Here is a 449,361-nt window from a genome sequence, read left to right as displayed (position 1 = left end):
TATTAGCATTAGAAAATATGTAAATTACTAGATTCTGTTTAGGGAGCATAAGATCTCTATTTGCTCATTATCTGTCTGATTATCTCATGCTTGCCTCTATTACAAATTGCAAGGATCCTGGATAGAATTTTTTAGCGAAATTATTGACCAATATTTATTTTGCCTGTATAACAAAAAATCCATAAATTAATTTGCCTGATAGCAAGACTAACGGTAAATAGGCATCTTAAACTTGGCTTTTAGTTGTTTACTGTAGATAGCTCAACAAATTCAAATTACAGTTAGTATAGTGTTGACTTTAATACTCCAGATTTAACCTTTTCTATACTAAATATCTGGTACACTTTATTATACAGGCTTGTTTTTAAGGCTGCAGATCCATAATGAAAATTGCTTCTGGTTGAAACTTGATTAGATTTTTACCCATATAAATGGGGTTTTTGTTTATAAATTCTAAATATATATGTCTATTTCATTGAGCTGTATATGTAGTAATCACATCTTCCATCTGCCTACCTGACCACTCATAAGTTTGATGTGGCTATTACTTTTAAGTACATATATTGTCACCACTGGGAGAACCATAGACTTCTTACAGAGGATTTTGCCAGCTGTTAATCTGAGTACCTGACATCCAGCCCAGGTTCTATTTCATACATCTTAAATTAAAATAAAATCCAGAAAACATACTGAACTTTTAATTTTAAGCATATGAGTAGTCCCACTGAGTTAACTGAGACTACCTGTGTGCTTCGAGTTAAGCATGCACTTAAATGTTTTGCAGGAGCAGGGTCAATGTGCTCAGCACCTGGCAGAAGACAGGTTTTTATGAAAGAAGGGTTTCTTCTCTATTTTGGAAGGGACATTTGGAAGTAGAGCTTGGTGAGATGGATACAGGAATACTGTGTAGTTTTGGTGTCCACATTTTAAAAAGTATGTTGAAAAATTAGAGGGGTGCAGGAAAGAGCCACAAAAATTATTCAAGGGCTGGAGAAAATGCCTTATAGTGAAAAACTTACAGCTTACTCTGTTTATTTTATCAAAAAGAAATTAGAGGTGACTTGATTACAGTGCATGAATACCCTCATGGGGAGAAATTATTGGTTAGTAATGGGCTCTTTCATCTAGTGGAGAATGGTATAACAAGAATCAGTGGTTGGAAGCTGATGCCAGAAAAATTCAAATTGTAAATTTTTTTAACAGCAAGGGTGATCAACCTTTGGAACAAACTACCAAGTGGCGGATTCTTATTCTCCCTGATTTCCTCAAAACTGCATGCCATTCTGGAAGATATGCTTTAGCCAAACACAAGTTATTGGGTTTAATACAATGGTAACAGGGTAAAATTTAATAGCCTATGATATAGAGGATGTTAATCAAGAGGATTTAATAGTCCCTTCAAGAATCCATCAAAATGCCATGTAAACTCTCTTGAGGCAAGGGCAATGTCTTCATATGAGTTTGTGCAGGATTATAGAATATCAGGGTTGGAGGGGACTTTAGGAGATCATTAGTCCAACCCACTGCTCAAAGCAGGACAAATCCCCAGACATTTTTTTTTGTTTAAAACCCCAGTTCCCTGAATGGCCCCCTCAAGAATTGAGCTCACAACCCTGGGTTTAGCAGGCTAATGCTCAAACCACTGAGTTAGTGCGTTGGGTCAGCAGTCACACCACATTGTCAGTACCTGGCCAAAGCAGGGAAGCTAATAATCCACCCAGCAGCTCAAATTCAGTGATGAATCCTAATCACGTGCCACCTGAGGCACATTGTGCATATGCTAAGAAGAAGTGGGGCCCTGATCCTAATTAGGGCCTCTGGGGGCTACTGTATTACATTTTTTAATACAAAATAATTTCCACTGATACTTTGCCACACAAAAACCCAGAAAAATATTGGTGGAAATGTAACTTGAGTCTTGATTACCACCATCACCACATATTCTAGCAATTGCTAGAATTTCAATGTCTGCCCTCAGTAAGCAGGATTGACCGCCCTCATTTAATTATAGAGCAGATTTTGAAATAAGCTGTTCCTCATGATGTCTCCTCCCAAAAAGATAGAGTGGCCAAGAAAAATAGTTTTATGCATTTTACTTGAGCGGATGGCAAGCCCTGAATATTTTAATATACAACCCTAAAGAAAATGACCCAAATAAGTTATAATAGCAGACTTCATAAACTTTTATCTCCTTTGTGTTTTTATTAGCCAGAATGATGGCTGTCAATTAAAAGAAAACTGATTTGAGGAATACTGTACATGCTCTGCCTTTGTTGTTTTATGATTACAAGGATAAAAATTATCCAGTGAACGAGCAATTCCAACATTGTGCCCTGTTACAGAGAATCATTTAATATACTTTGGGCTGCAGAGGTCATCAAAAAAATTGCAAGGTCAACAAACAATGAAAAATTGACTGCTTCTTCTTATGTGTTTTAATAACTGTATTGTCAAAAGAAATGACAATCCAATTTTAACATTGGTGTCCTTGAAGTACCTTTGGGGGCTACTTACAAATGTAATACAAGATCAGCAGCGTTCAGGAAAGGGGAAATCACAAACACAGCCTTTGTTTAATGTTTTTATAAGATGCTGATTGATTGGTTTAATGGTATAATATTTAGATACCTATCAAAACATTATTGAAAAGGAAGCAGCAGCCAGCCTGAAAGAAATGTAGTTTCATATGACTGTTTTTAAAAGTTAGTACAGAACGCTTTTCTTGTCCTGTTTCTCATAGGTTATTTTGTGTGTTGTGGCATGATCTGTCTCAGGCATTCCAGGTCTGTTTCTGTAGCAGGCCCTGCTCCTATTTGAAGATCTAGATTAGTGGGCTCAACCTCTTTATAGCTAAAAAACCATTTAATCAACAAATGGAGTCAAACCAGTGTTAAAATAAAGAAAAGCAATGAGTTACTCTCTCATCCTACTGAGCGTCCTGATAGTTATCTGTACTAAATCATTCATGTAGTCCTATAACAAAGTACTTGCTCTATTAACATAATTTCCTTGAAATTACTAACAAGGAGCATTAGAAATTGTCTTCTCCGATCCCCAGACAGACTAAAATGTAGATCTGGAGCAAACCACATCCATGTGGGGAAGTGCCAAGAATTCCCTGCATTTTAGAAAACTTTAAAACCAGGCATTCCTGCCAAACACCCAAGCACATAATACTACACTGCCTGTGGCATGTGAGGCCTTGTTAGAATCCCAGGAAATGAAATGCACATGAAACGGCAACTCTCAGTGCTCCCCAAGTGTGGGCTGCATCTCCCCGCAGATGCACTGGAAAATTTTGTGCATGTAAAATTAAATGCCAAAATCAGCCTTGTAAAAACAGCAAAACCCAAAGCAAAAGACAAGTAGCACATTCCACTTCCGAGGGCCAGGAACCTCGTGAGGGCTAGTGATGTATTATTCAGATGATCTATGGATCATTGTTCACAAAGACATTAATCCCTGTACTTGCATAGAACAACATTTGTCTGCCTTGCCGGTAGTTTACCATCTCCTCTGACACTCATCTTTCTTTCCTTCTAGCTCCGCCTTTTTCTTCCCTCTGATTAACTTTTCTGCCCTCTTTTTATTGTTTCCTGTCTCTCTGACATCACAACCCCATTCTAGGGTTGCCAGCTTTTGAACTGCACAAAACCAAATACCTTTGCCCCAGCCTGCTCCCCCTTCCATGAGGCTCCACCCCTTTTCTGAGGTTCTGACCCGCCTCCCATCGCTGTCTCTCCCCCACCTTCACTCACTTTGACCAGGCTGAGTCAGGGGGCTGGAGTGTGGAAGGGGGTGAGGGCTCCAGCTGGGGGTGCAGGCTCTGATGTGGGGCCAGAAATGAGGGGTTCAGGGTGCAGGAGAGGGCTCTGGGCTGGGGCAAGGGGTTGGTAAGGGCTCTAGCTGGGAGTGTGGGCTCTGCAGTGGGGTCAGGGATGAGTGGCAGAGGGGGTGAGCAGTGTGGGCTCTGGGAGAGAGTTTGGGTGTGGGAGGGGGCTCAGGGCTGGGGGAGGGGATTGGGGTGCAGAAGGGGATGAGGGCTATGGGCTCCGGCTGGGCGGCACTTACCTCAGGTGGCTCCTGGAAGTGGCTGGCATGTCCCTACGACCCCTAAGTGGAGGGGTCAGGGGCTCTGTGCACTGCTTGTGCCCGCAGACGCTCGGGGTGGGGGCAGCGCACAGAGATCCCGTGGCCCCTTCCAGGAGCAGTATGAAGCCAAGGCAGACAGGGAGTCTGCCTTAGTCCCACTGCACTGCTAACCAGACTTTTAGCGGCCTGGTCAGCGGTGCTGACTGGAGCCACCAGGGTCCCTTTTCGGCCAGGCGTTCTGGTTGAAAACCGGACACCTGGCAACCCTACCCCATTCCCTTCCCCCTCTCTACTGCTCATCCTGTGATTTTTCTAACCCTTCCCATACTACATGTTTCCTGTAATTGCTACTCCTTTATGCATGGTCTCCTCACACCCCGCTTTCTGCAGAGAGGTGGTCAGACAGAAGCAGGGCGACCAGCTGGAGCAGAGACAGCGGAGTATAATTTGCTAGTGGCTGCAGAAAGAAGGCAGCATCCCTGCTCCCTCTGCTGGCAGGAGACAATCTGCGCAGGGTTTGAGGAACAACTATTTGCTAAGACCTGGTGTGAGGAGCTGGTGGCTGGGCCTACACTACCAACGGATATTGGTATAACTATGTCGCTTGGGTATGTGAAAAATCCACACCACTGAGTTACATAGTTATACTGACCTAACCTCTGAGAGGTAGATTAACTATACCAGTGGGAGAAGCTCTTCAGTGAATACCAGCGCAACATTTTAAGTGTAGACCTGCTCTATTGGAGCAAGCTAGGGGATGAGGCAACCCCTGCCACCCACATCCACGTAGTTATAGGCCAGAGTCCTTCTTCCCAGACCAATTTCATATAGGTCTGATCTTTGGCCCATTGAAATCAGGGATAAAAATCAACTGTGAATTCTTTCCTTAATCTAGCAGACCTCTATCAGTCATTTCAGTTTGTGTCCTTCTCTTGTGTGGGGCCAGAGTGTCACTATTTTTCTAGACAAATCAGAAGTGCCTCTGATGTTACAGGGGAAAACAGCTTGTCAAAAAAATTCTAATTTAGAAATTTCCCTGTGGGGAAAGAAAGGGACAATTTTTTTCACAATATCCCCCCTCCCCATCTGATTTTCCAACCAACTTTAAGGGAAAAAAGCTAGAAGATAATGCTTTTAGTAGAAAAATCTGTTCAGAAGGTAAAATGTAGATTCCAAGTTGCTGCATCAAAGGGGCATAGGAATTGATCTGGCCACATTACTGAACCGTTTAAAGAAAAGGCCACTAGTTGTTCACTTTTTGAAAGAACTGAAATATCTGTTATCTCCAAAGTGCTCTAAATTGGAATAAGGACTTAGGAAGTGGTCTCCTTAAAGACAAGCTATTCTTGCTTAGTATTTTCATCTTAAAGTGGCAAACACTGTGTACCACCTACTTCATTTTAGCTGCATAAGCTATGACGTCACGGTGGAAGCCCCTTCTGCAATCTACCAAATGAGATATAGGCAGATTTCCACTATTGGGTGATTAATCCCACAATCCATATGAGGGACTGAAATGCTGTTCCCGTATGGATACATTTGGCTTCATGCTATAAATCTACTAAACAATAACAACCAATTAGCTACCAATGCACCAGAATGCTTCTGAATACAATATTACAGCTTTGTTTTGTTTTTGCACTGAGCATGGAATTTGCACACAGGTAACTCACAACATCCTATACTCTCAGCACAGACCCACTACACCAGACAGTTTTCATTAATTTGGCCCTCAGCTGCTTCTTACAAATCCTCTGTCACAGGGCTCCTTCATACCCTTTCAGGGAGTGTGACACATCTGGAGCTTTACAGATGCTAGTGTAAAATAAAACAAGTAAAGTGGAAATGCCTGGAGGACATAATAAATGTTGTATGAAATGCAAATTCTTCTGACCGAGCAATTTTAGGGCATCTGGAATTGTTGTCTAGCTTTTGAAGGGCTTTGTACTGCATCAGACCAGCAAGTTTGATATCTTCTTGCCCCTGGCAGTGCCTAACTCCTGACAATCAGGAACTACCCTCTGGTAAGCGGGGAGGTTATTATGAATGTATTCCTTCCTGATCCCTTCAGGCAGCCACCTGGTGCCCTGAAGTATAATGTTGGATTATCCTTGTAACATTGTCCCAGCTTGTACAGCTAAAACTTTTATTAATAGTTATAAAACTCTCACTCTTAAAAATCCATCCAAATGATTTGTCTTCTACCTTTGGCTGCAATAAATCCCCCAAATTCTCTATCTGCCAGGCAAAGGAGAATTTCCATTGGTCTGGTGTAAATATACTGACCTTCAATTTCATCAGCTTCTTGTATTTGGTGACAATGCAATTTTTAAAAAGAGAGGGAGGATTTATGAGAGCCTACTTTACCCAAAGCTTATCCTGACCAGTAATGTAAAATAGCCTACAGCAGTGGTTCTGCTATTCATCTTTGTGGGCCACTTATGCTGCTCTCTGTGTGTTATGTGGGTCACCTCCACACAATACATATACGACTTGTATGGCCCTGAGGATGTCACATGGGCCGCAGCTGTGTGCTGATTGAGCAGCAAGTGGCTCAGGGACTGAGAACCACGGGCCTGCTTTGTAAGCGGCTCAGGCTTTCCTAGGAATCCCATCCTTTTTTCTAGGATTTACAGGGAAAAGAGCTTCACTGAAAACCTCTCTTACAGATTTGAGACCACTCCCCCAAAACTATCCTGATGGAAAGGGGTTCTCACACTCCTACTGCCAGGACTACCAGCACAAATGTGTGACATCTATATGTCACACAACAATTTCTTGATTCCAGTCACAATATCCTGGTTGAATTTACCCACTCCATCACCTGATAAGTGCACACCAACCGGACACAAGAATTTGGGGAGCTGTGACCACATGCCTTACTGTATGGTCTCCAGCCACACCAGCAAACAATCGCATTGCCTGGTTGACTTGCTTTCTAATCTGGGCAGCTGCCACAAAAGCACAGTCACCACTCTGTATAATTTAGATGAGTTGCGCTTTATGCTAAGCCTTAAAGTGAATCAATTCAGGGAGCTCCAAGGGAAGAAGTTTCCACATTGAAGATGCTCTGCTAAGAACACTCTACCTCCAGCATCAGACTTTCATGTATGTTAGAAAAAGCACTTCAGCTGACATCAAGAGCATATGGTGAGAATGGCTGTTTCTCAGGGCACATCTACACTGCAAAAAAACCCAAACAAACAAACAAAAACAAAAAAAAACCCAAACCCACAGCAGTGTGCCTCAGGGCCAAGGTCAACTGATTCAGGCTTGTGGGGCTTGAACTATGGGGCTAAAAATAGCACTGTAGATGTTCCTGCTCAGCCTGGAGCCTGGGCTCTGAGATTCCCAGCCTGAACTGTAGACATACCCCAAAGGACAGTCCCTGCCCTGAAAAGCTTACGATCTAGTGGACCATGCAATGAGATCTTGAGTGAGCACAATATTCCTAGAAATCTTATCATAACTGATTTCCTGTGAGATTACTGGTATTTCCCGGAGTTGGTCAGGCTGCAAATACAGCATCAGAATGCTCATCCTGCAGAGTGTAAGGCAGCCTCCAAAATAAACTCCTCTGGGCAGGTTCAACCATAATTCCTCATTTTAAACTTTCTTATACTTTCTTCTGATGCAGTTGATACTGGCCACTCTTGCAATGTTCTGAAGTTCTGGAGTAGACAGTAGGAATGATCAAGTGTGGCCATTCCTCTGAACCTAGTTCATGGCTCTCAATTCCAGATCGGATAGTGCCAACAAACTGTTAGCCATGCATTTAAATTACAGACATCCAATTGGTGGCAGACTTGGGTTTGATTTGAATCAGCTTGTAACGTAGTTTGACCAGCTATCCCATCCCTTGTTCAGTGCACCAGTCAGCCAGAATGTGACAAGCCAGACACATCCCACATTTTTCTTTCCAAAAGCATTTTGTGAGGCAGTTTAATGGAATTTATCTGAGAGATGACAGTGAAAAATGCTGTGTGTCATTTTTTCAGATAAATAAGAAATTCTCTGTTTCTTAGCCAACCCCCATGGAAAGCTCCCTAGCAGTAGAAGCAGTGCAGCTTTATTGCACAAAGGTGGGCAGAATTTGAGGCGACTGTATGGGGTGCACATCCCCACCTTAGAAAGGTCAGTACATGTGAGATGCACTATTACTACGTCTTACGATAAATATATTCCCCAAGGGTTGAGTTCATGTAACAAGTGTTAACAGCCAGCATTAAGACCCTGCTTTAGCAAAGCATTTAAGCATGTGCTTAACTCCATCCCTATTCAGCAAAGAACGTAAGCCTATGCTTAACTTTTAGCGTATTCCAGTGGAGTCAATGGGACTTGAGCATGTGCTAAAGTGATTTGCTGAATGCGGATGAACCACTAGATCAGGAATTTAATCTGGCAGCAACTCATTTAATTTGGTACAAGGGATTCAGTGGTCAGGGAACCATCTTTCCCTCTGCAGATTAACTTCTCCATAGAACTGATTGAAAAAGACAAATTCCACAACTTGCTTTCTTAAGTCTCTTGCTCTCAGTACTCTGTTTACTCTTTCGGGGCCACAGGGTTTCCCTCAGTATCCATGCACAGAGGGGGAGCTTAGCCTGAGGAAAAATGGATATTCTGCCCCAGTGGCATTTGTCCCCCTCTCCCCTTGACCTCCAGGAAGTCAGTATGCAGGATCTGGGCTTTACTGACCTCAAGGGGGTCCTGATCCTGATCCTGTATTAGCTGGTACTGCTTCTCCCTCTATAATGTACAGCCTGCCTTTAGGTTGGTTTTGGAAACAACAGCTGCAGTCAGGGAAGCACCTGGAAATGTGGATCTTGCAAGAGCCATGCTTTTCTAAAGGTTTCAGAGACCTAGCAGGTATGGGGCTGCAGAATAGAAGCAAGGGGTCTCCAGGTGGATGCTGCTTGGTTCTCTGACATCCACAGGTTTCTGGCAGCAAAATTTCTACTTATTTCTACCAAGTCATGGGAACAGAGTGTGGTCTTAGGTCCTGATTCTCAAAGATATTTACGCACCTAACTCCCATTGAGGAGGATCCAGGCCTTAGTCTTTCAAACCAAAAAAGAAAGAACTCATAGGAAATTCTGCAAGTTACAAGTTGCAATTTCCCTTTCCCTCTACAAATTATACCTGCATGGGGGAGAATTGGGTCCTTGGATACTGCTGCTCCCCTGTTACAGTCCAGTTAAGCTCTCAGACTCAGAGAACTATTCTATAGTATTCTTTTGTGTGTTCAATATCTTTTTTAGCGTGAACCGGAAAAATGGGACATAGGAAGTATAATGATACTTGGAGTAACAGCAAAAGGTTACAGCAAGGGCATTGGCTATGGCTATCTAGGCCTGAGATAGTTTTGGCAACACTTCTAAGATTGTGGGAGGGTTTCTGAATGGGAGAGAAATAAGTTGAATATCGTGTCTCTCCAGTTACTCAATACAGCAGCAAGTAAGGAATTTCCTTTTTGACATTAATGTAGGGACACTGTGAGCGACTGCATGAGCCTAAGATTCACTTTGATTGTGCCACCATCAACAAACAATTGGGAATGTAGCAAGAAGAAAGAGTCCTTTGAATTTTTAAAAATGAGAATATTTCATTGTGCAAATGTAAATGACATCTTACACAACGCCCACTGAACAACAAGAGCTGCACGTTTGCATTCAGATTTACTTTTCAGCTACAGGGAGAGTAGGGTGGGAGAGTTTATTTGGTTTAGGAGTTAGTTTAAAGAGGCTACTGTGGTTTTGTACAATTACTATAATAGATACCTCCAGGGTCCTCTCAACAGCATTGTAGTTATCAGTGGGTGAGACAATTATTGATTCAGGTCATATACTGGGACTTGAAGTCTTATCTAATCAAGACTGTAATAAACTCTTGTATTATGACCAATAAACAGAAAATCTTTCATAGTAAAATATATTTATGCACATTTGTATATTGCTAAAGGGTAGAGCAGGCAAACTATAGTGTTATGTGCATGTGTATCTGGCTATATTTGTTATCTCCTTTTAGTGTTATTATTACACTTCTTATTTCAGAAATGAGCCTTACCACTTGGCTCATATAATAGCCTTCCCCTGAGATACTGCAGTCAGACAGATGTTTAGAACTCACCCTTAAATGTCCACTCTAAAATGTTACTGGATCACACCACTTTTATCACCTTTCTCTCTCCACAAGTGTATCTTTTTTCACTATTTGTAAAGTGCTGAGTTTTGCTTTTCTGAGCAGGGGCGCCCAGGGATTATTTTTATTGCCTTCAGCTGGCTTCCCCAGAATGCCTGACTCTTAATGAAAAATCATCCTTTTCCAATGTTGTCCCCCAGTCCTATGCTTTCCACAGCTCAGGAAACCCTTTAAATCAAAGATTTTCAGAAGTGCTGAGTACCCACAACTCCGATTGGCTTCAGTTGGAGTTGTGACTACTCAGCATTTCTGAAACTCAGCTTCCAAGAATTTAACTGGTAACACATGCTCTTTGTTAGCACTGGCTCCAGCCCACCTGTACTGATTTGCTGCTTTAATAGCCAGGCACTCAGGCTGTCCTACACTAGTGCATCAGGAATAATTGTCTATTGAGGTTTGTGTTGTATAGGAAGGGGCCTGACTTGGGGAAGTGTAAAGGCAATGTTTAAACTGCTTTTAACAGCCCTTCCCTCTCCCCTGCAAGTCAGGGAGCTGAGGACAAAGGGAAGCTACCCTGTAGAAGAAGTAAGGTAACAAATAAACTAATAATAATAAAAAAGAGCCCTATTGACCTAAGTCTGGTGGGCTGCAGGCTACTAGTCTCTCTTCAGAGATATTTTCTTGCTCATATTTAACATTGTGTACCTTCTAGTGTGACTCTAACGTGTCCTCTGTCCAAAGATTAGTATCATGCAAGCCCCCTGCACTGCAAGAGTGGCCTCTCTGGCAATGTAGTTGAGAGAGGAGTCTGTAATAGGCTTAATCCTGTTGGAAGCCTCGTACCAGTTGAAATTTCATGGTGCAACTCTGGGAGCTCCACTTGTAAGCTGCTTCCCTGGTGACCAGCTTTGCTTGACAAACCATTCCTTGATCCATCTGAAAACTGAGCATTTACCTACTATGTAGCTATCAATATCTCGACTGGTGGCGAGTGTTAGCAGAGGTTTCCAGCTGACCGGCAGTAGCCATCAAGGCTTATGGAAGAACTTGGGCACCTCTCATCAATCTGCAAATTCAGGAGACTGACAAACAGTGTCAAGAAAAAACCCCACAAGGGGCTAAAAGAGGCCTCAGGAAGTCCAAGGATGATGACCGTGAGCTTGGGAAGGCACCATGTATAGTCCATTTTATAAGGAAAGGGGCCATATTACGAAAGACATCCCCAATGCAAGGTGGGAATACATAATGGCTATGGCCTTGGCCTCCACTGTTGCTGCGTCCAGGGAGGAGATGACCTCTGAGATCAGCAAGATCCAAGCCACTGCCTTGGACTATAGAACTTCACCCTCAGTCTCAGGACCTGTTTGGAGACATGCAGGCCTATCCTCTCCAGGAGACAGAGGTCAATGAGGATATTGCAGAGGACATGCCATCCCAACCTGGTAAATTGCTGTTTTTAGTTATGAAACTTTATTCCGCTTCTGAAACTGGGCAGGGGTAGATTAAGGCAGGATGCTTGGATATGGGATCATTGTGCAAGGAGGAGCTTGATACATTAGTAAGAAACCAGTTGTTCAATAGTGTCCTCCACACTCCCACTGAGAACATTAGGAGTGATTCACATAGTATGGAGAAGCTACCCTAAGGGTGTATGACATTCTGTAGATAAGATATTACTGAAATCAGAAGACCACAGCAAAATGAGACTTATCCAGCTGTTAAGAGTTCTAAAAAAGAGATGGTGCGGTGCATTATAGCAGTAATGAATGCTTGCTTTGTATATGCAAATATAATTCCTCCTTGCACCAACTTTTCACTGTGATGACTTCTTAACCTGTCTGCAAGCATGACTGAGCTAGACAGAGGGCACTAGTGTGCTCTGATCGAACATCAGCAAGGGTGTACTATGTGCATACAGGCTTTAAAAACTTTAATTACTCTCTTATCCTCTGTGCTTATTTGTTTTGATTGAGAGCAACATGTCTTCTAACTGAACCAAGACAATTTCAGACAGGATAAAAGCAGCACTGATTCAGCTGAATACATACAAGGTGGACTGAGGTTTCCAGGGTGTAGCAATGTCTTGGGAAGAAATGTTTTGTTCTTTCCCGAGTCATTTTTTTAATGTACATCAGAAGGGTTTTCTAATGTAGTATTAGCAGTAGTGAGTGTGGCCTGTGACTATCAGCTGATAGAAAAATCTATAGAACATTCAAGCCTCAATAAGCTGAAGTCAATAGAGCAGGCAGAGTGGTCTGGTTATTTCTTGGTTGTCTTGCTAGCATGACTCTTATTTGTGGTGGTAAGAATACAACTTGGCACTAGCTTAACATTTCACATCTTTGGACTGCTATAAAAGCAATTGTTTGACCCTTCTATGACCCCTTTAAGAAACATCTCTTTGCCTTCTGACTCCTACATTTCCACCCTTTCTTTGCCTTTATTTTTTCAGTTCTGCAAATTTGGAGATACAGCTTGTATAAAAGACACAGGCTGAGCTGCAATTCCTGAGAGATGTAGCACAGAAGGTGCAGCCTGGTCATAGGACAAAGGTGGCTTAAGTTAGTCTGTACCACTCACATTCTGGGCTGATGAAGGTATCAAAACTACCTTTGGTGTAAGTTAGAGCAGCCCCCATGCTTTTCTAACACAGGGCAGCCTCTGGGCTGTACCATGGTCCATTCCTGTAATGCTCATTAGAACCCCCTTTTGCCCCAGCCCTGTCTTCTCTCTTTATGCTAGTGTCTGTGAAGGAGGTCATGTAGACCAGCTTACATCTACCCTACCCTGCTCCTGTATTGGAAGAATGATCTTCCTGGCCCATTGTGGCACCGTTGTGGCTCCTAAGCCCTGCTATATACAGTAAAGTCATTGCTGTAGTCTAGCAGGTTCTAAGGTTACACATATATTTGTGAATTAGAAGTGTGAGGCACTCACAATATTTCTGAAGTAATGGAGCGCTAACAACATTACCTACAAGGTCTGGTTACTTTACAAAATATAGTGTTTGTAGGGCTGGATCAGATCCCTACTGTCCAGATTAGTTTTCTAGCTTCTGGTTTATAGTGAAGTTAAACAATGAAATATTAAAGGTGCTTCCTGTGATTGAACTGGAGATGAAATTCCAAGAATTTCCTGTGAGTGCAGGAGGAAATAAAAATGTGCAGAGAGAATCGGGGAGTGGAAAGAGAGGTTTGATTTGAGGACTTGACATGAGAAAGTGAAACCTGTGCCCAAAATCCCCAAAAGAAATCTGAGAGAAACTGGGAAATGATTCCCAGCACAAACACATAAGTATTCAAATGTTTACAACAGTTGCAGGATTTGGGAATCTTGTATAGTTATTACTGCAGAATGAGATAAATTAGTCCTGCCCAAAGCTCCCAGTTTGGCAAATCAGCTGCCGAACAACAAATTTTCACAAAACTGGTCACAGCTGCCTCCTCACAACCCAAAAGGGTTTTTGCAGTTTCTTTATTACTAACTACTTTACAATCATTGTCTCTAATGTTACTCCACTCCCAGACATGAGCGCTGTACTTTCCAGACTAGCATTTCATTCCCTAAAGCATTTTACTAGAGGAGGGACAGACAAGCTCTTGATTCTGTATCCTGGAGGGATACAGGGCTTGGTTGGAAAACCCACACCCCTGAGTGATGTAGTTATATGAACCTAACCCCCAGTGTAGATAATGCAATGTCAATGGGAGGCTTCTCCCATCAACATAACTACCGCCTTTCAAGGAGGGGGAGTATCTGTGCCAACAGGAGCTCTCCTGTTGGCATAAGTAGCCTTTTTGCTAAGTACTACAGCGGTGCAGCTCTGTAAGTGGAGACTAACCATTAGAATGAAGTAGCAGTAAGTGCTGTTCCACTTCTGGCCACAAATCAAACTCTGCTCCTTGGAGACACCAGAACACATCACCACTTTCAACACCGCAGTTCTCAAAATATTGTTTTGCTATGCTGGGTTTCTAAGGCTCAGATCCGGCTCAGTGGGCCTCAGATGTGTTTCAGTCCTCCAATAAGTTTTGTGCTCTCTTGAAAAGACTCATAGCATATCGTGCAGATCTTCAGGGCATCATTGCCCCCTCCTTTCTGTATATTTTGATCAGCAGTGAAATAGTTAACTGTGGATATTTTAAATTAGTATTTTTAGGCTTTCGTGCCAACATCCCCACTGAAGTTCACAAGGGAAGGTCCGATCTCTCAATGCTACTGTTTCAGGCTGCCCGCAGATTCGGACAGAGAGAACCCTGTTTACACTCAGTTCCCATTTTAAAGTTCATCTTCACAATCATAAGAGGGAGCGCCAGTGAAAACCCAGAGCACAAACTCCACTAACTTGTGATCGCTATAGTCAGGGCTTGTCTTCCCTGCAATACTTAGCTCGGGTTAGTATGTTCAAATTACTACACTCGAGCCAGCCCAGCTCAAGGGAGAGCAACCACACTTCAGAACAACACTGGAATTGCACAAAGTGATTAGATTAGTAGCACAGAGTGGTTGGATTAGCTGCTGCTGAGCTGTAACTTGAACTGTCACATCCCCACAGCACTACTGGCTCATGGAGCTTCAACCCCCACAGGCTATGTAGCTTGAGTTTAAGGCACCACTTAACTCAAGCTAGAGACTTGTGTGTGTGGACCTGGGATGAGCCAGGGCACCACTTTTTATAACTCAAGCTAACTGCTGTGAAGTCACACCCTCAGACAGTACTCTTGCCACTGTTGTAATAAAATTGATGGAGATCCTCAACCTAGTGAATGTGCTACATACTGTATTTTTTTTGCAATTTGTCAAGAACTGTTTTGCTTTCTGTATCCAATGGACAGGGCCGGCTTTTGGGAAAATGGCTCCCTGGGCGAACTGGCTCTGTAGGGGCAAGCCCTGATGCCTGCACCTCCCCACCAAGCTGGCAGCTCCAGGAAGCATTGTCCACCCCTGTTGCCATCAGCCCAGGCCTGCCAGCTTGCGGCACTCAGATAGCACCCCCCTGACCATGGCACCCTAGGCAGTCACCAATGTCGCCTACCTGTAAGGCTGTCCCTGCCAGTAGAAATATCTTTTCCTTTGCTGCAAATTACTGAACAATTGTGGGCCTTGAGATTGTTTGGGGATTAGCTAAGTGTTTATACAGTGCTTTGGAGATATCAAATGCTCTGCAAATGTCAAGATTCAAAGATAGACTGCAAAGGAAATTCAACTTATTGAATTTTTAGAGACAACACGTTAGATAATATTAAGTCTGTTGTTCAAAGGTAAAATGAAAGTCACACTCAACTTTCCCAAAATGTTAACAGTAAACTTAATGCAACCTGTAGAACTTAATATGCAGAAACTGTTGTTTCATAGACATTGCTCTGCTCTAAAAATCTGTAGAACTCAATACAGGATGAAGCACTTCCTTCGGAAGTTTTTAAACCTTGGGGTTTGTGATAGAAGCCACAGCCTGGGGCTTGTTTGGTCACTGTAAACCAGCCTAATTTGACTCCTGACTGAGATTGCTGTTTCTAACACCATTGATGCTACCTTAAGCATATTTAACCTATCATTTTTTATTATTGAACAGTGTGTAGTAGAGTATGATTTCTTTACATTGAAACACAGAAGACCAGACAGCACAGAGCAACATATCCTTATGGAAAAGTCTGATAGAGAATTATAACCTTTCAGTATAATTTGGTAGAATTCTATAGTGGGGTCATACAGTATGACTTAAAATTTCTACAGAAAGAATACCCTACTGTAGTGATCACATGTCACGGAGTCATCACAAAACATGGTACTTTAATTCTGAAATGTCTTTGGTGGGGGAGGTTAATACCCTAGCATTTATCATTTTATATATAGTGGTCATCACTTAAAAATACCTTTGCGGGTTTTTTTTCTTTGCCATTGATCTTGCTGTGTTTTCTGTTCAAGTATAGTGCATAATGAAAATATGATGGAAAGCTTCATGACCGCAAAGTTGTAAATGTGATTGGATATTTTGGTTTGTTTCTGAATATTTTCTACTGTAGATCTTGTCTGAAAATGATTAGTTCATCACCAGTAATATTTTAACAAAGACAAAAGGATTTTAATATGGGTCAAAATGGATATCAGCAGACACTGTTTCTGTTTCTCTGATATGTTGCATGTTATTAGACAGCATAAATGTGATATCTTATACCTGTTTGATTCTGTGGTTAACTATGAGGTTGGAAAAAATATTTTGGTTCTGTTACAGTGACATTTTTCTTGCTTCCCATAACAATATTTTACCACAATTAAACTGATTTAGCATAATCCCTGTAATAAATTCTGAGACTGGAATGTCAAAAAAGGATTGTAAAAGAAACCAGAAACTTGCTTACAAAGCCAACATTTTTGGAGATTGAAGATAAGGATTTTATACAAATTCTGGTAAAATATAGTGAAAATGCAGTAATTGTCACCAGCATGAAACCTAAAATGCTTGCTACTTATCAGACTTCTAATTGGTTTGTGGAGAAGCGGTCAATAATGGTCATGTATTTTCTATGTACAAGGATTGTTTAAACTCTGAAATAAAGTGAACTAGGGATGAAATCTTCACTGTTGGAAAGAGGCTTTCTGAAGGCTTAGCACAGGATTATATACCACTTAAACCTTATTTTCACTGCTAAGTCATAGTAGCATGTGCATCATGTTAGTTCCAACTAGGACATCGGTTAGATGGGATAGGTAACTAGTGGCTGGAATGGGGAAGATCTTGCATGGAAAATCTAGGAATGGCCAAACTTGAGGATAAAGCATAGGAGAGCTTTATGTTCTGTTAGGTTTACCAAAAAAGCCAGACTTCAAAAGGGGTAAGTTTAGACTGCATATTCTGTGCATATTCTGTTGAGACCGGGGTGGAAATTTCAATGGCTCACAATCCACAATGAGCTAACTTTTATTTAATGAAATATTAACATTTTTGGATGTTCAAAATGACACTGAGTATAAAGAGAAGCAATTGAGGTTCAGTGTCCTTATATTACCTTGTATCACTGTAATTGTTCAGTCTTTGAGGATGTCTTCTGAGGATAGATTTTTCTTAAGCTAAGTAATTTGGCATGCTTTGAATGTACCAAATGGATAAAACCACAATTCTGTTTATCCAGGTTTCTGTATGGAGTCCACTGTCATATCTGTAGGTATGTCAACATTGCAGCTGGGAATGTGCCTCTCAGTCCAGGCAGACAGATGCATGCTAATTCTGCTCTAGCTAGTGTGCTGAAAATAGCAGTATCGACATTGTGGGAAGGGCAGCAGATGGGCGGCAGTTGGGCTAGCCACCCAAGCTCAAACCCAGGGGCTTGGGCAGGCTTGGCCACAGTGTCCAGACTGCTATTTTTAGCACGTGCACTCAAGCAGAGCTATTGCAAGTCTATCTGCTCAGCCTGGGAGGCTTGCTCCCAGCTGCTGTGTAGACACACCCTGAGTACCTTCCAAAACATGTAACATGCCCAAATCCTCCATAGGGTACTTTCTGACAGGTGGGCTCTCCTTGTTGTGCCTATAGGAGCACAAAACCAAGGCTCCAGTTGCAAGACTTTGGGGGTGGCAGTTTCTGACCTAGAGTCACTGTTGCACATGGGTAGGGCGCTATCAAATTCATGGTCACAAAAAATGCGTCATGGACTATGAAATCTGGTCTCCCCTCCCCCGTGAATTTTGATCCTTTGTGTGCTTTTACCCTATATTATACTGATTTCACAGGGGAGACCAGTGTTTCTCAAATTGGGGGTCCTGACCCAAAAGGGAGTTGTGGCCGGGGAGGAGGGTTTGTGAAGTTATTTTAGGGGTTCACGGTATTGCCATCCTTCCTTCTGCGCTGCCTTCAGAGCTGGGTGGCTGGAAAGCAGCGACTGTTGGCCAGGCACCCAGCTCTGAAGGCAACACCCTGCCAGCAGCAGCGCAGAAGTAAGGGTGGCAATATCATACCATGAAACCCTTACTTCTGTGCTGCTGTCTTCAGAGCTGGGCAGCCAGAGAGTGGCGGCTGCTGACTGAGGGCCCAGCACTGCAGGCAGCAGTGTGGAAGTAAGGGTGGCAACCTTTGCCATCCTTACTTCTGTGCTGCTGCTGGTGGCGGCTCTGCCTTCAGAGCTGGGCTCCCAGCCAGCAGCCACCGATCTCTGGCTGCCCGACTCTGAAGGCCATCGCCAGCAGCAGCACAGAAATAATGGTAGCAGTACTGCAACCCCCCTACAATAACCTTGCAACACCCCCACAACTCCTTTTTGGGTCAGGATCCCTACAATTACAACACCGTGAAATTTCAGATTTAAATAGCTGAAATGATAACATTTATGATTTCATGATCGTGAAATTGACCAAAATGGAGTGTGAATTTGGTAGGGCCCTACATATGGGGTTGTCCTGACATGTGTCGTCCCCTGGCTCTCCAGAGAGAAGCAGGCAGGGCTCCCAAACAAACTCTTTGGTAAGTAGGTACCATACGACATTCACATGGTAATTCACAGAAGAAATATGAAGATAGCTATGTTCAACCACCGTAATTTGTGCACGAAGGCACAGTAGATATGACTACGATATGAATTTATATTTCTTCCATTCATTTACTTATTACAATGCAAGGCCATTATTCAACTGCTTCCCAGCACTGTCAGGGGATGTCCAATTCACAGCCACTGTACCATTAAATTACTAAACACGAGTTTTAGCTATCTGTGTTTACATTAATAAGTATTCAGTTAATATTGAATTACCTGGTTCAGAATACAGCCATATCAGATATTTAGATTGACTTGTACAAATATTTGTATTGTGGTACATGTCAGAAAAACAATCATTCGAAATTTGTATTATGAAGACTCATGAGAATTAAATGTATATGAAAAGAGGTGGTTTAATGGGGAGACTGAGGCAGGGAATTCACAATAAATCTTCCTCTCTTTCTAGCTGTCCATGGAAAAAGGAACTTATTCATAGTGACAACCAGGAGCCCAGTCTTGGTTAGTTCTGAAACTGAGAGACTTTAGTGCAATGAGGAACACAGCCAACAAGCCACTGACATATACCCATGTGAAATACACTGCAATCTACTTTCTTAAGAGTATTATACACTTATATACTTATACACAGTATTGCAAACTGCTTTACTGATAGACAGTCCTAAGCTAAGAAAGAAGGTGTTAAGGCACGAGTCAAGAAGAGGAACTGGGATCAGCTTGTCTGGGATACAAGGAAAATAACTGCACCACAGAGATTTATTTGAGGGTGCTGAGACAGCTGGGGCATAAAGTCTGAATGAGTGAGTAGATACGATGTCTGAGGGGCAGAGTAGAGCAACTCCAAAGAGCCTTGAAAAACCAAGAGAGCAATTTTAAGTGTGTTGAAAAGGCTATAACGGTGACAAAGGATTATATGAATTAGTTTCCTCGAGTGAGAAATTTAGTTTGGGTGCAGAAATCTACAAAGGAGAAAAACTGGGATATTTTAAAGGATGCAGCTCTGAGCAGGGCTTCCAACACACTCTCTGATTTTGGGGTGTGTGTGTGGGTTTTTTTTCTTCTTTAATCATAGTTAGGGCTAAGATTTTGTCATGGATATTTTTAGTAAAAGTCACAGACAGGTCATGAGCAATACAGAAAAATTCACAGAAGCCCATGACCTGTCCCTGACTTACTAAAAATATCCATGAAAAATGAATAGGCACTGGGCAGCTGTAGGGTGGCTGGGAGCTCTGGGGCCCCCACCACACATGGATGTTCAGAGCTCCAGGGTCCCCTCCGCTGGTGGGGGCAAGGGGAGCTGTGGGGGTTCCCCTGTCCCCACCAGCAGAGGGGAGCTGTGGAGTACCTCTGCTGCCCAGGGTGGCTGGGAGCTTGGGGGCCCACTGCCTCAGGCAGCAGGGATACCTCACAGCTCCCTGCCACTGCAGGAGGCAGCAGGACCCTGCAGCTCCCAGCTGCGGGGGCTGAAGTAACGGAGGTCTTTGGAAATCACAGGTTCTGTGACTTCCAGCAACCTTCATGATAAAATCATAGCCTTAATCATAGCCTGTCTCCCACCTTCTAATTATCAGCTCACAGGAACTAAAAGAGCCTAGCTACAACTCAGCATTATCTGCTTGCATCCTCCCCTTCATCTCGCTGCCCCCCACCCCTTGTTTGTAAAAAACAAGGCTTCTCACCTGGACCTACCCAGGCCCTTCCTCTTGCTGCAAACCTGGAGAACATGATATTTTCTTCTAGGCCTCGCTGGTGGGCCTGTAAAGTCTGCTCTTTTATTGGTCAGACCTGTTCTGGGAAGTGCAACATGCCGCCCATGTCCAACAAACAGTGAGCTTGTTTTGTTACCAACACAGACCCATTCTTTCTAGCGATGCCAACGTTTGCATGGGGGATGGGGGTAGAGTATCATCTTGAAAGCATTTGTCCAACTCCTAACTATCAAATTGTACTATCCTCAGCTTGATGATGTTTTCAGCTTACGGAGTAATAACTATCATGGGTTGAACAATCCCAAGTCTGATTTCTTAGCCCAGGACACCATTATTCCCTTATTAAAAGATAATACAAAGTACTCCCAAGTTGTAACACTGACTCGTCTTTCACTCAGCACTTTGTGGTGAGTTGGCATGTAGCACAGTAAGCTGAGGTGTGAACTTTTGCTAGCAGTGGATGAAATATTCACAATAGGAACTGAAAACTGCTGTACAGCTGAGTCAGAAACAGCACAGCATTTCTCTGCCCTTCCCTCCCCTTCTAGTGCATGCGCTATTTCAGTTCTGTCAGACTGAAAATGGGCCTGAGGGCAGGCTGGAAAGGAGGGTAGCAAGAGTATATGGCAAGGGTGACCAAACTTACTGGCCCTCCAAGCCGCATACAACAATCTTCAGAAGTTTGAGAGCCGGGGTACACCTCCTATCCAACTGGTCAGAAACTCCTACCCAGCTGGACAGAGGCTCCTACCCAATCACCCCACTACAAGGCAGAGGTCCCTAGCTCACATCCCCCTTCATATAGAGAATGGGGGGTTGGAGGGGGCTTGTGAGCTGCACTTGAATGGTAAAAGAGCCGCATGTGGCTCTCAAGCCACAGTTTGGCCACCCCTGGTATATGGAGAAGGAGTAGGTAAAGAAATTCTGCTGACTCTGAGGTCACCCTATCCTCTCACAGGAGTCACTGTTCAGTACAAGCAGTGAATTGCATTGGTGGAGGTGGGAGGGATGTTTAAGAACTACAGTGATCTGTTTACTTTTTTACCACGCTATTTATTCAATGTATGTTGGCTGTGAAGGGAGGTGCACCTGGGTGCAGTTCTGTTTGAGCACAGTCATGCACATGCACTCTTTCCTGTGTCTGGGCTGACTTTGTGCACACTTGGAAGGTCTGATAATAGTAACCTGATTCTCCAGGAGCACCTGAGTATGCTTACTCACCCTCTTGCATGCACATCCAGCCTCTTTGAATGCTCTGTGCACCTCCCCCCACCAAACCAGCGAGTGGCTTTGCCTTTGACTTCTCTAGGAGCAGGATTGCTCCTAACGGTTTCCAGTTGGAATGCACTCTGTGTGAGCCACCACCCATTCAGTTATGGCTCACATGGAATATGTTAATTTGTGGGTTCCAGTGTTGTTCTTATTCATTGATGCAAATGAGGCCTCTTGCTACTGTCTCAGGGGCTCCCATTGCTGGCTAGGCCCTGCTGTGAAGCCTTACTAAGGCAACACTTTACTGAGTGGCACAGTCTCAATAAAAGTAAGTTTCTATGAGAAACCTTCAAATGGCTGCTTCATTTTAAACTGCTTACAAAGAGAAGGCAAAACAATCCATTTAATCAGTACTTACTTAATTGGGACGTCACCTCGGGAAGCCAATGAACCCTAATAATACTGAATAACCCAGACAGATGTTTTAGTGGAATAGTAACTGGGATGCTTGCAGATGGTAAATGATTTTCAGCTTGGGATAGCCATCCTTGGTGGTGATTGGACACTGCTGATGCTTCACCTTCCATCAAAAGCCTTCTGTCAATACCGGCTCAGCAAAGCAAAATTCTTTAGGACTTGTATTTGTAACATGGTACCTCGGGCCACAGCTGAGTTTAGAATCCCATTGTCCTCTGTACAGTGCAGACACATCGTGAGACACAACCCCTGCTCTGCAGAACTTTCTTGTCAATTGGGACTGAAAGAGCGAATGGGGAAATGGAGGCATAGAGTGGTAAAGGGACTGTCCCCAGGTCACCTGCCAGATCAGTAGAGGAACTGGACATTGATGCTGCTAACAAACCTTTTCAAACACTATTTGATGTCCGTTCTCTTCAGGATAGGAGGATTGTAAGACTTCCCAGAAAGCTGATTGGCATCTGTATTTTTTGTTGGTTTTTTTTTTTTCTTTGAGCCATCACATAATTGTAGCCTTCTTGCCAGGCGGGGCTTGAAAGAAGCAGCTCACAGAGACAGCAACTAAAACTGAGGCTTCCTGACTAGCCTGTGCTTGAGGAATGCAAACAGCCTGTGGGGCCAGACCAGGAGCCTAACTTGTAAGCAGGGCAACCAACAACAGGCCCTAGATAGCCTGCGTGTGGCTGGGACTACCCTGATGGGTGAGCAGGAGTGGGACAGTGTATGGGAGAGAACCCAACTTCCTGCAGCCAGCTTCCAGCAGCAGGAGAAGGCACAACTCCTCCGTGCTCTCTGCTGCAGAGTCCAGTGTTCAAGCATTAAAGGGGAGTGAGCCAAGATAAAAACAACAAGGCGTCCTTGTGACACCTTAGAGACTAACAAATTTGTATGGGCATAAGCTTTCGTGGGCTAGAACCCACTTCATCAGATGCATGGAGTGAAAAATACAGAAGCAGGTATAAATACATGAAAAGATGTGAGTTGCCTTACCAATATAAGGCAACTCACATCTTTTCATGTATTTATACCTGCTTCTGTATTTTTCACTCCATGCATCTGATGAAGTGGGTTCTAGCCCACGAAAGCTTATGCCCATACAAATTTGTTAGTCTCTAAGGTGGCACAAGGACCCCTTGTTGTTTTTGCTGATACAGACTAACATGGCTGCCACTCTGAAATCTGAGCCAAGACAGTGCAACATTCAGGTTTTATTCTTTCCTCTGCCGATGCTGTTCTCATTCATCAAGCATTTCCTGGAAGCAGATTTCTCCAGGTACTAGATGCAGTCATGCTGTAGGGACCCCTATTGGGCAGGTATTTATTAACACAGAGGCTCTTTCTAGCAGACAGATGAGGCAGTGGTCATGATCTGTCATAGCTTCCACCATACTGTCTCCACATCCATACACCAGAATGTCATCAGCTCTGATACAGATCCCTGTGAATCCAGTTACTGTGTCTTGTTGGCAGTGTTCATATTCTTCCACATTTGGGACTGATATTGTCCCAAATGACATTCTCAATCTTCTCTATCTACCTGCTGGTGTCCAAAATGTGTTAAGGTAGCAGCAGCACTTGCTAAAATCTATCCCTGGCATTGAGTACTTGCTTTTGCCAAGTCAAGTAACAATATTTCTTCAATTGTAGGCATTTGGCAGGGAGCATTTAGTGCTTTGTCTAAGTTCCTTGGGTCTATGCAAATACACAGCTTGATGGGTTTCTCAATGGCTACTATGCTGCTTATCTAACTTGTGGGCATTGTGACTTTACCATTTATGATGCCTTTTCCCATTTATTTTCTTGCACCCATTACTTTTTCTCTTGATGTAATGGATAGCCTTTTAAGTAGGTGCTGTATTGGCTGAGTCGTCTTATCTATTTTCAGGGGCCATAGCCCTGGAAGACATCTGTCCATCAGAAACATCTTGGTAATCTTTAACATCTTTGCTGCAGGGTTCCACAGTATGGTGTCTACTCTGGATGTGTCTTTTGTTTTGCTTGTGTCTATCGTAGGATTTTTTTTTCTTAACCCCAGGCTTGGTTCACAAAATAACTTGTTTTAGTTGCTCTTGTGTCTGTACTTTTCCTTGGTATTTTACTTTCAATTTATATTCTCCCAGTGGTATTACAATCATGCCATTGTATAATTTGGCTTTCCGAGGTTGTGGGATTTTGGGTTGTTGAAGGAGGCAATATGTGGTGTTGCTGCGGGATGGGTCTCATTTATTTGATATCCTTGATTTCTGTGCCTGTTTCACTTCCTTTCTTCTAATTTACCCTTATCTTTTCCTCAAATACAACATTTCTTTACCTGCCTAGTAGGTGGAGGTACCATATGCAAAGAACATAGGGCTCACTGTCCTAAGTGGGTCTGTGAGCCTCCAGGGAGAGAGGAATAAGGAGCTCTGCTGCCCTTAGAAACAGCAGTGTCCCCTGGAGGATGTAGGTAGGGACAATGCAAATTTCAGAATCATTTTGGTTACAAAAAACATCTTTTCTTAACTGGGGTATTCGCTTCTTAGGACAATGGCGTGTCCACAAAGACCATCTAATTAAGAGGATTCAGCAACATAAACCAGGCTAATATAAAATTAACACTGCGCACATTAGATCAGTGGTTCTCAAAGCCGGTCTGCCGCTTGTTCAGGGAAAGCCCCATGGTGGGCCGGTTTGTTTACCTGCCACATCTGAGGGTTTGGTCGATCGCGGCTCCCACTGGCTGTGATTCTCCACTCCAGACCAATGGGGTTTGCGGGAAGCAGCACAGGCCGAGGGATGTGCTGGCCGCCCTTCCCACAACCCCCATTGGCCAGGAGCAGCAAACTGCGGCCAGTGGGAGCCTCGATCAGCCAAACCTGAAGACGCGGCAGGTAAACAAACCGGCCCACCAGGGGTTTTCCCTAAACAAGCGGCAGACTGGCTTTGAGAACCACTGGATTAGATGAAAGAAAAGCTGGCTCAGTGATAGATCTCAAAATGTAATTGTAAATGAGGATACATCATTGTGTTTCTAGCAGGGTCCTGCAGGGATCAGTTTTGGGCCCTATGCTATTTAATGTTTTTATTAATGAACAAAATTATCGCCGATTAAAATTTCCAGATGACACAAACTAGGAGAGTGGTAAATAATGAAGAGGACAGGTCACTGACACAGAGTCATCTGAATAGCTTGGTAAGATGGGCTCGGGCAAAAAATATGTGCTTTAATATGGTTGAATGTAAATCTAAGATCAAAGAATGTAGGCCATACTTACAAGATGGGGGACTCTATCCTGGGAAAGAGCGACTCTGAAAAAGATTTCGGGATCATGGTACATAATCAGCTGAATATGACCTTCCAGTGAAATGCTGTGGCCAAAAGAGCTAATGCTGTCCTTGGATGCATAAACAGGGGAATCTTCAGTGGAAGTAGAAAGCTTATTTTACCTCTATATTTGGCACTGGTGTGACCACTGCTAGAATCCTGGGTCCAGTTCTAGTGTCCACAATTCAGGAAGGTTGTTGATAAATTGGAGAGGGTTCAGAGAAGAGCCATGAGCATGATTAAAAGTTTAGACAATATGCCTTATAGTGATAGACTCAAGGAGCTCAATGTATTTTAACAAAAAATTATTAAGAGGTGACCTGATTAAGGTCTATATGTACTCTATGTGTGGAACAAATATATGAAAATAGAGTCTTCAAGAAAGCTGTAACATGATCCAATGGCTGGAAGTGGGAACTAGACATATTCAGACTGGAAATAAGGCATACATTTTTAACAGTGAGTAATTAGCCATTGGAACAATTTACCAAAGGTCATGGTGGATTCTCCATTGCTGACAATTTTAAAATCAAGACTGGGATGTTTTCTAAAAGATCTGCTCTAGAAATTATTTTGAGCAAGTTCTATGGCCTGTGTTAAACAGGAGGTCAGACTAGATGATCCCAGTGGTCATTTCTGGCCTTGGAAGCCATGAATAAAGGCTATTCCAGCCAGCATATCTACTTTGTAATTTTCATGTTCCATGCACAAAGTCCACTCTACTTCTACGGAAACTTAATCTTCATTTTCTGTCAAACTGTTCTATAGTGTTGCATTATTAAACGGTTGCTTCATTTTAAATCAAGGGGAACTGCATTTCAGGGATGGATGATGCAATTAGTAGCTTTTGTAGAAAACAGCTTTGGGAGTAAAGTTATTATATAGCTATTTTTATTATGCATTTACTCCTGCTGAACCTATTCACGGATATGATACGTCAGTGTCATGCATGCAACATGATCAAAAGAAATTCTTAAGAAAAAATTTAGTGGCATGACTAGTGATTGTTTGTTTCTTTAACTTAGATGTGTTGTTTTGGAATGTCTGATCTAAAAAGTTACCACTACAATGTAGGGCTGTCAAGTGATTAAAAAAATTAATTGCACTGTTAAACAATAATAGAATACCATTTATTTAAATATTTTGGGATGTTTTCTACATTTTTTAATATATTGATTTCAGTTACAACGCCGAATACAAAGTGTACAGTACTCACTTTATATTTATTTTTTATTACAAATATTTGCACCATAAAAAACCAAATAAATAGTATTTTTCAATTCACCTAATACAAGTACTGTAGTGCAATCTCTTTATCATGAAAGATGGACTTACAAATGTAGAATTATATACAAAAAAACTTGCATTCAAAAATAAAACAATGTAAAACTTTAGAGCCTGCAAGTCCACTCAGTCCTACTTCAGCCAATCAATCAGACAAACAAGTTTGGTTACAATTTGCAGGAGATGATTCTGCCTGCTTCTTGCTTACAATATCACTTGAAAGTGAGAACAGGCATTCACATAGCAATGTTGTAGCCGGCGTTGCAAGATATGCACTAAAGATTCATGTCTCTTCATGTTTCAACCACCATTCCAGAGAGCATGTATCCATGCTGATGACAGGTTCTGCTCGATAACAATCCAAGCAGTGTGGACCGCCGCATGTTCATTTTCATCATCTGAGTCAGATGCCACCAGCAGAAGGTTGATTTTCCTTTTAGATGGTTCAGGTTCTTTAGTTTCAGCATCAGAGTGTTGCTCTTTTAAGACTTCTGAAAGCATGCGCCACACCTCGTCCCTCTCAGATTTTGGATGGCACTTCAGATTCTTAAATCTTGGGTTGAGTGCTGTGCTGTCTTTAGAAATCTCACATTGATACCTTCTTTGCATTTTGTCAAAACTGCTGCTAAAATGTTCTTAAAACAACATGTGCTGGGTCATCATCCAAGACTGCTATAACATGAAATATATGTCAGAATGCAGGTAAAACGGAACAGGAGATGTACAATTCTCCCCCGAGGAGTTCAGTCACAAATGTAACGCATCTTTTTTTTAACGAGCATCATCAGCATGGAAGCACACCCTCTGGAATGATGGCCGAAGCATGAAGGGATATATGAATCTTTAGCACATCTGGCACATAAATACCTTGCAATGCCAGCTACAATAGTACCATACAGATGCCTGTTCTCACTTTCAGGTAATCTTGTAAATAAGAAGCGGGCAGCATTATTTCCCATAAATGTAAACAAATGTGTTTCTCTTAGCGATTGGCTGAACAAGAAGTAGGACTGAGTGGATGTGTGGGCTCTAAAGCTTTATACTGTTTTGTTTTTAAGTGCAGTTATGTAACAAAAAAAATCTCTATTTGCAAGTTACACTTTCACGATAAAGAGATTGCACTACAGTACTTGTATTAGGTGAATTGAAAAATACTATTTCTTTTGTTTATCATTTTTACAGTGCAAATATTTGTAATACAAATAATATAAAGTGAGCACTGTACACTTTGTATTCTGTGTTATAATCAAAATCAATATATTTGAAAATGTAGAAAAAAATCCAAAATATTTAATAAAATTTCAGTTGGTATTCTATTGTTTAACAGTATAATTAATTGCAATTCATTTTTTAATTGTGATATTAATTTTTTTAGTTAATTGCATGATTTAACTGCGATTAATTACAGCCTTACTACAATGTACAAATATAGAAATATAAATATAAAGCCCAATATAAAGCACAGAACTAGAAATGGAAGAGCCAACCTAGAAGTGAGTTCCAAAAGACCCAAGCTGACTGAATTGTTTCCAACAAAGTTAACCACTGAATTAACCTCTTTATTTCTGCTCCTAGATAATCTGTGAGCAGATCCCAATTTATTTAATTGTCACAATTCAAAATTATCTTACAATATTTTAGCAATGTTCTTGCCCTGCTATTTCTCCCCCTCCCCCAGGAGAACAGTCCTTGAGTATTCTGTATTCAAACTTGTGGTTAGGATTGGTGTGATAAATCATAAGGCAATGTTTGTTTCCTGGTTGGAAACAATTGGCACTTTGAACACAAATGATTACATGTATGAAGTCAGAATACTTCCCGGGAATAACTGCATGTGTACTTTTGAAACTCATTTTTGCAAACATTTGTACTGGTGAAACTCCATTGTTTACTTTCCAAAAATAATACATAAAATCATGCAGTAAATGAATCTACAATGTTGAGCAAGTATTTCCAGAAAGTTCTTGCGGTGAGCTGCTTGCTCTCTACCAATGGCTGAGGAATGCTTACAAAGAGTCACTGCTGCTCTGTGAAGTAAATAAAACTTTGCAGAGAGAAGAAAAAGTCAATGAAAAGAGAAGCTTTAGATTCTCACTCCTGTTATCTGGGCATGTCTCCTGGGTATGAACCCAGCAGTTTGCTCTCACTTCTTTTGGTCTCTCTTCTCTCAAAGATCTTTCTTTCAGGATTTTAATGTTCTCATCTCATAGTCTCATTCTCTTATAGCTTTTTTTTCTGTGTGCCTGTGGACTGCTACTGCCAGCATGTCTGCTTTTCAAACCACTTGCTCTGGGTGCCTTGAAGTCATTTTCTCCTCGGGACTCCTCTTTCTGGACCTCTTTCTGCCAAGGCTTTTGGTATCTCCAAGCATTTCATTCTCTTATTTTTATTTTATCAGCATGCCATCTTACATAAGTACATTAACATGAATATGTACCCTGCACTACCATAGCTTGCTTATGCAACTTCCAACATTACTTCTATACCTGAGCAATTCACCCTGACCCTGTAATTTACCACTTCCCTCTGCTTTGCGCTGGTTTAGAGAGAAAGGAACTGAGTGGTAATCCCACTTATTGTTTCAGAGCAATTCTAAAAGAGACATGTGCTACAGTATCCTACTCACAAAAGCTTGGTTCAAAGTGAAACTTCTCAATACAGTTAGTATATGAAATGTTCAAAGCTAAAGTCTCCTATCCCTGCATTAAGCTTGGCTTTTTTAACAGTATTTGTACTGTGCAGATAAAATGTTTCAAGCAATGCAAATGAAGGGCTGTCTCTGAAAATCAAACAGAAACAAAGCACACATGCTATAGAAATGTAAATGTAACTGAAATCTCTACTGGGTTTGAGAGTCCGCTTTGAAGATTTGCAGTTGTGCTTGCCTACTGAGGGCATATTCTCAGGGGGCCTCATTAAAAATACAAAATTTCACCTTAAGAAAGTGCTTGCCATTTCCATCTCTGTTTGCCAATGGGATTGGACACACATCTGTCAGGTCCTCAGCTACAGACTCAATCCTGATGCCGTTCTATTTAAGTGAGATGTCAATCAGTGGCCTTGTGCTGTTTACCTTTCCACCAGGAAGTCAGTGTCTCCTTGGAGAAACTGTTGACATTGCTCACACAATGTACTGTAAGATTTTAAAATAGTCAGAGGTAATAACACCATAAACAACCAAAATGTGTTAAAACTTGTAGTTACAACAAACTTTCCTGGACTGTCGTCACTTCCTCTCATTCAGTGATACACTAATCATTCTGCATTTTCTTTGAGACAGTAAGGCCTGGTCTATGCTGGTGGGGCGGGGGGCAACAATCTAAGTTACGCAACTTCATCTACGTGAATAACGTAGCTGAAGTTGATGTACTTAGATCAACTTACCATGGTGTCTTCACTGCGGTGAGTCGACTGCTGCCGCTCTCCTGTCGACTCTGCCTGCGCCTCTTGCCAAGCTAGAGTACAGGAGTTGACGGGAGAGTGCTCAAGGGTCAATTTATCGCATCTAGATTAGACGCGATAAATCGACCCCTGCTGGATCGATCGCTGCCTGCCGATCTGGCCGGTAGTGAAGACATACACCAAAAGTGACTCTGACAAGTCTGGTAGGGCTAAAACCCACATGGCTGTATTCTGGTTTGTTAATAATAATACCCAGCTCTCATCAGTATGTCTCAGTGCTTTGCAATCTTTAATGTATTGATCCTCACAAAACTTTCAAGAGGTAGGAAAGTGCTATTATCTCCATCTTACAGATGGGGAACTGAGGCATACAGGCTAAGTGACTTGCCAGAGGTCACACCAGAAGTCTGTGGTGAGGCAGGGAATTGAACCCTGGTCTTCAGTGTTCCAGGTGAATGCTGTAAACATTGGTTCATCCTTCCAGGTTTTGTTACTGATCTTGCTATATCTTTGCTTTGCTTTGTCATTGGCGACCAGACTACTAAAATTTGTAAGAACACAGCAGAGCGGCATGATGGAATGGGGTCTGGATGAGTGTATAGCCACAGAGATATTATGCCTTAGGCTTCTTGTTCTAGGTCTAAGTAGCTGAAACCTTCCCTGTACTGCAGCCTTCTTAGGTTTGGGGTATTATGGCTTTTTCTAGGACAAAAAGGAGGAAGTATGACTAAAACCCTGCTCTTACTTAAGCTAAATTTTAGACTTTTCACATTTAAAGGCCTGATTTTTCAATGGTAGGCCCTTGCAATTGTGTGCACTTAATTTATTTGTGCAAATACCATGACTGTATATAACTAACTGGTAATTTGCACATTCAGTGCCCATTTGACAACTAATTGCTTATGCTTACACAACCTTAAGGCTTGGAACATCACATGGTCAAAGAACAGTACAAATGTTCCCTAATCCTCATTACTCCCCTTAGCAGTAGATAGGAAAGTGTTACTGTTCTCAAAGATTAAGTGAATGGTCCAAGGCCACCGGAGTCTGTAGCAGAACTGTGGTTAAAACTTGATAGTCTTGACTCCTTATCCTGTGCTTAGTCTTTTTAAACGATGGCCTCACAATTGTTTATGCCATCTTTAAAAGTCAAGCCTCTAGTTTCCTATTTAAAGTGAATCCTTTAAGCATTGTTTATTTTTATTAAGATGGGGATTTCAAACGGTAAATTTAGCTTGGTCTCTTTTGGTTGCTGCTACTGGTCTTCTGTAAGTTCCTACAGTCATTCTTAATGTGTTTCATTTGAAAGGGGTTTCTTGGCTTTAGAACCATAAAAGCAGAGTCTCCAATATAAAGTTTGTCTTAACACACAGATACAGTGCTTGCTTTCTCTTCCCTTTTGTAACCAAAACATGCCTGTAATTCATTAGGAATCTCACCTGTCTTCCATCTTTATTTTTGTATATGATTTTGTTCAGAGGTAGAACATAGTTACAAAAAAAAGCATCTGCAGGGGATTATAACTCAAATACAGCCCTAGGTATAGACATACAAGTCCATCCGTTTTTATTTTGGGGTTAATAGTGTGATGGGTTGGATCACAGAAACCCCCTCGGGAACTACCAACTGATGTGGCAAGACTAGTACTACCCCTGCTTTCCCTGCCAGCCTGGGACCCCAGCACCCTGTCTTGTTGAGCCAGACATGCCAGTCTGCTCCAGCACAGACCCATGGTCTGAATTACTTGCCCCAAACATGTGCAGGCTTAACTGAAAGCAGCTTACAGAAGTGTTCTTGTCTTTAACACTCAGATGCCCAACTCCCAATGGGGTCTAAACCCAAATAAATCCATTTTACCTTGTAGAAAGGGCGCTTGCCCTTGTTGAACCTCATCAGATTTCTTTTGGCCCAATCCTCCAATTTGTCTAGGTCACTCTGGACCCTATCCCTACCCTCCAGCGTATCTACCTATCCCCCCAGCTTAGTGTCATCCGCGAACATGCCAAGGGTGCAATCCATCCCATCATCGAGACCATTAATGAAGATGTTGAACAAAACTGGCCCTAGGACCGATCCTTGAGGCACTCCACTTGATACCAGCTGCCAACTAGACATCGAACCATTGATCACCACATATTGAGCCTGACAATCTAGCCAGCTTTCTATCCACCTAATAGTCCATTCATCCAATCCATACTTTTTTAACTTGCTGGCAAGAACACTGTGAGAGACCATATCAAATGCTTTGCTAAAGTCAAGATCTATCACGTCCACCACTTGTCCCATATCCACAGAGCCCGTTATCTCATCATAGAAGGCAATCAATTTGGTCAGGCTTGACTTGCCCATGGTGAATCCATGTGGACTGAATAACAGATTGATTAATCTCTGTGTATTCTATAATAAATAGACAATATAAACAATGTAGACAAATAGACAAACACTACAAATACTGAGGTGTAAAAAAGTATTCAGAAGACAGTGTCAGTCATAAATTTAACATTTTGTTTTTGTTAATTAAAAGAATTGTGTGAAGCACCTTTTGTTAAAAATTGGTCAGTATAAGGTAGATGTTTCAGAAGATGTAAAGCAATCTTCTGCCTTCATGAGATGGGCTTTTCAGGTGTGGCATTGTTTGTGATTAGCAATTGTCACACTTGCAAGGCAGTGTTAATAACAAAGTATTGCTTCTTTCCACCTGTCTTGGTCCAATGAAGGCAAAGTCTATTAACCCTTAGGACACATTTAAAGGGGATTATCTATCCCAGGCCAAGTGGGAGGACTCAGAAAGGAGTAAAGGTATCAATGTTTACACTGAGTGCATGGGTTGGAATTCATTATTTTATTGCAAATGTTCTGTAAGCTGTGAAGAGAAGCAGCTTTAAGCATGCCTGTTCAGGGTTTTAAAATATGAAGTGAAGTATCTACATGCTGTTATCTTGGTTGAATTTCATTTCTTTTAATGGAGGTAAAGTTGAGTTCAATGTAAACAAATTTGTGTATAGTTGGCAGAGTCTGTGTCTATATTGCTCAGATAAGGAATCCAGCACAGTATATCGTTATACATTCAAAAGACTTGTACTCTATGACAGGGGTTGGCAACCTCTGGCATGCGGCTCGCTCAACTTCAGGCACCTTGCTGCCTAATGGAATCAACAGCTCTTAGTTTGGTGCCCAGGCCCCTTACACAGTGCAAGGGGAAGCTGGGCATCTGAGAATGGAATTCATAGAAACCAGCAAGCTGAGTGGGGAGCTGCCAAAGCTATCCCTCAGTAAATGCTGAGGAGAGGCGTGGGTCCAAAGGCCCACCCCTCAAAGAGAGTTGGATGCCAAAGTCCAGGTGTCTCCCTCCCACCTGATCTCCCCTCAGGATTCACAGCCATTAACCCTCTCCTGGAGTTAGGCACCTATGTTCTTTCTCCCAAAATTTGGATGAGGAGGTGATGCCTGTGCTGCATTTGTAACCTTTAGCTCAGTGGTTTGAGCAGTGGTTCTCAAACTGTGGGTCAGGATCCCAAAGTAGGTCACAACACCATTTTAATGGCATCACCAGGGCTGGTGTTAGACTGAGGGCTTCAGCCCTGGGTGGTGGGGCTCAGGTTACAGGCCCCCTGCCTGGGGCTGAAACCCTTGGGCTTCAGCTTTGGCCCCCTCACCCAGAGCAGCAGGGCTCAGGCAGACTCAGGCTTTGGTCTCCTGTTCTGGAGTAGCGTAGTAATTTTTTTTGTTAGAAGGGGGTCAAGCTGCAATGAACTTTGAGAACCCCTGGGTTAGAGCATTCATCCAGGATGTGGCAGACTCAAGTTCAAGTCCCCCTTTGCTTGTTTTGGACCTAGGTCTTCCACCTGCTGGATGAATGTCTCTCCCATTGAAGCCATTCTACTCTGTCTACGTAATTAAATCAACATTGGAACAGAGCCTTGAACTTGTGGTCTCCCACAGTCTCAGGCAAGTGCCCCAACTACCGACCTATAATGTCATTCCCATGTGCTTTCTGGCCAGTCAGGAGATAGATAGAGTTCTCATTAATAGGTGTGAAATACAAAATTAAATTTGGTCCTCTTTGTTAGGATTGAAAATAACTTGGTTGCAATAGCTTTTTTAGCTCCAGTTTATGTAGAGTGTATTATTTCCTGAGATAAAATCTAAACAAAGGATGAATAGGTATAGCTGTTTCTAAGGATGAAATAAGTGAAAAGTTATTAAAGAACAAGTTATTAAAAAACAAAGTAACGCTTGCATATTTCTAGCTACGGAGGTTGTACGAGGTACCTGTTTACTAACCAAATCATATAGGTAGCTGTGGTTTTTGAAATGGTAATGAGATAATTTGGCTTTTTAATCCCTTTAGGGATCTTACTACATTTCCTTCTAGAAAAGAGGCCACAGTAAGCTACACATTTGGTTTTCCTTAGTGTTTCTGCAGGACAAAACACCTGGTGGCATGCACAGCACTCTGAAGAGCTGCGTGGTCTGTTTTTAATAATAGAAAAGCTGTTGGGGAAGATGGACGATGTTTTCTTTGTCTGAGCAACATGCTTCTTTCTTACATTTTCAAATTACAATTGTCTTAATAAAGTATATTTACAAATAGCTGAGATGTGAAACAGGGTTTCTCATTATTCTACAACAGCCAAATCTGTAGCTAAATGTAAAGTGATTAACTGCACAATACCCAGTTTAATAGTAGAAATATGAAGTGGCTTACATAACAGCCCTTAACATATTTGAAGACTGTTATTAGGTCCTCCCTCAGTCTTCTTTTCTCAGTTATTTAAACCTTTTCTCATAGGTCAGTTTTCTAAATCTTTTATCATTTTTGTTCCTCTCCTTTTGATTTTTCTCCAATTTATCCAGATGTTTCTTAAAGTAGGTTGCCCAGACCTGGACGTAGTACTCCAGCTGAGGCTTCACCAGTGCCAAGTAGAGGTGACAATTACCTCCTGTGTCTTACATACAAAACTCTTGCCAATGGTTCCAAGATTGCGTCAGCTAGTTCCTTAAGCACCCTTGGATAAATTTACATCTAACTTATCTAAATATTCTTTAACTGTTCTTTATCTACTTTGTCTTATGTTCCTTCCCCCGGCTGTTAATATTAATTGTGTTAAGTATCTGATCATGATTAATCTTTTTAATGAAGACTGAAGCAAAACAGGCATGAAACACCCCTGCCTTCTTGATGTTATCAGTTATTAGTTCTCCTTCTCCACTAAGTAATGGACCGAACCTTAAGCCAATAACTGTCCTCACCCCCACCCTCCGCCAAAAAATAAGTGAATGAACAAACAAAATACCTGCAACAATAAAATAATGCAGGCAGAAGTCCAGCAGCACAGTGGGGGCTATCAATTTTATTGCCCTGAATGCAGCATGTGCGATTACCTGTCTTGAAGGCAGGTAGTGTATGTGTGCATTCAGTACAAACATCTCATGGTCTTCAGAGAGCAAGTCCCCTTGAGACCAGAGTGGCTGAACTGGAATAGCTAAGGGAGATGAAGAGGAACAAAGACAAAATTTTTCAGGGACACAACAGAGCAATCCCACCCACTTTCTGACAGCCTCTGTGCTATTGAGGAGGATGAAAGTGTCAGGAAAGAAGATCATCAAGCTGGAGTGGACATATCTATCCAAGGGACACCATCATAGGACCTAACCACATCAGCCTTTTCATCAGGGGCTCATTCACCTGCACATCTGCCAATGTGATATATGCCGTCGTGCCAACAATGCCCCTCTGCCATGTACATTGGCCATACCAGACAGTCTCTATGCAAACAAGTCTCTATGGACACAAATCAGATATCAAGAACTGTAACATTCAAAAACCAGTAGGAGATCACTTCAGTCTCCCTGGACACTCAATAATAGACTTAAAAGTGGCAATTCCTCAACAAAAAACTTCAGAAACAGACTTCAACGAGAAACTGCAGAACTGGAATTAATTTGCAAACTTGACACCATCAAATTAGGCCTAAATAAAGACTGAGAGTGGCTGGGTCACTACAAAAACTCATTTTCCCTCTGCTGATACTCACACCTTCTTGTCAACTGTTGGAAATGGGCCACATGCACCCTAACTGAATTGGCCTCATAAGCACTGATCCCTGCATTTGGTAAGGCAACTTCCATCTTTTCATGTGCTGTGTATTTATACTTGCCTACTGTATTTTCCACTCCATGCATCTGATGAAGTGGATTATAGCCCATGAAAGCTTATGCACAATAGATCTTTTAGTCTCTAACATGCCACAAGGACTCCTTGGGTTTTTTGTTTGTTTGTTTGTTTTTAGTAAAAAAATAGAATGATCAGATGCATAGATGAACATGATATGTTGGCAAGTATCAAAGGGGTAGCTGTGTTAGTCTGCATCTGGTTTACATGCATCTGACAAAGTGGGTATTCACCCATGAAAGCTTGTGCTTCAACACATCTGTTAGTCTTAAAAGTACCACACGACTCTTTGTTGCTTTTTACATGATATGTTGGGAAAGAGTCAACATGGCTTTTATAAAGGGAAATCATGCCTCCCCAATCTGTTAGAATTTTTATGGGGTGGGGGAGGGAGGGGTCAAGAAGTATGTGGACCAGGGGGATTCAGTGGATATAGTGTGCTTAGATTTTCAGAAAGCCTTTGACTAGGTCCCTCACCAAAGGCTCTTAAGCAAAGTAAGCTGTCATGGGATAACAGGAAAGGTCCTCTTATGGATTGGTAAGTGGTTAAAAGATAGGAAATGAAGGGTAGGAATAAATGATCTACTCTCAGAATGGTAAACAGTGGTGTCTTCTAGAGGTGTGTACTGGGCCTAGTCCTATTCAACATATTCATGAATGATCTGGAAAAAGGGGTAAACAGTGAGGTGGTAGAATTTGCAGATGATACAAAACTACTCAAGATAGTTAAGTCCTAGGCAGACTGTGAAGAACTACAAAAGACTCTCTCAAAACTGGGTGACTGGGCAACAAAATGGCAGATGAAATTCAATGTTGATAAATGCAAAGTAATGCACACTGGAAAACGTAATCTCAACTATACATATAAAATGATGGAGTCTAAATTAGCTGTTATCACTCAAGAAAGATCTTGGAGTTGTTGTGGATAGTTTTCTGAAAACATCCACTCAATGTGCAGTGGCAGTCAAACAGCTAACAGAATCATAGGAACCTTCAGGAAAAGGTTAGTTAATACAACAGAAAATATCATAATGCCACTAGATAAATCCATGGCACACCTACACCTGTAATACTAGGTGCAGTTCTGGTCACCCCATCTCAAAAAAAGATATATTTGAATTGGAAAAAGTACAGAGAAGTGTAACAAAAATGATTGGGGTATGGAACAACTTCCATACGAGGCAAGATTTAAAAATACTGGGTCTGTTCAACTTAGAAAAGAGATGACTAAGGGGGATATGATCCAAGTGTATAAAATCAGGAATGTTGTAGAGAAAGTGAATAGGGAAGTGTTAGCTACCCCTTCACATAAAAAAAATCTAGGAGTCAATTGGTGAAATTAATAGGCAGCAGATTTTAAAACAAACACAATGCATGGTCAATCTGTGGAACTCATTGCCAGGGGATGTAGTCAAGGCCAAAATTATAACTGGGTTCAAAAAAGAATTAGATAAGTTTATGGAGGATAGGTCCATCAATGGCTATTACCCAAGATGGTCTGGGACCAGGGGTGGCTCCAGGCACCAGCACAGCAAGCGCGTGAGGTCCACCAATCCTGCAATTTTGGGGGCAATTCAGCAGTGGGGATGTCAGTGGCGTGGCACCAGCAGACCTCCCACAGGCATGCCCACGAATCCGCATGACCAGTGGACCACCCACAGGCATGCTGCTGAAAGTCGCCTGCTTGCCGTGCTTGGGGCAGCAAAAAACGTAGAGCTGCCCCTGTCTGGGACGCAGTCCAATGCTATGGATGTTCCTAAACCTCTGACTGCCAGAAGCTGGGACTGGATGATGAGATGGATCACTTGATAATTGCCCTGTTGTGTTTATCCACTCTGATGGATCCGACACTGTGTCCCTTGGATATGGCGAATCAGGGCAACTGCTCTGGGCTCCGCACTTTGGGGGGTCCCGTGGGCTGCTGCTATTGGCTGGCACAGTCAGTCCCGGAAATGATGGGCCTGTCCCAAAAGTGATGGATTCATCACCTCCGTCCCGGGCCCCGCAGGAGGAGAGGAAGCATTACTGAACCCTGAGGTAAGGGTGAAGCTTGGAAAAGGGGAGCACAGGGAAGTGGCCCAAGGGAATAAAAACAGTGTCAGTGAAGTATTAAGCCAATAACAGCTGCTCCCATTAGGGTCCCAGAGATGGAACCCGGAGTAAAGGGTGGGCCCGGGTTCGCCCTCTTCCCCCCACGTGTGATCTACAGAGATCCCTTTGAAAGGGGAAACAGACTTTGGTCCAGGCAGGAGACCAAACAGTGCCTATGGAGCTCTAAGGAGTAACAAAGACTGTGGGTATTCCACCTTCCCACCTCCCATACTGGTCTGTGATCAGGAGCGGCTCCAGGCCCCAGCACGCCAAGCGCATGCTTGGGGCAGCATGCCGCGGGGGGCGCTCTGCTGGTTGCTGGGAGAGTGCCTTCAGCGGCATGCCTGCAGAGGATCCACTGGTCCCACGGCTTCGTTGGGACCGGCAAGCAGCAGAGTGACCCCGAGGCATGATGCCGTCCTTGGGGCGGCGAAATGTCTAGAGCCGCCCCTGCCTGTGATGAATATAGCTCAGTAAGTTATAACCTCTGCCACCATATCGGCAGAGGGAGGTCATCTTGAGGACCTTAGTGAGCTTCTGAGGCCACTGTATCTGCCAGGAAGATACAATACAGGCTCGGAGCTTTGTCACAGTACATTAGAAGAGCCTCTGATGGAATGTGCTCTAAAATGGATATTATTATTATTGTTTTTGGTGCTTTGTACCACATAGTATCTGTCCTCAGAAAAATCATGCTTTTTTTGACAAGTCAATAATCTTTACTTGTGGAGCTGTCTTGTTTGTGAGCATTGAACCAAACCAATTCCAGCCATGGTGTGGGCGAAGATATTCCCATATCTAATGCACAGTGACTGCAGCACCTTAGTGCCATTTTTATATCAAAGGTAAATTTTACAGGTCTCGTGTTGTGCAGGGTCTTCTTCTTTCCAGGATGCCAGGAATAATGAATGAAATGATGGAGGAGCTCTCCACACGGCTCTTGCTACTCTTCCTCTTGCCCAGACACACACAGGAGGGCCCTACCCACACCAGGGGATTCTGGAAGATGTGACTTTCTTCAGCTGAGCCTAACAAAAGAATTATTCTATACCAGAAGCCAGTGGAAGCTTGAAGGATGGAGAGGGAAATGGGCAATTAAATGTGAAAAGAATGAATGAAACACTTGTGTTGTCAAAGGATCAAAGCTTTACAGAGTTACAGCCAAAAGATGCTTGTATTATGGTCAGAAAAAGAGAAGTGGGGGAGGGGGGTAGCTAGTTAGGGTACAAAAAGGCTGGGGAGTTTGCAAGTGGGAGAAGCTGCAGGGCTCATATAGAACTGGAGCAGTCTGGCTAAGGGGTTTGAAAGTCAGTGCAGATTGGTGTGCTCCTGGGGAAGACATAGAAAGGCAGCTCCATGGTGAATGAGGGACTGTGAGCTGGAGAAGAGCAGGTGTTATAACAGCAAAGAGCAGAATGCGATCAGGAATTGGCCCAGGACCCTCCCACCATACCAATACTCTAAGCCAGGGATCGGCAACCTTTGGCATGTGGCCCGTCAGGGAAATCCGCTGGTGGGCCAGGATGGTTTGTTTACCTGCAGCGTCCGCAGGCTCGGCTGATCGCAGCTCCCACTGGCCGCAGTTCGCTGCTCCAGGCTAATGGGGGCTGCGGGAAGCGGTGGCCAGGTATCCCTCAGCTGGTCCCTGCTCTAAGCTATAAACCAGAGCCCTGTGAACCAAGGTGAAAGCTGAATAATGCAGCAGCCTGTTAGCTCTGTGCTATATGTAAATAGTTCAGGTTATCTGGCCTTTTCACTCTTCTTCTTTAAAAAAAAAAATTCCCAAAAGTGCTAGCTGGAAAAACGAACCTGTTTTATTGGGCTCAGAATCTCCATACACGTTCTTCCACTTTCTGTATTCACAGCTGCTGGAAGTTCTGCTTTCCACACCGAACAGGCACTTTGTTGATTTTAAAAGCAAAAGGGACATGTCAGAAGACTGTCATTGTCCTTTGACTGACTTTTTACTGTAGCTTTAGCAGGCTGAAATGCAGCATTGTGGGATTAGTGCTCTGACCACCTTTCTCTTGGACACTTGGTCCTTGAATTTCAACAATTAACTGTTACTGTCAGACCCTTCCAGTAATACATTTACACAGAACTTTCTACACTTGGTTATGTAGTTTCTGCTCTAGACAGCTTATTCTCTGTGCATACGTAACCGGTTTGGTGCTCTGTCCCATTTAGTGGCACCAAGACCACTTAGAGATTAATGAGTCTGCTCTACGGTCTTAATTAAGGGCTGTGTGGCATTTAGTTCATGCAGTAGAGGCTCATGCGTTTAGCTCTATAGGTCCCAGGTTTGATTCTGCCTGCCGATGACTGGGATCTGTCTGTGTTACACATGAGCAGGTGTTTTCCCAACCCGTTCTCAGACACATTCCACACACTGTGTAGAGTCCAAACTTGCTTCCTTGTTGGGGCTTGGGGTTTTATTATCAACACATCAACAAAGTTGAGTTTGAATCTTCTCCCAGGCTTGGCTGCTCCTAAGATTCATCCATCCAGATTGCTCAGTCCACACACTAGATCTTCTCTCCAGCTAGACATTCCCAGCTCACTTTCATCCAGGTGAAATAATGGGCTACCTGCCTGTGTCTGCACTTACTGGTCCCCAGCAGAATCAACTCCCAGAAGGGCTTATTACAGTGTTCGACAAATGTGAGATGAGATTGGACTAAAGCTCAGGTGATGGAAGACATGGGATTTACTGACTGACGAGGAAGCCAGTCAGAGGGATTTCTCAAATGGTGTGTTTAACGAGGAATTAGAATGGGAATGAGGCTGCTTGGGCGACAAGAACATGGAGACTGTTCCACCTGTAGAGGAATCCAGATGAAAGGTGCAAAACTGAGAGAGGGAGAAGTAAGGCAAAAATACTGGGAAGAATATGAATAGTGAGAGGAGTATTGGGGGCAGAAACAGCAAACGTGAAGGTGGGGACAATATTATGTAGAGCTTTGCATGTGAGAGAGGAGCCTGAATCTGATGTGGTAGAGGGTAGAAAAATAGCCTGTGTCCAGATGGAGGAAGATGACTTCAGTAACAGCTTTCATTTTATTTCTCTGCAGTCCAGGTAAGCTCAAACAAATGCCAGAGATGGTTCAAAGAGCTGTCATCAGACTTACCCAAATGAAAACCATTTCCTATTCCTTTCAGTAATATGAGTCTATAATACAAAGTGATACACATGGTACAATAGAAGGATTTCTCATGGGATATTTATGGTGGTTACTCCTCGTGAATGGCACATTTTTACAAATAGTCACAGTGTTTGAGAAAAAGGCAAATTTCAGTAATATGAAGAGGGTTGAGAATGCAAACAAACATTACATAACTACCTAAAGATTTTTACAGCCCTAATAACAGAGATACACTTTGGACTCTTCTGACATGACTGAGAGAAATATTTGCTGTTGATCCATTTAGAGGGACTAATCCGGATTCCCTGTAAATGAGCAGCTTGCTTTTCAAATGCCTCAGACATCTGCATGCTATAAAATTGCCATTTGGTATATATCATATGATAGAAAGCATCCAAGAGCTTAAAAAAAATACATGCTAGAGTCATGAGTCAAATTCAGTCATGTGACTAAGGGGAGGTGCTGAGCTGGCTTCTAGCCAGTGGCAGAAGCTGATGGGTGGAACAAACAGGGCATGAAAAGACTAATAGGACTAACGGATCTTAGAATTGTGGTACCCTTATTTGGATCTTCAGGAATGTAGGCTATAGCAGTTTTGCAGCTCTACCAGCCTTTTGCCTCACACTGGAACTGTTTCTGACAAAGCAGAATCCTGCTGCTTTGTGATAGGAAGGATAGAAAAAGAACATGGCCTGCATTTTGAAGGTAAATCTCTATCTGTTGCTTGAATGCATTGTTAAAAGGAGCCCCTTGCTGCTCTGAGGCACAAATTCAATGTGTTCCTATTGCATCTTAATCTTAGCTGTCTCTTTGAGTATTGGTTTTGTTTGGCAAATGAATATGGAGAGATTCTGAAACGCACAGCTGTGTTCTGCTTCTCTGTTCTGCCATTCTTTTCCTTGTTCCCTGCATTGTCAGAACTGCAGGCTATCAGCTAGTGGAAAAGGGACTGTGTGCAGAATAATAGGAAAGCAGGGAGGGGGTGCAGGGCTCTGTCTTGTCTTAGTTGACTTTGAGCTGAAATCCTTCAGGAGCTATTGCTTTAGGGAAGCAGACTTACAATACAAAAGACAAAATCGGGGAAGCTGTTTTCTTTCCCCAACGTGCAGCACTTACTGCTTTAAAGAAAAGCTTGCAGGCTTCCAAAAGCTGCACCAAGTTGCTCCTTAAGCACACTCCCCTTCTGAATTTACATAAGAGCCATATGCTGCTACGTTTTAGAGCCAAATTGCACTAATTAGGGTCACTATTTTAAGGATTTTCCCCTTTATGCCAACAAATATGAACAGAAACTTATCTTGCACTAACATCTTCATGTCGGACACCTTCTTCCCAGCTGCTTTCCTTACTAAGAGAAAAGTATTCACAACAATATATTTTGTAGATGGGAGCATCTCTATAGCACTATAGAAGAACTGAATCAGATGGAAGGAGGTGGAAGTGCAAGCTGATAAAACCAATGAATCTGTGTTTCATTACATTATTTTCACCAGCGGGGAATCACTATCAAAACACTTGTATTCTTTATTCCATGGTTTAAAGGTAAAGAAGGGTCTGATTGACCTGCAGACCTGCCACCTTTTTCCATAGCTATATTTTAAACACATGCCCGGCACGGTTCAACCAAGTAAATAAAGCATGGCATGCAGACCTAACTGCAAATGATCCCTTGTTTTCAGTTTGATTAGTTTTCAAACAAAGGACTGATATTCCAAGCTTTGGGACAGCCTGATACTGCAGCCTTCTCCAAAATATCTGCAAAGTTGTTGAACTGCAAATACTGAATTTACAGTATTCTTCAAATAATAACAATCCTTGTTTCTCCAAGAACGACATTTGTATGATGATTTTTGATTTTCATCTGAACTTTTTTCTTAAAAACAACCCCCTTATTGGCCTCCTTTTTCCTGCCCCAGTGCCTCTGTAAAGCTGTATGTGCATGTCTTCGTTTGCTTTCATGCACATGTCGCTTATTGCAGTTTTTATTAGTAAATATGTTGAAAGTTGCCTCAGGTGCAGAAATCCCTGCTTGAAGTGTCCCAGTAACTAACTCCCAGGAGCAGGCAATGTTGAAACAAGTGATATGATAAATTAAGACGTGGGACCTGAAATACAAGCTCTCGCAATTGGGCCTGGATTCACTAAAATAAAAAAAATATATTTTGCTCTTAAATGTCACTGGTAGTCATATCTGCCAGCCATCCAGAATAGGATATGGATGTACACCTCTACCCTGATATAACGCTGTCCTCGGGAGCCAAAAAATCTTACTGCATTATAGGTGAAACCGCGTTATATCGAACTTGCTTTGTGCCGGAGTGCACAGCCCTGCCCCCCCCCAGCACTGCTTTACGCGTTATATCCGAATTCGTGTTATATCAGGTCGCATTATATCAGGGTAGAGGTGTATATCTTAGACCACTAGCTTCACTACTACTTCTTACTAGTAGGAAAGTTCTTCTGCAGAAATTTTCTCTCTTGCCTGAAACGTGAATAGGCAGGCCCCTTTGCGGGAAGAATCTAAGGTCTTTTACCTTGGGTGGCAGCATTCTTTCCCCTTCTGCAGGGCCAATCTGCACACATCTGATCTCTGCAGGACCTTCCTTGTTATCATATAATCCTGCTTTTCCAGAACCCTAGAGTTCCACTGGGGGTCTGATCCTTTAAATTTAAATCAATGGCTACCACAGAACGGCTAGTACTCTCTAACAGACAACTGGTCTAATTCTTAATCTTGTTAAAAGAGGCAGGTGTGAGGCTAAAAAGTGAAAGAGATATGTGGAGATTAGAATTGCAGTAAAGCAGGCATGACTTTTCCAGCCAGACAAGCTACGTGAATAATCTAATTGCCTAGAGAGAGAAATAATTCATTATTCACTTCAACATACAGGTTTTTCATTCAACCTCCAAATCATAAACACTTGCTTTATCACATGGGTAGGACTTTTCAGACCTAGCATAAAAGGAAAGCAGGAGACACCATAAAGGGACTTCACAAATTGTTTTAACATGATGATGAAACTCAGAATATGTACCAAACTTGTGAGTTGCACTCAGCTACACCCCTTTCCTGAAACTACACCTGTCCTGCACCCATTTGTACTCTGCCTGTTTGGTTTTCATGTTATATAGCTCTTTTGGCTCCATTGTAGTCAGTACCCTGACATCTGGGGCGGTAGGTGGAGGCTTGCTTGTCCTCTGGGGGTGGATTTTCAAAGAGAGCTGTATACAGGCAGAGCAGCGGACTGGGAGTCAGGATGCCTGTGTTCTAATGTTAGCTATGCTGCAGATTGTGACTGCGCAAATAACTCACATAACTGTCTGCCTCAGTTTGTAGGAAGGCTGGAGTAACATCTGTCTCACAGGGGTGTGGAGGTTTGGTTAATGTCTGTAGAGTGCATTGGGATCCTTTGATCCAAATTACTTTATAAGCACGAAGGACAATGGTGACTATTAGAAATAGGCTAGTTTCATATACATTAAAAAGATACCGAGTCCCCCCTTCTTACTATCCATACTATAGGAAATACCTGGAATGCTACAAATGTTGAGGTTATCAAAGTGTAAATATTTCTGAGTGAGTTATGTGAGGAGAGTGGCCACCATTTTGTTATGTCTTTGTCTGTCCTGTCATATCAGTTAAGATCTGGTGGGTTGCCTCGGCTGAGGGTTTCTGAAACTTTATCTTCAGATCAGCAGTGGGGCATTCTATCTCAGTGGACACAGCTCCTCCTAATGATCTGCCAGAGTCCATAATTGCTGAGTTGTAGGGCACAGCACAAGGGATGTTTGTTTTTTGCAGGTCTCTAAATAAAATCCATGGCAGACTCACAGTTCACTCACCTGGTCTGTCTTGGACATAACCAGTTTATCTTGTGTTTAATTGTTACTGTGGATCCCACATGCCACAACAATAAACACTGGATAAGTTTAATAGTTGCCATTTAAAAAGTCCCCTTTGTCCCTAGGAGGTCCCTAGCTTCTGCTGTGTCAACTGTTAGTAAATACTGACTTTTTAATGGTCGGCCCTGTAAACAAATAAAGGAAATGACTTCAGACAAGCACCAATTTCTGCTCACTTTGAGAATGGTCATCATATGAGCCTGCCTTGTATCGGAAAGTGCTACAAGAATGACTGTACGTATGTTTACTGAAGTCTATTTACATCCTGTATTGACATCACCTGCGAAGGATGTTGAGTTGTAATATTTTAAAGCAAGTTAAGAAATAACTGAATGTGAACATTAGCCTTTTACATGCCTAAGAGTAGGCGGATTGGTTGAAGGGGGAGTGGGGGAATCACTGGGTATTTTTGATGGATTATGCTATTCCTCTCCCCAAACTCTCTCTTTTCATGGGAGTGTGTTTTTGTCTTCATGGTACAATTATTATTTTTAGTGCATAGGGCTGATACGGTAGAATTTGTCAAAAAGCTGTACCCAGGCAGTGTGTCTAGGACCTGCTCTGGTCCTGGACAACTATGCAGCAAAGAGCTAAGTACAGAATCCTCCCCACTTATATATGACGCACATTTACAATACAGTGAATAGAGGTTATTTCATGAATGTCTTTTGATTGCTGGAAGGCGATACTGCCCCAGAGATCGTATGTGAAATTGAGAGTGAAGCTTGTCCCAAGTAAAATCCTGTATTTATAAAAGGATTTGTATTTTCTGAGGCCATCACTTCTACATAGTGCAAAGGCAGATTTTAAGTGTACATATCCCCTCACTGTACATTCAGGCAGGCTAAGCAAGTGGCCAGCTGGGATTACTGATATCCGTAGCTTTTGTTTAAAACTTCATTTAAAAAGTCAGATTTTGCACATTTAGCCCTGGTCTATGCTATGGATTTATGTCAGTGTAACCGTGTTTCTCAGAGGTGTGGAAAATCCGCAACCCTGACCGACACAGTTAAACCGACTGAACTCCTGATATAAACAGCACTGTCGATGGGTGGGCTTCTCCTGTTCACATAGCTGTGAGTGGGGTACCTATGCCGGTGGGAGAAGCTCCTACATTGGTGTAAGTAGCGTCTTCACTAAGCCCCTTACAGTGCAGTGCAGTAAGTTCAGACAAGCTCTTAAGGATGTGCCTAGCATGTTCAAGTGCTTTGCTGGATTGGGCCATAGCTAGGCTCTGTAACCAACTTCTTCTATCACCACTGCCCCCTCAGTCTATTGGGTTAAACCCCCAGGCTGAATCTCCTCTTAACCTAGACTGTCAGCTCTTTGAGCCAGAACTGTCTTCTTACCATGTGTGTTCAGTGCCTAGCACAATGGGGTCTGGACCTGTTTGAGGCCTCTAGATCCTGTTGCAATATAAATAATGCTAATATCTGCAGGTAAATGCTAAATCTGTATCTGGGACTGAAAAAACAAAGCCAAACTCACTCTACTGAACTGCCCAACTTTGTAGAAGTTTGTTGGGCAAGAAAGCTGACGTTCATTCAAGGGAGTAAGTCCTGGTGTCTTTGCCATTTGGATGATAGAATACTGCCTCTCTAAGTAGGGGCCTGATTGTCTCTTCCATGAGAAAAACTCTGCAAGGGGAGGCTCACAGATATTTCCTCCCAAACTACTGCATTATCTGAGGTGTGGTGTTTGTTTTCCCCCTACACCATGCAGAACAGGCCATAGGTTTGGCCCATGCACTCTCCAGCTCCTGGGGATCTGCAGGAGGTTGAGCCATCCATGTAGAAGACCTGTGAATCCATGTTGATGCTGGGTTCCTGGCATCCCCCTGGGATTCGTGTTTGTAAAGGGAGGGGATGGGGACTTCCCATAATGGAGAGGGTTCTGTGGGAAAAAGCCTTACAGCCCATCCTGGCCCACCTACTGCCTGCTTCCTCCTCCATGTGGCACTTCAACCCATGGAGAGGACTGTGTAGTATCCAGAGGGAAGAGAACATAGCAGGGCTGGTGGCTCCCTTCCATTTGAGCAGTTTAATCCTGCACAGAGGATTCTCAGCAAGCTCTGTGGTCCCTGCAGTTTAATTTAGTGTGTAATTCTCCCTAGCTGTCTGTCCTAAAATCATGTGCAGTTTGGCAGTCTGCTGTACTTGAGTGGTGGATGAAGCTATTCCCATGTTACATCTTTAGGGACGAAATGTGCTACACAAATGTAAAGGATCAGTCTTCTGAGTTTTCTGTTGCTATAGCTGCCATTTTTCATACTTGATGGGGTCAGTAAGACTCCTTTTAATTTATATTTTTTTGTAATGGAATGCATAAGGGGTGGAAGAAATTATCATGTGAAGAAAATGTAGGAAGAATTTGTACTGTTCAGAAGAGTTATCAAAGAAATGTATTGCTGGAAGGGATCTAGAGAGTTCACCCAGAGGCTTTCAACTGATCCGCCTCTTACCTCTTTCTGGACATTAGAAGTGTATTCTTGATGTATAATACAACACTCCCTCCCCCCTCTGCCCCCACTTGTCCTTCCTGAATAAACTACATCCCTCTATACCAATATTTCAGTCATGAGATTTATCCCACCAAGTCTCTGTGATGCCAATTCAATAATAATTTAGCTTATGTATGAATCTCTTTCAGTTCTTCCTGTTTATTCCCCATACTCCTTACATTTGTTTATGGACATTTAGGTTGTTGAGCAGATTCCGCTGCTGATTTCACTCTTGTTGTTCCTATGACCCTGTTGTAATTTTTCCATGCCCTCGTCGTCCTCCTCCTCCTATTAAGCATAAAAAGGGTGAATTTATCTGTGGGCTTTTCTGACCTTCCCACTTTGAACCTAGTTTAAAGCCGTTCTCACTAGGTTGGCAAGTTGGTGTGTGAGGATGTTCTTTCCCTTTCTTTGTCAGGTGGATCCTATCTCTTCCTTGCAGACCTCTTTTTCTATGGTCAAGAAAGCCAAAGCCCTCTTGTCGACACCACCTGTGCAGGCATGCATTCATCTCCAGGATGCCCTTACTCTCAACCGAGAGGATGGACAAGAAGACAACTTGCACCCCCGACCCGTTCACCCTCTCTCCCAGAACTCTGTAGCCATTGCTGATCTGCTTAGAGTCATTAGTGCCCATGTGGATGAGCGGCATAGGGTAGTGGTCAGAGGGACAGATGAGCTTCTGCAACCTTTCTTAAATAAGTTATGCTGGTATAAGCTACTTTTACATCAGTAAACCTTTATCCACCCTAGGAGTTGTAATGATAGGACTGTTTTGATTAAATAATTACAGCCCTAACCAAAATAGTTACACCATCACAAAATTTATGTGGAGACCAGGTATAATTATATTTAAAATGTTGATAACTATTTTGCTAGAGATCACTTTAGCAAAAGTATTTGGCAAACGTGCTTATTCAGGGTAGTTGTAGAACCCTGAAAATGAAAATGATCTATTGCAGAGGTGGGCAAACTATGGCCCATGGGCCACATCTGGCCTGCGGGACCCTCCTGCCTGGTCCCTGAGCTCCTGGCCCTGGAGGCTAGCCCTGGCCCCTCCCCTGCAGCCTCAGCTTGCTCTGCCGCTGACGCAGTGCTCTGGGCAGCGGGGCTGTGAGCTCCTGGAGCAGTGCAGCTGCAGAGCCCGGCCTGACCTGGTGCTCTGTGCTGCGCAGTGGCGATGGTGTGGCTGGCTCCACCTGGGCGGTGTGGCTGTAGCGCTGCCATCCACCGGTGCTCCAGGCAGCGTGGTAAGGGGGAAAGATGCCCGGGGGGTTGGATAGAGAGCAGGGGAGTTTGGGGAGGTGGGCTGGGGCAGGTGTGTGAATAGGAGTCAGAGCTGTCAGGGCAGGGAATAGGGGGATTGAATGGGGGCAGGGGTTCCTGGGGGGCAGTCAGGAAGGAGGGCGGTTGGATAGGCTAGCATGGAAGAGTCAGGGGCAGGGGTTCCGGGTCGATCAGGGGACAGAGAGAAAGGGTGGTTGGATGGGGCAGGAGTCCCAGGGGAGCAGATAGGGAGTGGGGTCTGGGCCATGACCCCCTCCCCTAACCAGCCCGCCATACAATTTCCAAAGCCCAAAGTGGCCATCAGGCCAAAAAGTTTGCCCACCTCTGATCTGTTGAGTCATTTCATTCATCCCTAGGGCCCCGCTTTGAGGAGAAAGAGGGAAGTAGGGGCAGAGACAGGGAGAGACTCCAAGAACAAGCAAAGCTGAGGAGAAAGTTTTGGCTGAGTTGCAGAGCTTTTTATTTTGTTTTGTTACCATTAAAAGCAATCCCTTTTAAAAGGGGGGTAAGTTTTGCGTACTTAACTCAGTGCACGTGTTGTGCTGCTGAGTGTGACATGGGGACAACCATGAAGAGAATCTTAGGCCCAGTCTATGTTACAGATTTATATCAGTATAAGTGGGTCGCACAGGAGTGTGAAAAATCCAGATCCCTGAGAGACATAGTTATACCAACCTAAACCCCAGTGTAGACAACGCTATTTTAGCCAGAGAGCTTCTCCCATTGACATTGCTACCCTGCCTCTTGCAGAGGTGGGTTAACTACTTTGATGGCAGACACTCTCCCATCTGCGTAGGAGCTTCTTCACTTATGTGCTACAGCAGCACACCTGCATTGGTGCAGCTGTGCCGATGTAACGTTTTTAAGTGTAGCCGTGCCCTCACTAACAATAAAATGAAGCGGGTAACTCCTTATGACAGACACATTTTCATTGCATTAACAATGGGTGGCTGAACCCTAGAGCCTTCAACGAAAATCAGGGTGTAAACTCAGAGACTTGCCTCAAAAAGCAGTTGGAAGAAACTAGAAAAAGTTGTTTACTTCATAGGCACAGGGATCTGTGAAGAAGGGATGCAGAGTGAAATATTTATACTCCCCCTTTCTTCTTTTAATGACACATTCCTTGCATGTTGATATAGTATAGGAACAGGGGTCTTGGATCTCTTCCTCTTTAAAATTCTCTTTGATACCTTACACCTATGCTATGGAAAGCCTGGCAGGTTTATAGCAAAGGTATGTCCTGCTGAGTTGGGCTAAGATGAGAATTCATTCCCCGTGATTGGTGTTGAAGTCTTAATATGAAAAATGAGAAACCAAAGTTCATGTTAGTTTCTTGCCATTTCTCAACCTTTTCCTTACCAATGGTTTTATCTCCTTCCATCCCTATGGTATATTCAGATTTAAGAGCATTTCATTACCAAAATGATGGGATAATAGAGCATCAAGAAATGACAGGGCGTGTTTTATTGGCTCATTAATGCACGCTTTAGTAGCACTGTGAAGCCACTCAAGGCCTGTATTAATGGACCATTAAAACTCACACTGGGAGTATTTTAATAATAACTGTTACCTTTTTGTGATGTGTGTTATTATGAAAATAGGTGCCTTTGCTGCCTATGTACTGAACCTTTAAACTCCTAAGAACTTTGCCTCTCTGCAGGGCTTGTTCTCAGGGCTTGTCTACACTAGGAAGTTTTGCTGTTTCAACTACTCTGGTAAAGTTAATGTAAAAGCCCTTTTACTGTGGTCATAGTTATACTAGTATAAAAGTGCTTGGTGATCTAGTTCATTCTGGTTCAGGAAATGAAATAAACTATACTAGAAAAAGGCACCTTTAGGCCAGAGTAACTGCATCCAAACTAGAGCTTACCAGTATAATTATATTATTTAAAAATCATATGCCTACTCAATATAGCTATACTAGTATCACTTCTCTGGTCAAGATCAGTGGTTCTCAAAATCCACACCCGAGTGATGTGGTGACATAGCTATGGCCTCCTAGGGAGCTGGATTAACCATGCCAACAGGAGAGCTCTCTCCCATCAGCGTAGAGCATCATTAAAGCATTACAGCAGCGCAGCTGAATTGGTGCAGCTGTATGGATGCTACCCTTAGAGGTTGCACAGGGTCACTTCAGGCCGTGGAGAACCCGGATTTTTAACATGACAGAACCAAGTCCCATCCACTTAGCCACGCTACCTTTCTGACTGTGCAAAATCTGTGGACTCTGCTATCCTGCCTGTAAGTACTGCTCTAACCACTAGACTGTATTCTGTGCCCAGAGCCAGCAATAGAATCCACGTAAATAGTTACCCACTGGCAAAGTATGTCATGTCTCCCTCTCGAAGCTGGTCCATATAAGGGATAATAGCTCATTCTGCTGCCAGTTGCTCCTTAGCTGAAGTGATAGAGGTCAGTGCTGTAGATCTAAAGGTCCACTTTTCCAGCCTTACTGATCATCCATGTGGACAGTCAGTACAGTTTCTCATGACTGAATGTGTTGTGCTTCAGAATCTGGTCCGGGCTGTTGTCACCTGAACTATGAGAAGTGAGACTGGATGGATCTAGGCATGCTTGCTAGGTGCATGGGACTGCCCATGTCTCTCATTGTGTTTCAAGAAGTCCTCTACCTCTCTTGCATTCCTTTGGAGAGAATGTTCCTGTGAAGCTTCATGTTGGACCTTGCCCTGCGAAGGCCCCCCACTTCCTCGCCATCCCACCCTCCACTTGAGTTAGCTGCATGCTATCCAGCTAACCTGTCCAGGGCACATCCCCGCATGTTTGTGCTCCAAAAAGGTCCATTCCTCACCCTCCTGTCCTGCCCTGACAACATGTATATAAAATATTTGTACAGCTCATTTGCATGCTTTACTGTAGGCAAAGGAACATCTGAAAAATTTATGAAGCAACAATGCTACTGTTACCCAAGGTTTTTTCAACCCAAAGCTCTTGGTAACTTTTATTCTGTGCAAGGTGGTGTCAGGAAATAAATCAGGGGTGACACGGCCGTCCAACAAATAGATTGCTGGCACAAACAGGACAACACAAAAGTGCTTTCACTTAAAGCTAAACTTTACTTAGTCTCAAGCACTTATACACGTCCACAACAGGTTAGTAAAACACCCCGAACCTTTGATAATTACTGAAGCTGAGTGTGGTTTTCGAGTGGCACAGAGGCAGCGCGTCTGCTGGTGGGAACACAAGATGCATCCAGAGGGAGAGTCTCCTGCCTCAAACTTTTTCCTCTTATTTATACATTAGTAATACAATGACATGTCACTTAAATAAAACTTGTTAAGCAAGCAGTTTCAAAGGTCAAGCAAGAGGTTCCTTCTGGTCATCGATTAACCAGGTGTGTTTTTTTCAGTTTGCTTGCCTTGAGGTCCCTAAAATGCATGTATCAGAATTTCAACATAATTCTTATCAGGAAGGACATGGGGTCAAGCAGCCCTTTCTGTGACACCCAAAACCCCCTCCCCTCCTGCCTTGGTTAAGCTAAGACTGCAGCATGGCCACTTTACGGCCTGCTGACATGGCTGCTTTTAGCAATAAACAATAGTGGTTTTAGGCACTTTACTGGTTTGTCAAAATCTCCCCATACGCTACGTTACAATGATATCTAAAGAACCAGATTCTAATTGAACATTTTAAATTTAGTGTACAGTGCTACTGATGATATGTGCTGGATTTTTGGTCTTGGATGTTGGTCCATGTAGTTCTTCAAACTTTCTCTGTTCTGGAAACATCAGTGTATTTCTCTATATCTAAACTCTTTTTCTGGATCTTTGCCATCAAGAAACAGTCAGCTAATTGTTTCTTGCCTTGGTAATAGATCCCACACTCTCTCTTGTGAAACTTGAGCTTTGTGGTTGGATCTCTTTTCAATACATAAGAAATATTGATTACTAGATCTTGAAATGGTCATCTTAAATTCACACTACTTTAATTTATTAGATGATCTGGCCAAACAAGGCTTGAAGGAATTTTTGCTGCTAGATTCCTAACAAAAGAAGGAAAAATGGGATTATATAGTACAGAGAGACTGATATTGATGCCTGTCAAATGCAGAAAGAATTTTAAAACTGCTCTTACCTGTCATATCTTACTGACATCAGAAGATATTTAGTGCCTGGCTACTTCATTGAAAAATATTGAAGTAAATCTCTAGATCATTTCAAAGTTTGGCCCTGAGAGTGGGAGCTGGTGAGCTGATATGCCATTCCCTGCAGAAGGCTCTTACCTGAGACACTCTACGGGAAAGTGAGCTGCTTGTTTTGTTTTTTTTAAAGACTTTGCTTGTGTAGCTTATTATTTTGCTGCTTGGTGTATCTTGTGTCTGTGGTGTATGTGATGCTCATGAAAAACAGAACTCTGGAAGTTTAGCCTCGAGGGTCTGCTAGAACCAATGTTATATATGGTGATGCTTGTGAATTAACAGCAGATTTAATGTGCTTTTCTCCATGCAATCTGGTGGTGGGCCTTATTACTAAGAGCCATTCGCTACTTTCAGTGGGAGTGACTGGCTTCAGAGTAACCATTTTGAATGCAAATTGCAAGCGCTGGAAGAGTCACATACTCCTATTGTTTCACTTTTTACCACTAATCTTCAATTTTGAAAGTATGTTTAGTACCTATATATTAACTGACACCGAGGAAAAATCCTATGATGAAGAGTCACTCCCTCAAGCCTGTATGCCCAGCAGGTCACGGATGTGAGGAAATGGAATGCAGCTGCTATGCTGTCTTTGAAATCTTCAGGAAAATGTTTTCAGCAAAAATGAAAAGAAAAGGAGCCTGATAGAGGGGCCTCCCTTCTGGCTTCTCTGTCTCTTTTTGTCAAGGTTTACTCTCAAAAGCAAAGTCATGCCCTGTGTGAATAAGTTCTATAGTATACAACTACTGATGCATCCAAATGGAAGTTACCATGACTAGCCATCTCCTGCTAATGGCACCATTAACACTTATGGCCACTGTAGCTTCATTTATAAATTGCCTTGTGAAGCATTGCATGAAAGATGCTCTAAAGTAGTTTATTTTCATAAATGGATTAAACTTTCCCATAAATATCTCAGTAGTGAGGAAAATAGAAAACTCATCAGCAATTTAGCTGTAACCAGGGGAGGTCTTAAAAATAAAACAAATCTGAACATGGAGTTATCCAATTTCTGTAAAAATGATATATTGTGAGGAAACAGTTTGTTTTCTGATGCCAGAAGAAAATGAGTTTTGCAGTTTGTAACACTGAACAGCAATTTCTAAGAATCTTTGTGGTTCCAACAGCCTTGTAAATATGTACGCAGTATTATAGCTATGTGGGTCCCAGGATACTAGACAGACAAGTTGGGTGAAGTAATATCTTTTATTGGACCAACTTCTGTTGATGAGAGAGACCAGATTTTTGAGCTATGCAGAGCTCTTCTTCAGGGCTTGTCTACTCATCAAAATTAAGTTGACCTACGTAAAATCAACGTACAGCCACCTCAGTAATTAAAGCGGTGGTTCATGTAAACGCTATGCTCCTTCTGTCAGTGGCGGTGAGTGTTCTCGCCAGGAGCGCTTCCACTGATGGATGTGAGGCATTATGGGACACTGACAGCTGGAGACCTGCCGCCATGGGGCTGTCAGAGCTGGGGAAGGGGGGACCCAGCTGTGAGCCTGGTACCTGGCTGATAGCTCGGGTGATCAGCGCCAGGAGAGGGCGGGGGCTATAGCTGTCAGTTCCACTCAGGACTGACAGCCACCAACAAATGTAAGTAATACAGTATCTACATGGACACTGTGTCATCAGAACTACGCTGACATAAGCCCTATGCCTCTCATGGAGGAGGAGTTATGTCTGTGTAGCAGGCCATTTACTTCGGCAGAAGCAGCACTGTAGTGTAGACTCTGCCATAACTAGGTCGATGTAAGCTACCTTAGGTTGACCTAACTCTGTAGTGTAGACCACACCTCAAGTCTGGGAAAGGTACTTAATGTCCCAGCTAAATAAGATATAGATAGTTTAGCATAAGTTGTTAGCACACGGTCTAAGAGGCCATTCAGTTTGTGAATATTGCTAACTAATTTAATTAACTTAGCACATGTTCTAAATTAAGTAGTTAGCAATATTCACATATTGAATGGTCCCTTAGAACGTGTGCTAACTACTTATGCTAAACTATCTATGGATCTTTTATTTAGCTGGGACACTAAGTACCTTTCCCAGACCTGAAGAAGAGTTCTGTGTAGCTCAAAAACTTGTCCCGCTCACCAACAGAAGTTGGTCCAATAAAAGAGATTTCCTCACCCACCTTGTCTCCACAATGGTTATTAGCATTTTAATATGAGTGGGAATTAAGCTTTGTGCTTCAAGGGGAGACTGCAGTCCTCTTGATCCAAAAGGAGTGGGAAGAACTGTTCTGCTTAAGTAGCTCTGTCATTGCTCTTTCCTCATCTTCCTTCTTCCAGATTCTAGGCAATAGGAGTAGCTCAAGGATTGCAGGCTTCATTGATACTAAGGCATGGGTGCTGTAATCTCACTGTTAACTGGAAACAAACTAAACATAAAGCAGCACTGTATGTTTCCATAAGTAACGGATAGAGTAATATAACAACTGGCAACAGGCTCATTGTCCAGATGCTGTCTTTTAGCGCACTATTCTTGAATATAAAATAGAAGTTATCCTGGTGTTCAGTAGTTTTGTTTTCACACAGGAATTTAAAACATTATTTATAAACTGGGACCCAAAGGGCCAAGTTCTGCTCATCTTACTCATGGAAACAGTCCCATGAACATTAAAAGGATGGCTCATGTGTTTGTAGGGAGTGAGAGATGCCCCCAAATTATTATAAAACATATTCAGTTTTAGCATATATAAAGCGACAAAGAGTCCTGTGGCACCTTTATAGACTAACAGACGTATTGGAGCATAAACTTTCGTGGGTGAATACCCACTTCATCAGACGCCGTAGCAGGTATGTATATCTTATTTGTTTAGTAGTAGCTGTGTCTTTTATACCTTTACTATGTGTCTTTGCCATGCAACCCACAAGGGAAGGCAGTGAAATAAAATAGGAGCTGCTCTTTGTTCAAAGCCACAGGAGGACGTAATTAAGCTTAATGGAAGCTTTGTCTTTGAAGTATAATAGCAGATTCATAGTGCTGCAGCAGAACAAGTTTAAGTAACACATGTTTTGAGATGCTGGTTTAGAAACACATAATTAACACCATGTTTTTAAAAATGGCTTGTTGAAACTGTCTTCTGATTCCTGAGTTCCTGTGACAATAAATACCTCAATGCATCTGTTTGTTTTATGAATTTTTAACCTACTCAAATGCATTTCTGGTTTCCTGGGTCTCTAGGCTTATAGTGGGTTTCACTTGCATTTCCTGATTTATTACACATTGTAGCCAGAAATGAAAAAGAAGTGCAATTCCCTTCTTTGGTTTATCCCAAACATCTGTTTCAGAGGCAGGAATTAGATCAGACTGCTCAGGCAGACATTCTTCCAGCTCTTCTAGAAGAATCACATATCACATGGTAGCAAATTCATTATCTGCACTGATAAATCTTCACATGTAAATGATAGCAAAATCTGCAATAATTAGTATGAAGTCAGGAAATCAAATTGCTTTATATTTAGCAAATGCTACTTGACAGGTATAAAGAGGCTTTTTTGTGTGTGTACAAGAATATCAGAGAGTTGAGAGGTTCTGTCAGTTTTATATCAAGGACTATTAAATTAGTTCTGCTTCTGCAATAAACAGGATACTGTATGGATTTCTTTTGTGAAAGACTGAATATGAAATTCACATTAACTTTACATCATCTTATGAGTTTTCACAGCTCACTCATACCATATTTCTCTGCAAAACTGGTTCAAACAGGAATACTTTCAGTATAAATCTGAAAGCTGTTTACCTGCTTTAAGTGCCTCCCAATGCTGCAGAATGCCAATGACTAATTCATTTCTACCTGCACAGCAATGTTAAATATAAAAGTTGTCAAGTGTCTCAACGAAATGTTTCTGGCTATATTACCAAAGAACACTGCCTGGAAAGAGCTAGCAGTCTAGCATTTGACATATTCTTTTCTTGCAAAGCCTCGCTGAATGAGAGATGCGGGCTTAAGAATCTTTACGCAGAGGAAAGGGCACAGATCAAATGATTGCCTGTCTCTGATTTGGCCTGTGAGGAACCAGTGGTTGAGGAATAGGTGGGTGGTCTAGTATGAAAGCTGCCAATTTCCTACCTCCACTGCAGGGAAATGAGAAAAGCAGGTGACAGATTCTGGAGCCACTATCATGCCCGTCTGCTTATCCTCCACCCCACTCCTGCAGCCCTGGGAGTAAGAAGCTATTGCTAGTAGGGTGTGTGGATGGGAACAACATATGATAATAGCAGCCTGTCTTGTCTGCCACTGCAACGGATGGACAGAGGCACCAGAGGATGCATGGGCTCTCTTCTGTTCAGGATCTTTACAGCACTTACCTCTGCTGGGGAAGCACCTGATTAAGGGTTGCTATTTTGGATGAATGGGATGCGTGTCACTGCAAAATTGTGTTAGTGAGATCACACTCTGAATATGTCCTTGGGGCTCACTTAAATATTAAACTCTCTGGATCTCACCCTCCAGGCAAGAGTTTTTTGAAACAATATGTGTATAGCCCAGACTTGTTTATGTTGTTTGAATCAACGCTGGTTAATGCATCTTAAATAGTTTGATTGTGATTATAGAATAGAAAAACAAAATCATCCCCCATGCTGTCTAGGGTGGAACATTTGCTTTTCTGTTTATAAATGTTGGTTGACAGGACTGACTCATGCAATTTCACTCTTTGTTCAGTTGAAGAAAACATTGTTTCAATGGGAGGCTCAGTTGTGTGACCTGATTGCTCCAAACATTGCCTGAACACTAAGAGGAAGAGTACAGGACTGTGCACAGTGGGAGTCGATTTGCTATGGTCGCCAGCTCTGCGTGGGTATTACTGTCTCTCTAAATACCAGCAATGGGTTGCACCTGGGTTAAGCGTACAAGTGACTGGCCCTAAGGCAGCTTGTCATTTGGCTTAATTAAGGACAATCTTGAAAACAAGAGTTCTTTAGTTATGGTATTTTTTTTAAGCTTGGTCTCTTCCTGAATAATGCTCTGGGAAAGGGAAATTTGTGTAGGCATCAAGGTCTTGCCTTCTCCAGTGGGTTTGGGAGCCATCATTCTACCACCTCCTACTGCAGAAGGGTTGATTTGTAATCTCTCATAAACTGTGCAAGATCAGAAGATCCATTGGGAACAACTAAGGCTCAGACTCTTCCAAGAGTAGTGTCACTTTGTGTCTCGTGGGGTTTTTTGTGCTTTAAAAAAATGAAATGAAAGTTTAAAACCAAATCATAAGTGAGCTGGGGGTGGGGAGTCCTGGCGATGCTTCTTTTGTACAGTACAGAATTACTGAATGCCCGTCCCACTACAATACACATCCTAGTTCCAAGAAACACAAGGTGCTTAGTGAAGCGGTGGTGGTGTGATGATGATAACCACAGTGGTTACTGCAGTCTGACACAGACTGTGTATTTCCTGAGGTAGCAAACATCTGTGTTAAGGTAGAATCTCACATAGCAATATGCACGTGTGACCCAGTGTCAGGAATCAGAGCCCGCACAGAGTTAATCTCCAGGCAGCCTCATCAGTACAGCTGGCCTGCAGCAGACTGCCTGATTGGCTGGAGGGGCCAGCAGGAGAGCTCTTAAGCCAAGGGCCACAGCAGCTTGCTGGCTGCTCACTGGTCATGTCCACCACTGTGACTGCTCCTGTGTTACCTTGTTCCTGCTGCTCCTGCCTTGAACCCAGCCTTGCCTCTGTCCTGCCCCAAACCCTTCCTTGCCTGCTACCCTGCTCGCTCCGGTTCCTGCCCAGCTTGACCTGTGGCTTCAGCTCCTGACTACTGACTCTGGCCTTAGTCCTTGGTTCCCAGCACCTGCTCCAACTTCCCTGTTGCCTGACACCCTGGGATCCCTGGATGCAACTGGCAGAGGGCATAAGGAGTGCCTAGGGATTTAGAGGATCCCCTGGGTCTGGTGTCAACATAATAATGCACCAAAGGGTGGCGTGTGAGGTCTCTACCAACAGCCAGTGACATGCTGGTCACCATAGTGACTGTGAAATGTATGTAAGACTATTATTTAAGAAGTTAAGTATATCTACTGAAAGCTACGTTCTTAAGATACGTACGTTAAGGCAGGTCACCAGATGGTGATGAACAGGTGCTGGTTAGGCAGGGGGGAATAGACACCTATTTCCCTGGCTGACTGTTGTAAGACACAGTACAAAGTAAGTCTATTTGCACATGGAGCCACCCGCTAATCAAGATCACAAAAGTGACAGGAGATGCTAAAATCTACAAGAAGGAGCATACAGCAGGAGAGTGTCCTGTTTGACTAAGATTAGTTAACTAGTCTGGTTTATCAGGAGAATGCAAGGAGACAAACCATAATATCCTTCACCCTAGGGAATAAGCTGCCCATCTGCTTGTTTTAGGAATGAAGGGGCACAGCCAGCCTGACTGTTAAACACTGGGAGAAAGACTTGGGTAATCGAATGTGAGGAGAGTGCCTTGTTAGTTAAGTCCAGTCTACTTGAATCTTTGATCTTTATTAAATAAATCTATACACCTCTACCTCGATATAACGCTGTCCTCGGGAGCCAAAAAATCTTACCCGTGTTATCACTGAAACCGTGTTATATCGAACTTGCTTTGATCCACCGGAATGCGCAGCCCTGCCCCCCCAGAGCACTGCTTTACTGCGTTATATCCAAATTCGTGTTATATCGGGTGGCATTGTATCGAGGTAGCGGTGTATTTGGTTTCACTATAAACAAATGTAAGTGCTGCGAGTTAAGTAGCATAATGATCCTGAGGTGGAACTGGTAAACTGAGGTGTACTGTTTCTTTGGGAATGGTGAATCTGTAAATGCTGTGAGTGGCCAGTGGAACAGCGACTGGGCACTCCAGGGATAAGGTGCTTACAATCCAGAATACCCTGGGAAGTGTCACAGCAGATCAAACTTCTTGTGTCTTTTTCTAAACTTGCTGAAATGGAACACTGAATGTTATGCCCAGCAGGTGATGGCATTGGAGGATTATGAATGGGGGGTACCCTTTAACCATTGAAACTGGGTTGCCTGCTCCTGAAGAGTAACTTGATGGGGACTCCTGAAGTTAAGGAGACGAATAGCCTACTGTGTAGTTCAGCTCTTGACTCTGGAACAATTGATATTTTACCAAGGTTTCTACAATAAAATGTGAGGCAATACTGGCTAGCTGTTGAGAAGAGTTACAGCTTGTGATTCCTGGAAAAAGGCTCAGAAATGTGTTCCACTGGAAACTTTCAGCGGCAGCTGGTTTTTATCATTTAGCACCATCTTATTTTTACAGCACATGAAGCAGTTTAATAGTTGTCTTCCACTGTGAAGTGCAGCTCTTCACCTTCCATACATTTCCAAATGTGCACATTTATTTTCAGCCAGAAAACTCTGATAGCTTGTTTGCATATCTGAAATAATGTGATGTTATGTTGCAAACTAAGTATAAGGTCCAGGTATCTTTTCATAGTTTTCCTTTCTGGAGCATAATCCAGTGAACACAGAGAATACCTCTTTGAGTCAGCTCTCTGACTCATAGCACTGCCCTGACTTTCCCAAGGGCCCTATTTGAAGTCCATATTCAGGATGATTAACTTTCTCACCAAGAGAATAAGGTTCTATGAAATTATACAATAGGGACTTTGCTGCAGTGGGGTATGTAGCTCATTACTGTTGCATAAATTCCATGATGTTTATTAAATGTTAAGAGATGGATGAGGGAATGTCTGATGCATAAGGCCTTTATTAGAGCAGTGTGATGAACGGGGATGATTAGCTCCATCTGTCTGCCTCTGTTGGCATCCATACCTATTCTGTTCTTGAAAGGGCTACACTCCAGTACAGTCCTTTCTGTTACACACCTTAACCCCTGGAGGTCTGCACATAATGTGTGCTACAAGGTTATGATGCTTCCGTTTGACAACACTGATTTCATTGGAACGAGATCGCATACAACACGAACCGCAGACCTACAAGTAATACCTTGTTCAACATGCAACAAACCTTGCTTGAGTAGGGCTAAAGGCAAATGTTTGAATGCTTTGATTAGATACCAATGGCAACAAATATTAAATTGAATGCCTTTGGAAAAAATTACATCAGGATGGTGAGGTAAATGTTTGTCTTTGATTTCTAAAAATGTATTTCTAATTTATATTCATTAACAATAGCTTACAATAAATGGTTTCTCCTAAAATGCCTGCTTATAAGTCAGTCTAAAAGAGTCACAGAAGGTGAGGAGCACTAACACTGGCAAAGGGAATTCATTCTAACATTGAAATCACAGAATCTTGTCGAATTTTCAGTACTCCCTAGCTCTCCTTTTATACTGGTTGCTTTTCTCCAGTGATCATCCAAGAAGATTAATCTGACCTCCTTTCTCCTATCCACCCTGTGACTTTTTGCTTTCAATATCTGGAGATTTAAGGCAAAAAGCAGTCAAAACCTCAATTAATCCAGATTCTCAGCCAAACTGTGGAAACAATGGATTTTGTGTGCTTTTGGTCCAAAGTGAGATTATTGACCCTGTTCACCTGCCCACACAGCTCTGTGAATCCTCAAATGAAAATGGTCAGAATTACTTCTTTGTTACAAAGATTGAACCCAGCAAGTCTCATGCGGTGTCTGGGGTTTATTGTATTCATTCGCACAGCTTTAGGCTCCATTGTAGACTCCTCCTGGTGGTTGTGGTATTATTTATCCAGATGCACTATAATTTACAAGTGCACACTATTTTAACCAGGGTTTCGTCAGTATTATAAATGGCCTATCTAGTGTGTGTATATATCTATTGATTTTATATATACCTTGAATCCTCTTTTTTTCACATACACTTTCTTTCCTGCCTCTTTGTCGGTTCCTAATTTTCTGTCTAACATCATCTGCTACTTACGCAATACTTTTTAATATCTTTGGGGTGAGTCTGAGACAGACTGCAGGCAATAAACAGATTACTGTACATGACTAGAATACGATTTCATTTACTGCACTTTGGAGCTCCATATTCAAAAGCAACAAAATGTTCTGGCTTTCCAAATGAAAGGATCTGTGGCCCATCTGTCAAAAGCTGTAAACAAACAGCACTGCTTTTGCTTTACTGGTTTAGTTGCTATAACATGCAGGGAGAACCAGAATTTATTTTTTCCTCTTCTGGTTCACAGCATTCAAGGCACAAGTATTTGTCACCCTATCCTGCAATATTCAGAGATTTTGATGCCTTCTTTTTTCTCTCTGAAGAACATTTTTTAAATCCCTTTATCATAAAGGGCCAGATCTTCAGATAATGGTGCTACACTGATTTACACTAATTTTAATAAAGCTATGCCAGTTTGCGCTAACTGAGAACTGGCCCCAAACAGTCTAGCTTTCTTCCCTTCCTTTATCAACTTGTGCTCTGTTAAATGTTAACTGCTATAGAAACTGCCAACACCATAAGCAAAGAAATTGACACCAGCCAAGCTGATCTTAATCCCAGTTTATTTGTTAGTGTGTTTAGTTCATTGGTTTTTAGATGGAGCTAGAGTGGAATCATTTACTGAGCAGACTAAGGGTAAGCCTCCTCAGTGAGGTCATCAGTGGCAGATTCTCTGATGGCTCTATTTGAATAGTTCATTGGCTCCAAACCACCTAGATAAATGTAGTGTGTGCAAATAGTGCGATGTCTTATTTCGTAGTCTGGAAAATTCTCTTCAGGTATTTTCTTGCATTTTTTCTGACTGAATAAAATGATTTTTTTCTCCTAAATGGTTTTTAAAAACCCTCATCTCTCAATTCTTAGTCCTCTTATGTGTGTGGGTCTTCCAAGTTAACTGTGGCTGTGCTCATATGAAATTAATTAGCCTGTCTTCCGTGAGGCTCTGTCTGTCTTGCCCTTAAGGGAGAATTGCTTTTCTTGTAGAATAAGCACTTCTTTTTGTGAGAGTACATAACGGAGGGGATATTTTTTTTCTTTTACAAAAAAAAATATGAGGTATCCTGCATAGAGTAGAATGTCTTCACTCTGACTGGGAAGTCCAATACAAAATTGTCAAGTCATGGGGATTATCTTACCTCATGAGTTCACAATTGCTTTCCAAAGTAGGCATACAAAGGGGCTACTTTCCCTTCAGTAACCAGATCCCTGAGGACTCAGAGAAGTCACTTTGCTTTGAGCATTTTATTAGCTGTAAAAAGAGTCTGAACCTATTTTATGCCCTAATGCTGCTTTTTGAAAGTAAAACTTGTTCTCAGGAGAAGAGCGTGAAAAAGCTTTTTGGAATAGGAACAAAAGAGAGTGGTGCTGGGGATATGCACAAAATGTAGTTGAGTGTTTGGTATTCAAAGCAGTCAACCCAGCTCTGCTGAGGCTTTACAAATGGACTAGGAGATTTGTATAAACAGGAACACATTTCAACAGTATAAATAATGCAACAAACAGAGCTTTTAGAATCCAACCGATAACTAACTCTTTGCTTTCAATTCTTTCTTTTGTATCTGGAGTCTGAGGGTCAAACTCCTGACTGGACTGGTGCAACGCCTGTGTGGTTCCACCATGGTAAGTGAGAGCAGAATTGGGTCCTGCAGACCCTCTGTAGCAGGGATTGGTAATCTTTGGCACGTGGCCCTCCAGGGTAAGCCCCTGGCCAATGGGGGCGGCGAGTGGGACCGGCTCTAGGCACCAGCAAAGCAAGCACGTGCTTGGGGTGGCACAATTCCAGGGGCGGCATTCTTTTTTTGGGGGGGGGGAGGAGGGGAAGAGGGCAGTTGGGCCCTTGGAGCTTGGGACAGCAATTCTTTTGCTTGGGGCGACAAAAAACCTAGAGCTGGTCCTGGCGACGGGAAGCGGCGGCCAGCACATCCCTTGGCCTCCGTTGCTTCCTGCAGCCCCTATTGGCCTGGAGCAGTGAACTGCAGCCAGTGGGAGCTGCGATCAGCCGAACCTGCGGATGTGGCAGGTAAAAAAACGGGGCCAGACTACCGGGGGGCTTACCCTGGCGGGCTGCGTGTGAAGGTTGCTGATCCCAGCTCTGTAGGTGACTAAAGTAGCAAAATGATGTGCATAGGCCTGCACAAAATATTTGCAAAGAAATGCAAAATCTGTCCTGGTACCAGGTTTAATTACGCCCTCAAATCCAGACCATCTTTGTTGAAGGATTCAGTCAATTTCATGAACATGGGAAGACTTATGATTTTACACTATTATGTACAAATTTTGCTTTCACGCTATCAGTGCCAAACAAAGTGACACTGGTAGTTTTATCAGTTTTTTGATTTGTAGATTTTAACCATTACATAATTTTGATTTATGATAGTTTTCATCTGTAGAGCTTGAAACGATTTACAAAACAGGATGGTAAGTGCCATTACTTCCGTATTACAGATGGTGAAGCATGAACAAAGAGATGGAGTGACTTGCTCATGGTCATGCAGCAAGTCAGTGGAAGAGCAGGGATAGGGTGTAGTTCTCCTGATTCTTCGTCCTGTGTGCTATCTACTGGACTACACTGCATCCTTCACCCAGAACTCAGAGAAAACATGTGGGGCCTGAACCCACATCAGAACAGAAGGCAACATTTGTACCCCTGCAAAGTGAAACCAGTAAGTTTTAGGCAGTTTCAGATGTGTGCCCATAAACTTGTAAGGAGAACCAACACCCAGACAGCCAATCTAGAAGTGCCCTTCAGAGCCAAAAGCTTGAAGCTTGTAGAGCGGAGTCTCCATATTTACTAGTTGCTCCTGTTCTGGTTCTCTGGCCTAAATGTCCAGTTCTACTTTATCTCCGGGCGCGCACACTGCAGTGTTTTTTGTGTTAGTGATTCATGGGTTACACAGAGCTAATGTATTTACAAATAGCCTGCAAAATATTTACAACATAGAATGACATCTGCCACTTTGACAACCCTAAAAATGCATTTATTTTAAGGGCTGTGTATTCAGAATAAATGTTTCATTAAATATTGTATTATGAGTGATTTTATTTAACTAGTAGGGCATGTCAACAATCTTTAGAACTATATACACAGTGTTTTACCATAAAGATTGCATATTGCCATGGCAAATAGTTCAGTAAGTATGGTACTATAAATAGCATCTTCATCCAGTCTGTTATGAATGCTTTATTAAACAGTTGGTCAATAACTGCTTTAAAAATGAATTCACTGCATTTATTTTATCGTAAGGGTTGCACACTTTATTGTAAATGACTTATTCAACATGTGTATATAAACCATTTCAGTGAGAGGCGCTACCTTAGAAATGATTCATTTCAAGTGGTGATTGATATTATAAACACTTCGTAAATTATTTCAATAGTGTTTGTAAATTACTGTGCATCATCTAAAAGTACTTGTTTATGCACAGCTCTTTAGAACTAACTCGTTGTAGGTGATCTTTAAAATAATAAAGTAATACAGTCTTTCTCAAATGGCATAATAAGACCTGTTCTTGTGATTCACGCACATTAGTGAGAATGGCTCAAGGAGTTGTGGTGTAGGTGGATAATTGACTGACAGACTGACTGAGGGTGGGTTTAAAAAGTAGCTGTTCTCAGGCTTGTATTTAAAATGTTATAAACATTGCTAGAAGTGGCGTTGGGGGTGGGTCGTGGTGCAGGGAAAGTGAGCTATGACTGGATACGTAGTCAATAGGCGACCATGGGCCAAATCTGGACTGCCGGATGCTTTTGAATAAACCCTGAAATCTTTTTATTTTCTTCATCTTCATCATCTTTTTCATTATTATTTACTCTGGAGTCTTGACCTTGACTATACATTGACCAAGAAATAATTGACTACCTGGCGGAGTCAGTGAGCGAGCGCTGTAGTGCAAGACCAAGTCTATCAACTCAGACTCTGAGACTTGCTGCCACTCGCTGTGTAGACGGACCTTAAGAGGGACTGTTTTTGTTGTTTTTCTCTTTAAGGATCAGTTCTTTTTCCTATTTCGTGTGGTATAACTGAGTGTGAAAGACATTCTTCCATTTATTTTTTTCTTTCTCCTTTAACTGTAGCAGCGTTCTCCTCTTCCTTCCCAGAAAATTTAGAAAAAGGAGAAATGAGCCAAAGCAAATGCATGTTCTTGTGTAGAAGCTAATGGTGGCAGTCACTGGGCTTCTAATAATTAAGAGCCAGATTAGTCAAGCCTGGCTGGAGGCACAAGTGCAGAAGAAAAGCAAATGGGAACCTGGGACACAGAAACAGCATTTTTAATGAAAATTCAGGACCCTCAAGAAGAAGTGCCTCACTAGGTAAGCTCTGGTTCAGTGATCATTCTGGGCCAAGAGCCTTATATCTTTGTTCGTAGTAACTTTCCTTGTGGTTGGGTTTTTATTTTTTTCATGTCTCTCCTCCCAGTGGGGTGAGCTAACATTCTATTTTCACCTTCCCTGACTGTACCTGGAAAAGCATTTTCTTTAGAAGTGGCTACAGCTGGTTGGTCTCTGATAAATCCCCATTTTTCTGCCTGTACCTCACCATGGACACCCACTGAAGCCAATGGAATTCTGCACCTTGGGAGTAAGGACCTGTGTGTGGATCCATTTGTAGGATTGGGGTCTGAGAGAGGTATTTAAAATTGTACTTGGTGTTGAATTTTTGATGAAGAACGTGAGTTCAAGAAGAGCTTTGACTGAGGGGAGGGTAGAGGGGTGTAGGTGCATGTACTATGATCTTAATAGGCCTTATAAAATATAAGCTTTTTCAGGTCTGAGTGTGATGCTCATACAAATGGTAATGATATGTGGTATTGGACGAGAAACCTTACATTGAACAGTTTGGTGTGACTTCTGGTCCTTCAGTTTTTATAGCTAAAAAGATCTGATGAAAATCATAACTAAAAGTAAATTATGGTAAATGGACTTAAGGAAATATTTTGAGATTTATTTTCTTTTGGGCTGTGTACGGGAAAGGCATATGCATCTCAAAGAACAAGTAGCCTTTCTCAGGTTTGTCAATGTAAGATATCGCACAGAGTATGTAGCAGAAGAAAAAAGCAGTAAATATTAGAAATCTTTCATCTTCCTACAATGTCTCCTTGAGAGATAAGTCAGCAGGAGATGGTAGTTGCCAAAGCATCACTTACACAATACTTATCACTGAGAGAGAAGGAAAGAGCAGGAGGTTAGTCACTGTTCCACACGTGCACAGATAAGATGTCAGCAGAGGCACGGTGGGAAGTAAAACAAATTGCTAGTCACAATTTGACGATCAAAACAGTTTTACAAAGTAAATATTTAAGCTGAATAATCAGGTAATATTAAGGTATGTCTACACTAGAGACCTGACAGCAGCACAGCTGTACTGATGCAGCTGCGACACTGTAAGGTCTCCTGTGTAGCCACTCTATGCTGATGGGAGAGAGCTCTCCCGTCGGCATAATTAAACCACCCCCAACAAGCGGTAGTAGCTGTATTGGTTGGAGAGCTTCCCCACCAACAGTCAGTGTAACCTGTGTCAGTCAGGAGCGGGGGGGTTTCACACCCCCAAGCAACAAAAGATTTACCAACAAAAGTGCTAGTGTAGACATAGCCTTAGAGCTCTTGCCTCTGTTCTTGTCGCCCTAAATGGCGCACCATTTTATTAACTCCATCTTCATTAGTGCATGGCTAGAGGACCTTCCTCAGGAGCTTGCTCTTTCTTTCTTTTCCATTTTTTAATCTCTGCCAGTAGACAACTGCTGCAAAACACTAAAATATTTTCCTGTGTGTGGAAAAAATAATATGGTGCCAACTGTACATCAGCCATAATAAATATTGCCTGATCCAAAGCTCACCAAATTCTATGGAAAGATCCCCATTGACTGCAATAGGTCTTGGATCAAACCCCTAACTTGTAGAAAGAAAAATATCAATGGCATAAGAAGTCATACATATCTGCTGCTAAATGAAAGTATGTTTGTGCCTAATACATTAGCAGATGTGTCAGCTTGTGTTATCAGCTATGTCAATTCTGCTCACGGGTGTACCCATCCTTTCCATGCATTACCCTGATTTGGAATGCTTGCGTATTTGCATTTGTCTTGGTCCCTTGTTTTGTTCCATTGCATCCCATTTCAGAAGCCTCTGAACAATGAATTCTGCTCACTACCAACCCCCTCCCTCCTTTGAGGCCCTGTGCGGCTGCCACTAGTCTTCCAGCCATAAGGACTCGGCTCCCTTTACAACTGTTCCACCTCTCTTATTCTTACTTTCTACTTGATTTTCAGCTAAGTTTCTCTCCTCCCCTGTTCTGGACCCTGTGTAACTTGACCCATGCCAACAAACTTTCACCTTGAGATACTGAGGCCTCGTCTACGCTACAGAGTTAGGTCCACATAAGGCAGCTTATGTTGACCTAACTCTGTAAGTGTTTATACTAAAATGTAGCTACCACTGATGTAATTCGCCCATTATACCAATTTAACTCCACGTCTGCAAGAGGTATTGTGCTTAAGTCAAGGTAGTTAGGTCAACATGTTGTCATTGTAGACACTGCGTTGCTTACATGGGCTGTTTCTGCCTTTCAGAAACGGTTCCACAATGCCCCATGCTGGCAGTTAAATTCTAGTGCACACTAGAGTGCCGTGCACTAACTGGCCTGTGTGGACCATGCTGGCGTGCACTAAAAGGACACAAGAAGCATAGTGTAGTCATGTAAAACGATTCAGTTACTGCAGTGGCTGTATGTTGACGTAATTTAGGTCAACTTAATTTTGTAGTGTAGACTTGCCCTTGGAAGTGTATTTATCGAGAGTGGGGTTTAACCAGTTAAATTCAGAATTTCTCTTACACTGAAAGAATGCATTCAGAGACCATGGTGATGGTTCTGGTAGAAAAACTTGGGTAGCTCCAAAGGCTTTTTCACTGTTGTAATCAGAATGTACAACTGTAGAAAATGAGTCAATGACTTCAGTTCAGGCTCTCGTAGACAAGTATCAGTATCATTTAAACCACCGTCCTAATAGGAATGATGGGGCTGGAAGTGGGCTGGCATTAGTTCTGCTCTCACTGGGCTGTGTAGGATGTGACCTCTAACAGCGGTCTATCTTTCAGTTACCTGTTTTCAGCCACTTTCCTTAGAGAGAGACGGATTATTTAATGGGAAGGGGGGAGAACTTTTTTTTTTTCCTCTTTGCATCTTCATGGACCTGCTCCTGTTGAAGTCAATGGCAACACGTCCACTGCTATCAGTAGAATCTGGATCCAGGCCTTTTATCTCATAAATGAAGAGCATTGCTTGAGAAGCCTAATCTATTCCAGAGACCACTGAACAGACAGGCTTTGCAGTTTGTTTCTATCCATCCAGGCAGAGTGCTAGAGGCAGATGTCGTCCTGCTGTGGCTTTCCAACCCCAGCACAAGCTGTTGTTCAGGCAGCTGAAGAGGAGCCACAGTCCAGCTTGCCACCAGATGTTTCTCTCCATGCAGAGTTACAAGGTGTGAAGCAGGGCCACAGCCAGGATTTACAGGGTCAGCAACTATATAGAGGAGATGGCATCCTGTAGGCTTTAAGGTACAATGTTCAAAAGCATCTGTGGCCCAGATTTTTAAAGGTTTTTACGCATTGCTCCACTCAACATTGCAATGCCTACGTCTCATTTGCAAAAGTGAGTTAGGCATGTAGGTCCAGATTTTAAAATGTATTTAGGTGTCTAAAGATGCAAATAGGTGCCTGGTGGGATTTTAAAAATGCATAGGTGCCGAATGCCTGACTCCCACTGATTTCAATTAGTGTTGGGCACTTAAGCTTCTAGTGGGACTTTCAAAAGCACTGAAGTCACTTTTGAAAATGACTCAGGTGCTTTTGAAAATTTTACCTGTAGTAGAGACTGGTTATATTTGAAATGGACTCTTGAACATGTGATGAGGCAATTTTCAGCAGCTGGTCTAAAGATCATCCTGTTAAGGTTTGGGTGCACCCTCACAAAATCTTCACACGTGTGTGTTCTGTGTCTATCTGCCGTGGCTTGTCCTTGATCATATTGTGAAGCTCCTTAGGGCAGGGACTGTTTTATGTGTATACGGTACCCAGTACAGTGGGATCCCAATCGTAATTGTGCGTGTGTGGGGTCGTCTCTGGTGCTACTGTAATACAGATAAATCTACAATACTGAAGCTGCCCTCAGTTATTCTGGTGGTCCCTTCAGGTCTGGACTGAGTTGGGAAGTGTGGGGAAGCTTGCTCACAGTGTACATCTTATCTGGATAAATAAAGAGATGTCATTCTTGATGAATATGAATCCAGCAGCTAGATACATTTTTATTATATATAATGTATAATAGTGTGTAAATACAATTAGTTAAACTTTTCCTGATCATGAAAAACCAATACCAAATTTACTTAGTATCCTATGTGGATAACATCACAGTTTGATATTGATGAGGGACCATGTCTCTCTCAAGCTAGAAATTTGGCTGTTAGAGAGACTTGTCACTGTGGTATGTGAGCTAATGGGTCAAGTACCAGACTGCAATTTCTGCTTTCTAATCCTGGATCTGGCAATGACTCTTTAACCTTTAGCAAGTTGTCTCGGACTGCCTCAGTTTCCTCCATTTGTAATATGTGGACAGTATCTCTATACTACACAAAAGAGGATTAACTAGACAATGCTTATAAAATGAAAAAGATTATGTAAGAGCTAATCATTTTGCTTTCACTGGAACTATTTTTGTTTACTTTTGGATTTTTAACACACACACCTCTACCCCGATGCAATGCTGTCCTCGAAACAAAAAATCTTACCATGTTATAGGTGAAACCGCATTATATCGAACTTGCTTTGATCTGCCAGAATGTGCAGCCCCACCCCCCCGGAGCACTGCTTTGCTGCGTTATATCCAAATTTGTGTTATATCGGGTCGCATTATATGGGGGGTAGAGGTGTATTATGGGTCTTTGTGTGGTAGGCGACCTTCAGTAGATGCTCTGAGCACTGCAGAGGCAATGTATTAAGCTTAAATATCAGGGAATACTTTGCATTGCTCAACAGCTGTGTGCTCTTCAGTTGAAGCAGTGTTCACAAATTTCGGACATCAAGTTCTTCCATCAAGTTCTCTGTCTAGATACTCTCATAACTTTCATCCTTCCAATTTATCTAGATATCTCCTTACTGGGCATAAAAACTGCAGAGCTAAGCATCAATATCTAGTGTCCATGAATAGCAACTCATGGCCACCTGTACTTTGGGAGATATAAATGGATTTTCTTCACCTTTCAGTGTATCCTTTTGACCCCCTTTCTAAGTGTTCCAGTAACTGAGTTTTCCAGACAATAGGCGAGAAAATCAGAAAAAGGAAACAGTTCTGCTGTGAAATCAACTTGCTGTACTCTATCCATTATGCCTTGGCAGGGGTGGTTTGTTGTTGACGAACAGACACTATGAGGATGGATCTTATACATGTGTAATAGAAATAACGAGCAAGGACTTCAGTTAACCAGTATGTTTTCCTTGGCTCATTTTTTGAATTGTGCATTGAAGTACACAATTTATGCCCAGATAATTAAATATGTGCTCATATAAAACATCCTGGTTGGATATGGGCACATATTTAATTACAAAACCTTAGGAAGGACGGCCATCTTGCTAGAGGATACAATGAGAAGTGGGAGATGTGACTTCTATTCATGTTCCTACCACAGGTGATAGTACCATTTGTGGTCATGGCCAAGTGATATGTCCTTTCTGGGCCTCAATATTCCCAGTACACAGACCTGTTGTAAGGCTTATATCACAGTTTCAGGGCAACTACACTTATATTCCCCCCTCCATGGTCCACCTAAAGCACCTACTTTAGGCTTCTGGCTCCTATCTGTCACCTCTCTTGGGCAGAGACTCACATCTCACTCCCTCCTGACTGAGGATTTTAAGGCTGCACAGTTCTCTGCTTTACACTGTGATATCCCCAGCAAGCCAGACTGCCCAAAGAGGCCAGGGCTCATGTTTTGCTTTCTCTCCAAGGGCTATAACCAGTGTATTGCCCACAGTTATAAGTATTGCCCACAGTTATAAGTGCCAAACAAGCACACTTATTCTTAAGGTAAAAGCATCAGAGAAAAAAACATTAAAACAATAAAAGAACTTGAGTATATGCAAGAAAACTTATCAGAGGTCACTCCCAACTCCGGCATAGGGCTCTTGTAGGTTTCAGTCCTTCAAAACCCATGACTGGGTTTTCTCTGTGGTTACAAGTTCATCTTAGATCCAGAACTCGGAGATTGGGCTGATCAGCCATTTCTTCATACAGTTTGGGCCTTTGATCTTGCCACTCTTTACCAGGTAATCAGTGGACAATGACCCTCTCCTCAGGATTTGCCTCCAAAAGGCTGGGGTTTGCATTAACCTCTGACATTTCAGGGTGCAATCCTGACCAGTGGGGGGTTCTGTTGCCGCTGCCCTGCCACCTTGGGGTGCCTCACAATGCTTTGCTGATCTTGCTCCCAGTTGGTCTGCTCACAAACAACCTTCCAGCATGCTAGTCGCATCCTGAGTATCTGTGTATAGCTGTAGCCTTCCAGCCACACATCAGTCACATTCTGGCTTCCACCAGCCTTAGTTATCACTTGCAGGGTGACCCCAACACACTCCCAGGCCCAGATTTTCCCCCAAAATGTGTGTTCTGCACTGTCCAGCCCTCTTTTGGACAGTCCAGGTATTTTAGGTCTGATCAGTGTTACAACAGTTTGCTATCCACACAGTTCACAGCACTGGTTTAGTTTTGATTAAAGACTGAAACAAGATTATTTAATTACAAGGAGATAAATTTTAAGTGAGTACAAGTATAAGGCATTAAAGTTAGAAATGGTTACAAGAAAAATAAAGATAAAATGCTTTGTAGTGCTAAAATTTAAAAAACTAGACTTGGTCCAAAATAAAGTTCTCACCATATGCTTCCAACAACAGGGCTGATCAAGTTTCAGGTCAGGATCTGTTTCCTAAATTCATAGGCTGATTCTTTCATCTTTTTAAGTGAAAGAGAAGGACGCACCTTGGGGGTTTTCACCCCTCACTTTATAGTTCAGTCCCACTTTTGTAATGCATTTTTCTAAGGGTTACTCGTAGATAAAATTCATTCCTGCTGTGAGGCTGGAGTCCTGGAGTCTCATGGTGAAAGAGGTTTCATACTGTTGTTTGCAAAGATGCAGATCTGCTTTTGTTCCTGCTCCCCTTCCCTACCAAAGAATGGCCACTTGATAGGTGATTGGCCATAAATTTTGATGACACTTGGCTACAGGCATCAGCTTGTTCCTTGGCTTTGAGAAGTTGGTTTATCCAGACTTGTTTGGTAACACGTTTGAGACCTAATTTCAGCTTATGTTTATAACTTTACATATAATGTTGCTACACACGTTTCATCATTGTTATTGAGCAGTGAGTTGTTATTTTTCAAATGATATCTGGCAAGTCATATTTTTGTACAAAGATTATTGCAGCAGCGTGTTGGGTGGGAATACAGAGCCTTTGATTTTGCCCTTCTGCAACAGGTAATCAGCAGACAATGACCCTCTCCTCAGGATGTAGCTTTGAAAGGCTGGGTTTTTGCTTTACTGGAGTTGGGGAATTTGCATTAACCTCTCCGTAGGAATTCCCTAGGAAATCCACTAAATGCTTATTAACCCCAAAGTCTGGCATGATTTAAATATAGTCTTTTGAACATCCAGGTCTGATATCTGTCACATATTCCCCCCCCCCCCCCCCGAGAGGTTATATATAATCCCAGCCCACAATAATACATAAACTTAATACAGTGAGGTCTTCCAAGAATATTGCAGGAAATTGCCATCTCTATGTCAGCTTATATCGTTACTCGTAAAAATTTTGAATCTGTATTAGGAGGCACTAGATAATGCAAAGTAATATATACTTCCATTCATGCTGATGTATAATGTGCAGATTCTTTCCATCTGCATGCACAGAGAAACAATAAAAATGTCTGTATGTCTGGTTGTAGATTAGAAGTGGGGACAACAACAAATATATCTCAAACGTTTTCGATCATGTAGGCAGCTCTAATTTTTCTTGCGAGGAATGCCCTACAGTTCTCCTTCCTCACACTGAATGAGGTTGAAAATGAGGTTATGAAGTAAAGCCCCCATCCTCATCTCTTTTTAAAGATCTCCGTAGGTGCTGTGCTCTGCTGCATTAAAAGTGGTGAGCAGGATATTGCCTTACACTCTTAGAGTAGCGCAGGTAGCATAACAGGCTTCTATCATAACCTTAGTCCCAGATTTGGACCTTAGCGTCCAAAATATGGGGGTTAGCATGAAAACCTCCAAGCTTAGCTACCAGCTTGGACCTGGTACTTGCTGCCACCACCCAAAAAATTAGAGTGTTTTGGGGCACTCTGGTCCCCCTGAAAAACCTTCCCTGGGGACCCCAAGACCCAAATCCCTTGAGTCTCACAACAAAGGGAAATAATCCTTTTTCCCTTCCCCCCTCCAGGTGCTCCTGGAGAGATACACAGACACAAGCTCTGTGAAACTACCCTCTCCGTTCCCAATCCTGGAAACAAAAAGGACTTTCCTATTCCCCCAGAGGGAATGCAAAATTAGGCTAGCCAATTCAACACACACCGATCTCCCCTGATTTCTTCCTCCCACCAATTCCCTGGTGAGTACAGACTCAATTTCCCTGAAGTAAAGAAAAACTCCAACAGGTCTTAAAAGAAAGCTTTATATAAAAAAGAAAGAAAAAAAACAAATGGTCTCTCTGTATTAAGATGATACAATACAGGGTCAATTGCTTAAAAGAATATTGAATAAACAGCCTTATTCAAAAGAATACAAATCAAAGCACTCCAGCACTTATATTCATGCAAATACCAAAGAAAAGAAACCATATAACTTACTATCTGATCTCTTGGTCCTTACACTTAGAAACAGAAGATTAGAAAACAGAACTACTTCTCCAAAGCTCAGAGAAAGCAGGCAGCCAGAAAACAAAGACCCCAGACACACAATTCCCTCCACCCAAAGTTGAAAAAATCCGGTTTCCTGATTGGTCCTCTGGTCAGGTGCTCCAGGTGAAAGAGACATTAACCCTTAGCTATCTGTTTATGACACGCCCCCCAAATTGCAGACAGTGGGGAAGCTCACTGGCGGCGATTTCCTTCTAGAACTTGAAAATAAACAGATTAATACAACACATGCACCTTTACATATACTACTAAGTATATAACTAACAGACTTTTACTTTTTAAGAACACTTTTTAACTACTGAATTCTGGGAAACTCTCACGGGAGAGTGCATCAGCAACTTTGTTAGAAGCTCCGGTGATGTGTTGAACTTCAAAATCAAAATCTTGGAGAGCTAAACTCCAACGAAGAAGTTTCTTGTTGTTCCCCTTGGCAGTATGAAGCCACTTTAGTGCAGCATGGTCAGTTTGTAGTTGGAACCGCCATCCCCAAACATATGGGCGTAGCTTTTCCAGGGTGTACACAATGGCATAGCATTCCTTTTCACTGACTGACCAGTGACTTTCCCTCTCAGACAGTTTCTTGCTGAGAAACACGACAGGATGGAAGTTGTGATCTGTTGCTTCCTGCATGAGCACTGCTCCTATACCACGCTCAGATGCATCCGTGGTTACTAGGAATGGCTTGTCAAAGTCCGGGGCCCTGAGCACAGGGTCAGACATGAGCATCGCCTTAAGCTGGGTAAAGGCCTTTTGACACTCATCAGTCCACTTAACTGCATTTGGCTGGGTCTTTTTGGTCAGGTCGGTCAATGGGGCAGCGATTTGGCTGTAGTGTGGTACAAATCGCCTGTAGTATCCGGCCAAGCCTAAGAAGGATTGGACCTGTTTCTTTGACCTTGGGACAGACCACTTTTGGATAGCATCCACCTTGGCCTGTAGGGGGTTTATGGTTCCTCGACCCACCTGGTGCCCCAGGTAAGTCACTCTGTTTTGGCTATTTGACACTTTTTGGCCTTAACAGTTAGTCCTGCCTGCCTGATGCGCTCAAAGACCTTTTCCAGGTGTAGTAGGTGTTCGGGCCAGGAGTCTGAAAAAATGGCCACATCATCGAGGTAGGCAACTGCAAATTCTCCCAGTCCAGCTAGTAGACCATCTACCAGCCTCTGGAAGGTGGCGGGTGCATTTCGAAGGCCGAAAGGAAGGACATTGAATTCATACACCCCCGCATGGGTGACGAATGCTGACCTCTCCTTGGCAGGTTCATCTAGCGGTACTTGCCAGTACCCCTTGGTTAAGTCTATTGTAGAGATGAACTGGGCAGTCCCAACTTCTCCAATAGCTCATCAGTACGTGGCATTGGATAGTTGTCCGGACGAGTTACAGCATTTAGTTTACGGTAGTCCACGCAAAAGCGTATTTCCCCATCTGGTTTGGGTACCAGAACCACTGGAGATGCCCATGCACTGGTAGATGAGCGGATTATACCCATCTGTAGCATGTTCTGGATCTCCCGTTCTATAGCAGCTTGGGCATGAGGAGACACCCGGTAGGGTGGGGTTCTGATTGGGTGAGCATTACCTGTATCAATGGAGTGGTATGCCCGTTCAGTCCGTCCTGGGGTGGCTGAGAACAATGGGGCGAAGCTAGTGCACAGCTCCTTGATTTGTTGCCGCTGCAGACGTTCCAGGGTGGTCGAGAGGTTCACCTCTTCCACGCCACCGTCTTTTTTCCCGTCGTAGTAGACACCGTCAGGCCACTCAGCATCATCTCCCTGGACTGTAAACTGACAAACCTGTAAATCTCTGGAATAGAAAGGCTTGAGAGAATTAACATGGTACACTTTAGGCTTTAGTGAGGAATTGGGAAATGCTATGAGGTAGTTTACAGTTCCCAGGCGCTCTTGGACCGTGAATGGCCCTTCCCATGATGCTTCCATCTTATGGGCCTGTTGCGCCTTCAAGACCATAACCTGGTCTCCTACCCTGAAAGAACGTTCTCTGGCATGTCTGTCATACCAGGCCTTTTGCTCTTCCTGAGCATCCTTTAGGTTCTCTCTAGCAAGGGCTAAAGAGTGTTGGAGGGTGCTTTGTAGGTTGCTTACAAAGTCCAGAATGTTAGTTCCTGGAGAAGGCGTAAACCCCTCCCATTGCTACTTCACCAACTGTAATGGCCCCTTAACCTCGTGACCATACACAAGTTCAAATGGTGAAAACCCTAAACTGGGATGTGGTACAGCCCTGTAGGCAAACAGCAACTGCTGCAACACTAGGTCCCAATTATTGGAGAATTCGTTGATGAATTTTCGTATCATGGCCCCCAAAGTTCCATTGAACCTTTCCACCAGGCCATTGGTTTGATGATGGTACGGGGTGGCAACCAAGTGATTCACCCCATGAGTTTCCCACAGTTTTTCCATGGTCCCTGCCAGGAAATTAGACCCTGAATCTGTAAGGATGTCAGAGGGCCAACCTACCCTGGCAAAGATGTCTGTTAGGGCCAGGCACACAGTGTTAGCCCTGGTGTTGCCTAGAGCTACTGCTTCTGGCCATCGGGTAGCAAAGTCCACTAAAGTCAGTACGTACTGCTTTCCTCTGGGCGTCTTTTTTGGGAAAGGGCCCAGAATATCCACAGCTACTCGCTGAAATGGGACCTCAATTATGGGGAGTGGCTGGAGAGGGGCCTTGACCTGGTCTTGAGGCTTACCCACTCTTTGGCATACCTCACAAGACCGGACATACTTGGCAACATCCTTGCCCATCCCCTCCCAGTGGAAGGACTTCACCAACCGGTCCTTGGTTCTGTTCACCCCAGCATGGCCACTGGGATGATCATGGGCTAAGCTTAAGAGCTTCCCCCGGTACTTTGTTGGAACCACCAACTGTTTTTGCGGCTGCTATTCTTCCCGGTGTCCACCAGAAAGAATTTCCTTGTATAAAAGTCCTTGGTCTATAACAAACCGGGATCGATTAGAAGAGCTGAGAGGCGGTGGGGTGCTCCGTGCCGCCGCCCAAGCTTTCTGAAGGCTGTCATCTGCTTCTTGCTCAGTCTGGAACTGTTCCCTTGAGGCTGGGGTCACCAGTTCTTCCTCAGACTGTGGACTTGGGCTTGGTCCCTCTGGAAGCGATGTAGGTGATGGGGTTGTTTCCGTTGCTGGTGAACCGCTCTCCGCTGGTGCACCTGAGGGTATTTCAGGCTCTGGCTGAGCCTTTTGGGTATGGCTGTCTTTTGCTTCGGCCAGTTCTGGCTCGCTGGCGCCCTCTGGCGTTGCGGTTGAAGATGTGGTTGCACTTGCTGGTGCTGGTTGCTGTTCCAGTTCCGGGCCTGGGACTGGAGATGCGGTGGCTGTTTCAGTGGTAGGCATGGAATCCGGGTCCACTACCTCTGTCTGGGTCTCTGGTAACACAGACGGGGCCTCTGTGGACGGCTCAGGAACAGGAATGGGTCTGGAAGCTTGCCTGGTTTGGCTACGTGTAACCATTCCCACTCTCTTGGCCCGCCTCACCTGGTTGGCCAAGTCTTCCCCCAGTAGCATGGGGATAGGATAATTGTCATAGACTGCAAAAGTCCACATTCCTGACCAGCCTTTGTACTGGACAGGCAGTTGAGCTGTAGGCAAGTCTACAGCTTGTGACATGAAGGGGTAAATTGTAACTTTGGCCTTTGGGTTGATGAATTTGGGGTCAACGAAGGATTGGTGGATAGCTGACACTTGTGCCCCCGTGTCTCTCCACGCAGTAACCTTTTTTCCGCCCACTCTCAAACTTTCCCTTCGCTCCAAGGGTATTTGAGAGGCATCCGGGCCTGGGGATCTTTGGTGTGATGGTGGTGTAATGAATTGCACTCGCATGGTGTTCTTGGGACAGTTGGCCTTGATATGTCCCAGTTCATTACACTTAAAGCATCTTCCATCTGATGGGTCACTGGGCCGAGGTGAGTTACTGGAGACTGGTGAGGTTGAAGGGTGGGGTATCTGTGGCTTTACTTGGGTGGTATGTGGGGTCTTTGGCTGTCCTCGGTTGTAGGGTTTATGGTCTGTGTGCCCCTGTGGTAATCGTTCCCCTTGACAGTAGCTTTCTTGCTTTCTGCCAGTTCCATCCATTTGGCTCCAATCTCCCCTGCCTCAGCGATATCTTTGGGATTTCCATCTTGTAGGTACTGTGTGATGTCTTCAGGAACACCATCCAAGAACTGCTCCATTTATATGAGGAGGTTCAGTTCTTCCAAGGTTTGAATGTTGTTTCCTGTTATCCAGGCCTCATAGTTTTTTGCAATGTAGTAGGCGTGTTTGGGAAATGACACCTCTGGTTTCCACTTTTGGGTTCTGAAACGCCGACGGGCATGATCTGGGGTTATCCCCATTCTGTATCTGGCCTTGGTTTGAAAAAGTTTATAGTCATTCATTTGCTGCTTAGGCATTTCAGCTGCCACCTCTGCTAAAGGTCCACTGAGTTGTGGCCTTAATTCTACCATGTACTGGTCTTCGGGGATGCTGTACCCAAGACAGGCTCTTTCAAAATTTTCCAAGAAGGCCTCGGTGTCATCACCTGCCTTGTAGGTGGGAAATTTCCTGTGCTGTGGAGCAATAATGGGCGATGGGTTGTTAGGATTGGCTGGAGTCTGTTGCTTAGCCTTTTCTAATTCCATGGCCTGTTGGTGGGCTTCCCTCTGGAGTTCTATCTGTCTTCTGTGGGCTGCCTCTTCTTCTTCTAGTTTTCTTTTGTGTGCTGCCTCTTTGATTTGTTCTTCTCTTTCTTTCATCTCCATTTGTTGCCTGTGTTCAGCTTCTTTGAATTGCTCTTCGGCCTTATTTTTTGCCTTAGAAGTCATGATTCCTGTTTTCTTGTGTTGGGGTGCCCTCCGGTGTTTATCCTCTGAACTGCAGGTTCTCTGTTGCCTCCTGAAGTCTGCCTAGCAACAGTGCCTTTAGCTAATCTTCAATGTCAAGTAAACCTGAAAAACCACTTTATTTGCATTTATATAGTGCTGGTATGACTCTCAATGGGAGTGCTATTGTGTGACAAAAGACCCTTAACAGTCTGGTAAATGGCTTCTTGCTTAACATGCAAGCCACAAACTGCCAGAGAGAGCAGAAAAAAAAAATTCTCTCTGGTTCCCTTTTAAAACCAACTGTTCCTCTCTGCTAAAAAGCCCTTAGCAGATAAAACAAAAATATAATATTCCTACTGGCTTCTGGATTCTGTCTATATCCCACCCGCTGCTACACCATATCATAACCTTAGTCCCAGATTTGGACCTTAGCGTCCAAAATATGGGGGTTAGCATGAAAACCTCCAAGCTTAGCTACCAGCTTGGACCTGGTACTTGCTGCCACCACCCAAAAAATTAGAGTGTTTTGGGGCACTCTGGTCCCCCTGAAAAACCTTCCCTGGGGACCCCAAGACCCAAATCCCTTGAGTCTCACAACAAAGGGAAATAATCCTTTTTCCCTTCCCCCCCTCCAGGTGCTCCTGGAGAGATACACAGACACAAGCTCTGTGAAACTACCCTCTCCGTTCCCAATCCTGGAAACAAAAAGGACTTTCCTATTCCCCCAGAGGGAATGCAAAATCAGGCTAGCCAATTCAACACACACCGATCTCCCCTGATTTCTTCCTCCCACCAATTCCCTGGTGAGTACAGACTCAATTTCCCTGAAGTAAAGAAAAACTCCAACAGGTCTTAAAAGAAAGCTTTATATAAAAAAGAAAGAAAAAATACAAATGGTCTCTCTGTATTAAGATGATACAATACAGGGTCAATTGCTTAAAAGAATATTGAATAAACAGCCTTATTCAAAAGAATACAAATCAAAGCACTCCAGCACTTATATTCATGCAAATACCAAAGAAAAGAAACCATATAACTTACTATCTGATCTCTTGGTCCTTACACTTAGAAACAGAAGATTAGAAAACAGAACTACTTCTCCAAAGCTCAGAGAAAGCAGGCAGCCAGAAAACAAAGACCCCAGACACACAATTCCCTCCACCCAAAGTTGAAAAAATCCGGTTTCCTGATTGGTCCTCTGGTCAGGTGCTCCAGGTGAAAGAGACATTAACCCTTAGCTATCTGTTTATGACAGCTTCCCTGTTTGTTTATAGGTGTCATGAAGGATAAAGATCTTGGTAATATAGACCGTGTTCACAATCCAAGAGTCTTTGTATATCTTCACTCTTGTCCAGACCTTTTTCATGAATTGTTGCGCTCTCTTTATGGCCAGTGAAAGTTTAGATCAGTTCATAAGTTATTGTATATTAAATATGAAAGCAGCATGAATGTTCTTTGATTTTTTTTTAAAGTTCTGGTAGAAAAAATGAGAAACTGGAAGGAAGCTAGTAATATAATTGGGTGTCTCAAAAGTACATTGCTAGGCAACTCACACTAAGATTGGCTTTTCTTCTTTCATTCTGTTTATATGCAGCACGATGAAACTGCTGAAACATTATAGGTTCCAATTAGCATGTTTTTTCTGGAAATGCCTTAACTTTGACATTTAGTTTAGTTACCTCATTCCATCCTGACTTTCCAGGGCAGGGAATCCCTGCATAGACTCTAGTAACATTCACCAAATCTTCTGTAGTTGGGGTTCTGCCAGCATTCCTGTTAGAAGCTCAATTTTCCAAAGTTTTATCAGTTGGTTGTTAAAATATGCACTATCTGGGTGGAATGTTGGCTTAGGTTGAAGCCTGAAAAAGAATGCTTAAGAGTCGTACAGTATCTGCCTTTTACATACAGGAGCTCCGTGCTGTTTTGCATCCCTGTAACTCCAAAGGGAAAATAGTGTTGCAGACCATAACCACCTATGTAATGTGGATTAGACCATACATGTTCTGTATAACATTTTGGCCATTATTAAAGATAGATGGGAAGGCAAACTGTCTATGATAAGAACTGATTTCCTATCTTGCTAATACGTATTTCATAGTATTTTTAATATACTGTACCTAACTCCATTAACATTAAAAGTTAATGAAGGCTCTGCAATCCAATATGGTCAACCTCAAATTTCCAAAAATTATGAGTCAGGCTCACCAAAAATCATGAGATTGGCTTTAAAATCATGAGTTTACGTAAAAATAATAGATTCAGTGTTCTTTTTATTTGCTTTCTGCTCTTTGAGCCTTTAGGGGGCTCTGGCGTCACATTTTGAAGCTTTTTCCACAGCCATGAGAGCTAGAAACTGACCTTTTCTTTAAGAATGAACCTCAAATCATCACATATTCACTTGACTCCAGGAGCAGAGGCTTTAAGAAAAAATAATTATCATGAGACTTATGACAAAATCATGAGAGTTGGCAACATTTGGATCTCTGTAGTACATTATACAGCTGTCTGAAATGTCTTGCTTTTGTTGTTTTAAGGCAGTGTTTCCCAAACTTGGGATGCTGCTTGTGTAGGGAAAGCCCCTGGTGGGCCAGGCTGGTTTGTTTACCTGCCCCTTCCGCAGGTCTGGCCGATTGCGGCTCCCACTCGCCGTGGTTCGCTGCTCCAGGCCAATGGGAGCTGCTGGAAGCTGCGCGAGCCGGGGAAAGTACTGGCCGCTGCTTCCAGCATTTCCCGTTGGCCAGGAGCGGTGAACCACGGATAGTGGGAGCCGCAATCGGCTGGACCTGCGGACACAGCAGGTAAACAAACTGGCCCAGCCCGCCAGGGGCTTTCTCTACACAAGCAGCGTCCCAAGTTTGGGAAACGCTGTTTTAGGATAAACACAGAATGTGGGGTTTGGGGGGTTTTGTGGTTTTTTTCAGCTGTTTATGCTGCGTGGTTCCATTTGGTAGTTTGGTGACCTTTGTTTCTGACCCTGATCTTAAGCTCTTCCTTAATCCTTAACAACTGAGTGTTTCATTCTCTGGATTCCATTTGGTTTCACTGACCTAGATTTTGCCAGCTGGGACTGATTGCTGGGATAATCGAAGTCTATTAAAGCCTTAAATTCTCTCCTTTCATAAAGGGGAGATTATTTCTTTTTTAACTCTTTGTTTACAGTGTTGTCAGAAAAGACAGATTCAGGTGACTTCATTATTAATCTTACTTCCCTGGGAGGTGACCCAACTTTGATCTCAGCTAAAAAATAAATAAAAGTGTAAATTGAATTTTTTTTCACAGCCGATGAGCTGTGACAACATTGTGCATTGTGCTCCAAGAGACCTGAGGCGCTGGGGAAAGATTTTCAGGCTGCTGGTGGTAATGTGTGGCAGTGGTGATGCTGGACATGAGAAATGTTTGCAGAGAAAGTGACGGGTGCTATTTGGTGTATACTCTGTCAATCCCCGCTCCGTGGAGCGGTAGTCGTGTGACTCTTGGAGATGCTCTGTGGGTGGGCTTGGTTTGAGAATGATTCCCACTGTAACTCCATTTTTGGTGTTATAGGGAAAGAGTCTCCACCACTGAGGGAACTAGGAAAAAGTCACTGGCTACCATTTATAGAAAAAATTACATTTCTTTTTTTTTCCTTGTCTCAAAGTTTAAACACACACAAGATACTAACTTAGGTGCCTAAATTTCTCTGCAAATAATGTGGGCAATTTCTGCTGGATGCAAATTAACAATTTGCAGAAGAGTGGAATTTCTTTCTTACTAAGGGTGAAATTTCACTTGGGATCAAATACTTTAATATCTTAACTATATTTCTCGTTATATCAGAATATTCATCCAGGGGACCGTTACTATTTATATAACCGTGGCCATCTACGAGAGAGAGAGTAATAAGGATTTTAGGGAATATGATGATGGGGTGATGACAATCAGTATGAAGTATGGATAGGGGAAGGGCATAGAGAAATACTAAGGGCTGGTCTACACTACAGAGTTAGGTCGCTGAAAGGCAGCTTATGTTAACCTAACGCTGTGTCTCGACTAAAATGTCGCTCCCACTGATGTAAGTTGCTCACTACAGCGACTTAACTCCACCTCCATAAGAGGTGTAGCGCATAGGTGGATGTATGTAGGGTGATGCGGTGTCTGCGAAGACGCTGTGTTATTTACATTGCCTGTGGGGCTGACAGCTGGAGCTCTCCTGCCCTGGAGCTGACAGCCCGAGCTGCAGGGCAGAGAGGGCTCCAGCCATGAGTTCCAGAGCAGCAGGACAGACAGCTTGGGCCCCACACAGTTAAATGGGTGGAAGTGCGTTTGGTGGGGACATGCACCCTCACAGAAGGAGCATAGCGTGGATATGAAACACCGTTTAAACTTACTGTGGTGGCTGTACGTTGACTTGACTTAACTTAATTTTGTAATGTAGACGTGGCCTTAGACCTCAAGTTGTCTCTAGTTGGCCAAGAGCGGTGAGAATGAAGCAAGATTTAGAGATGAGGGTGGTGGTGGTCTGTCTGTGATAACTCCATTATAATTTGTTCCTTTCAGCATTAAAAGAAAAATGGTATCTTGATATCCTAGCCCTTGCCAGAATTTATGAAAGGACTTTATAGACAGTATTGAACACTAGTTCTTGTGTTCTGCTTGCAAATTTCCGTCAGTAAGAGAGAATCCCATCATATAGCTTGAGAGGCAGAATGTCTCTGGCATGCAAAAACACTTCTAAAATAGATTAAACTGTTACTGTTATGCCCACATCTTTCATTACAAATAGCAATGTAACCAGAAGATTAGAAATATTGTGTGTACATTCTGTACATGGAAACCACTTTGGTGATATATAACATACATGTTAGTCTCACATCATGTTCTTGGGAAATCACATATACTTTATAAAACCTAGTGGGGGGAGTTTTTTTGTTTTTGTTTTTTTGCTTCAGCATCCAATCTTGCCATTATTCCACACATTTGTTCTTATGAGGAAGGTCCTTTATGTTCAGTTTCAGTTGTTTTCCCTCTTGTTTTCATGTCTGCCCTCTTGTCTGAGTCAGTGTCTGTGTTAGCTCAATAATTTTGTTCCTTGGTTTGACTTAATTCTCTTTTTACAAATATTGTTATAGTAGAATGAGCACAGATTTGCAATTTATTCTAATATTAGTTAACTTTCCAGTGCCTAACATGCCATCTTCCTCTGTAAAGATGTTTGGTTTAGGTTAATATATAATTCTGCACTTTTTCATTTCACTCCTGAAGGTGCTTGGAACCCTAGGTAGAAATACAGCCAAATGGCATGATTTGACACTGCTTGATATACTAAATGAAAGCTAACTTGCTTTAGCTAGAAGACAAGATATGTTGGATATTTTCCTCTTCCTTGCTTTTCTGGGGAAATAACTATATTTAAAACCTAGGTTCTAGATCATTATGGCAGGTCCTTTGCTTTGGGTGACAAGACTGGATAGTGTTGGAGACTTTTTCTTATGATCCACTCTGTTCAGGGATCCTACATTTCAGCTTGAAGTGTTTCCACCAGCCCACTTTTTTTTGGTCTCTATTTTAAAAGATTCTTTCAGAAATTAAATCTTCACTTACATATATTTTTGGGTGGGCTCTGACAAAATTTATATTTATTTAAGCTTAAAAAAGCAGAGTGAAAGGTGTAGAATAATTGAACCATTATAGGAAAATCTCTCATATGGCATTTATTACTCAGGGCTCTGTAATTTTGAGGATTGTAATGTTTAACTGGGTTTCTAGTTCTATTGTCTTTTCAATGTACAGTCCTTTCTCCCTTCACATTTGGGAGTCAGGCTGTTAACAGTTGCTAATTACTACCCCTGTTGTTTAAGAAATGGAAGGGAAAGCATGTCTGTGGCCAGGCAGCTTTTAAAGATGTACACAGTGAGATAACACTCATAAAATTCACAACCTATCCTGTGCAGCATAATGATGAGAAGGAGGCTAAGCCCTCTCTGTCCACCTTTTAGCTAAAAAATGTAAAACATTGTGAGGCTGTATTTATAACCAACAACTTGCTATCATTTTAACGGCTAGAGATGAATGTCACCATTTCCATAAATCTTGGATTTAGAAAATTAAAATACTACGGGGACTGCAAAGGACTGAAGCCAATGACTAGTTTCAGTGTGTGCGCCGCTGCAGAAGACAAACTGTCAAGGGCATTCAACTTAATTGCTAGAGGAAGGAAAGCTCCAGGCAGGCACACAATTAAAACAATAAATAACACTCTGTTTATTGGTGTGGGTTTAATGTCCTGTCTGGATTCAACCAGCAAATCCCTCCTTTTTTTTCATCTTCCAACCTCAGATAATGTTCTTGCTGTCTTAGTCTTTTTTTATTATTATTTTTCCTCCCCTGGTAGCTGACTCTGCTTTACTTATTCTGATAATTATGGCAGTCTTAACAAGCAACACGTGCATTTCCTTCCATAAATTTGGCTTCGCTCTAACTGGTAACATTTGTGGCTTTTAATGAGCACCTGCAGATTTGAAATTTGTGGCACTACTCAATTCATTACCTTGGGGTGAGCATCTCTGATGTCTTTCACTTTTCATTTTTCTCTCTGCCAAATGATGCTCTCCTGACATTCCAGAATAAATAGGCCATTATTATCTGGAAATTTCCCACTACAAACTGATTTGGAGGTGGACAGCATAGAGTCAGGACACTTCAGTTTAGTTATGGGCTTCAAAATATTTTCTAGTAGCTTAAAAATGTTGGTTGGCTTCTTTTTTTTTATTTTATTAGAGTTGGGCATATGTCAGTACTCCAGTCTGCAAGGAGGATGATTCCCCACAGAGATCTACAGGGATAGTGAACATTGTTTCTTATTTTTCTTATGACAATACAATTCTTCATCAGAGTAGTTTCTCTATGTTAACTTGCCTTGGGCTTTCCCAGTGTTTATTCACACATCTCTGTGCTGATAAAAATCCAGTGAAATAGAACAGGAGAGAAAAAATAAAATGTCAGAAGCAGACAAAGTTGTGGCATCAGAGATCATATGGAAGAATGTAGCTATGTTGTTATAAACTTTATACAGTGAAACACAGCACCTTTGCATGCTTCATTATTACATACAATATTATATGGAGCATTTTTCACACAAGAGGGCGCTCTTGGAATTTTAAAAGAAATATTAAGAAGAAATTAGCTGGGCCTCTTTTTTTTATTTAATAGAATAAGTGTGCAGAGTCTCTAGCACATCTTCAAGGCTGTGATGGAGAACCTAGTGTTCCCATTCAGACTGTATTTGTTTCAGATTGTGTAATACAAGTACATTTTAAAATTGCAACTTTTAACCGCTCTACCTTTTTAATAAGAATTGTTGATTTCTAACAGTTTTGATCTAGAAGGCTGAACTAGTTGGATAAGAACCGTGTAAATGACGGTAGATCATCTGCATGTACAAGTGTAAAATTTGAATATTGATCATAAGTGTGGGTTAATTGTATGTCACTGGAATATGGCTGAGCTACCCAAACTATACTATGTTTAAACATGTTCTCTTTTAATTCCATTATGTATGAAGCCTGATCTTTATAAGATGTAAATAGAAACATATAGTAGGATTTGACAAGTGGAACATCTAGTCCAGCCAGCATCTTGTCTGAGATAGTGGCCAGTACTAAATACTTAAGAGGAGACTATGACAAAGAATCTCTTTTATAAATAATGGAATAACCTGCCCACCATAAGGCAAATGTCTTTCTAGCCCTGTCAGTGAGTGGTTTCTGATGTCCTTAGAATCACCTCACATACAGTGTTGACAAGCCCAAAGTTCAAATTCTTAAATCAGACCTCAAAGATAATGAGATTGTAAGAATATTTCCTGTTCTTTGGTCTGTTGTGATTTTTTTTTGAGGCCCTCCCCTGCCCAATCCCTGATCTGTGTGTGACTTAGTGTTGCTAATTCCTCAAATCTATAGCAAGGCTATTTTGGCTTCACTGCAGAGTTCTCACCATACAAACACATAGTAAGAGACAGTCCGTGCACTGAATAGCTTACAGTCTGCATAGTGGTGAGTTTGTGACATGGTGGAACTAAGACTCTCCAAACCCATCTCCTATACAGGCTACCATTTCAATTAGATCAATTTTTAATCTGTGCTGATCTGTGTTGGATTCAAATTGATAACCTACAGGGGATAGGCTCTACAGCTCATTAATGTCACCCTGAGGTATCTAGTCCCCCGTAAGTGCTTAACGGTACCCTTTTGAGAATGAAGCTTGCTTTCGGGAAAGATGCACTTATTAAATCAAGTTCTGACCTTTTGGAGCTCACACAAGCAGTTTCTTCTACTCCCTGGAAACAGTCAAAATCTCCCACAGGTTGCTATTGGTCTCAAATGTGCTCAGCCTGCCATATTCTGTGCTTAAAGAGACAGCTCCCGTTAACCAAAATACAAACCCTAAAAACGCAACAATAAAACAAATATTAATACAAATTCACTTCTAAAGACAATGTTTTGCAATATAGTATCCAACAATTACTTGGGGGAGAGGGCGGCTTTGTATTAAAGTAGAGCTAGGACTAGAACTCATGGTTTCTGGATGTGTAGTTTACTGTCTCTTCCCCTAGTCTATGGAACATGCTGGAGAGAATCCCTCTTGATCTTTCTGTCTCCACCACCTGCCCCCATTTCACCCCACCCTGACTCTGCTGGGATTTTCATGTTGTGAAACTGCCTGCAGCAGGGGCCAAAATCGCCTTGTGATAATGTTGCAAGAAGCCCAATTGAATAATCAGTTATTTAAATTTAGCTTCTGGTCTCTGATATCCTGTGGCAATGAGTTCCACTGACTGACTGTGCTGTGTAAAAGGGTGTTTTCTTATTAGTTTTAAATTTTTTGCCTTTCAATTTTATTGTTCTTTAATTACCCTTGCTTTAATATAATGAGAAGGTAAGTAGAAGTGTCCAACTTAGCTTCTTCATACCATTCATTGTGTTGTATACCTCTGTCAATCATGACTCCTGTTGTGTCTCCTCTATAAATCAGCTTGTCTAATCTTTTCAATCTCTCTTCATATGGAAGTCTTTCCATGACTCCAGTCACTTTTGTTACCCATTTCTGGGCCCCTTCTATTACTTCTCTAGCTATTTTGAAAGGGGCTGTCCGGAGTGGAATGCAATAGTCAAAGTAAGTGTGTGCCATTGATGTCTATAATGGCGGTACAATACTCTCAGTATTATTTCTCTCAGCCCATTCTTTATCCTCCCCAACATTTTTTTTTATCACTGCTCCATTTTGCCACTCTGATACTCAATTCTTTTGGCTTGTTAACAGTTAATTTGGAGCCCAGCAATGTGTTTGAGGGTGCAGATTATTCCTTCCTTAAACACCTTCCACACCTCAGCATTCAGGGTATGTCAACACTTTGAGTCAGGGATGTAATTCCCAGCTCGAGGAGACATGTTCATGCTAGGTGTGATCCAGCTAGTATGCTAAAAATAGGGTGTCTTTGCAATCGCAGGAAGGGCTAGCCACCCTGAGTACATACATAGCATCTTGGATGGGTACATACTCAGGGCAGCTTGCACCCACAGCTACAAAATGCAGACATATCCTCATGTTGTGCATTCATTTAGTTTGGATAGATATCTCTGAAGTTTCTCACTATCTTCTCACCATCTGGTCTTGACTCACCTAAATAATTTTGTGTTGTACCCAGATGTTGTGTCTTCCCTCATTATTGGTTAAATGTGTGTTCCTTGGCAAAAACTGTAAATAACCCAGTGCAGTGAATCCCTTTCTTGAAGCTCATATAGAATATCCCATCTTTCTTAAATACCTGCCGCGTCCAATGTGATCTTATTTTAAAAGTATTTTGCCTTTTTCATCCATGCCCAAGTTGCACCAGTTTTCACCATCAATGGCACCAATTCCTGGGGTTTCTGGTCTCTACCCACTATTATATTTTCTTATCTGTGGCCCTGACTGCCACAGTACATGAGAATAAATCAAAATGTTACATCACATTAAAGTAAATCCTACCCCGTGCTCCCTCTTCCTAGAGGATGACCTTCATTTCTGTTCTCACTTGGGAGGAATCTTCCCTAGATAACTATGGGCCTTACTGTGCCACCAGTTTGAAAAAGAACTCCCCACTTATTTAATCACAGGAGGTCTGCTTAAAATGTGACAGCACAGCATGACCCAGTGTTTTCCCATAAATCAAACAAAAGGGTGCAGTTCACACACTTGAGTCCATTGTCTAAGTTCCAGTGGTCACTAGAGGGAATGAGAGTGCCCACTCTGTTTCCATTTCAAAAGAAAATTTTTTTCCTCATTGGTTTCAGATTCCTCTCCAAGAAATACCTGCTAATATATATTACAGGGGTCAGCAACCTTTCAGAAGCGGTGTGCCTAGTCTTCATTTATTCACTCTAATTAAAGGTTTTGTGTGCCAGTAATACATTTTAACGTTTTTAGGAGGTCTCTTTCTATAAGTCTATAAAATATAACTAAACTATTGTTATATGTAAAGTAAATAAGGTTTTTTTTTAATGTTTAAGAAGCTTCATTTAAAATTAAATTAAAATGCAGATCTCCCTGGACTGGTGGCCAGGACCCAGGCAGTGTGAGTGCCACTGAAAATCAACTCATGTGCCGCCTTCAGCACACGTGCCATAGGTTGCCTACCCCTGATATATTAGCTCATCTTTTATATGATGAGAGAATTAAATCTGTGTAGGAGTGCTCCTAATTTTATAGCCATACTATGTCTTTTTCAGCCATTCCATTGAAATTATTTGGTTCTGTGAAAATAAGTGTAGACATTGATTTCAGGAATCAAAAAAATGGTTTTTCCCTTTCACAGAGAGGTTTAGAGCTACTGGCAAAACATTGGATGAGTGGTGCAAACTATCTGGGCCTTCATTTATAATTCTGTCAGTGTATGTATGCCAGCCACTAATGACTACAGAAGAGAATGCATCTTATGTTGCTGAAAAATCTGAATTATATTCCAGACAGGTTGACACTGATGCTCCAAAGTGCAGGTTTGGAAGATAATTCCTAATCTCAATAGAAAAGAGGTGTCAAATTCAATTTTACTGAGGGGCTGATTGTAATTTTCCTTTTAACTCTAGGACACCACAGAAAAAATCCACCTGACTTGCTGCTGAAGCATTATCACTTGTTCTGTCTTTACACAAATATATTTAGTATAATGCTGCATGTTCTTTCGTAGTCCTTTGGGTCACTGCCCATCCTGACTCTAAGCATGATTTAATTTTAGTACAATAAATTCTTTTTATTACTTGTATTGTGATAGTGCCCAGAGGCCTTTGCATTAGGCACCACAAATAATAACACTACATAAAAATGAGACATAGTCCCTGTCTCAAGGACTTTACAATACAAGGGTGTAATGGGCTGACTCGTGACATACCCTAGGTGACCTCTCCTAGCTCCCCAAGGCCTTGCATTTTCTAGGGTCATTGAGGTTTTAGATCCCCTTTGAACCCAGGCTTTAGTCTTAGGAAGAGTAAACCATTCTAGCCTGGATAGGGACAAACAAATAGTTTCTTCACCATTGATAGTCCAGCCATTGTTTCTCAAGGAACCTTATCTTTGCCATTGTCTTTGTTTCCCATGGCTTCCCCCTTTAAAGTCTCCTTTGAGTTAACTCCTGGCAGTCAGGCAAGTTAACATCAAACAGATAATATCAGATGCATATGACGTTTATAAAAAATAACATATTCCCCACCCCAGGGATAAGCCAACAAAGCCAAGTCTTTTGTGTTAACTGGTTTAGAGTCTTAGGAAAATGTGACCCTACATAGTGCACCGTCCATTGACATCTATGTAAATTCTGATATTTCGGCATATCTGAGTCCAAAGAATAAACGTCCTGAGGGCATAAAATCTCTAAAACATGAAATCAAATGCTTGTTCTTCATGTTCCTTTTTGGGGCAAGATGTGCTAGGTGCAGGAGTATTATGAAAAACAAACAAACAAAAAACCCTAATCTTAATAGCAGATTTCCTTTTCCAGATAACCCATAAGTTTAGCCATGCATATCCTATTTAGAACAGAGTATTGATAAATTAGCCTGCTATTACAGTCTTTAAGAGATAAATAATGACATTAAAAACATTTCCTTAAAGATGAATTTGGTGATGGAAAATGGTTTTATAAACTTACCAGTACACACAGTATTTATCTGGGGTGGACCAAACCCGCTAGAGAAAGTGAGTCTGGGCCAGAATAATTAGATATAGTGGTCTGGATTGGATTACAACAAGGTTAACTTTAAAAATAGGTACTGATTAAAAAAAAATCTAGACGTCTTTGTCCTCAGACAGTTCGCCCAGCTCTTGTATTTAACCAGTATATATTTGGATCACTTCTGACTATTAACATGAATGAACCAAATTGTTACCCTATGCAAACATTTACTACGGCAGCGTGAGATGTGTTCTATAGTCTGATGGAACTTAAAGTGCCAATTAAAAATGATGAGTTGTTTAATGCCAATAGGGCAGACCCTGCAGTGCTCACTCATGCAAAATTCTAATTGACTCCAATGGGAGGTCTGCTGGCATAAGAACAGTGGGGAACAAGGACAGAGGCACAGCCTCAGAAAACTACTTCAGGAATCATAGGGGGAAGCATTTTGTGTTCACTGGAACTGTCAGCAAGCTTGAGGAGACTGAGAGTTGAAAGCGAGTTGGGGACACTCTACTCTGCCCTCTCTCAAACCTGTGTCTCCCTTAAGATCTGTTCTGTCACAAACATCCTGCTCCCCTTATTCCCAGTAAGAAGTTTTTAACTGGAGCTGAGCAAATAATTTTGTAATAAAATATTTTTATTGGATGAATTTTAGTCTTTCTTTCTCTCTCCTGTTAATGGAATAACCATGAGCAGCTTATGATTTTTTCAAATTCACTCATTATTAATGTGTGTTGTGAACTCTGATGGTGAAGAGTTCCTGGTCAGTATTTGATTTCATTTTGAGGTGTGGGTTGTATAAGTCGGTGTTTTGGTTTGTTTTTGTGATTAGATGAACTCATAAGCAATTCTGGCAGTACTAAAAACAAAAGATCACAGGGCAAACTGACGACTATTGGCTTTTAGTTGATTTCTCTTTACCGATATTAAAAATGACTTTGTATTCAATGGACTCTTACAAATACTGGCATTGTGAGCTTTACTGGAAAAAATTATTTTAACTTAATAAAGGGTATAGAAGTAGCATTTGTGTTGGACTACAAATATGACTAGAAATTTGCAAAAGGACTGAATGCAGCAGAACAGTATGTAATGAAGTTTTGAAAGACAAGACAAAAGGTTTTTGATAGGATTTACTCTTTGTTGTCAGACCTATATAATTATTATGAATGTTAGAAATTTAGATATGATGTATATCTAGAGAGGAAGGATGGCCTAGTGTTTGTGGCATTAGCTTGGAATTTAGGAGACCCAGATTTAATTGCCTGCTCTGCCACTGACTCCCAGTGTCACTTAGCCTCTCCATGCCTCAGTTTCCCATCTGTAAAATAGGGGCAATAGCACTGCCCTACCTCACCAGAGTGTAGAGGATAAATACAGATATTACAGTAATGGGGGCCATGTAAGCAGGGCTGCAACCAGGGCGAGGCAAGTGGGGCCACCACCCATGGTGCAAAGCCACCGGGGCAGAAAAATGGGGTGGAAAAGTGAAGGGGAAAAAACAGCAGAGGGCACACACATGGTTGCTCACTCCAAGTGCTAAAATGCCCTACTTATGGCTCTGCATATAAGTATCTAAGATAATGTATTTCTGTTTGTAATAGCATTTGGGAGTCTTTATATACAAGTTTTGGTTCCTAGATAACTTCTGTTCCCCCTTGCCGCTTATTTTGCATAAGATGCAAATATTTTAGAAGGGATGAGGAACCGACATAAGGCTACATCACCATGTTAAACTACAAAGAACTCTGAAGAAATCATCCTGGTTATCAAACAGCAATACTGACTCAGCACTAATTTACCACATAGGCTTCTGCAAGTCACTTCTTTATCCTTAATTTCTGTGTGTTTGTGTATTAAAAAAATAAATGCTTAATGTACTTCACATTGCAGTTGAGGATTAATTGAATTTCATACAGCACTTTGAACATCTAAAGTGCCACGTAAGTGCTATTATAGCAGTTGAAATGCCAGTCATTGTTACACTGGAGGTGGAATTTAATCACTCTTGGTTACTGACATAGCAACCAGGAGGATTTTTAGAGGTGCATCATCATTTAAAAGCTTTGTTCCACCCTATCCAGTCTTGGGAGGTGTTAGAAGTTGTGACTCTGTGTTGGAAGGATTAGCATAAATGGAGGAGGGAAAACACTTAAACGGCAACAAATAGGATGGCAACAAATAGGAAGATACTTTGGATTATTTCATGACCTTTACAACTCAATAGTATCTTCATAGCATGAACATTAGAGTTAGGCTATTTGATTGTAAAAAGATGCCATATGATGGTGATAAATCTTGACACCGAAATAGATAGACAATCTGAGTGTTCCGCTAATTTTTAGGATTCTCTTTACTCACTGCAGTCTATTAAGGGCTTTATATTGGACATTTAAAAAATCTACAATACTGTATGTTTTAAGAGTTTTATTCTGCTACATACTGTGTCCAGGAGCACCCTTTACAACGAGAAATATGTGCTGTTGTAAATTGTAGTCTCTTACTATGGTGGTGATGCAACTCCAGTATACTTAAGGTGATTGCTGGGTCACCATATATCGCACACAATAAATAAGCTAGACATCGACTCATGTTTTCCTTAATACATTTTGATAAAATATAGCTCTTGTACTGATTTACCATTCCATTTGTTGGTATTTGAAGAGAACTATTGTATGTGATAACTCATTCTTAAGAAAATCTTTAAGTTTGCAATTTCTTTTGTATGCGTCACATCTAGCTTTTATTAATTTTTAATTTGTTTGCACTCGCAATATTTTAAAATTTTGAATTTTAAGTGAAGTATCTTACTATAAGTCAAATAAAATAATTCCTTTCAAATTATCTTGTCATCCCTAACTTCACTTGTTTTATATTGCAAACGGATTGTGAAATTCATACATCTGTTTGATTTGAAATTTAACAAATTTCTCCAGTAAAAAAAAATTTTAGTTTGTTCATTAACTGACCATTATGAGTATTTCCAAGTGATGTGGTGGTATTTCTTTTCCCAGATTGAAAAACTTATGTAAATAATTAATATACTATGAGTTGTGTATTTTGCATTCTAATACATAATTCAGTTTTTTGCTACTACTAGCATTAGTATAGCTCTAGCTTGCTAATGTTCGTGGAAGGCAAACACCAAAAGAGTTGTGAATACAGTGAAATGGAAATTCACTTTTGGATGTGAATAATTATTCACTAACAATTTTTTTGCAATATTTACTCCGCTCAACTCATTTTACTGAGTAGGAGAGTGTCATAAGAAAAGTCAGTGGAATGGTAGGTCATTCAGATAGCAATTTATGAAATGGATCAACTTCACACCAGTGTTTCATTTTACTGATGAGTTGTACACCTTTAACATATATTTGTTTAGAAGCATTGTGAGGGATTTAGGTGTTTACTAAATGGAAAATATATTTATTTAACAGATCTATTTTGGTAGATCAGTTTTCTATTAGAGTTTTATTTCTTGCATCTGGAAATATGTTTGTTTATCGGGGTTGATTTAAAGAGGGACTTTTCATATTGGGGAAACTTTCAAATATCTTTGACTTAAAACCCCAAAAAGGTTTACCTTTCTCTTTGGTTTTTTTCGAATAATATAAAATTTAACTGCATATATATACATTATAAAATTTACAGTTTTAAATAATCTCTGGCTTTTTATCTCGTCTTCCCTTCCTATTGGATTGTGCAATTCTGCGTTGGAATATAATCCTGAAAATCACATGGGAGTCTTACCATGGACTCCAGTGAAAGCAGGACAGGGTCTTTATGCCATAGTTTAGACTGACCTCCATTTGGGTCATGTGTGGTGAATTCTGCAGTGTTTGAGAAGATGGAATCTTTACTACCACAGGTAATCCCATTGAATTCAGTTAGACTCCTCACAGTCATAAAGTAAGCATGTGCGTAAGTGTTTGCAGTATCAGGGCCCTAGTCTGGTGGTGGCTGTGGAGCTATGATACAGCCCATCCCAAGTACTTTTTCTGCATGGAAGTTAGAATATCAACAGCTGCCCTCCTGCATCCCCTTTGCAGCATTTTGGTCCATTGGATCTGCAGTGGATCAGAAAGTTCTGCCCCTACGTTTGCTTCAGAATCCAAGTCTCTTGTTAAAAGGGAATTTCTCTCTCCTCCCCCCTCCCCCCGCCCCGTGAATGCACCATGTGTTCTTTATGAAAGGAATATTTGTAAAGGGGAATTCATTTAAATGTTTCACAGTACCAAAAAGGTATAAAATATTTGAAAGCTGAAGAAAATGGGGCCTACTCCCAGAACACATGGTAAGTGAAACTTGCTTTTTCATGATAAAAAATATATGGAGACCCAAACTCTGCCGAAGGTTGACCTGTGCTTGACTCGCGTTTGTCGGAAGAAATAGTGTACACATAACTCATTACTGTAGCATTAGTTCATGTAATCCCATAATGACACCCCTCTGGTGCTCCAGTCTGCATTAATGGGCTCTCTGCCTCCATCTCCAGTCTAGAGCAGCCTTTACAATTCTCAAAAGAATTTTCTAGAGCTCACCGGCTTTTAGGTTCTAAATAACCTTCATCCAGTTTCAAGTAGAAAAACTGTATTTGCTCCATATAAAGAATAATTCTTAATACTTATTACATTTTGCAGTAGTCCATGTAGACTCATTTCCAATAGTGGCATTCTCTCCTTACCCTGTAAACTGCACATAGAAATCCTAAAAGTGAAATTATATTGCTTTAACCTTACCCTGTTATTGCCATTTTATCCCTGTCCTCTGATTTCTAACAAATTATAGCTTTTTAAATGTTTTGTGTGTCATTGTGAAGTTTACTATGCATGCTAAATGATTTGAGTTATTTAAATGGTATTGGAACAAATTACTGCCTTCATTATGACAGACAACAGATGAGTACATTATACTACTTAATCTCAGCTTCTTTAACTAAAATACCATGATTGCTTTCCATCCAGTAGTTCTGTAATTGTTCTCTTTGTATTCCACTGTATGGCTCTGGAATAAAGCTAACGCTGACTTTTTTGCTCTTGTTTTTTAAAAAGCACAATAACATACTTAGCTGTTGTCAGGCAGATGATCAATTGTATAGTTAATTCTTTTATACATAGATCTGAATAGGACTGGCATAGAGCTGTGTGAAACTTGGCAGTTATGGTTTGCTAACTTTATTTTTGTTTGTGGTTTTATTTATTTTTGCACTTTTTTTTTTAAAGGTTTCATTCATTCAGTTTTAAGGTTCTCATTAGTAAATTGCATGAAGTTCAATTTATCTGCCTAGGACACCAATCCTAATGAGATTTGAACCCAGAATTGCAGGAAGTCTAAGTATTTCAAACCTGGTGTTTACTTCACTAACCTACCTCTCCATCATTACATTAGCCAGGTGACTCAAGAATTTGGGACCTCTGTTTATTGATCCTTTCTATTCAGGCTTTTCCTGTAAAGCTCACTTTGTAATTTTCCCAAAGGGTAATTTTCCAGTGAGAGTTCCATTAACAGTAAACTTGGTTGTGCACCATAAAGGCTCAAATCAAACAGTGCTACTTGGCTGTTCAGCATTAATGAGTTTCACAAAAAAAAATGGAAATACTGTCATACTCTGCACCTTGCACAGGCTTGTCTGTGCTAGAAATCATGGTGTGTTTTGCTCAACTTTATTTCCGCTTCAAACATTCGTTAACCACTTTTTACTGCATATGGCTGGCTGAATGGTTATGATCAAATCTGAAATCTATCTGAGGGACTTTGCTTTCTGTTTTGTATTGTCCAGTTTCACATTGATTTGTCAAATCAATTGCAAATGAATGAGGTGAGTGAGTTTGTTTACATAGTTTGTTTTATTCTCTGAGAGATGGGTTGAGATTTGAAATATCTCCATATTTCACTAGAACAAACAGTTCATTGATATAGTTCAAGCATATTGATAGAAATAGTCAGAAGAACCTTGTGGCCCAGCACTGAGATAAAACTTGCTGATATGCAGAGATGGGGTGGGATGAGATTTGTAAGTGGCATTTTCCAAGGATCTCTCTTGGATTTTTACCAGGATTTGGGAATAACTAAAGAGAATATCCGGGAAACCAGTGCATGCTGGGACAAGAGTTTGGCGACATAGTAATTGCTGTGTGACTATGTATGCAGAGCAGATATGACAACTGAATATCATAACTATATTAGAGCTATTGTCTCAGTGCTTCGATTTTTAAGGCGCTCCAGTAACTTGGTATAATGCACTGTAGCCACATATGGATGCAGGCACTATGGTATTGGTCTGCAATTGAACCTAGGACCTGCATTCCCAAAGCACAAGCCCTGCCACTTGAAATAAAGCAGTAGGTAAAAATCTTTCTTGCTGGAGCCATGGATACATAATTACACACCCTGACAGTGTAGCACGCAGCAATCAGCACATCCTATCCAAGGTAGAGGCATTACGGCAGAAGAATGGTTGAGAGCAGAAACTTGGGTACACAGGTAGGTCCAATTCAGAGCTCGCTGTAAACTTTATGTATAGACCACAAGGTAAGGCTGTAAGACTCTGAGCCCTGGTCTACACTACGAGTTTAAGTTGAATTTAGCAGTGTTACATCATTTTAACCCTGCACCCATCCACATGACAAAGCCTTTTTTTGACTTAAAGGGCTCTTAAAATCGTTTTCTGTACTCCTCCCCCGACAAGGGGATTAGCGCTGAAATAGACCTTGCCAGGTCGCTTTTGGGGTAGTGTGTTCGCAATTCGATGGTATTGGCCTCCAGGAGCTATCCCAGAGTGCTCCATTGTGACTGCTCTGGAAAGCGCTCTCAACTCAGATGCACTGGTCAGGTAAACAGTAAAAGGTCCATGAACTTTTGAATCTCATTTCCTGTTTGGCCAGCATGGCAATCTGCAGGTGAGTGCAGATCTCACCAGCAGAGGTGACCGTGGAGTCCCAGAGTCAAAAGAGCTCCAGCATGGACCGAACGGGAGGTACAGAATCTGATCGCTGTATGGGGAAATGGATCCGTGCTATCAGAACTCCGTTCCAAAAGATGAAATGCCCAAACATTTGAAAAAATCTCCAAGGGCGTGAAAGACAGAGGCTATAACAGGGACCCGCATCAGTGCTGAGGGAGGGTCAACTGACGACATGGCTTACAGGGAATTAAAATCAACAAAGGGGGTGGGTTTGCATCAAAGAGAAATACACAACTGTCACACAGAATGGCCCCCTTTAAGACTGAACTCAAAACCCTGGGTTTAGCAGGCCAGTGCTCAAACCACTGAACTATCCCTCCCCCCACTCTGCCAGGCAGGACCAAATGAATATCCATTAAACTTTTCAAGGTGACCCTGACAGACCTCACTGAAATGATTACGCTGCTCTACAGCCAAAATGCTTCTGAAATAAATGTAGTCCAACTTTACTAATTCTGGGTCACTGAGAACGAAAATGATGCTTAAAATTGTTGATTGGCTCTAGTTTTCAAGATATGCTATTGGGTCAGTATATACGACCCTTGACTTGGGAACGGCGGAGGATAAGTGAGTTATAAAGGGAAGGGATCTCAATTTAAACCAGAAATGACTAAAATACATCTTTGACTGGATCTATGAATAAGTCTATGACTGAGTTTGGACAGTACTTGCTTTTGAGGCAAAACAATGAATGATGCAATCTGAAGCTGGTATTGCGTCATACATGATATGAATTGCATCATGTTATTCCTGGAAGTCATGGATGATGCAATCATAACAAAGCTTACATCACTCTGCTGAACAAATTGCCCTATATCAGCTCTAGAAATCATACAGTGATGTGCCCTCTTATTTTTCAGTGTTTGATTTTGCAAAGGGACACATTTCTGTTTAGCCAAAGTGAGCAGAGATGCCTCGTACTTGTGTGAAGAGTGCAGATAACTTCTGCTATGTTTGTGGTGAAGTGACTTTTGCATCACAAAAGCGCAGTATAACCACTATGGTTAAGAAAGCCTATCCCCTTTCTTTTGGCTGCAAAATTGGAGATCAGGACAAGAGGTGGGCCCCACACATATGCTGCAACACTTGTGCAACAAATCTTCGCCAGTGGTTGAACAGGAAAAGGAAATCTATGCCTTTTGCAGTGCCAATGATTTGGAGAGAGCCAACAGATCATACCAGCAATTGTTACTTCTACATGGTGCCTCCAGTTGGGAAAGGTGTGTCAAAGAAGAAAAAGTGGACTGTGCATTATCCAAACATTCCATCAGCTATACGCCCAGTACCTCACGGAGAAGGACTGCCGGTTCCTGATGCACCAGAATCATTCTCACTTGAGTCAGACGAGGAAGAGGAAGAGGATGAAACTTCTGGTCCTGAACCATCAATGTCACAGGACCCACATTTTCTCCCATCCTCCTCTTCTGAACCACACCTCATAACACAAGGTGAACTGAATGACTTTGTCAGGGATTTGGTACTACCCAAGAGTAGGGCAGAGCTGTTGGGCTCCAGACTACAGCAGTGGAATCTCCTGGCAGGCTATCAGGGCAAATGGAGCCCATCAATGCTTGCAGACTATTGCTGGACAGTGACAAGAGATGCTCTATTTAATGAATACAAGAGACAAGCCAAGAAGCGCAGAGTAGACACTGAATAGGACTAAACTGTGTACATAATAGTGTTTTGCCTTTTGTTTCATAATTTAATTTTATTTATATAACCCTTTTGCTGATTTTTAAAGTTTTACCTAAACAGGACAGGTGAAATATTATCATGTAAAGCAACCATAAACACATGAAAAGACCTAGGTTTACAATTTATGATTAAAACTCTACTATCTACGCAATATACCTATACATAAAATGTAAAAACTTAAATATCTTAGAAACAGTAGCCAATCAGTTGTTTTAATTGTCATATTTGAATTCAGCACATCAAAATACATAATAAATATCACATTTTATCTCTGAAGCAGACGACTTCTCAAAAATTGTAGACCAGTGTTATCGGCCGTTGATTTCACGGAGGGAGGGAGGGGGGAGCAAATGAATACAAATGAGTGCAAAACAAATCTGGTCTCTTTCTTGTTTTGATCCACTCCATCTCTCTTATACATCTTAGGCTGGCAGCAGATGGTGCAGTTCGACTGCTAGCTGCCATCATCTCCTGGCTGCTTGCCAGAAGATGGTGCAGTATGACTGCAGGCAGGACTCCAGGAGACGAAACTCAAAAAGAGAATGACCTGGCGTCACTCCCATTTATGTCCAGATGCCCCTGACAGACCTCACCAAGGTCTGCCAGGAGCACCCATGTCTGCCCAGGCGCCCCTGACAGACCTCACCAAGGTCTGCCAGGAGCACCCATGTCTGCCCAGGCGCCCCGATTGACCTCACCGAGGGTCGACTAAAAGAGCACCCAGGAGACGACAACGATGACTATCAATTGTAATGCACTGTCTGCTGCTAAAAGGCAATGAAGTGCTGCTGTGTAGCAATGCATTACCACATCTGCCAGCACTGAGGAGATGTACGGTGACAGTGAGCTGAGCGGGCTCCATGCTTGCCGTAGTATGGCATCTGCATGGGTAACCCAGGAAAAAAGGCAAGAAATGATTGTTTGCCATTGCTTTCATGGGGGGAGGGGCTGACGACATGTACCCAGAACCATCCACGACAGTGTTTTTGACCCATCAGGCATTGGGATCTCAACCCAGATTTCCAATGGACGGTGGAGACTGTGGGATAGCTACCACAGTGCAACGCTCCGGAAGTCGACACTAGCCTCGGTACTGTGGACGCACTCTGCCGAGTTAATGGTCTTAAGTGGGGACACACAGAATCGACTGTAAAATCGATTTCTAAAAAATCGACATCTATAAATTTGACCTAATTTCGTAGTGTAGACATACCCTTAGTCAGTCTTGGGCTCTAGACTTCAGGAGGCTGATTACATAGGAATTCTCCCTTCGCCAGTGCCTGGCACTTCCTCTGAAGAAATTACTTAAAGGGCCTGTGCTTAGGGAAGCAGAGGACAAGGAAGGTAAAATATGCTACAGAGAAAGATAATTGATTCTTTTGGTTTATTAGTTTGTGTCTCTGTTGTGGAAGTTTTGTCAATAACAATAACACTGCAAGTGTCTGTCTGCAGTCAGGATATAGTTAGATTGTGCACTTCAAGGAGTACTAGCTACTTGACTTCTCCTTGAAGTTTTGTAACTAACTCCTGGGACAGCTTTAAAATGCTGCATTGTTACTTATCTTTCCAAGTCCAGACTTAAGATAGACTGGTTATATACAACACTAATTTGAATTTGTGCAAGTCTATTAGATGTATATACAGCTAATCTTAGAATATTTTCAGAGCAGAGTTAAAGAATAGCTTTTTTTTTTCTTTAACTTGATTAGAAAAATGCAGGGCATTCAAAATTAGCCTGTTTTACACCCTTTCAATAAAGCATTTGCCATGCTCATAACTTTAATAAGGATTTCTGCCCTAATGAAATTATTTTACAATGATATTTCATTTAAATTGCATTCATTTTTAAGTTCAGCACCCACTGCCCAGCAGTTTTAGTACCTAACACTCCTTCATATTAATACAGCACTTTGTACACTGTCCATTGTTATACTAAAAGGGGAAAGCACGTCTCGACGTGATACTGAAGTTCTGTACTAACACCCAATTAGCAAGCTGTCCTGTTCAAGATTGCTATTAATAATTGGATGAACACTGGACAGTTAAATTATTGCCATGCTAACATTCTAAATATTTCAGCGACAGTAGAAGAATAATTCACTGCTGCAACATGACATGAATCTTCCAGTGTTAGTAATGTTGTGCAAAGAAGTATCTGATGGTTTTCTTTGGCAAGTAACCTTCATATAATGAGTTAAACCCCGAGTTGTGAGTTAAGTATATGACTGTGTGACTTTCATGTCAAGGAGTTTATTTTGGCCTTTCATCAGACAGGCCACTTAAATGAACACCTAGCCTTGGTGCTCTCTTCTTACTTGAACAGAACTGTTTTATAAATAAATCACCCTTGGTTTGATTAACATGAACACTCTGCCAGAGATGATATTCAGATGGCCTTATAGGCCTTTTGGTATAATGGATAGAGTATTAGGAACTCAGAAGATCTGGGTTCTATTTGGAGCTCTGCTACTAGCCTACTGGATGACCTTGGACAAATCACTTCATCAGTCTGCGCCTCAGTTTCCCTATCTGTAAAATGGGATTAATGGTCCTATCTTTGTAAAAGATCTACTGATGAAAAGCACTACACAGTAGCTGACAATAATAATAATAATCTATTCAATTTCAGAATTGACTACACTGCTAGGACATTTTTATTCAAAAGAAAAGATTTGGTAGCTGAGCTTAATGTCTTGGTAGGCCTAGCAATCAACCATCACTTGGGAGCAGTTGGGTCAAAAACAGTCTGGACAAATCTGTTTAGATGAAGGAGGAATCCAAGTTTGACACTTGCTCTTTTCCTGAAAATAGAAGCTGGAGAAGAATTTGGGGTTTCTCAGAACATAGGGCATTAAGGATATGATGAAATCATACAAGTTTATACGGACTATAAAAGATAAAACTATAAAAACTAAAATATGTATCAATTCATCAAATATATTAGAAGTAAGTGGTAGCTAACGCAGTAGAACACATAAGGAAATTGCCCAGTAAGATGGGAACCCAGAGTATGTGGATGGAAATGGAGATTATTCCAGTTCTGTAGCTACTTGGTCACGTGGTCAGTGATGTGCTGCCAATAGTTCAACAAGGGACTCCTACAAAAAATATCCTGCTTTACCCTGTGATTTAAACCCCATGTGCTGCAGTGGGGAGGAGAGAGAAACTGGAGAATCTATTCATTTGTATTCCCATTTAAACAGAATGCTTTCTTAGAATCAGGAGGGAAGCAACACGACTTGGCAAACAAGTATATTTAAATGCACTTTGCTAGCAATGTTTCTGCTTTTGTTTCTGAAATCTATTTTTAGTTCATTGTTATATATAATTTGTTTCCTATAATATGAGAGAATGGGGTTCTGGGAAGATCCTTCCCTGCAAAAATGTCTTCAAAATAGCTGGCACTTGATGGATTTCAAATGGTTTTTCTCTGCAGAAGAACTAGGGTTAAAAATCCTCTCTGGCAGGGACACTTTACAGTACGAGAGAGAGATTTAACCCACTAGAGTCAGAGACTTCCCTGATCCTGCTTTCAGTTTGGGGACAGGATCCTACCAAGCAGCTCCTGCTGGTTACCTCTGGCACATCCCCACACAATTGCAAAGATGCAAAAATAAAATCCTGATCACTCTGTAGCTATTGTTTGTTGGAAACGGAGCTTGTGGGAGCTTATTTACTGATGACTGTCAGAGCAGCTGTGTTACTGTGCCACCCTTCATGGAGGATTTAATAGCTCTATAACAGAAAGTAAAGCAGGGAGTGGGACGACAGCGTCCCAGTGCAAGAGGGCAAGGGGCTCATTGGTATCTGGTAGTGAGTTTCAGTGCCTCACCTGACCAGTTGAATGTACCCCAAATGCACTAATGTCGTAACCTGAACTTAGCGGTGTTAAGTAAAATATCAGTAGAAAGCTAGTAACATGCTGATCCTTAATATGATTGTGTGGTGTATGTATGGAGGGCAAATTTCAAAATTCCAAACATATTGGAAATTGTTATCAAAGTATGTCTGCCAGGCAGGAATAAAGTTAGGCCTCCCTAGACAAAGGAATGTGGCTACCTGGAAGGTATTTCCAAGGTAGGTTGAGAGACAATTGGAGTGCAAATACATAGAAGGTACTCAGAACCATGAAGGAAGCTGAGGGAGGAGATTGCAGGAAACAGATCAACTTGCATATTAGCAAACACCAGCAGGGGAAGAAGCCTGAATGAAACTTCCTTCACCAGGAGGCTCTGTGTGGCCTTCCTCACAGCTTGAACGAACTTTACTTCAGGGGATAAGTGTCAGAAGAATCCATTTCAAAGGTTTACTGAACTATAAAGAGAGGGGCAAAGAATCCCAAGATCTTTCACCAAGGAGACAAAGGAACGTTGGACTTTGTGGAAGTTCCTGACCAGAGGAATGGTTTGCTTGTAACCATTTCTAACTGTATCTTTTATCACAGAATCATAGAATATCAGGGCTGGAAGGGACCTCAGGAGGTCATCTAATCCAACCCCCTGCTCAAGGCAGGACCAACCCCAACTAAATTATCCCTGAATTTACTTTAGAATCCTAACTTCTTTTGTTAATAAACTTGTTTTACTTTTAATGTAAACCAGCCAGTGCTTCATTTGTAACGATAGAGGTGCCAGGGCTCAAGCAATTAGGTGCTGGGGCTCAAGTAATTTTTTTATTTTCATAACTGATGGGGCAAGCCCAGCAGTGCTGGGGCTCAACCCTGGCACAAATTAAGCACTGACTCTAACACACTGCTGTGTTTATTTAAAGTGAATGTTAACTCCAGTTAACGTGGCAAGCTGCTGCATATTTTTCCTTTAAAGGAACCTTGATATCTCTCTGAATGGTCCAGGAGAAGGCTGGATGTTGCAAATCACATGGTTTTGGGAAAATTTGGGACTGGGAGTGTGTTGGGGTCACCCCTGCATAAATTAACTGAATGATAGACTAGGGAGGGCTGTTAGGTTGTAGGCAGAATGCTGGGGTCAGAGTGGTGAACTAAGGTTGCACAGAACAGACACTCTGGATCTGCATGCTTGTTTGTGGGCTGGAAGCATCCAGACAGAGAACCACAGCAGCAGAGCACTTTGGGGCACTCAGTGTTATAGGGCAGGAGGCGAGACAACCCCTCACTGTTTTGGATTGCACTCCAGAATGCGACGGGTAAGTATCTGTTTTCATTATTCTATCAATAAGGCCTTACTTGAATCATGGGATGATTGTCAAATAATTGCACCCGAGTTGCAGACAAGACATGGAAAATCACGAAAAAGTAATAATGGACCTTTATTAATAGTGGTAATTTGGAAAAGTCAGAGCAGACCTATTTGTTTAAGGAAAATTTGCTGCAATGATATAAACTCTCAAGGATTATGTTATGCCTGCAAATTTCTTTGATTACCAGAGATGTTTGCCTCAACTATTTTACATTCATTAAAAAAAAAAGTGACTGGTACAATATAAAATTCAGAGGACTAAAAGTCTTAATACAACTGCTGTAGAAATCTAGTCCAATCACTTTAGCCTTTTACATTTACAGTCGCTGAATGTTAGTGCATTTCCAATTGTATACTCACAATGTATGCACAATTATGGACTATGCAAAATAAGCTAATTAAAATAAAAATAGTGGTGGAAGCCTAATATTGTGGGATCTGCAATTTCCACAATATCGCGAATGAAGTAGGGCCTTTTCTCTCTTATACATTGATAGATGTCATTTCAATTAACAGGTGCCCATCCTGTGTTCTCTGAGTGCCCTGGCAATAACAGACTCCTACCTTATCCACCATAATGAACAATAAGAATATTAATTCCAGCAAAGGCAACTAAGTAACTTTTCCCCCAGTGCTCCCAATGATAAATATAAATTTCACTCCCATCCCCCAAGCCTGAAGAGATAGGTAGTGTGCCTGGGAGACTAAGAAATCTAGGCTCTGGTGGGGAGCAAGTTTCAGAGTTAAAATGCACTCACAGAAAATACTGTGCCAGTAGCTCTTTGCCATTTCTAGCAAGGAACTTCCAGCTGGTTCTGAAAGGTAGCACTTACTCTACTTCTATGAGAGGTTTGGATCCAAACAGCCCCAAACTATAAAGTTTAAATCCAGAGCAGATATATTTTTCATGGGCAAGGTACTTTCTCTGTGGCACACAGATAATATACTGTGTGTAACATTTCAGTCAATGGGGCTAAGTTGCTTCTTTATAAACTAAAACAGGAAAGAATTCTCTGTGAAAAAAAGAGCTCATAAAAAGTATGTTTCCATAACTATATTGTCCAGTTGTGGTGATTGTTATGTTTGAAAGAGTAGAGAATTAATACTTGGGCGTAAATACAAAATGTATGTGTGGTAACTGACCGATTAAACACTAAGGATTCCAGAGGAGATTAGACCACATTCTAAAACTTCAGATGTCAGTTTATATACTTGGGCTGCATGAGGTTGCCTTATGTTTTCTGTAAAAGCAGGGACCATTATATGATCCATTCATACTTTTCTGTCCACATTCTCTTTCATTTTAGCTCATTCACATTGGCACCCATATAATCCATAGTACTACCCTTTCCTGTGGAGGTTAGACAATGACTATGATTAAGGCTACGATTTAGTCACAGGTATTTTTAGTACAAGTCATGGACAGGTCGTGGGTATTAAACAAAAATTCATGGCCCATAACTTGTCCATGACATACTAAAAATACCTGTGATTAAATCTTGTAGGGGAGCCGTCGGAGGCCACTGCCAAGGGAGGTGTCTGCAGGAAGTGGGACCAGCCGCCTGGGGCTGCACACTGCTCAGGGCTGGTGTGGCTGTCCTGGGGGCCACCAGAGCAGCTGGCCCCGGAGCCAGCTGCTTGAGTGGCTGTGAGGTCAGCCACTGAGGTCATGGGAAGTCACGGAATCCCTGGCTTCTGTGACAGATATGGAGCTTGAACTCTGATGCATGACAACCGCCAGGGCAGACTCATGGATATAAACCCATCAGAGAAATGAACTAGGTGGCCCATTAGTTGGGCCTAATTTAAGATTGAGTGATTGTTCTGAGGCAGGCAGAGGCAGAGTGGGGATCTGCGGGAATGACTGGGGGTAGAGGCTGGAGTTGCAAGCAGAAGCAGTGGCGGAGTGGAGGCAGGGAAGAAAGACAAGAAATCAGGAGATAGGGAGCAAAAAAAAAGGGAAGACTTGGGATGCAAGTGGTGTGAGCAGTTTCTTTTAGGTGACCTGCAAAATATGACTCCATGCAGTTTGCCATGATTGTTCCCACATGTATAAGGACTTTTCTAGCCCATTGGATTATGACTATGCAGTGAACGCTCCCTAGCCTCTGTTTCAGAGGGTGGAGATGGATGGCAGGAGCGAGATCACTTGATCATTACCTGTTAGGTTCACTCCCTCTGGGGCACCTGGCATTGGCCACTGTCAGTAGACAGGATACTGGGCTGGATGGATCTTTGGTCTGACCCAGTATGGCCATTCTTGTGTTCGTAACTTACTAGTACTAGGTTAATAATTTTATTTATATAGCAGTTATCTACTATACTTTAGTATTCCAGAACTTTACAATAAAACTGCTGTATATTAAATTATGCAAAATTAAAAACAAGTAATTAAAACCTCTAAATAAAATCAGTGTGCAGTGCCACAGGTCTTCTGAGATAAAAATGGGTATAAAAATTCTTTGTTATCCCCCATTAAATAAAAGAAAAAAGCTGAAACTATGGTCAGAATATGGCTACACTGGCAGAGTTACAGTGCCGCTCAGAGAGCACTGAAGGGAAACTGCTGTTGGTTGTTCACACTGTCAGCTGTCTGTGCAATAGCATGTTCACACTTGTGGCATTTGCAGCAGTATTCAGAGCAGTGCACTCTGGGCAGCTATCCTACAGAGCATCTCTTCCTCTACTTCCGCTCAGAGTTGTGGGTAGGCGGAGGGGGTCACGGGGCATCCTGGGTCCTGCCCCAATGCCCTGTGATGCATTGCTTTGCATCCCAGCAATCCCTGTGCTTCCATCCGCATTTGGCGCCATCTTTCAATGGTTTGTGTACTGCATGCTCTGCCTCTTTGGTCTGCAGGAATGGATCCTACACTGTTGACCAGTATGTTGCTTGCTCTGACTAACATGTCATGAGTGGCAGTTGAGTTATTCCTTAAACTACAAAGGCAAGAGGAGTTCTACATTGATCTCTCCGTGCGTAGTAGTTACGGCATGAGATTGCTTGTGACCACAGTGGAATGCCACTTTTGGGCTCGGGAAACAAGCACTGAGTGGTGGGATCCCATCATCATGCACATCTGGGATAATGAACAGTGGCTGCAGAACTTTTGGGTGAGGAAATCCACATTCATGGGACTGTGTGATGAGCTCGCCCCTACCCTGCGGCACAAAGATGTGAGAATGAGAGCTGCCTTGCCATTGGAGACGCGCATGGTTGATTGCACTGTGGAAGCTGGCTACTCCAGACTGCTACCGATCGGTTGCTAACCAGTTCAGAGTTGGAAAGTCGACTGTTGGGCTCATGTTGACGAAAGTGTGCAGGTGTCATAAACAGATAGCTAAGGGTTAATATCTCTTTCACCTGAAGCACCTGACCAGAGGACCAATCAGGAAACCGGATTTTTTTCAACTCTGGGTGGAGGGAAGTTTGTGTCTGAGTCTTTTGTCTGTCTGCCTGCTTTCTCTGAGCTTTGGAGAAGTAGTTTCTGCTTTCTAATCTTCTGTTTCTAAGTGTAAGGACAAAGAGATCAGATAGTAAGTTATATGGTTTCTTTTCTTTGGTATTTGCATGAATATAAGTGCTGGAGTGCTTTGATTTGTATTCTTTTTGAATAAGGCTGTTTATTCATATTTCTTTTAAGCAATTAACCCTGTATTTGTCACCTTAATACAGAGAGACCATTTGTATGTATTTTTCTTTCTTTTTTATATAAAGCTTTCTTTTTGAGACCTGTTGGAGTTTTCTTTTCTGGGAAATTTCAGGGAAATTGAGTCTGTACTCACCAGGGAATTGGTGGGAGGAAGAGCTGCTCAGTTTGCAGTGCTAGTAGTGCCTGGAGCATGTCTGCTTGGTGCTCCATAACATTTTAAGAGCTGCTCCGTGGCTTCATTTTGGTGCACCGTGATCTCCTTTCGGTCCATCTTCTTGGTGTTCCGCCACTCCTTCAGTTCTTGTTTTCCGACTGCAGAGTCATCATGACTTCACACAGAAGCCCCTCTTTAGTTTTTCATGGCTGCATTCTAATTCTGCGCAGCTGTTCAGCCAGCGATAACGAAGAGGGAGGCTGGGCACCCAAGATCATATCTGTGAAGCTAAAATGCAACATTTTACAGAAGCAGTATTGTTTGTAACACACAGACCACTGATTCAGTGATTTAAAACACAGCCACTATTCACATACCTGTCACTAACTGGCTGACCCCAGGCAAGCACACATGAGCCACAAGACCCCCAAAATGGTGAGTAACCACAGGGGCAGGGGAAATCAGTGTTCCAGGACTGTACTGTACACTGGGAATGTGGCTCTTGGGAAGAGTCAGCACTGCAGGTGGGGTGGGGGCTGATAATCATTCCTGTCCCCATGTTTACCACAGGCTGTGTTCATTACGGAAGATATCTCGCTGCTGAGGATGAGCAGGGAATCAAGGGAGGGTCTTCTCCAAGCCTGTGGCTTTCGCCCTGGCCTTTATGCAGCTCGCCTGTGTGCAGCAATGGTCCCTCCCCCCACCATGCCCCCAGTGACGGCACAGTGGAGCGGGAAAGTTACCCTTAATGGGCAAGAAAGAACCTGCAGCAGTGGATTGCCCAGTATCTCCATGAGAGTTTCCTGGAGATCTGAGGCAGATTCCCATGAAGTGAGGGAGTCAATCAACACCCTTTTCCGCTGCTTAGACTAGGCATGTGGTGGTCTGTGCATTATACAGACACAAGCCTGCTTTCTGCAACTCTCCTGTCCCCAACAACCCACTTCAAATCAAAGTCACTTACCAGGGGCCTTCTCTCCTGTTTGTGCTTCACCAAGATCCGACAGCTGTGACTGACTAGCCTCCTACAGGGTAGCGAAGAACTCCTGGCTGCATACATCTCTGACCTCCGATTCATCATCTGCCTCTGGGTCCCCCTCCTCATCCAGGATTTCCTCCCCTGGCTCTGTTCACTCTCAACTGGCACGCGACCCACTGCAGTATCCACAGTGGCCTTTGCAGTGGAGGTGGGGTTGCCACAGAGTATCACGTCCAGCTCTTTGTAGAACTGGTAGCTCATGGGCACAGCGCCGGTGCGTCAGTTTGTCTCCTGCACCTTGTAATAGGTGTTCCACAGCTCCTTCACTTTGACCCTGCACTGCAGTGTGTCCTGGTCACGGCCCCTTTCTGCCATGCATCGCAAAATCTGTCTGTAGGTATCATAATTCCTATGGCTAGAGTGCAGCTGAGACTGGACAGCTTCCTCTCTCCAAATGCTGATGAGGTCCAGCAGCTCAGCATTGCTCCAAGTGGGGGATTGCCCGGGGCTTGGAGCAGGCATGGCCACCTGGAAAGATGCACTGAGACCAGTGCACGTGTCACCAAGCAAACAGGAAGGAGACTTTCAAAATCCCCAAGGCATGTAAGGGATGGGGCTCATGGTTGGTCACCTGAGGGCAGGGCGGTAGAGTTCAAACTGATAAGAGAGGCGAGAACAGGCATTGTGGGACATCTCCCAGAGGCCAATCATAGCACTATAATTGCTGTGTAGATCCCCTGGCACCACAGCACTGTACTCCCTGGCGCAGAAAGCTGTACACCTCTCGTCAGGGTCTTTCTTTTACAGTGCACTAAGTGGCTTGGCAGTGTGTACACCTTGGGAGTTACAACGTAGAAGCTACTTTACTGCGTAGAAATTTGCCAGTGTAGACTAGGTCTAGTTTGAGAGGGTATATGCCTCCATAGCCCTGGGCCATGTGAGGAGAGATTCTGTGCTGGGCAGCACTGAACTTGCAGCTGAAGCGATGTGGGGAGTGTGCTGCTAAGATGGCTTTCTACTATCTTTTGTGCACTCCTGATCCTTGACTGCTCTGGGGACTGGAGACGCTCTGGCATAACTTATCTCTGGGGGCAAGTCTTGGTTAGAGCAGTCCCAGGCTACCGGGCAGATTACATCACTTTCCAGAATTTCTGCAGCACAAACCATGCTATGCCCCTCTTGTACCCAGCATATCCTCTGTGCCAGGTATTGTGAAGGGCTCCTCAGATCTTCCACAGTGCCTGCACCAAGGGAATCCTCCGGTTGCTGGATATGGGTCTTTTAGGACTCCATTAGGCCAGGCTGGACCTTTTACTCGGTGTAAAGGGGCTGGAGTGATGGGCAACTGTCTCACCTACACACAATATTATTCCTGCTTTTATGAACCCTAAGTTCCACCAGCAAAACTTGCATTAATTTCAGTGGAGCCAGGATTTCACTTCATGTGTCCTGGGGCTTCACAAGGTGGGATGGCAGGGCATATAGGAGACCAGGAGCTGAATAAAGCATATGGGATTCAGTCCGTTAAGAACTGTAAAAGTTAAAACCAAATTTTAAAACTTTGCTTGTTTCCATGCGCTCAGTTGAATGGGGAATGCTGCAGCTGGTAGGTAGCACACCCTCTGCTCAGCACTCCAGCTGTTGCTCTGGCTGGAAGCAATAGATTAGGTAACCCACAGTAGAGTTATTGGAGTAGTCTAACCTCAGGATCACAAAGGCATGCATCAGAGTATTCCGATCCACATGGGAGGGAACCAGCTACAATCTTGCAACATTCTTACAATAGTATTAAAAGAAACCCCTCTGCCAATGGGCACTGTGAGATCGCCTAACATCAGCTCAGATCAAGAGCTGTTTCTAGCTCCCCAGTCCTTCTCTGTGATCGAGCAAGAGACTGGCACTCTGCATTGCTTTCTGATCCAATCAATACAACTTCAGTTTTGCTGGGGTTCAAACTCAGCCAGTTGCAAGCCCCCAGTTCTGTATTTCAAGGATGTACCTGTCAATAATCCCCTCAGATTCTGGGACACCCCAGGGCAGGAGTGGCCAACCTGTGACTCTGGAGCCACATGTGACTCTTCGGAAGTTAATATGCGGCTCCTTGTATAGGCACCGACTCCTGGGCTGGAGCCAACTTTCCAGTGTGCTGGGGGGTGCTCACTGCTCAACCCCTGGCTCTGCCACAGGTCCTGTCGCCACTCCACCCCTTCCAGCCCCCTCCCCTGAGCCTGCCATGCCCTTGCTCCTCCCCCTTGCACTCCCCCCCGAGTTTCCTGCACGCCACGAAACAGCTGATCGGGAGATGCAGGGAGGTGCTGATTGGTGGGACTGCTGGTGGGTGGGAGACACTGGGAGCAGATGGTGGGAGCTGCTGGGGGCTGCTGATGTATTACTGTGGCTCTTTGGTAAATTCTGGCTCCTTCTCAGGCAGGTTGGCCCCCCCTGCACCAGGGTGTCATTCACATAAGATAGCATAGCTCAAAGTTATCCTAGAAGAGGGTGGTAGGCAGCACAAAAGCAGAAGAATGTCTGAGCCAGCACTAATGCCTGGGAAGCCCTGCACATATCCAGCAAGGTCTGAGCAGAATGAACTAATTTACACCAGCTGAGATCACTCCAAGGCATGGCCACAGCCTATTCAAAATATAGCCAGGCATACATAACTGATCACTAAGCAGTGCAGCGGGATCTGTTGAACAGTATCAAATGTTGCTAAAAAATCTAGTGCTATCAAGGCCAGGCCTGTCTTTTGTGCCAAGCGGATCATTAGTGATTCTTGTAACACTATCCGCTCCAGTCAGTGCTGTGCGGCAAGGATGTAACTCTGACTTTTTGTAACCCTGGCTGTTGGCGTTTTGAGACAAGGAAATAAATATCTGTTTCTCCCCAGTCTTCCTGTGTGTTGCACCCATATTACAACTCTGATAAATGCAGACTCGGTACTTGGTCTGACCCTGAAACCAGATTGGAAAGTGCCATATAAATCAGTGTTGCCTAAGTGTTCCTGCAGTTGCTTCATTTCTCCAAGGCCTTAGTCAAAAATGTAAAGATAGAAACTGGTTAATAATAAGCCTAGCACAGATGGGCATTTATTAACTTTTTCAGATTGGGGACCTTGTCCCTCTCCTAATGAGGCTTCAGCTTTGCTTGAAAAGACAAACTCTTCCTGGCATTCCAGTAGGAACTTTGATTGGCAAAGAGCCAAAGCTCCCAAAGAAGGCTGAAGTCCCTGTAATATCCTGAGTAATTCTAAATGAGAGGTAACCATGACACAGAGGGCAGGTCTTCACTACCTGCCGGATTGGTGGGTAGTGATTGATCTATTGGGGATTGATTTATCACGTCTAGTGTAGACGTGATAAATCGATCCCCGATTGCTCTGCCGTCGACTCCAGAACTCCACCACAGCTGAGAGGCGGAAGCAGAGTCGATGGGGGAGCAGCAGCAGTCGACCCCACGCCGTGAGGACGCTAGGCAAGTCGATCTAAGATATGTTGACTTCAGCTGCGCTGTTCTTGTAGCTGAAATTGCATATCTTAGATCGATTCCACTCCCCCCCCCCCAGTGTAGACCAAGGCTTAGTTTTCATCACACTCAGGATGTGATATTCAGTGCTTCAGTGCTCTGTTGCAGGTATGAAGCCCACAGAAGCCAGAGGCAAAGCATTCTTGGTAGCAGACACACGGTAATGGAATTGGCTCCTATCAGAAATACACTTATGCCTCTTCTAGTCTGCATTTGGGAAGCACAGCAAGAGGCATCTCTCTGTTCTGGCCTTTCATTGACTTTGCCCACTGAAATCCCTGGCAATGGACATTAAACTTGTATTTTAAAATAAGATTGGAAACATGCAACGGATTATTACTCTTGTGAGACGATGTATGGATTAATTTAGTGCTCAGAAAATGAATTTAAATTGGATACATTTTAATGTTATAAGCACACATGCAGACAGCCGAACTTCTCATTTTTTCCATGCCAGGTGCAAATACGTAGAGAAGATGCTTATATGCTAGTACTGTTTTTGTCCAAGGCTATCCAGTTTCTTATCCTTCCTAATATGCTGTAATAGCTAATGTAGGAGACTGGGACAGGAGAACCCCGCAGGAGACAGTGTAATGAACCATGGCTGCATAAATACAGTCACCATGTGTGTCAGCAGGAAACAAAGTTGAGACCATCAGCACCAAAGGCACAATGTAATTTGACTAACTATAAGGGATAAGCAGAAAGCTGTTTACTCTGGGTCCAAACCACCAGCAGGAGACAGATTCACATGACAAAGTCTGTGCATTATGTATGCACCAGAAAGAGGTGTGCTAGCATAAGAGATTGAAAACCTACTAGGCAGTGAGTGTAAACATAACATAATATCCCCTTTGCCACATTTGAGAGATCAAAATTAAATATGAATACCAAAACATATTTAACGTGCTCTAACACTCCTTTAAAATCTATCTTCAGATATATAACTTAATCACAACTTTTTTGTTTCTGTTTTTTGTTGGGTTTGGTTTTTTTAACTAACTCTTAACATACTTGGGAACTATGATGTTTCCCTCTAGATTTGAGAAGGGTTTTTTTTTTCCCATGCCTTAATATTGTCCAAAGTCTTAAGTATAACTTGCAAGTGGTTTGATGTGGGAGTGAGCACAAGTCTTTCTTGTGATAAAAGGAAGCTGCCTGGCACTTGGTTCATCTGGTGGTGTAGTGTGTTGAGAATCTGTTCTAACATCTCCTGGTTGCTTGTCAGCTTGTGTACTTTCCAGGTCTTGCTGATCAAGTCTCACTGAAGTGTGTATCTCTGTCATAACCAGATAGCTAAGGGTTAATGTCTCTTTCACCTGTAAAGGGTTAACAAACAGTGACCAGCAACACCTGACCAAAGGACCAATCAGGAGACAAGATACTTTCAAATCTTGGTGGAGGGAAGCCTTTGTTTGTGGTTTTTGGTTTTGGCTTTGTTCTCTCTGGGTCCTGGAAGGGACTAGACATGCAACCAGTTTTCTTGCCAATCTCCCTGCTACAGTCTCTTATATATTCAGAAGAGTGAGTACTTTTAGTAAGAAAGGCGGTTATAGTCTTTTGATTGTTTCTGTATTTGCAAATGTGTAGTTTGCTGGAAGTATTTTAAATTGTGTTTTGCTGCGGGGGGGGGGGAAGCTTCTTTCTAGTTTCTATAAGCTAACAGACCCTGTAACTTTTTACCATCTAAATTGCAGAGATAAACCTTTTATTTTTTCTTTCTTTTTATTAAAATTTTTGCTTTTAAGACCTGTCTGATTTTTTCCCCTGTTGAGGCTCAAGGGAATTGAGTCTGTACTTAACAGGGAAGGAGAAGGGTGGAATCCCTTTGTTTTAGATTCACGGAGCTTGAATCTGTATTGCCTCTGGGTGAGGGGAAAAGAGGAGGGGGGGAAGGTAACATTCCTCTGTGTGTGGTGATTCAAGGAGTTTGAATCATGGTGATCTCCTAGTGTACCCAGGACGGGAAAGAGCTGGAAGGAAGAAAGGAGGGGGAAGGGAAATGGTTTATTCCCCTTTGTTGTGAGACTCAAGGAATTTGGGTCTTGGGGTCCCCAGGAAAGATTTTTGGGGAGACCAGAGTGCCCCAAAACACTATATATTTTTGGGTGGTGGCAGCTTAACAGATCTAAGCTGGTAATTAAGCTTAGAGAAATTCATGCTGGTACCCCATATTTTTGGACTCTAAGGTTCAGATTTAGGAATTATACCATGACAATCTCACCATCCTCCACACCTATGTTATTTATCTTATGTTCGTAGTGCATGAATGGGTTGTTTCTGTGAAGTAAATCTCCATCCACTACTACGTTACATGAACAAGGATTTATCTGTTCAATACACATAGCTTGCTTCCAAGTGTATGATCTGTCCTGAGGAAATTGTTGGTCCTCGCAGGCTTTTTGAGCATAGTAGGTTGTGATTTTTGCATTTCTCTTGCTGTTTTTGTCTGTTGTAGTAAGACTGGGGTTATAGACACTAAGGTACACGTGAGTCTTTGATATCAAACATTGTTCCAAGCTTCTATTAAGACCTTCTGTGTGACTGCTGTGATGGTGCTATCATCATTTTAATTAGACTTTACTTGGTTGCAATTTCACTTTCTTCTCTTGCATAATGCTGAGGAAATCTTTGTAGCCAAGCACATGCACTAATTTCCCTCTGTCTATTTGGCCATTTTGTGTGTGTTTGTGAGCTTCTGCCTTGCCTTTGCATCTGGTGCTAGTCTGAGCTTTACAAACCATTTTTTCCTTTCTGTTTTGCACTGCATGCATGTCATAAGTGGAAATCTCATCCTCTGACTCTCTTCTTGGTATGCTGGATATTTTTTCACTGGTTTTCTTGTCTGCCAGCGTTGGCATAATAATTTCTCTTGCTACAATTATTGCATACAGCTCCCATGTGTAAGGCATTACCACTATCAAGTTTTTCTCCGCAGTACTTGCAGGTTTTCCTTTGCATTTCGTTTATGTCCTCTGCTTTGTATCTGAGCATTTCCTTTTGTGTAGTATTTTTTCCTTGTATTTTCATACCTTCCCTGTGTTACTTGAATTATCTCGGTGTCTATTCCACTTAAGCTCTGGTTGTGAGCTTGTTTAGCCATGTGTAAAGCTAATATAGCTCTCCGTAGTGTTTATGTGGGCTCGCTGAGTGTTCTCATTCAAGCTCCTGCAACTTCTGTCCCTGTCACTACTCTAGTATGAATTAGTTCATCTTTTAAGATTTGATAATTGCATGAGCCAGCCATTTTGCACAGTTTGACAATATACTGATCTATTGCTTCTCCAAATACTTGATATGAATTGTTGAAAAGATGCTGTCATAGGTTTCACCCCCACTCTGAACTTTAGGGTACAGATGTGGGGACCTGCATGAGAACCCCTAAGCTTAATTACCAGCTTAGATCACTATGCTGCCACCACCCAAATTGTTTAAAACAGCTGTTTGAGTCATTTGGGAAACTCTGTCTTCCCCCCTAAAATCTCTTCATCCCAAGTACTGTAAGCCTTCCCTGGGTAACCTTGAGAGACTTCACCAATTTCCCGGTGAACACTGATCCAAACCCCTTGGATTTTAAAACAAGTTAAAAATCAGGTTTTTAAAAAGAAGGCTTTTAATTAAATAAAAGGGGTAAAAGAAATACCTCTGTGAGATTAGGGTGCAAGCTACTCTCACAAACAACAGATTCAAAACACAGAGGATGTTCCCCTGGGAAAAAAGCCTTAGTTACACAAAAGAAAACCCAATTTGATTATCCCTCTAATGCAAAAAGGCAAGTCACAAAAGAAAATAAACATAAGCTAATTTATTCCTTCTCTAATACTCACTACCCTGATAGGAGGCTGATTTCTGGGTCTTTTCTCTCTGGCATACAGCTTAATGAACTGACTGAACAAAGGACTCTTCTCTCCTTCCTGGGTGAAACATGTTGTCCCCCCATTGGTTCCTTTGGTCAGGTGTCAGCTAGGCTATGTGACCATCTTAACCCTTTACAGGTAGAACAGGCATTAACCCTTAACTGTTTGGTTATGACAGATGCCTTTCTTATTTGACAGTTTTTGTAGGCTCAAAATGCTTTTTTGCAGCGCTTCTAGGATTCTACATTTTCCTCCCAGTCTGCTGCTGACATAGCCAGGTGCTGTTGGAACATGTGGCAGCCTTTGCCCATTGCAGCTAATAGTGTGGCTGCTCTTACTTCATTTTCCATTTTATTTAGCCCCGTTGGAATTTGTACCTCTCCCCTGTGATCTAAAGAATATCCAGTTGTTTAATATTTCCCCTTTCAGGTCCATCTGCTTGGGGAGAGGAATCTGTTATGCCGCCATGATTGTTTTGTGTGTGTGTGTTGCAATATTTATAGTTTCTTATTTCACACGCACCAGCTCACTTCTGACCGTGTTCAGGCTTAAAAAGAGAGAGAGCCAAGACAGAGTAACGTTCAGGCTTTATTCTTTCTTCCATATAATATTATCCTCTCTCCAACAGAAACTTTTCAAACACAGAAAGTGTCTAAGTTCTTAGTAATTGCCTTTCAGATAGGCATGTTACCATACTCTAACACTCCCTAATGGGAAGCTGTCTATCATAACACAGTGGCCTTCTGAAAAGTGTTCAAATATTTTTCCTCTTAATTAGCCCATCTGTAAAAGGAATTTATTTGGGCTTCACTTAACTAATGTCTGTAAATTCTTGGAGAACCTTGAATTACTAGTATTATTATTATTTTATATTAAAAACATACTTATTGTAGTATGCAGCTGAACTTTGAGCTGATTTCTGCCCCCGCTCTATCCCCCAGCAAAATATGGGATCTTTCTTATGGTCAGTGTGCAGCAGCATCACCACCTATCCATTTCACCAGTTCTTTGCTATAAGATAATACTGCTTGAAACTTATCAGTATTGAACTGCATTTACTATTAGTCCAGGCACCTGTACTTAAATGCTGTGATTCCTTCTGTATTCAACTCCACTGGATATCCTCACTTACTATTTATGACCATCAGTATTTTAAAAGTCAAATCTTTCTGTTTGTATTTGTTAATGGATATCAGTGTTAAGAGTAGTTATCTGACAAGGCTGATCCAAGCCCCTCAGAAATGTTGGGTCATGTTGTATGTGGATTAATTTCCTGTAGGCAAGTAGGGACTCCAAATTTCAGTTCATAGTTTCCTTGTAATTCTTCTGAAAGAGGTGCAGTTGCATGGAAAAGCAAGGGTTCCATCCCACTGGATCTGCAGATCCTTAGGGATCCCTGCAGGTGAGGGGTTTCTGCAGAGAGGTTCCTTCTCTGCACTCATTGGTTCCTGAACAGTCTTCTCTTGCAGTGTTCAATGTCTTCTCCGACCATAGCTGGAAGGCCCTTGGAGGGAAGGCTCCACGCTGGGGTAGAGAGAAACATTACAAGTTATTGCAGATTCTTTCAATGCCCTGTATTTCTGCTGTTGTGCCCGGCTGGTTTGGGGTAGATGAATCAGTGAAAAGTCACCAGTTTCCCATCCTGCAAAAGTCCACATTCCTGACCAGCCTTTGTACTGGACAGGCAGTTCAGCCATAGGCAAGTCTACAGTTTGTGACATGAAGGGGTAAATTGTCACTTGGGCCTTTGGGTTGATGAATTTATGGTTGACAAAGGATTGGTGGATAGCTGACACTTGTGCCCCCGTGTCTCTCCACGCGGTAACCTTCTTTCCGCCCACTCTCAAAATTTCCCTTCGCTCCAAGGGTATTTCAGAGGCATCTGGGCCTGGGGATCTGTGGTGTGATGGTGGTGTAATGAACTTCATTCGGTTGGGGTTCTTTGGGTTCATTACACTTAAAGCATCTTCCAGCTGACGGGTCACTGGGTCGAGATGGGTTTACTGGAAACTGGTGAGGTGGAAGAATAGGGTGTCCTGTTGGCTTTCCTTGGGTTGTAGGTGGGGTCTTTGGCTGCCCTCGGTTTTAGGGTTTATTGTCAGTGTGCCCTTGGGGGTATTCGTTCCCCTTGACAGTAGCTTTTTTCTTTTCTGCCACTTCCATCCATTTGGCTCCAATCTCTCCCGCCTCGATTACCGTTTTGGGTTTCTCATCTAGGATGTACCTCTCTGTTTCCTCAGGAACACCATCTAAGAACTGCTCCACTTGTATCAGGAGATGCAGCTCGTCCATATTGTTAACCTTTGTTCTTGATATCCAGGCTTCATAATTCTTTGCAATGTGGTAGGCGTGTCGGGGGAATGACACATCTGGTTTCCATTTTAGGGCTCTGAACTGCCGATGGGCATGTTCAGGTGTTATCCCCATTCTGTATCTGGGCTTGGTTTGAAAAAGTTTATAATCGTTCATTTTCTCCTTAAGCATTTCAGCCGCCACCTCTGCTAAGAGTCCACTGAGCAGTGGCCTCAATTCTACCATGTACTGGTCTTCAGAGATGCTGTACCCAAGGCAGGCTCTTTCAAAATTTTCTAAGAAGGCCTCAGTGTCATCACCTGCCTTGTAGGTGGGAAATTTCTTGTGCTGTGGAACAATTATTGGTGAAGGGTTGTTAGGATTGGCTGTGTTCTGTTGCCTAGCCTGTTCTAATTCCAGGGCCTGTCGGTGGGCCTCCCTCTGGAATTCCATCTGTCTTCTGTGGGCTGCATCTTCTTCTTCTTGTTTCCTTCTGTGGGCTGCCTCTTCCTTGGCTAGTTCTGCATTAATTAGTTCCATCCGTCTCCTATGTTCATTTTCTTTGTCTATAGCTTGTTGCCATGCTCGTTCCAGTCTCAGGCTTTCCTTGGAACTCATGGTTCCTGCTTTCTTGTGCTGAGGCGCCCTCTGGTGTTTACTGCCTGAAATGCTGGTTCTCTGTTGGCTTCCTGGGGTTGCTTAGCAACAGAGTCCTTTTTAACTTACTAGCCTCTCCCGAAAGAGTTAAAAAGCAAAAGAAAACTCTTTCATTTACAAATGTGTCCTGGCTGAAGTGCGTTGCTGACCACTTAAGGCTGCTTTGTTTAACAAATGACCGTTGTTAAACCTTAATAGCCCTCCCTATGCACAGCTAGAACGGAGCAAGGAAAAAAAATTCCTCTGGCTGCAGTTTAAAAAAAAACACCCCTTCCCTCTGCTTATAACCAGCTAGCAGAGAAGCAAATTAATAATCTTACTGGCTTTTGGATTCTTATCTATCCCACTCAGCTGCCAACCATGTCATAGCATTCCCTCTCAGATCTGAACCTTAGAGTTCAGAAAATGAGATACTGGCATCTGAATCCTCTAAGCTTAATTACCAGCTCAGATCTGATAGCACTGCCACCACTTAAAATATAGTGTTTTGGGGCACTCTGACCTCCCCAACCTTCCCTGGGGACCCCAAGAACCCAGATCCCTTGAGTTCTTAAAACAAGGAGAAATAAACCATTCCCCCACCTTTTCCCCTCCCAGAATTTCCCTCCCTGGGCTATCCTGAGAGATACTGATCCAGCCTCTTAAATCACCATACAGAGAAGCATCTCCCTTCCCTTCCACAAAGAGGTAAACCGATTCAAGGAAAACAGAGAGAGATTCTATCTCTCCCCCCTCCCATCTCCCCCACCCGTCCTGGTGAGTTATCCCAATCCCCTGGAATAAAACAAGGGAAACAAGAAAAAAAAATCTTTTAATAAAAGAAAGGAAAAAATAAAGAATTATCTCTGTAACTTCAAGATGTAAATATTACAGGGTCCTATAGCTTACAGACACCAGGAAGAGGCTTTCCCCCCAGTACCAATACAAATCAAAATATTCCCAGCAACTACACATATAAAAGTTAACCAGCCAGATCCACAATTGCAAATAGAGTAAAACAATCAAAAAGCCTAAACCGCCTGATTTTACTTAACTATTTGAAAAGAAACTTAGAGAGCCTGTAGTAATGTCTGGTCTCTCTCAGACCCTCCGAGAGAAGAACACACAACGGACAAAGAACACACACAAAAGCTTCCCTCCACCCAAATTTAAAAGTATCTTGTCTTCTGATTGGTCTTCTGGTCAGGTGTCCTGTTCCCTGCTTGTAACCCTTTACAGGTAGAAGAGACATTAACCCTTAACAATCTGTTTATGACAGCCCCTACCAGGCTTTCTTTTACAGAGCCCCGGGGGAGGAAGGGGTTTTTGAAGGGACAGAAAGAGCATGTCAGAGTAGCAGCACTCCCTCCTTTGGACCTTCCAGTAGGACGCTGTTTGCACAGGCTCCCTGCTATAGATGTGTGCTGAAAGGAGCATAGGGGACACCTTTTTACTTAGCAATTAACCTTTATTTCTTGCCTTCTGGTCTGTTTTCATATTCTTATGTCAATCATTTGCCTAAACATAATTCCTCATCTTTCTAATTAACCTCCCACTTCAAACTTAGTGAGGTGCTTCCTGACTCTTGCTCTCTCAATCTCTCTCTGAAAATGAACGTGGTAGTATTATGTTTGCAGTATCCTCAAAGAATCTCCTTTGATCGGCACCAGGGTTTTCCCTTTTGGAACTAGATCATGTTTATTTTAATCGAGTAAGTTCAGGTTCACTGTTCCTATCTCTGGTCTTGTGAGAGAGTATTTTTCCTTATTGCAAGTTGGTCTAAGTTGTCTGATTTCCTGATGCATATGTCTAAGTCCTTGTTTGTGTAAGGCTTTTCACTAATTCCAAGGGCCTCTCTTTACCTGAGCCAATATATAAACATCTCTTCAGTAGCTTCTCTTAGGGTTGGTCTACGCTACAGACTTATGTTGGTATAACTGTATCACTGAGGGGTGTGGATTTTCCACAACACAGTTATGCCAACTGAACTCTGGGTGTAGACAGCACTATATTTACATGAGAGCTTCTCCTGTCAACATAGCTACCACCTCTCAGGGCACTGGATTAACTACACCAGCAGGAGAAGTTCTCCCATTGGTGTGGGTAACATCTTCACTACTGCACTGGTGCAGCTGCAGTGCTACATGTGTAGACAAGCGCTTGTCTTAGTGTCATCTTGTGGTTGGCTGTAAAGATGTATTGCCCTCCTCAATTTGCAGCCTCTAAATTGTTTATGGTGCTTGCAGTGTTAGGTAGTAAATTAGGTGGCACCCTCTTTACTGGGGAAAAAATTGGATGAAATCACTCATTTATTTTATTACATTCCTAGTGGTATTTCTTGGAGGCATATTGTTTGAGAAGGTTTCTAAATTGTGCTCACAAAATTAGCACCAAGAAAGCAGTTGATTGCACACACATACGAAATTTGGTTAACAATTTGCTTGGCTTGCTGCCATTCACATTGGCACAAGTATAATCTGAGGCTCTTTTGCAAATCTGGCTTTTCTATTATGGAATGAGGTTATAGTGTTGTGCACAACTTTGAAACCTGCTTCTCATTAAAATTGGTATCAGTAAAACTACATCTCTCAAATACAGGCAGAAAGCAAATGCACAAAAGAAGCATGTGCATGGCCAAAGTGAATTCATTACGGTTGTGATTATTACTAAATGTTTTTATTATGGTAGTGCCCGAAAGCTCCAACTGGGGATGGGGCTCCATTGTACTGGGAATTGAACAAACATAGATAAGTGACAATCACTGTCTTGGAGTTTTACAATCCAAGACACACAACAGACAGAGAAAGGGAATGGTTTGGGGATATAAAATACAAACAACTGAAATGGTGAAGATATGGCCAACTTAGTTCTAGGTAGTGCTGGTAATGGTGATACATTTTGGTTTTTTTTTTTAACTGGGGGTAGAGGTAGGGAGAGGAATACAAAGAGTGGGGATATTACTAGAGGAAAGAAGGGAAAAACAGTAACGGTTCCTCACCAGCCTATTTCATTGTCAGCAGGCAGGGCTTTCAGGCATCAGAGAGGCGAGTCTTGAGGAGGATCTGAAGGAGGACAAGATAATGGCTGTGTGGATTATATCCGTGACTTTTCCCTCACACATGAGGAACTGTGCAAGAGAAACATAGAAGTGGTAATGGGAGAAGCTGACAGGTGGGTAGTAAAGGCTGGAAAAGTTTCTGGAAGGAAAGCAGGAGCCAACATTGTGATAAACTACTAGATCAGCTAGGAAAGGTCAACTTTTGATTTGATTTGGTCATGAAAGAGAATCCAGTGGAGGGAATCACAGAGAGGCTGAAGTAGATAGTGCAGTAAGCGAGGAAGATGACCTTAGCAGCAGTATTTTGAATGGACTTGAGTTGAGTAAGATTGTGATAGCCCAGGCCAGATAGGAGGAGGTTGCAAGAGTTAAGATCAAAATGATGAGGACATGAATGAGTTTCACCTGTGTGGACAAAGGAAAGGATGCATTTAGACATGGCCTGAATGTGTGGGTCTATAGAGAAGGCAGAGTCAAAGATGACACACAGGTTACGTCTGAATATAAAAATTCAAGAGACTGTTCTCAGAAATATTTCACAATATTAGCCCAGCTTTATCAATCATCTCTCACATGTACTGTAGATTCACAGAGAGGCAGGCAAAGCCTTGTTTTTCTTCTCCAATTCAGCTGAAATGTCAGGAGACAAATACTGGTTACCTTCATACCAGTTAGCTTCTGTAGCAGTAATGCTGGTACACATTCTTGGGGAGGTAAGACCAGTAATTTTTAGGTTTCAATGTAAGGGAAGACATTCATAATTTTTTTAAGTTGATTGTTTTGTATTTGTGGTTTCATATTTCTGCAGAAGTGTTTTCTTCAATTATCCATATTAGAAAAAGACCTTTCAGCAAAGCATTAAATACTCATTGTTTTGAATATTTGTTTAGAAACAAATTATTCCAGCCGCATAAAACATTATCCTACTATTTGCTCATATAAATATGTACATACAAAAAAGAGATTATATTAAAAGATCAAGGACATGTAACAGAAAAATCCAGGGTGTGAAAGCTAAAGGTATTGCAAAATGTATTGCAGATTACCGTAAGATTTATTTGTCATGAGACATTTTGTGTACAGTATAGGTCATCAACGCACTGGAAAGCAATGTTTATTTTTTCTTTAAAGTACCAAAAATCAGTGCTTTTTAATCAATTAGCAGCAGGAGGACAAATCATAAATATATTAAACTGTTCCTGCTACATAAACCACAAATCTTGTTGGAGAAAAAAATAACACCATCACTGGTAATTTAAAAAGACTGCCTTCAGCTCTGAATAAGGATTGGCTGTAGACATATGTTAATAGTCTTGCTGAAGTAACAGTAATTTTCTTTTAAGGAAATGAAGCATTTCTGGAACTAGTAGGATTAATTGTATGCAGCAGCATGAAGTGGTAGTGTGATTGATAGCCAGAACTGAGGAAACAAAGGCTCATATGCCATAGAAGTGGCTTGTTAATTTTTCGTTGATGCGTGGATCAGCTTTTGCTGACATATATTTCAGACTGGAAAAGCTCCTGTGTAATCAAAATGAATGTCACCTTTTGACTGTGGCTGTATCATAGATTGTACCTGCAGGGCACCCCTGTGTGGTGGGGGTGCACAGCTTTGTCATTACAGGTGACCTTCTCTGGCTGTAGGCAGAGCTGTAGAGTTTAGAGTGGATTGTGGTTCTCTGGTTGTAAGTCTAGAAAGGGGTTACCACCTCTCTAAGGCATAAAGCAGTGCCAAAATGGTAAGGGCAAACCAAATAACACCTCAGCCTACAAAACCGTACAGGCTCACTCAGCAGTTCATCACAAGGTAAGAGGTCAGATGCCTGTGTAAAGAGGGTCTGGACTCCTAAATTGTGTCTGAAGGACCCAGGCTGAGCACCCTGGGTTATAAACAAAGAGATGAAACAAAGTAAAGAAGGTCCCTCTGCTTAAGAGGTTCATAGAATCATAGAATGTCAGGTTGGAAGGGACCTCAGGAAGCCATCCAGTCCAAACCCCTGTTCAAAGCAGGACCAATCCCCAACTAAATCATCCCAGCCAGGGCTTTGTCAGGCCTGACCTTAAAAACCTCTAAAGAAGGAGATTCCACCACCTTCCTAGGCAGGGCCGGTGCAAGGATGTTTCGTGCCCTAGGCGAAAGTTCCACCTTGCGCCCTCCTCCGTCTCCGAGCCCCCGCCCTGAGGCATTCCCCCCCCATGGCAGCTCCCCTCTTCCGCCCTGAGGCGCCCCCCTGTGGCAGCTCCCCACCCTCTGCCGTGGTTGCTGCCGAAGAAAATGCCGCCCCCGAAGTCCTAGTGCCCTAGGCATCCGCCTTGGTTGCCTAAATGGTTGCACTGGCCCTGTCCCTAGGTAACCCATTCAGTGCTTCACCACCCTTCTAGTGAAAATTTTTTTCCTAATATCCAACCTAAACCTCCCCCACTTGCAACTTGAGACCATTACTCCTTGTTCTGTCATCTGGTACCACTGAGAACAGTCTAGATCCATCCTCTTTGGAACCCTCTTTCAGGTAGTTGAAAGCAGCTATGAAATTGCCCCTTATTCTTCTCTTCTGCAGACTAAATAATCCCAGTTCCCTCAGCCTCTCCTCATAAGTCATGTGCTCCAGCCCCCTAATCATTTTTAAAAGCCACAAGGAGTTCTGTGGCACCTTATAGACTAACAAACGTATTGGAGCATGAGCTTTCATGGGTGAATACTCACTTAGTCAGATGCCTGTAGTGGAAATTTCCAGAGGCAGGTATAAATATGCAAGCAAGAATCAGGCTAGAGATAATGAGGTTAGTTCAATCAGGGAGGATGAGGCCCTCTTCTAGCAGTTGAGGTATGAACACCAAGGGAGGAGAAACTGCTTTTGTAGTTGGCTAGCCATTCACAGTCTTTGTTTAATCCTGAGCTGATGGTGTAAAATTTGCAGATGAACTGAAGCTCAGCAGTTTCTCTTTGAAGTCTGGTCCTGAAGTTTTTTTGCTGCAGGATGGCTACCTTTAAATCTGCTATTGTGTGGCCAGGGAGTGAAGTGTTCTCCTACAGGTTTTTGTATATTGCCATTCCTAATATCTGATTTGTGTCCATTTATCCTTTTACATAGGGACTGTCCAGTTTGGCCGATGTATATAGCAGATGGGCATTGTTCGTTATCTCTAGCCTGATTCTTGCTTGCTTATTTATACCTGCCTCTGGAAATTTCCAGTACATGCATCCAACAAAGTGGGTATTCACCCACAAAAGCTCATGCTCCAATACGTTTGTTAGTCTATAAGGTGCCACAGAACTCTTTGCCACTTTTACAGATCCAGACTAACATGGCTACTCCTCTGATACTGATCATTTTTGTTGCACTCTGCTGGACTCTTTCCAATTTTTCCACATCCTTCTTGGAGTGTGGGGCCCAAAACTGGACACAGCACTCCAGATGAGATCTCACCAATGTTGAATAGAGGGGAATGATCACGTCCCTCGATCTGCTGGCAATGCCCCTACTTATACACCCCAGGTTCTCAACCTTTTTCTTTCTGAGCCCCTTGCCCCCCGCTATAAAAATTCTGCACTTCATGGTGCCACAACTGTTTCACACATAGAAAACCCAGGGCCAGCATTAGGGGGTAGCAAGCAAGGCACTTGCTGGGGGCCCCACACCACAGGAGGCCTGTGAAGCTAAGTTGCTCAGGCTTCGGCTTCAGCCCTGAGTGGCAGGGCTTGTAACCCCAGGCTTCAGCCTCATGCAGTCGGACTTCGGCTTTCCGCCCTAGGCCACAGCAAGTGTAATGCTGGCCCTGCTTGGAGGACTCCCTGAAACCTTTACAGGCCCCCTCCCCTCCCAGTGGGCCCTGGACCTCTGGTTGAGAACCACTACTCTACTTCATAGTATCCAGATGCGAGAGACTCTTCAGCTGTTCTCTTGGTAAGCTTGCCCCTGTGTTGTGGGGTAAAGAGCCACCCTGTACTGGGCTGGAATCTGCCCTTTTTAAGGAGTTATCTCGATCCTGGTTTGACAGGCCTCAGAGGTGTACTGCGTTGGAGCTGACTGTGTTCAAAGGAGCTCTTTAACTCCTTCCTACCTGGGGAAGGGACCTGTCCCACCATAGGCTAGTAGAAAAGAAAAGGAAAGGAAAAGATCAGATGGTTTTCAGTAGGACTCCTTCACATTTAGTTCCATGCCCTTTCACATAGCAGCCAGTGTCAGGCTTCCTGATATGAAGGGGTGGGGCATAAACAGTTGGTTTATAACATATTAATCAATTTCTTTTAATGAATCCTAAGGTCGATGTGGATGATAATTTTAAAATGGAGTCTACACAAATACTGAAATGAGAATTGCAATATATTCTGTTCTGTTGTTTTGGGGAGTTGTGTGCAACTTCAACAGTATTAACGGAAGTTATAGGCATAACTTCAATGTCATAAAATGAGACTGGGTTAAACCCTTAGGATCTCCCCTTTTCTTCATTCTTAGAGCAGATTGCACTATACCCTGCAGCCTGTCTTCCCACTCTGTCCTTTTCCCTGATGGGCTTGTGCCTAGTTCTTCTCTTCTCCTCTGATTTATTGAGAGTTGTTTAGATTTATTTCATAATGGCTCAGCTAATGTCTCTGATAGGTTTGGTCTGAGATAAGGATGTGGGCTATGCAAATAGTTTGTTGTTTTGTAATAATGTAGGTAGTTACTACTTGAAGGCTCTTCCTAATCTGTTGCATTTAGGGTTTGATCAGAGACTGATATAAACAGACATTATGGCTGGACACATCTGTTTGTTTAAACTTAGAGCTTAAAGGACTGAGTTAGAACAAAAGAACATAATGACTGAGCACAATGCAACCAAATAAAACAAATACTTTTCAGCAGCCTCTTTAATTTTTTAGATACTTTACATTTGGTTAGCAGATGTTTGTACTATGCTCTTTTAAAATTTATCTTTGCATATTTAATGCATCTGAAAACCGTGATGTCTAGGTGCCAGATACAAATCTCAGATTCACTTTGATTTCTATCTGAAATGGAATCTATATTTTTTCACCCTTCCTCCTCCATTTGTTTTGTTATCCAGGAGGACTTTGCTGGTTCCTTTAGTTTGCTTCATTAGAGAGGTGGGGAGAAGACAAACCTGCGTATAGAGATTAATCCTCTAGAGAGCCTAGGTATAATAAGACATGGGCTCATTCTTCTCTTTGGTGGTAAAGAAGTTCATTCCATGGTTCTTCCTACTAACATCCCCTCTGTTTGTTCTGGATTTAGCTCGAGCCAGCTAAGAAAGAAACCTCTTGCCAACATTTTAATCCAGGCCGGTCATTCCATTTTGTTTAAATGGCCATACTCTAGCCCCACTATTTTCGGATCAACATTTTTCAGAAAGAATTTCCATATTGGAAATATTCTCTCTCTCACTCTGCTCCCCCCCAATCTACCTCTCTTCTGAACACATCAATTATAATGTCTAAATCAACTTTGTGTGGTCTTCCGTGAAATAAGAGAAATTTCCTGATGCTACATGTCAAGAATGATGGATAGCATTCCGAAAACAGACACTGGACCTCAATGTGCTCCTGCTGAAGTTGATAGCAAAACTTCATTGACTTAAAAGGGAACAGGATTGGCCCTGTATAAAGTTTGAGGTATTTGGTAAAACAGTTTCAGAAGTATATTCTACCGACTGCAGTAGATTGAGAATAAAACCAAACCATAGCTCCCATGTGTCTTCATGTTAGACATCTTTTGCGTTGTTCTGCATAGTCCTGATATCTTAACTTTTTTTTATTGTAAACTGTCAACAAATGGACAAAAAAAGATTCATAAAACACAAATTATAGGCACTATGTGCAAAAGATACAAATTTTGTATAGCTTCTTTCACAATATTATATTTCTTTTCTCTGTGTTTTAATTGCTGCCCTATATTTCACCCATGTTTGGGCTGTGGCTGATGGTGAGTGGACAGAACTACTAGGTCTTGATCCCGAAAAATATTCACGTGAATAGCCCCACTGAACTCAATGTGACTATATCAAGCACTAGAAAAGGCCTGTGTAGCACTCTAAATTCTCAGGCCAGGCTTCCGTGGGATTATTCATGTATGGAAACTTACTCACCAAGCATAAGTGCCAGCAGGACTGGGGCCCTGATAGGTACCATTTCCCATGTCATCATTTTGTTTTCAGAAGTGGCCAAATCCCACAATTTTCATCCCTTCCAAATTTCCTGTTCTAGTACATGTGGTTTCTGCTAAAACTTCTAATGGTGCAGAATGTACTTGAAAGTCCCTTGCTAAAGTCATGCTCTTTCTGGTGTAACTGACCAACTGGTATTCTCTACTGCATTGTAACTTGATGTAGTAGGCTTCTCATATGTACAAACACTAGTCACGTATTGGTGATGTGACTCTCCCCAAGAGAGGTTTATACACTGAACATAAGGCAATACATTTAGCAAAGAGCTTGGCAGTACCATAGCAGTATCAGAACTAGACTTGTACAATATTCAAATGGAGCCCTTGGCTGCCAGTGTGTAGTTCCCACTGACGTCAGCCAGGAGCTGTGGATACATCAGAACAGCTTCTGGTCCTTTGAATTTAAGTAAATGTGTACAAATTTTGCCATTTTCCAGTGCTCCTAATACAATATTATCTCTAACATTTTTATACTGAAAAAGGATAAAATTGCATATTTTGCTGATTATGTCTAATAAAGAGAATCCTTGGTGGACACCACTCTTTTGTTATCCTGTTTCATTTGCTTTTGGGGAAGTTTTCTTTTAATTGTATTATTTAAAAAAAGCTTGATGGGAGACTTTTTTAGTAATTCCAAAAATGTAATCAAATAAATAGCAAAAGGACAAAAGTGAATCAAAACCCAAAGACAGCATACAAACTGAAGAGAATCAAAGGAGGTTGGGAAAAACAGGCAAATTGAAAAGAAGTGTTTATTTTCTAGCTTCTTGGGTTTTTTTGTGGTAATATGCCTCCAAAATATCCCTCCTTCAGTCTGTGAAAATGGTTATAAATAGATTTAAAATGCTTTATCACCAAAGAGCTGTACAAATATGCATTTTTATGACATTACTCATTGTGAATTAATATTACTGTTTACTTCTATTGATCAGGAAACAGAGGTAGGTTAACTGATATTGCCAAGGTCAGAAAGGGAGAAAATGAAAAATGTCAGGATTGGAACTCAAACGTAAGTTTAACTCCTAGCCTAGTGCTTAGATCATTCTTCTCTCCATGATAACTCTAGAAGAGAAGCCACCCAATTAATCTTCAGTTTTGAAAATCCATGTTTAATCCTTGTGAAAGTTAATAATGTTCCTTTTCTGTTTGCTGGTGTAGAAACATAGCAGATGACTTTATTGGTGCTAATATGTTACAGTTGCTTTGACCATGTATGTTTTCTGCTCAGATAGAATCATAGGACTGAAAGGAACCGTGAGAGGTCATCTAGTCTAGTCCAGTCCCCTGCACTCATGGCAGGACTAAGTATAGAAGCAGAAGAATGGTTTCCTTGAAAGTAAATCAAATACACCAAGACTATTGGTTCAAAGCACCACTGTAGGGTTTTCCACCCAATCTAGCAAAACAGAGTTTGAAATATTTTGAAATTTGACAACGTATTTTTCTTTTAAAAAAATATAGTTTAGGACAGAAAAAAAAGTATGCTCAGGGCAAATGGCAAGCTTGGCATTTACTGTAAACAGAACAAATTGTAATGCCTATCCTTCACTAGGCCTGCTAGCACGTTCTGTCCCAGTCATTTTCTTTCCCTTGTTTTCTAACTGCCCCAAGTTTTCTTCAACCAACTTACTCTATCTAACTCAGAATACTGTGCACCGTACTACTAGTACAAACTTTATTATACTTCAGATTTAATGCAAATGACTACGGATAGGTATAATGTACTCTGACTGGCAGGAAAGTATTCATCAATCATTAATATATATTAATTTTTCTAAGCAATATGTTATTTTTAATCTTCCTTTGAGATCATTAGAGTATAAAATAGGAAGACAAATCAGGCATATAAATGTTATGTGCTAAGTGTTACAAAATGAATTCTCAGAAATCCTTACTTGATTATTAATGCCACGTTGAAGAAGGTATGAAAAAATTTACTGACATGAATATGATGATGTTAATAGGAAAGGCATTTAAAGAGTTTTTTTCTGCAAAATCTATACAAGTACTTCTGATGATGGATTTTTTTTCCACGTTATCTAGATGTGAATAGCGAAACATTTATTTGGTTTCACTAACCCCCTGTAGATTCCCAAATGATTCTTTTATCTTTCCCAACTGTGAAACAACATAAAAATACTAATCTAGTTATCTAATATTATAAAATAGTAGCAGCAAATCTGTAAATCTAAGTTGCAGTAAATGTATAAGATACACAGCTCTTCAGAATAAATCTGTAATCTATATGGTCTCTGGGTAATTCTGTAGAACTACCCTGGAATTAAATTACGTACGCTAAATTTCACATATGGGACTCTTTGTCCTCTACCCTGGAACAATTTGGTTAATGTATAATAGGTACTAGTATGGACCTCATGATGCGTTCTCTGCTTCAGGGAAAACTCCTGTTGAAGTGACTGGGAGATTTGCCTGAATAAAGATGATAGAAATGGTCTCCCTATGAGAAGCAGGTGACAAATAGCCGACAACTACCTAGCAATAGGTGGACAGGCTCGTGAGATAAGAGAGGGAGAAAAATAGCCTGTTTTTCCAGGAGGGGAAAAATCTTCTTGGTTATTTCAAAGAAAACACCTTCCCATGAGAAGTATAGAAAGGTTTGAAACTCACTTCCCTAAGGGTTTCCCCCGTCGAGATGTAAATATTTGGGTGAAAGCTTGGCTCCATTGAAGTCAATGGCAAAACTCTCAGTGATGTCAATGGAGCCAGTATTTTACCCTAGATAAGAAAAAGGCTTATTGATATTAGGTCATCTATTCCAATGCTGTGCTATCACATGGGTGCTACTAACAGTATATTTTCTACCACATATTCCAATTTACTTTTAAAGATCTCTTCAAGGGAAGAGGCTTTCAGATGAGGCCATTAAAATATTGTCTGTCCTTACTGCATAGACCTAAGACTCCTATGTCACCTTTCCATAAGCATAAAAGTTTGTTCTGGTATCCTCTGTCATAATTCCCATCCACCTTCTCCAAATATATTGTTCTGTGTCTTCGCTCATTATGGCTGCAGCCTCCATTATAGAGATGACTATATTTCAGTTTTGCTCTACAGATACGGTCTGTGAAGCACTTTGCACTGAAAAATATGTTCATGTGAAGCACTTTGGGTTGAAAAATAATAGGAGCTTGTATAATATTTATTTTATTTTTCTCTTGGAAGACTATTCCACAGTCTAAAATTTTATCAGTAGCAGTATTTAGGATTATGAAAGTATCTGAATATCTCTTTCACATTTAAGTACAGGTTTTTCCATAGCTATTTTTCACAGTAGCTAAATGTTATCAGTCAGAAAAGTGACATGAAAGATCTACTATTCAGTTAATGCTCTTTGCAAATTTCAAGTGTCTTTCTCAGACTGACTTGATCAAAACACATGGAGCAGACTTTAAAATAGAATCTTATGTTAGATCCTGAAAAAAGACTTGGACCTCACTTTCCACCAAATCAGCCTCTGTATTCAAAAGGGCTGGCAGTGTAGATTTCTTCTGCATGCTGTTCCCATGAGTCTGATCCGTTCAGTAACACTGAAGTAGCTTCTGAAGGAAACTGGCTCAAAAGCCATGAGCTGCCTTTTGTTGTTCATAGCCTTTATTTCAAAGGCTTTGCAGTAAGAAAATTAAAAAGTTATGCCATCGGTTTGGGTAATGTTTTGCTTCTCTCAACAGCACTCTCGTTGACCTGTGGGGAAGGGGCGGGAAGGGGGGAGAGCTGCCCAGGCAGTTGCAATACAAAATGTACAAAGGTCAGAGTAGTAAAGCACATTACTAAATGTCAATGAATACATTTAGGCATTAGTATTCAGAAAATGTCTCTCGTTTTCATGACAAAGATTGGAAAAGAACAGAACGCGGCACATGAATCTGTTGGTGAGACAAAGATCAATGGGGAAAACTTTTTTTTAAATGTGTAAGTCTAAAAACCTTTTAAACCTTCTGTCGGAGGAGAGGGAGAGTTAATAATTAGTTTTGCACTGAACGTTTGAAAAAACACACACAGCTGACAGGTTTTGGTTCCCACTCCTTCCCTATTATAAAGATACAGGAATGAGAACAGGGGCAAATATAGGACCCTATCCGGCAACAGATAATGTGTGGACAGACAGCTCTGCCCATGCAGATCCCTGTTGGCTTCAGTGGCAGCTCTGTGTGGGTGCAGCCCTCTGCCTATAGCTGTCAGCTACAGAATTAGGTCTTTAGTTCATTCTTACTGAAGCCTTCAACCGGGTTATATACTACTTTCTAGTCACTGAGGAAAGCATCCACTGACATCAAAGGTAGTTCTGTGTATGGAGTAATAACAGAAAATAGCCTATCTCACAGTTTAAAAGTAGCCATCCTTCAACAAAAAAACTTGAAAAACAGACTTCCAAGAGAAACTGTAGCGTTACAATTCATTTGCAAACTTAACACCATTAATTTGGGCTTGAATAGGGACTGGGAGTGGTTGGCTCACTACAAAAGCAATTTTCCCTCTCTTGGTATTGACGCCTCCTCATCAGTTATTGGGAGTGGACCACATCCACCCTGACTGAATTGGCCTTGTCAATGCTGGTTCTCCACTTGTAAGGTAACTCCAGTCTCTTCATGTGCCAGTATATCTATGTCTGTATCTGTAGTTTTCACTCCATGCATCTGAAGAAGTGGGGTTTTTTACCCACAAAAACTTATGCCGAAATAAATGTTAGTCTTTAAGGTGCCACTGGACTCCTCATTGTTTTTGTGGATATAGACTAACATGGCCACCCCACTGACACCTATCTCACAGCTGTTTCTGGATGTCATATAGGCTAGTAAGTTTATTTTGGGGAGTGGAGCTGAGTCTCAAAGTTAAATCTAGATCCAAACTTTTCCAAAGTTTTGATGGAGTAGAGATCCAAAGTTCTAGTTTTGGGATTATCTCTAGTAGTGATCAGTCCTTCAATATGCAGTCTTAATATACGTTGTGGTTCTGCTAATCTTTTAACAGTTTCTAGTTTTGATCTTTGTTCACGATAAGGCTAACTACTGATACTGTCATTAGCAGGAGTTAGTTTAAATAAACATCTTGCCAAAAACAAAAGTTAGGGCCAAATTTTTCACTGTTAACTGTTAGGTACATAACCTCTGTTTAGGGTCTTAAGTAAGCTGCCTAATTTTCAAAGTGCTGCCTCAAAAGGAGCAATGGGTGCTCAGTATTTTTTGAAAATCAACCCGCTGATTTGCAGCCCTAGATATAGGTTGCCTAGTTTAAATATTGTGGGGATAAGTTCTTTATTATTTATTGTACATGTGATAATGTACTTATGGAATATATTATGAAGCATACTCATCAGGGGTCTGAATTAAAGTTTCACAGGCAACCTTACTGTTGACATTTCCTAATTTTTGAGTGCTTGACTTTGCAACTTAATGTTCTTTTAACACAGGCATTTTTTTTATGCCCCCAGAAGCCCTAACCCAGAATGGGGCAACATTGTCTAGGGAGTGTCCAAATGCATAAAAAGATGCAGTCCCTGGCCTAACGCACTAAGGCTTCTAGCTTTACATCTGTAGCTATTACAGTGGTGTGAAGAATACCATATATTTTAATTATGTAGGTTACACAATGAGAATTAAATTTGGAATTTGAACAGTGCTTTTTGTCAACTTGTCCCTAGACCATTTCTCTTCTACCATCACTATCTTAACTCAATGCAATACAGTAGCAGTAGTGTTTGTGATAAATGGCTGAATTAAGAGGCACTATTAGTGTTTGGGCAACTCACAAGAGTGCACGCACATATTCTTCTAGCTTTTTGGAATGTATTAGATGAGCTTTCAAAACCATATGGCAATGTACCTTAACTGTTCTCTCCAAAATAGTCTATTTTTTGAAGCCTTCTGTTCTAATTAGTTACAACTTATGGGCTGTACCAGTTCATTAGGAGAATTGCACTCTTACTATTGCTTATGTTTTACACACATTGCTGCTGCTCTTGTGGGTGCATTGTTGGGATTTAATTCTGTGCATGTGAAATGCAGATAACTTCTCAATTACTTGCTTTACTTTTAATATCTCCCTGGATAATGCACAACTCACTTTTGAAATAGTTTCCCCTATTTATTATAGTCAAAAATATTCTCATGGAATTGTCAGGATTCATATTACTGTACCTAGCCTCACAAATCTGTTTAATCTGAAATCAGCTGGAGCCTTCAAGGCATAGCCACAATAATAAATTATCTGTATTTTATAAACAAACTTGTTTCAGTTGGGAGTGGCCTGTATCTTCATTCTGGGTCCTTCTCAGTTCAGGAGTACATTCTTCTTAAAAGATGCATGTAAATACCATTATTTAACAATGTGTCTGACGAAGTGGGTATTCACCCACAAAAACTTCTGCTCCAATACATCTGTTAGTCTTTAAGGTGCCACAGGACTCCTTGATATTTTCATTGTCGTTTATACATTTGGAAACAAATATTTTGAAGGCAATTGAATGACATGTGCAACATGAATAAGCAATTGTGTAGTTGTGTATGTTTTATACCCTTTTGCCCATCTCCTTTGGTAGTAGCAAGCACAGTATCCCTAGACTACTCTGAGGCTGCTGTTGTGCTGCTCCATAAACTCAAGTAGAGAATACTCTAAGCATGGCGTGGTTTGCACTTTTCTTTCTACTGAAGAACCCAAGTGGATCTGTCTCCATCATGCATGAATATACACTTGTCCAGTTAACTGGAATCTCAAAATTGTTGCATTATTTACTGAGTCAGCCAAAACATCTGTGGTTTCATGAGGGCAGTGTACGAAAATTCAAGCAAATTTCAGCTTCAGGTCTCTCTTTCAAGGAAATATACACGTGTACATAATCATTTCTTATTTCTTTTAAAGGATTGAAGTGTGTGTGTGTGTGAGAGAGAAGTACCTACCACAGGACCTTTTCATCAATAAAGATCTCCATTCTCTTGGTCTCAAAGGCCCCATGCAAGTAGAATAATATAATCCATAATATCTAATCAATCACATTTACAGTTCTAAAGTGTCTTTCATAAGAGCACCCCAGAGAGCTGTATCCAGCTATAAAAACACAAATACAATACTATATTTAACAAGCTAAATCAAACAATTTTTTTTTCAAGCTTAACCTTAAAAATGGACAGTGAGTCACAAAGTTAAAAATACAGAAAATTGCATCCTGTAGCTAAGGAGCAAGAAGTACAAATGCACAATCCATGCAGTTTATGATATGCCTTCATAGCTTTGAAGAGAGAGAGAGAGAGAGAGAGAGAAGACACTCTGAGACTAAATGGGTGACTTCACCTGAACAAGATAGCACAAAATGGTCATAAAAGCAGTATGTACCACAGCCTGGTAGTGGAGTGTCAGAATACTGTCATTAACTGTCAATGCTGGAAGCAAACAAATCTCAAACTAGCTATGGGAATAAAGGGAAACAGGACTTTTTATCAATACATTAGAAGCAAGAGGAAGATCCAGGACAGGGTAGGCCCACTGCTCAGTGAGGAGGGAGAAACAGTAACAGGAAACTTGGAAATGGCAGAGATGCTTAATGACTTCTTTGTTTCGGTCTTCACTGAGAAGTCTGAAGGAATGTCTAACATAGTGAATGCTTATGGGAAGGGGGTAGGTTTAGAAGATAAAATAAAAAAAGAGCAAGTTAAAAATCACTTAGAAAAGTTAGATGCCTGCAAGTCACCAGGGCCCGATGAAATGCATCCTAGAATACTCAAGGAGTTAATAGAGGAGGTATCTGAGCCTCTAGCTATTATCTTTGGAAAGTCATGGGAGATGGGAGAGATTCCAGAAGACTGGAAAAGGGCAAATATAGTGCCCATCTATAAAAAGGGAAATAAAAACAACCCAGGAAACTACAGACCAATTAATATAACTTCTGTGCCAGGGAAGATAATGGAGCAAGTAATTAAAGAAATCATCTGCAAACACTTGGAAGGTGGTAAGGTGATAGGGAATAGCCAGCATGGATTTGTAAAGAACAAATGTTGTCAAACCAATCTGATAGCTTTCTTTGATAGGATAACGAGTCTTGTGGATAAGGGAGAAGCGGTGGATGTAGTATACTTAGACTTTAGTAAGGCATTTGATATGGTCTCGCATGATATCCTTATCGATAAACTAGGCAAATACAATTTAGATGGGGCTACGATAAGGTGGGTGCATAACTGGCTGGATAACCGTACTGAGCGAGTAGTTATTAATGGCTCTCAATCGTGCTGGAAAGGTATAACAAGTGGGGTTCTGCAGAGGTCTGTTTTGGGACCAGCTCTGTTCAGTATTTTCATCAACGACTTAGATGTTGGCATAGAAAGTATGCTTATTAAGTTTGCAGACGATACGAAACTGGGAGGGATTGCAACTGCTTTGGAGGACAGGGTCAAAATTCAAAATGATCTGGACAAATTGGAGAAATGGTCTGAGGTAAACCGGATGAAGTTCAATAAAGACAAATGCAAAGTCCTCCACTTAGGAAGGAACAATCAGTTTCACAATCACCTCTGAGTATGGTCAGAGTAGTTATCAATGGTTTACTATCAACTGGGAGAGGGGGCATATTAGTGGGTTCCTACTGGGGTCTGTCCTGGGTCGAGTACTATTAAATATTTTCATTAATGACTTGGATAATGGAGTGGAAAACATACTTGTAAAATTTCTATATGATCCGAAGATGAGGGAGGTTGCAAGCACTTTGGAGGACAGGATTATAATTCAAAATGATCTTGATAAATTTGAGAATTGGTGTGAAATCAACAAGATTAAATTCAATAAAGACAAGTGCAAAGTATTATACTTAGGGGGAAAAATCAAATGCTCAACTACAAAATGGGGAGTAACTGGCTAAGTGGTAATACTGATGAAAAGGATCTGTGGGTTATGGTTAGTCACAAATGGAATGTGAGTCAACAATGTGATGCAGCTGCAAAAAACGCTAATATTCTGGGGTGTGTTAATAGGAATGTCAAATGTAAGTTATGGGACATAATTGTCCTACTGTGTGGCACTGGTGAGGCCTCAGTTGGAGCACAGTGTCCATTTCTGGGTGCCACACTTTAGGAAAGATGTGGACAAACTGGAGAGAATCCAGAGGAAAGCAACAAAAATGATGAAGGGTTAGTAAACTTTTAAGACCTATAAGAAAATGTTCTCTTTTTTTAAACTGGGCATGTTTAGTCTTGAAAAAAGATGGACCTGATCATAGTCCACAAATATGTTAAGGGCTGTTATAAAGAGGACAATGAACAATTGTTTTCCCTGCCCACTGAATGCAGGGCAAGTAAGTAATGGGCTTAATCTGCAACAAGGGAGATTTAGAAAAAACTTTCTAACGATGAGGTAAGTTAAGCACTGGAACAGGCTTGCAAAGGAGGTTGCAGAGTCCCTCTCATTGAAGGTTTTAAAGAATTGGTTAGACAAACATCTTTCAGGGTTGGTCCAGGCATACTTAGCCCTTCCTCAGCGCTAGGAGTTGGATTAGATGACCTCTCTAGATCCCTTCTAGCCCTACATTTCTATTCTGTGTAATAACTTTGATCGTGAAGATAGTTGATATCTATTTGGATGTTTGGAAGCTGGGACCCAGGAACATTTATTCAGTAGCTCAAGAGAAAGAGCCAAGACAACTGTCTCTAATTTTCAAAAGCACATTTCAAGATGTTTCCTAGGAAGGATGCTGCTGCTAGAATAATTCTAATTTACACTCTTTGTAAGTACTTTGTTTGCTTATCTCTGTGTTGTGAGTCTTGCTGGAATAAATAACCAGTGCAAGGACCTGAATGGCCTTTATGAAAGAACTTTCCTTTGAGTTGACTTTCTACAAATAATCAAACTCCTCTTCTTAGATTGCTTTTCTTCAATACCAAATAGACTTTCCTTTCCTTGTACGAAGAACTTGGGACTAGCCCCCCTTCCTATATAACTCTCATTGTTTCTTCTTAAGTTCTTCAAGGTCTATTTAGTTGTTCCAGGGCTATTTTATTTAAACCACTGTTTTATGAAAATTACAGTAGTTTTGCTTTTTGAAACAATTCTGTTAAACATTGTTATGGGTTGGATTAAACCTTGTTGAAGCTCAGGGGTGTAAGAGCTGCCCTTAGGATAAATGTTAGAAACGTCTAAGCTCCTTTACAGAAGCAAATAACTGAACCAATAACAGCCTCCACCCAAAACAAAGGCAAATATTTAGTGGAAGTTTGTGCTTCTGTGGGTATATCTACACAACAAAGAAAAGCCCATGACTGGCCCATGCCAGCAGATTCAGGGTCACAGAGCTCAGCTGTGGGGCTGTTTCAGTGTTCCATAGACTTGTGAGCTGGAGCTGAGGCCTGAGCTCTGGAACCCTTCCATCTGGCAGCGTCCTAGAGCCTAGGCTCCAGCCAGAACCTGGAAGCCCATGCAGCAATGAAACCGCCTCACAGCCTGAGCCTCGTGAGCCCAAATTAGCTAGCATTGGCCAGCCGTTGGTTTTTCTTTGCTACATAGATATACCCTGTGAGGAAGAGGCAGAAAACCCCAAGAAGCTGAGAGAGCACCAGACACAGCCACGGAAGCCTTTGTAGTGTGACCCAGAGGGAAAGCTAAGAAAGAAAACTTTTGGGCCGAGGGCTGGCTAGAAAAGTGCTTGGAGCTGTGAGTAATGAAACTGTCTCCTGCTATGTTCAGGGAAACAGGACTCTGCATATTCTTTGTAAATAAACAGGATTGCATCAAAGAAATACCTGGTTCCATCATAAATGTCTCCTTCTAATCAAAACAACCTAACATAATATAACTTAGCATAAACCTCCCAACCCATCATAAATTTTCCTTCTAACCACATAAATCTGAATTTTGGCTAACCACTTAGATTAAAAGGTGGTTTGCTTTCATTTCTCAAGACCACTTCTACCAATATCTTAACATTTCCCCATGGAAACATTTGATTTCCTGGTGAGTTGTGTAATGTGTTTGCACTATTTCCTCATAGTACGAAGAAGCCCAAAAATAGTTGATGCCTTATATTCTCTTACGGTCCGTAGTGTGACCTGATGGACAGAGGTACAGTATTGCACACACAATCAAACAAGGAAATCTCTTTTGGAGGTGCATGTTGATTAGCAATTGTATGGCTGACAGATGTTTGTGCACCTTGCTGTTGACCTTAATCAACCATTACTAACGCACATTAACTTGTCATTCTGCTTGTTAGACTACTAACTTCGTAAAGAAATCTGTTTCCTGGAAACAAACAGGAGACACACACAGGGCATTTAAAATGAATAAAAGTTTCACACACACAAGAGGAAAGAGACAAGGGATATGGTGGGAAACGAAGCATCTCTTGAGAGGCTGCCATCTACTGAACCTGCAGACCTCATGTCATGGTGTGGATTGAACCTTTGGTTCTGACATCTGGTCTTCTTTACTTTATGGCAAGTAAGAAACAACTTCTCTACTAAAACAAACTAATGGCAGACCCTATAGCTTAGCTCTTTGTTGACACAGCAGGGATGGATAGGACTTAGTGGAATTCCCTTGAAGTCTGACAAACGGGTGATCTGGTAAGATAATAACCTATTAGCCAAATGATCATGTAATGACTGTTACTGTCTGTAGTTCTTCACAGTGCTGTTCCTAACTCTCCTCTTGGTGTGCCAGCATGGGTGGCAGGTGACCCAGCCATTGGGGGAGGCTAGCCCCCAGCCCTCACCTTGTGCCCAAGGCCCCACCGTTTCCCTTCTGCCCTCCTCCCCTGCAGGAGCCCAAAGCAACCCCACCGCGGCCCCAGCCCTGGTGTGCCGGATGGCATGGCCGCAGCACCAGGTGCCCTGACTCCCTGCGGGAGGCAGGCCAGCCAGCCAGGGCAGAGCGCTGGGAACCACAGGAGGGGGCCAGGTCTGGGGGTGGAGCCAGCACTCGGCCCAAAAGTTTTCTTTTTTAGCTTCCCCTCAGGGCCACACTAGGCTGTTGGGTGAGGCACAGCCTACCCCTGCCTAGGATACTCACCGCCTGTGTGTGCCCATCTTTGTGTTTGTTTACTGGGGAGGCCAGGGTTACTACTTTAGTTTCTTTAATCTTCACAATATTTTTCAGCCTGCTTTGCTCTTTACCTTTTTGTTTGCATGCATGTTAAAATGCCTGAATTAATGTTATCAACGGACTTGTGTCTCCCCTGCAGTTGACAGTCTATTTCATTTGTATAATCACATAGCCCCTGGGAATCCTCCCTATGGATAGGTGTCATTACTGTCAGCTCAGGCAAAGATCATCAGAAGTATAGGGCTTTTCGCCTTTAGGGGCTGTTTGTGTCGGATGATATTCTAAGGAGTGAAGTAGAAGAGACATAGTTCCTGTATCATGGTTAGGCTTTGTGGCAGCTTGAAATGTTGAGGCCCATTAAGTTTTTGCAGCAATTGAAAGTTTTGCTGGAACTAGTCTTAAGGGTATTTTAAATAAGATATATGTGGTTTGTAAATACAGCAGAGTTCTGAAGTCTTATTCCAGTTAGAAATGTCTTTTCTCACTTGAATTATAGTGATACTATACTAAAAAATCTTGATCTAATTTTGGTAAATAGTTCAGAGGCAGAGTTCAGTTTTAGATGAGATTTGCAGAATGCAGTGGCTCATAAAGCAGTCTTATGGGGGGAAAAAGATTGCCAATATAGTCTACCTTATGGTAGTTCGTGAAAATTTCAATCATTGTTTTGAAATGGTGATCAGAAATTATTTACCATAACGGACCATGAGTTTCCAGATGAAAAGAGTAAGAATATAAAAATTAGATTAAATAGAATTTCCCCCCATACTATCTGTTTTACTTTACAACAATGAATAGAGGCTCTTCTGCTTTCTTTAGAGTTTCTGTATATAATAGACTTTTAAAGCCAGGGAAATTGCAGTGTTGGAATAGCACTAATATTTTCGCCTGGGAGTTTATTTAGGATGAACAAACTATTTCAGACAAAATAAAAATTCTTCTGAACCTTTACCCTAACCCAAATTGATCTGAAACTGGGTGTTATCCACAGCTGTCAGTCTTGTCCACAGGGGCGGCTCCAAGCCCCAGCACGCCAAGCGCGTGCTTGGGTCGGCAAGCCACGGGGGGGTGCTCTGCTGGCGCCACGAGGGCGGCAGGCAGGCTGCCTTCGGCGGTTTGCCTGTGGAGGGTCTGGTGGTCCTGTGGCTTCGGCGGACCTCTTGCAGGCACTTCCCGCAGGCACGCCTGCCTGCCATGCTTGGGGCGGCAAAATGCCTAGAGCTGCCCCTGCTTGTCCATGTACTTGTATTGTAGCAGGTTGTGCACAGGTCCCTGCATACTGTTCCAAGACCAAGGTGATTGAGTTCAGGAAGCACATGACAAGGGCCATCTGACTGCACACTGCAGACAGCACCGCTATGAATAGAGACTGCCTATCCTCGGTAGGGGGAGACCAGAGTCAAGGAAGGATGGGGAAGGCTCTAAACCTTGGGTTCTCAGCCTTTTTCTTTCTGACTCCTCCTCTCTCCCCAACATGCTATAAAAATTCCACAGCCCACCTGTGCCACAACTGTTTTTCTGCATATAAAAGCTGGGGCTGGCATTAGGGAATGGTAAGCAGGGCAATTATCTGGGGCCCTGTGCTACAGTGGATCCCACAAAGCTAAATTGCTCAGGTTTCAGTCCTGCATGATGGGGCTTGGGCTCAGGCTTCAGCCCGCCACAGCAAAACTCCAGCTTTCTGCCCTGAGCCTCAGCAAGTCTAACACTGGCCCTGCTTGGCAGACCCCCTGAAACCTGCTCATGGCCTCCCAGGGGCTGTGGACCCCTGGTTGAGAACCGCTGTGCTAAACAGTAGCCAGGAAGATGTGTGCTTCTCCTTCCCAGCTGGAAAGGTCCTGGTCTCCAAGTCTGTTATCTTGAGCCCTTTGTATGTTCTGTTCAGAAAACTGACGCTCAGCAAAGGGATGGGGAATGTGACTCAAACTTATGACTGTTATTTGGACTGCCCTGGGGCTTACAAGGAGGAAGAGGCAAATTGATACAACTGACCTTGGAGGAGGGTTTGTTTGCATTGGAAGAGCTGTAGTGTCCATGAAGTGTCCAGAGAAACTTACAACAAAGAAACTAAGACCAGCAAAACAAAACTGGGGAACCTAGCGAATGACAGACAGTCTCTGCACATTGCCTCAATTTCCTGATTCCTGGTTATACAGGTGAGTTACTCCCGCTTAGCATAGGTGCCGACTCTGGGGAAAAATTAGTGGCTGCTCTGCACCCACCAGCAGCCAAGCTCCCCGCTTCACCTCACCACCTCCTCCGCCTTCTCCCCTGATCACGCTGCGTCCCTGCTCCTCTGTCTACCTCCCAGCGCTTGCTGCCACCAAACAGCTGTAGGAAGCTCCGGGAGGGAGAGGGGAGGAGTGGGAATGAGGTGCACTCAGGGGAGGAGGCAGGGAAGAGGCGGGGCTGGGGCAGGGATTTGGGAAAGGAGTCGGAATAGGGGCAGGGAGGGGGCAGAGTTGGGGCAGGGGTTGAAATGGGGGAGAGAGGGGACAGGATGAGGTGGGGGTGGGGTGGGGCCAAGGGCAGAGGGAGGTTGAGCACCCACTGGCACCAGTAGAAGTCAGCGCCTAAGCCACTCAGTACAGAAGTACCAGTAATTATTTGTTGGCAGTCAGGAGAGCAATTTAGTCATGAGACTTTTGTGTTGGGCCCTACTAACATTAGGATAACTCTCTCTTATTGGCACTAAGTTGATATGTATGACTGTGCAATCGTTGGCTTCTGAGTGAATAGTGTTTACTCTGTTACTAACTTCTGCAGCAACATATCCTTTCTGCTGATAAGATAAGGCTCTTCTGAGCTATAAGATCTATAACATTCTCTGATGTGAAATATCTTGGGAAAGTGGAAAGTTTACTACTGTATGCAACCCTGATGTTTTTATATCTTAGTCTTGTATTTGCAGTACTGAAATATGTGGGATATATGGGTTGCTACACAAGACGCAGTTTAAGCCCAATATGTTCTCCTCCTTGTCTGGGTTTTTCTGTAGATGTGCCTGAAGCTGAAACCTAAATCTAAACACTTCCAAACTTCGGAAAAGTTCCGTTTTTTTGAAAAAAATCTAAGGCCAAATTTTGGAGTTTTGCCCTACCTCTTTTCTGCGTTCGCACTTACCTCCCATGCCATATTATAGCTTTCTTTGAAAGTGAGTTGCATTCAACTGAATATTGGCACTTGAGCAGATGTGCAACTACATGAGAACATTTGAAGGGTAGGGGTGAACTTAAAGTGAAAATGCAAGAGTCTTAACTACATTGGTAGGACAGTACAAAGTTTAGGGTTGGGAGCATTTCCCCGCTGGTCTCTCAGTGGCGCTGTGTCTATGTATATGAGGTCGGATACACCCGCTGAAGTAGGGTGACCAGATGTCCCGATTTTATAAGGACAGTCCTGATTTTTGGGTCTTTTTCTTATATAGGTTCCTGTTACCACTCCCACCCCCCCACTCCTTGTGCCGATTTTTCACATTTGCTGTCTGGTCACCCTATACTGAAGAGACATGCATTTCACAACTTGTAGTGTTTTACCTGGGAATGTTTTTTTCTGACTTGCTTATGTCATAAGTACTTCAAAACCCTTGGTTTCTCCCTATTCACTAGATGTAGATATCTTCAATATTTGAGAGGAATATTACCATTCCTTTTTATTCTGTTTATTCACAAGTCAATCGTATTACTATAAAGCCAGCAGTTCTTGGCCTGGAAAAATGTAAACTCTAACAAATTTCAGAGGGTAGCCGTGTTAGTCTGGATCTGTAAAAGCAGCAAAGAATCTTGTGGCACCTTATAGACTAACAGACGTTTTGGAGCATGAGCTTTCGTGGGTGAATACATGCATCTGAGGAAGTGGGTATTCACCCACGAAAGCTCATGCTCCAAAACGTCTGTTAGTCTATAAGGTGCCACAGGATTCTTTGCTGCTCTAACAAATTTGTTTTCCTGCTAAAAAACACCTGGGGGATAATTCCTAGCAAGATGCAGCTATTTGAATAAAATTACTACAGACTCAGGGGCAAATTCAGTCCTGGTAGCCAGGGTTTGATTCTATCCATTATTGTAAAACAGACCCAGATTCTGTAACAACCTGCCTGGATCTTAGCGGGAAGAGCACAGGTTGCAGGAGGGAAGAGTTTAGAGAAGATTCCAGGAAGTCAGTCTTTGTGCACTGGGCCTCTCACAAAAACAAACCCTGAATCTCTTCTGGTTTCTGGCTTGATGTGAAACACTGAGGTTTCAGTTTGTCAGTTTACCTAGTGTGAGAGTTTGCATGGCTCTAGTTACTGGTTGGAACTGAGGTCCATTTGCATAGCTTGGGTGTAATAGTTTACCTAGAATCTTTCCATCTATCTATGGTTCTGTAACATCCACCTCACCATTGTGGTTAAGGACTTGGGGCCAAAAACATATAGGTGCCTAAAGATGCTATTTGGCACTTAGTGGGATTTTTGAAAAGCACCTGAGCAGGTTAGGGGCTAACTGCCATTGAAGTCACTTTGCCTGACTGCTTTGTGCTAGGTCTCATTTTCAGGGTCAGACTGTGAAACCCTTCACTGATATTGGTGAGCGGGGCTATTTTATAAGTAAAGCGTTCACAGTCTGGCCCCAAATGTACTTAAATTAGATAACAAAACTGAGTGGTGTGGAAAGAGGGCACCTTAAAGTCACAGAGCAGAGCAAGAAAGCGCTTGTATCTACAGATGGAGCAGTCACTCTGGTAGGACATGAAATGGTCACATGGTTACTGCTCAGCAGCACTTTGAGGATTTGGTTCAGTCAGTCACTTCATTTTGCCACACCATAAAAGCGATTCAAAGGTATGTTTCCTTGTGACCTTCTCTCTCTCCATCCTCCCTGTGGCAGTGTTTAGTGTTGGACCTGTACTGTACAGTGTAAGGAATTTGCAAATAGCAAGGAAAATCTGGCATCTGGCACACTGGGCTGCAGTTCACAATCTCCACATATGTCCTTGATTTAAATCTTGCAGATAGTGTCACAAGGCATGCAGCCATGCACCATTTGATGTTGTATCACACCATATATATCATTACATCCTGCCACCTCTTTGATTGCCAGAGTTTGTAAACTAAGAGGATGGAATGGTGTGCCAGTGCATAATAGGCATACCGTGCCCTGACATACTATTTCATATGTACTGGCAATGTTCACATGCAGAATCCCAGGCAATGCGTAATATTTTTAATCAAAATCTAAAGTCTGTGAAAGGAAACTTTTGAGGGCTAGATGTAATCAATGCAAAAATGTACTGGTATTCACCTCTGGTGCAATGTAAAAGTGTGTGTATGCACAGATGTGCTTATTACACACACACAGTACTGCTACTGTTTTTTTTAAATCCAGTGGGATCAGAAGCTCAGAGAAGATTTCCATACTTTAGCAATGAGAAAACTTAAGGAGGCTATCTACTCAATGAATAGAGAGAATGCAGTCTGACTAAGACATTGAATGGAAATATATTCCTCAGGCCTGGGCAGTAATGGCCTTCTGAGGAGTGCTGGGGCATTCTGCTGAAATAACTCTCTTCACGCTATGGAAATGCTGTTGCACTTCATCTTTATTTTAATTTCCACATTTTTATTTTAGCTCAGATACTCTCCTGTTTCTTGTAACCTACCCTATGCTGTCTGCCACAAGGTAAAGCTGTTTATGCAGGAGGCAGAGCTTTCTCTGGAATTGTCCCACAGGAACTAAGATCCATCACAATCCTCCCCATCTTTCACTCCATATGCAAGGAGCACTTTGACTGTGCCTTCTCTGTTACAAGCACAGAGCAGACATCGTAAAACAAAAAACCCTACCAGAACTTAACACTACTGTGACTCTTCTGTCAGGAGCTTAATGGAAGTAAAAAGGCCTGGTTCAATACATCTAGGGTCCTTCTTGACAAATAACTATACCATCTCAAGCTGTCACCCAGAAACCTGGGGGAACTAAATGCCTGAACAAGCTGAACTTCCCCCTCACAAGCATTCTGAGACAGTGTACAAACAAGGAAATATTTATTAAGGGAAAGGGAACATCATAATAAATTAGGAAACCCAGCAACAGAATATATATGCACATAAAGATTAAAATACCTCTCCCCTCAATAGCTTTGGCAGTAGTCCTCTAGCTTCCTCCATACCCACTGGTGGTAATGGCCCATGGTTGATGATAGTCCTTTGGCAGCACCACTTCATTTACCCACCAAATCCCACTCATGTTTGGGATCAGCACGTGCCGTATGCAAAGCTCTGTTATTGGGTCAGTCTCATGGGATCTGCTTCCCTGGAGGTGCCACTACTTAACCAGTTTTGTGATTCACCTTTATAAAAGTGTTGGGTGGGTGAGACCTCACCAGAATTCTTTCAGGTGCATGCTGTCCTCTGTGCCAACCTTTGCAGCAAGCCTGACTTGTCTTTCACAGCACTCTCTATGGGAGAGGAACCAAAGGCCTGTAGGACCTCTGAGCAGAGCCCTGGCTGCTTGAAAATGAGCTCTTTGCCCCAAAGTAAGAACTCTTTCCCCGGTAGAGGAACTGTGGGTAGGTAGAATATGCAAATTAAGTTTTGTGGCAGTACTTTTTCCTTTACACCAATCAGGGTAGTAGAGAGTTCTTCCTCACTAGATCATCTTGCCATAGGGCTTACAGGGCACAGTACACATGGTTATACCCCTGGGGAGAAGGCGAGTGAGAGAGAAAACGACCCACACATAATAAACATTAGCCATGTCAGTGAATGCACTCCTGGAAGGTGGTAGAATACTAAGGTTCATAAATAATTTCTGAGGCCAGAAGGGACCATTGTGATTTTTTACTCTGACCTCTTGTAGAGCACAGGCCATAGAACTTCCCCTCAATAACTCCTGACCTAGAGTATATCTTTTAGAGATTAAAGAATTGTCAATGATGGAGAATCCACCATGACCCTGGGTAAATTATTTAATGTTACTGTTAAAAAAAAATATGAGGTGATGAGGCTGGTATAAGAACCTGTATAGAATAGAACTAAGCCAAGGCAGGGCCTGTGCCTTCTCTCGCTTTTTTTTTTTTTTAATGTGGAAATCACCTGGGAGGAGATTATGGACACTATCACCAGAGTAAATAACAAAAATCCACACAATGGCATCAATCTCAGTCCACTGAACGTAGATTGGGACCAGAAATTGAACCCTGGTGTCCTGCATGAGATAGTTGGGATTAAATTAATAGTTGTAATCAAGTCAGCCCTTGCTCACTACCATTGATCTAAAGATGCAACACTGAGACCATCGCATCAATGTTTGCTGGGCTCTTAGATCAGAAAGCTGTAGCAAGTGGGAATCAAACCCAGGGTCTCCTGCATGGTAGTTATCTAACCACAAACTCACTGAGTGACATACTAAAATCTGGTAATCTGCAACAACCTTGTCCCCATGGGTCCCATGCTTCTAGGCAGTATATGCTAGCCTCAGTGGCTCACTGCAACCCTCCACATAGCCCTTCTCTCTCTAGGGCCAGAGTTACAGTCTACTGAGCCCTTTTCAACATGAGCCCGCAAGGAGGTTGATGAGAGAACTCCCATAGTCTCTGTTGTCCCTGGGGGCTTGTTTCAGAACAGTTTAGCCTCCTGTCCTGACAAGGGCCTGACTTCCCCTCCCCGGAGGTGTTCCTGTAGTGGTGGGTTGGGGGGAACCCAGGCCCACCCTCTACTCCGGGTTCCAGCCCAGGGACCCTAATGGTAGCAGCTGTTGGCAGCCGACCTTTTACTACCAGAGTTGCTACATTTCCCTGGGCTACTTCCCCACAGCTCTTCTGCTTCTCCCTTCTTCACCCTTACCTTCGGGCTCCCTTACTGATGGCTTGAGGGTGTCTTCATTAACCAGTCCTTCAGCTGCACTTCCTCTCCTTTGGCTCCCCAACTCTTTTCTGTCTGACTAGAGTGAGTCCTTTTATAGTATCAGAGGGACCTTAATTAGAGTCAGGTGGCCACATTAGCTTAATGGCCTCACCTGACTCTTTTCAGGTTAATTGGAATCAGGTGTTCTCATTAGCCTGGAACAGCCCCTGCTCTGGTCAGTCAGGAACAGAAAACTATTAATCCAGTGGCCAGTATATCAGCCTTCTGCTACTCTGCTGTACCCAGCTGGCCTGGGTCAATCATACCACATATCTTCAGAGGAGAGGCAGGATGAAAAAGACATACTGAGTGGTAGAAAAAATAAGACACAAGAGAATAAGACCAGAAAACATGAAACAAAAGCAGAACCAAATCTACTAACAACTTAAAAGAGAATTGTCAGACAAAAAAAAGAAAGAACAAACATGAGAGTGCAAGAGTGAAAGTAATATGATGGGGAAATAAAAGTTCCAAATGAAATCTGGTAATAAAAGAACTGTCAGACATGAAACGAGCCAACGTGTCACAGAGTGAGCCAGGAAGAGACACAGCAAAGCAATCTTTGAAGGATTAAACTAACCAGATGCTGCCTCCAAAGGAAGTTGATTCTTCCCCTGATTTCTAATGACATATCACATTCTAAGAAAGATCTTTATAAAACAAGAAAGTATTTTTTAAAAATGTAAAAATAAAAAAGCTTGCAAAAGAAATTGGTGGAACTCATATTACCTGCAGTAAAAGATAGCTAAAAACAATAGGGTGAATGCAAGCAATGAGACTGAGTCTGATGAACAGAGGAGGAATGTGGTCTAAAGGTTTGAGCACCAGACTGGAAATATCAATGCTCTGACACTGAGTCCTCCAAGTCTTGGGAAGATTACTTAACCTCCCTCTGCTTTAGAGTTTCCATTTGCAAAAAAGGGATTATAATTCCTACCTCACTGAGCAGGTTTGAGGAAGAATTAGAAAACTGTAGTAAAGCCTTTGCCTGTGGAAAGTATATCCTAAGTAGCAAGTGTACTGAATAGTGTAGCTTGCACTGAATAGTGTAACTGGCACTGAAAATTATAGAGGAAATCTCTGAGCTTATCTTCAAAGATCAAGATGAAAAGCTTATCGGTGAGAAATTGGGCCATGTGCTGCTCACTTTGCTCACAAGGAGTTCCCTTAGCTCCAAATTATTTGGGATTTGAAAGAAAGAGACCACAAGGTATTTCAGTGGATTAGCTGAAGAAATCCAGAAGAGGCCCTACTGCTCAGATTTCTATAACTTAAAACAAAACAAAACCAAAAAACCCAATAATTCTTTGTAATGTTGCAATTCTCAAAAATCTGTGCTCTTTAAAGGCCCATGCAAGAAAAAATGTACATGCAGATACTTCCAACATTAGTGGGTATATACTGCACGCTTCACTACCAAACATGCTCTAGTTTAATGTAAAAAGAAATCATCATGATGGTCAGTTCTAAACTGAAGAGAATATTATTATTGGTGCTGTTTATACATCAAAACAAAAACTATTCTAACTTAAGGCCTGATTAAAACCCGTTGATGTCTACTGGTATCTTTCTATTATATGACAAAGTTCCTCCTCTACCTTAGTGAGTCCTGCGCTTATTGGCAGATTTGCTCACCTCAGTGATCTTCCCCACAGTCTGGATCAACTCCTTCTGTGTCTGATCAGGAGTTGGGAGTTTGGAGGGAATCCGGACCCATCCTCTACTCCGGGTTCCAGCCCAGGGCCCTGTGGATTGCAACTGTCTATAGTGCCTCCTGTAACAGCTGCATGACAGCTACAACTCCCTGGGCTATTTCCCCATGGCCTCCTCCAAACACCTTCTTTATCCTCATCACAGGACCTTCCTCCTGGTGTCTGATAACGCTTGTACTCCTTAATCCTCCAGCAGCACACCCTCTCAGTGTCAGCTCCTTGTGCCTCTTCTCCCAGCTCCTCACATACACTTCCTCTCCTCTGGCTCCTCCTCATCTGACTGGGGTGAGCTCCTTTTTAAACCCCAGGTGCCCTGATTAGCCTGCTTTGATTGGCTGCAGGTGATCTAATCAGTCTGTCTGTCTTAATTGATTCTAGCACGTTCTTGATTACTCTAGTGCAGCCTCTGCTCTGGTCACTCAGGGAACAGAAAACTACTCATCCAGTGACCAGTATATTTGCCCTCTACCAGACTCCTGTACCCCACTGGTCTGGATCTGTCACAATTACTTCATTGAGTTTTGCATCAGACATAAAACAGCAGTTCCCTTGATCAAACTCAGGAATTAGCAATATTTTAAAGCCCTATATTTTCTTTAATCTAGTTTAATAATTTTAATGTCTTCAAGTCATGTATTGTCAATCAATGTGGTTTGAGCATTGGCCTGCAAAACCCAGGGTGGTGGGTTCAATCCTCAAGGGGGCCATTCTGTGTGACAGTTGTATATTTCTATGAATGTTTTATGTGTTGCAAAATAATTCAGTTGAATTTTGCATTTTTGTTTTGTTTGGAGACTCATTCATTAAGTTATTCTAATTTTTGCTAATGTGTTCATAGGTATTTTCCAAATAGTTTGGACAAAGATGTCAGGCTTTGGTGAGGTACAAAATATTTGCCTGGCATATTGATTAGTTGTGGTGTGCGATTGATTGATAGTTTTCCTCCCATTGGAGAAGTTTCAGCTGTCCAATCAGGGAGGACAAACACCAACCATGAGTTGAACATACCTGTTTGCATGTGAAAATCATGGCTCCTGTGGTGTTTGTACAAAGGACATGCATGTGAATGAAATTCCGTTTATTTCTGAACATTCCCACAAACTACAAGAGGCACAGACTCAGGCTAACTAAGCAGCTAGTCAGACTCTGAATACCTGTTCATGAGCATTTTTTCTGGGGTATGAATTCTATGTGAGTCTTTCTGTTGACTTCAGTGGGCTTTGAATCAGGCTCCATCAATCTCTACTCCTCCCCCACATGTTCCAAGTGTATGTAAATTAAAATACAGTTCTAAAATTCCCTCACCTCAAATTTGTCTTTTAAAAAAGACTGGTTTTACACCTGGCTGCTGATTCATTCTGCTTCTCTTCTTGTTAGCTCCCCAACCCCATGCAGAAGGGGTGTGTCCTCCTGCTGACAGCCATCAGGAGAAGCAGTGGTGTTCACTGCACAGCCCCTTGAGCAAGAGAATCCTGATGAGCACCAGTATCTACTTCCCAGTGCCATTAGCACCAGAGGCCTCTAGCTGAACAGGAGCAGTAATATCTACCTCTTCCCGGCTTCCTTGGTATTTTTTGGATAGGCTGGAAACGAGTCTGATGCCAAAAGAGGCAGATTGTGTTTAGTCTCCCGCTACGCAAGAAGTTGCCTAAAGCCCCCTGCCAGCAGTACCAAGTCCTTCTGCAGGAGCTCTTGATTTCTGCAAACTCTTCCTCTTTTACTCTGAGCATACTTCTACTCAGCCAAAACACCTTCCTAGCTGCAAGCCATCCCTGATGGAGGTCACATGGCAGCTGACTGCAACACCACTATGAAGCTGTTGCTGTGATCTCACAACTGTTCCTGTGCCTCCCCTTCTTGATCATTGATGCTCCCATTTGCTGGGTCCCCACTGCTCTTTGGCAACAGCAGTGGGGCTGTCAGCAGCCTTTTGAAGTTGTGTCAGATGTGGATGCCAGACCATATATAGAGCCTTGTGCCACAAGCAGAGGTGGTTCCAAAGGATGGTCGTTTCTGGATGCTGATGCCCTCTACCTTTAATATGTGGCCACGCCACAGACTTCTTGCTCCAAGCTCCAGGTCTGAAACATGGCCAGTGTCTTTCTTCTTCTGGAGCATCCCTTGTGTCCTATCTCTTTCTCAGTGTTGCTCATATTGATTGCTCAGTTGAATTCATTTTGTTTTAATCCCTTGCATCCATACCCCACTGCAACCTCACCCTTTCTCTTAACACCATCACTCCCCTACACACACAGCCAGAGGATGGCCAGGTAAGCGTGTCTGATCCAAATGCTCCCTTTTGTGCAGGATTATTTATAGTCTGACTCTTGTGAAAAAACCTGTTGCATAAGTGTCCACATGTGTGGATCAAATCACATTATGGATTTGGCAAATGTGCTGGCAAATAATCTTTCCCTCAATACTCTGAGCTCTGTGGTGAACTATATCTATCAAAGGATCAATCATCTATTTGTTAAAGAGTAACTAATGCCTTTTCTCTTTCTTGAAGCTTAAATGGGAATATGAACAGTAACCACATGTCCCTGGCTATGTGAAAATTACTGGGAAGGTGATATTTGGAGAGAGCTTCGGAGAACACTCAGAGTCACAGTGAGGAATGAATAATAGAAGTGAGACTTTCCTCTGAGGGATTTATCATAACTCTAGTCATCATGTATGATTCACTTAAAGTAAGTAAATTTTCTCAAGGCACCTTACAATTAGATACTTGTAAGGTAATCTATAAAAAGCTTTGAGTCTTTGAATGAATGAGTGATCAGCAGGAGAGAAGAGAATTCCGAAATGTAACCTTACATCAAGGTCCAGAAATATGTTTCCTTCAGATAAATATCTGCTTTCTGTAGTTTTGCTTCCAATTTACAAAATCACTCTCTACCTATTGTGTGTTCTTCAAATAAAAGATCCCTTAGCAACATGCATAAAAAGAAGCTGAAATAAGAAAATTATTGAGGAGCACACAGATCTGGACCCAAGGCAGCACCCTGATGAAATGCACATCATATCTGGAGATGACAAAGTTAAAAATGTATGTGACTGTATTGGAATTAAACCACCTAGGGTGCTGTGTGCTTACAAAGAGTTGAAGGAAACCGCTGGCAGAAAGATGCCTTAAGGATTAAACTTTTGATGGTGGCAATAGGTAATGTACATAATTCAAATACTGAGTGCAAGAGAGACTTCAGTCAGCAAAGCCTTGCTGACACTCCTTTTCACATTGTTCTTTCCATTCACATTCTTTCCACTGTTATTCGTAAAACTAGTGGGGCCTCCTCTAGAGAATTTTATCGAAGAGCCATATGTATACCTTGGTGCAGTTTAAAAGCAAGCACTCCACTTGATGGCTAAGTAAAAACGCAAGAGATATGGAACTGGCAGGGTCAAGTCGCAAGGTGAGCACTAGAGCATTTCACTGAAGAATTTTCACCCTGAGTTATCATGTAAATGAAGTATCTAAAAATCCCCTTGGAGTTGAAATCAGTAAGGCAAGAGTGGCACTACATGTTTATGATGGTTAGGTTTGTTTTTTTAGTAGAAGGTAACTGTTATGCTGCAGCTTATTCTACAAATAATTCCACTGTTTAGATATATAGGCTATACAAAAATACTCTATTAAGATAATACTGCAAAGAGAGGCACTCAGAAGTCAAACAGTGACAAAATTAAGGTGGCCTGTGCAACCTTAACTCTGTCTCCTTGTGCGTTGGCTTTAAAATGCAGCCTATTATTCCGTAATGACAACTGATTTTTCTGCTGAACACTTTGTTCAGTGCGCAGGATGAATGATGTTTATTAAAGAAAGCAACTGTTCAATATCTACTTTCATCCTTATTGTTCAGTGTGTGGCCCCATGCCTTATTACTGTACACTAGCCAACCCCTGCACTTAAGAATTACTTTTTTCTTTCCTGATAGAACTCTTTTCACCATAGTATCTGACCACTTCACAAAGAACCAGTTCATCCTTGAAATACCCCTGTTAGGTCAGACATTATTATATCAGCCCCATTTTACAGACTGGGACTGTTCAGCTTGGAAAAGAGGCAACTAAGAGGGGATATGATAGAGGTCTTTAAAATCATGCATGGTATGGAGAATGTGAATAAGGAAGTGTTGTTTACCCCTTCACAGAATTCAAGAACCAAGGGGTCACTCGATGAAATTAATAGGCAACAGTTTTAAAACAAACAAATGGAAGTACTTCATACAACACTGACAGCCCCTGGAACTCGTTGCCAGGGGATGTTGTAAAGCTTAAAAGTGTAACTGGGTTCAAAAAAGAATTAAATAAGTTCATGGAGAATAGATTCATCAATAGCTGTTAGCCAGGATGGTCAGGAACATAACCCCATGTTCTGGATGTCCCTAAGCCTCTGACTGCCAGAAGCTGGAACTGGACAACAGGGGATGGATCACTCGATACTTGCCCTGTTCTGTTCATTCCCTCTGAGGTATATGGCAGTGGCCAATGTTGGAATAGAAGATACTGGTTTGATGGACTTTTGATCTGACCCACTATGGCTGTTAGGTTCTTAAGTATGTTTCTGAGGAGGACAGGAACACAGATCTCTCCAAGTCCAGTGACTTAAGCATGAGAGCAGTCTTGCTTTTCCAGTAGGCCCTTGTTTCATTGGCTTTACACCATACAATTTCTGCAGGTTGTTCAGGATCCCAGATCAACTGGCTACATCGGCCTGCCTTATTCTTTATCCAGTGTACAAAACTGACTGAGGCAGGGGTTCTAAGAATACAAAATGTAATTGTGCAATAGAAGACTACATTCTAATGCATCCACACACTGGGAAATGACAGAGTTAAAATAGTATATCTGAACTGCTGCCTCGCTGGAGGAGGAGTTTTTACAATATCCAAATGTGAATGAGGCATCTCACAACACAGATGAAAATACAGAGGGTCTGATTCTCATTTCCATTAGTGCTGCCTTACACTGACTGCTCTGGCAGTGTAGGTCAGCCTTACAGTGGGTGTAATTCACATTTGTGTTTACTCCCCACTTTTAGCCCCTTTACACTTCCAGAATGGTGTAAAGTGGATTTAGAATGAATGAGAATCAGGCCCATAGCCTGTGCTCCAGTTTAAACATGATGACTAGATGAAAGGGAGGAAGAAGAAGGATGACAGCAGTAAATCACCTGGTTACTAAGTAGGGCATCTGCACCTCATGATGGAGCAGTGCTTTTCATTGAGAGAGAATTGTTGGCCCACATCTTGTGGGTATTGTGGAGGAAGTGGGTCTGAAAGAGGTTTGGAATGAGGGCAGGTTAATGACTTGACTAGTCAGTTTAGAGCAGGCCTTCAATACCTATAGATCAACCTTTAAAACACGTCACTTGAAGCAACTGGGGGGGAAGCCGAAAAACTGAGCGTTGTCTCTGGCATTATTGATGGAGCAAAGGGCATTGTGGTAATGTAAGAGTAACATTTTCAAGAAGTACTATTGAATTTCTACGGGACATAGACACTCTTGAAATGTTCCCTTGCGTCTTGCATTTAGGCAGGGACAAAGCTGTGCAAGGGCAAGAATGTAAATGAGCTAGACAAGTAGGAGGCAATGGAGGCATTCAAAGAGAGGGTTGATTTGATTAGGTTGGTAGGCAAGGAAGGTGATTAAAGAAGATGGGGTTTTGGACTGGAAAGGATAGGTGTGTGTTAGGGAGGCCAGAGAGGAGGAAGATAAGAGCATGGATGAGAGTTTCAGCTATATGGCCAAAAAAGAGAGCATAAATAGCTCTTTTAAATATACAAAGAGGTTATGGAATATTTTTTGCTAGTTTACAGAATGCTACTCCTAAAACCCCTGGTGACTTATAAACATGTCAGACATTCAGGAACACTCCCACCTTAGTCCTTTGGTTTCACTGTAGCCAGTTAACAGGCCATCTCTTTGGTACACATCTGTTTTATGTTCAGTGTATTTGGCAGTCCCTTTACAACTTTAAGGGACAGCTGCACTGACTAGCTTGAATGATAGCAATGATGCTGTACTTTATTTTTCCAATTTATCTAATCATTCAGTACAGTCGAATACAGTAACTTTATTTGTAGAGTTGGGTGCTTCACTCCACAAATCCACTATAAAATGTAATTGAATTCAGCTATTCCAGTTAGACAGTGAATGGCAGAACATAATGATACTGCATTACCCAGGCTAGTACAGTATATTGTAAAGATATTACAGTATGATTACTAGAATGGATGCTCAATTCCATGGTCTTCGAGGCATTACAACTAAGTCACTTGTAATTCAGTATCATTTGTGACTATTTTTTCCCTGTTATTTTATGAGCATTATCAAAATCTGACACAAGCCTACATGTGTACTTAGAATCACCAGTGCAGAGAAGTCCAGTGTGATCACTGTAGAAATCCATTCCAGCATGCAGCAGAGAAGGAAGTGTGTGTGTGTGTGTGTGTGTGTGTGTGTGTGTGTGTGTGAGAGAGAGAGTGAGAGAGAGTGCATAATGCAAATGAATGAAATTCTTTCTCAGAAATCCCCATTAGTGAATTTGATTGAAAACTGTTGGCTCCTATGTGGGCCGAATGCCTGATCCAGTGTTCTGGGGTGAGAAAAATACAGCAGGTTATCTAGGCATCTGTGATACTCGTGTGGACTCTTCAGAGGAACGGCACAGTTGCTATCAGTCAAATTGCTTTATCAAACAGGCCTCCACGGTATCAGAGGAATGCTTTCATGGGAGGTACAGAGAAGAAAAAAAATTCTAAAATGCTTGGGTTCTAGCTTTGGCATACAGGTAGGCAGACATGCTGTATTCATGTGTGCAAAGCACTTGAGATGCACATACCGCACCCTCACAAAAACTTGCACTTGACAATGCCCTCCAGCAGTTGCAGAAATCAGAAATGTAAGTCTGTAGGTTGTAATCCTTTAAGACAGCTTTCCCAATCTTGTGGGCTAAGGTATAATCAGACAGCATTTCCAGAATTCACCAAACCTATTGGAGCTTGCATATCCCTGCACATTAAAGCCTGCTTGTTCAAGATGCTGTTGTTACATTCCTCTACTAAAACATGAATTCAATAATGTCAGGCATCTTTCATGTATATATTTTTTCCCTCTTTAGATTAGGTTTAACAATAGGAGCATTTTTAAGTAAATATCAAAGTGTGGGAATGGTTGTCTCCAGTGAATTTGCTCTGTTTTCTTGATTAATTAAATATTGAACATTGTAGCATCCTCATTTCTCACGTATTTGAATTGCATCAGTTTCTGTTCAAAAAACTTTTGAATTCACCGGTTTTAATCACATAGCTGCCTTGAGGATATATTAAGCGCATTCATGGTAATAGGAACATAAGTAGCCATTTCAACATGTGCTGTATATACTCAGATTTAGGACTTTTTTCTTCAAAGAGCTTTTTAAAAAATAACCCCCTGCAACAGACATGCCTAACCCGCAGAAAAAATGCAGAAATTGGGATTGTTTTTGGCTTAATTAGCTTGTGAGTTGCTTATTGGCTAGTTTTTGGCTTGTAGCTTGTTGCATCTTTTTTTTTGATTGGTTCCCGACAAGCAGGAGGGACAACAGGGGAAGAGAATCAGAGCTTTAAACTAGGTTCGACGGGGACAGGTGAGCAAAGCCCACAGGTAAGTGGGGAACATGAAGACTTTGGAGATGGGTCGGAAACAAGAGGGAGCGTGGGCTATAATGGCAGAGAGAAAGGAGGGTCAGGGCAAAACTGGGAGGCAAGATCAAACCAGTATCTTAGATGCCTATATACAAATGCGAGAAGTATGGGTAATAAGCAGGAAGAACTGGAAGTGCTAATAAATAAGTACAACTATGACATTGTTGGCATCACTGAAACTTGGTGGGATAATACACATGATTGGAATGTTGGTGTGGATGTGTATAGTTTGCTCAGGAAGGATAGACAGGGGAAAAAGGGAGGAGGTGTTGCCTTATATATTAAAAATGTACACACTTGGACTGAGGTGGAGATGGACATAGGAGACAGAAGTGTTGAGAGTCTCTGGGTTAGGATAAAAGGGGTAAAAAACAAGGGTGATGTCATGCTAGGAGTCTACTACAGGCCACCTAACCAGGTGGAAGAGGTGGATGAGGCTTTTTTTAAACAGCTAACAAAATCATCCAAAGCCCAAGATTTGGTGGTGATGGGGGACTTCAACTATCCAGATATATGTTGGGAAAATAACACCGCGGGGCACAGACTATCCAATAAGTTCCTGGACTGCATTGCAGACAACTTTTTATTTCAGAAGGTTGAGAGAGCTACTGGGGGGAAGCTGTTCTAGACTTGATTTTAACAAATAGGGAGGAACTCGTTGAGAATTTGAAAGTAGAAGGAAGCTTGAGTGAAAGTGATCATGAAATCATAGAGTTTGCAATTCTAAGGAAGCGTAGAAGGGAGTACAGCAAAATAGAGACAATGGATTTCAGGAAGGCGGATTTTGGTAAGCTCAGAGAGCTGATAGGTAAGTTCCCATGGGAATCAAGACTGAGGGGAAAAACAACTGAGGAGAGCTGGCAGTTTTTCAAAGGGACGCTATTAAGGGCCCAAAAGCAAGCTATTCCGATGGGTAGGAAAGATAGAAAATGTGGCAAAAGACCACCGTAGCTTAACCACGACATCTTGCATGACCTACAAAATAAAAAGGAGTCATATAAAAAATGGAAACTAGGTCAGATTACAAAGGATGAATATAGGCAAACAACACAGGAATGCAGGGGCAAGATTAGAAAGGGAAAGGCACAAAATGAGCTCAAACTAGCTATGGGAATAAAGGGAAACAAGAAGACTTTTTATCAATACATTAGAAGCAAGAGGAAGACCAAGGACAGGGTAGGCCCACTGCTCAGTGAGGAGGGAGAAACAGTAACAGGAAACTTGGAAATGGCAGAGATGCTTAATGACTTCTTTGTTTCGGTCTTCACTGAGAAGTCTGAAGGAATGTCTAACATAGTGAATGTTTATGGGAAGGGGGTAGGGTAGAAGATAAAGTAAAAAAGGAGCAAGTTAAAAATCACTTAGAAAAGTTAGATGTCTGCAAGTCACCAAGGCCTGATGAAATGCATCCTAGAATACTCAAGGAGTTAATAGAGGAGGTATCTGCGCCTCTAGCTATTATCTTTGGAAAGTCATGGGAGACAGGAGAGATTCCAGAAGACTGGAAAAGGGCAAATATAGTGCCCATCTATAAAAAGGGAAATAAAAACAACCCAGGAAACTACAGACCAGTTAATATAACTTCTGTGCCAGGGAAGATAATGGAGCAAGTAATTAAAGAAATCATCTGCAAACACTTGGAAGGTGGTAAGGTGATAGGGAATAGCCAGCATGGATTTGTAAAGAACAAATGTTGTCAAACCAATCTGATAGCTTTCTTTGATAGGATAACGAATCTTGTGGATAAGGGAGAAGCGGTGGATGTGGTATACCTAGACTTTAGTAAGGCATTTGATACGGTCTCACATGATATCCTTATCGATAAACTAGGCAAATACAATTTAGATGGGGCTACGATAAGGTGGGTGCATAACTGGCTGGATAACCAGTACTGAGAGAGTAGTTATTAATGGCGCCCAATCCTGCTGAAAAGGTATAACAAGTGGGGTTCCGCAGGGGTCTGTTTTGGGAGCGTCTCTGTTCAATATCTTCATCAACGATTTAGATGTTGGCATAGAAAGTATGCTTATTAAGTTTGCAGACGATACGAAACTGGGAGGGATTGCAACTGCTTTGGAGGAGAGGGTCAAAATTCAAAATGATCTGGACAAACTGGAGAAATGGTCTGAGGTAAACCGGATGAAGTTCAATAAAGACAAATGCAAAATGCTCCACTTAGGAAGGAACAATCAGCGTCACACATACAGAATGGGAACAGACTGTCTAGGAAGGAGTATGGCAGAAAGAGATCTAGGAGTCATAGTGGATCACAAGCTAAATATGAGTCAATAGTGTGATACTGTTGCAAAAAAAGCAAACGTGATTCTGGGATGCATTAACAGGTGTGTTGTAAACAAGACACGAGAAGTCATTCTTCCGCTTTACTCTGCGTTGGTTAGGCTTCAACTGGAGTATTGTGTCCAGTTCTGGGCATCGCATTTCAAGAAAGATGTGGAGAAATTGGAGAAGGTCCAGAGAAGAGCAACAAGAATGTAAAGGTCTTGAGAACATGACCTATGAAGGAAGGCTGAAAGAATTGGGTTTGTTTAGTTTGGAAAAGAGAAGACTGAGAAGGGACATGATAGCAGTTTTCAGGTATCTAAAAGGGTGTCATCAGGAGGAGGGAGAAAACTTGTTCACCTTACCCTCTAATCATAGAACAAGAAGCAATGGGCTTAAACTACAGCAAGGGAGATTTAGGTTGGAGATTAGGAAAAAGTTCCTAACTGTCAGGGTAGTTAAACACTGGAATAAATTGCCTGGGAAGGTTGTGGAATCTCCATCTCTGGAGATATTTAAGAGTAGGTTAGATAAATGTCTATCAGCGATGGTCTAGACAGTATTTGGTCCTGCCATGAGGGCAGGGGACTGGACTCGATGACCTCTCAAGGTCCCTTCCAGTCCTAGAGTCTATGAATCTATGCCCAGCAGGTCCACCACAGTCCCTGACTGCACACTGGGAGGTCTAGTCACTTAGAGTGTTGGGGTTCTTAGGGGTTGGGATTAGCTTGATTTTTGGCTTATTGTGAAAGTCGGGGTGCTTATTTACCACATGAAAGTTGGCAACTGTGCTCTGCAAGTGTCCCCTGCATTTCTGGTGCAACGCAACATGCCGGCTCCCTCTTGGTGCTTACATAATTTAATAATCCATATTTGTGCATAACTAATATCTATTATAGATCAGGTTGCAACCCTGACCATGGATCCAGAAGATGATACAGTCCAGTGGGATTCACGCTGTTGAGTGTCTCATAAATTGCAAGGACTTGATATGTTTTAACTTTTCACTGTTTGGCTTGGGAGGTTTTAAATATTAGGCATTTTTGAAAAATTTCCATCCCCTCCTCCCTTTGCCATCTTTTTGAGCTGACTTTTCCTCTTTCACACTGATGTAAATCAGGAGAGACTCCATGGAAATCAATGGTATTACCTTATGTAAAGCTATTATTTATGAAGGGGGGATAGGCTCTATCTTAAAATTTACTGTAGAATGAACTCTCATGCAATTTTTGTGCTATTTGCCAGCCAATGCCACAGAGTTTAATAAACATTTGCACTGTTTATGTACGTTACATTACAACTTTTTACTCTAAATTTGCAGTACACTTATCAAATGAATCACACATTTTGGGGTACTTGAGCTAAAGAAACATACTGAGACATTGTGAGAACTTGAGATCCAAATTTGTCTAGGATAAGTGATACTTAAGACAAAATACTTGACTTTAAGATCCTCTGTATGTATATTATAGTTATTTGTCACACGAACATCAACATATGATTTCAGCATTAAGCTTTTCTATTGAAAACATTGTTTCCTGTAGTTATTGTCTCCATATACAGTATCGTAATGAACTAGTAATGCTTGTGTACCATTGCCGGTTACTGGATGGAATTAAAATCTCCTTTGGGTCAGAAGTTCTATCCTTGTTGTGAAGTCATTTGTGCCTGTGCTGTGTGGTATAGTTAAAACTCTCAATTCCTCTGTGGCCCTGGATTTGTTACAGTGTTTAGCAAAGCCAACTCAAGGCCAGAATTAGAGCATAACAGCATATTTTACTCAATATGTCTCAAATACATTGTATCACCAAAGGCACTCACTAACTGCCACAAGAAAATGCATTTGGTTCCGTGGTTAACAAGTTGGACCGTATTATCTTATTGTTCCTATGGCTTTATAGAGAAATGAAGGCAGCCAAGGAATACTCATAAACAGTTGCTAAGAACATTGCAGCTTAATTTTACTTTCCTGACCCAAAGTTTACTGAAGACTAAATGAGGGAAATCTGTTCCTTAAAAAACTCTTCAGTCTGTCTTCACTAATAATTCAGATACAAATCATAGTGTACAAGGGCCCTAGATGGAATTACCTGTGGTGACCCGATCGATGTCCAGTTTTAATAGGAAATGAGATACAAATTGTGAGCAAAAGAAAACTCATCTCTGTTTGACCACAGAACTGGAAAAAACTCCAGGATGATGGCTACAACACTACTCCATGCCATGGTCTAAATCCATGAAGTGTGGGGCCAGGTCAGAATGCATGGCTATCACCTATATGAACTCTGACTCCTTAGGGACGCTTCTTATCTTATATAAATAATTGCAAAGGGGTAGGGGGAGTGTGTGTGTGTGAACGCGGGTGCATTCATGCGTTTTAGCTCTGGTACTTATTTCTCTAATTTGTGATCTACTTGGAAATCAAGGTGGCATTTTACTTCTATTATTATAATGCTATGTGTAGGCGATACAGAGCATGGTTATTTTTCCTGTGAGACTTCCCTATTTAAATACTATGCTTTGTAACTGTCTGAAGTGAAAGACACTTCGGTCTGTGTATGAATTTCTGTTCACTCTTAGTCGTATCTTCTTCAGCGGTTAAAGAATAAGGTACCCTGTTAATTATGCTTCTAGGAATTCACGTCTCATTTCATGGGACCATTACTGTATATGAAATTCCTGATTTTTCCTCCCGCATCCACACATACCCCTTTTCTATTCATTTTGTCAGAGTATAGGAGCCCATTTTTGAAGCTGGAAGATTAAAATATGTACTCAGTGTATATCTATCAAACTGCCTAAAAGACCAACCAGAAAAGCAGCACAATTTTTCCAGAAGGCCAAAAGATCAAAATAAGGACTGATTGCTTTGTTCTAGTAATGTGCAGATCTCATTAGAGACCTTTTAGTTTGGAGTTGGTATTTTTCCTCCTGCAACTTCGGAAGTGCAGGGGGCATGCCTTTTGTGGCAATAATTTATATTTATAAATGTGTCTGGGCAGGCCCAGGTGGTCAAAGCACAGAAGTGCATTGAAAAGAAGTAGTCAAGACCTGAGTTCAAAGAAATGAGGAATGGAGTGTGTGATTGCAAACCCCTAACTTTTGAGAATGGGTTATATTAATCAAGTACCACTGAGCTTGAGTGTAGTGTTTTCTATGACAGTGGGACCAACAGAAAGGCATGATTTATTTGAGACAGGCAGGTATCTGCTATTTTTCACACTTTACAGGAAATGCAATTTTATTCATTTAACAATATTAGGAGCTGACTTCCAGAGGTGCCTCTGTCAGTGCACACGCAACACTCTGCATGTGCTGCTTGAACACTAGAACTTGCACATGTGGCATATACACGTTCCATCTCCCACACACAGATGTTAATGCTCAAAAAGCACTTGAGCAACAAAGAAAGGGTATTTTAAAATGGTTTTGTCCCCTGTGTGGCCCGCTTCCCATTTGTCACTACAGTGCCTCACACTTAATAGCTTTGCTAATAAAGAAGAAAACCAATTTCACTTGGGTAGATTTCCCACAGAGATAGCAAAAGTATTATTTGCTAGAGTTGGTAATTGCAGCTTTTCCAAGAAAAAACTACAAACTTTTCAGAAAACTAACCCAAGCTACTGTGCTTTCCAAGTGCATGAAAAAAGGATATAAAAACAAGGGCACGTGAAGCAGTGAAGAAATAGCAAAGTTACTCCACAGTGTTCTTATTAATCTTTCTCAGTTGCATATACTTAAACCCAGAGATGGTTAGAAGTTAAATGACTTGCCCAAGGCCACATGCTTTGCTAGTGGTTTCTCAGAAATGGCAATAGCACCCAGGAAAGCTGACATTTAATTCCCTGCTCTAACCATTAGGAACACTTCCTTTGAAAACTGGTGCATTCTTTGAGTGACACAATACGTTCCTCCATATTTTAATTATCCTAACCTTTTAGTTCTGGAGTTCAATGAGTGCATGTCATTTGTTTATACATCCATTTTTTATTTGTTTAATTAAAACATCCATTTGATTTAGATATACCCATCACATCACAATTATTTAGTTTGCAGCTGCTTTGAAATGCTCATAGGTGTACTAGAAGACTGATGGATTCCTAATTCAGGTTGCACCTAGCAGCCGGAGGATCAAGGTTCGCATCTGATCAAAATAGTGTTCCTTGTCCGGTTTAAAAGATTATCTGTTAATGACTCTTTCACACAAGATCTGTTGGCATCTATATGGGGAGATGATTTATGCTGCCTAAAAATAATCTAATCACTAGGCAATTTTACTGTTGTACATTTAAAAAAAAAGATGATGGAAAGCTCAGTGACCATGTCTGTCCATAGTATCATTCTGGATAGAACTGTGTGATCAAATTAAATCTTGGATGAATATTAAAAACTTCTTTGGTGGAACAGTAATTTATTTTTTAATCTCATTCCGGTGGAGTTGGAAGGCTCATATTTAGGAGAAAAAGTTTTGAAATGTATTGCTCCCCTGCTGTTAATTATGAGGCAATGGCATAAGTTTGACTAATGCACCCTTATTTTTAAGAAATGGCTGAGAGTGGTGTTGGGACATTAGATGGGGGCGGGGGGTGAGGGCTCCAAGTTGCTATAGAGAATTCTCTTCCCAGGTGTCTGGCTGGTGCATCATGCCCATATGGTCAGAGTCTAACTCAGAGGTGGGCAAACTAATGTGGCCCACGGGGCCATCCTGCCTGGCCCCCAAGCTCCTGGCCTGGGAGGCTAGCTTCCAGCCCCTCTCCTGCAGCCTCAGCTCGCTCGCCCTGCTACTGGCACAATGCTCTGGGGGTGGGGCTGTGAGCTCCCGGGGCACGCAACTGCAGAGCCCAGCCTGACCCGGTGCTCTGAGCTGCATGGTGGCGGCAGCGGCAGCAGCGTGGCCCGGCTCCAGCACCGCCAGCCACCGGTGCTCCAGGCAACTCAGTAAGGGAGCAGGGGGGTTGGATAGAGGGCAGGGGAGTTCAGGGTGGTGGTCAGGGCAGGGATGTGAATAGGAGTTGGGGTGGTTGGGGGGGGAAACAAGGGGTTGAATGGGCGCAGGAGTCCTGGGGGGGCAGTCAGGAAGGAGGGGGGGTTGGATGGGGCGGCAGGGGGCAGTCAGGACAGAGGTACCAGGGTGGCTGTCAGGGGACAGGGAGAAGGGTGGTTGGATGGGGTGGCGGAGGTCCGGGGGCAGTCAGGGGACAGGAAGCAGGGGTGTGTGGATGAGGCAGTGGTCCCGGTGGGGGGCCATCAGGGAACTGGGGGATTGGATGGGGCAGGAGTCGTGGTGGGGGTGCAGGTAGGAGGTGGGGGCCAGGCTACGCCCTCCCTCCCCTAACCAGCCCTCCAAACAGTTTACGAAACCCGATGTGGCCCTCAGGCCAAAACGTTTGCCTGCCCCTGGTCTAACTGATCACCATATTTGGGACTGGGAAGGAATTTTCCCCATGTCAGATTGGCAGAGACCCTGTGGGGTTTTTCACCTTCCTCTGAAATACTGGGAACAGGTCAGTTGTAGGTTTAAACTAGGGTAAATGGTGGATTCTCTGAAACTTAAAGTCTTTAAATTATGATTTGAGGACTTCTGTAATAGACCTGTAACCTCTGGTTGAGTTACTGGAGCGGGTGGGTGAGGTTCTGTGGCCTGTAACGTGCAAGAGGTCAGACTGGATTATCATAGGGTTAGGGTCAGCCCTTCTGACCTTAAAGTCTATGAGTCTAAGTGTGGCCCATAAATCAAAGTGCAACATTTGTGTAGAGTTCCATTCTTTGATAAATGGCATGCTGTAGCTCTAGCAGTAGGAAGTGATATGCGATCCTCTCATTGCTTGAGTTTCGTTAAATGTGAAGAACTGTGGAAAGGCTGGATTAATTTGTATTTTGACCAAAATGATTTGCTTTTTGTAGGGTAGGTGGCTATGTACGGAAAGGTGCTGGCTACGTTTGTGTGTGTGTGTGTACATTTTGAATACTCAGGAGATTCCTTGCCTATGTAAAGTGAGCTTCCATTTGGTCTTTCAATCAGATGCGAAATATTAGTGAATCCATGGAGTGCTGTTTCTCTCTCCACTACAGCTGACGCAGAGGAATTGTTGTACTGTTGCTGGTATTGGTCTCGATCCAAATTCCACTAATCAGTGGAGGACTTCATTGATTTCTGTGGCATTGAATCTGGCTCACAATATGGAAATTTTGGTTCATGAAAGAAATTAGTTCCCTTGTGTTTCTGCTGGCACCTGAGAACCAGAACCAGAGACAAAATGGGAAGAAAGGCAGCAAATTTTCCCATTCATGATTGTCAATATTTACATTGATTTTTATTTCTTTTTATGATGTCACAAATTCTTTCTTTCTTTTACTTTAAAGCAATGCATCAGATACTATCTTTTTGTCTTTATCTTGCTTTTGGGAGATGACTGCTGTTGTGTTCACTAAAAGTTGGGGAAGGAATGGGGAAAAAAGTGTATAATGCTAATAGTGTATATTCCCCAGCAATGCTTTGTACAGTTTTACCTGGGATAATCCCTGGCACAGTCTGATACATAATGTACAGGATAAATTGTTTAGCACAAATATTCCTCTTTTAACAGTATATTTTTGAAGTGGGTTATGTGATGTGACATAACTATAGACCTGGACTTCTTACTGCTCTGCCTTCAGAGGCTTTCTTTCTCCACAGCTCCTCTGGGGTTGACTCTTGTTCCAGGACTGGGATCCTAGGGCTTATTCACTCCCCTAGGTTTCCTCCTCCCTTCCTCTCTGCTCCCAGAGAGTGACTGCAGACTCTGTCCCTGTGGCCCTCTTCTTCTTCAAGTGCTTGCTCATGTTGATTCCATTTTAGGTGTGTGCGCACCCATGTGCAGTTTTTTTGCCTTAGCGGTATGCATAGGGTCGGCTGTTGTGCCCCCTTGAGTGCTGCACTCATGCACTGTTATATTAGGCACTGCCAGCCCTGTGTCCTCTCAGTCTCTTCTTACTGCCCGTGATGGTTGGTCAGAGCACCCTGTCTTGCTTTGCAAGAGCGTTAGCGATTCTTTGCAATCCATACTTCTATCTTCTTTGTATATAGTTTGTAGGTAATTAGTTAGACCGTTAACTTAAGTGTTAGGTTAGTTTAGTAGTTAGAGTCCCAGTTGGGACTTTGCTCTGGAGCAGGGCATGCCCCATTCCCCAGGCTTCAAGCCATGCCTGTCATGCAGCAGGCTGACTCCTACTAATGACCCCCATAACAGCTGTTTGAAGTGCGGGGGTGTCCCATATAAAGGACAAGTGCAGGCTCTACAAAAACTTTCACCCTAGAACCCAGAAGGAGCAGGATATCTACTTGAGGGCCCTCCTCATAGGGTGACCAGACAGCAAGTGTGAAAAATCAGGACAGGGGGTAGGGGGTAATAGAAGCCTATATAAGAAAAAGACCCAAAAATCGGGACTGTCCCTATAAAATTGGGACATCTGGTCAGCCTACCTCCTCATGAAGGCTGTGCTTCGTCCTGCATCGGATCCCTCCTGATCGAACTCCATGCCTAGCATCTCGGCATTGGTGCGGAGCTTGGTGCCGGCACCAGGCCCGGCCCAGCACTGTTCCCCGCCTCACTGGTGCCGAAGAAGAGGCAAAGGAAGAAGGGCTTCCTGGCGCCAGAGGGGAAGGGGGCTTTAGGCAAAGGACCTATGTCAGTACACATGCCCGCCTCGGAGCTTCAAGGGAGTACCACTGTGGTCGGACCCCCTAACCCAGCCAGGGATCCCCCTCTGGCTTTTAGGAGTGGTAGGGGACCCCAGCCAGGGATCCACCTCTGGCTTTTAGGAGTGGTAGAGGACTCCAGCCTCTCCTAGGGCCTTCGCTGCCCAAAGTGACCCCAGCAATTAAAGTGCAAGTAGGCTGGCCGGTATTGCAGAGGCCGTGCCAGGTGCTGGACTCAGCTAAGGCCCCAACATCCAAGGGCAAGCTGGTCATGGGACCACCCCACAAGGCGGTGGAACATCCTTGGTCCCCAGATCGCTGGCATTCCCCATTGCCACAGCCTGGGACCCTGGCAATGCAACCTCTGTCTCCGGTCAGAATATCCTGATCCCTGATACCATGCTCTCCCACTATGAGTAATGGGACACTGGAGTCAAGGCACTGGTCCCTGTACTCTCAGTTCCAGTGAGCCTCCTGCTGAAGATCGCCACAGTGCAGGTCATGTTGCCTATATGGTCTCCCAGGTGTCTATCCCACTAGTGCAGGATCGCTCCTGGTCATGGCACCGGTCTCCATCTCCTCAATACCACTCGTCGGGCAGGCACTGATCCTTGCCCTCTTCCTACTGGTTGCCAACAAGGGTCAGTCAGCAGACTCAGACCTCCACGGCTCCATCCTGGTCATCGGAGGGGCAGTTGTCCAAGTCGGAGCAGGAGTTCAGCCCCTTGCCAAGGAAGGGTGACTCACCACTGACCCGTGAGACTGGCACAGTGTCTGCGATGGCAGAGTGGCATCAGGGACAGTGGCCCTCTCAATGGCCATACTGGGATCCGTGGGGCATACCCATCATGCTGGTCCCGTATTCCCACCATTTCTCCCTGGCTGCCTCGAACAAGCCGCCCCCGGCACCGCCAGAATCAGAATCAGCACAGTGCCAAATCCAATGTGGGGGCTGCACAGCAGGCTCTGACACCTAAGGAGCCATCCCCAGGGTGGGAAGGGGAAGCTGCCCCTCACCCTGAGGTACAGTTGTCATCTCCGGACAAAGCGATGGCAAGCCTCTCCCAAACGGGCAGTCTCCCAATGAGGGCACCAGGCCCTCCTTAGAAGGGTGGCTACCAATTTGAACCTGGAGATTGAGAAATTGGCGAGGAGTCCAATGACTGCTTTAATGTTATTTCCTCCACCACCCTAGCCTGGATTGCACTGCCCATCCACCCAGGGGTCCTTAAAATTGCAAAATTGCTATGATAGACCCCTTCTTCCATTCCGACAACTTCTAAGAAGGCCGAAAAGAAGTACTACATCCCTGCAAAGGGATCTGATTATCTGTACACGCACCCTCCAGCGGAGTCTTTGGTCATGTCTGCTGTCAGTGAGAGTGACAGGTGGGGTCAGGTGAGTGGCACACCGAAAAACAAAGACATCAAGAGACTGGACTTGTTTGGCAGGAAAATTTATTCAATGGCCAGCCTGCAATTTTGGGTGTCTAACCACCAGGCCCTGTTAGGCAGGTACAATTTTAACCTGTGGAACTCCATTAACAAGTTCAGGGAGGCCCTCCCACATGACTGAGCCCAGGAGTTCGTGGCTTTAGTGGAGGAAGGCAGAGCAGTAGTGAAAAGTACCCTCCAGATTCGGCTGCCAGGGTGGTCACCTGTGCAGTGGTGATGAGGCGCAGCTCCTGGTTACAGTGCTCTGGGTTGTCCCAGGAGATGCAAACCACTATTCAGGACCTCCCCATTTGAGGGGGAAGAGCTCTTCTCCAAGCTCACTGACTCAAGGCTCCACAGCCTTAAAGACTCTTGTGCCACCCACTGCTGTTTGGGCCTTCACACTCCTTAGCAGGCTAGGAAGCCGTTCCATCCTCCGCCTGCCCAGTCTAGGTCCCGAGGGACTTCCCAGCCAAGAACCTACAGGAAAAAGGACAGAGACAAGGGGTTTAAGCGGCAACACCCTTCGTCTTCCCATTCCTCTGCCCAGCCTGGCCCTTCCAGAGACCTAGGAAGCCATCAGCAGATATTCTGAGGGTGCACCTGAGTCACTTCCCAGGGTCCACCCTCCTGCTCTTTCCTCAACCCCCTGTGTCCCTTCCAGTCAGCTTGGTTGTGGCTGACCTCAGATTGTTGGATGCGCAACATAATCTCTTTGGGCTACATCCTGCAGTTGCTGGCAAGAAGGAACTGAGAGGACATAGGGCTGGCGGTGCCTAATATACCAGCGCATGAGCATGTCACTCAAGGGGGCGCCATAGCCGACACTATGAATACCACTAAGGCAAAAAATCTCTGACCACTATGTGCGTGGGAACACACACACCTATAATGGAATGGACAGGAGCAACACATCTCGAAGAACAACGGTTATGAAAAGGTAGGTAACTGGTTTTTACTGTTGCAAACTTCCTGGCTTTATACCTTATCTAGCTTTTCCCTCACTTGGACATCAGTGATTTATAAATCTAGCCTGATTCTCCCCCAGGTGTGTCCTTTATGGTTAGTTGGCCTTATCTAAGCCACTGTAACCCTTCCAGGGTTGTTATGGGGTGAACATACCACAGCACTTAAATAAAATGGCCAGATTTTCAAAAGTGCTTAGGCCCATCAGCTAGAACAATGGGAGCTGCTGGGTGTGGGGGCATGTTTTCATGAGTAGCAAGTTAGTTGTTATTAGTATCAGATCTATTCAGTTGCTGAAGGCTTCACTGGTGTTTTGGGACATTAAAAACAACAACAACATAACTTTCTGAAGCAAATTACTGTTCTTAATTAGAGTGAGGAGCTTCAGAGATTCAAAATAAATTAATGATCAACATATACTTCCTGCTGTCTATAGAGGACACTTCATCACATTACAACAATGCATTACATTTTCTTTATATAGCATCTTTAATCCAAACAACTGGGTTTGAGTAACAAAAGGTTAAATATATTAATAGGGCTGCACTGTACAGGCACTAAGAGTACAAGAACTAACAGAACACAGAAATAACACACAGCTAAAAGTCAACAACTAGAACAAATAAGTGAACCAGTGGTCCTGAGTTGGAAAGAGTGATTGGGTTTACAAGACGAGATTAAATAATTCAAAGAAATAGGATTAAATTGAAGGGAAGGAAATCCTTTTGAGAGAGGACTTAAAACAGAGTGGGTAAAATAATCAGAGAGAGAAGAGGAAATGAAGTTTAGAAATAGTACTAATGGAAGAATGAATTGTAGTGAGTAGATGAAGGGACCAAACAGGAGGGTAGGGAGTAACTGCAAAAGAAAGAGAGACAGAAGCAGTGTGGATTAAACGAAATTGTGAATGTTTTAAAGCAATAGTACAGATAAGTAAGTAGCCATCTGGGAGACATGTCACTACCATGGCAAAGCAAAATTGAGAAGTGCCACATCGTTTTGGAATGATTGGGGGAGCTGTAGAGTGGTGGGGAAGAAAAAAAATCTGTGAGCCAACACAGAGGGAGCAAAATCAGCTGTAACACAAGAGGTAACATTGTTGGCAAAAAAGAGCTACAGTACTTGAAGAAACAAGATAATGCAAAATGGAAAGAAATGGAATTGTCTTTTTGAACATACAAGTCTGAAATTGCAACTTTTAGCCAAAAAAGCTTGGCAGCAACCTAACAAAGCTAGAGCTGCAGCTGTTTTCTGGCTTGGGGGGAGAAGGGGTTGTTACGCATGTAAAACCAACGAAATTTCTGACAGGTATTCTGATTGCTAGCATATTCCATTTCTTATTTAATGAAACAAGGTAAAAAAAAAAGAGAGATCTAATGAAAAAGGAAGGGCATCATTAATTTTGGAGTCTCAAAGCAAATGAAAAATGATCAGCTGATTAGTGATATGCAATTTGTTCCTTTAAATCCTCCAATAATGTGTGAATGTCACATTACATAATGTTTGCAATGATTAAACCTGGAGATGAAATGAGATAGGATAGATCTTGTGTTCCTCCTTTGACTAGCAGACACCTTGTCTCATTAATCTCTCTGAGTATAGCAGACTTAAATTAAACAAACAGCATTATTTGTTGAGATTTATGGCTAAAAGACTTACAGGCTCATGAAGGAAATCTTGCACTACTATTTTCAGAGTGCTGGGGGATAATTTTTATGATTTGTGGTACTAGGAGCTGACCATAAAATACTCTTGTAACTTGTAAGGCATGTACAAACTAGTTCAAAAATTTTATATTCTGACAGCAAAATTGAAAATGGTAAATGGTTGATGGCCACCTTCACGGTATCTTAAAGAGCACTCTGCCCTTTTTAGATTAATTATCAGGAGCTGCTGTTGTAGCAACACTGTGACTAAACCACAGATACACATACAAATGAAGATGTTTGAAAAAAAGTAATAATAAAAAAGCTCTGCTTTGAAAGTGGCCAGAAATGGCATTTCCTTGTCTGATGTACTTGCTCCATGAGTATCTTCCATTCAGATGTACTAGTGTTCTGTTCATAAGTACTGTTGCACTGCTACAACTGCAAAGTGAGATGGCTTTGAAGGAAGATGTTCTTGGGATTAGAGCACTGGATTCGGTCTCGGGATGTGGGTTCAAATTCTGGCTGTTTCAGACTTCCTGTGGAACCGTGGCCAAATATTTCATCTGCTTGTGCCTCACTCCCCCTCTGTGAAACAAGAATAAAACTCCCTTACCGGAAGGGGCATTCTGAAGGTAAATTCATTGTCACTTGTACTACTACTTTAGGCAAGAGTGGTGTAAAGGGGCTTGAATGTAAATGAGATTTGGGGTCCATTACTATTTGTGAAGCATTTTAATACTGCAGTGACAGAGACCATGTAAGTAGATAGAATCTGCCTCTTGAATCTTCAACAAAGTGTAGAATTAACTGATTAAGCTTTATTACCAGTGACAGTGTAAGGGACAGGAAAGACACAGCTTGCTTCTCATATCCTAGAATGAATTTGCACAGCTGGCAGTTAGAAAAAGCCTCTTGTAGCTCAATCCTACAAGGTATTGAGTTCCTTTTACTCCTATTGAACTCAACAGAGATTGAGGGTGGTCAGAACCTGGTAGGATTAGGCCCATTAATTTCAATGAGAATGGAAGGACGCCTGATTTTTAAACTGAGGTTAAAGTCTGTGGGAGTGAATAAATGTGGAATCCCCACTAGGATGTTTTTCCAGTGCCCTTTTCTGAATTTAAGTGCATTTTGAGCCCCATTCTACTTTCATCAAAGTCAATAGCACAAATGCCTTTAAGTTCAGTGGGAGCAGAACTGGGCTGTCTGTTTCAGCTAATTTCACAGTAGCTGGACTTGTTGGCATGGTATTGTATTCAAAGAGTATCTTATGTCTTTGACTAAAAACTGGTGAAAAATATTTGTTAGAGCTTGTTGTTGGTTGAAATGCCAGTTATGAGTCTCACCACCCTGCTTCTATTGTAGTAAATGGTAAAAACCCCTATACACTGAGAACAGCATTGGCCCCTATTGTAGAAATCTAGCTGTAATGGGGTTCTGAGGGTTCAATCTGGACTGGGGGATTGCTGACCCTTCCAAAACCACCAGCCTACAGTATCCCTCTCACAGTGATGCTAATGTCAAGCTACAAGCTTCTGATAGGCATTGCTCTTACAAGACATCCTCAGGCAGGGACACACCCAACTGAGTTACGTGAATTGTCTCTCAGCCGCTTGTGAATCAACAATAGAGATGCTCCAGCCAATTCTCACTCAGCTCCAGCCCTACACCCCAGCTCCAGCCCTACACCCCAGAACTGTAACATTTTGCACTGGACGGAAGCTTGGCCAATGTAAGTTCATTACTTCGTTTGCCACTTTTTCATAGGAAAGTGGGCATGCACCAGCCTTTGTAACCTGAGCAGATTTCCACAGCATGTTAGACAAACTCACTGGTAAGGATAAAACATCAAAATAAGTTTATTAACTACAGAAAGATAGATTTGAAGTGATTATAAGTGGTTGGCATAAAGGTCAGAGATAGTTTTAATAAATAAAAATAGAAACAAACATTCTAAATCCTAAACTTTTAGTCTAAGCAAGTGTTGAAGCAAATCTTTTTCTCACCCTGACAGATGTTACAAGCAGGTTACAGTTACTCAATACACAGGCTAGGACAACCGTCCATCCTGGGACTAAACTTACTCACTTCAAAGTCTTTGTCCCCCAGAGATTCTTCCAGGTGTTGAAATGGAGGGGGGGGGGAAGAGGCCAAGTTGTGAAGTCTCTGTCTCTCTTCTAGCTTGCTGGAAAGACCTTTACCTTTGCTGTGACATGGGGATCAGGCAGTCCCCGCTGGTCATTGTCTGCCTGTTAATGGCTACTCCTTTGTTGTAACTGAAAGACTGGTTGTGTGTGTTCACACCCTCACAACATATTTCATTAACACATATAGCAATAGTTCAGAACATCACATATAATGATAGCACAAAGAATCCAACATATTATTAATGTTCAACAGATCAAGATTTTTAAAATTATACCTTACAAGGTATACTTTGTACAAAATATATCATAATAATATGACAGTGGCGAATATGGAGGTTCTAGGGTACAGAATGACACACTGTTCAAGTGTGATTTCCTTCAAAGTTTGAGTAGTCCATAAATGAGATGCATTTTCTTGTAAATCTAGCACTTTTTAGGTTCTAAAATGGATAACAGTCCAAACAGATTTTGTATCAAAACTTTACTAGACAGATTAGTTATCCAGTATATGGATTTTCCACAGGATTTCACTTCTGCATTAGTATATGCAAAGATGCACTTACAAAAGAAATATAGATACCCTTTCTAAACTGAAAATACATATAACGAAAATCCAAATCACTTAAATTGTTTTCACATTAAAATAAAATTCCAGCACAAGTGTGTCACACCGAACCTTCTCTTCCAATATGGAGACCAGCTTTCACTTTGTATAGACAAAGTCACTTCTGTCCTGTGGAAGAAAGACAAACATGGCACAACCTGTGCAGGTTACAACAGCTGAATGCTCACCTTCCATATTTTCTTCCTTCTAAGAGCTTCCTCAGCTGTTTTAGCAACTCACAGAAGCCCACTAGATGAAAGCCTCAGTGGGCTCTCCCCAGGCAAACTCCCTCGGTTAGCCTCCACTGTTCGCCGCTCAGCTGGTTCGCTGCTGACTGCCTTTTTATCAGGGGCGACTCCAGGCGCCAGCACGCCAAGTGCGTGCTTGGGGCAGCAATGCTCTGCCGGTCGCTGCGAGGGCGGCAGGCAGAGTGCCTTCGGCGGTTTGCCTGCGGAGGGTCCGCTGGTCCCGTGGCTTCGGCGGACCTTCCACAGGCATGCCTGCGGAGGGTCTGCTGGTCCTGTGGCTTTGGGCCTCCCACAGGCACGCCTGCGGGAGGTCCGCTGAAGCCGCAGGACCAGCGGACCCTTCACAGGCAAACCACGGAAGGCAGCCTGCCTGCCGTGCTTGGGGCGGCAAAATCCCTAGAGCCGCCCCTGCTTTTTATAACAGTCAGGCCCAGTCAAGGCCCACCTGGAACAAAGCACTCCCAATTCACACTTTTCAAACAATCAAACACACGGTCAAACTGACAAACTGTCCTCTGCAACAGACATTCAGATACTCACCAACTCAGCCCCCCTAATGCAGCACTTAGCGTACCTCCTCTCAGACATATCCCAGGCAAACTCCCTCTGCTAGCCTCCGCTGTTTGCTGCCCTTGTTGCCAAGAAGGCTGACGGCATTTTGGGCTGTATAAGTAAGGGCACTGCCAGCAGATCGAGGGATGTGATCATTCCCCTCTATTCAACATTGGTGATGTCTCATCTGGAGTACTGTGTCCAGTTTGGGGCCCCACATTACAAGAAGAATGTGGAAAAATTGGAAAGCATCCAGTGGAGGGCAACAAAAATTATTAGGGGGCTGGAACACATGACTTATGAGGAGAAGCTGAGGGAACTGGGATTGTTTAGTCTGCAGAAGAGAAGGATGAAGGGGGATTTGATAGCTGCTTTCAACTACCTGAAAGGGGATTCCAAAGAGGATGGATCTAGACTGTTCTCATGGTACCTGGTGACAGAACAAGGAGTAATGGTCTCAAGTTGCAGTGGGGGAGATTTAGGTTGGATATTAGGAAAAACTTTTTCACTCGGAGGGTGGTGAAGCACTGGAATGGGTTACCTAGGGAGGCAGTGGAATCTCCTTCCTTAGAGGTTTTTAAGGTCAGGCTTGACAAAGCCCTGGCTGGGATGATTTAGTTGGGAATTGGTCCTGCTTTGAGCAGGGGGTTGGACTAGATGACCTCCTGAGGTCCCTTCCAACTCTGATATTCTATGATTCTATGACATCCAAAAAACTCCCTGCATGCTATGGTCTGCTTAAAAAATGAAAATCTTAGGTTTGATTAAATTAGCTCTGGAGTAACCTGCACCGAATAAATCTGTCTTCCTTTCATGTGATTTGTCAGTGTTTATAGCAGGTTTGTACACACAGCTTTCACCATTATTTTCAAGGCAATAAAAGCAGCCATGCAGAATAGCCACCCATAAATGTCAGAAACCAGAGATGTTTTGTTGCATTCCAAGGGCTTTGAAGGTCGAGTTCAATTCAGTTAGCTTACCCAGAGTCAGAGTAGTGAGATAGACTGTGTGTTTAGGTAGGATATACATATTACTATCCCTGTACCATTCTAGCAGGATAACAGATCAGTGAGGGTGTGGAATATACTTTACCTCCTGGAGAAATTTTCTTTGGAAAATTCTGTTAATTTTTATGATTTTCTTTTCTCCGATTGAGGTGATCTTCTGAAATGATGTATCAGAAATAACAAAATCAGGTTTATACAGCACTTAGCACAATGCAGCTCTGACCCTGACCATGGCTTTTCTGTGCTGCAGTGTTACAAGTAATAATAATAAGGAAAATATGCCCAAAATTATCTATATTAAAAAATATCTGAATGTGTGTTCTGCTGTACAATTGCAACTTTGTTTCGCTTCAGGCTGATGTAAACCAGTTCACCACCACTGAATTTTTATACTACTTACTGGGAAATGCTCCAGCATGTTATTCTGGGCAGTAACTGGCAGTGTATAAATAAGACCACTTATAAACAAACCGGTAATTTAGACTATTTCAGGAAGGTTTCACTGATGCATTTTCTCTGAAAGAGGCCCAAAGCTTGAGTGTCATGGGATTGGTGGCTCAGCCTTTTGCAGTGTTTTACTTAACTACATCCTGTCTCCATGTTCTCTTGTGGAGATATTTTTCATTTTCCTTTTTGTCTCAGTCATTCCAACCTTAAATTGACCTTTGAATAGATAAATAAGGTAATCCATACACATTCTGGAGTGGAAGGATATAGTTTCCCTATGAATCAGCTTTGATTGGGTCAGAGTAATGGCCTAAGAACATCTGCTCTAGATTTGGGACAAGGATTTGGAACCGACTGCTTCAGAGCATCCATATCAGTTCATCCTGAGTCTAATGCATGCTAAGGTAGGACTTTGGGGGCATTGTAAGTGCTATGTGAATGCTTACAAAGTGCAGACTTGATCAGTAAAGCTCATAATTAAGGCCCAACTTGAATCATGGGATAATTGTCCAAAAATTGCACTGAGTTGTGGACGAGTCATGGAAAATTTCAGAAAAGTAATAATGGACCTTATTATTGGCAGTAATAAGTCCCATTATTACTTTTCCATGATTTTCCACTGTTGGCTGTATGGGGAGCCCAGCTATCAAAATTGCTGTGGAAGTCTAATATTCTTCTTAGACTTCTGTGGAAGTCTAATATTGTGAGAGTCTCATTGCCTTGATTAATGCTTTCATTTAGTCTCAGGACCTTGATTTAAGGAGCTCCCTAGTAAACTGGAATATAAGCCATCAACTTCCCAAATAATATCTGAACAGTTACTATGTTCTGTAACTACAATACTGTATATTCTTAGCTATCTAGAGTCTCCCTTGTGGTGACTTGTGATAACCTTTAGCTCATACCCTTTGAGAAAAATGAACAAGTAAAAGGAACAAAATTGTGCTCAACAGGCAAGACATTTTGCTTATACTCCTGCCTCTATGCTGCCACCTCTTGCAGTCATATCAGCAAGGACAAGTTAAGCAGGGTGACGCGATGTCTGTACTCAAAAGTGGAACATCTAAGGCACATGGAAGTGCGCTAGGAAATGGTGAATCTCCCTTATTTGTCAGTAGTGAACAAAGTGCTGGGGGTACAGTGTGCTTGTGGGTGGGCTCTCTTTCAGCTGACATTTAAACTTAGGTCCTGACTACTTAATTTTATATTATTTACTTAGATTGTAAGCTCTATAGGGGCAGAGACGCTGCATGTGCACATGTATGTAGTACCTAGCACAATGGATCTCCAGTCCTTGATTGCAGCCTCCAGGCTCTACGGAAGCAGAAATAATATTAATTTGTTGATTGTTTCTCTTGTGCACATCAACAAAGTGTTAATCCTGAGATCTAGATTTCTGTGTCCAAAAGTAAAAATACAATCAAATCAAATGTCAGGCTAGAAGGAAGGGTAGCCTCTAAATGGAAAAATAAACTACCAAAATAAAATCAAGCCCCAACAATATCCCCATTCCTATAAACATCAGCCCTTCTTCTGCTCCATTTTCCCACAAGCTTGGCATAATTATAAATCCTATCTTCGTCTTTTGTGTGCATCACTTGTCAATATCTAAATTGTTCAGTCACCTCATTGAGGGTAGCATAGTGTTGAAATCCACCTTCCAATCTTGTCATTGTGGGCTTCTCCACCACGTTTGACCATCTGCATTGCTGCCCCGCAGTCACACTGAAGATAGGGCTAAGCCAAATATCTGCATTGTGGCAGCCACTCTGGCTCTTCCAGTGGGCAGTCCGTTAAGTCTAGTCTGGGATTTACATCACAGGTTGCAAAGAGGTGGGTGTAAATTAAGGCTTCTTAAGTTCGTCTTTCTATCCCTGAGTTGCTGTCACCCTGTAAAGACATAGCTGTTGGCCCTGATATGCCATTTGTCATCTGAGATTGGCACTGGGACCAGCAGCACTGGATATAAATGCGTGAATGACCAGCACAAAAAGATGTTATGGAGTCAGTTGTGGCAAGTCAACAAGAATTGCGATGTGTGTGGTTTTGTTTTAGAGGCAGCAGATCATGTTGTCAGAAGTGGGCGTTGCTTATTAGCACCTACTGGAACTATTGTCAGTCTTGTGTGCCATAGGTTGTTTTCATCCATCATAGCTCTGCTTGCAGTTTTAAGGATGATGGCGTCTAATCAAAGTTTTGGCGGCACGACATGAGCCAATATGTATAAATTAGATGTTAATGTGGCTAAGGCAACTGCTAATGATACTGGTTGTTGTATTCATCTCCGAATCAATGCATATGTCAAGTTTAAAATCCCACGACATTGAAGTAATGTGATTTGTGCATCTAAATCCCTAGCTTTGGAAATCTTGACCATGGTTCTTAGCTCTGCTGCCTTTATCAAATTTAAGTTCTGGTGGTTATGATCTTGCTACCTTGATTTCCCCTGCAATTTGAAATTCTACACTTCTTACGTTTAAACTACTGTGCATTGCTTTTGTGCAATAGTTAGAGCTGTCACACCTTTCTCAAAAGTGATGGATGAAGTGATCTTGATGTCTAGTTTTTTTTTATCAGCTTAAGTTTTGTTTAAAACAGCAAGCAGAAACTTCAGGCTCCTTCAAGATGAAAGAACTAAAATTTTAGAATGATATATATGAGACAGTGTTCTCTTCAATAATATAAATGGCAGGATATACATCATATGGCACAAAAATTGTAACTTCAAACTAAGCAGGTACCAGTCTCAGCTTCAATTTCACTATAATTAGGTCTCACAGTTTTATAGGCTGTAAATTATTACTTTTGCCCATTGATATTTCAGGCAGATATGCTAGAAGTGGAACATGCTTTTTGTCAATGAGTGACAAAACATCCACCAGATTTTTTTGCCTGGTATAATATTGGTGTAGATTTTTTTAAAGTAGTACCCCCATGTTTCTAATGAAATATGCCAGCAGGAACTGTTTAAGCGTGAGTTAGGCTAGAACAGTTCTTATCCAAAGATGACTTGTCCAAGGACAACTAAATTTGATTGTCTGATGAGGAAAAAATGGCTCTGTCAATTCTTTTTGAAGCTGTAATAATTTTTGTTGTCTTTCTTTTTTTTTTCCAAATGAGATCTGTGACTAAAATCAGATTGTGTCTCTCCCACTAGAACAGAGGTTCTCAAACTGTGGGTCGTGACCCCATTTTAAGGGGATCAACAGCATAAGAGCTGACTCTGTTGATGCTCTGGGGCTGGAGCACCCACGGGGAAAAATTGATGGTGCTCTGCACCCACTGGCAGCTCCCCGCCCCAGCTCACGTCACCTCCGCTTTGCCTCCTCCCCTGAGTGTGCCGGGTCCCCGCTTCTCTCCCTTGCTCCCAGCACTTGCCACAGCAAAACAGCTGCCCGGAGGTAGGGCCGGGGCTGGGATTTGGGGAAGGAGTCCAATAGGGGAAGGGAGGGGGCGGAGTTGGGGCAGAGACTTTGGGGATGGGTTTGGAATGGGGGCAAGGCAGAGGTGAAGTCAGGGCTGGGGCTGGGGTGGTCAAGCACCCACCAGCACCAGGAAAAGTTGGTGCCTGTGGTCTCCAGGGCTGGCTTAGACTTGCTGGGGCTTGAGGCTCAAGCCCAAGCCCCACAGCCTTGGGCGGCAGAGCTCACATTACATCACATTACATCACATAGCCCCCTGGCTGGGACTGAAGTCCTTGGGCTTGGGTTTTGACCCCTCTCCTGGCTGGGGGGGGGGATAAGGCTCAGGCTTTGGCCCCCGCACCTGGAGCAGTGGGACTCGGGCGGACTCAGGCTTTGGTCCCCCCTCCTGCGGTTGTGTTGTAATTTTTGTTGTCAAAAGGGGGTTGTGGTGCAATGAAGTCTGAGGAAACCCTGCTCTAGAGTAAGCTACTAATCTGATGTGCACTTGAAATTCCTGGGGACACTGACTGATGGACGTGGCCTTCTTGAGGCCAAACATGAAAACTGACCACTTGTTTTCTTTTTCAGTGCTACCAAACACCCGCCATGCTGTATTGCGACGGAGAGTGTGTCCAGAATTAGCTTTCAAAAGTGCTGACTTCCCAAAGTGCAGTGTGGTTTGAAAAGCCAGAACAGGATTCTTGCCAAATAACCGGCAGGGCAAATCCTCCCATTTCTTCCACTGCTGAGTGGCTTTTAAAAAGAAACCGAGGCAGGAGACCAATTTTCATTGTTAGCTTTAAATTCAACATGGCGGTCAGACAATAAACAAATTGTAGACTATTTCAGTGCAGACAGTGAAAGCTTTCCAGCTGGCAGTATGCAGCAGATTTCACTTCTCCAGATTTCTCGCTTTACTGTTTCCTTTTATTTTTGCTATAAACTTTCCCCAACAGGTAGAAGTAAGCTGCTGTCAAATTAGGCTTCCCAGCAAAAGGCATTTTCTCACAGATCTACAGCCTATCAACATGGGGCTATGGGGACATTTTGTCCCCCCTCTTTTTGTCTGTCTATGGGTCGATTTGTCCCATATGTACTTTATTCTTCTGAGTTGGTGTGTGTAGAAGCTAGTATAGCTGGGGGCTGTGTCTCGGTGCAGTGTTTGGCATAGCTTCAGATAAGTGGTCAGCATCCATGACCTCATAAGACTTCATTGCTGTGGCTGTACACACGGAAGCCAGCTAGGACTTCAGTCACAAATGGAGATAGACCTCTCATTCTCTTGTTCCTAAAGCACTGACCTCCTACCAGGTGAGCCAAAGGTGCTCCTTGAGTTGTAGCAGTACCGGGGTTCATATAAATACACAACGGAGTATATCTGATATTCTGTCCAGCACAGCATAGTGTGCAGAAGCACATTAAGCTTCTACTAACTGCATGAGCTCTCTCTTTTTTGCTGCATACAGCTCTTAGCTTTCTGTCTGATCTATTTTGTCTGTGTAATGCAATTTTCTTGTCAGACTCCTAAAATGCAGACCCTACCAATACAGTCACGCAAAGGAAATCTTCCTAGACAATGTACCTGCTAAAGTTAGTGGGTATGTGTAGAAGTGAAAAGCATTGTGTTTCCCTGGTTTACATACTGTCAGGCCCATTTCTGGTAGCAGATTTCAACTTTTTGAAAGGAAACCTTAATGGAAGTTTCAGCCGAAACAAAATTGCGAGTCAAGCATCTGACAGAGCATATAGAACAGATGTCAATTACTGTAGTTAGTTTGCCCTTAACACACTGTCTGCCACAAACACTTACACGTTTCTATACAGGAATCCTGTGGCTCACAGAATAAGGTATTTCTGGAAAGCTAAGTGTTAAAACTAAGAGGGAGGCATTTTTCCTATAAACTGTTTCTCAGCAGGTGAAAAATAGCTACAATCAGGTGGGTCTTCAGTAAATAGTAGCAACTATTTGCCAGGTTGAAGGATCCACAAATTCTTGTACCAGCACTTCTATTTACAGGGAAGTGTTCTTCAACTTGTATGTGTGTCTGAAAGCTTGTCAGACTGTTGATAAGTGGGCACTAATCCAGAGAAAAGGCAGCTGTGCTGCAGATGCTATTTTTTTTAATAGTACCACAACATCTTGCTTACTGCAGCATCACGTAGAATTCATGTTAATATCTGTGCAAAGTACATTTATAACTACTGATCAAGTTTCAGCCCAGTTCTGCAGGAGCACATCAATTAATCAACAATGGCAAATTCAGAGAAATCACCCCTAATGAAGGGAATGATCTGATATTAACCTTATTTTATGGGAAAACAGATCTTGTGCATGTATTTCCAGAGCCCAACTTTGAAAATGTGTCTCTCTTTGCCATTTTAATAGGTTAGATTCTAAGTGGTAAACTAATATATTTTGAATTACCAGACAGATTCCAGTTACAGATAATCTAAAATGCAATACTAGACTGATAGAAAGACTGTCTTGCTCAAAAGTTCAGGTTGCCCTTCTGGCAATAAAGGTTTTTTTGTGGGGGGAGGGGAGGATTTGTCATGCAGATTCAGTTGTGAAGACTACATATTCATACTATGTTTGGGAGGAGACTGGTTGTGTTGTGTTTTCATGGGTCAGCCGTATTGATGGACTGCTCAAAAGACTGCAAGTGCCTATCAGCTGAAGCCAAGGCTCTATGTATGGAAATAACCAGTGACCCTAGAATATGGCAGTGAGCAAAAACGAAGATGGTTGTTGGAGAGCTGGAATGGTTTTTAAGTCTTTGAAGGAGCTATTTATAATAAGAAAGGAGTGTGTTGATAAAAAAAAGTTTTTTGAATCATAGTAAAACAGTGGGTTAATAAGGAAAAAATAGTAATGCAGATTAATTCTTAAGAAGCCATTGCAGAATTGAGTCTGCTCAGAACCTTCATATGAACTTTCAAATACAGTAAGTCTTCCATTTTATACTTAAGTTGTATTTTCCAGATCTCTCTCTCCTATCTATAGTTCTGCTTTAAAATTTCCCAGTTTTCCATTACTTTATAAAATTACTTAAACATGTATGGTGTTTCCTATAGGAATACTGCACATAACACAATAATCTAGTTATCCAAATGTTGTCTAGTTATTTGGGGCTAAATTTAAATAACAGCAATTATCCAAAACATAACAGTCAAGGCTTTTAAGATTGATCATTGTACATCTTCAGTGCCTTGGACAATGACAAGTATGGCAGTTCTCACTTCTGGTTCCCTCAGTTGTGCACAGTTGAGGCAGATGAGATCAAGGATCAGATCTTTAGAATTGTGTAGAAGCTCAGCAGCGATAGTTTTACTGATTTTCCAATGCTCTCTGCAGAGGTCAATGCTCTTTATTTTGTTTTTCAGCCATGCCAGCAGTCATATTTCTCTGATTCCTACTTCTTTGCTTTGCGTGGGTCTGATTTTTGGATTTAAACACAAGCTTTTTTCCCCTTAGCCTCTGCTGGCCGGGTCACCTGCTGCAAGATGGCTTGGTCATGCTGGTCTCATGGATAATGCAAAGGTGCGAGGTGCACTAGCTTCAGCAAGAAAATTTCTTGCTTTGTAAAGGAGACAAATGCAGTTTCTGTCCCAGCTACTTGATACTTCAGAGGACTTCATTTAGTTCAGAGTTAGAAGAGTATCCTGAGGTCGTTGGCCACTGACAAAGTGAGAGAGGCAGAACCTTGTTTCATGAATGCAGCTGAACTGACAAAAGATAAAACAGAGGGCAAGACAGAAGGCAAAGCTTGCTGGGCAAGGCTTTCTTCTTTGACTGTCAAGGGGTTACTGACTCTAGTAGCTCCAAAGGGGTCCTTGCTGCCATGGAATGTACAAAACTGGTCACAGTGCACCCTCACTAACGTACAAGTAGTCAGTCTTCAGGCAAGCATCTGACCTAACAGCTCAAAACCCCCAAGCAAATATCCTAGGCCAGTAAGGGCTAGAGAGCTCCCTCCTTCCTTTCCAGATAGTCATCCACAATCACGAGGCAAGGTCTGACTCCAAGCCATCTTTGCTGCAAGATCTCACGCCTAAGGAAATGCAAGAGTAAAGAAGCACTTAGTGTCCTGGCAATCTTTTTTTAGCAAGTGAGTTCAGTATTCTGTCACTTTGTCAGTCCATATAGCATTCATGATAGCGATATCCTATGTATACAGAACGTTTGCAAATGGGGAACTTGTCAGCTGAGCAGCAGTTTTGCACATTCATAATGACAAAAATTGGCCCTGAAGGTAGCACGTCATTCCACTGTTCCCAAGAGATTATTTTGCCATCTTGTTGCCCAAATCCCCCTCATCTGAAGGAAATGCTGTTTGTTACAACTGATGTAAGGAGAGTCATAGGATCAAAACGATAAGCAAAAAAAAACCTCATGCTGCTCTTGTCTTCAGTTATCTATGGTCCGATATTAGAAAGATGGATAAAATATATCAGAAGAATATATATGAGGGTTTCTCATTCCTTAAGGGCCTCAAGATATTTCTCCCGGAAGCTTTTAGTAATGTCATATATAGAAAGAGCAGGAAATGAGACGTGCAAGGTAGCCACCTGGTCTTCCATCCATGCTTACTGTGGTGAGTAACCGTTGAAGTTACCTCTGAGCCTGTGCCTGCTTAAGCCTGATGAGTCATCCCTGAGCCAGAGTGTGTGATGAGTCATAGAATATCAGGGTTGGAAGAGACCTCAGGAGGTCATCTAGTCCAATCCCCTGCTCAAAGCAGTCATCACAGGCAGTTCTCTGCAGGTCTTTTGATAGGCTCCATGCCATTCAACCAGGATTCAGCCAGTCCGCAAGAGAGGACCCACACAGGTGATCCCAAGGGAAGCAGTCTCTCCAGTCTGCTCAACATCACTACCTGGCTGGGAGCACTCACACTGACAAGTACTTCTGACCGACTGCCTGTGCTCCAGCTCCAGCCAGCTTTTGTTTCTGCTCCTGCTCTTTTCCAGGCCTGTTTTCATGCTAGCCAGCCCCTGCTCCAGCCTGCATCTTCTTCTGCCTCAGGTGGCCACCTGGTGGCGCTGACAGTTCTTCTTCGAGTGATTGCTCATATCCATTCCAGTTAGGTGTGCGCGCCGTGCGTGCACATTCGTCGGAAAACTTTTACCCTAGCAACTCAGTGGGCCGGCAGGTCGCCCCCTAGAGTGGCGCCATCATGGCACTTGATATACCCCTGCCGGCCCACCCGCTCCTCAGTTCCTTCTTACCGCCCGTGTCGGTCGTTGGAACAGTGGAGCGCGGCTTAGCTGACCTCCACTTCCCTAGCTACTCGTAGTTCTCGTATATAGTTATGCAGTTATAATCCTTTTATATATATATATTTGTATAGTTATATGTTTTTCTTTGCTAACATAGTTAGTTTAGTAATTGTCAGCGGGGTTCAGGAAGTAGCCCCTTCCATGAACCTGGTGCCGGAGCCCATGCACAGCTCACCGGGTTTTAAAATGGGCTCGGCCTGCCAGAAGCCGATGCCGAAGGGAGATCCACACGACTCCTGTTTGAAGTGCCTCAGGGAATCACACTTGACAGCTAAGTGCCCCATTTGCAAGGCTTTTAAGCCGAGAACAAAAAGGAGCGGGACTTTCACTTACCCCTCCACCTTGGGCGCCGAGCGATGATCAAGCGGCTGGCAGAAGCGCCTCCTCGGCACCGGACCCCGCCGGTACTGCCACGGCCTTTCGGCACCGGCCGTCGCCGGCACCGAAGTCGACTCGGCACTGCTCCCTTCCTCCGAGGTTGAGAAAGCCTACGACTCTTCATGTGACCATCCTCTGTCAGCACAGCAGAGCGGCACCGTTCATGATCACAGTCCCGCAGACACTCCAGGTCCTGTCGGCACGCCCGACACCACTTACAGTCCCGGTGCTGTTTTCCTCATCGGTACTGGTCGCACTCGCTGCACCGGTCGGTATCCCGTTCGCCGACCCGCTATCGGCACCGTTCCGACTCCCGGCACCGCAACAGGTACCTTGACTCCTGTAGCCTCTCCCCGAGCCTTGAGATCTCGGTCGACCTCCCGGCACCGTTCTGGTTGCGGGTCTGGATCTCGTTCCAGGTACCGGTACGCCTCCCGGTGCCGGTCCCCGGTGCCGAGTTGGGCAAGGTCCGATAGAGTCAGAGACTCTGCCTATGCCTTCTTTTAGTACCTCCATGGTCATCCGGACATGCATCCGTGTCATCCCACATGCGCAGATCTTATGCTCAGGACCACGATTCTGATATGATGGCCAGCGGGCGCCAGCCCCGAAACCGAAAGAGGCTTGGCGAATGAATCTGCTTGGCCGCCAGGTGTACTCTGCAGAGGCCCTGCAGCTCTGGGTAGCAAAGCAACAAGCCTTGCTTAGCTGCGATAATTGTAGCACCTGGGTGAAGGTAGTTTAGTTTATGGAGTTTCTCCCTCAAAACTCCCGCCAAGAGTTCGCTGCCGTCTTGGAGGACGGGGGAAAAAAGATACCCAGAGCGTCCCTCCAGGCCTCGTTGGACGCAGCAGACTCTGCAGCCAGGACTCTGGCCTTTGGTGTCGCCATGAGGTGCATCTCATGGCTTCAGGTTTCAAACCTCCGGCCAGAGCTGCAGTATGCCATTCAGGATTTACCCTTTGTTGGTACAGGCCTCTTCGTGGCAAAGACAGCCCCAGGCTGTGAAGCCTGATGGACAATAAGGTCCTAATGCGCTCTCTCAGCATGCATATGCCAGCGACCAAACGCAGGCCTTTTCTGTCCCCAGCCGCCATACTCTGCCTAGCCAGAGACAGGACTTTAGCAAACGGCGAGGCCAAGGTGGTCGCAGACGAACGTCAGGACCCCTAAAGAGCCAAGGTCAAGGTCCCTCGCAATTACCACTGGGACCAAAGACGAACCTTCCAAGGTGCGCCTGAGGGCGGTGTACCAGTCACAGGCCAGGATCCCAATCCCGCTTTCTCCTGGCGTGGCCCCAGTTAGTTTCAGATCGCTGGGTCCTGCGCACGGTGGAGCATAGGTACCACCTCTAATTTGTTCCAGCCCTGTCCCCCTTCAGCGGACGAAAGGGGCAAGGGGTTTTACTCCTGTTATGCCCTAGTCCCCCACTCGAACGCAGGTCTCAGACCTTCCTAGTCCTGAACGGACTCAACCGGTTTAGGATAAGGTTGAAGTTCCGCACGGTATCCCTGGGAACAATTATTCCATCCTTGCCTCCTGGGGGCTACTATGCCGCCCTGGATATGAAGGACGCGTACTTTCGCAACGCCATCTTCCCTCCGCACAGGAGATACCTCCACTTTCTAGCCAACTGTCAGTACTTCTGGTTTACGGCCATAGTCGCCGCCTACCTTCGCTGATGACGGATATGCGTTTTTCCTTATCTGGACGATTCGCTTATCCAAGGAGACTCTGAGACACAAACCACTCAGCGCGTGGGCATCGTCACGGTCTTATTCACGGGTCAAGGCCTGATGATTACTATAGAGCAATCCACTCTGGTTCCCACGCAGAGGTTGGACTTCCTAGGGGCTATCCTGGTCTCCTACCTGGCCGGAGCCTGCTTATCACAACTGCGGTTTTAGGCGATGGCAACAATCATCTGAGGTCTGCAGGCTTTCCCAACGACCTCGGCTCGTACTTGTCTCAGTCTCCTGGGTCCATGGTTGCCCGCAAGTTTGTAACCAAACACGCCAAGCTCCGCCTCCGTCCTCTCCAAGTCCGGCTCACCTCGGCGTACCACCCGGACAGGAAGCCGATGGTCATGGTAGTCACCATTCCCTCGAGCACCTTAGGCTCCCTAGAGTGGTGGCTAACTCCCTCCCTGGTGTGGGCAGGGATGCGGTTTCATCCGCCCCAGCCCTCACTGCCCTTGACGACGGACGCGTCATCTCTCTGCTCGAGTGCTCATGGTCACCTCCGAGCTTAAGGCCTTTGGTCTTCTCGGGAGCTGGCATTCCACATCAATGCCCCAAAAATGAGAGTAGTCCGCCTGGCATGCAGGGGTTCCAGCGGCAGCTGCGAGGCCGTTATATCTCGGTGTTTACAGCCAACACAACGGCCATGTGCTTCATGAATATCCAGGGAGGGACATGGTCCTCCCCCCTTTTGTCAGGAGGCCATCCATTTCCAGGACTTTTGCATGGCCCACTCGATGGAGCTGGTGACGTCCTTTCTCCCAGGCGTTCGGAACGTCTTGGCGCTTTGACTCAGCAGGTCTTTCCTGTCTTACGAGTGATCACTCTGCCCCATGTGAGGCGTTCTGCTTTCCAGAAGTGGAGATGTTTCCTCACATAGACCTGTTCGCTCACCGCGAGAGCAGAAAATGCCAGATGTTCTGCTCCTTCCAAGGTCTCTCCTCGGGATCGATCTTGGACACATTCCTGGTGCCGGGGAAAGGCCAACTCCATTATGCCTTCCCACTGTTCCCACTGGTTCATTAGGTCCTGCTCAAACTCCGCAGGGGCAGGGCGCGCATCATCATGATCACTCCAGAGTGGTCCAGGCAGCACTGATATACCACGTTGCTCGGCCTGTCAATAACAGACCCAATTACCCTGCCACCCCACCCAGACCTCATCACTCAGGGCAACGACAGGCTTCGTCACTCAGACCTGCAGCCTCTTCGCCTCACGGTGTGGCTGCTGCGTAACTGAGCCGGGGTGACAGGAAGCCTTCCACCTGGTCGACGTACTGGGCCAGGTGGAAGCGTTTCTTCTACAGCTGCAATACGCTCGATCTTGCTCCTGCTGAGGTCTCGATCCCCTCTATTTGGCCTGCCTCTGGCCTTCAGCAGCAGGACCTGGCGGTATCATCGCTGAGGATACACTCAGCAGCCATCTCTACCTTCCAGCCAGGCTAAGGTGGACGTTCCGTGTTCTCACGCTCTATGGGTTCGAGGTCCCTCAAGGGCTTGGAGCGCTTGCACCCTCGGGTGCGCCGCCCAGCCCCAACCTGGGACCTCAACCTAGTTTTAACCAGACTTATGTCTCCCCCAGTCGAGCCGTTCACGACTGGCCCTCTGCTATACCTGTCTTGGACGACATCTTTCCTCGTAGCTGTTACATCGGCTAGACGGTTCTCCGAGCTCAGAGCTCTTACGGTGGTTCCGCCGTACACTAGGTTTCACAAAGACAAGGTGCAGTTATGACCGCACCCGGCTTTCCTCCCTAAGGTGGTTTCAGCCTTTCATGTTACCCACAGCTCAACGCAATGGGCACAACCATTGCACTCCTTGAACATCTGTGGAGTGCTCGCATTTATATTGCGCTGACAGAACCATTTCGTAAGGTGCCCCAGCTCTGTCACGGTAGCGGGCCAAAGGGAGGGCTTGCTTGTTTTCCTCTCAGAGGATCTCATCTTGGGTGATGGCGGACGTCCGCACTTGTTATGATTTGGCTCATATTTCCCCAAGCCACATCACCGTGCATTCTACCAGGGCTCAGGCTTCATCTGCCGCCTTGCTGGCTCGTGTTCCTTCCCACGAGATCTGTCGCGTAGCTCCATTGGTCCTCGGTCCATACCTTTGCTTCGCAGTATGCCCTGGTTCAACGGTCAAGAGATGCTGTAGCCTCTGGCTCAGCAGTTTTCATTCTGCCACATTTCACTCCGACCCCACCGCCTACATAAGGCTTGGGATTCACCTAACTGGAATGGATATGAGCAATCACTCGAAGAAGAAAAGACGGTTACTCACCTTTGTAACTGTTGTTCTTCGAGATGTGTTGCTCATATCCATTCCACACCCGCCCTCCTTCCCCACTGTCGGAGTAGCCGGCAAGAAGGAACTGAGGAGCGGGTAGGCCGGCAGGGGTATATATCAAGTGCCATGATGGCGCCACTCTAGGGGGTGACCTGCCGGCCCACTGAGTTGCTAGGGTAAAAGTTTTCCGACGAATGTGCACGCGCGGCGCACACACCTAACTGGAATGGATATGAGCAACACATCTCGAAGAATAACAGTTACAAAGGTGAGTAACCGTCTTTTTCTCAAAGTATTATCAGCTTTACCCAGGGTCAATAGCTGATGAGGCCACTTTTGGTAGAAAGGTTCTCCAGGCCAACACAAAGATCTGGCCCATATTTTTTTTATCACAGAGTTTCTATTTCTACAGAAGTATTATTAGGTATTTCTCATCCTTACTCCAGTGCTTTCTTGCTGGTCATGTTTCAGGAATGAAGCACAGCAGATATATCCTAGTCCAAAAATACCCTTTTATCTTTCAGAAACAGAGCAGTCTGCCAATCTCACCCCATTCCTTTTTTCTTCTTCCCAAGGAGTGGAATCAAAAATCTACTAGCTGTCTCATGTTGCTCTTTGAGTGTTTTCAGATAAACTTTCACATCTAGGTGCAATGCAAATATATCTCCAGCTATAGATTTGTTGCTAGTGGTTTTTGACATGCAAGTATATTTTTAAAAAAATCTCTTTACTAGGTAAGCACTTTTTGCGGTTATGGCATTTGCCACTTTCCAATGTTACTCCTGTTATACTTTTTAGTAGTTACAGTTGAGATTATATCTCTGGAGAGTTCAAGAAGAGCAGTCCCTGAATGACCATTAGCAGTTCTAGGCAGCTGTTCGCATGATGCCAAGGAGAGATGGATGCTGGAAAGCAGATCTGTGGTGAAATATTTTTCTGAAGGAATTTCACTCTGTGGTCTTTTGTGACAGAAAGTGACACTTGAACAAGGTGCTCAAGACTATAAAAGACAAAATAAAATAAATCTGATTTTACATACAGTAGTTCACAAAAATGAAACAAATTTGGTAAATGTAGCAGTTATTGTTTTCAATTGAAGGTATACTTGAGTAAAAATCAAATGAAGCTTGAAAACCTGCAGCACTACAATAAAAGTAGTATAATGTGCAGGAGTATTTAAAAAAAAATCGAGCCCTTTGTTATAAAAGTAAGCATTGTGAAACCAGTACAATATTACACCGTATCATGTCATTTAAGAGACTCCAAACATATTTGTTAATCTTTACCTCTCACTTTTCCTTCCAGGCTCACTGTTACCACGTACTCATGAATATAGCAGCTAGAAAAAGGTCTATACAAATCAATTTCTCCCCCAAATGTATTATTTTAAACTGCTCTTTGGGGCGTGGAATTGTCTTTATTAGTGTCTTGTACTGCACCAAGCTCACTGTTGGCATTTTACAGATGATAAAATAATAGTAATAGCTGTCTTGTCAGAAAGCACTAGCCTAGTGCTTCGATTAGGGGACTGGGAGTAAATTTTGTTGCTGATTTACTGTGTGGCCTTGGGCAAGTCACTTAAGCCTTGGTTTATGTATCTGTAAAATGGATGGAATAGCATTTAGCGTTGTACCTCACGGGAATATTATAGGACTTATTAAATTACTTGTAAAATGTTTTGAGGGACTTTGCCGTATATTGTTCTGCAAGTGACAGATTTTACTGGTTTACTGGTTGGTTCTGGATCTAGGAGTTAGTGTGGGGAACACAAGAAAGCAGATACTACAGACCTTTGTAGAATTTACTGCAAGTTGTGACACTGCTTTGTCATCCTGAAGATGTTTTCTTTTTTGTTAAACCTTTAAATTATTACTAGCCCTGTTAGACAACTGTGTACAGCACAAAATATTACAGATCCATTTAAATGTGTTACCAATCCATCAAAAATAAAGAAACTGTAAAATGTTGTTGTCACATCGATATTCCTTATCAGATCATAAAAGAAAAACAATTCTCCCTCACTCAGAAAACTGTGAAATTCTTGCTAAAATAAAACTAATGAGTCACACCGGTAACTGGTAAATCCCCAAAATGTGGATAATGCACATTAGAAACCATACTGTCAAATATAGATGCACACACTAATTTCATCATTCATGTTTTATTTCCACAGAGCTTTCCTCGGAATCCTAACCAGCAACATAGTATGACAGTCCTGTGATTATATAACAACATATATAAATTCAAGCCAAGAAGGAATGATTCATCATGCCTACTGCATGATGCTTATTGATTTTGATATACATACTAGACAGAATGATTCTGATTGCCAAGAAATAACAAACAAAAATTGGGATTATATTATGGATATTGAATGAAAAAAGAAAACGAGAAGGAAAAATGGCTAGTGCCCCAGCAACTTCCCTGTCTGAGGTAACCACAAGTATTGCATTGCATATATTCAAATCCCTTCAGTTCATCCAATTTTATCAGAGTAGCCATACACAAAAATTTTTTTACCCTCAGTGAGCATCTACTTTGGTTACTGAGTGAAGTTAAAAAACAAAAGCCTGTTGGCCACTGTAAACGAATATGGTAATTTTCTTCTAGCAACTCCCTGCTAGATTAAAGTCTAGCACTGTTGTAAAAGGAATAAAAGCATCTCAAAATTAATATAGCTTGAAAGTCATTCAGCTATGAATCTGTTAAAAATGTATTATCTGCTATACCTTGCTACAGAACATGTTTAACACTAGATATCTTTTAATTAAAATGCCAAGTGCATCAAAATGCCTATATTAACTTAGTGAGAAAAGTTTATAGATTGACTGGGATTTTCATATAGGGAGTGTTCCTGTCAGAGGAAATAGACTCTAAATGTTTCTATTGTTAAAGGGCTGTTTGCAACTACCTGAAATGAAAAGTAAAGCAGGAACAAGATTTCTCCCTGTTGTAATTTGCTAATTTAATTCTATATTGGTGCGGCAACATTTCAGATGATTGGTTTTGCAGCTGTTTAAAATTTTGATGTGCATAAATTTTGGGATTAGCAATTGTGCAATAAGCTATAAATATGGCTCCATTCATATTTTAATGACCCAATGTGAGTTAAAAAGCCCTGAAATCCAGTTCAAAATAGTAAATTTCAGGAAAGGAGAGGTGACAATGTCTATTTTTTACCGGGGGGGGTTACAAGGGACACTGCAGGAGGGATACCTATGAACAAATTTTCCTGAGTGGCTGGGAAAAAACCTCTTTAGAGGTGTATACCTTTGTTTAAAGTGACAAGCATAGCATTTTTAAGGCATTGATCATATGCCTTTTTTTGCTTCTTAAGAAAGCTTGAAAGTTAGGTCGGCAGGGTCGTTTTCTGCTTTTTTTTAACCAGAGCCATTTTGAGGGCTGTTAGTTCCGGTCTTCCTTGGTTTCGCTGGCAGTCTTGTTGTAGGAGAGTATGTCTCGGAGAATGGGTGCTTGTGGTTCTCACACCCTAATGAAATAAATGAATATGCTGAATCTTTAGCAAAAAGCTTCCATTCTTCAAAAAGCAAAATAAACTTAAATGTGTATTACCAAAAATGAAATAAATATCCAAATTTAATAGTTCGATTAAAAATCCCTTCAGTTCTCTTGTGAGGTCGTCATGGCAGACATTGTAGAATCTTCTGTGTAGAGACATGCTCTGCATTTCTAATGCAGAAAAATTCCTCCCTCTGACTTTTTTTCAAGAAACCTTTTAGTATTTGTAGGAAAGCCAGCTGGGGGTGATTGCAAATGGTGATAACTTGATTCTCATGACCTGACTGAACCTTCCACACCCACTCCAAGGAGTTATTAAAGATACAGTCGCTGACTTTTATTTTTGCTGGTGGGTGCGCCTCTCTGCCCCCACCTGTGTGAGCGGTGGGCAGGGCCTTGGGGAAGAGGCCAAGCGGGGGTGGGGCCTCAGGATGGAGAGCAGGCAGGCTTAAGGGGAAAGAGGCCAAGCAGAGGCAGGTCCTCGGGGTGGAGCATGGGCAGGGTCTCAGGATAAAGAGGCCAAGCAGGGGCAGGGCCTTGGGGCAGAGTGTGGGTGGAGTCTCAGGGAAAGAGGCCAAGAGTGGGTGGGACCTTGGGTGGAGCAGGGGTGGGGTCTTGGGCAGAAAGGGCGGAGCCCAGGTGGGGCCTCAAGATGGAGCATTGGGTGGGGCTTTGGGGGAAGAGGCTGAGTGGGGGTGGGACCTTGGGTAGAGCGCAGGCGGAAGGGGGGGCGGGGCCACAATCTGGCACTAGGGCCAACAAAAGATTAATCCGGACCTGCGGGTGTTGAGCAGCCCTGGTTTTTTCGGTTGGTGCTTGAGTCCCAGAGCACCCGTGGAGTCAGCATCTATGATTAAAGGTCTTCAGTAAAGCTGGAAGGTAGACAACTATCTATTGGTGACATTTGTTGGTGGTGGAATAGAATACAATGCCATGTCTTGTAGCGGTGTTTTTTTTCAAAGGAGGCTTACAGATGTAGTGGAAACATGCAGTCAAATAAATTCTGGCAATCCTCTTTAAATTGTCACATTATTTAGTGGGGGGAAAAGTCCTAAATGGAGTAAATAATCCAACAAATCTATACCCCTCTCATTACTTCCCGGATATCACTGTGCTGCATAGCCTGGACACTCAGAGCTGTTAAAAGCTTTCATATGTAACCAAACAGATCCTATTCCATCTGGAACAGTGGAATGGCACATGTGCCCATGTTGCCAGCTTGTTGCAATATAATGTACATCTTTTGTAATGCAGTTGCTGAGAAGTTCACAGGCTCTTAGGGTTTCTGGAAGTTAGATCTGCTATTCTATTATATTCCTGTTCTGCCCATCAGACTGCTTGCGTTAACTTTTTTTTTTTGTAACAGTTTATGAATAACTTGCCTCTTATTTTATTCACTAAAACTCATCACTGGAGGGAGCACCCTTCCTAGTTTCCATTCTCCCCTCAGTAACTCCATTCTCCCTGATTTCCCATCTCAACCTGTCTTGCCTCCCATTACTCATAAAACTATTGTTTTCCAAGATGTCAAAACAGACAAATCATCTAATTAACCTACCATAACTATACTGCCAACTGCAGTGTATATGGGAATAGGATAGTAGCTCTTTATATCATCTATGAACCCTCTAATGGTGCTAATTGTGTTCTGTGTTCAGAGGCCACCAGAACCCTACCAGAGTGGTAGTATATATATTAAGCTAGTCTTTGAATGTTGTATATATTCAATAAACATGGTTATTTAGACTCTGCCAAGATCATGTGGTTCTTTTATGTAATGTTTTCTGTGTAAGTAGAAAAACACACACCACCAATATTACCCAGAACTGAATTTTAATTTCTCCAGTCTGTTGGCTCAGTATGTAGTCAAATGAAACTCCAGGTGAGGAAAAGATTATATCTTTACATACCTGAGTCTTTTGTCCTCTCATTCTTCCCTCCAGCTACCCCTGTACAGCAGCTAGCATCCACATGTAATAGCCATTGCAGATATGCTACTTGTGCTAGTTGCAGCTATTCTGGATTGCAATTAAATACAGACATAAGCAGACAAATTTTGACATCCATCATTAAGGCATAATATGTACTTTAAAGACTGTACCTTCTCAAAGGGCTTGATTTATTTCTTCTTACTGAAGCTCCATTAATACGGCTGTTTACAAAGATGGAATTACTTTCAATAGAGTGATTAAATAGAAGCAAATGAGGTAAAGCAGTAATCCAATGGGAGTAATATATAAATACCTCAAGCCTATAAATGGCATGTTCCTCCAACAAAACCTTTAAAAAAATGTTTTCTGTAAACTGTATAGTTCTGTTGTATCTAAAGTCCTTAGCCACTTGCACTAGGTGGACATGCTTTGTTCCTAAGTAGTTTGGAAGCAATTTCTCTGCTCTTGTTAAAAGTGCAGGACTCATCAAGTTATATGTTAAGTCATTATGTTGAAATGTGTCACCATTCTGCAGCTGTAATTAATATCCTCTCCTGGCTAGAAGACTAGGTGGGTTCAGGTTTAGGTGGATTAGAGGTGAGAATGAGGGTTTAAGTGAACACTCAAGAGACCTTTTAAATTATTAACAATTGAGGTCAACTTGTCCTTGGTAATAAGGGCTCGCTTTGTAAATCTGCGAGCCTGGAAAGAAGCAGTAAGTCTGGCCTGCTTATTCTAAGGAATGAAGGGGTCAGATTCTGATTTCAGTTACAGTATGTAAATCCAGTGTAACTCCACTGACCTTATTGGAATGATTTAGAATTAACATGTAATAAATGAGATCATAATCTAAGAGAAAGGGACAACCATCTATCACTTTAGCCTATACAGATATCATTGTGTATTTTGTTTCGGTGCATCAGCTTTGTGAAGAAGTGGGAGTACCAGTCATGTATGCCATGCAGGGGAACTACAGATTGAAACTGTCTGAATTTTGATTTTGTAGTGACATTCCAAGATGGATTTTTCATGTAAAATGCATTCAATTTTTCAGTCAGCTATCTAGCTGGTTAATATTTTTGTCATTTTAATTAAAAATGGGATGAATTTTTTCACAACAAATTTTTTTTTCAACCAGCCCCAGGCAAAGCTCTTAAAACAACTGAAATTCAAGTTTTAAGATGCAAAATTATTCAGTTGCCTATCTTACTGGGATCTAGCCGCATTAGCAGTTACATTTCCCTGCAGTAGGCACAAATAGATAAAGCTTTGAAAAAAGGAAAGAGTACTTACTGTGAATATTGCATATATAGATTTGTTGTTTGAAACTGATCCTTATATTTTTAGTAAAACGCTTTCTTTTTTCCAATTTTAGAGAAAGGCCATTATTGCAATAAGTTTCATAGCAGCATTCCTCTTCGTCATCGTTCGCCTTACAAATGAAGTAAACTTCCCGTTGATTCTAAACTGCTTTGGACAAACTGGTGTGAAATGGATGCCGTTTTCCAACAAACAAAGGCGGCCTCTCAGAACTCACTATGGATATATAAATGTGAAAACACAAGAGGTAAGAACTTCTACTAGAGCGATGACTAGAAAGTATCAGTAAATTTGGTAACTAAATGAAGCATTTGAAAAACAACAAAGCAAACAATGTGCTCAACAAACCCCCATCACGCTGGCCTCAGATAAGTGTCCTGACAGAAAATGTCCCACTGAAAAATCTAAGCAAGTAACACCAAAGGATCCTTTTAAAAATTTGGGTAGTTTAAACTCTGTAATCTCCATAACCAGAGCTTTAAAAGAACGGTGAACTGGACTCAAAATTCTGGGTAGTTCTTTTCGGGAGATGGCAGGAAGGAAGGGCACATTCAGCAAAAGTGTATGAATAAGAAAACAAGCATCAGAGTAGTGTTTTGTGGGGTTAATTTTAAATATTGCATTAATATTTAGTTTACAGCATGTCGGTGTATTTTGAAGATTGTTGGTTTTTCATTTCCACTTGTGTATCATATGATGTTTTAACTAGTGATATTTTATCATTTGCAAAATGTTTGGTTTGGGTCTTGTTGATAAGCCATCTTGCCAAAATGCCAGATTACATCAACTCCAGTACTTGAAGGACTCTGATGCTATTGGCACTCTTGGAGGTATTCATGTATTAATTATTATTATTGGTTATATTTATTATTTGTTATATTTATTTTACTGAAATCTTCTCCACTCTGCCTTCAGAATTTCTTTGCTATTTGTGCATAAGTGCAAATCATTCAAATAAATTCAATAACATTAAAACATGAATTTGTTTTACAAGCTGTTCCTGATAGTTATTCCTTTTTTACACTGGCAAGCAATAAAATGCTTTTACAGTCCCATTTTCTTATTTTCTTTGTTTGGTTTATTTTGCTTAAGGAAATATTATTAGATTCATGTACGGAGTACATTGAATATATCTTCTTTGAGAATGAAGCTATTTTTCCCACTTTGTAAGTGCAACTGTATTTCATTTAGTTTTCTAACTGCACTGGATAGGTTAATTGTTTCACCATTACAGTGTCAAAGGTGAAACCCAGAGCAAGAAATTGTAGTTTTGTAGGGAGTTATTTTTTAAACGCTTTTAACATTTGTAATGAGTGTAGTGTTCTTGAAGGATGCAGAATTGAGAGCCCTGGAGTACATTTGTCTACAGGACAAGCAGAAGGAAAGAAGTCTTCCTGAGTCAGTAAGTGAAATCCTGGCCTCATTGAAGTCAATGGGAGCAATGCCATTGACTTAACTAGTGCTGGGATTTCACCCAGTGTGCCTTAAACCTAAAACTGATTGAGGAACCCATTGAGGGAGAAAGGGCAGTTAATTCTCCATGCCAGCTAATAAGGTGGGCCTGTCTCCCAATATTGCAGACTGCCAACTGTGGTGGTGGGTTTGAGATGAGGACACTGTGTGAACTGGATGGAGGCCCCCAACTTGTGTAAATTAAGCCACCAAAATCATTTGGTCTCTGCCGATCTGAGCTGGATTCAGACCGGCAGCTTTGGAGGAGAAGGGCTTAATATCTTATTGCTGTTGCCCTGAACCAGCTCGTTCTCCTAGAGGTTAGATGTGGATATAGAAACACGGGTAGCTCCACACTTATTGATAGTTTAATGTATTTCAAAGGTACATTTACACTGCCGCTGTGAGGTGTCCTTCCCAGTGAAGGTAGAGAAACATGAACTACCTCTGCTTGAGCTAGTGTGCTAAATATAGCAGTGTGACTCTGTGGCAGCCACCCAAATATGTACCCAAGCGGGTAGGGCAGGATTGTGCTTGGGCAGCTAGCCTGAGCTGCTACTATGGCTGCACTGCTAGTTTTAGCTTGCTAGCTTGAGTGTCTGGGCTGGGAATCACATGTAGATGAGCCCATACATCGGAGATGGAACTGAATGGTCTGATAGTCAGTGACTGATTTAATCGATTAGCAAGACATTATTTGCAATGTAGCTGAGGCCATGGAGGATTTTTTTTAATTAGTAACTTTAATTGTTTTCCCCCTCAAACATGCAGATTACATTAATATTTGCTAATTAACAATGATGAGGAGGATACTGAACATGCCTTGCTAACTGTGAATACTCTGCTCTTGAATTAATTATTCCCGGTGTGAGGGAGATTTTTTGTGTCACTGTGTGAAAAGCTTTCATGCAGCTCGTCTTTGTAACGCACTCACGGCCTTCTTAGACTAGCAGTTTTTTTATTTTAGAGTGAATGCATTAGAATTATAAATGAATATGTATGTATATGCTGTACCCTATATATTAAAATGATTAGATACCCTTCTGTCTTATTGATGGAATCCTAAAACAGACTTTGTCTCATCCAACAAGGTGTTGAGTTCAATTCCCTCTAACTTCAGAGTTCAGATGTTCTTGTGGTGTTGTGTGCTGCTAATGTACAACTTCAAGCAGTCTATCTTTCTCTGCCCCTCCCCCCCATACTTGGTCCATGCACCCCTGTATACTTTCCTATCTCCTTGTACCCCATCAGATCCCCAGTCTTGTCTGCTGCCATTCTATATTCTCTTCTGTGTTCTGCCTTTCTGATAGCTTCTTGCACTTCTTTCATCCCCCTGGTCTATTCCCCTTCCCTTCCCTTCCCTCCCAGCCTCCCATTCTGAGGCAAGGGAGCATGCTACATACTACTTTGCATACATCCTCTAGTACCCTGCCTCCCCAGAGTTACTGAAAGGCACTCTTCTTCAGTAAAGCAACAAAACAGAACACATTAATGCCATGCCATTTCAGTTATCTGTCAAGACAAAAAGGTGAGAAAAATGTTTAAAGATGAACTACATGTACACTTTAAGATATTTTTTCCTGATGTTTCCCATATATCCCCCCCAAAAAAAACCTCTACCGTGGGATGAGCTATGGCATGTGAAATTTCAAGCAGTTGGTTTCCTTTGGGGTATAACTGAATGTGATGGGACTTGGGAAATTGGGCATGTTATGGGAAAGTAATCACTCCGTAATGAAGGTTAAAGCTATCACTGATGTATAATAGTAAAGTTTATGCAATCAGTAAGTGGTGACATAAACATATCTATTTTTCACAAAGTAGACAAATTTTAAAGGGTGATGCATGTATATCACTTGGAAATGTGAACATCTAGCACAATGTGGCAGCAAAAGGGAATTCATTGTGTGTTGGAATTAGTAACATCATGACATGAAATATTTTTTGCAAAAAATAACTAAAACATTTTAAGATGAAATATAATTAGATTACATGGGAGTACTTAATAGATTGCAGTGACAGATGTGATTTAACTATCCTTAATTAAGGCTGTACATAATACAATATTGTTGCTATGGTTTCCTTGAATTATAGCTATAGCAGCAGCTATAAAAATTGGTTTTGTGTTCAGTAAACATACTATATTTAATGTAAATCAGATATTAAGTGTTATTGTCCTGACCTGTTATGCTAAGACACACTTTAGTTTTTCTGACTAATGCAATATTTCTAAAATATAAGGTCCCAGGTTTGCATTCAGGGGCTCATGGATTCCAGAGAATTTGCTGCAGCAGCATCCAATTCTTGCCCACTTTAATTAAAAATGGAATGGAATGCTACCCTAAGAAATAATCAGAGAAGATCCCCTTATGAACCCGCACCCAGGGATATGTCCCCACCCTGGGCAGGACCACCTGTGGGAGGCTAGGGCTAGCTGCTTCCACACTGGCTCTGGACCTGGCCCCCAGTTCCTGATAACGACCCCAAATGTGGCTGTCGCAGGTTACCTGCGTGAGAATTGGCAGAAATGTTAATATGATCGTGTTATCTTTTTTGACTAACTTCTGCTAAGCCAAAGGAACAATTTGCATCCATCCATTCCAGCCAGTATTTTCCTGTTCACCCCACCGACACCCAAGTCCCTGAAGAGAGGCCTCTGGGGGATGCAAGGAGTGGAGGGAGACTGTGCTTTGGAGCTGCTAGGCCTGCTTTCTTTGGAGGCCGAAACACTTTGTGTTTATCCTTTCCCCATAGAGCTTTTACAGAAAACACACATTTAATTTAAAATGGAATTTACTACTGGAAAAAAGCCCTATGATTAGCCCAGAGAGGAAAATGCACTCTCCACAGAACCAGTGCTGCACAGGCAGCAGCACTGCCAATTTCTCCAAACTGATCTGTCACTATGCCTAAAACCTGACCTGGAGCGGTTACTTATGTAGATCAAAGATAAATTCAGTCTCATGCTCATTTTGAGCCCCATCTTCCTGCCAAGAGAATTGGTATCCGTTATAATGATGGTTTCAGTGGTGTGATCATCTGTCGACTGTGACCTTTCTGAAGACCACCTACTGTTTACAACGGCCAACAAGCAGCTCTCAGCTGGTAACCATGATCAGTCATTACTGGACTCAGACCAGAGATGATGGTAACTGTATTCATTCCGAGCCATCTAGCTCCATTACAATTGACTGGGTATTTTAAAACTAGACTGGACAAAGCATATGAGTATTCTATAGGGAATGGTCTTCCAGTGACAAGGAGATGGATGAGTTGGATGACCTTATAGGACTTTCTATCTCTAATTTATTTGATTCTATATCTATATTTTTTGTGACACTTCTTTTGGAATCAACTTTTTGAGAACCATCTTCTGCCTGTTTGTGAAAGTAACCTTTTCTCTTGGCATTTTTATTTTAAGATATAGTGCTGCAACACTTACTTAATTGAGGACTGTTGTCATTCTGATAGCTTCCCTCTCCCCCAAAAAGCTCATGTGATCTTACTTGCAGGGTTTCATAAACAGATATAAGAGAAACAGCTATCAAAAATTGCACCTCCACAAAGATCCAGTCAAATTAGTGAACATCATGTATTTAAATATCAGAGGGGTAGCCGTGTTAGTCTGGATCTGTAAAAGCAGCAAAGAATCCTGTGGCACCTTACAGACTAACAGATATTTTGGAGCATGAGCTTTCGTGGGTGAATATCCACTTCATTGGATGCTATTTAAGTAGCAGCTTTGATATTAATTTTAAACACATTAGCAGTGTGAAGCCTTATACTAAGCAAGTCTAAAAGTATGCAAAGTCATATGATTGTAAACCCTGAAAAGTGAATTTTGAATAGTTTTTTTATTCTGTCATCAGTATTCATGGAATTTACCATTTTCTTATTGATAGCAAATCCAGAATATAGCCACAACAACACTTTAAACTCATTATAATAAATATATCCAAATACTGTACACAGCCTCCACAGTGGAGTTGGAAAAGGTACATTCTCAGATGGTCTACAAACTCCTACTATAAACAAAGACTGTGAGAGATTAATGTTGTTGTCCATACAAATACAGTCATAACTCAGAAAGGAAGAGAGTGACACCTTGGCTTTCAAAGTGCTTTCATGAATTGGACATTGAAAGTGCTCAGATACTCTGGTGATCAATCCTGTATAAAAACCTATTTGGAATAGAATAGACTGTAATAGTCATGCTCTTCTTTAAAAAAATCCTTTTTTACAATGCAGTGATGTCTGCAAATCTGGAATGATGTGCAGTTCCCTAGTGCCCTTTGTCCAAGGATCTCAGAGAAATTCAGGAACATTAAGCCATTTTACACTCAGGCAAATGGAAACCCAGTGACGTTGTAGTTTGCCCAGTGCTTCATTTGTAATGAAAGAGGTGCTTGAGCCAGTTTTTTACATTTATAACTGGTGCATCAAGCCACAAGGTGCTGACGCTCTGAACTGCCAAGCCTCGAGGTGCTGAGGCTCAGCCCTGGCACAAGTTAAGCACTGAGTTTGCCCAAAGCTATACAATGGGGAAGTGTTAGAACCAGGAATGTAGTTCAGGAATCCCAACTCCCAGTGAGTTGGAAACATTCTTAGATTCCAAAAGAAATTCTTGTTATGCACCTAGAGCATCAGTTCTGATCAAATATTTTTAATCACTGGTTTTAACTGGTTCTGGACACCTCTGTCCAACACAGGAACTGACCCTGTTTAACTTGTGTGTGTGTGTGTGTGTGTGTGTCTCTTTCTCTCACACGCACGCACGCACGCAGGCTTGCTTGTTTGCTTGCTTTCTTTTTTTCCATCCTGTCCGACTCAGTACAGCTGACTAGGAGTTTTTCAACAGAACTTTTTTAGTTGGAAAATGCAAATTAGTGAAAACTGATTTTTTTTTTGTGTGGGGAAAAGTCTTAGTTTTGACAGTCCAAGATGGAACTGAGAAAGAGACACACACATGCCCCGACATGCTCATCCCACCCCCAGAATGGCCAGTAGCCCTCCTTGGATATAAAAGACACATTTCTGGTGAGTGCCCTAATCGTAGTGCTATTGGCAGTTCGGAGTGGGGTGGGGGAATAATGAAATGGAACTCTTGTTTTCCAACCCGTCCTACTGTTCAGCAGTGTCATTGTGTGTTATAGGAAGATAAGACCTTTTGGAACATGAGAATCTTAAGACTGTCAGCATCTGATATCTTCCCAAAGTTAAAGAATTGATACAAAGTAGGAAAAGGGTGTCTCTCCCCCAACCCATTTCAGTTCACTGGAAAATGAGTCAAGAAAATGCTATAGAAGAGCAGGAAGAAAAGCATAGATTGTAAGCCTTTTGGGGCAAGGACTGCCTTTTTGTACAGCACTGAGCCCAGTGGCATGCTTGTCCATGGCTAGGGCTCCTACGTGTTAGCACAATACAAATAATAATTAAAAAAAAAACTTCAGGCTGCACATTCAGAGAAGTTCACAGAGCCTCTTTCTCTATGGTGTAGGAGTCAATGGGTTTCCTGTTTTACTTTTTTTTCAGTGTTTCTTCTTTATCTTATTCTACCACTTTGTCTCCAGTTTCGAGGGCTGGACCCATGCAGAACTGTTTTCTGGCATGTAACTGTCCTAGCTGAATGAGTAATATATAATGCTGGAATGATTGATAAATAATAATCTGGAGTTTCACTTTCTGAGTAAAGATGAATGCAGGAGGCAGTGTGTGGAGTGGTTAGATGAGCTTACGTTACATGTGGCATAAGTATTATGCAGAAGTCAAGAGAATAAATTCAACTTTCACATTACTGTGTCATTCTGGTTCTCTTGGGAAAGTATTTGGGTAGTTCATTCCTAAAGCAACTGGCTCAGAAGAGGCGATATGTTTCTGTTTATCAATTAGCTTTTTTTCCTTTCTGTAAAGAAGTAACACTATCTTTTTATAAAAAAGGTCACTTAAGGGAATGAGATTATATTAAAATAAGAACATTAGCAGTCAGTGGGTGGTGGTATTCTCTAGAGACTGGGGGTGCTGCAAAAGAATTGCAAAACATCTGATAATACACTTATCTGACTCTGAAAATAAAAGGGGCTTATTCTTAGCTGGTATAAATTGCTGCAGATCTGCCCTAAGAAGAAGAACATTCTCATACCCGATTTTCCAAGTAAATGGGGAAAGAATTATGTGAACACAAACCAAATTTAGACTTTTTTTTTAATAATAGACTTCTGACTACATTCATCCGCGGTGGCACAACAAGGGTGCATTTGGCCCAATATTTGCTATCCAGATGAATATCCCAATAATAAATGACACTAGGAGGCAGGGTTGGATTTCCCTCTAGGCACGGTAGGCATGTGCCTAGAAGCACCAGCATTCTAGGGGCACCTAATAATTCAAATTTTGCTACTCCCGGTCCTTCAGATGGCAGGGCTGAAGTCAGGGCTGGCTGAGGGAGAGTTGGCCCCATGCAGTCCTTTGGAGTACTCGTCGCTCAGCCCAGCACACAAAGTCACCTCCCAGTGGGGCCAGTGAGTGTGACCATGGGACAGGGCTTGGAAGAGAGGGTATTTGGGGGTGGTCTGGGGGGTGCTGGGCAGTGGGGAGTCTGGGGGGCACTGGAAAGCTGTTGTGGGGCTGCACAGGGGATGCTGGGCAGTGGGGATGTGGGGCGGGACGATGACTCCCTGGCATGGCACCTCCTGCTGGTTGTCCAGGGAATTAGCCCTTTCCAGCCCAGAGCGCCCTCTACCAGCTGATATCTCTGCTGCTGGCCCCCATGTCCTTCCCGGACCCAGGTGCCTCTTTATCTTGGGGTTCTGCCCTCCACAGTACCCCACAGTCTGGGTCTCTGCTCCCAATGGAACCCCCACCCTCTATCCCCACCTTGCCTCAGTGGCTACAGCCAGTCATCGTCTAACCCCCCGCTCCCTGGGGCAGACTTCAGTCTGTAATAGCCACTCACCATTGGCAAGGAGGTTGGACCAACTGCCTCTGCCTATATCTGGGCTGCCCCTCAGCAGCCCTAGTACCCTTTTGTGGGCCCTTAACTTGGCCGGCAGTCTGGGGCTTTGCTAGGCTGGAGCTCCGCAGCTCCCTCAGCCCTTTCCCAGCACTGCTCCACCCTAGATACCCTTCTCAGCTTCCCAGGCAGCCAGGTTCTTCTCTCTCTAGGAAGCTAGGGAGAGTGTCTGACCTTCCTTCTGGCCCACCACCCTCTTATAAGGGCCAGCTGGACCCTGATTGCACTGGCTGCAGCTGTGGCTGCTTTCTAAATCAGCCCAGCTTTTCCCCAGCCACAGTCCTCTCCCAGGGCTGTTTAAAGCCCTTCAAGGCATGGCAGGGTGACTACCCCGTCATAAACAGATAGTTAAGGGTTAATGTCTCTTTTACCTGTAAAGGGTTAACAAATGGGGAACCAAACACCTGACCAGAGGACCAATCAGGAGACAAGATACTTTCAAATCTCGGTGGAGGGAAGCCTTTGTTTGTGTTTTTTTGGGTTTGGTTTTGTTCTCTCTGGGTCCTGGAGGGGACTAGACGTGCAACCAGGTTTCTTGCCAATCTCCCTGCTACACTCTCTTATATATTCAGAAGAGTGAGTATTTAGTAAGAAAGGCAGTTATAGTCTTTTTATTGTTTTCTGTATTTGCAAATGTGTAGTTTGCTGGAAGTATTTTAAATTGTATTTTTGCTGGGGGGAGGCTTCTTTCTAGTGTCTATAAGCTGACAGACCCTGTAACTTTTACCATCTAAATTGCAGAGACAACTTTTACTTTTTTCTTTCTTTTTATTAAAAGTTTTGCTTTTAAGACCTGTCTGATTTTTCCCCTTGTTGAGGCTCAAGGGAATTGAGTCTGTACTTAACAGGGAAGGGGAAGGAGGGGAGAAGGGTGGAATCCCTTTGGTTTAGATTCACGGAGCGTGAATCTGTCTATCTCTCCAGGAGCCCGGGGAGGAACACCTGGAGGGGAAGAGAAGGGAGGGGAAGTCTGGGAGAGGCAACGGTGAGGAAAGGGTTTTACTTTCCTTGTGTTAAGATCCAGGGGGTCTGGGTCTTGGGGGGTCCCCAGGGAAGGTTTTGGGGGGACCAAAGTGTATCAGGCACTGGAATTCCTGATTGGTGGCAGCTTATCAGATCTAAGCAGGTAATTAAGCTTAGAGGAATTCATGCTGGTACCCCAACTTTTGGACTCTAAGGTTCAGATTGGGGAAAGATACTATGACAACCCCACCACGGGAGTCTGTTGTATTGCATTTTAAAACCACAACTATCCAAAGCAATAGAAAAATTGACATAGGTTGGAACACAGCATATATTGTGTATTTGCCTACCACATATGGAGAGTCTATCCTTTCAGTGCTAGATAGTGCATAGCTATCAAACATATTTCTAAATAATAGGGATGGTAATAGGAAATAAGGAGGTAATTGTTCCAGTCACAATAGGCTGCATTCCTATAAAACTTCCATAACTAAACTAAGAAATGCACAAAGAAAGTAAGAGAGCTTAAAAGTTAGTTTCTTTCTAGCGTGATAAACTCAAGACAGACAGCAGCAAGGGAGGGGTAGGAATCAGTCCCAGAGGGTTAAAAGGCCCTCCTCCTTATCAACAGAGAGGCAACCACAGGTCAATCAGGTTCAGCTGTGAAAGGGTTACCAAGGTAGCAAATTAGAATCAGCTGAGGAGGAGCTACCTGAGGTTAATTAGGAGCAGCTGATTCCAACTTGGGGCTGCCTGAGACCTTTTTAAACCCTTCCCTGGGAAGAAGGAATAGTGGGGGAGAGCGGAGAGAGAAGGAGCCCTGATCCCAGAGCAGCAAAACAGCGAGACTCACCAGGAGGGGAGGCAGTACTCTCTCCCACAAGGGAGTAAGAATACGCTAAACAGGACTGGTGGAGATACAGGGAGCAGACTTCCCCTGTGTCCCAAAGGGGACTGCACTGCCCAAGCCTGTCTCACCAGGGCTAAAAGCAGCAGAGGCTGGGGAGACTGAGAAGGTGCCTTGCCCCACTAGATACAAATATCACCGCGAATTACAAAAAGGGCTTAAGATATACTATGAAATACTGAAGGAACAGTGGAAACACTGAGCAGCCTTGAAGGAAGATAAAGCACACATCAAGCAGCTAGTACACAATGCAGAAGGCAGTAGCTGTTTCAGGGCCGGCTTTAGGAAGTGCGGGGCCCAATTCGAACATTTTCGGCGGGGCCCTGGCAGGGATGACTAAAAAAAAAAAAGTGGAAAAAAAAGCCTTTCGTGTCTTTCATGTATTATTTACTTTCCATAACTATATAAATAAAATTATATATTATGTACATTGCATCATATATGCTGTTGATTGGTTATTAATGACTGCCGTTTCACATGTGTGGGTCCCAGCTGCTCCCTGCCCCCCTCATTGAAGCAGGTGTGCAGGGTTACTGCCCTGGGAACTGCAGGGCACAGGTGGACATGGGCCTGGCTGGAGGCAGGGCAGGGGCTGACTGGAGGTAGGGTCTGGCTGCAGGCAGGGCAAGGGGTGCGGGACTGGTTGGAGATAGGGGGTGTGTGGGGCAGGCTGGCTTCAGGCAGGGCCTCGGGGGGATGCAGCAAGGGTTGGCAGGGCTGGAGACAGAGGAGTGTGAGACTGGCTGGCTTCAGGCAGGGGGGTGCAGCAGGGGTTGGCTGGAGACAGGGCAGGGTGTGCAGGGCTGGTGCGGGCAGCAGTGTATGGGGCTGGCTGGCTTTGGGCAGGGCCACAGCGGTGTGTGGCAGGGGTTGACTGGAGACACGGCAGGGGGTTTGACAGGGACTGGCTGTGGGCACAGGGTGCAGAGCTGGCTGCAGGCAGGGTGAGCAGAGCTGGTGGGGCAGGGCAGGGGGTGCAGCAGAGGCAGCTGGAGCCCCAACCCTTTAAATAGCCCCCATGCATCTGACGAAGTGGGTATTCACCCACGAAAGCTCATGCTCCAAAACGTCTGTTAGTCTATAAGGTGCCACAGGACTCTTTGCTGCTTTTACCAAGCTCCCTGCTATCCCAGGCCTTTGGGGGCTATTTAAAGGGCCCCGGGCTCCCCAGCTTCTACCCCCCCGAACCTTCTAAATAGCCGCGGGAGCCCTGGGGAATGCATGGAGGTGGTGGGGCTCTGGTGGCTATTTAAAGGACCAGGGTGGCAGAAGCAGCTGGAGCCCTGGCCCTTTAAATAGCCCCCAGAGCCCCTCACTACCCCAGGGCTCTAGAGGCTATTTAAAGGCCCGGAGCTCCAGCCAGGAAAGCAGGACCTCGGGGCTTGCAGCGCTCTGGCCGGGGCTCCAGCCAGGAGAGCGGGGCCTCGGGGCTTGCAGCGCTCCGGCCGGGGCTACAGCCAGGAGAGCGGGGCCACAAGGCTTGCCGCGCTCCAGCCGGGACTCCAGCCAGGAGAGCGGGGCCTCGGGGTTTGCAGCACTCTGGCCGAGGCTCCAGCCAGGAGAGCGGGGCTGCAGGGCTTGCCGCGCTCCGGCCGGAGCTCCAGCCGGGAGAGCGGGGCTTGCCGCGCTCCAGCCGGGACTCCAGCCAGGAGAGCGGGACCACGGGGCTTGCTGCGCTCCAGCTGGGACTCCAGCCAGGAGAGCGGGGCCACGGGGCTTGCAGCGCTCCGGCTAGGGCTCCAGCCAGGAGAGCGGGGCTGCAGGGCTTGCTGTGCTCCGGCCGGGGCTCCAGCCAGGAGAGCGGGGCCTGCCGCGCTCCAGCCAGGACTCCAGCCAGGAGAGCGGGGCCTCGGGGCTTGCAGTGCTCTGGCCGGGGCTCCAGCCGGGAGAGCGGGGCCTCAGGGCTTGCCGCGCTCCGGCCGGGGCCATGGGGCTTGCCGCGCTCCCGCCTGCGCTTTGCTCAAGGGAGCGGGACCATGGAAGACCCCTGAGCTGATCGCAGCCAGGGACCTGGGGTAAGTTTTACAAAAATAAAAAATGTCTAAGGCACGGGGCCCGATTCCTGGGAATCAGGCGAATCAGCCTAAAGCCACCCCTGAGCTGTTGAGAGAGCCTTGGAGAATAGCATCAAACTTGGTTTAAATGAAAACACGAGTTTTATACCAGTGTAGCTCACATGACTTCAGTGGAGTTGTTTCCCATGTGTGCTGGTGTAAGTGAGAAGAATTGGGTCTTGCATCATAAAACCCCACATCAACACAACTTACTATCATAGAAAATTGCTTGACTGTTAATATTTCACACATTAATGGCACCCATTCAGTCTTTTCTTTCAGGGTCTTGTCTATTGTAATGCCTTAAGAATTCAAGTGATTTTTTTTAAGAGAAGTCAAGTCAGTTCCATTTTCTTTCATAATTTATTGTATACCCCTTCCTCATTCCCCCCAACTACTCTTCTGTTTTGATTATTCTTGTCTCACATCTCTTCAGGCTCAGTAATTTCCTTATTACAGTAACAGAGACAAACTATATATTGTACAATGTTCTTCTGAATGTCTTACAAAGTTTCAAAAATAATTTCTGTTGAAGATCTATAGATGGAGTCAATGTACAATCCACGGTATAGACTGTTTTAATGAAGCCCATGCCTGGAGACATTTCCTTTCAGGGGTGGATTAAGTTTATTTGTACTAACTACATGAGAGTACCAACCCAAGCCCTGGGAGTCCTTGGTACACTCCTAAAAATAAAATTCATATTTAGGACTCAATCAATCACCTCTGAGAGCACAACTGCAGTAACATTATTCATATAACACACATTCATAGAATCGTAGATTCCAAGGCCAGAAGGGCCCACTGTGATCATCTCATCTGACTTCCTGTATAGCACAGGTCATAGAATGTCCCCAAAATAATCCCTACAGATCACTTTTAGAAAAGCTTCCAATCTTGATTTAAAAATTGTCAGTGATGGACAGTGAATCGACCTCTAATTACTTTCACCACCAAAAATGTACACATTATTTCCAGTTTGAATTTGTCTAGCATCAGCTTCCAGCCATTTGATAATGTTATACCTTTGTCTGTTAGATTAAAGAGACCAATATGAAATATTTTTCCCTATGTACATACTTATAGACCAGGGGTAGGCAATCTATGGCACGTGTGCCGAAGGCGGCATGAGAGCTGATTTTCAGTGGCACTCACGCTGCCCGGGTCCTGGCCACTGGTCCGGGGGGCTCTGCATTTTAATTTAATTTTAAATGAAGCTTCTTAAACATTTTAAAAACCTTATTTACTTTACATACAACAATAGTTTAGTTATATATTATAGACTTATAGAACGAGACCTTCTAAAAACTTTAAAATGTATTACTGGCACGCAAAACCTTAAATTAGAGTGAATAAATGAAGATTCAGCAGAGCACTTCTGAAAGGATGCCGACCTCTGTTACAGACTGTAATAAAGTCACCCCCTTAACCATCTCTCTTTAACACTAAATAGATTGAGCTTTTTGAGCCTATCACCGTAGGGCATATTTTCTCATCCTTTACTCATTCTGAACACTCTCCAGTTTATCAATATCCTTCTTGACATATGGGCACCAGAACTGGACACGGTTTTCTAGCAGCAGTCGCACCTGTGCCAAATACAGAGGTAAAATAACCTCTCTACTCCTACTCAAGATTCACCTGCTCATGCATCCCAGGATCACTTCAGCTTTTTGGGCAACAGCATCACACTGAGAGCTCATGTGCTGCTGATTATCCACCCAAGCTCCAAATCTTTTTCAGCGTCACTGAAGATTGCCTCCTGCGCCGTGTTCTAGCTATGGGATTTGTGAGAAAATGGCTGGCACTCAGCCTACCTGAAGGAATCAATATCATCCTTCTCCCAACATTCCCTCCTGGCAAGGGCAAAAAGATAATCTTGAGAGCATGCTGCAAGGACCACCAAAAACACAGGCTGTTATGAACCAGTGTAAGGAACTGAGTTCCAAAGATGTGTCCTCAACAGAAGCCATCCTGCCAGTCGGCCTTTTTTCATTTATAGTGATGGAACCTGGGCTGACCACAACTATGACAGAGTTTCATGAGGAGAAAGATAGGGTACAGGCCAAATGTCAAATCAACAAATTAAAAAGAGGTACATTCGCTTTACATCGTCTGAATTTTGTGTGTCAGGTGGTGGACAGTCCGTTTTTAGAGTAGAGACTACCCCCAGGCAGAGCTATATTAGATGTTAATTCATCTTTCCTGTAAAGAATCTGAGGGGATTGGAATAAGACCTACCTCCTTAATACCCACAGACTGATGCAGGGCCGGTGCAACCATTTAGACAGACTAGGCGGTTGCCTAGGGCGCCGAGATTTGAGGGCGTCAAAAAGCGCCCTCAAATTTTTTTTTAAATGGTTGAGCAGCCGCTGTTGCTGGGACAGAGAGGGAGTCTGAGCTGCTGCAGTCGTGCCTGCGGACTGTCGGCTGCTCACGTGGCTCCAGTGGACTGCCTGCAGGCACCACTTATCACTGTTTGGAATGTTCAGTGTCCCCCTTAGAAACGCTAACAAGCTTATTTAGCGAAGTTTTGATGTACTTGATGCATGCTATTAGATCGTCAGTTAGGCATCAACGAGATAATTTAAGAGTAAATGTCTTTTTGTTTGAAGTACCACTGAACACTACTAATCTGTCCATTGCCCCCTCCCTCCTGCTTGAAGCAGAATCCTGGGTAACAGTAATGGGGATGCTGGTAAAACCTTTTAAAATATTTCCCCTTTATAATGCCACATTTTTAATACAATTTTAAAATTAGATCCCATAATTTCAAGGCATCGATTTCCCCGTTTGGACAATTAAATTGCAATTGTCGGCATGAACATCATTTTAAAGCTGGGTTTTGAAAATCTAATTTAACTTCAAAAATTAATGACCAAAAGACGGGCACGTGAAGTAAGGTAAAAGTAATTAACCGAGGGTCTAGCATTCACTCCCAACACCGCAAAAGAGCTGAGGGATTTCCAAAGAACTCGGACACCACTACAGTGTATCATTCAAACGTGAGAGCATAGTTACTACAGATAATAAATAATAAGTTACCTGGGTTGGAAATAGATCTTTGTGGAAGGGAAAGCAGGAAACTTGTCTTTTTGATTACAGAATTATTTTGCTTCTGGATCCATTAAAATCATAACTGCTTTTTTGGGGGAGGGGATGTGGGGAAGAAACTCTTTTCTCTACTAGGTTTGTTTATAGTCAGCTGAAAAGAAAAGTTAACCGGCTTTGCACAGAACTGAAACCTAAAGGTCTCTCTTCCCTCCTTCTCTACTCTGACCCCTCTGGGCTATTCCAAGTTAATTGTCATCTAATTGCCCAGCAAAGAAAGAGATAGTGGCAGCAATTAGGCATAGCCCCCACCAGTTCAGGAGTCATTAACACAGTACAAAGATATGCTGCATGCTTTCCGTGCACCCAGGCCTAATGAGGGACTGGGGGCAAGAGGAGCAGGGCTGAGCCCCTAGGGAGTGAGGGCTTGTCTACATCACAAAGTTGCAGTGCTGGTGAGGGGGTTACAGCGCTGCAACTTAGGAGGTGTACACATCTGCAGGGCATCACCAGCGCTGCAACTCCCTGTTTGCAGTGCTGGCCGTACTCCCGTTTTGTCTCGGGTGTAGAGGATCCAGCGCTGGTGATCCAGCGCTGGTAATCAAGTGTAGACACTTACCAGCGCTTTTCTTGACCTCCGTGGAATAAGCAGGTATCCCAGCATACCTGAGGAAGCCTCTGGTAATCAAGCTGGTCTCCTTCCCCGGTTTGCTCTCGCGTTCCCCGAACCCCGAGCAAGCAGGTCTCCTTCCCTGCGGTTTGCAGGGTGGTTCGGGGAACGCGAGAGCAAACCGCGGCGAAGCTGGTCTCCTTCCCCGGTTTGCTCTCGCGTTCCCCGAACCACCCTGCAAACCGCAGGGAAGGAGACCTGCTTGCACAGGGGTTCGGGGAACGCGAGAGCAAACCGGGGAAGGAGACCAGCTTTGCCGCGGTTTGCTCTCGCGTTCCCCGAACCACCCTGCAAACCGCAGGGAAGGAGACCTGCTTGTTCGGGGAACGCGAGAGCAAACCGGGAAAGGAGACCAGCTTCGCCGCGGTTTGCTCTCGCGTTCCCCGAACCACCCTTGAAGCCGCCCAACAGCGCTGCAGTGTGGCCACATCTAACACCACTTGCAGCGCTGGTTGCTGTAAGTGTGGCCACTCTGCAGCGCTGGCCCTATACAGCTGTACTAATACAGCTGTAACAACCAGCGCTGCAAAATTTTAGATGTAGACATACCCTGAGCAACAGAGAGCCAGTGCCCAGGAGGCTGAGAGGGCAAGGGGCTGCAGGAGCGTCCCCACCGCTATTTAAAATGCAGATCCCGCAGTGGTCCTCTCCATAGGTCAGAGCCGGTTCTTCACAGAAGCTTCTGTCCAACAGCTCTTCCTTCTGCAGCTGCTCTTTGTGCTCCAGCTCCATCCATGGCAGCTGAACCCCCTGTCCTGACTGCAGCCAACCCCTGATCCCCTGCCCTGCCTCCAGTCAGCCCCACTCCCCTTCCCCTGCCTCCAGCCAGCCCTTCACCCCCTGCCCTACCCGCAGCCACCCTTGCTGCACCCCCTGCCCTGCCCACAGCCAGCCTCACACCCCCTGCCCTGTCTCTAGCCAGCCCCACACCCCTGTATCCAGCCAACCCCTCATTCCCTGCCCGCAGCCAGCCCCGCACCCCCTTCCCTGCCTCAACCACGCACACCCTGCCCTGCCCGCAGCCAGCCCCTGCTGCACCCTCTGCCCTGCCCACAGCCAGCCCCTCACTCCCTGCCCTGCATGCAGCCAGCCCCTGCTGCACTCCTTGCCCTGTCCATAGCCATCTCCCCCCACACCACCTGTCTCCATCCAGCCCCTGCTGCAGCCCCAGCCCTGCACACAGCCAGTCCCACACCCCCTGTCTCCAGCCAACCCCACACCCCATCTCCAACCAGCTTCGCATCCCCTGCCCTGCCCAGAGCCAGCCAGCCCCACACCCTGTCAGGTTATTCAATTATTTTCATTAAATATGTAGGCTAAATAATTAAATTAATAAATTTTCAAGCCGTATATGTATTAATTCTAATGAACAATGCCACATTATGCAGTATTCATTTTTGAAAGTTTATAATAAGCAATGCTCTGGGGGTAGGGGTGGGGCAGAGGGCGCAAGGTGGAAGTTTCGCCTAGAGCGCAAAATATCCTTGCACCGGCCCTGGACTGATGGACTAGATAAGTGTTTTGACTGAGCCTTTGCAGTTGATGCCCAATTACGTTGGAGTACGTTTTTGCTGTTATGACTAGATTGCATATATTGAGAGTTTCCACAGAGTTTTTTCACCTTTTTGAGATGTTATACAGTTAATCAATGAAAGATTCATGTATATCAGAGCTTGACCCCTAAAAGTAGCATGGCTTGTTGTGTTCTCCATATGAGACGTATGTTGGACATATCTCCAAATGAGAGAGAATGTGAGAATTGGCTTGGGAGCATTTGGAAATGTCTAGAAAAACAAAAGGCCTGAGGCAACTGGTCAGCTCAGAAGAGAGAGCTGAAGGCGAAGGGCTTGAGTTACAACCATCAGCAGAGAGTATGTTTCTAGCAAAATGGCTGATGTTGTGTAAGGTCCAGAGGAAGTGAAGTGAGTTAACTATAGCCTGGTAAAAGAGAAGCAAATGGATTTGGCATAATAACTTCATGAATGAGGACAAAAAATGGAAAATCAAGATGGGTCTGCTATACCAGTTAGTGGAAGAGGATGAGGCCTAGGTAGACTGGTCAGATGTGTGGAAGGCAGGAGACGCTGCCTCTAAACTCAAAATGCTTTCACTCTGCATCAGAACAGAATTTTTCTTATTACAAAGTTCATACACCTGTTATAGACACAACCTGGAAATTTAAGGAGGATCTGGCTGGCCCTAGTGGCAAATAAACAGCCTTCTTGGAGTTCCGTCCATTTGTTGCTCAGTGGAACTGACAGTCGGCTGAAACAGCAATGTCCCATCATTGCGAGCTGGACTCCTGCCCATCTTGGTTGGTTTAAAAAAACAGTAGGGTGTGATATTGGATTTTGTATTGACTAAAGCTATTAATGCTTCCTTTCAGGTAGGCAGAGTGCCAGCCACTTTCTCACACATGCAGTGGTTAGAAAACTGCTCAAGTGGCAATCTCTTGATACTGAAAATCTTGCCAATTATTGTTCAGTTTCAAAGCTGCTGCTTTCTTACTTGAAGGCCTTTCTCGTTGGAATTTGCTGCTTGTGGCCATCTGTCACAGCCGAAGCTTGGCAGCTTCAGATTCTGCTGCCAGACTCTCTTCTTTAGTCATGTTTGGTTTAACATTTTGTTTTGGTTTTACCTATTGTTCTCTCCATTTTTAGCAGTTGAATGTTTTAACCCAGGCAAGGTTTTTATGGTTTTATTTGTCTTTTTGATTGTTTGAAAGATGACCCTTTAGAGTTCTATGTGCTTATAACTGCTGAACTGCACCTAGGTACTCTTAGGCCAGGTCTCCACGAGGAAAAGTGTGCTGGTCTATCTATACCAGCAAAGCCTCTTTGGGCAGACACAGTTCATACTAGCAATAAAGTGCTTTCTCGGGAGGGTTTATACCGGTTCCTCTAGCAAAATAAACTATACCAGAGAAAGCACTTACATGTCAGTACAATAAGCATCATCTTCATGCAACAAATTTCACCTTGCTTCTGATAAACCTTTGTATAAGGTCTCTAATTTCTGTCCCATTTCCCTTCACTTCCAAACCAATTTCATGCACTGTTTACAACTATTGCCCTGTTCCTTTCATCAGTTTCCATCTTGGCTCCCCTGTGATCTGGCTTCTCCTCTAAGTTCACTGAAACTGCTCTCACTAAGGCTTATTATGACTTCCCCCTGAAAATACCACATAGAATTACACAAGCATTAGGACAGATTCTGAAGCACTGCACAGATATTCTGGTGGTAAGAAGTTGCGCTTAACAAGTGAGTTTGTGCGCCAACTTTAGTTTCTGAGTGATTCAAAGTATAGTCCCAAGTAGAATTCATTACAGTAATCCGGTCTGCCAGTGACAAAGGCATGAACAATTGCAGCATGAGTGGAATAGGAAAGAAAATTTTGCAGCCAGATGTAAGTGATGATAAGCTATCTTGGCTTTTGCTGAAAGATGATCGTCCAGCAGTAGTTAGGAATTTAACCTGACTCCTAGATTGCCAATCTCAGTGACCCATGGCAGAAATGTACTCTTAGTTGGTGGGACACATTTTTTTGCAATGTCTTTTGGTTGTTTTCTACAAACACCACCTCTATCTTAACTGGTTTGAGACTCAACCAGTGTATCCTCAGCTATGCTCAGTTTCCACCAGACACTGGGAAAGGCACTCAACAATCTGGGTCCAAAGAGAGAGAAACAAAAATCATCTTGAAGACTTCACAGACTATGCTTCCTTACTAATCCTCCTAATGGCATCATATATACATTGCCCAAGAGTGGGGACAAGATGGAGCCTTGCGTAATCCCACATGAGAGCACCTTTGAGGTAGAAGGGCAGTTTCATGGGATCTCCTTCAGAGATAAGAGCAAAAGCATGTAAGAACAGTGCTGCCACTTCCTGCTCGGGTTCACAAGCACATTTCCAATACCTCATAACCAGCAGCAGCAAAGGCATTGGATGGATGTAATACTCATGTGAATAGTTAATCTTCATCAATCACTAGGAGAAGAACATCCATACATGCAACAAAAAAAATTCTCTGCAACATACCCAGGCCTGTATTCTGATTGACTATGTACAGAGATTAACCAGACTCTAGAAGGGTTGCCATATATCATGATCATCATCATCGTCATTTAATACATGACAACTCTCATGGTACCTGGATGCCTCAGATTTTCTTGATCTGTGTCAGTCTTCCTTTAATAAGCACATATAACTTCCATTAAATTATACTCGTGCTATGTATGTGAACTGAGGAGAAAACAGACCTCCATAGCTATGGAGGTTGGTGATAACTGAAAATGAGTAGGAAAAGTATATTAGACAATCAAAAGTATAGTAGAAGTCATTTCCAGCTGTGGGTAAAAGTGATATTGTACTATGCTCAAAATGAGGAGTCTCCACTTACTGACAGAATGTAAGGTAAATTTTGTGCCAGCTAAAGCTAAAACATTTGCAGTGTTTTGTTTGTTGATTATCACCTAGGAACTAACATCATGGTTCTCCTTCCGCTTATCATTAAATAGCTCACACTCATTCCAGCAGCTGTTAGCCAATCTGCTTTTCATTTCATGGGGAAGGAAAGGCCTTGTATGAGGTCATTATCAGAATGGTACAAATATCATTTTCTGAAAAAATAACCATGATAATAACAGAATCCTAAAAAATGATTTGCATGTTTCCTGGATTAGTATATATCTTAAGACCTCTGTTTTTCCTGATGTTAGTCCCAACTTCTTCTCTGAAATTACATTGTGTGTCCAATATAAATAACATGAGGAATGTATCTATTTTTGACAGTTCATGGTAAATAGTTTAATACATACATATATAAAGAATCTAGAGATAGAGAAGACTGACTAGATCTTCTAGGTCATCTCTCTGCTAATGCATGATTGAGCCATTTTGCACATTTGAGTATTTTATGCAGTCTAATTTTAAATAACAAGCAATGGAGATTCTACCACATCTCTTGGAAGATTATTCCACATGCTAGTAAATCACTTCTTCAGCTTTTCTTCACATTCTAAAATTTCCCTGTCTTAATTTTGTCCTATTGCTTCTAGCTGCACCCTCTTAAAATATATTAAATATTTTTACTCCCTCCCATTGTCTACACCAATGTTTATCGACTTGTATGCGTGCAGTTGTATCCTGGCTTCTTGAAAATCAATCCCTTGTATGAAAATTCCAAATTACTACATTCTAAATATTACATCTATTGTTTTCCCTTCATCCGCTAATTTTGTCATTCTACTAAAAATCAAATTTGTCTTGCAAGGTCTTTATAATCATGTATATATATTTGTAATTTCAATAATGCATATTATTGACAAGTGTTTGTACATGTGGGTGCTAGTAATTAGCTCATTTTCTGTGATGCATTTTGGTATTCATTTAAATTAGGAAATTGCTAAAGGATTTAAGAACACAGCATTTTTGTTTCCTTCTAGTATCTCATTCCATTGCCATTATTTTCCTCTAAATACTATGAAGTATTTGCATCCCTGGATGAGGTCCTCAGGTTCCTGAATTTTGTGCTTATGCAAGGTCTGATAATCCTTGAACATCTTTGTCTGAAATAATAGTTGTCATCTCTATGTACATAGATGATATATAGTCAGCAGCCGTAGTGTACATGAGTTTCTAGACTCCTTAATTTCATCTGCATCCAATAATTTCTGCAAATGACACCCAGCTTCTTCCTAGTTTATGGGGGAAAGTATTCTGGATATGTCTTGGAAAGGTTCTGTTTCTTTTAAATAGATTTGATGCTTTATCAATTGTAAACTTGAAATCCCATTGATATTGATATAACGCTTGATCACAGTCCTTTGAGTTTCTGTCTCTAGCCTAGAAACGAAGCTGACTCAAACAAGGTGAAGGAAAATTCATTTACATTTAGTCCTGTGCTTGGTGGTATTTTAAATCTCATATTTGTTTGCCAATAGCTAAACTATTCAAGATTATCAGTAATGTTCATGTCTATAGTTAAGCTCTTCCAGTGATATGATGGCCAGTTTCACTTTGTATCAGAAAATGAATCTCACATGAGCTTTGGTCCCTATGTAATATCTTCCTGACAGCTTAGTATGTTACTTTCAGCCAAATGTTTACCTAGGAAATCAGTGCATTTACAGCTATCCACAAATGCATCCTGTTTTGCTAAGATGCAGGTGAGCCAAACAAATCTGGATGCTATTTAATAGTTTCACTCTTAAATCTTCCCTTATGGAAATATTCTGTAGTTGTTAACAGTGATAAAATCAATGTGAGCCTACAGAAATGAAATTTTTATAGTGATTTCTATGGAAGTAGTCCCATGCTTAAACATATCCATAAATCTTTATAGAATGTAGCCCTTTATTTGTATACCTAATTTTATGCCACTGTCTCCTATGTATATGCACTGTCCCATTTTCAGTCCTATGTATAGATTAGTCAAAGATAACAGTATACTTCATATTTGATTTTGGATTCTTCCATTCCTGTTTTATCCGTCACATCTGTAAATAAAATAAAGTAGCTCCTCAATACCTGAAATAATGCAAATCCTCATGGAAATCATAAGAGAGTTTCTCCTGAAAGAATTTCAGCTTTGTGTTTTTCATTGGATTCCTCCTTACCTGGAAATCTCTTCTGATTTTCTGCATGAAGGTTTCTTTAGAGGCCAGTAATTTCTGTCCTCCCCACATTCTTTGGTTCAAAAATTGAAAAAAAAAATTACTGGTTTAATTGAGGTGATGGTGGAAGAAGGTCAGTGTCATTCCTCCTCAATATGAAGCACTTCCTGGAAACCCCCCTAACTGCACTTACCTGTTCCGTGTGCTGCATCATTCTTTTATGTCAACCCATGATATAATCCTTCCATTGTTCATTAAAAAATCATATTTTGAAACATTTAAAAAAACCCGGCACGGCAACTGTGTATACTTGTTCCCTTCTCTCTCTCCATTTGAAATCTTGCCATTTATAGGTTTAGATTATAGAGACTGAACATGGCTGTTAATTGGATTTCCTATTTCTAATTCGAATGCTAAGATATAAACAGAGTAGATGGTGGTCCTCTTATTCTTTGTATCACTACAAAGCTGTAAACTCCATCACTGAGGTCAGGGTCTTTCACCACAATGCCTATAAAAAACTTGACAATGGTTAGGCTTCTAGTGAGCTGAGACTACTGCTTACAATGTTGACCAATAGTGGCTTCTTGTTTCCTTGTACTCTCCTGTCCGCCTGTTGGTATCCATCTGTTGTCTCTTGTCACATACATAAATTATGAGCTCTTTAGGGGCAGGGACTCTCTTTTTGTTCTGTGTTTGTGCAGTCCGAATAACAGTGAGATCCAAGATATACTCCTAGGTGATAAGAGTAATACAAGTAAATAATAATAAAGTTGTAACATTTTTCTTCTCTCCACCCCAACTTTTTAGTTTTTGCACTGTGCCTCTCCCCTAGGCAACAAAGTGAAGTGTATTTGGATAAGATAAAGAGGCTAAGTTAATGTTCTTGGATAGGGTTTGTTTTTGTTTTTTTTTGAAATTCCACTTCAGAGTAATAGAACTCTGCAAATGCAATGTGTTTCTGAACATGCTCAATATACTCTACACAGGCATTACGTATTAATGGTTTCCCTTTTGTGCACATCCCTGTAACTCTAATTATGCCTAGAATTACTATACACTTTTTGTAAAAGCAACAAAGAGTCCTGTGGCACCTTATAGACTAACAGACGTTTTGGAGCATGAGCTTTCGTGGGTGAATACCCACTTCGTCAGATGAACAACAGCTCATGCTCCAAAACGTCTGTTAGTCTATAAGGTGCCACAGGACTCTTTGCTGCTTTTACAGATCCAGACTAACACGGCTACCCCTCTGATACTATACACTTTTTGCTAAGAGAGAGTGCTTTGCAAAGTAAGGAGATCTATATCAGTGACATAATTTGGAAAGTCTCTATGGATATCTATTATGTGCTCAGCAATAGCTCCCACTGAGCCTGAGCTATTTGTTAGGATCAAATGTGGTAAGGACATCACAGTTATGTCCTACTCTTTTGAAAATTGCTATAGGATCATTACCTTTCGTGTGGGTGGTTCCCACTGATGGACACAAATGACCTTGATTTAATGTCTTCTGCGAAGGCAGGCAACTGTAACAGTGCAACAACATCCCCCAGGCACTCCACTGCAAGGTCAGCATTGGAGACGAGCCCATATCTTGGCATAAGATGTGCACCTCTGGGCTTCCAGCGCAGGGGCGATGGTGCTGCCAGCTGTGCTATTTTGATAATCATGGGAGTTGGGTTTGGAATATAGGAGCACAGAAATGGATCTAAACACAGCAGCTTCTACTTTTGAAAACAAATAAACAAAACTCAATCCTAGTCCTTTAGTAATCAAATCATCTTGTTTTACAGTTTCATAGGAATAATTTATTTTATTAATTCAATTTTACAGTATGCTATAAACCAAATTTTATCCCAGAGCCAGTTCTTTTGGCTGGGTAATAAGACCTTTAAAATACAGTTTACATCCTAGAAACGCTGCCACAACATTAACTATAGCGATGCTGGTAAGGAATTCTGCAATGTCACGGGGTCAGTGCTTGTGAGCTGCATTTTCAAAGCAGCATATGTAGATTTGCATGTGCACAAGTCAGATTAGCACTAAAATGATAGGTGCGTGTAACTGTCTGCAGTACTTTGGGAACATAGTGGAGATATTTATTGCTCTGAAGCTCATGTTGGGAAATATGAACAGCTGTGCTGCAAACAGAGAACACACATCCAAAGTAAGACAAGTATACAGAAAATTATGTTCTGGCAGTTAACATTTTTATTTGTACACACTACTATGCAAAGCTGAAAGGAAATATCACTCTTCTAGGATTAATATGTTTTGCAGAGCTAATGGGAAATATAACCTTTCAACAGAGGAGGTTTTTTGCTCATTATAATTTTTTTCTTACTGCTGTTCCTGTAACGTTGATCTATAACAAATAAAATCAATATAGGAAAACTTGCCATTTTGCTAATTATATTTTACTAGCAGTACAGGCAACCACTTTATACTTTTTCATAACCAAATTAATCTATTAGTCTAGAACATTTGTACAGAGAGTGAGTGATAGAAATATTTCGTGTTTTACTTTAATGCACAGTAAGCACCAAGATTAGGAGCCCCCTGAAAATGTATTAGAGATGTATCTTTCAGTCTGTCTAGGTTCTTTTCTTTTACCTTGCTCATAAATGGTCAGAGTCATAACTCCACTAATTTCCATTTATAGGGAGCAACTGGGATTTTTACAGTGACATCAAAAGGGGACTTCATAATATTAATACTTGGCCATTATATGTAGCTTTACATCTTCAAAATCTTTACAAACAATAACTGAGTTCTCCCAGTGCTCTCTGGAGGGTAAGTAGCATCCTCTCCATTTTCCAGATGGAGGAAAATGAGACAGAGGTTGTGACTTATCCAGAACCACACAACAAATCAGTAGCCGTCTGGGTTAGAGTGCAGAGAATTCATGGCTTCTACTAGCTCTTTGGGGGATCAAAATTCAGAACATTAGCAGCAAAAGAGTTTGGCTCACCAGTTAGATTCTTAAATAAGGCTCAGGCACGAGATTACATTGAGCATGTGCAGAGAGAGAGGCCGAGATTTGTAGGTGTAAAGCTTTCCCTGCATTGGAAGGCGTCAGTGAGTAAGAAATAAGCCACTGATCCTGAACCCATCCAGCCGGTGACAGTTTAAGTTCCACCTCAGGCAGAAATCTGGAAAAGGTCAAAAATATATTGCTAAAATTTGATTTGGGGAAGGGGGTTATTTTGGGGGAATGTATTTGAAATATATATATTTTTTAAATAGACATGCAAATGCTTCCTGGCAGGGGAGGAGTATTTTAGGAGGTGGTGGAGTGGGGGAATAGAGGAATTTGGGGTTGCATCATGGGGAAGAGGGAGTCAGATAAATGGCGGGGGGATGGATGGTAGGGGAGGTGATAGAGGTTGGGGGGCTCAGGTGATGGGGAGTGACACTGGGAAGGGGACATGGGGGTGAGTGGCAGGGTGCCTGTCAGTTCCATTTTCTCCCCTTCTCTGTTTGTGCTGGAATATGGGGACTCTCCCATTCCAGGGACAGGGTGTGTGCCCCCCTAACCCCACACATGTGAGTTGGATTATAGGAGGACTTGCTTTTCTGGGGGTGTCTGAGCCTTGCTCCCTGCCCCTCTGTGTGTGTGCCAGGATCTGGGGTGGGGGCTGCTCATTTATGGGGGTCTGAAATATTTTGGGTTTTGATTTTTCATTGTAATAGACAGGCACCACCTGCCCTATGCTCAGACATGGAGCCTACTCCCTCAGCAGCATCCCACACTTCTACAAGAGTGTGACGCAGTGGGGTAAGCTGCTGGGGAGTAGGCTCCATGTTTGAGCATAGGACGGGTAGCACCTGTCTATTATAGTGAAAAATCAAAACCCAAAATATTGTGCTTCTGAAATATTGCCACTCTATGGGAGTTGTAGTTTGGATGCCTCATGTTTCCATTCTCCTTTAAAGGCCAGGCTTGCTGGTCAGAGCACATTTTCTCCTCTTGGAGAGGGAAGGTGGTGCATCGTGTTAGCCATGTGGCTGTAGTGTATTCTAGGAGATGATGTCTGGCTGGGGAGCTTGGCCCACAAAGGAAAATGGGAGCATGAGGCACCATGGTGGCATTTTTTAATAGAAATGTTTCCATGTTCAGTTTTTCCATGAAAAATTCATTATATAGAAAACCCAATTTTCTGTTAGAAAACAGTTTCAATGGAAAATTTCCAATAAGCCCAACCCATTAGCCTTTCATCTACAGAGACTTGCCTTCAAATCTGATCATTTCATCAGTGAAAATTAGTTTGGTCTAATCTTAGTCTCCAGGGGTCAGTAAAACAGGCAAAGAGGACAGGATCACAAATGGCATAGAAATTAGGACTGAGGGCTTGTCTACATCAGAAAGTTGCAGCGCTGGTGAGGGAGTTACAGCGCTGCAACTTAGGAGGTGTACACATCTGCAGGGCACCACCAGCGCTGCAACTCCCTGTTTGCAGCGCTGGCCGTACTCCCGTTTTGTCTCGGGTGTAGAGGATCCAGCGCTGGTGATCCAGCGCTGGTAATCAAGTATAGACACTTACCAGCGCTTTTCTTGACCTCCATGGAATAAGCAGGTATCCCAGCATACCTGAGGAAGCCTCTGGTAATCAAACTGGTCTCCTTCCCCAGCTTGCTCTCGCATTCCCCGAACTCCGAGCAAGCAGGTCTCCTTCCCTGAGGTTTGCTGGGTGGTTCCGGGAACGCGAGAGCAAACCGCGGCGAAGCTGGTCTCCTTCCCTGGTTTGCTCTCGCGTTCCCCGAACAAGCAGGTCTCCTTCCCTACGGTTTGCAGGGTGGTTCGGGGAACGCGAGAGCAAACCGCGGCGAAGCTGGTCTCCTTTCCCGGTTTGCTCTCGCGTTCCCCGAACCCCCGAGCAAGCAGGTCTCCTTCCCTGCGGTTTGCAGGGTGGTTCGGGGAACGCGAGAGCAAACCGCGGCGAAGCTGGTCTCCTTTCCCGGTTTGCTCTCGCGTTCCCTGAACCCCCCTTGAAGCCGCCCAACAGCGCTGCAGTGTGGCCACATCTAACACCACTTGCAGCGCTGGTTGCTGTAAGTGTGGCCACTCTGCAGCGCTGGCCCTATACAGCTGTACTAATACAGTTGTAACAACCAGCGCTGCAAAATTTTAGATGTAGACATGGCCTGAGATGTCTTTGCAGAACATTTGGGAAACTTGTATTGTCTTTGCCTAGAGCATGTCTGAATTTGTCCACTGCATCACCTTAATTTCATGAGACTTATAGTCACCCAAATCATAGGTGAGCCTGGAAGACCCATCTTTTATTAAGGATGTCTGACACTTCCCATTATAAGACCCTGTTTCTTGGGATAGTTTCAGCCAAAATGGTCCAGCCATTTCTGAGAATGGAGTTTGGTAAAAATACATATTTCACAATGTTTAAATAATTCTGGTGAGCTTACCTTTGAAAGAATCTAGTGCCCCCGTTCTTTGGAGCAGGGACTTGAAATTTGACAGCAGAATGACCTTTGTGTCAGGGATGTTCCTTTTGCTGTGAAAATCTGGTCTAAATTTGGCCAAGTTTGGAAAAAAAAATCTGTTTGCACATGCTCAGTAAAGTCATTTTTAGAGGCTAGCAGCTAAAATTTCCCAAGATTCCATTCTCACTTAGCGTATGCCATCTCTTCACAGCTCTTATATGTGACCAGATGGTGCGTGCACTCTCCCCACTGAGCATGCTCCGGCCCAGGGCGATGGGGGAGAATCCAGACTTCCCTGTAATAGTTCTCCTAGCTGCTCCTGGCCAGAGTGGGACCAGACACAAGTACTGAGAGCAGGGAGCCTGTCTTTCATGTGATCTAGATCAGCGGTTCTCAACCTTTTTTCATTTGCAGACCCCTAGAAAATTTTGAATAGAGGTACGAACCCCTCTGGAAATCTGATGTGTGTGTATATATAGTTGAATTCTGGTCAGTCAGTTTTCAGTCTGTCTTTTGTGGACCCCTGAGACATAAGTTGATAGCCACTTGTCTAAATAACCCCCCTACTGGTGCCTAAGCAGAATGAAGGAGGAAGCAGTTGATTCAAATGTAGAGGAGACAAGAGCCAGGGCAAAGGGGAAGGTAAGGAGCAGATTAGGACAAGAAGTCTGGTGAGATACTGACTTCAGGTTCCATGGGAAAGAGAAATGATACTGGGTTTGGGGTGCTGGAGACTGAGATTTGGCTGAGCAAGGACACTGGGTCTGAGTGTCATGCCAGGAGGGATGGAAAACTGGGTGAGCATCAGACTGGACTGGGAGTCTGTGAGGGAAAACAGAGAGGATGGCTGGGGGCCAGGTGTGAGGGGGAACTGAGATAGGATGAGAAACTGGGAGTGGGCAGAGAGTAGGACTGACTGGAAAAGTAAACTGGCATTGGAATACAAAAGCTGAGGCGTGACAACAGGGACTGGAGAGGCAAGGAGAATGTGACTGGGCTGAGAAGTCAGGTTTGGGGAAAACACAGGACTCTCACAGGGATGAGTTGGAGGGATCGAGCAGAAGGGGTAAAGCCTGGGGAAAACAGGCAGAACAGTCTCACTATTCTTCTGCTGTCAGCAAATATCTGTGAAACCCAATGGCAGTGTGTATTTCATCCCCCTCTAGTGCTGGTCCATACTGAGGATGGCAAGCTGCTACTGCATTAGGTACTCTGTTCATTCAAGTGGCAGAGGTATGTACAGTGGCTCTAACAATTCCAACCCTGCTGATGCCCCATGTGGGTGTCAATATGTTGAGGAGGTTGCTTTTAAAAAAAAATCTAGGAAAGGATGCACAAAAAACTTAATTAAAAGAACACTATTATGGTTGCAAAGTCAAGCACTCAGAATTTAGGAAATGGCACATATGCAACCTAATTCAGATCCCTTGTACCTATGCATTATTATAGTCTTTAATACCTGATTGCACACTATCTTATCCATGATATTCTTGCCTCATTCAGTGCACAGGATGGACCTACTTTGGGGATGATTCAGAGCTGTGTAGTGAAGAATGCTATTGTCTACAAGACCCCTGCCTCATTTGTTGCAGAAATTGCAAGTTGTGTAGTGAATGAGGCAGGGAGTTGCAGGTAAAGAAAAGACAGTTGAACATCACACTAGAGAACTGGATTCTATCCCTGCCTCTACCACAGTTAGTCAAGTAACTTATAGCAAACTTTTCACAGGTGATCACTGATGGTCTTTTTCTTGTTTTCTTGATGCTCAATTTGAGACACTGTGGTCTGATTTGCAGAAGTGCTGAGCACTCACAACTACACATGAAGTCAATGGGAGCTGTGCTTTGAACATATTAAGTGCTATATAATTCTAAGTACTATAAAAATCAGGTCCTAGGTGTCTCAGATTTGGCACTGACAAGTAGTGGGAACTTGTGACCTTAATCTCTAAGAACAAAAGAACAGCCATACTGGGTCAGACCAAAGGTCCATCTAGCCCAGTATCCTGTCATCCAACAGCGGCCAATGCCATGTGCCCCAGAGGGAATGAACAGAACAGGTAATCATCAAGTGATCCATTCCAAGTTGCTCATTCCCAGATTCTGGCAAACAGGGTAGGGACACCATCCTGCCCATCCTGGCAAATAGCCATTGATGGACCTATCCTCCATGAATTTATCTAGTTCTTTTTTGAACCGTGTTATAGCCTTGGCCTTCGTAACATCCTCTGGCAAGGAGTTCCACAGATTGACTGTGCATTATGTGAAGAAATACTGCATTTTGTTCAGGGGTGCTGGAACAAATTGTATAGTGGGGGTGCTGAGAGCCATTGAACCAAACTGTAAACCCTGGATATAATGGAAACCACTTCAAGTCAGGGAATGCTACAGCACCCTCGCACCTTTAGTTCCAGCACCTGTTCTTTTGCTTGTTTTAAACCTGCTGCCTGTTAGCTCTCTGTTCCTTGGCTCCTTCTCTGTAAACTGGGGATAATTACCACAAACACACACTCACATGCATACCTCAAGGGGCACTGTGAATATAAATAAATTAATGTTTGTGAATCACTCTGAAACGACAGTGATGAGCATCATAGAAAAGCCCAGGAGGAAATAAATATTTCTGTCTTCAGAGCTGGGTTTGACTAGCGTGCAGTAAATGAGGTTTGGGGCCATGCATAGAACAATGAGGATAAAACAAAATATTGAATAGTTACTCATTAGTTGTGCACTGTCTGTCCTGTGCACTGAGTGAAACCTAGCATGTAATTAAAGACTGTATCATAATGTATTTGCACAAGGGGCCAAACAAAGATTGCACAAGCAACCTTAATTCTGACATTTCCTTGTTTTTCAGTGCTTGACTTTACAAACAATGTTTTTAACATAGTTCTTACACATTGTGTGTAATATATATTGCAAAACAATTCTCCACCTCCCTTCAATGCCATGCTGCCAATTAGATGGAAATGTTGAGCAGTGTGGTTAGCTGGATAAACAGAGGTATCACAATGGCCCTCAGGTAGCTAAATAGAGATTAGCGAACCTGAGGTTCTCACAATATTGAAGGCCGTGCATCTTTGGGGAGTAATACATTTTCTTTGCTTATTATTTCTAAGAGGTTAGTAATTTTTGTTGTGTAATCTTTTCAGTCATTGTTCTTGATCATCCTATTCCAGCATTTCTAATATTGTTTCTGCATTCATTCCTTGTAACTTATTGCTAGCAGGGTGAATAAAATCTCTCTCTCGCTACAGTTGAGAGCTATGTTCATGAGATTTGTATGACTTCAGCTCAGGCAGGATCTGGCACTGACCCTTGTTTTATATGATTATTAAATTTAGTTTACAGCAAAACATTGTTTGGAATCATAAGATTTTTGTTGTCAGAAAGCAGCCTTGGAAGAAAGGCATTGCCTTCTTGTGTGATCTTTAAAAATGATTTAGAGTATTAGCAAAGAGCAATAAAGGTGAAATAGGAAGAAAAAGGGGAAATTGGGAAAGAGGAAAGCTGCGGAAGTGAAGCACGAGGTTAATTTAGGCTGACTGTACTGAACCCATGAACAAAATCACTTCAGAGCTTTCAAATATAGGCCCCAATCTGACTTCAGTGGAAGTACTCACATGAACAAAGCTACACACTGGCTGTAGAACTAGTTTGTGACTTGGACTACATGCCCATATGAAGGAGTAAGAGCTTCCCTTTTGCCTCTGTGAGGAGTATTTAGACTTTGGAGCCGAGCATATAGAAATAAGTGGCTATGCCTCACCATCCTCAATGAGTGTAGGTGGCAATAGGCAGAGATTTGGGTCCCCACCACTCGCTGCTCAGGATAACTGAACCAGAATGGATGGGTGTCTTCAGTGTTGCTGGTATAGGCTAGGTTCCATTCCCCAGCTTCTAAGAGCACTGAGGCAGCAGGTATTGTGATTCAGAGGTCTCTCTCTGACAGGTACCTCCTTGGGTGACTTCTCTGTTCTGCAGCTTAAACACCACCCCTTGTTCAGGAATATACCTAATGTCACAATCTACCCCTAAAAGTTTGCAGGGTCAAGGCCATAGTCTTCAAAAGCTTGATTTTGACACTCTTATCCTGATTAAGTTGTACCGTTAAATTCATGGGGCTACTCATGAAGTAAGGTGATACTCAGCATTAGTGAGAGAGTCAGAATCTGGGACTAAATGACACAGTCAGTGTTGCAAAGTCCTTAATTCAACCTTCTCCATCTTTCCCCGCCACCCGTAAGCCAATCCAGTTTTCTTGCACAACTCAACTTCCAGCTGAAGTCAAAGACTGCAAGAATGAGCACAAGGAATAGTGGGGTAAGGGATCCTATATCTTGCTTCAATGTATCAATACTTCCTGCTGTTACAATCAACTTCTGTCTTCTTAAACACTTAGTACACGGCAAGCTGGAGTGTAAATCTACCGTAAACTAGCCCTGCCATGCATAAGTGTCTGTGTGGCTCCTGCTGCTCTGCACTGAAAGTTCCCAAGTGTCCTTCAATTTACTCCCACTCAAAAGAAGTTAGATCAAAGTGACTATGGAACTTTTAGTGTGTGGCAGGTTAGTGCAGGGTAGATTTACACCCACACTTGCTGCAAACTAAGTGTTGGTGTAGATAAGACCTAGCAAAGCGCTATTGCGCAAAATGAAGGAAAACTATTTTTTTCTAACTTTAAAATTACAAGCAATAACCTGCAAATGTCCTTTTAATGTGATTAATTTACAAATCATTTTAATTTTGGTTTGGATCTGCTCTATTGTGCTCAGTGTTAATTGCTTTAACATACTAAAATCGTGCATTTAAAAATCTCCAAGTTGCATTAAGAACTCTTTACAAAATATCCAAAGAGGTATTTTCACTGTTTATATCTGTTCTCTCAGACTTTTTAAAAAGATAAGCTTTCTACTTTAGAAAAGAGATGACAATGGAATAAAATCATTTGACAATGAATTACATTATGGCATAGCCTACAATTACTGTTTTATCTCACATGAAGTGAGAAATATTAGTGCCTTAAGACTTTTTTTAAAGACTTGCATTGTTAAAGGATCTGACAGTCTTGGAGTAATGTGTATGCTACTGAAGCATTATTATTTTGATACACGGAAGTACTAGTTTGAGTTTATATCTCAATTTTCTGACACCTTTTTCACTTTTATAGTTATTAAGGATTTGTGGAATCACATACTCCTGTAACACACCATTCCCATGAATTGGAATTAGAAATGTGTTTGAACTTCACACAAAGGTTCAGATGGTAACATGCTGGATAGCAAGTCAAGCTAAAGGACACCGAGGGCTTTGTAGTCTATCCAGCCCTGCTTTTAAAACTTCTGTTTGCCCTGGTTGTTTCTGTTTAGAATGTTAATATCTCAAATTCCTAAGTGGCATCAATCCTTTTTATGTTTTTAAGGATCTTATCTACAATAATTTAGCTCTGTGGGATCTTACTTGATCTCTTAGATACCTATTGAGCAAAGCACTAAAGCAGCTGCTTAAGTGTATTCAGCAAGGGCCTGATCTGGTAGGCCATGGAAAAATCCCCTTTTACCTCAGTGGCCTTTGGCTCAGACTACACACATGCTGAAGTGCTTTGGAATATTAAGCATGTACTTAAAAATTAAGGGTGCTTAAGCCTCACTAAACTGACACCTCCATTCCTGAGATGGAAAAGTTTAGGAGCAGATAGCTTCATTTACACCAACTGAGGATCTCTCCCTACCCCCCATCTTGTGACATCTTCTTTCACAACTTAGTTCCGCCCTAAAGCCCACTTTGTTTGGTTGATTTCCTGCGGTGTTTTTTCATCCTCAGTAATCTCCTATAATAAGGAAGCAAAAACTATGCACTACAGTTTCCTTAATGTGCTCCTGCTATTGCCTTACAATGTCAGAAATAAGATCTATGGAAACTATCTGGAACAGATGGTGTACAGATGATTTAAATATATAATACATGCTCATCCTGGAGTCCTTCCCCTGCTCAGGACACTGTATTGTCCAACGTTCAGACTTTCCTTTCATGTTTTAGTCTATAACATTATGATTGCCCTGCATCTTATAGTTTACTCTTCTCCCTACTGTTCTCCATGAGCCTTGTAAAGCTATGAGTTTAATCTACCAAAGCAATTGTGAATGTTCTGGGTTTTTATATTTATATGTATGGGAGAGTGCCCAGAGCATGGGATAAGTACCAGTATGTATACATTCAAAGACAGAAAGCAATAGAGGTCAAACTATGTACGCTCATGTCCTGATTCTCCATTGTCTGGGTATACAGTTACACCTGTCCTAAGTAAGTTCAGAGTAGGTGTAAACTACCACCATTATACAATCATTGGAGAAGTCCTAAGTGGTAGTATTAGTCAATCACACTAGTTTTGTTTCATTCCATCCACAGTCATTGATTTACATGTTGTGTTGTGATTGTAAGCCTCTCTTGGCCGGGACCTTTTCTGTAACTCTCTGTAAAGTGCCTAGGATTCTAGGCAAATAATAAACAGCTATGATAATACATTTAGCAGAAACTATACATGTTAATAAAAAGACATTTCTTAGACATGCAAAAAGTTTTCAGATATGAAATATATGGAAGATGATTCACTTAACTGCCTGTTAGAGATCTCAGGAAGCTATGCCACATCCTAGGGCTCTAGGCAATGCTCAGTTGTCAGGTTGAAGATAATTTTTCACTTATGAAAATGTCACAGACACTTTGTATCCCTTATTATTTTCATACTTATGTGAGGTGCAGTGTTTTTTTGGTTTTGGTAATGGTTACATAGTATGTAAATTAAGCCAATGTGATTCTAATAGTGTGTGTTTGGTACTACAGGTTTTCCACACTTAGACTTTGAACTGTTTCTTTTACAGAAACGCTTGTAAAATTATCTATAATCCATTCTGGTTGTTTTCTTCCTGAATGCCATGCTTGCTTTCCTTAGAAATCAATCCGTTGGATGTAACAGAATCCGATCACCTTCTGAAATCCAGATGCATTGTCTACTTTTTCAGTTTTTTCTACTAGATCAGTGATTGCAAGCCGCTTTGTCGCATGACCCTCTCCTTATATAGACAGATTTTATAATGTTTTGTCATTCTAGGCGTTGGCAGGAGCAATTGCTGCTTGCTTGAAAACTGTGTGAGAGGAAAACTCTGTGAGGTTGCACTTATGAAGCTCCCCCTAGAACCCATGGATCCCTCAAGACACACAGAAGCCACATGGTCTTCCCTCTGGAGACCTTCTGCTCCTACAGGAGCTCTGGAAGCCCTGCCCTCTCTCTGACTCCCAGGCAGCATGGCTACAATCAAGCAGTGCTGCCAGGTTCTCCCTTCCTGCAGCTATCCTTGGAAACTCCCCATAAAGGAGGATGAATGTTACACTGTGTTTGGGGGGGGCGGGGGGGAGATGAGAGGTGAGCCACATAAACGTTAGTGCAGTTTTGAGCTGCAGGATTCTAATATCCTTATTCCAGTCAAATTGTAGCTTACTCCAGGAATAGTCCCATAGATTCCAGTGGGTCTGTTCCCAGAGTAAGGTACTATTAACATGCACAAGGATATGAGACTCTGGCCTTCCGAGACCAACAGACAACAAGCTATACTTCATGTTTGCTAGGTGTTTGCTGCTGGAATAGACTCAAGTTGCCAATTTTGGTTGGATATATTCCTGGAGGTTTCTTCACATGACATGATCTTTAATTAAAGATTAATTCCTGGAGACTCCAGGCCAATCCTGGAGGGTTGGCAATCTTAGAATAGACATATTTACTTTTTTTAAAAAAAACAACAATTGAAATAAAAGACGTTGCAGTGTTCAACTCCTCTGAAAACCACATAATCTACCTAAATGCCTAAAAATTGAATTAGGTGCCTACGTTTAGACTCCCAAATTTGAAATATAGGCCTATATAATTTTTTTCCTTCTTGCTGTGTGGGCATAACCTGTAGGCTGCAATGGTACTTAAGATTTTGAATTATATGATTTTGTCAGAGAGGGATCCAGGCAAAAAGAACTGATTTTACCAGTGATATTTCAGCATCTTCAAAACATTATACCTCCACCAGCAAACAGCATTTCTGCAAGGTCTAACTGCCTATGCATTCATTTACACACAACTTATAAAAGCTGTGTGTAATAGTGCCATGTGGTGGTTGCCAATATTATTACAGGGAAGTGGAAGATTCCTCTCCAACAGGCTGAGGAGTTGCTCCACAGAGGTTGCTTCAGCCCATTAGTGCTACAAGTCCCCTTTGTGGCTCTCCCAAATCCTTACTCCCCTTATGTAGCAGAACCATAGCGGTTCTATTTCCATGAGGTTTTTGTTGCTGCAGAGGGGTTAAAAATATTTGCCCCATGATGTGTGGAATTGGAGTAACCAGAGTCTGACTTCTCCATTGGATTGCTTCATTCTTATACTGAACTGAGGTCACAATCTGGTTTCTGGTGTTCAGGTTCCAATGTGGCAAGTCATATAAGAAGCTGAATAGAATAGAATTCACAGAAGTGGCACTTCCAGAGATGATGATTGGCATGGCAAAGTAAATGGCGTTTTTGTTTGACTCTGATTCACCATGTTAGGTAGAAAAATACTTACCTGATCTGTGGGCACTTACTGCACGTGAATGTACTGTATTTGAATCTTAGCATGGGTCATTGTAGCCATTGTCGCCCCATGACATCTTTTTTCCATGTTGGTTAGCATATTTACTTGCAAGAGCCTAGAACCAAACAGTGTGTGAAATGTGTATGTAATCTACATTTTGTAGGTCAGTGGTTCAGTTATTTGACACTGTTAGAGAACTCATAGCTACATTGTTCTTGAATAATTTATCCAGTGTATTAGCCACAAACAAGCATTTCTTCACTACCAGACATGGATGCTGTGTTTTCAGTAAACAAACCCATGGTCACGATTTCTAGAGCATCACAATAAGTAGAATTAGAGCACAGGCTCAAGTTCTACATTCAGAAACTTTGTGCAAAGGGTCCTTCAAGGCTCCATTGCACTTGAGAAATAGGTAGAGTCTGATCCATTTTCACTGGTAGTTTTATATGAAGAGGATGCTGAGGATATGGCCCAGATTTTGGAAGCAAAACAGAGAAGAGTCTAACAGAAATGTGCAAACACATATACCCATATTTTGGGGTTGAAAAACCCATTTGTGTGAACAAACAGGAGTCCTTATATCTTGAAATCTGCATTCAGCACTAGCTAAACACCACTGCAAGGCTGCAACACAGTCAAATCTACTGGGTACCCTTCTTTTAAAAATAAATAACATGGCTGAGTTAAGCACACCTGAAAGCATGAGTCTAATTGCTTTTAATTGGCCAGAGCCTAACAGAGGGCCAGAATCTGATATCCTTATTCATCAATGGCACCTTATTCCACAAGTAGTCCTGCTAACTTCAGTGGGATTACTGGTGGAGTTGATACTGTTCAGTGTAAGGGTGATAGAATCTCACCTATTGTAAACTGACAGGCAATGTAAGTGCACCTCAGTCACTGAAAGACTGGTATACATAATCTGCTCTAGTTATTAGGCTTCTTCGGTACTGCTGTGTCAAGCTATGTGGTAACTGTGTGTGATGGACTACCCAGGAGGAGCCCCTCAAGGAACCCTCCATTTATTTATTTTCTAGATACACTTCAGATCAAAGTTTCAGGGGCTTTTGGACCTGATATTTTGGCCAGGCTCTTATCTCATCTTTGTCTAAACAAGATTTGAGCAGAGGTCTTCAGAGATGACAGGCTAACAAATTAACACGCTTTTTGTGCATCAGTCCACTTCTGATTCTGGGTAAAACCTGAAAGTGAGAGGCATATGAAAACATTTAAAAATAAACCAAAAATTACCAAAACATCCTTGAATTCTTAAAAAGTTCGAGGCTTGTTTAAGTTTGGTTTGGTTTTGTCTGGATGGAAGGTTGGGTTGGTTGTTTTCACTGGATTCTGATTTTCCATCTCTAGTCATGCTCAACATGTACCTTGGCTGTTGAGTAACACACTGCACTGCTCAAAATTAAATCTGCAATGAAATATTAGCCTGGACAGTGAGCATAGATGCTATTGGGTACTCTCATATTCTAATACAGGTGAAGACTGCCATTGTCCAGGCAGGTATTCTCTTTAGGAAGTTGACTGCATATATAAATGTCACTAAATGTTCATATTTATGTTGCATGGCCATCAGGATACATAAACTTTTGCAGCCATAGCAATCATTTGTAGAAGCCAAAAGTCTTGTCGAGAACAAGATTACAGCATAATGATCTTATTTTGGGAATGTTATTTCCCCTCCCCTGCCTTTGGGGGCTGAGCATAGAGAGTAGTGGATTGAACTGAAAGCCAAAGTAATGTTTGCTACAGAGAGAGTGCTAGAGGAAGAAAGTAGGGGAGGCACACTTGGCTGGAATACCAGCAAAGTGAAAATGGCAATTATTTTTATTTAAAAATGTCTCTGAGACAGAAAGGGAAGAGAAAAGTGGAAATGCAGATAGAGACAGGACAAGAGTTCTCAATACACTCCCTCCACCCCCTCCCAAAATACTGTTGTAGTAATAGATGGCTGGCAGGGGATTTTATGCACCAGCCAGCACTTGTGAGTGCTTTTGCTTTTGCAAATAACATGTCAGAGACTTAGAAAGGAAGCGTAGGAGACAAGCAAGGTGCCCCAGCAGATTACTTCTAAGTGTTTTTTGTCTCAGAAGTATTCGAAAGACCAAGAGAGAGCTTTCCCACCTCTCCCTTGAGTATTTATTTTCTTATGTGGTTTGACAGAAACTAAACTGGGACATGGAGGGATGCTCTGGAGAATGTCCTGATTTCTCAAGGTCAGGAGAACAAGTCATGTTTCTTTCCCCTCCTTTGGTTTTGATCTGATTTGACAGAGCTACAGCACGCTCATTTTTGGGGAAAGTAAAATAGAACTTTTAAGTGGTATATCCTCATGTTTTAGAATATATTTATATCGGGAAGAGAAAACGGGGGGAAAGACTTTCATTTTCAATGTAGACCAAATCTGCATTCAGAAAAAACAATGATCTCCTATCCCTATGAACTATTCCTCTCTTCCAGTGAAAAACTTTGAAAAGACTTTGTGCTGCTGTAGAGTCAATAAAAACGTTGTACATATTGAATACTAGCCAAAGGCAGAATATTAGAAAATCTGATATTAGCTTTTAGTGGAGGGGAAAGGGGACGGTGGTATCTCTAGTCTGAGCAGTGACTCATGCTCTGGAGGAGCATTATTAGTCCAAAATTGAATTCTCATCAGTCATACAGCTACATGTTCTCTCTCTCTCTCTCTCTCCATCAACAGGAAATGCTGTGTGCCAAATGGCTTTACTTAGGGCAGGAAGTCAGAATCAAAAGTTTTCAAGGCAATTATTAAACTATTTTCTTCTCCATGTCTTCTCTCCTCCTCCTCCTCCTCCATGAGATAGTTATCTAGATTACAGATTTGGATACTGTGTCAGCTATGGCACTCAAGTAGTGTCCAGCAAATAAAAAATGAGTTATGATCATGAGATGAAAACTTTCACACTTGGTCAACGTTGTCAGGTGCAACTGAATGACTGAACAATTTGGCAAAAATGAGAACTTTGAATCTGAACACTCTTGAACCTGGGGAAGTTTCACATTCAGATACAAACCTCACAGCTTAGGCCCATCTCAAAAATTCTGCAATGTTTGCATAAGAGTGGGATGCTACACAGCTGGGCACCATTAGAAAGACTCAGCAAGTGAAGAAAAGCATTTTGAACAGTACAGCAGTAATATCAAACAATTGACCAAAGAGATTCTTTTGCTAGAAGGTGGTTGGGTCCCATGCTGCTTCACTGCAGTTTTCAGACCTTGCTTTTGATATTCTATGCCTACCATTAGTGATGACTAGCACACCTGTGGTTTCACCTAGACTGCTGATTGATCAAGTTAGAGAAATGGCGTAAAATTCTTTGAGTTTGCCCTCATGAAGGGCATTGTCCCTAAATATAGGACATTTCAGACATCAAACTTAACTGTGCTTTTATTATTTCTTAATTCTCTTGGGGTGGAGAGGTTCTCCCTCACTGTGAAGTATTGTCAACGTTAATGAAGCTTTCCTAGGATCCTGAGAGCTTGGAAAATTTTTTGTGGTTTGTTTGTTCTCAAGCAAACTTTCTCTCCCAGACAGGTTTTTCTGAAGCTCTCCCAGCGGCTGAGAGCATTCACCATGGCACTGCCGGCTGCTTGAAATTGAATTTGTTTTGGCAATGAAATAAAGCATTAAACTGTTGTGTTTCAACAATGAAACTGGTGCTAAATGAATAATTGTAAAAATAAAGAAATGATCAGACATGCAGGCATCAGGAATTAATTTGTGAGGTATGTTGGCTATCTCGGCAGTTTAATTACATTTTGTGTTAAAATACATGAGTGGGAGTAAACCATCATGTGTTTTAATAGTTTGTCACTATATCTAGGTAGCCCAAGCTGCATTTAATCCACTTCATGTCAAATGGTTGCCAGTAAAAGGTGTCATGGGAATATCAAGTCTTGGCAAGATAACTACCATGCTATTTACTTTTTACATATAAATCCATATGTAAGAAGGAGAAATGGTCAGCTATCCATGAGCAGCAGCCAGATGCTTTGCCCTTTTCAAATGTACTCTGAGTGAGAATGAAACCATACTTCTTGTTTTGCCCATTAGATAGCATTATCTCCATGGAATGCCAATTCATATTTCCGTGTGCTACGTGTAGTTCTCACATATGGGATTTTAATAACCTTCATGCTGTGCTATGAATTCATAAGCAGGGTTGATAGAGGAAAAAGCACCACAGGACTTTGTTTTTCAAAACAGCAATAATGAAAAAATAGGGTCTGCAGCATTTCTGTAAGGATCGTGTGACAGAATTAGCAATGTGTCTGCTGCTAAAGTGCAGTTGTTACTAGTGCAGGGGATAAGTACAGTATTTAGCTGCTAGATATCTTTTCAGAATCAATTTTTCTCATCCCACATTTAGCAGCTTCCATAACATTCTACTGTGTTATAGTTGCAGATTTGCTGATCTGATTGCATAGGATGTCCCTGTATTTTTCCAGAATTTAATGCATGTTATAGTCTGATTTCTTATTACACATCCCTGGGGATATGACTTTACATTCTCCCAGCTAATGAGCTACAGTTTATGCTAAATGACTCCTGCTTGTTGCAGTGCCTTTGGGTTTTAAGTTAGAAAAGAATTCATCATGCTAGACTAGTTCTTTTCAAACTGCTCTTTATCTCATCTATCATAAATTCAATGTCCATTGACTTGATGTGTGCAACCAGAAATACATCAGCCAACACTCATGCAGGCACAACAGTTACCAAAATGGCATGTAATAGCAGCACAGCCATGCCCTCCTTCCGCAGGCACTAAATGGTGGAGACCCCTAGATCAATCCCCGCTGTGTTGGCTGAGATGGTGGCCATCTTCTAAACCCTTCATTTTCACACTGCAGTCAGTATGAACCAGCCTCAGAAACAAAGAACACAAGAATGAGTGCCATCCAAAGTTCACCTATGGCCCTATGCTACACTAACTGCATGGAGCACACTTTGGGGCAGGTACTGAACCCCAGCTGTAGAAGCCAGTATTGTGACTGCATAGAACAGTGTTTTGGCTAACAATATGATTTATTTAATGTAGGCCCTTTGCAAGATTGGAAGTCTGATGTACAGTCTAAACAAGCAACTTTCAAAAGGTTTAGGACAGGCACGAACTAGTTGCCTGTCTGGCAAGGTTTCAGACATTTAAAGTAAAGATTCATTTGTTTCATGGAGTCCCCGGGAATATTTTTCATGTCCACCAGGGGCCTTCAATATTTTTCTTTGCTACCAAATTTTATCATCCATGAGTGTGCTTTTTGTTTAACAGACTTTCCTCTCTACTGCTCTCCTGTGTGTGTGATTGTGGCAGGCAGAGAAAGTAAAACAGAGCAACACAAGGAGAAAGAGACACTTTAGATTTCATTAACTATTCAACTCTCATTCATTTACAATTTTAAAATGGACTCTGAGTAAAAAAGGGAACATTTTAAAGGTATCAAAGCCAGTTAAATGACTTGGAAATATATGGAAGATGATAAAGGGGTGTTATATTTTAGCATTTCTAATCAGTAATGTATGAAATTAAACATTATATTAGGTTAGTGATTGTTGGAGCAGAGTTAAGGTTGTTTGAGTTATCGTGACTTCATATTTTCTAATATTTTGTTGGTTTTTAAATTTTTGTCATTACTTAACATTTCCAAACTTTTTTTGGTTTTGTTAACCCCTTTAGGAAATGCTTATCTTTGTGACTTTTACTTTGGTGTAATATTTTTTTAATTTTGGTCTGGGGTAATATGTTTGTGTATTTATTTTGATTTATATCTTTATGAAAATATGCCTCTCCCAGACTCAAGCAGTGTGTGTGTGTGTACACACTCACATTCACAGTGGCAGCTGGATCCCAGAAATGTTGCTGGTGGGGCTAAAGATAGAAAGATCCCTTTCTCCACACACACTCTTCCTATTTTCAAAGTGGAAAAACTAGGGCACTGTGTTCATGGATATTACAGGGAAGCATTTTACTGGGGGATAAGGAATACTTTGGGGAAGTGGAAATAAAAAGGTACACCCTTTCCCTCCCCCTTCAAATAAAAAACAGTGACACTTTGCAGTAAAAGACAGGGTGGAAGAAAACCATTTTCTCTCTGTAACCTCTTCACTGTACTTTCCTAGTTGCAACATCTCTGTCTCCAATCTTCTGTTGTCTCCTGTTTGCGGGCTTTCAACACATAGCTACGCACACACACACCGTTAATTGACTCAATCCTTGTGCACTGAACTCTGCCTAACCCATCCATTTCCTGGCTCAAAATCTTAACAGCTTCTGCTCCTCCAGCTCCACCTTCCATCTGCTCCTGATCACGCATGCGTACACACATTCCATTCCCAGTTCATAGATTCATCAGTTTTAAGGCCAGAAGGGATGATTAGAGCATCGAGTCTGACCTCCTGGATGTCACAGGCTATTCCGTGTGACCCGGTTATCTCTGTACTTGAGTAAAGCATATCTTCCAGAATGACATCCAGTCCTGATATGAAGACATCAAGAGATGAAGAATCCACAACTTCTCTTGGTAGTTTCTTCCAATGGTTAATCGCCCTCACTGTTTAAAAAAAAATTGTACCATATTTCTAATTTAAATGTGTCTGGCTTCGGCTTCCAGCCATTGGCTCTTGTTATGCTTTTCTCCTCTAGAGTAAAGAGCCATTTGGTAGTCAGTATTTCCTCCCCAGCTGAGCACCCCTACTCTTCCTTCCTAATCTCTCCATTTCTCAGAACCACAGTCTTCAGCTCTAAGCCTCTTCCACCTGAGACACCTCCCCTGACCCAGATCACCTTCTTCACACTCCCCCACACAACACGCAGTTGCAGCACACTTCCTTCTTCTACCTACCACCCATCATCAATTCCCTTCACCACCACCAGGATCAGAAACTTCCCTTTCCCCTGTGTCAGAACCCTCTGCCTGTCTCAGCCCACTCCCTCACCCCCAGCACACACTTAGAGTCAGAGTCAAAGGCCAGAAGGGTCCACTCGATCATCTCATCTGATGTATGATATTTATCAGGCCACGAACACCACGCGGCACCTGCACATTAAACCTAACAATCAAAATTAGAGCAAAGTATTACAGCCCACAGGAGACTAGACTATTTTGTGCCACTGGAAGATAATAGGCGGTACTGAGGTGCACCAGTGCCTGAGGCCCCTGCCATGGCAGGGAAATGATTATGTGAGATATACCCAGATACTCCTGCCAAGTGACCTGCACCCATGCACTGCAGAGGAAGGCGATAACCTCCCAAAGTCACTGCCAGCCTGACCTAGGGGTAAATGTCTTCTCAACCCCACATATGGTAATCAGTTAGACCCTGAGCATGCAGGTAAGAACCAGCCAGCCAAGTGCCTGAGAGAGTATTCTTGGAGCCACCTCAGAACCCTGACCCTCCGTTCAGTGTCCTGTCTCCAACCAGGGCCATACCTCAGATGAGGGAGACGACAACAACCATCAAAAAACAAAACAAAAGAACCCCCAAACCTCTAACACTATGCAGTCTTGTTGGGTCTGAAGAAGCATGAGGGAAAACAATAAGGAGTCTATGCAGAGAGCCCTATTCACTGAATTAGCCCCACTGAATTGTGATTGCTTGCCCTGTGCCTGTTTCTATGCTGCCTGCGGTTTGTGTACTCCCATCTCCAGACCCGCCAGTTGTCCCCTGAAGGCAGCAATTAGTACTTCACCCTACAGTACATCAACCACCTTAGGCTGTTGTGGGATTATTGGTGGGACTTAGTCCCGTTAGCCCATAATGACCCCCCCACACACACTTTTGAATGTAGGTGGTGTGTGTGTGTGTGTATATCACCCAAACACAGAGACACACCTAATATGCACAATTTGCTTTCTACCACGTCTTGACTTTGTGGGGGAATATGAATAATAGACCACAAACTCAGAAGCCTCCACATTTGATTTGAGCACTAATTACTGTAAATATTTTCTTACAAGGAAACTGTTATTTTAACATACATGTTGCATTTAAAAAACATTTAGGTGCTTTTAGAGATTTTACATATTTTTTTTAAATAATCAGCCAGGAAAGGAAAAGAAAAGAAAGGAAAGGAATGGAAAAGCTTGGGCACTGATAAAGCTACAGAAACAAAATATTCCAGGGCATCATTTTCATGGAAATTAGGGATCTGTTCGTCCAATTTCCATGCTATTCAAGCTCCTGTTGATTTCAGCTGGAATTTTGCCTGGCTACAGACTGAAATCTGTGTGGGTATTCTTTTGGTTCATTCTTTGATAACTAATCTGTGGCCATGCAGGACTTTGTGATTGGCGCTCAGCAACACATTATGTCACTCAGAACTTCACCAAGGCAGAAGGACGGGACTCACTTCTTCCTGCTCCAAAAGGACAGGTCTCCACCATTCAATGTTGTTAGAAGTACAGAACCTATAACACAAATGTGTACTATGTCCAGATTCTGTCCATTTAAAAGAGCGCTCGCTCTCTCTTGTCATGCTGTTATGAGAGAGAGCTTGAAAACCTGCCCCTGGAAGCATATACGAGCCCAGACTTCATTCAAGCAAATGGATGTTTAAAAACCAAGACACGCAAAGGAGGAGGCTGACACATGGAGCAATCTAGCCAAATCATCCTGGTGGCCACCCTCAGAGAAGTACGGTGTTAACAGTCTCCTAGGTTTCAAATACAGGAGTGGGACAAAATTATCTATGTACAGTCAGCAGAGAGAGGCTGTTTTGTGCAGTGAGTCTGTGTGGGGCACTGGAAAGAAACAAAGGAAAGAACCAAAGGAATATTTCTTGGTTCAGGGCAGAGGTTCCTGGCCCAAGGCTTCTGGAAGAAGAAGGATGCTAGTGTGCAGGGTAAGAGGACTGACAGACTGGTTACACTAAGAAAATACCCTGACTGTCACTGATTTTTCATCTACGTGGAAACCACTCAGCAAGACTTCTAATTTTAGCTAGTGTCCAGCCAAAGGGGCAACAATATTAATATTTGTAATGTCCAGGCACTGAACAGCTGTTCTGTAACACACATCAGTATGGACCCATGTATGAATACGTTACTTGTTGAGGTCTAGATTGTTTGAGACTAGCTTTGTGCAGGTTCTGGCTCCATGGTGGGAGGCTGATGGGTGCCCTCCTCCATCTCAGGGGCTGGGCATAATTACAGTGCTTTAGAATCCAGTGTTTGAGAGCAAGGACTGCGCAAAGCTGTTCTAGCAACCCCAAAGGGGTGAGGATGGTATCAAGAGTATGGGAGAAATCCTGCCTCCAGTGAAGTCAGTGGGAGTTTTGCCATTGACTTCAGAGGTGGCAAGGATTTCACCTGATATCCCTCTGCCCTCTCACAGACTGGCCAGCACATCTTGTTAGGAAACATTTCTTCTCAAAAGCTTTGAGTGTGGGGACATGCACTGATAGCAAGTGGGTGTCTCGCCCTCATACCACACTGGAAATTATTTTCTCTCTCAAAAAGATTATAAACTATAGCTTAACTGGCTATAAAGTTCTAGCTTTCTGATTTTGAACGGGGATTGTTTATACTATGGAAATCTTAATGATATCAGTCAAGTCAATTGGGACTTTATAGTGGAACCTGGAGAAAATTCTTTTTTTTTTTAAATAAAAACATTTTTTTAAAATAAAATTGTATTTTCCCCATTGTTCTATAAAATTTCTAACCTCCGAGGTCAGTGTCTCATACCTGTGTCCTATTCAACACTCCTGTAGTTATTTATTCTCCTATGATGTCCTCATAGGATCCTTACACCTGCATAGAGCCCCATTGACATCAGCGAGGCACCACACAGATGAAGGCACTCAACTGTGGCACTCATTGCAGGATCGGGGACTTCCTTTGGGAAAACTTTGGTTGGATCAAGGAGTAGTGAATAAGGCTCTCTGGGGTGCCATACTCAATTCAGAGATGGAGGGAGAGCACACAATGAAGTATATAGCACTGATTAAAATGTGGCTAATTGACATATGCACTGAATCAGCATTGTAATAGGAACCATAATCAAATAAACTACAGCAATGCCTGTGCACAGTAAATCATTCAGTTAAAACATCCCTTTAGTTTCAAGGCTTTTAAAAAGGCAGCCAATCTCCAGTAGTTCCCATTAATAACTTAAAAAGGCTTTAAAAGGCATCTTTCTAATTATCTGAGCAAAAAAACCCAAACCTGTCTTAAAGTTTTCCTCTAGTGCCCAAACCATAGTGTTTAAGTGCTTGTATCTCATATTGAAACTTAAAGCTGAGTTTCTTGCTTTCTGTAACTAAAAATAATTTTTAATGCTTCAAGTTCAAAACTTTAAAAAACAATGATTTTGGGACTTGAACCTTTTAAACCATGATGTTGCCTACATTTTAGAGCAGATTTGTAAAAGCAAGATTCTTACGGCTGACTCAACCACAACATAGGACAGCAAATATTCCTGGTATAGTATTGAGGGTAAGAGAAAAGTATATGGCCAGCAGCAAACATGTATTTTCTTATTAGACAAGGTGTCCAGCAATTAAAACTCTGGACTCAGAAAGCTTGTTAAGGTTTATTTTGTCAAATGAAAAATGTTATTGGTTTAACAACTGTTGTAATAAGCCTTATTGTTATTCTTAGCATAGATTTTTTTTAAATTTCAGAAAAATGGATAATTAACATTTTAGCTTATCACTGTCTCTCCATGCATACAAATAATTTGGATAGATGGACCACCAAGAGTGACTAAATTAAATAATGGATCTAGACAGCATGGTACTGAAATAAATTAGAGATGAGGCTTCTAGCCTGTTAGCTGGATTTCCACTTTTTGAAAATAATGGGAATACAATCTAGTTCTTTTGTGAGTTTTTGTTGCTCAGTCTAATATCATTGTCTCAGATCAGGGCACAAATATATTGACCTGAAATAAAGTGAAAACTTCATTTTAGAAGTCATATCATTTGCTGGTGGAAAATTTTCAGATTATTCAGATGGGAGACATAACAGCCGGTCACCCTCCTGCATCTGTAATTTGGCCAACTAAATTCCTAGATAATGGCCCATTATTAATGACAAGTGCTGCTAATAGGAAGTTATTAGTGGAAAGCGAAATCAGAACAGATCTTCTGCATATATTATATATTTTACTGCTATCTGTGGGCATTTACTATAAATACAAATTAAAACCAAAATAATCTCCCTCACTCTCTGCCAGTATTTTAAATATGGGTCAATGTCTTTCTGAGTCACCCTCCCCCCCCGATAATTGACTGCAGATATTTATTGCTAGCAGGCTGGTCTTCAGAGGAATCAAACAGGTGTTATGCAGAGTCATCTTGGCCTTGGTTGTCTTCAAAAACCTCATTCTGTAGTACACTCTCTACAGGAGGATTATGTGCTGTGTGTTACTTTAAATTATACTGAGCTACAATGTGAGATATCAGATGTGAGAAAATATTTTTGGTCCTCTGGTATTGTGATTCAATCACAATCCAGTCCATGCACTGACAGTATGTTCCTTCACACTGCGTATCCTTGAGCTGTAACTGACATTTTACCTCCTGGTGCTTTGTACTGTTTTTCTAGCATAAAGCATATCCCTGCATAAAGAGGAAAGAAATGTTCATATCTGCCTGATTAGTAAACCGTATTTAATTTTATCACTAGTATCTCATGAAAAAATCAAAGAGATACAATGCAAAAGATAACTTTATAAGACAACTTAAATTGTGGCATTAATTGAAAGGAGGCTCTAGCTTCAACCTGTTTCACCAGTACCATGTATTCTTTGGACAGTATTGTTGCAAATGTAAGGGGACTGTTATCCCCTTACTAACATTCAGTAGGAGTGTTTTGGTTGACTAGCTCCCAGTATCAAAAGGGGAAGGGTCAATAGGAAATCAGGACCCTGAGACTGACAGTCCCCAGCGGCAATGGGGAGAGGCCAATGCTCCAGGTCAGCCTGATTGACAGGACGGGCAGGCTAATCAACAAGTCAGGGGGGAGGGGGGTCCCATCCTCCTTTGTGTGAGCTGGAATTGCCTGGGTCAGACAGAGGGGGGCCAAGGTAAGGCGAGAGCAGGGGCTCAAGCTAAGCTGCTGGGAGCAGAGCTGCAGCTCCAAAGCCAGAGGCACAGCCCAGAGAGATATCAGACCTGCCCTGGGAGCAGAGCTGCAGTAACAGAGCCAGAGGGGCTAGACAAGCAGCCCAGGAAGCAGGTGAGAGCTGAGAGAAAGTCACAGAAGCAGCCTGCAGAGCAGACCTGCCCTGGGAGCAGAGCTGTAGCAACTAGCGCCAGAGGGACAAGAGAAGCAGCCCAGGGAGCTGGAGGCAGAGCAGCAGCAGCAACAGCAGTGCTGAGGCAGAGTGGAGCTGGAGCTGGGGCTGGAGCAGTCTGGAGCCGGGTATGGTGAGCAGCTGGGGAGAGCGAGGGGGACTCTGGGCAGTGGCCCCAGCACAGGGAGATGCCTCAGCCAAGAGGTTCTGCAGGCCAGACTTGGAGGGGATCGTAACCCTGGCAGGGTGGCAGCAATGCTGGGAAGAAGGGTCCTGCCACCTAGAGCCTGAGAGTGTGTGGCTACCGCCAGAGCAAGTGTCTGACCCACGGCATCCCTGCTGCACAGCCAGGGCCTGAGAAGGAGGCCTGGGACCTACAAGGAACAGACTTCGAACTGCCCTGACATTCCAGAGACATTGTTTGTGATGTTCCCTGCCACAGAGTGGGCTGATGTGTTTCCTTTAACCTTTCCCATTTTTCCTTATTCCTTTTTAAACTACTGTTAATTAAATAAACTGTATTACTTTAAATTGTATGTAATGATCAGTGGGTCAGGAAAGTATGTAGTGCAGAGACAGTACCCTGGAGTGGGGACATCTTAGCCCCTGACCTAGGTGACCACAGCAGGATTGGGGGTTGAACCCCCCAGGAATCCTGGGTCGAGCCTTGTCAGGGTTACGAGGACTTTGCCAGACAGGAGAGTGCAAGGGGAGTCCTCTAGGGCAGGGAAGTCTCTGGTGGGTAAAGGAAATGAGAACAAGGACTCAGATCCTTCTGCTAGCCTATTTCACCGGGGTAGTGCAGAAGCCAGGAAAGTTCCCCACAATATCGAGACCATTCCCCTGCTTACACAAACACTGTAAAAAGTTGCAAAAGAGGTTTAAGAACATTTTGGACAGAGGCCATTTCATGCTGAAAACTGATTATTTTATGTTTAGAGTTGTTAATGTTAAGAACTTCTTACATAAATTGTGTAGTATTGTTACCTTTACTCTGCACAAGACACAACCAGTCCTGCAATGCTAATGAGGGCAAGTAAGCAACATGGTGGGTATTAACATGAATGGGTTATTGGCTTCAGCATGCGGCAAGCAAGCATTTGGCTGGAACAATTCCTGGCTCTTGAACTATTACAACCCTATGATATTCCAAAGGCTGTATATTTGCAAATGAGTGATAGATGGAGTTGGACAGGCATTCTGGTTATTTACAGCCATTAGCTAGAACGTTTGAATGAAATTACGCATTGTAACAGGGTGCTGGCCTAAGAGGCACTGAACCAGCCCCTGTTAGCTCAGAACCTGCTAGCGTAGCTCCCATAAGGGGAACTGATTGGAGCTGGCAGGGTGTGGCTCATTAAAGGCGCCTAAGAGCAATCACTTGTGAGCCTGCTGCGAGGAGAGCCTATAAAGCTGACAGGAAGGAAGTGAAGGGGGAGAGCTCCAGCTCCAGCTGCTCCAGCTCCAGCTCGCAACAGGCACTAGCTGTCCCCTAGCTGGCTACCTAACTGCAGTTGACTTGTACATAAAGTTGTATATAGATGGTGATAGGAATGAACACAGGGAAATAAAAGGACACTGGGTTGCAAAATAAGAGGTCTCCAGCTAGTTTGTGCAGCGAGCAAGGAGGTGCTTGTCTATACGCATGTTCTAGAAAAGTAATTTGTTGGGTTTTGCTGGATGAAAAGTTCAACTTTCTATGCAATAGTTATTTTAATGTTGTAATTTACTACGTCGCTCTGATTTTTGTTGGGCCTTTTACCTTTTCCTGGCTTCACGCCACTTTTTCTAACTTTCCTATAGATCATTTATTTCTTTGCCTGTTTCATTTTCAGTGTCTGCTCCCTCTGTTTCGCCCTTTCCCTTATATTCCATCTCTTCATATCCCTTTGTCTTTCTAGCCCTACATTGTATTGTATATTCTACATTCTTGTTTATATATTGTCTCCCAGTTCTCATCTAAATATCAGTCTCTCTCTCTCTCATACCCTGTTTCCATCGCTCATCCACCAACACACTTATCTATAGTCATGCCAACACTGCCTTGCCCTCAGATATAGGGCTAGAAAGGTTTATCAGCTACCTAACAACAAGGGGACCAAGCTAAGAAGATGATCCCACTAACTAGGGAAAAACCCAGTTACTAGTTCCAGTGCCTACCCTAGCTGCTGCTCAGAGCTTTCTCAAGCTCTAACAGAGTAAAATTTACCTGATTCTTATTAGTTTCAAAGCCGCCCATGCTGTTCCCAACAGGAGTGGCAGACACTGATGACATTCCTGTCAGCTGCTGTTAAGAAAGCTGCAAGCAGCTGCAGAGGAACTGGAGTGGTCTGTCTGCAGACTCAGAAAGATGCTGCAGCATCTGTTTACACTGTGGTTTGCATTTGGAAGTTTTTCTTCACAATCACAAGGATAAAAATGATAACCTTTTAAACAAAAGGCTTATATTCTGAAGAAGATAAGGGCGTTCATGGGGAAAGTATCAAGTGTGTTCCAAGACCTCAGGCTGGCTGTCCTATTGCAATGGCAGCATAGCTGTCATAAAGGCATGCTGCCAGGTTTGCCCACCAAACACAGCAACAATCCATAAAATACCAGTGCCCTCTTCTAGCCAAAGTAAAGGGGACGATGTGGCACCTGCAGTTGGCCCTTGCCAGCTGACTCAGGCTTGGGCTCAGGGGCTTTCTAATTGTGCTGAGGACATTCAGGCTCGGGCTGGAGCCCCTGCTTTAGGACACTGCAAGGTGGGAGGGTCCCAGACCTCAGGCTGCTGCCTGAGCTGGAACATCTACACTGCAATTAAATAGCCCCTTAGCCCGAGCCCCACAAGCCCGAGTCAGCTGACACGGGCCAGATGCTGGTGTCTAATTGCAGTGTAGACATACCCTTAAAGAACTTTTATCCATGAATAATAGGCCTGTGACAGCTAGATCCACGTCTGGAACAAGAATCCTGTGATTCTTCTTTATTCAGCCCTTTGTTGAAAGACTTCCCATTACGAAACTATTGTACTCTGGCCTCCAACTCATACAGTTCAAATACAAACTTCCTCTTGCACATGGAATAACTATGCACATACAACTGACAGAGACATACTTGAATAAAATACCCTAGTCACTTGTGTCTCAGGAACAGCATTATAAAGAAGGGAGCATTATGTTCCATATCATTTAGACACTGAGACACATGTTGACATATGGCTTATTTTGAAATAATGACCAAATGTTAAAATGTTTATGAATTTTAGTATTACATTTTATAAAGACTCAGACATTTGCTGCATTGCAATGCCAAGCTAGGAGCCAAACCAACTGCTGGAATTAAAAAAAAAAAAAAAAAGGGGGCAGGAGGAAAAGGGGAACAACCACATTGTAATCAGATCTGGGGCTGCTTATTATTATTTGATGTTAGCTATAGATTATTATTTTTATATGGTGCTCCTGAGAGTTGTATCCAATTGAAAATTCTGGTTTGTGAACACGCAAGCAAATTGAGCATTGCCTCTCTTTCTTTCCTTCAAATGTGCTGAGTATTCTCTAGGAGAACCCTGGAAATTCTTTGCTCCCAGTTAGAAGTCTACAGAAAGTGACTTAGGGTAGATTAAAAACAGCTTGGTTAATCATTACTGAAATATGGAAAAAATTAAAATACATTTTTTGCTTGTAAAGCAAAGAAAAGCAATAAAAACAATGCCAGACGGTTAATGCCTCTTTTGTACCTTTCATTTGAAAGACCTCAAAAGAACATCAAGATGAATAAAGGCAAAATCTATTCCCTATTGGCATCATTATACATGTTGTATCCTCTAAAACTAAAGCTCTAAAGACATCTATGAACCGTAGAGGAATAAATCGCACTGAAATGAGGAATGTATCTCTGGAGCTTTGTTCAGCCGGCTTTGTTAGAATTCACTCAAATTGGATGATTACAGGAAAAGATCTCATTTGTTTCAGCATTAGGAGAGTAAATTAATATGTGGTGAATTGCTAATAATTGTCCCTTTATATTTTACATGTGTATTGTCTCCAAATTACAAAATTACTTTCTCATTATTAAAATAACAATGGAAAAAAAATAAATCTGCATTTCCTTACCATCATTAGTAATTGAATCGGGGGGGTTGACAGAGTAAGGCACAGAGGAGAGGTAGTGTGGTGCACTGTGGTACACTCAGAGTCAGGGATGTTTTTGCATCTCTTGGGCCAAATTCAGCTTCATGCCAGTGGGAACTACATCTGCTTACCTCCAGGGCTACATTTGATCCCACCCATGAGTAAATTTGGCTGCACCTGTTAAGATTACTCATGACCTTTTTTCTAATTCTCCTTGTTTCATTATTTAATGACGTGACCTTTGATTCTGTGGAGCCACTTCAGTACTAAGTACAAAGATTTAATAACTGGAACTGGCTGATAAGTGACCTTTATTACACAGACATTTCTCTTTGCTAGAAAAACAACACTGTTTTGCAAGTTTTAAGTATCTTTTCTATTGTCTGTAATCTTGCACAGAAAATTGAAAGGTCAAACATTTCATTTTCCTTACTTATTAAAATTTAAGTGCTTCACAACTGTTACAATGTATCATTCAAAAAAGATGGGACAATTTATCAGAATCATGCCCAGCTAACATTGCTGAGGAGTTTTATATAGTTCTGGGCAACAGCACAATGAATCATTTTTACAGAAGCAAAGCAAATTATTGAAGATAATAGCTCAGAGAGACAACAGAGTTTAGGGGCTATAGAAATATCTAAAGAGAAAGGGAGAGAAGAAAAGGTGAATGGTTGTCTGTGGTCATTTGTTTTCTTTAAGTAACATAATATCTAGATATTATGTAAATGTATTTAGGGTTTGTGAAAGTTGCCGGATTGTACCTTTGAGTTTTAAGTCCTATCATTATTAAACACTAGTTTGTCCGCAACCTTAGCATAGAAGCCAAGAACTGAACTGCATGGAGACCAAAATGCGCTCTTCACCTTTAGAGATGGTCATCCCATGTCAGGGCTGAGGCACATTGGCAGGACAGCGTGGGGAAGCCTGCACCGATACTGTATATATTATTTAGTTAAAGTATTTTTGGGACGTAGACGCCTATACCTTAGCACTGCTGAGTGCAGAAAGGTCATCAATGGGGTAGGTTTTTGTAATTGTCTCGTCTCCATTTCCCTCCACCCTCCTCACCCCATATTTATGCACCTGTTACTAGAAATCCTGTCCCTGTTTCTTTCTTCTCTTTGTGCATATGACACCCTGGAGTTGGCCATTGAGTATAATGGAAAGAGGATCAGTCTCATATAGCACTTGGAGGGTTAGTAATACACCGGAATGGTAATATAGAATATTGAACGGGAAAAAGAGTTATAGAGCAACTGTACTAGAATTGTTGAAACCATCATTCTAAAAGGTGGCAATTATAAATCAGGACAACAGGCTACTGGGATACCTCCACTGAGGGCTAAAATATACAGTAAGTGAAAACTGATGCATATTCTGTAGTTAGACAACAGAGGGTCTGGTTCAAAGCTGTTGAAGTTGATGGAAAGATGCCCATTGATTAACTTTGGATCAGGTCCACATGGAGTGCTGAGTTAAGTCTTCACTGGCTTTCTGTGGAGCTGATTGCTTTTAGAAAAGGTGCAAATTAGAACAGCTAAGGCAATTCCATCTTTTAAAAATATTCGTTCTGAGAAAGGCTAAAGAGACTAAGCCTCTTCCTGTTGAAAGAGAGCTGATTGCAGGGTAACCTAATATATAAGCATTCAGAATTATGAAAGGATTTGATAAAATGGAAGAAGATAAATGAATCACAACAAGAAGGTTAGAAAACTGAGGGACACCATTGCAAGTGTAAGTGTATGGCGTTTATTGAGGCAGAACAGTTTTACTCAGTGAATAGAAAACATGGAATAAATTTCCAAGTGAGACCATCAAATCAAACAATTTAAATGAGTTTGAGAGAGCTATACATTTTAATGAAGAAGGAAGGACACAGCGAGAAAGCAGTAGCATGAGGCTGAGACAGCTTTAAACATGGCTAGATTCTTGAGCCAAGTGATCTTTTCCTGTCCAGCAATTCCGCATTTGTCAGTTGTTAGTTGTTAGTTTGAACTTTCATCTAAAAATATAAATTAACCTACTGAGATTTCAACAGTCATTTCAGCTGGTATGTGGGTTATGCTTATAGATTTCTTTAGTTCATCCATCCATGTACTCTCAGTATTTTAGGGACGATTTCTGTAACTAAGTGATAAACAGAAAGGTGGTTGTGTTCAGCTGCATCTCCTGGGATTTCATTCATGCTGCCAGAGAGCTATTCAGGACAGCTCCCAAAGCCTACCAAACATACAGCATTCTCTAAAGAAAATATTGTTGATACTTTTGTGTGCGGTCAAGCATCCTTCACTCCTGGTGAAATGAGGAAAAAACATTTTAAAAAACAGCTAGAGCGCACCAGTCACTCCAGCACAAGCCTTTACATCTGTGCTTAACATTCCTTCAGGGGCCCGGTAGGTAGAAACTTTGTTCAGTTACGTATTTGTTACAAATAGGAGGCACTGTTGTTATCATTTGGCCCTCTCCTAACCTGTTTGTCAGCTTCTGACCTCACAGTTTTCACAGCTATGGCATTACAGTTTGTTGTCACAGAACAGTATTGTGATTTCTTAGTTCAGGGGTTCTCAAACTGGGGGTCGGGACCTTCAGGGAGTCGTAAGGTTATTACATGAGGAGGGTGAGCTGTCAGCCTCCACCCCAAACCCCGTTTTGCCTCCAGCATTTATAATGGTGTTAAATATATAAAAAAGTGTTTTTAATGTATAAGGGGGAGTCGCACTCAGAGGCTTGCTGTGTGAAAGGGGTCACCAGTACAAAAGCCTGAGAACCCCTGTCTTAGTTGGTTTCTTTCCAAGTCTGCAATTGTCAAATGTGGCTGGGACGTGGATTCACATCACTGCAGTGAAGGGTTCCCACTCTGCTGCTAGCCATCCTTCAGAGGGGCAGGTAGCACACCATAAGGCTGATGGCTCAACACTCACTGGTGTAAGAAGGAAGAGAGGAAAAGAAGAGATCAGGTCACTGATCAAAGGTAAAGATGGAGAGGATCCATTACCTGGGCTATGGGATGGATAAGGGACCAACATCAGCCCAGGTCCACTGAGCATATGTAGACCTGGCCAATTCTTCTAGGACTGGTCTGCTTTCAGGTGGATTTAGAATTCTAAATTCACATGTAGCACACTTGAATTACGTATAGTGCTTTTCGTCTTCTAGCTGTTTATAAATATTTAGGGCTCAATTCTACTCTTCTTGGGCATCGGGGGGTTGTCTTACATGAGTCAGGCAAACAGTATGTGAAACAGGCTAATTCCCTCAATACACCTGTGAGGTAGGAACCTACTGCTATTCCCATTTCATGCAGAGAAGCAGAGTCAGAGAATGTGCTCAGGTCCACAAAGAGAGTCTGTCAGGGCCAGATTAGAAGGACTCAGGTGTTCTTGGTTTGGGATCTGAACCTGCACTATTGAATTCAATGGAAATTTTGCCATTGACTTCAATAGGCATAGATCCAACCCTCTAGCTCGCAGGTCCCCAGTCCATTTGTATCTCATTGGCTTTTCCATGGGACGTAAGTATCCTCTGAAGAGAACCTGTATACATATAATAATGTGCTTCAGACATGCGGAGCTGTTTTATAATGGTACAGGCACGTTTTCCCATATGTGCATAGGCTCAAGCCACAGTAGAATGCCTGGTGGAGAACCACTTCAGAGCTGACTTTTATCCCAGATTAAATATCCATTCGTCCAGACCTATAGGTGAAATATGCAATCCATGAATAGCTACATTTCCTTCATTCTTTTTTCTGTTTTTAAATCTGCTACTGACAACAATCTCTTACAAGGGAACAAAACATCCATCTAACTATTATTTACATGTTTCTTATTTCAAATTCTTTTAATTGAAAGGAAAAATATATAGTGGAAGGAACATGATTACTTTCCAGTTGTTTTTGAAATGAGGAAAACAGAAGCAGAAGATTAGTGTGAGCTATTCGTTTAGTAGAAAAGGATCTCACTCAGGGCTTAGTAGCTCAGGGCTTTACCGCCCACTCCTCTACACAGGATTGATGTGCTTTGAGAGAATCTTGCTCCCAGTTTGTTGACTATTTGCTTCTTTTAACTAAATTTTCAATCTCAATGTGTAAGAACTGTCATCTTTTGTTTTCTCTCTTTCAGCCTCTCCAGCTAAACTGTGACATCTGTGCCATTGTTTCGAACTCGGGTCAGATGGCTGGTCAGAAAGTGGGAACTGAAATTGACCAGTCTTCCTGTATATGGAGAATGAACAATGCTCCTACCAAGGGTTATGAGGTGGATGTTGGGAAGAAGACGACCATACGAGTGGTCTCACACACCAGTGTCCCCCTATTGCTTAAGAATCCCGAGTACTTTTTCAAGGAAACCAATAGCACAATATATGTCATCTGGGGGCCTTTTCGAAACATGAGGAAAGATGGCAATGGCATTGTGTACAACATGCTGAAGAAAGCTGTTGACAGCTACCCTGATGCCAAAATCTATGTTACAACAGAAAAGCGCATGAATTACTGTGATGGGGTATTTAAGGAGGAGACCGGAAAAGATCGGTAAGTCCTGCCTGTGAAAAATTACTCTGATGTTAATGACAAAAGATAGGCAAGAAAAGGCCATCTTGCATGCCAGCTATTCAATGAGCCCCTAGATATGTTTTTAATGGATTTTTATATGTTTTTGACTGTTACGAGCGCTTGATGAGGCAGCAGACAGGCCCCATTTATCCCACCTATGCTACCTTCTGTTCTTTCAATTTTTGTTGGCCTGGATCCCAAAAAATATTGGATACCTTCCTAAAGCCTTTTCGGAGCTGTGTATTATTTTCAGCTCAATTTAATATTGATTAAATTGACATATTATTCAAAGAGGGGAGGCCTACACAACATCATTCCTACACGTACAACCTCAGGACAAAGGAGGGAAGGGGTCTTATATTTACCTCTCTCGTCAAGATTCTCTGTAGCTTTACCTCAAATCCAAATAATTCTGTTTCAGTTAAAATAGATGATCAGGCATATCACTAAATGGCTAGTGTTTCTAGTAAAACTATACCAAAGTGATATACCCCTGGCTTGTGGAGAACCAGGTGTGTGGTTATGCTGCTCCAATAGGGTGCTATATGCATGATGGAAGGTCAGGGTATTCCTCCTGTACAGTACAGAGTGAGCTCTACAGAGGCCATCTGTACAGCAGCATGTGGGACTGGGGCTAGAGAGGGCTGAGGTAAGATTGGGGCTGGAGGATCTAGCAGGATCTATCCCCATCCCATCCATGGAAGAGTGGGCTGGGAGAAAGGCTTCTTTACTCCTTCACTCTGCACTCTCCCCCACCCCCCAACCACACACACATTAGCAATCAAATAACATCCCTGTGTCACCGCAGCAATTGTTTCCTGTTATTACTTTTCCAAGTAAAACTATTAAATGTATCATTAGCTTCATTTAATGTGATTTGCCTGCGGGAACACAAGGAAAGCAAGCATCATGTCACCATCTGGGACTCCTTGTACCCCAAGACAGCACTCCACAAACCACTGGTGGTCTGTGGCCCGCATTTGGGAACTACTGACATGCATCATCAATTAAATCCTCAATACATGTGTTATTGTGCTGCTTCATTCAGGGGTCTGGGTATGATAATGAAGTCTGCTTGGGAACTATCCTGCTTATTGAAGCAGCGAAGAGCAACAGAGCTCCCTGGATGAGAAAAAATGGCTTCATGTATCATGCCAGACTATTATAATGTTGATACAGACTCTTTCTGGTACCTCAGCCAAATATTCCTTCAGTTCCTAGGAGAAACATCAGTGCTTGCTTCCGACATTAGTTTGAACAGTGCTCTGTTTTTACCATGTCCCAAACAAGAAAATTGGAGGGAAACCAAGTTCTGCTCAACTTCAAAAATATACAGTGAGTTGTAACTGGATTTATTTTGGGTTTAATCCTAAAATACTGCTCTTGCGTATGGTGTCCATCCCCAGTGCATAGTAAGATTACAACAGATTTCTAATTTGTCAAGCTTTTAATGAGCTTTCTGTTTCTACATGTTGATGTAAAGTCTCTTTAGGAAATTAATGAGACTTTAAATATTCTCATCATAATGGTGCTCATATTCTATTTTCAGAGCTATGAAAAGTAGCAAACAGACCTATGGTATATCCACCTATGGGCAAATAGACGCTGCTCCTGCAGCACAGAAGTCAATGGGGGCTTTGCCATTGATTTCAATAGGCATGGGATCAAGCCCATAATTTGTCAGTTTACAATTCAGTCATTATTGGTCAATGGAAGAAACAGGGCCAGACCCCATTATGGATTAATAGAAAACAACCTTCCTAATTTCAAAATGAAGTGATTTTTGTTCTACAGGGAGAGCATAATATCTTCGTAAAACAGGCTTCCTGGATCTGGGGATTGGTCTTGACACACACTATTGTGAATTGGGGCAGAGGCTTGGTCCTTCAGTGTGATGTGAGAGCTCATTCTCTTTGAATAATTGTCGTGCATAAATAATAGACATTGACAGACATTCACAGTTTTGCATTAATGCATTTTAGTGGCACTGCCCTCTGTAGTGCTGTAAATCCAACAGTTTCTCTCAATGCTTTACTGCACTTTCCTATATGATGTACATAGAGTCAGATGAAAGGAGAATTTGGAGCACATTTGAAGAAATGCCAGCTAATAACTAAATTTTATATCATTATATTTATTTGAATCCAGGTCGGTAGTTATAAAAACAGTTATAACTTTCCCTGTACTTTAGAAATGTAAGGGGGAACCTTATAAACTTCACTTAATTGGTAATAATAGAGAAAACTGTAGTCTCCATTAAAGCAATAGAGCCAATTCTGGTCTGATAAAGTGCACTGGGCAGCTTTAGATAGGTTTTAATTAGCTGCCACCAAAGCTGCACCACCCTCAGGGATGGGTACAATTAATGAAAACTAGCAGCAATAGATCAATGTTACCAGATGTTATTGCCCTAGGTGAAGGTGATGAAGAGGAAGGGAGTGTCTTTTAAGGATCATTTAGAAAACAGTCTGCATTAAAAGTCACTTTCAGAAAGCAATAATATAATGAATCCTGAGTTTGCTGACATCACCTAACCCAGTCTAATGTGAACTCCATTTCTATCTATACTGCAAACAGCTCAGATTAACAACTCAGTGTGGTGCATATTGTATAGTGCCTTCAGCAAGAAGAGTTCCGCAATCTGTTACTGGGGCCAGCAATGCTGCTATAGCGTTCCCGTTCAATTATACATAAAGCCATGGGACCATCAAATGGCGCTGCTGCACAATCAGTGATGCACACCAGTGGTGATACTGGTTACTACTGGTATGAAATTTTTTAAAAGAGAAACCTAAACTAAGCACAGCTTAACCTGGTGGTTTTATTCATGGCTTATATATGTAACAACATAAAAAGCTCCATGATCTCAGATAGAAAATGCATTCCAGTGGCCTGAAATTTCATTAAAAGACACAAAATTAGAGGACTCTAAAACCTGGCCTGTTTTGTATGTGATTGACTTCCCATACACACCATCTGAACTCTCTATTAGACCCATACCCAAACAATTCAGTTCAATGACACTTCATTAGCATGCTTAGCTATGCAAGTGTCCCTAAAAAAGATTCAGTGGTCCATGTTTTCAACCAGAGAGTACAAATAAAACAACTCCCACCCCGCAAAAAACACCCATCTGTTCCTTAGTTTGAAAGGTGGTTTTTTGTTTGCTTGGTTGATTGGGGTTTTTTTTTGGTTAGTTTTTTTTTTTTTAATATCTTGGACAACTCCTAAAGCAACTAAATGGCTTTTGTGCTTCACTTCCAGAAGTTCTCAGCCTCCTCTGTGTTTGTGCCAGATGGTGCTGCATATTAGGCTGTTTTATCATTTGAGGCAGAGAGATGGATCATTCTGCTCACTTACTTCTGAGTCAAGATTCAGAATTTGGGTGGGGTGTTCAACCTGCTATTTTGTGCAGTTGCTCGTTAATTATTTATTACCTTGGCAATATATGAGCCGTTTATTATAACGCTGTCATTTAGCTCTCACAAATGATATGCATTTACTGTTCAGATTAGGGTGACCAGATGAGAGATGTGAAATGTCGGGACATGGAGGGAAGCGGGTGGTTGCCGGCAGGGGAAAAAAAGAGCCCCAGTAGCATAGGAAAAATTGGTGGGGGCTGAGCACCCACCGGCAGCTCCCCACTGCATCAGCTCACCTCTGCCTTCCCTGAGTGGGCTGCTGTGTCCTGCTTCTCCCCCCTTCCTCCCAACGCTTGCGCCGCCATACAACTGAATCACGCAAGCCTGGGAGGGAGGGGGGAGGAGGAGGAATGCAGCATGCTTGGAGAAGAGGCGGGGCCAGGGTGGGGATTTGGGGAGGGATCCAATGGGGCAGGGAGGGGGCAGAGTCGGGCCGGGGCTGAGTTGGGGGCACGAGCCCCCTCCGCCTGTGCGCCACAGTACAAAATATTGGGACAATTCGTGTCACTGGTCGGGATGTGGGACAAACAAGTAAATATTGGGACAGTCCCAATAAAATCGGGACGTCTGATCACTCTAGTTCATATTGACACTGCAGTCATCACAGCTCACCTCAACTAATATGTGGTTCTGCATGTGTCTGATTAATCTATACGAAGCCTTAGACTAGTGAGGATATCACTGTAATTAAGCAATAAAAGTACATCATGTTGCTGCGACTTATATTGTTTATTTCATATGACAGTCTCACCAAAGTAATTAAGCTAGTAGTGGGCAAATAGTGCTTTAAAAAATTTCCATGGATGTTGGCTTGAAACTAACACTGAATTGCTTGGAGCATGTTTGTGCCCCTTTTGTACAGTAACTCTTCACTTAAAGTCATCCTGGTTAATGTTGTTTCAATAGATGAATTAGAGGACATGCTCATTTAAAGTTGTGCAATGCTTCCTTATAACATTGTTTGGCAGCTGCCTGCTTTGTCCACTGCTTGCAGGAAGAGCAGCCCGTTGCAGCTAGCTGGTGGGGGCTTGGAACCAGGCTTGGAACTGGCAGCCCCCCTGTTAGCTCCCCGCTCCCCTAAGTTCTCTGTGCGGCAGCTGCCCAGCAGGCTATCAAATTGCCAGCAGTTCAGCTGTTCCTCCCCCTACTGCCATGTGCTGCTCCTGCCCTCTGCCTTGGAACTGCTTCCAGGATCCTCCTACTTGTTGTGCGGGGTGGGGGCGGGAGAGGAGAGGCAGTCTAATTTCAGGGTGTCCCCCTCCCCTCTGCTCCTACATCTCACTTACCCCATATCCATGGGGGGTGGGATGACATGACAGTGCTCAGGACTGAGGGAACTTCCTGGGAGCAGCTGCTGTCTCAACTTGCTGATTAATTAACAAGGCAGTGTACTTAGAGTGGGCTCAGCCTACTTAAAAGGGGCTCTCTCTCACACACACGGTGTGTGTCTCTATCTGCCATGCTGTCTCCCCTCCCTCCATTTGTGCTGCCTTGTAGAGTGTGCGGCTACATTAACAACAATGAATTAACCCTTGAGGGCTCAGCCAAAAGCTAGTTCATCATTTAGCAATAAGACATTCCCTGGGAAATATCCCACCCTCTTCCACCCTCTGACTTCACCACCTCAAGCAAGCTCCACAATCATCATCACTGTGTGCAGTATTAAATTGTTTGTTTAAAACTTTTTGTGTGTATATATATATATAAGACTCTCTCTCTCTCTCTCTCTATATATATATATATAGTCTTTTATCTGGTGAAAAGAATTTCTCTGGAACCTAACCCCGCCTATTTATGTTAATTCTTATGGGGAAATTGGATTTGCTTACCATCGTTTCACTTAAAGTCATATTTTTCAGGAACATAACTACAACGTTAAGTGAAGAGTTACTGTATTTGCTTTCCACAGATATACTAATTTACTAGCAGGAATACTTGTGGAAATAACAAATGTTAGGCCAGAGTTACAGAATATTCAGAAAGCCATTCTTCTATGTGAAGTTGTGAATATTGGTACTGGAAGCCTGGTTCTAAGAGCTGGAATCTGTGACTCAGGGAGTACAAACAATAACTCATGACTTATGTGTATAAAGTAATATTCTAGATGGATTAAAAAAGTTATTTTTGTGTTCTGTGTGTATCTCTTCATAACAAAAACTGTAAGGAAGGTGAAAAACTATGCTACCTCCTTCTTCTGTTTTGAATATAAGGAGATTGTTTTAAGAGAGTGTTATTTTTTTACAGAACCAGGTAGACATATTATTCGATAATGGAAGATGCCTACAGTTCATAGCTAAATAGAAAATATATAAATGTTTGAGTAAACATTTTTTTGGGGGGGAGAGGGAGTTTTTGTGGCTTTTGTTCAAGTATATTCATATCCTCCAGACCTAGGCCCTGAGCCTGTATCATTATAGCCAATGGGAACTTTGCCATTGACTTCAGTGAACATAGAATCAAGCCTCTAACCATGTACCTTACTACAGTGCCAGTGTTCCAGGTACATGTCTCTGGGCCTGTCCTGAACCACTCATTGGCACCTCCATCCTTTTGTTTTGTAAAGGAATTTCTTCAAAAAAAGATTAATGTCTTTGTCCATCTTAATTCATACAGTGACTAACAGTTTCATTGTCAGTTAAGACTCATTTATTACCTGAAAAAAGCAAGGTTCTTCTTCGAGTGCTTGCTCATATCCATTCCAGTTAGGTGTGTGCGCGCCACATGCACGTTCATCGGAAGATTTTTACCCTAGCAACACTTGGTGGGTTGGCTGGGCGCCCCCTGGTGTGGCGCCGCTATGGTGCCGGATATATACCCCTGCTGACCCAGCCACCCTTCAGTTCCTTCTTACCACCCTTGTCGGTCGTTGGAACAGTGGAGCGCGGCTTAGCTGACCTCCACTTCCCTAGCTACTCGTAGTTCTCATTCGTTATCGTGTATATAGTTATAATCCTTTTATATTTATGTATATATTTATATAGTTATACGTTTTTTCTTTACTAGCATAGTTAGTTTAGTAATAGTTAGCGGGGTTCGGGGAGTAGCCCCTTCTCCGCACCCGGTGCCGGAGCCCATGCCCGGCTCACCGGGTTTCAAACCGGGCTCGGCCTGCCACAAGCCGATGCCGACAGGAGATCCGCACAACTCCTGTTTGAAGCGCCTCAGTGAATCGCACTTGACAGCTAAGTGCCCCATTTGCAAGGCTTTTAAGCCAAGAACAAAAAGGAGTGGGACTTTCACTTACCCCTCTGCCTTTGGCACCGAGCGCTGGTCACTCGGCAGGCAGAAGCGCCTCCTCGGCACCGGACCGCACCGGTACCGCCAAGGCCTCTCGGCACCGGCTGTCGCCGACACCGACTTCGACTCGGCACCGCTCCCTCTCTCCGAGGTCGAGAAAGCCTAAGACGACTCCTGCTTCCATGCCAACTGCACTGTAGCCAGAGAGCTCGTCTAAGTCGGATTGCCTGGCACCGACACCTGCTGAGGCACCGATGACATCAGCACCGTCGATTCCGGTCCCCCGGGGCCGTCGAATCCAGTGCCTGACAGCTCCCCGGCACGTGCCGTGGTTGAGCTCCCTGCTGCTTCCGTGTCAACTGCACTGTAGCCAGAGAGCTCATCTAAGTCAGATCGCCTGAGACCGACACCTGCAGAGGCACCGATGACGTTGGCACCATTGATTCCGGTCCCACGGGGCTGCCGAATCCAGTGCCTGACAGCTCCCCAGCACGCGCCGTGGTTGAGCTTACTGCTCCTGCTGCTTCCATGCCAACTGCACCGCAGCCTGAGAGCTCGTCTAAGTCGGATCACCCGGCACCATCGATCCCGGTCCCACGAGGGCCATCGAATCCAGTGCCTGACAGCTTCCCGGTAAGCGCTGTGGTTGAGCTTAATGTTCCCTCTACGCCGGAGACATTCCCAACGGCGAGGGATCTCATTGCCATGAGAGTCGATGCTGCCTGAACCCCCTGCACCGCCGGTGTGGGTAATACAGTCTCTCGGCAAGCCTCCCTTGATAAGACCATCCTCTGTCAGCACAGTGGAGCAGCACCGTTCATGATCACGGTCCCGCAGACGCTCCAGGTCTTGTCGACACTCTCGCTCCCGACGCCACTTGCAGTCCCGGTGCTGTTCTCCTCCTTGGTACCGGTCGGACTCGCCGCACCGGTCGGTATCCCGTTCGCCGACCCGCTACTCTCGGCACCGTTCCAGCTCCCGGCACCGCTACAGGCACCGTGACTCCCGTAGCCGCTCCTGACCTCAAGCCTTGGATCTCAGTCGACCTCCCAGCACTGCTCTGGCTGCAGGTCCAGATCTCATTCCAGGTACTGGTACGCCTCCCGTGCCGAATTGGGCAAGGTCCGATAGAGACAGAGACTCTGCCCATGGCTTTTCAGCACCTCCATGGCCATCCAGACACGCATCAGTGTCATCCCACACGGACAGCTCTTATGCTCAGGACCGCAATTCTGATGTGCCCACCAACAACCTGAGAGCCCATCAGGACCTCCTATGGAGGGTAGCACTCAATATGGACCTCCAGGTGGAGGAGGTCCCGGAGGTAGAGGACCTGGTAGTGGACATTCTATCGCCGGATGCCCCGCTAGAGGGGCCCTACCCCTTTATTCGGACCATCCAGGCGAATGCCAATACTATATGGCAGTCCCCAGCCTCTATCCCTGCTGCGGCCAGGGGAGTCGAGCGTAATTATATGGTGTCCTCTAAAGGGTACGACTACTTGTATCTCCGTCCTCCTCCCTGCTCACTAGTCGTTCAGTCCATTAAGGAGAGGGAACGGCATGGCCGGCAGGCGTCATCCCTGAAATCGAAGGAGGCTAGGCGAATGAACCTACTCAGCCGCAAGGTATGCTCTGCAGGGGCTTACAGCTCTGGGTGGCAAATCAACAAGCCTTGCTTAGCCGCTATAATTATAACACCTGGGTGGCCGTGGGTAAGTTTATGGAGCTTCTCCCTCAAGACTCCTGCCCAGAGTTAACTGCCCTCTTGGAGGAAGAGAAAAAGGTGGCCAGAACTTCCCTCCAGGCCTTGTTAGATGCAGCAGACTCAGCAGCCAGAACTCTGGCCTCGGGTGTTGCCATGAGGCGCATCTCATGGCTTCAGGTTTCAAACCTCCCTCCGGAGCTGCAGTATACCATTCAGGGCTTACCATTTGATGATAAAGGCCTCTTCACGGCAAAGACTGCCCCAGGCTGCAAAGCCTGGAGGACAACAGGGTCCTAATGCGCTCTCTTGGTATGCGTACACCGGTGACGAAACGCAGGCCTTTCCGTCCCCAGCCACACCGCCATACTCTGTGCCTAGCCAGAGACAGGACTTTGGCAGGTGGCGCGGCCAAGGTGGTTGCAGACGACCATCAGGACCCCAAGAGGGCCAAGATCAAGGTCCCTCACAACCACCACCGGGACCAAAGACGAACTTTCAAAGGTGCGCCCGAGGTTGGCGTATCAGTTACAGGCTGGGATCCCACTCCTACTTCCTCCTGACGGGGTTCCAGTTAACTTCAGATCACTGGGTCCTATGCACAGTGGAGTATGGGTACCACCTCCAGTTTGTTCCAACCCTGTCCCTCTTCAGGGACCCCTCTCACGAGCAATTCCTCTTACAAGAGGTGCAGACGCCAATGGATGAAAGGGGCAAGAGGTTTTACTCCCGTTGTTCCCTAATCCCCAAGTCCCCAAGAACGGAGGTGTCAGACCTATCCTAGACCTGCGAGGACCCAACTAGTTTATGATAAGGTTGAAGTTCCGGATGGTATCCCTGGGAACCATTATCCCATCCTTGGATCCTGGAGACTGGTATGCCACCCTCAATATGAAGGACCCGTACTTTCACATCGCCATCTTCCCTCCGCACAGGAGATATCTCCGCTTTCTAGCCAACCATCAGTACTTCCAGTTTACGGTCCTGCTGTTTGGCCTTTCTACAGCCCCACTGGTATTGACCAAGTGTATGGCGGTGGTTGCCGCCTACCTCCGCCGACGTCGGATATGCGTTTTTCCGTATCTGGACGATTGGCTTATCTGAGGGGACTCCGAGACACAAATCACTCAGCATGCGGACATTGTCAAGGACCTATTCACACGTCTAGGCCTGATGATCACTATAGAAAAATCCACTCTGGTTCCCACGCAGAGGTTAGACTTCATAGGAGCTATCCTGGACTCCGATCTAGCCGGAGCCTGCTTACCACTGCTGCGGTTTCAGGCGATGGCAACAATCATCCGAGGTCTGCAGACTTTCCCAATGACCTCGGCTCGCACTTGTCTCGGTCTCCTGGGTCCCATGGCTGCCTGCAAGTTTGTAACCAAACACGCCAGGCTCCGCCTCCGTCCTCTCCAAGTTTGGCTCAACCCGGTGTACCGCTCGGACAGAGACCCAATGGTCACGATAGTCACCATTCCTTCAAGCACCCTAGGTTCCCTAGAATGGTGGCTAACTCCCTCCCTGGTGTGGGCAGGGATGCCATTCCATCCGCCTCAGCCCCCAATGTCCCTGACGACGGACGCGTCATCTCTCAGCTGGGGTGCTCACCTCGGTCACCTTCGAGCTTAAGGCCTTTGATCTTCTCTGGAGCTGGCATTCCACATAAATGTCCAAAAATTAGAGCAGTCCGCCTGGTGTGTCAGGGGTTCCAGCAGCAGCTGCAAGGCCGTGGTGTCTCAGTGTTTACAGCCAACACAACGGCCATGTGCTACATAAACAACCAGGGAGGGACATGGTCCTCCCCCTTTTGTCAGGAGGCCATCCATCTCTGGGACTTTTGCGTAGCCCACTCGATAAATCTGGTAGTGTCCTTTCTCCCAGGCGTTCGGAACACCTTGGCGCATTGACGTAGCAAGTCTTTCCTGTCTCACGAGTGGTTGATCTGCCCCGATGTAATGCATTCTGTTTTCCAAAAGTAGGGATTTTTTCCCCACATAGACCTGTTCGCTTACAGCGAGAACAGGATATGCCAGATGTTCTGCTCCTTCCAAGGTTTCTTCCCGGGATCGATCTCGGACACTTTCCTGATGCCATGGAAGGGCCAACTCCTTTATGCCTAACCACCGTTCCCACTGATTCATAGGGTCCTGCTGAAACTCCGCAGGGGCAGAGCGCGCATCATTATGATCATCCAGGCAGCACGGATACACTACATTGCTCGACCTGTCGATAGCCAACCCAATTACCCTGCCACTCCACCCAGACCTCATAACTCAGGACCACGGCAGGCTTCGCCACCTGGACCTGCAGTCTCTTCACTTCACAGTGTGGCTGCTGCGTGGCTAAACCAGGGTAGCAGGAAGCCTTCCACCTGGTCAACGTACCTGGCCGAGTGGAAGCATTTCTCCTACAGGTGCGAAATGCTTGATCTTACTCCTATTGAGGTCTCCATCCCCTCTATTTTGGACTACCCCTGGCCTAAAACAGCAGGGCCTAGTGGTATCATCGCTGAGGGTACACTTGGCAGCCATCTCTACCTTCCACCCAGGCTAAGGTGGGCGTTTCGTGTTCTCATACTCTATGGTTTCGAGGATCCTCAAGGGCTTGGAGAGCTTATACCCTCAAGTACGCTGCCCAGTCCCAACCTGGGACCTCAACCTGGTTTTAAGCAGACTTACGTCTCCCCCATTCGAGCTGTTAGCGACCTGCTCGCTGCTATACCTGTCTTGGAAGACAGCTTTCCTCATAGCCATTACATCGGCCAGACGAGTCTCCGAGCTCAGGGCTCTTATGGTGGTTCCGCCATACACTATGTTCCACAAAGACAAGGTGCAGTTACGACCACACCCGGCTTTCCTCCCTAAGGTGGTTTCAGCCTTTCATGTTAACCACACTCAATGCAATGGGAGCAACAATTGCACTTCCTGGACGTCCACAGAGCGCTCGCATTTTATATTGAGCGGACAAAACCATTTCGTAAAACCTCCCAACTCTCTGTCGCGGTAGCAGACCGAAGGATAGGCCTACCCGTTTCCTCTGAGGATCTCATCTTGGGTGATGGCGTGCATCCACACTTGTTATGATTTGGCTCATATTTCCCCAAGCCACATCACCATGCATTCTGCCAGGGCTCAGGCTTCATCTGCCGCCTTGCTGGCTCGTGTACCTACCCACGAGATCTGTCACGCAGCTCCATGGTCCTCGGTCCATACCCTTTGCTTCGCATTATGCTCTGGTTCAACAGTCAAGAGATGCTGCAGCCTCTGGCTCAGCATTTTTACATTCTGCCACATTTCACTCCGACCCCACCGCCTACATAAGGCTTGGGAATCACCTAACTGGAATGGATATGAACAAGCACTCGAAGAAGAAAAGACAGTTACTCACCTTTGTAACTGTTGTTCTTCGAGATGTGTTGCTCATATCCATTCCAAACCCACCCTCCTTCCTCACTGTTGGAGTAGCCGGCAAGAAGGAACTGAAGGGTGGCTGGGTCGGCAGGAATATATATCCAACGCCATAGCGGCGCCACTCCAGGAGGCGCCCAGCCAACCCACCAATTGTTGCTAGGGTAAAAATCTTCCAACGAACGTGCACACGGTGCGCACACACCTAACTGGAATGGATATGAGCAACACATCTCGAAGAACAACAGTTACAAAGGCGAGTAACCGTCTTTTATAAAGCATGAAAGCTTAATGAAATAAATGGATTGTTTATTCTAAAACACTTAAATCTCAACCCGTATCACTGGTTGAGGTCAATCACGGGTGTGGTAACAACTGTTTAGGAGTTTTATGCTCTCTGTATTTATTCCACCATGAACAGATAAGGCGCCATTTGTTTCTGAATATGCTAGATTTATTCCCTGTAGCCCATTAATAGCTGCATTTATGTTTCTTTATGAAAATTTTCCTAATTAAGATGAACATTTTTCTCTATTAGGCAAATGGAACTCAATTGAAGGAGCTCATTTTTTCTTAACATGCCAGTAAATACTACATAAAGCAACAGCAATTGTATTAAGAAACACAGCAATCACTGCATATACCAATTATGTAGTAAAGCAAAATTTTATAACAAAAACTTGATCTATATTAGCTAATATTTTTGTGATAAAACTGTGGTAGGAAATGGATTTGTGTGTGTGTGTGAGGGAACTTAAACTGATTTTGTAATTATTGTTGACTCTAGCCAAAAATTATTTGTTATTACCTGATGATTTAAGCCAAGCATTATATCGTAAGTGGACACTTGATCTTCCTCTGTGCATTTTCCCCTTTCCTTTGAATTTATCTGTTGATTTCTGAAGAACAAAATACCACTTAATCTACTTTTCTGGTTGCTCTCTTGGTTTTGGCAAGCCAAGTGTTAAATCCTTATTGCGGTATGTCATTCTCTTATCTACATGTGCCTTCCTCCCATAGCACCTTAATTTTCTACCACTGATACCATAAATTCAGCTCTGCTGGGCATAGCAACATTGGGAGTCCTAGCATGGAGAAGGTGCTGCCTGCAGTTTTGCCTACTCTGAGAAAGGTTAGACAACATAGTGGTAAATATGCCAGCAGCCCTAGTAGCTGTGTGTGTACTCTAGCTCTCCCACCATCGCTACTACTGGTGGAGCTATCTGATAGTAGTAATTGTAGGAAATTTGGGAGGAAAAAGATTAGTATAGGCACACCTTATATGGAGTTTTTGATATAATTTGTTGAAACTTTGCTGGACCGACTCCTATAATACAGTATTACATGACTTTGCAGCTCGCCACGGCTGAAATGATTGTCCTTTTTAAGGTGCCTAAATGAGAGCCATAGGAGTTGTTTTTTTTTAAAAAAAAAAAAAAGGATAAATTCAGATCTTTCTGAAGACCATAACTTTGTTGCCGGGTGAAACGCAAGTGTCCTAAAACCGCAGTCATTGTTGAAAGTTTTCGCTTATCAGCAACTGTCCCACCATAATACAATAGCTGAGATACACTACTTAGACTAGACGTTAAATGCAGTATTGCAAGTGATAACTGTTGGTTATTGTGGGCTTCTTAATGGCAGTCACCTCAAGTGCTCTGAATCATATGTAGCATTTATGCTTCTATAGCAACCACTTCATTCATCTACAGGATTTGTTGAAAGAAAACTCACTGCAGTCAAACAAACTGCTGAGACTCACATAGGGAATTTTTGTTACAGAAATGCCATTCAGGCCTTGAAGGCGGCCCATCCTGAGAGCAGGATAAAGCTGACAGAAAAGTGTAGCTCTAGATGGAAAAAGTTGTGTGCACATCTGACCACTCAATCAATCAGGCTCATTTCCCCAACAACCAGTCAGGCTTGTGTGTACAGAAAACTCTCCAGATTGCTATAGGAAATGTACTTCCTCCTGGCAAAGAAACACCAAGCCCCTCTCTGCAAGCACCATCCCCGCAGCTCCCATTGGCCACAGCTCCCCATTCAGGACCAATGGGAGCTGCGGGAGCGGTGCTTGCAGAGAGGGGCAGTGCGTGGAGCCACGTGGCACCCGAGGTAACACTGGCCACTTCTGGGACCAGAATGGGGGCAGGGCAGGCAGGGACCCTGTCTTAGCAGCAACTCTACTGTGCAGCCAGAGATCACGATCAACTGGGAGATCCTCCAGGACTGACCATTCAATTGCGACTGACCATTGGTAACCACTGCTGTAGATGGTGGAAAGTAACTTTCAAGGATATACAACTACACTTTTCCCCTTGATGTTCTTTTGCGATATAATACAACTTGAAGTGAGAAAAATTTAATTGAATTACTGTATTGTTTCTTCTGGTTAGATAATCAAATTATCTAAGCTTGTAAAGGTGGGCATAATTGTGAATAGTGTGCACAAGATGTACCTGGTGTAGTGTTACTCAGGTATTAGTCCCTTCCAGCAGATTTTGAAAGAGTTTGAGAAATATGACTTCTTCTTCAGGGATGTGGTCTGCACTAGCAATTTCTGTTGGTACAACTACGTCGCTCAGGGGTGTGGAAAATCTACACCCCTGAGCGACACAGTTATACCAACCTAACTCTTTCCCATCAGCGTAGGTAGCATCTTCACTGATATGCTACAGCTGCATCAGTGCAGTTGCATCAGTATGAGCTGCACCGTTGGAGCCTTTTAAATGTAGACAAGCCACTAGTATGAGTCTTCGGAAATGTCCACAAACTGTTTGTGTGCTATCTCAGATATTGATCGGTATATAGGATGGTCTGGGTAACAGAGCATGTGAATGTGAACTCTGACAGACTCATCCCAAGCAATTCTTGTTCATAATACCATTCACACTCTGCACTATAGACAGAACACGCAACCCTAACCTTCCTGAACAACCCTATTCAGTGCATTAATATTGAGTAAAAATACAACTGCAATCAAGGAAAATGTTCCTAAATGCTCATCTTTTTATTTTATTTTTTGTAAGGTTACTCTGATTATCCTCCCTGATCCTTGTAGACTCCTTTTTCTTATGTTATGGAAGAGTCATCCAATAAACATCTCCTTTATGGAGATATCCCTATCTCTCAGAACTGGAAGGGACCCTGAAAGGTCATTGAGTCCAGCCCCCTGCCTTCAGTAGCAGGACCAAGTACTGATTTTTGCCCCAGATCAACCCTGGATTTAGCAGACCAATGCTCAAACCACTGAGCTATCCCCCCAGAATGCTATTGATACATAGGTTAAAGAGAGTGACAGACATGATTTACCTGTCCAATAACCTCTAAATGATTAATTTAAATAAAAAAGATGACCATGGTGCTTGACGCAAAACATTTGTAGATAGCTATAGAAATTACCATGATGCCACAACTAGAGGATTGTCACATCAGCATGAAAATAAGCAGCAAGAGCAGATGAATGCCTAAGAAACAAAGAGTCTATCTTGAATTACATAAATCTTCTTAGCTATAAAAAATAAGGAAAGATAAATTTCAAAAATATATGCTAAGTACTCAAGTGTTCCTTCATAAATTGTTTCACAGTTTTCATAAGAACATAAAAATGGCCACTTTGAGTCAGCCTAATGAGCAAGCAACTCAGAGAGGGGATTAGGAGAAAGCAGAGAGCTTACAGGGAGTGGAAGAAAGGCGGGATTAGCAAGGGAAGCTACCTTGGTGAGGTCAGAACATGTAGGCATAAAGTGAGGAAGGCTAAAAGCCGCATTGAACTGGACCTTGCAAAGGGAATCAAAACCAATAGTAAAAGGTTCTACAGCCACATAAATAAGAAGAAAACAAAGAAAGAAGTGGGGCCGCTATACACTGAGGATGGAATGGAGGTTAAGGACAACCTAGGCATGGCCCAATATCTAAATAAGTACTTTGCCTCAGTTTTTAATAAGACTAGTGAGGAGTTTAGCAATGATGGAGGGAATGGTAAGCGGGAATGTGGATATGGAGGTGGATATTACCGCAACTGAGGTAGAGGCCAAACTTGAACAGCTTGATGGGACAAAATCTGAGGGCCCGGACAATCTCCATCCGAGGATATTAAAGGAACTGGCGCGTGAAATTGCGAGCCCGTTAGCGAGAATTTTTAAGCAATCGATAAACTCGGGAGTTGTGCCGCACGACTGGAGGATTGCTAACTTAGTCCCTATTTTTAAGAAAGGGAATAAAAGTGATCCGGGTAATTATAGGCCTGTTAGCTTGACGTCTGTAGTATGTAAGGTCTTGGAAAAAATTTTAAGGGAGAAAGTAGTCAAGGACATAGAGGTCAATGGTAATTGGGACGAATTGCGACATGGATTTACTAAAGGTAGATCGTGCCAAACCAATCTGATCTCCTTCTTTGAGAAGGTGACGGATTACTTAGATAAAGGAAATGCGGTAGATCTAATTTACCTCGATTTCAGTAAGGCGTTTGACACGGTTCCGCATGGGGAACTGTTAGTTAAATTGGAAAAGATGGGGATGAATATGAAAGTTGTAAGGTGGATAAGGAACTGGTTAAAGGGGAGACTCCAGCGGGTTGTATTGAAGGGTGAACTGTCAGGCTGGAAGGAGGTTACTAGTGGAGTCCCTCAAGGATCGGTTTTGGGACCGATCTTATTTAACCTTTTTATTACTGACCTTGGCACAAAGAGCGGGAATGTGCTAATAAAGTTTGCGGATGACACAAAGTTGGGGGGTATTGCTAACACGGAGAAGGACAGGGATACTATTCAGGAAGATCTGGACCACCTTGTAAACTGGAGTAAGAGTAATAGGATGAAATACAATAGTGAAAAGTGCAAGGTCATGCACTTAGGGATTAATAATAAGAATTTTAGATATACGTTGGGGACACATCAGTTGGAAGCGACGGAGGAGGAGAAGGACCTTGGGGTATTGGTCGATAGCAGGATGACTATGAGCTGCCAATGTGATACGGCTGTTAAAAAAGCAAATGCGATTTTAGGATGCATCAGGCGAGGTATTTCCAGCAAGGATAAGGAGGTGTTAGTACCGTTATATAAGGCGCTGGTGAGACCCCATCTGGAATATTGTGTGCAGTTCTGGTGTCCCATGTTCAAGAAGGATGAATTCAAACTGGAACAGGTCCAGAGATGGGCTACTAGGATGATCCGAGGAATGGAAAACCTGCCTTATGAAAGGAGACTCAAAGAGCTTGGCTTGTTTAGCCTGGCCAAAAGAAGGCTGCGGGGGGATATGCTTGCTCTATATAAATATATCAGGGGGGTTAACATTAGGGAGGGAGAGGAATTATTTAAGTTTAGTTCTAATGTAGGCACGAGGACGAATGGGTACAAACTGGATATTAGGAAGTTTAGACTTGAAATTAGACGAAGGTTTCTAACCATTAGGGGAGTGAAGTTTTGGAACAGCCTTCCGAGGGAAGTAGTGGGGGCAAAAGACTTATCTGGCTTCAAGACTAAGCTTGATAAGTATATGGAGGGAATGTTATGATAGGATAGTTTAATTTGGGCAATTGATCTTGGATTATCATCAGATAAGTCTGCTCAATGGTCTGCGGGGAGATGTTGGATGAGATGGGAACTGAGTTACTGCAGAGAATTCCTTCTTGGGTGCTGGCTGGTGACTCTTGCCCACATGCTCAGGGTTTAGCTGATTGCCATATTTGGGGTCAGGAAGGAATTTTCCTCCAGGGCGGATTGGCAGGGGCCCTGGAGGTTTTTCGCCTTCCTCTGCAGCGTGGGGCATGGGTCGCTTGCTGGTGGATTCTCTGCAGTTTGAGGTCTTCAAACCAGTTTTGAGGATTTCAATAACTCAGTCCTGGATTAGGGGTTGTATAAAAGTGGATGGGTGGGGTTCTGTGGCCTGTCTTGTGCAGGAGGTCAGACTAGATGATCATATTGGTCCCTTCTGACCTATGAGTCTATGAGTCCATATAGCCCAATACCCTGTCTTCCAACAGTGGCTGGTACCAGACACATCAGAGAGAGTGAACAGAAGGGGGCAATTATTGAGTTATCCATCCCCTGTCATCAAGTCCCAGCTTCTGGCAGTCAGAGGCTTAGGAACACCACGAGCATGGGATTGTGTCCTTGACCATCTTGGCTAATAGCCATTGATAGACGTATCCTCCATAAACTTATCTAATTGGTTTTTTGGAACCCAGTTGGCCTTCACAACATCTCCTGGCAACAGGTTCCACAGGCAACAAGTTTCCATGAGGTATTGGCTGCAGTTTACATTCAGATATTCTGAAGCTCCTGTCTCTTAAAGGTATTCCACAAATCTTCCATCTGAGTATTTCCAAGCACTTTACAGACATTAGTTTTTTAAACCTCAATACATCCCTGTGTGTCAAGAAAGTGTTTATCCACTTTTTACAGAGAGAGAAACTGAGGATTAGAAAGATTAGTCAATTTCCCTGAGAAAAGAGACTCTAGGAAAACAGTGGCTACTGCTGCTTAGAAATTCTTGCAAAAAAGGTTTTTTGAATTTTGCATGTGTCACTATGACAACTTCTCAGTCTTCTGCTATTTCGTGAACAACTAAAATGTCAGGGCAACAAAATCACTTGAAAAGTACTGGCAAAACAGTTTTCAGGTTCAAAAAGAGATAGTCACCAAATTGTTGACTTCTAGTATTGTGTTCTATGTAGGTTTCTGAACTGCATCAATCACTGTAACTTTTGAGCACCTACTAGGAGTGCATTAAGCAGTGTAACTAAATCTGTCATATGTGATTTATTCCCTAATCCTCTCCGCAGGGGGGAGAATTTTGTGTTCTGGGTTTTTGAGACAGTTGTTTGGGTTTTGGGGGGTTGGGTTTTTTGTTTTTTGTCTACACACTCTATGAATATATTAGAGAAGGCAGAGATGAAACAGTGTACCTTGCACTTTGAGCAGAAGGTGGTGACATATGTGATGGTTCTTAGTTCCTGAGGGAGTTCATCCCCATAGTCTCAGATGAGCTACTAACAGAGCTTTGTCTCCTGCACACATGAGCTCCACCCTTTTGGTGGATCGTTCCACTGTGCCGGAGGAGCAGAGTTGTTGACCACTGTCTTCATCTCAGAACTTTAGGCTATATTTTAGGCCTGCTGGGTCCAGACCATTCAGCACCTTGAACATAAGGACTGAGACTCTGAACTTGATTTAATATTCGATGGGAAAACAGTGGAGAGACCAGAGGACAGGTTTGATGTGTGTGCAGTGTTCTGGGCTGATGAGGAGAGGCACTGCAGCTTTCTCTTTCTAAGGGCTAATGGCTTCATGCCCAGATATATTGCATTGCTGTAGTCCAGACAAGGGGTGACAAAGGCATGTATAACTGAGGAAACCTCATTGTTCAAAGGATGGGACAGAGTGTCCTAGTCAACCAGAGATGATAGAAATAATTGTTTGTGAATGCTGTTATTTGAGAGGTGAGGCATTGTAGTCAATATGTTAGGCGCACAGAGATCAGATGACTTGTTCAAAATCAGAGAGTTACTTAATGGCAGATTAAGAAATACATTCCCAGGAGTTCTCACTCCTAATCCCCCCTACTGTGGTCATTAGATAATATTCCTGTTAAAGGAATATTTTCAAGAATTAGGAACTTCCCACCCCGGTTCATACTCCTGATGAACAGAATGCAGAGTGTAGGACTGCTTGTTATTTTTACTAACTGTTAATGTATTGAGTGTAATGAGTGGACAGGACTGGGATTATACATCAAACTATTAGAATGTTAATTTCCCTTGATCCAGACATGCTCAAAGAGGAAGTTTGGATCCAATTCCAAAAGTTAAGACTTGAGTTCATCTTTATTCTCCATTTTTGAAATTTCATCAATAGGCTTGACACGTTAGACTAAATTCAGAGTGGTATTAGCAGCAGTAGATCAAAAGATTTCAGCTGAGTTGCTCCTTGCTTGCATGTATCAGGACTGAGTTTGGCCAACTGCATATGTATTTTCTTCACTGTTATTTTGCATTTCTCCCTGTGGCCGTAATATTGATTTTTGAAAGTGTGGCCATCATTCTAGTAAAATGGAGGCATTAATAATTTGATCTCTATGGGTGGATTATAATAAAAGGCTTTATAAATAATTGCCCACTAATGTGAAAAGTGGAAATATGTTCAGTATTATATTGCTCATAATGTAATCATTAAAATAACAATTATGTGATAATGAAAGGACTTATTATGCTTTAGTTTATCTTTACATAATGTTAATAGCTAATGAAAACTGAGAAGATATCTAATTAAATTTAGCAGCACTACTGCAATACTTGCAAAGAGATAATCTTTCACAAAAATGGTGGATTCGTGTATACTAGTGAATCTCAAGTCCATTTTTAGATATTCAGAAATGTGAGCACTTTATAATCAAAACTGTAACTGATTTTATTTCTATTAAATGAACTGGAAATGTGTAGCCTTCCTGAACCTTAATTTATTAAGGGTCCTTGAATTTACATTGATGTGAAGTTCTGAATAAAGGAGAACAAGAATCCTGTAGCATCTATTATACTGAACCAATCAGTGAACAAAACAAATTCAAGTAATTTTTCTTAGTCTAGAAGATTACCTCTGATGTGCAAGAGGAATAGAGAAAATAGCCTAGCAGTGTGTGAGTTTATGCGATATGTGGTCTCTTTCTGTTGGTGAGAGAAAATGGAATCGAATTAAAATTTAAGGGTTATATGCACCTATTTGCAGAACTATAGTGACTTTGTTTTGGTATTGGTACAACTAGTTATTGTTCAGTTTTTCTCTTGTAAGCCCCTAAATCTGTAAACAAGTTCTGCACTTGAAATTTAATTTTTACTTCCATATTCACAGATACATGTTCAATCCTTGAGGGGGCCACTTAGGGATCTGGGGCAAAATCAGTACTTGGTCCTGCTAGTGAAGGCAGGGGGCTGGACTCGATGACCCTTCAGAGTCCCTTCCAGTTCTAGGAGCTGGGTATATCTCCATTATTATTTATTGGGGGGAGGGATAGCTCAGTGGTTTGAGCATTAGCCTGCTAAAACCAGGGTTGTGAGTTCAATCTTGAGGCGGCCATTTAGGGAACTGGGGTAAAAATACATTTGGGGATTTGTCCCCCTTTGAGTAGGGGGTTAGACTAGATAACCTTCTGAGGTCCCTTCCAATTCTATGACTCATATTCCTAGACAAAACTGTGTTAGAATAGAGTACATATCAGTAATTTATGGTCAGATCATTACTGGAAATTCAGAGTTAAGGTTAAATTTAAAAGAAACTCAAGCATGTTAAAATATGGAAATCACAGTTAGGGCACCCAAACAGCTTTAACTCTGCCCTATAGTGCCCCATGCAATAATCACTGGTTATGAATAAGACATTTTGGGGTTTGTGATCCCAATCAGAAGAAAATGATTATTAGATGCATTAGATCTCCCCTTTCCTTTTCTCTTCCCCTTCCCTGTGTATCACTACAGGTGACATATTGTGTTTCATACATAACAAAGAGGTTAAAAGTGCAACTCAGCCTTAACTATCAACCAGCAACTGGCACCTACATAATAAATTAGAGATGAAAACGGCATATTAGGTCACCTAATCCACTCCCCTTCAAAAAATAATTTGTCCATATTATTGAAGCTAAATATTAGCCCTTTAGAGCTAGGAGTTTAGACATTTTATTTTGCAGATTTTTGTAGCTTTTTTCCCCACTGATACTAATGGAAAATGTCTTCAGTTTAACACTATGGAAATTCCATTAGCTATTATAGTCATCTTTGAGATGCAGATGGCCTGTTTCTTTCTTTAATTTTAGCCTCTTATTGATGATCTTTTGTCATTCTTTCTGACTCCTTCTCTTCCCAATGCACATACACACTCAAAAGATCCTTTAGAATTGGGGGAAACTACACACCAAGTAGCCTCTTTCTCTTCTGTGGTTATACAGCAACCTGGCGTCCCTCCAAAGGCCAGAGAAAGAGAGAGAGGAGCCTCTCCAACCCAGAAGAAGAATGAGGAGGGGAGCAGGAACCACCAGCTTCACTCCACATCACATCTCACCACATTCCAAAAGAATAAAAACAAAGATAAGACTGGCAGGAAGTCTTGAGGTTGATTGAGAAGGAAGTAGAAACTGAGGAGAGTGAAGAGGAGGGCAGCTTCTGCCTGGGACTGCTCCTGGGATGTTCCCCATGGAGTTCATAGACTTTAAGGTCAGAAGAGACCATTATGATCATCTAGTCTGACCTCGTGCACAATGCAGGCCACAGAATCTCATGGAGGTTTGGGTTCTTTGATTTCAAATTGCTGTGCTTACTTGCAGGGGTTGTTTTCCACTTTAAGTTCCTGTATGTGAGGTTCTGTGAGAACATAGAATCTTGGTCAGTGAGGTGCAGGACGGCTGACGTCTTCACACTGCTACCCAGCAGCCATGATAGGTCTATGTGCATTATCATATAAACCCTGAAGCAAGTTCTGGTCCAGCAAGGTCCAGCAAGTTCTGCTGAGACTAGGTCATCCAGGTGTATACTTAGTTGACTTCAACAGCCACTATCCTGACTGGGATCATCTAACAGTGGTCATGATCTCATCCATGATGCAAAGCAGGGATGCCCCTTCCACTCTGCAAGATGGTATCGTGAATACTCTCCTGGTTTGTGCTGAGTGTCACTCCTAACCTATATCATGTCTGGTCTTGGAAGACTTTCCACACAGCCAACACAAATCTTCTACAGTATTATCCACATCGGCTGACAACTCCCAATCATTAGAACCTTTAACAAACCGAGATGGAACTTCACGAGGAAGTTCACAGATGCTCTAGAAAAAAAATGTCATCTGCATACCACTACACATCATCCCAGTCAAGCTTTCCTTCAGTTCCGAAGAGGCATCTTCAAAGCCACCTGCATATCCATACCACACAACCACTGTCCAGTCTACACAGTGTGCCTTGATGCTGAATGTGCTAAACTGCTCAGTCAGTATGAATCTTCTGATGATCCAGATATTGCTGATCCTTTAACTGAGTCACTGGATGCTGCTAGACAGGCACAATTGGAAGAGACGACTTGGAATCTAGATGTCACTCACTCAAGTCAGAAATGCTGGAATTTAATTTGTTGTTTCAGCACAGCTCAGCAACCATCGGCCTAAGCCAACCACCTGTCATGCCAAACCAAGCTGCCAGCCATCTGTTGAATGTGTGAAAGGCCGCAAATGAGAAGCATGTCAGATGACAAGTCCATGATGAATGGTGTCAGCTCCATCGGAGAAATGACACTTGGCAACTCATGGAGTTGTTCACAGCCACAGTTAGACAAAATTCTGAGTGATATTAGGAGCAGTACTGCTGCTGGCTATGACAACATATCGTTTGTGTTCTCAACACATCTCAGGACTTGTGCTCATAAGCAGCTGGCACAGCTCTTCACAACGAAGAGCGACTTTTGAAGACATGGTGAATGTCAAAAGTCATTGCTGTCTTGAAGTCACAGAAAGACCCACATAGTGATGCAAGCTATCGACTGATATCTCTGTTGTCTGTGCCATTCAAAGTGCTGATGCATCTCATTCTTCTGTGCATCTCCCCAGAAATGGAGTCAATTGTCAGAGTCAAGCAAGCAGGCTTTCGGAGAGGATGGAGCACCTGTGATGAAGTGCTAGCTTTGACAACATTAATCAAAAATGGCTTTCTGAAAAACTCGAAGACAAGAGCAGTATTTCTGGACCTGACAGCAGCATATGACACAATCTGGCAAATAGTCTGGCTCTCATTCAAATTATCAAGAGCACTCCCATGGTGAGTAGTCAATGCCACTGACTTTCTCCCCCACAACAGATGTTTCCAAGTGCACATGGGAGACAAAGTTAGTGCCTGGAAAAGGCAAACAAATCAATCTACCCCAAGGTTCTGTGCTGGCACCAACACTTTTCAACTTGTACACAAATGACCTGCAAGTTCACATACACAAATCACATTTACTTAGGCATCCAAACACAGTCACTTCCAGAACTTGAAGATGCCCAAATCCTGTAGTCAGTGCCATTTACAACCAAATGTGACCAAATCAGATCTGAGTGTGTTCCATCTTTACAATGCCAGAGCAGACCAAGAACTGAATATCTTTCTCAGTGGACCTGGCTTGAAACACAAATCCTACCCAGTCTACCTCAGAGCAACCCTAGATAGATCTCGCATATCTTTACCCTCTGAGGAAAACTACAGCTAAGGCGCAGTCGCATAACAACCTGTTAAGCAAATTGGCCAGCACTTCATAGGGAGTAAACATGCAAACTCTCTGATCATCTGGTTTAACCATCTGTTACTCTTCAGCGGAATACTGTGCTTCAGTCTGGCTCTGTTCGTCTCACATCAAGTTGGTTGAGACACGACTGTATTCAGCCATGCATGCTGTAACTGGGATGATTTGACCCACACCAGTATTGTGGCTCCCTGTGTTAAACAACATCACTTCTCCACACATCTGTTATGAGGATGCTACAGCCAAAATGATTGAGAAGAACACAGCAAGCCCGAGTCTACCACTATACACAGACCTCTTTGACCCATCCAAGAGCACACTTGTGGTTGAAGCACCCATTGTGGGCCCATTTACCTTGCCCAGATTTCTTTGTGATGTTTGTGGCATGAAGAGAGGTCTGCAGTTGATGTCAGTAACCAGTCTCTTACAATTGACCTGCGATGTTCCCTCCAATTTTTTCCATCCATGTGCAGAATAAATTTTATTATATGCAACATGGTATGTGCCTATGTGCGCCACCAGTAGAAACAAAACACCTAGCTATAAAAGTTTTAAAAGTTACTATAGAGATAATTACTTCAGCCAGGACAGGTTAGGCATTTTAGAACTCACTACTCAAAGAATTAAATTTAAGTGTAAGAGAAATAAAAATTATAAAATGCATAGACTAGTCAAAACACTAACATAAGACACTTTTGAAAACATAAAATTACAGAGAACATATGTGCATTGCAGGAAGTACCAAGAAGTAACAACAATAATAATACAAGTATGTGTTGGGAGGTGTGTGTGAGACAAAGACTGTGTATGTGTGACAGAGAGAGACAAATAGACTCTGTTTGTGTGCTGGTTGCTGGGGAAAGCCGTGCACTGTCTCTTTAAAACACTTACTGAAAGCTCTCCTGCTCTGGCCTGGGCCCTGTTGTCTCCCCTCAGTGGCTCTGTGGAGATGGGGTACATGGGGAGGGGGAGAGAGAAAGAGAGATTGTGTGATCTGGCTGCTGGGGAAATCAGTGCATTCACTGTCTCTTTAAGAAAGACACTCAGCCACTCACCATTCAGACCTCAGACTGCAGCACCGAGTCCTCCTGAGCCAGACTGTCCCCTCTGCCCTGCTCTGCAGAGATGAGGTACAGGGGGAGGGCAACACCCTGACATTAGCATCCTCCCCCCCTTGCACAGCCAGCAGGAGGGTCCCAGCTCCCAGGAGCAGCTGCAGGACAGAGCAATGTAGGGGGAGGGGCACCCGAACACATGCTGCCGGCTATGTGCGCTCTGCTAACTAGTTGGGCGGCACTTAAATCTCTCCTGCGCAGCCGCCCAAGCACACAGCTTACAGGGAACACAGCTGACACGACCACGTATGTACCTGGCTTTGATTTGCTACACGGTTCATGGGCCCTTCTGAACAGATTTTGAATGGGCTGGGGTCAACGTACAGCCAGTCTTCACACCTGGGGCCAATGAGATGACCCCAAATGTGGCTGTGGCTAAAGACAGACAGTTTCTCACATCACTGGCAACTGCCCTCTGACCAGGTTTGATGATGGTCTGAGGGCTCTGCACTTTGCTGATGAGGCAGTCACAAATTGGCTTGACGAGCTCTGCATCGGGTAAGAAGACATAAGCCCAGTGGAGGCAAACACCACAGGAAGTAGCACTGTGGAAGGTAGCTTCCCTCAGAGGCTGCTTGGACCAATCAGGGGCTATTTAAGCCCAGGAGGAGTTTCAGGAAGTGTTGGATGCAACAAGGTGGACTCCCCTGCTAGTTATAGTGATGGACGTGCTGCTCGGCTTGCTCTTGGACTCCTGACCCCAGCTCTGACTCTTGGCTCTGACTCCTGGTTCTTGGCCCAGCTCTGACCTTCAGCACTAGTCCTGGCCTCTGACCATCACTGCTCTGAACAATAGGCGTGACCACCCACGCATGGTTGTGGCACTATGAGCCAAACGACAGCGGAGGGTTTGTGAGCCAAACCATGCAGGGTTGCGCATCCCTGATCAAAACATAATGACTTTGTCTCTGAGTATTTTGTTGTTGTTTGGAAGTCTGGAGAGCTCAGTAGCTAGCTCAGACGTGTTTGCCAGGAACTCTGAGGTCTGGCTTCCAGCAATCCCTGCAGCTTTTCCACTCTTGTGCCTCTCCCACTTTGTACCGTGTCTGTTCCTTTTGACTCTAGTCACAGTGAGTAATGTTGTCTGTGTCCTTTACCCGCTGATGGCCTCTTCCTTGTTTATATTTCTGTTTTCATGGACCCATTGTCCTGTTTGGTTTGCCATGTTTCTCAGGTTTCTTTTTTTAATCTTTATTTCCTTTTAGATAGAGGCTTTTGTTTTATTGATATTTTCTATATTTTTCTTTTTGATTTCCTTCCCCGTTGTTTGTTTTTAACCCTGCTTTATGTCTGTCTTAACGTCTGCTCACTCTCCTTTCTCTTTGATACATGTTGCCTCTGGTTCACTGACAGTTCTCAGCACACACTCTCTAAAGTGGCTCACAGAGTGGGAGCTGCATTGCAGCTGATGAGGAACATAACAGTGACTAAGTGATTGGGATGGAGCTGCCCTGCTCCGTGCTATCCAAGTTCTTTCACTTGAATCATATGGAATTGGATTCCTCTCAGTGGTTTACACACGTTGGTCAGAGAGAGCAGGCATGAGAGCCCTGATCTAGAACTGGACATCTGCAATTACTTGACGGGGGTGGGGGAGAACAAGCAAGAAAGAGAGAGAATTTTGTAGTGGGATGTGGAAGCTGTGATACTGTGAACCAACTTACATTATTTTAAATTGTTTAACATGGTTGTTAATAGGATGAATTAAGGGAGAAGGGAACTTGAATGTTGATCAGAAGGCAACTGTATGTCCATGCATATTTTTATAATAAAAAAGAAAATGAAAGTTGAGCAAAATTTAAGTTCATTTTGGTCATGCTGCAAAGCCTTAAGCTCTGCCATTTCAAGGCATTTCAAGTACTAAATGTGTGTACCTAATGTTGCCCTCTCCACACACTGTGTCATTGGTGTGTAGCACTGTAAATGCAGTCACTGAAATGACACTTGGGTATGTCTAAACTGCAAAACATAAACAAAAGCAAAAACCCACAGCAGCAAGTCTTTGAGCCTGGGTCAAATGACTCAGTCTCACAAGGCTTACACTATGGGGCTAAAAAGAGCAGTGTAGACATTCCTGCTTGGGCTGGAGTGAAGGCTCTGAGATCCATTATTCATTCCCCTGGCCCAGCAAGCTGTGTGTACCATTTACAGCCTAAACGCAAACATGCAGGTTCTAAGGTAGGTGTAGAAGGCAGGAAGGGAAATGCAGCCTAGATGGAGCTACTAGAAGGTGAGTGCATAACTGGTTGGAAAACTGTTCCCAGAGAGTAAGTATCAGCGGTTCACAGTCATGCTGGAAAGGCATAATGAGTGGAGTCCTCCAGGGATCAGTCTGGGTCTCGTTCTGTTGAATATCTTCATCATTTATTTAGATGATGGCATAGAGAGTACACTTATAAAGTTTGCAGATGATACCAAGCTGAGAGGGGTTGCAAGTGCTTTGGAGGATAGGATTATAATTCAAAATGATCTGAACCAACTATAGAAATGTTCTGAAGTAGATAGGAAGAAATTCAATAAGGACAAATGCAAAGTACTCCACTTAGGAAGGAACAATCAGTTGCACACATACAAAATGGGAAATGACTGCCTAGGAAGGTGTAGTGCGGAAAGGGATCTGAAGGTCATAGTGGACCACAGGCTAAATATGAGTCAACAGTGTAACACTGTTGCAAAAAAAAGGGAACATCATTCTGGGATGTATTAGCAGGAACGTTGTAAGCAAGACACAAGAAATAATTCTTCTGCTATACTGCACGCTGATTAGGCCTCAGCTGGAGTATTGTGTCCAGTTCTGGGCACCACGTTTCAGGAAGGATGTGGACAAATTGGAGAAAGTCCAGAGAAGAGCAACAAAAATTATTAAAGGTCTAGAAAACATGACCTATGAAGGAAGACTGAAAAAAAATCAGTTTGTTTAGTCTGGAAAAGAGAAGACTGAAAGGGGACATAACAGTTTTCAAGTACATAAAAGGTGTTACAAGGAGCAGGGAGAAAAAATGTTCTTCTTAACCTCAGGATGGATCAAGAAGCAATAGGCTTAAACTGCAGCAAGGGAAGTTTAGGTTGGACATTAGGAAAAACTTCCTAACTGTCAGGCTGGTTAAGCACTGGAATAAATTACCTAAGGAGGTTGTGGAATCTCCATCATTGTCTAACATGCTCTTAAAAATCTCCAAACAGCTGTCAGGGATGGTCCAGATAATACTTAGTCCTGCTATTAGTGCAGGGGACTGGACCAGATGACCTCTCAAGTTCTATGATTCCTAAATTTCAGATTGGGAAGAGCAGCACTCTAGACTGTCAAAAATTATAAGGCCTAATAGGAAAAGCTCCAAAACTAAGATTAAATACTCTCCTGGGTTAGTGTGTGTGTGTCATAACCTTAGTCCCAGATTTGGACCTTAGCGTCCAAAATATGGGGGTTAGCATGAAAACCTCCAAGCTTAGTTACCAGCTTGGACCTGGTACTTGCTGCCACCACCCAAAAAATTAGAGTGTTTTGGGGCACTCTGGTCCCCCTGAAAAACCTTCCCTGGGGACCCCAAGACCCAAATCCCTTGAGTCTCACAACAAAGGGAAATAATCCTTTTTCCCTTCCCCCCTCCAGGTGCTCCTGGAGAGATACACAGACACAAGCTCTGTGAATCCAAACAGAGTGACTCCCCCTCTCCGTTCCCAGTCCTGGAAACAAAAAGGACTTTCCTATTCCCCCAGAGGGAATGCAAAATCAGGCTAGCAAATTCAACACACACACAGATCTCCCCCCTGATTTCTTCCTCCCACCAATTCCCTGGTGAGTACAGACTCAATTTTCCTGAAATTTCCCAGTAAAGAAAACTTCAACAGGTCTTAAAAGAAAGCTTTATATAAAAAGAAAGAAAAATACCTACAAATGGTCTCTCTGTATTAAGGTGACACAATACAGGGTTAATTGCTTAAAAGAATATTGAATAAACAGCCTTATTCAAAAAGAATACAAATCAAAGCACTCCAGCACTTATATTCATGCAAATACCAAAGAAAAGAAACCATATAACTTACTATCTGATCTTTTTGGTCCTTACACTTAGAAACAGAAGATTAGAAAACAGAACTACTTCTCCAAAGCTCAGAGAAAGCAGGCACACAGCAAACAAAGACCCAGACACAAACTTCCCTCCACCCAAAGTTGAAAAAATCCGGTTTCCTGATTGGTCCTCTGGTCAGGTGCTTCAGGTGAAAGAGACATTAACCCTTAGCTATCTGTTTATGACAGTGTGACTATGGGTTAGTGTGTGTGACTATGAACATCTATTTAATCCAATGATTTTTGCCTCCCCCGGGATATTTTACTGCAAAGCATTTTGGATGCGTCAGACAATCCAAAGTACGTCACCCATATCCGAGTGAGGTGAGCTATCTTGGGTACATCACAAGTTTGCTCAGATATCTGGATTCCGGGTCACATTTTGGTTCCAGTCTTAAAAGCTGAATGGTCTGGGAACCTGTTGTTGGCGTTGAGCTGGAACACTTTTGCTGTCAGTTTCTAGTTCAGTAGAGGGCACTCTGTTGTGTTCCATAGAGCCTGATGTTGGCAGTGAATCTTCACTTTAGGGCATGAAGCAAGTCAAATTGGGTTTGTCTGGCTTTTTTTTTAATGCTTCTGAATTATGACAGTTTGAGGACAAACAGTTTGTGGCAGTGGATTTTAGGCTACCCTTCAAATATAATTTATTTGGTTTTAATTTTTGCAACACTGCCCAACTGCTAAGAGAATTAATGTTTGAGTAAAGTCTAAATAATTGATGATAGCTTTATTAATCAGGTGTCTTCGGCATAGCTGAAAGTGATCTGATGGCATAGCCTCTAGCAATGGGAGGGGGGAGGATTTCCTTGTGATTATTATCGTTATAATACACCATAACTGAAAGGTTACAAAATCGATACTTTTAAAAATTAATGTAGCATGAGTGAGTGGGCTCTATCGTATTCATATATTTCACTGGCAATTGGGGGGAAATGGTTTGTTTTACTTCCGGGCAGAAAACTGCTGATTTTCTAACAATCATATTAGAGAACACAGTCCCAGAACAGACCTTTACCCTTATGCTTTACCCTTTCCTGATGCATTCGGAGAGTTCAGAAACAAAAGAAAGTTGCATTCATTACTGAGAGAGTCTTGGGAAAATCTGTTTGGCCAAGCAATTTTGCATGAAGCCAATGGGAAAATATTTGACTGCAAAGAGCATAAACTCTTTCCATCAATATGCAATTTTCTGGATCAATTTATCCAAGTGATTATTAAGAAATTAGTAAATCTGTAGTGCTTTACATCTTCAAAGTGCTGCAAAAGCATTAACTAGTTAAACAAGTAAGTCTATTTTAAAGAGACCCAATGCAAGTTATAAGTCAGTTTAAAGTGCAATGTATTGAAAACAGCAGGAAACCTCAAGATAGCAGTCATACAGCTTCATCCACCCCACACAGGAAAGTGGAAACCACAAATTTAAAATTATGTAATTTCCTCTAAATTGTTCCCCGAAGACTGATTGGCCTGCACATCCTTGTGGAAAAGCTAGACGTTCCATACCCCTTGTCCCACTCACCCCACCAATCTCAGCACTCCAGTGTCTCCATTTAAAGTCATCCCTATAGTGGGAAATAGTTTGTGCAAAAATGTGTTGAAATGTTTTTGCCAAAATGTTGGAGTTCAGGAAACTCAAAAGCAAGTCAGTTTGACTGAGGGGCTCTTTTTATGACAATGATTTCACCCAGCTCCAGAAAAGACTCTACTATGTAAGTTGCTTAAAATTTTCTAGCCTTAATTTGGATGCATCTCCTCAGGTACTCAGAATGACCTCATTAATGCCCTTATTAACTTAAACCCACTGTGCCTCACTTTTTACTATTACCATGTAGTGCAAATAGCTGTTTTACCTTGTAAGCATTTAAAAATGTACCATACGGGCCACATAGAGGCAGTCAAGTTTTGCCCTGCGTTGGGGGGGTGTAGCAGAGCACTATACTACCCCAATGAGAGCACAAGCTGGTGTTGAATTTCCCTGAAGCACAATGCCTCCTGGAGCCACACGGTACATAGGGGAGCGTACCTGCTTCACCATGCTCCAAGAGTGCAGCATGTCCTCCATTGTGGGCAATGCTGGGTGTGTGGGCATGGACCCTCTTCCTCCCTGCCCCGCTGGGGTATAATTTCTACCACAGGAGATCTCGCAGCTCCTGTGATTTGCTGTCAAAGGCTGTGCTCAGCTTTGCAATCAGTAGGGTTGCAAGCAACCTAATTGCCCTGAAGAGCCTAGCTTGCCCTGGATTTTCCAGACCACATCCTTCCTCCCCAGTACAAGATTAAAAGCCTCCTCACCATGTCTTGAAAAAGCAATGGGCCTTGCAAATTGGACATTGGAGTTTCCAGCGGGGTTTTCTCCTCCTAAGAGGCCCAATATTATTTTTGTTATCAATTCCCATTTGTAAGTCAGGTGTTTATCTCTTATATTATCCAACAATGTCTTCAATCTCTAAGGGAGTTTGCCTTTAGATATAAATAATATAAAATATAGAGTAAATTTATAATCTGTATTCCCCTTGTCTTCCGGCTCCATTCTTATGTCAAAAAGGTGACAAATCTCTGCTGGCTGTTATGCAATGCTTGCCTCTACACCAGAGCTTCAGAAATAGATTGTCTTACTGTGTCTTCAGTTTTTTAACCTGGGCTAGAAGTCAGGAAAATAGGTTAATAGCTTTCCAGGTCCTGTCTTTCCTTTCATAGTATTCTTCCTCTAATTAGATTCTAACATTATTTAGGACTTTCATCAGGCTTTTCATCTATGGACTTTAAAGCACATGCAAAGGTGGATCAGTGTTATCATCCGCATCCTACAGATAGTAAAACTTAAGCACAGAGATATTAACCAAGTTGTCCAAGGTCAAACAGCAAGTCAATGGCAGAGTCAGCAATGCATCCCAAAACTAAGATTTGCAAATATAGGAACTTAAAGTTAGACATCTATATACATAAATAAATGGCCAGATTTTCAAAAACGCTGAACATTCAACAGCTCCTGCTAAATATACCAAATTGACTACATTTGTAAAATTTGAAATATATTCTATAGACTCCATAATATGTAATAAGCCCAATACTGCATTCCTTGCCCACCCAAACTCACATTGAACATAGTGGGAGTTTTGGGAGGGCAAGGGATGGACGATCAGGCCAATTAAAAAGTACGTTTTTATAAACAGTGAACAGGGAACTTGCTACCAGTTCGTTGGAGATCACACACATTCTAAATAACTGGTGACTCTAAACAGCTCTTGCTTCTCTATTTCAATGCCAAAATAGACTTTTTATAATCAGTTCCACCTTTTTGCCTACCTACTTGTTTCAGGCTCGTGGTTTTCAGGGAAGAAACCTACCCTAGGATTTGCAGAGAAAACTTACAAAGAAAAGTCAAAGTAGCATGGCTGTATCCCAGGTGCTGCATTTCTGCAGGTTTCCAGTAATCAGTGTTGCCTATCCAAGAAAATTGGATACATCAACTGCTACATCATTCCTCATTTGCATTAGAAATTGCTCTAAGCAGTAACAAGATTATCTCCAAAAAGTGGCAGCATTTTATCACACAGGTATGTGATTTAATATACAGCGATACCTATTTGAAACTGCGCTTACTTTTCTTTAGCTCATCATAAAAATCATTCTGAATGGAAGCATTTAAGGTGATGATGATTCAGATTAATTCCTTTAGAATAACATGACTGGAATCAGATACCATATTTCTCTTTTCATTAGGCATTTTTGATGGATGAGGTAAGAAAATACAAGCTGTTGTAAGTGATCTTATAGCAAGAGATGAGTGAAAGTAACTGAAAAAAGCCTGTTGAAGATGGTTCACAATTGTGTTGCTATTCTGTTGTTGCTCCAGATACAATGATAGCAAACTCAATGAAAACAGACATATAGCTATTCTGTTAAATCAGCGTTCTAACAGTAGCAAAATTGGGTTATTAGAACTGGTTCTCAACTACAACATTTTAATAGGCTCTAGATTTCAAATTACACACCCCACATCAAATGTATCAATTTATATAGAGTTGCTAGATTGGAAAAATGGATTTAGACCAGGTTCCTTCCCCCCTATATATTTTTGGTATTTAATTTTTTATGTGTGGTAGTGAATGTAGTCTCTAGGTTTTGCCAATTCTTTATTCTCCATTGTATTTATCAGCAGTACTGCTACCTATAGATGGTAGAAAAGGCACAAACATAAGAGGCAACATTTTCAGAAGCGCTTAAGTCTTTTCTGAAAATGAGACTTAAGCTTAAAGTCACTTAAGCACTTTTGAAATTTTTCCTCATGATATATATAGTTAGTAGTAATTTTAAGGCTAATCTCCAATGGCTTCTTTGCTTGGAAGTACAGAGAACTTCCACCAAAAGCCACTGGGTCTGCCTGAAACTATTGCTAATGTTTTTAATAAATGTGATTATGATATCTCTCTGTGGTGCAGGTAACACAGTTTTGTAAAACTCCAGTGGGTAAACATAAAACAGATATAGCAGGGACACAATGATAATGCAAGCCCTGTTAATGTGCCTTCCCTTGTCCACAGCTAGAAGTGTTGCATTCTGATACCATGGTGATGGGTGAACTAAAGTACCTCATGGTGGGACTCACAAGAGGGACTTTTGCCATGACTATCTCTTAGGCACCTTGCTGCCTAGAGGAATTCACGGCTTAAGTTAGGCACCTCCGTTCCCTATACAATGCATGGAGCAAGTTAGGTGCCTAAGAATGGGACCACAAAAGCCAGAGTGCTGAGCAAGGAGCTGCCTAACCTAACCAATAAGAAATGCTGAGCTGAAAGGTATGGCTTAAGCCCCACCCTTCAAGGAAAATTAGGTGCTTCAGCCCTGATCTACACTTAAAATTTATATCAATCTAACTACATCACTCAGGGGTGTGAAAAATTCATACCCCCAAGTACCATAGTTAAGATGACCTAATCCGTAGTGTTTGAAATTTTCTTCTGTCGACCTAGGTGCCATCACTCAGAGAGGTGGATTATCTACGGCAGTGGAAAAACCCCTTCTGTCAGTGTGGGAACCATCTATGTGACAGTACTGTGAAGGCACAGCTGCAGCTCTGCTGTTGTAGAGCCTGTAGTGAAGACATATCCTAAGTCTGGGACCAAGGGATCTACCTTTCCCCACTCGGAATTCACAGCTGTGAACACTCTCCTAGAGTGAGGCACATAAAGCAGGTCATTACTTTTGCAAGAAAAATGGTGGTGGTGGTGCCTCCTTCTCCCCTACCCTGCCCATCATTAGCCTCGTAATTAAAGCGCTCATTCAGAATGGGGAAGGCTTATGCGGGAGTTAGGCTTCAAGCCAATCTCAGGGTTTAGGCAGCTCTGCACATGTCTAAGCACTTTGGAGATTTTAACCGCGGGATTTGCGGTGGCAGCTGTGCAGGGGTTTTGTGAATATCAGTGGCACCTAATTTTTGGACTTGGGTGCCTAAAGTGGCAGTTAAGCACCTAAATCCCTTTGTGAATCCTGCCCTCAATCTCCTTGCCCTTTCTTTCCTTTGTTTCTCTGATCAGGCTACCAAAAAGGGTATTATCCGTGGGATGATAGTTTTGTGACATGGACACACTGTCTGCTAGAAACCACCCATTTATCTCACATGGACTATAGAACTGCCATCCAGTGGTGGTAACTTTCAGTGTACACTTGTATTAGATTTCTGATCAACTTTGAAGAGCTATGTCTTTCTCTCTCTTTAAACATCTTATTTTAAAGTAGCTTGATTCATTTTAGTAGTCATGAAAGTGATGGACTAATAGCACTGACTAAATCAGGTATATTCTGGGAAAGGAGTTGGGTGAGCTAACCTTTACAGTTCTATCAGTTTGCATCAGAACTGTTCTACCATAACCCTGCTGTTCTGGACTTTGACTTCTCTCCTGAGCAAAGACTGCTGAGCAGAATAAATTAAACAATACTTTTATTATGTGAATGAACCATCGCTAGGAATTGCTGAAACTGTCAAATTACAGCATTTCATTTAGTCTAGATTTGACTGACAGTCTCCCCAGGTAAAGGGCTAGTTTAAGTGCTTATATATTTAAACATTTCAGGTAAAATATACAGTAGCAATGTGTACAAATCACTAAATAATTTAAAAAGTGAAGACTGCAAAACATAACCCACAAAATGTGATATGCAAAAGCAATGAAGTGAAGAGAGCAGGGAGGGAAACCAATGAGCCAATCCTATTGGTTTCAAATTTAAGGTTTACATGAAAGTAGTATCTGAGGTGTTTAATATGCAATCATTGATTCTTCTAGTTTCTGGGGGAGCATTTGCTGTTTTCAGTACAATTTTACTTCAAATTGTCTTACAACTTCACAATTTAAAAAGTCATATCAGTCTAGCACTGAACAGGTCTAGAGGTTGCAGGCTTAGAGCAAATGTTTAGTCTTTTTTCAGTTAAATCTTTCTCACAGGTTACATGCAAATTTGCCTGGCCAGTAGACTTTCCTTAGGTATTCCATGCAATGAATAAAATGTTCCCATTTCCTTGGCTTGTTTCTGAAAACAGCAGAAGAGGGTAAATCATAATGGTACAGATTTGTTGTAGCAGTCTAAGTTTGTGCTCTCTAATGTGATTGATGGAAAATCAGCTGTTATCTGATGGGAAATAGAACAACTTATTTTTCATTGCAATTTAAGTAAACATTAAAAATCTCAGAATTCTACAGGGGCCATTAGCTTATACATCAGTGCAAGGCATTTTTATGATCCTTTGTATGAAGGATGATATATAAAAATTGCAACCAATCAAATATTTTTCTGGTTATGAATTATAAAAATACTGGCCTCAGAGAAACAATTTTTACCATTTTTAGTGGCCAGAACATTAAGCTTCAGCTTTATGTAAGACTTCTGCTATACTAAAGAACTGGTTGGATCTATAACAACTGCTGTGTTAAATTCACTGTTATAAACCATCTTTTACTCAAGAGAGACATTTGAGCAGGAGTATCTCGATGAACTGCCATTGCTATTACCATGACTGCATACTCACAGCCATCAATGTTTAAAACACTGACAAAGTGTATAAATGCAACATAGACCATAAGACATGGAGTTTTTAATGGTGAGCAACTCTGAATGAAACATTGTACAATCTGTAGCATTGGTGTGGTTGCTTTGATATTAGTGCTACACAACATAGGCATAAAAATATTAGCCCGTTGATGTCATAGGTTGTGGTTTCTTGACACAGAGCACTAATGCAAAATGCATTAGCACTTGAAAGCAAGAGCTCCAAACCCACTGAGTACCCAGGGCTTGAATTAAATGTGGTTAAGAGACTAGGGTAGCGTAGTATCTTATTTTAAATATAAAATATAGATACACTCAGAGAAAACTACATTAAAATAACATCAAGGTCAAGACATAAAACCACCGGTGCAAATCCATTCTAAATTTAGGCTGTCATAGCAACTTAAATTGGCCACTTATTATCTACTGGCTCGCCACTGCAAAATGTAGTTTCTGACCGGTTTGTGTGTCATTGTTTAGCATATTATTGTATATAACCCAAGTTTCTTTGCCAATTGTGTGTCGGAGAGGCATTATTTTTCATAGTACTAGAAGACTACGTTCTTCTATTATGCCATGTTAGCCCTTGTCTGGTCAGCCATTGACTCATGTGGATGAATAAGTTTTGGTGATTTGCAATGATATAAAACTGGATTTTCAACTGAATGGCACACTACACCAGTGGAGAAAATAATGTAAAGAAAGTGCTGTACAAAATAGGAATATCATCCCGTAGAAGTTTTCCCAAATGGCTAGATAATTTGTTCCCATTATGGTGATGATTACATGTGAACCTCCATGGAATTAATCACAGTGAATAATATCAAGAGGAGTTTTTTAAATGTTTATGCAAAATTCCCACAAATGTGATGTCTAAGGTTACTAAAGTTCAGTAATTGGTTACCTGGGTCTAGAAAAAGCTTTTGACATGGTATACTGAGATTATTGTTGTATATGAGGGCACATTGGGACAGATATGGTATAAGAAATTTTGTTGAGAAATGAATGAAACTGCATTTCACTATTTGTGTGGCAGATGAGGTCACCTGGCATTCTAGCTAACATATAGCCACTGCTGGCTGAGCATTCAACTCACAACTCTAGAATTGACTTCCCCCCACACTGGTCTGATATCACCTGACTTGGTCAGCTTTTTAGGACCAGATGCAAGGCCCAGCTCTTTCACTGAGCTCTCACTGGTGGCAGTTGTGGGGCTGCTCGGAGGTGTGGTGGGGCTGTGTGTTTGTTTCCAGGAATGTTGTTTTCTTTTCAGCTAGTTGTTTTGACTAATGTTCCTGTGCTCTCAGATGTGTGTGTTGCTCGCTTGAAAAATCAAACTAATGTTCACTCTTGTTATGCTATAAGATCAGCTGTTCAGCAACTGAGAGGAGCTAGACCGGGCTGAACCTTTCCCTGAGTGCTGTTGGTTCTGTTCTTGGAAATGCTGTCTGCTGAACCTACAGAACCCCAGCAGGTTAAGCTAGACTATTGGTACAGAAACATTTGGATGGGTGGGCAAAGCTGTGTCAGTATATAGAGCATTATATGTGATAACATTATATCCTTCAAAATTGGGGAGGGGGGGAGTGGAGCATATAGACCTATGGAAGTTGGGGGGTAAACTGAGGTCTGGGAGGTCAGCTGTCCCCTTATGCCATAGCAAACAATGCCAGTTTGCTGAGGTTAAGAGTCTGCAGTGACTCAGCTGGAGATGTGTTATGTGTTACATGTTAAATATTACATTCAGACTCTAGTTTGAATGCAGCTAACGCTGGAAAGGGTGAAATAACTGCTCACTACATTGCTCCCCATGTAGCAGCTGAGCACAGACCCTGCAGTCCCCCAAGTAGAGCATTATGTTAGCACCCTTGGGGCTACTAGTTACCTCAGTGGTGTAGCAGGTGCTTGAATCATGGTCCTGCTCTCCCCTCCATACCAGCCAACAGTGCAGCTTCACGGATACTTCCACATTTCCTGTGGAAGCTCACAGTGGCATTGTGCCACAACTGAACTCATAGGATCACACACTCTGATCCAATAAGGCAGTTTTGTGCTGCTACAGCTAGGCAATCCTGCTCTAAAGATCATTTACCTGGCACCTGGAGGATCATCCCAGCATAGGGATATTCATGGGTGTCACAGCCACTATGGTGTGGTGCCTGGAGACTGTGCAGGGTGCGAGTGCAAGAGAATGGGGACGTGGCTAGGTCACCCTGGCAATCTCAGGCTGCCAGAATGCTTCAAGTCCACAGGCAGCCAGAGCGACACTGAGCTCAGATCTACCCCAGACTAGAGGAGCACAAAGGTGCACCTCCCCACCTGAGCAGAACTGAGCATTCCTCAGCGGCAGCTCAGGATCTGGGTCAGAACGTTTTGCTAGTTCTTCTCTGAGTGGGGGAAACATTGCTTTAAATTAACTTTTATAATAATTAATTCGTTCCAGCTGGCTTTGAGGATGAGGAGTGGGGTCTCTCTCTTACTTCTCTGAAACATTATATCCTTCTTGCCAAACTGCTTTACGGTAGAATAAGTAGAGGCAGAGGCAGATTCTAAATGCAGAGATTTGGAATTGTGTGTTCATTGGTCTTTTCCACAGAGACTGCCATGGCCTCATAGATCTGGCTGCTGTCTAAAGAAATTAAGTCCAACTGTATTTTGTGTAAAGACGCAAACTATATGCATGGCCAGAAATGCTGATACAGGATACCCAGAAATTTGTGTTGATCTGTACTTTTTTTCTTTTGTCAGTAAAAATAGGATTCTTCCTGATTATATCGGGAATGCATTTTCACACAGCAGAGAGCAGGGAATATGTTTCCGCCTTGCTCTCATTGATTTGGGACACTAGATGTCTTTTGAACAGGCGCAGAATAACGTGTTGTCATCTCCAAATCACTTTTATGTCTGTATTTATTGTAGGTGTGTGATCAAAAGCACCTCTGTATTCACACTCGATGCACTATTGTTATAATCCCTGTGCAAAATATGCCTGACGAGATATCGTTTAAAAACGAATAACATACTGATTATTAATATTCTTGTGTAATGTATGGACAAAATGAATATTAAGCATTATGAACATAAGCTGAAATTATGACTAATACGTGTTTACCAGACAAGTCTGGGGAGGGAGTACACCGGTTTCCCAAAGACAAAGGACAAGCTGACACCTCTAGCCAGGTGTCATCAAAGATGATGCACAATCATTAAGGCTACGTTTATGTCACGGGTATTTTTAGTAAAAGTCATGGACCGGTCACGAGCAGTAAACGAAAATACACCTGTCCATGGCATGTGGCCTGGGACCCCCGCTGCTCCTGTGGGGAGGGACCCAGTGGCCTGAAACTGCTCCAGCGGCGGCCGCAGCTGGCCCAGGGACTTACTAAGCAGTCTTCAGGTCAGCTGCACCAGCCTGCTGCAGAAGTCACGGAATCCATGACCTCCATGACAGACTCGCAGCCTTAGCAATCACCTGTCAAGTGGCTGTTCTTTGGCAACAAAGTGGAGGCAGAAGCAGGTGGATCTGCATTTTAGCAAATAACAACATGGAACCTTTTACCATGAGACTCCATGTCTCCGTCCTCACCACTGGAGTTAACTTTATGTAGGGGTAATCTTCAGGAAAATGCATTTCAGAGGAAGACTGCTATGAAAGTGAAGGGCAAAAACACCCCAGGTTGTCTCTCTTTCTCTCTTGTTCACTTAAGATGACAAAGGAGCCAGCCTTTGACTTTGGAAGGGTTTCTGATCTTATAATTCGATCATCCCTGTTGCTGGGTTATTTGACCTTGAATCAAGGATTTGACCTTGAACCAAGACTAGCTTTTAAAGTTTTAGCTGCTAGGAAGCATTTTATCTTTCTTTATATTTCTGACTTTAGTACCTTAAACTTGTACTCACTTAAAACCTTGTACTCACTTAAAACCTATTTCTTGTAGTTAAATAAACTTTTTATTTTTAATCTAAATGAATCCAGCGTTGAGTTTAAACTGAACTGTGGTAACTCCAGTTAAAATAGAAGACTGTTGAATATTGACCCTTTACAGGGGCAACAGACCTTATAATATGTGAACTGAACAGGAGAGGGCTGGATAGTGCAAAACAGACATTTGGGGAAAATTCGGGACTGGGAGTATGTTGGGGTCACCCTGCAGGTAGTAACCAAGGCTGCTGGAAGGCAGAGTGTGACTGGAGTATTATTGACAGGCTGCTGGGGTAGAGTTGCTGGACCAGGGCTATAGCTATACACAGACACTCAGGGTTTGACTTGCAGGCTGTTAGGCTGTTTGCACATGGCTCTGGTTGGGAGCTAAAACAGCAAAGCATTTTGAGGCACTCAAGGTTGTGGGGCAGACAGTAACACAATCACTCTCTGGTCTGGACTGCACCCCGGAATGTGACATCATGACTAGTAACTCTTTACCCAGTGACATAATCCTAGTGGAACTAATACATATTTGCCCTCTTTCTATGAGAAAGATGAATCTAATTTTATGGAAGAGAAGGGTTGGGAAATCTGCTGGGAAATTAGATGGCATTACTTGATATCATTCACTACATTTGTTTATAACAAATCTTAATGAGTTGACTTAATCTTGATGGGCTTTTTTTTCTTTTAAATGAAATTTAGATGCAAGATTTAACATTACTATGAACCCACAATCAAATGCAGCCATCTCTGCAATGAAACAATGAAGGTGTTTAACAGCACACAAGTATTTAAGAATGAAAGTGAAGAAAAATCGTATTATTGAATCTGCAGGGAAAGCATAGAGCTGAAGGGTGTAGTTAAACAGCTGGTTGAAAAATGGGGATTTTTTTCATGAACTTTTTTTATGATAAGTTAGTCCCTGTTTTTTACTGAAAATTTTTCAGTTTTTTTTGAGGGGGCCATCTCTAGTAATTACTCAAACTTGAACTGGGTCAGCAAACTGGGACTAACATCTCTACTCTTGCAAGAAGCCCCTGACTTCTTTAATGGCCCCAAGATGGCAAAATCTAGATTTTACAGGAGATACCTCCAAAAGACAGCAGGCCTGATTCTTCTTTAACTTATACCAGTGCTATGCTGATGTAATCTGATTGACTTCATTGGAGTTACTGCTGACTTACACCGGGTTAATGAAGTGAGGGTAGATTCAGCCACAGAACCTCTAATCGCACAGGGTCCCAGTGCTGAGATTCTGACCCAGATGGTAGAGTGCCACCTACTGAATTATTATCAGCGCCATTTCTTGTAAGCTCTGGGAATGGAGAAGTAAGAAAGAGGCTGACTGGCTGTTGATGAATGCTCTGTCTGTGTGGAGATTATTTGAAAGCTCCAGTTAAGCCTTTTATATATCGAGAGCAAGAGAGGAGTATTGTAAAGATCACTTTGCCAAAATAAAAAATAGAAAGATCCAAGGGATAGCTGCTCTATTACAAATGTCAACCACACAATTAGTAGACAGTGTGTACAAAATAGGAAATGTTCTATCAAGCTCAACAAGTTGTTTATCAGTGATAGCAGTAGACACATTCATTATAATGCCCCCTGAGATATGTGCACACAAAACCCTCTCTGCTTAAGTTAGGGTACTAAACTTAAATATTATATGCCAATTCACATAAACTATTACTACAAAATTGATACACATTCAATCAGTACTAACATTTATACTGACTGAAAGATAAGGGGGAGACTGTCGGTTTTCAGAAATTGAAAAAGGCGGCAGTATCTTCATATCGTTGATTAAATGTGTGAAACTAACTAAGAAAATAATCTGTGAAGAAAGATGATGTGATACGGTCATGTTGTGTCATCAATTTGTATTAAATCCCGAGGGAGCAAGAGACTTTGAAGATTTGCTTTTCATTATTGTATGAATTAATGCTCAGCAACTGAACTGAAAGAGGTTTGCATAAAAGTTAGTATTCTTGATAACCATTTGGAATTTTATTCTATACAGAGTAATTAGATTTTGGAGTGATTCTATGAAAGACTTTCTTCTCTGAAGCAAGACTATAATGCTAGAGTTATCCCTTCTTACTGGGTCTTTAGATTAGGTGGGATTCTTACATATTGCTTACTTTATCTAAATTTATCATCTAAAATTATTTTCAAATGACAAATTGAATTAATCCTATATTAAATGCAAGAAACTGTTGATGCAATATTATAGTTGAGACTTCAATTGCCTATAAAGTTGTAGGTCATACAGCAAGTGTACGTATGCCAAAGATGGCTCACTTTCAAGTATTATTTATTTCAGTTTATAAAAGCACACCCACCCAGTTCACTAGGCATATACACGGTTAATTACTTACAAAAATACAAGCTGACCCCATGTCACCACAAGACCCTCTGAATCCAGAAACTTTCAACCTTCTCAACTCATGTCTGCCACATACTCTCCCCCACCCCGCCCCCACACACACAACTTATCCCACTCAACCCATCCCCTTGGAAAAAAATCATATATAAATAGATGGACTTTGCAGCGTGCTCTGAACATAGCACGCTCACCCCTTGTTACATTAAAGTGGGGGAGGTTGTACCCAGGGCCTTGTACTTTCTCCCACCATTTTCCAGATGAATTCACCTAGTCCCAAAGTGTAGTGATGTGGTTGGATGTGGGTTCTTTGAGATAATACGGTCAGCAAACATCAGATGCTACAGGAGAGTGTCTACTCAGAACTGGCAAATGCCCTCATCATCAAGTCTCCACTGATACATACCAGGGAGCGGCTACTCGGAATCCAACTTGCATTCAGGGCCTGATGATTGAGCTGTCAATGGAAGGTGTTGGTTTTGCCAACCTCAAGCATTCAAAAACCAAGAGTCACCCCCCCTCCCCCAAATTCATAAGATAGGAGTAAAGATGAAATTTTAAAATATTACATTTGAGGTGTTTTAATTTGCCTTCTGGTTTTTGAGCCTTTAGGGTTGATATTTTCCACTTTTTCTGTGAAAGCATGAGGGCTAGAAAATCTCTTTTGTTTTAGTGAAAGCTGAGTCCCTCAGATAGTCAGATGACTGCAGGAACCGGGGCTTTAAGAATAACACCAAACATTGCAAAACTCACGATAAAATCATGAGTGTTAACAACACTGGAGTTTTGCCATTAACGTCAAAGGACTTTGGATGAGGCCAGCAAGCAGTAAGTGAAGTCATGCTGCAGTAAAGATAGTGAGTGAGTGTGGAGGCAGAACTATCCTTTCATTTTGTGGTAGTATTATAGAGGGCTTTCCTATACTATACAGCATCGAAAAACCTGGAAAATGTACCTCAATTTTTTCACATCAAACTCCCTGTGTTGATTAACAATGTTTTGTCTGGCTCCCATGCTATTTTTGGGTTGAGAGTCAAAGGAGGCAGATGCGTTAGGATTTCTTTTGCCAGTTCTAGGAATTCCCAAGAGAGGAGAAGCTGAAATGGGTCAGAGGTTGGGTTCTTCAGGGATCAGTTCAGTGTTCAGCTCCCCACAACCTCCAGATGTGATTTTGCTAATAAACTTGATTCCTTCAAAATTCTTCACGCTCCAAAGCTGGCATTCCCCACATTTCAACTGTAGCCTCTTGGACTGTTTTCTTATGGCATGCAGCCAGCATCACTTATGTGTCTGACGAAGGGGTTTCAATGGCAATATAGAAAACCAAAGCACTTCAGTCTGAACAGTGCGAACGTCCTCCAAAAATGTTCTTTTAATAACTCTAGCAACACTATTCTCCCTCTCCTGCCCACACCAGTTACCAGGGACAATAGCAATTGATGAATTTATTAACAGAGCTCAGCCTACAGTACATTTCACCACTAGTAGCCTATTGCTTTTATCAGTTCTGCCATATTTAATGGCTTTGTCCTCAGACGATGATTTAAGTGCTGTTAGACTGTCTCTGTTGGATTATGATCCAGACAACTAACGACAGAGAAACAGGAATGTTAAACCTTAGAGTACCATATATACGCATTCAAAACTACACTGGACAGCACTGACACCCTGCCAGGGAAAATAACCATAAACAAACGTGAAACACACCTCATTATTTTTCACAGACTCTGCTGAGTGAAATGTGAAGGCCTATATATGAGGCTTTTAAAAAATCCTATTACTTCCTGACTGTCTTCAGTTGCTCCTTTTGTGATAGTCTTGCTGAGATACTCAGTTGGCAGTGTCACTTTGGCATTAGTAACGTAGCTTGGGGGAACTCTTGCTCACTGATGCCACTGTAAATTGGCATTTCAAAATCCTTATTGGTGACATTGGTGTCTAATCCTCAGCCTGCCTCCATCTTTAGATAATTTAAAAGCAGACTTCTGAGAGGCAGCAAACATACCTGCTCTTGCCATGTCTGCAATCAAACCTCCCAATCATGCCATCTACCTGTAATGCTATTAATACCTTTGTGTTTGTATCATTGTATATCAAGGCCAAGGTGTAAAAGTTAGGTTCCTAAATCCGTATGCAGGGTCTTAAATAAGTGGACTGATTTTTCCAAAGTGCTGGGCAACCAGCAGCTCCTTGTTGTTGTTAAACTTGGCCACTATTTTTTTTCTTTTTATGCCATTCAAAAATTAAACTATGATGAAGCAAATGATACAATAGAAAATATTGATCACCAGTTCCCCACTAGGCAGTTAATAGAAATGTGCTTTAAATATCAAGGCAATTAATTTTGAGAACTCATTTTGTTTGTGCAGAACCTTCCTGCAAACTGATTTGAATGCAAGATGTCCAGGACTAGATACATTGTTTTAAATGTAATAGTGTCCTGCGCTGGATATGCAGAGTATGTGATTTTTCAAACACTCACAGGTTTGCTATTTCTAAATCAAATGACTTCAGATATCTCAAAGGCGCTAGCCCTCAAGGAGTAACTCCATGGCAAGTCTGCAATTTTAAACCTAAAAATCTGAGATGCCTGGCTCTGGCATGGGTGGGTGAGGTAGAAAGGGTGGAAAGCACTAATAGCCTTCTCCCATCTCTGCAGGGGTCAATCACAGCTGCACTCTCTCTCTGTTACCATGCAGGGACTTCTTCCTGTCAATGCTCGCTGGGTGCACCTTCCATATACTTACTCTGCTCCTTGGCAAGATCACTCTTGCCCTAGGGTGATCCCCCTCAGTTAGCGTTTATGACTAAATTGGGCTGGGGCTTGTGGCACAAAGTGGCTGCCCTCAAAGATCTGGCCCCTTAACTTCCTTAAAATTTAATATGTTTGCTAGCTTTCAAGAGTCATGTTTCTTGTTGAACATGCACGAGCACAAGTCCCATCTCCTAAAATCAGACCTGCATTTTGAACACTTCCAAACTTGAGTGTGTTTAGATCTCTAGTTTAGGTTCAAAATTCTATTTTCCGCTACTCTGGTGTGAATCTGGTGATGAGATTGCTCTGGAATTTACACAGTTGCAACTGAAAGTGAATTGTGCTAAATTCAGGGTCAGATTTCACTCTTCTCTTCCCCAAAAATTTGTCTGGAGTGCTTGGATCTGGAGTCTTGTTCTGCCTTATTTTAATTGTTGCAATTAGCTGTTCTATTGTGTGCATGATAAAGAGCCTGTAATTTAGGAGGTACCCACCTTCTGTGCAGCCCCACTTGTTAGAAGCTAGCTCAATGGAGAATGAAGAGTGTAACAGCACTAATCTCTGCAGTGAAAATGTATTTGGGGAGGGCATTAGCACACAAATGGTGAGGGTTTTTTACCTATAGTCCTAGACGTCACTTCGCAGCTCAATTAATCAGTTAAGATTAGTGCACTCTGTAATCAGTTCCAAGAGTGATTGGTGCATGCCATATTAATTGCAACAGTCACATGAAGCATGTCATATACACAGTCATTGTACAGCTGGGTCTCACATTGGGTTGCTCATAAGGACTTAATGACAGAAATTTTAGAATTGCAATCAGGGAAATTGTGTCTCACAATATGCTTTATATCTTGCACATCTTGGTTAGACGATAACCCCTCCATTTCTGATCCGTCCTTCTGTTCCTCCCTTCTGGTTCAATAGTTGGCAAAGTAGCCCATTTCCAAAGGTTTTCTGTTGCTGTGGAACAAGAGGTATAATTAAATTGTGTCCCAGTAGTGAAGGTTTCTAAATGATGATGAGCCAAAACTAATTGTATTGATTTGTTTATTACTGGCTTAGGAAGCTCATCAAACAAATGGACTGAAACTATTTCCATATTCTTATCTGGTTGGTAAAGAGAAACAAATACCCTTCCATATGTCTGTTTCATAGTGTCACGGCATTAATGCTAATACTGATGACAGATTCAAGCAAAAGAAGAGAGATTATTTGCACTACATTTTTTTTCCAATCGGGCCTGTGCCACATTGCTTTCCACACTGTGACCCTAGGAGGAGCAAAATGAAATCAATATTGTTTGTTTCTTTTAAAAATATAGCTATTATTAAAAGTTGCTAAACTCAGCACTGGAAAGGTAACTCTTCTACGGACAAGGTACATCATATGCCGCAGTGGGGCAGGCTCCTCACAGTAACCTGACAATGGGCCTCAACACTAATTTAAGGGGACCATCTTTAGAGGACCATCTCCATGCACATTCATTCTTTGGCCTCCAGGTAGAACAGAGCTAGATGAAAACTGCAAAATAAATACTCCCGTTAATAATTTTTCATTTTAAAATGAATTTGCTTCAGAATTCCGTGTCCATTCTCTGCAAAGATTTGGGCAATCAAATCAGGTACAAGTATCTGCAGAAAGTGAATGTCAAAGTTGTTTACATGAATATTCTCAGGAACTGAATTTTAAATTTGAATCTGAATGTAGTCATGGCAGAAATGCTCATCCAGTTGTGGATCCATGTGATTAATCACAGCTAGCAGCACAGCTGAAATTTTGGTGATCAAGTATCCCTGATCAGACCATAGAACAGAAAAACTAGAAAAAATATTAATCAAATAAACTCAAATATGACCTTATCTAAAGACCATAGAAGTCAACAGCGTTCTTTCCATTAACTGTAGTGGGGTTTGGATCAGACCTATAATGAAGATATTTGAGGTAATCCACAAACAGACAAAAGGCTAAATGTATTGAATAAATCATTTACTGTGAATTTCTAGATGAATTGTAATATGTGTGACATGGTGGCCTTCCCATTTAAGAGTCTGGAGACCTGAGTTAGCCATCCCTGTTCAATCAGCCCTGCCTGAGCCATAAAAACCCACTTCACTGCCAAAGGGGGCTGGACTAATTGGAGTAGGTGGGTAACACCTAGACCTCATAAAAGGACTGAGAAAGCCCAGTTTGAGAGAGGAACCACAGAAAGCAAGCTTGGCTCCTGTGGTGGACCCTGAAGCAGAAAATGGAAGAACTCCAGGAAAGCAGCCAGAAGATATTCAAAGACTTGAGCTTTTTGTTTTATGCTCTCCTATTGTCTCTGAAAAGACACAGCAGTAGATCTTTTTAACTGCTTATATACAGTCTGTGCTTGCAAGGAGTTGAGTTCCTCCTCTTCAGGCTGATATGTCTACATGCAGATCGAAGTGTACTTTCCACCAAGGGTAGACAGACCTGCACTAGCTGTGCTTGAACTAGCAAGCTAAAAATAGCAGTGTGGCCGCAGCAGCATGGGCAGCTGCTCAGCCTCACTTGCCCAACCCCTTGGATACACAGTTGGGTGGCTAGCCCAAGCCACCTCCCATGGTGCTGTAGCCACACTGCTATTTTTAGCATGCTAGCTTGAGCGGAGTTAGCAGATGTCTATCTACCTGCACTGGGAAGCACACACCCAGCTGTTGTAGATGTCCCATGAGCGTCAATGCTCTATCCCAGAGCAGGGAAGACTGAAAGGTAAGTCAGAGAGGCTGCGACTGTGAAGTACTGCAGGAAAGGAACCTAGGAATCAGGGCTCCATCCCAGAAGGGACTGGGAACTGAGCCTGGGCTGCAGAGTAGCCCAAGCAGGGCAGAAGAACATTTTGTTTGTTTGGGGCTTTTGTTACACCAGAAGGGGATTGAACTCTTAGAGTGACCCAGCTAGAGAGCTGAGCCACATGAATCCCTGGGTGAGAGAGGAGGGGAAATTGAGATAGGGAGTTCCTGCAGTGTCATGCTTGGCCAGCAGGGGGTGCTGCAGGGCAGGCATGCCCTATGTCATGATTTATTTTGAGGTTGTGCATTCCTAGGCACAAGGGATTGAGAGCAGGCTCTACTTCCTTGAACAATCGAGGGGCTGTACCCAACCAAGAAATTAAGGGTCTGCTCCTGCTCCCATTGAATATGCTAGCAAAACTCCTACTGCCTTCAGGGAACACAAGGAAGGAACCAGGCCCTTTAATTTCACAAATATTGTAACATTAGTTAAGCCTGTTATTTATTTAGGTGGTGTGGAATTATCCCATTCATTTTCAGAAATATAGTTTCCTTTTGCCCCTAACGAGGCAGATGAAATTATAAGTGTTAACCCTACGTCAAATCTTGTACATAGTGTAGAGCACAATATATTGTGGCAGCTTTGGCTCAACTAGCAGGTTTTGCTCCAAAGAGAATTCAATACAACTTGGAGGCAGAATTACGTCCCTCGAGAAGCTGATCCTGTCAGCTTGGCAGAGCACTGCTCAAACTGCTGCAGTGCATATTATGTCTAGACTGTGGAAAAGTTAATAATGCTGGAAGTAGAGCTAAAGGTAGACAGAATTATGTGCTACAGTTATTAAACTTTCACCTTTATGATGCTTTAAAAATCATAAAACACATTTTAAACTAGATATGCTACATACAGGATAGTATTACTGTGTGGAAAGCAGCCTTTTAGTATAATGCATATCGCAGATGTCAGCACCTCTCTTCGTATTCTGTGTTGCAACAAACAGCAGCTGAGGAATGGTGGTTTACCATTCCCTTTATTTAACTTAACTGTGAGAATTTTGCCATTGACTTCATTGGAAGCAGGACTGGATCTTTTGTCTTTCATTGCACAGTTGCAGTGCTTTATAAACATTCATGACTTTGGCCTCACTATTCCCCTGTGAGGTATATTATCCCACTTTGTAAATGAAGGAACTTAACTTGTCCAAGGGTATGTCTACACTAAGGGATTATTCTGATTTTACAGAAACCGATTTTTGGAAACAGATTGTATAAAGTCGAAGGCACATGGCCACACTAAGCACATTAATTCGGCAGCGTCTGTCCATGTACCGAGGCTAGTGTCGACTTCCAGAGCCTTGCACTGTGGGTAGCTATCCCATAGCTATCCCATAGTTCCCACAGTCTCCCCCGCCCATTGGAATTCTGGGTTGAGATCCCAGTGCCTGATGGAGCCAAAAATTTGTCACGGGTGGTTGTGGGTAAATGTCATCAGTCAATCCTCCCTCCGTGAAAGCAACGGCAGACAATCACTTTGCGCCCTTTTCCCCGGATTGCCCGGGCAGATGCCATAGCACGGCAACCATGGAGCCCGTTCAGCCTTTTTTCACTGTCACCATATGTCTACTGGATGCTGCTAACAGACGCGGTACTGCAGCTCTACACAGCAGCATCCCGTTGCCTTTTGCAAGTTGACAAAGACAGTTACCAGTCATACTGTACCGTCTGCTGCTGTCATGGGTGCTCCTGGCCAGCCTCGGTGAGGTCGGTCAGGGGCGCCTGGACAAAAATGGGAATGACTCCCCAGGTCATCCTCTTCTTTAAGTTTTGTCTAATGGAGAGTCAGTCCTGCCTAGAATATCAGGCAAGCTTACTAAAGAATCAGAGACACAAACGGCCGCTACAGGTCAGAGCCCCAGACGTCCCGCAGAAATGATGAGCCACATGCCATTCTAAAAGATGCCCCTGCAACGATGCCACCCGTTGCTTCCCTCCTCCCCCACCACTCCTGAGCTACCATGGCAGTTATCCCCCCATTTGTGTGATTGAAGTAATAAAGAATGCACTAATAAGAAACAACACTGATTGTATTGCCTCTCAAAGGGGAGAGTGGCTGACTTACAGCAAAGTAGAGTGAACCACCATTCTGCACTTACTCAGCCTATAGCTGAAAATGGGAATCTGTGACAAGCACTGGGATAGAAGCACAGGCAGGATTGAATCTTCATTTGTGTGTGGGTCTTTGGTTGACACTGGTAAAATACAAAATGTCCCAGGATATGTATGTTGGAGGACAGTTCTAAATGGCAGCTTAATTTTTTTATTTGCAACAAAATGGAGAGGTCTAAGTATCTGATTGTGAGCCCTGGTAGCAAGGAGTAGGCGCGACCGCGCAGTGCTGCTGACTGGGGAGAGCAGCCTGAGGGAGAAGCCTCCAGCTGGCATGATATTCCAGGCAGGACTGAATCTCCATTAGACAAAACTTAAAGAAGAGAATGACTTGGAGTCATTTCCATTTTTGCCCAGACGCCCCCAGCTGACCTCACCGAGGCCAGCCAGGAGTACCCATGGGACAATGATGATGGATACCAGTCCTACTGTACCGACTGCTGTCTGCAAGGCAAGGGAAGGGATGCTGCTTTGTAGCGCTGCAGCACCGTGTCTGCCAGCAGCATCCAGTAGACATATGGTGACATTGAAAAAAGTCGAGAAACTATTTTTTTCCTTTTGCTTTCACGAGGGGGCTGATGACATATACCCTGAACCACCCGCGACAATGTTTTTGACCCTTCAGGCTTTGGGAGCTCAGCCAAGAATTCAAATGGTTTTCAGAGAGTGCAGGAACTGTGGGATAGCTACAGTCATCAGTCACCCCTCTCTCCGTGAGCGTCCATTTGATTCTTTGGCTTTCTGGTACATTTGTCTCAACTCCTTAAGTTTCACGCAGCACTGTGTTGAGTCCCTGTTGTGGCCTCTGTCCATCATGGCCTTGGAGATTTTTTCAAATGTTTTGGCATTTCATCTGTTTGAATGGAGTTCTGCTAAAACAGATTAATCTCCCCATACAGAGATCAGATTCAGTATCTCCCGTACAGTCCATGCTGGATCTCTTTTTTGATTCTGGGACTGCATGATGACCTTTGCTGATCAGCTTTCCACACTGGGCAAACAGGAAATGAAATTCAAAAGTTCGCGGGGCTATTCCTGTCTACTTGGACAGTGCATCTGAGTTCAGATTGCTGTCCAGAGCGGTCACAATGGTGCACTGTGGGATAGCTCCCGGAGGCCAATACCGTCGAATTGCAGCCACACTAACCCTAATTCGAAATGGCAATATCGATTTCAGCGCTACTCCCCTTGTCGGGGAGGAGTACAGATATCGATATTAAGAGCCCTGTATATCGAAGTAAAGGGCTTCGTTGTGTGGACGGGTGCAGGGTTCATTCAGTTTAACGCTGCTAAATTCGAGTTAAACTCGTAGTGTAGACCTGGCCCAAGTTCACACAGAGAGTTGATGACAGTGAAAAACAGCACTCGTGTCTCCTCACTGCATCTAGTGGTTTAACTGTAAGGCAACATTTCCTCCCTGTTAGCTGTACTGTCATAATACTGCCACAGGGATTGGAGAACAGGAGGATTAAAACCAGCTGTATAGCACAAGAAGCAAAACTCCAAACTGATTCCAGGTTTTAACAAAACACTTTAAAGTTTGAAGATTTTCAGAGCCCAGATTAACATTTGGTCCATTTTAAAGATAAGGGCTCTTAGAAAAATTTCAGTCTGTTTCTTGGTTCAAATTATTTATACCCCTAAAATAAATAAGCACATACTGACTTCTAGTAAGGTGAACATCAAAATGCACCACCATATCTATGACATTTTCATGTTCACAGAAAAATAATGACATTGTTTATTATTACAAATATTCAGAATGCTTTCATTAGAAATAGCTGACAATCTGTCCATTATAACCATGATTTTTTATCATATATCATCTTAAAACTTTTTAAAACCCTCACATTTAAAATGGTAGATAAAGTCAGAGGTCCAGAAGAAACTATTATTGACCTCCCATGAGCCAATCCAGAAGCAGGGATTTCCATATGTCTTGTGATTTGGCTGCAGGGTGAGTTCAGATAAAACTGAACTCTCAGCCATTTAGCATGCAGACATTTGCATATGCAATCTAATTTGGTTAGCAGTGCTGCATAACTCAACTCTGTGGCCACTGCAGAGGTTAGCAATACAGTCTCAATGTCTGTTCTCATCTCATCGTGAGTTCCATTTTTTTCCATCAGGGAATGATAGTTAAATAAATAAATATATGTATACATTGAGTTCAATCCTGCAACAAGCTGAGTGCCTCCTCTGAGCTGCCAAATGTGTTCATATCCAAAAACAACAGGTAGTGGGGGTGCACAGCACCCGGCAGGAGGAACTCAGCACCTTGCAAATCAGACAGTACATACACAGTTAAAAAGATCTATTGTCGTGTCTTTTCAGAGACAATAGGAGAGTATAAAACAAAGAGCACAAGTCTTTGAATAACAGCTTTTGGTTTTTATTTGCTTTTGCCTTGCTCTCATTTGTGTTCATATTGCAACAGGTGCAAATAGGTAGTGTGCAAGGCCATAGGGCTGGTCCACACTACCGGGGGGAATCGAACTTAGATACGCAACTTCAGCTACGTGAATAACGTAGCTGAAGTCGAATATCTAAGATCGGATTACTCACCCGTCCACACTGCGCAGGATCGATGTTCGCGGCTCACCTGTCGATTCCGGAACTCCGTTGGGGTTGATGGAGTTCCGGAATCGATATAAGCGCGCTCGGGGATCGATATATCGCGTCTAGATTAGACGCGATATATTGATCCCCGAGCAATCGATTTTAACCCGCCGATACGGCGGGTAGTCTGGACGTGGCCATAGAGAGCCAGATGCATTATCTGAAGTCTATGTGGGTATTCACTCTACCTATTGTACCTGAGAACAGAAGTTAAGTAGTGGTAACATTTTCTTCAAAGATCAAGGGGCAGGGAAGGTCGTGATTTGTTATCTTTCTGAATAACTCGGAAATGAAGGTCGTGCAGTAGAGATTAAATCTGTTCTCTGGTTCCACAGGCAGTAGCTATTTCTTCAGGGAGATTCCATTTCTGCACAGCAGACATCATCCCATGACTAAAATAAGGGCTTCTTGTGATGCTTTAACTTTCTGAAAACATTCTTGTGAAGAAAACTCAAGTGGGATTTTCAAAAGGCCTAGCTCTGCTCCCACAGAGGGAGTTTTACCATTGACTGTAATGGGAGCAGAGTACGCCAACACTGAACGCTTCTGAAAATCTCATCCTTTGTCAGCAGAATGTGTTTGACTATGCAAACAAAAAGGGAGGGGAATAGCAGTGAAGGGAATCAGCTAGTCTTGGTCATGACAAATATTCACAAATGTATTTTTCTGTATTTGCCCAGCTCTTTCAATGACATTAAGGGACAAGTTGACTCAGCTGTAGAGTTTCTAACAAACCAGGCAAAATTCTAATGTAGGGCCCAACAACAGAATTTGGCCCGTTAAATTTCACTTGGGTTGACAGAATGAGCAGGGGAAAAACTTGAGTATGGAGGACTATTTTAACTGAGAACAGTTGTGCTGGAAGATTAGATATGTATGAAAAGTAAAACACCTTAAATTCATGGAAAGTCTTTTAGATGAGAATCCAAAGACTAAAGACGCAATATTGTACAAGGGATTTTAAAATCTTAGTATTATCTAAAGGAGAGCATCACAAAAAATCTAATTTCCTACCTCATCCTTCCCAGGTTTGCCCTTATTGGTAACTCAAAAATAATAATATAGCATAAACTTCCTTCAGCCTGGCTATTCCTAGGGTTCTAGAAGCAATGCTGTCTCTGGGCCCAAAGAGACACTTCCTCACCCACTTTAGTCAAAGCTAATTGGACCTACCTGTGATCATGACCCAGCAGTAATAATCCTGAATTTTCTGCAGAGGTTGGACGATTCAACAAAAGAGCCATGTATTCCTATGTAGAGTCTTTGGGTATATCTTCACTACCGGCCGTATCGGCGGGTAGCAATCGATTTCTCGGGGATCGATATATCGTGTCTCATCTAGACGTGCTCCTGTCATCTCCGGAACTCCACCAACGCGATCGGCGGTAGCGGAGTCCACTGGGGAAGCCACGGACGTCGATCCCGTGTCGTGAGGACGGTAGGTAACTCGATCTAAGATACTTCGACTTCAGCTATGTTATTCACGTAGCTGAAGTTGCGTATCTTAGATCGATCCCCTCCCCTAGTGTAGACCAGCCCTTTGAGTAAGTCATCCTGTCACAGTAACGTACAGATTTAATGAATGACTCTGGAGCAAAAGGTCAATAGTCAATTAAGGAGAACCACAAAGATTAAGCCAATGCTCTAGAAGACAGAGGAATTTACAATACTTAGCTCCCTTTCTTAGGGTTATGGAGACACCTTTCATGAGAAGAAAGACATACTGCAAAATTTGTGAAGATTGAATAAAATAGTAAGTTCAGTGATATATAAACAGGTCTATAGACAAAAAATCTGTATGCAGAAACTGTCCACTGTCATGCTAAGTTTTCCTGTTAAGAGATGTGGGTCTTGGGAGGAGTGTAATTTCTATTGGAAGCTAACAGACATAAAATGAGACAGAATACACAATCAACTGAAGATGCTGAAAGACCAAATGGGGTGGAAAATAAGAAAGCTTTTTCTTGCCAAGTTAAAAAGTGCATACCATAGCAATTTCACTGTCTTCCAGTCAATGGAACGCAGGACTCTGAATGAAAAGAAATGTAATGGGTTTGTTTCTCCACTGCTTTGCACCTTGTATTGCCACAAACCTCTGTGCAAAGAGGATGTACAATGCTGCCATTCTGGTTTGTTGGTATATGCACCATAGCACAGATGGATGGTCTGGAAATGTGAGAAATACCTCAAAGACACATTAAAAATGGAGCAGCAACTTATCCTTTATGTAAGCAAACAATACACTATTTCTGACATTTGGGGAAGGGAGGTCTGGCAGAAGGAAAGGTTTTACATTGCTTTTGGAGGCTGTGTATTTCGACCAGTACAAATTAAGGGTATATACAGGTTTCATTTCAGACTATTTAGGCAAACCGCATGAGCCTGTATTGTCCCTGCTAGATCTTTCCATAAGGGGAAACGTTTCACACAAGCATATCCTCCTTCTCTGCAGCACTGTTTCCTTTCTTCCTCCAGATCCTATAGAGGAAACTCTATGGGTTTATAGCCTGGAGGGGCAGGAGGAGGGAAGAGGAGATTTGGCAAGTGGGGGTAAGGTGGGGAAGAGTGGACAATCTAGCTGAGGAGATGCATATCGCTCTCCTCCCTTCCTCTTCCCCTCCCGCTCCCCAAGTCATTGGGAACTTATTCAGAAATCTTTCTACAGCCTCAATATCCCCACCATGCAGGTTCCAGAGGCACCTGTGGCGGGGGACAGACCTTGTGAAGAGGCATCTGGGTCCAAAGTTGGTGCATAGATGCAGGTCTCTGTGAAGCTGACCCTGGCCACCTTCAAATTTTTGGAGTCACCAGCTTTGGGGGCAGACCCTACAGCCTGTTCACAGAGAGACAAAGCCTGCTTTTCTGTTGAATCAGTTGGCAACAAACTCCACAAGGGACTCCTTGCTGAGATTCCCTCCTCAGAACTTTCTCCCGTAGGCTTTACCATAGGAAGGGATGGAGTGAGCCTTGAAAAGGATCATTGCACATTTCTGTACACCAGGACCCCTAATACATATTGTTTGTTTACTATTGTAATAATATGCATTTTTTCCATCTGCCCTCACACTTTCTCTCTAGCCACACCTTCTGTTGGCAACTGCAAAAACAATTTCTTGTGACTCACTGGCAGGATATACGTTCACTTATGAAGCTCAATTCTGTAATAAATATTTGGGGATTTGAGTGCTCTCTTCACCTTTCCCTACAAGGGAAGTGTTTGGCCTTAGGCTATAGCCTTCAAGCATTTTTCTTCCTCTTTATGTTTCAGTCTTGCCTAGTCTCTTCTTTGTAGACCATCCACATTTCCTGTTGTACGATGAATAATTCAGGTGAATGAACAATGAACTGAAACATGTGGACAATGTTCCAACACTTGTCCACTTAAGTTATGCACGAATTGTCTTGAAATAGGACCTGGGCTCTGAATCTTAGGTGCTTACAATGTCAGGTAGTGTTGGAGCATGATAGTGAGCAGCTGTGTTCAGTTCCAAATACTCAGGCATGAAATACATTAATAACTTTTTCCTTGACATATAGTTGAAGATAAAGCCTCTAATTTGAAGTGGTATATTGGCCTAATGCTAATGAGTCGTGTCATTACTCTAGATTCTTTTAAGTTGAATTTTCTTACATTGGCTCAGCACAGTAGAAATTAGTAGCAGCTCCCATTAGTTCCATCTGTGATTCCACAAGCAGCAACAGTTACCGGTTTCAGGTTTCTGCAAGCCATTCATTTGGCTGGAAGTGTCATAGAATCACCACTTCATTTTTAAAAACATCCCTACTTTTCAAAATAAGCTGCTTTCCCCCAAAGTTCCATCAATAACAGTTTAAAAATTCATTTGCGATTTAAATTACTCATAAGTATAATCCCTCCTGCTGTGTTCCAGAACACTTACTTCATATTTAATTGCTATAGACACTTTAGGTATTAATTAAACTGTATTGTTTATGATGATGCATTTCATTAATAGTAGTGATTAAAAAAATGTATGTTCTAGCAGAAACTCTGCATGTTAATTCCAGTCTTGGGGCAGAACTCAGCATTAATATAAAAGGGTACATTTCCACAGACTGTGGGGTTGCACTCCTAGATTCCTGCAGTGAATTTGCCCCTCAATCATCTGCAAAAACAGGTGCAGGTTTGGAAAGAAACATCATTAGACAAAAGAACCTTGTTGTGCTCTGGAGTGCTGAACTGAAGTAAAACTTTCCTGACTTGTAATGAACAGTAAGGCAAGCTTTAGAAACACCATCCGAGTCATCTGCTGAAGACAACTTTGTGTAAGGCAAAAACAAAGAATTGATTGATCAAAGAGGTTTTGATCACAGATGCGAATCATTGCACCAGGATTCAGAAACTGAGAGACTACCAAGCTTATTGCCCATTCCACAGAGTAAAAAAGATTCAGGCAAACACTGGGCTACAGTACTTTCTCCCATGGAGTAACTCCTGGGGTGAGGACAGATAGCATCCCCAGAAGACCAATGGATGAGCAGCATTTAGCACAGATTCTAAGGAGCTGAAGGTGAATGATAATCTGAATAGAATTGACACCTCCCAATCCCATGGATCTTAGAGAAAGGAGCTCCTAGATCTACAGAGTTTAGAACCATCCTGTATGGACAGTTGTCCCTCCCTCCTAATCCTGCGTCCAGCAACAGCCTCAGGGACAAAAAGCCCACAAGGTCTAACTCCCTCTCGGATTTCCAGACACTGCTCTCAGTGCTCTCCTTCTTGAGCATGAGGGTTGTTGTCTGTGCTCCTTCCCACCTTTAAGTCTCATGGAGAAGCCTCTACGGATCCCAAAGTTAAGGGAACAATAATGCACAGGTTACACTTCCCCTCTTCCACACTCCCCAGTGGTTTTCCATCTGTGCACCTCCACTTGCATAAACGGATGTGATTCTTCTGGTTACATGCCTGTAGAAGGTTTGTTCTGCCCCCACTGAAGCCAGATAGAATCTTTCTCCTCACTTGTCTTGGGGTGAGGGATTCTGAAGGATTTGATAAAGTGAGCCATTTAATGTCATGCAGTCAGTCATTCGATATAGCCCCAAACCGAACTCCCGCTATACTAACATATATAATGCAATTGGCAATGTGCTAAATAATGGCTACAGTCTTAATGAGAAGTTTCTTTGGAAACTGAGAATTATTCTCCCAGGTTAAAGCTGTATTGAACTGATAGTATAAGCAAACCGGCCCAGTACTGGGCAATGTGCCAACCTGCAATGTGCAGACTATTCCTGCAGCTAAACAATACTTCCACCAATGGTACTCACCTCCTCATCTCTCACAATGCAGCCCTTTCAGCTTGGAAGGAAACGTTGGTCTCCTGGTGGCTGGCAAGTCTAAGTTGGCTTTCTGATTAAGAACTGTTTCTTTTGTGCCCTGGCAGAGAAAGAATTCAAATAGATGTGAATTCAGCATGTAAAGATCATTGGATATAAACATGGAACAGAATGTACTTCTGTTTCACAGACAACTGCCTTTAGAATTTGTTGTTACTTTGTTGCTATTGTAATGCTTCAACCTCAGACCCTTCATTTCAACATAAATATGTTGGCGTTTCACACAAAGGATTCTAAGAACATCTATTATCTCCCAATAGCTGAGGAATTCAGCAGGGTGCATTAAGACGTGATGGGATTCTTCCACACATGGCTGTACAGAGGAGTCACAAAAGAGATTATTTTAGAAGACTTAATTGGGTTCTTATTTTAAAAAAAAGGTCCATTTTATTAAAAGATTCTGTCATGGGCTGTGCCAAACTGGACAGTCTGTACGTAAAAGAATAATAGACACAAATCAGACGTCAAGATTATAACATTCAAAAACCAGTCGGAGAACATTTCAGTCTCCCTGGTCACTTGATTACAGACCTAAGGTCGCAATATTACAACCAAAAAACTTCAAAAACAGACTCCAACGAGAGACTGCTGAATTGGAATTCATTTGCAAAGTGGACACCATTAAATTAGGCTTGAATAAGACTGAGAGTGGATGGGTCATTACACAAAGTAAAACTATTTCCCCATGTTATTCCCACCCACCCACTGTTCCTCACAACTTCTTGTCAACTGCTGCAAATGGCCCATTTTGATTACCACTACAAAAAGTTTTTTTCTCTCCTGCTGGTAATAGCTCACCTTAACTGATCACTCTCCTTAAGAGTGTGTATCGTAACATCCATTGTTTCATGTTCTCTGTGTGTGTGTGTGTGTGTGTGTATATGTATATATATATATATACACATACACCTACTGTATTATCCACTGCATGCATGCGTTGAAGTGGGCTGTAGCCCACGAAAGCTTATGCTCAAATAAATTTGTTAGTCTCTATGGTGCCACAAGTACTCCTGTTCTTTTTACACTCCTGTTCTTTTTACCGAACACATAGGAAGGCACAGAGATCTCATCTACATTGAAGACATGCTAAATCTTGGATTAGAAGCTCTGGAGTCAAATATTACCCAACGGTTTTGCCAAATGTCATCATAAATTAAATATTACTAAACAGTTTCCAGCAACAGTGTAGCTTATTCTCTAGAAATATAGGCCAAGATTTACAAACATGGGTATCTAAAATTAAACAGCTAATTCCATATTTAGGCATTTAAACGAAGACTTTTAAAGGTTCAATTAGCAGTTAGATGCCAAAATCCCATTGGAAGTGGCTGCAAATTTGGTGACAAACTATTAATTGTGCCTTTGAAAAGCTCTCCCTTAATAAATGGCCTGAATTTCAAAAGTGCTAAGATCCAAGAGCTTCTATTGGACGATTATGGGTACTCGTCACTTACGGAAAACTAGGCCATTTAGGGTATGTCTACACTGCTGTTAAAAACCCTCAGCTGGCCCTTGTTATTTAAAATAGCAAAAATCAGCTTTCATGTTAATTCACAGATATCTTAGGTTTTCCACTATGTGTAGCAGCTGTTGTTGTACGAATCTTTCCACACTGAATGTAATTAATAAAGCAGCAGGGTGAAACATTCTTTTCAGGGTGAGTCACTAACGGGAATGTTTTTATTCTAAGTGTCCAAGCCAAAGATGATCTCACATCTTTGTAGACATATTGGATGAGTCTGAGCTATAGCTGATCCCTGATTTTTCATTTCAGCTTTCATCAGTTCAAAACCACTCTTTATCCACACGAATTCCAACCTCGCACACCTGTTTCTCTTTGTCTTCTCCCCTTGCTTGTAGTTACACAGATGTGCATATCCTACAACTTCTAGGAGCGGATCTTGTGAGATACAGACTGAGCCCACCAAGCACCTTTTATCCCTCTGCTGGGGACTAAATGCTGCAGCTTCATGCTCCAAACTCCCACTCTCTATTGTCCTATTATGCCTCCCAAACACAGCTTGTCCAGCCTGACTGGGTTAGCTTTAGTAGCTGAACTGTCAGACTTACAGCAGAAAAGAGTCTTTTGTTTATACAGTACAGCATGAGACGTGTGACAGGATACACTGTAACCTCCTGACTGCAAATATGTATGACATTTTAGTTTTTGCAGTTTCCTAAGCAAGTAGCCACCCAGGGCATTGTAATGAACTGGTGAAACATCACACTGAAATTCATACGAAATTCATCAACAGAGCTCAGTAGCAAGGTACTAAAGCAGTGCTCATAGACTCATAGGTCAGAAGGGACCAATATGATCATCTAGTCTGACCTCCTGCACAAGGCAGGCCACAGAACACTACCCGTCCACTTTTATAACAACCCCTAACCCAGGACCGAGTTATTGAAATCCTCAAAATTGGTTTGAAGACCTCAAGCTGCAGAGAATCCACCAGCAAGCGACCCACGCCCCACGCTGCAGGGGAAGGCGAAAAACCTCCAGGGCCCCTGCCAATCCGCCCTGGAGGAAAATTCCTTCCCGACCCCAAATATGGCGATCAGCTAAACCCTGAGCATGTGGGCAAGACTCACCAGCCAGCACCCAAGAAGGAATTCTCTGCAGTAACTCAGTTCCCATCCCATCCAACATCTCCCCGCAGACCATTGAGCAGACTTATCTGGTGATAATCCAAGATCAATTGCCCAAATTAAACTATCCTATCATAACATTCCCTCCATATACTTATCAAGCTTAGTCTTAAAGCCAGATAAGTCTTTTGCCCCCACTACTTCCCTCGGAAGGCTATTCCAGAACTTCACTCCCCTAATGGTTAGAAACCTTCGTCTAATTTCAAGTCTAAACCTCCTAACATCCAGTTTGTACCCATTCGTCCTCGTGCCTACATTAGAACTAAACTTAAATAATTCCTCTCCCTCCCTAACGTTAACCCCCCTGATATATTTATATAGAGCAAGCATATCCCCCCGCAGCCTTCTTTTGGCCAGGCTAAACAAGCCAAGCTCTTTGAGTCTCCTTTCATAAGACAGGTTTTCCATTCCTCGGATCATCCTAGTAGCCCGTCTCTGGACCTGTTCCAGTTTGAATTCATCCTTCTTGAACATGGGACACCAGAACTGCACACAATATTCCAGATGGGGTCTCACCAGCGCCTTATATAACGATACTAACACCTCCTTATCCTTGCTGAAAATACCTCGCCTGATGCATCCTAAAATCGCATTTGCTTTTTTAACAGCCGTATCACATTGGCGGCTCATAGTCATCCTGCTATCAACCAATACCCCAAGGTCCTTCTCCTCCTCTGTCACTTCCAACTGATGCGTCCCCAACGTATATCTAAAATTCTTATTATTAATCCCTAAGTGCATGACCTTGCACTTTTCACTATTGTATTTCATCCTATTACTAATACTCCAGTTTACAAGGTGGTCCAGATCTTCCTGAATAGTATCCCTGTCCTTCTCCATGTTAGCAATACCCCCCAGCTTTGTGTCATCCGCAAACTTTATTAGCACATTCCCGCTCTTTGTGCCAAGGTCAGTAATAAAAAGATTAAATAAGATCGGTCCCAAAACCGATCCTTGAGGGACTCCACTAGTAACCTCCTTCCAGCCTGACAGTTCACCCTTCAATACGACCCGCTGGAGTCTCCCCTTTAACCAGTTCCTTATCCACCTTACAACTTTCATATTCATCCCCATCTTTTCCAATTTAACTAACAGTTCCTCATGTGGAACCGTGTCAAACGCCTTACTGAAATCGAGGTAAATTAGATCTACCGCATTTCCTTTATCTAAGTAATCCGTCATCTTCTCAAAGAAGGAGATCAGATTGGTTTGGCATGATCTACCTTTAGTAAATCCATGTTGCAATTCGTCCCAATTACCATTGACCTCTATGTCCTTAACTACTTTCTCCCTTAAAATTTTTTCCAAGACCTTACATACTACAGACGTCAAGCTAACAGGCCTATAATTACCCGGATCACTTTTATTCCCTTTCTTAAAAATAGGAACTACGTTAGCAATCCTCCAGTCGTACGGCACAACCCCCGAGTTTATCGATTGCTTAAAAATTCTCGCTAATGGGCTCGCAATTTCACGCGCCAGTTCCTTTAGTATCCTCGGATGGAGATTGTCCGGGCCCTCCGATTTTGTCCCATTAAGCTGTTCAAGTTTGGCCTCTACCTCAGTTGTGGTAATATCCACCTCCATATCCACTCCTTACTATGTTTGCTCACATGATATCAGTAGGGATGCTGTATGGCAAAAGCTATTGTATTTCTAATTCAAACTAACAACTGTGTTTTTTAGCCTAACTTAAAAAGGCCACTGAGAAGGTCATTTAACTTCCGGTTTTCAATTCCTATGCACCATACAAAAAATGTATAATAAGTTATTCACATTTTCTTGTATCACATAATGAGCTCTATATCAAAGAATGAAGTTTGCATAATTGAGAAGATGGACTCACTTACAAGAACATGAGAATACATTAACAGGAGGCTAGAACAAAGCTAAAACGATAGCATTTGACGTCACCTATTTCAACTGAAGAACTAGACTGTTTCTTCAGATTCTGGTATAGGCATATATGCACAATGTGGAATATAAATTTGCTGTTGCAGCTGGCAAATGAACAATGATCAGGGGCCGTCCAATAGCCCACAAGCATTTTATATAATAAATAGAAAGGGGTTATTCTACTCTAGATATACAATAACTTACAAATATCCCTTAACTGGATTTATTACAATAGATAATTTATTCATTCATTTTCATGCTAGGATCTCTGCAATAATTAAAAATACCATAAATAATAACCACAAATACATTAACTGTCTATGCAAAATAATTGCCCACCATAATTATCTGTTGATCTTTGGGCCTATCAAATAACTATTGGCATGTTTTAAAGCTCATAAATAATTGTATTCCTAGCAACAAACCCACTGCACAGTGTCAGTAATTCAGCTACCATTGCAGTACAAGTCAGCCCTGGACTGCAGCATATCCCTCCCTTAGATCCATATCTCTCCCTTGTATCGATTATCACTTTGTTAAAATACACATTTACAAATGACAGCTGAATACCAAATGCTGTCCCAGCCAGTCAGAATATCCTGTAGAATGCAGTTAGCTGGCACTATATTGCAGGCAGTTATTGCTTTCATCCTGCATTTTGTCTTTACCATGACTGCAGATGGAAATTTTACAGGAATTCAGGGAATCCAAACCTGAGCTGGAAAAGGAAAAAACTCTTATCTGAAACCTGCAGGTAGTAAAACCTACTTCATTGCATCTGCTTAGAATGAAAGAGAGCTGCAAGCTCCATGGTAATATAAGCATGAGAATACAAAAACAATCTGAAAATGACAAAACAGTCCTGCTTACCTTCACTGAGTTATAAGTATCCACGTATGGATGTGTGTAATGTATTTTTATGGGCCTTGGGACAAATTTACAAGCCATTGCTCACAGCAATATTTCCAAAGCTTTTGCCTATACATGAGTGATAGCTCTAGCTAGAGCATAAGCATCTTACTGGAACTTTAAATGTTACTTTAAATATTCTGCTATAGTATCAAGACCACAGAGATGTAATTTCTTGAAGCTTTCTGTCAGACGTGCGGTTGAGCACTATGAGAAATACACAGTGGTGTGGCAAGGGTTAACATCCTGTTTTTCATAAGATCTTGCATGATTTTCCTGCAAACTTTAATTTCTGTTGGGAATAATAACTTTGCAGCTGCAGTAATGTATGGTACACCATGGCAAGTTCTTGTCTTTGGAGGTTTATGCAAGTCATTATTTCAAAATAGATACCCAGGAGTCACAGCTGGCTAATTAATGTAGTACTAAGAAAAGCGAGAAAGTGACCCACTTAACAGCTTTCAGGAACCCACTGTTACAGTTCAGCAAACTTTTCAAATTGCAGTTCCAATAAAATTGTCACTTTTTTTTGCTGATTATCAAGATATGTTTAAGAAATAGAAGCTTCTTGCCGTAATAATCTGCCTCCTCATTTCCGACACAGGTTTTTGAATAACTGTGCTGGCCTAGATGCCAAATTACCCAATGTGCACATGCTGTTAAGGTATTTACACATGCATGTGCCAGGCAGGTATGTTATTGTTCATGTATGTGTTGAAATATCTCACTTAAACACACACATTTGGTATTTGCATGAAAATAATTGCATATGCCTAAGTGAAAACCTGGCCTTGATACCAGGGTTCAGTGTTTGTGGCTTTATGCTTCACTTCTGTTAAGCTTAATGTAACATCACAATTATGAATTTTCCAGCTCACTCTCCCTGATGCAGCCCTAGGTCAGAGGAATTCTGTGCCCCCGCTGATTGTTGAGGGGACTGTGCCCCTGCTTGCCCCCCCCTCCTTGTGCAGGCCCCTGTCCCTTCTTAATTAAACCCACCCAAACAAAATAAAACATCACAGAAGTAGCATGCCGTCTGCCACCATCACATGGTTCATGCTGGGTGTTAGATCCCTTTCCTCACCCTCTCTTAGTCTAGTCTAGTGACATTGTAGTTCTTCAGGCAGGGACCATCGACTACTCTGTGTTCGTACAGCGCCTAGCACAATGGGGATTCACTTTTGTTTGGACCTTAGGCCCTACCATAATAAACATAGATGATCAATAAATATTTAAATGTATGGTGCAGTAGTTAGGATACTACATCAAACTGGGTTCTCATCCTGGCTCTGCCAGCTGCCTCACTGTACAATCTTGGGCAAGTCACTTAACCTCTCTGCACTCAGTTTCCACGTCTGTAAAATGGAGATGAAAAAGCTGGCTCACCTTTGCAAAGTGCTTTCAGGGCCGTTGATGAAATCTGTAGTAATTATTTGTATTTATTGTTTTAGCGTAAAGGAAATGTGAACATGCATGTTTGTAGAGGGAGAAAGAGCTGATGGCTGCTTGGCTCAGCTCTAATGTGTATCAGGTGATAGTTGCCTTTTCTGTGCCCTTATGAAGGGCTTGATCCAGTACCCATTGATGTCTGTAAAAAAAACTCCGCTGGACTCCAAGTGGCATTTGGATCAGGCCTTCCTTAGAGGGCAAAACAAACAGCTGTGACCTTGCCATCTGCCCCTTTGCTATATCAGTGTTTCCGCCACACCTGTGTTTCATTCTCTCATATATCTGTGCGCCTTAATGACAATTTTTAGTCATGAATTCACATTTTTTCTTCATCTAGTTTCCTGTGGAGAATTCTATGCAGATGTTGGCTAACAACAATACCTGGGTTTATTTAATGAATTCAGTTGTAACAACAAACGCTTTCTAAATGTTGTGGAGCAAACTGGGAATTTTGTCATACCTAAATTGCTAAAGGCAGTAGTGAGATGCTGCTGGTTGTGGAGCACTGGCTGATATATTGCTGTTTTATAGCAACCATTTTCTGTCTTTTCTGTGATATTCAGCCTTTATGTGTACACACACATGTATGTCTATATAGATATACAGACATATAATATACTTTTTGATGGAGCTGTAGTACAAAACAGACACACAGTGGCAAATACTCTACACAGTAATTGTAGCCAGGAAGGGAAGTCTACAATATAAAAATTACTACTTCTTGATAACATTATTGCTACAGCCCATTTTTGACAGGTACTGTGCAGCCCTGTATTAGTAAATCTGAGGCAAGAATTGCAAGAATATGAACATAAAGCACCAAGAAATTACTTCAAAAAGTACCTGTGCATAAATATTGGCATTAATCATTAATGACAATGAATAACAATGTCTTGGTCTGTTGGGTTGAAATCATATAATAAAAATTGATTAAAACATTAAACTTCTGTTCTTTCAATGGCATGTAATGAATTGAGAACCTAATTCTGCAAGTGGATGAAGAATGCTTAGAATCACCTTTAGTTTCTTTCTTCATGCAAGACACAAAGATAAAAGATACAAGAAAAACTCTCAGGCATTCTTGATTAACCAGGACCTAACCAACACAGAAAAATAGCAACTGTTCATATAGCTGGTAATTAATCTCCACATTTGTGGCCTATATTTGCCAGATAAAGTGCCTCTTTGAACATTAAGGTTCTTCGGTTAGAACCAAGGTATGAAACCAGATTTGAAGATGTGCATCTTCATATGACTTCTGTTTGCAAAAAAGAAAAGCCAAGTAAGTGTGAGGACTAAGCAAGCAAAAATATTTGCCCTGGGATTTACACAGGTAACAGAGTTGGAAAGAGGGGAGTTTTTGTGACTCTTTTCCTAATTAGGTAGGGACTTTGTTCATTACTTGTTGCTCACTCTCTGCAGAGCATATTCAGAAAGCTTCCTGCTTTTACGCACAGGATCCTCTCATATTCTGTGTCATCTTTTGCCTCCAGGCAGTAAGGTCCTGATCCTGAGAAGTGCTGAAAGTCTTCCAAGAGGAGCTGAGTGCCTTCAGTGGGAGTTGAGGCTGGCCCTCTACATGTCATGGGCTCAGCACCTTATCTGATTAGAAAAACAATTTATAGAATAGGCAACAAGTCCTGTGACTGGAATGAAGTGTCAGAAAACATTCCTCCTAATAGAGGGGGAAAGTATTCTTATTCGTGTTGTATCTATGCATCTCAAGGGTATTGATGAAGACACGCAAAAACCCTCTTTTGTGACCTGCACTGCAGAATACTGATCTGCAAGAGGAAAACTTCTCCCGACCTGCCCTGCAGAACTAGACTTTGTCCACAGAACATCTCTCTTCCATATTCTGCGCAGTGTCTGCAGGTACAGTGTACGGATGACCTCTAGTGCAGATCAGAGGAGAATTTTGCCTTAAATGAGGATAAGCCAATGTGCTGCCTTTCTGCATTTGATTTTAAAAACAGAAATGAATTGGAGTTTTCTCTCATTTAGATCCATCTGATGGGTAGCTGCTTGGCACTATTTAATATAAAACAATCAGGAATGTGGATTCAGACAGCAGTATTCATAACAAGGTTGTGCTTGTCAGAAGCAACTTAATAAAGTTGGATTTGGCAGAGAAAATAAAGCTTTTTTTCCTTCTTTAAGCATTAATATGCGTTTGTTTTGAACTTGTCAATTTGATTTGCCTGGGAGCTTTGTTTTGATTTTCCTTGAAGATTTCTGGTAGCAATAACTGTTTCCAACAGGAAGATTCATGTGAACTGACTGCCATTTTAGACTTCAAGTCCTACAAAATGAAAGGAGACTTTATCTCGGATGTGAGAAGAAAGGGCTGATGCTTCTGTATGATGCACATCAGTTCTAACCATAAATACATTTTCAAGATTAATAAAAAGAGGGTGGAAGCCTCTGTGTGTGTGTTAGGGGGTTATTGATGACATCTCCCCAGAATACTGAGAAGAAACTATCAATACTCCTGACATTCTGCTTAATCAAGATGTGGCCCTCCCATGCAGCCAAACAGTGTGTTTACATTAGAGACAGGCTTTTTTTGAGAATTTCATTAAACATTTAACAAATGCCACTAAATAATGTACTATGACCAACAGTGCTGTTGGCTATGACGAGGAAATCAATCAATTTGTTCTCTAGTTCAGCAGCCTTCAATCTAAAGCCAGGCATGTGAGCTGTGTGTATAAGGGGGGGAAACAAACTGCACCTTGAACAATAGATAAAATCAGATCAATAATAGTATGTTCAGTTTTGTTTCTAAATTGCTCTTGCTTGGAATATGCCAACAGGCAAGTTCGATAACAGAACTCTGGGCTTGGAACAAGAGGTTCTCAAGCTTCCCCATCATGTTTGCAAATCAGTAAATAGTTTGAATCTGTAAGTACTGCACATCAAAAAGCCAAACTTCTGTAGTAGAGGCGCCTCAGGGTAAGCTGGGAAGGCTATGCTTATTGTCAAATATACAGACTGATCTTCACCCAATGATGTAAATTAGGAGTGCATTTTTACAAGCTTTACAGTAGTAGCCATTGTTCATTGGTTAAAGAGACAAGGTGGGTGAGGTGAGCTGTTTTATTGTCCCAACTTCTGTTGGTAAGAGAGAGACACTTGAAAACATGTCTCTCTCACCAACAAAAGTTGATCCAATAAAATATATTACCTCACCCACCTTGTCTCTGTAATATCTTGGAACCATCACAGCTACAACAATGCTGCATTCACTGGTTCAAAGCATTCTTTTTCCTTTTCATGCATAGATGCTTGGCAATTGGTGCTCTATAAATACTTAAGCAAATGAGAGAGATTCGGGATGGCACCAAATTTTGGCCTCAGTTACAATCATTACATCCATTAGGGGTTGCTTGGAGCTATTTGGATATAACTGAGGGGAGAAGTTGGCCCATTAACTGCAGTAGATATTTCTTGACCATGCTGTCTTGGTGTCAGGGAGAAATCCAATCTGAAGCGCACACAGTAGCTCTGCTGAATGTGGAATGTCTATAGGTGGCAGAGGAGGAGTGGGAACCTCTGCAAAGCGTTAAATAAATCTGACTGGAGTTTTTTGTGTTTGTAGCTAAACCCCAAATTAGGTGAGTTTTCACATAATTTCAAGTTCTACTGCAAACATTTCATGCAGCTCTAGACAGAATGCATCTGACAGCTCTTTACAGCTTTTAACCCAAACATAATTGCCTTTGTGATTTTTCCAGGTACGATACAGTAAACTACATAGATAAAGGATCCATACATACTGTTTGTTGACATGTATATAAGGAGAGGTCAAAGACAGATGGACTGAAGCAGAGGGAAGAACCAGTCCATAGAAATTGAAAATATTTTACTGTGTGAATCCCAATCAGATGAAACATCTCATTTCCAAAGATTCCTGAGCAAGGAAGTGAGAGATCACCTTATACTGCACCAGCTGCATTATCCTACAAATTAAAATCTAATAAAACACAGTGGGAACAATTACACACATTTTGAGGACTTTACACAATAAAGTTATATAATCTGTCCACCTAGCAGCAATTCTTGCTGACAGATGTGATAATATTTAAATATGATGCTACATAATTATATGAAAACCTATTTTCCCCCTTTGATACCACAAAGACTGCTTAATCAGCCATGTTGAGCAAACAAAATTAAGTCCTCCTGGTGCTTTGTACTGTCTACGGGTGGATGAAAAGGAATTACTGAGTCTCTCTCTTTAGGAGCTAATTCCTTTAGGTAGAATATATATCCTCTTAATCTGTGTGCACTTTACAACTTTGCCTTAACAGCCACTACAGTACACACTTTCAATGGACTTTCTAAAAAGATTTTAAAACCATTTAAATGACATATTAAAATATGTTCCTATCCCTATAAACATGTACCATCAAGACTAATCCTAGGGTTGTATGACACACACAGTTAAATGTGACACCCTCTTGCCCTGGGCAGCTAAGGTGCTGAGAGTGGTGACAATGGAATCCTTTTTTCCCCCTCCGAAAAAATAAGAGGGGGATGGAAGTGGTGAGAGTGGTGGAAGCTTTTATGGGAGTACAAGGATCCTTGGTGGAATGAGGGGAGGAGAGATGGCTGAATAACCCACTCCTTCACCCCAACCAAAAGCAATTCTCCACGTCCCTCTAAAGAAAAGTAAGATGAGCACTGTGTGCAATTGGAAGAGCTATTCATACCATGTAGTATGAGTTCGTTGCTCTATTTTGTGTATTTAGTTCCTCAGACTATCTCCATCCCAGCATGAGTTGGTCATAAACTCACTGCAATCGCATCATAATTTGGAATCTCTGCGGGAGACCGAACTCGCATCACCAGAGTGCATCATGCCTATGCATGTATCAATGCACAGCTACACACGCATGCAGCTGTTCCTGGCCCACTGAGATTTTTCAACGTAATATATTAATAAAAGCGCTGGGATTTTTTAAACGTGTACAGGAGGAAAAAGAGCATTACAATGAGGTTAGGAAACCCAGCTGAACACTGACACAGAAGTACATTACTTAGTTTGCAGTTGCATTAATGAACCATTACTTCAAATCCCAGGTTTGCCAATTGTGTCACTGTTGGTTTATCAAGGCAGAATCACCCTAGATGTGAATAGAATGCCTGTATAATAGATAACTGCTCAATGCACCTGTACCAAATATTTCCTTGAGCCCATTACAAAAGATTTATTTTTAAATTGGATTTTGTTTTACAGCTGGACAGAGCAAGACAGTGTTTGTAGAACAAATGGTGTTAAAACCCCCCAAGGGGCTGGCTGACTTCAATAGCAACCAAGACTACTGCTTGAGCCCACTGATGCTCTTTTAATGAGTACTGCTTGTCAGAGGATCATATCTACAAGTTGCTGTATAAAATAAGTTTTCCATGAGTTTATAAAGCCAGTCTGTCTTTTGAAATGGATGAGGCACCGTACCAATCTCTGCTGGACAAAGTAGACACTGGTTTGAACTGAAGGAGGGGGCAGATGACAACCCAAAGTGTGTGATGGTTTTTCTTCTCTTTATTTTTCAAGTTGTTTCCCTCTTCCGTGACAGACTGTGTTGTGTTTGTACACAACAAGCTCAATAAATTCAAGGAGAAAAATGCTGAAATATGAGCTTCAAAAAGAATTTCAACCTTGGGATGAGTGAATTAATAGAAGTATGACAGGTCGCTTATTTAGCAAACTGAGTGGACAGTAAGATAAAACCTTCTTATATGACAAAACATCCCCAAAAGTCTCTCTGTTTGTCCCTGGTAAACTATTCAAGATAAATTGAGAAAGCTCCCAGGCAAATCAAAATGACAAGTTCAAAACAAAAATATGTTAACGCTCTTTAAAAAAGAAAAAAAAAAGCCTTTCCTTTACCAAAATCCAGCTTCGTTAATGTTGCTTCTGACAAGCACAACCATTTTATGAATACTGCTGTCTGAGTCTGCAAACCTGATTACTTTTAAAGAAAACTATACTGAGTAACTACTCCTTAGATGGATCTAGACCTGAGATCACAATAAAAGGACAGCGTTTAGTAGCCTTGTTCTTTTTACTCTCTCTCTCTATAGATAGATACGCACACACAAAATTTATTATGGCAGTTTAGGTTATACCTTTGAATATCACATTTCTCACCAGAAACAGCACTGAGTAATTGGGTACTGCAGAATTTTATGTTCAATACTGAGTCATTTGATTAGACCCATATTTTATCACTCATACTATTATCATCAAAGATTTTTAAGCCACAAGAGTATATGCTTGGATTTGATGTATGGAAAATTGGGGAAATCAGGCTCTAATACTCAGTTTTCTCTTCAAGTATTAATGATCATTGTGTCCCATGCATATCAAAACAGCTCAAATCATTGAAAGTTCTGGTTAAAACTGTTAGCCAAACCGCATCCGCCCTATAAAAATGAACCAGCAACGTTAATACAGATTTGTTCAGAGCTTTGAACGATGTAAGTCATGAATTTTTCATACAATTCAAACAGAACAGAAATAGAATCCACTTAAATGTTACCATTGGTTGGATTCAATCTTACCAACTTGGATAGGTCTGAAATACCAACTTGCAGTGGATGAGACCTACAAAGCCTAATAAAGAGAGATGTTATGACACTTGTTTTTGTCTATTCAGTTAAATGTTAGTATTCACTTTTTTCTGACCAAAATCATAAACATGCAATTCTGTTTTGCTCTGAAAGTCAGTTTTAAATATGGCAACTCTTTTTTTTTTTGCACTGTATAGATCTTACATCTATGATGATAAAATCCTGAACTAAGGATAAAATCTGGAAAGCTCTTTCTGACACAAAAATGTGTTTTGTTAGGCATCTGGGTTGAATGCTTCACCTCTATTAACCTGTATTCCAATCCAGCGGAGGACTGGAAACATTTATTTACCATATAAATGCAAGCCAAGCTGCTTTTTCCTGTGAGCAAAAATGCTGTCAAACTTTGTTTGCAAGTAGAAAGTCTTGTGTAGTTTGCTACATATAATTTGCCAAAGTTCCTTACCATCTACATGCTGGGCAGACAGCAAGTCAGAGTTCCCTCAGGTATATTATCAATTGCTGCAAAACTGACATTCTACTGTGGTCACGTTTTTGGGTATTCACAGTTAACTTTTTTTACAAAGCCTGAAGTTTGTCCCAGATTTTAATACTGTATGTTACCAGCTCTCTTATGATGCCATCTTATATATGATATAGAATATGCAATGGCTAAACTTTCTCGTTAGCAGCCTTTAACATATTATCTGCATGTTTCAGCTGAAGTAAAAGAGGAAAATATTTAAAAAAAGGTTTTCACTTTCATCTTTCCTAACTTGTAGTGTTATCAGCCTCCCCATCTCCGTATAAACAGAGGGTGAGATACAGAAGAAAATTTATTTTAAAACACATGAACATTTTCTTCCTGTTCCATTAATATCTGACTGAAATACCAGGAAAAGATCTCAACAAATAGACTCATAGACTTAAAATCCTGAAGGGACCATCATGATCATCTAGTCTGACCTCTTGAACATTGCAGGCCACAGAACTTCACTCACCCTGTCAGGTGACTCTTTGCTAACATTATACAAGGTATTTTAGTAGAACAAGAAGCAATATTGTCCTTAAAGTTGATCTCTCTCCGCTTCACTGCAGAGCTTCCACCTAAATCTTCCTGTTGGCTCCTTGCTACATTTGTCAGGAAGCAGTAAACATAACCTTACAGCTTCAATTCTAGATGAAATCTAGAGTAAAATATTAGAAGCAGCATTCAAAACAAACTTATCAGCCTATACATCATCATTAGCCTGGGACAAGGAACAGAAGGTATGAGAAAAGGATAGATTCTGTAACTACGGAGTGGGTGGCTAGTTAGGCCAAGCACTGAGACCTGAGGTAGCAGGACCAGTAAATAATGATAAATGGAACATTCTTTTCTGAGGTATTTCAAGCATGGACAGAGAGAATGGAGTTATCAGCTATTTGGCAACCGGTCTCCATATGTGGTTTGGAAAAAAAATCAATGTCAGTTGGTTTATTTTGTTGCATCTGTTGTTCGGTTTGTTTTTGCTTTCAGGCATTCAGTGTAAGACTTCAGTATCCCCAATTCATGTAGTGGTAGCCTGGCATTAGTTGTGGGATGTGTCCATCATACCAATCACTGAAACCCTGGTGAGAAACCATAGAGAAGGAGATAAAGTCGTAGCTGGCATCTCATGAACACTGTGTTCTCAGGCAGCTGAATAGAGATGGGGAAATGTAAGTTTCTTTTGAATTATGTGCTGCAAAATTAATTTTTTATGCTAATCTCTAATTAGTGGTTTAGTTTCCTTTCTGCAGTTACAGTATCTGGCAGCATAGGGCTCTGAGAGTCGGACCCAAATGGAGAATTCGCCAATAGAAATTTAAATATTAGTCTCCTGGGACTCCCAATGTACAGATTTCTTTGGCTTATAAAAGACATATCAGTCATGCCACAACTCAGAACCAGCTCCAGCTGATTTCTTAGACTTTGTTGTAGGCAGCAGGTAATAACTCCAGTGTGGAGATGATATGTTACAAAGGAGATGCCAAGGTGTATGCACAGATTAGTTCAACTGACCTTTTTTTGGCAGATGTCACAAAAGATGTAAAATGGCTCAGCAAATTCCGCGGGGATAGATCTAGCTATTACATTCCTTCTCTACTAATTCTTTTTTCATTCTCTTTTCTCAGTAACTCTGGTATAATCTATTGCAACAAGAATCAATTGAATAATATTGTAGTGTATCAAAGTTTAGAAACTTTTCCTAGCTTTCTTCTTTAAAGCTTGCCCTAGTACAGTTTGCCTCTCTGTCCCATCTATAGGGAGATGGTATCACAGGGTGCCACTGGCCTGTTAAGAGGGAAGAGGCCAGTGCACCTGTGACAACTTCCCAGTTGGGTTTTAAGAGAGAGCATCTCAGCCACAGACACAGGAGATCCTGACAAAAGGAAGAGTCAGTCAGGGAAGTGCAGGTGAGCACTGCCTGAGAATGAGAGATCAGCAGGTGAGGGCTGTCGGAAACCAGAAAGCCCAAGAGAGAAGCTGTGGTGGTTCCTGGGGGAAGGTTGAAGGCAGGAAATCAGTGGAGAGGTTTGCTGAGTGACTTCCCCAAGCTGGAGAGCCAGGGCTGTAGGCCAGAGAATAGCAGAGAGGCACCTCCACACTGGAGAGCAGGAAACAGAGAAACAGTGAGAGGACTGGAGGATTGAGCGATGCCCCACTGGTGAGAATAATCTCCCAGAAGAGTGGCCATGGGGATTTCTGCTGGGAAGAGCAGGCTTGCAACTCCAGCTGGAGTGGCTGGGGCTGTCCTTGTAAAAGGATAGAAGAGGACTGAAGAAGAGCCCATGGACAATGCTAGAATGTGATATGTGGGGATGTCCTGGATTCACAGAGTCTGGGCTATGCCCCAGCCTGGAACTGGTGCCGTGGGAGTGACCCTGGTAGAATGCCAGTCCACAAGGATCCTCAGTGTTCCACGGGGGCAGGCCTGTGGTCTCCTTGACTCCAGAACTGGGCCTTCAGGCACCAGAGATTCCTGTCTCTCTCCATGGCTCCCTGCAGCCAACGCAGCCAAGCCAAATTCCTGCAGGAAACTTGTTTTGACTCCTCCTGGGTGCAGTGCTCTCAGTAAGCAGTTGCAGCAACACCAGACAGCCTTTCCAAAACAAGGTAACCGTTTATTAGCCACCTGGCATACAGAATCTAAAAATCCTTAGGTAAGAGCAGAGAAAAAAGTGAGGCTTAAGACAGAATTCAGACAGGCCAATGCCAGGGCTTCACCCAGCCAACCTGCTGTAGATTCCATCTCGTCTCTCTTTCTCTGTCTCCTTTGTCTTAGTCGCAGTTCAGAGCCCCGTGTCTCTGAGAGCTCAGTTCTTAATACAGCCACCAGACACCTCTCCCATTGGTTCGCCAGCTTGGGGCCTATTCTGTGCATTCTGTGAAATCTCCTTCCTCTTGTCTCTTGGGGATGTCTACACTATGGGATTATTCCGATTTTACAGAAATCGATTTTTGGAAACAGATTGTATAAAGTCTAGTGCACGCAACCATGCTAAGCACATTAATTTGTCGGTGTGCGTCCATGTACCGAGGCTAGCGTCGACTTCCGGAGCGTTGCACTGTGGGTAGTTATCCCATAGTTCTCACAGTCTCCCCCACCCATTGGAATTTTGGGTTGAGATATGAATGCCTGATGGGGCCAAAAATTTGTCATGGGTGGTTATGGGTAAATGTTGTCAGTCAGTCCTCCCTCCGTGAAAGCAACGGCAGATAATCATTTTGCCCCCTTTTCCCTGGATTGCCCGGGCAGGCACCATAGCACGGCAACCATGGAGCCTGTTCAGCCTTTTTTCACTGTCACCGTATGTGTACTGGATGCTGCTGACAGACGCGGTACTGCAGCACTACACAGCAGCATCTCCTTGCCTTTTACAAGTTGGCAATGACAGTTACCAGTCATACTGTACCATCTGCTGCTGTCATGGGTGCTCCTGGCTGGCCTCGGTGAGGTCGGTCGGGGGCACCTGGACAAAAATGGGAATGACTCCCTGGGTCATTCCCTTCTTTAAGTTTTGTCTAATGGAGAGTCAGTCCTGCCTAGAATATCAGGCAAGCGTACTAAAGAACCAGAGAGGCAAACGGCCGCTCTGGGTCACAGCCTCAAACATCCCGCAGAAATGATGAGCTGCTTGCCATTCTAGGAGGTGCCCCTGCAACAACTCCACCTGTTGCTTCTCTCCTCCCCCACCCCTCCTGGGCTACCGTGGCAGTGTCCCCTCATTTGTGTGATGAAGTAATAAAGAATGCAGGAATAAGAAACAACACTGACTTTATTGCTTCTGCAAGCAGAGATCAAAGGGGGGAAGGGAGGGCAGTTGGCTTACACTGAAGTAGAGTGAACCACCATTCTGCACTTGCTCAGCCTATAGCTGAAAATGGGAATCTGTGACAAGCACTGGGATAGAAGCACAGGCAGGACTGAATCTCCATTTGTGTGGGGGCCTTTGGTTGATGCTGGTAAAATATAAAATGTATGTATGTTGGGGGACAGTTCTAAACGGCAGCTTAATTTTTTTATTTGCAGCAAAATGTAGAGGTCTAAGTATCTGATTGTGAGCCCTGGTAACAAGGAGTAGGCTGGGGTAGGTGCAACCGAATAGTGCTGCTGACTGGGAGAGCAGCCTGAGGCAGAAGCCTCCAGCTGGCATGATATTCCAGGAAGAATTGAATCTACATTAGACAAAACTTAAAGAAGAGAATGACCTGGAGTCATTCCCATTTTTGCCCAGGTGCCCCCGGCCGACCTCACTGAGGCTAGCCAGGAGCACGCACGGGACGACGATAACAGATATCAGTCATACTGTCCCATCTGCCATCCACAAGGCAAGGCAAGGGAAGGGAAGGGATGCTGCTGTGTAGCGCTGCAGCACAGTGTCTGCCAGCAGCATCTAGTAGACATATGGTGACACTGAAAAAAGGCAAGAAACGATTTTTTTCCCTTTGCTTTCACGAGGGGGCTGATGACATATACCCTGAACTACCCGCGACAATGTTTTTGACCCTTCAGGCTTTGGGAGCTCAGCCAAGAATTCAAATGGTTTTCAGAGAGTGCGGGAACTGTGGCATAGCTACAGTCGTCAGTCGCCCCTCCCTTCATGAGTGTCCATTTGATTCTTTGGCTTTCTGGTTTGCTTGTCTCAGCTCCTTAAGTTTCACGCAGCACTGTGTTGAGCCCCTGTTGTGACCTCTGTCCGTCATGGCCTTGGAGATTTTTTCAAGTGTTTTGGCATTTCATCTTTTGGAACAGAGTTCTGCTAGAACAGATTAGTCTCCCCATACAGAGATCAGATTCAGTATCTCCCCTACGGTCCATGCTGGAGCTCTTTTTTAATTCTGGGACTGCATGGCCACCTGTGCTGATCAGCTCTCCACGCTGGGCAAACAGGAAATAAAATTCAAAAGTTTGTGGGGCTTTTCCTGTCTACCTGGCCAGTGCATCCGAGTTCAGATTGCTGTCCAGAGCGGTCACAATGGTCCACTGTGGGATCGCTCCCGGAGGCCAATACCGTCGAATTGTGGAGTACAGAAATCGATTTGAAGAGCCCTTAAAGGACTTCATTGTGTGGACAGGTGCAGACTTAATTAGATTTAATGCTGCTAAATTCAAGATAAACACGTATTGTAGACCAGGCCTTGGTAGCTAGGTATGAATGTCCCAGGCGTTGGGATTTCCATTGTCTCTTCTGGCTCCTTCATTCTCATATGTAGACTTTATTCAGTTTGTTAATGACTCTAGTCTCCACCCAGGGTGCTATTGAGTCAAACACCTCATCCCTTCCCTTTACACTCAGTGCATAGTAACAGAAAGCCCAGAGGGAAACTGAGGCACATGCAAGCTTCATAAAAATATTACTAAAATTCCCACATTCATCACAGGGGCATTGAGGTGACTAGATGTTGTGAGGTTTTGAGGGGTTACATGCACCAGGCTTGATAAATGGACTATATTTTGGGACTTTGGAGACTGCTTTGCACTATGTTTTGTAATAAACTGGCCCCAAGGCAGAAGAGCCTGATATAGTGTTACTGGGGACTCTGAAGGAGGGAAACAGGAAGACATGCCTGTTCTGCTGCAGTCTGCCACTGCAGGGCACTCCAGGTGGTGCTGCCCTATACAAATAGCTACAGTGCTTCTGTAGAGCTCTAGCTTGAAAGAAAAAAAAGAGTTTCAAAAGTATGAACAGTGAAGCTGTAAAAGAATTTCTGCTTGATGCCAAAGTAATATTAGCAATGTTAGATTAACCAGTTCTTCACTCAGCACTAAGTCTTACGTTTTAGTGGAGCTGGAATATGAGTATATGAACCTGGTTCTTTCAATGGAGCTTCATGTATGACAGCTAATCTTGAAGTAATCATGGCTCATAAATTCATGTCATGTTGGCCAAAATTATAAGATTACCATTTCATAGATATAATCCCATCTATAAATCATATAAAGGAAAAATGTCATTTTCCTTTGGACCTTGAAATGTGATCACTTTACCTTCTTACAGCAGTTGCTTTGACTAGCTCTGAATATCATTCTTCATCAAAAGTGAAATTTCAGAAAAGATAAAGGACGTGAAGTACTGACTGGGCAACACGCTGGGGAATATGCTATAGATTTATTGTACTAAATGTTTCATTGGCTTGCAGGAGGGAGTGGAAGATCTAATAGGTCTTTTCCATCTCATAGTTCTGTGATTCTGTGACATCTGACAACCCTGGCTTTTGAAGTCTGTTTTTTAATAGACACACACACATAACATCAGTGGGAGCTAAACACATGCCTGGCTGAGAAAATAGACCTCTATAGAATTGTGTCAATGAAGCATACTATTCTGAGCGATCATCTTCCCCATGTTTCAAACTCTCATTCAGCTGAAGCTGAGAGCTGGGTTTCTTTGGGAAACCAGCTGGGTAGTTCACAGTGAATCACAATGAAAGAGGATGTACTTTTATTTAATCTTGTTTGAAATTCTTTACTTTGAAAGCTTTACAGTACATTCAGGAGAAGGTGAAGATTTTTCACTGCACCCAAAGAATTAGCAACCTTATCTCATATGTTTGAACATAGTTGTTCCTCTTCAGACAATGTGTTAACCATTGTTTAAATTCTGTAGATTATTTGCACAGATTAATATCCATTTTAACTGTTAATCTGCAAATCTGTGACAAACTATGAACTGTATTTTTCCCATTAGAGAGCCATCACATTTATCAACTTTGATGTTTCAGGGGTCTCTGTGTTGCCTGTTGTACTATGGAACTTGATAAAGTACATTTGCAAACTGCATTTCACTCTCATACTGTAGATATTATATTTAACACTGCAGACAAACTACTTTAGTATGATGTACATTGGCAAATGGATAGTCTTGTAGTTAATACAATGGATCTCCTGAGTCAGGAGATATAACTTCTGTTTTGTCAACCACTTTAGGTCTAATTCTGTGCCACAAAAGTCAATAAGAGTGTTACTGTTGATTTCAACAGCAGCAGGGCAGGATTTATGGACAAGCTTCTCTTTGCTTCAGTTTTCTCATCTGTGAAATGGGTAATAATACCTAGTTAGTTGACAGATGTGTTGTGTCAGGGGCTCTGGAACAGGGGGCTATGCCCTCCCACTTTTTCCTAGCCATAAGGGTGAGCAACGGCCAGATGAGGAGTCTTGGGGGGGAAGAGTTGGTGTGGGGGGCAGAGTCTTGGGGAGAAGGGGCAGCACGAGGGCAGGACCTTGGGGAGAAGGGGCAGTATAGGAGTGGAGCCTTGGGGGAAGGGGTGATGCACGTGTTGGACCTGAGAGAAGGTGTGGCACGGGGGTGGGCCACAGTTTGGATACCAGTGCCCCCCCCCACACTTTTAGGGACCTTCCACCACTCCTGTGTTGTGTATTGATTTGAGTTCAGAAAGTGCTTTAAGAAGCTTGAATGGAAGGTGTGACAGGAAAGTAAAGATTACTATTCATTTCAGAGCATTAAAAAACAATATGAAAGTAACTTAAAACAATTCAGCACGGCTCAAAGTAGACAGCACTTGAAACTTTGGAGGCTGTGGGCATCTATTCATGTGGTCATACAGTCATGTATATATAATGGTACTAATTTAATACCAACCCAAATTGGGTTGCTTAGAAGGATATATAAAATAAATCATCTCAAACATTAATTTTGTCTGGCATTTTGGAAACTGTAAAATTTAATGAAAACAATGGTTCACTTTCTAAAAGGCCATCTCCAGAAGTGCATCCATTATCAGCCTCCTGCAGCAGAGCAGACATCTATAGTAATATGAACCTCCTATTAACTGTGGTGCCAGATATCTTTCCTTCCTCGTCCCACTATTGACTTTGAGCAAGGTTAAATGGCTCGGGAAATGTACTGAAAAGCCATCATCATTTTTTTTCTTAGGGAGGAATGGTTCCTTGTTAGGCGCTTTCTCTTGTGTTGTCCATTGTGTTCCATTGTATTTTACAGTATTTGCCTTGTGGGATATCATAGACACAGTTCTTTTTAAGATGAATATGGTTACACATATAAGCTATGGATGGGTGAACTATATAACATCCTTATGCAGCGGATCATTCCCTATCTGCTACTTGTGCTTCTGGGATAGACGTCTAGTATGCTGGTATTGTAAGGTGGATTACAGTGACTTGCACCACGGTAGCAAGAGTGCGGAACCCAAACTTGCAAAAAGATTTGGTCCCTCTAAGTCTCAGAGAGGACCAGTTAGGACAGCTCAAATACGCATAATTAAAATAGCCAACTTTCTGCCTTCCTTTCCCAGACTCACTCACATCCCCAATTTACCTTATATATAGAAAATTTCAGGAAGCAGCCACTTGAAGAGAGTTTTCTGCCATTTGAAGAAATAATGCCTTCTAAGGCATCCTGTCTGACCTGCAATATATTAACCTATCCCACTGAGCCAGGGATAGAATGGAACCGAAACCCAGCACTGAATAGCTATAAGCCTGGCTTTGCAACTGATTCCCTGCGTGTGGCCTTGGGTAACTACCTTACCCTTCTCTGTCTCTGTTTTTCTGTGTGTTAATTGGCAATAATGGCCTTATGTGGCCTTAGGAGGGTTGTTCAGGTCAGTGTTTGTAAGCTGCTGAGAAGGAGGTATTTCAGCAAAAGATGTCCCAACTTCAGCCCCTAGAACGCTGAGCAAGATCCCATTTTAACTTTGTGAATTTTCACATACACAAACTCATGCTTTTCCTAGTGAAATAAGCAGTTTAACAGGAAAGAGGAAAAATTTTGTGTTTATGATCTCTTTTCCTAGGAAGGTAAGTAAAAATCCTTCCTGGGAAGAAGAGGAGAGCCTCACACACATCTTCTGAGTCTTACCTGATCCTTCTCCACAGTGGTTGGGGACCTAGTGAGTTGACCTCTGGCATCGTCTCAGCCAGTGGTCTGTACCAAACACTTTTACTCCAGCTTCCAGCAGCCATTAAAACTCCATCAGCTTCGAATAAGTAGTTTGTACATTGCAACTGGAAGTCATTCCCAAGTGAGTGAAAATAAATGGCATTTCGAACTCATCCTTCGTATATGCTATTTTTTCAGAACCCTATTGCAAGGGCTAGAGGAGTAGGAACAGTTCTCTGTTTAGAGTGCAGCTATCTGGCTGTTCATGTTAAAAGTCGATGATGAACCTAACCATCAGTCTTACTATCTTGATTGAAAAAGCCACCTCTAAATTTAGCTGGTATCAGTTACTTTTGAGGCCCCCAACAGTTGCTGGAATTTGTTGATTTATCGTTTTAAACAATGATTCTCTTAAAATTGTTCCATTTGCATCTCATCTTCGCCCTGGTAAATTTCTTAAATCTGTTTAGCTACCAAACTGTAGCAAGACAATACTACAGTGTTGCCATTTAAAAATTCAGCATGTTCCCAAATGACACCACAGTATCAGTTGTCCTCATTTAACACGGGGGGAATCGAGGTACAGATTTTCCCCCCCTTTTTAAAACCCTGTATTTAAGCTTTAATTTAAGATCTCTTCAAAGCAGCGCATTGACAGTATTTAGAGTGGAAAAGCAGTATGAAAGCCTTTTAATACTCTAATTTCTCTAGTTAGTAATTTCCTAACTTCTCCCCACCCCTACCTGCATGTTCGCACGCACCCACCCGCCCACTACCCTATTTACAGTTTGTGCGGGTCTGAATTTTTATTTGAAAACAAAGGGCTGTAAAGTAAGCCATGATTCACTCTTACAGGAGGAATGTCTGCTGCAATTATCTTAGTAGTTGCCTTCTTTCCTGCTATTGTAACTTCCCCAGATTAACTTTCTCCATCAAATAAATCCAAAATATTTCTGCTGCCTACCTTTATAATTTTTAATGAGCTAGCCACACTTAGGATTGTTGCTGGGATCACAAAGCTATCTCTAAAAGTTACCATCAGTGGGTCTCTTGCTCTATACTGAGTGGGACATATTCCACCCAAATAGCTCCACACAACCACTACTCCCTAAAACAGCTCCCCTCAAATTTTCTATACGTAGAAGGAGGCGAACATCCTGACTAGTTCCACTTCTCCTTGCCTCCCCCAACTCCATCTTTTTGGGAGGATAGCCCTACCAGTCATTGACTTAGCTTCTGCTCCCTTTTTACTGACTGCCCCACTCCCACCAACAGGACTCAGCAGAGGGGGGAGATTAATTTAAAAGTCTTTTGGCGATTCGGGCTGTACCCAGAATAAAAATCCTTCCTCCTTTTACCATATAGTGCAGGTTCAATAGCATTTTTTGACATCCAGGAGAGACTGGATTTTCTCTTCAATAATGCTCGAATGTCCAAACATGACATTTCTCTAAACCAGAACTCCATAACCCTCTGAAGTGACCAGCGTCAATGCTGATAAAAGGGCCCTGGTCTCCTTCCGACAGAGAGATCCTACAACCAAGGTGGACAGCAGCTGACTGCTGGCTATATCTTCGTAACCTTTTAAAGCCCCAGAGGTTTTTCTGTTTGTGCACAATGCTCCCAAATGGACCCTCTGTGTTCAGGAAAGGGAGCTGAATGCTCAAATCCTGTCTGTTATGAGCAGGCCTAGAGGGATACACTGGCCTTTTGGTTGGTGTCTTCCTCTGTGGAAGAAAGATGTAGAGCACTGCATTAAAGGACTTCTGGAATAAGCAGTGTCTTTCAATGTTTTCGGACCGGTAGCGTTAGCTTTCATCTTCAGCCACAGTTACACAATAGGGCCTTACGTTTCTGTTTCCTGAACACCAGATACTTACAGCCATCTGTGCAAGCATCTATCCTGGTGGTGGCTACTCTGTTGCTTATTTGACAGAAGAGGTACTAAGAAGGACATGGCAAGGAAACACAGCTTTTTCTTTCAAAAGTTCATTGAGCAGGCACTGAGGGCACGTGTGCTGCAGCAAACAACTGAGAGGCACATAGTGATCCCAGGGAGGAACTGATGGCAGGAGGTACTCAGAGTCATTGTGGCTTCTCTACAGGAGCACAGCACTATGCCTCCCACTATAGCCAACGTCGAGCTATTTTCTGTTCAGATGAGGTGTATGGAACCCAGAGGAGAATCTCTTACAACTGGGACCTTGGAAAAAATCTTGATGTAGTTCTTAACAGCTCATGAGAACAGTAGTAAAGTTTTCTATAAGTGTATTTTTATGGCTTGACTGCCATTGATTGAAGTACAGAATCAGTGCATTTTTGAGGCAGTTAGAATCCCTGGTTTTGATAATAGTAAGTTCAAGAATTATCAGTCTAATCATCTAGACTGTACACTGTCAGTGTAAGCCAATATAACGAAGGATTCATTTAGTTTAAATGGTTTGACATTTCAAATGAAACAAAGTGATTACATTACTCTGCTGTAACAGGAGAATGGTCTTTCACTTCAAAAAATAAATGCCCCAATTTCCCCTCTATGTGTTATATTCCTTTCACTGACATTATCTCTTCAATAATTCTCAAACTAAGCTAGACATGGTTTGGATTTGTTGTCATGAAAGTCCTTATGTAAGTAGCTCTTTAGAAGGCATGACCCATATACCTGATACACAATTGTACACTTGTCAGAGGAAGCGGAGCTGTTTTGGACATCAAAGTTACAATAACTGATTTCTATCTGATTTGTTTTAAATTCCTTTATGCAAATTAAAAAACGCAGGCATTTAAAAAAATGTTTGTGGGCACTTTGTCTTTGAAATAAGACTGTGAAATAAGACTATGAAATATCTTTTAAACATCTTTTTAGGCTCAGGCAAACTGTAATATTCAAAAGTGCTAATTGTGCCAAAAAATTATCCTCTTGCTGCAGAGAACCCCAGGTAAGCATGAATAGCTACACTGCTATCAGGGATACCAGATTAAAAATTAACAATTCAGTTGCATGGAATATTGGAGATAGCATGACAATTAGCTTTATAAAACAGCACCATTCTTTGTGAAGCTATTTCTTTGCCTCTTAATGCTATTTGTCTGATAACCACTTGCCAACAAAGACATTATATGAATTACAATGAGTTATACAAAGCATGAGACAACTGTAATGTTCTGTTGATTTCCCCTTAAAAAAAAATCCTTCATTTTGTGCCCCAAATATATAGTTAAAGAAGTGGAAGATCTAGACTATAGGCTTAGTCCAGATTTGTGCGTGTATATAAACACAAGAAATCCAGATTGAATAATAAACATTACAATGGTTATCTGGGAAAATAAGTACAGAGCAAGTGTGTTCCATTACAGATATAGTTCATTTGCCCCCTAAGCAGACACTTCTAAGGTCCAAAGCTAAGATCTGCTCTGCTCCCCAATGAGGTTTTGCAGCCAAGAGTTTTTTCCAGTGATAATTCATAAAATATATCTCGACTATAATAGAAGTCTGCAATATAGCTGTTTTTCTTGCAATATTAAGGTTCTCTTTATCTTATCCTCATTTTATCTAATCTGCAGTCTACATCCATTCTGAAGAGATGAAATAATGAAAAGCAATAAGTTAAATATTTGACTTGCATGGCAATTCAGTGTAGTGATTCATTTTAGAACATTATTTAAGTTCTGATAGAAATGACTCAAGCATCTCCCTGTTTTGGCTATTTCTGAATTAATTCTAACCGCCTCTCTTATACCCTCCTCCCCTAAGGATCACCCAATTGTGCACAGCAATGAGTGTCTCCTGTCAGGTACTGAACATCCTCAGCTCCTGTGAGTGCTCAGATAGATGTCAGGAGTGATGGGTTTGGCATAAGAACTTGAAGGAACAGAATTCAGCATTCAACACCTGTTGGGAAACACATAGCACCTTACAAGGTTGGGTCCCAAATGCCTGTCAACATGGGCTAGTCCTGAAGTCCTTACACAGCCCAAGTTCCCATGGAAGACACAAAAGAAATATTTAGATGTACCTAGGCACAAACAGCTTATCTGATGCAGCGACTGTGTAATGCCCTCTCAGGCCTTGTTATATTCCCAGTCTCTGTAGCTCCACTGCCTTTGAGCATAATATCACTACAGAATATTAGCCCTTCTGAAAATCCATGTAATGCCGACAGACAAGGGCAGCTGCCAGGTTAGACACAGCCTCAACTTTCTGAATCTAAGAAACTGAGTTGGTGTATCTATATAATACCATTTACCATTATGCTAACTGCTTGGCTTTTAAATAGTCTTCAGTCTTGTCAAGAGAGGGCATATCACTTAGGCAAACCACATTTCCATATTCCTTTTCGGTCTGCAAGTCAGCATTATCTGATTAGGTCTACTTCCTGTGGCTTGTTCAGTCTCACTTATGAGACATAGTGGAAAATATTTCTAATAATAATCCACCTCCATAATCTGCCTCCATATCAGGTGTTGGAGTGCATATAACAGAAATCTTTTCATTTTAGTTTTAAAGTATTGCTTCCTTCAACAAGCTGACTGCTGGCTGACATAGAATCTAACCTAAAGGCTATGGATTAGCAGGTAAATGCAGAAATTCTATTAGTTTTCAGACCTAGGGTTTACGCCTTTCCTTTCAAATGAAATCAAAATCCTACACATGAATAGATAAAGCACAGAATATAGATCCTTTCTTAAAACCATCTGGTTACCTATTGCAAGAAAATAGTTTCTGCATCCTGTAGATACTGTATTTCTTGTGCTTAACATCTCTGACAAGGATAGTAAATAGCAGACATAAAAGAGATCCATTTTGAGGAAAAATTAAAACTGTGACGACTGTTATGTAAGAAAAAGTGAAATCCTGCTCAGGTACAAAGACAGACAAATTCAGAAATGCTTGGTATTAATAAAAACCACTCCAAGCTTGTATAAATCTGAATTCCTTATGTAAACCTGAATTTAAAGTCACCGGCTAACTTGCGGTGCTTAATCTGTGCCAGGGCTTGCAAGGCTGAGCCCTGGCACCTCCAGGCGTGGCAGTTCATAGCCTGGGTATGTCTGGGCTTGTTGCATCTGTTATGAATGTAAAAATATTGCTTGAGCCCCAACACCTCTTTCATTACAAATTAAATACTGCTAACTTGTCAATGCCTTAGAGGTTCTGGCAATGAACATCCTAATTTGTTGCCAAGGTGAGGAATTATGTAGGCATAGTGATAGGGTGACCAAATAGCAACTGTGAAAAAATGAGACAGGTAGTGTGGGAGAATAGGCACCTAGATAAGAAAAAGTCCCCAAAAATGGGACTATCCCTTTAAAAACGGGACCTCTGGTCACCCTACATAGTGAGACACTGCATATTGCAAAATGTCCAGAATGTTTAGGAAAACAATTTCCTTTCTAAACAGAAAGATAAAACAGTAATAAAGGGAAAATTCATTTCCTTATTACAGAAGTATAGATGAGCTTGATCAGTAATCAGACTGCCTACCCATCTTTATATATAAAGACAAAAGATCTATGAATGAGCATGACACCTGAAACTGTAAAGTTACTGTTTGCTGCAAAGTGTATTAATGTGAAGTACTTCTAAACACTTACATCCATATTTTGACACAGCATATGTAGCAAATCTCAAAATTGATAGTGAATGGACCTACTTCACCATTGGTGTGAGCAGAAAGTAAAAACATGGGTGAATATATCCATTCATGTATGTATTGGACATGGACCTAATCATAGAATATTAGGGTTGGAAGAGATCTCAGGAGGTTATCTAGTCCAACCCCCTGCTCAAAGCAGGACCAACACCAACTAAATCATCCCAGGCAGGGCTTTGTCAAGCCAGGCCTTTAAAACCTCAAAGGATGGAGATTCCACCACCTCCCTAGGACTCTGCACTTGTCCTTGTTGAACCTCATCAAATTTCTTTTGGCCCAATCCACCAATTTGTCTAGGTCACTCTGGACCCTATCCCTACCCTCCAGCATATCTGCCTCTCCCCATAGGTTAGTGTCATCTGCAAACTTGCTGAGGATGCAATTCACTCCATCATCCAGATCATTAATAAAGATGTTGAACAAAACTGGGCCCAGGACTGACCCCTGGGGCACTCCACTTGATACCGGCTGCCAACTAGACATCGAGCCGTTGATCACTACCCATTGAGCCCGACAATTTAGCCAGCTTTCTATCCACCTTATAGTCTATTCATCCAATCCCTACTTTTTTACTTGCTGGCAAGAATACTATTGGAGATCGTATCAAAAGCTTTGCTAAAGTTCAGATGTATCACATCCATCACTTTCCCCATATCCACTAAGCCAGTTATCTCATCATAGAAGGCAATCAAGTTGGTCAGGCATGACTTTCCCTTGGTGAATTCATGTTGACTGTTTCTGATCACCTTCCTCTCCTCCAAGTTCTTCAGAATGGATTCCTTGAGGACCTGCTTCATGATTTTGTGGGCACTGGAGTGAGGCCGACCAGTCTGTAGTTCCCCGGGTTCTTTTTCTTCCCCTTTTTAAATACGGGCACTATATTTGCCTTTTTCCAATCATCCGGGATCTCCCCAAATCGCCATGAATTTTCAGAGATAATGGCCAATGGCTCTGCAATCCCATCAGCGAACTCCCTTCGCACCCTTGGATGAATTAGATGTGGACCCATGGACTTATGCATGTCCAGCTTTTCTAAATAGTCCTTAACTGTTCTTTCACCACTGAGGTCTGCTCACCTCCTCCCCATACTGTGTTGCCCAGTGCAGCAGTCTGGGAGCTGATTTTGTCTGTGAAGTCTGAAGCAAAAAAAGCATTGAGTACTTCAGCTTTCTCCACATCCTCTGTCGCTAGGTTGCCTCCCCCCATTCAGTAGGGGTCCCACATTTTCCCTGACCACCTTCTTGTTGCTAACATACCTGTAGAAACCCTTCTTGTTACCCTTCACATCCCTTGCTAGATGCAACTCCAATTGTGCCTTGGCTTTCCTGTTTACACCCCTGCATGCTCTAGCAATATTTGTATACTCTCCCCATGTCATCTGTCCAAATTTCCACTTCTTGAAAGCTTCCTTTTTCAGTTTAAGCTCACCAAAGATTTCATTGTTAAGCCAAGCTGGTCGCCTGCCATATTTGCTATTCTCTCTGCACATCGGGATGGTTTGTTCCTGTGCCTTAATAAGGCTTCTTTAAAATACAGCCAGTTCTCCTGGACTCTTGCCCCCTAATATTAGCTCCCAGGAGATCCTGCCCATCAGTTCCCTAAGGGAGTCTAAGTTTGATTTTCTGAAGTCAAGGATCCTTATTTTACTGCTCTTCTTTCTTCCTTTTGTCAGGATCCTGAACTCAACTATCTCAAAACCCCACATTACAGGCAACCCCAAATTTGTAGCAAGTTCAAATCTGCATCCAAATTTTGTGGCTTAGGCCCATTTCCAGTATATGTATATATTACTCTAGAATTCTCCCACATCGTGTTTTGATCCAAAGTGTGGGGCTGTTGTGTAGTTGTCTTCTCAGTGTAGCAAAGAATGCTGACTGAGCAAGGGGAGGAAAATTAATTGTGATTAGATGTTGTGTTAGATATGGTTTTGTCTGTCGCCTTAAGACTCATTTCTGTCAATTCAGTTGGGGAAAGTGTTTCACTTCTTTTTCATTTATTCCATGTAATGTTCCCGTCATAGACTAGCTCAATTTTTTTCATTGCAGTGAGACACTATACAGGAGTGAAAGCTATTCACTTGGAAAGACTTCTATTTTCATGCAAGTGTAAAGCATCTCTTTAATTTGACTTTTGAATTTCCTATTTTTCTTTGGCTGTATGTTTGACAGCCTCTGGGTTCATTTCATACTAATGTTATGTGATAACATTTATGGTTATCCAGGAGCTTGCTGCCCCTACTGTGATTCCTATCTAATACTGTTGTGTCCTGATAGTTGGTGGGATTTCTGCTTTTCCCAATAGAAATGTATCACAGTTGCCACAGGGAATACAGTAGATGCAGCTGTCCACACAGTATGATAGGATTTTGCCATTTTGCCTTATTTGTTCAGAACAGTAGCTGTTACATCAGCTGACTTTGAGCAAAAGCAGACAAATAAATAAATTAAGCCGTAACAATGCTTCAGTCCTGTGCTCGCTGAAGTCATGGTAATACTGTGATTGGCTCAGACCCTAAGACATAATCAAAATGACCATGGTCTTTCCTTTCTCACAGCACTCAGCAGCTGGAAAGCTGACTGAACTGGCCCCATCAACATTCCCCTGGAGTAAGAGGACCTTTGGGTGGTATGCAGCAAGCCTGGGGGCTCTATGATGGCCCTTCTCCTGCCCCTGAAAGAAGGGCTGTAGCCAAAGAAAAGAGTGTGTGGCTAGACTGGACTCCCCTTGTCCCCAGCTGCCAGAAAAGCTACCCTAAATTGTGCTTGGTGACTGACCTAGTGCTGAGAAAGGCCAGGATTAGGAATGCATAAAAGTGATTTAGACCACTGGTTCTCAACCAGGCGTATGGAGAGGTCTTGCAAGGGGTTCATCAGTTCATCTGGATTTGCCAAGTTTTACAACAGGCTAGTAAACACTAGCGAAGTCAGTGCAAACTACAATTTCATACAGACAATGACTCGTTTACACTGCTGTATATACTTTACACTGAAATGTGAGTACAATATTTATATTCCAATTGATTTATTTTATAATTACATGGTAAAAATGAGAAAGTAAGCAATTTTTCAGTGTGCTGTGGTGCTTTTGTATTTTTATGTCTGATTTTGTAAGCAAGTAGTTTTTAAGTGAGGTGAAACTTGGGGTATGCAAGACAATCGGACACCCGGACGGGGCACCGTAGTCTGGAAGGGTTGCGAGCCACTAATTTAGACCACGTTTGCATACACCCCACTGAGTTGCAGATAGTGCAGATCCAGTAAATCCCAGCATCAGCATGGCCAGATGTCTTTGTTTATGTAGCACCTTTCATCAAATTGCTTTACAAACTACACAGGTACAGGAATCCTTTCACATGGTATGGAAATGCAGCCACTTCAGGGGTGGAATGTGGAAGGTGTTTGGCAGAACAATAACAACAGGGTGTGGCAGCATAGGGGAAGTGAAGAATACTCTACTCAGTTGAGCCCCTCCAACATCATATGGGAACAGTGGTTCAGTGCCAACAGAGAGAGGAGAATTCTCCTACTGAACCATTTCCTAAAGCATCCTGGATTTTCCTTAAAGGTCTCTTATCCAAGTATTGACCAGAACTGACACTTCTTAGCTTGCAAGAGCTGATGAAATGATAATGCAAGGTGGCACGGCTGCAGGTGTGTGATAAAGAGCTACAGTGTTAAGGAGAAACAGGCACTACCTAGTACAGATAATTAAAAACACTCAACATGGACATTAGTCAGTATATAAAGATACTCTTTTTCCCTACAGGCACGTTACAATGTATATTTATCTCTATATAGAGAATACATAAGTATAGATGCAATAGATCTATAGGTTGACCTGCATTCTTCATGGCCTTGACATTTGTGAGGAGTGTCATCATCCCAACGCATGCTAATAAAATCTTCATACCATATCACCAGGGTGAAAGTAACAAAATTCTTGCATGTACCGGGGCCTTGCCCCAGGCCCCTGGAAGGGGTGGGGCCTTAGGCAAAAGGGGCGAGGCCAGGGGGGTCAGCCTCCCCCAGCCAGCCCATCCGCACTATCGCCCATGCCACCCAGGGCTCTGGTGGCAATTTAAAAGGGCTCAAGGCTCCAGCTGCTGCTGTGGTACCAGCGGCGGTATCTGGGAGCCCCAGGCCCTTTTAAATTGCCAGCCCCAGGGCAGATGCCCCTTTTGCGCACACACGCACACCCTTGGTGGTCCTGTTGGTAGGGTCCTGGTAGGGTGCCTGGGTTAAGCCTCTTTTCCCTTAGGGACGCTCTGGCAGGCAGGAGTCTCTAGTCACGGCCCAGCCAGCCAACCTTCTGTCACAAAGTGAAGGATGGAGCTGAAGTCAGCCCCAACTGAGCTGAGCTCTCCCCCTTTTAACTCCCTTCCTCCAAGCCTGACCCCTACTACAGGGGTAGAGAGTTGGCAGTAATAGAGCCCATAGCAGTTTGTTAATCCTTTCATAACCAGTGTAGGATTTGTGTAGCCCCTCACATAACTCCATTACTTCCCAGTCTAAGTATAGGAAATAATATCCTGCTGTTATTTTTTTCTCCTAACCCTTTGTCTGTCTCATCTATTTAGATTGTAAGCTCTTTGTGTATGTACAGCGCACAGCCCAATGGGGACCCAAACTTGGGGCCTCTTGGGCTATATCTACACTGCAGCTGGGAAAGAGCCTCCTAACCCAGGTGGACAGACTCTCAAGCCCATCCCACCCCTCTGGGTTTGACAGCCCAGACTTCAGCCTGACCCACAACATCTACACAGCAATTTTTAACATGCTAGCATGAGGAAAGCTAGTGTGTGTGTGTCTTTGTACCTAGGCTGGGAGGCTCACTCCCAGCTGCAATGTAGACAGGCCCTAAGTGCTACTGTCATATAAATAATAAACAAAATAATATTTTTGCAGCACTGAACTCTGATGCTAAAATTCAGCTGGAAGTTAGATGTTTTAATTATAGATTTGGAAATTTATGGAAATGTTCCTGTAAAGACTGTTATACAGGAGACATGCAGGGGAAGTGAGACAAGATATTGGTACAGGGATACGGAGTATGTGTCAAGGAGTATGTGTCCAGTAGTATATTTTTAAAAAAATTCCTCTCTTCAGCCTTCATTTGCCTGTGAGAAATGAAGTTCCCCTGTTAATGACATGGTTGGTCCCTTATAAGACTTTTCTGAAAGATCATCACTCACTGGAAAAGGCAGCACGCTCAATTAAATACTATACAGGGAGAGAAAAACACAATGCCCGTCCATCCCCATCTGACAGTACAGAATGGAGTAATTAAATTGATACAGAACCCACAAATCTAAAAAGTAAACAGAGAGCAATGACCTCAGCTGGTGCATATCAGTGTAGCTCCATCAGCTGAGGATCTGACCCAAAGGCGTGAGTCTTCCTTCCCCTAACTTGATCGATCAAGATCAGAGTACAGTTTCAATCTGGCCATTCTCCCATATTCAATGTAGAAAATTACAAAATAGTAGTCTTCATTGCCAAGCCACAAACACATGCTGTGTCCCTTTTGGAATTTGTCTCCTATTCACTTTTTCTGCTTTTGTTTTTTGTTTTGTTTTTAAATAAAATGGTTTGTGGGAAATACAAGTTACTTTCAGCCAAGGGTAGATAAATGCTTTTCAGTATATTGTCTTGACAAGGTGAGAGCTAATCGGGGAATTTCTCTTGTGTTCACCTACAATAGATTTCTCTAAAGCATGCAGCTAGGAGTACTAAGTATCCTAATACTGAAAGAAAAGGGTGGGAAAGCCTATCACATTAATTCACTCTGGGGATGCTGGATTAACTGAGGCTCTGTTTATTTTACATCTTCCTTGGAGAAAAAATGTGCGGCATAAAAATGTCAGGTGTGTGCGTTCAATGTATTTTAAGAGAAGTATTTTATTTGTATCAGTACACTATTCTTTTTCAACTGCGCACATTTCTGAGCTTAGGTTCTTTTTTTAGTTATGAAAAGGGAGAGCCTCAACCCTGTTCCAGCCCCTTTATGCCATGTGAAAGGGCCTGAGCAAAATAAAGAAACCCACAAATCCCCTGGGGCAGAAACTGCAAATTACAGCCATAAGGTGCCTTCCAAGGACCCTTGCACTAGCCCTGGTGAAGGGGGCATGTCAGGGGCAAGGCTGGGGGCAAGAGAAACATTTTGGGGGACGGGGGGATCAGGGCACAGCACAGAACTTGCTGGCAATAGCAAAATCAAATACAGCACAGAACACTACAAGAGATTCCAGGCAGAGCTGCAGCCCATAGGGCAGACTGAGGAGGCTGCCATAACGTAGGGTATATCTACACTGCAATCAGAGATGTGTCTGCAGCACGTATAGACATAGTTTAGGATTACCACCTTCAAGATTCAGAAGAACTAGCCACTCGCCACTCCCACCAGTCCCTACCAACCGGAAGGATCCCAGCATCGACTGTAGCAAAGTATTACTAATATGTTTTAGAGATCCGTTTTACACAAAAATAAGAAAGAAATTGTATATTTTTATATTATTTTGTCACTTTTCTTACCTTGTCCTAAGGTAAATGTTTGCAAACTTTGCGCATCGTACCACCTCTTAAGTCTTTTTTGAATTTGTATTTGATTTTGCTGCTACCAGCAAGTTCTTATTTTTAGTGGCGATATCACAGAATTCCAGTGATGAGTACTTGAAGTTACATCTAGTGGAAAGGCTGAGGCATTATGCAAGAGGCCCAACCAGGGAATTATGGGTACTAAGGGGGCGGTGCCAGGAGCTCTGTAAAGGGCTGTGGGTGATCAATGCCTGAGGAGAGCTGATCGGTGCTGGGTGTCTGGGATTTGAGGATAGTGTGTGCCTATGAGAGTCAGGTGGATTGTGCAGAAGGTAAGGGGTGCTGGGTGTCTGGGAAATACAGAGAATGAGTGCTGGGTGCCTGCAGGAGGTGGGGAGGGAGGGGCACCCTGCAAGTCACTCTCATCCCTTCCCTAAGCACACCAGGAATGGTTACCAGCAAGCCACCTCTGCCTCTTACCTGCTGAGCCCAATGAGAAGACTGTTTGCAGCCAGGAGACCCCTCTGCCCTATTGCTTCCTGACAATCCCATGCTTCCAAATATGGTGCCTCTATCTGGTGCATCAGGCACTGGTGCCTCCCCAAGCAAGGCTGCCTAGTGCCTATCAGCTAACCTGAACTCAAGAAACCCCCTCCCTGAGTCCTCTACCTCTTCCACTTCTGGTTACTGAGCCTCCATCACTTGTTCCAGAGCAGGGCGCTTAACTGTGCTTTACTATCCAGTGGGGGAAAAACAGTATTCAGCACATATTTGTCAGCAACAGGCAAGGCAGTACAAAAACTGGTCAGGGTAGCTAAAATCCAGCCACCCTGGCAACTATACATTCAGCCAGCTTGGATCTAGCTACCTCAAATAATAGCAGTGAATGCCATAGCAGCAGAGTGGTACAACCCCTCAAGGGACCCTGGGGATGTACTCAAGTGGCTTGTCTGTGCTACTGCAACTTCATACCTATTGTTATTCGAGCTAGCCTAGATCAAAGCTAGTCAGGTATGTCAACATGTGCTGCAGTGACACCTGATTGTAGTGTAGACATACCCTTAGACAGGCCACAGATGCTGTAATGGAGTATTATTCTGTTCAACCACTAGGTGAACATTATTTATAAAATACGATATTGAAATGAACCTCAGCCATATGTGCCAGAGTATTAAAGGATCTTATGATGAACACATCTGGTGGATATAAAGCTCTGTAGCTTGTCCATGATGTGGTGTCGGAAGTAAACTACAAAAAGAAACAGAAGAAACAAAGCACTAAAGGTTGCAGGATCTCCTCAACACGCCACTCTTCAATGCCCCAGAGAACTTCAGCTCTGACAAAACATTTGGAATAGACTAGGGTGACCAGATGAGAGGAAGAAAATATCAGGACACATGGGGCGGGGGTAGCCGGCGGAGCCAAAAAAAAAAAGAGGGAGGAAGGAGTGCCGCCAGTGGAGAAAAAAAAAACCACCAGAGTGTGAAATATCAGGACAAATTGCATCCCAACCAAACATCGGTCGGGACGTAGGACAAATGCCTAAATATCAGGACGTCTGGTCACCCTAGGAGTGGACAGAGTGGAAACAACATTTTGAAAGCAATATTTGTCAAGATCGTTGCCAAGCTCTACGAGGAAGCTGTTGATATACAGATATCTTCTTTAATTTATGCTATGGGGAAGCAGGCAGAGCATATGTTTAAATCCTTTCATTTTACTGAAGACAGTCATAGAGATTACTATGAAAGGGTTCTGGTTATGCTTGTTGCATACCTTATATCTCAGAGAAGTGTGATTTATTAAAAAGCATGTTTTCACCAGTGAATTCTGGAGCTGGGAGAAAATGTTGAATGTTTTATAAGAGCTCTGCATACATTGGCTGAAATTGATTTGGGGAATGCAAAATATGAAAATATTTGAGACAAGCTGGTTATTGGGTTAACAGGTAAAAATCTTTCACAGCAGCTAAAATTGAAGAGGGATTTGACCTTAGCCACAGCTACACAGAGAGCAAAGCAATCTGAGCTCTTGAGATAGCAAAACCTATAACAACTTGACAAGCTTGAAAAACCTGAAACTAGTGGAGAAACAGACACTTGAGTGTTAAGTCGTTATCATAAAACTCCTGATGCAAGGAGAGAGAACTCCCAGGAGGCTAAGAGGGACAAATTCCAGCCTACATCATCCACAAGGTGTGGAAAAAGCCATATCCCAAGAGATGATGCATGTTTAATCAGAGGCAGATAATGTAATACACGCACAGAATATGGACATTTTGCAGCTGGATGCGATACCAAAGAAGTCAGCAAGATGACTCATTTTACAGAAAATCAAGAGCCATTGTTTCTGGGATCTATCACTTGTGATGACATAGAGCCTGCTTGGAGAGTGAAATCGAATATTCATGACCAGACTATTATTGACTTTAAAATTGACTCAGAAGCTGATGTCAGAGTCATCTCAAAAGGAACTTGCAATCACATTCAACCCCTCCCAGAGCTGAAGTCACCTGATACATCTCTGAGTAGCCCTGGCGGTATGTGACCAAAGGATTAAAGACCAACAACATTCTCAGCTGCAGTTCGGGAGCCATGATGGGGGTAGTGAGAAAGGAGGAAGAACTCAATGGAGGATTTGATGATACTGGACTTTTGAAAGAAGATTTAATATGAATCAACTTAAGAGACAACACTAAACCATATAGTGTACAAATATCCCAACCAAAGGGACCTTGGAAGAGACTAGCTGCAGAGTTATGCAGATTCACAGGACATCATTACCTGATCATTGTGGACTATTTTTCCAGGTATATAGAAATAATGTACTTGAAAAGACATAACATATTGCAGTGTTATTCAGAAACTGAAGTATACTTTTGCTCACTTTGGTATTCCAGAACACTGCAGCAGAATTTAAATCATTCTGAATGAAATATGATTTTGATCATATTACTAACAGCCCACATTATCCTCGAGCAAATGGAGAGGCTGAGAGGGCTGTTCCAATAGCCAAGAAAATCCTACAGCAGACAGATCCATTCCTTGCTCTTCTGAGTTACAGATCAACACCAGTAGCAGCATCTGGGGATAGTTCAGCGCAACTCTTGATGGAAAGACAACTCAGAACTTCTATTCCATCTTTGGAAAAGAACCTATTTCCAAAGAAGCCGGACTTGAAGTGATTAGTCAAATCAGATAAAAGGGCTAAAAGAGCTTGTGAACAGATGTCACTCAGAGAACTGCCAGGTCTAGAATCTGATGACCATGTTCATGTCCAGTTGGATGGAGAAAACGGATGGACAACTGCAGCTATGGTAAAGAAAAAGAAATCCGCACCCAAAATGATCTGAATATGCCTGTGATCGAGACCAACAGTAAACATTTCAACAGAAACCACCCACATCTACAACTTGTTCCTCAGAAAGAACAATCAACAGAGCAAACTCGGCAGATGCAGAACAAGAAGAAGACTCAAGGATTCCAAACTGGCCATAGTCTGTCGTTACAACTAACAGCCAGCCGGATGACTAAGTTGTATGCATTCAGGTTGTATAATTACAAAACCAGTATGATTCAGAGATGCTTAACAGACAGATATGTACTGAACCTCAAAGACAACATGATAGTGTAAGTATTGTAAAAGTTAGGAATCTAGAACTCAAAGGAGGCAATGGAATGCAATGCTAAATTGTATTATACTGTTCAGTCGCTATCTGGTGCTGTGTACAAAACATCGTATTTAAATAAACCTGGCAGAGCATTCAAGGATCTCATGATGAACACATCTGGTGTGCATAAGCAAGCTCTGTAGCCAGTCCACATCTGATACAGAAGAATATGACAAACACTGTCTAAGTTATGCCAGGGACTTCTTCAACATCCTGAGCAGCCCAGGATTGGGAGGGTGCAAAGGTGAGTTAAAGTCACCTTGCCCCCCACCTTCCCTGGGCTGCACTTCTTAGAGATGCAGCACAGAATTTCAAACTAAATCTTCAGTGTAGACAACAGTTGTTGAAGGTACAACAAATGTAATTTTCTTACAAAAGTATAAAAGGAGAGAGTCAGACATTTGAGAGAAGGGAACGGTACAGAGTTGAAACAATAGAGATTTTTCTTATACCAATATTAATCAGTGGGTTTTGTCCAATAATTTTACACCACTTTAGCCAGTCACAAGATTTCTAAACAAGTTCTTTGTTAATTTCACTAAATCAGGATACTTCCCAGAATTTTTTCTCTCTTTGGGGATGGGAGGAAGGTGATTAGAGGGAGGGCAAAATCTATCCCTGAAATAACTTGTATTAGTTTTTCCCCGCATCAGTTCAGAAGCCTTTCAGTTTGAAACAATCCTAGAAGATGTGAAGATGATTCCCTAGAACATGCCATTCCCTCCAGAATTATGTTGTGAACTTTAGGCCAGGTTCGGTGCAGCTGCTTTGAGCCAGACAGTGAGTGCTGCAGCTGCAGAGGTGGCTTAATCCATGTACAAGTGGATCCTTTGCTGGCCCAGAGGCTCTTACATTACTCTCTCTCCCCACTGCTGGTAAAGCAGGGAAAAGTGGGCATAGCCAAAACAAAGAGGGCATGGCCCTTTGTGACCACTCCAGTTGGTGGCTTCCAGGGGCCATTTGCAGCTGCTGTATATTTGAGTCACTTAAATCACTTGTTTTAGGGTAAACTGGGTCACAACTTCCTGATGCTTCAAGTTATGCCCTGTAAAGTGGGGGAAACAATACTTACCAACTTCACTGGGAAGCTTTGTGAAGCACTTTGAAATAATGAGTGATCCTGACAGACAGAATTTGTAAGTGATCTGCACTCAGAGGGTACAATAATGTGTGGTACAAGTACATGGACAGATGCAAGATCCTTGAATGAAAGTTGCTATACATGCAACAATGTAAATTAGTGGTGTCCGTAAATAGATCGGATTTGTTCAAGGTATAAAGGATATATTCTTTCTTAGATCACATTTATACATGGCATCTATTAAATGGTGCGATTTGCCCCTCGTGTGGAAGGCATGCACAATGTGCTCTGCATCATGTAAGTCTTGCTACACAGCTGCAGGTGCTACCAGGGAAACAGGGGTGTGTATACTTTGTTCTTCTGGTGTATCTGAAGTGGGTCATTGACCCAACCACAACAGGCTTGAGCAGGATCCTGGGAGGGATGGAGCAAATTTCACACTACCTTTTGTTCACTTCAACTCCTAAGAGCCCAATTATTCACATTCTGGGCCAGATCCTAAACTGGTGTAACTCAGCATAGTTCCACCAGCTGAAAATATGGCCCTTATGTGCATGAAGTGACTTTCGCACAGGTGCTTTATGATCAGAAAAAAAAAACACTAAAAATGGTGCCTTCTTATCCCTCAAATCTATTCCCTGTGTGCGTTTAGGGGCTCTTCTGCCTCAGCTGTTCTGACACAGTAGCTATTGTGACAGATATAGTATATAAATCTAAAAAGAACAGGAAAAAAAATGTTCCCAAGCTACAATTTTTTTACCACTCTTAGCACTGCAGAGTCTAGACAGCTGTGGGAGATTTTTTATTGATTAGTGCATCCACAGAAATGTTAAGCAAGTTCCAAATTCCAAATCTTTACTAATGTGTGTACACTAAAGAACTGCAGATGTCAATGTCATCTACTGTATAATACACCTCCATTGGGTCAGGGTTATTTGTAATCATGCATAAGCAGCATGACTTTTAGATCCCAGGTGAAATTTGCAAGATGGGAACTTGGCAAAAACATTGTTCTATTTATGAACTGAGTAAACAGTGTTCTCAGGGTCCTCTGGGACCAGGATTTGCACTTGGGACACAGAACTGATAGGAAGGGATTCAAAAAAACCCAAAAACGTGTGTTTCTGGAGAGGATGAAGTTAGAATGAAAAATGGAAAAAGGGGGGGGTGAAGTCAAAGTAGTCCATGTAGGACTTTTCTTGTTCTCGCCCAAAATCTAATATTCTTTTGTGTCTTGGAATATAGTCTTCCATACTAAGCATATCTGAGATACTGTTCATATCTGAACAGGCAGTGTAAACTGCAAAGGCCATGCAGCTATAAGAAGCTATAGAAGTCAGAAACTCCCTATCTCTATAGGGGTTACCCTCTGACATGAAAAGATTAAGTACCATGAATTTTCCTGTACAAAAGTCAACCTTAAAACAATATTGTCTGTGGCAGTGTTTACAATTGTAATTATCCCTTTAGTTTGGTTCTCCTGCTTGTGCTTTGCAGTGAGCCAGGTCTGCATGATTGCTCTTGATAAGCAAGATTGCTCTTTCTCTCCTCTGAGCCTGGCAGCACAGTCCTTTCAAGCAGCCCACTGTGCTTGGATGAAATAACTTCCTTCTCTTGTCACTTGAGTTCACAGCTGAGCAGGAATTCATCAAAGTCAGGTCAAGGAACCAGAAATGAGGAAACCACGAAACCATGGGTAGGAGAAGCTGGTTATTCCCCCCGCTCCTCTCTCCTCAAGGTTCCCACGTGTAACAGCACTTGAAGAAAAGATTGTACAAATGTAAGCCCTGGAATTATATATACAAAGACATGCTGCGGATTCCAGTAAATGCAGTGATTTGCTCTTAGTTATTTTAAATTTTATTTTTACATTTGTTGCAAAAAATTACAGATATTAGGTCAGATCTTCGTATTTATTTTTAAAAAACAGCAGACAGGCACAAATTAATGCAACATCAGCATTCTTTGCTCCTTTATTTTGGTCAGCCTAGGAGCATGTCTCTCCTCTAGGCTGCTCACACACACATTATTCAGAGCCCCATACAGTTGTTGCCTCTTGTCTTCAATGAGATGGTCTTTAGGGGTGGGACTGTCTTCTACTATGTGCTACAGCAGCCAACACAAATGGGGCCAAATCCGGATTCTGGCCGGTAGGTGCTACTGTAAAACAAATGGTAAATACCATAACAGGACAGTGAGTCATAATAAGACTGGATGCCCAGGTGCTCTGCAGGAAGACTGGGTGGTATATGCCTAAATGTGTGGACTGTGTAATATGACTGCTGTTTTGAATGTGGCTTCATGGTTCAGTGCATGGAAAATCTGTTTAATGAAAACGCAGTGGTTTGGGGGGGAATCCATCATTTGAGCACAAAATATGCCTTACTAGTCCCCTCTTGGGTACATCTATTCAGGCATACTCACAGCCTGAATCCAGAATTTGGTCCACATTGCTCATAACACATTCCACTTGCTTAATCTTTGCATGAAACCATACACAATGGATAACAAAACATCTGTCAATACATAAATGTTTCACTTTACAGAATGACCTGCAGCACCATGTGGGGTTTTAAATGTGTGAAACAGTCTGCTTGCTGCTTGAGCGATAAGGGCTGGTTATTATTAGATGTCCTATATTGTTACAGAGCATACAATGGGCCTACGCATGCATGCACGCACACACAAATGAGTGAATAATTATGGTAAAGAACTTCCTAACAGGTATCCCAGTACAAAAGAAAAATATAAACCTTTTTCACCAAGCAAAATCAATTCTGTTTGTGCCTTGTTCAACTTCTTATGCCACTTCTTATGCCACTTCTTTCTCTGCAGAAAGCATGCAGTAACGTAAAAACTATTAGCAACAAACCTTAGAATTATAATTGAATAACAACAGTAGCCTTTGATTTACGGAGAACAAAATCAAACCTGAACTAGTCTTAATGCTCTTTAGCCCTTTGGAGTTTTTCTCCTGAGCCAGACTGCCTTCTCTAATTCCTGCCAAGCCAACAACTTGCTGAGTTCAGACCCAAATGCTCCCCTCCCACGAGACAGGCACACAAAGTAGATTTTTTCACTGTCCAAAGGGGTGGGGTTCTACTTACCACAAAAAGAGAAGAATTTGGCCCATAGCTGCCTGGCGGGAACCTTGCTATTTACTCTGGATGACAAAGGTGATGTGTAATTGACGTGCCTATCATTGGAAGGTGCTACTCCAGCAAGAAAGAGCTCTTTGTCCAGACAACCTGAGAATTGTTGCATTAATCTAGTGAGCGCGGAAATAACCACTGGGACATCTGTCTGAGCAACTGAGTTTTGAGAGAGCGGCAAGTATTTTTGGTAGGATACTGATACTAACCTTATGGATATTTAACAATAAACCAAAGCCTGGTTTGTTGGAGACAAACAAAATACATTATCTCAAACCAGGGAACATCACATACCCTATGAGGACAACTGGATGTAGCTTAAGAAATATGCTTTTCATATGTGGACAAATCTGGCCTTTGAAAGTTTTTTTGCAGCAGCCAAGAATTCTCTGCGCCTGGGCTGAGCAGCAGGCTCAACAAGGCTCTACAGGGCAGATTTTCCTGGTCCTTGTGCAAACGCATTTGGAGAAGGTGCAAGGATTCTTCCCTGGTTCCATTTCCCATTCAGTGGCAAGACAGTGGAGCTCATGAGTTCTTCTGCTGGGGCAAAAGTCACCCCAAAGAGGCAGAGGAAGAGAAGAAGCAGGGCCTCCCCACTGTCCAGGAGAGTTGGCCCAACACCTGATGAGAACATGCAGCACCCTCCTTGTGAGAAGATGCAGTGTAGACACAGACACTGAGTTCTGAGGTGGTCCAGGGCCTCTTTAAGACAAAATACCTCTCAGAGCTTACTGAGGGGGTGTGCGCTCCATGCTGGCCCTAACACAGACCCAAGCTTTAAAAGCACAGTCTGGTTTCAGATATTGAACAGCTCACAGAAAACTGATCATGTTGGAAGGACCCTAGACAATATGAAACCTCCTGCTTCATGGATCATAGCTGGGAATTCATTTAAACCAATAGACTTAAGAACATTTACTTAATTTATCAAGGGATCAGTCCTGCTCCAGTAGCAGTCAATGGGAAAATGCCTGCTGATTTCAGTGCCATAGTGTTAGGATGAAATGAGAGAGAGCGCCTACAAAAACAAGTGTATTACGTTTTTCATGCCTGGGCCCCAGGAAGTCCTAATATTTTAAGCTGTCAATGTTGAGTTTGTTCAATTGTTTTAAAAATATATATTTTGAAATGAAGCAAAAAATGGGTTTCTGGTTAGTTATATTGGTCAAATACTCTCTGTACTAGTACCCAATGCAAGCCTAAATGCCGGGACAATTTGTATAGTGGAGGTGCTGAGAGCCATTGAACCAAACTGTAAACGATGCATATAATGGAATCCACTTCAAGTCAGGGGGTGCGGTAGCACCCCTACTTCCAGCACCTTTGCCTCACCCATTGATTTTTCCAAGTTAGGAATTAAAACAAGGGGAGAAAAAAATTGTTGTCCTGACTTAGATTGATAGCCTAATTTGTCATGCTCGTTCTCTCATCCAGGAATCAGAAACTGGCACATCAAGGGTTGTTTTAAAAAAAATGTTAAATATTCACTGCAGAACTGCCCATTGAAAAGGATCGTTCACCCAACCATGGGATTATCCACGTATTTAAACATAGAAGAGCTAGGTTTAAAAGTGTCTGTAAAATTATGAAACAATTGAATTTGTCCTTGAACAAAGAAAAGAGCTTCCTGGGATTTTTATATTAGAAACAGAACTTTGATGATGATAGAACTTTTACCTGATTTGAATGCACTCAGCCTTAATCATTTAAAAAAAAAAGATTTGATGCATTCTGTTTTCCTGATTAGAGAGAAATCCAATTTCTCCTTTGTTTAGCCTACATCAGAACATATTAATAGGTGTTGAAGATTGTTTTTTGTTTTCTAGACCAGCATGAAACATACTACTTTTTTCTTTACCAAGTTTCATAACTTTTCCCACCTTTTAAACAGCTTTGTAGCATACTGTGAAGCTCGAGGAAAAGACATCTATCTGATTATATTTGATTATCTTAAAATATAAAACAATGTTTTATGTATCACATATTGCAGTAGCAGCAGAGACATGCTATTATTGGACAAAGCCAAATATGGTAAGGCATATTTAACTACTCATAAAACTGCCAGAAAGTGGAAATCTAAGGGCTAAGTCTTGTTCCTGTCTGTGCAGGCTTAAGCAGATCCTGAACAAGCCACTGTCCCCTCAGTGGAGGATATGTAGTGCTTGCAAAGCAACCAAATCCCATTCCTGCCCCAGCAGTGGAGTCCATGACATTATACCCTTAAGAGCTGGAGAGTGACTTTTTTAAAAGGCAGCTTTGTAAAGAAACAGCACCTCCCCAAAGCTGGAGTAGTGTGCTGTCACAGGTAACAAGCCTCATGGATGGGGGGAAGCAGTAAATATGATATATCTCAACTTTAGTAGGGCTTTTCATACTGTCTCACATGACCTTCTTATAATCAAACTAGAGAAATATAGCCTAGATGAACTGACTATAAAGTGGGTGCACAACTGGCTGGAAAACTGTAGTCACAGAATAGTTATCAATGGTTCACAATCGAGCTGGAAGGGCATATCAAGTGGGGTCCCTCGGTACTTACTCCTGTGTCCAGTTCTATTCAATATCATCGTAAATTATTTAGATAATGACATGAGAGTACACTTATCAAAGTTGCAGACAATACAAAGCTGGGAAGGGTGGAAAGAACTTTGGCAGACAGCATTAGAACTCGAAATGATCTTTACAAACTGGAGAAATGGTCTGAATTAAAAAGGATGAAATTAAATAAGGACAAATGCAAAGTACTACACTTAGGAAGGAATAATCAATTGCACAAATACAAAATGGGAAATGACTTACTAGGAAGGGGTACTGCAGAAAAGGATCTGGGATGCTAGTGGATCACAAACTAAATATGAGTCAGTGTAATACTGTTGAAAAAAAGCAAACATCATTCTGGAATGTAAGCAAGATAAGAGAATTAATTCTTCCACTCTACTCAGCGCTGACTAGGCCTCAACTGGACTATTATGTCCAATTCTGGGTCCCACATTTCAGTAAAGATGTGGACAAATTGAGGAAAGTCTAGAGAAGAGCAACAAAAATGATTAAAGGTTTAGAAAACATGACCTGAGGAAAGATTGAAAAAATTGGGTTTGTTTAGTCTGGAGAAGAGAAGACTGAGGCAGGGCATGATAGTCTTCAAGAACATGAAAAGGTTGTTATAAAGAAGATGATGATAAATTGTTCTTTTTAACCTCTGAGGACAGGACAAGAAGTAAGGGGCTTGCATTGAAGCAAGAGAGATTTAGGTTAGACATTAGGAAAAATTTCCTAACTGTTAAGCACTGGAACAAATTACCTAGGGAGGTTGTGGGATCTCTGTCATTGAAGGTTTTAAGAATAGGTTAGACAAACCCCTGTCAGGGAAGCTCTGGATCATATGTAGTCCTGTCACAGAGCAGGGGATTGGACTAGATTACCTTTTGAGGGGTCCCTTCCAGTCCTACAGTGTGTTATTTACAGGATCTGTGCTATGTCCTGATCTTTAAGCAGTCCCTTGGAAGGACTCTTTCAATGTGCCAAACTCCCAAGGACTCTAACAGTGTGCCAGACCCCAGGAGTCACACTCTTCCAACAGGGCAGGTCATGCAGCCTCAACACTCTTATTTCTCCCCGTGCACTCTGCCCAGTGAGTCCAACTGAGGCATACTCCTATTCAGAGACCTTCACCCTCCTCAGGGGTCAATGCACTTCTGCAAATATCTGCAGTGACTCCACACAGCCTTTTCAAAAGAGAGTAGGGTTTATTAGTCAACTGGACCACAGCAGTGAGAAGTCCTTAGGTTAGCATAGAGAAACCAAGGGTAAGACAGCATCCTGACTGACCAGTGCCAGAGCTCCCTTGAGCCATGCTGCTATAGGAGCATAAGAACATAAGAATGGCCATACTGGGTCAGACCAAAGGTCCATCCAGCCCAGTATCCTGTCTACCAACAGTGGCCAATGCCAGGTGTCCCAGAGAGAGTGAACCTAACAGGTAACGATCAAGTGATCTCTCTCCTGCCATACATCTCCATCCTCTGACAAACAGAGGCTAGAGACACCATTCCTTACCCATCCTGGCTAATAGCCATTAATGGACTTAACCTCCATGAATGTATCTAGTTCTCTTTTAAACCCTGTTATAGTCCTAGCCTTCACAACCTCCTCAGGCAAGGAGTTCCACAAGTTGACTGTGTGCTGTGTGAAGATCTTCCTTTTAATTGTTTTAAACCTGCTGCCCATTCGTTTCATTTGGTGGCCCTTAGTTCTTATGGGAACAAGTAAATAACTTTTTCTTGATCACTCTCTCCACACCACTCATGACTTTATATGCCTCTAACATATCCCTCCTTAGTCTCCTCCTTTCCAAGCTGAAAAGTCCTAGCCTCTTTAATCTCTCTTCATATGGAACCCATTCCAAACCCCTAATCATTTTAGTTGCCCTTCTCTGAACCTTTTCTAATGCCAGTATATCTTTTTTGAGATGAGGAGACCACATCTGTACGCAGTATTCAAGATGTGGGCCTACCATGGATTTATATAAGGGCAATAATATATTCTCCATCTTATTCTCTATCCCTTTTTAATGATTCCTAACATCCTGTTTGCTTTTTTGACTGCCGCTGCACACTGCATGAATGTCTTCAGAGAACTATCCACGATGACTGCAATATCTTTTTCTTGATTAGTTGTAGCTAAATTAGCCCCCAGCATATTGTATGTATAGTTGAGGTTATTTTTTCCAATGTGCGTTACTTTACATTTATCCACATTAAATTTCATTTGCCATTTTGTTGCCCAGTCACTTCATTTTGTGAGATCTTTTTGAAATTCTTCACAGTCTGCTTTGGTCTTAACTATCTTGAGCAGTTTACTATCATCTGCAAACTTTTCCACCTCACTGTTTACCCCTTTCTCCAGATCATTTATGAATAAATTGAATAGGATTGGTCCTAAGACTGACTTTTGGGGATCACCACTCATTACCCCTCTCCATCCTGAAAATTTACCATCTTCACTTCCTCACTGTCTGCCCCTTCATCTTAGTCCCAGGCAAGAGCTGCTGTGTTTCTTTGAGCTCCGTTTTTATCAGAGCCTCCTGTCACCTCTCAATCCATTGTTCTTTTGCAGAACCATGGTGAGTTCACATTTTCAGCCTGCAGGAGCATTTTTAAACATCATTGTTCAGTCGTTGGGATTCCCATTGTCCCTCTGGAGCCATCATTCTTCTTAGCGTGTATGCAACATGCCTCAGGTGGCACGTGACCAGGATTCATCACCAAATTTGGTCTGTTGGTTGGATCATAAGCTCCTCCGGCTTGGGACGGACAGTGATGAGGAGTTCACCGTGAACGCTGATCCATGAGATTAATGCACACATTAAGAGTGGGATTTTCAAAAGTGTTCAGTGTCTGTCTAACTGCTCCAGTTGACATCACCTGAGCACTCTGGAAAATCCCACCCTTTAAAGTTTGAAAAAGCTGGAGTAGACACTTACTGAGCATTCAGACAGTTGGCTTTCTAAATGAAATCACTCCAAGGGTTTTAATTTTCAAATCTAAAATATTTAAAGTCTGTATCCTGAGAGGTTCTGGGCACCTTCCACTCATACCATTTATACACTGGTATGTAATAGCATGCACAACATAAGGTGTTTTTGTGGGCGTGCATGCTGAAATATGAACATGTTTAAAAGAAAAAAATCTGCAAAGATAGGATTTGGCATGATCTAGTGGGTAGAACACTGGGCTGGTCAGCAAGATAGCTTGGTTCTTTTCATACCTTTGTCACGTGTGTGACCTGGGCCAAGTCACTTCATCTTTTTGTGCCTCAGTTCTTCCATAAAATGGTATTTACAAAAACTGGTCAAAATGTTTTGACAGAAAAAATTTTCCACTGAAAAATAGTTTCATCAAACGTGACATTTTCCATGGGAAAATACCATTTTCAACTTTTGAAATAGGGAATGTAAAAAAGTTTAATTTCAAATTGAAATTTTAATAATTTTGATTTTCAAAAGCCTATTTTTTAATTTAATTTTAAATGTAAAGTTCTTCCCATCTCCTCTTTTCTTTGTGACACAGAATACAATGAAACAGATGATGTAAAATGTTTTTTCTTTTCCCTTTCCCATTAACTCTTTAAAATGTCTTCAGCTTCAGAAAAGTTATATAATGGCAGAGTTTCATGGTTTTTTTGCGGGGGGATTCTGTAACTTTCCAAAGCTTTCCAAAGTAGAAGAGTATACATTGGGGAAAAGGGAAAAAGTGGGAGTGAGGGGGGCTTGAGGAACCCCTTGAGGTTTTTCATTTTATTGGGTTCAGTGGCAAAAAGAGGACCGGGAGAAAAATGAAAATTTGATGTTTTCCAAAAAAGTAATTTGCGAAAACTTTTTAAATGAAAAATTGTTCTATTGTGAACCCTGAGGAACAAGGACTTAGACACTTTTAATTTTTTTTCCAAAATTGTTTTTCTGTGTGTTGACCACTTCTAATATTTAGTCACCAGTGTGAAAAGAATGTTAAGATCTACAGATGAAAAGCACTCTCTAGATCTGATCCTGCTCTGTTGATGTCTGTGGAAGCTGAACCATTGATTGCATACCACTTGAATCTGTGCTCAGTTTGAGCTAAACATTCGAATTAGTGTTTCTTGATTAGGTTTTGAGGCAAAGAGTATTTTTTTAATAAATGAAAAAAGCCCTTTGAGCAAAAGGAACCATATGGAAATCAGAGGTTAAGAACATTTTCTCTTGTGTTATTTGAAATGGCAACCCAGATTTCTGTTTATATGTTATCTAAGCTTTTTCCCAGATACCTAATTTGCCACTGATGTGCAAATTCTTAACAAATTATTAGTTCTCTACATTTTGTATTGAACTATCATCAGTCCTTTCTAGCTCAGTTATAGAAAACTCCCATAAACAGAAAAATGCAGTGTTTTGAAACTTGAAATTTGCAAATATCTTTTAAACTTACTCATTTTCAAAAAAATTGAAGTGAGTGATATTTTAAACAGATACAGTCACATCTGAGGCCCCAGTTAAGCAAGATACTTAAAGCACATGCTCAGCTTTAAGCATGTTAGTCCTATTGGCTCCATTTGAACAACTTGTGCTTAAAGTTAAGCACATGCTTAAATGCCTTGCTTAATCAGGACCTTAGTTAAGAGCATGAATTAGATCCCAATAATTAATATTTCTCTGAAGCCCTAATCCTAGGAGATTGGGCAAAATAAGCTTTTCTATTCCAAGATAAATAGAGCAAATAACTTTTGCTGACCATTGCCTTGTTTTCACATTTTCTGTATTGCTTTAATTAATTTGTAAAAATATGTTTACAGTATCAACACAATTCCACGGTGTTACATTTCATCCAGAACTCCCACTATTTTTAACTGTGTTCCTTCATTAGCCACATATCTTCAGGAAGAAAAAAGAAAAGAAATGTTTTGTTTTGAAGAACATAATCTGTATTCTGTCTCGTGCTCCATCTCCCAGGGAAGGTATCTGGGAATTTACTCTGCTATTTTTATTTATCCTGTCAGTGTAGTATATTGATGAGAGGGCTCAAGTCCAGTAGTGTTAAAACAAGACATGAAATATTGATTAATTCTTTTTAAAATTCCTTTTTACTCCTGAGCATAGCAGATTTCAGATGCTACTGTCAATATAGTTCTGTCCAATAAGCCTCCGTTATCAGAAAGGTCCTGATCTTCATAGTGCTCTGATAAATGTTTATTATGATCTTAAATAGTTAGCCCAAGGTTAGTGTGCTTCTGCTGCTAGAGCAGGAAGCTTGTTAGAAACAGTACAGCTCAACATGGCTGATGCTACTCTGTATTAACTGCTTTTGAATACCCACTTCAGTTCCCCATGATTTGGTTGGGAATTATGGAAGGGTTGCATATTTCTCTATAGTAGGCAGTAGGAAAAAATTCTGCCTAGAATAACTTGAGAAACTTGGGGCAGGGTGGAGGTGGGCGAAGATAGATAAAGAGATTTAGAGAGAGTGGAAAAATGAGCCAACATCCAAAGCTGGTAACAAAGAGTACTAAGAAAATGCACAAACTACTAGAAGCAATTTACCTGTGGCAGTTGCAGCATGTAGCAGCATTTCGAAGTGTAAAAAGAAATAGGACTGTAGAAAACCAAAAGAAATAATATGCTTTGAAAAGGAATATAAGTGGTTCATAGCTTACATTTCATTGTAAATACAGTGGCTGAAAGGTCATATTTTAAATCATATGTCTGTAAGCCTATTTAACGACAGCACTGATAGCACCATTCCTCTGAGAGAAGAGCAAGTAAAATTTAAGCAGTTTCTGATTATAACTACATCAGTTACCAAAGTACAACACTATTCAGAGCCAGGCTGGTGAACAATTGATAGCTTTCACTTGTCACCCTCCCTTATTTGCACATGGATACATTCTTCAGCACTAGCTTATAATATTATTACACTGATTCTGGCTTCCCTGGTGGTCTCTTTGGTACACAAAGGCAGCTGAATCAGATAAAAGAGAATTTTCTATGTAGTGTAAAGTTGGCAGAAGGGCTCTACACCTCCCCGAACATACAGATAATTTGGGGAGTTCCAGGAGAAGAGGCGGTGTAGCCAAAGCATCTCTTGCCACAGCAAGTCCCTTTGGGAGGGCCTTTGCACACAAACTTAATTTAGAGCAACCCTTAGACTGCTTTAGGTTGTGATGGAGAACATAAAGGTCTCTGGCTATGCCCAGAATCTATGGGCTACAAAGGTGGCATACAGCCATCTTGCCCCCTCTCCTTCCCCTCACCCCACATCTTCCTGAACTGAGCTCAGTCTTAGGGCTACATTTAGCTAGCTTTGTGACTTGATGTAAACATTTACCACATGGATTTTTTATTATTAATATTTAGTTAATCTCTCTAGAACTGAAAGGCACATACATTCTCTAAGAAAAGCTGGACATTAACCAGTTTGTACACAGGGTAGAATTCACAAAGGTATTTAAACGGGAGCTAGGCACCTAAGTGTGTTTGTGAATCCCACCCTTAGTGCCTACCATATTCCTTTTTATTCTAGATATTAAAGCAACATCTCTTGCTTGCTGTGCTCACATGGGAAGTTCTGTTGACTCCCAAGAGTGCTGCTTGTGTGAATAATGTGAACAGGATTTGACCTTTATTAGGAATATATATTTTCTCAAATAGGAGCCATTTGGAAACTGTGCGCCAGATCCTTATTTATGTGATTAGTTCTCATTCATGCAAGTGATCCTATTGCTTTCAATGGAACTAGTTGCATGAGTAAAGGTTGCCAAACCAGACCATATTCCCTTACACTTTCCTCCCTGATACAAGTATGTCATCTCAGTGAATGACAGAGTTTTGTTTTTCAAAGCAGCTTTTGATTGTACTAGGTGATTGTCAACACAACCTTAAAAGTTGCATTTTGTGTGTAAACTTGCAATATTCATGTAACATTCATGACATTGCAGTGATAGTTCTTTTGTACATGAAGATGTGTGTGTGTATATAGGTGGGTGCACATCCCTTTTAATTTGACTTCTGGCAGTGATTGTTATCTGTCATCTATTATGCTACATTAATTTGGCTTTCAAACGTACAAATAAATTACTTTCCACCTTAGGGGACAGGAGTTGTTTGACTTCAGATATTTAGCATATGGTTTTTCTTCTCTGGGCCATAGCCTGAGGCTGCAACCTGGAAAGAACGAGAGAACACCTATAACAATTCAAAATAATTGTATATTTTTGACAGATTGTCAAGTTGCTTAATGCCTTTTGGCCCAGGTAACAGTGATATTTCTTTGATAAAGTGTTAGTAATTTCTCATTGCATTTTGTTGTGTTTGGTGTTGTATTTTTACAGAGTCCAGTCAGGTTCATATCTCAGCACTGGGTGGTTTACCTTAATTCTGGCCATGGACGCCTGCTATGGAATTCATGTCTATGGGATGATAAATGACACCTACTGCAAGTAAGATCACAGGAAATTATTTTTATGCATCTACAATTCTGATATCTTGTCCAAAAATTCACAATTCATTTTAATATCATAAATCTGAGAAATGGATTAGGTATCCATTTCCTAGTGTTTTGCATTGATGTTATGCTATATTGTCAGTGTATTTAGCTCCGATATGATAAAATAAAAAACATTTATCAAACTTTAATGTCAAATGCCATAAGGAATTTTTTTAATCAAAGACTTTCTGCAGCCTTGGAGTTAGCTGGGAAATGGAGAACATTTTTGCTCTTTTGACAAAGTGTTCTTGTTTTCACTGCTCAAACATGTCTATATAAGAAATATTAATCTATTAGCTCGCAGAATACCAAATGCTCTTGGAAATGAGGAACTGATTATCTCAGGATAGTTACCTGAAACTATATTACATCACTAAATGAGCAACCTGTCTGAACTTTATTTCTAGGTATATATATGGTCTGCTTGAGTAGCTGGAGGTTTCTCATTGGAAAACAAAATGAGTCCTCCGAGCTTTATCAGGGTAGTGTGACATAAATTCCTACCAACAATAGTTGATCTAGCATTGTCATACATCATATTCTATTATCATAAGTGCAACCACCATCTTAAAAATCCAAATAAGATATTTTTAATCTATAGCATAAAGATAATGGAATATATAATTGACGTGCTGTTTATTCACAAAAGCAGGAAATTCAGTCAAGTGATGTAAAATAATAAAGCAAGCCACGTTTTATGTTAGCAGGGCTAGTTCAAGCAAACCTGGAGCCTCTGTAACCATTTAATTGGGTGTACAACTTCTACCTGTGCCCACACCCTTGCCATTCTCTCGGCTCCATACCAGACGGCTCAATGCTCATTGACACCAGGACATGGAGAAAGGAGTTAATGCTCCAAACTTGGCTCTTTAAAGTTAGGCGCCTACATAATAGGATGATTTTCAGAACTCACAGCTCCTGGTAAATGACCTAACAACATTGTGGAAGGTTGCACTCTCAGCCAGCAAGCCTCCTCAGGGCTGGGGATGGCATAACAGCTCTTTCCTGTCTAGAATCCCCTGCCAAAGGTCGATCTGGTTCTGCATTGGTTCACCTTTTCATGCAACTCAAGCCTCTGGCCAGATCACTTTAAAGTCTCTCTCCTTCCGAAGTAACAGAAGGTACAACTAAAAGTCCAGAAACATCCCAACACAAAAGATCCTTCTGCCCTCTCTTGGGCTGTTACTCAGCCCATCCTTGAAGCTGTCTTGCTCTCAGACCAACCCTGGACTTAGTAGTCCTTACCTTGGCCTTGTACACCCCTTCCTCAGGGCTGGCAGGGGAATGCAGGCTCACTTTCTGCTCTGGGTTCCAGACCTGGGACCCTGTATTAAGCAACTAGGCCTGCTCTTTCAGATATACTGCTGTTTTCCTGGGCCGCTTCCTACCTCTGAGCCCCTTGCACTGCTTCCATGTAGCCTGTGCTTAACGCAGTCTCTCAGGCCTCTGACTTCTCCCTAGGTTCTTCCAGCTTCTTTTTTCCTCTGCTGGAACACTGACCCCTCAGGACTCCCTCTCAGTACCTTTCTCCCTTTCCAAGGTTCACCACAGCAATTAATGCTGTCCTCAAGCCCTTCTTCTGTCTGCCTGCCTGAGGCCCTTCCTAGAGAGAGGAAACTCCCTATCTTCTCTCTCTTGAGTCCCTCAACAAGACCTCACTTCCTTGTTTTATGAAGAAGACCCAGCTTCTTCCCAGCTAGAGCTAATAACAAATCAAGCCTGTCACACCATGCAGATAGTTAATAAGCAGCAGGTTTAAAACAAATGAAAGGAAGTTCTTCTTCACGCAGCGCACAGTCAACTTGTGGAATTCCTTACCTGAGGAGGTTGTGAAGGCTAGGACTATAACAGTGTTTAAAAGAGAACTGGATACATTCATGGTGGTTAAGTCCATAAATGGCTATTAGCCAGGATGGGTAAGGAATGGTGTCCCTAGCCTCTGTTTGTCGGAGGATGGAGATGGATGGCTGAGAGATCACTTGATCATTGCCTGTTAGGTTCACTCTCTCTGGGGCACCTGGCATTAGCCGCTGTCGGTAGACAGATACTGGGCTAGATGGACCTTTAGTCTGACCCAATATGGCCGTTCTTATGTTCTTATGCAGCAAAGTGGGCTAGTTGGCTGTCAGATTCCTGTTAACCTTTGATTCAGCTGTGTAGTAGACACCACATCACGGTCATCCAGACTGAAAGGAGGCGTGGTGTTCTTTGGAAAACATTACAAAGGCCATGAGAAAAGGAGAGACATAGCTCAAGTTTTTTCATAGATTCCAAGGCCGAAGGCACCATTGTGATCATCTAGTTGGACTTCTTGTACAGCACAGGCCATAGAACTTCCTCAAAATAATTCCTAGAGCGGATATTTTAGAAAAATTTACAGTCTTGATTTTAAAATTGTCAGTGATGGGGAATCCACCACAACTCTTGGTAAATTGTTCCAATGGTTCAATATCCTCACATTTCCACCTTAGTTCCAGTCTCAATTTGTCTCGCTTCAACTTCCAGCTATTGGATCATGTTATACTTTTCTTTGCTAGATTACAAAGCCCATTATTAATATTTGTTCCCCATGTAGATACTTATAGACTGTATTCAAGTCACCCTCTTAACCATCTCTTTTTTAAGCTAAATAGATTGAACTCTTTGAGACTATCACTACAGGGCATATTTTCTAATCCTTTAATCATTCTTGTGGCTCTTCTCTGAACCCTTTCCAATTTATCAACATCCTTCTTCAGTTGATGACACCAGCACAATATTCCAGTGTAATCACATCTGTGTCAAATACAGAGGTCAAATAACCCCTGTACTCCTATTGAAGACTCCCCTGTTTATGCATCTGCGTATCACATTTAGGTCTTTTGGCCACAGCGTCACATTGGAAGCTCATGTTCAGCTAAATATTCACCAGGACCCCCAAATCTTTTTCAGAGTCACTGATTCCTAGGATAGAGTCCCCCATCCCATAAGTATGGCCTAAATTCTTTGTTCCTAGCTGTATATATTTACATTTAGCCATACAAAATGCATATTATTTGTTTGCACCCAGTTTACCAAGAGATCCAGATCGCCCTGTATCTGTACTGTGACAAAGTTCCTCCTCTACCTTGGTGGGTCCTGCGCTTATTGACAGATTTGCTCACCTCAGTGATCTTCCCCACAGTCTGGATCAACTCCTTCTGTGTCTGATAAGGAGTTGGGAGGTTTGGGGGGAACCCAGGCCCACCTTGTACTCCAGGTTCCAGCCCAGGACCCTGTGGATTGCAGCTGTCTATAGTGCCTCCTGTAACAGCTGCATGACAGCTACAACTCCCTGGGCTACTTCCCCATGGCCTCCTCCTCACCGCAGGACCTTCCTCCTGGTGTCTGATAACAGTTGTACTCCTTAGTCCTCCAGCAGCACACCCTCTCACTCTCAACTCCTGGTGCCTCTTGCTCCCAGCTCCTCACACGCACTTCCTCTCCTCTGGCTCCTCCTCGTCTGACTGGAGTGAGCTCCTTTTTAAACCCAGGTGCCCTGATTAACCTGCCTTAATTGTCTGAAGGTGATCTAATCAGCCTGTCTGCCTTAATTGGTTCTAGCAGGTTCCTGATTACTCTAGTGCAGCCCCTGCTCTGGTCACTCAGGGAACAGAAAACTGCTCATCCAGTGACCAGTATATTTGCCCTGTACCAGACTCCTGTACCCCACTGGCCTGGGTCTGTCACAGTGCCCTGTCCTCTTCATTATTTATCACTCCACCAATTTTTGTATCATCTGAAAACTTTATCAGTGATTATTTTGTTTTCTTCTAGATCATTGATTCATTGATAAAAATGTTAGAGCGTAGGACCCAGAACTGATGACTGCAGCACCCCATTGAACACAGACCACTCAATAACAATTCCCCGTTTACTGTTACATTTTGAGACCTATACGTTAGCCCAGTTTTGAGTCCATTTAATGTGTCCCACGTTAATTTTATATCATTCTAGTTTTTAATCAGAATGTTGTGTGGTCCCATGTCAAATGCCAACATAGTGACGTATATTACATCAGTACTATTACCTTTAATAGGCAGCAGGTTTAAACAAACCTGTCCTTAACTCTGCTGGCCATAGAGTTCTCCTTGTGTCACTTTACTTCCCTTATCAATTTTCTATATGTCCTAACTTATGATTTATGTTGGTTACTATCACCTTCCCCTTTCTTCTATTTGTTATATATTATGTTTTTATTATTTCTTATAGCTGCCTTCACTTCCACTCTAAACAAAGTTGTCCCCATGGAGCTCGGCCAGTACTCCTTGCTACACAGCCCTGGCATAGAACCAGTAAACAGCACAGTAACATTTCACCGTGTCCCTGATTGGGTGGGATGGGGTTTCCCTATAGCTGCAGTTCTGGCTGCATTCCCTGATTAGAAGATATTTTGTTTGTTTTAGCTTAATCACTTTCTAAGAACAGCAGAGCAAGAAAGATCCCCCTCCTCTTTTTCTTGCTAATATCAGCAGCCCTGTGCCCTAGTCAGACAACACAAGGGCCTGTTGCAGGCACTAGGATACACAATGAGAGCCTTCCATTTAGAGATACTGACACATTGAATAACTTTTGCAGTAGGACAACCCAGGGGGAGTATCCTCTAGGCCCTGACCATAATCCTATATGAACTAGTCAGGCCAGTGTACCTTAAGGACTTGTATTTATTTACTTGATTTATTAAAATGCACACAAACCATACTGTGCATATGCTATAATGGAAAGATTTCTTACACGTTAGCTTTTAATGCAGTCCAGATACAAGACACATGGATGGGATTCCATAGAATACAATTACAGTGTATATAATGGATTTCCTGGAAAATGTGTTAACATGTATATGTGTTTTGTTTTCTTTCTCAGGTCAGAAGCCTTTCGAAAGGTCCCTTACCATTATTATGAGCCAGGAAGAGATGAATGTGATGAGTACTTTCTGCATGAAAATGCTCCCTATGGGGGTCATAGGTTTATCACAGAAAAGAAAGTATTTGCTAAATGGGCCAAGAAGCACACAATAATATTTACACACCCCAACTGGACACTGTCTTGATATTGGTTCTTCTTTAGTATCATAATATTACGAAAATGCCTCAGTTTACAATGATCTTGCTTACATCTAACGGATTTCTTACACTAGATAAACTAAACTAAACTAAAACTCGATGATAGAGAAGTTGATGGATCAGCTGTTAAGCAAAACTTACCAATCTGTGGAAGGCAGATGAGTTGCTTATTTTATCACTAAGGGTTATATACTACATAATGCACTTTACATTTTGACTGCATTTTAATTAAAGACAACAGCCATTTCCAGATAGCAGTGATTTCATGTTATATACAAGCATGCCCACAGAGTGGTGGACCTTAGAAACTTTCCAGTTGCCTTAGGTAATTAAAATGACTATTTGCAGTTAATTAGCCTCAAGATTTGCGGTACTAAAGGTAACTTCCTGTAGGCAAATATAAGGGAAGATAGTAGATTCTGAGGTAACTGTATTTATTTGTCTTACATACAACTGGATAGATTTTAAGGACCACCAATGTGGCAGTGTAAATATACTTTCACATGCATCCACACTCCCTGGCTGTGCTAAAATTAGAGATGGGGTAAATACTGATTCCTGAACTATAGATAACTCCCATGTGCACAGATATTCATAGTTTGAAGGCCCATAGGTAACACAAGCTCTGGTTACCTACTTACTTCCATATTGGTTGGCCTCCATCATCTTGAATGATGTAATTCATCTGGACACCATCTCAAATTGTAGTATTTTTGGAGGATGACGATCCAGCATCCACCAACATTAGTTCACTTTTTGGGACATCACCCTAAATTGTACCTGGTTTTTGAAACAATAGCTCTACAAATGGTGTAAAAACATGATGATGGGGGATTCCTAGGGATACGAGGACAGGACTTGGAGCACAAAACTCCTCTGAGTTCTGATCTCAGTTTTAACACTGAATCCCTTGCAGCCTTGGACAATTTGTTTCACCTTTCTGCCTCAGTTTTTCCACCTTTAAAAATGGGGATAATGCTTATCTACCTCACAAAGGTCTTGTGAGGATTAATTAATGTCCATAAAGTGTTTTGAAGGTGGAAAATGGTATATTAGCATTTATTATTATGGCCTCACCAATGGCACTTGGCATAGCCAACATACAAGAATGTATTTGAGGAAAGTGGCAGCCATGTCAGGATCTGATCCTTCAAAATGCTGTGCCCCTCTTTTTATACTGTGTGTTCTTCCTAATGCTGAGTTCCCTCCACTTTCAGTTAGAGTTGAGAGTTCTTGGCGCCTCACAGGATTATTGCATCAATGGGGTAGCTCTTGAGTTTTTATACTTGCCCATCTCTAATTCAAATACACTGTACAAAGTGAACCATCACTTATTTCAACTGCAGCAGAACCATTTTTAATTTGAAGGTAATTCAACTAAACATGTGACTTTTTACTGTATTTAAATTAATGTTTAAGTCTCTTTCAGTTTGAAACATTTCCTAAGAACGTTTTAGCACCTGGAATGTCAGCTTCAACACTGTAATAACCAATACTGTGAAACTTGAAAGAAGTGTGTGTGGTGCACTCACACTATTAAATAGGAAACTTCATATGCTTTTATAAATCATGAAAAGAGGAAAGGAAAAGCCTATTTTTACATGTTGCAGTGGTGTTATAGCTGTGCTGGTCCCAGGATATATGAGAGACAATTACCTCCCCTTTCTTGTCTCTCTATTTTTACATGTAAGTATTTGTATACTGACTGAATTGCCTAATGTATATTTGTATATGTAAATCTATATTTGATATGTCCAGAGCATATGTATTCTTCTTCAACATCATTAAGTGCCACCCTTCTGTAATGAAGAGGAAACACCATTCCCCTTTGTTGTTGAGAGTGATGTCCATGTTTCTTCTTTGTTTCTCTTGGACTATGCCACCGGCTTTTTTCATTGCAGCATCTTCCTGATGGTTTTTAAAATACATGAGCTTTCTCCTCTTATTACCTATTGTGTGCCATAGGTGTACCTGGTTCGTGGCAGGCAAAACCCTGATAGGCTTTTGGTTAAGGCACTGGACTAAGCCTTCGGTGATTTAGGTTCAGTGTCTGGCTTTGTCACAGGTCACTTGATCTCTCTCTGCCTCAGGTCCCCATTTGCAGAATGACAATTATCACATTTCCTTACCCTGTACTTCGTCTTTTTCTTTGACTGCAAGCTTGTCAAGCCAGATACTATCATGCCCAATGTGCCTGTACAGCACCTTGCACAATGGGGCCACAGTCTCAGTTGGGACCTGTAGGCACTTACATAATATACAAATAATAAAAATAATTATTAAAATGCCTCCTCTCCCAAGAGTTTAAAATCTATTATAGACCAATACAGCAAGGGCTGAAAGAAAGCAAGGATGAGGAAAGGGTAATGTAAGGATGAAGGTTGCAGCTGTGAACCCATGAGCTAGATTTGCTATGTTCATACATATCTTGTCAATTTGAATGGATAGATAGAAAGTTAATAAAAGGAGCTGCAGTGAGGGATTTAAAGGAAGAACAAGGGATGCTGGGCACACTGCGCTATGGGGAATGTTCTCTGCTTACGGTACAAGGGCAACATGGGGAAATGTATGAAGTCACTTGTGGGGAAAGGAACCCAAAGGGTGAACATCAGGCGAGACAAAGTGGCAGAATTAAAAGGGTTAATGGGGAAGAAGGGGGTGACTAGTGATGAGATATAGGCAGAAATTGTGCATGTGGGTGAGAGGAGCCTTCATGTGAGAGAAATCTTGCATGATAGGTCGTAGATTCCTCAGATCAGTAGCCTACAATTCTTCTACAATATAGCTTTGGCAAAATGCCCTCCATCCCCTCTCTCAAAAATATCAATTTTTTTCCCACAATAAGGACAGAATAAAGACCTGGGTGATCCTTTATCCACATGTGGAAAGGACAATATTTCAATATCATTCCAGCATAAAGGCAAGATAGTTTTAAGATAATTAGAACTTGTTCAGATCAACATAAATCTTTTGTAAAGTGAGTGAAGCCTTATTCTTAAAAATAAACAGTCCAATGCAAATATTTAATACAATTATACAATATCCTCCAAGAGTAATTAGGACATCCCAATCACAAATCCACAAATGGTGTTTTGCATTAATGTAAAAAACGGGAGACCTAAACTGGTTAAAAATTTGCAGTGTGTGTTTACATATAGCGGTTAACACGCATTCTGCTACAGAAGGCCAATCTTTTGTATGTATTCAATTCTGATTTTGCATTCTGTTCAGCATTTACAGTATATTATATGGAAAAAATGTGCAGCATGGCTTAGTGGATATGGCACTGGATTGGGACATAGGAGAGAGAGGGTCTAATCACTGCTGTGCTATTGGCTGGTCACCAGTCTATGCCTCAGTTTCCTCATCTGGAAAAGGAGGATCATGATACTGACCTTTATACAGCAATTTGAGATCTACTGATGACAAGTGCCATGTAAGAACCAGGTGGTATTATTTCTTTATTGACTATAGAGTTTCTATGGAAATGTTCACTGACATTCCCCTATTCCTGTACAAATGGGAACTAAGACAAAGCATTTCAATGTGTTCTTAGGTGCATTGCTGAATAGGGATAGAGTTAAAAACAAGCTTATGTCCCACTGAAGTCATGCATGTGCTTTGCTCATTAGGAATGAACTGCTAAATTGGGGCCTAAATGGGGGAGTTTGGAGAGCCTATGCTACCAATCAGTTTCTCCCTAAAAATTATTACTATTTTCTCTGCTATCATTGGAAAATATACCACAAATGTTTTTAATTTGTATTTAAAAAAAAAACTTTTCTAAAGAGGAAATTATTCTAAAGTTAATGGAATCTATTGTAACTCTTTATGGAATATTTACATACTGTATAGAATGGCTCATCAGACTTTATCATGTGCAATGCCCAGTTAGATAAATACATCTCTAGCAGCAGCTAAATTTGTAGCAGAATTGCAAACCTTATTAGATTGTAGTTGTCTCAAAGCAAACTTGAAAGTGTTGCTACCTGTTTGTAGTAGGATCCTTGAATTTGCAAGTTGAGAAAAACCAAACTGAAACCACATTAGAAACATTGCATCAAGCTTCATGCACACCAGAGTAAATGAACATCACTTCCTTTATTTAAATTAGCCTGTCTTTCGTATAAACTAAGTGCAATTTTTCATTATTTTTATTATATGGGTAAGGAACTGTGACCATTGTGTTAAAGATGATTGCGTTAGAAATCAGCACTGCAGTATGGAAGAAAGAATTTTGTTTTGTGACTATGTTAAGAGACCTTGATTATTTACCTTCTGAGAGCAGTTAGGACAGCAGTTCAGAAACATTTATTCTTTTAAATAAGGACTACCACAAATTACTTGACCTTAATTAGACACTATTTGCTTGCTTTATTTGAGGACCCCTATTTTAATCAACTGCTCATGTGAGTAAAGAAAGTAAGCAGTAGACTTCAAATAGTTCTCCTAGTTATATTTGGTAGAATGATATTCACAAATAATTTGGCAAAGTTTTTGCCATCTGTCATTAAATACGTGAAACACAAATATTTGTATCTTAATTCAGTCAGCTGTTAAATAGTTAAATATTTGTCAAATGTATTATTTGTGAATAATTTTTATTTGTGTCAAATAAGTAAATTTGCATTCATTGTCTGACCAGCTATAGTCCTAACTTAGATAAAAGGTTAAAATATAGAACCCATTTATTTTGCTTACTTTCTGTGTGGCCTGCAGAGCTGGTTAACAGTTTTCAAAAATGTTGACATTGTCTTGGAAAAACTTGGGGCAGATATTTTCACAAAATGTTTTCCATTTTTATCCATCTCTAGTTGCGTGTTACATAGCTACAGGTATGTAACTTTGATACATTTAGATGATGTTGTAATTGCATATGATGTTGTGTGTCAAGTTGAATAATGTTTTCCAGTCAGTCTCTGGAAATTGGCCCTGACCTGCTCACTCCTCCCCTCCCACCTGCAAAGGCTCCAACTCTACTGCTTGCAGAGGAGTTGGTTCTGTAGAGGCAGCTGAGCCCCTCTCCCAGGTAGGATGAGGAGATATGCACACAGAGGGCTCCATATGCAGACAGATCCAAAGGGGGTGGTCCAGGTTCTTTGTTTAAGTGCCTGACTTGCGTATCTTGTTCATATGTTCAGGATCTAACTGATTTCCAGATTTGGGGTTGGAAAGGAATTTCCCCCCAGATAGGGTGTGGATCATCTGCTGGGATTATCTGGGCATGTCTCACCTAAAGAGTTCATGGCCATTGCCACTGGTGACACCTCAGTCTCTCATGTTCTCTGTCTGAAACGCAAAACAGTTTATTCTCCTGAGGACTCAAATGCTTTAATTTAACTGATGCCATTGGGCTCAGCATAGGGAATTTGCATGAAATGTAATGGCCTGTGTTATACAGGAGGTCAGACTAGATGATCTAATGGTCCCTTCTGGCCTTCAACTCTTTGAAACTTATGAAACTCTGAAAGGTCATAACAGACTGAAGGAGTTTGAGCAGGAGCAGACTGTATTCAGGAGAGGTCATTTTAGCTACCACTTCAATATTCACAGAGTGCTCATTGCTATGGTATAGGCCCTGGGTAGTCACTGAGGTCCCAATCCAAAGCCCACTGACGTTGATGGAGGTATCTCCAATTACTTCAATGGGCTTTGAATCAGCCACAGAACGCCCATCACTATAAAATCTTGGCAGTCAGATGAACTGAGGTAAGCAGTCTTGTGTAGCAAGCACCAGGTGTACTATTGCATTGTATAAATAGTAATAATAGTCAAGGGAGAGCAAGTTCAGCACTGTTGGGGCTGTCCCAACCAATGCTCTATCACCAGAGGTACAATGCCGGAACCCGTCTCAGGACAGCTGAGGTCAGAGCACAGATGCTTACCCAGAAAATATGTCAAATAAAGCAAAGAACATTCCACCTTGAATTATAAATGTTTATTGCCCTGAGAAGATGGAAAAACAGAGGCACTTTACACATTCGTGCTTGGGTTTGGTTGCAGATCATCTCTGACTGTATTTCAGAAATAGCATATGCCTCTAGTGATGCTCGAGCTAGTCTAGTACTTGTTTTTGATGAACCTTAGAGTAATCACAAGAGTAAAATTCCATGTCAGTTTCCAAAGCATCAGTTTAGAGCTGTCCTTGGGCAATGGTACATATCGAGCACAACAAATAGTTGTGGGTTTTGTTGTTGTTTCCTGACTTGGCATGGTTAGCTCTTTTGAGCAGAACGTGTTCAGTTTTCAGCAGATGTGTCTCTTTCTGTTCCTTTATTCTTTGGAGGATACAGAGAAATGTGACTTAAACATGCAGAGGTGAAGGATGCCTTGGTGAATAAATAGCCAAAATCCAAATGTAGCTTCTTGAGTACTGATGTGTTTCTGTGCAAAGCATCAGGAAACAACATGTTGTTTGTTTACACTGTATTACATAACCCACAGAATATTCATGTCCATGGACTGGATTGGTGCGCCCATGGTGAAATCTGCAAGAGGAGACTAATAGGGGGAGGAATGAAATCTTTCCCCATAAGATCTGTCCAAAATAGGGATTCCCAGGAGGCCAGGGCCATCTGCTTGGTGTCCCAGCCCTCACTGCCAGCTTTGGCCCCCAAAACTGCCCTGCTCCCACAGCTCCATTAGATTATATACATCCTCCACCCCAAACAGGGCAGTTCATGACCTGCTTGTAGCCTGCCAAATTCTTTCCCCTTCCCCTCCCCCACAGAACCTGTTTCCACAGAGCATCATTTGAAGACTCTTGGGAAGAGGAACCCTCATCCCCTTTAGCACTTGGAGATATAGTGTCATAATCTAGCCCCAGGTATGAGTGGTGTGAGTGTCCAGGTCTTGGAGGAGGGGGCAGTTCAGCATAAATGCCATTGAGTTGTGTTATTGTCAATATGTTTTAAGCTTAACTCACTTGCAAAGGGTAATGAGTTCATGGACCCTTCCAACATTTGATTTTGAATGTATCTCTGACTGCTATTATAATAAGTCCTGTAGAAATGAGAGTGTTAGTATGTTAATATGATCTAGTACCATTCTGATTTACCGGCTCTAAAGAAATTGTAACTTGAACTAATTAATGTTCTTACCATGTAGTATGCATGATAGCATGTTATGTATTATTTTATTCTCATGCGTAATAGATAATGGAAGTTATGTGCATATTGTAAGCAATAGTAGCTCTTTCTCTTTAATATTGTATGACGTTGAGTTGTAGTGCTTTGCTTCAGTGCCATTAGCAGACTGTGGCATATAAACTAGTGAAGCCAGTCAGGAAACGTTTACTAAACTTGACATTTTTCACTTGAATATCAGACATAGTTAAACATGTTTTTGTGAACCTACCCTGGGGCTCAGCTATCATTTCTGTGCCCTGTTATAAGGAAAGCCCACATTTGGGTATAACCTCAGGAATGACTTTCTTGACACAGACTGTGTCAAATACATTATGTAGTTAGGGCAACATTTTACAAATGTTTGACTCCCATGCAAGTACCTTAGTTTTTGCATGATTTCTGCACGTGGCAGGATGAATGTAGTAGCTGCACAGTTTGTTCGTGTTGAAATTCCTGACACTAACATTTCTGAGGCTGGGGAAATTTTTTCCTATGCTGACTGCTCTCACAGCCTCCCATCTGTCCCCTCCTCAGCACATGCACATGCAGTTGATATCACAAGAAGCATTTTTCCAGGTATTACCAAATCAGAATGAGGAAAACCAATATTTCTTATAGCGAGAACTTCTGTTCACCTCATTTTGCAACACAATCTTTTGGCTAAACAGAAGCTCCAGTGTTGGGTCTTTCCTCCATACTTCTTGGCCTAGGCTCATTCCTTTCATAACTCTGCCCTTTTCGGAACTGAACCCTCTCAAGTAATATAAGCTGAGGGGTCTCAGCACCTAACAGGACCATGCCCTAAATTTGCTCCACAAGTTAGAAATGTGATGAAGTAGAGTATAATCCAGCATGTGCGCAATATGGAAAGTGCCTGTCTTGATCAGATTAATTTTCATTTCATTTACTCAAAATAGGCATTTTATTGTGTACATACTTGTTACTAATATTGCTCTGCTAATGCGTCCATTGTTTTAATATAGTATATAATGCACATCTTCCTGTTCATCTTTTTGCAGGGGCAATTTTTGTTCTTCTCCTTGAATACCCATAGGTTCCTGTATATATGTGGGTGTGGTGGGTGTGTATACATGATATACAAGCGTTCTCCTGTTTTTATGAAGTTGTTATTACATATTACTAAAATGAATTTAATTAGACATTTCATATATTATTAAATTTCTTTCTTATTTGCTTTTTTTAGTACTAGATTTAAGAGTCTTTTGTACTGTTAAAATTTATTTGAGATATTTTGCATTTTGTCAGTTTTCCTACTTTGTGCTACTTACTTTTCACTCCCATTTGGATTATTTTTATGTACTTTCTCTATATTTGCAAAATTGTGCCTGGGATATTTTAAAGTCTGAACAATAAATGTGTACAATTTCCAGTCTCTGTTAGAGAATATTTTTATGTTACATCATTTGTGCACATCCTTGTGCCAGACAAATATTATTTATTTATACACAGCTGCAAATGTACATGGTAGTTCACAAAACACACACCAAACCCCAAAGTCCCTGCCCCACAAAAAGTGTACTATTTGCTTCGGACAAGTGATACATGAATTGTGCTTGAATTATTACTGTTATTGATATTAGAAGACATTGGTATCTGATGACATTACATAAATACAGCTCTGATCCTGCAAACACTCACATGTGCTTAACTTTAAGTATGTGGGCAGTACTATTCACTTCAGTGGGTCTACTTTTGGGAGTAAAATTAAGCAGCTGTGTAAGTGTTTGCAGTATTGGGACCTAAATAGGCACATTAGTTCCCTCCAGTAACGAGTGCATAGCTCCCATCCACTCTCCCACAGAGTGAAGTCACTTAAGAAGTGAGTGGATATGAAGGAGGTAAGAGAGGGTGTTCAGCGCTCAGAAAGAGAGAGAGCACTCCAAACATAGAGGGTTGTTTGAAAGCTCATGTTTGATGAAAACAGGTGAGTATTTATTCTTTTATTGCGCAACTAGTAGAGTAATTGATGTCCAACATGCTTCAGTATACACAATTTCACTTGACATGACTTGTCCATTAGCTAAGCACATATAGACCAACTGGGCTTGTGAGGAGATTCCAGCTTTCAGGTCTGATAAATAATACAGCCTTTATATCAGTAATTTAAGCCCAGATTCTGATACCTGATCTGACCTGTGGAAAACAGGAGTGCTGGATAAAAGGACATGTTTCCTATCCCTTGCTGTGGCATGCTGACTGTGGTGTCAAGAAGACAGAAGAGTGGGATTTCTGTGGTAAAATGACAATTAAATATAGGAAAGAAATGGCATTCCTAGGCTGAGCTCTGAGGGTCTTTCAAACTTCATACAGATGTATCCTGCCAAGGGACTTGTTAAGAATTTGTGTGTTATTTTTCAAACATACTCACTGGATACACATTAATGTTCCCTTCAGAGCCATTAGAGTGTGAGCTGCACATGCATACTAATAACATGATGAAATATGGATTCATTTAATCTCCTTTGTCCATACAGCTCCGTTAATGTTGTGGGTTATTTTTGATCTGTGTTCACACTCAACTGCTGTGGCCTAGTGTATGAATGCGAATTCATTCAATTATGCATTGTGGATCCGCATGTGGTTATGTAATAAAATCTAATTATTGAAATATTTTAATGTAATGATAAAAACAAGAGCCTTGATGCATGCACAGTGGTTCATTCACATATTAAAACAGACACTTCGGGCCATTTCTGAGCACATCTGTGCTCTGCATGAGCTTAGCCCACAGTCACGTTATGACCTAAGGCCCGGATCCCACAAGCAGCTTCATGCAAGCAGACCCTTGTACTCTGACACAGTCCCATTGACAGGAGTCTGCCTGCAGCTTTGCAGGATTGAAGCCAGAGATTTAAATATTGATTTATCTACAGGAAGGTCTATTTTTTTAAAAAAAATCCAAATCTCTCATTAGACCAACTTGTTAATATTTGAAAGTGCTTTGATAAAGAAAAAAATATCTTTATATTTTATTTTTATGCTGATTATTTTAGTTCAATTTAGTCATTTTGGCTTAGTTTGCAGCAAGGGAGATTTATGGTAGATGTTATGAAAATATTTCTAACTATAAGGATAGTTAAACTGAACCAGGTTACCTAGGCTGGTTGTAGAATCTCCATTGTTGGAGGTTTTTAAGAATAGGTTGGAAAAACACTTGTCAGGCTGGTCTGGGTATATTTAATCCTGCTTCAGCTCAGTGAGGTGACTTCTTGAGGTTCCCTCTAATCCCACATTTCTATGATTTCTGTGTGATTTTTTAATCTTGTGTTAAATTACAGGAGTACCAACAAGTGTCTGGTATCTGAAAACATCTAAACCTTGCAAAGGCCAGTCCAGACTATGACTCTATACTTCTCCCAATGCTCCACAATTTAACCTTCCATTTTAAAAAGAGAAGCAAAGTCGCCAACTTCAAACTGGATTCTGAGAGTTTCAGAGGAGCTGAGTCAAGTCACATACTCAGTTTCCATTTAGTCAGACTGGGGCACCCAATTCCCCACAGTTCCTTTGAAAATCTCAGTTTATATGCCTAATGTTAGGCTCTTAATGCATATAAAGGCTCTGAATTTTCAGACTGGTTACAAAAACCATTGCCAGTCCATCTGCAGAGGGGCACTTCTGTTGCTAACTGCAGGAGCTGATGATTTTCAAAGTCTTGATTGACCAGGCTGTCCAAGAGCCATAAAAAAAAATCTGCTGAGCGATACTTTGACAAAGCTATAGTGGACTCTTTTGTGTCCAATGCGGCCATAGTGTAAGGATTCAAAACATCCCTACAAAGTGATTGATCATCGTCAGTACAAGACTTGTACCCCTGCGGCTCTAGTCATTTCTCTCCTACATCAGTTGTCACAAATCATCCAAAAGCCAAGGTGACCTCTAAGAATAAAAGTGAGGAAGAGAATATCTTAAAGTAACCCTCGTGAACATCAAAGACAAAGGACAGCTGTAAAGTTCTACCAACCCATTAATAGTGTGGCTTGTGAGAAACAACATTCTCCCTCAGACACCTCTGGAAAAAAATCACTCCAGTTTTATTAACCTCCAGGGCTCTTGCCAGGAGAGTTCTGTCCCCATTTCAGTGCACAGGAGGTATAAGGGTCTGTGTATGACACATCATAGAAGATTTCCCCAGTTTTTCAGTTACAATGAAAAGTCCTTAAGCCATGATTATGATCCCATCAGCACCATCACCACTGCTTGGTCTATAGTGTACTACACTATATGGCAGAAGCCTCATGGAGCAAAGATAGCACATGTATGTCTACCCAAGCTGGGAAACACCTTCCAGTTGCTGTGTAGACATAGTGACGGTGACTGAACTTTAGCCGGACTGCTCTTGAATGTCTGTATTTCATCAGCCCAGGCCCTTCAGGTTTATTTCTTTCAGCTAAGGCATCCATTTAGTCTCCAACTATTTTCTATATATATCATCACACCTGAGAGACAGATGCCTGACGGTTGACACTGCCTTGTTCCGATGCTCTACAAGTTGCACTTCTCCATCTTCTCAGTGATTTTTGATTGGTGAAAGGCACGTAATATATGGTGGTGTCATCTGTCCTGAAACCAGGTGGTTTCCTTGCCTGATCATAGCTCTGCTTAATTGGGAACAGAACTATGTTAATGTGTTTGTATCCCCATCTCGTGTAGAAAATGAAAATAGGTGGTTTGCCAGTTGTAGCATTTGTGGTATTACACAATGGCAAAACCTAGGTTTCCAGACTGGAAAAAAAATCTATGTTTCAGATTCCATTTCTTCCTAGTGTAGGAAGTGCAGTCTGGTGGGCTGTGTCTCTAGGGAACTGAAAAAATTTAGCTCAGCCATAAACTTCCACTGTGTTATTGGGAAAGTCACTAAATCTACCCTGTGCCTTATATCCCCTCCGTAAAATGGGGATGATAATACTGCCCTACCTCACGGGGTGTAGAAGCTAAAATTCATTAGTGGATTCTCTGCTGATGAGAGCCTTATAAGTACCTAGACAGATGTGTTCTCCTTTCATAGCATGAAAAACTACCAAAGGCTTGGGCCCAAAGGCCTTAAAAAGGCATTTCTACCCTGATTGTGTCCAGCTATAGCTAGGGCCCTACCTTCTGATGTAAAAAAAAAAATGAATAAAAAATTAAAGGAGGGTAATAGCAACATGGTATTACGGACAATAGATTCTGTCAAACTAAATTGATTTTTTATGAGATTACAAGTTTGGTTGATAAAGGTAATAGTGCTGATGTAACATACTTAGCAGTGCTTAATTTATAATGAAAGATATGCTGGGGTTCAAGCAATTATTTTGCTTTCATAACTGATGCAGCAAGTCCAGAGGTGTTGGGTTTATGAACTGCCAAGCCTAGAGATACTGGGGCTGAGGCCTGGCGAGCCGTGACAGAAATTAAGCACTGATATTTAGACTGCTGTAAAGCTTTTGCTTTGGTACCAGACAATATTTTGATTAAAAACTAGAACAATATAAAATTAACATGGCACAGATTAAATAGATTAAAAACTGGCTAATTGGCAGATATCAAAATGTAATTGTAAAGAGGGAATCAGCATTGAATGGTGTGTTTCTAGTGGGGTCTCATGGGGACAGATATTTGGCCTTACACTGTTTCACATTTTTATCAATGACCTGGAAGAAAACATAAAATCAACACTGATAAAGTTTGCAGATGACCAGAAAATTGAGGGAATAGTAAATGATGAAAAGGACAAAGTAACTGATAACAGAGAGATCTGAATTTCTTAGCAAGTCGGGCACAAGCAAATAATATGTATTTTAAAAGAACAAAATGTATATGTATGCGCCTAGGAACAAACAATGTTGGCGATACTTACAGGATGAGGGACTCTATCCTGGGAAGCAGTGACTTTGAAAAAGATTTGTGGTCATGGTAGATAATCAGCTGCACAGGAGCTCCCAGTGTGACGCTGTGGGCAACAGAGCTAATGTGATCCTTGTATGCATAAACTCAAATTTTGAATAGGTGTAGAGCGGATAGTTGACCTCTATATTTGGCACTAGTGTGATCACTGCTGAAATACTGTGTCTAGCTGAGGTGTCCACAATTAAAGAGGGAGGTTGACAAATTGGAGAATTCAGAGAAGAGCCATGAGAATGATTAAATGGTTAGAAAACATGCCTTATGATAGCCTCAAGGAGCTCAGCCTATTTAGCTTAACAAAGGAAAGGGGGGACTTGATTATAGTCTACAAGTGTCTGTCACGCACCAAAGTGAGGGTGATTGGGTCCTGGGGGTTGGAGTAGAATGAGAGGACAGAATCAGAGTCATGGTCAGGAGAAAAGACATGGGGAACAATTATTTAATGATGGGCTCTTCAATCTGGCAGACAAAAATATAACACCCTCAACTGGCTGAAAGTTGAAATTAGACAAATTCAGACTGGAAATAAGGTGTAATTTTTTAATGGTGAGGGTAATTAACCATTGAAACAATTTACTGGGGGTCGTGGGGAAGTCTCTATCAATGACAATTTTAAAATGAAGATTGGATTTTTTCTAACAGCTACACTTTAGTTATTATTTTGGGGAAGTTGTATGGGCCTGTGTTATTCAGGAGGTCAGGCTAGATGACCACAGTGATCCTTTCTGGCCTTGGAATCTATGGATCAATGAAAAAGTTTCTTGAATGAATGGACTAGTCGTATAAGTTTCACTCAGCCACCTATCCAGGCCTGGTGATACTTAGCATTTTCTCTTTAGCAGAGAATCACAGAAGTTAGAAATGAGCCTAGCCCGTTTCTAAAACTGCAGATGCAGTTTTGCTTGCCTCCCTTTTGTGCATTAAAAAACAGATTCGTGCACACACATTGCATTTTTGGATGCAAATAGGGCTGTGATTAAGTCAATGTTTTTTAATAGTCTCCAAGGGAAAAGAGGGAAGTGCATCCCTGGTGGTATTTAAACTGAAACTAGGCAAAACTGTAGAAAATAATTGGTATGGAACAACCCTTTAATGGCAGGTGGAGAGAATAGATGATATAGTATTGATAGATTTTCAAGTTTCTAATTTCTAAACATCTGCAGCTACTGCGGACAATAGATCTGGAGTACTTTGGGACTATGAATCATGTTGTCTGAAAGATTAATATACAAATAAACCCAGCAGACTCACCAGGGCCGTATGGCAAAGCCTACATTCCACTCTCTTTTAGTGAATATATTGCCCATGATCAGAGCACTTGGCTGTCATTTTGTTCTGATAGAGGACTATTAGGTGAGATAAGATTGTATAGTTAACAGTTGCATAGTTAATGACAGGTAGATATAGATACAGTAAGTAAACTAGACAATCAAAATACATTGGAGGGAATTAGAGTGAGCGCTACAGGGAGTTTTTTGGGGTTAATATGTAATTCTTATTTTTATCTTAATCAGTATTTTCCCACTACTAGGAATAAATTGTGTCAAAGATTAATTCCAACAACCATAAAATAATGAGCACTACTGTGATAAGAAATATGGAAAGCAAAGTCTGAATTACTCTGCAGGAGATATGGGAATTGGAGAAATGCAAAGAGAGTAAATATTTAAGGACATTGGGCCATATCATGCCATCTATTATAAGTTGACCTCATTGAAATCAATGGGGATGTCTACTTGTGGCTGAATATGGAACATGGGGTTTTGCAGCTTCATATGAGCTATTGGCAGTGAAGCACAAAAAGAAGCAAGAAATAAAATCGAACCACTTTCTATTGACGATGTAGGGGAATTTTTTTTTTTTTACCTCTCAGGGTGCTTGAAATGGTAAACTACCCCACCAGCAGGCCAAGTGGGTGTAAGACTTCACTTCTAAGAAAAGACGGAGGGCAAGAAAGTCAAACTGCCTCATACATCCTTGGGAGTTTAAAAATGTGGATACTAAAGCCTTAATTTGAGTCTATGGCTAGCAGATAGGATGCTCTAATAGCTCTTTTTCACTCTGAAGTGTTTCTTTCCTTGAACAGATTATTAGACAGCAAGGATTGAGGATACCAACCTTGAATCATGAAAATGTGTCTATACCAAAGAAGTGTTATCATGAAATTATAAACATTTGTAATAGTTTAGGATCCAATGGGCTCAAGACCTTTTGCTTTTAAAAACATGTTTTAGAATGTTATCATTCTACAGCAGCATTTTCTCTACTCTTTATCTTCTAAATGCTTTTGGACACACAGACCATGGGATTAATTATACATGTGACAACAATTCATGAATATTTAACATATTCATTTATAGTTAATGAATAAATTTGCATTTTGACAGTTTAATGTGTTTTAAAGAAATACTGCTCATTACCTTTCAATTTTGTAGATCAGTAGAATGTAATTGGAATGATAAGGTGAGATAGAGCATTATTTACTGTAATTATTCTTACAGTTTTGTCTTTTAAACATCTGTATTTGTTTTATTTTTATGAAGTTTCCATCTCAATCATTTCACCTTGGTTCTTATTTTAAAACAAGTATCTCAGAGGCAAGAATATCCAATGCAATTTAAATAATCAAGTGTTATGTTTTAGAACACCGAGTTCCCCTCTTAATAACAACAAAGAGAATGCCCACTCACAATTGCCACTGACTGGCTTCAAGAGAAGTGCCACGGTCTGAACAGGCAAAGCAAAAAAAAATTTCCTCTTACTCTTGGAGACAGTTTCTCTTCATATTAGAGTTTTGGGCAGACCTGGAAAGAACTGTGTGGCACTGCACCTCTTCTGTAAATGTTGCTGTTTGTAGGCCCCAATTTTCAAACCTGAGTGCCTAAATTAAGATTTTAAATCATATTTTCAAAGGTGCTGAACACTGACTCTCCAAAGCTTCAATGGGTCTTGTGGGTGCTCAGCACCTTTGAAAACAGGCTACTTGTGCAGCATTCCCAACTCTCATTATATCAGTGCAATTCTTGTAATACATGGCATCCCTCTCAAAGCCCCAGTTTCTAGATTCTTGTGATTACATGCCAATCACAACTTGAATTTTTTTTAAAAGTTCATTTCTAGCTCTTATGGTTATAGAGGAAAAACTTTATAATTTGAGTGTACTCTAGAGGCTCAAAAGCCAGAAGGCAAAGAAAAAAAGGCTCCAAAATATTTTTAAGACAATCTCATGGATTTTTTGGAGCCTGACTCATCACTTCCAAATGTTTAGAGTTGATAATACTGCTGGCGTGAAATCCTGACTGAAGTCAATGAGAGTTTAGCTATTGATTTCAGTGGGGCCAGGATTTCACCCCTTAGATTTAGGTACATATATATAGATTTGGAAGCCTAAATTATGCCAATTCAAGTCTGACAATTTTGGCTTTAGTGTGTATGATGCACTTTTTAGACAAATATGGATATAAAGAACTTAAAATAACAAGAGACAAAAGGAAGAGTTCAGTCTCTAGGAGCTGATAGCCTTGCACTCTTTATATTCACAAATATCAATTTTAAAGTTGTAGAAGGCAAATAAACAAAAACATCTCATAGGATTCTGTGACAGACCCAGGCCCGTGGGGTACAGGAGTCTGGTAGAGGGCAAATATACTGGTTACTGGATGAGTAGTTTTCGGTTCCCTGAGTGACCAGAGCAGGGGCTGCACTAGAGTAATCAGGAACCTGCTAGAACCAATTAAGGCAGACAGGCTGATTAGATCACCTGCAGCCAATCAAGGCAGGCTAATCAGGGCACCTGGGTTTAAAAAGGAGCTCACTTCAGTTTGTGGTGGGCATGTGAGGAGCTGGGAGCAAGAGGTGCAAGAAGTTGAGAGTGAGAGTGTGTACTGCTGGAGGACTAAGGAGTACAAGCATTATCAGACACCAGGAGGAAGGTCCTGTGGTGAGGATAAAGAAGGTGTTTGGAGGTGGCCATGGGGAAGTAGCCCAGGGAGTTGTAGCTGTCATGCAGCTGTTACAAGAGGCACTATAGACAGCTGCAATCCACAGGGCCCTGGGCTGGAACCCGGAGTAGAGGGTGGGCCCGGGTTCCTCCCAACTCCTGATCAGATACAGGAAGAGTTGACCCAGACTGTGGGTTCCATCAAAGGGGAAGATCAAAAGGTGAGCAAATCTGCCAATAAGCGCAGGACCCACCAAGGTAGAGGAGGAACTTTGTCACAATTCCCATGCTGACTATTGAGGAAAACACTTCTCATGAGAGTCTTTAGAATTGCTTATCAACAAAATTGCTTCTTTAACATATAATTTCTATTTGTTACTATAAAGTACCATATGGTGGCAGATAGAAATCCACAATAGCTGTTACCATAGTGCTACTCTGGACATGAATTAAAACAACAACATACTTGCCAAAATGGAGACTTGACCTTTCATTCCGTTTTAATAGACTGGTTTCTGAATAGAGTTCTTATTCAGAAGAATTGCATGAATTCTAAGTTATTCCTATCAAACTTGTATGGCATTGTCAAATCCTCAGGCCAGGAGCAAGTCTTGCTATGGGTTCATTCAGCACCTGGAATGATGATGTTTAATCTTGACTGGGAAGTACTAGAATACAGGTAAATAACAATGTCAATACGAAACAAAATCTGACATGGTCACTTCACACACACACACACACACACATGAGTTTTGATTTGGTGCATAAACAAAACTGCTTTATCTTGTATGCCTCATATATTCTGAATTGGAGATGAACACAAGGTGCAAATTTGGATCTCTATTTTGAAACCATACACTTTTGAATTTGTGAGTTTACGGATCTCAGGTTTGGTTTTGGCTATTGTTACACAGGGGCCAGACAGGATTTTTATCCAGATTTCAAATACAAACATACAGACATTCTCTCTAAGGCTTCACTAATGTTTGGCTTCAGAAGTTTTGTTTGGATGTATGTCACAGAGCTGGTTCAGGGCCCTGTGCCTGAAAGAGTAACACCCCCCTTCCCCAGGGAACCTTATGTAAGAAGCAATGGGAACTTAGGTAAGAAGCAATGGTGCCCAAATAGTGGGTTGCTCCCTGTTCCTAGCGGCATATTATCACCTAGACCAACAAGGCCTAGGCCTAGGTCTCAGGTGGCAAATTTGCAGGGGCGCTCGCAGCCCCTCCCCAACTCCGCCCCTTCCCCAAATTCCCGGCCTCCTCCTCCCCCAGGTGTGCTGTGCTTCTCTCCTTTCACCTCCCTCCCAGGCTTGCCGTGCGAAAGCACTGGGAGGGAGGGAGGGAGGGAGAAGTGAGTAGCAGTGTGATCAGAGGAGGCAGAACAAAGGTGAGCTGGGGCTGGCGGGTGCAGGGAGTGACTCTTGGAAGCGGGTGGCAGGGAACCGCGCCCTGCCCCAGCTCACCTCCACTCACCGCTGCCATCCCCCGAGTGCGCCACAACTCCCCTTCTCCCCCATCCCTCCCGGGCTTACCACGGGGGAGCAGAGGTGAGCTGGAGGGGCGGCAATTTTTTGAGGGCCTAGGGGCATCAAATTTGTTAATCCGCCACTGCTTGTTCCCCATGGACAGCCTATTTCTGAATATCATGCGTTTGTCTGTAATAAATCAGAAGGCTAGATCCTGCACAGGGCTCCACAGAAGTACTCCAAATACATCTCCTGTAGCAGCCTACTCATGCACCATTTGTGGTGAGAAAGCAGGCCACTTGTTATAGCAGTGGCTGCATGTGGCACTGGGCTGCACACCACCTATTTGCTATTTCCTGAAGAACAGAAAAGGTATGGTGTGATAACTCACCAGTCGGTTGGCTTTCATGTTAAACCTGCAGTCATTTTGTATGCCTGCATTTAGTTCTGATGGGAGGTGCAATGTGCTTGTAAATGCAGATATAAGCCAAGCTGCAAAACTGAAGGCACCTCCCAACTGGAAACAAGTTTTCTTTGGTTCTAGTGGTGGGGCAAGGTACTTCCTTCCCCTCGGCAGCCTCAGCTTTTCTCCCTCTGACAGTGGGAGGCCTGGAGAAAATCAATACCACTCCAGAGGTTTTTAAATCCTTGGTTTATTTTTTTCAATATTTGCAAGGTAGGCGTGGTGGTTCTCTTAAGCAAAAATAAACTCATAGCACAAAAGAAATAAATGTCCTTGTCCCCTCACTGGGCCATTGACTTATGCTGACATCTGATTGGCAGCCCTTCCTCAAACAGAAGTGAACTCAATTGTTTCCCTTATAGCAAGGAGATCAGTCTTCCATTTAGGAGAAGCTTTTTCTCCTTATTGCCCCTAACCCTGCTGTAACTTGTTTCTCATCTCTCCTCACTCTTTCTCTCTCACCGGCAAAGGGGGTTTTTAAAGGTCACCAGCAGTCCTTAATTGGGCTCAGATGTCTCTAATTAACTTGAGGTAACCTCTTTTCAGTTCAGAGGGAAAAGGGCCTTCGCAATTCTAGGGCTGATATACCTGTCTTCCACTACTCTCTTATAGCTATGAGGTCTGATTTTGTCACACTGGTTACTGATCACTTTTCCTGCACTTGGTAAAAATTATTAATCAAATATTAAGGAAAATGCCCTGACTATATCAGCTAAATCAAAGAAACTAAAACTCATGTTTTGGGGTGAAACCTTTTGCATGTGTGCTATACCTTTGGTACTAGCTCAGCCTTTGGATTGTACTATCCCATACGTAGGACTCAGAGGTGAAAGTAGGCCAGTATGGATCGGTACAGCGTACTGGTAAGAAGTAGGCGGCAGTACTAGCCCATACACAGACCATGTTAAGGCCACCAATGGAAGAGGGGGCAAAAGGGAAGCTGCCCCGGGGTCTGGTGATTTAAAAGGGCCCAGGGCTCCCAGCCACTGCTACCACGGCAGTGGCCAGAGCTCCGGGGCCTTTAAATGGCTGCCGGAGCCCTGGGCAGCACGGGTCAAGCAGCGTGGAAGGGCTGGCTGGGGGAGGCTGGCCCCCAGTCCTGCCCCTTCCTCCTGAGGTCCCGCTCCTTCTGGCGGCCCAGAGCCAGAGCCCCATACTGGTCAGTATTTTACCTTACTCTCACCCCTGGTAGGGCTGCATATTTAGAGCAGCCTCACAGCCCTCCTCCATCATGTCTAAGATGCACAATAGTCTTTGGCTAAACAGAGTGCTTGAAATATTTCCTACATGCAACAGTAAATCCTAAGATTTAAGAAACCATTAGGATCAGGCCCTAAGTATGTTTCCCAGGATATTTGTTGCTGACTCCATGTGCTGCTTACTTCCATTTTGATAAGGGATGAAAGCAATAAAAGTCCAATCTTCAAGACTTTTGCCATTGGGAAATCTTGAATTTGTGAATATGGTGACTGATTATATGCATCACAAAACAAAAATCCATAATTAAACAGCAGCAACTATCTAAAAATAGCCTACTCCTATTCCAAACAATGGAAGGCTCCAGAGTGACACCTGACCCAATAATAAAACTTCCTCATTCTGGCTAATAGCTAATATCTTTTATCTGGTGATCAGATATTAGCTATGAAGACATGAAAGAAACAGTTTAATCCATCCAGTGCCACACCTCTGTGTCTGCCTAGAGTCATGTTTTATAAAAGTATTACCAGCACAGGCTCAAAAGACAACTGAATACACTGCATGCAGCCCCATTGTGCATTTGGCTGAATATACATTCTCTTAAGACGTTAAAGGCTTAATACTTGTGGGAAAACATAGGAAAGATTAAGCTTGTCTTACTGACTGGTCACTTTGGTGCTCAAATGTGTACTTGCACACCTTTGCTCCTTGTTTTTTGAAAACATAGGGAAAGATGCGTTCCAACAGGTAGATTAACACGTGAGCATCCCAAATCTTTCCCTGCATTTATTCCACTCCTTCCTGTCTCCATGAAATTGAAGTGCACAAACCTCATTCAAACAAGCAGGGAATAAGTTTAACATGTATTTTGCTTTCCCAAAGCCCTGGTGTACATACAGTAAATTACATAATGGCAATGCACCCACCCAGGTGTGGCTTGTGATACAGATGGGTCTATTCACATCTGAACCCTGGGATGAAGGGGTATTTTATATAGATGTCTAAGCCTACGGACTTTTTCTTCACTGAACTGCAAGGTGAATGTTGTTGCTGTCGTTAAGCTTAAAGGTAACTTTTTCAAGGCTTGCATAGTCACACTAGTGTGTGTCCTGTGCAGCAATCTATTAACCCCATGATAATCTACACCTCCAGAGTATTCCTCTTTCAGCTACTAAACTTCATTTTAAGAATATCTTTTCTTGCATGCTATTACTATTAACAATAGTCCTCAAATCGCTTAATAAGAAAATGGTTGAGTTAATAAGGATATTGCTGTCCATCTCAGGCTGATTCTACACAGTGGTTCCTATGAAAATATTCCCAAATGCTTTTGGAGGTGAGTGTTGTTACTGGGACCCCTGCAGGGTCCTCTGGGAATGCCTCACACTAGCAAAGGGAATGGTGTGAGTACCGCTGTACCTGTTGAAGCAGTGGGAGATAGGCGGGTGTGGGCCTGCCTACTACTAAAGGAATACCCCTCAGCTTAACAGGAGCAGACACAGGATCCAGGCATCAATTAATTTCAGGGGACAACAAATGAAAAAACAGGGACAGGAATGTTTACAGGAATAAGTGAAGTTTACAGAAATAAAATCAGGCATCCACAGGGGGACACAGAGCAGAGAACCCTGTACAGCACCCACAGCTCCTCAAAGGCATCGAGGGAGGTAACGGACACAGCCCAGAGGAGCTCTGCCCAGAGACATAACTTCAGGAGGGATCGGAAATAGGCCGCATAGTCACAGAGCGCACCTCCTCCCCCCTCTCGACACCCCACCAGTCCAACTTCCACCTCCTAGTATGGTGGATGGCCACCTTGGCCAGCACTAGGAGGAGGTTACCAATGGTACTTGCAAAGGCAACTTAATAATAAAGACTTCAGTGGTGACTATTGCTTATTACTGCCTCCCTAATTCTGTTAACAACTGCATACAATATGTATTATTGTTAGTTACAATAAATTAACTAGATGTTGCCAAATTTTCAAAGGTGCTGAGCATTTGCAGCTCCTATTGACATCAATAAAATCTAGAGTTGTTCATTGCCTCTTATCTATTAAGCCAATGTTGCCATAGGCTTCTAGGTTGATTTGAAATTGTTGACTTTGACCTACAACACCCTAAATAGCCTGAGACTGTGAACCCAAGTGATCCCTAATGCCAGCTGGCACACTCTTGTGATCATATTTACGTGAAAGGTGCCACATCATATATAATTGGAAAACTATGAACTCACTGATCACTACTAGTCTTGTGTGATGTATGTACGATAAAATCACCAAGGACTCTATAGGTATATGCTGGAGATGTAACTAAAATGTATATAAACCAGGCATGTTGGGGAAGTTGATAAATGCATTTCCTCCAGACAAAGGAAAGAACCTAACACCTCTAAATAGGTGTGGCCAAATTCAATGGGCTATTCTTTGTATCAGAGGTAGCATGAAGAGGTCAGTTGTGTTGTCAAAATCACCAATAGGGGAGAAGGCAGCATGGACTCCAGCATGGCAGTCAGCAGGAAAACAAACCTTGTCTGGGCTTACTTTTCAAAGAATACATTTCAAAGGTTTACTGGGGGGAAGGTGGGGCTGGAAGAGAGAGAGATCTCCATAGTTATCCATTCCTGGGCAGAAACAAGAGGCCAGGGCCCTTGTATATCTTTAAAAAAGTGTATCCTTCAGCCACAGGGGCTGAAGTCCCTGGGAACTGAATATAGGACAAACCTGCTTAGGTGAAGATTGTAACTTACTGAAGTTAAATTTTAGTCTTAGAAGCCTATTTTTACTTTGGTTTGTTTCTAGCCAACAGTTCCTTATTACAAGGAACATCCCTTATTTTTTCATCTCTGTATAATAAGATCGGGAATGTTGCAAAAAGGAGCAAGAAATACCCCTGGTGAATGTAGGTGAGTACTGAGGCTTAGTGTATTATTTTATTTTATTATTAATGATATTGATGATAGTATTGGGAGGAGGAGTGGATTGGGGGTGCTAAGAAAATAGTTCCTTATTTTTGAAGTAGAATATTGTCAACCTTACCCTGGTCCATAATACCACGTTAGTTAACCTTTTTTTGTTCCCCAGCCCACACAAATACTTTTGCTGTCAAAATCTTATTATGTATCTAAGAGCTCAGTGTAGATGCTAATAAAATACTGTAAGTAATGGGGTAGAAGGAGTGCCATAAAATGTCTAGAAGTCCCTTTAGAGATTCATCTTATAGTAAATGAAGGCTCCCTATGGACACACACACTAAAATACGGTACTGAATGCTATTTTTCTGACTGCCACTTGTATCTATTACTTCAAAACGTCAGGCAATAAACCAGAAGGAAACTGGAGATGTTGTGAAAAGACAAAGTATCATATAAATACTTGTTCTTATTTTGAACTACTGCTGTTACGTAGGAGAGGGCTAGCTTGGGATAATGCCCCAGGAAAATCCAAGAGGGATATAGTTCTGCGATTTGTCTAATCTTCTACAAAATATCACCAATGCTCCGCAGAGATCCAAATGACAGAGCATTTATCTAGCAGTTAAATACTTGACACTTGAAGAAAAAAGTTAGGAAATTACATTTTTTGGGTGCTGGTTATATCTCTAGAGGAAAAGCTCTGCAGTGAAACTAAAACTCAGTAATATAGAGTATGATATTGCTCCCATTCCCTGTGAAATGTTAGTATCTTCATCTCTACAGGGGAGCCCAGAGAATGTGTGTGTGTGGGAGACACATTGGAAGAGCAGTGGGTAGTGAAGGTTCTCGAGTTTGCATACTCCAATGGTCTGTGGAGACTAAAACAAAAACTGATAAGTCTAGAGGCTGAGGCAGAGCCCATTGTGTTGAACTGTATAGCTTTTAAATACAAATTTGTCAAGTGAAAAATTATGCTTCAATATAAAGGAGCTTTAAATTAGAGAGGAGACAGCGCTATTAAAAAAAAGATTTGGGTGTAGCTGCACAGCACAGCAGAAGGACAGATGCTGTGTGGGTGTAAATTACCATTGCTCCATTGTGGTCAAGTAGAAGCTGAGGATCTAGCCAAAAATGTTCAAAGTACTGCAGGGAGGCTGGCTAATTTCTTACCCAGACTTAAATCTTCTTGCTGCCTGCAGGTCGGTTGGTTGCTTATTAGGCCTCTGTCCCTCGTTAGAGTCTAAATATTATCACCTCAGATTTGGCTCCTTTTTTCAACAAATATTCACAGAAACTAATTACAGGCTATTTTCATGTTAGGGTCTGAATACAAGTAATATCTAGATAGGATTCAACAGAACTATAGTATGAGCCCATATAGTTATGAATATACTGAAAATACCCAGGGAAAGAGCATCCCATACTATTTTGCTTCATGACTTAGATAAGCAAAGGTATTTTTTGGAAGGGACTGCAGGAGGAGAGGTTTTTTGGGTGGCGGTAGGGGGGAGAGAGAAACAAGAAGATTATGGTTAGAGCTATGGTATCTCTTCTTGCAGAACAAGCCCATGGAAGAAGCTCCAAGACCTCACTGTTACAAAAAGAAGCAGCCCCACTTCCCCTGATCTCCCCTTCCCCTACCCCAATCTCCCTGAAGACACTGGAAGGCAAAACAGACCTGCTGTCTTCTCCTGAAGATACTGGAGCGGGTCAACAGGCCACTGGGCCTATCTTCAAGACAATTTAAGGTCTAGGGAGCCTATCAAGGAAGAAGGGCTGTTTGGAGACAGAGCATTATGGAGTCTTGTGACATAGCACCTTCTTAGGTTCAAAAAAAACATTTATGAGGCTCTGGTAATTGACATTAGGACTAAGAGTCAGTCTTATATTTACTCGCTACTACACCCTCAGCTTATTTAACCCACTCCAGAAACATTTTTAAAATGTTCCCAACTGAACTGGGAATCCCAGTGTATGTTTTAGGGAGGCCTAGTGCTTCAAAAGTGCTTGGCGTGGATTTGTCATAAGGAGATCTTTCACCTTAGGCACTAGGGTGACCAGATGTCCTGATGTTATGGGGACTATCCCAACATTAGGCGCTTTGTCTTATAAATGCAACTATTTGCCCCTTTGAATGGATTGTCATTTCAGAAAATGACAAATTCTTTATACAAATTTGAAGAACAACAAACTCTACCTGGCTTTTATATTCAAATTTGTTTACAGCATGATATTTGCAAATAGCTTTTTCAGTCACACTATTTTATTTAAGAAAAATACCACTGATGATGGAGGCAATAGTTTGTTCTGTGGTATCCTCAGTGCTGGGAGGTGCATTTCTTTCATGATATTCATTATTCACCATGTCTTTGTAGTTGTTTCTCTGCTACACAAAGCAGCTATTGAAATGTTTCATTAGCTTCTCCCTTCACTGAAGTATAATTTCATAAAATATAGGACAGAGGCTGATATATGAGTAAAAAATGTTATGTATAAAAACACCAGTGTATCATAGAATCATAGGACTGGGAAGGACCTCCAGAGTAACCATCTTGTAAGGTAAGATCATTAGATTTCAGAATTCAAGCAGACTATTTATTTATTTACCATTTGAATTGTTGTAGCATCTACTGCACAAGTGATGTCAAAACAAAGCCCGCATGCTTTAAGAAGTGTTGAGGGTGGCCGAATACTGTTGGTGGCACTCTTGCCCGTGTGGCAGTATTGAACCAATGACCCATGATAATAGCTCTGTTGGAGCTATTCTGTCTTCTAGGTGAGATAGCAAACTGGGGCTCTTGACCTCTAAGTTCATAAGTGATCCCATGGTTAGTTTTGGGAAAATAAGTATAGAGATGTTAACCCTAATATCCTGGTGAAATTCAGATCTGGGTATGTAACCTAAATCTCTGTCTTGATTTTGAGGAGTTTTTCCTGCGCATTGACCAGGGTACGGTCGGGACGCCATTTGTCCCAATATTTTGTTTCCTGGTCTTCGACGGCAATTCAGGGGAGAGTCCTTCAGTCACGGACGGTCTTTGGCGGTATTTCGGCGCTTCTGTCTTTGGTGGCAATTCAGGGGAGAGTCCTTCAGTCACAGACGGTCTTTGGCGGTATTTCGGCACTTCTGTCTTTGGTGGCAAGGTTTGTTACCACGCGCCAAAATACTGCTGAAGACTGTCTGCGACTGAAGGGCTCTCCGCCAAATTGCTGTCGAACTCCCAGATGGGTGAGTATACAACCCCTTTCCCTCCCGCGCTCGGCGGTTCCAATATTTTCTCCTTAACATCTGGTCACCCTATCTGGCATTGAAAACAGCCACGATTCCACCCCAGAATAAATTAAGGTTCAATGATGGGTGAAACAACCCCTGTACATAAAGGGTACAAATCGCTACATGAATGTGTGGCATTTACAACATTTTCTGTCAAAACTGACTTTTATTTTGTACTCAGCAGGTTAGAATTTTCTCAGAGCCACCATCTTTTGCTCTGAAAGCTGGGATTGCAGGGCAGTAGTGAATGCATGTGAAGTTACATGCTTGTGATTATGCTGGACAACACAACTGGGAAACCATGGTCTCTGCAAAGATTATCGTTAAAGCAAATCATAGATAGCAGGAAGTGTTATGATCAGCTGATTGCATTCATGTAGCAGTGCATTAGCTTAACATATTCAAGGTAAAGAAGTCTGCATCTCCACAGCACTAAACTAGAAACCTTCAGAATATTCTATCAGCCAGCAATAAGTGTCAGGATTGATTTTTGTTCAACTGTGGCTAGAGGAACATTTCCTGTACAGCAGATAGGTCGCCCAGCACACAACTGGGGACCTGAGGTCAAGTCTAGTCTCCTTATGTGGTTTATTTCTTAAGTGCCTCTGAACCTCTAGAGACGGGTGTAATAACTTCCGCTTATCTGTGTTTGCGATGGTGAGACCATTGTTAAAATTCAAAATAAAGAATAGGAGCAGACAAGCTGAATGCTGATGGATAGGACTTCATTGTTTGATACGAATTCTCATTCCTTCCATATTATTTTGTAGGCTGATCTTAATTTGAAGCGATGTTTGTTTTGCAAATAATGCTGCTGCTGCAGCAGCAGCTGCCGTTTACATTGGCAAATGTGCCATTGATGAACTTTGGGGAGTGCCACTTACATGGTTGTCTGAAAGACTAGCAAGGGTCAGAGAAACCATTCAATGCCCTTAACACATTCCAGGACTGGGAAAACATCACAGGGTCTAGACACATGTTCTGGATTTCATGACCATAACAGCTTGTCTGCTATTTTACATGTAGTCTGCTGCAATTTGCTAGGCTACTCTTAAATGGTGCTGAATTTCTTTTGTCAGCATATTAACTGGGTAACTGTGAGAAGCAAGAAGAGCCTGTATAAGGAGGCATATGGGCCTGTTAAGTCTGTTTTGTGCTGGTCTCCCACTGCAAAGCAGATTTAAATCTGGCAGATCCAGCTGGTGGTGGATCCCCCTGAGTCGAAGAATACTACAGCACAGAGCTAGATATGGAAAATGTTGAAGTAATTTTCTTTCTGCAGGTTTTGAAAAGGAATGGGTTGTTTTTCATTTGTTTTCAAATATTTGGTTTTCTTAGTTTTTGGGGAGGGGTTCAGTTTTCTTCCCCTCCCTTTTGTGCTTTTTCCAGTCCGTTGCTGGAAAAGGAGGTGAAAGCATATATAAAAAAAGGGGCGGGAAGGGCAGGCTTTAAGTTTTTTCAATTTTGCTGAAATTATTTAGCAAAAATAAATAATGAATTAATTTTTTTAAAAAGATAATTTTTGATGGTAAAAAAAATTACTTTGAAAAACTTTGAGCAGCTCTTCTCCAGCAGCGTATGGCTGTCATAATGGCTCCATTTCCACTGTCCACCCTGGCCTCCAGCATATGGGCATGCCTGATGTGATGGACTGGATCCCTTGGGAAGCCGCCAGATGTGCTGAGATACCACTGAGTCTACCTCTTCTCTCAGCATGGGCAGGGCCGGCTTTAGGCCTATTCCACCAATTCCCCTGAATCGGGCCCTGTGTCTAAGAGGGCCCCACGCCCAGTGAGAATCCCTTCCTTGGCTAGAGGTGCCTTTTTAATTTTTACTCACCTGGCGGCGCTCCAGGTCTTCAACGGCGGGTCCTTCACTCACTCCGGGTCTTCAGCGGCACTTCGGCAGCGGGTCCTTCGCTTGCTCTGGGCCTTCAGTGGCACTTCAGTGGCTGGTCCTTCAGTGCCGCTGAAGACCTGGAGTGAGTGAAGGACCCATCACTGAAGTGCCGCCAAAAACTCAGAACACCACCCGGTGAGTACAAGCCCCAGGTGTTTTTTTTTTACATTTTTTATTTAAGTCATCCCTGCTGGGACGCCGCCAAAACTATTTGAATTGGGCCCCGCACTTCCTAAAGCCGGCCCTGAGCATGGGCCCCCTTTTACCTATCTTGCTGAGCCAGGCTCTTAAAACCTCCTCTAACACACACACAGCAGGGCCATACCCAGCTGCAGATCAGCTCTGTGAAGACTCAGTTTAAGAGATTGCTCCAGCACTCAGATGTCCACCTCCCTTGGAGTGCAGACCCAAAGATATATTATGAAATTCGCCCCCTCCCTCAATGTGGAGAGAAGTGTGCACACTTCTTCTCACCCACCCCCGTTAGGAATTACAGAAACTCGATTTAATAATAAAACAAATTTTATTGAAGGCAGATTTTAAGTGGTAAAAGGGGTAACAAACAGAACAAATCAGATTAATAAGCAAATGAAATCAGACATGCAAACTAAGCTAGTTTCACTAAAAAAAATTGGTTACAAATAGTATTTCTCACTCTAGATATTGTTGCAAGCAGTTTGCAAAGTTTCTGTGGGTCACAGTTCCAGTTATATTCCTTTTCAGACTGGACTCCTGTCTCAGTCTGGACTCCCCTCTTTCCTTCCCTTTTGCAGTCGTTCTTCTTGGGCGGACAGGCCATGGAGAGGAGTCCTGTTTGCCTTCCTCCCCACCCTTAAATAGGATTTACATAAGGCAGGAATCCTTTGTTTCCCAAACTTGACCCTCCTTCCCTTACAGTGGAAAATTACAAGAAGTCCCAGGTAACATTTTAGTATCAGGTGACAAGACCACCTGACCCTGAAGTATCACAGCATCCATGAGTCAATGGCAGTATGGAGTGTCCACGGGAAGGCCAAGCTTTTCACAGTCTATTGTCCTTGCTTATGGGCCATCCACCCTGTCTGCCTTTTCCATTGTTGTACCTGAAGTGTTAGCAGTGGATGTCACCCAAAATAACATAGTTGAAATACAGATACATAGTCAATATTCCTAACTCCAGATACAGAAATAATACAGTCATACAAATTGGATAATCACATTCAGCAAATCATAACCTTTCCAATGATATCTCATATGAGCCATCTTCCATAAAGTACATCTCAGTTATGTCATGTTCATATCATAAGCATATTTTCATAAAGAATATGGAATGACACATCACACTTGAGATGTACGAAATCCGGGCAATGTATGACATCTAGGATGCATGACATCAAGGCAATCCCCAGCTGCAGAATATGGCCCTTGGAGCTCTATCGGCAGCCAGTGTAGCTTAGAGCAGCCCTGAAGTTAGGCTATACTACACCAGAGACTATGTCACAGAAGAAATGGCTTCAGGATCAGTGGCTCACTAGGGGTTCTTTTGCACCCCTCTTCTCAGCTACATGTGACACTCCTTCAGCACAGCTGAGAATCTGGTCCATGGTTTAGTGATCTGAGCCCAGGACTGGTACAGACAGCCAGACCATCTGCAGTTTTGGCCACATCATTGAAGGGCTGTTCTTGTCTCCTACTGGTGTTAATCAGGAGCAAATTCATCCATGTCAATGGAGTTACATCAGTATAACAGTGGTGTAAGGGGGAAGAGAATTGGGCTATCTGCTTCAGTTTCCCCATCTGTAAAACAGGTTGTTGTGAGGTATTGCTTGTGTTTTTGAACACAGCATGAATTATTAAGGATTGGTAACAAATATAATAAATCTTAGTATGATTATAATAAATATACCTTATCCCGATATAAGGCTGTCCTCTGGAGCCAAAACATCTTACCGCATTATAGGTGAAACCACGTTATATTGAACTTGCTTTGATCTGCCGGAGCATGCAGCCCCGCCCCCCGGAGTGCTGCTTTATTATGTAATATCCGAATTCGTGCTATATCGAGTTGTGTTATATTGGGGTAGAGGTGTACCAGTATGATTACATTCCCCAAGTGCAGGAGAGTATGGAAGCCACATAGGGAGGAGACAATACACTGAGATACTATGGTAATGGGTGTTACAACCAGACCTGGTCCTGCTCTGTGGACAGACTCCAGTCTGTTATGAGTGGATCCAACTGCTGAATCTTCCATGCTTCTCAGTGACTAGTCACTACTCCTTGCTCTGGGTCTCTCAGACACGTTCCCAAGTATAGACCCCCATGACTAAAACCTTTCTTGGCAATGGGACCTCACAGTCCAGCTATCTAGATCCGGAGCCAGTGCCTTAGTCCTCCTGAGCCTCAGTTGCTCAGATATGTACCCCTATAAACCACTTGGCTGTGGGAGCTCTGATGTCTAGTTAAACCCTTCAGAGGCAGAGTGTCAGTAAAGCCAGGAACACAGGCTTAGTAAATGAATTTCTTAACTACAGATATTTTTATTCTTGAAAGAACTAGAGAGTTACATTTCTCAGAAAAACAACACGCTCCCGAATGCATCTGACAGATCTCACCCCACCTGTTAGTCCTAGCTCTGGTCGGTATCCTTGTGATGTAGAGTCTCTGCTGTTGTCACTTTCTCCAACAAGTTCTGCTTGCCAGCCACAACAGAATGGCCACTCCCTTGCAGACAGTCACTGCCTTAAATAAAGTCTTTCCTCATTAATCAGTGGTCAGTTGGAGAAACTGCTACTCTCCCAACCATGTGTGTAGGCTGGGGGATTCCAGCCCTCCCCTTCCAGACAGGTTTCTATATAGAGAGTTCATTAAATCAGTGGCTTCTACTGGCAGCAACCCATTGTTCAAGTAGGGAAGAGCCATTCAGAGATGAGGCCTTGACGGCTCTCTCATTTACAGTCATTCACCTAGTTGTCCATTCCCAGCACAAAAGGGATGTTCTAATCCCAAAATGAAGGCTGCAGTACAACATGGCGTTGACAAAACAAAATGGAATTCACAATCCAATACAGACATATTCACTGATCGGTCACAAAGGGTGCATCAGAAATGTCTGAGCTAGACAGGTATCTTAACATTATGCCACTTTCAAATGTACAAGGCATTGTCATGTTGTTTCTATAATTCCCAGCTCATCTGCCACACTACTTTCGGCATCAGTGATGCAACAGTATCAGAAAACTATAATGTGGAAACCTGGCATAGCTGCCAGCAAGGCCATTGGTACTAGGTCACTTGTTTGGAGACAGATGGAGAACCACACATAGTAAATATATTACACCTTTAGTACATGTCTTGTAACTACACTATGTGTATAAACCGCTGCCTAGCATCATGCTATTTATTTCTTGCTTGAGCTGAATTAAGATAGAGAAGCTTGGAGCTCAAGTCTTACCTGGGCCTGGTAAATATGTTGGCTCATAAGGACTTCTCAATCCTCTCTTTTAGCACCTGCAACTGTACAATATAGGAAATGATAGTTAAGAAGTAATATATCCAATTACATTAATTAATTACCTTGAAGATATACAATAAAAAAGTCCTACCAGAATGACCATTTAAAGGAGACAGATGTTAAAAATTCTACTTTTAACGCAGGGGATGGTGCAATACTGGCTGTTTAGTGCTTTGCTTTTTTATAACATAGCGGTGCTTAAAAAGGTATTTTCAAGCTGTATAAACTAGATAGAAATATGCAACTGTCAGGCAATATGACAGCCTGCACTAGGATGGAAGAACATAATGACAGTGGAGATCACTTCAAGGATCACGTTGAATCCTTAAAATGAGGACATCAGGCAGAATGAAAAAAAGTGATTATTTTTCCTCACTACAAACTTTCTCTCTGATCTTCCCATATTCTTCCTCTCCTTGCATCAGCTACTTGTGCTGGCTCACCTTTTATATCCCAGAAACCATCTTTCTTCTCCTCTCATAATGTACTGCCTAACACAGCTAACACATTTCCCCTCCTGACCATTGGAGACTCCACACTTGCCCAAACAAGAGGAGCTAGTGCAACCCACATGCTCGCAGTGTAGTATTCTGTGGTGGTCTTAGCGTATGTGCAACATGCCTCAGGTGGCATATGACCAGGATTCTTCACGGAATTTGTTCCACTGGTGGGATCATGTAGGTCTCCCGGCCTGAGCCAAGTACTGACAGCGAATGTGACATGAATGCTGATACATGACCAGTGGCGGCTCCAGGCACCAGTGCTCCAAGCACGTGCCTGGGGTGGCAAGCTGCGGGGGGCCCCTTGTCGGTCCCTGCGAGGGCAGCAGTCAGGCAGCCCTCAGCCGCTTGCCTGCTGGAGGTCCGCTGGTCCAGCAGTTTCGGTGGCAATTTGGCAGCAGGTACGCCAAAGCTGTGGGACTGGCGGATCTCCTGCAGACAAGCCGCCGAAGGCAGCCTGCCTGCAGTGATTGGGGCTGCAAAAAAGCTAGAGTCACCCCTATCCATGACCCCCTATTTTGTGTTATAAATAAGGGAAGAAACAATGAGAGGATATATAGTTCTTGTGTTTGTTTTGGGAGACACTGTGTGCCTGCATATTTGCCGTAGACTGACTCTGTTGAATTGGCCAGAATCATCCAGAAACTAGGTGCGTGGCACTACCCAGGCTTATTAGCTATTTGAATCTCCTAGGGTGATTTCAACTGTAGACAGGCAGCTTGACAGTACACACCCCAAGTCACTCTCTGAGACTGGAACCCATGAAAACTCCAGGGGAGGGGGAGGAATTTATAAATAGGAGCGGGAGGCAGACTGGGGAGAATTCAGCTCCAGAGCAGCAGTGCAAAGACCAGAGGGATCTGCTATAAGGATTGTGTTCCAGGGACTTTGCCAGTTTTGTTGGATTAGAAGGCAGGCTCCCTCTTCCGCTGTAGAAGAAGAAGAGGACTGAAATTGTAGCAGGCTGTGCACATTGCAGACTGTCTTTGCAAAGACCTCAGGGGAGTCTGAAGGAGATTGTGAGACTATCACTTGTTTCCCACACTTGAAGGCTCTGACGTGCCCTATAGAGTTGCTCCAATAAACGATATTACCTCACCCACCTTGTCTCTCTAATATAGGAATTTATATATACAGATATTTAGTAAATGTTTTCCTAGAGATTTTGTCACTCTCCTATAATATATAATATAAAGTAAGTGTGTGTGTGTGTGTGCATAACATACTGAACAGACTGGTTTGCACCACAGCAGAGAAATAAACTGAGGTAAAGGAAGGGAAGAAACGTACTGTACCTATCAGCACCATGTATTCTCCAAGCTTGTTACGCTAAAACAATTATCGGGCACACCTGTCACAGGGACAGACCCTCCACTCTTAACCGAACATGCAGATTGCAACACCTGCCTTCATTTATCACCATTCAATGGCAATTGAGTGACTCATACCTTCTAATAAAGATCTAATGCCATTTGAGCTTATACAAACTTGAACTCTTTCAATGTAAACTTGCAAATTTAGTTCAAGTTCATCAATCTTTGGGGAATTAGTTTCCCCTAATAATTATTTGGGAGGGGTTGTTAAAAATATGATTTTTCTAGCTAAAGGAAAGCCTGTTCTGGGATAGAAAAAACATTCCTCAAAAGCTAGGCTAGCACAGGTGGATGTTACATAGCAATATATAGCAATCTTTTTGCATTGGCATGAAAATCTTCCAGCCCAGAGAGGGTCTACCAACTGGCCATTTCCAAAAAGGTAAACTAATTATATTTTTCTCACCCATCCAGCATGTAAAACAGATGAAAACTACTCACGCTGGGCAAGTAGATTTGAGCAAGACTGGTATATATATTTGTATTTTATTAGCATTTTTTATTTCCCTCTCATCCATTTTCCACTTAATTTTTTATGGTCATTTTTTCTTATACCTTCCTATATGCACCTTATTTCAGTCTTTCCTAAGTGGAACATGTGCCCAGTAACACCTGTGCCAAACTTTTAAATGTACTAGAGATGAAAGTTAATTTCCATAGTGATTTACATTTGGGTTTAGGATTTAAGTAGGGGGAAGCATTGAGTATCCTGGATCTCCAGACTCAGTTTATGTCCTCTCAGACAAGTCATGTCACAAGGGTATCATCATTTGACTGATTAACTTAATCATAAGTTGTACCCTTATTGGTTATTGGCTGTGAATTCTGCAGGGAATGTAGTTGAAGAAGCATATTCACAGCTAGCTTTGGAAAGCAGATAGTTTCTCTGCTGTCATAGAGGGAAAAACTATATTTTGGATGTAGGTTCATATGTTCTTGGCTAAGGGAGCAATTCTGGCCTCATTGACGTTAATAGGAATTTTGCCATTGACTTAAATGGGGCCTAGATTTCACCCCCAGGGGTTTTGTAAAGAGGGAAAGCAGAACTTTTCCAGATTGTCAAGGGGAAGAGATTTTCCTCCTGAATGGAAACAACAAAGGAAACCAAAGTAAATCCTTGCTTTGCAAACACTCAAATTCTGCTAAAATATTTAGTTTAACAGGTTACTGTAGAGGGAAGAAACTTGTAAGCAATGTAACAAGCCATAAAATCTTATTTGAAACAGGCACATGCAGTTAAATGAAGGACAACCTAGAGGTCATTGGAAAAGGTTTGATGAAAAACAGGCATGAAACAAAATCTTGAACAAAAGAAGGGTCATTTCTTACTGGATGATAGTTGAATTGGGAATGTGACACTAAGCTACTTTCTGCCTGACTGGCAAATTCTAGGGTTCAGGAAATCTACCATTACATCATAATGATCAAGGAGGTTCAGAATTACACACGACACCTTCACTCATCCCTGTAACTAATGCCACACAAGTACTTATAAATTAGTTTTCATCAAAGAATGAAAGATGCCAACACTGTACAAAGCATACATGTTCTACCAACACAGGGAGAGCATAAGTGATTTCTGTCAGTGTATTTGAAAGAGCCTGACCTTAGAGACCCTGATGATATTGCACAGTTTATAGAAAGAAAGTTACAGACCCCTTAGACATTTCTAAAGAACAAGGAACTTAACAAGGAAGGGAGATTTAGATATAAACAGAGTGTCTTACTAAAATAAAAGCTGAATCCTAGCAATTAAAACTTTTAAAAGATGGTGCGGCATGCTAATTCTGCTTAAAGATACATCCTATTCTTTTCCAATTTCATGTAATGTGCTTCAACTCAGGGAAGCCAGGGAGTTTGAAGGGAAGTCTTTCTTTCTCCCTAATGCTGTGAATCCTTCCTTCAAGTAATATTTAACTAATACCTTTTATTAGCCATAAACCAGAAGATAGCCTAAATCTGATTATAGTAGTGATGCCCTTTTTTGTAGATATCATTTCAAAGCAGAAAACCTGAGGGTATGTTTATTTGCTGCTTTGAGAACAAATATATTCCCAGATGATGACAACTGAGGATAATATCTTGCCTTAACTGCAATTTTTCATGGCATAGCGTCTTTTCACATTGCCTTATTATTCACCTTCTTGGATTTTCTGTTTGTTACTAGCTTCTATTGCATGCATCATTACTAATCAAACAGGTTATGCCTCTAAAGAACATGTAGGGTTACATTTTCAAACAGTCCTTTCTGGGCTGAGTGTATAATAAGGTCCTGTATCCAGCCAGAAAAACCAAAAGAGTAGATTCATTGGCAATGCAAAGAACGGTATAATGATCTAGGTGCATGCAAAATAGTGCAAGTGAGAGGTAAGTGCAATTTGCATGCTGGCTTAATTTTTTGTTAGTGTAACTATAGTCTAAATCCCCATAGCTGGTCCTTGCAGTCAGGACAGAGGGGTAGAGTACAGGCAAAGAGGCAGTTTTTGTAGTAAGTATCTTGTCCTCCCTTTTTGGCAGTCACATTAAAGCAATGGTGGTATAAGCATCACTAACCTCAGTGTCCAAATTAAAGTAGTGAGTGGAAAAAAATCTATCATTTTCAGTGGAATAATTATACAATTGTATTTACACAGCACAAACAAAGTAGATAAGTGGCAATAAAGACTTATGTGTAGTGGCCTTCTGTTAAATATTATGGAGAGCCTGATTCTGATCTGATGTTGGTGTGAAACAGGAATAACTAAGTTAATGAGCCAAATCCTCAGCAGGAGAAAATGTGTACTCAGGACAGCTAAGGAGAGCAGAATGTAGCCATAAGCCTTTCTGCACCTCTATTCCTGGGCCGAGCGCCAAACTGCCACACAGGGTAACTTAGAGCAACCTACAACCTGTCTCCTCTGTTAGGGGAACTCATTGACTGCAGTTTTCTGACTGCTTTGTGAAGCTAAAGTTGAAATGAGGCCAAGGACTGATCCTAATGCACCCGATATTGTTCTCATTTAGGCCAAAGTAAGTCAGGAGTGACTCCATTGAAGGACATACTGGTTTTACTGTTTAGGTAAGATCAGAGTCAGGCCTTGATGGTTGAGGAGTTTGCTGCTGCATAACAACCTCTTAATCACTCTGGTTTCTGGCCTCTATAAATCTTGGCTCTGTTTGGTATCGGCCGTAACTCCTGAGATTTGCTCTTTTTAGGGGAAGCATCCGGTTCCTCCTGGGAATCTGTCCAGGATGAACTGCATCAGTGAGGTATGCAGTCTGAGGGCCTTCTCCACTGTCTGCTCTGCCATCCACATTGAGATCAGGATTAATGGTTGAATCCTCTCTTTCTTGCACAAATGAGTTGCAACTATGAGTTGTGTGTCTAATATGTCTTTTATGAAACAGTAACTGAACTGGAAGGCCTAGGCATGTTGATTATTAGTGAGGCTTGTGATGCTGGTAAACCAAGTGCCAGTGCGGGACAAGGCCATAGGCATTAGATAAGAACTGATAAACTCATCGCTGGAAATCAAACCAACTCACCTGTGTGTTAGTTGTGTTCAAAATAGGTATTAGTCTGATAAGAATGTATTTAGTGTTTAGACTCCATTAAATGCCTATAAATTGCTACATGTGTATTACATGCATTAATTTCACTTGTACTGTCTGTATTCCATGCTGTAGGGAAATATGTAAGTTTTGCTTCATAACTTTGAAAATGTTAGCTCTGAACTGTGAACCTAGGCATGGGATTCATCTCCCCCACCCCCCGGCCCATTCAGGGCCTCTAAGGAACATCACAATACAAAGGATTGATGTATGGCCTTATTACACCTTGGAAATGCTGCATGCAACGGAACTCATCTCATGGACTGGAAGGCTAAATGTAAAAGATAAAACGGGGTGACAAGAAAACTTTTTCATCTCTTTTCTGTTTGAACTCTGACAGAGCAGAGACACTAAACTAAAGCAGAGATCCCCAGGGGTTGTCCCTGGGTCCACCCTGAAAGACATTTTGAATTGACAGATTACTACATCTCTAGCATTTTTAGGAACAAGAAATGATAACTTATTTGTGTGTATATGCTTGCTTTAACCTGTAAATAACTCTCTGTTTCTTTTCTAGTTAATAAACATTTAAGTAGTTTATTACAGGATTGGCTACAAATGTTGTCTTTGGTGTGAGAGCTGAGATACAAATTGATCTGAGGTATGTGACTGGTCCCTTGGGACTGGAAGTATCCTGAATATTTTGTGATCTTTGATATAGGTGACCATTTTTCACTATGTCCAGCTTGCCTAGGTGGCAATATAGACTGGAGAGCCTATGGGAACTGTCCATGGTAAGACTGTTATAGTGATCCAGGAGTTCACATTTGTGACTGAGTTGGTGAAATCTAATTATAGAATTATAGAACATATCACCAGTTTGGGGTGTCTGCCCTGTTTTTGACAGACTGCCCTGAGGTCGTGAGCCACTCCAGACAGCGTGACAAGGCTAATGGCATGCATTTTAGTAATAGAGCAATTATATTGTGGCATGGTGTTTAACCTAAGCAAAGATTCAGATCCTAGAGCTGAGCATGGTTGAGACCAATGGATTTTATTAATCTTCCCTTCATTTGTTAATTATATTCTTACATCCCTGTGGACAATGGACTCATTGTTCATCATGCACTAACTTTTTCCTGGACTTTGCACCCTGAGGAATTGACTGTTTATCGATGGGAAACAGTGTAGCCATGTATGATACTTTCTTTAGAGTGCACTGTGGCTTTCTTTTCTAGCTGTCCTTGCTGAAGAAGTTAATTGTGTTTCACGTCATCCAGTCTCTTAAAACCTCATTTGGATATGTACATCTGAAAAATTTAGTAGGCCAAATAAATCATATTTGGATTCCTACTGTCGAGTTTTTGTGGGCTGTGTAATGGTTCTGGAAGCTAATTGTTCCTGATCTGAGACAGCTAACACTAATTTCCATTTGCAATGAGCAGCCACTTGAACTATTTGGAAGTTACCTTAAATTTCTTCATGCTATTTGTTTTGCATTTATGTCTCTGCTTAGACATCTTCCTTTGGCTGTCTGTGTGTATGCTTGTAAATTTAGTTCTTATAGTCTTAGTGTAGGCATCATTTATACTTAGAAAGGCATATCTGAAAATATATTACCTTTAAATAGTAGGATCCATCACATCTGAGCTCCCATGTCTGATAACCAGAAAGCCCCATTTCATTTCAGAAAAAAAATCGCTTCTGTCAGGGTAAACAGAATGCATTATCCCCCTTTAATAACCATTTTTAAGTACGCTTCTGTATTACTTTTTCACAGCTGTATTGCAATAAGCCTTAGAGTAATTGCCAGTTCTCCTGTCTAATAGGTTCATTATTCTTTTGCCATAATTGCAGCCATTAAATGTCCAATTGTGAAATTTCCACTCCTACATTTACTTAGTTTTACATTATATAATGGGGTAGATCATTACGGCACCCCAGTGGCATGGCTGTTGTTCAAAGTGTTTCTAAAAGGCAATGAGATTCATTTGAAATATGTCTGTATTTTTGATTTCCACACAATCTCTCCAGCCCCCTACGTGTGTCTCCCTTTTTTAGCCCTCCAAAGATAGCAGCTGCATTTAGATAGCTTTTGCTGAAAGTTTAAGAACCTGACTTATTCAGGAAGACATAAAGCTGTAACTTTAATATTTCTAGAGCACCACTTTCTCACTTTTATGTAATGATTCATATATAACAAGGTGATAGAGCAAAGATTTAACTAAAGAAATTAACACTTATGGCTTAACGGCTTTTCAAGGACTGTGATTTATCTTTTGTCATGTTAAATTTGGTGGGCTTTTTCCTTGTTGTAAAAGAAGTCTAGCCTGGGTGTTAAGTTACAGTGATGGTAATAAAATTATCCATTAAATGCCCCATACTTTATTTGACAGTTCTAAAAAAGTTAAATAAATATACCAGGATTTTCCTTTTCTGGTGCTACTGAAGATTGTAGATTTTAAAATGGTTTATTTGAACATAAATATAATGTAAATATTTGTATTAAAATGAATAGAAGCCCCTAGGATTATCACTTTGTTTATAGTCATTACTACATCTTCTTGTTTCATAAGAGACTCCAGATCTACAGTCTGCTTGTCTCATTTATTTTTGCTGTAATGACACTAAAATTGGGTTTGGCCTATCTACATTAGCAGTTAATAACAGTTTCAAAACCAGATCAAAGATTGTGGTGAGGCGCTGGAGAATCATTGCTATCAAGCATTATCAACACAGAGCTCATTCCTAGTGTAGATGGAACTTCTGGCTCAATAACTTTCCTTGAGAGGTCATCCAACCCTTTTATAAGTTTGGTGTGTAGCTTCATGTCAATTTAAAATTCTGATTTACAGGATTTAATTCCTATTAGTTAGGTTCCCCGATTTGCTATAGATGTTAGATTAAAATTACATTTGAAATTTATATCAGTTAAGATTTTTATATACAACAGTTAAATTCATGTCCTCATTATGTTATAAATATTTGAGTAGTTAAATTAGCCTTGCAGATCACACTTTAAAAATAACAAATCAGCATTTAATATTTTCTATATCATGTGCAATGACAAAGACAATAAAATGGGACAACTATGTATATGATCTAGTGGTAGGGAAGCAATTTGATTTGCAGAAAATAAATCTTTTCTTGTTAAAATATGTTTTAAAAAAATTATAATAAATTTATTTTCTGAGGTCCAAGTTGCTTCACATATAAAACACAGAGAAAAGACAGAACTGGAAAGAGGAAGGCTCAGTTATAGAAAAATTGGTTTCCTAGCTGTTGCACTGTGCTGATTTGTCTTTCTATAGAAGACAAGAGGAGTCAGGGTCGCCTTCCACCACTGGGTCACAAGTTCAACTCCTGGTCAGTAGAAAGCAGATGGTTATTACTGTTTTTCCTTTGGTTAACTGTATAAAATGAATTTGCTGGTCTCAGTCCTGTTTCCAGAGCACAGGTGTCTATCTCTTAGAAATGACTGCAACATTTGGCTTCAATTGGTGCCCCGATGGGAGTTTTAGGCATCATTTTAAGGACTACGTGTTCCATTGCCTGCTAGAGGTAGTCCCTTCAGTTCAAAATAGAGACATGTAGATGGGATGGGTTTCAGAGTAGTAGCCATGTTAGTCTGTATCAGCGAAAACAAGGACTGCTTGTGACACCCAGGGCCGGTTCCAGGTTTTCTGCCACCCCAAGCAGCAAAAAAAAAGAAAAAAAAAGCAGCGGCAACACGATCATGCTGCTCCACTCTTTGGAGACAATTAAGCGGCTGGTCCTTCATTCCAAGAGGGACTGAGGGACCCATCGACGAATTGACGCTGAAAACCCAGATGTGCTGCCCTGATAGCATCCGGAGGACCGCCCCTTGATATTGTCCGCCCCAAGCACCTGCTTCTTTAGCAGGTGCCTGGAGCCGGCCCTGGTGGCACCTTATAGACTAACAAATTTATTTGGGCATAAGCTTTCGTGGGCTAAAACCCACTTCATCAGATGCATAGAGTGGAAAATATAGTAGAAAGAGATCTATAGTAGTACATGAAAAGATGGGAGTTGCCTTACACAGTGGGGGTCGAGACAAATCAGTTAAAGTGGGCTATTATCAACAGGATGAAAAATCACTTTTGTAGTAATAATCAGGCTGGCTCATTTCAAACAGTTGACAGGAAGATCTGAATAACAGTAGGGGGAAATTAACAGGGGAAATTAGTTTTTTTTAGTTCTTGTAGTGACCCATCCACTCCCAGTCTTTATTCAGGCCTAATTTGATGGTGTCCAGTTTGCAAATTAATTCCAGTTCTGCAGTTTCTTGTTGGAATCTGTTTTTGAAGTTTTTTTGTTGAAGAATGTTGAAGTCTGTTATTAAGTGTCCAGGGAGGTTGAAGTGTTCTCCAGTTGGTTTTTGAATGTTGTAATTCTTGATGTCTGATTTGTGTCCATTTATTCTTTTGAGTAGAGACTGTCTGGTTTGGCCAATGTACATGACAGAGAGGCATTGCTTGCACATAATGGCATATATCACATTGGTAGATGTATAGGTGAATGAGCCCCTGATAGTGTGGCTGATGTGATTAGGTCCTATGATGGTGTCCCTTGAATAGATATGTGGACAGAGTTGGCAACAGGGTTTGTTGCATGGATAGGTACCTAGGTTAGTGTTTTTGTTGTGTGGTGTGTAGTTGCTGGTGAGTATTTGCTTCCGGTTGGGGAGCTGTCTGTAAGTGAGGACTGGTCTGTCTCCCTAGGTCTGTGAGAGTAAGAGATCATCCTTCAGGATAGGTTGTAGATCCTTGATGATGCTCCGGAGAGGTTTTAGTTGGAGGCTGAAGGTGACAGCTAGTGGCGTTCTGTTACTTTCTTTGTTGGGCCTGTCCTGTAGTAGGTGACTTCTGGGTACCCTTCTGGCTCTGTCAGTCTGTTTCTTCACTTCAGCAGGTGAGTATTGTTGGTGTTTGTCTCTGTCTGAAGGATTGGAGTAAATGCAGTTGTATCGTAGAGGTTGGCTGTAGACAATGGATCGTGTGGTGTGATCTGCATGAAAGCTGGAGGTATGTAGATAAGTATAGCAGTCAGTAGGTTTCCAGTATTGGATGGTGTTTATGTGACCATCGCTTATTTTCCCTGTAGTGTCCAGGAAGTGGATCTCTTATGTGGACTGGTCCAGGCTGAGGCTGATGGTGGGGTGGAAATTGTTGAATTGTTGATGGGATGGTGTGGGCAGATTTCCAGTGCCTGGTTTACATTTTGCAGGGCTGTTAATCCAGCACCTTTCATATTCACTAAATTCACACACACCCAAATGCAGAGGGCAAAAACACCCACAGTAAATATATAGTTGGAAGAGTTCTTGCCCATTTACAAAGTGATTATTATTAGTATCAAGAAAATAATTAACAATAACTCATACAGTGAATTTTACCTTCTTTTAAGATTCGCCATAAACAGACTGCAAAATGCTCAAAATTATTCTTTATTCAAAATCTGTCCCAATTTTTTTTACTGAATAATTATCAGTCTGCAGATCAATCCAGTTGTGCCTTGCAAATATCACAATAAAATATACCATTCGCATACAATGCACGAGTCATTCTATTAGTCAAATAATTAACTAATAAACAGAGCTCAGATTTGAAGCTCAGTAGTAATATCTGCCATTTGGAATTCATAGTACATTGATTACAGAAATCATCTAGTTTAGTTATGTGATTAATCAATATAGCATTAATGGAGAGAGGTTAATTTTACAATTTTTAAAAAACAAAAAATGCTTTAGGGTTTCAGTCTAAACTTAATGCAGTCAATGGAAGTCTTCCCATCTACTGGGCTTTGGATCAAGTCCTTAGCAAATATTTGTTAGTTTTAGCTAAAAATCTCATTTGGGGCAGTATTTGCACCAGTAAAAATTGAGCACCTGAACATTTGAGAAAGTGAGCAGGAAATGTTTGCACACTAAAGGTGAGCATATTTGTTCTGCTGAAACTATTTTAATTAAAAAATGCAGATTCAGTGAAATATTTTGTGAATTCATGTGGGTTTCGCCAATTTTTTGTGTAAAAACAAAACAAAACAAATATTCTGAACAAATTGAAACTTTTTGTTTTGACATTTTCCAAATGAAACATTTTGAGTTTTCATTCAAAATTACTTTGTTTTGAAATATCCTTTAAATTTATTATAAAAAAAATTAAAAACATTAAAGTGCTCTAAAATGAAACAAAAATTTAGTTGTGGGTTGAACAAACTGTTTCATTTGAACCAAAATAATTTTTGATTTTTGATTCACTGAAAATTGCAAAAACAAAAAAATATCATTTTTAGTTCAGCTGAAAACTTATCAGTGAACCAAAACAGTTATTTCCACAGCTCTGTTGCAAACATGACTGAATCAAAATTCACCCTCAGTAATTAATTTCCTTCTAGTGATGGCCAAAAATTTGTTAGTCTGCTATTGTCATTAAAAACTAAAGCTAAACTTAAAAAAAACTTCTCTTCGTAGCATGGTACAATAAGACCTGAGAGAGTGTAATCATGGGAAAAAAGACTTGTCAAATAAAGGCACTAGGACAACAGAAGATAAAACAATATTAGATGTGGTTTCAATTTGGGTATATAATAGAGAAAACACTTTGCTGAAGCAAAAGCAAAGCACTTGCACAGTTTTTTTAAATTATTTAAATGTATAAATAATATTTGGATAAAGTTAATTATAAGGATGACAACTGCAGCCGTAGGTGAACAAGACTGAAAACGTATTTCATATAACAGTATAGAAAAAAGAGAGAAGGTGGTTATGGGCTTGATTCAAAGCTCAGTGAACTCGGTGGTAAAATTCCTACCAAAGACTTTATGCAACATGCTTAGAGATAGTGGCCCCAATCCTTGGCTGCATTCCAGCTGCTTTGCACTACCCTACTGCTCTATAGCAGTCCCAGACAAGTATAGAAAGCCTAATTTGGGGGGAATATTCTCGTGACATAAAGTCAGGTTAGTCCCTTCTCCCTTGGGGCCATTATTGAAAAGTTTAAATTAGAGCAATCATAAAGGTGCTCTAAATTATGCTAGGGCACTGGCTTGGCATAAAGCCAGCTCAGGACTGGGGGGACACAAAGCACAGGGCCGTCCTTAGGCATAGGCAGAATAGGCAGCGGCATAGGGCCTCACACTGCCTGGGGGCACCACTCTCCAGGCAGCCCAGACAGTGTAGAAGCAGGGCTGCTGGGTCCTAGAGAGAGCAGAATGCAGCACAGTCTGAGGAATGGGATTGGCTGCTGGGGTCTCTGGGAAGGGGAGGGGGTGGGGGTTGGGAAAGGAGTTCACCTGTGAGTGTGACTCTTTCCCCCCGGCTGAGGTCAGGTGAGGCTGTGGCTCTGGAACCTTTGTTGTCTCCCATAACATCCATTCTTCTGCCCCCTGCCCCACGGAGCACCCCCTCCTTTCTCCCTCCTCCCCAGGAGCACCCCTCTCTCTCTCCTCCCTCCCCTCCATCAGGGCTAGGTTGGGTGAAGTGCTGGGGGGCGGGAAGGGAGGCTGGCTGGCTGCTTGCTGAGGAATGAAAGTGAAAGTAACTCACTTTCTGGGCAGGCAGCCAGAATTGGAATGTCACACAGGGCTTGGCTGGGGTTAGCCAGATGTGTGAAAAATCAGGATAGGGGATTGGGGTAGAGTGAGCAGATATCTCTATTTTATAGGGACAGTCCCAATTTTGGGGTCTTTTTCTTTTTCTTATATAGGCTCCTTTTACCCCCCCACCCCCACCATCCCTGCCCTGATTTTATACACTTTCTGTCTGGTCACTCTAGGTGGGGGTAATTGGTGCCTATATAAGACAAAGCCCCAAATATCGGGACTGGCCCTATAAAATCAGGACATCTGGATCTGGCCACCCTAGCTGGGGAGCACCTCTCCCCCAGGCTGGCAGCTGCCAGCGATCCATCTCATCCGGGGGGAGCTGCACAGGGCAGGATGAGCTGCTATGGCTCCATGGGTGCCCTGTCCCTGAGATCAGATGCTGTGCTAACTTCACCATGGTCCATACGGCTGGTGGTGGTGCCCATTGGCGTGTGATTGGACCTGAGGGTTTGCTGCTGCTGTTGCCACTCTGCACCCCAAGAGGTGGATTTTGGGGTCTATTGCAGCTGTTGGACCAGCAGGCTGGGGCGTGAGCCAAGCATGAAAGCAGTACTGTGTTGCCATTTAGATTGTCATTTAACAACTTTGTTTGCCAAAAATTCTTGCTAACAATCCTGAATCCAATTTCAATATATTTTTTTTAAAATCAATATCTTAGCCAAAAACAGAAAATTAAGTTGTTGACAATTATTAGTGACAGGTTTGGTTTGAGGCAGGGAGTGGGCCAGTTTTCATCAGAGAAACAAATAATGTTGACTGACTTTCCTATAGCCTGTTACTCCTGATAAGAACCCTCCAACAACTGTAATATGCTCATCTCCTTACTAGTGTATAAAGCAGGGGTTGGCAACCTACGGCACACGTGTCAAAGATGGCAGGTGAGCTGATTTTTGATGGTATGCAGCAGCAGGCTGAGCGGCTCAGCCCATCACTGCTCTGGGGTTCTGGCTGCTGCCCTATTGCCAGCTGAGATACCAGCCATCGGCCCCACTCAGCACCTGCTGCTGGCCTGGGGACCCCCAAGGAACCCCAGGCTGGCAGTGGGCTGAGCAGGCCAGCTGAACCACTCAACCTGCTGTCAGCCTGGGGTTCCATTCACTCAGCCGGTAGCGGGCTGAGTGGGCTGGTGGCGGGCTGAGCAGGGCCGGTGGAGGGTTGAGTGGCTCAGTCTGCTGCCAGTCTGGGGTGCCAGCAGCACTCAGCCTACTGCTACTCCGGGGTTCTGGCTGCTGGCCCCTTGCCAGTCAGGAGCTCAGCCGCCAGCCCCACTCTGCCTCCTGCCAGCCTGGGTGAGCAGAATCCCAGGCTGGTAGCGGGCTGAGGGGGGGTTGGCGGCCGGGATCCTGGCTGGCAGGAGTTGGTGGTCAGAACCCCAGACCAGCAGCGGGCTGAGCAGGGCCTGGGATCCTTGTCTAGGGTTCCAGCCACCAGCCCGCTGCCGGTTTGGGGTTTCATTTACTCAGCTGGCAGTGGCCTGAGCAGGACCGGTGGCCAAGACCTCAGATAATAACAATAGTTTATTTATATAATATAGACATAGAGAGAAACCTTCTACAAACATTAAAATGTATTACTGGCACGAGAAACCTTAAGTTACAGTGAACTTGGCACACCACTTCTGAAAGGTTGCCAACCCCTGATATAAAGTGACCATATGTTGTACTAAGATTCTCCTGCTTTTTTTTTCCCTGTGAGTCAGTATAACTTTTGCCAGTCCAGAAGTTGGGCAGCCAATGTTTTACATTTTCACAATGTTTTCTCCAACTTTCATAAAGTAAATACATAGTTAATATGAGTTAAAAAGGCCAGGGACACTTCTTTGTGAAGAATCTGTACAGCAGATCATGCCCATAGACGATCCAGAAAAGAAATTTGAGGTTGAATTTTTTAATGTTGTGATGGATAAAGCAGTATCTGCTGTTGATGAAAGGTTTAATGCCTTGCAAGTACACCATGACCAGTTTGGATTTTTGTATGACATAACTAAATTCAATGAAATAGGAAAACAAGAGCAACTAATGACAAAGTGCAAGAACCTAGAGAGCATCCTGAAGCACGGTGATAGTTTTGATTTAAATGGACTTGAACTGTACGAAGAATTGAGTACACTGTCATCAATGTTGCCACATGCAAAATCGGTGATGGACATTGTACAGTTTATTCATACCCGCAAACTTGTTGACATATATCCTAATGTGCATATTGCCACTCGTATTCTACTGACAATTCCTGTAACAGTAGCATCAGGAGAACGGAGTTTCTCAAAACTAAAGCTCATTAAAAACTATCTCCGCTCTACCATGAGTCAGGAATGCTTAACTGGTCTTGCTATTCTTGCAATCGAACAAGACACGACTTTGTCTTTGTCATACGATGACATTATTACTGATTTTGCAGCCAAAAAAGCCAGAAAGATTGCTTTTAATTAAAAACAAATCTTTGTTTCAATACCTTTTCATATAAATTTCCAATAAATTTTTGATAAATTAAAAAAATATATTATTTGCATCATTCTGTCATATCAGAATTTTTTCTATAGTGCTGCTTCTTTAGTGCTAGTCCATCAGCATTACAGTGTGCTTCATTAAATTAAACTGGTTTTAATAACATGAATGTGGCAAGTTTTCCAATAATGTAAGCTTATGTTTGTGTTGCTAAGAGCAGATCAGTCACAGGGGCACCAGTTTAATAATCTCGCCTAGGGCACCATAAATCCTAAGGCCGGCCCTGACAAAGCAGGCTTAAAATCACTTTTGTACCTAACCCACTCCCGAGTCATGCTGTGCATTCCTCAGTAGAACCACAGATTTAGCCTATGTTGTGTTTTGCTTACCTGATTAATACCATTGCCTATATAATATTAACATAGAGTTATATGTAAAGTGGAGGTGGGGGAATAACTGTTAATAAGTAATTTAAAATAAGGAAAAAAATGTTAAAGAAAATATTTGTTTCCCCATTCAAGCAAGTATATATGGAACATTTCTCCTTCCCCATCCTCCCCATTCACTCAGCTCTGATGATGATGATGATGATGATGATTATTATTATTATTATTATTTGTACTTAGTGAAAGAATGATAAATATGAGCCTAACACTGTTGTATGCCTTCAAGATAGAGTCTAATGAATGAGTTAATGGGAACAATACATTTGCAGTTTCATTTCTAGTCAGCTCCTGTTCCAGTGAGAAGGAAAGTGAGGGCATGCCCACATAAAATATATATAGTGCAAGATTCATCACCATAATGTATTATTACGTACAAAAGACAGCAAGCCCTTGTCAAATCCCTGATTTTTGGCTGCAGTAACAAGGATTCTGGGAAGCTGTTACACCAAGCCTCTTGAATGTCATTACTTACTATAAGATTTCCTAGAGGACAGAGCATGTCTTTCCTTTGCTCCTCAGTAAAGGGTGTGTTACTTAAACCTTCTCCCCTCTTTCTTACTGCAGTATTTTTATTAGACTCTCATTGCAGGACCGCTAAGTGCTATAAAATATAGAAGAGCTTAGGCATTAAGAAAATCTTAGAACTTTATATAAGGAGGACTCTGCTGAGTGGGGAGAAAAGAAAGAAGATCCAGGTGTTAACTTACTGTTTCAGCTGAAAGCCGAGAAAGAAGCGTTTCTAGGAGGTCAAATCTATCTTGTAACTGCTCAGAAGACATTCGAACCACACACAATCACAATGTGCTTTATTCCTTTCCCTTCCCCCATGATAGAGACATTTTACTTTGACCGCATAGATTAAACTCCTGGTTTAATTTTTGGTGATTATATCTGGATTGTAAAGAAAGAGGAGAATCTAACCCACTTAAAAGCCTTTGTCTTCCATTAGCTTTCTAAAGCTTTGGATGAGATACAGCAAAACTGCTCTGAACCACTCCAGAAACGAGTGTGTCCTTGCAAAAAGCAGTCTCTCCAAAGATAATTACACAATTTTGTTTCTCTGCAGAATGCCAAGTGTTAGATTCAGTAGGAAACCTGTTCTGTAAGCTAGGTGAGATAGTTGACTTCGTAGATCACAAAATCACACTGGGGCAGTAGTCATTTAGATAACTTTACTCATTTTCTGTGCTTGTAGCAGTGTCTCTGATTGTATCCTATTCTCTATCATACACCTGTGCTCATTACCTCTCATTTGTATTACTGCAGTAACCTCCTTCTGGTCTTCCTGCAGTTTACACAGGGGTTTTCAGCTTTCTCCATGTTCTCCCTGTCTTTTATGAGACTTGGGTCACAAAAAGGTCCAGGGAGGGTTGCAACCACACTGTCTTTCTTCATGGCGAGATGGGAGGGGAGGGGAAGAGAAGAGGAGGTCCCAACATTTTTTTTCTGTTGTAAGATGGGCCATAAAAGAATGAGAACACCTGCCCTAGTTGCTTATTTGACTCACACTTGGCCATTCCTGGCCCTCACACAAAACAGAGATGCTCATGAGATTTTCTCTGGGACTAAAACGTTAACATATATCTTGATTAAAGGACCTTCATTGGTTTTCCCATAAACAATATCTTGCTGCTCACTAGCGTTGCCAACTTTGTAATGTTTAAAAATCAGATGCTCCAGCAGGAGTGTTGGAACCTTCCCTGCCCCACCTCTCCTCTCCCCGCCCCCGGCCTCATCCCTGCCTCGCCTCTTCCCTTTGAGGCACCGGTCCTGCCCTGCCCCTTCCCCCGAGGCCTCACTCCTCCATTCACTCCTCTTTCCCTCTTCCCCCATCACTCAGTTCTTTTCCCCTCTCCCCTGCCCAGGTCAGGAGAGACTCACCTGCAGAGTTAGGGCAGGAAGCTGCAACCGTCTGACTCATGTAGGAGGTAACTTCAGCTCATATGGGGCTGGTGCAGGTGATGGCCCGGCACCCCCTTCCTGTAGTAACTGGACTTTGGGTGTCCAGTCAGTAGATCTGACTGGACACTGTCAGGTCCCCTTTTCGACCGGACTTTCCAGCTGAAACCCAAACATCTGGCAAACCTTACTGCTCACAAATGTGCAGTACCATAAGGCACTACCCAGCTGTGTCCTGGATTATTTATATAGGTACCTACTTTAGAATTGAAGCCTACAGCATGTTTTTGTCCCCCTGTTGCCAATACCCGCCACATTAGGATTTCCATGCTGTGCTCCTCACCGAGGTAGGACTCAGCACTCTCACATCCTTACAAAGATTTAACTCCCTTGAAAAACAACTGTCATCAAGTGATTAGAGAGCCTGTTGTTCTTCATCCACCTTGCCAGCAGGCCTCTGAGCATGAAGACTATTTTCACAGGTTTGTTCCACCGTGTCCAAGCCACAGAACAGTTTTCTAAGCCACCTTGGTTACTTTCTTGCAAGAGGTGAGGGATGGGCCAGAAATCAGAGGAAGCTGGGACAAAGCAGGAAACAATAAAGGTGAGGGTAGGGTGGTTCCTGGTCAAGAAAGGTGGATCTAGCTAGGACTGGCTCTAAAGTATGCAGTAATGTTGTAGCTGTGTTGGTCCCAGGATATTAGAGACAAGGTGGATGAGGTAATATCTTGTACTGGATCAGCTTCTGTTGGTGAGAGAGTGAGCTTAAACAATGTTGTTTTCATGTCTCGAAAGCTTGTCTCTCTCACCAACAGAGGTTGGTCCAGTACAAGATATTACCTCACCCACCTTGTCTCTCTGCATAAAAGTCACAGCTTGGCCCCTCTTTCCTCTAGCTCAGTGTTTCCCAAACTGAGGGCCGCTGCTTGTGTAGGGAAAGCCCCTGGTGGGCCAGGCCGGTTGTTTACCTGCCGCGTCCGCAGATTCACCCGATCGTTACTCCCACTGGCTGCAGTTTGCTGCTCCAGACCAATGGGAGCTACGGGCAGGGCCAGCTCTACAGTTTTCGCCGCCCCAAGCAGCGCACCGAATTGCCTTTGCGGACAGCAGGGGCAGTCTGTATGCCCTTAGGGCAGCAGACGCGTTTCCGCGGTGGCAACAATTCGGCAGCAGCTTCTATGTTTAGCTGAAGCCGTCACAGACAGCTAAACATAGAAGCTGCTGCCAAATTGTTGCCATTGCAGAAATGCGCGTGCCGCCTTAATGGCACACGGACTGTCCCCGCCGTCTGCTGCAGCAATTCGGTGCACTGCTTGGGGACAAAACAACAGGGACTGCCGCCCCTTGCAGATTGCCGCCCCAAGCACCAGCTTGGAATGCTGGTGCCTGGAGCCAGCCCTGGCTGCGGGATGCAGCGGCCAGTACGTCCCTCAGCCCGCGCTGCTTCAAGCAGCTCCCATTGGCCTGGAGCAGCAAACCGCGGCCAGTGGGAGTCGCGATTGGCCAAACCTGCAGACAGGGCAGGTAAACAAACTGACCCGGCCTGCCAGGGGCTTTCCCTACACAAGCGGCATCCCAAGTTTGGGAAACACTGCTCTAGCTGAACATCCTCCCTGGCATAATGCTCATTACAGACCTCCTCTAGCTCCAAGAAACTGTCTAGTCCTGAAGGGGTTAACACTTGCTAGAATTCTAAGGGTTAACAAATTTTCCATGTGATCAGATTGGCAGTGCAGCAGAAAGGAGTATACTGTCCAATCTACTGGGTAGTAAGGTTGTCCCTTTATAAAAATCTCTATGCAGTATATTAAATTATATGCTTTTACTAGGGACAATAAGATGCCCTGGGTTAGATGCTATTTTTTTAATTTAAATTTTTCACTTCCAGCATAATCTGGAAAGCGTAGCTGGGCTTTTACAGTGTTCATTAACATGCTGTTCATAATAAAGGGTTCACTCCTGTAAAGTGTTGACCAGTCTAATCCTGATCCAGCAAAGCACTTAAGTACATTCTGCTGAAGGGAATGGCACCACTCCTAAGCTTAAAGTTAAGCACAAGCTTAAGCACTTTGCTCAGCATGTTGCAGGACCAAGCCCTAAATACATGGGTTGAAATATCAGTACCCTTGACATGTGCTAGAAAAGTGACTAAGGGTTTTATTGTGGCTAGTCTCTGTGCAGGTGACTGGGAACTTCTGTGTATACAACAAGCCTTTTTCCTTCATGCCCCCTACAGAGAGGCTGACAGTCTTTATGCTTTCCTGAGAGCATGGACTGTTCCTGGCTAATGTACTAGCCAATCTAAAAGGGACGAGGAAGGACCAGGAGAAGGCAGGGCTATGGCAGTGAAAGATGAAGGGTGTAGCAGCTGGTATGCTCTCCCTGCATTCACTTCCTTCAACATATTATCTATTCCCTGTGTAAGTGTTAATTATTTGTTCACTGTCAAAATTACGCTTTGGTTTGTCAACACTGCAGAGCCAATCCAGCAATGGAACAATAGGATAGATTCTGTCCTGAAAATGCAGCAACACTCTCTACTACATTCCAGATGCAAAATCTTCATTAGTGGTGGTGGAGATGAGGATGACGGAAGAGACGGAAAGAACATGGCTTAACTATTTATGGGTCCTGTTTCCACTGTGTTCAGTGGGAGCAAGATTGGCCCCTGTGTTTTCAAGTCTATCAGAGGAAAAAAAATCCTCTTGTGGCTTGTAAACTGAATGACTTTGATTTGGTATCAGTGGATTAGAATATATAACCCCACAGTGGGTGTGCACTTCTTTTTATTGAAGTCACACCACTGTCACTACAGTGACTTTTCTGACTGTGAATGTGCTTTCACTGCTGCTATTGTAACCTTTTTTTTCCTCCCCACGGTGCACCAACGTATCAGCTTAAGCTTGAAATAAGAATAAGGTTTTAGATGGTTTATGACACAGCCTTAACCTCCTTTAATAGCAATTGTATGTATTCAATATTCAGCTGCTCTACTTGGCTTGCACTCTTTCAGAAGCAGTAGTCACTAATAAAATCAACTTTATGTTTATTGCTACATGTCATCTAAAAGCAATCATTCAAAACAAAAATTATAAGATCTTCTAGAGAGGAAAATGTTTTTGTGATGGAAGTTGGCAAGGCCAATCTGTTAGTGTGAGGAACAGAGGAGAAAGGCCAGTGTTCCTGACGTTTGCTGAGTGCACTTATTTTCTTTTTGCAATTTTCATTACGGCAAATTGCTTGACCCAGAAGAGATTTCTTTTCAAGGCTAAGATCTTATTGTTTTGCTAGTATAATTCCATCACAGTCAACAATGGATGTAAAAGGAAAAAGGAAAAAAATGAAGGTACAGTAGTAAGGGATGGCATGTTTTCAGATCTGTTATCAGTGTCTGTTTAAAGCAATAGAGGAATAGATAGAATGAGCTTCCTTGACTCTGTTTTATTAAGGTGAAGTGAACTTTTATTACTGGTGTTATGATCAAGTGAAAGAAAACAGGTGGTGAGAGCTACACATAGGAGAATAAAAGCAGGCAACTAAAAATCAGTCATGTTAACCTAACAGTTCTTGACATTTGTTGAAGGCACTGAAATGTGATTCTTCACTGAAAGCTAAAAAGTTTCTGTGTTAATATTAGCTAGAGAAAAAACAACCAAAGTGCTGTAAGTTATGCACACGGGTCTGCATTTTTCAGTGAGAAGGTGCTTTTGAGGGAAAGATGCAACTTTAGGAAGCAAGACTTTAGAAAAGAAATAGTTGTTTGCATCATGAACTTCGCAATCAGAATGGAAAAATTTTAAATACAAACCTGCAGCACCCCATCCTTTCCAAATACAAGCATTTGTTTTTCACCTGATTCATCAAAACACTGTAGTTACATGTTACATGAACATCCTGATTCTTATTGTTCTAAAACCGACTTCTTTTTGCATATTAGCAGTTTTTAATTTAATGAAAAGATATTTTCATCTCTGTATGTAAATTAAGAGAAGATCCTTTGCAATCAAGGAGTTACTCCAATGTAAAACTAGTCGGAAAGGAGAATTAGCTCCTTTTAATTTATACTATGTTTATAGCTTATAATTTGTAACCAGTTGCCAAATTCAACCATAGTACAATTTCACTGACTGAAGGAAAACAGAGACAAGGTAGGTGAGGTAATATCTTTTATTGAACTATGTTCTGTTGGTAAAAGAGACAAGCTTTCAAGCTACACAGAGTTCTCGGTAAGGAAAATAGATAGTTTTTGTTGATAATATGTTAACTAAGTGCTTGAGCCTACAAACTATTATGGAATGGTTCTGAGCATGTGAGTATTTTCACTGAGGTCAGCTGAATTGTGCAAGTAAGAAATACTTGTGAGTGTTTGCAGGTTCAAGTCATAATAAATAGCCTTTATTTTCTATTATTTTCCTCATTCCATAAGAAATCTGCCTGTCTCGGTATTTCTTGAAAAGCAAAGCAAAATCTTCGTATTTAATGTTTTCTCTCAGACTACAAAAATAGCCTACAGATTTGGCTTTCTGTGATACCAAATGGCAACTATCTTATAACATTTGCATGTTGAAAAGACTTCTGGGCTGTTTTCATTGTTTTATAAACATGTATCCTCTTTGTATGTTTGCATGCATTCAAAACACCAGAATTCTTCCATCAAAATGTATGGTGGCATTCTGTTTCTGAATTAAAATGATCTGATATTAATCTCCATCCATTATTATTATTGGGGCCCGATTCTCCTTTATACTGAGACCCCTTAACAGCAGTCTGGAAGAGTAAAGAGGTTTTAAACTGGGTATTAATATATTTTACACCCACTTATTCCTACTGTCAGAGCAGTATAAAGTGGTTTAGTGTAAATGAGAACCCAGCCCTTTTCCTTATAATGTATATGAAGTTTTAGGTCTTAAATAGCATGAACTGGCAGCACTGCAGATATAAATGACTACATAAACGGCAAGGCAGTGGAGAATACATATAAAACTTGTACTTTCTATGGAAATAGGTTTAAGGACTTGAATGATATGCTGCCCAGACCGCTGCCCTCCGTGGGTCTATGAAGGGGACAGCTTTGATCAATAGCCATGGTTCCATAGGAATCCTGGCTATGGGACTGCACAGCAGATGCATATCTACCTTTGCCAGGTCCACTCAACAACCAGCACCATGTACTTTTGGAGTGATGCTGGCTGACTCTTGCTCCTCCCTCCTCCCCTACCCCACCCCACCAGAGCATTAGTTGGACAGCACACTCCAGGTAGACTTTTCACACACACCCCCCCAAGAAAAGTACCCTGAGAGATGCTGATAGAAGCTAACCTGTCCTAAGGCTGAATCAAGCCCTTAGTTTTAATTTACTGTGGTCTTGTCTAAACTCGAGATGTAGCAAACATTTGGTTTACTAATCAAGAAATGAGCCCTGCACAGGCAGTGTTTATCCGCCTTGCCTTGTGCTAGGAAAACAGCAAGAAAATATTGGTGTGATCCCACCTCTTTTATTTATCTTAACTATTTCTAGATAAGAAATGGCTGATGATATAGTTGAAGTTGTCTTCTTAGCGTATGCACAATGTGCGTCAGATGGCACATGATCAGGATTCATCACTGAATTTGACCCGCTGGTTAGATCACTAGCTTCCCTGGTTTAGGCCAGGTACTGATGGCAAGTGTGATGTGAACGCTGATCTATGCCCCCCTGTCATAAACAGATAGCTAAGGGTTAATGTCTCTTTCATCTGAAGCACCTGACCAGAGGACCAATCAGGAAACCGGATTTTTTCAACTCTGGGTGGAGGGAAGTTTGTGTCTGAGTCTTTGTTTTCTGTCTGCCTGCTTTCTCTGAGCTTTGGAGAAGTATTTCTGCTTTCTAATCTTCTGTTTCCAAGTTGTGAGTACCAAAGAGTTTGTTTCTTTTGTATTTACATGAATATAGTGCTGGAGTGCTTTGATTTGTATTCTTTTTGAATAAGGCTGTTTATTCATATTTCTTTTAAGCAATCGACCCTGTATTTGTCACCTTAATACAGAGAGACCATTTGTATGTAATTTTCTTTCTTTTATATAAAGCTTTCTTTTAAGACCAGTTGGAGTTTTCTTTACTGGGAAACTTCGGGGAAATTGAGTCTGTACTCACCAGGGAATTGGTGGGAGGAAGAAGTCAGAGGGAGATCTGTGTGTGTTAGATTTATTCGCCTGATTTTGCATTCCCTCTGGGTGAGGGGGGAAAGAGAGATTAACTCTCGGTAATTCTGTTCTCCAGGACTGGAAAACGGGGAGGGGGGAGTCCCTCTGTTTAGATTCACAGAGCTTGTGTCTGTGTATCTCTCCAGGAGCACCTGGAGGGGGGAAGGGAAAAAGGATTATTTCCCTTTGTTGTGAGACTCAAGGGATTTGGGTCTTGGGGTCCCCAGGGAAGGTTTTTCAGGGGGACCAGAGTGCCCCAAAACACTCTAATTTTTTGGGTGGTGGCAGCAAGTACCAGGTCCAAGCTGGTAACTAAGCTTGGAGGTTTTCATGCTAACCCCCATATTTTGGACGCTAAGGTCCAAATCTGGGACTAACGTTATGACACCCCCATAGTTGAAAGTGCTGTCTAGCAATCAGGGAAGATTGAATGGAATAAGACTATTTTGTCCAATCACTGTTTGCCAAAATACTCATAAATACTATACGAAATACAAAATTTGATCTGTTTGTCAAAATACTTTTAGATTTTACCTAAGTAAATTAAATATTAATTTATTTTTAATCAGCTCTACTACAGAGAACTTGAGAACTCTAATGGGTGGCTAGTTGGAGTGTTTCAGTGGAACTCATTCACTTTTCTCTTTGTTTCAAAAAGTTATTTTACAGCATTTAAAGCTGTTATAAGAATAAGAGCATCTTCTCAAGACAGTTTTTCCCCCCCTCTTTTCATTTTGGAGCAGCTCTTTATAGAAGTTGCTGATGGGTTTTTGTTTTAGATGATGGAAAACTCACCCATTTCACCATGTAGGCCACTTTTTAAAAACTTCCAGCTGAATGTTGTGAATTACTAGTTGACTCGGTGTTTTATTCTCTTTCATTTTTAAGACGTTTTGATGGTGATGACTCATATGAAAAAGCACTTTTGTGCATAAGTAGTTGCTGGAATTGTTAATTACACTCAGCAATGACTTGCATAGTGTTGGTTAGATTTGTCACTGATGGAAAGGTTTTGTAAGGACGGCTGTTCTGTGGGTATTCAATTTGGGCAGACAGTGAAGTTTCTTGCCAGGATTATATCCGTTTTTCTTCCAGAAGTTTGGTAAAATTGCTAGATTTTATTATCAGAATATTAACTCGAGCTCACAGGAAAACTTAGATGAAATGAAATGTAGACATTTTTTCCCCTTTTCTAATCACCTCTAGTTTTAATGGCTCCTCTTGGTATCCAGGCCTTGTTGGAAAAATCACTTGTCAGTTACAGATCAAAAATAACTGATAACATTTTCTCGTACATTGCTTTAACTCCATGGATGTCAGTGGAGTTAATCCTGATACTGAAATAACTTATGCATATAGGCCCTAATCCAGCAGTTTGTTGCTGTTCAGTAAAATGCTTAAAGTCACTAGGGCTACCTGCATGATTAAAGTTAAGCATGTGCCTAAGTGTTTGGAGGATGGGGGCCAAACACTGCTGTAAGGCCCAGATTTAAATGCACTTGAGTAGTCCCATTCACTTCAATGGCATTACTCACATGCTTAAAATAGGCACTGCTTAAATATCTTGCTGAATTGGGTACTTAGGGGGAGCAGAATAAAGCCCACTGATTCTTCACGGTTCATGAGTCTTGGCTCCAGAAGAAAATGGGGGCACATGTTTGCCAAAAGCTAAATAATGTCCTTTGTCATTTTATAATTCCTATCGCTAGGTATGTGAGCAGCATGTTTGTCTGCTAAGTCACTTACCAATAGGGTGACCAGATAGCAAGTGTGAAAAATCGAGACGGGGGTGGGGGGTAATAGGACCCTATATAAGAAAAAGCCCCAAATATTAGGACTGTCCCTATAAAATCGGGACATCTGGTCACCCTACTTATCAATTCTAAATGTTTATATGTGAGACCAGATAAAGGAGTTAAAGTACATCCAATCTCCAAAACTAGTGTCAGAAATAAATTATTAATCAGTTATTGACAAGAGTTGGTTGAATATTTAGAGGGAAATATATTATTGAATTCAATAGTTAACTGTGAGGTCTGCCAGATCTGCCTCTGTATCCAAGTTCACATGCTGATATTTATTTTAAAAGTGCAAGCTAGGTGTCAATTATTGCACACCTCTGATAAGCTCCCCTAATGAAATATAAACATGAAACCTCAAGAAGTGGATTCAGCCCAAACTTTCTTTAAAAATTTAAGAACCCTATTTTGAGTCTGCAGTAATATAATAAATGCATATGTTTGAGAGACCATTTTAAATAAAATTCCAATCTTTGGGAAAGGATAGAACTTATGTCCACAACAACTCAATTTCCAAGGTATTGATAATTTCTTGTGTCTAGTATGTGGATGACAAAACAATAGTCTCTTGTTTCCATTTAAATTACTGCTGAGAACAGATGAACTTTCACATGTTTGAGCTACAAGTCATCTCCGCATAACTGGGATTCCAAATAGCCAGCGTTGAGCACAATCCATTTGTCAGATTTTGGGTATCTAGCTTTGCTGCTTGCTGGAAGCAATAGACACTTCTCTACAAGGACAGCTATTATTGGCATAACACAGGAAAGTATCCATTGTTCTCTACAAGCTATATCGTGTGTTTGATCAGCAAGTATGGCAGAAAACCTGGCCAGGTTTCCTGCCTAACAAGTGTTTGCGCACCATTCTTTCATCTGATTTTGATAGCGTAGTCAGAGATTGGTAGCATTCTCTGGCTTTTGACATTCCCAATGTAGTATAACTGAATGAAATCTCTTAAACAGATTAAATGTCTTTAAATTACATCTTTTAAAGATTTCTTGATGCTCTCTGTGACTATCTCAATGGCACTATATAAATAATAGTAATAGTATACAAGGCAAAGCTAATCTATCTGCCAAATATACAATTCCTATTCTGTATCTCTGATCTTCTCAGCTCTTTTATATCTTTGCAGTGATTGACTAAGTCCATGAACTAAAATATATTTAATTTTTCTCTCTATTTAGGTTTTTATAAAGTTGTCCATCACTGTGGTATGTGAACTTCCATAGAACTTGAGTTGGATAAAGGTGGTTAAAAAAAAATCTAGGGAATCTCTTCTAAAAATTACAAAATATAGGCTCCATTTAGTACTTTTCCTAATTGGAGGCTAAAAGTGGATTCAGGCAGAATTACTTTCTCTAAATGGCACTGTAAAAAGGGAATACGGTAAAGAAGATATGGAAAAATTTCCACAGAAAATTATTAGAATTTTTGTAGAAGGGAGACTTCAGGTGCCCTGGGAAAAAGCAGGAAAGTGGAGTTAGGATACATTTGAAACACGTCAGGGATGTTGGGCTAGATGACCTTCCTATATTGCTAATTTGGCTTATGTTTTGTGTTCCATTGCACACATGCTCTCTGAACCTCAGTTTCTGAATGCTCCCTCAGTTTCTTCAGTGATTGGTTCATTCACTAGTTACAGGCCAAATCTTCAGAGGTGCTGGACATCTGCAAGTCCCGTGATTTCAGTGGGAACTACAAATGCTCAGTCCATTAGGATTGAGGCTGGTGAGAAGTTGTACCAGTGCCACCATTAGCAAAAACATGTTAATACCAAATAGGTTCATTTACAGCATTTCTCCTCCTGCCTATACTGTTATTGCAGCAGGAACTGGGATGAATTGGCTCTGCAGTATTACATTAGCTGCATCACTTCTCTTCCCATTTAACTTAGTGTTAGCACCACAGGCTGCTTCACCAGGGGTCTTGTTAACACTAGTGACTTACCTGGATTGTCAGTTCTTCAGGGCCTGTCTCCTTACTTGTTTGTAAAGACCCTAACACACTTTGGGCACTATATGCTGAAAATAATTTAAAGCATACTGGACATCAATGGAGAAGCATAGCCTTACCCCAGCCAAGGATCTAGCTCAATAATAATAAGAATGAATTGTTTTAAGGATGAGGAGAGGAAGCAGGGCATAGCCTCAAAACTGGCTTGCTTATTTCTATGAGTTTTTCCTTTTATTTATTTCAAGCTGTAGCAGTAGCAAACTTCCTTGGTACCAGCAGGGCCCTGTGATGGCCAACAGTCACACTGGGATTGTCTGGAATGAGAACCCTATTGTTTATTTTGCTTCAGCTGAAATGTACCAATTGCAGCTTTCAGTTCAAGTGAATGTTTCAAGTGCAAACTGTATAATATTATATGTGAAAGTCCATGTGGTTTTAATTTCTGTTAACACGGGGTGCCGTTTAGTGAGGTACAAATTGTAGATCCATAGACTAATTGGCCTTTTTCATCACTAACTTCTGTGACATCTTCCAGACAGGGCAGGGTTGCTTTCTACAGTCTATTTTTTAGTAATATGTTGACTCTAACAGGGTTGCTGTCAGTGAGAACCAAGCAATACTCTGGACCCAGCCTGGGGGCACCTATTAGGTGAAGGAGCTTGGTCTCCCCAGAATTCCCAGTTCTCTAATCTATTATATGTCTAATCTACCTACCTACTCTCTGCTGCCTCCAAAGAGACCATGTACACACCAGCCTGCTAGATTATCTGAGGATTTTACCCCTTTATTTTAATAGACAGCCCTGAGACGGTTTTTGTAAAGAAAAACAAGTTTATTCACAGAACCTAGATTTAAGTGACATCACTGCGCGGGAATAGCGATAGGAATGGTTACAGACAAAAGTAAATGTGCACTTCTAATACTAAAATCTAACCTCAGAACCAGAGTCTTTTCTCACCACTGTCATTCTTCCAGCATGCCTGTCCAGTCTTTAGTCAGAATCCAACATGGAGCCCCACATGGTTGGTTTCTTTGTCTCCTCAGGTGAAGGATAAAGGACAACCCGAAACACTTTTCCAATTCAGTACATTTCCCCAAGTTCATTGTCCTGGTGTCAAGAGCCAGGGAGGTCCGCTGGGGGATTCAGTCTCCTGTCTCCTCCAGGGGAGTGATGCTATCTTGATCAAAATGTCCCCTCCTGCTGAGTTCCCATGTGATGTTTCTTGCTCTAATTTTACAATGCAAATGAAGTCTTCTCCTCTGCCTCTGAGCTAATTGATTTGTTTACTGCTGATAGATCCCCATTGACCATGGCTCTCAATATAAATTTTGTCTAAAAAAACCCCCTTTTTATCAACTTTTTCTGACCTCCCTGGCTTGAACTCATTTTAGTCCCATATTTTCAGCACATCTCTATTGTTTTTTGCATGTTAACTGTATATACATCACACAGGGCTATTAATCATCAGAGAGTTACAAGTTTTCCAATGTTACTTTACAAGACACCTTTTAAATAAGTATCATGACAACGGCGTGGGGGTGGGGCACTGAGTTGATCAGGCCAGCTGCATACCAGGGAGTCCCTTGCCCTCTGGCATTGGGGTGCTCTTAGGGTCACACACATCCACATTTCACTGCCTCCTTGGACCTCCTTTAGATCTACTGGGAGACCCCATTCTACCAGCCTCTAGTTGAGGTCCCGTGCCTAGTTTTAAATATGATAAGCAATTGGCAGGACTAGTTGAAAGCCATATAGAAACTTCTGACACCTTCCAAAAGTCCATGAAACACTTCCACTTCCTGGCTCCCACAGGGGTACCCAAGCAATTGTGTGTCTAGGGCTGATGCTGACAATAGGGCTTTCATTAGTTCCCAGGAAACATTTTCTAAAGTCTAACCTTGACCGCAAAGCTAGGAAACTTCCCCTGACAGCCTGATTACATTTTCCTTTCCTTACTTTTGTTCTATTACCACTAGTTATAAACCATTGTATAATTCTAAACAATTTTGATTCTTCCATGAATCAAATATTTGTAGATGGTTATAAAATCCCTCCTTACCCAATCTAGATATATTTAGCTATTTTAATGCTTCCTCATAAATCACATCTCTAATCCATTTGTTATTTTTATGCTTTTCTCTGATTTACCTTTGGTTTGTTGATATCTTTCTGGTGTTGCAATGCCCAAAGCTGAATGCAGTATTTTAGGTGCAGTATCACCAGAGCCATATGGAGAAGGACTAACACTTCTGTGGTCAGTGTCTCCATATCACACTAGCTATTTTGACTGCAATAGCTCTTCACTGTAAACTCTAATCTACTGTCCCTAGCTTGCCATGGGTTTATTGAAATTTTCAATATCTCCTTCCTCTTGAATAGCTGTGTTTCAAATTATAATGTAGCATGACTTAGTAGACATGTGGTTGGTGAGATGAAAGCAGCTAGAAGACTAAGGGAGTTAGCCAGTAGAGGAAGGCAGGAAAGCAGAGTTTATTTCCTTAACTTGCAGGTACTCTACAAAGAAGAACACACAATGGGAGGAAAATGGCATGCCACCAGCGACACTGCTAGCTCTTCCTCTGCCTGCATCTATGGGGGCCCTGACCCAACAGACATCCTGAGCCTGAATGCATCTATTCAGGTCCTTGTCTTGACATGCTGCAAATGAGGCCTGCATGTCTCTGCCAAGAAAGCCAGGCAAGGGGGAACCACCTCATATGAGAGGTGTCTGTTGGTGGAGTCCCTCAGGAAACAGGTAAGAGAACTGCAGAAGGAGGTGGCTCATCTAAATAGCATCTAGGGGTACAAGGATGTCCAGAATGGAGGATACTAGCCAGTTAAACAGACTACATTGACCCCAGAGGAGGAAGGAGAACTGGCTGCTCTCTGAGGAGACTGGCTGCTGGCCACCTGGGGCAGTCGACAATGCTCCACCCGCTGACACCCAGGTCTATCTTCCCTGAAGGTCAAGAACTAGTATGTGGTACTGGCAACAAAGAGGAGAAGAGCAAACCCTAAGGACTGAGGAAGGAGGAGCTACCTGCCCCCATGACTGAGAGGCTCACAGCCACCGCACCCAAGAGAAACAGATGTAGAGTAGTGGTGGTCAGGGCCTCCCTTTCGAGGGAGATGGTGGCATCCCAGGAGGTGTGCTGGCTGCCAGAGGCCACATCCTAAACATCATGGAGGCTGTTCCATCCCTCTGACCATTACCCCATGCTGGTTATCCACCTGGACACTAATGATATTGCCAGATATGACCCTGAGCAGACAGATCATCAGTAGTTCTGAGAATGAGGCTGAAGGAGTCAGGGGCACAAGTGGTGTTCTCATCCGTCCTCCCTGTTGAGGATCAGAGCCCAGGAAGAGGGACATATCCTGGAGATGAATGCATGGCTGCATAGTTGGTATCAATGGGAGGGCTTTGACTTCCTCAACAGTAGGATGCCATTCTGGGAAGGAGGAATGCTGGGGAGAGATGGGGTCCACCTGACCAAGAAATGAAAGAGCATCTTTGGACTCCAATTTGACAATCTGATGAGGAGGGCTTTACACTAGATTCAAAGAGGGGAGTAGACAAATTTTTGAGAGAAGAAGATTGAAGGGGGACCTGACAAGTTTTCAAATATGTTATAAAAAGGACAGTGATCAACTGCTCTGCATGTCCACTGAAGGTAGGACAAGAAGACAATGGGCTTAATCTGTAGCAAGGGAGGTTTAGACTAGATTTTGGGAATATCTTTCTAACTATGAGGAAAGTTAAGCACTAGAATAGGCTTCCAAGGGAGGTTGTAGAATCCCTAACATTGGAGATTTTTAAGAACAGGTAAGACAAAAACCTGTCAGGGAGGGTTTATCCTGCCTCAGCATAGGGGGCTGGACTAGATGACCTCCTGAGTTGTCTTCCAGCCCTACATTTCTACGATTCTAAATTCCTGTTAATTTGATTTTCAAGGAAGAATTGCATTTTGTTACTGCTTGCTTTTATTTTGAACCTCAATGTAGAGTCCTTTGTGTGATTTCTCTGTCCATCTCTGGAGCTTGCAGCGCCTCCCAAATAAGTCCCAATTGTTGTGCTGTTTAGTTTTTCTTTCAGATGATTAAAATTTTAGATAGAACTAGGCCTGGACAACTTCCCCAACGTGATACATTGCCGTTTATTGTTCATTGTCCTTCAACCAGTTTCCAGTCTCAGTGGAAGTGCTCATATGTAAGCTAATTTGTATTAATTTTTCAAGTAAGATTTTTTTGACTTGCTTGTAAGAGATGCTTTGCTAAAGCCCAGCTGATATATCTATGATGTACTGCATTCCCATCAGCTGTTACTTTTGAACTGAATCAATAAAAATTATTAAATTTGTCTGACATGATATTAACCCTTCTCTCTTATTAATTTATCTGTATTACACTAGTGCCTAGACCCCCACTGACATCAGAGCCCCCTTGTGCTCTACAGACACGTGCCCTAAAGAGCTACATAGTATAGTATCATTGCCACCTCCGTTTCACAGATGGAGAACTGAAGCACAGAGGCCCAGATTCTCAAAGATATTTATATGCCTAACTCCCACTGATTTATGTGGGAGTGAAGTGTCTAAATATCTCCAAGGATCTGGGCAAGATGAAGTGAATTGCCCGCGGTCACACAAGCAACTTAATTCAGAGCTGGGACCCAGCTTAATCCAAAATGCCAGCCTATTGCTTTAATCCAAAATCCACCCTTCCTCTCTTAAATCCAGAGTGTGTGTTAGTTACTCAGAGTTCTTTTATTCCTGATATGTTCATAGATATTTTTTTCCTTAAAATTTGTCCCAATATTTCACAAGGGACTGAAGTTGGATGGTATTTGCCAAGATTTTTCCTGTTTTTTAAAACAAAAACCAAACACAAATGACTGGTCAGATTTGTTTGCTCTTTGTCATCTGGAGCCTCTCCAATTCTCTGTATCTTTTCAAAAATAATTGTCAGCATTCAGTCAGTTCATCAGCTTTCTCCCAGAAGATCCTAAAATTAATAACATCTGGACTGATTGACTAGTATTTAGTAAGGTTTTAAAGACTTCCCTTCTCTTTTATTTTATCAGCAGATGTATTTGGCAGTCTTCATTACTATTTAACTGTCCATATCACTTGTCTTTTTTTCTCTTGTTACAACCAGATTAAAAAAAATGCAGGTAACTCAACCATTTTTGAGTCATTAGTAAGTTAATATCCTTTCTCATTTATTAGGAGGTCTAGTTTCTCATTAGTGTATCTTTTTCTCTTAAGGTATTTACGATCATTCTTATTATTCCCCTAATTTCTTTGACTAGAATTAATGCATTTCACTTTTTGGTGGCCCTTATCTTTTCTGCACTCTGCACATTTCTGTTTGGTATTCTCGTCTCCATTTCTGGAACATATTATTTTTGCTTTCAATCTTTGAGCAATCACTTGGGAAGCTAAATTGTTTGTTTGCTTCTTTTCCATGGCACTTTTTTTTTCATTTTCAGCAAAATTACAGTTGGTTGTATCTTAATTCTGGCATCTTTCCAAATTCTCCAGGCTTCTTCCATAACTCATGGATTTTAATACCTCCTGCCACAGAACCCAACTATCTGAGTTTCATAACCCCTCAGATTAGCATCCTTGAATTCCAATGCTGGTGTTTTATGACCTCATGGTGTAGCATTCTTCAAAGTACTCCAGGTTGCTACCAGAGAGCGCCCCTATTATTGTTGTTCACAAGTAACAAAAATTAGCTCTTGGATGACCTTTCTTTGACTGAAATCCACACTTTCTAGCTCATTAAATTGTCCTCTACAGAATTTAATTTTTTTTATTCAGAGTTAAGCTCCATGAGCTCAATTTCTCATTTGTGCCACGGTGCCAGTACAAAGGGCTCATAATCCTGGCGGAACCAGCCCTACAGGAATTCCCCTCTACACAGACGGAGTCCCTCAGTGACAGATTTCTAAATGCACTGCAGGTGTTCCTGGCTGCAGGGCTGGCTCTAGGCACCAACGTTCCAAGCATGTGCTTTGAGCAGCACTTTTCAAGGGGTGACGTTCCGTTTGGTTGGTTGGTTGGTTTTTTTTTTGCTTCGGCAGCAGCACTCTGGCCCTGGTTTTTTTGCTTGGGGCGGCAAAAAACATGGAGCTGGCCCTGCCTGGGTGCCAAGCCCTATGGGGACATAGGTAATTGGGTTCAAGTTAGAGCAACCTGAGGAAATAGTCTCTGGCTGCCCCCAGAGTAGGGGAACTGCAAACCCACCTTCACACCTCCCACTCTGTTTCTGCAATGAGCAGCACCTGGCCTGAGTGGAGAACTGGGGGTTCATATTTATATTTGTATTTGTCACCCCCTAAGATTTTGGGCTAGTTAGAGCTCTTGTATGTACAGTTCCTATTGTGTCATATGCTTTGGTCACTGCAGCCTGCGTCTGTATTGTGAATTCCACCTGTCTTTCTTACACATTTATATGGTGCCCATCCCTGTAGTATCTGAGTTCCTCACAACCTTTAGTGGATTTATCCCAGTGAGGCAGGGAAGTGCTATTGTCCACATTTTACAGATGGGAAATTGAGGCACAGTGAGACGAAGTGACTTGCCCAAGGTCATACAGGAAGTCTATGGCAGAGCAGGGAATCAAATGTGGGGCTTCTGAGTCCTAGGCTAGCACCTAAGCCACTGTCCTTCCTCTGCAACTGTCATCTTCCTGAACACGTCTGACTTTACTTTCAAACCGCTCAGAGTCCCAACTCCATGGAGACGGAATCAGACTTGTTACTACTGTGTACAGCAGACTCACTTGTGAAGTGAGTGTGTCAGCTCTAGCCCGTGCTTCTCCCCCACTGCTTCTTATAACTGTCAGAACAAAACTGAAAATTGAAAGACAACTGTCAAAGTTGACAGGCTCAACATGCATCTCCTCTGCCCACCTTTATTGTGAAACTTCCACTCATATGGCCCCTTTAAAGGAACATCCATCAGCTCTGCAAGAGAAGGGCTATAGTAGTGTAACAATCCCACATGCTAATCTCAGGAGTCTGTAGGGACTGTAGCCATGTGGGTGAGCAACTGAGCAAACTTCAGAGAGCGAAGTTCTTATTTTAGTGCCCTGGAGGTTCACAAGAAGACGGAGGGCAGAGAAGGAAGTGGGATGCACAGGTCTGTGTCTGCAGGCTCAGCAAACTTAAAGCGGCTCGGCGCTGGGATTTTTGTGCTGTCACAGCCTTCATGATGCAATGTTTTTATTATAAAGGAATATTTTCAAACAGAAAACATCCTTTTTAAGAGAGGAGCCAATTTTTGAGCCTGTCAATCTTGAAAAAGTCCCTTCCGCCCTTTGATTTATGGAAGTTTCACACTAAGCGATAAAAATGTAAATAAGGGGTGGGGGGAACTATGAAGATTTTTAAACATAAGAAAAAAAGACTGAACAAATGCCAAGGAGGATTTATAGTGCTCTATGTGGCAGGGATGGAGGAGGGAAACAGACACCGTAGTACTCCTGTCATCCCCTTTTTAAACCAGCCTCTTGAGAAACATGTTGCAGATAATTCAGCCAGAGAGGCTAGGTAGATAGGAAGATAGTGAGCAAAAGCTGACAAATTCGGTTCATAAGCCATGACATCCAGTGTTCAGAGAACAAAGCTGACAATGGAAAATACAATCAGACAGTTGGGGAAGACAACAAAGGAAAGAGCACGTTAAAGAACCAGACAGAGAGATGTGAGGTGTATTTGCAACACTCAATAGTGCTGAGAGTTTGTCATCCCATAAAATCACCTCCTCCTTCCCCAGATTGTGTCAGTTTAGCAGGCAACTGATAACAGTCTGTGTGTGTGAGTGTGTAAGAGTAAGAAATATCTGTATTATATGTTCTTGGTGGCACAGCAAGGAAAGAAGCAGCTCTGGCATTAATTAATTCATTCATTCATTTATTGTTTGTATTAGAGTAGCACGTAGAAGTCGCTGTCATTGATCGGAATGTGGTTGTGCTAGGCATTAGAAAGTAGACTGATAATAGTACAATAAGCAAACGGCTTTTCACTACCTCATGTTAGGTCTTTTCAGTCAGAGACACATCATGTGCCTGGAGATGGGAAATGATTCTTTGTATATTGTATATTCAGAATCACTGTTAAGGTTACACTTGAAGCATATTGGTTAGTGTTATTTCATAATTGTAATGGTATTTGTTATATTGACTTTCTATGGTGATGCAGAGTGCCTGCTTGCAGGGCCCATTCCGTTTCACATTCGAATGGTGGTGGGATGTAGAGCCATGAGGTGACCCAGTTCCAGACACTGAATGTAGCTTATGAAGGATGCCATAGAGCCCTATGCAGGTTACTTCAGTCCAGGAGCTGGGAAATTCAGTGAGTTTGGATTCATGGAATTCCTCCCCCCTCCTCCTGGTGTGTGGTTTGCCCCCTCTGGGAAAGTGTCAGGGGTTTGGCTCCCAAAACCTGCAAATCCACTCCTGTGGAGACCCTGTGCTTTCACATTGCTCCTAGTCCCTTATCCCTCTGGCTCCCTGGCAGCATGCTGCCTTGACCACCCATTCTGATCATGGCTTTTTGGCACGCACACCTTACCCTGAGGCAATTCAGCACAGTAGAAGGAGAATCTGTGCAAGTAAATGTTTTTTGATAGAGCATTAACCTACATCAGGTTGGGCTATGAATTTGGGAAACAGGGATTGATGCTGGGGAGAGATGCTGTCCCCACTTCCTCCCCACTTCTGCCTTTAATGTGCCCCTTGTAGATCTGGAGACCCTGAACTCTGCAGATCACCCAGTGAACAGCCTGTAGAGAGTGATCAACCAATCTGATAGCGTTCTTTGATAGGATAACGAGCCTTGTGGATAAGGGAGAAGCGGTGGATGTGATATACCTAGACTTTAGTAAGGCATTTGATACGGTCTCGCATGATATTCTTATAGATAAGCTAGGAAAGTACAACTTAGATGGGGCTACTATAAGGTGGGTGCATAACTGGCTGGATAACCGTACTCAGAGAGTAGTTGTTAATGGCTCCCAATCCTGCTGGAAAGGTATAACAAGTGGGGTTCCGCAGGGGTCTGTTTTGGGGCCGGTTCTGTTCAATATCTTCATCAACGATTTAGATGTTGGCATAGAAAGTACGCTTATTAAGTTTGCGGATGATACCAAACTGGGAGGGATTGCAACTGCTTTGGAGGACAGGGTCAAAATTCAAAATGATCTGGACAAGTTGGAGAAATGGTCTGAGGTAAACAGGATGAAGTTCAATAAAGATAAATGCAAAGTGCTCCACTTAGGAAGGAACAATCAGTTTCACACATACAGAATGGGAAGAGACTGTCTAGGAAGAAGTATGGCAGAAAGAGATCTAGGGGTCATAGTGGACCACAAGCTTAATATGAGTCAACAGTGTGATACTGTTGCAAAAAAAGCAAACGTGATTCTGGGATGCATAAACAGGTGTGTTGTAAACAAGACACGAGAAGTCATTCTTCCGCTTTACTCTGCGCTGGTTAGGCCTCAACTGGAGTATTGTGTCCAGTTCTGGGCACCGCATTTCAAGAAAGATGTGGAGAAATTGGAGAGGGTCCAGAGAAGAGCAACAAGAATGATTAAAGGTCTTGAGAACATGACCTATGAAGGAAGGCTGAAGGAATTGGGTTTGTTTAGTTTGGAAAAGAGAAGACTGAGAGGGGACCTGATAGCAGTTTTCAGGTATCTAAAAGGGTGTCATCAGGAGGAGGGAGAAAACTTGTTCACGTTAGCCTCTAATGATAGAACAAGAAACAATGGGCTTAAACTGCAGCAAGGGAGATTTAGGTTGGACATTAGGAAAAAGTTCCTAACTGTCAGGGTAGTTAAACACTGGAATAGATTGCCTAGGGAAGTTGTGGAATCTCCATCGCTGGAGATTTTCAAGAGTAGGTTAGATAAATGTCTATCAGGGATGGTCTAGACAGTATTTGGTCCTGCCATGAGGGCAGGGGACTGGACTCGATGACCTCAAGAGGTCCCTTCCAGTCCTAGAGTCTATGAGTCTATGAGTCTATGCTGCAGAGCTGGTTCTCCTTCCTTTCACATCACCCCTGCTGGGAGCCACAGATTTGTGCTCTGTTTGGAGAAATGGCAAGGAAAATTTGGCCCAAAGGCATTCTTAATAAATAATGCACTGCAATTGCTTGCTTAGTCACTAGGTGGAGATGGGACAGTGATTTGTAGGGAAATTCAACTAGGGGAGCTCTAGCTAGAGTGAGCACAACAAATGACTCATGGCTGCATTGCAGTAGAATTGTGTTAATTGGTTGCGATTTGCCTTTATTTTGCTAACCTGCTGAAATGGACGCCATGACAATCATGCAGAAAAGGCAAGAAATATTACAATATCTGATCAAGGTATAAAATGATGCCTTTACAACCCTGAACATTTCTGGGGGGCTGGAGTACAAGAAAGAGGACTTTCTCACTTTGCCTTAGATCACATTCTGAAACTGCTGAAGATCCATTGGTAGCTCAGAAGAATAGGACATTTTTTACAACCCCCAAATACTTTTACAATAAGTTACTAAGGCCTCATCTACACTTAAAAATTAGATCAACAGAGCTGTGTTGCTTAGGGCTGTGAAAAATGCCAAGCCCTAAGCACAATAATTAGGTCAACCTAACCCCTGGTGTAGATGCAGCTAGGTTGACAGAAGAATTCTTCCATCGACCTAGCTACCAGCTGTCAGAGAGGTGGATTAACTACATTGACAGAAAAACGCCTTCCACTGATGTAGGAAATGTCTCCACTAGAGCAGCACAGCTCCAGTGTCATAGCTGTGCTGTGTGCTGGGGCGTTCACACCATACTGTCAGGTAAGGGGTTAATAGAGCCCTAGGGAGGCTGCACAGGAAGCAGCCAATCAGGGCCCAGTGGGCTCACATAGAAGGAGCTGCAGGGCTAGAGTCAGTCAGTCGCTGCTGGAAGCCTGAGGAGAGAAGACTGTGTCCTGAGTAGTCTGCAACCGTGTAGCACCTTGGACAGAGCAGTGCAGGCAGGGATCGGGGAGTAGAGCAGACACTGCAGACAGGCTGCTGAGAGGGAGTAGGGCGCTGTGGCTGCAGGGAAGTGGCCCAGGGAAATGCAGTGGTAGTCAAGGCAAAGGAGCGCAGTAGGTGACTACAGTTCAGAGGGTCCCTGGGCTGGACCCCAAGCAGTAGGTGGGTCTGGATCCCCCACCCCGATCGCATTGGGGAAGTGGCTGGGTAGTTGGACTGCAGTACTATCACTGGAAGTGGGGGAGGCACAGACGGTGATATGGCTGGAGGGCTATGTCACAAAGAGGACACCATGGTCCTTGGAGTAATGTGAGTCCAAGATCAAATGTGATTATGAGCTAGGCACCATTGGCAGAGGGCATACTGTCCTGTGGAACTAATCCCCAAGACAGCCAGCAGAAGGCACCATTGTGGGAAGTCATACCCCATCACATGCTGCTGTAGTTGTTATAGTGTAGACATACCCTTACTCACAAAATGAAGAAAGTTCAAAGTCAAGTCTTTAAGGGGCTAATGGCTGCAGCCCTTACAAAGATTTTACTCTGAAAAAATCTAGTTTGCTTGACTATGTGGTGCTGACTACGTTAGGATAGTAGAATTTTGTCTTAAACCTCCAAAAATTATACAGCCTGCATTGTTAATTATTTATGATGTCCTTAACTAGAATAGGTTCATTTTTTGTCCTTTATTTCTTTGCCAAGACCTGTTTCCTGAGAATTCAGGGTTTGGCAAATAAGTAAAGAAAAACTGATTTTTACAAATATTTTGCTTTATTGTAAATGTATTTATATTTCTTGGCCAAATTATTAAAAGGGGATTCAATCTATTCACTAGGATTCTAGTCCTATAAAACTTACATGTGTGTAACTTTATGAAGACAAGTAGCTCCATTGATGGAAATGGGACTAGTCACATGTGTAAAATTAAGCTTGTACATTAGTCTTTAAGTCTCTGACCTTGCAAACCAGGGATGACATTTTGAAGATGACTTTGAAGATGTTGAACATGCACATTTTCACAAAACAACTTCTGGACATCCAAGTTCTTGGCTGTTAAAATTGTATGTGCAAAAGTGTGAGCGTACAACATTAAGTTCACAGTTTTCTAGGTTGTTTTTTTGAATGTTTGCTTTGTAAGGACAAGAATCCCCACTCCCTTGCAGTTTATGCAGTCACCTGATAAAATACTAAACAATCAGAATGGTAACATTTTCCTCTCTCAGCAGAGGTGTAAATGGCTACACCAGGCCTAAGGCAGAGGGAACAGGTCCTAAGTCTGCCCATACATTCCATTAATAATTTTGAAGCATCAGCAGTTTTTTATTATGTAATTGTTTTACAAGAGCTTTGCAATCCACCTTTAAGTACCAAGAGCAATTAACTCACAGCATATGCTAATTGCAGGAAACTTTTCTGTTTTAAACAGAGCTGTAGGAGCTCAAAAAGCATCTGAAACAAACTGGGCAACAGATTAAAAACACACAAATTCTGCATCTGCATTGCCATCTTCAATTATTTTTTAAGCACGTTGTTAATGCTTAGTTATAAATCCTTAGAAATAGGTATTTCTAATGGAGCTGCTGATAGGCCCTGAACCATAGTGGCACAAATGGCATACTATAATTAGACAAGGGCGGGGGAATGATCTGATGTTCTGCCAAAGCTCATTAAAGCAGGTCATGCACTCCAGTGCACAGAATATTGCTGATGACTGGTAACAGAGGAGCGTGCTACTAGTTTGGTAGGAAGGAGAAACATAAAATCACTTTTTGAAAATCTCAGAGCAGTACTGGGGGAGGACGGGGGAGATGAAAGAAGAGAGAGATTTGATTTCAAGTGTTGACAAGAATTGGATGCTCCTTATTAGACCTTGCTAAAGCAAATTATAGTTGTCCTTTGCCATGTAGTTACTGGGGCAGATCTCTACTGTCAAAGATTGCAAGGCCAAAGTCAATGTCTATGTAGCCTCCCTTTTCTGACTGGCACTTGTTTGGCAGGGTGCTCAAATATCTTGGCAGATCTGGTTTGCTCCTGTGCTAATCGTAGACTACACATTTCTGTGCTTTTGTGCTTGACAGTGGCATAAAGAGATGTGTGTGGAGCCTGGAGCTGCCATTTCCTATTAATGCTGATATGGTTTATCAAGCATTTGACTTTGGGATATTCTTTTTCTTCTTCACTTTTCAAAGGCAACCTTTCGATCCTCTTAACGTGGCCAGTTAACACACATGCTGCCACGTCACTATTTGCAGTGATGCCAAATGAAACACACAGTGCTAGCTGGCAATCTTGGCTCTTTAATTTGCCCAGCTGGGATAACTACCGTCCATGTGAGAGCTCAAGACAGAAAAAAATGTTGTTAAAGGCCACGATTCACCCATGAAGCTTTCACTAAATACAAACATATTATCCATGGAGAGGTTAAAAAAAATCAGTGAAGCAGGGCTATTTAGATAGAAAGCAAGATAGCCTGAGTTGATACAGATACTTTTAAAGAATAGTAATAGGAAGTAAATATTGACTAAAAGATTAGAAAATCACTGTAGGCAAGGGCAGAGAGGGGCTTTATATAAAAGTTTAAGGTAAAGCAGTTGGTAATCAACTAAAAGAATGGGTCTGGATGAATAGTATAGTGAAAAAAGGGAACGGGGGGAATCTCACCCTCCTGTAGAGAAACCCACAATAGGTGGTCTGGGGAGGAGCACTCATGAGACTCCCTCACATCACTTCATGGGAGTGCAGAGGTGTAAGATTTGTGCCTCTGTGCAGAACAAGTCCAAATCTCAATGGATTTTCTCCATGCAGAGAACAGCTAAGTGTGCAAAGGCACCACAGTCAGCTGTAGGATGAGCCTCTAAAAGGTCTAGCTTTATCTATCCTAGGTCCTTATATGGCCCTCCTTACCAACATCTCTGTCATTAATGGATTTTATCCTCACAAGATCCCTGGAAGGAATGGAAGTATTGTCCCTGTTTTACACCGAGTAGATTAAGTGACTTGCCCAAGGTCATACAGCAAAGTTTCTCAAATCCCGGTTCAGCAGCCTCTCCATTAAACTATCCTTCTTCCCAGCTTGGCTTAGGTGCCAGTGTTTGAAAATTTGGCCCAAAGTGTGTAAATGGTATAGTATTATCATCGCTATTAGTTAATTTATGGCTCTTTACACAGCTGCAACTGTGAAAATCCAGGGTAACTACACTAAGGTCAGTGAGTATTTCAGGATTGGCACTGATGGAATTCAGACCCAAGCCTGGCCCATCATCCCTAACCCAATGAGTTTACAAACTACTTCAGACCAATGTACGAACTTATGACAAACTATGCACTACGGTGAGGAGCTGAGAGAGAAAGTTATTTAAAAAAAAGTGTTGTTTCTTGGAAGCCAGAGAGTCAGATTGTCAGCTGGTGTAAATCAGTGTAGCCATACTGAAATCAATGAAGCTATGCTGATTTGCAGCATCTGAGAATCTGGCCAAAAGGTTCTTCTGTAGTTAGTAATTTGGGAGGCTTGCTGAAGGTTACAAGCCAAGAGACCATGGAAATCATGGTTGTTTGGAAATGACAGAAAACACAATAGGTTTATCAATGTCTCTGCTTCTAACTGCTTTGATGTGTTTTCTGCATCAGTCTTATCTGCTTTTCTCTCCTGTATAAACGATTGGGCATTCCTTGCAAATGCATGAAAAATCCTTCATGATAAAATCCAGAGGAATGTCCTAGCCAAGATGAATTTATAGGGTCTATTGCATGTACACCTGGTGAAATGGAGCAGTTAGTTGGGTTATTGAGAGCTCTGGACTAAAAGATTGTGAAGGTTGTGTGATGGGTGGCATTAAGGAAAATGAAGATATATAACAAGAGCTTTGGATAACTGGATTTCATGAGTTGGACAGGAATTAGTGACACCTGCAGTCATTTTGTAAATGGGAGCAATGCAAATTAATAGCAAAAACAGGAGGTATGTATTTCCACCTTCACACACATGCAGTCAGTTTTTGTATGTGGATGAGCAGGTGTTTAGATGGGGGAATATGGGAGCGTAGAGAGCATTCATTACTGGCTCACTGTGTTGATACTTCGGGAAAGTAAAGCAGAAGGAAGGCAAACAGCAAAGTCCCCACCCCTGAAGCAATAATTAGATAGCTCAGGGCAGCTTGGGGAGTGAGGAAATGAGCTAGAAAACAACATTAGCATTCTGCTGCTCCTGTGGTAGGAGAGGGACTAGCCTGGTCCAACTTACAGAACCCAGGGTCTTCAAAGTTACAGCCTGCTGTCCACAGCCCCAAAGGTCATTCTCGCAGACAGGAATGTTCTGGTCACATCCCCTTTTTCTGGAAAATACCCTGCCTCCTGGGGGTTTGGAAAGGGTAGTGCAGTGCTGTTATGCCAGGTCTTAGACTTTGCCACCTGAGGATTGCCCTTACATAGGAGGACGTGCAGGGAACCCTCTAAGCCAGCTTTACAGCTGCTTTGTACTACAGGAGCAGCACAAACCAGAACAGATTTGGACACAGTACATGACATGCCTTGGCTGAAGTCATTGACTTCAGTGGGGTCAGGATTTCACCCATTGTGTAGAAGGGTGAGCCACAGCCTCCACCAGTGTCTTCTACCTTCAATCATCCTGATCTTAGTTATATCATATGAGGCTTTCAGAACTGAAGTGACGTGCAAGGATCAACATTCTGGGTAGCAATTACATTATTGCCTTCCCTCATGTGTATTCCAGGCTACACACACTAAGTGGAACTTTTGTGACAATGAACCCTATGATTCTGGCACTGAACAGACAATGTGGTGAGTTGGTAGATTGCCTGATACTGGAGTTTGATGGTGACATCACCAGCATATATGAGACAGCTTTGTGATTGCAAGATTTTGTGGCGAGCTTATTTGCTATCTATGACATAAGCCAAATAAATATATTAACAGAATGAAAGAGAGGAGAGAGATGTCAAAAGGGATGGCTGAACTGAAACCAGATAGTGATGGGAACAAAATCTTATCGCAGGATCCAGGAGTTGACATCCCCGACTGCCAACACACACACATGATTTTATAAAAGATCTTCTCTTTTTCTTCGGCTATCCCTTGATATAAGGATGATGTCTGCCAAGGGGGTTCAACCCACACACCCACCCACATGCGGCTGTTACTGAAAGTCAAACAGCAGGAATAAAAACAAATAATAGCTTGTTCCAGAGATATGGTCCGGTGTCAGCCAGGGAGCTCCTCTGAAATGACCATGGTTTGTCTTGTGTAAATGGATATATTAATCTCTTAGTACTGAACCACTGAAACAAACCAGCTGAACAAGAGAACAGCAAAACAAAAAGCTGTGCTGTCTCCCACTGCCTACAGCAATATGCAGTTGATAGATGAATCTTCTGCTCATTTCCATTCTAAACTAAACCCAGTCTCCAATGCCATCAATATCATCAGTGTCATTAATGCAACTGCAGCCTCAACTTGATGCAATAACTATTAATTAGCCCACTCTAGCCTTCTGCAACGGCAGCATGAGCCCTGCAGTTCCTACTGGAGTTTATTTTATTTTGGGTTATCACAGGCACCTTTCCAAGTTCTAAAGTGCCTGTAAAATTATCCAAAGTACAACATAGGATAGATAATACCCTTAGCAGAAAAGTTTTTACCACACTAATCTGCTTCACAACATAAACCATCAGCAGCATAAATAACCAAGTTGACATAAAAATAGTGACTCACAATCATTCACTCAAAACCCCTTCACTCCTCCTCTCCCAGAACAAATTCATGATAATATAAGAATGGTCATACTGGGTCAAACCAAAGGTCCACCTAGTCTAGTATCCTGTCTTCTGGCAGTGGCCAATGCCAGGTGCCCCAGAGGGAATGAACAGAACAGGTAATCATCAAGTGATCCATTCCCTGTCGCTCATTCCCAGCTTCTGACAAACAGAGGCTAGGGACACCATCCCTGCCCATTCTGACTAATAGCCATTGATGGACCTATCATCCCTGAATTTATCTAGTTCTTTTTTGAACCCTGTTGTAGTCTTGGCCTTCACAACTTCCTCTGGCAAGGAGTTCCACAGGTTGTGCGTTCTGTAAAGAAATACGCCCTTTTGTTTTTTTTAAACCTGCTGCCTATTAATTTCATTTGGTGCCATCTAGTTCTTGTGTTATGAGAAGGAGTAAATAACACTTCCTTATTTATTTTCTCCACACCAGTCGTGATTTTATAGACCTCAATCATATCCTTCCTTAGTCATCTTTTTTCTAAGCTGAAAAGTCCCCATCTTATTAAATCTCTCCTCATACGGAAGCCGTTCC

At 42.3% G+C, this 449,361-nt stretch overlaps 1 protein-coding gene across 4 annotated transcripts; it reads left to right on the top strand.

The window, feature by feature from the left end:
* The first annotated feature begins 42,022 nt into the window (after nucleotides 1–42,022).
* On the top strand, nucleotides 42,023–381,093 carry ST6GALNAC3 (ST6 N-acetylgalactosaminide alpha-2,6-sialyltransferase 3). Of its 4 annotated transcripts, none has more exons than XM_030573323.1 (5): nucleotides 42,023–42,224; nucleotides 198,638–198,829; nucleotides 255,874–256,283; nucleotides 367,341–367,448; nucleotides 372,377–381,093. In XM_030573323.1, exons 1-5 carry the CDS (start codon nucleotides 42,207–42,209, stop codon nucleotides 372,561–372,563), a joined length of 915 nt encoding a protein of 304 aa, XP_030429183.1. In that variant the 5' UTR covers nucleotides 42,023–42,206; the 3' UTR covers nucleotides 372,564–381,093. The 4 variants fall into 4 exon arrangements, with proteins under 4 accessions (XP_030429183.1, XP_030429185.1, XP_030429184.1 ...); XM_030573325.1 differs by lacking the exon at nucleotides 42,023–42,224 and adding an exon at nucleotides 63,800–63,858; XM_030573324.1 differs by lacking the exon at nucleotides 42,023–42,224 and adding an exon at nucleotides 105,871–106,029.
* The last annotated feature ends 68,268 nt before the right edge of the window (nucleotides 381,094–449,361 follow it).

This window comes from Gopherus evgoodei, chromosome 8 (assembly GCF_007399415.2).
Source record: "Gopherus evgoodei ecotype Sinaloan lineage chromosome 8, rGopEvg1_v1.p, whole genome shotgun sequence".
Taxonomy (NCBI): domain Eukaryota; kingdom Metazoa; phylum Chordata; order Testudines; family Testudinidae; genus Gopherus; species Gopherus evgoodei.
Note: the sequence above shows the minus strand (reverse complement) of the source record. Positions and strands in the feature narration are given on the sequence as shown.

Coding starts and splice junctions, on each gene's coding strand:
- ST6GALNAC3 (XM_030573321.1), top strand. CDS start 194,213: ATGGCTAGTGCCCCAGCAACTTCCCTGTCTGAG. Junction 194,246..198,637: donor CAGCAACTTCCCTGTCTGAG/GTAACCACAAGT, acceptor TTCCAATTTTAG/AGAAAGGCCATTATTGCAAT. Junction 256,284..367,340: donor GAGGAGACCGGAAAAGATCG/GTAAGTCCTGCC, acceptor GTATTTTTACAG/AGTCCAGTCAGGTTCATATC.